Genomic DNA, 576,716 nt, shown 5'->3' on the forward strand with positions numbered 1-576,716 from the left:
AAAATGTTCAGGTGATTGATTAATTATTTATTCTCAAGACGATGCAAAATAGGCCTCTCATCTAATATTGAGCGATGTGTCAAAAAATGGGAAGAAAACCGTTTCAATTTTTTACTGCCTTGAGTTCTTTGCACCTGCTCTTCTCTGGATGCCTGCCTTTATAAAATATTGGGCACTTAAGTATGTTTGATAAGTAAGTCCTGTGAATTTGACTGTTCTTAATGGAGCTTTGAAGTGTTAATATATCTCTCTAGAGCGTAAACCTCCGTAATTAGCAATTTTCTTCGTAAACAGATGGCTACGCATGACAAAAAGTTGGATTTATTATTATTGTCAAACGACATTATGTGTAGTAGTATGTTTTTTTTTAATTTTATTCATATTTTAAATCTACTTCTCCTTAAGTCTCATAGTCAATGACTTTTTTTACCAATTCGTATAACTGTCTCTTGGCGAAAAGCCTCGCCGCCGGGCATTGCCGTCTCCATCGTTTCCATTTGCCATCGTTGCTTAACCTTAGCTATGGTGCATTTGAACTTTTCAGTATATTTTAACGTGAGGATAAATTTGTGAACTTATTTTGATGCTACGTTCATTTAAGAGGTGAAATTGAAGAAATGCTGACATGAAAATGATGATTTACTCCACTTTTAGATCTACATTCCTACACTTTTGATTTCAAAACGGAAGAGAAGTATGAGCTACAATTACTGATCCTTCTTGGTTTAAAATAATAAGTAAAAATTACTTAATTTAAGAATTTAATACTTTCATATATTTCGAGATTTATTAATGGCTTATGAACGGCTTTATCGACAGAATTAAAAATATGCGTATTTAAATTGAAATTTGCTGACTCATATTTTAAATGCAGATTTGCAGAGAGTTTTCATGCAAACATTGAGGTCCAATCGGTGCAGTTACTTTTCGAGCCCTTCGCTTGCACAGAAGTAGTATAGACATTAGACCCCCTTCAACCACCATTGCTTTTCTGTGTCGCTTCCAATGAGATAAGCTTTTTTAACGGCATGAAAACTTTTCCCGCGTTAAATATACAAAATAGACGAAAAAGGTTGACACTAGTGTCAATCCGCTCCGTTAGTCCAGCTGGGGCAAACGTATTAGAAAAGCCTTTCTATAAGATAGAACGAGGCTTAAAATAGCTCTTTCATTCATGAATCTCATCTCGAATAGAACAAAGTGAGAAAATTGCCTGCAGTCTAGCCTTTGACCGACCGCAGCATGTGCGGCAGATAGGTACTATGGTAGAGATTCTCGTAGGACGTTGAATGAAACGCACGCTAGCGATGAATGACATGAGGTCAGCCCAAGAGAAGCCATCCCACTGTGGGTTCAGTCCAGCTATAAGGTAGCCATGGAAACGGACGACCACAACTTCACTCGCTGCTCGTTAAAGATAGGTCATCACTCATCATCATGGATTGGGATAGGATGATGCTAAATTTACTTAGTCCTACCTTTTGTATAAATCTCTTTTTCTCGATTTAATTTATTTCCAACAGCTTTTCGCATTCACCGAGCTTCTCTTTTACTTCTCTTATCGTTACAAAAAATATTTATATTAATACAAAGGGGGTTGTGCGGCATATAAAAGTATAACAAGGGATTAGGGGTGATTTTGAGCGTTACGCTTCCCTCAACCGCGTGCCCTGCGGGTGGATGATGCTTCTCGTACCCCTCGTTTGCGTTGGAGCCAAGATCTTTTACCCCGATAAGCCCTCGTATGACAGAGTAGATATCATCGAGTTGATTGGTGCTAAGAGCACTGGAAGGGATGATTTCGCGAGTGCTCGTGTGTTGGAGTAGGGATTAATTGGTCGTTACACTCTCGAGCCAAGGTGGGTTGAAGTTATTACGGGAACATGGTATTGACTGCGTCCAAAACAGTCAATCTTATCATGTCAGGGACATATAACGGTAAAATAGCGAAATAAAAGAAGCCCTTTTATTTCAAACGTATTCAAACATTAGCTTAAATGAAACATGGACGTGGTTATGTTGACCATTATTTCTACATATATATGAGTGGACACTTTCTTTGACAAATATACGCAGAAAAGAACAGAAATAATGAAGAGAAATGAACGTGTTAACTGTTGCCTCTTAGCTAGGGATTTTGTTTCTTTAATTTGAATGAGTGAAATTAGGATGTCAAAACAGATATATTTAAAGTAATTAATCCCCTTCTTCGATGTTTTTTTACTATTTGTATAAGTAATAGTTATTTCTAAAAATGTTATCAATTTCATTTCACCTTAATTTTAAAATAGGAATCTTCTTCTTCCTTCCATTGTTAGGCTACTAAGCCTGTTCCGCCTACACATTACCATCTTTTTCTTAGTCTTCCAATACTTCTCTTACCAATTCCATTGCTTGTTTTGGAATTCTTTCATTTGACATTCGAAGTCTATGTTCCCTCCATCTGTGTTTGGAGTCTTGTAATTTATCAGTGACTATCTGGACACCCAGTTAATCTGTTATTTGAGTTTATCTTAATTCATCCAACCTTGTGCAGCCTTACACTGATCTTAAAAATTTCATTTCCGATAGTTCTTTCTGCCATAATTCATTCTTATTTTGGTACCCAACATTCTTATCCATAGAGTACACTAGGGACTGCCATCACTTTATAAACTTTTATTTGTATTTCTTTTCTCGTTTTGCTTTTTAGAGTTCTTCTATTTGTGCTACATATTCTCTGGAAAGTATTTACCTACTTTATTTACAATATCCTTGTCCTCGTCATATGTTATATGGCATCCTAAGTATTAGAAGTGCTACCACCTTATTGTGGTGGAGAGGTTTGAGTGCCCCAATAACCCGGAGAGCTATGCGGGAGCGTATGCTCCTGGTATGGCCACCCAAGTCAGGCAGGTCAAAGGGTAGGGGACAGACTAAGTGTAGCCCACTGGTCCTCTTTTGTTGGGGGTTGTGCGACAGTCCGGTGACCTGCCCATGTAAAACCTTCCTTAACTCATAAGCTTTACAGAGAGCCTCGGAAACAGGAATTTAATGAACAAATATTTGTAAACCGTCATTCGCCCGTCAATCAAGAGTTTCTATCTTATATCCCTGTGCTCGAACTGGAAAGTAACGTGATTGGTGATTATCAGAATTCCTAAGGTATCTAGAATACCTTGCAGAGCTAAAATTTATGTAATAGTTATAAAATGTCATTAATATATTCGTATATATTAAATGTATTACTGAATTCCTTTACATACTACCACAATTATTGCGTATCAGTCCGGTCTATCTATATAATTAATTCAGTAATAAAGCAATGCAATAAAATGAGAAGCGTGGTATCCTTATAATGAGTAGAGCGCTTGGCTGTTGACCTGTGGGATCCTGGGTTCAAATCCTAGGTGAAACCTTCGGACATCCCGAATAAAAATTGTTGCAATGTAAAATGTTGTGTTGTTGTTTTTGTTCAAAAGTTGTTGAAATGCTACGTGAGCTTAAGAAAGGGACTAGCCTTAAATGTGTGAAATACACACGTCTTTGGCTTAGTCTGGAGGGATCTGCTCAGCATAGGGGTGAAATCCATTAATTTGGTATAGTTATTAAAGTCATTTTTATGAAGATAGTGTAATGTTAAGGTCTCCGTCTTTTCTCAATATGCATTCTTACGGAAGATATTCTAAGAGTAAATTGTTGCATGATGATTCCAGAAATAAAATTTTGGCAGGCTAGTATTATCTATAAGTACTCATGAAGTCATGATATGTAAAAATTTATTTCAAATAATAATCATGCAACTCAATTACTGAGGAATCAATTTAACCCCCGCCGATAAAATCCACCCTAGGTTGAATAGATAATTGATTGAGTGAAACTGTCAATTCGGCGGAAGAAATTAATATTTCCCCTCTATCGAAGAAAAATGGCTATCAAACACAAGTGCTATTTTCTTGATGTTCCATAACCTCATTCATCAAATATGACATAGGGCTAGAGGTATAGCTGTCGTGCACAATTAATTACATGTTTTTGAATTGTGTTCCAGTTCCTATCCAGGTCATGCTCTTAATCTTTGTTGGCTCTCAATAGCTGAATCATTCCTAGTCCACGGAGATTGATGCTTCCTTCTTGTGTGTCTAGCCATACATAATTTTTTAGAGTTGCATACTAAGTGAATTTCCTCTGTAATTTTCAATTTTTTCATCAAAATCCGTATCATTTCCGTTTACCTTTTTGAGGGAGGTTGATAAATTGGTTACCTCTTTTCGCGCTTCAAACTTTGTATCACGCGAATCATATATCATCGTATTTATTTAGAAAAAAGGTATTTCAAATAATAAACGTGCACCTCAATCACTGAGGAATCAATTTTCATTTAATATTTCCAATAATTTAAAAATTAGCATTCTAAAAACGACCTCATCATTGTCAAGGGCCAAAATTGTTTCTAACGTTCATGAAACCTTAATCGTATATCTAGTAAATACGTATTTCCACTCATTATCTGGCATCTGCACGATTTCTCATCCCCTTATTAGCAGTAATTCAATTTATTTTAGAAATACAACCTTCGGTCGAAGTGGATGCAGACTAATTACTGACTCGCCGCTAAAAATACGTCAATCAGGGAAGGAGGCACTTGTGCAACAGTAACTATAAACATGAATTCTCGTAATATTCTTACTTGAAAAAATGAGCTTATGCACGTTTAATGTTGCAGTTTGATGATGAAGGTGACCTCTAAACATATACCGTAATCTAGACTTCTACAAATCAATGCCGCGATCCAGATACCTACTTATATACAAATTGATATGAATGTATCACTAGGATGGTTAAATCATTCCATCAACATTTTCAGCTTAAATTTTATTTCTATCCATCCAAGAATCACTTCATTCAATTTCAATCTATCCCGTTCATTCCATTACACAATGTTATAATCATAATAAAAATAACTGGCTTGGAGACGCAAGGTGTAAAATGGAAATTATTGGGTCACCGACGAATTTGAGAAATTTTGATGCAGATCGTTACCCAAAAATCTGTTTTGAAATTAATTTTTTACGCTCTTGGGAAAATATGAAACGTGATAGTGCTGGAATTAAAAATTAAATAATGTTTTATTGTATGGATTAATCATTAATTTTTTATCAATATAAATAAACGATCCACCTTCCAATTCTTTATTCATCGCCTGATGATGCGTCCTGTAATGGCCGAGAAAGCGCCATTATGTTAAAACGCAAAACCCAGCTGCTCCCGAAAGCGTCCGATACTAATAAAAAATAATTTATGTTATGAAAATCATGCGAGGGCGAAAGGCATCCGGGGAGAAGAGGTAGATGAGCTTTTTAACGCCTGCGGCTTCCAATTCTGGTCGGTGTGCGAGGATGTTCGGCTTTATGCGTCGGTGGCCGGTATCGTGACTAATGAAGCGGACCGCAGGACGACGGAACCGCAGAATATGGGGTTTCCACCGCGGCAGAGAGACCTTACGTGCATCAGAAGTGGGGTAGGTGGGGAAAGCCATGGTGTCAGAAGTGGGGTAAGGGGAGGGGAACAGTTTAGTATAACGACAAAGGAACGACGACGCTTTTGGGGATCGAGGGGAACGGTTTGAAGCCATAATCTAAATACCTAATTGGGAATCGGACCGGAAAGTGAACCACGTGGAAGTTCGCGGTGCGATACCACTCGTACACCGTTCGCCTCGACGGAAAGTTGGTGTTTTAAAAAAAAACCTTCGCGCTGGTGGGCGGACGAAGCACAGTCCGTTGGGTTCGCTAGAATTTTCATTTTGGCGACCGCATCGCTGTAGTATGCTATGAGCTCTCTCTCTATATCCCCGCCGTAATTAGGTAACGGTTGCACTAATTGTCCGGAGCTCGTTTAAGCCGTAATACTCGAAGGGATATAGTTTGCTTGCCTCGGGGGAAAATATGATAGAGATCTCATCGGCTTCAGGGCTTGCGACCATGATTGAAATGGCAAAATCTGAGATCATGTGATATATCTGATGGGCATGATTTACTCATGATTTACTGCCATAGTTTATGTTTTAATTTTGTTTTTGTTATTCGTTATTGAAATTTTATTGTTATTTCTTTGAATATTCATTAGATTGAAAAATTCAGTATTTCATAAAAATATACTTATTTTTAATTAGGTTTACCATTTTTTATACTATACTATAGTTGTTGTTCCAATTTTGGCCTCATTTTGATTTCTACACAGCCATTTATTTATTAATAATATCATCAAAAATCGACTTCATTGGCCTTTTACGCTGGGGTGTTCTGACATGTTTAAATTAAACGTAAACAAACACCCATAAGGACAACGTATGAGGGCTCAGGGGAGCCCTTCGAGGATACAACGCACCGTAGCCGGGAACCAAGCCAGTGGCTTATGCGCCCGATCACCCGGGGAGAGGGAGGAGAGGAAGGGAAAAGGAAAGAGGCGCCGCCGCGATAACCCATAAGGATAATCTACTTAGGCGGAATTTGAACCCGCAACCTCTTCCTTGGCAGGCGAGGACTTTACCCCGCCGCCGACGAGGACGGCGATCTCAACGCTTTTAATGCTTTCTCTAAGGTTTATTCCATAACCGGGACGGATATATTGTGTGGATGTGCAGCTACCTATTAGTTCATTGATCATGCTACTTCTTGTCTCATCGATGAAATATTGATTAGCCCATCGATCAAGTAAAATCGTGGGTTCACAGAAAGTGATTCGCAAAATCTTGATTAAAGGCTGGGTTTGAAATTAAAAAAGCTTTGTAAGATTTCTTTCCTTCCGGTATATGTGTCTGGGAATATTTGCTAGTACATTACGTGGAAAACCGTCAAAATCATATTATTTTTTAGCTATAAATGCAAATTAATCTGTAGCAGTTGCTGTAATTTAAAGCAGGATACAGCAATTCATTGCAATCCAGAAATATAATTTTAAAATTTTATTCTTCTCACAATGTGGAATGCATGCTGCGCTGAAAAATATAAATTTCCACATCGTCGTGCCACAACAGGATATCTCTCCATCCCTAACGTTGCTAGGTAACGGTTGTGCACTAATAATTGTACCGAGGTCGTTTCAGCCATATCGCCTCTGAATCGGGTGAGTACGTCGCTGCCCAGTACCTCGAAAATTACGTGCGTTCCTGGCTCATCGGTGAAATGATTTTTTTCCCCGATCCAGGAAAATCGTGGGCTCGCTCCCATGACGCCAACGCAAATTTCAATAGGTCATCCACGTCGGTGAATCGGTGCGGAAGTTTCGTGCCATGTTTCGGCTTGCAGGTGTACGCTCTATTGGACGCAACCATGGTGGAGGGATAAATCATTGTTGGGCGCAAAAAAATCCGTTGCATTATCCTTGAATTAGGAATTCATTTGCAAAAGATTACGCGTATACGCTGATGAACGCGATGCGCGTCAATTTACTTCGAAATTGGACGAGGAAAAAGGTTTGTTTAGAAAATTAAAAACTTGTATTAATAACTAGCATAATTATTTGTGATACAATAATTTTAGGATTTAAAGAATTATTATAATTATGCAGATAATTTTACAGATTATTTTTCTTTACTTCACTACCGTGGAGAATTCACAAGTTTGTAGCGCAATTTAATGTAAATGCATTTTTTGTTCTCAAATCAAATTTTTAGAACTAATGCTAAAACTACATTTCTAAGCACATAAATAATGTAAACGAAAATAAATATTGAAATAAATAAATATTGAAAAATATCATGAATGTTTAAAAATAAATACTCCAAGGCAAAATAAAATCCTGTTCCCTTAAATTTGATACCATCTTTAAATTTGTGATTAGCAATGTGGCAGAACTGGTTTTTCTTACATTTTGCACGCTATTTACCGTCAAATAAGAATACACAATGAACGGTTATAACTTATTGGTAATAGCATTTTCGTAGTAAATTAGGAACGTTTCATTTCATTAGGTACAATTGAAATTCAAAACCAATATTCTATTCTTTCTTGGAATTCTCATATATATCACAGAAAATGAGAATTAGTTTTTATTGCTTCCATGGTTAGTGTAAAAAAAATATGTTTAATTCCGTTTTTTATGTTGATCATTATCTACATTTCACATGCATATGGTATAATTGAATGTGGCCTAGTTAATATTCCTTGTGCTATTTCTATTTATAGGGGAAATGGTATGTACGTTTTTTTGATCGATTCATTACGTAAATAGAAGGCATTTGTGATCTTCGGTAATAAAAATTAAATGAGAGAGGACACGTGAATATAACGGAATTCTTAAAAAAATTGCCAAAGATGTGAGGATTACCATGGTGACAGTTTTAAGAAGCGAGTGAGACATGTTTTGCTGTAATAAAAGCTCTTTAATATTACTGGGATGAGAATGAAATTTAGGCACATAATCTTCAAGCAAGACCGCAAAATGTGATTAAGAAAACAGTGGAAGGTTTTTCTTGCTAAATTTGCGTTGAGATATATCTGCCACCATATAATTTAGAAGAACTGTGAATATCTTTTTAACTGCAATGGGAAATAAAATTTTAGCCACAACTATAGCTTGAGGAAATTCATTTTATTCTGTTGACATGTTCAAAATTTAAAAAAATATTCAATAAAATATTGAAGTTCCAGTATTCAGTAACGGATGACTACCATGGAAAATAATTAAAAGGCTAAATTTTATCCAATTTAGAATAAATTTCAGTGATCTCTAAAAAAACACACACGTTTCATTTCTGTATCTAGGAGTTTTACTGTATCTCGTTCAACACCTATTTTTTTCTAGCATGTATCAAGGTGTTCCTAAATTTACCTTGTTATAAATGAACTAAGGAAGGTCTGAATACTATTTCAGAGATTTAAGGAGAAATACAAGATACTTTTTCATTGTAAACCAAATAATTTTATTGAAGTCCAGTTTTGCATGCTCCACTTCGGTTTTGCTTTATGTTATTAGATTTCCGAAATTATGCTTCAAAAAAGTAATTCAGGTAAAATAAATTTTTTCCACTCATCACTCCGAAAACCGAATCGTACCGTGTTCACTATTTTATGATGCTACCCCAATTAAAATGAGCATTTCGCTCAACTCTATTTTTCGTGATGCTATTCCTCCCAGGAATAATCAACCTTTCTCCGTTATTTTTCAGTTTTGTGCTCAGTAATGCATGTATCGGCTCACTGAGGCGATACATAATGCTCCCACATATAATAGAATACACATAAAATGTGCATTTTATGAAGCACGTATGTAAAACCGTTGAGTGACATCGTTATTTTCCTGTGTTGAAAACATTTTACCATGAGCCACGTGTGGTTTTCGAATTAACTGTACGGCATCATTAGACCACGGTAAGATGTACTTTGGATTTAAAATTAGCAATAACTTGTATAACTGCATAAATGCACACTTTTGGTAACTCAATTTGCAGACAGATGGTCACGCAAACCCAAAATATATCAATGACGATGTGTCGTTCCAATTTATTTGGGATGGAGTGAAAGTTAGATATCCCCACAAAAGAGAAGATATTGCATCGTCTATATTTAACAAAATAATATTAATGGCTTCCTTTTTCCTAATTTGAAAGGCCTTCTTGATAGCGTGTTGCAAGGTGATAAGAATGAGTAGAAATTTTTGTAAATTTAAAATATAATAAATGTATTTTATGGTGATAACTATTGTACAGAGCGAAAATTCTTTTTCTCGTCATGTCCGTATTTCATAAATAAATATCCCTTTCGTTATTAACTGGAAGATTATTTGCTGAAATTTAAGCAGCATTTTCTTTAGAATCACTGCTTTTATTGAAATTTTATTTATTATCATTAAACTACAATTGTGGTTTATTGAAGAGAAAATTAATTTCCTCCCACCCATAGGAATTAAGAATTTAACATGTCTTAATTTTTGCATTAGGATGGCATTAAAATTTTAAGTGTTATGTTGCTGATTATGTATAGATTTCATCCTTTTTAGTAAATAATGACCCAAGGAAGTTATGTATACGCAGAGAAAGTATTTTTGCTTAAAATTCTACTATTAAAAGAATCCCTTTCAGTATTGCTTATGGTACATGCTCTTCATTCGATTAAATGTGTTTTTAGCTATTACGAATAGCGGAATCTATACAATGATGAATCGAATAGATAGTAAAATTGAAATCTGTTTTTATTTAGAGCGTTTAAGGTTCCTTTTGATTAGCTATTACCTTCAGTAGGGAAATTTCTCCCTCTTCGTGTTTAAAGGGTCTGATGAGAGAATCCCTTTTTGATAGAGCTCATGTTCTTTTTAAACATGAAATAAAAAACAAATCAGCTGGAGACTGATTAAGTAGCCACAAAATGTGGGATTAGTTTATCAGTAAGCCAATCTTACTTTAGACTGCATTATTTTCAAATGGTCAATTCTGGGAATAACGGTGATATATCAGTGATGAAGGAACGTTTGGTGAGAAAGCAGAAGATCTTATGTGTTTGATGAAAAATTGAGCTCATTAATTATTTCAATACTTTTCCACTTTATGGTTCATTTGGATTTTCTACCTCAAAAAGAGTAAATTATACAAGTCTTACATGATGACGATTCGATGAAATATTAACGTACTTTGTAATTTTAGTATATGGGTCACCGTTTTCTCATAGCTCTTTAATGCGGATGGCATAATGGGACGAGGAAACAAATCTTTACTTCTTTTAAAGCATAACCCTACTTCGCTGACTTCGTTGTTACGTAATAGATGTACCAGCCTATAATATTTTTATTCGAAGGGATAGTGTTATGTAGGTCCCTACGCATCATAAACTAAAACTTTTGTGCGATAAGAAAAGGGAATATAGCAAGTATTTTCCTGTGGTCTTTACCCACTACTATTCAGTGCAATGCATTTCTTCTGGTAAACAGCTGACGAACACGATATTTGAGCGAGATAAGGTATTATGCACCGTGGGGCCTGGGACGTTTTCTATCTACGAGCGTAGCGCATCGTGGACGCAGTAGGGGAAATCTTCAGGGGAGAAATATTGAGGGCCTAGGTGCGCACGGGAGACCAAATGGGCCTTTATGGACCTCCCAGCGCTGGCGGTGGCGAGTCAATCTTATTACCCGCCACCGCCGCTAGGGGCGCTAGCCATGCCGATAGAATGGCGAAGTTACGCAGGTCTCAGCATTTTGTGATTTTGCCCGGTGGTTCGATTATTTTGCTGCCTTTCCCTACGCGACTGGTACCATAGTATCCATTGAGGCTAGGCTATCGTGTTATCTCCATGCTACACATTCCATCGACTCTCCGTTTTGCATTTACCGCAACCCTGAGTTGGAATAACGAAATGTAACGAAAGTAACCGGGAAGCTGGGCTTGAAAAATTATATAAGGGTTTCTCCGACGTATTTGTACTTTTATTTATTCTGTAAAGGTCCAAAAAACATTTCCAGTCTTTGTCATTTTAAATCATTTCTACTAATAATTATTATATCCATTACTGCTAAAACTTATTCAGCTTTTCTTTTACAGTCATTCCCCAAGGGACACTTTCCATTGATTTCCTTGAGGCCGGTTGATCTTGTTACTTTCATGTCAACCATTCCTCCGGATCTCGGTTTGGAATTGGCTCGATGCCTACCTTGTAATATTGAATGTAATGAGAGTGATCGATAGACTAGGCTTGAAAATTTATGTTAAGGTTTTAACAACATATCTGTGATTTTAAACTTTTGAATCACTCTTCTACCCGGTGCTACGTTAACTTACAAAAGTTGATGGAATATTCGGAACTTTATGTTTGCCTTAGAACTTGTACGCAACTGTGCCACGGTGTGTTGGAACGCGTCGTGCGAGTTAAAGTAAACTTCTGCTGAAAATAGAAAGTTTTCATCATTCCATAATGAATGTTTATTTATTTACATACCACCGTAAACACCTCTATACGGCCTTTTTACATCGGGGTTATCGATGTGCTATTAGTTAAAAATTATGTCATTGCAAAAAAACGCTATCGTAACATTTATTCATGTAAAAATATTGTATATCTTGAAATATGATTTTATGCTTTCCCGGCGAATAATGTGGGTAAACTTTTCCCGGGATTCCCACCGGTTAATGTTTTAAAAACATTAACTCGGTGGGAATCCCGAGAAAAGTTTACCCACATTGTATATCTTTGTAACCTTTGTATTTTATATTGTTCTTATGTTTTTCTTTCATAGCCCTGATGATAGTTTTAAAATAAACAGGAACGTTGGATAAACCTTTTTTGCATAACACACGTTGACCTACACTCCAAGAACTATTTTAACATTAGTTAAACTTACACAAACAACCATGCCCTGGATAGGGGTAACTAACTCAGGCGGGACTCGAAACCGCGACCTCCTGTTTGGCAGGCGAGTACTTCACCACACCGCCACCGATGCCGGATATTAAATATTAATCAAAGATACTCCTGAAGTTTTCAATTTTAAAACATTTTTTCTGCTTTAGTTAGACCACTTTTTAACATATTTTGTGGCAAAGGTGGCAAAGTATAAGGTGGCAAACTGCCGTGGAGGAAGAGAAACGCCTCAATCGTGGTGCAATGTTCATTAATATAAAGAATTTCATCCTAGTAAAATACTAATAGGGAATGTTCATGATGTTCAAACTGTGTTCGGATATAATTTATTTCTATTTAGATTAAGTATCACTGTGTTATTGTCATAATAATTTTATTTAATGGCATAAAGAGCATAAAAACAATTTATTTACCATTTTTATGCGTTTAATATTAAATTAATATTGTCATATAACGCCCAGCGGTTGTGCCTAGCAATTTTTGGCCACAAAAACCTGTGATTTTTATTCATTTTATTTGGCACATTCGCGTGTAAAAAGAGAAAACCCAGTTTCGAGTTTTATCAGAACTTCCATTGTTTCATTGTCTGACGGAAATTTTCTGCGCTTTTAGGACAATTTTTTTAAATATATATTTTTACGCATCGCATCAATTATTTCTTTCTCAATCAGTTTTTAGCTAGGAGGCTTTTAGGATGTTAATCAATTTAAAAAATGGAATTAGAATACGGTAATCGGTTTGGAAAAATAACTGGACCAAAAACGCATTTATTTTAAGACTTTCATATATGCAAGCAGGTAATTAATACAGAAATTTAATTACTTAACTGTGCGAAACCATTCCTTTTTTGCACCAAGACTTCGGTTGTGTGTGTTTTATTTTAAATGAATTGCCCAAAACTTCCGGGAACTTGATGAAGTATAATCTCTTTGATTGATGCTGTCAAATTTTTACCTGGGCAGTTGAAACAGTAAACAAGTATTTGCATCGGTGGGGAGGAGCTTGCTTGACTTGTACCACCACTCTTAGAAAAAATGTTTATCCTTACATTGAGTAAGTTGAAAATTTTCCATAAAACTCTCGTAATACCCTTAATTTTGCTAAGGGATTTAGAAATAAAGATTTTCACCGCTTTTTCCTGAAGACTGATGGAAAAGGCGGAAGCCTTAGAGACGAGACGTGAAAAAGGCACTCACTGCTATGCTACGCATTGTTTACATCTTCATCCCACGCTTGATACGTGAGAAAGTCATGGAGGTCTCAAGCTTTGCTTCTTTTTCTGGCTTTCGTTCCTCGGATATAACGGGCGCAATATAAATAAACTTTCAGGGAATTTTCAAGCACCAGTGTCTGGGCATAAATAATCGTAAAATTAAATAGAAAAGTGGGAGATAATGAGTGCTCAATCTGGCGGCTGAGTGAATCCTGAACCTAGAGAGTGAAGACGGTTTCAGTGCTGCTTTTAAACGTTATTCTACTCAATAACTTGAGGAAAGGCTCTATTTTCGATTGGCTTTCGGCTGAGCATTAACTTTGAGTGAAACGGATACATTTTCCGCTTTCAATGGTCCAATGTTGACCGTAATTTGTGGGAAATGATTCATAGTACTGAATTTAAGAAAACATTTTTTTTTTTTTTTAGCTGCAGAGATAATCGCGAATATTTTGTTAGTAAAATATGATTTAATGCTTTCCCGGCGAATAATGTGGGTAAACTTTTCTCGGGATTCCCACCGGGTTAATGTTTTTATATCAGCCCTGGATTCAGCCCTGAAGATGAGTGCCGAGACGGTACTTGAAACGTTGGCCGATATAAAAACATTAACCCGGTGGGAATCCCGAAAAACGTTTACCCATATTTTGTTAGTATTACTAGGTCATTGTGAGTTCGAAAATCCAAGGAAGAGCAGTGTAAGATTTCGTGGCATATACAGATCGCTTGAATACAACATTAAAACTCTGATTCGCGAATGAGATGGAAATGAATTTACTCGTTATTGCTGGCTCCAAACGCATTTAAAAGTTTTACCGTTACCTTATGTCATCTTTTAATTTGAATGAAAACTTTACATCGTATTGTCACAATAATGTGCCCAAGCCGTTTCATCCTCCATTTTTTCTACCAGTCATTGATTTACAATCTTGTCCAATATTTACCAACTCAAAATTTTTTAGTTAACTATAAAAAAAACTTAAAAACATAAGGCACTTTTGTCTACGGATAAAATGTGGCTCTGCAAGTTAGTGATATTATTATCATGTTTCAATTTAAATTTCATGCAAAAAAATCATTCTTTGTGTCACCTCTCGAATAAATATTGTATCTTCAGTTAAAATATCAGAGATTATAATACTTTTAGACACTATAGCTTCATATTATTGTAAAACATTCCGGCATGCTATTTACTACATAACGCTCCGCTTAGGATGCTCTGATAATCTGTTAATATTACGTCGATTCTCAGAAAATATTCACCACTTTCGTCTTTCGGAGAATACGAAATGGGGTGTAGGAGATTTTGTTTTTAATGTCACGTAAAATTTATACCGTCTCCCTATCAGCAAAATGAATGCCCGAGGAGGATTTTTTTCTTATAATTAAGGAGGGTTAACAAGAAGTCTTTTTGGAATTAAGTAGAGGCATCGTGAGGCCCTTATCTGTGTGGGAATAAAGTGAGGACGTTTTGAGTGCCATGTTATGGCAGAGATACCGCGACCTTCTCCATGTTTATCTTCCAACATGTGTTAATTCTTCAGCGTGAGATACAATCTCTTATCTAAACAGGTCCAGCGGGTGGTAAATGTTGGTGGATAAGTAGGAATATATCTGAGAAGTGTCGTCTAATATACCAGGATGATTCCCTCTCTCAGCTATACCCCGAAGAAAGGAGTGCTAAAATGGGTCATTCTCCCGTAATCGTGCAAAATTATGCCCATGGACTACCATTAAAAAAAACAATAATATTAATACAAATCTAAACTGGCTTATTATTTAATGTACTCTTTTATTACTTTTAGTGACAAATCAAAGATAAAAATCAAATTTCCCAAATTTAATGTTCACAGTCTGTGATTCGCAATATCCGTGGACAGTCCCACATAGATTTCCGAATGGGTGTTTATTGTTTTTACAACCTTTACTAAATAATTTATTATCAAATCTATCATTTAACAAGTAAAAACAATATAAACAATTTAAAATAGTCTTTTTGAGTTGCTTTTATTTCATAGTATTTTTTATCAAATAAAAGACTTTTGACCTACCCAAAAAGGCAATGTTCTTGGACAAAAAGGAAAAAGGGGGAATTATTCATAGTATATGTTAGCCCGTGGACATTATTCCCGTGAACTCTGCAATCCACTGACATGACCGATGGTAATGGAGATTATTATGCACTATTACTAGTTACAGAATGTCCAATGAGAAATAAAATAAACTTTTTCTAGTGAGCAAACACAATATACCTCTTCTGCCGTGTCCGTGGATACATGTATCATGTCCGTAGACAACACAAAAGAAAAAAGAAAAAAACAGTTTATGTATTACTAATGATCTCTGCCCTCACGTCATTAGCTTGCATTATTTGGAAACTGTAATCACACAATTTTGGTTCTAATATAAACAAAAATTATTATTTTTTTACTGTATAAAATGTAAGTTTTTGGGAGAATGGCTCTAATGCAGCGATATCTTCACTGTCTTTCTGAAAATACGTTGAAAAATCCAGCAATAATCCTTTAATTAAAGGTATCTAGGTCACCTGGCTTTCTGATTTACCAGTGATAAAGCACATTTAATTTCTCGAACGAGATGGCACGGTAGAGAAAGTGGATATTATTTACTAAAGTCGCAATTTATAGTTCTGAGCAAATGATAACATAACGGCATCATTAGAGGCTACATATTCCTTTCCTTCAACAGATCTTTTTTTTTTACTTTCCAGATAGTTTTCATAGGAAGCTATGAGAATCAATTTAATTTAGGTTCACTTGTTTGAATAATGAGTGAAATATGCCTCATTTGATTTCGTTTTTAATTCAATCTTTTTTATCTAAATGCAACAATAAATTTTCAAATATTTCAGATTAGCAATTTTGGCAGTCCATCTTCATTACATTTTCCCTCAATTTTGGAAAAATGCTACGATAATACACGTTTTGAGTGATAAAATATTTTTTATAGAAAACCAAAGCTATGAACTCAGAAGGAATAAGAATTAAAAGTGAAGAATTAAAGTGAAGTTATTCGTATTGAAATAAAAGAACCTTAGGTAGAACTTATAAATTTGATAGCTCCGTTTATTTCATACCCACCAACCTATACTGGAGATCTGCTAGCATAATTCAGGGGAGAGTATACCTGAAATAAATATTTTCAGACCTTTTCCATAAGGAATAACAACTAAAGAAAACCATATTGAAAAAATGGGCTTATATATCATGGTGCTAAATTTAATGTCAATCTAAACTTATATAGTTTAATGACCAATTAAATAACCATGAGCTCAGAGGAGAGGCACTATTTATACTCTTTTTTCATTGGTGAGATCACTAAATTTACTCTCTTGACGCCATTGAAACATTTCTTACTAGACATGAGAAGAGGCAGGGATAACAGCTGGGAATTATCTCTTAGAGTTGACTCAAGGCACTTTGGCAGCCGAATGAAATCAGATTTATTTCACTCTTGGCTATTGAGTTTCCGTTGAACTGTTATGAGTACTAAGCCACTTCTCTTAAGTCTATTGTTGTAGTTGACACCAGTCAGCTGTTGACTCCTACGTATAGTTTTAGCTCACCTTAAATATTTTTATTCAATTTCTAATAGGAAACAGGTTTTTTAATTTTGCGCTAACAGGCATGTATTTGGAGTTCGAGTAAACTTAATTTTTGGACATGAATGATCAGGTACTTGTGGAATTTCGTAGCCAGTCGTTTTAAAAGCCTAACTCGTATAAAATTGGGAAACATTTTCCAACATGAAGCCGTAGCATGGATTCCATCCATATTTATAAAAATAAGTTTTAAGTAATTTTTTCTGTTACCTTCGCTCTTTACATATTCAACCATGATATTTGCGACGTTCTGTATTTTATTAAGTAAACTGCTATTTAGTAAATTTTTATTTTTCTTGTGCTGTAAAAATTTAAAATCCAATTCAATTTTTATGTTGGCAATGATTCAAAAGAAAACATCCCTCACAGGAATCTAAGAACAAAGTTAGCGCCATTTAATCGATTATTTATTTGAAAACGTTAGGAACTTAATTATTAATTTACATAAAACATTAAACATAATTTCCTCTGGTTCAGTTTGTTCTTTGAAAAACTCCTCATTCATGGAAAAAAACTAAATGAAGAGAATAAAGGTGATACTTGAATAAACTCTATTGTTTCTGACTTTACCTCGTGAAAATCCATTCTGAACAATAAATAGTTATGGTACCTTTTCACGCGATTTATTCAATACGACCGGTTTCGTCGCAGAGGCGACACCATCATGTACAGAAATCGTTATAATAACTGTAAAAATAACGATTTCTGTACCTGATGATGTCGCCTCTGCGACGAAACCGGTCGTATTGAATAAATCGCGTGAAAAGGTACCATAACTTTTTATTGTTCACAATACTTGAATATTTATGGCTATCTTTTGATAAGTATAGATTAGTGTAACAAATATTAAAATATAGGTAATCAAAATACTTTAAATTTTCGGCCTTGCCATATTCTTATACCAATTATGACGGGCTAAACTACTACATAATACTACAATTTTAATGGTTCATAGAGAAATTAGCAGGAAAATAGCACGGTACTCATAAAATAGACCGCAATATATTTTGACTAGTACAGCTATTTAGAGAGGAATATGTCAGAGGTGCTCGGTGAAAAGTAATTGAACTGGGGTTAATAACGCAATTTTTGAGGTCACCAAAGACTTTCGCACATAATCTTCCATAAAGCCCTCTTCTTAGAGATGGCGCGTGGAAGAAAATTCATATTTTTTATCTCATAAGAAAAGCCTTCGTTCAAGGAAGCTGCGAAACTAAGCGCCATGATCCCGCCAGTGCCAAATCCCTATGCCTGTTGCGATACTAAGGTGTTAAGATGAATGAGCCCATGAATAAAAAACGGGAAGTCACGGGCTTTCGGGGGAAGCCTCATTTTTCGAAGCAGTACAGCGTTCTCATAAATACACACAGTCTTCCGTAACATTAAAATATGGTCCTTTACCTCAATTCTCCTCCATCGAAGAAGTCAGTAATTGTTACCCAAATATTGAAACTTAAATTTCCAATATCAGTTCGACAACAATCAAACAAACGCTGCACATTTTTATTTGAAGACATGAAAAATGCAAGAAAGTACAAAAATATTTACTTTTGGGAAAATGTGTCTCCCTAGCATAACGCTTATCTTAAGTTAAAGCTGTCACCCTTTCAGAAACGTAGTCTACTCAAGATAAACAATGTAGTGGTGAATTAAACTCATTTCAAATTGTGTTTTTTCATAAAAAGACTGGAATTATAATATCACTATGGTATTTTTTATCACTCAAGGTTGAGCTCGTGGCTTTTTGCCTATTATTTCTCCACTTATCTTTCCAACTGAAAGTCATTTTGTATGCGCAGTTATAAAATATCAACTTATTTTCTTCTCCCTCACGATACACAATCGTTCTACCTTCTGTTAAGAGTAGCAACTAATGCCCCAAGCTTAACAGGTGTTTCTTCTGGAGCGGTAGACTTTACGGCAATAGTTAGAACATAGTAAATTACTCCTTCTGAAGGAATTCTTGAAAGATAACCATTTGGGATAAATTGTGGGTTGAATACGACTTGTAATATTCGCTGTTTTTCTCAACGATTTTATTATAATTCAATCTCTCAGTTGCACTACGTAAATTAGACTTGGTTATGTAGAGGCTGTAAATAGAGGCCAAACAGGCGCAAATAGAGGTCATACTGTAATTATTCGGGAGAATGGAAAAAATGCTTTGACAAACTTGGGCCTTCTTAAATTTATAAGCCAGCTGTAAGAATAAATAATAGTAATTAGCACTTTTCCACGTAAAAACTTTATTTCAGCAGAGTTGACATGTTTCACTGCAATGCAGCATTATCAAGACTAGCAAAGAAAATTAACCATTCCAGAATAAATAGACACTTGCACACTCCAAAAATGTTAGCCAAAATTATCCTATCCTTGGTTTTTAAGGGTGGGGAAGAGATTTGCGGGTAAGAGTGTGGGGAGGGTTGAGAATTTTTTACTGACCGTTGGTCTGCGATGAGATAGAGAAGGAGGTGATGTTGACTGTCTTCAGGTTCAGAGGGTTTTTTTCCCATTAGCTGAGGGAGGTCAAGGAGCGGGGAAAGAAAGGGAAAAACATGGTCTTATAATTTATCCCATAAGGTTTGCTTGCAAGAATTCCTTCAGAATGAGTACTTCACCATGCTCTAATTGTTGCCGAAAAGTCTACCGCTCCAGAAGAAACACCTGTTAAGCTTAGGGCATTAGTTGCTACTCTTAACAGAGGGTAGAATGATGATGTATTGAGAGGGAGAAAAACATAATTTAATATTTTATAATTGCGCATGAAAAATGGCTTTCAGTTGGAAAGATAATTATAGAAATAATAGGCAAGAAAAAGCCATAAGCTCAAACTCGAGAGGTCAAAAATACCATGAAAATACTGTAATTCCAGTGTTTTCTTGAAAAAACGCAATTTGAAATGAGTTTACTTCCTATACATTGTTTATCTTGAGCAGACTACGTTTCTGGAAAAGTGACTGTTTATTACGTTAGATAAGCATTACACTAAGGAGGTACATTTTCCCAAAAGTAAATATTTTTGTACTTTCTTGCATTTTTCATGGCATTAAATAAAACTGATGTATTGTGAGAGAGGAGAAAATTATTTTATATTTTATAATTGCGCATACAAAATGGCTTTCAGTTGGAAGGATAATTATGGAAATAATAGGCAAGAAAAAGCCATGAGCTCAACCTTGAGTGGTCAACAATATATTTTATTTCCTACTAACAGCCGAAACGATGAACAATTGTTCCCAAATGTCCATTTTTTCCTTTTTTACCCGGTGCAGCATTTCTGGGATGAAATCAGCCTGGTTTCCATCTTCTAAGAGGCGAGCCGCGAACTGGGATTACCCTTCCCTCTTTTCAAAGTCCCTCTTATGTTCTTCTGCTCTGACTTTATTCTGGAATGGTTTACTTTTTTGGTTAGTCTTGATAATGCTTCAGTGCACAAAGTGTTTGCCTCTTCTATTCAATGCATTATAAGCCCATTTTACACCTCAACCAAATTACAAAATAAGTATTCTCTCTTGTTTCCCATTCGAAGAGTGTATTGGAAGGCAACTAAGATTTCCCATATGTGATTTTTTTACATTGCTGCCGACGTGTCGGACATCGATGCTACCCCCATCGTCAGGGCTGATGTCAGATCGACGACGACGACGATCCACAGTTTTGGTCCAGATTATATATATCCGGGTAAAGCGCCAGTTGCTAGTGAGTAATAAAACCACCTCTTCAGCGTGGTTTATCGTGCGTTTAAACGCAACAAAGGGTGAAAATTACACAAAAAGTGTAAAGGGACCATTATAAACTTTCCAGTATAAGTGAAGGCTGATCTCAAGTCTGTGCATTCGTCCCTCTTACTGCACACGGGGAGATATATCGGAATTTGATTAACGGCGAAAAGTGCTAGAATCTGATATATCGGCTCGAGCCTAGACCGGATTTAAAACCGTATTAATCTAATACATTTTGTTTAATCCCTCATCCAATGAATTAGATTATTACAACCAACAAATAATTCATTTCCAGGAAAATAAATGAACATTACATTTATTGCTCATACTATAGTAACTTTATATTGTGTTTTTTAATAAAGTGCTACAAATATGTTAAATTTACGTTGGCGCATAACGCTAGTACCACATAATTTCGGTGGAACTAAGATGGTTAATACCCATTCTTGGTCCCCCTCCAGAAGTCTTTTCCGATTGGCCGACGTGCTTCCAAGTGTAGGCCAATAGGATCCTCTTCTGTGTCTTCATCTTGAGGATCAAAGTTACTTTTTAAGGCCGCAAAAATCTCTATCCCGTGGTAGCCATTTTGTCTAAAAGTGTTGAAAATATTCAATCTCCTTTGGAAGACTTCCTCGTCGGATATAGGTTTTGCTCGATGGAACAGGGTGGATAAAGATGATCTCCTCGGTGAGGGATGGTAATGGCTGAGACTATTGAAGTAAAGCCCCGTATTGGTGGGTTTTCAATTTACACTTTCGTAAGTGGTAGTTATTATTGCTTTAGAATTATTCTCCCTTCTTTCGCATGCACACAAATCATGAGTGGTGATGGACTGTTTAATGGAAAAATAGGATACGAGGCTCGAATTTCCTTGATTTTATGTCATGAGCCTATTTTTCCGATTTATACGACCATTTTTAAAAGACATGATTGTATGGTATGAAATATATTCCCTTTTTGCTGATGAGCAGCAAAACGTACGGGGCCACGTGCCCTCCCCCAGACGTTAAAAAAAGGCAAGGTTTTTTATGCTGTTTTCAATACGTTCGTTAAATGTTATGTATTACAGATAATCATTTCATTTAGTATTAATAACTTTCATATCAAAATAAAGAGAATATTTTAAACAGTAATAGTTATTTATTGTTTTTAATCTGAAAATTGAGAAGACCTTTCAGACCCTTTGATCCCCCCCTTCGAACCCATCTCATAGAGGGAGCAGAAATCTGAAAGCGACGAAAAATCATTTTATGTATTACAGAGACTCAATCATTTCATTTAATATTAATAACTTTCATATCAAAATAAGGAGAATATTTTAAACAGTAATAGTTGTTTATTGTTTTTAATCTGAAATTTGAAAAGACCTATCAGATTCTCCTCCCGCCACAGAAAAAAACCCTGGATCCACGCCTGGGTCACGTTTTTAATTTCATTACTTTACACGTACGTGAATTTTATCTATTTATTTGTTATTTTGCGAATTTATCCCTAGCCGTAATGCCTTGCTTGATCAGCCATGTTCTATCGGATGATTAGACTATAAATTTGATATCACCTTCACTGAAGTCTTATGATTTTTCGCCGCTTTCAGATTCTGCTCCCGCTATGAGATGGGTTCGAATATTCTCATCCTCCCAAAGTGGATTGAAACGTCTATGAATAGAACGAACGCTTCGGGAACACTAATGAAGATATATGCGTACGGGTAACGTCCGCGTGCTAATAAAAAGGACCTTGCCTATGAAACTCCCCGGATACTGTTTCTATTTGCCCTACTTCCGTCGTTCATTAAGCGACCTGGTGCTCGCAAATTACGGCCTTAAACGTGTTCGGGCGAAAACAGGAGGCCCCGGGATAATTTTATTCGACGGAATTTGATATTTTCTTAATCCTCCTCATTTATCTCACTTCGGGAGAATAAGGCGAATAAAGGGATGGCGTCTGCTTCCCGTCGTTAAGTTCGCCTTTTATTTTTCTTTCCTTTCATAGGCGCTGGTGGCTCTGTCGTCGCCCGGCTTCTTCCCCTTGAAAACTTAAATGCCCATTTAAGTGTTTGGTCCCGAAAGTAAAATGTAGTCTTTATCCCAAGGCATGCATTAAATGCCTAATAATATTTAGAGTATTAGTAATCTTATATCTTATACATAGCTTAGTTGTATACCTTTTCTGTATAATTATTTTCAATATTCCTTTTCTTTCTACTTTATCCTCAATTGAGGTATGTACTCATTCTGTATAATACATTTTTATATTTCTTTCTACATTTAAGTAACTGATACCAAAGTTAGTGCATTTAAAAAAATGACATATATCTACTTTATGACTGGACTATTCAAAAAATCATTGAGAAATAAATGTATGATGATGTTGATAGGATTAATCAGCCTTCTGTAAGGATCATTCAACTTTTCGTAAGGAAAAATGATAATATTGCAATTTTCTCTCTTATTTTACTTATTTTTCCTGTAAATGTTCTTGGTGCATCTTTATGCCGAGATTTTTTTTAATAAATCAAAAACGTATCCAACCTTATAACTTAATTATATGTGTTCACAGAACGACAACGAAAATTCCAAAATTTTCTAGGAAGAGAAATACACGTACGTGCGATGTACTTTTTTTATTACACGTCAGGTTTTATAGCTTTAAATGCCCAAATCAACAGTGCATACTAATGATTTTAACAATGCTTCCTTATTCAGAGCCGTCCTAGTCTCCATTCCTGCTCCCAGTAGGGTCTCATACCTGGGGGCCATTCAAGTTTTTTCCTGTTACCATTTTCATTCTGAACATCATTTGTTCATATTTAAGAAAAAACCTATATACGTAAAATAATCATAAAATAATTAAAATATCGTTCATCGGGACTTACTGCTACTGTTAATTGTACCTCTAAATCTTCTTTCCGGCCTCGATGGCGGTGGGGTAAAGTCCTTGCCTCCCAAACCGTAAGTTACGGGTTCGAATCCCGCCTGGGTAGGTGGTCCCTATACAGGGAATGGATGTTTGTGTCTAGATTTGTTAATTCTTCCGTTGTAAAGTCCTCTATGGGCTGTTTACGGTGAAGTTGGAATTTTAAAAAAATGTAAAAAAAAAATTGAATAAGCAACTGTTACATTCGCTACTGCAAAAAATAAACTTTCCATGTTAACAACTGGAACAGTTGTAACTACCTTGGGAGTAGCAGTTGTAAGTAATTTTTTTCCTTATCCTGACCTAATAATGCCTAATAATATTTACAGTTGTTTACATTTAATTTAATAATTTTTAATTTTAATAATGTTTAATACAATTTAATAATATTTACAGAGTTGACCTACACTCCAAGAAATATTTTAACATGTTGTAAGTATTGCTCTGTGGGTTCTGGTGTCGTTCGATATTTAAGTCTCTATCACTTGAATCAAGTGATAATAAAGCAAACTTGGCATAATAAGGCAAACTTAAATTATGTTTTTTCGTAAAATTGCTTAATAATCCATACTACTGTCGCAAAAACCTACCGATTTCAAAGTATTACTGTCATTCTATGGGATAGAATAGAAGATATATATTCATTATGCTCAGACTATCACTCTAGGGTCAAGGTACGTTCTAAAAACGAAATTACTTGGCCCCAAAAATAAACAGAACAATGAATGGAAATAAGCATAGAAAATGTTTTAATACCAAACAAAAAAGAGGAGAAATAAGAAAAAAACATGGTAGTTTTCATAATATTGACGAGAGAGGAGAGATATTAGCGTATTTCGTGTCATGAAATCTCCAAAGATTTAGATTCAGTATGAGTAATTTGTTTTTAAAAACTCATCCCTTGGTTGTGGAGTATAAATACGAAATGAAATGACTCGACTGCTCGGGTGTGGACCTCTGGGACCCATATGCTCGTTGGTAGTCAATGTTGCCATTCAGTCCATACGTCTGGACATATTCTGTACATACTTCCTTGTGCCTTTTGCGAATTGATGGTGGGACTTTCTCCCCTCAAAGCGAATATGAAAGAGAAATAATACGAGTCGAAAAGGGTGGAAGGAAGTGGCTGGGGAGCCTGGCATGGGGGTAGGCCGTGCGTTTGACAGACACCCGAAGCCTGAAACGAAAAGCGTGTTCCACATTGAAAATGCGTGACGTCGTAAAAATTTATGTTCCTCACCCGTTGCGTTCTCGAATGGGAAAATATTGCCGTACAACGTTTCCCAGAATCCGGTTTCCCCGAAATTCTGTCGCTTCCACAGAAGTAGTGATAATAATACTCCTCGCATCATTTCCAGTGTTTATCTCTGACACGAGTAAATGGGACAAGTTTTTCCTGGCGCGAATTTGATTCAGTGGTCATTTACGGTTGTTTTCAGCTCCAAGGGGCCTTGATCTTCGTATTTCTTACTAATTTTGGTTGTGAATGATTATATTTACTACAAACTCATAGGCTTCATTAGCGTTCAGTGTCGTATATTACTAAATTTCTTACCCGGCGTGGCTTCTAAGCAACATCAACTTTGAAGGTGCGTTGTAAAGAAGGGGCTTTTTAGCTCTGTTTAAGGCTGAGCTGAAGTGAGAGTTACTTTCTGTTCGAATCGAATGGTTAAATATGTAGATTCCATGATAGTAATGATTTTGAGGTGAAAATATGCACATATTTAATTTTCAAAATTTTAAAATTTTATCATTCTCCGACGAAACACAGGCTTATGAAGGGTTAATGCTTTACCTTCAATCGAATCCTTTATTTTCGTTGTGTTTCATAACTCAAAAGGTCATAATAAACCTATGCCTATAAGATTGGCAAAACCAATCTTGATTTTTTGTTTCATTGATGAAAACTTTCTTGACTCTTGACAAAAGTTTTTCCTTTATTACTATATTTATATTGTTATCTCTATTAACCACCAGATTGAAATACATATCAGGAGAAATTCCAATAGCATTATGTATTAACTACGAACATATTGAGGCGCTGATCCTTGATGAATTCGCGTTAGATACTCGACTTTCTTCATCTGCTCTTTGCAAGATTTATTACACCTGTATTTTGGGCTAAAGTAATATTTCTACGGAGCAGATAAATGTATTAGAGGGAAATTTTTCCAATCCTATACTAAATTATAACAATGAATTGAGAAATCTGGCGTGGCCTTCATTTTTTAAGAAAGAAGGATGTAGTTTAAGAAACATTACTTCCTGCACTTTTTAGATGCATAAACGTTTTGAATGCCTCTGTTGATTTACTCCAAGTTTATGGACTATCTTCTTTTTACATCAGATTAATAAAAATTTTCACGCTCATATAATAAATATTATAATTTAAGTAGAGGAGAGTGAGAAATATTTAGAATTTTTTCATTTCTTATTAATTATTCTGCACATGGTCTCTGGTATAAAGTCATGCGTCTATAATCACTTTTAATTAACTTAAAAGCGAAAGCGATACTTTCTACTTTCTCTAAACGGCAATTTTTATTGCAGACTTTTTTTTCATATTCATGTCATTTGAATCAAGGAGGATTAATTTGATTTTTAGATGCTACAACAAGGGCAGTGTCAAGTTTTAGGATAATTTCTCTACCTGGCTGTTTTAATAAAGCTTATATCTCATGTTGAAAACCACTTTTACACTTCCCTTATAGCCCTCTCATGATGAAGCCGTGGTTAGGGAGACAGTTTTATGATTTCCAATAAAATTTCCTTAATTTAACCACGCTGGTACCCTTTCCATTTTCGTCTGTAATGATTGCCGTGGGAGTAATTTCATCAAGAGATCTAATTTATATAAGGTTCCCGGAACATAGCATCATTAACTATGTAGTGTAATACATTTCATATACCAAGTAACCTTTCTATATTATATTTTCGTAAGGTTTATTCATACCCATTAGGTCTCAATCAATTTCTACTTACGAAAATGATGAGTTAGGCCCTTAACAAGTTCCAGAATAACTTTAAACAATTCTTAACTCTGTAATGCACGATTTTTTCTAAAAATATACTCCCAAAATTGCTGAATCTCTATTTAAAATATTAGAGTCTATTAACTATGAATTTTATTTTCAAAACTTATAATCTTTATGATACTTGCAAACTATTCCTTTCGTGAAATTGAATTTTTAATTACTGATACGAACTGTGACAGAAATTCTAAAATCACTTGAGTTTATAAAGTTGCTTCACATTAATTGGCTTTTTAATTCATCGTTTTTATTTACTTTTACCAGCATAATGTGGTGAATTTGATCTAGAATGCCGAAGATTATGTTATGATCTGTTCAAAAGAAACCTCGCTGTTGGTCCATAAATAGTTCATTATGCATACTGCTTTGCCATTTAGCTGCAAAAACTCTATCTTATTTTTCCCTTAACCATCTATTCCAGTGAAGGTCTGTCGAAGTTGGACCGTTTTTAGTCAAACAGTTTGTCAATTTTAGCCCGCACTTTATTTTTAACGAGTAATACCTTTTCCCCCAATGTTAGTTTCATAACTTTCCTCCTATATACATGTCAATGTTTTTCACGATACCTATTCTTAAGTAGCCCACATAATCCCCTCTTCCTTCTCTAAGCTGTAAGCTCCACCATCTCCGTTTTTCGAACATTTCTTTCTCGTCCCTCTATTTTTAATTTACTTTCGCTCTTTTTTAAGAAACTACTGAGGGTATACGATGAAATTCTTAGATAAATTTCGTGGTATTTCATGAGATAGGCACCCTTTCTTTCTAGGTTCAATTAATGGGAGGTGTAGAATTCGGCGTAGCATGGTATTATGGACAGTCTTTGTTGGTCTTTCTCCGCCGTTTCAGGTTTTGTAATATTCAATGAAACGTTTTGAAAGCTTATTGTTTATGTACAAACTTTTGCGCACCATCCGTATTTTATTAAATCAGATACATATGGATTTTCTTTTATTTTATTACAGACTTGAATTATCGGAGAATTTAAGCTTCCCGATATGGAGGTTAAAGCCAAAATTCTCTAATTTGCTTTTTTCCGCTGACATGAGTTTTTTTTTTTGGTAGATAGCTATAAAATTTGTTCAGTTCTTCCTCGTCTTCATATCTACGTTTATTCATCCAGTTCATAATCTGCTTAATTTTATTGTGTTGCTTGAAACTGTGGAAACAGTATGGCGCTCTGGCACAAAAGTCATTCGGAGGTATCTTTTATTCACGGAAACGTGATTTTAAAAGAAACACCGATCCACCGCAAAGAAAGTACTTGGAAAAACTTAAAAAATACCAATCCATTTGGAGTGTTGACAAGATAACGCCAGCTGCATATTAAAACGAAGAAAAAAGGGAGAATCCTCTACAGTTCTTTACGCCTGACTTATATATACTTCCTTCTCAACGTGGTCTCATATTTTGTTATTTACGGTTTCCATTTTTACTAAGAATAAAGAAGGAAAACTGGATATGAAAAAGAATTCTGTTCACGATATGGAATTTATAGCTAAAATTCACTAATTTGATTCTTTTCACTGACATACGTCCTTGTTTTTTTCCACCTGACTCTAAAATTTGAACAGTTGGTTCTGAAAAGCCCACGTTCACTCCTCCAGTTAAAAATCCGCTGAAACCTTTGCGTTGCCATTTGATTTAATGAAAGGAAACTGGTCCTCTGGCACACACATCATTCAGAGGGATCGTTTATTTAGTGCTACGTGATTTGGAGAGAAACACCGCTCGGACCCGAACACAGTACGCTAAGGAAATGTACGAAAAAAAAACTTATCCACTCCGAGTGTTGAAAAAATAACGGCAGCTGAACATTTAAACGAAAGAAAGAATCCTCTGCGGCACTTAACGCCTGAATTTTATCCCTCCTTTTCAACGTGGCATCATCTTGTGTTATTTACGGGTTCCTTTTTTCTCAAGAATAGCGAGAGAAAACTGGTTATGAAAAAAGAATGGTGTTTTTCTGGAGGAAAAAAATCATGGATGGCGGAAGGTCTTTGCTGTCCCTGCAGCAAATGCCTATTCTTAGAATGGGACACATGAGTGTGTTTGGAGGACAGAGGCGTCAATGGTCTCTCTGGAACAGCTCTCCTGCTCTCAGTATACTCTCCTTTCTCTCTTTCTTTTTCGACTCCGGAGGCGTCTGACTGACTGAGACGTAGCCTTATGGATTTCAGAGGATCAACATTCGTCATGTCACATTGGAAGGATGAAGTTGCGTACTGTCGTTCAGTTAGGGTACCTATTCAGGGAGGATAAAAATGCCATCAAAGCTATGCGTATCATCTCAATTTACATTTGCATAAAAGGAAGTCGTGTTAAATAAGAGGTAGGTACGTTCGATGATTCGTAATCATTATTTTCATTTCTCCTCATTAAGAATGTAATTGACAGATTTTCCAGTTCTCAATATCCAATTAAATGATAACACTTGACTCATCTGCTTACATTTAGCGTATATTAACGTATTCAAATGTGTCTACTGTGGAAATTTCTCACGTCTGGAACGTAGCATTATGCTCACACAGTGTACCTTCTCCGTCTTTACTCTATGGAATTCTCCAAATGCCATATTAACGCTTGCCTTTGATGATTAGTCTTTGCCCTCAAAATTTGAATTTCAAAGGACCTGTACTTAGTATTTTTGGTAATTAATGGCATCTTGTAGTATAAATAGCTTAATTCTGTGAATTAGAGAAGTTTTGGCCTTTTTGATGAAAATACTGAAGTTACTTTATGCTGAGTTCAACGAAAAGTTATTGTTTAATCTTATTCTTAAAACTATTCGTCGAAATAGTGAAAATATCAAACTTTTTTTTTCATGGCCTCCTAATTGTCCGTGAACAGGTTTCCGTGGCCCTTTTTTTCAATGCGCAGGTTTGCATTCATTTTTTCACATTGTGACCAGTGTTTTGGTACATGTCATGAAATCAAAAGTTTTATGTAATTTCCATCATTATTTCAAATTAGTATTGCATTCAGTTGATCAATAGGTATATTTATTTTTTTTTTCTCCAAGGTAAAAGCTTCTTCTGTAAAAATACCTTACACAGTGCGATTACTTGCGAATCAATAATCAGCTAAAATAATCAATCCGTACAAAATGCTTAATAGCTACGAATTGAAAACTTCTCAGCCAATGTTCATTCAAAACATTTCAGTAAAGATAAGCATTAAAGAAGCTGCATACTTTCACCAAAATATCGAGAGATAAAAAGGTATTGGAAATCGAGAGGGTTGCTTTTGCTATTAACTGGCCGCAACAGGGGGTTGTCCACTGTCCAACCTCTGGTGTCGTAATATTCAAGTGGCTATTGACCTTTCTTCTACATTGAGTCCTTTATAAAGATCGCCATCGTATACAGTTATGAGCGTGACCACTTGATCGAAAATCCATGGATATTGTTTATCGAGAGGGAGAATTATAGGTCATTATGTACACTGGATTAATGCCCACTGAGTTTGTCATTAAAAAGTAGCGTTTACTCACGGTCTGATAAAATACCTTGAAAGAGCGTACTTGATTTCTGTACGGCTGTATTCAGGTAAATGTTGTAAAAGCTTCAATCAGCTCCGTTGAAGGCACCGAAGGCATTGAATAAGTTAAATTAATCGCCATTATTTTACTTCTGCAAACTGGATATTATTCAATGAGTATGTAGGATCTTGTAAATATCTCATTCCGCAAATTATCGTATAATCCTTGACAGTTATGACCATTTTGAACCAAAATAAAATGCAATTTTTTAACGTGTGTCTCATTTTACATTCTTCTCGGTAAAATGTATATTTTTTAGTAAATGTATATTATTCATCTCAAAAAATAATTTCCATAGGGTTAAAATCATTTCTCATAACTAAGTGATCTCTTAGCTCAGCCATGAGTTTGCGAAAGTTGCTGCACCAATTATTTTTCAACTTCTCGTTCAATTTTATCGAAAAGTTCATTAGAGGTTTTAGTTATTAGAGGGCGTTAGTCTTCTCCCCACGCTTAAAGCTAGTCTTAGCTAATTTCAACTCTAAGTGGATGCTAAAGAAATCTTGTATATAAAATGATTCTGTATTGAGGTATTTAGCAAATGTTTTTCACCATTTTTCTTACTTAAATTTTGATATCCCATAGCGTTATATATTGTTATCTATAAAATCAACTGATTTGTGCGTTGCTTGGTGGAACGATGAAATGTTCATGGTGAAACAAAACCCAGGACAATTCCACAAACTTTTATTTTAACTGTCTACTAGTTTTGACGTTTACACCGTCATTATCAAGACATCAACAAGAGTCTTGATAATGACGGTGTAAACGTCGAAACTAGTTGGCTGTTAAAATAAAAGTTTGTGGAATTGTACTGGGTTTTGTTTCACCATGAATATTGTAACCTATGCATGAATATAATTTTAGTTGAATCTTTGTGGTACATCTAAATGGGTATAATACTTACCAGTATGATTCTCCAGCGTGATATAGCTTCAGTTGCAAAGATGGTGATTACCGTAAACAAAGGAGTCATCCTTAGCTTAGAACCATCCCTTTACAAGCCGGATTCATATGATTAACCCGTTGGTGGTGGGTAACTTTTTCAAATTTATTCATACCATCGTTTCCTCTGAAGTTATAAAGTTGTATTCTTTTCTTTGAAAAAAATATTGATGTGTTTATGTACTGTATATATACCATTCCATAATTAACATGCGTTTGGTTATTATGAATAGATATTTGATTGAATAAAATATTTGGCTGAGGCAAAGGTTTGATCTTAACAGTACTACTTCTAAAGGTAAATGAAACGTTAAAGCGAATTTTAATTGTTGAAATAAGTTTGCATAAAAAATTTTATCAATTACTAGTTAAAGCAAATATTTGCACGCTATTTTCTTATGTAATAACAGAGCTGCTGCATTCCATTGTTTACGTTCACTGCCTTTTTAAGAGTTAAAAGAATGAAATGTGGCAAGATATGGTACGCGAATGACAGTGGTCGACACTATTGAAACTTTAGGCGAACTGGATATTGCTATATGGTGGAAAACTCAAAGAGAATTTTTTTCTCTTACTTTGCGGTTCTAGTTCTAAAAAGTGACGTTCTTTAGGGAAATACCGGAGCGATCAATTATTAAAAAGGCGGTATCCAATCGGATTGGTGAATTTATTCAGAACCGACCTTATACCAGCGGCACTCTTCACATTTGGCACGCATTCACAAAAGTTGGCGATTTTATTAAAAAATGAAACGATTTTTATCATCGGTGGTATCGAACGTAAAAAATATCGAAATACAAGCCAAATTTCCGTGTTTAATGTGGTGGAAAACCTGCGGGGTGGATTCTATGTTTCAAACATTATAGCTCTAATATTAAACTGAGATGATTATTATTGAAGTATGGGTAGTATCGAAAGCGTAAAAATTGGCGCCGGACTGGATACGAAAATTGCTTCCGAGTCGGCACTATATCTTTGGCACTCTTCCTCTTACACGTAAACGTACGTGCGTAAAATATCATAACGAACGTAAATAAAATATCAAAATACAAGCCAAAATTTCGCATCTCACGTGGAGGAAAACCCGTAGTTTATTTTAACGATTTGCATTTGGTAGCTCTATTATTAACTCAAGTAGGATTTCAAAACTATTTAATAGACTATAGGACATATTTTACCTTATATTTCATTATTTTATAGGATTTAAACACCAGTTAATTGAGATATAATACATACCATATCCTATTAAACTAGTATCCATCCCATACAGGATGTTAATGCTAGTTTTATAAGTTATGAAATATATTATAGAATAAAATAAAATAACTTTGTTTTATTCCACACTTTATTTTAAATAGCACGACCCGGGTTTCAACATCAAGTGTTATCATCTAGTGTTACCTGATGATAAAACTAGATGTTGAAACTCGGGTCGTGCTACTTAAAATAAAGTGTGGAATAAAACAAAGTTATTTTATTTTATTCTATAATGAAGCAATTCCACAAAATAACGCCTGAGACCGTGTCTTATATTGTAAGATATATTATACACTATTAATCTGAGATGATTTTTACGTAGTGAAGAATCGGTTATATCGAAAGTGAAAAAAATCGGCGCCGGACCGGATAGGAGAATTGCTTCCGAGCCAGCACTATACCCTTAGCACTCTTTCTGCAATTCTCGTTCCGTTTCAATTCTTTCCCTCCTCACCATCTCTCGCCTTATAGGATACACCGGATAGAATAGGACCCTGGGCGCAATTTCGCCACGCCGACCACACTCGCTTTCTTGGTCGCAGTCGTCATCTCCTCTCCTTCTTGTCTTCCTCTCCACGCGGTCAACTCCTTTCACTCACGACGACCGTTTTGAGGTCAGCTCTGCGGTTCTCATGGCGCAGCAAGAAATTGGAGTCTCTCTAATGCATTGCTCCCATTTAGCTCGGTACTCTCGCCGGAGATGGTCGGTGCCAATGACCATTCGGGTGTTTACTACTCGCTGGATAAGGCAGCACTGCGAATTCATCCCAAGCCGATGTGAGTGTGGGTCATTTCTGTGGAGGAAAACAATACCGTATGATTGGGCTTAAAAAAAGGTTTCCCCATTGGTGTCAGCAATAGCACTTGAGTTGCCGAAAGAAGGAATTGAAACTATTTAACCGGTATTTTTGTCTGAAATTTTTGGTGATATACTCAGTTTGGAATTAATATCAATTTTTTGTGTGATTCTTATTGATCTTAATAAAGAGTAAAATTTCCTATACACTGAGTTACTGAGTTAGAAAACATCGACTAATACGACTGAACTAATCTGGTGTAGAGCCCGAGAAAATTTTTTGAAAATTATTCACCCGGAAAATTTAGATCGTTTATTTCATATACTTGCATAATTTGAGATCAGAAAACGTTTTTGTAGACTTTTCAATTTTATTTATGCTTCACCTACTTAGACATGTTAAATATATGATCATTGATGGAAAATACTTGCACAAGATATGTAGCAATATACATTATAACTTTTTGAGCTTTGGCACTGGTATCACTTCGGTTATCTCACTTTTAGGTCTTATGAAATGAAAAAAAATAACTTATCCACTGCGTACGTTTTAAACTTTAATATCTTCCATTCGAAAGCTTAAATATTCTTCTACATCCCATAACTTAGGAGAAAAGCTTTTAGTAAGAAAAATTGACCACCATGTGTATTATAAACTATTAACGACAAATATGGCGGTCATATTGCCAATTGACAATCGTAATCGTAAAAAACAACCGTGGGAGCCTTCCATGTAAATTAAATATGTTGCAGAGAAGCGGAATCATATCTCATGTAAGGGACGTGTCACTCCCGCTAATCTTTTTTTGGCATTGGAAATTGTTTGTTTTAATCTTATCGAAAATTCAGACTTTAATAATTAGAAACTTAAATAAATAACTTCAAACAATTACTGTAATCGTATAAAAATCGTTTATTAAAAAATAAATATTCAGTTATATATTTTCGTGGAAGCCAAATTAAGAGAAGATGAATAAAATCTCATCATAGGGAAGCATCACTTCCGCTGGATCTTTTTTGTCGTAACAAATTACTTGTTGTAAGTGTGAGCCATCATCTAAAAATTCCCAGGCTAAGTGAAGTAGATCCTAATATAATTTTTTGTTTTCTCATGCTTAAACTTTTTGCTGCTATGTTTTTCAAATGTAGTTTATTATGTTTGATTATAAGGCAATTATTAACAAAGGATTACTCTATGTATCGTTAAAATTTCAAGTTAGAGTAAGTTTTGAACAATTAATTCGTCACGAAAAATCACCCGACGAGTGGGCAATGAAGTCAGGTTTTATATTCAAGTGTAAATGAGGCAAATAATGCAAAGATACACTTTTGGTGGCAATAAATTAAGCTTTATTGGAATAATTTTCAGCTATGAAAATTCCTCAGAAAAATTGCTATAATTATTTTTTATTCAATAGGCACTATTCTGACTTCCGTTTAAAAAACCCCACTGCTCATGTTAAATGAATTTAAAATTGCATAAAAATGCTTATATTTCCATGGATTCTTTAGGTGATTCTTGACTATAAACATCAAATTTTTGCTCTACAACTGTAACGTAAATGTCGTTTTGACGAAAAATATGTGGGATTAGAATTTTTCAAATATAAATTCTAAAAATTTGTTACAATCATGTGTTCGTGGCCCAAATATCTTAACTCGGCCAAAGAAAGAAAAAATTCTTTCTTCCATTACCTCCACAGCTCTCCTGCTTCCTCTTATCAACTAAATTCTCGCAAAAAAATACCGTGGGAGCTAGGTGTGGAAACTCTCATTTATCCTCTGGCATGAAATGTTTTCCCACGCTCCGTAACGCTGCCATAACAAACAATGCCTCTCGTGGGACCCTGCTGTGTTCTCCAAATAACATCGTCCTAAAATACGTTAAATATGTTCTTTTTTAAGACCATGAGTTAAATTTCTTGTTTCATACTTGGGAGCAGGGAAGAATAGTTAGGCAAGAGGGGACAGGTTGAAACGACACTGACTATATATCAGACTCTTCCGTTTCACTTGGAGGTTTTCAGTTTTTATTTACATCTTATATATAAAAATGAATCGCAAAATGTGTTGGTAAGCGCATAACTCAACAACGCCTGGACCAATTTGGCCAATTCTTTTTTTAAAATGTTCGTTGAAGTCCAAGGATGGTTCTTACGGCGAGAAAAAATCGAATAATTTGCCGGGAAAACCCTAAAAACAGCCCTTTTCTTTTTCACATACAAACGTTTTCTAACTAAAACGTAGAATCAATTTGAGCTCTATTGCTATTATATAAAGTTCATATTAAATTACAAGCACTCACTGTTATCTAAGAAATGTAGGTGTGTTCCTAACGTCAAAAAGTAAATTTGCACTTTCTTACCGCTATACAAAGTTCAAATTCAATCATATCTATCAAAACAGTGTGCGTGTGTGCGTTGGAGCACAGAATACGTCGTTGGAGGATTTAATGTCGCGTTCCGAAACTAAAAAAAAGTGATCGCGGACCCGACCAAATTGAATAGTCACAAAATATAATAATAACAACTTGGTTGGCTTCGCGATATTATTTCTTTTGTTTTACTTTTGGCAGGCGACAAAAAAAATAAAACATTGGTATGGCTTTAAAGGATTTGACTTCAAGTCATATCAGATTTAAAAAAAACAAATTAAAAAAACAACTGTCAATGTCGATTTGCCGCCTTTGCCGGTGTTGTTTTTCTTGGATTTTCTGTTATACTCTACTGAGTGTGCTTTTGTTTTGTTTGCAGTGTTTTGTTATCTACCTATGAAAAAAAAGTTATTGCATGTGACACAATATTTTAATAATGCCTCCTATAAGACGAGGCAATTTAAGTAGAAGAACACGAAATGCTACAAACCAAGCTAATTACCGATCTAATCGTACTGCACAAGAACGTGACGACCGAAATGAACATGAAAGAATTAGGATATCACAAACACGTGAAGCGCGAGCACGACTTTCAACTAATAATCGCGCAAATTTGAATCGAGCTGCTTTCAGTTACGATGTGTCAATTGACTACAGTAACTACCAATGTGTTGTTATTGGTTCTATGAACTCGGTTTGCTCACATTGTAAAGCATTAAAATACAAAAACGAAGCCAATGGATTGTGTTGCGCAAATGGTAAAGTGAAATTAATACCATTGAATCCACCACCAGAGCCATTGTACTCATTGGTTTCAGGAATAGGAACAGATTCCATACACTTTTTGAAAAATATCCAACAATATAACAATTGCTTTCAAATGACTTCATTTGGGGCAACAAATGTGGTTCGGGAAAATTTTATGCCAACTTTCAAGGTATGTATTAAAGCAGTTAATCATAATTATTTTAGCGAACAATATTTTCTGATATATAATTTATAATATCAAATATTATTTAAGTTTGACCACTGACAATACATAAATTTATTCTACACATTGCTTATTTATTTTATTTTATAGTGTTTTTGGTACAAATATAATATATATATTTTTTAATTTACAGAACTAACCAAGACGATGTAGTTAACTATCCACCGGAATTTTTAAACTCGCTGGATTTGCCAGGATTGCCACCTCACAATCTTCAATTAAAGGTTGGATCGGTAATTATAATGTTGCGAAATATCAACCAACCGCGCCTTTGCAACGGCACACGGTTAGCGATAAAAAAACTACTAAACAACGTGATAGAAGCAACTATATTGAAAGGAAAATATAAAGGAGAAGATGTTCTCATACCGCGCATCCCAATGATTCCGACTGATGTGCCATTTGAGTTTCAACGACTACAGTTTCCAGTGCGGCTTGCTTTTGCTATGACCATAAACAAGTCCCAGGGGCAAGTGTTTGTGGTATTAATTTGGAAAACCCATGTTTCTCACATGGTCAATTGTATGTTGCCTGTTCCCGTATTGGAAAACCATCAGATTTGTTTGTCTATGCGCCAGGTAATCAAACAAAAAACATCGTTTATCACAAAGCACTACAATGAAAATAGAACTGATTTTTTTGTTAATAATTATGATTTACATGATTAAAATTACTTACTTTTAAATGCTTATAGTGTTTTATTTAATTATTTTTAATTCACCCCGAATTATTACCAGGGTGACGGTTCTGTTCAGGATAATTTTTTGCAAAGAATATAAAAAAGGTAGGAACAAAACACCGCCACATTACAAATTATTTTGACAGGACGAAGTCTGTCGGGTCAGCTAGTTTTTAATAAATAATATCTTCGCAACTTATACCGTTATCACTTATAGAGCTTTGGCACTAATCCCACTTTAGTTATCTCATGTTTAGGCCTTATTAAATGAAAAAAAACTTATCTACCAAGTACGTTTCAGACTTTAATATCTTCCATACTCAAAACTTAAATATTATTTTAAATCCTGTAAATACCGTAAAAACGCTTTTAATAAGAAAAATGCACCACTATGTACATTATTAACTATTGACAGCGCATCGTGGTCCCATTATTACCGAGTAAGATATTCTAAAATAGCGTCGTTTTTTTTCATTCTGTCGGTACCTAATTCCCAGTTACAGGTTAAAAAGTTAGGAATTAGGTGATCTATAATTTTAGGCTGGTGAAAATAGAATTAATCGCAGATCGTAGCCTGAATTACTTGTAGTCTGGCTTTCGCAAGTAAATGCTATTAAACTTTTGCGACAGTCAACCTGTGATTTGTTGATCGATATTACAAAAGTGTTCATATTTCCTGACCTTCTTAAAGTTCATTCTTCCTCCGTGGAGGCGAAATTTTAAATTTTCAACTGAGAGGACTGGCGTTCTCGTGGATTAAGTTTATTTTCCTGAGAATATGTGATAACTTTTGATAATAGTCAGTTTTGTGATCATCTCATTTACTGAGGTATTGACTAAATATTCACCAATTGTGTACGCTTGTAATTTTACAGGAATACTTCTGTGTAACGCAAAAAAATCAAAATGGAAAGAAATTTTCAGCGTCATTGTAAAACCTATCTTGAACTCAGTATCCAGCTTCTTTATCTTATTTCATTGAATATTTCTCCTTGTGAATCGATCTTTCATTCTCTCGTGAGTTATATAACCATTCATAAATGTGATGTACCCTATATACACGATGCATTATTCCGCAACTCTTACAATACTCTTCGTTGCTAAGAAAACTCTTACTGAGAGAGGATTACCGATTTATTGATATTGCAGAAGCAAAATCAAGTAATTGTGAGCTGAATGTAAAAAAATACATCTTTGCTTTCGGACATAATTCTGCTTGGCTAAATGAAAAACTGAGCATCGTTACATTAAATAACAATAATGTGGAATGCAAATGAACAATGAAAATAGTACTAAATAATCCCGACATGTAAATAGTTTTTAGGATGAAATTGGCGGTTCTTACCTTACGAAGAAAGACTTAGCAAGGTTTGAACGTAGCAGTACATATTCTATATTTTAGTGAATGAATTGGGATGCTTTTTTCTTCTTACATCCTACTTCTTTGCCAAACAATTTTACAACACTCTTTTCAAATTTTTCTATTGGGGTCGTGCTCTCGTATCCATATGATGTAGCGAAGGTGGGAAAAAATAATAATCTGCATTTGGTGCACCGAAATTCTTGCGTTGAAATAGTGACTCTTGTCCAGATCTTGTAGGTCAACTTTAGATCATTCCTCCTTCTTCCGTCAACATTTTTTGGGCCGACCACCGGCCGATCCGTGGGATGATGCTCCAGATGTTTTTCTCTTCCTTTGTTTTTTTCCTCTCGCTTCGCTCTGGATGAACTCAAGTGAGAAAGCCGAGGAGCGTCGCCTTCCTTATATCCTTACAGAATAATGGCCTGTCGGAATTCTTTCAGCAACTTTTCTTCCCCCTTCCCAAATCCCCTTCCTTGCTTTTTCCTTCAGCTCCTGCCTTCACCATTGAGATGGATTCCTGGTCAGCTGATGCGAGGGGCCTCAATAGGGAGGGAAGTGCGTCAGAGGCCGCATCGTAGTGGTTATTTACGCAATCTATAAGGATATTTGGCGATGTATATTTCTGTGAACGCATATATCACGCTCTATCTCTGTTAGCTCTATGCAGTGCATAATTATTTTAATTGTATGTCTAAGCGTACGACATGTCTACTTCTTTAGATATAGTCTTTAATTCAAGTTTTCCCAATTTGAAGCTGTATTCGCTTCTGCCAAAATATAATCAAATATTCCATTTATTAATACCACGATAAAATGCCCCCCTTATGGTATAGTTAGTTTCCTCTAACTTTTGACTGAAAGCTAAATTAAATGTTCTGCATAAATTATTTAAGCTATTGTCGTTGAAGAAGGGGCGATTGGTGAAACTAAACTGTAAAACATAGCAATCATTTTTATTTCAAGTATAACGACTTAATTACAATTGCGAAAACTCTCATTAATTTTTACAAATATTGATTGTGTCTATACTTATTGAATCATGCATAGTATTTATCGAAGAAAATAGTGTTTATCGAAGAAGAGTAGGAGCGAAGAGAGGGCTTGTTAAAACTTTAACAAGAAGACGAAACCACTTAATCGGCCATATTTTGAGGCATCAAGAGCTGATGAAGAACCATAAATATTCGAAGAACACGTGAGTTGCAAGAACGGAAAATAAATACCCTGGTTAAAATATATGAAATAGCTAATGAAGGATGTGGAATAGAAGAAATACTTAGGTGTTAAAATATTACCTGTAAGGAGAATCGAGAGGAGACCTGCATCAAACTAATCTTAGGCTCGTTGGCCAGTGATGATGATGCCATCCTGTCTCCTCCTGGATCCCTCCTTCTCCTCTCACTCCATTCCCTCATCTCCTTTCAAAGCCTCCCCCACCCTCTCTCTTCAACTCACCCCCTCCCAATTCCCACGGGGTCGCTTTGGCTCCCACGCTCCCCCAAGTCCCTGGCGTCTCATCTTCTACTTCTTCGATATATCGCTCCACGCCACGGCTCTCCTGCCAAGTGATAGCCCTCTCCTTTAAAGGGAAGACACCCATGGAAGCACACACTTATGATATCCTTGCGCCGACAGCTTGTCGCCCTAGTTCTCACGTGTCCTGCTCATTCCCACTAGATCTCGATGTTATAGGGTTGGATAACGAGGATGACGAAGGAAAGGTTGGACACTGAAATTCTTTTCTTCTATGAGCCATCGGAACCTTCTGAAATGCCATTTCTTAACTCCAATGGCTATTTATTTTATTGGCAAGGTGTAATTTATTTTTACAATTTTTTTAAACAACGTATTATACAAATATGAGTACTCATAGACACTTTTATTAGTTTTATAATCGTAGTATTATCAAGTTATCGGGTACAGAATGTGTCACTCTTAACCCAGCGTTATTTTTTATAACATAAAACTTTCCATAAAAAAAGATTTGTTGTTTAGAAAATGCGTACATTTTCCGGTCAATCATGGCTATCATAGCAGCTTTGTATTTGACTAATTTTATTTTACAACAAAAATATGACCAGTAGTTACTATCGTTGCTATGATTTATATAGCTGAGAATTCACAGTTCACACATTTAAAAATGACGTTTCTTCGGTTGCTTAGAAGAAACACTGGATTAAAAAGGGTTAACAGGACGCATCGCTCGCGCTCTAGCCGTCGTATCTTGTATTTTTAGTGTTGACTTTTGAATGTAAAAAATAAGCTAAAAATTGGAGTAAAATTCCACCGAAGTAGAGCCAAAGATGAAATAAAAGTGTTTTTAGGAGATGATTTATAGTTTGGGCGAAGTATCAACTTCCTCTCCGAGACAAATAGAACCAAAACAAGAGACACTCTGCCATATATTTCGTTTTTGTAGAGTTTTCTCCCCGCTTTATCATCGGTGTGGGCTCTCTGAAAGATACAGTAGAAATGCATGGGTTAGCCCACCTTCTTTCTTGGAACGGATAAGGAAGAGTTTAGGGGAAAAGAGTATCAGGGGTACGAGTGAACTAGCTTGGGAAAGGGGAAACAAAGGACTACAGTCTACCATACCAGCAGATGCATTATCTGGAGTTAAATTACTTTTACAAAATACAATTAAACGATCTTCAGGTTTAAACTTCATACATCTCTTAGATGTTAATACATTAGAAGACACCGTAGTACTATGCTCCTTCTGATAAGATTGGAAATTATTCATTTGAATAGTTATATAACACAAAACATCAGATGACGGAAAACTCTCCTATGGCTATTTTAAACTTAATAAATGAGAGCTGGTGATGGTCCCCTGCCGATTCATCGGTTGAAGTCTATGTAGAGATTTATTGTGTCCATAAAATTCCCATCACTAACTAATTTTAACCAATGAGAAACTGTAGCCGTGAGAATGGGTAGCGAGTCGGTACCCGAAACGTCGGCGCTCTCATATAATCTTACCCGCACGGTATCCCGAGAAGAGTTTTTACATAACTTTAACCAACTTTACACCTGTTGGTTATGATGAGATGGAACCCTAAAGTCATGAAAACTAATTCATCGTGTTTGAAGATCAATATGATTGTCATGGAAAATTAAATAGTATAAAAACTTATTCTCAATAAATATTTTTAATTATTTTTAATGCATTAAGGATATAAATTTTTGAATTCCTCAGCATAAATCCTGCCTTGTCACATAACGACGGGAAACAGATTAAAATTTTTCAATTGAGCTGGGATAATTCTTTATCGTTCTGCTGCATTTTTATTCTGCCTATACTCTCATGTTTATTAATCCATAACAATATTTATAATTGATGAATTGAATAAGATATAATATAAAAAAGTACGTTTAAAATAAATTAAACGCTTCAAAAGATTTTTTGAGGTGACATAACTGATTTATGAGTAATATAATGCAAATTCTGTGATTTCCTTCCAAAACTCATGTGTATAAGTGTCAAAATGCTGTTTTACAATGGGTCTATTTTTTTGGAGAAATTTGCCTTTGTCGGAGCTTCTTTTCTATAAGGTGGTCATTCATATTTTCCATGCCATGGAATGCACAGAGTTGTACACGACCTGCGAGTCACGTACCCGCTATCATTGCGGTGTTTTTTGATTTGTAGGCCGTGTTTCACCCATGCATCTCTACTGTATCTTTCAGAAAGCCCATACCGATGATATATTGGTAGAAGACTCTACAAAAAATAACTAAATATCTGGCACTGGTTTCTCTTGTTTTTGCTATGTTTATCTCTGGGGGAAGGTGATACATTTGCCCAGAAAATAAATCATCTCCTGAAGATGTTTTTTATTTAATCTCCGTCGAAAACACAATGAAATAGTGTGCCGGAAAACGTTTAAATGCTAACATATCAAAGTAGCAGGAAAAAACATTGGTATCGTATATACAAAATTGAATTTACGAGCATAAAAATTACCAAATCCTATCCCCGCTCATTATTGGGCTAAAAGGGCAGAAATTATATTTTAGACCTTGCTACGCTGCTATCAGAAAAAAAAGTTTTTCAACCATTATGCAAGAAGAATATTATTTGAGAATATGAGTTTGTTGACCAATTTTATTAATTTGAAACATGAAATTAAAACTGAAATTGCATCAGTTATATTTTTAATTAATGAATTCTGGACGCTTGTTAGAAATTAATATGAAAAAGCGGATACCTTAGCTTATAATAACTAACTTTCTGAATTTGGATTCAGGTTCTTTGGAGTTGCTGACAAAGCCTCCTCACCTAATACCTCAAGACTCACGAATAAACCACAGACGAAGGAAAATTATTCATTCGGTCAATAATTACATCAATATCTTCCCTCAAAACCAGTATTAGATCTCCTCTAAGGGTATATCGAATATAGGCAGTAACTTAAAAACAAGGGACGAATATATATAAAATGGAGATACATTTTATAGTTGTTAACTTTGCTTCGACTCTACTTCTCCTTCTCAAAAAGCGGTATCTGGTCAATTGTCGTCAGAGTACTAACTATTACACATCACTTTAAAGTAAATTGATTCAGCCAAAAATCGTTTAATTTACATTGCTGTCTCTGAGTGAGGGTATGCGTACCTTAGAGATGATACATTTAAAGAATCGTGAACAAATAAATAAAGTAATTCCCCCAATTACCATTTAGCTATTTTTATCCCAAACCCCTCCTATAGTGTGCAATCTATCATGGTTATGATTCAGTGATGGACTTATTAAGGAAAAAACAAGATGATTCAGCAAATAGTCATTTTATTATTTTCATCTCGGCCAGCACGCGAGAAACGGCTATTATTGCGTCAAGTTAGGAGGTGATTCAATGATGGCTCCTAAACGAAAAAAATGATTAAGCCGATAGAAACCATTTTATTATTTTTTTCTCACAATCCAATAGATTATATTTTTATGCCCTTAATCTTTCCATTGCGAAGATATCCGTCGGTGTTTTCTTTTTCGGGGAAGTGGCCATTAAGTGGGTATCATCGATGAATTGGATTACCCCTTCATGTTCCAGGCCTCCGTGGGTGGTCCATTCTCGCCTCGAATTGGGGAGCAACCATCGATCCCTGTGCGATTCCAAGCATCCTTTTCCTACCGATAGCAACCAGCCTCTCTCCGCCAATCCACACGTCCTTCCCCACAGCGAGCGATATAGCGCCGCCGCGATGCGGTCCCGCCACCCGCTGTTGCTCCTTCCAGCCCTCCATGCATTCCCTTCATCGCTTGCCGCGCTTGAACTATGGACCCAGTGCTTTAGGGGCACTTTAATTATTTCTCCACCAGTATTTTTCCCACCGGGTTTTTCGGTACCTGAAAGAAAGATATCAGTGCGATAGCTATTTTATCTCGGAACTCGATGTTCCCTTTCCTTTCTTTCGAGTTAACCATGGTACATGCTTCTTTTATTTGCTACATATGCGTTTGGAGTTTTGCTATAGTTTTGAAGATGCCAAAAATAACAATCAAGTCATTAGCCAGTAGGTATTATTATTCATTTTATTATTTAATTATTTGTGTGTTTATTTTTTTATTTATATATTTATTTATCTATTTCTTTATTATATTACCAATGATAGAATGAATGAAAATATCGTTGTGCCAAAGTAATCAGGAAAACTCAGTGTGTAAAGGAGGACTTCATAGTTACTTAAGCATTCCGTTTAAATCTTCCTTTATCGGGAGAAACCTACAGTAAAAATGATATAAACTGGAAAATACACAGCTGACTTGCAATTACCATATCGTAAAGGTTTTAGCAATAGTTTAGCGCGCAAATTTTTCTCTTTTTTTTTGCTTTGCACAAAATTGTGAGATGTAATCATAGGCCGTGATAATTATTACGTACGCGATAAATGATACGTACTAGGTTTTCTTTAACGTGCATCACCAATACTTGCACGTTCGATATTAGTTCTACAGAACCTTAATATGAGCTACTAATGCTAATACTACCATTACAAAATGAGCCTCTGTCTAAGGCAATATGGCTACGCAGTGTCTTTATGGGGATGAAAGGTCGGGAGAGAATGAGTGTCGAATAAAGAGGGAAGTCACTTTCCTTGTCCCTTTTCCCGCTAGTGCGTGTGTGTGTGTGCGTGTGTGTTGTGTCCACTTTGGCGTCCCTTCCGTCTCTCCGGGCGACCAGAAGAGAGTGTTTGTCTTCCCTCTCACTCTCTCTATCGCCCCGGGACCGGAAGTGCGGCCAAGTGGACCTTACTTAATGGAAGAAAGTGCGCGCGCCAGAGGAGAAGGCGACCAACCGAGGGAGAAAATAAATGAACCAAGGTCATCGGTGAAGCGTAGGATTCTGCGTCGCCTCGAGTAGATGGGAAACACAGCTTATCCCCTCGAATAAAAGTTAGAAGTATTGATAGGATTTTACAAATCAATATTTGGGATTGTTGCTATGTGGTGTTACGTTTGTTTGTGGCAGTTACGGTTGCAATCCTTGGCTTGAGTGGATTGTAATTCATGGTAAAATAGTTCTCGGAGTATGTGATGCAAAAAAGCAAAGCTAAGGTATGTCAAAATTTTTTGTGTATTCTGTTTTTATATATATTTTTTTAAATTATATAATTGTAAAAAAAACTCTATTGCACCATTTATTTATGTAAAAATATTGTATATCATTCTATTTTATATTGTTCTCATATTTTCTTTCATAGCCCTGATGATAGTATAAATGAACTGAAACGTTGGCTAAAACTTTTTTGCATCACATACATTGACCTATACTCCTATACTATATAATTAAACGAGGTCACGATAGGAAGAAAAAAAATTGGATTGTAATTGATAGAATTATTGTTAAGATTTTATACATTACTAATATTGGCAGTAGTTTCCATGTGGTATCACTTTTCTTTGCGGTAGTTACCGTTGTAACCCTTGACCTGAGTGGATTTTAATGGATGGATACAAACAATGGATGAACAAAATGGACAAATAAAACAGATGGGAATTAAGAGAAAATCATTAGATTTACGAAAAAGACTGAGAGACCAAACAAACAGTATGGTGTTATTATTTGTATTCAGATTTCTAGACTCGTTGATATATTTTGCTGCTAGTCTGTATTATTCGAAGTTAATGTTCCTTCCATCTATGTTTGTAGTCTTGTAGTTTGTCAGTGACTACCTGGACACCCAGTAAGTAATATCAAGTAAGGAATATCAACCATTTGGCAAGAGAAGTATAGGAAGACCAAGGAAAAGATGGTAATGTGGAGCCGGAACAGGCTTAGCTGCCTTATCCTGGAAGGAAGACGAAAAACTCTTTATTATTAAAAATTGAAAAAAAACAAATGCAATAATCATGTTTTGGATTATAAAATGAATTCATATTTTAAATCTGTGTCATTGCTGGCAAGAAACATTCTTCCCACGGCCAAAGGTTAAATTAATACTATAAAATGCTCTTTGTGAATGTAATGTTAATTTAATTATTGAAACGAAAATGTTTCTTATATCCTCCATAAATTATAATGAAATTTTTAATGCCTATCGTTAACCATGTAACTGAAGTTGAAAAGATTGAGCAGAAAATTATGATTTTATGCATGTATTTTCATGGAGTCGTTTATCTTCTGGTTTCTTAACATGAATTTAATCTAAGATATTTTGCCATCTCCGTTTCCCTCCTTCAGCAATGCTCCTTATGCTAGGAGCAGGACAATTTAAAGAGACTTGACCACCGTTTATAAGCGTATTCTCTATTTATGACAGTTTGATGGCGGATGTTGGTTTTAAATTATAAAAAATGCTATTGAAGATATCATTTTTATTTCATCATCGAGTACCTGATCTATTTATATGAATGATAGATTTATTGGCACCCCACTTTTTAGGTTTTAAAATCGAAAAAAAAATTAATAAAAAAAGCCTCCATTAAGGTCCAAATTACAGGAAAAAAGGGAGCAGTTGATAGTGACACTAAATTTTAATTTCCTATTGAACCACCGCCTTCCTAATCTACCTAAAACTATCATCATTCTCTGATGCTACATTTCCATGGTACTGGCAAAAAAGGGTACGACAAATAGCCATCTATGCATCACTTCTCATCCTTGTTCATTCGATTAATTGCTTGTTCACTACAGCTTGCAGCCACATGATGGGATTACCGGCTGGATAATACATTGCAGCAGTAAACACCGCTCAACGTTGATTAAAGGAAAGATGAAATGCAAATCGTCTTCCTGGCTTCGCTGAAATTGGCCTCATGTATCATTCATAGCGAAATATGTGAAGCCATATCCTGAAAAATAGACTCCGTTACTCAGGGACACTCATAATCACTTAAAACAATAGCTCCTTTTGAAACCTTAAAATTGAGAATTGAGAATTGAGAATTAATATGGATAATAACAAATAATGGAATTGCATAAATTGGATCGTATATTTACATTGATCGACCTTCGATTCTCATCTTTTTTTATAAATTTAGGTGCGTGTACCAAGCCTAATATTAAATCTCACTCCAATACGGGAAAAAAAATACAGCTTTAAAACCCAAAATGCTTAATTAAAATATTTCTGGCCCAAAATTAATTGATTTAAGATGAGCTTTAAAATTATTAACCTTTATTTTTATGACTTTTTAATCACCGTAAGTGGCAGCTATAAGAGTAATGTAAAGGCAAAATTCTGCTCGACTAAATTATTAAATTTTCGATCCTAGAAATTGTAGACATTTTTTGACACAACTCTGAATTTTATAGAAATGCAACAAATTAAACACATGTGCTCAACGAAATATCCGTAAAATTTATGTATTTGCGGCATAACCCAATCGTTTCAGTGGATTAGGTCATGCATCATAATGGCACTGTTCCAATAAATATGATTTTCCTCAATCCAAGCCTGTATGGATCTCACAGCAGTCTAAACTTCATACCGTCAACAGTTTGTCACTCCTGTTCCATTGGAAGTTGGTTTTTCGTTCTCTTTGATTGCTGTGGTCTTTCATCTTCCTGAGTTGGAAATGTGACCTGGATGTGCTGCTGCACAGTGGCCGCATCTGACGTGGGATGAAGGAGTGTAGACATCAATATACGACCATTCAGCAGGTATCACCGGATTTAGAGTGAACATGCGTTAGTGCCACCGCTATTTCAAATTGCTGCAATATCTCTCGCCTTATTCTCTCCAGCCAAGAGATTCATAGTGACCAGGTGACATAGGTTTTTATGAAATGATCAAATTATGATTACAGCCATCTGCGCCATTCTTTAGCATTTAGGACTACTTTTAGAGGGATTGTTTTTCATTCTGATATTCTTGACCATATAATTTTTACGATTTAAATCAACAATCCACAATATCATCCTATATTTTCAGAAATATTCCTGAATGCTAAATGTTCAAACTTTTTATCTGTTTCTCTTAAATAATATCAATATCCATCACGAGTTTCCTTCGAAATATTTATGCAAATTATAAGCTCGGGTGTTTCTTGTGTGATACTAATGCTAATTATGAGTCTACTCTCCCGAAAGCTTGGCCAAGTTCTCAACAACTGCGAGTATATTGGTCAGATATTTCCCCAAGACAGCAAATAAATAAGAACAATCAATTTATTTAATTCAATCCGTCAATTTATGAATCCGTTACAGGTTGTGAAGCAGACATGAGGACTGAGGGGGTTGGAGAAACTTTTTGTGGTCGTTAATCACTACAGTTGGAAGCATTAAGGAAAAATGTTGATTTCCCCTTTGAATTCTTAGTAATTTCAAGGGTCGTATTTTTACCCACCTATGAGTATTAAGAAATGCGTAATACGTAGAAACGCAGACTTTTTTCTCGAGATCTTCTTCCTCCAAGTTTTTCCATTAATCATTCTGAAGAGTTGATACCCTCGAAGTTCTTAATGGAATAAAATGATTGCTTTTGGAAAAACTTCGTATTTTCTTTTTTGCTTGCATTTCTGGTTTGAATTTCTCCAAGGATTTACGAGAGAAATAAAATCACCAGCCTCAATTTCTGTTAATTAGTACATGGTGTATCACATAATATTCTTCTGATCATTATCAGATAATAAATTACCTACCAGGAAAATGTCGAGCTCAATTTCCCCTTTTTTTCAACTTTTTCTACCAATCTTTGTCACCGGTATACAATTATAGGAATAAATATGAGAAAATTAATTCATTCGGTATTTTCACCTCATGCAAAGCTTTTATTATCTCAATGTACATTATAATTTGAAATCAATGACATTCGATCTTCCTTTCATTAGAGCAAACATACACGTGCTAATATCACGTGTTGACCTTTTCATGATGCACGTGATATAAACTAAACCTGTTATTCTTCTTCAATATCACTATCAATGGCCGTTAAAAGCCCTTCTATACTTTCTTCTTACCCTCAGTTCAAATCTGTTCGTTCAATCCATCTTGGGCGAGTGATAAATTTCGAATCTGCCTTTTAAACGGCGATTTAATTAATGAATTTCCATGGGAAAATTGTGGTTATATGAAACGATTTTATCAAAAAACCTCAGTAATAAACATTATTTATAAATTATACACCGGTTCAAGCATGGTAAATTTCAAATTTAATTAATTTTATTGATTTAACGATTGGTCGCCATCAAAATGTTCAATCTCTTTCTTCAGCGTTGAGAAATTTTCATAATTATTATTGTAATCGCCACATATTCGTTGGATGATAATTACTATCTATAATTTTAAATGAGAAGAATACATTGGAGCCTCTCCGACAAAGGATCATTGAGATAAGGAATCATTAAGTCTTCCCTGAGGTAGAATATACTTGGTGTAATAGCAAAATAATAGTCTATAGCTGCTAATTACTTGATTTTTTTATCCTTTGGAATAAATTAAAAAATAGTAGAGTCATTTGATTCGAGCTAAATCACCAAGTGCTGCCATAAATGCAATCCGTCGTTGACAATACTTTTATTTGGATAAACGAGTTGTGCTGTTAAGGAATCCGTCAAACAAACACCTTTCTCTAAAGCAACCCCTCGATTATTTTGAACGGAAATCAGAAATTCCTTTTAATCATGAAGTTGAAGGACTCGGCAATAAATCAAGAGCACGTTATCTCGAAGTATGCCATCGCGTCGGGTCCTATAATGGGGGAATAAACTGAATGTCAATAATAAAATTCGCATTAGCTCCTTACAGAGAAAAAGGGAAAAGGGTAGGCTTCAGAGAGAGGTAAATATCACCCTTTATCTGGAAACTTGATTCGGAGCAACCGTGCGTCAAAGAGAGAAAGGCAATACAAAAGAGATCAATATGGAGGACTTTCCAAGACGTCAATCGTACGAAAAGGAGGTTTTTTGTTCGCAAGAACTTTCCGATGGGCTTGCGAGCTAAGATAAGAATGGAATCACGCTGCGTGCTAGAACGATTTAAGCACACGCCTAACCTTCTTTTTTCCGCAAAATTTCCAGTCTTTGCAAATTGATCTTTCAGTAGGGAAAACTATGTCAATCCTATCATCCGTCACCAACAAGATCCTTTCACTTTTCTGAGTCCCCTTCAAAAATTGAATTTGTCATACTTCTCCCACCCATCACATAAGTTTTTCAATATTTACCCTTTTCTTCATTACTCTGTATTCACGAATCCGCTCAGCTGGCAGTAGCCGTAGCGTAACCGCTCACCTCCAATTCTCCAAGCTTCGGAGGTAAGCGTTTATGCTCCGGCTACGACCAGCTGAGCGAATCCGTACTGTTGGGCTACTGAATAAGCGGATTTGATTCGGTGGGCGATTGTTGAGTGTTTTTGCAGCGGAGGTATCATAATGCGTTATTGTATCGATTTATCGTGAAAATAATAAGGAAGAGTGTTTTCGCAATTCCTCTCCCGCTTCAAAATTTCTTTCTCCATGTCCTATCGTCATGAATTTTGGCCACTAAATCAAGAATATAAAAATAAAAAAGTTCATACGTGTGTTGTTTGGATCACACAGAAGTTGTTTGAATAGGAAAAAATCCATCACAATTTAATGTAAACTATTTTAAAATCGGTTTTCGTGAATTGAATAGAGTCCACTTCTTCAATATGGCTTCCAATGGATGAGAATTATAAAGGAATGGATGGGAATTCAAGTTATCTTCTTATATTCAATTCTTAGTAGCATCTAATCAGCTATACCTTCTTCAAAGCCAGAGGCAGTTGAAATGTGTGCTTTAAACTCCAATACATCCCCTCTATCATAACTTCAACTTTGATAATTCTGTTCCAGGAGAGAGCAAAAATCTTTCATTTTCTTTGATAATTCAAGCAAAAGTATCTTTGCTAGAGCCTTTAGTTTGAAATGGATTAACTGGAAATACAGGAAGCAGTTTCCACAGTGGGTTCTGAAGCTACTATAGCGCAGTGTTAAGTCAATTTCTAATGATTCTGCATTGCAGTGAAATATGTTGACTCGGAAACAAGTATTAATATATTGAGTGGAATTTTCAAAGCTTAAAAAAATGTTGCTATCCGTCGTGCATAACTTACAGGGTAATATAAATGGGGACGATTCTTCTAATGCTTCTTGCAATGCCTTCTCACTGGCACCAAATTTGTCGTATCCTCAATAAGACCGATGTACTTAGAAGTCTTTATTCTATCCCTTTTTTTGAGATATTGGCTTCTGTTCCAGAGAGAGGATGTAAACGAGAAATCAGACGCAGGATTTTGAGGGGCGAAAGGATGAAAAAATCGGCTTTGCAAAGACTTGAGATTTCAAACAAGTGACAAATGATAAAGAGCGTCTAGAAATGATATGATGGATTTCCTAGCCATTGCGTCGTTTTCTCTTATTTTTAGCCACTAGATTGCTGCTGGCAAATTTTTTCAAGAAAATAATTAATATTGAATGGGAGAAAGCGAAAATCTTTTATTTTCTTCGAGAATTCAAGCAAAAGTATCTTCACCAGAACCCTTTCGTTTGAAATGCATTGACTGGAAATACTGGAAGCTGTTTCCACATGATGTTTTATTGTTACCGAATACGGTTACGCTGTGGAGCAACATCATCAAGATATCATTCTATAACAAACCATGGTCGGACACAATGAAACCTACTGTTGACACGGTCAACTTGCAAATTCTACTGACGTTTCTACTTTGAAGGATTTCCTCCTCTCTGTCTGCCATTAATCATCTTAATTTCGCGTAATAAAAAATTCCTTTCTTGGCCAAAGATTTAAACAAGCCGTTTGCTAAAATAATTTAAAGTTCCCATAATTAAATCGGGAACTTTTAATGAGCCCTTATAAAATCACAAAATTGCAGTTCTTTTAATTCCATTGATTTAGGAAAAGAATCGCAGCATAATTTGTTTGATACTTTGTTTGCCACGAGGAAAAAAGCAAGAGTGGTTAAAAATTTAAAAACAAAAGTTGTGCAGATCGCCAAGCAATCCATCAATATTCAATTTTTTGAGGTGGATGCTATTTCCTCGTCTTATTTCACGTCAAAGTTGCCTAGTGATGTTCTGTATGAATTAAAAAACACTTTTGATACACGGTAAAGTTGAAAGGAGCGGTCTGAAGGATAATGATACTTTCTACTTTTATCAAAAGTTATTTGATAAGCAGTGTTTAAGATATTCGCATTCATTTTTTCGTTTTTTTTTCAGGTATATCTACATTTAATTTGTTGAAGTCTTGATCATGAGAGACATGCCTTTATGAAAATCTGTAAAAAATTAAAATAAATCAATTTTTCCAGTTTCTCGATATTTTCTCGACCTTTTTCCCCCTGGATTATTCTATATTGCGCTCATTATTCATTTTGTGGTGTAAATAGTTTCCTAATTATTGGTTACCGTGTTTTAAATCTTTTTTTGAAAGTATTTGATAGTGGAATTTGATGCTTCTCAACCCCGCAAGCTTCTCAACCCTGCATGTCTGCAAATCCCTGATTCTTCTGAATAATCCTTGATCCAATCTAAAGCCTTCCATTACACTTATGTATATTTTCACAATCCCTTCGAACACTCAGACACTTTCATGATGTTCACAATTTATCTCAAATGCGTCACCAATGTTTTCTGCATAGAGGCTAACAGATATTATATAAAACATGGTTTTATGCAATGCTTGAAACTTAAAAGATCATTTCATTTATGCCAAAAAACAATTTTGTCGTCTTTGGAAGCTTTTAAAAGCCTTGGATTCGCGGCTCCATCTAGTGAGATTGATGGCTTCCAGATATTTGTGTTTCTCATAAATCCCCACGTAAAGTACCTACTTGAAAGCATATTTTTATCGATGCAATTATTGCCGTTCTACTTAAAAAAAAAGAAACAATCTTCTATCCGAGCAATCATGAGGAATTATCTGGGAACTCCCTGCGGTGCATTACTAAAATTGAAAATCTGGCCGATGAATATGTGATTACAACACAGTCTCCCAGGTCCTAAGGCAACTACATTAACTAATTCACCGTTTGCTCATCCATCTAATTGCATTCATCTTATTGAAAATTCATTGTTTGCTAATTACCTTCCCATGGGTTTTTCTCCCTAGTGGTAAATGTATAGGAGGAATTTTTCTCCTTTTTTATCCTAGCTTGAGTAATTTCACTGATGAGTGAAGAGGGATTAATCAATGTTTTCTCAGTTAATCCTCCAGTGATTAAAACTCTTTATAGCTCTATCAAAATTTCGAGATTTAAAAGGAGAATAAACTGACTCGGCGCACTATTTAAGACCTCATTACTCTTGCCGGAAAATTTCCCTGGCGATGCTCGGAAAAGGATTGCTGCCGTATTTTCCTGACACTTTGCCTCGGGGAAAAAAACAGGGTGGTAAAAAATTTAAAACAAAATCTTTTATAGACACCAGGTAATCAATCACAATCCAATTTTTTAGGCGGATACCTTTTATTCGTCTAAATACAATTCAAGTTGCCTAGTGAGTGGCGTGTATGATTTGAAAAATACTTAACGGTTCGTTTGAGGGCTAACCCATGGTGCGAGAAAAATTGATTGTCAGTGGAGCACCATTTTTTAACAGAAAGCTAATATTTATTGTCTAGACTGTAGGTTTAATTAGCATTTATATTTTAAATTCTTATTGAAATCCTAATACTAGTAAATGAGACTGGCATGCCTTCTCTATTCAAGATGAGAGATTCTTTCAAATATAAATAGAAAATTTAGGAATGCCTCTTAAAAGCACTACTTTTTTGGTGTCACACCCCATTATTGATGGTTAACAAGAAGTCATCAAATGAGTAATTATAATAATCAACTTAATCGGAATTATTATTCGGATTGGAAATGAGTATTCCAATAAATATGTTAGGGTATTACCCTTTGACTCATGCCTTTCTCTTTGCTGAAGAGAAGCTAGCCCCTCAGTGCAATAAGTGTAGGTGCTCTTTAAGTATCCGACATACGAATATCCTGACAGAATGAGACTGTGACGCGCGGATATAGTTCAATGCAGGGGGAGACCTAGAATCCCTTCTAGGAGACCACCCTACTAATTTAAACAGTACGATTTTGTTTCTCAAGGACATAGGTCTGTTTAATAAAATTTAAAAGTTCCTGTCTATTTTATGCAAATAAATAACATAAAAATATCCCAGGTTGGGCAGAATCACAGGACACAAAAAAGACAAAAAACACTCACAGAACTGAATTTTCAGTGGCACATTACCACCTTCCTCAGAGTTAGGTAGGAGAGTCTCCTAATGGAGTAATGTGCCAACGAAAATTCAGTACTGTGAGCGTTTTTTATCTTTTTTGTGTCCTGTGATCCTGCCCAACCTGGGTTATTTTTATGTTATTTACCTCGTCGAGGAACATTTCCAAGTATCTTATGCAAATAAATTGTGCAGTAACGATGCATATTTAATACGATTCGAATCAAATGATTGAGTAGTGATGCAGAATGACCTAGTCGTCGACGCAACTTAACGCTCAATTTTACTATTATTAATAAATATAATTAGCTCTACCTTGTTACTTATGAACACGATTTCCTATGTGAAGACAATTTCTATGCATTAACGCGACGTTTGTGGTGACCAATAAAATTCGTAAATTTTCATTTTTTTCAGACTAAAAAAAAATAGAATTTATAGTTTTCATGGTTTTATACTTTAAGGATTAAATTAGCGTTTAATCTGCAAATTTTGAGATAAATGAATTTTTTATTAATCAAAGACAGACTCTTTGGTCAAAAATGCTGCCATCCTTCACCCTCCTATCATTTACCAGTATCATACGCTCAAAAATTTATTTTGATTCTTAATTCGCTTTGAGGAGTTCTTTCATTCACATCACAACCTTCCTCTCATCCCCCACCTTTAAAAATGCTTAAAATCCGAATGGAAGGCAAGAAATATACAATATGTAAATGAAATACTATGTAAACCTTAAAAATCCTATATTATTTCATGGTATGAGCTACACCAAACAGATAATATACTTTATTCGCCTAGTGTGCTGGTATATTATAGTAATAAAAAATAGTTAAGTATTTGACGTCGATTCAGTCAGAGACACTAATTGTAATTGTCCTAACCATCAAATTATGCTTGCGGACATGTGGTATGGTAGGTCATATCCAAAAAAGGAGCATCGAGTGCTATATTAACGACTTTCAGCGGGTAGACAATAATCATCGGTGGTCACAGTGTGACCAATAAGTTGTTAATCGATATATATTAGCCATGAAGGCATTTAGTTAACCGTAGTAAAAAAACGATCATTTGTAGCCATTGAAATTCAATAGCCTAAGAATTACAGATCGATCAAGCTTGCGGTGACCAGAAAATGTTAAATTGAGAATTTTAATGTTTAATAAAATTTTTAATTTTATTCTTTGTGAAGAAAATCTTTCGAAAGCTTCTTAAATTCTCTCTTTCTTGTTATTTAAGGGCTTATATTAACATTTTTACGATTATATAGTTTTTTATTCGTCTAATTCTTCTAGCCTCGCGAAATTCGTAGAGCAGAGCAGAGGATCGGACTTAGATGAAGGGATGTCATTTAGTCTTGATACTATCTTGATGCTTCTGAGTAATTTATGCGGTCATAACGGTCACCGTTCGAGGACTTCATTCAATCCGATATGAATAGGGGATGACCGATATCCCCGTGACAGTAAAGCACTTGAGACGTTCGAGCTAGTGGGGTTACGTTTCTCCCTTTAGCTGCAAGAATACTGGCGATCTTGAATGTAGAACGGGTACTTTATTTCGCCGTGAACAGCCATTTATTCCTCCACACAACTTTATATTCCGTTGGAGTCGGTTTGAAGCTATGACTCGGATGATGAGAATGCATTGAAAAATATGAATTCAAGGAGCGGAGTGTTGTCCTATATTTTACCCCGAAGAAAAATGGAAATGAATGTGTCTCCAGCGAGTCGATCGCTGCGCTGATGTTTCGCATCCATGCTCTGAATTTGCATCACTCGCTACGTTTGCGAACGCAATTTCTCCATAAACAGTCTCCAGTGCATGCACATATAGCTTGGATTCGAGGTTATATTTGTATTTTTTCCGTACATTTTCATAGAAGATTTAGGCGTGTATTTATCATATCCCTTCCAAAAATACTTGTAAAAAATAAAATGGTTTTTCCTCACTCGTGATATATGAAAAGCGGATAAGCTATGTTGGTTAATAAGTCTATGATAGGATGATACTCATAAAATCAGACCAAAATTCAGGACGCGGTAGATATAAGTGTCGGTGCTGAGATAATCTCATAATAATAACTATTCTTTCTTCGTTATTGCAGAAAACTCAAAATTGTGTCACTATTCTTATTGAAAAACCTCTGCTTTAAAATGCATCCTGATTCATTTCTAAAATCCTGAATTGTTGCATGGCAGTTATAATTTTTTTTCTGTTATCTTGGATACCTAGCCAAAATGTTAGAAGCTTACATTCATTTCTAGCCTTCTTTTTCTATTGAGTATAGGGGCTAAGAAGTTAACCATGACCATGTTCGCTGTTTGGACACAAGTATCCAATATTGTTCCAATATATGAAAATATCTTTTGAATAAATCCTATTTCAAACATATTAGTCATAGGTCAAATATATACTAAACCAGAAGTTACAGAAGGAATGAGTTTTCCCAAGGGCTCCTTCCTCAACACTGTAGTCCATAACCAATATCAATTTCACTTCGTAAATTTGCTAAAAATGGTTTGAACATAATGCTAAATTGATCCACCAATGCACTAGTCATTTTTCTTTACGAATTTCTACATTCCATGTATTCTAGCGAAAAAGAAGTTTTCAGTAACATGCAATGATTTTCCATTTCCCAATTATGTATAAATAAGCACCTAATATAATACTTGTATTTAAAAATTAATATTTTTCTCTAGTGCGGCGGTCCACGCACACCCCAGAGGATGATTGTTATTGAAATACTCTTTTCAGTTCATTTTATTTACCTGTAAATGGTTTCTAAAATATTCACTGAACCATAAATTTTATTTTATTAATTAATACCGACTCATTACTATCAAGAATAAGAGACTTCCATTTTAATAAATGCATCGAATTGCGCAAAAACGAAAATTTCCTTAATATCTAATATTTCTCGATTACGAATATGACCACTGGTCACACTCTTGGTTGACCAACGAATATCATCTCCCCTCTAAAACTCGTTAGCCCTGCTTGGAATGTTACTGTTTTGGAAAGATGGTGGACTTTATCGACCATACCGCATATCCCCCAGCATATTATTATTAATACACCTTTAGTCAAAATTTCCTCAAGTTTGAAATAATTAATTCTTATTGATACATAAAAAATTGAAATTTAATACGGTGGGTTATGCTTTATCAAAATATGAGGGGATGGAATTCTGAGACTTCATTTCCCTGGATGAAACCACGGCAAATACTTTACACCATACATAAACTTACCTTCCATCACACCAAATGCTTGCACAGTAGGGGAATATATATATTGATTATATATATACTGTATATTAATTGGAACCAATTATGGTAGAAAAGGCGTGGTGTCTCACGTATTATTCTTGTTGCTTGGTCCAAAAAATAGTTATTTGGAAGAGAATCGTGATTTGCGTGAGGAAACTTAACTAAATTGAAAAGGGAAATTGGGCACAGATCCCCTGAGAAATGAGAATAAGAATGCTTGATGTTCAAAACGGGAGAGACCGTCGTGAGCGGCAGTGAACATAGCTCCCAAAGGACACAGGACCCAGCCTCTTCCCTCGTTTTTGAGAAATGAGCTGCAGTAATTAATATGGAAATCCCTTACTCTTGATAGTAATGACTCTTTCTTAATTAATAAAATAAATTTTCCGGTGCTTTGAATGAATCTGCTATTTTTTTAGGAACCATTTGCAGGGAATTGAATTGAATTGAAAGGAGTATTTCAATAATGACCATCCTCTGGGGTGTAAGCCGGAGAAAAATTTTAATTTTTAGATATTTTATAAAAAGCCATTTATGAGTTGCAACCCAATCTTATTTTTTTTTATTTTAAGGTAAATGTATCAAAATTATGAAATGAAAGGTTGGGCCAATTCTGAGATGGGGTATTTCAGAGACGTTAATCAACAATTTAAAAATTCCAATCTAACAATACAATACCTCCACTGCACAAACGCTCAACAATCGCCTACCAAATGAAATCCGCTCATAGAGTACTATGAGCGGATTTCATTCGTTGGGCGATTGTCGAATAATTATAAAGGGGAATAATTCTATGTTTGGCACAAGTTATGGGCTACGCAAAGTCATAGCATTAGAATAAGCCATTATTTAGGCCTCTACGACAATATGGTAGTGAAATAGAAGGAATCGTATAATTTGACGGATATTTTTGTGAAAAAAAGTGAAAACATAGCACACATAAAACTCTCAAAACCAAACTCTTTCCGAAAAATGGTCTTTGGATATTTAGTTTACCCATACAGAAATTTCCATCGAGGTCTGACATCTTTGAATTGAGGAGGTATGGCCCATTTAGCTTTTGTTTTACACAATACATTCTCTTGATTATTATCAAATTAGGAGACCTGACTGTCACAGAGCTAAATTTTATAGCAAGGACAACATTTTCACATGAGAATCCTGAGTAGATACCTTATGCCTCAATAATCAATAATGTAGCCCTTTAATGACAGTTTGTGGCGTATTCGTCAAATTTACTCAAGCCCGCAAGCACCTTAAAGATCATTCCACTCACCTTTCTGTTCTTATTGAAATAATTAATAACTTTCGTTTCCTTCCCAATGAATGCGAATTTATCTTCCAAAATTTTTCCTGAAGGCTCATTAATCCGTGCGGCATCCTTGGTCGCGATAAAAGCCACCACCCATTAGAACCCAAAGGAGGCCAACTCAAGAAAACATTAGAGGGTTTGGTAATTTATCGCATCATCAATTCCATGGCATTCCTTGGAGATTAATTGCGGTGAGAACAAATTAGAGTCTCATTATCGCACTTGGTTGCGCTAATAGTCATTTGATAATGGCTATTTCATCTTCTGTTGGTGTCATGATATTTTTGAAAATCTTAGGGCTAATTTAAAAATTCCGGTCAATCATTTTATTAATTTTTGCTTTCCACAGCGTCTATCCTTCCACAATGTGGACGAATATTCATAAAAATTGCTACAGACAAAATTTAATCGGTAATTTAACATAAATAAGGGTATGAGGATATTTTCTTACTTTTAAGAGCAGACTAGATAATGCATTTGGTCTATTTTAATAGGAGTCGAATTTTCCGATGCCCACGATGGCGCTGTATTCAATACAATCGTGGCTTGCCTCAATGATTTCTTATTTTATTTTTGCACCCACGAGTTCATTATTAACACAATAGAAACTAATATATTTGTTTTACGAGCTCTAGTTAAATACTTGAAGTGATCAACAGATTACATATTTCCTTTAATAATCTCTCTCTCTCCCCTTCTCCCTCTCAAAGTCTATAGGAATGGATTTTCCTTCAAACTCAGTAACTAATGTGGAAGAAAAAGTAATCCATATTCTGAATTATTCACTATCATTATTAATTTCTTGGCCATTAAAATGCTATTTGGCTAATTCAGGAAGTATCCGGGCTGAGTCCCCGCTATCATTTAGTTTACAGAAGTTTCGTTGGCTGTCCTGTTTACTCTTTAATAAAGCCAGCTACTTCACCTGACAATGCTGCTAGAAAATAAGGAAAAATATCCGTACCTGCATAAAACATGGACGCGGGCATAGCCTGCCTTCCTTAACCGCTACGTCGCTACTCCTTAGACTCAGAAACCTTAGACTCGGCAAAACGCCTGTTCTTACGCCACATTTCGTGTTGGGGATATTATTTTGATTGCATTTTGTAGCCTGAGTAGCTTGAGTTTGTGTGGCATCCATAATCATATATAATTATTATAAAATTAACCGCAATTCTGTGCGACTCTGATAACAGGGTAATCTTTCAAATAAAATTATAATTATAATATTTTATGGGCGTCTTAACGTTAAATTCGAAAGAAATAAATATTTCTATTGAATATCCAGCCTCCTTTACTTATTTGCACGTTAGAATGTGTATAAAAAGTAATTTCTGATTAAAAAAACCTGTTTTCCATTTACATCTACATCATTTAATCTAAATTATCTTTGGGGTAAACTGATTCAGTAAATATCTATCTACTAGTTAAAATAATTCATTTGATATATAGATAAAGTAAACTTTTTGCGGAGAGATGCCGTGGAACAAAGTTTTGAATGATAAGAAATGATATCCTATTTCCCATTATTTTTCTATGACAGATTACTACACGTATTTCGATTGTTACACAATCACAAATACCTGATGGATTCATCAACGGGATGACAGGCTTTGAATCTAGCTAATTTCAATAAATAATATTTCAAGTTAGGCTTATACAGCACCGACTGGCTAATCAATGAACTCATTTTGTTAATTTTTATAGATAATCCAAATCATTAATTTTTTGTATACTTAAGTTATCCACTAGCTGCCAGATCTTGAATGAAGCATGTTTTGGAAAATTATCCTTCAAACTACTCCCCTATCTACAGCGAAAATATCTATCTATTTCGCTATAGCAAAAGTATCGTTTGCAATTTATTGATTTGGGACATACATATGGGTCATCCTTATCATTCAAGTTTTTTGCCTTGTGAACTTATTATTTTGCTGGCATGTTTTGTACAAAAAAATATTTTTATATCGTTTCTCAAATTATCAAATTTTGGCTTAAATAGGCTTGGCAGTGAACGATCTCAATTGGGTCGTAAAAAAAGTGGCGCCTTGCGGAAAAGTGATCATGAACATAGATTTTTTGTACATGAGCATTAAATGTACACTTTTTCATACAGAGTTTTCTCTTTCTCTTCAGGCTACTCGGCGGCTTCCCTGCTAGCCATTGCGTTCGCCATTCCCTTTGGCCTTCGGGTGCTCATTCACCGGGAGTCGGGCGGGTGGACGTACCTGCCGCAAGCCTTCTACCACGCGCATCTCGAGCTCTTCCTCGGAAACGCCTGCCTCGGTGAGTAACCTTTTCCACCTTAGTCACACAAACTCCTGTGACTAACGTAGGCTGCATTTTTCGGGTTTCACCGCGTCGTCGTTGCGTTGGAGACAACAGTTTCTCCTGCATTCCAGCAGGCGTCTTCAGGCATCACTTCGACCTGAAGACGCCTGCTGGAATGCAGGAGAAACTGTTGTCTCCAACGCAACGACGACGCGGTGAAACCCGAAAAATTAAGCCTACGTTACCATCGCACCGCGGAAGCCTTCGCACCAACTCCTGTGACTAAGGCCGTTTCCGAACAAGGTGACAAACATCATCCAAGCCAAACAAAATTTAGAGGGAGTGCTAATTGGTTGAAAATGAATTTTGATATGTATATTCTAAAACCAAATTATAGAGGAATTAAAGTCTCCAAAACAAAATTTTCTGTCGGCTAGGCAAGCATCATTAGGGATAATAATGTGCCTCAACCAGTCAGAGGACATGGTAAGAGTGAGAAGCGTAAACTGTGACGTCAAAAACCAATCTGTGACGTCAAAAAACTGTGACATCAGAAACCCTAATGTGACGTCAGAAGCCCAACTGTGCCGTCAGCAATTCAACTGTGACATCAGTAAACAGTCAGCAATTCATCGGACCCCCCTGCGCTGAGACGTCATGATGTTAACACCTCTTGGTATACGCTCTTCACTCTTACCACGTCCTCGGATAGGATAAGTTACATTCTCCTCCCCGATGATGATTGCCTAGCCAACAGAAAAAACCTGCTTCGGAGACTTCAATTCAGAATTCCATCATCCAAGTTAACTCAGTTTCGAGTTCACTTGAACTGGAAGATAGTGATTTCTTTAGACACATTCAAATAAATTCTTATTGCTATAGAGTTAGCTAAAGATAGCGACTGCAAGTTCGGTGAGCATGCAGTTTATTGTACGTACATATATTAAATTAAGGTCAGTTCAACAGTGCTAAATTATGCCAATAGGAATAGTTTTCATTATTTGACCGGAAATGGTTTGACGAAGACTCAAATAATTTCGCCTTGATGGACGAAATAAAAAAGTTATGACCGTTAGCAAAATAGCAACCAATAAATTTTTTTCAAGAATGATATATATCTTGTTTAAAATACTTTCATCAACTGAGTACTGCCGAACTGTACTTTCTCATGTTTCTTTTTTTATTTTCGAGTCATTTCAGGGCTCGTATTATGGTTCATTACTTTTGGTTCTCCGAATTGTTGTCGTATCAGTATCCTGCGGTTTACGCAACGACCTGTTATATTTGTAATTGGTGTTGCAGCGGTTACAGGAGACAACCGCGCACTTTCCGTTTTTCTGATAACCTGATCTTTGGAAATTATTCTAGCATTTTACCCTCTGCGTACTTAAAATAATTATATTATATATACTTGAATGAAGGCGTACCCTAAGGTAATATTTAATGCCTTTCTTTTGCGTTAACAAAAACGTATAGCTCTTATTGTTTTCCAATTTATTTTCTTCATTTTTGAATCTCGTTCGGGATTGTTTGCCAATCCTATGGCCCAATTAATATTCAGTTTCAGTCATCACTTATAAGTGTTGTAAATGTAAATATGAGAAGGCAGAGACGTACTAAACATTTCCATGGAAACATTTTTAGAACCACGGAAACATTTTTTTAAATTACGCTTACGAGGAAGTAAATATTCACCAACTAATCGTTGCCGGAGACTCGGCATTTCTCTCTTTCTGGTGATAGTAAAAATATGGTCGCATGCGACATATTATTATACTCAAAGGATAAATTGGCCATCCAGCTTGTATAGCATCCTTGAAAATGACAATGTGTTGTAACCATGGTCGGTTGTTAAGTTTTGAATAAAAAGTGTGGATATTTGTGTTCTTTTATCATGGATATATCGAACTTCTACAAAATCAAATCAGAAAAGATTTTTTCTATTATATTGAAACTATCGGAAGATATATTAATTGGAATCAGGATCGAAAAAAAGAGGAATCGACTCGTCCCTAATATTTTTTTCTGTTGTATTTTTCGTGCAATCCCTTTCATTCAAGGCGTGGGTGTCATGATGCTGCTGGCCCTGACGGTTGAGCGCTACGCGTCCGTGTGTCGTCCGGGTCGAAGGTCACCCCCGCCACCCCTGGCGGCCCCTCCGCACCGCGCGCGGGCCGCCGCCTTCCTCATCCCCGTCATCACCTTCGTGCTCTACCTGCCCAACGTGTTCCGCGCGCAGCTGACGCGCTGCATCACGGACAGGGGCGCCCTCATCTACCAGAAGAGGGACAACACCAGATTCCTTCACTCGCTCTTCTACTCCGTCTACAAGTGCGCCCTCGAGCTAATGTTCAAGGTCAGTCGGAATCCGCATCTAAAACGTACAATATTACTATGGACCCTTTCAGTGGCTGATTCAGGATAGGAACAAGGGGTATTTGGGGGTAACCACCCAGCAGTAGTGGTGGTCCGAACAAAATTTCCATTCTATCTCATGTAAATTGGATATCCAAGGGGGCTATAGCCTCCTTACCCTGGATACTTGGATGGACCCCCCCCCCCCCCATAGATCTGCCACTGGACCCTTTGAATTCAAAATTATTGCAATTAATCACCTGAAATTTTCCTCACTCTGTGGATGATCAGTTCGCTATCCAGATACAACCCACCTATCACCTTGAAAGATTAGAGAATAACTCTTAATTTTTGGAACACTGCATGAGTTCGCTCGCAGCTATCATTCTTGCTTTTCCAATGATAAGTTTGCTTTCTATCTGCTAGCTTTTAACGAATGGCTTAGCTCAGGAAATTTTTAAAACTCCTCGCTTGTATAGTGATTTGCATGCGCTAACTAGCGGCAATCATCCTGATAAATTGGCCATACAGCTTCCTAAGAGTCGCTTAGAGACCGTCTTCGAAGAATTTGAAAACGCATACTAGATTTTGGAATGCATTGCATAAGCTCCCTGACTGCTATCGCCCTCGCTATTAAAAGGTCGTATTCCTGCTGATTTTATGTAGATTATGATCAATCATGAATGATTTGGAAGTATTTTATCGGTTATGGAACGTTTGGTATGAGTTCACATGTTTATTGAATAATTAGTTCACATTTCCGCATTTTGCATGTAGCTTTTGACTCAACAATGCAAGATTTGAGTGTGGCTCTTCGTCTGAGGGAATCTTTTGTCCTTGTTTCAGCAATTGTTCTGTATATTTGAATAACAAATTCGTTCTCCCGCTCTTACATGTCAGGTGGCGCCCACGCTGCTCCTCGCTGGCCTAAACCTGCGCATCATGGTCGTCTACCGTCGCTCTTGCGAGAGACGGCGGAAGATGACACTCAAGCCCTCTGGAGAGGACTCGCGAAAGTTCGCCGAGGAGCGTCGCCTAGTCCTCCTCCTGGGCTCCACTTCCATCCTTTTCTTCGTCTGCGTCTCGCCCATGGCCATCCTCAATGTCACCCTCTCCGAGGTCAACCTGAATAACTACTCGTATCAAGTGTTCCGAGCTATCGCAAACGTCCTCGAGGTCGCCAACTACTCCATAACCTTCTACATCTACTGCCTCTTCTCCGAGGACTTCCGCAACACGCTGATCCGAACATTCCGCTCGTCCTCGTGCTGTTCTTCGCGTGACTCGGGCCATAACGTTGGCTCGAAGACGGCCCTTCCACCGGCGAGGTCCTCGAGGCCTTCTGGGGGCAGGGGAGGCTGCGGGGGCAGGGGTAGCACAGTCCTGACCGCCCCGTGTTGTCAGGCAGTCACGCAGGGCCCTTCAAACACCACGACAACGACCACGACGACGACTCCCGCGACGGCCGCGGGCGGCGCTGCGAACGTGGCTGGCGACACGGCGACCACGTGTCAGTCCACGTGTTTGCAGCAGCCGGGGATATCGCCGGAAATGGGAGGAGGAGGTTGGCGAAACTCGATAGGGGTGGCGTTGAGGAAGGCTAGCACGACGTGGAGAGGGTGCGGTTGCCGCGGTGATAGTGCTTGCGTAGAGAAGGAAGCCAGCCCAGGGGGCAGTTCGGCGGACCGCGTTATCGTGTGATCAACCACGTGGCTTCGTGTGCCCTGTTCTCTCCCCCTATTGTCCTCCGTAGTCAATCTCGTTTGAAGACATTCGTTATGGTTCCTCGCTGTTACTGCGTCGTCAAATGACGCGCTCATGTTTCTTCTCCTTTCTCTTCTATTGAACAATTGACTCATATAATGCGATGGAATTTTTTCCTTGAATTCAAGAGGTTGATTGTATCAGCTTTCAAGTTCTACTTCGCTTGAAGTTTATTCACTTCAGGAGAGTGCCAAATCCACTCGAATTAGGAAAACTCATGCACTAAGATAGCTGCGCGAGTAACAAATTAGATTATCAACTACTTGTATATTAGTCTGATAACTCGAATAGCCAGACGAATGGGTACATTAATAAGCGAAGGAATTCACCTCGATACCAGCGCTTGTTTAGTGGAGGAAACCATGGGTTCAAGGAGAAATTCAAATACCTACCCGCCGTAGTTCGGTAGGTATTAATCTGCTCGTTTACATGTCCATGTGTTCGTCTAGGGTCAACAGTCCCACGCTAGAGCATGGGCACGTGAGTGCCTGTCTGGAAAGGTATTCGAAAATCTCTATATGAGTGCATTTAACGCTGACTTAATTGAGTTCGATAGTGGTCTCCGAGTGACCACATCAGTGAGCAAAACGGAGGGAACTTTTTTTTACACTTTCGTGATTAGAAATGCTTGAGTGAGAAGTCAAATGCAAAAAACCTCACGGTCGGCTGTGAAAATTTGCTTGCTGGGAATTTTTCCAACTATTTATGGATGAGGAATTATCTGAGCCCTGATAGTATGTTGCTATAGATATACAGTAGAGTGCTACAATCCCATTTTTGTCAAATTGGCCATTATATTATCCCTCTATTTGTTCATAAGTCCCATCCATTTCTCCCTTTCCTACATTTCCCTCTTTTCTCATCCACAACCACTTCAGTCCACTCTTGTATATTGTGGCCATATTCAGCTGCAGTAAAATGTTTTATAAAGGTAAAAATTTGATTGGCTAATTACAAAAAATATAACAGAACAGTGAGAATTTAAATTGAATTTACGCAGTTGATGAAGAGATATTGAGGTCTTGAAACTTAATTAATTCAAAACTATGTATTGATAAAACAATAATGGGTTAAATATCTTTTTCAATTGTTATTTTGGTCTTCTCTCATGATACCGCACATGATTGGTATGCTACCTACCGTATTGAGTTTATGTACAATATCAGTGAAATCTATGGAATCCTTGACATTCTCTGGCAGAGTAATGATTTTTTTGAGAAAAGATAGACTCCCTACTACGGTTGAGGAAAGTAGATGATGGATAATCACTGAGAGTTGCCCTTGAAAGAAAACTTAATAAAGACAATTTGAGTTGCAAATCATACCCTTCTTGCCAAAGAATGGTACTAGGTACCAGTCGATTTGCTATAAATCAAAGAGGATTCTTCCTTTTTGGAGGAATGTGAGAATAAGTGATTCTTTCAATACCTATGTGTACAGTAGTGTTAGAATAGTAAAGAGAGTCTGTGACATCATTTTCTGGGTACATTTTGCTTGCTGATTTCTTGAAAATATTTTTTTATGCAACAAACTACGAAATGGGTTCATAAGCTGTGGCTATAGGATCTTCACTTCATCAAGTTGCCTCTTCAAATGCATAATTTTTTAACACCTGAAGTCAATGTAAATATTCAATTGTCATTTGAACAAAAGATGAAGTTGGTATCTTGAACACGGCACATAATATATAATACCACTATTCATCATGAATTGTTTTTCCCACCTTTATTTTCATGAATTAACCATAGATGGAGAGGTATTGGGAATAGTTTAAGAGTAAATAAATGTAACTCCAAAGGCTATACCTAAGACTAAATTATTGAAAGCACACCCCTCTTGCCATTCCCAAATCGAGTTTCAGTGACTATGGAGTGCGTGTTTGAAAAAAGTTTCAAGTTATTTTTCTTCATCATTAGTTCCTTGGTTGTAACCATAAGGGCTCTGAGAGCCTTGCTGCCTCTGGAGTATGTGAGATGTTATGTTGACTCACAATAAATACCTCTGTCAAAAATGGACCTTCTGGACTACAGTTACTCACCAAAGCTCACCAATTCATTCAAGCTCTCTCCACTAAATAAAAAATTGTACATAGAGTCAATCATCCCACAAACAGTAACAAACATTAATATAATTTTCTTTTGATACTGAATTTTCAGTTTCATGATAATGTAGATAGTTACTATCAATCTATTCTTAAATTTATTTGTAAGTAACTGCAGTATTGCCTCTCAAAATTCATTTTCCCCTCCGCCATTGTTTTGCCGCAATCTTAATCATTTGATACAGAAATTACTTCTTGTTTTCACTGCAGGGGATTTCTACATTCCCCTTTCCACAGGGATCGACCATTGGAATGTAATGTAATGTAAAATCCTGTTTTAATTATCCCCCTCTCACTTTTAAAGTCTCCAAATACACATTTAAATACATGTGCAGTTCCCTTTAAAAATTTCACCTGCCTTTATTTGGAATAGAGAGCTTCATAATTACAATGAAATGGAAGAAATGTATTAGTTCACTGCGATGAAATGGTTGAAACATTATTTGTGAGATAAAATGGACTACCCTTATTTTCCTGTGTACTCTTGCATGCATGGTGCATGCCTACTTTTGAGTCATGAAAATCATTGAAATATGATGTGATCAACCTGTGGTGATAGCACCTCTGCAGGTCATGTAGATGGAAAATGATATAAATGTTTACAGTTAGTTAGTGAAGATAAACCTCTTACCATGGCTAAGTATGTAATGGGAATGTATATCAGTATCTAGTTACTCTATTTTGTGCCACTATGGTTGTATATATGTGTACATGAAAAAATATATATATACATTCTTGGAATATTTTTAACAGTTTATATTGAAAGGTACTTATTCCCTGAAATTTGCTGAATTCCCTCTTGTTCACTTAGCCCTCTCTGGTACTTCCCTTAAGGGATTGTGCTTGACAAGGAACGCACATGTACACCTTAAAGAAATTTTTATGTCAATAATGCCACAGCAAAGAATTGGCTGTGGGGTAACCAGTTACGTCCATGTACTAAAGGTTGTGTTTAACCTTCAATACACTTCTTTTACCAATATTGATGCAAATTGTACTTTTATTTTTATTTAAGGCATAGATAGAAGTATATGTAGTATGTACCTAAATCCTGGAAACCAAATGAGTATCCATATTAAATCTCCACACTTGTTGTGTGAGCTCTAATTGATTGTTGAAATGATAGCTTTTGATAGGAAGTTGCTGATGATGCTCAAATTACTTGTCGCTATTGTTCCTGAAGAAATATTTGATCCTTGACTCTAGGCACCTCATTCTTATACCTTGAAGAATATTTACATGGAAAATATCTTTCTCTCTATTGCAGAACATATACATATATGTATTTACACCTCATGTTACCATATAAATGCTTCAAAAATTTTCCCATGCATACAAAGTTTTCAGAGAATATTCTCAATAATCTACATAATCTTTATCTGAGGTACCTATACTAAGCCATTTTGAATGACTCCTCTCCAAAGTAGTTCTTCAGGTTTTCCATCTTGACCCTTTGCATTCAGAATCCATTAAATGGAATGGCATTTCCTGTGCAGTTTTCAGAAATTAAGAAGGAATATAATAAAGGCGTAAAATCAATGCTATTACTTCATCAATAAAAGTTAATGCTGTCTTAAGAGGATCATTAGAAACCCAAAATGTCAATTCTTAAGTTCAAGCAGTAGATTTGCTTTATATATCCTTTGCAATGAGTTTATCATAAGGTCAGCAATGCTATAGCAGGTTGGCTGATTATTTGCTTTGGCAGCCAGCATTGCAAGTCATATAGTTAGTATATGATGGGGGTAGGGTCAGTTAGCAACTGAGCAGCAGTGGTAAATTTGTTAAAGGTTTTTAGGTTGGCCCTGTCTAGCACCACAAGTAGGGTTGGGAGGTTGACAGAATCGTAGAATCATCACCTGCCTTTTAGAAAGCTAACTGGGACAAAAACTTATCAAGAATTTATATTCCACTGTCATACTCAAATTCTGCCAAAAATGTATGCCTATACAATGGTCTGGTTCAGCAAAAGTTCTACTGCCAAATACATAGTTTGTGCCGTCAATACTTTTCTAAACCTTAATTTTAAACATGAATCATGGAGCAACCATGGGCACACCCAGAATCAAATCAGGGGTGGGGGCAAAACGAGCCGTAGTCGTTCAAGTTGTAACTTTTTTGCACAGAAAAGGTTAATGAAACCAAAATTTTAAGGAAATTTTCTCGGCAATTTATTAGTTTTTTTATAATTATTTGGTTGAAAAAATAATGTTTTTTATTTTAATTCCATGTTTTGTACTAATATCATTTTTCTTCAAAAGGAAAATTCCCCTATGAAAAAATTGTATAAACCTGTTTCAAAATTTTATACAATCTTATACATTGCCATGGCAATTGTATAAATTGCCCCCTACTGGGTATGCCCAAGGGAGCAACTATTCTCAAAATGAAGCCGTCTCTATCTTACCTGAATTATATAGGTAAATATTTCCTTTGCCAGGACTTATGAACTGAATTAGATTTTAGCCAACATGGTGTGCCAAATTCAGAGGCAAGTTCTAGTTCTATATTTTTCCTTAATTCGGTGGTTATTTTCAAGCAACCAGTGGCAACACATCAAAATTCTTGCCTTTCTCACTGAAAGGGTCTTAGAAAGATATTTACAACTCTGGCCACTTCTTTCCAATTACCTCATTAATTATATAGCATTCCCCTTTAATTCCAACATTCAATATCCAGCAGAAAAAAATAGGCCCTGAGCCATCGACCCATTAGTGTCATGAACTTTTCCTGAAGATGTCAATTTTTATTTTTTCCTTTAATTTACCAGTGAGTTCTGCTAGTAGGACAATTTTTGTGGCCTCTTATTTTCCCATTTATCTTCCAAATTAAATAATTAACCAGCATGCAAATCAATTATCTGATTAGATCACCACTAATCAGGTTTTTAATTTAAGTCCCATTTAATTATATGTCTCAGGTCTAAACAGGAATTAAGTAGGTGTGATTTATTGATACCAGGTCTTATATAAATATTGAGATCAAGAGCTTGTTTACAGCTCACTCAGAGTCCATTCTGAGATCTGATCATGTCTAATCTAAGATCAGATCCAGTCAAACGAAAAACCTGATTCGGGCTTAACTCAGCTCATTTCCTGTTCTTTTAAATTATAAATGTTTTATAATTTTCATTCTATAGAAATTTCAATACTCAGTATGCTTTATCATGCCCCCTCACTATCATTAAGGAAAGAAGGGAAGGATATTGACTCTCTCTTAAGTTCTTTTTCCTATACTCAGAATCTGTTGGGTCAGATCAAACTATCACATGCCATCCCTGTACATCACTAGAGTAAGGACAGTAACTCATCTAACAATTTTCTTTTTCCTCTTGGATTCAAACCTAGCATTTCAGTGCTGAAGGTCTCTTCTCTAACAACCTCAAAACTCTATTTGACATCTCAGCAATTATGATTACAGATATGATCACTAAGTAAATGATTGTTCCAATGCAATCAAATTAGAAGGAATGCTTTTTGAATTATTTTTTTGGCATTCAAATGATGGTCTGTAGACATAGGATATGTGGAAAATTCTTATTTTGAAGGTGGTCATTTCTCTCAAGGTATGGTGTATCCCATTAAATAATTTCAAGGATTAAACTTGTCGAAATATAAAAGATTTGAAACAATTTTTTTTTCTGGTAAGCTTGAAAACCCCGAGGCCAATGATAGGCTTGCTTCTTCATCCTCATTTGTGGAATTGTGAATGCATCAGTTGCTCTTAGCAGGATTAAGATAGGAAGGTCACACTGTGCAGATGTAAATGTTATGACAATATTAATCACATAAAGGAAATAATTGTGCCTAAAATCCTATATTTATGTCAAATATATATTCTATTCTTCCAGATATATTGTATTCGTCAAAATTTTTTATTTATATGATAAGTTCAATTTTAATTTTAATTCGCCATTTGTGAATGAGCTAGTGTAAAATTTAAAATGGAGGATAAATGAAAGCCTGGGGTTGTTGTCATTCACCACCCTCCTTGGAGCATATTTGCTTTTAACCCTTAATTGGTGGAGTTGGGTTTTTCTTTTTTCTTAGCTGATTTTTCAAATGAAATAGCATCATCCGAAATTGGAATTTTTCTAGTCTGCTATTTCTTGTAATTCTACCGCTGAGTAAAGTTGGATTTTCAAAGTATTGCTTTGTTTCACTGCAACCGATGTTTTGACCTGACAGGACCATGAGTGTATTAGATTTTTTCTGCCATTGACCCGATGCTTTATTCCGTTTAAGTCTTGTATATTAGTCTGTTTTATATAGCAGGCTGATTTCTTCAAATGTTTTAAAGCTCAATACATTTCCCTCTTTTTATAAAATTCATTTTTCTATACACCTACGTATGTTCTCCGCATGAAATTTGATACCATTTTCTATGCATTGGCCATAGTTTATGTTATGTTTATTGTTAATGTAACTGCAAATTAAACAATAAAAATATATAAACCTTCATCAAACAACTAACTAGGCGAGTAGCAGTAAAATGACACCAATATACAGCAGACTCCTTATTATCCGGCTACAGTATATCCAGGTTGAGGATTATCCATGCATGATTTTCACTCTCCCTCAATATTTTCTGCAATCTTTATAAAAAAATAAAATCTTTTTACTATTGCGGTTAATGTGGTTAATATGGACAATTTTTACTTTTACTGAAAGTTATAGCAATGTAATAAGTAATAGTAAATTAAATAATGTATTGCGTAAGAGTGGATATATTGGCCAGCCGCACTGAAAGGATTAAGAATTTTACATTAACTTCTTCCGAATACGGGAGAAAAGTTAATAATTGTAGGACAGACAAGTCCTCAATTTTCCCCGGTTGTGGATTATCCGTGCATGATTTTTACTCTCACTCAATTTTTTCCACGATCATTATAAAAAAATAAAATTGGACGAAAAATCATCGGAATTAATGCTACGATAAACCGGGCTTATTATTTCCGTTAAAATCCCCTTCGTAAAAGTGGAAGCGATCGTACGCTAGCTGCATTCACGGGAGCACCGTGTTCCTCTTTCCCAAGCCTTGCAGTGCACAACCGTGCTCTCATTGAGTCTCGGAAGCACTCTAAAATTACAGAATAACTGCGAAAATAATAATAGATTGTACCGTATTTTTCCGAATGTAGTGCCCCCCCCCTAATTTTGAGGCTTCAGTTTTGGGAAAAGTTAAAAAAAAATGTGTTTGAATACAGTACTCCCCTTTACTTTTACCTTGGGAATTTTTGGAAAAAAGGGGGGACTATTTTCAGACATATACGGTATGTTTCGGGTAAATTATGAGCATTGCAAGACATTCAAGTGAAAGTTTGGGTTATCCGTGTTTTCCGATTATTTGTGCCGTCTCTCTCCATCATTAGCCCGGATAATCTGGAGTGTACTGTATTAATAAAAATTTTTGTAAATCGCAGTGAACAAAACTCAGGTCACAATAATGACCCGACGCGACCAGTTACGTAAGTTTTGGGGTTTGGCCAATTAAGGGTTAATGCTACAATAAAGATGCTCATTTTTATAGTGGTTTTGAATGGCAAATACATAATAACATTTTTAATTGGAGTATTTTTTCCAAATCTAATTATAGATACAAAATATCACCATGTTTCAAACCATTTGAATCTGCAATCAATGAGTGTGAATGGATGGAAAATGATGTATTTACTAGGCTCTAAAGCCACTGATAAGTTGTGAGATCAGTTAAGGCTTGAAAATCTTGGAGTTTGTCCATTACTTGAGATAAAAGGAAGACCTTTTACAAATGTTTGGCAATTAAGAATCAAACTATCCTTGCAAGCTTCATCCATAGGCTCAAGTTAAATCTGCCATGCACACCCTTTAGCTACAGCAAGCTTGTTAGTGCAACCTCTTGGATTCTCTTGCCGGGCACTCATAGAATTTACGCTGAAAGTCATGCTTAGCTTCTATATTCATACACCTACCTTGGGAGTAATATTCTTAAATCAGAACCATATTTTTCCCATAAATCAGTTACTGGATATTCATTTTATGACATGAGGAAAAAAATGTATACACAGAAAGTTTTGCAATTGCAATGGTGATGAATGAAGGACTTCCATGGATCCACTTTTTTCATTGAATGCCAATATTTTGTGTGTTACAGTGGCAATCATTGGCTTACCAAATCATGCAAGTGTTGTCACCCACAGAATCTCATAATAGTGAAGGTAAATTAAAATTTATTGAATTTGTTTGTACTGTATTTTTCTCCATATTTAAAAAATGTAGTCAGGCTCTTGCATGTGTGTAATGGACAAAGCTATAACTTTCATCAGGTAAAATATCAGTATATACTCTCAGCTGTGGTGTTTATAGGGATTGGAAACTAGTAGATATTAAATTATAACAGAATGGCTTACCTTAATTATTTCGCCCTCAGCGATTCAAATCAAAGTTTGATTTTGATAAATAAGGTTCAATGTCACCTTGTACTAGGCCACACTCATACAATTTCATATATTCAGTATGGGAAACCAAATCCTTTTCCTGAACCACCTCATATGATGAGGATTTTTATTTGGTCTGTCCGAATGCTTGACCCATATGTGAGTAGGGCTTAATGGTCACCAGCCTACTCATTAGACAACCATTCCCCCTGCCTTTCTTGAAGTAATTGAGATGTATTTTGCCTATACTACCTTCAAACATGAATGATGATTTATTTTCTGTAAATCATACCACTGCTAAATCTGATGTAGTGCATATGTACTAAGGAATATTTGGAAATATTCCCTTCATAGTACCCACACTAAATGTTGCTGAATATGATGTATGCATGCCTATTTGGAGCCCCTCTGTATTTGGTCTGTTGTGTCTCTGAAGATGGAGAGTCGCAGTATTCAGATAAATAAGTGAAAAATATTCGTTATGCTTTGTGAATTGTATGCAATACCAGCGATAATTCTTAACATTTTTTCAATTCATAGGATGGAGGTTTGGTTCCTTCGTTAAATTTACTAGAATGGTAAATAGTTCTTGTATTCATTGGCCATCTCAACAAAGGATTGGAACTTCCCAGTGAGAAATGGGTGGTGGAATCCACGTGGAACCCACGTGGAGATGTAACGTGGATACCACGTGTTTTTGGTCGTGGAATCAACGTGGAACCCACGTGGAAATTTGGTGGAAAAATTAAAACAGCAGTAGGTGCTGTCCTAAAACCATTAAAACCTCAATCACTCTATATCTAAACCTTCTATATATGTGTCTACGATTTTTCATGTGCTCTCATGGCTGCCTTTCCACGAATTATATAAAAATAGAATGTGCGATACATTTTCACATAACTAGCGTGGTTTCAGGATGATAAATGACGCAATGTCACCAGAGAGTTAAGTTCCACAAATTAGAAATTCTGTTTAACATTTAATGCTAATCACTACAAATCCACTTGAAATCAACGTGGATTCCACGTGGGTCCAACCACTCAATATCCACCACCACCAAATATCCACCACTCAACGTGGATTCCACGTGGGTTCCACGTGGATTCCACCACCCATTTCTCACTGGGTTATGGATATATAACTTGTATTTGTGGTTAAATACAGATGAAATAATAATGCACATCCATTGATGCACCAAATGAATTCTGAATAATTGTAAATGAAGACAATTTGTTCAATAAACTGATTATTTTAGAATTAATTTTGCTCTAAATTCTGCTGTTGATGCAAGGTTAAAGTTTGCGCTCTTTTGAATCAATAGGATTGTCAATGGACCAAATGCTGGCAAATTAAAAAAAAAGAATGTATTTTTTTAATATGTTACTTGCATTCATTGATGCAAAAATGAGATATGTATCATATTATTTCTTATATTAGACAAAACCAACATTGTGCATTGTATTTGTAAATATGATATGTTAGTTATCAAATTTGAGGCTGAATTTTGACTGAAAAATGGCAATGTCTAGCCATTTAAATGCATTTATTGATTCATATGTAATATTTTTATTATTATAACTAAAAATGTAATTTTCTTTTAACTTTGGAAATATTAACCAATTTATGAGGAAATAGCTCATGAATTCTTATTTACTTTTCACCTTATCCAGTTATGACTTGCTGTGAAGATTTACATGATGATTCTATAGTCTATATGTAGTTTAACTTTCATGTGTGATCCTTGGACTGTATGTGAGACCGCCATGGGGTACAGTGAATTTTGCAATGAGCTTCATTTTCTTGATAGATTAAAATATCTCAAATTGAATATCAATGAACTTCATCATTTAATGGAAAATTTATAGGTCATCAGCTAATGAGTTATAGTCTAGATCGTTTCTCTCAATTCAATGACTTATCATTCAATGGTTGAAGTGCAAAATCATAAAAAGTACCCAAACATTGCAGGTGATGGTTTGTTGATCAATAAAGGCACATATCCTATCCATGACACTGGGTGACCACTGGCAGGACGGAGTCAGAGATGGAATAAATTCCTTGTTTTAGGGGGGAAGAGATTCACAACTTTCTGCGGTGCCTTAAAGCCAATTGGTGCATGTATTCACTATACCTCTCAATGAAAATGGGCTCTGATGGGACTGCTCTCAGAAAATTGAAAGTATTGAAGCACGTGGAACATATTTATGGTGCGGCCGTATTGTATGGAAATTGTTATAAGTTCTTGATTTTAAAGAGCCTAGCAGGTTAAGATGGTGAAAAATGACCCCATATAATTTGAAAAATAAAAATTTAAACTGATTACACACATTATACAAGACAATGCTAACTTATGGTACAAAAAAAAATGTTCCAATTGTGGTTCGGCAATGTTCAGCAATGCGGGTGGCCTCACAAGGGAGTAGGGGCGTGCATCCCTGCACCCCCCATATGTATCCCCCTCTGGTTCCCTCCTCACATAACAAAGCTCTTTTCTATTAAGTGGAATACCTGTTAGAGAGTATGACTGGGGAAATGATGAATTGCAAAAAACTATTTAACCCTTCTGCACTGGACGTCGGGTGGAGCCAATGGGCATTTCTTACACAGGGCATCTGACGTCGGGTATAGCTGTCATGGATTTTTCAACGCAAACGACCTGACGTTGGCTCTAGCCGACGAGAGGGAAGGGAAGTGACCACTGAGGTGGCAATTGTCAGATACATTCAGGCCCGGACTGAGACCCAGCTTAGCGAGTCCTTAGGGCCACTCCTCAGCAATTAAACCCAACCCTTCCACTCATTTATGACCATCCTCATCACAGGAATCCGTTCCAAAGTGGTTATATTGTCATTAGTTTTTTCAATGATATACAGTAAAACATCTATGTAGTGAACCTCTTTACATCACAAGCCTTCATACTTCATACCACCCCTACGGTTCCGTCAGATTTACATGTAAATTTATAGGCAAACCTCTTTGTAGTGAACCTCTTTATCTCATAAAACCCCCACTTATCATACAAAGGAGACACCCCCAAGACTACCTAACTACCTCCACAAATTTTACCGAGGCAACTAGAGACCATTAATGCAGCTGCGATTACATGAAATGACACCAGAACAACAGAAATGTTTCACACTTATTTTTTTTCTTTTACACCTTGAATAGGCTGTAATTTTCATGTTAACTATTAGCTATGACCATTTTGTTCCATGTGAGAGCATAACTAACAGTAAACAGGAAAAAAGATATCCACTATCCTAATCATTTTAAGTGACTGTTGAATTAAGAGCGATTACATCGTTTTCTCTTGAGTCATGGTAAAATAACGCAATAGTGCTCGCTTTAAGTTATCATTAAATAATAAATAAATGTTCACTAATGCATGCATGTTTATTCAAACGCATTTATGTAATGGTATAAAAGACAGCAGTGCCTTTCATTTCCAAATGGATATGAGAAAATGGTGCCTATCACTGAAACCTCTCCATAGTGAACCTCCACCCTGGCGAAAAAGAATGGTAACATTTGTGTAACCTAATGGTAACTTTTGAGTGTACCATTAGTGTAGGAAAATGGTAAACTCTGTGAAGGCTGTGTGTAACCATAGTGTACATAGTTATAACTCCAGTGTACAATCTGTGTAACTTTGTGGTAAAGTGGCCCAATCTGTGTAGGTTTTGTGTGTAACTTGTGTAACAATTGGCGCTGAATTGTGTACAGTGAGTACAGAGTCTGCAGTGGTACATGATGTGTACACGATGTACACTATAGTACCATTTAGTACACAGGTGTACAATAATGGTAACAAGGGTACCATGCAATTAGGATTAAAATTAAAAACATAAATGCAGGAATGTTTAAAAATCAATCTTTATTGCTGTTTGAAAAAGAACTATAAATCATCAATTGTTGCCTCCTCTACTCCCTCTTGATGATCTTGATAGTTCCTGTTAAATGAAAAAGTAAAATTAAGAACATTTGTCAAGCAAAATTTTATAACTTGATAAAATGGACAAAAATTTGGTTTAATGCATAACATTACACTTTCTGTCAAAACAATCTTTCTTTTTTTTTAATGAAATGAAACAGTGGTTGAGAGAACCTTATTTTTCACAACATTTTCATAAATAACAACCCCTTAAGTTACTGCTCTTATTTATTTTACCTCATACCATGTTGATTCCAGCCAACTTATATTAAGCCAATAGGTAAAATAAAATTTGAAGTAACTTACGAAGCCAGGCTCCTGAGATTTTCTTCTTCCCCAAGCCAGTGTTATGTCTTCCATTTAAATCGCTGGCCAGCTTTGACAACATGGTCATCACCTCTGCGGACTTTTGTGCAACCATTAATCAAACTCATTTGGTTATTAACAGAAAAATAAATTCTAGTAATTTTATGCATTTATGTTATCACAACTCTATCTTCTAACAGAATTTTAAAAGAAGCCACACTAATAAACAGCTTCAGAATACTTCCACAAAGATATCAAATTTAGGAAATTTAATCTTGTTATTCAATATAACTTAAAAGTTAAAACACCAATTGACATAATATGGGAAAATTAATTACACACTAATGCTACAAAGAAGTGAAAACTGCACTACTGATTAGGATGATCAATATGATGGCCTTTCTTCTAGGCATCCCTAAATTTGTCATGTCTAAGCCAATGCTTTGTGTAATTTTCTAATTCCTTAGATGAAGCACTTAGGTGATAAAGTCGAACTGCATCTGTAAAAGAAGGGGTATTCTCTATGACAATGATATCAACAACATGTAGTCCAATTAATCATCATAGGTAATTTATAAAATTTTTGAAGGATCAATTTATATGGAAAATAAGGAAGAGATATGTTAGACAATAACTTATGTAGTGGGGATGAAGAGCTTAATAAGAAATAAGTCTTACTGAAAAAAGGGATAGATGTTTTTTGGGGTGTTTTCACAAAGAAATATCCTTTTGATTTAGCATTGCCTCAGATAGTATCTCTCCTCTAATGATGAAAAAATGTAATATAAAACTTACCAAAAATTATTGTTTTCAGGCCAAGCTCAGAAAATACTCTTTTATTTATGTAGCCTATCCAGCTATAGTTGGCTTCCAAGATGTCTTTCATGACATAGGTACCGGATAGTTCGTTAAAATCATTTATTTAGAAGTGTTGCCTCCAATTAGGGCCAACTCGGAAATCTGCAATGAAATAAACAAAGTATATACATTGTAATCTTCATTTTCAAAGGTAGATGCGTCAAGTCTTTCACAGAATTGTAAATATTCATGATGATAATATTTTATAGGAATCTGTCGCATGAGACATTTTGTATAACAATAGTTTCACCAGCATTATTGCCAGCATCTTCAGGTCTTATTGACAATTCAGTTATGTCCTGTTATGTACACTGCATTCACAAACTGACATCCAATATGTATTAAAACCAGTTGAAATATTATTTTCCGAAGATATTATTTCTGCCCCAATTCCAACTTCTACTGAAATTGCCAGCAAATTGTGAAAATTGATAACATTATAACTCTTTATGACTTTCATTGCAATTTAGGCATTCGTAAAAATTGTACTGAAGCACAAATCAATACCTAAATGATAATGATCGGAGAGAGTTAAATTGATGGCTATGTTTTGAACGGCTTATTAATTATTATAATTCTTCGACGTATTTCCAATGGTTATACATTTTCAAGAAAAAACTCTTCGTATACGATTTAATTGCGATTGAGACTGATACTTTAATGCCATAACTAACTGCTAACAAAGTGGATTCTTCTGCGAGAACCCTGATATTTCCACTTAATCGGTCTGAATGGATTGTATTTTTACTATGGCCGCGAAAGCAAAGATCATGCTAAATTGTAATTAAACTGTGAACATAGTAATTAATAATCTTAAATACTTATTGGACAGAAATTAGCGGTTCATTAATCGTACTAGTACATACGAAAGATTACATGCACAACCTCGGTGATTTACTAACGACTAGAAAAAATGTTCCATTTACTTACATGGTCAGCTCAGCAGATATGTGTTGATGCTGACAAGGATATATTCTTATATCTCTCTTCGTGCCGCTAGGATCCACTTTACCCGGTAATTCAGTACACAGAAACAGACAGGAACTTAATCCGGCGTCGATTTAAAAAGTCCCTGAAATAGTATTCTACCAATTCCTTTTTGCCAGTCTTAATTGCGAAACACGGATTATTTACCTCTTCCGTTGCGTACTTCAACGTAAATTTGCTAGTAAAATAACATTCTACAACATAGCTTAATTCGTAAAGTCACAAAATACAGTAGCTGCGAATGTTTCAGCGCGACAGCTGTTGGGACATGGTATGCAAGATGGCCGCCGGTCGCTTTGGCCTTTGGCGCAAGTTTCAAAATACGATATTTAATCCTCTATATTAAAAAATAATAATCACATAATATAATGGTATCGCGACACAGTGGTAAAATTGTGATGACATTTGTGTCCCCAAAAATAGTGATTGATGTGTATATATTGAGTACACTTCTGGTGCATGAATAGACTGGTAACTTAGTGGTACAATCTGTGTAACATCTGATTCATCACACTGAGTACGGCTGTGGTATCAATGATGTACAGGATGTACAGACTGTACGATTTGTGTAACTTTGTGAGTAGAAAAGTGTAGTAAATGTGTAATTTTACATAATGTACCATATTTTTACACATATTTGTTACACAGATTTTTCGCCAGGGCATACATCAAATTGCCCAAATTTTGGTCCTCTCCATTACGATGTAAAGAGGTTTTGCTGTATTTTGTTGCATACTACAACTTTTTTATACTTTGAAATAGATTCTTAATTTTGTTCTGTTCGTGAGCAATTTTTAAACAAAATTTTTAGCGTTAAAAATAACGGACTTATAGCCTTATTACCTTGCATTCACTAACTTTGTTGTTATTAACACTAGAAACCCGTTTAAAATTCCACAATCCTTAAAAAATGCTAGTAATTCTTTTAAAAGAGTAAATTATTTAAAATAAAATATGTACATTGTTTGGTTGAAAAATTCTCTGGTAACGCAATGAGTTGACCATGTATTCATGCTATGATAGGGTTAGAGGGTGCAGTTCAGTGGCTGGGGTAAGGGACAGGTGCCCCATTGAGCTGGGTCCCAAATCTGAGGGAAGAAAATACCATGGTAACTCCACCCCATAAAAGAGCTCCATCCTGCTCCATACAAAAAGAGCATAGAGTTTGAAATATTCTTATGCTACTCGTAACACAGAAAACATTTTCCTCTCGTCGGCACCAACAAGAAACGATTAATGTGTGGAGTCCTCCTCATTGGCCCTGGTCAAAAGGATCAGGAGGAGATAATGAGGGTCTTTTATTTTCTCTGCCCATCCACGCACAAAGATGGTTCTGACCCCCTTAGCAAATATTTTCACATTGATCGTGAGTGGAAGGCTTGCAATTTATAGCTACTGCAGCAGAGGGGTAAACTTCAGTTTACACCAAAATCACAGCTGTGCTTTCTTCTACTCACTGGATTGCATGGGCAGGTAGTCATACAGGTCCATGACTGAGCAGTAAAAAAAAAATTTAAATATCTTATAAAGAGACAATACCTACTGAAATCTTTTCCCACTTTATTTGTCCTAAGACTACGAAGTTTATTAAGAGATTATCAAATGTCTTTTCATTTGGCCTATAGTCTCCCCTTCATGCTAACTTGGCTTCTTGTGCCAAATCAATTTTTTACTTGGAAGTTGCTTATGAAGATAGATGTTTCAATTAGGGGCTTATGACACTTCACAAAAGCTAGCATAGCAAAATAAGTTTGCCATAACATATGCAAATCCTCAGTGCATTTGAAATCATGGGCTCTTGTTTACATTTCTCTTGCAGATATTTCAAACAAAGCAGGCCCTGCATCCTCAAATATGTTGATTAACATATTTATCTCACTTCTTAATAGGAGTAATACTCAAGGGCGTACCCAGGATCATAACTATGGGGGTAAGCCATGGTCTAAGGGGTGGCAAGCCATGATATCTAGTGAGCGGCAAGCCATTGGATTTATGAGATTATTTCCTTGAAAAATAGTTTTATTTTAGTTACATGTCTTATACTAAAATATGTATATCATTTTTCATGGGTTTAAAGAAAATTTGTTGAATACTTTAGTTTCAATTCAGTACTGATATTGCTTAAAGCTGCCCCCACCTGCCCCTCGCTGGGTACGCCCATGGTAATGCTGATGAGTGACTTACGCATCACTGATCTGAGCAACCAGCTGGCTTTGTCCAGTTTATGATTTATAATCTGAGACAATGGTGAAACAGCTACCCATGGATTTCCAGTCTTATTTTCATTTCATTAGCCTATATCTTTAACTTCACTATCAGCAATTTTGCTTTTGAAATGGGAATAAGTTATATTTCAGCATCATTTTTTGCCAACTATACTTGATTTGACAACCATGGAAAAATTCTTCCATGTCAGAACCTTGCATGTGAGAGCCATACGGAGAAGGTAGTTCAAAGCACTAAGGAAACTGCAATCTACTCATATGATTTCAAATAAGTCTAAACAATCATGGAAAATTATGAAGTTGTCTCTATTTTTTGTGAGATAACTTCCCCATGATTAGTTTAAAGTGTACCGGGACTAGCCGCGGTGATAACTTTTCACGGGAGTCACCTGCAATGCACAATCGTGCGAAAGATCCACAGAGAAAAAATCATTCGCCTTGACTAGAGCGAATACCTCTATGTGTTCTCTGTCCGGGCCTGCTCTCCAGCTGTGGCGTTGTGCGCACGATTTGGACTGCTTGTGGCATCATATGCCCTGCAGTCCAGCAACACCTTGTCCGGTAGTGTCCGCAAATATCCATAGGGAAGAATGATGCCTCGGTAGCTTAACTGGCTAAAGCACTCGACCGGAAATTGGGGGATCCGGGTTCGAATCCCGGTCAAGGCGAAAGATTTTTTCTCTGTGGATCTTTCGCGCGTTCCCTATGATTGTTGCCCCAATGGTGACTGTGGCATAAGTAGATGCCTTACCCACACCAAGAGTGCAATTTGGCTCTTGGAAACTTCGTCTTTGCTTCAACTGAGAACTCGTGGTTTACTTTACCTAATTTTATTTTATACACGGAAACTGATATCTCATCTAAACCCTAACCTCCCCATCTAACTCCTTTGCTCTCTGTAAGTTCACCCCACAAGTATGCATGATATTGTATGTATGTATAAATATGTATGTATAAATGATAAACTATTCACCATCGGAATCTTCTTTGATCTTACCAAGGCCTTCGATTTGATCGACCATAGCATTCTGCAAAATAAGATAAATGCTCTAGGTATCACTGGGTCAGTCCAGGATTGGGTCATGTCATACCTAAGTGATAGGCAACAAACTCTCTGCTATCGATGTAGTAGCACCAACTCACTTATCAAATCGAGCTCCATGAAATCCACAAGGGGAGTGCCTCAAGGATCCCTCCTTGGACCAATTCTTTTCCTGCTCTTCCTCAACGATCTCCCTACTCACTTGTCTCATTCTAAAACCATTCTCTACGCTGATGACACCTCCATCATCATTACTGCAAATAGTGCTCAAAATATTGTTGACCGGACTAACATCACAATCATGGAAATGCATCAGTGGTGTAATATGAACAATCAGATATTTTACAACCAGAAAACTGTCTTCCTCCAATTCCTACATAAAAACTCCTACAAAAATGATCTCATCCCTCACGTAGACAAAATCTCTCACTCCTCTGATGTGTATACTACAAAGTTCCGTGGACTTCTAATCTCAACCAACCTTGATTGGGCACCTCACATACAGGTTGTACTAAAAAATCTCCGCTGGTATACTCATGATCAGAAGGTTATTTCCAATTGTATCATTGGATACTTTAAACATGTTATTCTACGCTAAATTCCATTCTCATATTTCTTATGGCATTCTGTTTTTGGGGAAACTCACCTGTGGCTAAAAGAGCTTTTTCAGCCCAAAAACAAGCTATCAAAGCTATGTACCATGTCCCTATTCGCACTCCAGGTAAAATCTTCTTTGCTAAATCTAAAATCCTCACCCTCCCTTCTTTGTATATCCTTACATGTGCCTGCTTTGGTAAGGCAAACCCTTCCCATTTTCTCCCAAATTCTACTTACCATGATCACCTCACCTGTTCAAGAAATAACATCCACTCAAACCAGTATTCCAGCTCTCTCTGTCTTAAAGGTCCCAACCTCTGCCTCAATCCTTTACAATAAAATTCCCGAAGAAATAAAAAATAGCAACTCACTTTCCGTATTTAAAAAGAAACTAAAACTTCTCCTAGCTGAAAAATGCTACTACAGTGTTAATGAATATCTGGAGGATGCATAATTGTAAGGTACATAATTTCCTAGATGGCAACTAGAATACCTATTTTTTCCAAACTTCTGTTAGTATTTATTATCCCTCTGGACTCTGTTTTAATGTTGTGCATATCATAGTTAAATGATTATCTTGGGAATTCCCAAGATTCTTATCCTGGTTATTTAAATATTCATGTATGTTTGTAATTGTCTGTAAATTTTATATTTGACTTTAGCCTTGCAGATGTGTGTACTGCCAATGGTGAAATAAATTTATTTTGTCAATTGTAAAAAACCTCTACCATGGCTGTGTCGCCATGCCTCCTTGTACTGAATAATGACGTTAATTTTCTATCAGCCAATCATCGGGCGTTTTCGATTCTCACATGTATTTGAAAATTCTCGGGAACCTTGATGACTGAAATATCGCAAACCAGTCATAAAATAATTAAAAAAACTTTTACCTTGGTATGCAAACATATATTTTTATATAATTTTGGGGCTCTTGATTATATCTAAAATGTATGCAAGTTCCCTATTGTCCCTCACTGCAACATTGCTACCCAAAGCATTGGATTATAAGGGTAGGAAGGGCAACTGCTCTTCGCTGAGGACACTCATGAATCCACAATATCAACCTCCTCATTCCCTCTCTTCCCCATCTGCCTCATCTTTTCTTTTCAACACCATGTAAATCAATGCATCAACATAATAGGGTGGTTTCCTATTATTTTTTTATTGCCTAAATCGAAAGATTATTACTCCTGGAGAACATATTTCATGCTTTTAGATTTTTTAATGACGATATCTATTTTTCGCGATTAACTGAAAAGTGAAAATTTTCAAGCGCACGAAAACGCGACGGGTAAGTATGAATGCCAGGAAAACTCCTGCGTGACGTTTTTCTGGTTCCCGCTGCCGCAAGTGAGGTGACCTTGGGGCGAGGCATTGAGCGCTGATACAACGCAGGATGCTAGCAGGTAGCGCTTGGCTTATGTAAGGATTATTAATACCTTATCAAACGAAGGAATCTTTCCGAACATAGCCAGTTTTAATAGCTGATTATTAAGACATGTTTCCCTGAGCTCTTTGCCTCATACATGCATTATGGTAACCTCAGATGATGTAAAATTCCTATCTACTCGTATAGAAACTAGGTCCCTGTGACGTCACGTGGAGTGGCATCGCATGGGCGCCGCGCAATCTGGCCTTTTTCAAATGAGGATAAAATTGACCCTTGCCATTCCTCTAAACCAGTATTTCTAAAACCAAATAATTTGTATATTAATAATACACTAATGGTGGGTAACGAATCGCAATCAATGCCTTTCGTTTTCTTTGATGAAGGAAACTACCCTAGTATCTTCTCTTCCTTCCTTAAGGTGAAGTTTGCTGAAAATCACAACACAATCCTATTTCAAACCAGAATCTGGATCAAATATGGTACCGAAAGGCGGATCTCATCCATTCTGAGAAAAATGTTTCGTTGATTTTCTTTTGACTCTTGACCATTATGAAACCTATGTACTCCTTGAAAAACTATCAAAGGTACTACTATACTTACTCCATGGTATTACTTATCGTAAATATTCGGAAAATCAGTAAAATGTAGCAAATTAGTGTCTCTATTATCTCATTAATTTCCTTTTTTGATAATTATTACAGTATATGTCTCAATTATTTCGTATTTTACCTCAGAACCCGAGGGTGAGCATCATCAACATTTTCTATTTCCCGCGGTAGACGTTTCACACACTATCGAACTCGAAGTGATCGATTATGGTCTAAGAATCGATTAAAAACAACGACGCAGCTTAATTGTGGGGCGTCATTTTTGCTTGTTTGTTTATGTTTTGACGAGGTTTAGCTGTTGAATCTGTTGGGGAATGCGGCATTCTTTGTTTTGATCCACGATGGCACTTTTGGCGAGTAGATTATAACGATGCCTTATGCTTCGTTCGATGCTGCACTAATTTAACGAAAGTTTTCCAATACTGAGGACTGTAAATCTTGATACATGAAGAGCCTTCGCGTTTAGAAGCCTCCATGGAGTCGACAGAAGTACCTGAAAATGTTTCCTTTAAGTCATATGTCATATATGACTTGGAAACCACTACTTTGCCCACGTTTGGCATTGCCAAGATAACTGAAATATCTGCCATTGGAGTGATGAGAGACCATATATTGAATCTCCCGGAGGGTGACTATCAGCCGAGGGTCGTAAACAAGATTACTTTATGCATAAACCCTTGCAAGATGGTGTCCTTGGAAGCTGAGAACATTACAGGTAACGAAGGAAAGCAATCATTGATGTATGAGTTCGGAGAAATAGTCGCGTAAAATTTCGGATACCTATATTGTTCTTGTTTGCGAGCAATCTATGATGTGTAAATTGTATTATTGGAGTGAATCACGATATTGAGTAAGATATTGAGTCTCCTCATATTTGTGTTTAATCAAAAGTCTAAAGTTGTGGCTGAAGCAGGTTCTCATAGTAATTAGTTAGTTCTGTTTTTGTTCCACCACTACCTATTTTCCTCAAAATAAATCAAAAAGATGAACTTCATTATTTGTCTTACTCAAGGTAAATTAAAATGTCGGTGTGGACTACAGAAATGATTCTTCATCAGAATTCAATGATACTGCTGGAACTACTTTATTCACATGCAATTTTCTTGAATAAAATTTTTCGTGTCCTTTTAATCTTTTTAGGCTTGTCTAATGATTTGCTTGAAACATCGAGTCCCTTTAATGAATGCGTGTTTGGAATGTTAGAAGACTTCATAAACCGTCTACCACAGCCTGTTTGTTTGATTGCACACAATGGGAAACGGTTTGACTTCCCCATTTTGCAGTCAGAGGTTCAACGCATTGGAAAGGTAATTGACTCATTTACATTATATATTACATTCACAACTCTTTATTTGCTGTCACCGTATTATTATAAATGGAAATGCTTTAATTGCATTTTCAACCTTTAATATTGTATATTTGATATCACTCAATGTCTATAATTTGGTCCCCTGAACTCCATAAAAAACAATGTTACACTGCAAATATCACTTTTTTCATACTTGGTCCAAATACACTAGACTATGATCCATAATTGAATGTTATTTCTAGTTACCATCTTTCAATGCTATTTTCTCTTGCAAATGGGACTTGTATTTTGTGTTGAATACAAAAGATTTGATTAAAGAAAGTCATACGGATGTATGCCACGCGATGTATGTATCAGAAATTGGCCGGATGTTTTATGACCGACTGCTGGTCACTTCTTCAAGGTTCAACCAATTTCTGATACATCATGCGGCATACACCCATATGTCTCTCTTTAATCACCATGAGTCGTGAAAGCTTTAATCAAGAAATGCAAAAGATTTCAAGGGGTGGCTGAGAAAAATAATGCAATCATTTCCTCCTTTAATAAATTTTATTTTCAATAGAAAACATAGAAGGACTGGTTACTGGATACGTTAAAACCTTTATGACTTTGATCCTATGTGAGTTCAATCATGTTTCTGAATTAATTTTCCCCAGTACAATTGGTGTATCAATACATAAAAAATGCATGCATGAGATTAAGACTGTAATTTCAATCCAGAATTCTCAAATTTGCTGTTGTTATGGAAAACCTTGTGTCCATGAGGTTTCAATTCCATAGAATGAAATAATGATCAAATTTCAACGTTGCCTCCATAGCTGTGGATCCATCAGTGGTTTACAAAAATTACTGTCTTTATTTTACTGTAGTTACTTATTGGTATGTATTAACTGTAAATTTTTTGGAAATGACATCACAGCCAGTTTATCTAATAGGAAAAACTCACGTAGTTTTATTGAACTTTCATGAATATGCATCAGAATTTGCTAAAATTGGGGCTTTACACAAATTGTGTAGTTTAGTAATTTAATGGCTTGATGAATGAACAGTTCTGGATCCTCAATCCTTGTTTGTTGTTTACGAGTGACAAAAGTTTTCGGAGGCCTTAATGCTTTCATGTTTAGGCGGAAGGTGAGAAGCCTTAATTTTTTGCTGCCTTAAAAAGCTCTGGCCATCCTTCCACGGAGCACTGATAGGCTCTTACATGCTCCTTAATCTTAGTATCCATTCCTGGGCATATTTCTCCAACATGTATGTTTTCTGCAGGAGAATGGCACTTTCTAGTGAATTTGTATTTTGAGTTGAGTACAAAATATTTAGATCAGCTGAAAAAATAGTCTAGAATCCTGGTGTGAATCTTTTCATGATGCAGGCTTGTTCGATTCCCCCTCCTCTGTGGCACATTCATGGTGGTAATTCTTCAGGTGAGAAAGCGCCTCATTCTAAATATTTCAGGATTGATACATGGGAATCGAAGAGAGAGGCTGTGATAAATTTAACGGTGAATTCTGGCGGAGAAATCACTATGCAAGATATTGCTGGTGCTTTGGCAAATTTGGTCTCATCTAAAAACTCTCAAATTTCCACTAAAATTTTTAATATCCAATAAATAGTGATATCATTTACATTTTGTTTCAGAAATTTTCAGATCACATATGGTGTGCTGACTCTCTACCTGCTTTTCAGTACTTGTACCTGGATGGACCAAGGTTATCATTTATAGGTGAGTTGGTACCAGTTAATCGGTAGATATTTATATACAGTACACTCCCTAATATCCAGGCTAATGATGGGGAGAGATGGCAAGAATAATCGTAAAACACGGATAACACAAACTTTCACTTAAATGTCTTGCAATGCTCATAATTTACCCGAAACATACCGTATATGTCTGAAAATAGTCCTCCCTTTTTTTCCAAAAACGCCCAAGGTAAAAGTAAAGGGGGGTACTGTATTCAAACACATTTTTTTTAACTTTTCCCAAAACTGAAGCCTCAAAATTAGGGGGGGGGGACTATATTCGGAAAAATACGGTACAATCTATTATTATTGATGCGTAGTTTTCCACGGCGTTGTCTAGATGATGTCTCCATGTTCCTGGGTATCACCGCGTGGATTTTCTTTGTGATGACAGTTTCGACCTGAAGACGCCGGTTGGAATACCGGCGAAACTGTCGTCACAAAGAAAATCCACGCGGTGATACCCAGGAACATGGAGACATCATCTATTATTATTTACGCAGTTATTCTGTTATTTTAGAGTGCTTCCCAGACTCAATGCGAGCACGGTTGCGCACTGCAAGGCTTGGAAAACAGGAACACGGTGCTCCCGTGAATGCAGCTAGCGTACGATCGCTTCCACTTTTACGAAGGGGATTTTAACGGAAATAATAAGCCCGGTTTATCGTAGCATTAATGCAGTAATTCCGATGATTTTTCGTCCGATTTTATTTTTTTATAATGATCGCTGAAAAAATTGAGTGAGGGTAAAAATCATGCAAGGATAATCCGCAACCCGGATAAACTGCAGCTGGATAATTGGGAGTCTGCTGTAATTTATTTATCTAACATTGAACTGTGGTAAAGAGATTGATTTCCATCTGTCTGTTCTGGATATAAAAGAAACTTGAAAATTGAGGACTTGTCTGTCCTACAAATATAAGCTTTTCCCCCATGTTCGGAAGAAGTTAATATAAAATTCTTATTCCTTTAAGTGCGGCAGGCCAATATATCTGCTCTTACGCAATACATTATTTAATTTACTATTACTTATTACATTGGTATAACTTTCAGTAAAAGTAAAAATTGTCCATATTAACAAGATTAACGGCATTAATAAAAAAATGCGTTTGGATATGTAATAAAATAGCTTTGTATGTTTTTTTCCTAGTTGCTGTATTTTATGAAAATACCCTCCGTATTTCTCGCCAGTACCCCAGGAAGAAGGATAGCACTAAGAGTAACCTAACCCTCTTATATTATAACTCATACTTATTTGTTAGATATTTTGTGCATTGACATGTATGTTTTCTAAAATAGGGTGGTTTCCTATTATTTTTTATTGATAGAAAGATTATTACTCCTGGAGTACGCATTTCACGCCTTTAGGTTTTTAAAGGACGATATCTTTTTTTCGCGATTAAATGAAAAGAGAAAAATTTCAAGCGCACGAAAATATGACGGCTAAGTATGAATGCTGGGAAAACTCTGTGTGACGTTTTTCTGGTTCCCGCTGCTGCCGTGTGAGGTGACCATGGGGTGAGGATATGAGCGCTGCTACAACGCAGGCTGCTAGCAGGTAGCAGCGTACCCTGCTAGCAGGTAGCGCTTGGCTTAAATAAGGATTATTAATACCTTATCAAGTGAAGGAAACTTTCTGACCATTGGCAATTTTAATAGGTGATTATTAAGAGCTGTTTCCCTGAGCTCTGTGCCTCATGCATGCACTGGTAATCTCAGACAATGTAAAACTCCTACTACTCATATAGCATCTAGGTCCCTGTGATGTCACGTGGAGTGGCATGGCTTGGCTGCCATTGGCCCTTTTCAAATTATGTTAAAATTGACCATTAACATTCGTCTAAACTGGGATTTCTAAAACCAAATAATTTGTATACCATGAATACAATAATGTTGGGTATTGACTCGCAATCAATGCCTTTCGTTTTCTTTGATGAAGGAAACTACCCTTTTAATGTTTGAAACCTTATAGCTCTGCTTTCTCTGAATAAATTTTGCTCAGAGTTGATTTTGCACAAAAGATGTGTTGCAATCCAAAACCGAATTGATATTTTATGACTTTTTTTGTTTAGTGTGTGAATAATCACATCATCTGCCATAGGGTGTCTCATATGACTTCAAATGCTATTTAGTGAGATACAATGAGTGTCTACTATCGCTGCAGAAAAAGGTAGAATGCTTTTCTTTAAGCGTTTGTATGAAATTCTGCCAAAACTCGATAAGGTCTTGTCATGTATTATTTTACTTATTATTTGTCAAAATACAGCAATGAATTATTAAACATTGTTCAAATGTAAAAATTTAGCTTCTGCAGTCAAAAGAGTGTATAAGAACACGCAAGAAAGCATGAAAATAGCGAAACTGTCGTATTATTCATCTTGTCACAGGCTAAATATTTTATTAGTCTTCCTCTCTTCCTCCAGATTATTCGATTAGTACATTTCATTGTATTTTTTATAGGGAAAACAACATCTTTGCGTTATAAATAGCTTTTGAAAATTGAATTTTACCCATTCTTTGATATTTTAAATGGCTGAAAGGTAGATTTCAAATTCCGAGGTGTAGAATATTACATGAATGTCATAGTTACGTATGCTATGTGAAAAAATATTTCCAAGCTTTTCATGATAGGAAATGTTTATATTGTTCCTCTTACTTAAAATAGACCACAAAGACAAAAATTGCCCTGTGGCAATGCGCACGACATCTTTTACTTTAATGCAATGATTTATCAACAAATATCATTTCATTAAAGTAAAAAGTGGCTGCTGGAGAAAAAATTATTATCCTGTTTTAAAAAGGGCACCCAAATAAAAATAATAAGCCTCGTGTAGCTTTGGATTAGAATGCAAAAATCGTAGTGTTTTTCTGTCCAATTTTATTTTTTAAAACGATTGCGAAAAATGTCAGAGGAGGGTGGATATGCAGCATGAATAATAAAAATGGATAGAAGAGAATAGGGGTTCTCTTTTATCTATTTTTAATTGAATGTTAATCTCTTAGTGATGGACTTCAGATGGAAAACAGATTGAAAAGGTACCTCTAACTTCCATTAAAGGTTCCACTTAGAAACTTTTTTGATGACACAATGTGCATGGATGTTTTTGTGTGATTGTATTGATGTTTTGTTCAGAATGGAGCTGTTACACCACATCTCACTTGAAACAACCAATTCTACTTGTTATGTACCTCACTGATTCAGGAGGAGGGTTATGTGATGTTGATTCTTGCTTGCATGTTATCACACTCCTCAACATTTAAACCTCATTTGTTTTCAGAGTCCCAGACAGCTCAAAGTGATTCCAGGAAAACAAATCCACTGACTGATATGCTGGAAGAAGTGAGTGAGATGGATTCTTTACTCTGTGATGCTTTGGACTCAGCAGAGAAGGCTTTGCAAGGAGAGGATGTCTGCAAGAAGTCTGGGCAGGTGATAATGACCCAGGAAATGTTAGCTCCGTATGTCTCTAGTGGCGGGGGAAATGTATTGCCAGGGTCAGAAACCTATTCTTCGGTCTTCAGTAGTCCACAGAAAATGTCAACATTTCAAAGCATCAATGAGACTACGCCCAAGAGGCCTGTTATGGGTCAGTTTGTGCCTAAAGTGGCCAAGGCTTCTGGCTCTTCTGTTCAGAGGTATCCCATCACACCAAGCCCAGAAAAGAATGGTTCTGTCAGAACAAGTCCTAAAAGGAAGTTGCCAGTCAGGTCATTGATAAAACAATTTAACGAATCCCTTGTTGACCGTCCAAATAATTTCACATTATCCCAAATTTTTTCTCATGTGTGTCGTAAGCCTCCCCTTATTGCACACTCAGCTGAGTCGGATACAATAATGCTCTTGCAAAGTATTGTAGCATGCAAAAGTGGTTTTCTTCAGTGGGTGGATAAAAATTCCATCCCTTTCAATAGCGTTAAACCGTACAGATACTGATATTTGTCAGGTTTTTATGTTTACTTTTATATGCATGGTTTTTATCTATATATGCCTTCATTTTTATGCATTGTTCAAATAATTTAGACAATATTTTATATTTTTTGTCATACCGCAGTGCCTTTCATGTAATAATGTATAACTTCTAACCAATGGTGATGTTGATGGTGCAATGATATTTTTTACAATACTCTGGTATGAAAATATATAGCCATTAAGAGTTGGAAGAATACAATGATTCAAATTCATACTCATTTTCTGTACAATTCATTTTTTGCTATCACATGTCTACCATGGCAGCAGGTTTTTAATTTGTATTTCATTAGCATTGTATATTTTTTATCTGTTGGCTGGATTATAAATCTGTTAATTTTGAACAGTTGCAGAAAAGTGATGATTTTCTTAACATAAGGCTTTAGCAAAATTGTGCCTGCTGGTAATTGCATTAAAAATAGACAAATTTCAGATTAGAAGTATGTAACTTGGCCGATTAAGTTAATGCAGAACTTGTAAATCATCAAGCTTTTTTTAGTACTAAATATGTCTCAATTTATGTAAACTTCTTGATGGTATTGAATTATGACATAAAATTTTGCTTTGAAGCCTTTGGATAAACGGAGGAAAAATAGTAAATAACTGGGTCATTATCTTTTGATGATTTTCTATTTGTCTATGGCAATATTTACCACTCATATTCTGGTTTTAGATATTTTTTTACAATTCTTTGGTGCTACTACATTTTTTTAAAAGACTGTGATGAATTTGTATATGTTTTTTGTGATTGTTCTAAATTGGTGAATGATTAGAATATTAATAATTGCTTTAATTGATGAATGTATTTTATTTTTATCCATTATTCCATCATATTTATATAATTGGTCTGGTGAACTAAGTACTTTAGATGGTTTTAAAATTTGAATAACATAGAATTTCAAGGCATGGATTGTCATCCATTCTGCTGATCTGTGATATTGTACTCATTATAATAGAGTAAGCATAATTAATACCCTTGAATATATGATGAATAATTATGTACTATTTTATCCAGTTGGAATATTCTGAATTAGCCAAGTATTCATTTCAGAACAATTATACCAAATATTGGAAATTTTGTCTTTTAAGCTTTTGCTATGTTGATTATGTCTTTGCCATGTTGACAGCATCTTCACAGTAGAGTGAGTAGAGGAAGGTTGGTCATCTTTGGTTTCCAGTTGAAGATGTTAAGTCAGTAGCAGGGTTATCATGGAATTAATTGCATTTTGTTTTGAAAACAATATGGTACAAACAGCCGAAATATTATCTTCAAATTGTTGGATTAGTATGTATGTGATTCTCCCATCAAATTTTCCCAATCAGTTATAATGAGATTTGAAACACTTTTGATGTTTTTATTATGTCAAATCAAATTGATTTTGAGAATAAATTTATGAAATGTGGGACCCTGAATATGTTTTAATCCAGTCACAATAATTCTCACATTTAATTCATTATTTTGTCAAGATGTATAATAAATTCTTAATGTGTTTTGTGTAAAATGTTTAGAGATTATTAGAAGCTGATCTTGTTTTTGATCATGCCTCTTCAGTTTATATGTGTATAAACATTTTTTACTGCTGTAACATTTTGATTCAGTTTTTAGCGTGAGGTATGAAAATACGTATATGGTGTAGAGTTCGAAAGAACTTTTATATTAGTTGTAAAATACTATGTTATTTTTTTTAGAAGAAATAAGATTATATGAAATGTCGGGAGTGTTCCAGATTTTCAATCTTGTTTGGTAATGGTGAAGGAGCAAATTCCATTATTTTTTAATAAATTGCTATTGTTGAATAGAATGGATTAACTGAGGATTTATTTATTTATGAGTAAAAGACATAAAAGTATTCATATTATGCTGTGCATAGGAATTTTCAGTCTTATTTTTACTATATGTTCTGTAAATGAAATGGCATGTGATAATAGATGCTGTTTTTAATTACTGTTAGAGATGGGTGGAATTACATGTTTCTTAAATTTGAATATCAAATATGAATTCTTAATTTTTTTCCGAGTACATCACTTGAATATCAAATACTCCATTACTGATTACTGAATGTGCATTTTTCCACCAATTTTTAAATTCAAATGACATTTAAAATTTAAAAAATGCCGAACACCCTTTCAAGTCATTCTACTTCAATACATCTCCTGTATCCTGACGCAACTTTCATTCACAATTACATCAAACTTGTGAACATGGTGTACCACAATTCTTTTGCTTTTTATTATATCCATATATTGAATGCTGTATTATTAGAAATGCTTTACTGCATTGCAAGCCTTAAATAAAATAAAAAATAGACAAAAAAAATATTACCTTTAGAGATGGGTCGAATTGCATTTTTCTCCAATTTGAATATGAATATGTACCAACACATACCTAAATGATACATAGGTAGCTTAACTGGCTAAAGCACTCAGTCGGAAATCGAGGGATCAGTGTTCGAATCCTGGTCAAGGCGAATGATTTTTCCCTCAGTGGATTTTTTGCACAGTTTGTGCATTGCAGGTGACTATATAAAAGTTATCAACGTGGCTAGTCCCGGTATACTAAAATAAATTGATAGTTACATACTTTAAAATTAAAATTGTATGTAAAATGTAAATTTCATCATGCAACAGGGAGACAGGAAAGGAACAGCCAATCTCATGTGCATGTGGAAGTATGCACACAGTCTTCTTAGTGTTGTTCTCATGGAGTCATCAGAATCATAAATATTTTAATACTTACTTTCAATAATAAGTTTATGTAAAAATATTATTGAAGGAATGAACCAACCAAATGTACAAACCTTCATCTAAGACCCAACCATATCTTTCGGTAACATATCAGTTTTTTCTCCTCGTTACATCCTGTATCAGGTATCTATCCACTCTTACGATGTGATTAGCAGGCAATAATAGCATGCGTAAGACAGTGAGAAACAATCAGTTTCATCGCTAGTTTCAAATTAGTACTTTTGGTAGAATATAATGAAATAGTCAAATATTTTACAGCCATGGGATTCTGTAACATATTTAAACATTAAGCATGGGAAACAAAGGAAGAGATAACACTTAGGGATGTATTTATGTGCAATTAAGCTAAGTTATCACTATACATTACATAAAATGTTGCGACGTGAAATACCTTATGTCATCAAATAAAATCGTCATAGATAACATATATTATTCTTTCCTTAAAAAATTATGGATATGTATAAACCTCTGTAGACTTTCTCTGGAAGAGTACGAGGTCCTTTCCCTTCGATGTCTAATTACACTATTTAGAGGAAAGTTGGAGCCAAATTTGTGCCTCCCATAATCATCAGTTCAGACCTCTTAAAGCAACATTTTAAGCAAGCAGGTAAAATATAGATTTACCCAGTTAAAAGTTTATAGCATCACGAATAACTTAATAACATAATAAATAGTGAACATAACATGATTTAACAATTTCTGTTTTACTTTTCCATTTGCTGAAACAGATTTTTTGTATTAATATAACTACTCAAAAATTAAGTTTTTACATAATCTTGAAATTAACTTTGAACCATAGAAAAAATTTGAACAGAAAACCGACCTGTAATTTGACCATATACCTGAACCATCACATCCTGTTCATTGAGTGCAAATGTCCAAATGGACACAAAATCAAAATGAACGGGGGCACATGCCCCCCCCAGACCCTAAAAATATATGCAAGATTTTTAATATGGCCTATTATCATTGCATTTGTTTTGTATTATGAGGTATCTTTGTGCCCCCCCAGAGCAAAATCCTGGTTATGGCCTAGCTTGTGCCCCTCCCAGAAAGAAATCCTGGATCCGCCCCTGGCATAAGGTAATGTAGGGAGCCGAGTCACGCTGCTAGCTACCAACCTAAGAGGGTGGATCACATTTTGAGGGACAGATATGGTAGAAAAACAATCTTTTGATTCTAATTAGCTTTGGTGGTGCATTTTACCTAAGAACAGTGCTTTTTCTGCCAAAAAAAAACTCAAATTTAGGTATATACTCTGTCCTCCGGGCCCTTGGGGCTTGTTTTATGGGTTATTGTTGATTTCAAATCACCAAATTATTGCACATGTACAAGGGCGTACCCAGGATCAAAACTCTGGAGGGAAGCCGTCCTTCAAGTTGTAACACAGAAAAGGTTACGAAACCAAAATTTTAAAAACATTATACTAACAGCGTGTAATTGGTTTTTAAATTATTTGCTGGAAAAAAATATTTTTATTGTATGCTTTATACTAATATCACTTTTCTCGGATTTTAAGGAAATTTGTTAAAAAATTTCAATTTGAAATAAATTTAGTTTTTCTTCCAAGGGGAGGCAGCTGCCCCCTTCTGCCCCTCACTGGGTATGCCCATGCGCATATATAACTTTATTTTGAGACTAAGAAACAGCTGTTCTCAATACATGAAAATATGTCTATAATACAGGGACTGTCTTCTGTGAATTCTCAATAAGCCTACTGAGAGGTTCTGATTTTCTTATGAACCAGTAATCCAAATAACGATTCAATTATGTAATGAGGAAATGTCTAAAACTTTGTAAGATCCTAATTTTTTTGTCGAAGTAGTCATACGTAGGTGTGCCCATAAGTGGTTGGTGGAAAAAAGGGCAAATTTCTCAGGGCCCCAACTTTTAACCCTTTCGTGCCGAATGCCTCACCTGTGCGGCGAGGATTTTCTTCCATAAACAACGAATGCCACACCAGTGCATCCTGAATGTTCTTACCCTAACCTACGAATTTCAGCCTGTGCGGCACAGGTTGAAAAAAGTGACCGTGGTGGACACAATAGACCCACGGACGCGGTCGCCCCTCACGATCCGCCTTAGTGCGAGCCCAGTCCCATCTTCGGCCACTCAGATCGACCCTTTCCTATCCTCTCCACGCGGTCAACTACTGTTATTTGCAGTGTGTTTTCAAAAAAATATTTGTTGCTTACTTTTGAAATTCAATGCTAGAAATGAATTCATCTTCATTTGCTGACCACATGGAAATTTCAAATAAAATTCTAACGTTAATATCAACGGAGTTATAGACCAATTAGTAAGTATACTAAATCCGTCTATATCAACGTTACAACTTCGTTTAAAATTTCTGCACGCTCAGTAAAAAAACACAAAATTCATTTTAAATGTAAAAAATCGATGCGAACAATAAGCATTTTCATATATTTTGCATTAACATTTTAGCCAGTTGACCGCGAACTCGTGCTAAAAAGGGGCTTTTAATCCTTCTAGGGTCTGGGACAGAGGCCGAGGAAAGGGATGGGCGCCCTCTGAGTTGGGTCCAAAAATGGTTAGGGAGGGAACCACTGCCTTCAGTTGACGCGAAAATGCTTAGTACAAGGGAGTAATGAAAACTTTCAAGAGGCTCATATTGAGGAAGAATTTCCCTGAACCAAGGTCCGGCGCGAAAGGGTTAAAGACCCCATAGGGGTGCGGGAAAGAGCAGAGTGTGGATCAATGTTCCTAGTCCTCAATTGCCTCTAAGTAGTACCTCTGCTCATCAAAATATCTAGTGTGAGGATTTGATAACTAATTTAGTATTAATTTGAAGAATAAAGTGAACACTTTTTAAACTAACAACACAGCCGGATATCCTTAGAGTAATATTAGAGGGAAATGACAATATCAAGGTGCTTCTAGAAATGGATGATTTTATTACTTCATCCCAGGTACACTTTGAGATATGTACATTCTACAGTCTCACTCTACCAAGTTCCCACGCCACTTTAAAATCATTTCCTGTACCACACATTCATTCCAAACTCACCAAAAAAGTATGAAAATCTAAATAGGGAATAAAGAAAAAGAGAGTACAAAAGTAATAGTAAAAGCTGTTCTGGAGAACCACTCATGTCTTGATGCCCAGCCAACACGTACACTTGCAGTCTTCTGGTATTGCTGGTATCAGGACGTCATGCTGCTAGCATCTCTTCCAATTAGCCACAGGTACTTACCAAAATAGAATTAAAGCATTATTTTGCTCTTTATGATTCACAATATGCAAGAATAACATTAGAACACATTATGAACTATGAACTATGATGATAATGTGGATTTAAAAAGTAAACTTGATGATGTACATTTCTGAAAAAAAATTATATCAGTTGTTAGAAGGAGAATTAATTTACAAATTGAGTAGCCATTATAGGAATGAAGACAAGGCCTCCCTCAAGTCCATCATCACTTGAAATGAAACCTGGGTGTCTCATTTAACCTGTGTGAATATACAGTGTCCATGCAGTCTCCCCACCTCCTCAAGGACAAAATGTCAAAGTTGTCAAGTCTAACAAGAAGATCATGGCCCCAGTTTTCTGGGATCAAGAAGGAATTTGACTGAATGGTTTTGGGTCAAGGAGTAAAACATTGCCTCACGATCTTGGGAGACCATGAATAATCTCTGTTGAGCCATTGAGAACAACAGAAGAGGAAAGTAGACCCCTTGAGTGAGCCTTCTTCTAGACAATGCACGGCCTCCTCTACAGAAATTTTGGATCAGTTCAGTAGGGATTTTCAGACCCATTCATCATACAGTCTCAATTTGGCCCCATCGGATTTCCATCTGATCACCAAAATTAAGTACATAAGTGTTATCTGGAGAACGTTTCACAAGTGACGAGGAAGTGAAAGAAGCAGTCACCTACTGACCAAAGAGGAAGCAAGAATCTTCCATGAGGAGGGGATTTCAAAGCCTATTTCTCGATGTATGAAGCGTACAAGGGTGCCGACTTACAAAAAATATTGGGGGGGCCCAAACCGGGGACCTTGCCCCGGTAAATTTTATAAGTAGTGAATTTTAAGTCTGCAAGCATTTTAGAAGGGTCATATGATATACATTAGAACCCTGATCACTCGAATCTAGATATCTGGACACTCCGGGGAAAATCGACAAGCCTTACAAATTTTTTCCCCACATCTGTAACGAATTTTTGGGGGGGCTCGGGCCCCCTCAAGTCCCATGGAGTCGGCGCCACTGGAAGTGTATTGGGGTCACCAGAGAATATGTATGAGGAAAAATAATACACACATTAAAGAAATTTTAATACCGGTAATTTTCCAATAAAATTGATTTATATGTAACACTAGGAGGAAAACAGGGGTCATTTGACCCATTTCCAGAATTCAAATTAATTTTTTTCTTATTAAAATATTTTTGTTTTGAAACTTTTTTACTTTCTTCATTTTGGTCTAAATTTTGATAAATCAGAGTAAATTCAACTATATATTTTTTGTTTCTAATTTTTATGGCAGGTTATACCTAGGACGGCTGGTGGTCATTTGACCCATGGCTTGTTTTTGCAATGTTTTCCACTTTTTTCTTCCTCATAGGAACTTTTGTGCTATGTATGTCATACAATCAGAAAGGGGCTAGAACGTCAGATGATTTGCTTGGTTGTGAACCAGTAAGTACCCGGCTCAATGTCGGTTTTGTCCCATGGGCTTCTACCTGTATTTCAAAACTTAGACATCGTGGCTTTTTGTACTCAAATCTTTCAATACATATTTTACTGGCAGCAAAGGGAAATAAAACTCCTCAATCCTTGATTGAATGATTGGAATTCATGTAATTATGATATTTTTATTATGCATTCTTTTATATTTTTTAATGTTTATTGTATTACCCACAATGGAAAATCACACATATCGCATGACTATTGTCCATCACCCAAGATTCAGAGCTTTTAGGTATACATATTATTTTTCATCAACGCCACATCATATCTACTAATAACTGTTTCATTTTTCTGGCCTGATGGCATTGTCACTCGGCCTTACCCTTTTGCTAGGTGTCCCACCACAGTGCCGCCTGACCCCATCGGAATTTTGGGTAGGTGGACTGCATGCTGAGCCCTGGGGCAAAATCCTGTCTCCTTTTGATAGAGCGGAGGAATTGGGTGGACTGTAAAATGTTATTGTATATCCCACCCGTGGAATCTGCACGCAGGACGGAGATGAAGCATTACTGCTAGTTATTGGAAGATACAAATCAGCACCCGGTTGGTGGTTGAGTCACCGCCTTTCGAAAGGCAATTAGTGTAACTTCGGAAATTTTCATCCTTTTGTATCTGTTTGAAATGCTCTCCGGCTCTTTATCCCTCCAATGTAGGTGGAGAAGAGTCTACCATATTTTGCTTTTGTTTGTAGATTTTTTCACTTGCATATCAGTAGCGGGTTGAGGAAGAAAGTAAGAAGTCAAAAAAGATATTAAGAGAAGAGAACCGTCACCATTCAAATGGCTGCTAGGGAATATTGGTCACCAGAGTGTGTTCTTGCTGCTTTACGGGAGTTCGAAGAAGATCATTCTGGAAGTGAATTGGGAAACATCAGTCCAAGGGCCATCTGTCCAATCCATTATCATCTGCGTGTCGTAGAAGCGACGATTCCAGTTCCGATAGTGAACCCGATGGCGACTCCTGCGTAACAGCCAATGAGCAGTCCTATCCAATGAAATGCAGCTGCCCTTTTATGCAGTTAATGCCAAATAAACAACACAAATTTGGATTCAAGTACTGGGTTTCGACAGATGTAAAATGAAATTACGGCCTTAATGCATTTCCATTTTATTGCAAAAATGAAGATTGGCTATCAAATCAAGTGTCGGGGAAATATATATGTAGTTACTATAAAGTGACCGAAACATACAAGAATTCAGGAATTAATGTAACTTGTATCAATTATTTTCCATCTGTCCAGCTAGCAGAAAATTTGAATAAAATGGAAAATCATGTAGGGACGATGAGAAAAAATAGGCACGACGCACGAATATTGTAATCCATTCCACATGAGTGTTCAAAAATAACTTAAACCATACTCTTACGCAGTATCAGGCAAAAAGAATAAGAATGCACTTTTACTCAGTAATGTGAACTCATTGTCAGACAACACTATAATGTATTTCCGTAACAAATAAAAGAAAACCAGAGACCATCCTATTTCACAATAAAAACAAAGCGGGAGTAGACACGATGTATAATATGTATCCATTTATTTACATGTCTTCAAATCCAACAGCCACATCCCAAAGGCCACAAGAAAGAAAAAGGTGCCAAATATCATTGAGTTTTACCAGTAAATCGTGCAATGAAGCCTTCAATGCAAAAAAATATTTTGTGGAAAGAGCACTGAAAAAATTACTGTCTGTCTGAGATTTACAGCATAGTAATATTTAAAAAAAATTTTGATGCAAATATTGTAAACATATTGTGCCTATTTTTAAAATATTAACCACACATTTTGTATTGAGTGCATGTATTTTCATGATTAGATTTGCACTTGACAACTATAATATATGGTTAAATTCACGATTAAAAAAAATAATTGCTATTAACTTTTGACATAGGAAATAATATTTGATTATGTTACAAAATGTTTTTAATTAACTGATGTCACAATTTATGCGATAGAACTGAACATTGGATGAAAATCAGGCATTTCTTTCCAAAAAAGTCAAGTCCCCTAAAATGTATTTTGACCTGACCTCCTAGAGTTAAAAAATAAAAAAATCATTTTCTGGATGACTCTCATCATTTCAAGAAACTAATTCAAATTTTGTATAAATATCAACGTAACCTTGGGGTCAATAATTTTTAATTTCATGTTGACGTATTTCACAGTTTCGCTAAGGATAAATTGAACTATTATGTTTTGACCCATCCAATTACCTTAATATTCCTGTGCCTTTTCTTAAGTAATGAAGCAGCAGCATCTTCAGCTGCCCTCTAAAATAACCATGATATGTACATACATAAGCAGTAATATATTAATATGGACAAAGTTGTAAGATTTTTAAGAAACGGTCATGAGTAGGAATCATGACACCAACCTAAGAAATAGAGAAAATTTTTACAAAAATATTGTCCCATCAATAGAGATTATATTAAATCTGATAAAAAGCCATGCATATGATTTTAAAAGTATGTTTAATTTTTAATGAACCTTATAAACTGATAAAAATATAGTCAATATAAATTTATTTATACTTATAGTATAGGCAATTAAAGTACAATTTGAAGAGAGAGAAATCTACAACATATTTCTAAATAGCAAATTCTGATCCTCCAACAACAGCGGCACTAAATTATAGCTACTATTCTAGCCATATTCAAGAAACATAGATGCTGAATTATAATGAACCAGAAATTAATAGTAACCATAGGAAATGCTTAAAAAAGGTGGAAGTGTAGGATTCAAAATATCTATAACTATCTTTAGCGTGGAGTTAATGGTAACTAAAACTGCAAGCGGCTCTTTGAATCCCGGGTAGGTATTTGCTCAAATAATTAGGAGTTATCAGAATAACATCAAAATTGTTTGAGGACATTTTACTGGATGGAAATGTTTTTCAAAACTGATACGGCATGAAGATCAGAATGTGGATTGGGGATGAGAAGTGGGAAGGAGTAATTTACTAGCATGAAGATTGAGTATAGCCGGTGTTGTGAGGGGGGAGCTAGTTCCAAATACGAATTGAAACATAGGAATCAAGAGCCTCTATGAATATTAATGCTCTCGTTCTGAAATACAGCAAGTGATGAATTGAGGACCCATTATCTATTATGAATGAGTACATCTCAAATACCAAGTCCATAAAGGGTTAATGGTCACATCCCAGGTTTGATAGCACTGATCGTGGAATAGGCATCATGATCTCACCAGCAGGCCTTTGTTGGCAGGTTGTGATACCTGAACTCTGCAGTAATTGCATGGCCATCAATTCATCCTAGGCAGTATCTGGTTTAGTCTATAAGGCCCTTTTCAGCACTGTTGCGACTTCTCCTGTTATCTCCCCCATGGCATAGTGCAACTTCTTAATTGTGTATTCTATTCTTACGCTGTTTACATATGGCATTTACGGCTTATGTCATTTTCATTGCATATGGCATGGTATGGCATGGCATATCTCATCGTCATTGCATATGGCATGGCATATGTCATTGTCAGAGATGGGCAGTATCGAAAATACTTGTATTTGAAATACGTATTTTCGATACATTTGTAGTTTGTAATTTGTATCGGAAATACATTTTCTTAGAGTATTTTGTATTTTGTAATGAAAATACATCTAAAGAGTAATTTGTATTTTCAAAATACATTCAAAATCAAAATACATATAATTTTTTTGTGTGTAATTTGTAAGAGCGCACGACGATATGGCAGGGATACCGAATCAGTATTAGCCTGCCATCTATAGAGCAATAAATTGCCCCTTAATATACTTCTGTATAAACCTTTTCAGATGACCCGGGACATTCCTCATTCAATGTTTTAAATAGGAATGAAATTGAAGTATTGCAATTTCTAGGTGACAAATCGAAATGTCTGTCAACGTTAAGTGCATATCCGGCTGTAAAAAAGTTGTTTTTACGTTATAACTCTGGCCTCACATCCAGTGCTCCTGTGGAAAGGTTATTTTCTTTTGCAGGATTTATTCACAATTGCAAAAGAAGTAATTTAGCAGTCTCTATGATTGAAACATTATTGCTTTTGAAAGGAAAGGAGGATTAAGTGAGACTAGTGAAATAAACAAATTATTACCATATTTTCCCATATTATTTAAGAGATTTTGCCCTGGATAATGGTCTGATTGCCAATTACTTATAAATACGTTGTAAGAATGTTTGAGCCTCTCATTCTAAAAATAGTTCATATTTGAATTGATTTTAATTTTTTATTAGATAAGAACTTCGGTTAAGGTATGTATTTTGTATTTTAAGAATGTATTTTGAAATTACATTTGTATTTAGTATCAAAAATACAATTTTTAGAAGTAATTTGTATTTTGTATTTGAAATACAGATTTTAAAAGTAATTTGTATTTTGTATCTAAAATACATTTGACGTGTATTTTGCCCATCTCTGGTCATTGTCTTTGGAGTGGGCTGTAAGTTGGTATAAATCTAAGATGGAAACCCTCAAGCTTAAGGCAGAGTAACAACTGACACATTTAAATTGATACTTTATACTCACCTGCTTCTGTAATCTTATTTTAAGAACTGTACAAATCTTGGTGTTGCAATTTATCACTTTGTTCTTTGGGGGTTATTTTATGAGTATTTATTCCTTCTCATGCATTTAATACTAAGTCTCGGGTACATGTTGTGATAAGTATATATTATAGTTTTTTTCTCAGTCGCTGGGTGTAGTTTCAGTATTTTAATACAATTTTCACTTTACAGTTTATTTTTTTGGTCATCCTGGTTGTTAATACTCACCCCAATATCTTTGTTCATATTTATTTGACTTTAGAAATGGTGAAAGTAATAATGCATTGTTGTAAAATTAATTGTAATCTTGATGGTCTAAGGGTTGAAATACACATAAATGATCCTCAAGATCATTGATTTGATTGCTTGTGTGCGATTAAATTCTCTCCATCTACCTAACACGATCCCATTGAAAATTAAAATTACACATATATATATGTGTGCCACCATACCACGCAACTGACACTAGCAAATTTGAGGCATTACTAATGCCCAGTCATTGGAGTGACTGGCCACCATCAGAAAATTTGTTTTCATTCAAAATTTTTAGTGCATGACATCGAGTTACCTTGTCAATTTTTAACTGAAGGGATAAGCTCAATGTATTATTAGGTGACTTGTTTAAATGCATAATTAATGGTAATGATTCAATTAATCAGAAGTAGCATACCTATCAATATAATTTTTGGGTTTTTTCCGGCGAACAATTGCAGTGAAACCCAAGAAAACTTCACTGCAGCATACCTATCAAGTTTTACAAATTTAATTAAAAGTGATACTACTCTGATATAAATACAGGTATCTCAGACTCTGAATTTGATAGTCAACGGTATCAGTTTAGTGGTAAGAACATTTGTTATATTTAATCAAAAATTATTAAATAATCTCTAAAAAAGTAGGTTCATGTAATCATATTGAATTTGTTTTTCTTAACTGCTTAATCACAAGTGATAAAAAAAATTATTTAAAAAATTAATTAATCTTTAAAAGTAGTATAATAATATGCTACAATGTTGTTCCAAGTAGTATGAGAAGATTATTATGCTACAGTGTTTTTGTGTGTGTGCAGATTATTATGTTATTTTCCTTCTGTTCTGCTATACCACCACCATGCTCATAGGCGCCGACTCCATGGCGCCTGAGGGGGCTCGAGCCCCCTCAATAATTCTTTTGGGGGGGCGGAGCCCCCCCAATAATTCAAGAAATTAATTAAGTGATATTATCATGCAGTGGCGCCGACTCCATGGAGCCTGAAGGGGCCCGAGCCCCCTCAAAAATTCGTTATGGGTGTGAGGAAATAATGTGTCAGGCTTGTAGATTTTCCCCGGAGTGTTCAGATATCGAGATTCGAGTTATCAGTGTTCTAATGTTGATCATATGACTCTTCAAAAATGCTTAAAAAACTTAAAACTCACTACTTATAAAATTTCCCAGGGCAAGATCCCCGGTTAGGGCCCCCCCAATATTTTTTGTAAGCCTGACCATGCTTGATGATGTGAATGCCAGCACACTTTGTAACACCATGAAAAAAACATGGGCACTGCCGCTGGCAATTCTTGCAGCCTACAAACTTAAAATGGCAAACTAATTGTAGCATACATACAATCGATTAGGTAATATAAAAAAAGACTACAAATGCAAAAGGCTACCTTGCTACACACTCAATATTCATGCTCAAAAGTTCATCACATTTCTTTGAATTATATAATATCCATGCTAATCTGCATCGACTCCAAAGAGTTGAAGAACCCTTTTCAAGAAGATTTAAAATTTTCAATAAATTTACTGATTACTTCCTAAAGGAGACATTTATTCCCACCATTATTCATACTTTTTTTTCTCTTTGAAAGAGATCTTACATATTTCATATGAAGTCATTTTCAGTCAAATAATGTTAAAACAAACTTTGTCACTCGAACACTAGAAGCAATACAATATAAAATAAACAACAGTAAAACAAAAACAGAAATATGAACACTTTTATGAAATCAATATAATCTAAGCTCTTATGAAAGTCAGTAAGCTAAATTTAACTCACAATTGTCATAGATAGTAAAATTATGATCCTTATCACAACCACTGTAATGGTTTTGAGTCTCTCGGATTCTAGAGTATTGCAACTAATATAAATACCGCATTCAACTCTAGTCTTTGGTTTATAATGAAAGCCTTGGCACACCTTATTTTGGGTTATTGATGATAACGTCGAGCAGTAACCTTGATTAGGTAAGCATTACTCACTTGACATGAATGTTTATGATTGATTTAAAATCTTAGGGGTGACTCAACAATGACAACGAGAAAAACTATTTTAATAATGCACATTCCCACTCTGGCAGGGCATTTACCCCTTGAACACTTGAATAATATCTTACATTTTTCCAATCAAATCGCATACTTATGTTGCGTTCAACACATCATCAAGTTACTCTCGGATTAAAATTTACTTTAATTACTCATACTTCATTCATGCTTAACTGGACAGTTTATTGGACGTATTTGGATCACAGACGATCCAATGGATGGAGATCTTGGGATTGATTGCTATAAATTCAAAGGAATGCAATGACTTAAGCTAGGACTCACAATTGTTTTACTGAGCTTGTGGTACCAAAAATATCACTTCTTTCTAGCAGTCAACATGAATAAATTTTTTTGTTGCATTACTTCAGTTATAATTGCAAATAGATCTTCGTTAAATCTGGTAAAATAAGCAGATCATTATTTTATGTCTACCAACTAGAGTCTTCCAATCAAAAAATTTGCTTTCCTCTAAAATGCAAAGCTAATAATCCTTTGGCTTCCACATTCTCTGACTACTTAAGGTGTTACCAATCGGGCTGCCATCATTAAAATATGTCTGGTGCCAGCTGCAGTCTCCAAACTGAGATAGGTCTTCGGAAAAGAGTAACTTGTCCCCTCTCCTTTCCCCCAACCACAAACATATACAATGGAACGTTTGGATCCGGGGGTGGTGGAGGCTGTGGCGGGGGTGGTGGAGGATGGTAACCAGACGACGAAAACGAACACTCAGCACGGCTCGCACTGCTCGCTCGGCACTTGCTCCCACTTCCGACTCCATTCCCTTTGCCTTTCGATGCCGAGATGCACCGCCTAGCTGGACCTGACATATCCAAGGGAGAATGCAATGAGAGGAACTGAGGAACGGCTGCCGAACGCAACTGGGGAGGTGGAGGCAACAATGGGGGTTGCGCATTAGGGTTACTCTGCAAAGCTGGGGGATGTAATGCAGTAATGGAGCAACCAGAGGGGGTGGCAGCTAAGGATTGAAGCTCAAGATCATCTTGAAAGAACCTACTGCAACTTCTGCCATTGGAGTCCTCAAGAACACTGTCTGGTGGGCTGTTCAGCAGCTGGGCATACGTCTGGTGCAACTGGAGATGAGGCTGTACCCGATTCGATGAACCATTCTCTCCCTTCCCTCCATTCCCATTGCCTTTCCAGGAAGAGGTATTCGACAGAATAGTGCTTATATCTGGACCCAAGTAATTTGGATTTGAGAATCCATAAGGACCATCAGGTTCTTCTGTCTTGTGATTACCACCAGCTGAACTGTGGTTGTTGGCCACTCCACTGGGAGTCTGAGCCTTGCTGTTGTTAACACAATTGACGGTTTCAATGCTTGCATAATCTGAAGTAGATACAGTTTCATCTGAAGCTTCTTCCAATTCGACCAACTGACGCCTGAAGCGCACAGATGCAGACTTGGGTATTCCAGATCCTCCTCCTACTGTGCTGACAGTACTCACTGGAGTTCCAGCACTCCCACTGCCACCAATTCCAGAACTGTCTGTGGTGGAGTCTGACAAATAGTGAGAGCTTTCACTCCGTTTCTTGTTGCCTGAACCGGGTTGAAACTTTTGATGGAGGGCAGAGAAATCTGTTGCCGGTGGGGCTGGGGAACTTATGATCAGGGCATCTCTACTGCCATCATTCGTGGCTTCTGGTTCTGTGGCCTGAGAGGGCTCACTATCTCCTGTCACATCATCGTCTTCATCCGTATCCAGGAACACCAGTCGCGTCATCTCGACAGGTGTTAGGGGTGGTACCGACGGCTTCTGTATTGCAGCAAAGTTTGGGACCGAGACCGGGTCCCTGGAGAGCCTCATCGGCGTCATATCAATCTCCTCATGGGCCTTCCTCCCCACCCCGTGCCTCCCTCCCCTTCCCCGACCCCTGTTGCCCCCCACCTTCCCTCTCCCGCCCACGGTTATCACGTTGGCACTCTGCGACTTGACCATCTTCATGGGCGTGCCACCATCGTTCCCCATGTACGACTCTTGGTGGTGATCCCTCCGACAACCCAGGGCACAGGACTGAGCGTTTGAGTGTAGGTCTCCCGCGGCTGCGTTGCATATACTCTCGGAACTGTCGCTGCTCAGCACGCTGTAGCTGCAGTGATTGTGGCGACTCAGTCGCGAGAGGTTTATCTGCGATATCTTGGATATCTCCCGCAGAAAGCTCAGGTTGTTGTTCGATTGGGGGACGTTCGGGTGCTGGGCGGAGAAGTACATCTGCGTGCTGCTGGGTTTCCTGGGTCTGCTCCGCCGCCTGCCATTAGGTCCCCAACGGCAATCTTCCTCTTCATCGTCATCATCCTCATCATACTCCCCGGCTCCCACCAGCCTGTCTTCCTGAGCCAATTCTTCTCCATCCTCTAGGTCTTCGACGCCGCAGCAGTTGTCCTGACAGGACTCCATGTTCTTTAGGACTTCCTCGGGTGGGTCGCCAGGGTCACAGGGCGAGACGCGGCAGTGGAAGTGACGGGCGGAGCCCGGTGGGATGGCCGTGTTGGAGTTGTTGGACGAGGTTGAGGAGCTGCGGTCAACGGAGCCGCCGCCCCGGGGTCGGACCCGTGCCGACGAGAAGCTGCTATGGTGGCTGTCCCCACTGGAGTTGCTTGAACCAGAAGACCTCGGGGGATGTAGCAGAAGCTGAGAAACAGCAAGGGCTACGCTCTCGGCTCTAGGCTGGGGTCGGAGCCCAGAGGGCTGCAGGCGCTCCCAAGATTCCGTACCTGTAAATGGACACGATAACTTAATTAAAATTGAAGGAATGCGAAGTGTTTTCAAACTTCAGGGAAAAAGATTGCCAGTTTAGTACAATGATATCCTCATGGTCGCACTGTTTGGAATGCCACTAGAAGAATCAGGTATAGGAAGGGACTGGGTAAAAGGAATAATACTAATTTTATTAATTTCCTACGGATAACATTCACTGGGCATATTAAAAAATAGTCTTTTGACAGAAATGAGTAACCAAAATTATAACAACGTGAACGAAGGAAAGAGAATGTAGGATTTTATGCATCCAAAAATGCGTAATAACAAACTTCGTAAAGTTCCGTTCCAACAGGCCGAAGATTAATTGGCCTGGTTCGTTTAAAGTCAAATTATGTCAATCTAAATCGAGTAGAACGGAGTTTTAAGCATTAGCAACATATGTATTTGATCGAAAAAAAATCCTTCGACGCACCGTCACAGGCAACAATGCCTCAGGAGAAGAAAAGGCGATGGAAGGCTAGAGCTGATTCTCGAGAATTTCCCAAGAAAGCTAAGAAGAAGATTAATGGAGTGTTAAGACGAAAAGAGCGCAGTACGACACCTGAGTGTGAACTGTGAAGAAGAAAGATGAACGTAAATGGGAGACTGAGGAAGAGAAAAGAGGAAGAATGACAGCAAGATGGAGAGGAGGAAAAATGAACTAGCGGCAAGATAAGGCAGACGGTAGAAGGAGTAGTATAGTATAAAACGTGAGGATAGTAGGTTGAAATAAAATACACATATAAGACGAGAAAATGACTTTTTGAGGATCAAGATGTTCATGTAAGGACGCAGCGTGTTGGATAAATGGGAATAAGAACGGACGCATCATCAAATTACCGACATTATCTCTATGCAAAGAAGTCGCCCATGCGGGGGAAAGACACTTTCTCGCTGACTGAGAGTTTCTTTACGATTCTCTTTCTTCTTACGAGTCCCTTTTTCTTTATTGATGCCCGAGATCGTTTAGAGTTTAACTTAAAATTAACAACAAAACCACCAGTGGATGCAGAAAATTCATTCATACCTACCGTATCTGCACATGAAAAATCCATAGAATTTCACGATGAAAACCCATTCTTAACACATTGCGTAAGGATGGAGAGAATTCTCGTATTTTTTCCCGAGCATGCCTTACGGATGACGAAGATATTCGTCATTTAGGCGCGTCAACATGAACAATTTTAAATCGTAGAATAGATAATTGGTAGCACGTTTTCAGTTGTCGTTCGTTACTCACTATGAATGGATGTATCGTAATATTTTATTACTTAAAGTTATAATTTAAACATCAGCTGCGTATACATGTTTAAACCAAAGAGAGTTAGCCCAAATTGGCACAAAGTTTCAATCTGATTACGGTGCGTCGTTCCTCTACATTTAAATGCCTTTGTACGCAACGTGTAAATAGGGCAGGAGGATACATGTATTAGTCGGTTTTCTTAGTACTTTACTTAGTACTTAGTTAGTTAGTTAGTTAGTTAGTTAATTAGTACTTTCGAAGGCTAACGAATCTCGAGGCACTTGATTATTTCTTTAAGATATTACTAGGAAGGGATAGAGTTAAAACATAACAGAAGTGTGTGATTATAATACCGCCGAACAAAATTGCGAATTTTTTCGAGTTTTTAAGTTCGATGTAGACTTTATTTGCATAACCGCATTAGCTGGCACTCAAAAAAATGATCTTTACGCAGTTTATATCTAACAACTACCCAGCAAGCCGCCTAAATATCTGTATGGAGGGGGATAATTACATACACGCTTCCAACCTGCACGCAAAAGCAAAAAAAATATTAGGTGCTCGCTGCGAGAGAGTAGACTGCCAGAAATCGACCTAAAATTTCGAAAGTCCTCAATTAATCGGGAAAAAACGGATTCAAAGGAAATTAAGTCAACGTGAAGGCAGGAATGAGGATGAAATATTTAATGCATCCAATTATGCGTAATAACAAACTCCGTTCTAACAGCTTAACTTGGCGTAGGTAAAGTAAATAATTATCATCCAGACCAATTAAGGTCACTCTTTCTATCGCAGCACAGACCACCTGTTAATACTGAAATCGATTTTAGAGGACTTGCGACGGATTTTACGCCTCTCGATAGACATTACTATCTTCCTTGCTGCTGATTTTTTTCGTGATAAATTTCAGCTCATCTTAACTTTTGATAACCCTAAGTAGAGGTCCGCTATTTTTAGTTGCTGTGAACCAAGAGACGCTCTTTTTTAGTTTTACTAGTTACGTCAACTTAAGTCATTGTGAACAATTTAATCCAGTTCCCGGTCCAAACTGGCGAAAGCGAATATAGTTGAAGTCATAGCATGGAGAAGTGTGCTCTACGAAAGTGATAAAAGGCGGACAAACGGAGTACATGGACTTATAACCCCCGAAAGCTGAGATTTAAAACCGAAAATTTATATGTTAATATGACGGGAAGGGAGACCCCATGGCTCACACCGCAATTAAAAATTTGCCTCGTTTCAAAAACTGCAAATACGGGAAAGAGTAGTGGAGCGGTTGGAGCAGCGCGGAGAGGTTTATCATCGAAAGTTTGTTTCGAACGAATTCCGGCGGTTTCAAACTTTTCCGCCCGACCGTAGCGGGAAGAGAGAGATAGCAGAAGCAGGTGGCGAAAGGCGGGGACCACGCAGAACGGGAACAAGAAGCATATATAATCGCTGACGGGAATCTCGGCTGACTCATGATCTATTGGCGCTGCTAGTGGCTGGGAAGGCAATATATTTCCCGCGGAGTGGAAAACTAGACTAACTCCGCCACTAGTAAAATCGCGTGAAATTAATGCCCGCGACTTTTTAACGCAATGGCACACAAACTCAGTAATAACTATGTAAACAGCTGTACTAATTTTCCATACTTTTTAATTTGCTCAACCGGTTTCAATGTTTTCACGAGCTGTCTGTTACAGCGACTTCCATCAATCGCTTCACGTATAACTTTAACTATCGTTCAAAAGAAAACCAGATATGTATATAAACCTGCACAAATAAATTAATCCGCCTAGAAAATTAGCCTGAAGATTTAAACTACGTTGTACGTAATTAAATTACGCAGGACGTACTTAATGAGCCTTTCAAAACTTATTTTAAAATAAATATGGACGTGTCAATGGAAATGGTACGTTACAAAGGAGTGTACATTTCAATGAAAAATTTAAATGATTTTGTGGAAACGTCAGATTAACCCGACTAATGATGGAAAAATGCCAGTCAAAATCAATTTTGAATCGATAGTACGTCTTTCTAACAAAAATCGAAATTTGAACCAAAACAGTGATTAATCAAAAAAATCGACGGTTCTTTTAAAATAAGTAACATTCAGTAACAAATAATATTCATGAAAAAAACTCAAAATACGCATTTTAGTAGAAGAAAAAAATCTAAAAAGAGTACTGAATTATTGAAAAATGAAAAAGCCTGAATTATTAGTGGTAAAATTCCCTAATGCACGCACATTAAATTTTGGTACCATCCGGCTTCACTAAAAATTTTTAGAAAGTTGAACTGATTTAAATGCTTTCTGGATGATCGAGGGCGTGCCCCGCCAATTTTACCGGTTTTTGAGAAGAGTATTTCACATTGAACAGATGATGACAGGCCGGTAGTGACACTGGCGCTGCTGAGATCAAACGAAATGATCAAGATCGAAGTTGAAAAATCGAGTTTCGGTACTCGAAGATCATGGCTCGATTTCCTTTATCTTTGAATATTTAAAATCTATTTTTATCGAAATCCAAGTTTCCTCCACTTAACTTGACCTGTATCCATGATAAAAACACAAATGGTAATTTCCACACTGTTTAATTCACCACTCAACGACCGACCATGGTTTCAACACGTTGTGTCACTGTTAAGATTGAACCATGACAATGACACAAAGTGTTGAAACCATGGTCGTCGTTTAGTGGTGAATTAAATAGTGTGGAAATTACCATTTGTTTTTTTTATCATAGACATAGCAAACTTCCACAAAATCAAGCCTGAAACGATTATATAAACTTGACCTGGTTGAAAGCTTGAGGAGACTTCAAAAGCATGGCTCATACAGAAAAGACAAGATATTTCACCGCCCATTTTGGCAACCCTGTCACCATTATGAGCCCTCCCGCTTTCACGTGACCACCCCTTCGGGTCATGGGGAAAGCGAGGGAGCAGAGGAGGGAGGTGTCGACAGGGGAGCAAACCTTATTTGCAACCGTAGCCGAGATGGCAGGGAGAGGAAAGCGTTGAGGGCAAGGGTTGGTGCTCCTAGCTGTCGGGGAGAGACGTAGTAAAGGGTTCGAAGATAGAACACTCCATCTTCATTAGAAAAAGGGATGGTTGTAGAAGCAGGGGTGACTGAGAAAAAAATGGGGAACTAATAATGCCGCCCATAAGCTGATGACTAGGGCAATATGCGATGCCGGTGGGGTTCGGATAACCGCTTCGTCAATCTCTCGGATTGACGCAGCATGAATACATGGTGGGTACATTGCCTGAAAATCTACATACTACCCCGCAAGCCGCCAAAAAAGGGGTGTCACAGGGGATGTTAGGATACCAGCCGTTTAAATATAAAAAGCAAATGCTCAGAAAAGATTACGACTAGCATTTATTTAAGTCCATTATGGTTCCGGGGTAAAATCGAATTCCCATATCTATCCGTTCGGCAAAATATCTCTCTTAATTTATCGCTTCTATCGGACCTGGACTACATCAGAGTGCTTCAGATGCAAAAATGCGTAAATTAGACCGGGTGTTGTTTTAGAGCTGTCATTTTAGGTGTAGCTTTAGTCCTTTTTTTAAATTCAAGTAGCCTGATCCAAATTAATTTTTGGGAAAAAAGGTTAATTGACATGATCGATTATTGACCTATTTAATGTTCTTATTTTATTGCTTATAGGAAAAATCCACTGGTGGTAATATTGCGAATGTTCAAAGAAATAGTTTATAGCGTGGTTTTTTTATATTTGCATGCCTGTACCTTGAAAATTGCGAATGAACATGGTAGTTGACATATAATTTATTGGTTGTCAATAATTTATGAGATTTTTTTATTTTACAATATATTTTTACAAAATACATTAATTTAATTTTGGGGGACATTTTTAAGATGTTTTACTCCTAAAAGCATTTCCCTAGCATAATCGAAGCGCCTTGTGATGTCGAGCTCAGCTAGGCTTGTCGAGGCAGCCCCGACGTTGGACACAAATATTTTGGCCATAGTTCAACTGTCCGTTACTTCGAACTCGATTGCTTGAAAATTGCTAACAAAAACCTGTAGTTAAGGTTACGGTTGCACCATCTTACGATTAACGCAAACCGGACGTCATAAAACTGGCTCAATGCTATTTTGCTCTCGTCATCGGTCATGTGACTAAAATAATACCTATACTACAAAGTACTGATATGAGAGTTTGAAATTTTATTTTTTCTAAAATATTAGGCATTTATCAATATAAGAAATCAGTCGATTCAAATATATTTTTGTTAACTTATTCTAAAAGATACTAACGGGAATAGTGTTTTCCCGAAAAGGAAAATACGGTAGCGATTCTCAATTGGCGAAATGAAAAATAATGAATTTCATGGTTACTAAACAGAATGCGTTCCAAAAAAATGATATTCTTAATTGAATGGATATTATATGGAGATGCAGACTCTCCGCAATTAAGGACCTTAAGCCTTTTAAACGAAGGAGTATTTTAAGCAAGCTCTTGTAATTCGCTCCCGGTTCATTTAGCAGAGAGGCATATTTCCGGGGTCTTAAGATTTCCGAGTCTGCGAAAGAGTGGATATTTGGAAGAGGGAATATTTACGAGTTGGGGTTCGCAAGAAAGGCGGGAAATGAGTAACATTTCATTCCGAGCACGTTGCAGAGATTATTTCACCCTCGAGCAATTAGGGGAAGAAAATATTTCTTGCTTTTTCATTTAATTTGACATTGTTTAACTGGCGATAAAATCCTTATCGTCTATTTCGAATTTTGGGATACCTCTGTTTGCCCTTAGAATACGTGATACGCCTCAGCTAACGGAGGGTGTCGTATATCGTCCAGCACGCATCGGGCTGGGTATCAGCCGAGGAGTAGAATATATTTTGGACGACGAACTTAGTCGTATCACACCGTGCTTAATCTCACTGGCCTGGTAAAATAAATAAGTGAACACAAATTAAAAATTCTTACGCAATTTTTCCGCATAACATAAATTTTATAAATCAACATCATTTTTCCAACACCAACACCAAAAATTTGACAATTAGAATATCATTAGTGTCGGTGACGCATCAAAAAACCCAAATTTAATTCCCCTGAAATACTTCTAGCCAAATTATTACAAAAACATTTAATTAAACTTCAATTTCTATTAATTTTTCATTTTTTATACTTTACTCAGTTATCCAAAAACACATACAAAAACCCACATTTAGTACCCTGAAATACTTCTAGCCAAATTATTACAAATGCATTACATTTAATTCCAATTTGTATTTATTGTTAATTTTTTATACTTTACTCAGTTATAATACCATAGGTTAGTTTAAAAGGTCGAGTTTTATTAACTCCGCACCGGATTAAGCCACAGGTGGGCAAATTATACAAGTCTGTAGCTTAATTTGTCCACGGAAGTCAAAAAAGTTATTCCAGTAACTTAGATCAATTTTCGATAAAAATATTCAACCAAACACGAAGTAAATGCCATTTTCGGGAAAATTTCACAATATAATCTTTTGTCTGTATTTTGACGACTAACTAGCACAAAGTCTAGTTTTTCCGTGGTTCAATTCTACGAAATTTAATTTAATAAAACCATTTACAAACATGCTCTCACGGAAGTCCTTGTCTATGCTCAGGAAAACGTTTGGTTACCGCCAGGATATGATTACGGATAATTTTGACTGAAAATCTATTATTAAGTGCATAATACAGATATAATAAAGATTAAAAGTGAGAACGCCACTCTAACACAGCCAAATAAATGCTCCAATTGAAGTCAAATCGCAGTGATTGCATGAAAATGGCGGCACGGTGGGCTGAAACAGCTCGAAAAAGTAATGAAAATAAAAGGATTGAACAACCCGAATTCTTAAAACCCTAATTTTACATTTGAACTTACATGGATATAGTCTATGATATCAACACTAAAAAATGTAAATTGCCTGAAAAGTACTTTTGTATCGCACAGTCGCGAGCATACCTCTCCTCAACTGGTCGCATTTTGCTTTTTTTCCTAAGGCATAACTTGTTCAAAATCTTTCCCGTCATCTTGCAATATTTTTGTTACATAGAATAGATCCCTATCAACACTTATGTGCATCACGAATATGAGAATTTTCTCGATATGTTCTCCTTGCTGATTAGAGGAAATTGATACAACAGTAACAGGGTGAGAATTGCGTTGGTAAAGGAAGTGTTCATGAACAGGAAAGAGCTGATGATATGATTGATACGTAATAGTTTAAATAAAAGGCTAGTGGAGAGCCTTAGCTTGAGTGTAGCGCTTTACGGCGCGGAAACATGGAAGCTATGCAGGAGGACGAGAAACTACTGAAGTTCGAGATGTGGGTATGGAGAAGAAAGATGAAGTTAGCGGAGACACAGACAAAAAATGAGACAGAAGGTATGGATGGAGCGGCTTCATCGGCGTGGGATGTTTAAAAAACGTATTAGCACGAAGAATATTAGGTATGCGAGGGAGAGGAAGGAAGTGAACAGGATTCATGGAAAAAATGCAAGAGGCCCTATTGTGAAATGAAAATGGAAGCCCAAGTTGGGAGGGAAGATAGGCAGGTAATCTCCTAAATGTCCCCCTGAACCAGCAGAATAATTATAAGAACTGGTGTGCAGTCGTAACTGTTGCCTTTTAAATGCGGAGTGGGGTAAAAGGTGGGTGATAATGGAGGCTACCAAAGACCTATGCTAACGCTACAAATATACTCTCCAGAAGAAGCAAATAGCGAGATGGATAGGGAGCGGTTCTCAGCCCCCGAGCATCACTTTGAGAATGAAATACGAACCGCAATACCAGAGCACATGACGGACTTGTACCAATCCCTTCCTACCTACATCCAATCAGCTAATGCGACGTACAGGCCAGGGAGCAAACCCTGAGTGCGGTTAAATCAACAGGGCAAGAGCAAATAGGGGGGCTGGAAACTGTGGCTCAGACGCTATTCATCAATTTTTTTTCAGCCTGTTGATGTCGCAAGAGGACGTTGCGGACAAAACATTCGTCAAATGGTAAATTAGGAAAGGGGAAGCTGGTGCTGTCTTCATTAATACCACCTCCATCTCATTCGAACCCCAATGGAAACGTATGAACACCAACGCAGACCACAGCATATTGTAAGAAATTTTCAGGGGGCGACAATGAAACTTCTTGAACACCCTTAATTAAAGTAAGCTCCATAAATACCAATAAATTGTTTTTGCTTTCTGGGTTTTAAGTATTAACTTCCCTGCTGCGGCGCGAAAAAAAGTTGGCTCGGGGTTAGACGCTTCCCGAATCCTGTTTAACACTCCTGTTTAGACTGGGCGAACAATATCTACTCGACTCAAAGAACACCAAAGACTCAGAGTTTTATGGCGACCATACCAATTTTGGGATCGTTTAACTAAAGAAGCTATAGAGATAAGACTGGAAAATACAAATGTCAACATAGACACTGGATATTCGATCAGCAGCTCTTGGAATAGAACTTCAAAAAAGAATTATGATTGCCAGAGCTAAGAGCTGGTCCACGGCCCTCCGCGACAACATTCGGGAGTCGGAGCCCCTTCTGATGCTGAGCTTCAACGGTCACTTCAAATATTCATTCAGTAGCCGCGAGAATGGGTAACGAGTCGGAATCCGAAACGTCGGCGCTCTTAGAAAATCTTAACCGAGCGGAATCCCGAGAAAAGTTTAAATATCCTGTTTAGCACGTATAGAATTTTTTTTCTTTTTTCTGCTGTCACCAAGGAACCCTGTGGTCATGATTCACATGACATAAGGTTTTCACAGGGCGACAAAATCTTGACACGAGGCGAAATTTGAGCCACCTATTTTGTATGTTATTATGTGCACTGCCGCTCGCATACCGCGACGGTGAGTTAGGAAACAAATGCCGATAGCTTTTCTGGAGAGCCCCTGAACAAACGTTGCCGTATATTATTTTTCTTGGGAAAACTTGAAGTACAGTAAATAGGTAAATCCCGTAGTCTATTGACACCTTATTCGCCACACCCTCAGAGTAAGGATTGGGGTAGAGGGCGCTTTCAGGCTGCGCAGTAGCACATTCTGTGGTCAACATGGTTACCATGTGATCGTGGGAAGAAGTGCGGGAATCCTTACTATTCTTGTGGGAAGATGTGCGGGAAGTGTGGGATGTATATGCGGGATCTTGACTACATGCGCAGTAGCCAAAGCGCACTCTCCCCCATCCTTACTCTGAGGCCACACCATATCCTCGCGCTCTAGAAAATGCGTAACATTGATAACCATCAACTTTATTGAGATTATCAGACTCTCAGCATGGAAACCAAATGAAACACAAACTAAAAAAAGTCCTCTTCTTAATTATATAGTGATGCTACGTTATCCTCCTTCGGTGGCTGAAACGCAAAAATTAGCGAATTGCATTGCCTGCATTTTGCAATTAAAATTAGTGCTATGTTATCTCCAGGATACTAAATATAAGGAATTATATTTTTCCCCCTAAATTTCACACAACATAGAATAGATTTATGCACTGCAAAATGAGGATAAAGGTAATAATTTTGCAAAAAAAAGGGTCATGCTAAGAACGCTAACTCCACGGAAAAATGTTTAAAAAAAGCTTGCTAAGAAATACAATACGAGAATGGTAAGATTTGGTCTCCTTCTCACCAGAAGTTTTGAGATTTTAGTGTAACATCTGGAGCTCAAAATGCATTACACCCCCAAAATTAGCAGCGTTATTGATTTATGTGGCTGAAAAGTTCTAATCATGCATATTTTTATACAAAAACATCTTTATTTAATCGATAGTATTTTAACCTCCGTATGATCTCTCAAAATTTGAGGGGCGTCATTTTTCAACAAGAGAAAAATAGTTCAACTCCGACCATAATTGGGCTGTTTCACAAATCAGCAGGAGCAACTTAATTCGGAGTAGAATTGGGCCATACTCTGACCTCAGAAGATACTTTTATGAGAACATTTCACTCTCGACTGGTGTTATTTCGTCTTTTTTCGTCGTTTCAATTCATTTAGAACTTACTTTATCATCTTGAAATTTTTGGGGTATATCGAGAACATCTTTTCCAATAATTGCTCGTTTTCAACTTTAAAGTTATACGCATGCGAAAATATTAACATTAACGGATGGACGTGTAGCGATGGCTACGCTAAATAACACACTTCGGTTATCTGCGGAGAGGCGTTTATTGTGACTTGACAATACAGAACTGAACTGGGTAGCCCAGATGGCTAGCTTATATACATGCGGCGAATATTCTGGAACGCCGCGCCGGATCTTCCTCGAACCTTCTAGAATTCCTGAAAAGATATAGGAAAAAATACCGGCCGGCGCCAGGACTCGAACGCGCGCCGTCCGATTAGTAGGCGGACACTTATCCACTGGTCCAACTCTACATTGTGGCGGACGATGCGCCACACTACTCCCCCCCTTGGAGGAGAGACAGAGTGTTGGCAACAAAACGTTCTGGAGGACGGACGGCGCGGCCGGAGCGAGTGGTGGTATCTGGTGACGGAGTAGGCGGAGGGTCCTCCTCAAGAAGATGGGCTGGCTTGAGACGGTCGATTGATATAGTGGCTGGTTTGCCATTGATGTACAGGGTATACGTCTTCTCACCGCGGCTGAGGACAGGATATGGTCCCGCGTAAGGTGGTTGCAGGGCTGGCCGCAAAGCGTCTTGGCGGACAAAGACCTGGGAGGATGTGGCCAAGTCCTTGTGGATGAAGACACGCTGCGATGATATGTGGCGTGACGCAGGGGTCGGACGCAGCTGGCTCATGTGGTTACACAGCTGAGAAACAAGATCCTGGGAGTCCAGATGCTGGGTAGAGTCGACGAAGAAGTCCCCGGGAAGACGCAGTTGCTCCCCGAAGAGGAGTTCGGCAGGTGTTGTCTGCAGGTCGGCTCTCCAAGTTGTGCGGAGGCCGAGAAGAACTGTGGGTAGTGCGTCCATCCATGAGTTGGAAGAAGAGCACATGAGGGCCGCCTTAAGAACGCGATGTAGTCGTTCGACGAGTCCGTTTGCCTGGGGATGGTAGCTCGTGGTGTGATGTAGCGTTGTTCCCAGAGTGGTGCAAAGTCTCTGGAAAAGAGATGACACAAACTGTCGTCCACGGTCGCAGGTGATGTGTTGAGGACAGCCGTAGTGAGCAACCCATCCCAGGAGAAAGGCGCGGGAGACGCTGTCTGCGGTGATGTCTGCTAGGGGTTCTGCGACTGGCCAGCGGGAGAATCGGTCGATAATTGTGAGGAGGTACCGGTAGCCGGAGCAAGACGGGAGAGGACCCACGATGTCCATATGTATGTGTTCGAAACGCCTGGTTGGCGGAACGAAGTCTCCAAGTGGCGTTGTGATGTGACGAGACACCTTGCAACGTTGGCAGGAGAGGCAGCTGCGAGCCCATGCGCGACAGTCCTTTCGCATGGATGGCCAAACATATCGACGGGAGACGAGTTTAATGGTGGAGTTTGCACCAGGATGACTAAGGGAGTGGATGTTGTCAAAGATTTGTCGGCGATATGAGGGAGTGACGTAGGGGCGTGGGGTTGGCATGGAGGTGTCGCACCATAGTGAAATGTTCGTTCCGGGTACAGGCCTACGGTGAAGTTGAAGAGCCGTACCGCTGTGGCGTAGTCTTTGGAGCTCTTCGTCTTCATCTTGGGAGCGAGAGAGAGCGGCGAAGTCAATCGGAGACGGTGTGGATATGGATTCTACCCTGGAGAGACAGTCCGCGACGACGTTGTCAAGTCCGGAGATGTGTCTCACGTCCGTGGTGAATTGTGAGATGAATTCCAGGTGATTAAATTGTCGTGGTGAGCAGGTGTCGCTACTCTTCTTGCTGGGGCCAAAGGCATAAGAGAGTGGTTTGTGATCGGTGAAGATGGCGAAATCGCGGGCTTCAACCATCGGCCGAAAGTGCCTCACTGCTTGGTAGGCGGCGTAGAGTTCGCGGTCGTAAGTGCTCCACTTCTGCTGGGAAGGTGTCAGCTTGCGAGAGAAGAAACCGAGTGGCTGCCAAGAGTTCCCAAAATTTTGCTGTAGGACAGCGCCGATTGCGGTTCGGCTAGCATCGACGACAAGAGCCAGAGGTGCTGAGTCGATTGGATGCGACAGGGTTGCCGCCTTGGCTAGTCCGCCTTTAGAGGCATCGAAACTCTGCTGAAGTTCTGGTGTCCAGAAAATTGGAGTGGAGCTCCTGATATCAGGACCTTGAAGTAGAGCATTGAGAGGGGCCTGTGTGGATGCGGCGTGTGGTATGTGCTGTCGATAAAAATTCAGCATACCGAGGAATCTCCGAAGGTCCTTTATGGTCTTCGGTGGAGGGAAGTTGTTGATAGCAGCTACCTTGTCAGGTAACGGCGAGCATCCGTCAGCGCTCACGTGAAAGCCCAGAAATGTGACCTTGGAAGATCCTAGGACACACTTAGCTGAGTTGACGATGACACCGTAGTCAGAAAGGCGCTGAAATAATATCCGCAGGTGTTGATGATGCTCTTCCTGCGAACGGGAAAATACTAAGATGTCATCTATGTAAGGAAAGCAAAAATTTAGGCCTTCGAGAGCTTCGTCGATGAAGCGCTGCCATGTTTGGGCGGCATTTCGAAGTCCAAATGGCATAAATAGGAATTCAAAAAGGCCGAAGGGTGTAATTATGGCTGTCTTCTCTATGTCTTCGGGAGCCATTGGAATTTGAGTGAAGGCCTTGGCACAGTCGATAACACTGAAGATGTTGCACCCCTGAAGAGCGTGGGAGAAATCCTTCAGATGGCGGACGGGGTAGCGGTCCGGTATCGTACGTGCGTTGAGAGCCCTGTAGTCACCACAAGGTCGCCAGCTACTATCCTTCTTGCGAACCATGTGTAGTGGTGAGGCGTAAGGGCTGTGTGAACGACGAGCAGTGCCTTCGCGTACTAGTAGCTCGAATTCTGCCTGTGCATCTCGGAGTCGATCCGGGGCTAGACGGCGGGCACGGTGGTAGATCGGCGGTCCAGGTTGTAGGCGTATGTGGTGCTTGGTATGATGGTGGATCTCCCGAGGAGTCCCTGATGGCCGCGTGATATCAGGAAATTCGGCCAGGAGGTCGTGGTAGGATGAAGAGCCCGACAGAGCGCGCACGCTGTCCTGGTCAGTTCGACCTCGATGACCCGATGTAGAATGGCCAGTGATTGCGTCGATGAGCTGAGCAGTGGCCATGTTAGGAATGAGTTGAAAGTGGGTTAAGAAATCTGCTCCGATGATTGGCTCGGTAACGTCGGCAACGATGAATCTCCAAAGGAAGTCACGCGGGAGGCCGAACTGAAGGCGTAGAAGTAAAGTACCATAAGTACGGATCCTACTGTCATTGGCTGCGGAGAGCTCGTAGTCAGTGCAGGTTCGTTGTTCGGTGCATAATTTTACAGGGTAGATTGAGAGATCCGATCCTGTGTCTACGAGGAAACGCCGCTGGGAGAGGCGGTCGGTGACGAAGAGGCGGCAGCCTGTGATATAACGACTCATAGCCGCCGTTACGAGTCGCTGTTGGAGTTTACCGGATTCACTGCATTTGCGGTGCATGGCTGGATGCAACGTCTGGCTTCGGCTCCAAATTTGCGATGGTAGTAACACATCTCAGGCTGAGCGGGGCGCGGCGCGGGTAGAGATCTGCTCCAAGTCCGTGAGTACGGAGGTTTTTTCAGATGAGCTTGTATATCTTCGAGCTGCTTTGAGAGTTTCTCAACCCGTTGGGCCAATGACGAAACATCGTTGGTATGGCGTACTGCATGGATGGCGGGTGCAGTTGGAGGCGGAGCCACGGCGACGATGCGGTCGGCCATATTTGCAAGTTCATCAAGAGGCATTGAAGTAACTTGCGTTTGCAGGATGGCTTGAGCGTTGGCCGGAAGACGTTGCAACCATAATGTGCGGAGGAAAGAATCCTCCACAAGGGTGGTGCTGATGAGAGACCGCATGCGTCGTAATAGTTGCGAAGGCTTGGTATCACCGAGCTCTTCTGCTGTGAGGAGTTGCCGCACCCGTTGATCCTCGGAGGGAGAGACGCGCTGTATCAATAGGTTTTTCAGCGTTAGGTAACGATTCTCGGCCGGAGGATTCACGATAAGATCGCTTATTTCACTGGCAAAACGATGGCCTAGGTTTCCCACGACGTAATCGTATTTAGTCTTGTCCGAGGTGATGTTGGCCAAAGAAAATTGTGCTTCGACTTGGGCGAACCATATTTCAGGCTGAGCTGGCCAGAAAGGAGGCAGTTTCGGAGTGACGCGGTAGACGGCAGCAGTGTCGACGCCGTAGGATGATGGAGACGGTGAGGCTTGCTGCGATGACAGCGTTGTTTGCTGCTGTTGTTGCTGCAGAGCCTGCTGGTGCTGTTCTTGAAGGAGCGCTAGCTGTTAGCTGTGGTTCCTTTGGTGTTCGGCGAGTTGCTGCTGGAGTCCCGCGATTTGAGCCTGCAGTTTGGCGAGTTGATCTGCGTCTGCCATGGTCGCGTGTTGCCGGGGTCACCACTGTAGCGATGGCTACGCTAAATAACACACTTCGGTTATCTGCGGAGAGGCGTTTATTGTGACTTGACAATACAGAACTGAACTGGGTAGCCCAGATGGCTAGCTTATATACATGCGGCGAATATTCTGGAACGCCGCGCCGGATCTTCCTCGAACCTTCTAGAATTCCTGAAAAGATATAGGAAAAAATACCGGCCGGCGCCAGGACTCGAACGCGCGCCGTCCGATTAGTAGGCGGACACTTATCCACTGGTCCAACTCTACATTGTGGAGGACGATGCGCCACAGACGCATGCATGATTTTTTTTTCGGGTCGGGACCAGAACCTTGATTTAAGGTATAGAATCATCGGATATATACGTGTCAAAAGTGGTTTTTTAATGCGTGCTTAAAAATGAATATATTAAATTAATGATGTACCTATACTTTGGGTTTACTAAATCAAAGCAATACTACTTCGATTTAGATCGCGGAGTAAAATCGTAAATATAATCGAATAATGTACTTGTCACCTGGCTCGAATACCTACTCACACACCAACAGGCATAAAGAGCAATTTTGAACTCGATTCAAAACGATCATCTCCCATGAAATCAACCTGAAACGATAATTATTCCGAAAAAATCATTGCCATGGGATCTCCACTACAGACGAAAGAAAATAGGCGCGATGCGCAACCTGCATGGTGCTATTAGAAAAAATTTACCTTCGAAACAGTTTATATGGTTTGATGAGGCGATTTTACTGATTATTATGCTCAAGAAAATTAAAAAATGATATTTACAATTTTTACGTCATAGCAAAGGCATTCTTGTATGACTTTGTATTGACTATTTTCACGACTGTAAGTAGATTACGTTTTAAATACGTAACACGTTTCGGAAAAAGATATTCTGCTCGGTGACTTCACTTACGCCACATAAGGCGCCTCATTGCCGCGGAAGAAAGCGTAAAGTTTGTAAAGTAACAGCAGGAACCGGTCCTCTGATTTTGTCTTCAAAATTTAAGTGACGTTGCATTTATTTAAAAATTTTACATGAACAATTACTATACAACAAATATAAAGCCGTATACCAAGAGTTTTGCCAATCAAAATGTAGGCTCTAACAAATTATATTACATTTCCATGTTCGAGGCAAATGTTGACAACGCATACTCTACATCACAGGTCTTCAATATTTTTTAATGCAAGGGCCAAAAATCGATTTCACATCTTCTGGAGGGGCACAATGCTCCTAGTCACTTTTCCACCACACCAATAAAATTAAAGAAACATAATTTCAAAGTGCAATAATGTTTATTGGTTAAAAATTTCAATCAATCAATTTTTGGTATTATTGATTTCTGACGAGTGGGTCGATATATATTTTACATTGTGTGGCGCGATGCAATATTTTCTTTAGCCTCTAGGGGTGTCATACGGCCCGGGGGCCGCGGGTTATATACCCTTGCTCTACATATTCTTAAAATTTCAAGGTGATAGTGTAGGTTGTCACTAGGAGTGATGCAGAGATTAAAAGAGCGGAGCACAGCAAAACGGTGCGAGATGAAGGGTGCAGGTGGAAATATCAGTGCTTCGGGTAAGAAGCCTTGGGAGTCCTCTTTTAGAAGGGAAAGGAACAATAAATGGGAAGCACGGTAAAAGGTTAGCTACACGTGGAAGTGTTTAAAATGAGGCCTTGTTTAGGGCAATTACCAAAGTGGAATCTCCAGAGCTCATTGGTGGGCTGTCCATCCCTCTCCCCGCCGAACATCAGCATCGAACTGGGCAACTTGCAGGCTGCGTGACCGTGAAGGGGCCCAGGGTTCGGGCGACTCCGGATGTTGGTCCACGTCTTAGAATCTGTGAAAAAAAAAAACAGATGATACGTCATAAAGAAGATGCATAGAGTAGACCTTTGTCAGCAGTTGCCTACATCGCAAATACGAGTATTTTACGCGTGAGGAAATACCATGATAAACTTTTCAACTTTAAATATAGGCAAATGCTGACAAGGCTGATAAGTCATAATATTCTAAGTAGCTTATGTTTTCAACATTTAATGTGTCTCGAACAAATAAACAGGCAGAAAGAAAGTAACCGCTCAAATTAAGGCAACTTATTACCGCGGCAGAAAGCGTTGAGTTCGTAAAATGATAGTAGAAATTGGTCCTCTGTTTTCATTTTCGAACTCTATACAACGCTGCATTTATTAAAAAATTATCTTGAATATTTTAGAATATCCGAATATTCACTAGAAGTTATGTCAAATACGCCTTGTAAAAATCAAAGAAAAACCTCGAAATACCCGCAAGTATTTTCAATGATGTAGTTTTAAATTTATGAATGAATCAAAGCATCATGCATCAGCATTATTCGTCGTAAATGGACCAATATCTGTAACTATTAAATGAAATCTTCATTGGTAGGGTAAAAATTGCACAAATGTGTGTCGTAAAACTGAAGAAAACTATTTTTAAAGATCTTTACCTCAAAGTAGATGCTAAAATTAACAAACATTGTCTTGACTGCACAAATTCACCCATACCTTAGAAAATACTGATACATTTTAATGAAGCATATCCTTTAATTATATCCTTCATTCTCAAAGATTGACTTTTGAGAATGACATAACGTACAGTGTCAAAACCTGGGTCAGAATAATAAAAACTGTGGCATATATAATATTAGTTTATTTATGATTGTGTTTCAAGCCACATTGTACCACCAAATATCGTCATTCACCCTTAAGTTGACTGTAAAAAGCTTGTTTTAAACAAGAAATACGTCTCGAAAATAGACTGGAGTGACAGCTCCTCTTCAGGTGGCTCATTACCGCGGCATGAAGTGTTGGGTTCGTAATTTAACAGCAGGAATTCTTCCTTGGAAACAAAAATAACCTCTATGGAACGCAACAATAAGCTCTATGCCAACAAGGTCTTCACTGCAAAATGTCACCCTAACCTTCGAAAATGCTGAAAATTCTAATGAAGAAATACCGTAAAACTCGCTCATTACGATCATGCATGTAACGAAATCCCGCCCATAATGAGGTGACTTCGGGTGCCTTAGACTTTCCATTGATCGTTAATGTTAATACGAGTATCTAATCATGTTAGGAGTTTGGATGACACGAAATCCCTGCTATTACGAGCTATTCTTTGGCCCCTCGGGGAATTATTATATTATTGAACCAAAAATTAATTATTATATTACTTAGAAATAACGGCTATTTTCGCTACTTAACCGTTCCTTGCGTTATCATCAGTTTTTCTTACATGTAGCTATCATTACGTAATTCTACTATTGATCTTAACCCAATATTGCCCCTAGGTAACATCAAAAATGTATACATTTTCAGCTCTATTCAGGAATGATTTAAACTATGTGTTCTTTTGCACTGTAAAGTTTAATGAGGAAATATGTGGCTACCACAATAACTATGATTGAGTAGAAAATTGTTTTCCTATGAGAAGAAAAAACTTTTTATTAACCCTTTCGCAATAACGGCAGTTTTCATTTTAACTCCCAAAATGCTGATTACGAGGGGCCGATATATCGGCATCTTAAGCGTCTAAGGATTGATAAAAAGAAACATTTAATGATTTTCCTACCCTTACTAACAAACTGCTGTACAGAGGACGATTTTAACCTTTACTCACCCAGAGCTGCTTCTAGGAGAAATGATTTCAAGACCTCTCACTTAAAAATGTCTATTCAGACGCTTAAATAACCGACAAAATTTTTTATACGGTCACGTTCGTTTTGTTTTGTGTACTGCGCAGCCTCAATCCTTTGATTGCATAATAATAACTTTCATATTAAAAATAAGAGAATATTTCGTACAGTAATTGTTTCATCTTTCTTTTTAAACTCAAGCATGAGAGGATCGTTTGCCTGTCAAACTCTTGTGTCCCGCCGGACAAAATCCTAGATCCACCCCTGATCTCCACCATAACTATGCCGGTTGTTAAATGCTAAATTGAGTAAAGACATGACAAATATTCCTGGCCCGCAGCGACGCATTTCAACGAGGTGGGGAAATCCTCAATACGTCGTACAAAGCGGCAGGGTACCCCATAAGATAGCTCCCATAGGATACTTACGCGTGTCCCACCTCCAAAAGTCTCCTCTCTCCTGCAGGTCCGTCATGCCGCCGTACACCCACATGCACTCCTCGTGCAGGATGGCTGAGTGCTTGTGTCGGGCCGGGGGCCGATCGCCGCTGCCCCCGCCACCCTGCTGCCCGCCGCCGCCACCGCCGCCTCCCCCGCCCCCGGCCACGCCCCCCGCGTTCCCGCTCACCAGGTGCCAAGACTCCGTATCTGAGGGTGGAATAAAATAGAATATATGTAACGCATAATTTTGTACATTAAAAACAGAATGTATGAAAAGCATATAAACTTTTTGTAAATTTACTCCGTAACTGTGTATGCTATTAAAGAACCAACATTAGAATTAATGCATTTTATGGAGTGTTTGCAATTGGGTTATTTTTGCCAATGTTTAATTATTAGTTGTATGATATTAGAATTTATGTATTTTATGGAGTTTTTGCAATTGGGTAATTTGGGTCAATGTTCAACTGTTAGTTGTATGATATTAGAATTTATATATATTTTTTACTCTAGATGCCTTTTCTATTTATTACTTTGTTATTAGATAGGTAGATTTGTTATTCATGTGTGTAAATAGAATGCTGCCACCAGGCAATAACCTACTTGCAGCAATTTGTAATAATAATAATAATAATAAATTCGGAGCTTTAGGCAGCCTCAGAGGTACAAGCTCACTACTCAATTCTCCTGCCAGTTAGCCTTTTGGACATAAGTAACAAGGCTATCTTGTTAAGGTATCCATGTGGCACTGGCACGGCCGCCCCCATTGATGGAATACGTTACGCATGTTGCACGATAGGGGAATTTTTCGTGCCTATTCGAAAAATAAATCAAATAAAAGTAACTCCCAAATATAGTTTTTTTGCTCGGGGGTAATTGTTAGTACGCCAATATAATTGGGAGATGACACCCTAGAGTACAGTCAGAGGCGGATCCAAAGAGGGGCTAGAAGGGAGGGGGAAATAGAAGATATATATATCTTGCTCTGCTCATAACCATTACGGCATACTTCATTACATAAAGTCGTTCAAGAAGTAATGAATACCGGCATATTTCGATTCAGTGTAAACGATATCCGTCCTAGGTGATGCAACCATCGATGTATGTTTATAAATTGATGGAGATGGATCTTACTCTACTTAGGCTGAGAATTGTCATCTTTGACGGTGATTACCGGCAATATATATTTGTCATGCCAAATAACTTACACTGGAACAGGAATATTACAAAAGGAACTGGGCTTAACAAAAAACAGAGCAATGCAAGGAAAGAAACACGAATTAAACACATATTAAATAAAGGAAAAAAGTAACATTACATTCATTTTTATCGTAGTGAAATTTAAAGCTGTAATTTACTGAGTACAATAAGTTTTTTCGGTAAGATTAAAGTAGCAGTGTAAGTTATTTGGCATGACAAATATATATTGCCGGTAATCACCGTCAAAGGTGACGATTCTCAGCCTAAGTAGAGTAAGATCCATCTCCATCAATTTATAAACATACATCGATGGTTGCATCACCTAGGACGAATATCGTTTACACTGAATCGAAATATGTCGATATTCATTACTTCTTGAACGACTTCATGTAATGTGCTCTACAAAATTCACTGTTGCCTTTGCATCCCAAAATTGGGTAATGAGAGATGAACAATATCAGAAATATAAATAATGACGAAAAATAGCTTCAATATTCACGACGCTAACATTTTACTTTTCTCTTTCCATTTACACAACCATTTCCATTTAAATCTATTGTCCGCGGAAAGGATTTCCACATTCTAAAAATACTTAGGCAGACACACACATGGAAAGGTAAAATTTCCAACATGAGCACCCAAAGAATAAAAGGTAAAAATGCACTAGTGTGAAGGGTAAATTTAAAAAAATATGAACGAGACAAAGTTATTAAGTGCCATGAATACAGCTTCTCGGAAAGGATTTCCACATTCTAAAAATACTTAGGCAGACACACACATGGAAAGGTAAAATTTCCAACATGAGCACCCAAAGAATAAAAGGTAAAAATGCACTAGTGTGAAGGGTAAATTTAAAAAAATATGAACGAGACAAAGTTATTAAGTGCCATGAATACAGCTTCTCGGAAAGGATTTCCACATTCTAAAAATACTTAGGCAGACACACACATGGAAAGGTAAAATTTCCAACATGAGCACCCAAAGAATAAAAGGTAAAAATGCACTAGTGTGAAGGGTAAATTTAAAAAAATATGAACGAGACAAAGTTATTAAGTGCCATGAATACAGCTTCTTAGAAGGAAGCACGACCATTAAATTTAAGCTCAAGCGCTCGAAAATTTTACGTATCCCACACAATTATTCCCATTCTAACCCCCAAAGCCATGGAATTTCAAGGACTTGCCTCTCTCTACGTGAATGACCAATTGAGATGTTAAACCCCTCGGTTTTAATGAGTGCCTCTCAATAATTTTCAATACCGACCACTCAACGGTCTTTCCTCCGACGGCAGGGTAGGATAATTTGCATAAAGGTCAAGTGGCAGTCACGGGGTACCAAGAAAAATAAAATAACTTCTTTTATTTCCCTTGTGATATATTTCTGTTCAAAAGATACTAAATAAACAAAAAATTCAGAAAACATACTTGAAAACGTTTCGAATACATTTTGTTATGCATAAAAGCTGAATATAGCTCAAGCAAAGGGCAGATCTAACCAGCCGAGCCTTTCGATATAGTTACAGTCAAAGAATATTTATCTCGAAGTATCTATTTCAATTTTTAGAAAAGCCATAAGGTAAACAGGAAATAATGATAGTGGATTGGCAAGTTATATAAATTTACTAATAACTGCAGGAGAATAGAAAATCATCTTTCACTGGGATGTGTTATTTTGAATGAACTACTATCGTAATAACACTGAATTTCCTGGTAAGGCTTTGATGCATGAATATAAATTCTCGCTAACTAGACGATGACATATGAATGAAGTGTTTTAAGATTTTCCCTTAGTGACGCAAAATAATTCGAAAATAGTGCCATACACAACATTTCAAACAACATTAGACGTCATGTGTTCCTTGAGCACTTCTGCAAGTACATCCCTCAATCTCGTCGAATCAATGAGATGAAAATCACTAAAAAATATATCTCCTAACACGTTATGAAAATTTGGCATTGATTTGATTCCAATCGTAATTGAGAATTGCATTGGAAGCATAACACCAGCTAATGCGAACTTATGGATTTCAATATACTTCAAGGGACACAATGGGGCATTAGTATCAACAATATTAATGATTATTAGTAACTTGAGGCAAGTTAAGGGTAAGTAGGGATGTGAGGGGTAAAAGAAATGGAAAAGTATAGAAAACCAAGTTTAAGCTCAAAGGTATTATACTACACTCGAATAAAATGAAACTGAAACTTTTAAATCGCCAAAATATTATTTTTCTGATGCTAAATCTCCATTTTCAAATTAGAGCCTGCGAGAGGTAACCTCGCGGCCATCCCCATGTAATAACAATTTCATCACCATTAGCTGAGGTTCAAAAGAAACATGTAGCCAGAAAAATAATCTAAAACTTATTCATGAAAATAACTTTTCCTCGAAAAAAAGTCTTCTGTTAACGGCTAACAGAAAAAGTGAGAGTTTTATTTCGCAACTGTAGTGGATTTTATGAAAATTCATAGCACTTCCAATCCTGTATTACGAATCACTAAAAACTCAAATAAGTTTCATTTTACGGAAAATTAGACGCTTCACCCAGGATGCAGACACACTCCCACTCAGAAGGCAATCATTGGTCGTTGTAAAACGCGGGCTGAATATAATTAAACACCGTGCTTCCTCCTTGATTGGAGTCATGACGTCGAACAGCATCGCCAAAACCTAATTCACAGCAAGAAATTGAGGACGTATTCTATATAAATGGTTTTCGATTCTATTTTACATAACCATCTAGGTGGGTGGAATGATATGGGAAAATAAATTCTCAGAACCGAAATCAGATACGAGGAAAAAGTTTACTGCCACTCAACCGTCTAATTCTATTTGATTACAATCCAATTCATGCTTGGTTACGTAACGCGGGAATTACAATTCACTATGAGGTACATTCGCCTTATCGAGGGAAGGCACGTGACTTTGAAATTCGGTATTAGTAAATAACCTCCTAAACAAGGTAAAATATCAAAGACAATTATTTTAATTTTGTCATCGTACTACTTTTCTACTTACATTTTCTCATTACCTCATTGCCTACTATGACAGCTACATCATTTGGGAGTCTAATTCCTCAAATCAGATAATTATCGCCATCAGTATAAAGATAATCACAATGGACATACCCATTTCCCACAATTGGTCGAAATAGGATGATCTCCTTTAGCATACCAATCTGCGGCGATTTATGCCACACACATGAGTATAACATGGTTCCCACTCAAACTAAAATATAAAATTCACAGTTTTTTCCAGGTTTTCACGGTCTAGATGTCGTCAAATTCACGGTTTTTAGATAAACCATTTTAGGCAGAAATATTGATCGCATAACGATCGTCGTCCGCACGTTAACTAAAAATTTAACAAACGCGACAGACGCCTCGAATGCAAACGCAGCAATGAATGTGCTCTCTCTCCTGACGTCACATATCGTTTGCAAAATTCAGCTCTCGCTAAAGGTTGTCAGCGGGAAAATGGAGGTACCCGGGTGCCTCGAAAATTAAGAAGTGTCTGAATTTTCGCCAGGGTTAATGAATAATTCGGTTTCCAGTCTTTGGTACAGGCTTAAGGTCAATGTGTCATCATGGCACACGAACAAATAATTGCACTTCGAATATACGTGTGCAGGTAATTCCGTGGACAGTCTCTGCGCGTGACTGACGTTGAAATATAATGGGCATTTCGATTTTTCTTTTGATCTGTCAATCGTAGTTCTTAAATCATGTTTGAGAGATTATTTTAAAAGTTTAATGAAGAAATTCACGGCTTATTCACGGCATTAAGGTTTTCACGGTTGAGTGGGAACCCTGTATAACGTGTGCGTGGTTATTTTCCAAGTTTTATGCTACCCTTTAGCCAGCATCTTCATGATTGATTCATTTCTGAAACTACATTTTGAGGATTTTAAATGCGCTCCCGAAAATTTAAGTTTTATATTTCCGGATCAATACTCTAAAGATCTATTGGTTAAAAAGATTAACAAATAAACACTGCGCCATGATCATCGCAATCAATATCATCATAATTCCATCGCAATTATTTACATATCTAGGGGTACCACGGTGAAGGGATTGGCAGTATTGCACTTCCTGACCCAAAGGCGATCCCAAGAACTCTTCATGAAGTTATTGTATTAAGCGTACACTAAGATACGAATTATTTATATATTTTTATTTGAATTCATTACCCCAAATACGGCCCTACTAGATCATTACATACTACCAATAACAATGGACTAGCAAAAACATCCATAAAGCTGTGGATATGGGTGAAATACCTAAAAAGAGACCTAAGGCACCTAGATAGGGACTAGAACTCACAACCTTCGGTTTTGAAGGCGAGGATTGTTCACATCCCATAAACGCTTGGGTGCCCAAAGAAAAGGTAACAAATACAGAAATTTGTCGTTGATTCTGCATAAAGCTAAAAGGTAAAAATGAAATCATAAAAGTAAATCGGTATTATTACTAAAATTCACTGATAATTAAAGGAGAATGGAATATCATCATTCACTGGGATGAGATGTATTGAATGAAATACTACATATAATTTTAAAATAAATATTGCTGAATTTCCTCGCATTGAAGGCTTTGATTCATTTACGTCGATTGTCACCAAAATAACGAACGTGCGTAAATAATACACCCAAATATGAATTATTCATTTTCGTTGGTTTATAAGTAGCCTAACCGGGAAAAAGGTCCATTTTGAAAAGCGGTAAAGAAAAGCGGAAAAGTAAATCGGTTTCATTAGGCATCGCGAGCAAGGAATATGAGACTTAACAAAATTAAATAGGAACTAATTAGAGGAAGTGGAACTGTTAAACTATATTGGCAGCATATAAGAAGAAAACGGGTAGAGATGGCAGTTTATCAGGAAGATAACTGAGTTAACAAAGGAGGCGTTTATGAATTGGAAAGAACTCATGAAGAGATCCTTAAGTAAGAGTTTAAGAAGGTACTATATAAGGGTTGGATCAGGAGTGTAGCGCTTTACGGTGCGGAAACGTTGACGCTGCGGAAAGAGGACGTGCAGAGAGTGGAGGGGTTCATGAAGTGACTAGGTAGGAAAATAATTTTTACTCAAGGGAATTACCGCACTTACGTCTGCAGTGTTTTTTAACCGAACAATTTTGGCAATGAGGTAAAAATCAAGAAGTAAACATTAGTATTTCTATGGATTCAGGAAGTTATCAACAGCAAGATATTAAAGATTTAAATCAGTTCCTTGAGCGTTCGTGACATTTATTCGGAACGATACCACAAACGGGTGAGCGCCTCAAGGAAAAAGGAAATGGATCCATCAATTTGACCTTGATTCTACGAAAACCTTCGCCATTTTTTATGCAACCATTCCGGGTAAAGAGTGATACATTTTGAAAAAAGCGCGTACCTTCTTCACTTTTTTGCGAAGAAAGAGTTGGGAGTCTTCGGGAAGGGTCGTGAGTGGGTATTTAGGTGATTCTACGCCAAGCGGAAGAGGGAGCACGGGGGAAGCGATGCGAATGAAAAGGGGCGACGATTTTTTTTAACCCAACGAAGAGGAGGACGCGAAGATGAAGGGTTTTGAGTGAATTAAAGTTACCTGTCATATAGAGGGAGAGGGGTGTATGAAGAAAAGAGAGAAGCGCCGTTTAAAGGGGTGCGGCATGAAGGGGAACGACGAAAATAGAAGCAGATGAACTACGCCGTGCGCACACGAGAGCGAATCTTTTGATTCTTTCGCATACATTTCATTTTTTCTCATTTTGAAAGTCTTCCGCAACACAGTTAACGCCCGAAAAGCGGTTCTGAATGTCGATATGGGCTTACGCCCGCGGTGAATTGCTTCATGGCAATTTTCTGCACCCCATCTAGATATACATAAGCCCGAAAAGGATTTTCACTTATTCGTACGGATTATAAAAACCTTACAAAAAGTATAAACGGACAAATGATACTTCTTTACTCCTATTGAGAACATCATGACCTGATCACGCCGCACGTCAGGTTCACGAGCAGAAAACACCTTCCGCGGGGGTGATTTCGTAATAGGTGATTCAACATCGCTGGGATAGTGTATTATTTTAAGAAAATTTTTAAAGACACGCATTAAAGTTAACGAACACTTTAAATTCTTTTTAGTGTTCGTTAAGATTTCTTTAATTTTTAAAACATATATATTTTTTCTATTACTGATATTGAATTCTTTGAAATGTTGTTTTCAAAATATTTTATTCTTGTGAGAACTCGTTATGGCTTCTTTAAAACCTGAAAAAAATATTTTTTTGTATCACTGATATTGAATTAAAACGAAATATGCTCTCGAGAAGAACATGATATGTAATACCTTTTCTTTGCTCTTACAGATTAAACTTGCATTAATAAACATTCATTCGTCTTTATCAGTACCGGTAGTCAAGCGATCATATTCGGCAGATAGCAAAGCGAAATATTAGTCGATTAGTCACCACTATTAGCCATTGCAAAAGCTGACATTCTCATTACATAAAGATAAGAATACATTTCGAAGGCATATGAGATTTAAAAGGCCAATATGCACCATATGGATTAAGTTTTACCTCAGCCTCGAGATATCCCAGTGAGATCGTCTTCCAAAATATAATCTCTCTCGGCATAATTAGAGTATAAGAGAAAATTTTATTTCGCACGTCTGGACCCCGGCTGCGGTCAACTCAAGAGGCAACCGCTCGCTCTTAGCGACCAGCACTCATCCTTTCCACGACGCTACCTCCATCTTATCTCACTTTTATTTCTTTTGGGAAGGTCTCTGACCCCTGGCTTCTAAAAACGCGACTGCTTTCCCTCTTTCTACCACACACACTACCGTTTACTTTCCCGACGTCTGCTACTAAAGCTGAAAATTTCTTATATGTTTGGAAAATTAATGCCAACTCAATTGACAAGTACAAGAAATTGATTCAACCTATTTCGAGGAGCTAAGACACTATGGAAATAAAAACAGAAATATCTTTGTCCTCATGGAGTACGTATTAATGGCTATTTGTTCATAAAAATTCTGTTTCTATATAAATTCATGCCTTAGTTGGAATTCAATTCCTCAAGAACTGAAAAACATTACAAAAGTAGACATAAAAAAACTGTACTAGTATTACCTCAATGCCAATTAACATTTATGAAAATACGTACATCTCAAATGTGATTGCAAACATGACTGTATATTTTTGATTGTACATTTTGTTTTCCAAATCAGTGCTGACATTGACTGCGTAACATACTCATGCTTGAATGTGAATACTTTCAGCTTGCACTTTTTGTACAAGATTACTATTACCATGTTAGTTTTTCTGATTATGATCCGTCAGAGTTTTTGTAAACTTATTGATGCTCCATAGAAAATGTCCCAGAGCAAAACAAGATTACTATGGACGGCTCAATTCTTTTTGAACAGAAGTCAACAGATGGTAGCAAGAAGGACAGACTCAAACCGAGGGATATTTTAAGAGTTTGGAAAACGATATTTATTCCGTCCCGTTCGAAAGGCCAAAGCAAGTCGTTTTGGTAGGGCTCATTGGCCCGGAGCGATTTTCGTATTTTTTGGTCGATTTTAAGTAAGAGGAAAAATATAAACATTTCCTTGAATGAAAAGTTTAGATTTTTTAACATATTGCATACGCAACTGCGGTATTAATTTTCTTTTCTAATCCTCGGATAATGAAATCTACCTTCTGGCCATTTTAAAAATCAAAGAATGGGTAAAAGTTAATTTTAAAAAGCTATTAATAATGCGGAGATGTTGTTCTGTTTATAAAAAAATTCTATGAACTGCACCAATCAAATATGCTGCCCATGACGAGAATAAGAAGAGGACCGTTTCGCCGTTTTCGCAGTTTTTCGCGAGTTCTTCTTCACTCTTTCGAACTTAGAAGATAAACGTTTACGTTTCAACAATACTTAATGATTTGTTGTTGTAATCGAATAAACAATGAGTAAAACAATATATCACACGACCCTACGGAGCTTCGGCAGGATTTTATACAAATGCTTTAAGTTCAGCGTTCTACCTTTTTTGGACCGAGAGTAGACTATCATTTCGAAAGTCTCAGGATACAATCATAAGAAAAAATCTCTTCAAAATTAGTTCGTGTTTCGAGCATAAAAATATCACATCAGCATCATCACGGAGGTAAATGTTTTGTATTTGAGATAAAGGTAAACGTTGAAAAGGGTTAAATATACGTATTCTGATAATGTCAACGTGAAGAAGCTTTCTTTTCGAGTGACACCAACGTGTTGAAAATGATTGGGTTGAATAAATTCTGTGCATGTTTTTTAAAAAGGTTATAGATTTTAAATAATAATATAGTAACTAAAACTGTGATACAGGAAAATTAAGTTTTTCTGAGGAGACATTGTCACTTTTTTCAATTTATCCATATATCCATTTCCATATAGTATAATTAATGTTTAATTATTACTATTATTATTATAAATTTTAAAGCGGATAATGGCCAAGATTGTGCCTTTATAATCAATAGTAATATATATTCCTCATATTTTATTGAAATTGTTGAAATCCACTCTCCTTTGTAAATTCACCACAACAGATAAAAAACTATTTCGCTTGTTTTAGCCCTCGGAACTATTTTACAAATTTTCATACCAATGCAAAAATAATAAATGGCTAGCGATGTAGACTCTGAAAAATGGCCTAGGGTAGATTATCTCCTTGCGAAAAAAATGAAGAGCAAACAGCTTAGGGAATAATTCTCCAACCTGCTGATACGATACGGCCGCCAAAAATGGCCGACAGATGGCGGGGAGAGCCGGAAAAGCCTACAGCGACTTAATTTTACTTGGAGTACATATGGAATTTACGTACAGAGAAGATTCAACAAAATAATAGGAGAACAAGGGCATCGAAACATCTGATGGATTAAAAGAAATAAGTTGGAGCTATGTATAAGCTCAAAGACAATATTTGTAAGCGAATCAAAGTGTGAAATTGTTGACATTGATCGGAGATATTAATTCTACTGCTTCTCCTAAGTATATAATACATTTTATGAGTTAGTAAAGATATAAACGCAATGCGATTACAAAAAGCTTTGACAAAAATGAACAGAAGTAAAAATCAAAGTATCTTAAATTAATGTCTGCTGTGATATTGTGCTTCTTTGAAAGTTATTTGACGCAGTAGTTTCATGGAACAGGAGAAATCATTAGGCATAAAGATGCTCACCATGGAATGAAAGCAGTCGTTCGGTTAAACCGATGGAAGACATATTTTTCACAGTTGATTTTTAAATCAGCTTTGATTTTTCAAAACGCGTAGGTCAAAAGTAATCACTTGACTGAGAACCGGCAACTAGAGCGACTTCGTTTACCTTGAGGTGACTTTTCCGCAACAGTCAGTAAAAGATGAAAGTGGTTCCAACACTATGATGTCGTTACTAGCTGAGCTAATTCTCAGATGTTCCGATAATTAAGTATAGTACTATTTAATCGATAGTTAGATCAAGTTTCCAAATTAATGCACTTGAAAGTACCACAATTTTCTTGTTAATTTAGTTTTTTAAAGTGATTCATTGCGATCAAATACTTTCAATTTCAATCTCTGAAAGTATATCGGTAAAAAGTAATTTTAATTTTGTACACATTGGATTTTGGAAACATAAACTTCTATGATTTTTTCACACTGAATAATTAAAATATTTTAAAGACTGTATGAAAGAGTAATTTTTATTGTATTTCTAAATTATTTTGAGTCTACTTTTGAAAAAATACTTTTCCACCCAAAGTGAGTTTGCGCTATATTTTATTGAAAATGGTTGTTTAGATAAATATTTAAAATGTACGTATGACTATTTTTATGACATCTATATGCGAGATTTACTAAGATATTAGTTTTTATTCACGCCAGGTGGAAACTATTTCCTTCTTGTGTGCTTTAATACGATACATTTTAAATATGAAAAAATATGGTTGTAATGGTCATGAAAAAAATATTATTGTACGCTAAAATTGGCGTTTACTTGACCTATCATTTTTCCCACCCATTAATAAATGTAGTTCATACTATGAGACAAAATCACCCGATGACGAGGTGAGATTATCCCAATTTTTGAGACATGTAGGTACACTAGGCTTCTATTGACTAAATGCAAATTTAAAAAGTGACTAATCGTTATACTAAGTCTTTCCTTCTGCAGAAAAAAAAACATATTTAATATGAGGGCATAGAATTTAAGGCTAGTTTGAGCATATTTTGAATAATGGCAGCATATATTTCACGGTCCCATGCAACAACTCCGTACAAACTTCAAGCTCGGTCGATGCAGAGTGAAAATCGGAAATGTCAGAAAGAAGACTCTAAAATATTGATTTTCTCACGGAATAATTTATACTAACGTAACAAAAATAGAGTACCACGGTTATTTACTCACCGAAGTCGAAGACCCATAGCTCGGAGCAGGAGCCACGAAGGTCCTGGTATCCACCGTAGAGGAGCATCGCACCGCGATGGACGAGGGCCGTGTGGCCCCGCCTTCCCCTCGGCACCGAGACGCCCTTTTGCGAGCGCACTTTCCGCCATGAATTCGCCTGTAACGAGAAAGGATCAAACATGAGATTTACATGTAATTAGGTTTGACCAAAAAAAAACAAGAGCATAGGCACTTCCGCCGGATAAAAGAAGAATAAGGCGGAGAAAAAAGGCGGACCAATCACGAGTCACCTGACCAGGAGCCCAAACTATATAAGTCGGATCACTCAACAAGAAGACAAGTCCTGATGACGATGGAAGACACGGCTATCGAAACGTCGGCATATGTGGAGAACCTCACTCGGTGGGAAACCCGAAACAACTTCAAAATCATCATACGCCGGGAAAACCTCAGATCTTTCTTCATTAACCCTTTCTAACCTAGAGCTCTTTCTGGGAGAAATCAAATTTCAAGATTTTTCATTCTGAAAACTTGAAAATTTTACACTCAATGATAATTATCCTGGCAGATATTTCGTCATTAAAATTTACACAACAAAATAATATTTAGTTTAGATAAGTATCTCCTAAATAGAGCAGAAAGTTAAAACATTTTTGATGTTACTTAGAAGCAACATTGGGTTATATAGGGTTAAGATGGAGCTTAGTATGAGCATAGAGATATTTTTTTACACAAATAAAATAGTAAAATTGTAGGTATTAGTCAGAGATGAAAGTTTCGTTGCCTCTTCTGGAAATACGATAAATTAAAGTGCTTTAAATAAAGTCGAGTGGTTTGAGTTCATAATGAGACAATGTCTCATTTCTATTATGAAAATTATTATCAAATTGAGACATGGGAAGAAAAATACACTGCTTAACGTTTGCGGCTCTACTTATTGTTAGTAGAACCATGATATAGGAAATGAAAAATCACTTCGCAAATTCCATTCCACTAGGGGTTAGATGGAAGATGTGACTTTCTAGTTACAATCTCTCCCAATAAAGAGGTAATATTATTATAATTATTATCAGGATTCATAGGTACCCTCCATTCTCAATTATGGCAAAAGTGGCATCGCATGGGCCCCAATCTGGCCTTTTTCAAATGAGGATAAATTGACCATTGCCATTCGTCTAAACCGGTATTTTTAAAACCAAATAATTTGTATATTATGAATACACTAATGGTGGGTAAGGAATCGCAATCAATGCCTTTCGTTTTCTTTGATGAAGGAACCTACCATATTGTTCAAGCAATCTGAGCCTAGCGCGCAGAATCCCAGTTTCTAGCGGCTCCCAGTCTCTAGCGGCTCCCAAATCTCTAGAGGCTCCCAGTTAAACCACAATAATTCAGAGTGACACTGGGACTAGCCGCTTCGCGACTCAGTCATGCCAAACACTATCACAGACTGAAGATCACGAAAATTTTTGAAAATGTAACATAAGAAAGTATTGTTTGTCCCAAGAAAATATCCTGAAAAAATGCTGATAACATTATAAGTATTCGCTGAAGGATGTCGCACGAGACGGGTATGGAATCTTTAAGTCATTCGGTATAAGAAGTTTCCAATGTTACCAACTCATACCACGATTCCTCACAGCTAACTCCCTGGCCACTCCATCTCGGAAGTTCGATAAAAAGCATGAGGAAAGCAGAAGGAAGGGACGCAGAGGGAAGGTCTTCGCAGAAAATAAAAGTGCGCAAAAACTGGAAAAACAACGTGATGGCTGAGCTACGCACGTCTTTGGAGCGGCAAAAAAAGCACTCGATTGACTCGAGGAATGAGGCAGAAGATAGAGCAAGGTCTTCCATCCCGGAGAACGCAACCAGGCGATAAAGATGGCACTCATTCGGCGTCCGAGGAGAATATCAAAGGCGAGAAAAAATATAGAGAGATATATCAAGAGACATTAGTGCTTCTTCCCCAGATAAGACACTTGAGCACCATTTTCTCTCTAAGGCTGTAAATATAGTGCCCTTAGAGATAGACCAGCTTGTCTGGAAGCATATATTCCGCTCAACTGGTCGTACTTGTTATTTTTTCTGAGGGATTACTCGATAAAAACTTAATTTCACCTAACATACTCACTCAGGCACCCTTTCTTTTCCAAGGCTGTAAATATTGTGCCTTTATAGATATACCAGCTTGCCTAGACACATCAGTTCTCCACAACCAGTGGTGCTTGTTATTTGTTCTGACGGATTACTTGTTTCAAACTTAAATTCACCCAACATATTCACTCGGGCATTTACTCATCCTCGAGATTTATTTCGACTCAACCCTGACGAAGCGAGAGGTGTTTTTTATTTTTACACATTCAGGGAATTGTGTATCTTTCCCTAGAATACTTCAAATACTTCGAGGATATTTATTGGCCTAATACGCAAGAATATCGAAAGAAAAACTGCGACGCATAATAGAATGATCTTGGAAAAAGTGGAGGACAGTCCTTTTTTGTATTATTTGGAGATACGATACATTTTGAATACATATCAATATTTCAAGAATTTCGGCTAAAACTAATCATTGGAATCATCGGAAGTTAATTTGAGGCGTAAACTCAACTAAATTTATAACGATATCTGATAAAAATTTATTCTAGTAATGAACGTCTTCGCTCGAGCAATAGAATGCGTATTCAATAGCATGATAGAAGCGCTTTTCGTCTGTTATTTTATAAATTTGATGATTTTTTTCTTGCTATGCATGAAATGATTTTTCATGCATAGCAAGAAAATAAAATAGATGGTCATCATGATACTAAACATCATACAATCGTAGACATTCGATTTCTCGTGAAATTCTATACTCGTAAACCATTCAACAACACAATGAAAAATGAGGGAAGAGACAAGCCCTCCCATAATTTTAGCATAGAACTTTAAAAAGTACAATTTACTCCTCACCAATATGCTGCTAATATAGAGTGAACTCATCAACTCCGCGTGCGATCTTTCAAAAAAGACGCAAAAAATGAATAAGTAATAAATGTTAAGGATAGCTGAGTGACCTACAACACAGAAAAGCAGGATTTGCATAAAATTCTCATTACTATTGATCGTGATTTGAAGGAAAACTAACGGGTCCAAAATTCCGTATTTTCATGCCATCGAAAACGAAGCAACAAAAGAAAAGAAAAACTCAAGGATATTATTGAGTGGAGATTTTTTAGTGAAATCCATATACTAAACATCATACAATCGTAGACATTCGATTTCTCGTGAAATTCTATACTCGTACATCATTCAACAACACAATGAAAAATGAGGGAAGAGACAAGCCCTCCCATAATTTTAGCATAGAACTTTAAAAAGTACAATTTACTCCTCACCAATATGCTGCTAATATAGAGTGAACTCATCAACTCCGCGTGCGATCTTTCAAAAAAGACGCAAAAAATGAATAAGTAATAAATGTTAAGGATAGCTGAGTGACCTACAACACAGAAAAGCAGGATTTGCATAAAATTCTCAAGGTTTGGACGAGATTCACTGATCACCAAGTGCAATTATCAATACGGTCGTCTGGCTGCACGCACGCACCTGATCGTCCATTGCGGGGGATTTGAGGCTCTTCAACATCAAGCATGTCCCATAACGCCCACTTCACCCTAGCCGACAAGTACCAATTCCGAGCCTCTCCAACGATCAAGGATTCCCGCTTTGAACCCCTTGTGACCACCGCAGTCACATGCTGAGGCAATTTTCCCTCCATGTAATCCCAACCCACCCTTCTAAATTTAAACCCTTCCATTCCACTAGTTTCTAGCCGTAGGCCATCCTTGTGATCTCCGAATTCCAACCCACACCCAGATGACTCCAACGGTCCTACTGATGCACTTTCGACCACGCCGGCTATACCCCGCGTACGTCCTCATAGTAAATAAACAAGAGAGAGATCAAGGTGGCTGTGCAGTAATTAAAAACTGAGGCCAAGATTTTAATTTCAGTATTACTGTGGGAAATTGAAAATATAACGCTAATAAAGTATTAATTAATAAACGTATTCTGCCTGCTGAGGTTCGTTTACACGGTTCATTTTGAGTTTCATCCTCCCTATCCTCAAATTGTCCTTTACTTTTGATTTCCCTGGAAGACCAATAGACTCTCATCCCATCTATAATTCCTACTATATAACCCTGCCTTATTACTTCTTCTTCAATAGTGCTTAATTAAATTAATTTCCAGTCGAGATAAAAAAAACAAATCAAACGCTCTTGTCTTAGCTAGCCAATTACAATCACATGCCACCTAAGATTTGGCCATTTATATCTTGGTCACATGCATGGAAGCCGAACATCTATTTAATCTCTGGCTCTCGTTTCCATTAACACCGAGCGTAAACATTGAATCACGTCTGTGAACAGTTTCTCTCGCAAGCAGTTCACCATTGCCACACGAATTTAATAAACTATTGATTACACTATTCCGTTGGATTATGCGATCATAACATTGTGCAATAATTACGAATTTAACTTTATTAGAATCCAAATAAGCGTGGTTGGAACGAGAGAATCCAATCAGTTCGAGTAATCGGGGCCCAATTTTTCTACGGTAGTTAATGCGGTATTAAATAGGCAAAGGAATGGAATTTGGTCCAAATATTAGATTATTTTTTGGATAAATCTCTACTCAATGTGCTGGGAAAAATAGCTTAGCAGCATAATTGAGTAAATTAATTGCTGACTATATTTACTCCTCAATACCAAATTAATAGCTGAAGCACGAAGAAAAGGTAAATGTGTAATAAGAAAATTCATTAGAATTGAATATTTCGGTCAGGGTTAAGATTGAATTACATCTCTATCCTTTATTTTCATTTTAAGGTAGCGTAAAAATTATTTTTTTGCGGATAGGAATACCCAAAGGTGTATAAAAATGGACTTAAGCAAGATGCAGAGACTTGAAGTTGATAATTTTCCGAAACTATTTTTGGCTTGAAAATTAAAAAAGCTTAATGATAAACTAGCGCTCTTTCAAGCTCAAAATATTCCGCGAAAATTTCATTTCAAGTTTCACAAAATATGATTTTGACACGAAACTATATCTCTAGGTACAAAAGAAGTGATAGACAGGAGAGAGAATTGGCAAAATACATATTAGTACATATTCATCATTTCTTCGTACAATGAACTACCACTAAACAAATTGTACTATGCTTTAATTTATTCAAATTTAACGCTCCAATTTACCTGAAATGGTTGGAATAGCAACACCCACTGCCATTAGTAAAAGTAGCATTTCGTTGCATTATACGTGCATAAAGGCGAGGAAAATATATTCTGTCGAAGTAGCTAGAACTGACTAGAGTATGAAATGGTGATTCTCCGAAAAATTTAAGCTAAGTTCACGGACGATAAACGAAAGCCTTCTTATTATACAACAATGTAAAGTACATACCTACCAAACCTGCCAGATTAAAATTATTTAAAATTTTGAACATAAGTGAAGCTAAGACGCTCCCCACAAATTTACTTGAATTAAACTGTCCTCAGCGGAGCAGAGAAAATTCTAGCGAAAAAAATGACACCAAAGGAGACACAATGAATTTTGAAGTGAAAAAATACAAAGTACTGGTATTTCAAACAAGATAACAGTAGGTGTACTGCACAAAATGATAGATTGGCTCAAGTTTCTACAGCGCATTTCAATTGAATACGATCAATAAACGATCATATTCCGTCATCACCGGATGACTGGTAGGATACCGAGCAAACTTCTGAATCGTAGGCGGAAAATATCCGGGAGACGCTAAACAAGATTCAGCCGCGTAGCCTCTGATGCCTTGCACTCAACCCTTTCCCGCCGTCTAACTCACGTCAAAACCATACATCCGGCCGTGTTCACTCCTCCTTACCGGGGGGCATGTCGAGAGAGAGAATTGTTCGGGGAACATGGGGTATGGGAGATGAAGGAAGGCACTTTCCACGGCGAGATTTTTGAAACTCCTCGCACCCAATCGGAATGGCTTTAACCTTCCCGCCCACTTCCTAACCTTCTCCTTTCCACAGGAGGGTTTCGTTATTAATCCGAGTTAGTATCCGACATCATTTATATCGTCTCTGTATTGGGTGAAGCGGATTGATTCGAATCTTCCAGCCGACTTCTCTTCTTTTTTATTGGTCTCTAAATTTTGGGTGCCAAACTTTAGGCAAGTAGTTCGATGCAAATGTACCAGGTGATGACGCACCACGTGGAAACCTATGTTGTACAGTTTAAAAATATAACGTGGAATTTTAATTGCATTTCACTATGTTGGATCTACGTATCGTTGATTCCTCAGATAAATTCTCTTCATTTTCACAAAGCTCAGACCGTTCTCTCTCAGTAGATGATAAAATTTTAACTTTTAAAACTGTGGTAATAGCTAATAAAGCTAAAATATAGGGTATAAATGGAAAATAACTGATCATTTTAATCGATTATAATTGATTGGCGGAATGTTACTGCTCGATACCAAGTACACTTTTCTTGTTATTTCCGATGGCACTCGTGGAGCCGAATATACCCTTCAATATATTTCATCAGTTGTCTCTAATTCTATGCGAGGCAGAAAGATCAATAGAAACTAAAAATTGTAATATAAATCAAACGTGCGGTGAAAAAGGCAGTTAATACAGTAGAGAAAAGAAAAACAGAGATACTAAATTTACAAAAGAAAAGCAAATGACTTCTAAAATTAAATCCTTGGAATAAAATTCTGCGAAAAATGGTATTTCACATGAAGCAAGATTAGGGAAAATGGAAAATAACTGATATAATGAAGGGAAAAATTGAAAGTGAAATCCTCAGAGGAAGGCCAAGAAATACGATACCACGAGCAGATGACCTGAGACATAAAGAAGAAGAACATGGAAAGAGAAGGAACTAGCATAGAAACGAAGGAAATGAAAAGCTGAAGTGATTTCCTATTTTCGTATATATAATAAAATAAAGAATGAAAATTTTTTCTCATCAAAATGGATCACACGAAAACCATAAAACCACGCCCACGGGTGCCATATGGCACCCAGTGCAGTGCTGAGCCAATACCCCGGCAATGTATTTAATATGTGAATTTTAGCAAACACGTCGGTGCACATACTTAGTAGAAGGCTTCCTCCATTATTCAGTCAGTTTGAATTGTGTTCTTTGTGTTAAGTTCATATGTATCATATTTTTTAAAAGTGTGGATTTATGGAAATGTGTGAATTTCAAAAAAAAACTTTGGGCGCTGAATCTCCAAAATTATCAACATATGATCTGGGTTGTGAATTATCCCAACTTTTGTATGTAATGTATACGTTGAAAATTATTGTTTTTTTTAATGAGATAATTTTTATTCTTGTTAATTAAATTATATTTAAATATTTTTTTAATAAAACCCAATGTAAAGGCCTTAAAACTGTTATTGGCGTTAAATAAATAAATAATGGTAAATTTCGCTCATCAACCAACGTGATCATAATTCAAGCTAAGCCAAATACATGCCAACAAAACTTTGGGGTCAAGAACTTAGTAAGAAATTTTTAGGATATCCATTCTGCACCCCATGGCATATTTTAAGAGCTAGAAATCAAAAACGTGAGACAAAATAAAAAAGCAACGCCCTAGTGTCAAGACAATGAAAGCAGAAAAATTAATGAATAATTCCCCGTTCTCCAGGGATATTTTACAAAATCCAGGTTTATTTTACGTTATTACTGCGACAGATAAGAATTTTACAAAACCCAAATTTATTTTTGTACTAAAATTATTTTTACTACAAAATGCTTTTAACTGATATTATATTTATGTATTTACAAGGACAAGGGATGGGTTATTTAGCACACATTGTATTTAAAATTTACAACTTATTCGATGCAATTCAAGACGCTGCTGCGACGTCATAAGTAGATGTTGACGTTGCCTGGCATTATATTCTTCATGTTTTTTTTCAATCTTTCTTGAGTCGAGAGTGATAGGTTTTTCTATTGCGTTGTCTCGTCTGACATTCCACGCTTTGATGCGGATGTAAAAATTCCCGATTTTCCCGGTCGATGGACACCCTGCGAGTATATTCCACGCAGTCTAACAGAGTTAGAACGCGTGCAAAGAAGACCTGCCAGGTACGTGAAAGGTCGTTACGATAGTCTTGTTAGTGTAACTGACCTCTCAGATAAATTAGGATGGGAATCTCTATCAGACCGTCGATTGAAAAATAGACTACACCTTTTAGATAAATTCAAGAGCAGTGTCTTTTATAACGAAGTTAGCCATCTGATTTGTGAAGGCCTCTACTATTCAGTGCATGAAGTTAGCCATATCTTACGGTCGCCAACATGCTACGGAAGATCAGATCATATAAATAAAATAAGATAGATAGGCTGTAGAACAGACCGTTTCGGAATGTCATTTTTTCCACGATCAATAAGAGATTATAACGGCAGCGTTAGAACTCATAAATAGATTAGATGACTCGTAGTGTAGCCTACTAACTTATGTAAAACTTAACGCATGTTTCTGAATTTTATTATTATTTCTAACAGCGTATGGTAGTATAATTTGTTAGCATGCGTGACGTTTTTTGGACCGTGTGGTGTGCATGTGGGAGTCCAGTAGCATGTTGGCGATTGATCACCCCCTGCCAAACACCCTAGAGGTGGCTCGCAGAGTATTTTGTAGATGTAGATGTGTACTCACCGGGAAAACACCAAATCTTTCTCCAATACAGTGCTGTTTTCAGTGGTTTGGGAATAAAAGGAATAAAAAAATCTCATCGATGGGGAGTTAAACGGAATGAAAGGAGAGATTCCTTCGGGCAGAGAGAATGCAGGGGTCACAGTGCGCCATATTCGGGTGTCACGTCTGCAGCCGCTCAATGAGATGGACGGGGTGAGAGACGGGGTTCACCTCAGGGGCGGGCGGCGGCGAAAACTTTTCGGGAAAGATTCCGCACTGCGGAGCCCTGAACGGTCGGGTTCGATTCGCGATGTAGGGCCGTGCTCTCAATCCACAAATGGACGCAGACCCAGGACCTCGATTCTCTTAACCGGATGGAATTGGATTCGTTTCATCGAGCAAAAACGCTGAATTCCGCCCAACATCGAGAACTACCCTGTCTCCCGGAATTGTATACAATACGCGGGAACACACCTGGGAGCCTTCAATTCAAGTTCTATGACCCGAGGAGCACTTTTTATAACGTAAAACGAGAAAAAAAGAAAGAAAGTTGAGAACCCATTTGCAGACAATTGCACAGAATGGATTCTAACGGATTCTAAGGGATGGCCTAAATAAATGACTTCATCAATGTAATGCTTACTTCTTTGTACCCTACCTCTGATGCCTTGCACTCAACCCTTTCCCGCCGTCTAACTTACGTCAAAACCATAGATCCGGCCGTGTTCACTCCTCTTTGCCGGGGGGCACTTACTTCTTTGTACCCTACCATGAGTCGGGCCTTAACAGGTAACTGATTGGATGAGTTGGTAGAATTACCTGGCGTGAAGAGGGTACTAGTAGCATTATAAAGTGTCACTCAAAAACCGAAAAACATTAGAATTATATTTTTAAATAAATTTCGAGAAGAAAAAAAAACGTTTATTTTCGTTTGAACAGCAAAGAGCAACTTGGATTTCGCCAAATAGGTTAGCATGGTAACTAACTATGCCATTTATAAACACACCAAGTAAATCATCGTCTTGTGAGAAATGAAGAATGATGACACTAATAAGTACCTACTTAAAATTACTTGTGCACGATAAAGCCAGGCGGACCGCACATGAATAAGCAAGTATTGTAACGCTTAGTCAGAATCACATTTGACGTAGGTCATGTTTCAAAAACGAAGACATTTCGTAATTTACGCACACACAAACGAAGTTAAATACTTAAACAGATTTTATGGAAAATAACTAAGCATTTTTTCGGCAAGATTGAGATATCCAATGCAAATGGATAACGGAAACTTCAGAGCACACCATCGGCAGCGCTATATTCATTTCTACCCCCAAGAATGGAGTCCAAGCTATGCCAAAATGATGATTTATTCTTTTGACAAGCTAACGCAAATCTTGGGAAGTATAAGCGAAACAATAATATACTTGAAGACCATATGAACAGTGAGCAAACATGCTCTTTGGAGGCCACGAATTCGGATGAAAGAAATATCGAAATATTCAACGAAAGCCCACGGGGAAAAAGACATCCAAGCACGACGCTGAAAAAAAGAATAAACTCTCTATGGATAGCCCACTTTGAATAGTGTCTTCACTTGACTTGTTTTCAATTGATTCTTGTGATTACAAAATATCAAACGTATCAATAAGGATTATAGGACGTATGATTTAACCGAATAGTTTGGTATGGAAATGAGCTATTATTTATTAATGGTTCAACATACCGTTATGTGATAAGAAAACAATGAAAAATGGCATAAAATGAAATGAATAACTAGTTCATATAATTTTTACCTTACTAGATGTTGTCATATTACCCCCAAAAAGGATTGAAAGCCATAACCATGATGGATCCATCATCCATTTCAGCCAATAATGGAAGTGGAGAGTAAGTTTCTGTGCTCCAATCCAAAATTGAATTAGAACAGGTACTAAATTAATTTTAACATTCGTCTCAGGCTTCAATATTGTAATAAAAAATCAGAAAAGGTCATTTCTTGTACATATGGAAACAGCCGCCTAACTTGTAAAAATTCAAAAAAGTTTTTTATAAATATTTTCAAGGGTACATATAGGTCATTTAAACCAATCTCATTGCTCTATTTTTTCTTCAAATTTACGCAAATACTGAGGAAACTATCTCAAAATATTTTAACTCCTTGGTTTTTGGATGTATAATGGATTTCATAGATATCCATTACTTTCTAACTTCTGCAGTTTCAGTCTAATCTACGCGGAGCTTCACATTCAGTCTTGCCAACCTACGTAATGGGGGAAACCAAGGGTGCCAACCTGTCACATACCGTCCCCTTATTTTTTTAGGGGAGGAAAACACCATTCCGACATCTCCCATAGGAATCCCCCCCACATAAGCCGTGGCCCCGCACCCCTGGCTCTGCAAACCCCCTTTTGTTGCAACTATCCTCACCCTTCGCTAAACGGACCCCTTTGCTACATACCGCCCGCGCCATAACCAACCGTTAGGGATCCCAGGGCAGTCGGTGTGGTACCTCGGCGTCGGCGTTAGATATTCTCACGACGACGCGTCATGACGACGTTCACAATGTGTATACAGCTGCCTTACTCGTAATAATTAAAAAAAAACTTCGATCAAATATTTTCAAAGAACTATATAAGGTATGTAGAGCAATGCTATTGATTTTCTATTTTTACAGATAAATTAGGCAAATGCTTAACCACTCCTCTCAATGTTGCTGACTGGGGGAACGGGAAGAGACAGAATTAAAATACTAAAACAATTAAGAATTATATTCGCTTTATTTTCACTGAAAAACAGTGTGCATTGAAAATGAAATGACCGAATATTTCCAACTGGCACCTTGTTACATTGAATAATTGTCTCTACTATAGGCACGAGCACTCATAATTGCTAATTAACTCCAATAAAATCGGACTTTTCAATAAATTCGGATGAAATTAGCAGAAAAGTTAGACATTTTTATACAATTTATATTTCACCAACTTACATTGAAAAATACACCAACTTACACCAGTTTCCCAGTAATATCAGGCACACTGCGTTACTGTTTGCCTAGCGTATTTGAGCAATACCTTACCATCTTAAAAATCAAGATATCTTAGTAAATTCTAGTTTTTTATACAAAATACGACAAAAATAACTTCAGAACACGAGTTAATCCTCTGTGGAAGGGCCATCGAAGAAATGAATTACGTATTGCACGACGATGTTTTCATTTCCTGGATATAGACAGTTACTTATACCACTTATTTTCTCCAGGAAATAATGGAATACCACATAGTTAACCAAGAGTTAGTGAATTTTGATGTTTTCATTTCCGCTGTGAGTACAAAGAATTTTACAGAACATATCTTGAAAACTAAAAACGGAGATAATAACCTTAAAAACACGCATTATAGGCACTGTTTCATCATGGGCACAAAAATTACAGGAAGATTCCCATTTAATTGGAATTTGCAATCAATATACCTGAGGACTTCAGACTTAACTACCTATTTAAATATACAAGTAAACCTAATAAAGTTTTACAGTATTATTTTCCATGGTGGAAAGGTTTCACATAGTTAACTCTGAGGTTATCAGTTATATTGATGAAATATCAGTTATTTAGAAATGTCTAATTCCGATTTTATCTGCGTTTACCTGCATTCTGGGTACTCATACCGATAACGAAATAATGTTACATTGTTAGATGCAATATTGTTATGAAACCTTGGTCGAGCCTATTTAAATATACAAGTAAACCTAATAAGGTAGTACCTATTATTTTATTTTCATAATTCGCAATCAATCCTGATGAAATGAGCAGAAATGCATGCAATAACCCATACTTTCACCACATGAACATACTTTTAATGCTATATTCAATTCCGGTGTTCGGAGGCTGCGGGCCACACCATTTCCCTCTCCTACACCGACACCCTTTCGCATCGCAACCCAACTCCCCACCGTCACTTCCCCCAAAAGCCAATACATTCCCACCCCAAGCCGTACATCTCGCTTTCCACCCCTGAGGCTATTCATTTGCCCCCTCCAGACCATTCCAGAATCTCCCCCCCCTCCTCTCCACGTATTTCGGAGATGCCGACGCGTTGTCATGGTTGCAGTCGCCACCGTACACGAGAGAGAGTGAGGGGGGGAAGACCGGAAGGCGGTGGGGGGGAGGGAAGGGGTATGGAGGTTGCGTACACAGCGGAAGGGTGTGGGGAAGCCAAGGGGGGAAATAGACTTAACCACCCTAAACACCATTGGAGTAGAAGAGAGGGGGAGAGAGAGGGTCGGGTTGGTGAGGCGGCCGGTGTACTGACTTCACGGTGCGGCTTCAAATCCAGGCGGCGGTACAGAGGACTGGATTTTTTTTTAGGATTCAAGTTTTCAATTTTGCAAAAAAATATCTACATCTAAATACCGGCTGAAGATATTTTTTTTAATATTCGAGTTTACAAAAGTTTACAAGATTTCATTGTTGCTTATCATTTGATCTTTGCTTTGTTACTTTTAAAATATTCATCATCAGATTTTTTTCTTTGTTCTAAAAACATCAAATATTTCATGCTTGGCATTGTGAAAGTACAAATGGATTCTGTGAGAATATTTTAAGTTTTTTTTTAATTAAGGGCACATAAAATTTCATTTTTTTTAGCTTCTGTTGGTTATTTTTTGCTCTTTGCTTTGTTATCTATAAAATATATCTCAATACTTTTTTTCATACTTGGGATAGTGAGAGAACAAATGAATTCTATTGTTAACTGGATTGTGAACTTGATGCTCTCAAGGGTATTAGACCCAGAGAAAATTAAGGCTAATATTACTACTATTACACCGAATCCGCTTTAATAAGTGAATTACGGAATGCGTTTAGGCCGTTTACACGAGGCAGGTACTTGCACAATCTGACGTGTGTACGAAGGCGCAGTCAAAATTGCGTCGTGTAAAGCGGTGAATTGCTAGAACACATGCGAGGACGAGAGATGGCAAATTAGCCCCTGTTCTAATTTTGTTCGTGCATTTGCGCAATTCCACGCCACGAAAAGAAATTAATGCAGTTCTAACCTGCGCGATTCCGTGCCCCGAGTAAAGAGGCCTTTAGAACACCAGCTTTACGAGAAAAAACTTGAGTTGCGCATAGGATGTAATTTGACGGCTTGAGGCCTAACATTCATTTCAGTATTTAATGGTGGGAAAAAAATCCTACACCCACCCGTTTAACAGCATTAGTTGCTTATCTTAAGTTAATTGTTCTTGATTTTCTTTTTTCTTCGTCTATACTGGTTAACTGCATGATATAGAACTCCATTGATTTATAGCAGTCTTTTTCAGAAGAAACTCGATATCTGTACACTACCGTTTGAAGGGCACCTCATAGGAATAAATCTCTCAGTACGGATGGGGCGTTAAACCATAGTCCTCTAGGGGCCTTTAGTTAAAAAGGCTTAGGTGCCTTTAGTTACGAAGGCCTAGGGTCAATGAAACAATATTATTGCCAAATTCAGCTGAAACAACGTATATGACGGAGATAGTTCCAATGATTCCAATGATAAATAAATGAATATCAGAATAGTGAACGTACAAAAATTTTACTCATGTCAGTGGTAGATTACGTTGGTAGGAGAAACGAATTACCTGAAGACGAACCGGAAATCAGATGGAAGGAGAGGGAGGTATCGGGATAAAGGTTTAGGGGTTTCGTAAGCAGCGGAAGGAAGTGGGGAGGGAGTATCTTTCCCCTAAACACTCGAGAAGGAGGATTGCATGTAGGGGAGAAGAAAGCTTGATATAATACAGGAAAACACCTAGACTACTGTGTACGGAGGGGATAGTTACGAAGGGAGGAGATTGCTGGCCGAGGGTCTGCATTGAGACGTCGGCGGAGATCTTTGAATCGAGAGGTTCTTTTTTATCTATGCTCGTAAATCGTCACAAGCTAAGCTCTGCACATTCAAGCGCGTCCATCAATTCCTGTCTCACAAAAAAGGTTCATTTCCGCCGCATTCCACGCGATTTAATCCCTACAACTTCAGACCTAGTATAATACCTGTAAAAGAGCAAAAAGAGTTGGTGAACTTGTCGATCTCTTACAGATCCAAACTCATGTAAAGTACTTACACCTATATTCATAAGGTTTTCAGCAGTAAATCTAAAGAAGATCAAAAAAACAGTAAAACTGACCAAAACTGCTGTATTATTTCCAACAAGGCTGGTTTGAATAATTTCGATTTCAAATTTCGAATACGAGAAATGCTGCTCGTTAATGTTATGTCACACATTTGAAAACATATTAATCGCTCATCGCGAGGTGACTCATTTTTTTAAAAGGCAAATATACATTATTCTTCAGCACAGGTACAGCATGAAGCATATTACATGTGACGTTAAAAACGTTCACCTTCATCCTATTTCTGCGAAAGTAAGTTTATGCAGATAGTATGATACGAAAGGTAAGTTTACAAAGGCAATATAATTTCTCTCTGTTTAAAAATGCTGAGATTATGATACAATACACAATATTTATCACATCTATGCAAGCTTTTTATAGCGGAAACTTTAAATCAATCGCAAAAAAGCTCTGCTATTTGAGCAACGGATTAATCTCAACTAAACTTCATATTTTCGGTCGCAGACGCTGATCCATGCGGAGTACACAGAATGAGAACACATCGGCCAAAGTTGTATAAAATACTGAAAAAAAGATGCGCAAATACTACCTTAACTAAACCTAAGCGTATATGTTAACACGAACGTATAACATGATGCAATTGAGAGTGGCACATGAGCATGGAGTTTAAGACGTAAATCTGAGAGGCAGCTTACCAACTAGTAGTCACACATGTATTAGTGAGATAGCACCTAAAAATGAAAAATTTAGCATACTGTACCTCCATTCCCTCCACAAACACACAAGTGGATGCTGTGGGAACCGTTCGTATTGAGATACATTCCAGAATCAATTCCCTAAATCAGTCCCATTCAAAAGCAATATAAGTTTAAAGGATGCGCTAAGAGGGGAGAGGAATGGTAGTTATTTTCTTTCACACGTTCCCTCCAGAACGGCAAGCATAATCAATATAAGGAAGGAATAAGGAAGAGAATAAATATAATTGAGGGAACTGAAGAATCGTAATGATGTAACTAAATCTTGTTCAGGGGTGGCCGAGGGGGAAGACCCTCGCCTTCGTCAGGGCCGCCTTAATTTATTTCGCTTGCCTTGCCTTCAATTTGATCGACGAATATAGACGCACACCCCTCCTTCCCAGGATTCATTCCTTCTATTCCCGCCTTGGTTCGAGTAATGAAAACCTTAACATCAACTTCTCTTCCCGCTTTGAAGGAGTTTTAATTTTATTGTGTACCAATTCATCAATTCCTTACGTTTCTCCCTCCCAATAATTCCCCCTTCTCGCCACTGTCTTCGAAGGATACCATTATATCACCATTAAAGGCATATTCATTCATTTATAGTAAAAAGATTCAAATAGCTCACCCTGTTTTCAACTGAGTAAAAGTTAACTTTGTTTGTGTAAAAGACTTAATTTGTTCTGCTGTAAAAAGCTTACAATAGTGTAATAGGTATTGTATCTTAATCTCTGCATATTAATCACTATATTCATAGTAATTCTATAGCCTGTGTAGGTACTTCAGCCCTTAATTACTCTCCTTCCCAAACATGTATTTTTTCAGTTCCAAATGTCCTTCTGCCTTATGTCCTCTGGCAAACCCAAATACTCATGTTCCTGGTCCTTCTCGGAGGTTTTTCCTTCATTTTCCCCACAAAAATCATCCTAACTTGACATTATGGCCAAAAAACATTAGTTTTAAAAGAATTTCAGCTATCTCTATCGCCTCTGTCCCCACATTAACCTCCCACACTGTATGTCCTATTTCTTATGGGAATGTCTATTCTCAAATGACTGGCCTATTAAACGGGTCCTTCCATGGCGTATGGTACTCCCCATTTCTCTGTCTTCTTTTATTCTTCGGTATCCCTCTCCACCTGACTGTTTCCTGTCCTCAACACCCGACACCAACACCATCCCTCGATATTTCATCTTAAGGTTTTCGATCAGGTTAAGGTAGGTTTACGTGGAATGCAAGAATTTTACGATTCGACGTTTGAACTCTCACTTAACGATATGGATTTCCACCACATCTTGCATAAAAACGATAGTTTCGAAAGATTTTTACCTTCCACCCACGCCTTTGTCCTTACTACCACCTTACACACTGACTGTCCTATTTCTAGAGGGAAAAAGTCTCAAGTGCTCTTAATCTCTTCAGATCCTAGCCACACACACGTGTAACTTCACGTTTCTATTATTGTAATCCTTAAAGTGTTAATTATTGTCACTTAAACCCGCCGCTGCACTTCGTTGTACCTTGTAGTACGCGATTCTGCCACTACGTACCACATTTGTTTTGTTTTGCATTCGTTAAACAATATGGATGACACAACGGCAAGCAAGATGAGAGTACGCGGTCATGTGTTTACACTTTTTGCTTTAATTAAGCTATGTATTCAGTTGTTTAAAACACATAAATAATGTTTATAAAGATTATATCAATTGAAAATAATGAATGATAATAAAGCATTCTTGTTGAGAATATTTTCTTTGTATTATCGTAGTGCATAAAAATATTGTCGCAAAATCCCAATACGCACATATTTTAATTAAAAATAAGAACCACCCCAATGTACATACCATATGGGTGGTTCTTATTTTTCGATTTTTCGAAATTATTCGCTCACTCTTGGGGCCTTATCTCGGGAACCGCTGGTCAAAATAGGAAATTATTTTAGGTACAGCATGAAAAATGTCCAATGTATCGTTTGTTACCATGGAAAATCAGTTGAAAAATACCAGCGCCTTCTTATCGCAATTCATATCCCAAAAACAGCCAAAAATGCCAAAATTTCTCAAATTTGAGTGCGATGCGGCACGTTCAATTTATTGCCTTTATTCAATTGCAATGATATTTTACAGGATATGTTTTTACTCCAGTAGGCATGAAATGAAGGGGTGTCCCGAAAGAAATTAGAAAAATCGAAAAATAAGAACTACCCTAGTGTACCATGCTGAAAATATTTGCTAATAAATATTTCTTGCAAATTTCACTGCTATGTTATTCTTCCATCCAAACTGATTGTGAAGGGAGCTTGAAATATAAATTAAACAGTTCAGATACTAATGGGAATGAAGAGGTTTTTTATCCATGAACTCCATTCCCTTCAAAACCATTCTCACTTGCCCAAATTCGTTCCCTTTATCAGAGTTATCAGGATCATGTCTCCCATAACGCCTGAATCACACGATAATTTTTTTTGTCGCGAAAAGAGATCACCATTTTTCTGCATCACACGGTCCCTCCCACCGTCGCTTTTCGCATCACTTCCGATATCACAGCTCGTTGTCATAGGACCCTCATCACGAAAATGTATAGCGTGTTTATGTTTACTTATCTAGTTTTTACGATTGTCTAACCTTGCGCTGTAATCGCTCCATACGGGCATGCCTTCTGATTGGCTGCTATGGTGTTTCAGTGACGGTTTCAGCGACGGAAAAAGCGACCAGGCGAGTGATGAAAAAAGTGATGGGAATCCTCATCATTGGAGTGATCGCGACAAACAATTGCCGGCGACGATCATTTTCGTGTGATCACTCGAGTGATCGCTGGAGTGATTGACGAAAAAATGATTGTGCGATTCCGGCTTAAGTAAACGTCCCAAATATATCCTCTGCCAAGTTAGCTCTTCCTCCATTGTTTGATTCTCCTCCACACATGACTCACATGAGTAACACACCAATGATATTTCGTCAAGTTAATGGAAAGCAAACATATAGTCGGCGAAGATGCCATTATAACACAACGGAAAGAAGCGGTTGGTATTTTTAACATCTGCAACTACGCAATTCTATGAATTTTCATTGGAGCAGTCCGTGTTTTCACTTTAAACTACCATAAATTGAGCAAGGAAATAAAAGCCAATCTAATTTTCTCCGTTATAATAACTCCTTTTCAGGAGGTGAATAATACCGATTTTACTTATAAAATTCCCTTGCCTAACACTTTCCTCTCACATTAAAATGAAACCAACCTCCAGTAGGAGGTTTCACCGATGATGGAATTATTGCTTTTTCATTCATAAGCACTAATACGGTTATGCGTCCACTATCTCGTGATCTAATCAAAAGTTACAGAAAGAATTGAGAAGTATATATGAACGGCAATTTCATTAGCCTGTTATAATCAGGTTAGTTAGAAGGGGATAGGATGAAAGATTCATTCCAAGTCAGGCACTTATTTCCGATTGAGATGAAATTAAGGCACGATTCACGAGGGAGATGGTTTAAAGCTGATTAAAAAAAACTGGAAATGATTGTAGCCCGAGAAATGTTGAAAGGAAATTAGCGGAAAAAATAGTGACAGATCAAAAGAATATTAATGAATCTACGATAATCTATTTTTAGAGAAAGAAATACGAGCCTTCGAAATACAATAAATGAAAACATTCTCACCTTCAGGAGATGAAACGTTTATTTCAAGGTATTTTGGGTCGGCAGACCGTGAATAATAAGGCAAGTATGAATTGAAAATGAAACATCATTACTCTTCCCCCAAAATAAACATGAATGCACCGATTTTACTCCCCCTTAACTCGTGTGTTCCCATAAAAATACTTTAATCATCACTCAATAAACCCGATGAAAAGTCCCTTCTCTTCCTAGGATCAATTTCAATATCTTTAATACTAATTAATCCTATACTTTCTATCTTTCAACGCATTCTAAACCTCTAGATAGCTGGTATCATCTTCTTCAAAAAATCAATATGTAATTGGTGTCAAATACGTGGTTATAAAATAAAGAGCATTGTAACATGGCGATTTCAAACCATTTAAAATATTTAGGCCATTAGGTCATTCCGCCAAGCCACCACGCGACCAAAATTCCATCAACGAGCGAAATATTTCGCCGCAAGCGATATCGTAAAACACTTTTTCCGCACCAAGTCTGCATTATTTCTTCGCAACATTTTATGTCATCAGGCCCGTTTTGGGGGCTTGGAAAAGATAAAAAAAACTCCCTTAAGTATCCCATCACGCGCAAACATTCCCCCTTCACCCAACGAATTTGCAGTAACAGAGGGGAGGAGACGCCACGTAAACATAAGGGAGGAGATGAGAAAGGCAGCAGATGTAAAATGAAACGTGACATCAACTGCATTCGGACGAGCGCAGAAATTTTCAATTAAGAATTTCCGCCAGTCCTCTCACGTATAAGATGGGAGACCAGAGGGGTGGGATAGCCGGTAGTTTCCATGCCTCCCCCCGAAAGCTGACCAGACCCTTTCTTTTCCAGCCATCGCAGCCACGAAAAACAAACCCTTTCGGCAATTTCCCGAGACGAAATTGGAGGACGTTGCGCAAAGATCCCGTGGTCCCTACCTCCCCATCCATACCTCCGTGCTGTAGGGTATATTTTTTCATGCTCTTCGCCACCAAATATTATTACATCGTATTGCCGCGAGGGAATTTGGGAGATGTCATAGAGGGAAAAGGGACTCTTGGTCGAGGGAAGCGTTGGAAGATATTCGATAAGGGTAAGGAACGACGTGAAAGAGAGGAAAGGATAAGCTCACTTCAAAATGGAGGGTTATATTTTTATGTGTATTTCTAACATACACCACATACGCAGCATGCTTAGATATTGTTATCTGAAATTGTGCATCAATATGCAGTCAAGCAGTGAAAGTATGAAAACCAACTTATAATGTTCATTTTCTACAAGGAGAAGTGATCAAGTTTTCGCTCTACTATACTTATTTCACCCACTCATTGTTTCAACCCGAGAGTTCACCATGGTAACGACTCAATTTGCAGGAGACTGAATTCTATGAACTAAGGCACATGGAAGAGCACAGCAAAGGTTGCAGATAGCAAAATTATTACGTTCATTGCATTTTATGAGGAATACCCTCACTGCTGCAATGGTTCTCAAAAGCGAAATTTGTGAAATAAAAGGGGCATTGATAAAGTACCGACTAACTCCGCACTATTTCTTAAAGGTAATGCATAAAAAACTCATCTCAATACAAATTATATTAATAGAAAATATTGAGACGTTAAAATGAATCCACACAGTTACAGAAATCAAAGAGAATTGAAAGATTTTGAAATTTGATCGAGAAATGAGACGAATCCAAGGTAGGCAGATACCAACTTCAGGAAAACCCTGTAGCTTCGTGGCTTTTGCCATAAATACTAAGCGTTACCTTTCCTCATAACATACTTTACAATATTAAGGAAAATTGCTCAGTCATTAAGACGAATGCAAACAGTAACAGAAACCAAAGAGATGCGTACTTTTTTAGAATTGAAATATTTCGACATTTGATCTAGAAATATAGCTCTAGTTACAGATAATTACTGTTCCGGTAAATATGGATATTTGTATGGCCAATATTACATTGGTATTGACTCAATTTGCAGACTCTTGCAATGCAGGCGGATTGATGAGGAGAGAAACTACTGAAGGTGACACAATTATTTCTTGGGTAGAATTTTGGCAGTAATGACCGGTCTCATTATTTCTTTTTTCCACGACGAATTATTCCTTTAAAACTCAAGTTTTCATCTTGAAATATTAAGTCAATTATTAGGTATCCAAGGTGATCAGATATCAACTGCAGGAGAACTCCGTTACATCTTGGCTTTTGCAACAGATCCTCATCGTTACCTTTTATCTTCAACAGAATTTACGACGTTAAGAGAAAAAATCGGTCCTTAAAACAACTGCAAGTAGTCAATGAGATCAAAGAGACGAGTACTTTTGAGAATTGAAAGATTTTGACATTATAGCACTTGCAGCTAATTACCGTTCCAGTTATTACAGATATTAATATGACCAATATTGCATTGGTAATGACTCAATTAGAATCAGACTGCATTCCTGAAACTTAGGCGGATGGAGAAGAGGAGACAAATACTAAAGATAACACAATTATTACTTGGGTAGCATTTTGGCAGAAATGACCGATATTATTATTTCTTTTTTTCACGACGAATTATTCACTGAAAACCAACGTTTTAATCTTGAAACATTAAGCCAACTATTAGGTATCCAAATTGAAGAGATACCTACTGCTGAAGAACCCCGCTTCGTCTTGGCTTTTGCCACAGATCCTCATCGTTTCCTTTCCTCTTAACAGACATTCTGCGCTCGAAGCTGGTAAGTTCCCCTTGGGAGAGGGAGGAGAGAAAATTGGAGCGGGTAGGAAAGGTCGGGTCCTTATCGCGTCCTCGGGGCGTACCTGAAAATTGATATTTATGCAGAGGGTCCCTTTGATCCGGGGCACGTGAGCAGAAATTGGCCCTCATCCACGTGCCTCTAACACTCCCTCCCACGACTACAAGCATTCCGAGATATGCCACGTACTGCATTTCTTTTAATTCCTCCTCCAGCTCGTCGCTCGTCAAGGGTTTGCCTCACTTACCGATGATTTTAATTAGGAACTAGGAGTATTTCACGAGGAAACGGTGTCTTAATGGTCCTAAATTTACACTGCAATCCGCAAGAGACTAATACCGTGCTAATGATCTGCATCTCGGTACTTTTAACTACCTATTTAAGAGGACGCATACCAACGCTAGCAAAATCTTGTCTCAAAATAGAGAGTTAAAGGATTACGACAGTAGGTGCTTTATTTTTCTCGCTGTTATATTCACATTGACCAATATTACATTGGTAATAACTCAATTTGCAGAGGATTTACTCCTTGAAACACAAGCAGATGGAAGAGCATGGTAAATACTGAGGGCGACACAATTATTACTTGAGTGAATTTTTAGGTGGAATAACCGGTCTCGTTATGTATTTTTCCAGCGACAAAGTATTTGGTTTTACTTACGTTTCCATCTTGAAATTTTAAGAATAGACCTTAATCTATTTTTGCACGATCCTAAATAAAGAAAAACATTACATGTGAAAAAACCCCATAGGGGCAATATCAAGTATGAGATACAGGAAAATTCTGACGAAGGTCTACGAACTGTACCTACTTGGAAAAATTCGACATAATAGGGTATGTTTTAAATATTAACGTGTTATTTGTTAGTAGTGTTATAAATGTAGAGTAATTTGAAGCAAAAAAATAGACCAGTCGATCGGTAACTAAGCGTCCACTTAAAATGGATGCATGTATGTATGTATGCCCTTCGCAAACATTTTCAGCGTTCATTCCACCGCGCAATGTTCTTGATCAGTAGAAGTTCAAGTAATTTAGAAAAAAAATAATACCGGGAGTCCCTCGGATGAAAAAAATCAATTATTAATTCATCCTCTAATAGTCTTAACCATCTAATTTATCACCAACGAAAAAACATAATACCTGATGCACAACTTTCTTTACCAGACACTATTAGTTTTTGTACTCGAGACACGAAGTTGAGCTTACCCTGTAGGCATCTCTAAAAATTTGATCAAATTCCTAGCCTCTCAAACCGCGGGAAGCAATTAGGGGTTAAATAGCGTGCATAAAAAACTCCTAAAACTGGTTCGAAATAAATATGCTTTGCAACCATTTTGTCGGATAATTATAAAGCGATCTAAATGATAAGGAATGATAAAGGATAAGGAATAGATATTTACGAGAATTAAGGAACCGTAAACTCTTAAAAATACGGAGAAATTATAAAAATATGTGAAAAATAATGACTTACTAACTCCAACAAGTAAAATGCAAAGAAAAACGCATGCGATATGAGTACAAAATACTTTATAATGCCGACCAATTATATTCAATGTCGAAACTACAATAGTGGGCTATCTGAATGAAAAACACATTCGATATGAGCTGAAAAAGCCATTACAATACCGAATTATTATACTCGATGTGGTAATTGTTATAGTGGACCGTCTGAATGATTGCAATCGTGCCGTACAAACCGCAACGAGGCTCTCCAGATTAACCTGCGTGTATGAATACGAAATGGAATTGTTAATCGAATGAGCACTCGAGATCGCACGTGAATTTGATTGAAATGGCTGAGGGTCCCAGAGCCACTCCTCGATTGGCAAGCACCGAGGATGACCACGTGAGGTCAGGGAGTCCGATTATGCCTTGCGGGACCGACGCATTAATTCAACTCCCATCGGGAAAGTCCTGGGTTCAGATAAATTCATTACAACACCTGTAATGTAGGCATATCCTCTACCTTGCTGGGTCTAACCGATTGGAAACCGATATTCTCAAATGAAACCTTTTCTGATTGTAATGTTTCTAATCTAATATTATGGCAGAATCACCAGAGTTGAAGGGATTCTCGTAGTGCATACTAACATGGGGTAAGCCCACGACTTGTTTGGGTGAAAAAAGCATAGGAAGGCATGAAAAGTATCCATATCAATTTATCTAGATAAATAACGTAATAACGAATCATCATTTCTATTCTAATGCAATGAAGGATAATATAAGGTGAAAGATAATCGTGAAAGATGGACATAAGCCGGAGTGAGCGCAAAAAAAGAAGCATTTAATTCTGAATTTTTACCATACATTCAAAATAACTTCAGTTTTAAATAATAAAATTATTCAATTTTCATGCCTATGAAACACCCAAATCTCTTTCAAGCCCAAATGTAGGACCCATAAATTAGGAAAAGCTTTCCTAAAGCTTGCATATGCAGCATAAATTTATGTGGTTATAACTTTATATGGCTTAAATAATTGAGTTGGACAAGTGATAAAGACGATGCTAAGGTGAAAATCCCACCGGATGACCTCGGCTCATTTTCATTGACCAGATATTTATTATGCGGGATGCAGACGAAGCACGAAAATAAAAAAGGAAGGCAAAGAGCCCTGAGAAATGGCGAGTACTACCATCCAGTGAAGCTGTTGCCAACAAACCTTCGGATTGACTACTAGAGTAGGAGGTAATAATATGCCTGTATTACACTAGGTAATATCCAGCTACTTTAAACACATTTATAATAATATCCTTAGCATTAAAATATGATGTTACTCAAAATGGCCTCAATAATAGTACTCAGAGGGTAGGAATTAATGCTTTTTGCACTAAACTGGGTGATACACAGAAAATTGCATTGTTAATAATTTTTAGAAGACTACTTTATCTGCTAATACTACGGGGAGGACACATTGAAAACCGTATTTGAGGATGAAATATTGGGTAAACGAGAAAGATGAGGAAAGAGATGAGGTTTTTTTTGGATGGAATGAAAGGGAGTCGGCCTCATCGTGAATATAAGAGGGAGGTACATACATGAAAGAATGCTTCATAAATACTCTATGGTAATCTACCCTAATCGGTAGAATACTATAATAAAGCTAAAGATATTCTCCAATGAGTGATATATTTTCGTTGACACTTTCACGCGTGGGCGCCTGAAGTATGTAACAACCTCAAGAGGTCAAAGCAGCTTGCTGATGCTTGGATCAAAGGATTGAAAGGATATGGGAAACTACGTATGGGCGTTTCAAAATGAGGTTGATGATCGGAGACAAGTATGAAAAAATTTTGTAGTGAACAAAGGCAAAGGGCTCGCGACGGAGCTTCCCTTCGACCACGAACAAAGAGTGCGTAATGCCATGCAAGACAACAGACAGAGGGAGCGGCGACATTAAAAGGGAAAGGGTTAGGATGGGTGTGGACAAGGAAAAAACAGTTGGGTTTGAATAAGGGCGACAAAAAAGGATCGATGATACTTTAATACAAACGAAGGCTGATCATCGACGAAAAAATATGAAAGTTGTAGCTATTTCAAGTAACAGAAACGGAATATTACCATGGAAAAACACAAATTCGTACGGTAAGGAAAAGTATATTTAAGGGGTATTATATTGACCTCCTACGACTCGGAGTAAGCGATATAACTCACAGATAAACCTTTAGTAAATTGAAATCTTAAGTTTTTTTTAATCACTTTACCGTTTTTCCAAGAACAAATGGCAATAGATGAAAAAATATATACAATAAAATGAACAGTCGCAGTACGCTAGAGCAAGGCCGAAACTCAATACCACAAATGAGCACATTTGGAATGATAAAAAATAGTCGCAAAACGAATTCCACCGGCAGAATTGAAAATTTAGATACGGAGGAGAGAGAATTTATGGATGGAGCGAGTACTTAGCGGAGATGGTATGTTGAAAACGGTATTAGAGGGTAAATGTTGTGTAAACGAGGGAGGGGGAGGAAGAGAATATGATTTATAGATGTAATGAAAGGGAGTAGGAAAGTGAAGAGGGCAGTGCAATTGAAGGCAAGGGAGTCTCAGAGAATACTTCTTTAGTACTCTACGGAAACCTACCTTAATCGATGAAATACTTTAATGATTAAAATAATTGAAAATTCACAAAAAGCTTCTGATTACCACTTGTAAAACATTTATTCTGACGGAATCACATCAATAGATTGTTTATATAGCTATTTGGTATTCATTAAGCCATTCTTACTGTCTCACTACACTAAGATTAATTTTCATAACACTTAATTTTGCCAGTTGCAGTTGACGGCTGGTTTAGGTGAAGAAAATGCACTGCATAATCTGCCACCAGGAAAAAAACAAGCTTTGATTAAACTGCTACCTTGTTCTTAGCCCCCCAAAGACTGATCTTGACCCACGTTCAAAAGAAGGAAACCTATGATCCATGTATGGTATGTCTCAATGCTCTGATTCTCTTGAAAACACTTCCAGTAGTAGGAGTGAAACGTCGAGCCGAAAATGTTTCCATTACTGCCAGAATTTCCCAAAACGAACTTTCCAGATAGATAAAATAAGATGCGAAAACCTTTAGACAAAAAATAAAACTATGATCCATGAGTTGGAGGCCGTTACGGTCGGCAAAAGAAGTTTCTTCATCATTTTGCAGGACATGTGTTGGTAAATTTAATATATAGCCTTTTTATATACAATGAGTAAAAATGTGCCTGACGAAATGCTTGGTCGAATTAGTGAAAATGAACATTGAGACAATGAATATATTGGTTTGAGCAAATGGCTGACTACCTCACTGAGGTGATCCATACTATAGAATCCCATCAAATAACTTCGCGGGAATAAAAAAGATTGGCTTGTAGAAAGAAAACTTTGAAGAATATGTAGAAAGAGAAAAGACGAAGAAAAAATGGTAAATCATTAAATAGATGCTACATCCACATTGAAAAAATTGAAGAGGTTGCATCAGTGATCCTGGAAAATAAAAGAATAAACTCAGTGAGGTTCACTTATTTCATTAAAAAAAACACGATCCGGGTTTTTTTTTTAATATAATAACTGAACGTGACACAGTTTATTCTTTTATTTTCCATAATGGAAATATTTCACAAAGTTAAGCCTGAAATCATAAGTTTCGCTGGTACTCTTAAAGCAGTTGCGTACACTGCACGATTGAGCGGGGTGGAGACGGAGAGAGAACGGATTATAATCAAGTGGGGGGGGCGGGGAGGTAGGGGGAGCTGAAGTAGGGAGTGCGTGAATGAGAGAAACGGGGGTTTTAGAGGGGGAGGGGGTGTAGCTAGGGAAAATGACGCTGCCCTTATGGTCGGCAAGGCGATGGGACAAAGGGGGCTGATGGTTGCATGATTGCAGGGGAGGGGCGCGAGCGGGGACGCCGGCGAGGGAGGGGGTAAAGGCCGGGGAAAGCGTGGGGGCGGACCTCGGTACACTGCTCCCGGCGACTACTCAAGGGGCACCTATTGGGGGTGGCGGCGGCGACCAGTCATCTACAGGGGCCGGCGGCGTTTCGCCCCCAGCAACCACCGAGTTGGGGAATGCCCGCCTCAGCAGGACAGAACAGAAAAAAAATCGTGAACTGTGCAAGCACTTCCTAATGGAATTTTCCCATAAAGAATTACCTCCAGGGAATATTTCCCGAGTGCCCACTTATGCCCCTAAGTCAAGAGAACGATTTGAGGAAGGAGTTCCACAAAATAAATTGTAAGAAATTTATCTTGGAATCGCTGCACCGCAAGCACATTTAAAAACACAATTACAGCTGATATGAGAATAAATAACCACCGATACAACGTATTTTTTATATAAATTACGTATTCAGGCTTGAATAAATGGCAGTTGAAAACGGTTGACGTACTTCGGAGTTACTCCCAGCTTGAGGCAACGGCTATTGAAGTAGATATTAAGTTATGTTGCTTTTGAAGTATATATTAAGTTCTGCTGCTTTTAACTTTACTGATAGTCTGAGATAAAGCTTCATTTTATGTGCCAAACTCGCACTCGAAATAAAATCGAAACTTGAAGCTTGGTAAAGGCAGTTGAAAACATTCATAATACAAACACATTGTAGAGATCCATTAACCATTTCAAACCGCACCACTTGTTTTTCCCCTGCGCAGGTGATGGCAAAAATTATTTTCATTACAAATATTTTGATTCTATTTTAAGCCTTGATCACCCTATTTTTAGACTTACTTATCAAAACGTGTTTCTTAAGTGGTTCCTTATCACTAGAAAGATATTCGCATCCAAAATGCCCCTTGAACAGATCTGATAACTGGGTGATTTCATCTCAAATCAGGCAGAGGGGTGTCAGGTGACCATCACCGATTTCTCTGAAATTTATATATGTGAAAGCAGTATCCTTATGATGAATAATGATGCCTTTATCTCAGCTCAGAACCGAACCGTCATAAAGTTACCGTCCTTTGAACATTGCAGTGTCAGGCCTCGGAGTAAAAAATGAAAAATCACATAAATGGTGATTATAAAGGAACCATGGCCTGTAATGCAGTGGTTATTGTTTCATTTTGAAGAGAATTTATTTATGCACATTATGGCATAACTTGCAAGTCATTTGAAGCAATAATAAACAAATAGGACTTGTTTAAACAATAAAAATTAGTCATTATTTAACAATTTATTACTAAAAAAGGCCACCTTTTATTTTCTTTAAAATTTCTCAGGGGGTAGTTTAAATGTTCTACTTTCAATAAAAAAAATAAAAAAAGGTAGTATTTTTATACTTTTTGTTTTAAGGCATGTCAAAGTTAGGCATGTTTTCGACCCTTTTACACCAAGATTGCATACCTTCAAGGGGATAAAAATGAAGTTTCATTCTACTTAGCATTCATAACAGTGAAATGTTCATATCTGAATGATTGGTTACATCTATTGAGTGAAAGCAAGTTCAATCTTGTTTACTTCCATGGCATCCAATGTGTGCAAACACCCACTGCTACTGGCTGGAAACTGTGAATGAGTCGCAATTGGCACAGAGTATTTTTCAATGGCACTTTACATAAGTCTTCTACTTTGGGCCATGTGGAACAATTCGATGGACCTTGTGGATGTATAAACAAGACACTAATGTCATTCTCTTCTAAACACTCTGCAGTGATTTTAGAAATTCACCAGGTTTTTCGGATGCACACGATGAAGTCATTCATAGTGAGATTTTGAGTATTGTATGTCTTTATATCTGATTTTGTTAGTGTCACAGCCTGTTTGATTGTGTGGATTACAGAGAGAGCTATAGTTTTCCCGTGTCTGTTAACTACCAAGACATGAAACTTTTGATGTCATGCACAGGTGCTCCTTTCACTTAATTATTTTTTGTCTAAATTGAGCTAATTAGCATGTGTAAAATTCAAGTTTCATAGTAGGCAAGAATTTATTTACTTAAAGGAAGTGATAAATGCCAAACATGTACTTCATGGGAAAATAATGTCTTAGCAGCCTTTGAAGAAGCGAGAGTGAAATGTCTATGAGTGACCTTGTTCAAATTTTATCATTCTTTTCCACAAGATAATCTAAACAACTTAAATGGCTGCTTTTCCAGTTTCAACCAAACATACAATTGACATATCATGCAGAGCTAAAAAACAACTAGGACTATGGGCCAATGCTGATGTATACTGTTGGCATCCTCTTCCTCATAGTGCTCAATCAACGTGTTTGTGCTCTCATTTTACTTGGATGATGATAAAGATTGTTCTTGTGTAACTCCTAATCAGCAAGATGTGTTTCACTGCCATTGAGAATCATTCAGACAAATTCATGGCTGAAGTTTAGGATTAAACCAAGAAAGGTGTGCATCACCACTATATCCGGAAAATAGAAAGGGAAACTATTCTAAAAGAGAAGTTGGTAACATTAATTGGTGTGGCATTGATGCTTCATTTTGACTTTTCCTAGAATTAGAGTGAGATTCTTCCAGATTAAGTACAACCCGATCACTGGCAAAAAGTACAGATATCAGTACATATTTACCTGCATGGAATATAATAACTAAGGTATGCAGGCACTTTAGATGATTCCTCACATGACACTGTACATGCTTTTCTTTAAATGAATCATATAGAAGAACAATAGTGTAAAAAGATATCATATGGAGAAATAAATCATATATATTTTATAAAAGTCAGCTGCTAATAAAAAAAAAAAATTCAGATATTTGACTTGGGGAAACGTCTTAAACAGGAAGAAAGTCATAGATGGTTGTTCAGTGCAACTGGTCATGAGTAGGGGCCATCTGATGGAGTTGTAAGAATTGGTCAAAAATTATGCCACAAACTAAAACCTGAGATATTTCAACTGTGGCAAGTAATTTCAAAAAAGTCCTTTGTAGAACATGTGAGTATTTCTTTGCCTAATATCAAACTTTTGATTGTGATTCGTTACCCACCTTCAGTGCATTCAAAATATGTTTACAATTTATTTCATTTTTAGAAATCCCTGTTTAGACGAATGTCAATGGTCAATTTTAACCTCATTTGAAGAAGGCCGGATTGGTGGCAATGCGATGCCACTCCATGTGACGTCACAGGGACCTAGATGCTATACGAGTATATAGGAGTTTTATATCATCTGAGATTACCAATGTATACATGAGGCACAGAGCTCCAGGAAACATCCCTTAACAATCACCTATTAAAATTGTCTTTGGTCAGAGTTTGATAGGGTATTAATAATCCTTATTTAAACCAAGCACTACCTGCTAGAAGGGAACTCTACGCTACCGCCATTCTCGGCAGCAAGCAGCCAGAGGTAACACGGGCTTTTTGCAGCATTCATACTTAGGCGTCGCGTTTTCGTATGCTTGAAAATTTTCACTTTTCATTTAATCGCAAAAACAGGTAAAATCATTTAAAAATCTAAAAGCATGAAATATGCACTCCAGGAGTAATAATCTTTCGATTTAGGCAATAAACAATAATAGGAAACCACCCTATGCAGACAAAAAACATGATTGTGTGAAAGGAGCACCTATACATGGCATCAAAAGTTTCATGTCTTGGTAGTTAACAGACACGGGAAAACTATAGCTCTCTCTGTAATCCACACAATCAAACAGGCTGTGACACTAACAAAATCAGATATAAAGACATACAATACTCAAAATCTCACTATGAATGACTTCATCGTGTGCATCCGAAAAACCTGGTGAATTTCTAAAATCACTGCAGAGTGTTTAGAAGAGAATGACATTAGTGTCTTGTTTATACATCCACAAGGTCCATCGAATTGTTCCACATGGCCCAAAGTAGAAGACTTATGTAAAGTGCCATTGAAAAATACTCTGTGCCAATTGCGACTCATTCACAGTTTCCAGCCAGTAGCAGTGGGTGTTTGCACACATTGGATGCCATGGAAGTAAACAAGATTGAACTTGCTTTCACTCAATAGATGTAACCAATCATTCAGATATGAACATTTCACTGTTATGAATGCTAAGTAGAATGAAACTTCATTTTTATCCCCTTGAAGGTATGCAATCTTGGTGTAAAAGGGTCGAAAACATGCCTAACTTTGACATGCCTTAAAACAAAAAGTATAAAAATACTACCTTTTTTTATTTTTTTTATTGAAAGTAGAACATTTAAACTACCCCCTGAGAAATTTTAAAGAAAATAAAAGGTGGCCTTTTTTAGTAATAAATTGTTAAATAATGACTAATTTTTATTGTTTAAACAAGTCCTATTTGTTTATTATTGCTTCAAATGACTTGCAAGTTATGCCATAATATGCATAAATAAATTCTCTTCAAAATGAAACAATAACCACTGCATTACAGGCCATGGTTCCTTTATAATCACCATTTATGTGATTTTTCATTTTTTACTCCGAGGCCTGACACTGCAATGTTCAAAGGACGGTAACTTTATGACGGTTCGGTTCTGAGCTGAGATAAAGGCATCATTATTCATCATAAGGATACTGCTTTCACATATATAAATTTCAGAGAAATCGGTGATGGTCACCTGACATGATTTTGCACTATCTGCCTGATTTGAGATGAAATGGCCCAACTTCCACTTTATTGACAAAAGTACCAAACAAACAGAAATAAATACCAAACAAGCTATCGACGTAATATTGAAATAGAGCCTGTCTCAAGATTACGCAGCCGAAACCACAGTATGAGTGAGCGATTTTGATTGTGTAATTGGGATTAATATATAAACCATAACATGAATGACTACAGCTTTTGCAATCGATCACATGAGAAGGTTTTACAAGACAGCAAGATAGAGAAGACAGAATATTAGAGATCATGACTAAACGACAGAGGAGACCTCTTGATGATAAAAAAAACAATAACTACATCATAAGTTTACAGTAAATTCAAAAAGTAAGCCTGTTATTCGTGGAAAATGCTCTACTCTATCCATCCTCGCGGCTGAATGAAAACCCTAAAAAATACAATAACCCGTCAGCTAAATTTGTCCGAATTCGTTCGTATATAAATTTTGCCATTATTTTATATTATAAATGCGAAGGAAATTTACAAAATAATAAAAAATAATCAAATAAACGAAGTAAATTAAAATCGAATAGCACTGTAATACATTCATACGAAAATTAATAACCCAAAATGAACTTTCCAATTCAGTTTAAATCAAATGGGCTTTGCGTAACGCTTGAATGAGTGAAGCGCTGCCGAGCGGATAATCCAACTCGAGTGAGCCATAATCACGCAAAATTAATCGGACCGGACATTACATGACCTAAGCAATAATAAATGCATCAAATAAAAAAACCGCTTCAGGGAAAGAAGTGGGTAATAACTACATCGTTTTAATGAAGTTGCGATAATGTGATGGTGTGCGAATTTCTGTTGAATGGTGTGAGGTAACGGAATAGAGTCCGCTTCGTGATTGCGTAAAGCTGAAAATACGTAATTAGAGCTTCAAATTAACATTTCAATGACCGCTCCTGAGTTGACGTCAGTGAAGCATACGTCAACGTGAAAACGAAACAACAGAACCAGATGACAGACTAAATTGCTATAAAACAGGATAGAAACATCGTAATTGGCTGAAAAAATTAAATATTCCTTCTTCACTGCGTTTTTTTTAAACTTATAACTGCTATTTTGAGCACAAAAATTGTAATAATGGTAAATGCATCGAAAGGGTCAGTTCGACCCAAAGTTTCACGCAGTGTTTAGTAAATGAGGCCTAAATCTACGAAAGAAATCGTTGCTGTTATTTCCATCTAAATCAAGGTAACACAATCTTAACATAACAGCCGAGAAATCCTCGTCTTGAAAAGGATAAGCTATGCATTCAAATCAGCAATTTTTAAAATTGTTAAACCGTAGGTTAACTCCATTAGCCAAGCCAAAAGCAGATAATAAAAATGAAAAAAAAACAAACTTTCGTGAAGTTTGAGAAAAACCAATGTTGATGCCATATTTATACTCTCATTTTCGTTCTTCCCAGGGTGGCGTTTTCCATACTTTCTACCTTTTAGCGTCTGATACTGATATAGCCCAGAATATTACGCGAAATATACCCCACAGTGCACAATAGGAGAAGTTAAAAATATAGTATTAAGAGAAAATATTACCATAATTCCTTTTCCAGCTACCTGCCTCGGCCATCCTTCCTTACCACTTCCTCATTTTTGCAAAACACATCTTTTCATAAGTATTGTTTATAATTTTAAGTCCCATCTCCTTGAACGTTTACTGCATCTTTATTTATAATTTTCACATTTATAACCTTTGAATCGTTAATAGCGATTTTCCCGTCCTTTTTTATCACTGAAGCTGAGAATAAATCCTTACTCGAATGCTCGAACCACTCAAATTAATCATTAAAAACTCCATTAGCGAAGGCGAATCAGAATGTCAATTAAGATAAAATATTCTCTTCGATGAAGAACACGACCACTTTCACCATAAATTCCGTGTCAAAAACTTTAATCCAAGATGTGATAATAAAAAAAGATTTGATTCCATGATAATTTTTTCCTTAAAAAAATCAAAGGAATGACTGAAACTTAATGAAACCAATAATTTGAGAGGAAAAACGCGCAAGGATAGTGAAAGTTAAGCTAGACTTTATTTTCATAAAAGACATGCCAATAATCGTAAAGCAGTAATGTACTCCACTAAAAATTTAGGGCTCATCTCGTGTAGTTGCATAAATGATATATATTTTTTTTCCTTATCCTGACCTCGTTTAATTCATGTTAAAATATTTCTTGGAGTGTAGGTCAACGTATGTTATGCAAACAAATTATAGCCAACGTTTCTGTTTATCTAAAACCTTCATCAGGGCTTCAATATGTTCTAAGTTTCCTCTTGTATTTCTTCTTAAATTTTCCATTTTCGAAGTCCAAAAAATGGGTTGAGGGTTGATGTTGTTACACAGCTATTTCTTCGGATTCTTCTCCTTGTACTTTATACTGTAGTATGAGATGACGATGATATGAAATATAATATGGTATTTCCTGGAGTATAGGTCATTTATACAAAAGTTAGCAGCCAACGTTTCGATTTATTTTCTTAAATCATCTTCAGGGCTATGTTAGAAAAAGTGAGAAACAATATAAAATACAGAGAATAAGACGATATATCAGTCTTTTATTTTTTGATTTTGACAACGCCGAAATTTTAGATCATGAAGTTATATTGAAAAAAAAAAGACTTTTCAAGGAAATGGTTTATATTTCAAAAACAAAAAATTGTTGTAATAAAAAAACAGACATCGATAACCTCAGCAAAATTTATTTTTATTTAATTCATCAAAATTAATGGTAACCTAGGTTGTGGCAATACCTTAGAAACAAAACATCAATAAATATGTTCAAAGTTTAGAGGTATGTCAAAATGTTTTGCATATTCCATTCTGTTCTTATATATATGTTTATATATACATATTTCTTTAAATTATATTGTATTAAAAAAAACCAATTGTTCCTTTTTTATGTATAAATATTGTGTATCGTCTTATTCTCTGTATTTTATATTATTTCACACTTTTTCTAACATAGCCCTGAAGATGATTTAAAAAAATAAATCGAAACGTTGGCGGATAACTTTTGTATAAATGACCTATACTCCAGGAAATACCATATTATATATTAAATAAGGCCAAGAAAAGAAAAAAAATGATGACACGTTTGATTCAATTTCTTCACGGCTGTGGATCGCTCAGCAATTGACAGGCCAATCTCCTCTAGTCTTCCACAACATCATAGCCATGAGCTGCTATCATCATCTCGTCGACGGTAACGTTACTTGCAGCAAACACACACTCAATATCCTCTCGATTTCCTTAAGCCACGAATCTACCCCGCAAACACCTCCCTTCGTCATCATCCTAGCATCACTTCATTTCCATCAGACCATTCAATCACCTTTGATGGGAAATCATAGTCAGATGGAACGTAAAAACGTATTACGTACCGTGTCTAAAAATAACAGGGACGTTAATCAAAGATTTCTAAATTCAAATTCTCCGACAAAAATCTTCATTTCGTCTGGCTTCACCGCCCACTCCCCTTATTTTTCTCCAATTACAAAATATTTTTTTAAAGAATAAGAGCGAATAATTTACAAAATTCTTTTAAAATATATTGCATATCCTTTTCAAACGTAATCATCCAGAATGGAGACAAGACAAACGGTAACAGACGAGCTTAATTATTCGGTTTAGCTCGCATTGAGGTCAAATTTTGGACGAGCAGTCAGTCACTGACCACGAGAGTGACTGTTTACAAGCAACGAAAAATCTCACTCGACACTCATAGCCCTGAGGACGATGGCCGAGTCGGACATTGAAACTTTGGCAGTAATGCAGTTCCTGACTCGGTGGCGATCTCGAGAACATTTTACGAAGTCTATTCGCCGGGAAAGCATTAAATCTTACTTTGCCTGATTTCCGCTGATTTTCTCGATCCGCAGCACAGATTGTTGTACAAGAGCAGGGATAAAGGAAAAGTCTGAACTTTGATATTCCACCCCGAAGAGGGCAGGGCTGAGAGCTGAGGATTTGACATCATCCAAAGAGGAATGATCTCTGAACTCTTTCGGAATGTTAGCCCGTCGAGTTAAAAAAAATTAGACGACTTCGACAGAGATGGAGTTTGATAAAATGGAGGGGAGGACTTTTAGAGTGATGGCTTACGATTCCTCCGCTACAGCCTTATTTTTTCCACGGCGATTTCCGAAAGGGTTCTCTTCCCTGGTGGCCGAAAAAATAAATCGACCTCCGTCGTACATGCATGTATTACGGAGAGGAATTGAGGTCAACTATGCCAGCCAGCGCGCCACCGTAAAACACCCCTATCCGTTCTAATCTGCAAATGGAAGACTTTTTGGAGTGGCTTTACGCTCCACCCACGGTCACTAGGGTCGCACTCGGCAGAGGCAATTCTTTTCCGGTGTGACGTTTTCCGAAGGCTGCCAAACCAAGTCCAATGCATCACTCGGAAAGCAATTACCGAGCTATCATGGAGTAATCAGACTTGAAAGTAAAAAATCAACGATATTTTAATCTCTTGATTACATGTGTCACATAAACGATACCTTACCAAAGCTACCAAGTTTTTACGCTGATATCCGAAAGATCAGGAGCCTGGTTTGGCTGTAATTCCTGAAAGTCATTATCCCTAAGTAAACGACCTCGATAGTCGAGACAACTGCATCCATCTGATGCCTCGCATGGTGTTTATGTATCGTAAGTAGTAATTTAATAATACCGGGACTGGCCACGGTGATAACTTTACGGATTCGCCCGCAGTGCACAAATTGGGAGAAAATTACAAGGAAAGAGAAAAAAATCATTCACCTTGACCGGGGTGGCCGGAATAACCATGAACCGGTATCCTGGTTAAGGTGAATGATTTTTTGGCTACGGAAGTTTCGTAAGTAATATTTTAACGGCCATCTTTCATTGGCAGACTGGCAAAGAAAGAAAGGAGGTTGGTTGAAGATGATTCCAAGGCTTCGACGAGTCATTCGTTTCTCTATCAATCCTATACGTGACATTTGTTAATTACGACACGGACATCTGAAGTTCGCCGTCTTATTAATTTACGCGAATAAATCAAGCATATGTACATATATGTTTAATGATTATTCTATAATTCTATACCATCGACAGATGAATAAAAGACGAACCCTTAGGCGTATCCTCCTACACCAATGATCTCGCGATACAGAGTAAAGTTGTCTAAACAGCCGAGCAAGTACTAATTAAGTCGAAATTCATTCGAGATCTCTCGGGAGTAAATCAATACGGCATGCGTAGCCGGAACATCGGAACCTTTTCCGCGCACTTTGGAGTAGAATAAAAAAGAAAAGGGTGAAGGATTCTGAACGGTTGCTCCCATGAGGTTCGTCGATGGGGGAAAATCAACTCGTTACGGTGATTACGCGAGCAAAAAAGCTCCTCAACTCGTTTTCCGCCTCGTCTGAGCCTCGCCCACTATTGAATGCCGTCTCGACTTTTTACCGAGGCGGCGGTGGCAGCTCGTGTAGCTGGGAGGAAAACGGACGTTCTACGCGCGAGAAAGGCGAAAAAGACAGACTGCGGACAGACTATGGAAGACTTTAGGGATGCAAATGAGATTGGAAGGGGTGGGTGAAACTATGACAATTGAGGAGATGAGAATCCATGAGGTACAAGAGATGTTTTCCTAAACAGAGTTAGCTACAGAAATGGATAGGAGAAATATACAAAACTTGGTAGCCGAGGGATACGAGTGAGTCTCTCTTCTTTGCTGATATTGAGTGGAAAAAAATGCACCACTAAATATCTAGTTGATCTCGTTTTTTTCTTTATCTAATTTCTGTATGTTAATGTGATTAGAAAAAAATCACTGGTGCCCCTTGGCATTTCATCCCCTCAATTCAAAAACGATTTGGTCGTGCGTGGACATTTAAAGGAAATGGAAAAATTAAGGATAGGTAGGAAAAATAAAGAGGTGAACGAGAGCTTCGGTTTCGCTCAAGGTTATGGAAGGCAGGGTGGAGAGAAACCCGGCGTCGGGGTTCTAAGTCGGAGTCTAACCTACTGCTGAATTTTAAGACACTTGGAAGATTAACAATGGTGTGATTCACCCCACGGGCTGATTGGCGAGGAGGAATTAAAAATATTTTATAATAGCAGAAAACTCTGCAGCTATTTGCGGCTGCGGACAAGCAGGGTATTGTCTTTTTCTAAAGTAGCTATATCAAAGCTATTTTCAAAATATGATAGGAGATAAGTAATTTCTTGATACAAACAAACAAAAATCTGTCTGACACTTGAGGTTTCACAACAAGAAACCACGAAATAGGAAATACAAATTCCAATCGCGCATCCCACACTTGTACTTCATTGGCGTGGTATTAGGAGCATGTGACCGACAGCTGGTGTCATTTTCGCCGGCGTCCCGACGCGTCGGCTTAATCCTGCTATTAAGTAAAGGCGAAAACGGAGGCTTAACGTCCCATCATGCAGTCGGAGTGCAGTACTTGAAGTACCCTCCAAAAAGCAATCTAGCATCAAGTTCGAGCGACCAAAAATATACACCTCCGTTGGAATTTTAAGGTGAAGGTTGTTGTGCGACATTGGATACTGGTGACGTTTATCTTGATACGAAACCTACTGCATCAGAATAGGTTACTATATCATAGACCACAAATTTACGACATTTAAAAATATTTTTTTAATTAGTTAAGTTTTAGCTAAAAAATAATTGTTATTATTTTCAGAGGTAAGCTACAAATTGAGCTAAATTAACATGGAGAGCACCACTCCAAAATTAATTAATTAATCGGCTGGGGCCCACCCGAACGTGCTACTTGTAAGCATATGCAACGCTGGATTAAATTTAAAATTTTGATGGAGGAAATCACCAATCCTAAATTTGGTTTGACACAGCTTTCCACTCAATTATCCAATCAACGAGGCTTTAAACTACTAAATAAATATCTGCTCCCTATCCTTCAACAGATGCTTTATTTACTTCATCCGAGAATTTTCTACGCCATTCTTCCCTCCCTCCAAGCATTTTATAAGTAAAAATATTGAAGTTGCTATTTTTACAGGTATACAATGCTTCTTCCAATAAAAAAATATAGTGACGATGTGAACTACAAACCTGGCACCAGGATGCGGCGCTGACCTGAACCAGGAAATTCGATTGGAGAACGTAGACATTGCATCTATCAAAGGCCAACTCCAGCCTCATTTAACCATCTACCGTGCTACGTCCTTACGCACAGAGCTTTGGCACCCGAATGCCATTCAACTCTCAGCACACGTCAACTACGCCCAGAGTTGTCGAACCATTTCGCCGAGCCTGCGTGATTCATTTGAAACGAGCCATCGGCGCTGCCGATTCGCAATTGTTTCGAGGACGTTTCTCGTTAACGGCGCGACGCGGCGCCACTGGGATTCTCATCATTCAGCCTTATCAGCTCGGACGAGAGCAAAGTCACCGCGAAGGGCTTTGTTTCGGGACCAATGGGGTGCGATCGACGGATCCCATTGAGACCAGACGCGCGGGGTGAATGCTGGCGACGAAAATATCAGGGAAGGCGTATTTTTTTTTTCGTGCGATTCAGGAGAGATCTCCAAGAGAGCGGAAAAAACGTGTCCGTATGAGGATACGCATCGCGAGCAACAATTGGTTTGAGCCGAGACATTGTTTCGTATCTTCACGCCCCAACCTTCAACAATGCAATTTCAATTGGTGCTCGACGCAGGATAAAGTCTGCACGCGCATATCAGACTTATGAAGTGTTTATAAACCACGTTTCGTGTTTTTTAGTTTTAAGTTTCCTCTTCACAAAAACAGCACTTTACTACGGCAACGCAAAAAAAGCTGCAATCAAATTCATAGTTTCTAAGCTGCTGGCTGGAGTGAACGTGGTTATTGAACGTGAACGTTTCGGACACGTGATTAAAATGACATTGTTTTAAATAATACTGTAATGCTTGCGTCGCAAGCACACAGCTAAGGTAGTAGCGTTTTGCAGTACAATATAAAATAAATACCTATCATGCATGCTTGAAAAAAATAGCCATCATATAATGCATAGCTTGAGTTTGAAAAGAAAAATTAGTACTGACAGAATGTACGTATATCCCCTACAGATTTAAATTTTTACAGGAATTTTTCTAGCTATTTAAGCCGACCGTAGCGCCAAATTCATGTAACCAACGATTGTTCTGTCTTTAAGAATTCGACTTCAATGACAGCATTCATTTAATAATAACCCAAAGTTTAACAAGATGGCGTGGCAAGATTTTTATTTATTCCGTGAAACTTAACGAAATGTACGTCAGGTTATGACTAAATGGCAGGCAATTTGTAGCCGTAAACAACATTTTTTCAAGATAACAAGTATTGCATTTAAATCTCGTATAGAATTTCGGATGTTCCAATGCAATTTTCCTAAAAAATAGAACAGCAAGCCAGGAAAGCACATAATTATTTTGTGGTTGTCAGTCGTTGCCGTACGGTTAGATGATCGTACTTTGGAATTTTCATTAAAATGATATAATTTCGCCTCTCGCTCCAATCTCCTTAGCGGGTGTGAATGCACTACTACACTCTTAAACAATTGGATGGTGATACCATGCAAGTAAAAACAAGAAATTGCGCCTCCGGCCATCTTGACAAGGACCTCCATAGAATTCAACCATTTACATACATGGGATACCATATATCTCCGGATCTATTTCCCAGCTCATACCATTCGGATGAGATTGTGGCTTGGAGCATATATTACTAATAGTGTAATAAATTGCTGTATTACTTCAAAAAGAAAAACAAGGTACAGTAAAGGTTCTTGATTACTTAAATACTGGAGTAACTTTAGGTGGCCATTAAGAAGAATGGCTATGATGATTACAAAAAGGTCACGTGCAAATAGAAATATTTTTAGAGACAGTAATTGAATTTACAATACATACATACATTAAATGGTTTATACCATGGTCAATACCATGTTTGTATGTTTGACGCCGTCGCATCCGCCATACTTTGTCTTGTGAAAAACCAAGACTGTATTATTTTCAAAATTGAAATTATTCAGATTGTAATTATTCAGAATCCAGCCAAATGTTTTCACGTTTAAATGGACTTCAATTAATTTTGGCGCATTTTCCCATTTAGAATACATGGGAGTCAGCCATGTTAGCTGGGCCCGTACGATCTTCTGCCTGGCTTCAACTGCTCCCATTCCTGTTGCATAGTAAGCAGCATTCAATCGTTACGATTCAGTGGTATGGACACGTACAAGGTCGTACATGGACCCAATTGTTGAGACGAGGGTGATCTACACGGTGATAGTGATTGGGGCGTCCGCTAATGCTGCAATATTGCGATCACATGGGACGAGAAATACTGCAATCAAAAACGTACATGTCGCGACGCATGTCCCAAAACTCGTTGCATGCATCCGGACTCACGCCGTGGCCGGGTTTATGCAACGATAAGGCTAAAATGCAAATCTAAAAGTTGTCACGTTGCACTTTTATTTGATTTATCCAGCGGCGATACTCGGTTAATTACTTTTTGATAGTTGTGATGGAATAATGGCTTTGAAGCCGTTGAAACCTTCAGCAAATTGGAGGAAAAAACGTGCCATTCCTCAGAATTTAAAAGGAATTTGTAAGAGTAAAGCGTTTAAATCATTGCAAAACGTTTCTATTATTCTGTACATATGATTAAGGATGCAAATATTACACGTAGAAATCCTATTACGAGAAATTAAGAGATATTGACCCACAGTTCGCCGGAACAGGTTAAAGCTCTCCCGATGCAACCCTAACCTCGATAGCGAGGATATACTTAACAGGTATTAACAGAGAGCAGCACCTACTTTCTCCTTCGATGAATTAGAAGGGAGGCCATCATCGCTGACTTCATGAGGGGGTAGGTCAATGGCAATCGCGTAGTTAAGGGCCTTATTCAAGAAGGACGAGGTCGGCTCATTCACAGACACCTTTCGGCGGAACCCGTTCGCTATAATGACTCCGACGTTGATTCACTAACCTCGGGTCGAAAACGAAAACGGTGAAAGGGATTGAAAAAAATGAACACTCCATACTCTCTCTCTCTCTCTAAAAGGGACAAAAAAAGCTCTTGGCGTTCCCCACCGTAGAGAGAGGGAGAGAGAGTCAGGCCAGACAGGCGGTCCTTCGGACAAAGGGCTTATTCACACCCAACGCTCAACTCGAAACGGGTCGGATGTAAGGGAAGGGCAGTGAAGGGAATTTCATGGAAGGGTACCGCACGCGTCTGAGGGCTATGGATCTGCATTTAGCCCCGACAGGTGCTGGGAAATGCTGCCGTAGCATCATGCGGGAATGTGTGGGAGGAAAGTCAGGCACAGAATGGTCTAAACGTGACGTAATTCCTCTCTCTAGCTAGATAGTCCTATTCCGGGAGGTGAGAGGTAGCGCAGGGCGGAAATCCGCACCTCGGGTTCATTCCGACTCTTTCATATCTGCGACAAGGCCTTAAGGAGGTATATTACTTCCGTCTAAATCTTAGAATTAAGTCTGGTTAAATTACTGATACTCTTTTAAAATTATTACTTAAATACTCATGACTTGATACTCATTAATACCGTTTTTTTAAAATCCACTAATTTTTAGGATTTATTAAGCAATATATCGTCATATGTTACCGCTCCTAATTTGAAAATGCTACCTTTGTACTTAATGCGATTCTATTTTTTATAATTGAGATATGAATACTCTGGACCGAGGTTAATAGTACGCACCCCGAACATTCTAAGATTATTACGTGAGCTTTACATGCGTGATAATTCAACAAAAAGGCAGGACAATTCGAAAAAGAGTGATTTTTCTCATAGACCTCAACCGTTTATGTATCTAAAAAAAATAAATAACTAGAAATCAATTAAAACTGCTTAAGTAAAAATTAATCCATCTCAATTTTTCGCTGATCTCACAGAAAGAACCCTTGTAAGATAACGAGGAAAATTAGGCTGAAAATACTGAAACAGAACTGAAAAGTGAACATTCACAATGATCCGTGAAACTATGTTAAAGTCTATTCTCTATTAGGAAAGAATAAAACTGGCTAGTTCAACGATAATATATTCACTTACGACCGTTTTCGATACAGTGTATCAGATGCTGGGACAGTTTACAAAATTCTCTCATGTTATATAGGGAGAAAGAAAAAGAAAAAAGGGGGGAAGAGGTAGAGAAGCGAAAAGAAAAGTCTATTAATGCCAGTCACCAAAATAACTATTTTTGTGCACATAAATTCCAAACGAACAACAATGAACGATGGAGAAGTACATGACTTCGAAAGTGTATACACTACTGACGATACTGAATTAAATTTAGACATCCCATGTACTGAGGAACCGATGGAAGAAATCTCTATACAACGCGATGGGATAACTAAACAACATCAATCGATAGATAATAGTAAATTTCCGGGTCCAGAGGGAATACCTGCGCGTGTCCTAAAAGAGTTAGCTCCACAGATCGCACCTTACTTAGAGATAATATTTAAGAAGTCACCATCTGAAGGAAAGTTACCGCTAGACTGGAAAATTGCAAGCGTTACACCGATATTCAAAAAGGGAAACAGACAAGAACTCAGGCAACTATCGTCCAATATCATAAGCATCGATTATAGGCAAGATTCTTGAGCATATCGTCGTTAGCAATATCATGACTTTCTTGGACAGTCGTAACTTCTTCCATGGTTTTCAGCACGGATTCCGAAAAGGTTGATCATGCGTCATCACAGCTCGCGCTCTTTATTCACGACGTTCTCAAATCCGGGGAATCGAAATGACAAGTTGATGCATTATTTCTTGATTACAGTCATGCGGATTAAACGAAACAGTGGTAGACTGGATACGCGACTTTCTGAATGATCGTAAACCAAAAGTAGTTCTTGACGGAAATAGCTCTAATGTAGTTAAAGTGACATCAGGTGTTCCACAAGGAAGCGTAATCGGCCCAATTTTGTTCATTATATACATTAATGATCTCTGCTCCCGCATTAGAAGTAAAATAAGTTTATTTGCTGACGACGCTGTCATCTATCGCGAAATTAGTGATCACCCTGGCTATAAAATTCTATTATCGGACTTAAACAGCGTTCATTTGTTGAGCCAAGAGTGGGGACTAGATCTGAGCAAATGCATGTCGGTACATTTTTTGCAGAGTTCGTCCAACTTTAACTATGCTTATGCTGTGGATGGTATTAACATAAAGGAAACAAACGAAGTGAAGTACCTAGGAGTTACGATAACCTCGAACCTATCGTGGGGAACATATATAAGAAATATTAGCGGCATAGCCCAGAAGAAATTTTGATTCGTCAAGCGTATTGTGGGAAGATTTTCGGATGAGAAAGTAAAAGAAAGGTGCCATTTTATACTCGTCGGACCGCACCTTGAATATGCAGCGAGTGTAAGGGATCCAGCGCAGAAAGACTTCATCCGTGAACTGAACAAAATACAAAGGAAGGCTGCGCAGTTCGTCAGAAACCGCTATGGGCGTACATACAGCGTCACCCAGATGTTAAGCGAATTATGATGGGAGCCGCTGAAGACTCGGAGGCTGCGCTCTAGGCTTAGATTGCTTGAACAATTGAGGATGGATAACTTTAAGTGCGACACGGAGAACATACTATTACAGCCGCACTATATTTCTAGGTTCGACAGAAGCGATGACTTAAGAGAAATTTTTCGCCGAACGGATTGATATGCGAATTCGTTTTCCCCCGAACAAAAAAGGATTTTAACAAATGATAGTCGTAATTTCCTTAGAGCACTTCCTTTTTATTTGTAAATGGCTAGTGTCCTAACACCCCCTACCACACGCCTTTTAGGCGGCTTGCGGGGTATTAGGTAGATGTAGATGAAGTAAGCCTAGAAAAACTAAAAACTGGGTCGATATCTCCATGCAAATAACAACAAAAAAGAAAAAAAAAACTTTTCCAGCAGAAAAAACAAAAGAACGGAAAGAATAAATGAGGAGGGACATATTTCATTTTTCAAAAGGTGGAAGAGGGTGAAAGGGATGGAGAAAGTTTAGAAAGAGAACGTCGGCGGCGGCGCGCTCTGGAGGCGGACGTGGAGAGAAGTGAAGGGACAATGCTCACTCCTAGGGTTACATCCGCCAAAAACCCCGTTATCATGCTAATGCGCTGGTTTTGCACGAAAACCGACGACGCTAATTAACGACGCCTACACGCTACCCTACCGCTGCTCCCCACCTCCGCGCGTAAATCCCAAAGCGTAAACGACAAAAGGCGAAACAATGGTCACGACGAAGAAAAGGGGGGGTTAATAATTGTTGAAGGAAATGAGAAGATTGAAATAGCACGAGGAGCTAAAAATGCCCAATTACTTCTTGATTTTGATGTTATTGTAGAGAAACATTTTCCATCTATAGAGAAAGAAAATGAGTAACATACATAAATTTATTGGTCGAATAAATAGAGGTAAAACAAAAATACTATCGTGGGGTAGATTCAGTATTTTCCAAAATTGTACGTCATACCTGCTTTTATTTATAAACTCAGAATAGATAATTACAAAATATGAAGGCTTCTTTCTGATCCTACATGAGAAAATTATTTAAGGAACAAAATAAAAAATAAAAGAATGGACGAGAGAAAGAAAAAATAAAAATTGCATGCTAGTAATATTTTAAGAAAATTTAAAATATAAAATTGGTTAAAAAAGCGGTATCAAACAGATTATCAGATTTTGATTGCAAACCAACTTTATTACCCAAACAACTCAATGGTGGTACGTATGTTTTAATCTTAACATTCATTGCGAAAAAAATATGACCAGAAAAGCGGGAGTTATGCGCCTTCTAAACCCACCCAATTCACTAACTGAACCATTTATTTCTAAGCAATAAGCGAAATAATAAATGGAACGGTTTCATGGATAATTTTGTGAAACTTTTCTATGACGGAAATACGCAAACCTCGCGAATTTCACTTTATAGTTTCAATTCAAACACGACCCGGAATTCAATACTTAGTATATCTTCACCTGAGGTTGACAATAAGGATTTAAAACCAGGTCATGGCATGACCTAAAATTTCCAAAGTGGCATTCGCAAGTTTGTTTATTTCTACTTAGCGGAATATATAAAAAACGCGACAAAGAGGAGACAGACCCGGGTAATCTTTCACAGATTGAAACTTCGAACAAGTTCGCTTGCCGATCCGTTCGGAAGCCATTAAAAGGATTACTTCATGACCAAATTTCCGGTTAACCTCGAGAGCGAACGCAGTCGAAGCGGAAAACAAGGTGGCTGTGATGGCGCATGTGGGAGGAGGGCGACTCAAAGTTTTCCATTAGGAACCATCGCTCCCCGGCGACAACTCAAGCGTGCCGGAGAACTTGAATAGGATTGCCTGAGATCAGACTCGGAGAGAAATTCAATAAACCACCCGAAAGGGGAATATATGATACTCTTGACACGACTTTCGCTTGAGAAATTGGGACGCTGTTAGCCTAAGCTGATTTTCAAAATCAGGACACTTTCACAGTTAATCTTTGGGGAACTTTAAATGGTATTTCAAGCTGGAAAGAGTATTTACGGTACCCATAGAACTCTGTCTTATTTAGTCAGGTACTCTGCACCAAGAATACGGCCACCAAATAACTCTGGTCCGAATATAATCATTATAACTATACCAGTCTTGGCTACCACGCGGTTGATTCCTGCATATAAATTTATAAAGTTAATCACAGCTTCGGTATCAGGTTTTTGAAACTTAACTATGCAAATAATAAGCACCATTTTCGATAAATTTTCTTACATATTCGGTTTCAACAGATTTTTTCAATTCTTAAGGGAGTGCAACAAAAGCTTCACATCAAATCCCTGAAAATCAAAGATGCTATATATACTCTAAAGTAATCCTTAAGTATGAGTAGTTAGTGAGTTAAGCTTCTCATACAGTGTAATTTCTATTGCGATGTGTAAGCGGAAGATACGGTGTGATAAAAATAAATTCTTCATTGTATTCATAGTAACAAATAGTAACTTTTCCACCCTAGTCCTTTTCGATTTTGACAATTTCTTATTTAGGCCCACTCTAGTATGCATTTACTCCGATTTTACAATGACGAAGGCAAACGATTTTTACTCTGTGGTATTTTTACATCTCGTGAGTACTGACGAGTAAAACTGAAAAGATATTTCCTTAGCTACTGTTAACACGTTTGCGTACCGGGGTATTTAAATTCCTAGTAACGCCGATTCTGGGTGGAGGTGTTGAGATTGGAAATATGTGCCTATTAGGGCGTAATGCCTTTGGTTTAAACATGGTTAAAAAGCTAATGTTTCGAGTATAACTTTACCCAATCAAACTTTATGATGCATCAATTCATTATGAATAACGAACAACAACTGAAAGCGTACTAAAGAATACGTATTGTACGCTTTAAAATTGTTTAGGTTGACGCGCCTAAATGGGGAGAATCTTCGTCATCTGTCCGGAACGTTCGGGAAAAAAATGACGAGAATTCTCGCCATCCCTACGCAACGTGTTAACGGTTATTAGCAAAAATAAAAAAATAGAGCGTAACAAGGACGCTATACGAGCGTGGAAGAGAAAAAACTGAGAAAAATACCTCCCATTCTGAGTTCGATTCCCTCGGCCAGACAGCATCCCCTGAACACGCTCACTCAATAGACCGCCCGCTGGGAACACATACTCGCGACCGCAACCCCTTTCGTCCTCTATGCGGAGAGCCCTTGGGAAAATTATGCGTGGCGGCGAACCCGTATGTTTGTTCAGCCCCACCGTTACGATCGACCGATGCGCGCGTGTTTGTCGATCAAGGGAGATAGTTCGCTTCCTGTTACGTTGCGAGGGGTTAGTTTGGTCTCCCGTGGCGCGCAAAATGACCCTGCCAAGGCAGAACCCGATAGTTACGACTCGAGCTTCCGACCATTCCTATGCAGAGAGTTCGATGCACCGAGCGAAGCCGATCTGGCATCAATCGTACAAGCACGTAGGGCTTTGCGTTCTCTAGGTAGTGTGATGTCGCAACCTTTTTTTCTTCTCAGACAATAATAATCATTTATAATCTTTAGAGCTCCTTTCCCTCTCCTCCATTCAAAATGGCTCTCTCTCTCTAACAATCCCCTGTTTACTCCCCCATCACCATAGCGCCCTCAACTCCAAAACACCAACATAAACACAAATACGCATACAAATAAGAATACAATTCAAACATCAATGAATAATCAGTCACGCCAAACACCATGGACACGATGTTACAGTAGTTAGAGTGTATGAATTGTATACCTGTGACTATTTTTCGCCTCAGCTAAAAGGGCGTTTTAGAACAAAAGAATCTACTTACAGCTGAGAATAGAAGCGTAAGGAACAATTCAACAGATGAAATAAGATTTGATGCTTTCCCGGCGGATTATGTGAATAAACTTTTCTCGGGATTCCCATCGATTCCGAGTCGGAGCTCGAAACGTCGACAATAATGCAGGACTTAACTCGGTGGAAATCCCACAAAATGTTTACAGTGCAATTCACCAGATGTTATCTATGGAACATGTTTCTTTAAGGGAGCGAGGAAAGGACTAGCTTCAGAAAGTAAAGAGTGGAAGCGAAACGTGGCTCTGCCGAAGAAGATGAAAATAAAATGGATCGACCAAGTAAATAATGAGAAAATACTAGGAAGAGAGATAAAAAAAGATACGCCTTCTTAGAGGAAGACGGGACAACATAATCGGCTAATCATAAGGCATGATGACTATACTAGATCAAATGGAACTGAGAGGGAAGATAGGCAAAGGCCCCGAATAAAATACACAGGACAAGTTATTACGGAGTAAGAAGAGAAGAAATACGTAAATATAAAAATGTTGGCAGAGAGAAGTGGAGACATGCATCAAATCGACCTTCGGAAATTTGAATTTTGATGATCATCACTCACATACGAGGGCGTTTTTTTTTCTAACTCCGATTGGTCATGAACAGAAGACGAAGTGATTGATTAAAAATTATTTTATTGCTCAATAATGAGCACACTTGTGGTCCCTTTTCAGCTTAATGGCCTCGGCGACTGAGGAATTGGTCGTACCTATGGACAAGCTGTATTGTACCTTCTTCATAGGATGTTGCCGCCAATATCTTCCAAATTTGCCTTCGTTCTGAGGCTCATCGTTCGTTTAAAAACGCTTCCGTTCGAGCCACATCTTCATTTCAGCGTAAAGATGGAAGGCACACGGCACTAGGTTGGCACTGCACGGCGGGTGATCGAAAATATCCCATTGCAATTGCTCAACGAACGGTTGGGCTGCATCAGCGCTGAGATGACGGTCATTGTCACGGATCAGGACTCTTTCAGAAATCAGCATGTCTCCTCTTTTGTTTTGAGTGGAATTGGGCGTAATTTTCACACTCTTAACCACAGTGCATTAAAAAAATCTCTTTTATCGGCATGAAGGTCAAGACATGTCAAATTTTCTGACTGTCGCTCCGCAGTGCACACTCGGCGGGATAATCCATTGAGGCAGTGTAGTTAATGAGATTGCTACTAACCTTAAACTAACTACTAACGATCAGAAATGACTTGAGCGTGTGGTGCGGAGGATGCGCCGCTGCCCTATCACTACCCGCCGTATTGTATGGATGGAGCGATCCATTGAGCAATCGGAGGTTGAAAACAAACCGCCCTTGTATTTCATTTAAAGACGAGAAGTAAAAATAGTAGTCGAAAAAATGTAAATACAGCCAATTCCCGAAGACTTGACATACTTTGAATTATTTGAAAGTCGAAACAACGATGAAAGATAAAGCCTACGACACGCATAATTTGAAAATTCTCAACCAACAGAAATTAGTAAATCAAAAACCCGTTTGTCTTTTTTAAGGCTACCCTGTAAACATAGTAAAAGAAATCATTATTGAGAAAATACGGCAAAAACGGAAAAATTGACAACTCCTTCACGAGAAGGCGCGAGAATTCTTATATTTTTCATTTACAGATACGGGAATATTGTTATAATTCAGAATTTCCTTTTAGACCTGACTTTCTGTTGACTGCTAAGACTTTTATTTGACTTTAGACTTAAGATTTTGCTAGGACTGTTATCCGAAAGAATGGATAAATGGACGTACAGACCTACATATAATTTTGCGTATTTTTACCATTAACACCTCAACCTCGGAAAATACACTAAGTATAACAATAATCTTCCATATGGAGGCCAATGAAACTTCTAAATCATAACATCTCTTGAGATTGATACTTTTCGCATATTTCAATCTCGTACAATTGAAAAATAGGATTAAGTTGTACCAATGTTCCCTGACATATAAGTGGCAGAAGAAATGATTTAAAAGTTTCAGTGGGGTTGAGAGCTACTCATGCTTCGGTCATAATTTATCCGGCGTTTATGGAGATATTACATATTTTACAGGTGATCATATTTATCCGATAAGGTAATTATTTTTAGGAATTAAATGTAAGATGAAATTGAGCAAAATTTATGATGGAAAGTTCATTTAATTCACGTATTTTATTCTCTAACTCTTTTGCCTTACATTAAACGTTATCACGAAAAATAAGAATAATAATAACTGATTAGAATCTTTTGCAATAATAATAATTCAAATTTACAAATAATGAAACAATTGTTACCTTAGGATGACGTAGATGTATATACGCTACCCTTTCACTGGGAGGATGTAAAAACCACAGCCATTTACCTGAAAGAAACAAATACAAATATTAAATAGCGGTACCTATTACAAATGACAAGGAGAATTTAATTACTATCATCATATTATTAGAAATTTAAAAGGATCTTAGAGGAAATAAAGGACACATTCGAGGTGATTCTCGATATCCCTTTCGTTGCTAAACCATGGATTTGAGTTAAACTCGAATAATCATCAGTGGAATTTGTGATGAGTGGTCAAGTCCGCAGAGGAACATGACGTCACAAGACCGGAATCGGTGAAAGTTTTTAGCCCTTCATCGACAGATTACGATTTGAGTCTCAGCCAAGACAAAAGATATTTCCTCTATGGAACTGTGACAAGACGACTACGACTTTGTAGCCTAATCACAAAAATTATGGTACTGAGACTACCTGCTCATTTTCATGGCTAATATCAGCAGGATATCACACCAAATACCTATGCTTTATCCATCAAGTATCCCCGGAATTCCAGTATCACCAGAAAGTTATTACCGTTGGGGATGTAAACTCGAGAGAAAGGGAGCTGAAGGAATGAACGGATTCCACGAAGACCAAAGTATGATATACGTAATGCAATAGGTCGCCCCAAGTTATCCATCACAGGACTAGGGGAATGGGATGATCCACAGTCCGATGTTGAAATAGGCAATATACGTCTCATGTTGCTCCTCGTCAGTCAACTGTCACTCTTGATCCCTTACGTAGGTAATCCCGTTCAGTGTCCCCTGGGCAACGCGCCCTCTATTCCACGTTAATAACATCTCCTCTCACGTCTGCTCCCTAATAACGTTTCCTCATTCTATGTTCCTTCCTAAGCGAAGTCTTCCGTCCTGTGGTTCAGCCTCACTTGCTGTGACAGCTATATTCCCTATTTCTTCCCATGAATGAAAAGCACCCACGCCATTCATTCAGGGTCTCCTCTGACACTTTCGCTAAGTTTCGCATTTCCGTTTCATGTGCGGTCGTAACTCCATAATGGATCGAAACCATGAATTCCGAAACGACACAAGTACAGTGAGATTATTTTTGTGCATTCCCGCATCACAGTTCAAAAATATGCTCCAACAGTTCCCTCTCCGCTGGGTTATTAAGGCTATTTTACACGGGGCACGGTATTGCGCAGGTTAGGATTGCAGTAATTTCTAAAATGGCGTGGAAATGCACGAATGCATGAACGAAATTAGAACGGGGGCTATTTTTCCACCTCACGTCCTCGCGTGTGTTGTAGCAATTCTCCGCTTTACACGACGCAATTTTGACTACGCCTTTGTACACACTTCAGATTGTGCGAGTACGAGCTCCGTATAAAACGGCCTTTATACCAGTGAATATTTTATTCAGGACACCCGGATTATCTTAAAAATATAACGTTACATTGTACTACAATCCTAAGATTAGTATAATGCAGCCTTCCACTTCTAAGATTCTTAGTTCCTTCAGATCCTTAATGTTTTGTACTCTTTGTTATCTATGTCAAGTATATATTTCTCGTTCATCTTCATAGGGCATTTCCTTCCATTAAATTCCTGACATGATTGGTACGTCTCATTGCAACGTCTCATACGACATGACCTATCCTTATCTTCCGAACTAACCCTTTTGAGTACCAACCGATTTTCTAGATACTATGCTAAAGTGCTGAGGCATTTTTGCTGATTTTGCAGCAGGTTAGAAAAAAATAGGTCTAAAAAATAACTATAGGTATATATTAAAAAAAAACTTCATGAAATCTTTTTATAAGTTTCACCTTTTTAATGTATTATTTGACGAATTTTTCGTAATACGAGTTAATATTCATAATTTAAAGAAAATACTTAATGTTAAAATCAAATGAGCATTGAGTATTGAATAATTAGTTAACTATCAACAATCAAGAGTGACATTGTAGGCTGGAACTATTCGCGAGAGATAGGAGGAGCGCGATAGCGCTACGATAGCACTCTAAGAGTTAAAGAACACAGTTCATTTTCTTCTTTTATTTTCCACCACAGCACCTCGCTTCTCATCTTTTGTAGCCGTCCATTTGATATTTACTATCCGACGCAAATAACATATCTCCAATGCTTCTAGATAACATAAAAATTAGGCATATCGAAAATTTAAACAGAGACCAAGGGCATGTGATAGGCTTACCCATATGAATTGCTTATCCTTACATAGTAAACTGAACGCATATCCTAAGGTTATGGTATTCTCTTCTCAAATTTTCATTCTGCACTGATTGAGCTACTTTTTATTTCGATTGCGGGGAAAAAGTTACCTATGAACGCCCTTTAAAAGAATATGAATGTCACCAGGTTTTGTTCTAACCAAGAATAAACTAAGCGCATCCAATATTATTCATCCATATGTTATTATAGATACAATACATGTGACAATACAATTATGGTATACAATCATACTTATTATGCCAGATACATACTTCGCCATTAAAATTTACAGCAAAAAAGAACACGTAGTTTAAATCTTTCCTGAATGGTGCTGAAAATGTAGAGATTTGTCACGTTACTTAGAAGCAACATTGGGTTATAATGGGTTAACAGAACGTAGCATTCCCTCTCCACTGACAAAGTTGCCTCTCTTTTCATGGCGTAAAACTTGTTAAAAGTTTACGCTGTCATCTTGAAACTTTCAGTGTGTACATAATACATCTTTTTCAACATTTACCTCAAGTTCCAATAGAAATAGTTTACATCTGAGAAAATAATGAGGTGAGCTTTGAAATTTGAGACGCAGGTGAATGTTGACAAAGGTATCCATAACCTGATAGTTTCAGGCCTGAGTTTTTAACTCTCTTAGGGCCGCGGACCGATATCTCAGCCTAAAAGTGCCACGAGCCGAAATATCGGCTTTGAGGTTCAAATTAATAGTTATAGAGCAAATAAGCTTTTGAATAAAAATTAGGATTATTTAATTAGTTAAAATTAATATAATAAGAGTAAAAATAAAAAGAAACATGTTGATATACCAAAAAATGGTATAACAGAATTTTTTTTCCAGAATATGTTACATTTCATTGAATAACCTTAGGCATACATGGCCTTTGCCACGCCAAGTAGGTGACACTTAGAGGGTTAAACAAGCAATAGGTCATGTATAAAGGCCGATCGAGAAGGAGTTATGCTCTATTATAATCTTCTAATAAGGTTCTCCAGCCATGATCGCTCTTAGTTCCTACTGAGCGTTTTTTTGTTTGACGCTCAATAATCGTCGATGGTACAACGCTATTTCGACTTATACGAAGTGAAAACCCATTCTGAATATCGCCATAAATTTTCATTCACTTACATTCCTCAGAACACTGAATTTGTCAACACTTAAAGCGTTCTCCAAGTCATAAACAATGTTCACGATAAATTACGCCCTTGAGAGACACAGAATTACAGTACGTTTTGTGAGGGCTTGATGCTGTTGGATCGATCCACTATTAAGAGGATTTCAAGCAAGAGCCGTCCAAAGATCAGCTTAAACTGGGTAGTGTACCTGTGTTGATAACCCGGCTGACATGGAGAACTAAAGCCAGCACGTGACAAAGGCCGTAATCGAGAGCTTAAACCGGCGAAAGGTCGACTCCAGGCCGATGCCATGCGCACACACAAATCGTGGCAAAAGGTTACCTCTTCCTTTAAGCATCGATCAAAAGCGACCGACTTTCATGCACCCATGTTACGTGGAACATGCGGGAGCCCAGCTTCCGTCAGTCCACCACGTGTCATGACTTGAAAGGACTCGCACAAACGACTAAGCCAAGCTTTAACTTCCCAGTCATCTACATGGTCCAGACACCTTCGAACAGAAACACAGTCCTCGCTTTACTAAAATGGAAGGGGGGATGAGGTAATTAAAGATCCCAAGTAGAATTTTGAAGGATATATGTAGGTTACAGCTCGAGATCAAAGTTCGAGGTTTTAGGAGAAAAATCAAGATAGAATAAAAGTTATTTAGACACTCGTCTTGAATAGAGTTTAAAAATACTTTAAATAATTTAACCGCACTTCCCTCGGTACAAAATAATGCTACCCGGTCATTGACTAATCATTTGAAATGGTACCGAGATCATCAAGTAACTTCAATGTGTTAAGATACATGTATGCAAATTTCAGAAAAAGATGAAGTTGAGATAAATAATTCTATCGAAAGAATAATTAAAGTAGACAGGAATGCACTTTTTAAAATGGAAAAAGCTTTTCATCAATAATAAGCATTACGTTTGCATGATAATAAACAAACTTTTATGTTTTCCACATAGAGCCTTTCATATTGACGCATGAATGGGAAATAAAAGGTACATCATGGATTTGAGATGCGTACCTTATGAAATAAAGTATTTCATACAGCCGCTTGATCAAAAATGCATATGGACTAGATAGGTAACCTCGGCGAACATATTTTGAAAAATGTAGCTGCAATAAAACCTTACATGCATACAGTTTATTTCCAATTAGACCCATTTTATGGCTCTCTCGACCGTAAAAATGTAATGATGAAATATTTCTCTCACCACGATAAAAAGGTCAGGTGTCACTTATAATTATAAAGTTGCAGGTCATTCAAAATCACATGTGATTCAGTTCGTTTGATATTTTTAGTGCGCTTAGACCAGAAAGTACCCATAAATTACTTTTAATTACACATTGAAATTTTCAAAATACTTCACAATTAATTTTTCTGATTGCTATTAATGTGAGACATAATAATAAATGTAGAGCTTCGTTATATATACTTACGTATGTATGACGAAAAACGTCAATTAATCCGAAGAAAAAGGCATGATTTACTGCACAATAATAATGTTTACCCGTTTGAATTGCTTATGTAAAAAAAAACGAATGTGAGGTTTGCGTGAAAGGCTATTGCTTCAGGTACTTATAAGGAATAATTTCTGATATTAATTCATAGCTTTCCTACTTGATACCAAATGATGCAACATTTTACCAGGAGAATCGCTCGGCAATTAGGAGTGAGCCTTTAATACTCTCCATCCTAGGAAGTGCGCGGCAGATAATTAGAGATAAAAGGGTATCTCACTGCAGTGAATATAACCCAATAATCCGGGGCAAACTCAATTAAAACCGGGAAGGCAGGCTATCAACCGGTGGTTTGTGGGATGCAACGCTCCCTGGAGCCAGTGTTGCTAGTATCACGAAATTAGCATAGCTGAAATTCTCTTCCTTAAATGAAATACAAGAAACATGAAAGAAGGACAAAGACAAACACATGGTGCATATTTTGGCGTAAATACGAGGGGCAGAATAATTTACCGTGAACCCTTGAACTAAGGAATTTTATAGAGATAGACAGTTTAGCCACATTTCATTTACCAACAGAGCAGGGGAGTAGAAATGTTTTCATCAATGGTAGAGGGTATATTCCGATAAATCATGAAATAGTTTTATCCTTTGGCGGAATAGCATTTATCCTACCCATTCCATAAAGTGCGCGGTACACAATTAGAGATAAAAATAGTATTTCAACGCAGTGAATGCAACCTGAAAACCAGTGGATAGCTCAACTTGAACAGGCAAAGAAGAAAATCAAACATATTTCAAAAAGTAAATTTCAATTGAACACGTTAATTGTCTATTACCTACTCGAATACTTTTCTCTTTCAATTTCTAAGTAGATTTTCCGATTTACCTACGAATTTTAGCGTTTGAGAACTAAATTAGATTTACGAAAGGCGATTGAAAAAAATGTTTACACATAAACTGATAGAAACAAAACTTTTATCGGAAGAAGAGATAAAAAAATACGGCAAAAACGTTGAAAATAATTGAAGCTTGGGTAACTGCATAGTCATGGATTTACATTTCAGAAAGTGCTATCATACTTTTCAAATTAAAATTGGTAGTAGGAATTTATGCAACGTTATACCGGTGCTACTGGGATTTATTTTTTCTCCATACATCGGAACATACACCGGGAAATGCTTTCAGCCTGTGTTTCCGAGAATTCCCAATTATTCTTTAAACACCTATTCTAAGCAAATTGCTCAGATTAAATTCATATAAAACAATTTTAATATGAAAACAAGGATATTACTATACAGTGTATAGTATACACTTATGTGAATGAAAACCCCGAAAAACCTTTTAACCAATAAAATATTGGCCGATAGGTATAACTAAAAATATGTCGTGTATAGTAGTATGGAAATAGGAATAGTATGGAAATTGGAAAATAAATTCGTTTTCCGATCCATCGATGCATATTTTATGCACCGCACATCCCAAATTAGTGGGACTTGAAGGACAAGATACTTAGCAGACGATCGATGCAGATATTTAGAAGTAAATTAGATTTAAGAAAGACGGTAGGAAAAGGATACTAAGATGAAACTGGCCTGAGTAATATTTCAATTCAACAAAGAGATTAAAAAGAAGGCAAAATCGGTAAGAATAAGTATATAATTGGGGTATTACTCAGATTAGTTTAAGTTTAGTACCTTTTTCCTACCGTCTCTCCTAAATCAAATTTAGTTCTCAAGCACTTCAATAATCTTCTGCTAAACGGCTTTTTCTTTAAGTCTACTAATTTAATTATTAATAAAATTTTAAGTCGGCCACTAATTTCCGTTGGCTATAGGAAAAAGGAAAGTCTCAACAACAAGCCGTTCACCAAAGTGGGCCGCTTCACGTGACATAATTTAGGCTTAGTATGGATTAAATAATCATAAATATTGATTCACTTCAATCTCATTCCATGTGAACCAGAAAGAGGGTTCCCCAAAGGTCCTGGCGTTAGCCTTTTAGACCTCGGATTGGCATTTGAGAGTCTAACCTTTCACTCAACTCCACCGCTCGTTACGGTGGGAGGTGACCTACTTGGAGATTAATTGAATTCCCGTATACGGCAATAACCCAGATTCCGTTCATTTGTTTCAGCATGAAAAAGTTATAGTTTTCTTGTTTTTTGGAGAATACAATCTTAGCCGAGAGTATGGAGAGAGGCCGTCGCGTGATACGCATGAGTTTTTCGATAAAAAAATCAATGCATATCAGCCATATGAAAATTATAAAACATTTCTCCCTTGTTATTTTTTCCATCCTTGCAATCACGTCAAAAGAGCAGGAAAATTATTTCAGGAGCTGAGAGTGTAATAAAACCTAGAATAATACGCCAGTCGCGAGTATACGTTCTATAATTTTCTTTGGCTATGGGAAAAAGTCAAGTCTTAACAAGAATCTGTTCGCCAAAGTGGGTCACATCATGTAACATAATGCCCCGAGGCATCATGGGGTCTAATGAAGAAAATCGCGGAACAACATACTGACGAAAAGAACGGCAAAAGTCAGCCTCGGGTAAAATATATAGAATAACTAGCTGACCCGGCAAACGCTCTTTTGCCATATAAATTATTTATAGTGAATATTTTGTTGGTCAAATAAAAAATGACTGGCTTATTATAAGTGGGGATGTGGTATGTGACTCAAAGAGGAGTGGCGCGCTGCGAACGATGACGACGTATAAAAGTAACAAAACACCAAACATTCATTTTTTGAATTCATTGCTTTTTCATTATCTCAATCAATAAATTTATAATTACATATCTTTAACAAATTATGACAATTAAAAAAAAAGAATCATTATCAGTCTCTTAGTGCAATGGAGTGAACGATATTTTTAGCGAGCCCATCTGTAGCCAAGAAAACAAACTGGATGGTTTACCACGTATAATTTTCCGCGATAAAAACTCAGTGTTCCCAAATCTAAGCCACAAATGCATCGTTTGGCCTTGTGACTTATTGACTGTCATTGCGAACTGCATAGTTTTGGAAAGATGATTACCAAATGAAAGAATTGAGAGGATAATAGTCGTCAAGGTATAATAGTCACGGAGTTGTTGACCAATGATATCAATGAGAATGATAAGCAAACGTCTGCTTTTTGTTTCCATACCATTCGATGGAAAGGTACGACCTTCACGAAAATATTCACGTCTCTAACCTCTATATGAGTGATTTACTCCATGCCATGGGTGATTTAAACCATGCTGGGGCACTTGAAGCCGAGATTTAGTTCACCTATTCGGCATTCAATACGATTTCAACCTCTTCCACACGTTCACATTCTATAATAGCTTAGATTTTTTCATAACAGTTACACCTCTGGGGAGAAGGAAGTCAACTTTTCCACCAAACCCTTCATCTGACGACGTCACTGATGCAGCAATTTCATTCTTTACAGTAACCAGAAGGAACTCCTCGCAATGCAGTAATTTCAGTAGGCAATTGATTTACTCAAACTGGGACGCTCGTCACATAATCATGGTAGTGGGCAGAACATAGACCAGAATGTATGCTCAATGCAGAATTCAGACGGAATAATTCACAGACATAATGAAAAAGAGACAAACAATCTTGTGAAACCTTAATACTTGAGATTCTTTCAAAAATTATTGCCGGTTATATTGTTCAACAAGGTAAAGATATTATATTTTGGATCTCTACTTTACTTTAACAACTCCCTTATCGATCCAATTTTTTGAAAACATTTTTTAAAGAGTATTAAAACCAATCCAACGCCATTTTCTACGCCTTTCTGATGTGGGGATGTCATTCCCTTTACCATCTAAAAGGGACTCCTTTTGCTAAAGTAATTCCAGTCACTCGTCTGAGGGGGACCGTCACATACTCTTGGTCCATCCGGGCGAGCGAACGGAGCGAGCCGTTGTGAGGGTGGGCAGGGACAATGCATCACAAAACAGTCTGCTAGACTAAAGCGGGACGCAAAGATTCTTGGACCCGGCCAACCGAAATGATCGCAAAGAGGAAACCCAGTCGCTGCAGACCATAAAGCATTACGGATTTGAGCGAGGCGCGCATGACTTGCGACAGATGTGAAGAAGGAGGACGTCTTGAAGAGAAACCGGATCACATGCCCTCCTTGCTCAACGTGCGCAAGAGATTGAGCTCATCCATGTAAGAAGAGAGGATACTCTTAGGATCCAGGAAAATGCTGTGTACCGGAGGCTTTTGGGAGCAGCCGCGTATTACGCTTAATCGAGCGAGCTTCCGCGGCCATTACAGGGCGCATCACCAGGCGATCAGTATAAAATCGAAAGGTAGACGTCATTTATATACTTACTAGCTCTCCTCTCACTCCACAGGAGTGGTGGGGGAGGGATGACCCTGACGTCAGAGTATCTCTCAGCCCTGTCCCTGAGCGGTCAGCGAGCTTTTCTCTGTATTGTGCTGAGGGTAGGTGATTCATTGGTATAACCATTCTGGAAACAACCAGGCCGCTGCTTCTTCCAGAAGATTTTTTTCCATGCTTGACCATTACTGACGCCGTCCGCTCGGTTAAAATCCTAGGGGCATTTCTCAATTTCGATAGCCTCGCTCCCAAAAGCCTCTGATACACATGAATCTCTCTACGAAAGCCTACGTTCCAAGAAAACATTAAGAAATCAATGAACCAGGACACTTAGCACAAGACGTCAAATGACGGCAGGTAGGTACGGAGGATTGTCGCCAGGAATAGAGGCGCACAAAGGCGTGTCGAACGACGAGCAAGTCACGCTCAATGGGGGATCGCACGCGGAGAAAGTTCACGACACTTCAAATGTGACTCGCGTGCCTCTGCTCTTTTAACAGTCGCACGCTTGCGCCGACGCTCACGCATAGCCCACCACTACTCGGGACTTGCATTGGGACTCAAACGATGCCTTGTGTTCTTGCGTGGACTCCAAAAAAACTACAGAGTAAAGCTTTGACGGGCAGAGTAATTTCTGAATTCTTCCCGTATCAAAAGAAGGTTTAATAAAAGTGACAAATTTTTGAGGTCAGGAGGCTTCCAAGAACACTAACTTTAAATTTGAGCGATAAAGGAAGGCATTAAAAAGAGTGAACTTTTATCGTGCCTTTCATGGGGTGAGTGAATTCATTTCAGCCGACACATTGCAAAATTTCGAGTACCGAAGAACTCGTGCGTTCTCCATTAAAAAAAGTAGAAATAAGTACGTATAGCGGCGCTGTCGGTCTGTAACTTTGAAGCTCGCTGCCCATTGCTCGATTGGTGACAGAGGCCAAAACGTTGACTCTGCTAGCCATAAGAGGGGATAATGGCAGCTATCCGGGAGATGCTGTCATAACAAACGACTGCGTTGCAAGCGCAGGGATTTCTGAGGAGTTAAGGAGCCAATCCCTTGCAAGATGAGAGACGGTAGTAAGGCATTAGAGGTAATCAAGATGTGAAGGGGCAAGGGAGATCCTAAATCGCGCACGGAATTACAGGGGGGGACACTCCGAAAAAGCATGGAGTGAATAACTCATAAATGTAATCATCACTACATCCGGCTCTAAGTCATGGTAATATTGGATCCATAAAATTGCGTAAACTAGGTTACCGATCACCGGTGGACCGACCAGGGAGACCATAGAAACGATGGATACCTATCTTTACACACCTGGACTTTACAGCAGTGACAAATTAATAAATCAAAATAGTTAAAGTATTTTTATAATTCAGATATTTATCAGCATCATATGGGCGTAGCAGCCCAGGGCTGTAGTTGAGCCGGTACGGCGTACCCCTAAAATCCAAACTCGTAATAAACGTACCGGCAAAACTACCTTTTTAAATATGTATAAAATATCCCTACTGTAAATTGTCCAATGGTTTTCAGAAAGAAAAATCGGAAATGACTTTGATATGATGAAATGATATTTTATTGTTCAGAGTTATCTCGTGGCACAAGTTGTAACTAGTGTAAGAGTTTGAGTTTGACATTTCAATCGCGGCCGGATGTATAATATATGTTCAGCTGGTGGCAATTTTTGGTGAGTACCGCCTAAGTTTTTGTCCCAAATACAGCACTGACGCATCCCGTAAAGTGTAGTGTAGCAAAGCATTCATTCAATTTAAGGTGTCCACGGCTTATGGTTTATCAACAAAAGATAAAGCTGAAGCCGAAGATATCACAAGCATTTCATGTTGAATTACTACTTTCATGATGAATAATGCAGGAAGAAGTCAACTTTGACGAGGGATACAAAGAAATTCGTGAGATTCAAAATATAAGACCAAGCGGGCTTCCAGGAGACAGTTTCAAGACACGAAGCGGTGGGTAAGAACAGGTTAAAGTTAAGTTAGTGACGCGTGGAGGAAAAGAGGGAATGACTGCTCGCATGGGGATGGCAATAACTGCAGAAAAGATAGCAGGGGATGAATTGGAGAGCTTCTCTTAACCCCTCGGATGATGACACGGCAGCCAGTGGATGACGGATGGACGCTCTTAGCTTAGTATTGGTGTCATGTCTTCTTTATCGCACGTAATTCTTTCGTTATGAACCCGATGTCAAAATTCAGAGTGGGGAGGAAATGAAGTATCCGAAGAGAAGAACATTATACTCAGAAATAATAAAGTAGAGAAACTAATTAGCTGAGAGAATATGTACGAATGCAAGAAATCCAAAATCCATATTACAGTTTAAAGAAAACATATCTCCGAATCCGATTTTTAGATCGCCTTCTGTAATCATCTCATGGAAAGAGAAGAGAGCTTACGGCTAGACTGATACCTGTTATCTCCCCGTTGACGGTAGACTAAGACAATCGAAAAACTGTTTCCGGAGATATTTTCCGTACAACTAAAATTGACATTAGGGCTCCCTCTATTCAGACTCATTTTTCATCAGGTTAAAAACCCAAAACGTGAATATTAATAGCACGCTAATCTCATAAATGTCTCCTAGGTATTCTCCATAGTTAGACTTATAATTAGGAAACAAACAGTAAATTAGGAAAATATAGAACTCTTCACTCAGAGGACGCTTTTAGCCATTACCTACCTAGTTACATATCTGCAGTCAAGCTAGAAACCTGAATTCAACCTATTCTACGACGCATCATTCGAACTATAAATCTGATTCAAAGCACCAAAACTTTATGCAAACACCATACGAGGAAGTAATTTTAAGAGGAATAGGGAAGACTGATATAGGCTCACTGATCAGAAAAATAGTTGGATAACAACCCTGATACCACGCAGAGCACCTAGTATGGAGAGAAACTTCTCATTCCACTAACCCAACGAAATTAAGTGTAAGTGGGAACGGCGCCGCTCGCTCTGATGTCATTTCCTGCTCACGCACCTCCGGCGAGATGGAGAATTCGATCATCTCCTCCGGCAGGAAATGGAAGGTGGGGCCGCGCGCTTTCAAGTAATGGGGGGGAAGATAGACGGTTACGGAGAATGCAGTCTAGGGGAGAGCTAGGTACCGAATAGAGGAGAATCGATAGAGTTAATCGATCCGTGGATGCATCAAGCTGGGCCAACACGTCGAAGTTGACTTGTATGGCAGTCGACTATTACACTCGGCTCTTACGCTTGGAAAGCTTCTGCAAAGAACTGCGAAGAGAAAATGTATCGAATCAGGTCTTGATTCGATCTACTAGCGAAGTTGAAACAGTTAAAAGAAGTCTTCGGCTGTGGTTATATCGCAAGCGGCCATCGTTAACTTAACTACGCAGGATTATTATAGGTAGAATATTACATACGAGGGATCAAGGGTATGCCACACATGATTTAATTTTCTCGCAAAGAGGAGGAGATGAAATTATTTCTCCTCCGCAACTGCCACTTATTTTGTTTTTCAACCTAGCCATGCCGAAGCACATAGGCACCCAAAAAAATCCTCTGTGTAGATCATAGCATTGAGATGTCCTTTTTGAGCAATTACTGCGGCAGTCCACTATGACAGGAAAATCTGACTTCAGCCTATTGGTAAGGACCAGCGCTTTGAAAGCCGAGCAATGCGGAAACGATGGTGGGGTTTGGTAGACAGTGGGATGAAAAATTCATAACGGGTTTAGGATTCGCTCAGCATGATGGTAACGTTAAAAATAATACTCTGTTACGGGTAATAGCATATATTTTTGTGTAAAAAGCTCTTGGACTACCATCGGGTCACAAGCTGGGGTAGGTACTACAAATTTTTGAATGACTGACTTAGCCATCGTCTTCAGGGCTGATAATGACGAGGGAGAATTTGATCTGCTCATGCACAGTACAAATGGTATGCTTATGTAATGTAACAGAAGTTTCATTTAATAGATTTTAATAAAGTATTTTAAGAAAAATCTCAATTTGGCTTAGTCACGAAAATAATTACCGAGATAAGAAGCAGTTAATTTTCTCAGTTTCTGACTAAAGGTTTAGATTCCTCGCGCCAGCTATTGTCTTTAGGCACGGTTCGCAACAGAAGATAATGGAGGAGTTCCCATACTGTTCCCGTGTAACCGAACAAGGGAATGATAAGACACTACTTAGGTCAAATCTCAATAATAGTTGTCTTGAATGTTGCAAATAGCTATGTTTACCATACTTTGATTGGATACAATGACCATTTAAAATAAAATAAATCTAAATTGTCACGTAATTTTGTTGAATATGAGCGCCAGATTTTGGATTCCTGCATATTTCATAGGCATAGCTATTTTCCACAGATAATGTGAATTTGCTGAGAGATGCAAATATTTTCATTGTTTAGGAATAAATTATTCTTTTATTGTACACAACGCTAATAGATAACCATGAACTTAAGATTAATACAGGAGTCTGAAATCAGATGCTACGGATTGGAGGTGAAAAAATCATGTAACATCACTCCCGGTAGATTTGATGCTTCCCGAGATCCTCTGCCCATATAAATGGATCTCGTTATAGTGGTAGCCGGTGTTCACGGGAGAATCCATCCAAATACTTCCAACAAGCCATTCACCAAACCTAACCCTCGACTGTAATATCTCGAGAATGACTTTCGGGGAAAATCACAAGGGTGTAGACCGTCATATTTCGGAAAGGAAAATAAAATAGTGATGAAGACCTACTTAACTACAAACATTTGAGAACGAAATTCATTATTTATAATAAAGAGCAAGAGCATATGATTTACGCACTTGAAACGTTTTCTGAAATAGCAACTCAATTTGGAACATGGCTCCATTTCATCTGTCCATAACCTAGGCTGTTTTACACGAGGATATAACATCCACAGAGTAACGTGCCAGATGAGATGACGTGGCATAGTACAAAGTGGAAAAATTATTATTAAAAAGTAAACGAGACCACAATATTGCATATACTATGGTAGATACTTATGCACATAGTGTACAAAAGAGATACGGTCTGTGAAATAGCTGGAGTGCTGATTTCCCACCCTGAGGGTACGAATAAGGATTCCGGAGTTTTTTTTCAAAGACTACTGGATCGTTCCTTGTGGGGTTAGTAGAGAGCATTTCACGTAAAACACTCCGCCCGTCGGATGGGACGTTAAACCGTGGTCCCCTCGGCGACTTTCGTTAAGAGCAGGCTATTGCCGACGCCGGGTTTCTCTCCACCTTTCCTTCCCTCCGCTTCCCTGTGGCGCAAACGACCTCAACTGTCGGTCGCTTCTTCTACATAATATACCAGGAATGCACAAATGGTCTTAAATTGGCAAAAAAATAAAGACTTAAGGATAGGTTCAAGCACATTTACTCACATTGTGATACATTCCGAGGTTTATTTTTGATAGCCGAGGGTAGAGCTTCAAAGAAATAACCCCCAGATAGATATCACACACCCTGGGTGTGGATGCCAGTTCCTTTTCCTGTGCCACATCCTACTTTGAGATTTCAGGTGGAGGACATTGGAAGGCTTCAACCAGAATTTGAACGCAGACCCCTTTGATCAACAGGCAAGCGCTCTACCCGCTAGGTTGCCAAAATATATACATAAAAAACTACATCACCACTGGTAAACAATCCTAAGATTGATTTGACGCAGCTCTCCACTCAATTCTCCTATTAGCTAATCTTAAAAAAAATATAATGCTGATAAAATTATTTTACGAATTTAAAGCAATGAAACACGAGACTGGCGTCGGAGAAATCCTCCACAAAAAAATAAATTCAATACTTCTAAGGTTATTATTGACTTCATTCCTGCTGTCTTAACTTAACACTTATCATATCCATCACATGATATATATAGCACCTAGGATTACCTTATTTCCAGATCATTTTATTCATTAAACCTCTCATTTTTTCACTTGTGAGACTTTTGAGATCCTTTCGTAATAAAAATGTGCTTTGCCAGGAGAATAGATTTTTAACAACCTTTGTTCCACACTTCAACCAGATTTCATACTATATTTAGAAACGATGACGTCATTTTCAGGGCCGCTATGAGTACGACCAAGGGGTGGTTCGTTCAGACTGCGGGGGCGTGTGGCAGATGAAACTCATCCCTTTTCCCGGGAGTATTTTTTCACGGATCCGATTTCCAGGAGCTGCCGCCACGTCTATAACCCAGGGACGTTGAAAGATAAGGGTGTTATCGCATCGTTTAACGGAGTTAATCGAATCAAACGGGAGAAGGGAGGAGAGATGGAGTCGAAATTTTCATTCCGTTTATCGATTCGGCGTGAAAAATGGCCGCGGGGTTTTAAGAGGAAGTTCTCGATGGGATACATGAGAGACAGAAGTGATTGCATTACCGACAGCTTCCAGTGGAGTTGATGCCGCCAGGATTGAACTCTTTTTCGCTCCTTCTCGAAATCTCCCTTAAATCCATGCTAAAAAAATTTACAACTGAAAAAGCAGCGAAATAAGTTGAAGTAAATGCTACCGCTGAAAACCACCAAGAATAATCTATGAGAAAGATTAAGTGCTTTTCCAGTGAATAGACTTCGTGAAATGTTCTTGGAATCGCCACGGGGTCAGGAACTGCATAACTGCCGACGTTCTGGTGCCCGACTCGGCCATCGTCCTCAGGGCTGTGAGTGAGCCTTGACTGTGTAACTCGCAGTCCTGAGGAAGATGGCTGAGTCGGACATCGAAACGTCGCGTCGGTAGTTATACAGTTACTGACCCGGTGGTGATCCAGAGAACATTTTACGAAAAAATCATCTTTGTCTGTAATAAAGGGGATTTCTATGTACGGACACAAAATATGAATATAACACGACATGCAATGTTTAAACTTAGACAGTCAAATCTTTCATAACAAGCGCTTAAATCTTTTAATATTTTCTCACATGTTAACGGCTTATGCCCAAAACGGGCGAATTGAGGTGGCCGTCAGCATTTTTTGTAGACGTGATATGAAGTGAAATATATCTACTGTCTATCTGGATCATAATTTTAATCAAATTATTACCCGAATTCGACACGATATCAAACTTTTCTACAAGCATTGGATTGGTCAGCGTAAAGACCCGAAGATTCGGAAGTCCGTGGCTCGATTCCAGGGAAATTCATTTATGTAGTAAGTAATGTGCATTCTCTCTGAAAAAGTTACTTTGACTTATGGAAAGCTTTAAAAACGTCATAAGTTCGTGTTCTCCTTCTTTTAGGTAATAAATACATTATAATTTTTTCCCAAGTCCAGAACAGGGCAGATTAAATTGATATTCAATGGTATGGTATCGTATTTGAAGGAGGCGATCGACAGCTATCGACAGGTCATTTGCACCATGAGGGGAGGGTAAGTGAAGAAATGTGGAGAGAAACCCGGCGTCGGCATTATCCTGCTCTTAACGAAAGGCGCCAAGGGAACCATGGCTTAACGTCCCATCCGACGGAAGGAGTGTTGCGCTTGAAATGTCCTCCACGCAACACTCAAGCAGGGATCGGGCAGTCAGGATTTGAACCCGAGCCCACGGGGCGGGAAGTCAACACTCTAGCCATCACACCAACCCGATCCCCAATACAATGGTAATATGTTATTAATCAGAAAACATAGAAAACCATTGAAGTTTGGAAGATTTAGAAGCGAGTAAGAGCGAAATTTCTTCAAACGCACTGAAGTATTTTAGTATGGTGGTGATAATTGATAACCATCTGATGAATTTTCCATTAGCAACAATTTTAATCTCTAGAACCTTAAGTAGAAATAAATTCTGATAGCACAGTACTAATACAGGGAATATGCGACGGTCGGTATATCGCGGATCAAATATATTCATTACAAAATAAGGAATCAACAGTCACAGTGTAGCCGTTCATAGATGAGCATGGAGTAAAATCGTCGGAAGAAAATAGTTACCTCTTCCAGGAAGGAACTCTAATACGCACGTGAAAATCCGACAGATGATTGGTCTGGACAACAAATGGTTACTATTCATATGATAATTCAGATAAAGAGTTGATCGGTATAATGATGAGTGGCTAAAAATAATTGGTAACAGTGAGAAACGTAGACAATGTCTATATAGATAAATCAGTGGCGTAACCAGTAATATGCTTTAGGGGAATGGGTGGGTGTCAAACCCCCTTTGGGAGTCTCTCTCCTTAGCCCTTCTCTCCCTTCTAATTATATAATTTTTCAACCCTGGCGATGGGGGTTCCGGGAAAATATTTTGAAAAACGACATGCCCCTTAATACATTTTACATCATTTTGGCACTTATAATTTAACTTTAAGGAGATGCAGTTAATATGCGTGAACCTAACAATAGTTTCAAATATTGCTTTATTTCCCTGGGGTTTTGGGGGGGGGGATGTGTCTACTCATCCCCACCCCATAGTTACGCAATTGGGATAAATAATAAATGCATAAAAATCTTAAATATTAAGCTACCGTATAGTATGCTGTTTTAACATGTGGTCAGAATATATGGAAACATTACCGACCTCTGGGCAACTCTACTCTCCTTTCCCCCTTCACTAGTCATCACGCACGGAATTTAAAGACTTTTTTGTATGCCTGAAGAAAATGCACGATCCAAAACAATGGATGTTCAAGCAGCGAATCGAACGAGGGTGGACAGGAAAAGAAATGAAGAGAACAGCAGGTCTGGGGCAGCGGCGTCCACATTTTTCTGAAAAGGCGGGGATGTGGAAAAACGTTCGATGGGGGAGTTGAGGGATTGTGAAATGTAATGGGGGTGGGAAGCGAAACAGCAGGGGTGCATTAGTAGAAGGGAGGTTGGTAAGAGTGAGTACCACACCCATTTTTCGCCTCCTCCATCCCAGCCTTGTTAACCCCACCGTTGCATGTTTTGTTGCTCTTTTTGTGCCCGAGTTCACAAATAGTAAGGCACAAATGGCATCGCTGCAGCTTTGAAAATAATGAGAGAGATTTAGCGAGCCCAAGCATACGTGAGGAAGTTAGTAATCCGTCTGAGGAGAACTGGTAAAAGCACATATGATAAAACATGTATCGTCAATAAACTGAATAGCATTGGCGTTGTTTTAAAATGCAGAAAATAGTTCAATAAATATTGGAGACTGAAATTTATTTAAAATAGCAAAATAATATTATTTATCATTTGCATATTTGCTTTCATTTATGGCATGATAATTTTACGGCATGATCGTGTAAAATTTTCTGTATTCTTTCTTGAATTTTCGCTAAATATGCTTCTACTAACATCGAAACCACATTGAGCTCATATACTTAATTACTTGATGTAAAACTGAGATGGAAGACGGAATTCACCGACGGAACAGCCATTTGGATTGACCGAACCAACCCCACGTCCTCCGCATTTTAGTCACACATACAGGTCGTGGTGTGATGTACCAGAGGTTTGGGAAATATAGCATAGCTAACGATATTTTCGTGTAAAAATAATTTCAGCATGTAATGAAAATTAATAGATTTCATATGAGGAAACAAGTTAAAAGATCTCGCCATCATGCTTAACCACAGGGCCATTAGCGTAACCAGACACGGCCACAATGGATTTAAGGAGTCATTGTGCTTCAAAAAACATGTTTTTGAGATCATTCTCTGTTTACAACCAACATGAAAGCAGTTTCATGGTAATCAATTTAAAACGTTTTGGGAGTAATTCCATGGGCCTTCCCTTAATGCTTAGGATATCGTCCAAAAGCGTTTCAAAGAGATTAAATGAAAACTGTTTTTGTGTTGTAGTAAAACGAAAAGGACTTAAAAAATATCCTGCTTGTCATGCGATAAGCCGCTTTTCATCCGATTACGACAAGTGACAGAAACTCCATCCCTTCGGTAACTTAAATGCATTTCAAATGCGAACAGCATTAGGTTATTTGACAAATTGGATACAGGAACATTTGCGAGCAATCTTCGGAGGAAATTTACATCCAATAGACCTGCAACTTTTTCTTGAACAAATATTTCCCTTAGCTTATTCATCTACACACCAGTGAAAAAAACTTCGTCTTAACGAGGCATTTTATGCGTAGGGTGTAAATGCAAAAAAATATACAGGAACCAATTTAAACCTTGAGCAAAAAATATTCCCGACACTGCAATTTCCAGGGTAAATTAATAATCACCGTCAATTCCAAAAAAATATTTTGCTGAAAAAGACTGTTTATGCATGTCGTTTCCAACTCTTACGTTTTCTGGCATTAAGACGGTTTTAGAAAAAAAATAGTTTCTACTATTTCACAATTACTCAACGGGTTTCAACCCTTGAGTGCCATTTTTAAGGGGCTCTAAGACCCCGGTTTTGAAACTGGTAGGAAAGAAAATCATTCTGGAATAGTATATTATATAATTTTTCAAGTTCTATGGACTGCCACAAAGTGACGGCCGAAGTTATCCAGAAATAAAATTAACGGTTTTTTATTGCATGATTTTAAGATGAATGTCTGTAAATATTCGACAAAATCTAAGCTCCTTTGTGATTAATACATTTTTTCGAGATAAAATTGTAGCACCCCATATTAAAAAAACTTTTATGAACTAACACTAGAATGGGCACAGCCAGATTTCCTGATAAATGGTAATGACAATGGATGGTAAAAAATTATAAATTTGAGCAATTTTGATGAAGTTTCTTTAGGGAAAATGAAAAGAGGAAATGCCTTCTTCCTTTGAAATTAATAGGGGAATAAATGGAAGGCATTTTAAAGATGAAAAAAACTCCTCTTCATTTTCCAGGAATACCCATTTCTTTCCTTGGATTTCAATTATTTCAACGTAAAGAAACGTTACTTATTGGACAATAAGAGTTTTACCTTCAAGACAGAGAAGATAGTACGTTTACTCATTGCTTATGGTTACCGATGCTTAGAAGAATCCCTAATAACTAACTGTTGTTATGAGAAGAAAGATTCCTTGCTCAAACTGCTTAAAATTATATCACTTTGCAAAATGAGCGAAAGGTGGGTAGTATAGACCAAAAATATGAATGCACCATATTCATTGGTACAACCCTGCTTCCGCATGGCAAATGAAAAAAACACTTCTTATGGAAGGTATGCACTGCAGTGCATGTTAACATCGCAGGCACGAATACCACCGAAAATTCTTCCCCACCAAAGCAAAAGCCCGGGAACAGACATGCACGCGAGGGAGCACACATTATCCGGGACTTGCACCTGGGCCCTTCCCAAGCCAATGACCCCTTGATACATGTACCCTATTCCCCCTACACCTACTGTCCAATCTCTCAAAAGGTTCTTTCAAAAGCTCCTGCAGTTCCCACCCACATTATAGTCTCGAAACCAACATTGCCCTTCACGAACGCCCTTCGTATAACGCTGTGATGCTTAAAGCGAGTTTGGTAGACAGGTCTATCAGCAATGCAGTGTATCGGTCCTGGCGTGGTGCTGACTGAGTGACACTGTACCTAATCTGCAAGAGAAAAGTACTTGGAATTAAAAAAATACCTCGATGAAAAATTTCAAGTGGCAAAATTATTGAAAAAAAAGAGATTAGTTTTCCATAACTTTTCATTTTCCTTACATAATATTTCTCTGTCTCCTATACCATGTATTATTCCCCGAATAATCAGCGCAACTTATTAAAAGAACTAGAAAAAAATCGAAGGTCTAATTAAAAATAAAACCTGACATAAATTTAATTGTAACTCCAATCTCTAATTAAATTTGTATTATAAAGTTTAAAATGGTAATGCTATTAAATAATTGGATTTATTAGCGCACTGATCCTGATAGAGGATCATTTTCAACAAGTCTCAATGAAAGGTTTCCTTAACAGGTTTTTTCCCGTAATACATAACTACCCGGGTGCAATTCCAAATTATGGATAATATATGATGATTGTAAATTATGCTTTGTTTTTTGATGGGTAAGTTCCACCCTTACATGGGAAAAGGATTCAATTCAAACTTACAGTGGTGATCCTGCGTGGAGGGACCTAACGAAGCGGTTGAAAGGACCAAGTTATCTGGGGAGGAGGGATCATAATTATAAGATTAAGGCCCCAAGGCAGCTGTCAAATGAACTAAAATTTTCCTTCCTACATCGGGGGATAGAGGAATGGAATAGCTTGCCGGAGAAAATTTTTTTTCAGCCCTTTCCAACTCACGCCACTATATTTATCAACAGGATAAATAAAATTGAATTTTGAGGGCTTTAAAATGTACATTTTTTTAATTTTGGTGTTTCTTGTCTTTTTTACTTTGGTCTGAGTTTATTTTTGTGTAAAAATGGATTTTGAGGGGAATGTAAATGTAGACATGTATTGTTTTATTTTGCTGATTTGGTGCTATGTGGACATTCATTGTGTGAAATATTTGGTGAAAAATTTGGTGCTTTGAGGACATGTATTGTGAGTGTGAAAAATGGTATTTTGAGGGCTTTTTAAATTTTTTTCTACTTAGTATTTTGTTTTGCATTTTAGGTTATGTATATTATTGTGTCTTAATGCACTTCCTAAATCTATGTTACCACCCGACTTCATGGTCGACTTGTAACTAAATATTTTAATAATAATAATAGTCAGCTGTCTCCCTGTGACGGAATAACATAATAGTAATTTCCAAGCTCCCACGTAGATACCTTATTATCATTACCATTTCTATTAAACATTAGATCCAAGCCTCCAGGATGGTAAATATTCATAAATTACTTTATTAGACTAGCGAACCTGATGCAGAAGCTGTTTAAACAAGCCTCAATGAAACCCTGCGGTGTTATCTGTCTACGCAATATGGTCATGATGCGAATCCGTCATAACGAAGTAAATATGGTGATTGCAATTCGTATTTTATTTTGGATGCGTCCGCTTCACCCAACTTGGGAAAGGAGTCCAATAGAGACATAGCCAGCTGCTCCCAGTCCAGCAATACCCTGTTGGTAATCAAGCCAGGGAACTATGGAGTCCACCCCCGCTTTGAGATATGAAGGGAATCATTCCGGGTTTGGGGAGAAAGATGCGGCAGGGGGGCAAAGCCAGTAGGGGCAAGAGGGAAAGATAAATATTCAGTGGCGACTCCAAGTGAGGAGATATTGAGTTATCATGTTTCCCTTTACGAACGGTGACCGCCGATGTATTCGGGAGGGAACGCCGACGCCACACGGTGCCGTAATTCGCTGACGTTTTCTCTAGGGGCTTCATCAACTTTCAGCCATCTATATTTACACCCTTCATCTAATGTCGAAACACTATGCGAGGTGTTTTTAACTGAGAAAGTTTAGATACATGAGCGAACTGAGTTCAATGACTCAAAACTCCCGAACGAAATCTGTTAAGAGCTTTTGGATCGATATTTTCTCCTCTGGCATCGTTACAACATCACTAAATAATTCGATTCAATGGTTTGTTGGTATACGTGAGGGTAAAGGTTACCCCAGACTAAGGAAGAAGCGAGTGACATTAGAAAAAAAATCAGTTTAAAGGGACCATTGCCTTGGCTTGGCCCAACTTGAAATTCAAGGTCTTAGAAGGGTGTGTTTGGAAGTGTTTAATTACATTCCTACGGCTTGAAGCGTTGATAATAACAGCTTTTAAGATTTGAAAAGCGTTGGCAAGGAATGTTATAGCAACGTATTTTTCATCTACGGCGGAATAAATACTTCGTGCAGACCTCGTGAGTGACAAAGATTCTGCAAAATTGAAAATTTTGAAGCATGATGATGAAGCGAATTAAGCATTGGAAACAAATTAGAGCAACGTAGTCATTAATCGCACACCATTACAAAATAAGAGGCGTTTATAATGAATTACATTGATTGATTCTGAAGGTGGCGGAGAAGGAGCGGAAAACTAAGAAGTAGTGACAAAAGAGTACGATATTACTGAGAAAGAAATAACGACTGTTTTAAAAGTCACAAAATTTAACATTTTCCCTAAATTCTCCTTTTATACTTCTGCACAGAAACGATGACAAACTTGGCTTAGATTTACAAAATTGAATTGAATAGATGGAATGGATTGAAGAAGCACCAGAAAGATGATCTTCAAAAGTGGATCTGTTTTAGCTATTAAATTATAAAGTTTCCTGAGCTCATGATGTTGTAAATTGCCTAGAACATGAAATACATAAAAAAGTACTCTCGGTAATGGCATACCTCATTATATGAACGCAATGCTCCGCCAAGTCACAAAAATTGTCATTGGGATTATATGTTACATTCCCTATAAGCCTAAAGATAAAAAAAAGCTTTAAAGCAGTGCTTGAGTTATGAAATAAACGTTCCTATAGTAATAGCTCTAGGAGCGATTGTTCCAGCAAAAGACATTGGACCTTTGGGAGTTGATACTGATCTGTTGAAACGTGTGGTCCCTATCTTGACTCGAGAGGTGACCAAAAGAATGCATTATATTCGTCCCATAGGAAAGCATCACATTTCTAAATGAAAAACTCCTTCTTAACCAAACTTAACCCATTTCCTGGACTTCCAAAACACTTGAGACACGCTTCTCTCATCTCACCGAGCTATATCTCCAAAAAGACGCCCGCAAGATTCGCCGCGTTATATCGTGAGAAAAACTCAGATCAAAACTGCTTTTGTGCCACAAAGAACAAAAGTGAACAGAGGGATGAGAATGATACTGTTTGGTGGGGATGAAGGGGTTTCAGTCTCTTTGAATCCCTCCAATTGGAAAATCCTATTGTTTGCGAATATACGGGGAGATCTCAGAAACGCCACAGAAATTACGGACGCAAGACACTCTTCTCGGCTCGTCAGATGTTCCATTCACTGTCTTTTTACGACTCCTTATAGGATAAGAAATCCCTTTGATTTCCCCTCGGGTACCACCAGCATCGACTTCTTCCTTTCCAACAAAAAAACACAGGAAAATAAGAGAAAGACTGAGGAATAAGAGATGAGAAGCGTCAGACTTTTGGAAAGTTTCTTATCTCATCCGCCCGCAGTTTTATATAAAGCTTCCCTGAGCCCTAATTAAGGTGGATGCAAGAAATAACAAAATATATAATGCATTGAAAAGAAATAAGTTTTTTCCCAACTCTTTTGTGATATTTTTCCACTTGTTATTACATTTTTCGCGGAATAAGACGGGTAGATCCAATTATACGAGGGTCTCAGTTCAGCCAAGTTTTAATTGAGTTGTTTATTTCAAAGACAGTCGATGGGCAACAGGGCGACCGATTTGCCTACGCATTCTTGAGTGAAGCCATTGTGAAACTTTGTTTTCATCTGCTTTGGGGGAGGCAGAAGGAGCTAAAATGTCGATCATATCACTATATTTTCTCAATTTTCCACGTAAATCAAACTTTAATTAAAGCCATCATTAATCAGCCAAATAAAGCCATCTTTAACCAATTGTGTGAGATACTAATTAAAGCAAAAATAGAAAATGAAAGAGCAATAATAGCGTAAATAAATATTGTAGGAATAAGCAATAAATTGAGACCGTAAATTGAAAAACGACAAAGAATTCACTTATTTTTTATGATAAATATATCAAGGACTACAACGTTAATTATGTGAGTCGATAAACAAGATTTCATTCAAATTTAATAAGTTCTATTATCTTACTGAGTAAATATCAAAGAGTAAACAAATGCATTCCACTAATCACCAGCATTGCCCAAGAGAGACAATACCTTGCAAAAAAAAACTTGTTAACCACGAAATGATTCCATAAAACAGGGAGCTATTCCTATCGGTCACGATTCATTATTCATTTGGAGACTCTTTTTATGTTAGAGCAGTCAACTGGAAAATAGGTTGATTTTCGGATTACTTTTTCCATTCCAATTAATATTGCTCGACAACGAAAGACCAAGGAAAATTGCATACGTCCAATTTACATCTTCCTACATAAAAAAGATATCTATTTCATGAAAAATATCAATCTCCTTCCTTGACATATTAGTACATTTTTCTATACTGTTTATCTGGATTAGAGCCTCTACCGATATTCCGGTACTCAAATTTCGAATGTCTATCCAAATGATGATATTCACGCAGGCAAAGATGAAAAATACCGACCTGGAGACGACCAGTTACCTTACATTTATGTCAGGAGACATTTTTTTCTATTCCTTTACCGACCATCAGTGATCGACCATTCGCTGCAAAAAAATGTATATAACAACGGATGCTTGGTTTCTCACTCTGCGGCTACCATCGTAATTAAACAAATGAGACGATGACTAAAAATAAATATCTATCCATTTAAAGTCTCAAAACAGTTTTGAATTTATTGATGGATAACAATCTACATTGCAACGATAACTGAACAAAATTTCTAGTTTAAACTCTCTTTCACAGGTGACTATCAATACCATTTGTTCCACAGGCCCAACCTAAAGGCGTACCAGACAGCTAAGAAACAATTAATAAATAGAGATCCAGAGATAAACTAGCTGGTACACATACTTTCCGCTTAACGTGCGGATAAAGAAATCATATAGAGTAAACTATAAACGAGTGAATAGCATTCAGAGGAAAAGAAAGGGCAATATAGTCCCCCATTTTCCGAACTAGGCAGAGCAACATTCGTCGCAGAATTATATAGTTATAGCCTAATCTAATCTGCTGCCTATACTAGATATTGCCTGCCCCATAAACACCTTCATGAAACTGTTAGCCGGGAAAACGTTTCCTGAGCGTAAAAGACACTTTGAGGCAATGGTGCTCTCGTCCGTGAATGGAACTCCTGGGAGTTGCTAGCCGAATAAAGCGAGGACAGACCGGTATACGGATTTGGCAGATCACATTATATTTAGCAGGAACCGGAAAAAATGACTTCGCGCGCAGCGCAAGGATTGAGTAATCAAATAGTGTACCACTCTGGTCACTTTTAATTGGAAGATCGAGAAAAGAATAGTCTCATTTTCTATAATTCGTGCTAGCTGTACCAACTATTCACCTCCAAATATTATAGGTCTATAGTCCGTCGGTAGGTTTAGTCGGTTTAACCCAGTTGGCCCCAAAAAAACCGCACCTGGCTTTAGAAATTGCCTGACCCGTTCACACCATCATGAAACTGTTAGCGGTGAAATTTTTCCTGCGCGTTAACGACACTTTTGAGGTAATGGATGCTGCCGCCCGTGAATAATAACTCCTGGGCCGAGCCGATGTTGATCGTAAAGACAGGACTGATGGTCATTTTGTGGCTGACCGATGCAAGTTTCATGCGGCACGTGTGCTGCGTTAGGGGTGCACCCGCGCCAACCCCCCAGGCACCCCCTGGAACCTCCGACTTCCCCATGAAAAACTCGATCGAATCCATCTCCCCGGGAAATTGAACGCGTTAAGAGCGGAGTTGGGCTAATATTTGCTGTCCTGCGGGAGTGGCGAACTAGAGAAGAGGGGGCAGAGAGAAATACAGAAGGGTACGCAGTACCTACTGGTGAGATGGGGAGAGGGGTGAAGAATTGATTGGTGGCGGGGAAAGGTTGGAGCGGAAACAGATGGGGATGGATACGAAGAAGGGGAGAACGCTTGGACATCAGGTGCATGGCGCACTGGTTACCCAACGGCGGCAATGTGATCATAGGTCCCCGACGGGACACTCTCCATCAGAAAAAAAGGGTTTTTCAGAGGTACAAAGTTTTTTTGCCACCTTTTGCTATTTATTGCCTAGCACGCCAATTGTAAAAAGTTGCACTCTGCGTAATAGTATACCCTAATGCAGCGGTTCCCAAACTTTTTCTTTCCGCGACCCATTTTAGCTCATTCTTTTTAGCCGCGACCCCCTAAAAATGGTCGTCCAAGTTTAAGTATGTTGTTCACCATATAATTAGTATCTCGCGACCCCTTTCCGAACGGCCTACGACCCCCACTTTGGGAACCGCTGCCCAAATGTATGAAGACAACCTTCCGCCAAATCGCCAAAACTATCATTGGTATTATAAATCACTTTCCTTATGATCCTAATGTAATACTTAGACGATTATAGCAGTGTTTGAATTATGAAATAAACGTTCCTTAAGTTATAGTTCTAAGAGCGATTATCCCAGCCAAAACCATTTACCTTTGCGAAGGTGATACTGATAGCTGTTGAAACGTGTGGACGAAACATGAATATGAAACATAGTAACAGACATACACTAATATTGTATCTTCCAAAAATTTTCAATGATATAACCCAGGTTTCCATAACTTATGAGAAGTCGGGCAAGATGACGAAGCGGGTTGGATGGCGAACTCAGTTGTTCTGTTAAGAATTCATCGATAGCAGCGTAAGTCCTATCTTTTCCTTATTAGTAACAAATTTCACCGCAAAGTATGACAGGCGTGCTTGCTTTGTAAGCAGTGGCGAGCGGTATGTGTTCTTTTTCCGCGCGATTGTAATTTTTGCAGTTCTCAGAGTAAGAAATTGCTCGCTCACGTTTTTTGTCTTTTCCAAAACAGAAGTCTCATCAGAAGAACATTGTCTCAGAACATAGCTAACCATGCAAAGAACCATATCTGCGGTAGGTTTTTAAGACAAGCTAGGGAAATGATAAATAACTTCTAATCCATAACGGGGACGTGGAGTAAAAGGATGAGATGCTGCATATCCTGGATGGAGTACCTAATAGTGAAACGAAAGACAAGCCCAGGAAATGCGATTTTTGTCATCAAATTGTATTGCCTAGTTACTGATGATCGTATAAACATTTTTGTGCCAAATTTTTCAATAGTTTGCTTTCTTAAGATGGATCGGTTTTTGAATTTTTTGTGTTTCAACTTAGGTTAGGTTAGCAGGATTAATATTTTTCTGCATTTTTAAAATATAATTTTTATATCTTAACTTTAGTACTATTTTTATTTCTTCGTCATCTTACACTTCGGGTGGGGTAAGATGGCGTATATTAGTCTTTTATTTTGGTGAAATCTTTTTCATAATAATTCACGAAAGCAATACATGATATCAATTTTTTTATTAAAGATATAGATTGACAGAATTTCCCTTTCAGGTATTTTAACCTCTTAACAAAGAAAGAAAATAAATCTGAAACCTCAGTTCGTCTTACTACTACACCTTCCCCAACACTATGTCATTCCCAAAGGATGAAAACTTTCCGCGCAGGAAATATTTCACCGCTAAAATGTTCATGAAGGGTAACCTTTGAAAATGGCATAGTGTATTGTGTCGAATCCTGGGTTTATTGGGAATCATTATTTAAAAAATTGGGGGAGATACAACACTAGTGTATCTGTGATTATGTTTCCGGTTACACAGTTCGACCAAATATCGCCATACACCCTTAAGTTGGTAAGCATGGACCATTGGACATGTCCCCTACATAACAATGCTCGAAGAGAGCAATGGTGAACGAGAGCGGTTATCCTCGCGGCCTCAGTTTCTCATTCGTAATTTTAAATTGCTCAAATCATAGAATTGACTTTTTAGATTGACATAGAATAGAGTTTTTACTTAATCTGGCCCAGATGAGGCCATAATCCGGGCATAGAGTAAATATTATATTTATTTATTTCCACACCTCCGAAAACAGCACTATTCGTCCTTTACATCGGGAATTTTGATAACATTCAGCAATCACACGTTCACAAACAACCATGCCCTGGATAAGGGTAACTCACCCTGGCGGGACTCGAACCCGTGACCTTTCGGTTGGCAGGCGAGGACTTTACCCCTCCGCCACTCAGACCGGCAAATATGTGAAATTTAAACCAAAAAGAAAGCGTGGAATTGATTCTAATTATTATAACGTAACGCTTGGAAAATTTACGGAGTTAAGAATTCATGAATCAAAAAAGAGCCACGAATTTAGAGGGAAAGTAGCGTGAACTACCAAAGTCCCTTTATTCAAGTCTACTTTAATTCTGGTAACAAAATAGTTCTTGCGCGTGGAATCAAGCGAGGAAGGGAGTACACTTCATTCGGAAATATGTTGTAGGGATGAGAATGACGATCTTTCACTCGGTCGAGAATGACAAACAGGAAATCCAATAGGTCAAGTGAAGACGAACCTGCCAAAATTCCATTTTCGAGGTGACTTCCGACGCGTCGCGAAGTTTCCCCATGCCTTATTAAGGGTCCAGGATCAATAGATAATTGAAGTCATGAAATTTCTATTTCCATCATTTCTAGATCTATCAAAATTCCTACAGCTGGGGAGGTTCTCCTGGGATGTTGTTCACCCAGCGTCAACCCCTCTGTCCGTCTTCATTTTATCACAGACGCACTTAGGCCAATTTGGGTCCAAATTTAGACAGATTGCTTTCTTTCTTACCACAACTTCGATTAATTACAAAATTAAACGAACAAAGTGGGCAGTGATGCGGTTCCATTCACATTTCCAAATGCTCCCAGACAACGCCTTGCGATATCAAAACGAATGAGTATCAAGTTAGCGTCACCATATTTCATCATTATAATGTAAATCACCAGAGCATACCCTTTAGCATGAAGATAAATGGCAAATTTTCAGTGGACACGTCGAGATTAAAGTGACTTCTAGAATCTTCCATTAGTTAATATCAGTAAATTTACTACAATGACTAATTTGAAATTAAAATTAACAAAGGCGGATCCAAGATCCGGACGGGCAAACGATCTTCTCAAACTTGAGATTAAAAACATGATACGGCAATTGCTGTAGGAAATATCCTCTTTATTTTTATATGAAAGTTATTATTATTATATTAAATGGTTGAGACTCCCTAATGCACAAACAATAAAAGCAATGAAAACCGTATTAAAATTTTTGTCTACCTTTTTAGGATGGGACGGGATATCAGGGGGGACGTGTCCCTTGCCAGGTGCCTTCCCCTCACCCTCATAAATCCGCAAAGGTAAATTGATAAAATGTACTATAATGCGTTGTTAGTTAATTTAATTTTTTAAGTTAATATAATAGTGCGGCCCAGAACTCAAAGGACTTCGCTTCTCAACACACCTCCAGGTATTTCATTTTAGAGTATTTAAAAAAAGGAAATAAAAACTTTCAATTAAATTAAAACATAATTTTCCCCGGTAACTAACAAGGATATTATTGATTCTGTAAACAGAACAGATCCCCTGGAGCTTTCCTAAGTAAGACAAGTTCTTTCGGCATTCTCAGATATTTGAAATCGAACAGTTGTAAATTGACTTTTGAAATAGTTAGCTTGCATTGACATAAAAATGAATTCATAGGAATTATTTAATAGAAGGTGAACACAGTCACAGAATTTCTTAAAAATATCATAACACAATGTATTGCAATGAAACCATTAAATTTAGTACATTGAACACGACTGTTTAAAAAATTAATTTTTTTCTAATGTTTTAATCATGTTTCGGAATTAAATGACCATTTTAATGAATAATATTTAATATTACCCACGAAAGATCACGGTATGAGAATAAATATCAAACAAAAACCCTTAATTACTTAATTGATTTCTCATTAGAATTTAGCAATTCACCAAAATCGCTATAATAATCTTTCATAAGGAGCAAACACTCAGAAAGAGAGCAACCAAATACATCTTATTACACTCATATTAAAGATTTGACAGAAGTTATACGAAAATTTTTACTCAGAATAATGTAATACTTAAGAAAAATACATCTCTTTAATTTTGGGAGACTGAGTTGCTCAAAATTTGTATCATTTTCATCAACAGACTGGATCTATAAGAATTCGGAGTCTTAGTAGGCAGTAGATCTCTGTCAAATCATTATGGGTATTTGATGATTAGAAAACATATTCATGTGAACATATACAAATGATAAAAGAGTTTTTGAAGAATCGGAATGAATGGATCAAAATCGTGAAGAGAAAAACGATTCAGAGACTACGCGATGACTGCACTCCCTTAGGGTTATAGGATGGGATGCAGGAGAACCTGGTGAATGTCTTTAAGGGTCAGCGGCCTCACTCCGAGGACTGCAGGATGAACGAGAAAAGGAGCGAAGAAGGGTTAAAAAAAAAAGACCACCAAACCGAGAACCTCGTGCAGCAGGCGAGAATCATAAAAAGAATAAAATAACCAAGGATTGCATCGCTAATGCACCACGTTTTGGGGAAAAAAAGGATTTTAGGACGACTCGCATCTCAGAAAAAATCCATTTAAAATGGCACGTTTGCACTTTTTCGATTCCTTGGAATCTCAAAATACAGAAATAAAATGTTAAAAATAAACAAAAATAGAGGGTTGAATGAGTATTTATGAATGATTATCTTAGTTAAGATTTAGAAATGATAACTTATCGAACGCACTATTTAAAAAAACAAAAACTTCAGCACCTTATCACGCATTCTCAGGATTCATATATAAATATGAAAACTAAGAAGAAATTTACCCGCTAGAATTAAAAAAGAATCCACTCGACGTAATATCGTACAACCAATCCTTAGTAACACTGATTTTTACCTTGCTTTTTTTCAGGACCTGGGTATGTATATATATGAACTCGCTATGCTCGCTGGGGGGGCTCTGCCCCCCCTTGGCCCCCCCGAAAAAGGCCTCCGGCCTGTTATGCTCACTGTGGGAGGTCTTACACTTTTTGTTTGCTACTTGTTACTTAAGGATCGTTTACTTTTAAGCTGGCTAGCTTAGGTATAAGCGATATTTCCACTTTCACGTAAAACGAGCGCATGGTACGTAGGCTACAATATGAATGTATATATTTATAAAGAGGCGTTTTTCTGAGGAGCTAAAAAAGTAAAATAAATTTCTACGAGTTTCTTTAACTTATTCAATTTAAATACAAAAAACGTTGAGACCACGTTCCACTGTAACACCCAATGCATACGTAATATCATAACATAACGACTTTACGTATTACAATGAAAAACACGTTTATTAATTATTTTCCACAAAACTCAACCAAATTCTTCTATCATATACGAATAAGATGTAACAGCTGTTCCCCGCTTCGTAAGCGAATTACGTAGGGACTGAATATCAATATCTAGAAACAAATGCGCCTTAGCATGAATTGGGGCTAGTATGACGAATTTTATCGAAATATTATTGATCGTGATCGCGAATGATTTCACTTCAGAAATACCTCTATTTAAAGTTTTAATGAATCGGGATACACAAATATCTCAGCTTTAATATCCCACGCAATGCGCAATAAATCTGGCGAGTAACGGATCACAGCCTTTGGTGTACAAGACATTGTGAATGTCAAGATTTCGATAATTTTCACAGTTGAATAACTTAGTCACTCAAGGAAACGTGATTTTCGCAAGACAAATAATTGAAATAGAAATACCTTTATTTGCACTTATCTTCCATACTGTATTATTCACTCCTGCAGCTCACGGATAACATTGTACATTAAAAAGGACATTAACGGAAAGAAGAACGTAAACAAAAATAAAAAGTTATCACCATCACAAAAAATGAAAATAAAATCATTTTTACCTACCTATATTATGTAAGACTTGTTTAAAAGTCTTTCTAATACAATCGCGTATGGCCAACAAGATACGAACTATAGTCAACAGCACGAATCATATTTCTAAATTGGCATTTAGTGCACTTGTTAACTTTGAAATTCATAACCACCACACTTTCGATGAAATATACCAAAAACAACAACCAATTTCCTACCTTATACTTCTCCGCTTTTCATTTGAATGCGCTTGATTTAAACAGATGTTTGTTCCTGCGAAAAGAAGACGCAAAGAAATAGACACTTCAACTATTATTTTCCTTATTTCCTACCTTATCTTTATCATCCTTTCGTTTTAATTCCTTTATCTTCTTTCCCAATTTAGCTCCTCTTGTTTGCATAAACAAATATGTTGCTATGATTGTTCGTTTGTATGACTGCCGCGCCGCCATTGGAATTTGGTGGCCATTTTTTGAACTAATCCCCATACACTCAATTTTATATGAATAGACTGATAAATAATTGTAAATTTAGTGTTTTCATAATTTTTCCTGGGGTTTCAGACAATTTTAGAGGGGGTCTTCATTAGACTTTTTGCCGTATCTCGTCTCGTTCACCCCAAACATTTGTATACGTGAATGAATGAATGAATGAGTGGTCGTTAAGGGGCTACTTTCTTCAGTTCCTACCTTATATTTATCAGTTTTTCGTTTCATTTCCTTTATCTTCTTTCCCAATTTAGCTCCTCTTGTTTGCATAAACAAATATGTTGCTATGATTGTTCGTTTGTATGACTGCCGCGCCGCCATTGGAATTTGGTGGCCATTTTTTGAACTAATCCCCATTCACTCAATTTTATATGAATAGACAGATAAATAATTGGAAATTTAGAGTTTTCATAATTTTTCCTGGGGTTTCAGACAATTTTAGAGGGGGTCTTCATAAGACTTTTTGCCGTATCTCGTCTCGTTAACCCCAAACATTTGTATACGTGAATGAATGAGTGGTCGTAAGTGGTCTTTATTGTAAATAGATGAATGAATGAAACTTATTTGATGAAATATATTTGGTGCTGTATACCATAATTAACATAAATATAATTTTTTTGTCGGTCAAAATATCGGTAAAGAAACAAAATGACATAAAAACGACTAACAACTTTTTTAACGGCAGAAAAGCATTACCTAACATGATGTTTTAGCCCTAAAAGAGCTGTCTTTACCCTTCCTTCCAGTGCAGGGAATACGTTAATTACTTACCTGCACTTCCCCGGGAATGTTTCTGTAATGCATGAACTTCCTATGAGGATAGTCACTAGCATTCTTAAAGAGAAAATAATGCACTTAGCAATTACTCAACCTCAAAATGTAAGCGGACAATATTATAATCAAATCAAAATAAAGATATTTTGTCTCCGTACCAGTTATACTACTGGAAGAAGTAAGATGATAAGGAACCGAGGCTCAGTAGACCAGGGATAAGCAGAGTTTTCTTAAAAATCGTGATCGAAAAGTGTTTAAAAATCGGAGGAAATGTTTTGGCTGTAGGGAGCAATACAGATACCGCCGCTCTCTCTTGTTTCCGACCAACCTCAACGTGAACTCCTTGCAATCAGCACTGTTCAACTAAAAGTTCGTCCTAACAGTTCTTTCGACTAGTCGATGAAATGAATGAAAACCAGGCCACAACTGTCTCACGAAACAATGAAAGGAAAAAAAACAAGAATCACACACCCCAGTCCTTGGTAGGCAAAAGCAAGAACGGGAAGGTTATAGCAGAAGTTTAAAAGGAGGTCTTCGTCCTTCAGTAGGTTTCTGCAGGGGCTATTTGTGCAGTAATCCAAGTTTGTAGGTGAATAATAAATAGTATCTCTGTACGAAATTGTAAATTGTAAATTTTGATGAAATAAAATCTTTCGCATTTTGAAGAAAATTTTTAGCATCAAAGCTGTACGAGGAAAGCAAATTAACACGTATGCCACGCTTTCACGTGGATGTAAATTGCAAATATGTTCAATTTGTAAAGAATTTTGATGAACTAAAAACGTGCGAGATGAAGGTATTTTGAAAAATTATACTACTTTCAGAAATCAAAAGATTATTTTCTGAAAAAAATTTCCGCCTGGATGATATAAGTAATTTTAAGAAGAATGGCTACAGTAATGGTAACAAAAACAGTGAAGCAACAAAAAAGCAGTGAAATAACAAAAAAATAATTTTTACCCAACATGAAAATACATCGTCTCTTCATGTTCCATAGAGAGTGAATCATAGACCTTCGACTGTCAGCGGTATCAATACAAATCGTGGAAATTGACGTGCGGATGTTTTGACACGAAAAAAGCTGATATTAGAATATTATTAGATAAAAAGTATGGACTCTAGTTATTCGGAAACTGTTTACGGATGAAGGTGAAATAATTTAGTGAGCAAAGTAATGTGCTGCTCGAGAATTGGACTTTATCGAAACAATCACATGAAAATTAAGGAATAATTAAGTAACTTATTAACAGAGGAAGAAAAATTAGACCCTCTAGACTACATCAGATAAGTGTAATGTTAATCTAAATATTTCCTAGGGTATATCAAAGGTATAACTGTATTTTCTAGATCTTTACAAACGTAAGTTTTTACTAAAAATGATATACTATTGGCTGATAACCAAATTTCTTCTTGTTGGAGTCATTTTATTAGAAGTATTCGTTTATTTATCTTACTGGCTTTAAAAATAAGATGCATAATTGTAAAGCTTGAAGGTGAATACACAAATCAGATTTTTTAAATCAATCTTCACGTTAGCACGAAATATTTTACCGGCAATGGTCATCATGTAAAATACCACAAGTAAAAAGAATGGAAGAGTGTTTTTATTGAAATCAAAATCAAAATAAGTAATATTTAAACTCGTGAATAACAAAATTCTTCTCGTGAAATAGCATTCCAGGATCGAAAATACAATGAAGACCTTATTGATGAATACAACAATGTAACAAATCTGCATAACACATTTTTCTTTCAAAGTACTCATGCGTAATAGCCTTTTTTGAACATATTCGCCGGGAAAGCATCAGATTTTACTTAACTCATGCGTACTATTTATACTAAAAAGATACATTCTCAATTGCATCCCGATCGCTGGGTGGTTGTCGAAGCAGCAGCAATTGCAAATTTTTCATCCATTTCCAATGATAAAACCCCCGAGGATTTTCGAGAATGCGAAGCACATCATCGCCAAATGCACATCGTGTTAATCAAAACCGAGTTCCAATCGTTGATTTCATCACCAAACAATGGGCTTGATTGATTCCTATGGCCCCCATGAAATGCCCTTTTGGTTCACTGAATTCCCATGAAAAGCTAACATTTTACGAAGACATGATAAATGAAATGGACCAATACGAACGATAGTTTTTTTTAGAAAACGTCACATTTTCTAATATCACATATATTAAAAATGAAATTAATTTAAAAAATCCTGTAATAGTTTACGTTGTATATCAAGTATTCTAAATTCGCTCGGTTATTGTACTTATATGCAAGGCATTTAAAAGAGAATAATTCGCGCTCTGATGTAAAATGTGAATGAGAAATGATCGAACCAATGTGAGTCGGTGCCAATGATCACCACATACCCTCGCTAGATACTATAATGTATCACGAGATTATTGGCTTCAACTCACAAGGGTAACGTTAATTTTTGATAAGTGGCATGCATGGAGACAATTATTGGATGAACTAATTCACTGTAAATTCACACAATTAATTACAAATTGCACAAATTAAAAGCACTAGGTTTTACATAATGAGTTGCATTATTAATTAAAAGTGATTAAAAAATAAAAGGCGTGTTAATTTCATTACACACATTCTTTACTTAATTTGCGCGAAAAGTACCATAAACAGGGAGCGGTCAACAAATAAATTCATGGTGATAAAGTAGCAAAGTCTTGTAGGTTTATTATGAAAGTTGAAGCACAAAATATTCATTCACAGGACCAAATTCTGTAGGAAAGAGATAGGACTCCGTTGGTTGCATGGCGTCTACCAGACGCCAGGACATTTTCTATTCTTCGCCCACATTGTATTTTCATAGTTAGGAAGCTCACATGCCTTGTATCTTATTATTTTATGATACTTATACATAGTATTACTTACTGTAAAGTCACCAATACGATAATATTTTTTGTCACACTTATGGAATAAATTTTGATATTTTGTAGTTTTTAGAGTCTGGTCGACGCCACGTGAGTTACAATAAGTTACATGGTAATAGCTTCGTGATACTCATTGCAAAGTTATTGAATACGTTTATAATATAAACTAACAACTATCTAAAGCATTAAGTTTTGGATATGCGTCTTATTGCTACGGATTTTTACTGCAATCGATTTGATATAATTTCGATGAAAGAAAAACTCCGAAATAGAAAAATAAACGCCGAAAAAGTAGTACTCAGTCTTTGATTAATACAAATATCTCCATAATCATTATGCATGAATTTGTTGTCCAAGTATTCAATGAATGATTTATTGTAGCTAAATAAAGTTTTTTCTACGTTCATGCAATTTTTTAACCATTGCAAATGGTGTCTGTGAGACGCCACGCGACCAATAGCGTTCCAAAATGTGTCATGACTGAATTTTGACGCCGTTCCTTACTCCCGTATTTATACCTCCCTCTACGCCGTACCGTATGCACGATTGCATAATATTTGGGATACGTAACAAAAGCCTACAGCAGAGGACACTACCGGAGAAGGTGAGTACATCTATTCCATCAACGGTACAGTATTAGTGTACCCACATAGGAAGTCGTATATGTACCTACATGGGTAATATTATACTAAAATAGGTACTTCTCTACATACATAGGAATATGACCCAAACCCGAACTCGAGTACTCATGTAACCTCCAGCATCATTGAGTGCCTATGAGTAAAGTAAGCGTCTCCCTGAATATTTCCTAAAAAATCGCTAAAATGCAAACAAATTTGCAATTAAATGAATCGGCGGAAATAAAAAATATGCCTCTGCGTTCAATGCTACTAAATATCAACTACCATCTATTTCTACTTGAACTACCATCACTTTTTATTTTGAAAATGTCCCTCCAAAACTTTAATAACCCTACACAATTCTAGGAGAGAGCAAAGGTAGGTAACGAGAAAGGACTATTACGCCATCAATTTCAATATTCCCGACGAATTTTACTAGATATAAAAAATTCATGAAATGTTCTGAGTAAAATTAAATAAGCCCCAGTTATTTGACGAAAATTAAGACTAATTCAGGGATAAAGAAGGTCCTTTTAAAATTAGCAAAGCGGAGATTTCATTCCAACCAAACTCAGCATAAATACGTAAAAAGAGGGTAGCGGGATATGAGAGACAATTTTTTTCGCATGGAGGCATGGCATGACCATATATCCCCGGGACCCGGATGATGATAATGCGAAAAGGTTGATAAAGGGATGTCCGCTCCATCGCTTGCGCCCGTCGTTTCATTCTTGTTTTTTAATGCTGATCCTAATGCTTGAGCCAGGCGCGGAAACAAAGGTTTAATCAACCCCGCGCGATACGCTTTCCCCCGGGCTAATTGCTCGCAAAGAGGGAACGCATTAAAAAATCATTTCGCCCTCAAGATAAATGGTACCGGAGAAATTATCGTATTTACGTCTCCCGAATTATAAAAAGAGATAAACTGTACGCTTCAATAATTGACAAATGAAGGCCCATTACTAATGGAATCTGGATCCCGGTGAATCGTAAAGCGGATATATTCAATTCCACAGTCATAAACCTCGGACGCAAATATTTGCTTCGAAGGCGACGCTTTTACATCTATCCTTTTACTTCTGTCCTTCGTTTTACTGCGTTATGAGGTACCTAAAGCAAAACATTGAAAATATTGAAATGAAGAAAAAATCTACAAGATGATGTAGTAACATTAAAACCTAGACCGTAATAAATTTTATAATCATTGAAAAATTCTAGTGTTTACTTCAATATGACAAACTTTCGCTCCTTTCCTTCCGCTTGGATTTGATTCGAAACATTCAATTCTATTCGGATTTTATCTAACTCTTAGTAGCTAATCACTAGAGGATCTGATAACAAGAAAATATGTTGATAAATTCTACAAAAAATGGTTTTCCAATACTTAGAATTTCCACTTTTTTTCGGGTTTTAATTTTTAAACGCAACCCACGACAATAGCGTCATAAATCAAAGGCTTGATGTAAGTGACGTATTATCTTTTTCGGGATTATTTCCTGGTATTTCCAATTTGTGAAGCAAAAATTACACCACTACAGCAACAGCAGGGGCCTTCTTCAGGCAAATGAAGTAGGAATGCAGAATTTTAGGCCAGCTTATATTACATAACGGATGTGGTATTTAAGATAGCCAATAAACCTGCATCTCAAATTCTCCTGCTAGAAAAAGTTGGCAGCAAATCTGACGGCCGCGGAGCAATACCAAAAAGAAATAGGGGTTAATTATTTTGGTAAACGGTAGAGCAACCAAGATAAAAGCTTGTCGGCGGAATTTTAATTCACAAACAAATAGTTCTCACAATAGATAATACTTACCCCCTCAATAGGGCCGATTAGAGAGAGAAAAATAATCAATCATGAAAATGAGATTATTTATATTCAAGCAATGGCTGAAAACCACTTAGTAAGCATTCGGCTGCGACAGAATGGGTCGATATTAAAATTATTTATGTAAAATCTACAAGGTTTTTAGATTCAACTGTAAATTTAATTTATTTACTATCAAGAAAAATACTATCAAATCGTCTTGGAGTTTAAAATTTAAAAGGAATCGGTGCTGTGATTATTTTTGCAAGGTTTTTTGACTTAACATGAAGCAACTTCACGAATTCACACCTTTAACCATCTATTTTAATAACTTTTCTTTTCAAAGTGGAAAAATTTTCCATTTCTTTAATAATAAAATAAACAAATCTAACTGAAGGATGCTACTGGAGAAATATTACGTGGAATATTACAAGCAATATTGTCTTCGCTTTATATTAAAGCTTTATTAAGAACATCATGAAGCAACGAGGTCGCCCCATGTACTCGCGTTTGCCCCATTACTCTTTAGTGGGATGCCAGTGGTGTTTCTACGAAGGCACTCCTCTCTGAACGAGGCCGGGAACGTAGCCTCCCGAGCGTGAGGTCACTCTCAGATGCATCTACTTCCCGCAGGCAATTGTCGGCTCAAATTACGCCCCCAGGTCACGGAATCCATCTCCAAGACTCATTAAAGCTTTATGGGTTTCCAATTCTCTCCGACTTTCGGAACCCTTGCCTTTCCGATGAAACAGTTGCTACCTATTGAGCAGGAAGTAGTTGCCTTTTGAGCTTCTTCTGAATTATAAATCCTGTTTTTCTAACATTCTCCTCGAAGTCCCCCAGGTGAAGCTGATTATGTTTTCATTCGTACGGAAAATTTGGATAGATTAGTCCTTCATTAAAAGAAGGGAAAGAAATTCCACACTTATAAGAAATTAGGCCAAAAATAGTATAGAATTGCGATAAATATTATCTTTCTTACATCACGTACAGATAAACAGTTCCTATTTGATGACAATCTTCTATTTATAATTGATAAATATGATATTTGAGCATTTAATCAGTCATTATTTATGAATAGTAAGACATTCTGATAAGGGTTTTCCATACAAAACAAATAAAGTAATAACGTTACTTGTCATTATCCACAAAATAAACACGATTCACAGATTCACATAGGCGTCAATAGGAGCCATCTAATGATTTGAGCCGATAGAATAAAATGCATTGAGGATTACATGGTATTAAGGTAGAAAAATAAATGCATTGCAGTTGGAACAAAACTTGAAACCCTAAAATATATATTCGAATACCTATCGATGAAAAACTGTGCCGTCAAAAGATGTAGTCTTAGATTTAAAGGTAGTTGGAATTTTCCACACAAATTTCGTTTCCAAGGTAAATATTTCCTGACTCATGAAGCAATGAAACCTTTGGTTACCATTGTGATGCAGAAAAAATTTATATTTTGTCTTTTTAGATGTGTTGTAAGTGTTATCGTTTACCCGAGATTCCTTTCCCAAGAGGATTTCCACGAACTCAAAAATTTAAATATCGATTTAAATTTGCGCGGTCAGAAATGCAGATTACGCCGGCAGAATTTTTTTCTGTCGTCAAATTATCACATCCCTCATTCAAAGAAATCATCTATTTCATAACCCTTATTCAAAGAAAAAAATATGACAAAGAGATATCATTCATTATTTATTGAGACAAAGCAGAATATTACAATTTACAATAATTTACTAATTCTTGCTTTACTTTGTGGTATTCCATTATAAGTTTCCTAGATATCAGACAATTCCACTATCAATGCCACTTATTTTTTATCAGAGCGCGACCCGAGTTTCAATGAATTATCATCATCTTCAGGCGCAAATTATGTTGATAATTCATTGAAACCTGGGTCATGCTCTGATAAAAAATAAGTGATATAAGTAATTATGCGATATCCAGGCAACTTAGATTACATACTCTCAGTGGTATATCAAAAATAGTTCTGACGAGGCGAATCATCGTCGCAGCCCCATAGAAGCAATTACTGGGGCTAATTTGGGATACACTCTCGCGAAGTGTCTTCCGGAGCATCCTTCCCATGAGGCACCGCGGTTGGGTCCTCAGAGACCCCTAGTCCGTTTTCGCATCTGACCCCATTCCTTGTCGTCGACGTGAGACAATGCCTCGTTGGATACCCGCACTCGCGCGCGAAACCTCCTCCGGGCACGCCTTACTCTGCTCATTTGTCCCAGTTACCCTTTTGTGCCGCCGCTAGGGGGCCGAGGCGACTACGTCGCGGTGGTGGCGCTCACAACTCAACAGGGTCTTGGCCTTAGTCGCCTTTTGCGCACGAGGTTACCCTCGGATGGCTATGCTCAGAGATGGTCTCTTTGTTGGCGGGCGTCCTGCATTATTACGCCGCTACGCCTCGGAATAATGCATCACTTCCGCTCACTCAAGAAAACTCCGCTTGAAAATGGGTCTTCTTAATCGGTGGAAAGAAAGTACATGGCCTCATTTTCTAGCGTAGGTATTCATTTGGAGAAGCTGAAGTGGACGGAGAGGAGGAGGAACGAAGAGGTGCTGGCCATGGTGGGAGAGGAGAGAAAGCTATGAGATGAGATACTGACGAAAAAGGTAAAAAAATCACGGTCACCAACAAACTTAAAAGAGCGAAATTTACAAACCATAAGCGACTCCTAATGCTGCTATTAAAAAAAAACTGCCGCATAAACTAGATGAAGATTGAGGAAGAAATAAATATTAACGCTCAACAAAATTGGATCGAGTCTTGATTATATGAGTTTTCGATTCTGAATTTTTCTCAGTAAAACGGCGAAATTTGACTAGTAATTTCAGAAATTTGAGATACAATATGGATGCAAGAGGAGGGGAAGAATATTACATTGAGAATTATTGCCGACATTTTAAAAAGACAGTAAAAATAGAAGTCCCAAAAGCCAATGGATTGATGAATATGAAGTGGACGGAAAGGAAGAGGAATGATGAAGTGCTGGACATGGTGGATGAGGAGAGGCTGATTATGGATGAGATATTGAGGAGAGAGAAGTTATAGATGGAGCGAGTACTTAGCTGGGAGGCGATGTTGAAAACAGAGTTAGAGGGTAGAACGTTAGATAAACGAGGGAGAGGAGAGAAAAGAATACAGTTTTTTTGGGTAGAATGAAAGGGAGTAGGCCTCTATGTGAATGGAAGTGGGAGGCATACTAAGAATGGGGAGGCTCCCAAAGTGCTCCTTAAGTACTCTATGGAAACCTACGTTAATCGGTAGAATACTTTATATATATTAATGTATTGTAATGTAATTAAGTAAAAAGATGAGTAGTACCTCAATTTTTGCCCGCATTAATTCATTTGGAACACCCGATCGTAGATACAACGTAGAAAAAGAAAAAAGCAGCAATGAGAGCGACTTGGATGAAATTCCCTTTTTTCGGGTTAACAGATGATATCATAGAACACTCGACCAGACCCTTTTTGAGGAAGCTATAAGGCTGCGATACAAAATCTCATTTCCCATGAGAAAGCAACTAAGGGGGACAAAAAAAAAACAGAAATTATAACAACACTGCACGTAGGGGACAGTAAGGTCCAAGGACCAAATACTTGAAAACATTATGTATGCTAGAGACGCTGAAAGTCACAATTGTTATACGGTAATCACTACTCCAAATAAGTAATTACAGAAAGTATGAGTACATAGTTTAAGAAATACTTAAAATACATGCTAATGCGGGTGCCAGGCATTAGGAAGAAACATCCAAACTTTTTTGTTCCTTCATAAGTATTTTCATTGCGGATTCCATAAAAAGTGTTATCAGCGAACGTCGTCTGTCCCATAAACGACACAGCTATACACAAAAATACATAACATGATTAACACAAGCAGTGACCATATGATGAATAATACATACTTCTAACTAGGACATTTACTATGGAAAAGAGATCATATCAGTAGGTACATCTTCCAGGTCATGGAAAAATGCTAGGTAAGTATGATCGTGAAAAAATGACTGAGTACGTTATACACTATCATATACCTGACCTAAATCACTACCTGAGAGGAACAAAAATCATAAAGCTACGGGCGCATGGACGGAATAATGAGCTTAGGATTTCACGGAGCGTGAAACTTGCCGGTGGCGATGCTAAATTCCTCCCGCGACCCGCATACCTTGTGGTGACGGAGATGGCAAGTGGATCCCCACGTGTGTTCACGCCCATTAGCCATGGAAATTCCTGTCCTCAGAAGAGGGGTCCCCTTTCGCCGCAGGGGATGTCTCCGAAGACGTCCACCCGCATGCTGGCGGTGTTGCGGCTCGCACCTACAGGTCTTTACGCGCATTCGCTCTTTCCGGAATTCGGATAATGAAGCGAGAGTGAATCCGCCCCGCAGGCCATTAGACGGAATTAATAAGCAGCGTCTCACGGAGGGCTCGACACCTTCGGGAAAAAGCTTCTGTCATGCACCGTTGGGCTTTGCTCACGTAAGTCCAACTGTAGGTACCAGGCGAGTATATAGTGTATAAACTTGAACTGATGAATATTCTTCGCCACCAAACTCATTGTTAGTGACTGTTAAACAGAGTTCACATCACAAGAATTACGTCGACTGGGGCACGATAACTTAAAGGGACGGAACTCACCTAAGAACATTCATAAGCTGAGAAGAACACAACACAATCCGGCAGCAAGGAAGGCAGTAATGGGTATCGACAATCGTATGAATTGCCGAAGGTTCTCTGAGATTGATTTCATGATTGATACACGGTTACTGAGTTTCAAATATTTTAATAAGTCACTCATAGGTCGTGGTGGTATAAAGTCAAGTAAAGGTGTTGTAAAAAGAGCTTTAGACAAATATCTTGGGATTTCTTGAATTATGGAGGCAATTATCTATTAAGTAAATGCAATTATGATACGAATTGTTCAAAGTATAATTAAATTAACAGGGACAAACTCACCCTCTCTAAGATTTCTCTTTTCCCAGAAGTACAAAGTCACATGCAACACCCACCTGGAAAAGATACAGATACATAAGAAACACAAAAACTTCAATTGATTATTATATGGACGTATAACAAACTATTACAAATTAATTTAAAGATATTGAAGAAGCTTAAGTATCTTCTTTACGCTGAACGATTGAGCTTTTAAAAACAGGAACGCAATGACTACACTTCCAACATTTGTATTTAATCTACTTGGTTATAAAAAAACTGTCTACAATAAACACTTCCCATTTGTAAACGGTTTATATTGAATGCTTTGAAAAAGCAGTGGTTATTCAGAAAAAGAACTATACAAACAATTATTGGTATGGTAAGAGTTTTTGGTCATGAAATATGAAATGTATCAACACCTTTCAGCTTTTTACTCCTTCCTGTCTTTGACTTCTACGGGAGAAATAAAGACAGCTGAGGAGATTCGAACAAAATAAACAGAAATAAAAATATTTTTCAAAATGAACATTCTCATACCAACACAAAATATATGAAAAGGGTACTTTGATATAGACTAATACAACGAAAAACTAAGGAATACACAAGAACCTGCTGACTTGCACACAAAAAAATTGAGAGTGAGGAGTTCGGGTGAAAATGACTGCAATTATCCGTGAAGGATAACTCCAATCATAAGTTAGCTGTAACTGTTTCTTTTATGTATATGTATTAGTGTGCGCGGTTATAAAATACTAGATGGAGAAGCACAAGGTGGTACTCATTTACTATTATAAAAATACTCATGAACCACAAATGTTTTTTGGCAAAAACTAAATTCTTATTAAACGCGACAAACTACTTATCACAATTTTCGGAGAAAAAGCTAAACACCTTACTAAACTTTAGTTAAATAAAATTGACCTCCGTAATTTGAAGTAATAAAAGAATATAGTCTCCGAGTATTTACGTAACATTAGCTTTCTCAGTAGGTTTTCGCAGGTTTTTCACGCCCCCCTTCTTGTGTGGGCGTTTTCCTGCAGTGGGTTTTTTCCAATAAGGACGACAGTCAATATCCTTAGGTTTTTCCCACGTTCACTAACATCTTTTTACACTTGGTCAATAGTAACTTTGTTAACTTATAATGCTAATTGTTGATTGAAAATGGAACTTCTACTTATTTTTATGTAATTTCTCTGCATTTAATTTCATGAGCAACTAAACAATGTATTTAACTGCATATATTTACTGTTTGACGAGGGGTTAGATGGAAGATGGGACTTTCTAGTCCCAATCTCGCCCAATAAAGACGTATTATTATTATTATTATTATTATTATAAAGAAAAGATAAAAGAAAAAGAAGGATTAGATATCCGAGTATAGGAAACAGCTTAAAGTCACTCCCAAGCAATACATAATTAAAGCGTTTCCTCTAAGGTGGCAAGAAGGCACTTCATTTCTCTTAACACAATCCAGTAGCGAGAAAAGTAGTGATTGTCTATTAAAACTTGAAGTCACCCACTGCAACGCCGGCGAAACTGCCGCCCCGAGGATGATGACACGGAGAACAACCCGGAAACCTAGCAGCACCCATTATGTATGAGATGTATACTATATGTACAATTTATATCCGACATGAGAAAGACATCAGATATCTGAGCTCCGCTCAGGCACTTTTAAAATCTTCCTCCATTCCCCAAAACTTTTCCCCGCAGTCGAAGAGCTTCAAGTGCGTCGCCGGGTCGACCGGCAGGTGTCACAATGGCCCTTGACGCTCGAAAGCAAGGACGGAGAGCTCGGAGCGTGGATGAAAAGTCGAGGCTGGATGACGCAAGAAAGGGCAAGGAGAAGAAAGTTGAAGGAGAGCGGATCTGTGCTGGACGGAACCGTTTCGTAGGAATGACCAGGAGTAAAATAGTTTAAAGATATCATATTACGCCCCAAAATCTTTAAAAATATTACCTTATGAAGTACTGTAATTTACTTTAATGTACTGTAATTATACGTGAAAATGTTTTTTTAGTATTATAATTTTGAAGGTTACTGACAGCATGGAGATAGTAATTTTTATCTTTGATCAAGTGAAAATAACTCATCAAAGATCTCGTTACTTGCAATTATCAAAATAAGAGATTCGCTACTAATTTTCTCTTTTCTCAGTTCAATACTTCAAACTAATCTATATGTATTCGCCATATTTTGGGTGAATATTTTAATATTCGCAATATTTTAATATGCAATAGGAGCGGCATGAACCATAGCCAAGGGTTTTCCATAATTAGCCTGAAATTAATTTATAAAATCCCCAAGAACAAAGGAATGAAATGACTTTGTAAAATATCCCATAATATGCATACAGCTAAGTGAAATTTAATTTAATTGACGGTAAAGTTTTTATGTGGCCCCCTCACACTTGATGGGGTAAGTGGGTTCCATAATATGCATACGGCAAAGTGACATTTAATTTAATTTAATTTAATTTAATGTAAATTTGTAGTGTTGCCCCTTCCAACTTGATGGGTTAAGTGGGTCGTAGAACATCGAACGTAGAATTTGCGAAAGGAGACAGAGGAGAAACGTTTTTGCAGGGCAAAGCGTTATCTTTTTAGTAATGATTACAAAGATTTTCCTTATCTTTATTATCGAACCATAATTAGATAAACATCAATAAAAACTTGCGGTGACCGGGTGCACTGCACACTCGAAACTTTACTGTTATTGTACGTACCATAGTGAGGTAAATAAATGTGCTCGGTAGAATAAAGAAATCTTTTCATTTTGCAAAACATGGAACAGCTGCGGCTCGTAACACCTGACTTAGTTGCTTCAACTCATAAAATCAGTAAAGAAACGCTGTGCCAAACCTTCAGCGCATTTATTTAGGGGAAGACGGCTAGCAAAATTGATGTGCGACATAACCAAGATGACATCACTGGCGACAGCGGTCTTAAGCCGTCGTCTCTCTGATTACACTCATAACTGATAGCCCAGGGGTAGGCGATACATTATTACGAGCCGACGACATAAGAATATTCGTCGGGGGAATGAAAGTTGGGGATTTTGTGCGGAGAACAGGAACCTATGGGCCAAAAAAAATCTTCCAAGTTGATGGTTTAAGCATGGCGTAACACCTTGGGGGGATGTACACGATTTAGGAGAAGAAGCTGTGAGAGGCGACGGAGAAGAGTGGGGGAGAAAATTGGATGCTTCGCCGGTTACACTGGAGTTTAAAGCGGAGGCAAGCGCGCATGTAGGAGATTATACGGAGGGAAAGGAGATGGTGAACATTAAGTAAGCGTAACAACCTGGTGCTTACGATGGGATGCTCAGGTGTAATACATAAGGTATGAGCCATGGGGAGAGCGATGCGAGGTAAGAGGGTGAAGCCGGGTCACCCGAGGTCATAAAAACCGAGAGCGTAATTTTTTCCGCAAGGGTAGGTTTTAGCGTAGGGGAGAGTGAAGTAACAATTTTAGTGGGAAAGAATTACGCGGTATGAGCCATGTGATATCAACGGATGGATGAGCGTTGCGGAGAAGAGGGAGACTATGGTAAGAACGACAAAATCACTTCTTTATACCAACGCTAAACTGCAGATTTTTTTAAATGAAATTTTGAGAACAGAATGATTTCAGTTAATAGGTTTATTTGAAAAATAATCTTACGCATGCAAAAGTTCATTATTATTAAAAATAAGAATGACTGTTGCATAAATTCTGTTTTTCATTTGAAAAAAAGTGATATTCCAACTATTAAAACGACACAAATTTAAAGGCTCGGTATACGAGTATTTCTCAGGATAAAAATTTTCATTGTTAAACAATGCACATTATATCGGCGAATCAAATGGCAACGGAAAAATTTGGCCACTTTTGCCGTAGTTTGAAAATGGTAAATACGTATTTTCAATAGTCTTGGAGGGAGAGAAATTGGAACATTATCGACATTTTTCGTAATGTTGGTTTTACTTTGATAATTGGCTCAGGGGAAAGTAGAAGGTCTAACTGCGAAATATTACGACTGAAAAACCATTTCAAAATCTTGATTTAGCATTTACTGGCAAATTCGCTAACTATTGAAAAGAATGCCACGTTACCATTATTATTTAATAATGCTATTTTTGCACAGCCGCGGAAGCTCAATTCGCTGGAATTCCGACGAATCCAATTAATTTTACGCAGGTACTCATCATTACATAGATTACGAAGAAAATAATGAATATTTTAAAATAATAATGCTGGTTATTATAAAGTGATTTATTACCACTGGATATTGAAACGTATTTTATGCAAAATGTCGCTTCATAGAGAGCTCTAACTTTTAACTCTCGAAGCCTACAATTATTAACTTCTCAATACTTTCCTCGCCCTAGCACTTTCCATCTTTACTTACATATCGCATTTCGTAATGAAGGAGAGGCGACACAGGTACTTAGCATGAGGCCAAGGAAGAATATAGCTACACTACGTTACCGTTTTGGATGCATTATCGGAAAACTTAGTTTTTTTCCCATATTCCCCCTTCTTCCACCTCGCTACTTTCCACCATCGGTCCACCTAGGCATAAAATTAACGCACGCATTCCGCCGTATTCCACCCAAGCCCGAAAAGCGAAGCTCTTGGATTAATACACGTGGCAGCCCAAAGGCATCTATTTCGGCGCGGTGCAGTGGAGCCCAAGCATAAATCTGGATTATAAGAGTAATTACGATGATGTACGGGTTTTCCGCGTAATCGCATGCGATATTTTCCCATGCAACTTTATTTAAAAAATTATCCCCAGGAAATGCTCTCCTCCCGCGAGCTTATCTGGAGAAAAATACTCCCCACTTGAGTCGTCATGCTCCCACTTTCAATGAAGGGAAATTGCGACGCTGAGTTCATTATAATTATGATTCCTAGAGTGCAAATTGGCCTTTTAAGCTGCCTCTTTTCTAAAGTAAGAAAATACACGCTCCCCTTAAATGCAGACTACGAGGAATCAAAAGCCGCATACTTGTAGCCTCAAGACATGTTCACCAATAGAGTCAGGCCTTACGAGAGCGGGAAAAAGTAGTCCAATAGTCTCAAATTAGACAAACGGAAAAACGGCATCTTTTTCTAACACGATTATCGTAAAACGTGATGGGCAAACTCCTCAAATGCTATGGTGAGTGGTGAAGCAATGTGTTTTTCATGTAAAAAATGAGAGAAGCAAGTTTCATTCATGAGATGAATTAAATTTTATTACATTGAAAGTAGAAATATTTTCTTAAAATTTAAGAGAAAAGTTCATGGATGTCGATATAAGGTTATTCAACGTAATTTGGCGATCAAAAAAACTACGCCCACCACCAAATAAATCCAGCGTACTCATAAAACCATGAATGCCTAATTTTGGGCTTCTAATCTGGCCCCTGATATCTGATCAACTAGCTAATTCCCTGACCACTGGGGTTTCTACTACCACCATAAAGACGTTGCCCAGAAAACCACACTTGACACCACAGCGCAACCTAATAATGACTTCCACTTATAAAAGTCGATATTTGCATAATTTTTATTTTTTTCGAATCAATGCGGCAACGCGACGCGACATTTTATTCTATGGAAGCGACGATTTTTTCTGGAGATAACCGCTCCCGGCAACGCCAATGCAGACCCCTTCAACGAGTGGCCTGCAATCTCCACCCCAGAAATGAGACGAAGAAAAGAGCGATAAAAAAATAAATGAACGGGGAAGGAGAGAGGTCTTCTGTAGGGGCCATGGGCACTTGGAAATGGTTCAAGAAAACGAATTGGACGACGTAAAAAAAAAGACGGAAAGAGGATAAAGTGTTGGCGAAGTACCTCACAAATGAGAGACTATCCTCCGTGGCAATTTAAGGGTGCGAAAAGGGAGTCGTATGAGGGGGTTGGAGAGAAGACTCGATTGGGGTGCACCCTGCGCACAGGGAAGAAGGATCAGGAGTAGACAGGAAGTGAGAAAAAACCCTGAATGGACTCCTCCACTGGTAATCCATCGGTTGAGGTACCGTTTTCCTAAGACATTTTACTATCACAATTCCTTTTTCCACATTAAATCTTACTCCTCATGTCAGCATGAGCCCTATAACCTTTCGTTCAGTGCATGAAACATGCTCTTTTTCTCCTCCTTCACTGCTAACACAAAATACTTCTTTCTGTCACAGTTTTCAGAATTCCCTCTACCATAGTACATGTTAAGGCCTGTTTACACGATGCATTTACATGTACGAGTTAATGCCTGTTTGCATGAATGATTCTTGTTGACCGGAACGGAACATGTACGAATGCATGAACCAAATTACAGCAGGCTCTATTTTCTGTGCATGCATTCGCACAAGTTGGGTGGTTACAGGGTGCATTTTGGTGTTTATTCTCGCGTTCATACATTTCGACATTAATCCGTACGTGTTAATGTACCGTGTAAACAGGCTTTTATAGTCTCACCCTTGGTGCACCTTTCCTCATCCTTTTCAGCTATCGTGTGAATCACTCTTAACCCACCACGAAACTTCCTTCTTAATTTTTCTCTATGCTCAATCCACCTTCTCTGTTATTCTTAAAACCTACACCTCTAAAGACTACAAGCCTACTCTCAATTTACATCCTCAGCTGATTTAAAAATAAATTGCCTAGATTAATTTCAGTTAAATTTGTCCTTAATGCATAATTACCATTAATTATGTTTAGTAATAATTGAGTAAAAATCGTGTTAAAAGTTTATTTTTCAAAGAAGCTTACTGAGCTTATCAAAGATGAATTCTTGAAAAAAAACGCTATATTTAATATCAGCCGAGGAAATACACCAAATGGAAGCTGCAAGTAGTTTCCCACATGTAAAGCGTGTAAACAATATAAATCGGACCTGTTGGTCCAATGGTTACAGTTAATGTTAATAGGGCGGAGGTGGTAGGTTAGAGTCCAAGAAACACAAATTTACTGGTCACGGTGACGATGAGTTGATACCCCGCCTGCCAAAGGACGTGGGTTCGAGTCCCACCTGGGAAGGTAGTCCCTATCTTCGGCATGGGTATTTATGGTTTGCATTGCTAATGTTGGTACCCATTGCAAAAAAAGGCTATGAGCTGTTTGTGGCGAAGGTGAACAAAATAAAAATAAATTATCCTGCTATTTTTCATTTAAATTTCACTCCCGTTGAATATTTATCTTCTTCTATCATAACATTTTCAGAAATAATCGGTATTAGAGAATATTAACGAGGATACAAGTTGCTTGCTGGTATAATCGGAAAAATGTTTTCAATGGGTAATCGCCGAAAAAGAATCATCCTAATATTTTGGCACGTGGCTTGACTATGGAGGAGGGATTGGTGAAAGAGGAATACGCTTACATCTCATTTCAACATCCACGCAGTGAAAGAAGTTAAGAGTAGAAGAAGCAAGTGTGGTGGTATAAACGCGCGGGCTTCTTTTCTGGAATGCGGTCAAATGTCCCCTACGAGGGTTGTTGGGGAGAAAAAAGAGAAAAACTCTCGCTGAAAATGTGAAAGGAGGTATAACCTGGCGAATAAGATACTGGGAATGGAATAATTAAAATATGAGAGAATATTAACGATGGTATAAGTTAGCGCGACGGCTTCCACGGTGTTCAGTATTGAATGACAGTATCTTCTTGGGTTTCCAACCGTGTTCGTCGTTTAAAATGATAACTGTTTCATAGATATTAGGATATAAGTTGCTTGCTGGTAAGAACCGAAAAAAGGTTTTCATTGGGTAATCGCCGTAAAAGAATCATCCTAATTTCTTGGCAGGTGGCTTCACTATGGGGAGGGATTAGAGAAAGCGGAATACACATGCATCTCATTCCAACATTCACGCAGCGAAAGAAGTTAAGAGTAGAAGAAGTAAGTGCGGCAGTATAAACGGATGGGCTTCTTTTCTGGAATGCGGTCAAATGTCCCAGACGACGGTTGCTGGGGCGGAAAAAGAGAAAAACTCTCGCTGAAGATGTGAAGGGAGATATAACGCGGTGAATAAGATAGCCGGAAAGCTTTCGCAAGTAGGCGTTTACGCGAGGACTCCAGGCATCATGTGAATAATCAACTTTCACTCCTACTTCACGCGAGAAAGAGTCGAGGAGAAAAATTTAGTGCAATAGTTTTCTCACAGATAGCTGCTGAATAGACGATATGTAACATAAACAGCATATTTCGTCACTAAAGAAAATGAGGATACTGTTCGGGAATTGTGGAAAATGAAGGAGAAAGACCATTACTGCGTTTACGAGAGAAATATCATGTTTTTTAGGGAGCAGTTTCAAATATTCAAATAAAAATCAATAAATTAATGCCAATTTTCTGTATATTCAAAGGATTTCTACAGAAGCCTAAATGACAGCAAGGATGAGCGCAAATAGCAGCCATTTCAAAAACGCATGTTCTTCAATTCATGTCTACTGAACTCACACGAATCACGATGAGGTCGAGGAGTTATGACAAAAATTCTTAGCGCAGATACAGATAAGCACCTTTGAATAATGACAAAGAGAACTCCAAATGGGGCATGATTGAAACAAGGACAGCCAAAGGCAGAGAATAGTAGCGGAATAGGAGAGGCCGTGAAAAAAAAGACGGCTAAAAATATGAACAAATGGCGATCACTTGAGCTAAGCGTTCGCGAAAGAATTTAGTAATCTACATTAGAAGACGTGAGTAGAATCCACCTACTTCAGTCTACCATCTGCGCGAATATGCGTCCGTACTCCGGTCGCTGCACTAAAAATCTCGCTGCATTTTCTTAAAATAAAAAATATCTTTCAGTTTGGAACGGAGAACATAATCTTAAAACCAAACTTAAATTCTAGGTCCATCAAAAACGAGAAAATTAAATAAATATTTCGTCAAACGGAAAGTAGTACGAATACGATTTTTCTTTGAGCAACAAATGACTAGAATAAATTTTAGGCCGGAGTCAGGTTAAACTACCAACGTAAAACATTATTTTATAAAAACACAAAAATATGGTACTATCTACTTATTTTTAATTCAAAACTCTGGCTCGCAGTCATCATCAGTGTCCAGTTTGGACACGTATTGTATGGTTAAGATATTAAAGTGGGTAGACCATTCTCCATATTTTCACTATGCTGTACCATGATATTTCTCCTTAAAAAGGCGACTTAACTTTAATGAATACAAATACAAGGTAAATTTCCCAGCACCTACCTCCAAATAGCCATTGAGGCAGCTTATGGCGTAGTATTTACACTAGCAAATTAAGAATCATAATTTCTTTGAAGTAACCCTAGCAAAAATTATACCAAAACACAGACATTTGAACGATATCTGGCTATAATGAACCAATAAATAATGCCTTTCTCACACCAAGAGAAGATTTAGTGAGGACTTCACCTCTCCGAAATAATGGCCGGAAATATTCAAAATCAGTGGAGAATAATTTTCCAAGGAAATTACTACGCAAATATCAATACCACGCTTCACTTCACCGAATGATGCGCAAATTTGCACGCTAATCAACAAAATCCACTCATCGTGCTGCCGAAATTCGCAAATAAAATCAGATTTTTGTACGAATTTTCTTTCTTCGGTGTTTACAACTGAAAAATTAATGTTAACCGAAACTTGGGAATAAAATCAACTCCTGCTGCTCTGGAGGATATCTCTGCAGGTATTAATTAACTTCTGAAAAATATTACTTTCCTTTTTAGCTACAGTTACATCGCAATGACACTTTTGAGTCAATTCAAAGGATAATACCTTTCCATAAACCTGAATGACTGCAAGGCCGACCGCAAATAGCAGTCATTTAAAAAACGCATGTTCATAAATACATGTCTAGTACACTGCCCTGAAACGAATCACGATAAGCTTGCAAAGACACGACCAAAATTCATTTCACCCTCAACATCCACGGTATGCGGGTACAAACCCTACAATGCAAGCACTGGAAAGTTCATTTTTTATAATTACATAAAAATTACACTCTCGACCAAAGCGCCACCAATTGACCTTTCCCAGGGGTGAAGTACGGATGGCTAATGAATAATTCATGACGTAAAATATAAAAATAATATTTTCCCATTACATTATTGGGCCCTGCTGGTTTAATGACACGCCAGGACAGGAAATTTAGGGTATGATCTTCGGTATTAAAAATTTACGCTGTCATTTTCAAAGAACTAATTAAAAGCCAAATTAATTAAAAAATATTTATTTGGAATGCAGGCTTCATTTCCTGCAAACAAGGCGAATAAGGGTCTATCATGGAAATAAATTACTAGACCTTGCTCGAATGTGAGTTGGAATTTCCCGGAGCCCTTGAACAGGAGATAAAAAGCGGATGGAATTTTAATAAACGGGCGAGGGCACTCTAGATGAATGTATGATAGGAATTAGGCATAATGAAAATTGGTGGAATGCAGAAAACAATGGTAAGATCGGATGATTACGAGCAAGCAAATGAAAGCTGAAAGCTATTATGGCTTCGAGCAGAAAAAAGGTCTCATGAAAAGATGGTGGGTAAACAGTTGATAGGCATAAACAAAAAATAACGATAAATAATAAATCAAATATTAGTAAATAGATACGAAATAAATGATAACTAATACAAGCTCAATACTAAATACTTAACTGTTATGCATTTTAGTGACCTACAATAAAGCCTTTGCCCAATCATTCAATAATTATTTGTTCCACGAAAAATCATTCAAACTTGCTTGATTTTGCCTCAACAGCAAACTTTTTCTGTCACTCACGTACTATAATAAGTGTAGCAACGGAAAACTATCCTTACTTAATGCTATATCATTTTCTGCAAGTATAAAAACCTGACAATTTGAATATCAACGAAGATAGTAAATTCAACGTTATATCAGTGAAAATACGTTTCATGCGCATAAATTCTGATAGCAGGGACTAAGACGGTGAATATGCCATCGGCCTACACTAAACTTGACATCTGAGCTAATTAGATAGACTATGCATTTTCCGTAGCCTAGCAAGGGTTAACATTTTCTCAGATATCATCTGTTGAAAAGTGCTCAACGAGCAATATCCCACGAAAATAGAGGTCTAGAATATTAGCTAATCATTCCATATTAAGTAAATTAACTACTCGGCGCAGTTTATAGTCTCTTTGAGGTATAAAAGGAATATCTTCAGCCAATCAGCATTAACCTATCTCAATCCGAATATAACATAAAGTGGGCTATTTACTAAGGAGGTAATTTGAGGAGACAGCTCTGGGCCATTAAGTCGAAGACTAAAATAGTCCGGCCTCATACTTAAAAGGTTCAGCAGGGATAGAAAAAGCATAAAGGAGCTCAGTCAAACTATAAACTCAAATACGCCATAAATGTAAGAATGTTAACGAGAACTCTCTCGAAAAGTTCGTAGGCTGCTCATAGCATTTCCTGCCATTAACATAGTACTACAATGATTGACAATATATCCTCAAGGCAAACTAGATGCCAATGTTTCACCAAATTTCCCAATTACAACTCAGTTGTATCAAAAATTTCAAGTGAATGATGCCTTTGAAACTTCGGTCGAACTTTAAATAAAAACAAGAATAACAGAAAATAAAATTCAAGAAGTATATATTCAATGAATTCGTAGTCAATCATGCAACAAGCTTCATCGATGATAACGTTTGTAGCTAGCAAGCCCGCTAAACGCTATTGTAGCTTTATTTGGCTGAAGAAAGTTGGCCGTTCTGGGAAATAAGAGGGAATATTCAATATGGGAACGAGGGATAGGAGGTTGTACTAAAATAATGCTCCATATTCATCGACTTTAACCGGTCAGATACCTATAATATTAATCGATAGTACATAATCTATGGGGGTGCTGAAATACCTATATGGGTATTCGGATGCTCGCATTGAATTCATCTACCCACTGAAAGTTGTAGGTATGAATGTTTGAAATGTATAGAGCAATGCTCTCAACAACAGGAAACACTCTCCGTCATGAAATAAATTTAAAAAAGCTCTTCCACCAACTTAAAGACTAACCACAGGTCTGTCTTTAATGTTTTTACAGGGAAGTCTTCGTACTTAGTCGTATTACTCGTCAAGCTGCTCCCGACCATGTATAAAAATTGTTCATATGCCTGTTTTACTTTGTTCTTTGTTTCGCAGTCATAATTATCTTTTCTTACTCAATCATTTTTCTGCAATGTTACCTATTGGGCTCCATTGATATTTTAAATTTATTTTACGACGGAGAGTGCTTCAATATGTTGGGAGCATTATTCTATACATTCCAAACATTCATGCCTACCGAGTCTGGATGGAGAATGGATATCTTTGAGAGCGAAACGGAGAACATAAAATTAGAGCCGCACTAAATTTCCAGGCCCGACAGAAGCGATAAATTAAGGGAGATGTTTTGACGAACGGATAGATATGGGAATTCGTTTTTCCCCCGAACCATACAGGATTTCAATAAATGCTAGAAGTAATTTCCTTGGAGCACTTCCTTTTTATTTGTAAACGGCTGGTATCCTAACACCCCCTGCTACACGCCTTTTAAGCGGCTTGCGGGGTATTATGTAGATGTAGATGAAGTACCAAAATGTATGCATTATCCCAGCATATAAGTAAAAGCATTGCTACTTGAGTACTTTAGGCAAACTTCTACGCTACCATTAAAGGCTACGAAAGAGAAGGGCATCAGGATAAGAGACTAGGGGAAGAGGGCTAGTAGCATCCTCGTGGGACAGAGCAGGACGCAACACACGGAGGAGGGATAGGAGACGAGACGAGGCTGGGGGAGGGGGTGAATAAAAATACAACAGAGTGAGGGGGAAGGAAGGGGATGAAACAAAATGGAGTGGAGGTTTAGTGGGGGAAGGCCTCGTGGGAGAGGAACAGAGGGAGGAAATGAAGAGGCTAATAGGGAGGAGTGAGGTGATGACAGAAGAACGTCCCACCGAACAGTCGAGGGGAGAGTTTGACAAATGACGTAAAAATACGGCGGAGGAGAGGGAAGAGGGGGTGATGCCTCGTGCTCGTTTGCACCCAGGGAGAGGGCTGTAAAGCGTGAGAATGACTCCAGACGGGAATAGGATATTCATCCACTCAGTAAGCATAGAATAGAGTTCTTATAGGGGATCTGGAGGATCCTAGATATGCCGCAAAGATTGTGGTAACGTGATGCGTCAAACCGAAATGGTAAACTTGGAGGCAGCCCACCATGTATTGTGCAAAGAGGTTTCATGATCCTATTCAACATTTTAAAATCATTTTTTTACAAACACTGTCACACATTTTTACAAACATTTTTCCTCATGTAAAGAGCGAAAATAATTCCATTTTTACCACACTTTACTCTTTGAGAGCAAATATTATTCAATGTTTAAACATTTTATATATTATACTCCTGAAAAAAATAGCGTTTTATCAACAGAAATATCAGCGATAGTATAGCATCTGGTTACGGAAATCACAGGAATATCATTAAGGCCTTAAAATAATAAAAAGGAAGAGGATTGAAAAAAGATTAGAAAGACCAAAGATAAAGAGGAAACGACCCTTGACGCATCGATAATCCATCAATCCAAAATATCCATCGGCAGAATACGACTAATGCATATTCCATTCCTACACACTCCGCGTCATCCTGAACACATATGATTATGGATCGCACTGGTTGGAGTGGTGGCTGTCAATCATTCGGGAAGGAAACAGGCAGAGCGTTTTCCCGTCGATCGAGAGCAAATCTAGCAAGACGCATGCAGGCCGCTTCACCCAGACGATCAATGAAAGAGAGTCATTTCCCACACGGACGAAGAGAACCGCTTTATCCTGTATCTGCGATCCCAAGCAACTATGGGACCTCAGGAGGTCTGGTTGGGTGTGGACGATAGCTCAAAAGGATCGAATACTTAAGATAACTTTCTGACTTTTTTCAATCGTCTTCCTTTTATATGCAGGAAGCCTTGGTAGGATTCATGTGATTTCCGGAATTGGATGCTCTACTATCGCTGATATTTCCGTTGATGAAACGCTCTTTATTTATAGCTATTTACTTACAAAGTTTAGAATCTTAAACAGTTTAGAATCTTAAAATGTTATGCGCACGATTTAAAATCTAGATTTAATCCGGTCTGCTATATATTGCCTGATTTTTGATCCTTAGATGAGGATATATTTCAGTGTAAAATATAATTATTTAAAAATTTTGAATATGTCATTACATGGATTGGGAAAGGAAAAGAGAAAAGCAAGTAACCTCTTAACCGAGCTAGTATGAACACTGCAGGATTTTTCGATATGAATATCGGAAGCTAATAAGAATCTATATAATTTCAATTATAATGATCAATGGGACATAAAATATGATAGTAAGTTAAACAGTTTCGTTGCACACCTTCACGCTTAGTGCTTTCAATAAGCGTTAGTGGTAAAAAATGCGCACACAGAAGAGAAAGGTGTTTTGAATTTGCATCCCCATCTAGCGATGATGCGATTTATATCTTTGGAGACTTCATAGCGAATCGTATGCATGTACCTATGCTATCAGCTGATCTATTTTGCAGAAGAAATAGGGTTAAAAGCAGCCGTTGCTTCGATTTATCCAGATAAATCTGATACAGTGATTGGAAGAACTCGCCCATTGAGAGAACGGGTGACAACTGACGAATGGTGGCAAAATAAAAACTAAGTGAGTTGCATTTTCTTTTTAAGCATCTTTTACAATGGAAATCAAATGGAACAAATACTATGAGCCATTTAAATTCGAAAAATCGTTATGAAACACACTTTTTACAGAATTTTCCTCTTTCTAATCATAACATTTCTCACGTCTCCCACCCCAAGGCACTGCACTCGGGGTTAGGATTCTGCGGGATGACTTTAGATATCTTATAGTTTTTGATATTTCATTTTTTGATATAAAAATTAATAATTTTGTGAATAAAATTTTTACAGCCATTTAATAATAGCTTATAAGTGTCTTCAAATTTGTTTCCCCGTTATGTTTATTTTCACATTAATTTCGCATTCAGTCCGGAAGGAAATTTAAAATGCTTGACTTCATCATTGGAGGTCAAAGCACACCAAATATCTCAAAAGACAGGTGAAGGATCAGTGGTCTTGCGACGATCCCAAGTTTCTAAGGAATTCCAGTAAGAACCGCTAGAGATGGATGAGAGCGAGGGGATACGGAGGAAATAGATTGAATGGATTGGGAAGGGGAGAAGATATACAAGTTGTGTTCGACAGCGCGAGACGTCAATGTGGAGGAGATGTCCGGTAGCTAAGCGAAGTGCGGAAAAGTGACGGAATACCGATGGGGTCCTTGTATGCAGTTTCCCTTGGGGATGCGGAATTGACGGGAGACGCTCCGACCACCAAGGGAGAACGGAGTGTCCGAGCTATATTTATCCGCGTGGAAACGCATTCAGGGTGCAGTTTGTGGAGTCCCCTTCAGAGCTACCAACACATTTATCTAAAAAGTGGAAACGGAAAAAGTGGGCGAAAAAAGATTCCAACCAAGATACAATCACTTGACATTATGTTTCGTTCGAGTAGCATGGCCACAAAGAAAAGCGTTTTATATCAATAATACCATGGGTAAATCTCTCCTAAATCCCTAACAAAGAATGCCTTAAGCCGTTTAGAAAGAAATAATTACAAAGATAAAAAAATAAAGCTCAATAGTCATTCTATCGAATTGTTTCTTGCTAACGCATATTGTTTTATTAACCCGCTCTTTGAGAAAATAATCCTTAAGTTTTTCATAGGTTTGACTATCTTATATTACTGGTACGTTTGAGATATAAGAATATGTTATTCTAGATGCCATAATGATTAAAACGCATGAACCCTAACCGGAAAATCTTCGGGCCGATATATACCACATTATACCTCACATTCTCTCTCTTCCTATACGACAATTATCCCTCATATTATCTTTCATCGCTGACTTTGAGCAAACTCTAAGTAGCCTCTCTCATCTCAAAACCACCCACAGCCACACATTCAGTTTTCTCATAATATTTTCCAAAAGCTTTCTATTATAGCCTACCATTTCAAACACTTCTTCCTCTGTTCTCTTCCACCAGAGAGTTCCTATTTTTCTATCGATGCCGGGGAAGGAACTTATATTCATATTTACCGCATGGAATTAGATTTAAAATTAAATAAATTCGCGTTTAGAACCGAAATTGGAAGACAACGGACACAACACAAACCGGGCATCAACTGTGATAGCAATTATGGTGGACTACCTAGAATTTCTTTCATTAGCCAAACCTATCCTAAATGCTACTAATTGAATTCCTAAAGAATTTTTTGTTTCTTTGATGATGACAATCTTAAGCTGAATTACTATTTCATAAGTTGTTGACGGCCATTATAGCGGAATCTGGGATTTGAGTTTCAAACAACAATATGATATCAAGTGACATCAAGTCAACTTTCTCAGGAGAGATGTCGTGGAGCATAACTAATGATAGTGATAAACGAAGATGTAGCATTGTCCACAATTTATATAGAAAGTGGTTCTGATTCTATAACCCCCCCTATTTTTGATGATATATATATCTGTCGGAATTTGAATTTTTTGTTAGCTTCTATCAGTACCTGAGGATGATTGTATAACAATTGAAACACGTGTAGTACTCGGTTAATAAATTGTGGACAATACGATATCTTGGCTTATAATTGTCAAGTGAAATCAAGTTCAATTGCTCTGAACATAGTATTGCTCAGTGCTGCATGCAAGAAAATTTCCACATACAAATACATTTCCCTACGTACGATTGGTGAGATAACCCCGTAAGATACAAACGCAAACATTTATATACGGACAAATTACTTCCTGGAAACTCAACGTTGCATCAAACCGAGCAGATTTCCGAGAACGTGTGGAAGGTTGGCAGCTCCGACGCCAGGCCTACCCTAATGGAGGGGAAAGAATGGAAGAATTAAGACGACTGCACAAACGGGGGGTCGTGGAGGTGAATGCGCCGGACTTCGTAAAAGGGGAGTGGCGCGAGGGACGAGTTTGTGTGCGCGTGATGCGAAAAGAACCGGAGAAAAATAGACGTGGACCACGGGGGAGGGTAGGTAGGGGGAATTTGTCCAGGGCTGAACTGTATAGATGGGAGGGGAGGAATGGATGCGGGCCCGCTCTAGTGCTGTCAACGACCACGGCCGAGGGGATATTGCAATGACCAACACACGTTGGGGGCAGGAATGTTGGCTTTGCGTCGGGGCCTGTGTTGGATTTACCAAAAACGTCCAGCAATACAGCGGGCACAGGCTGGGGAGTTGAATATCAGAAGGAACGAGGCATGGGGAGAAAGGGAATTGTGGCATTGAGGAACGGTGTGACTACGGAACGGAGGAGGGAATTGGGGAGCTCGGAGTAAATGGGTGTTCTGAGGTCGAAAGAAAGATGAGGACTCCCGGAGGAGTGACAATGCTTCAATTGAGAGGTTTAAACGGAGACAAAACGTCAAGGGACCGTTTACAGATAGGATGAGGTGGAAAAAAGCGTTCCTGGAGGAGAAGGCAACAGAATACAGGCAAGTGAGTTGTAGCATTGGAAGGATACAAACACAAATGATGCATTTGAAATCAAATATTACTAGAATACATTAAAATACGAGGGTAAATACTTTACTTTGTACACTTTAGTACTTATTGAAGATGCTAAAAATTTATCCCGTCCTCGGTGGGGGCGGGGTAGATTCCTCGCCTGTCAAATAAGAGATCGCAGATTCAAGTCCCGCCTGGGTACATGGTCCCTACTAAGGCATGGTTATTCATGCATGTGTAATGGTTAAGATATTGAAAAAAACGAATTTAAGGACCACTATGCATTGTTTTCAGTGTGAGGGAATGAAAAAAAAATTGGCGGAGAAATCGGAACATATTGCGAAATTTTGCGCGGCGGTGTTTCTTCTTTAATTCAAAGTTTGCGCTAAAATACTTCAAACTAATATCGCATTCTTTAAAAATGCCTCTTTTTGAATCCAAAAATACACATACGAAAAACTGCATGAAAGAGCTGGGTTCCTTTGGGAATTTCTGAAGCCATGCACGAAGCACACGCTAGGGATTTTCACGACGTAGGTGCAATAATGGAAGGACGAGGCATGAGGGAGTTTGTCATGAGGAAAGGGAAAACTCTGGTACGGAGGAACGGTGTCAGCAGAACGAAATGGATACTGGGGATCCCGGTGTGAATAGCCGTTCAGAGATGGTGGAAAACGTGAGGACTCCCACAAGAGAAAAAAAGGTTAAAAAGGGGAGCAATCACCGGTGTACTGTTCAAATTATACGATGATGGAGAAGTGAGAAGAAAAAGGGTGATAAAAACAGGAAAGCAACAAATAGAAGTTAGATGAGACGAAAATACTGAGGCGTTACTTCGGTGAAATGAGGTTTGACTGAAATGCACATATAAAAAAATAAAACCGCATAGGACAGCAAATTTATAAGTTCAAATGAGCTCGTATTATGATTATTTAGTGAAGTGGGTTAGGATTCTAATTTGTACCGGTTAAATATCTTGCATTTTAAACGTAGGTACTGCTAAATGTTTTAGAATTAATTTATGTTGTTTTAAAGTATCTACTTAATTTGTAATGCGGGTCAGCCAATAGATGATATGCATGAAAGCGTAAATAAAGCGTTTCTTTGTCTTATTACGCCTCCCTATATATCAGACACACGCCGGGGAATTCCGAGAGTGAAGTGTAATAGCAAAGAGAACGACGAATGAGGAAAAAGCGAAAGCGCTGGTCCAGGGGACTTGATTAATAATGCCCCGGTTGGTATATGCTTTATTCATGATTATAATGTTGGCGCTCTCTGATAGGTTTAAAAAAAACGGCGATTACCGCAGGACGATCCGTCGCACTCTCATACAGGTACCTTACAGTATATCATTTGAAATCGGAATTAGGAGCCTTATAGAGAAGATGGATGGGCAGAAGGACACGGGACGGCCCCAAATGAGTTACACAGAATAGGCTATAAAAGATGTAGAAGAGAAGAAATACGTCGCTATGAAAAGTCTAGCGGATAGGAGTGAGCAATGGGAGAGAGGTGCGTCACTCCAATCTTAGGCTTGTTGACCAATGATGATGAAGAACATTAAAAACACACGGACCCCATTCAGCAAATCTTGCGGTCGACATTTACCCCATTTTATCTCATTCTCTTTCTTTCTTTACAGCAGTTTTCCTACATATTCTTTCTCATCGCTAACTTTGAACAGACTCTAAGTAACTTCTAGCCCCTTAGTATCCCCTACATCCACCCAATTAGTTTACTCTTAATATTTTCCATTCATCTTCCTGGCATAGTCCATTATTCCAAGCACTTCTTCCACTATTTCTTTCCACGAGAGAGGTCCCATTATTTATCTGATACCGGAGAGGAAGCTTATGTTCATATTTACCGCATATAATTAAATATTAAATTAGAAGAATTCGCGTTAGGAACCAAAATTGGAAGACAACACACATTTAGGTTAGAGAGTAGGAGAGAGGAATTGAAAGCTGCGTCATACCAATCTTAGGATTGTGATGGGGCTAACAATGATGATAGATGAGATATGAATTAAATAAATTATGACCATCACGAAAAGTGATAATCGTGGCACTGAGAATTGGGGTCGGTGGAATGGAGTGGGAACTGAGAGGCACGGAGATAATAAGCCGTTCTGAGGATCAGGATAGTCGTGACATCAAGTGCGACGCCTAAATGGGGGAAATAATTGAAGGCATTGTAAGGATGATGTGTCGAAAAAATATTTTGAATGAATTAAATGGAAGGAACATGAAATAAAAGGCAGTCACAATGCAAGAAAAATAAAAAACAAAGATAACGAAAATATCTAGTCAATACTAAAGAAGTAAACTGTAATCTGTAAAAATGTTCCTTTGGAAGGAAAATTTAATTGTAACATATATATTTATACATACATATAATTATAGCATAACAAACAAATGAATTCTTTATGCCGGTACGGGAACTGTATATCGCGTAAGAAAGATTTTTTTTGCAGTGCCAAAATTCTTGAAATATAACCATACCATTTTTAAGTAAATGGGAAATGAGAGGTATTCCATATTCCTCCATATTCACCAGAAATGACTGCATGCGACTTTTTCCAATTTCAAAAAGTAAATGAAATATCCTAGGACCATCGTTTTAAAAGCATAGATAACATTAAAGAAAATCGGTGACATACCTTAAGTTTATCCCTAAGATCGAGTTTGAGAAGTGTTTCGAGGATTGAAAAGAGCGCTGGCAAAGGTGCATAATATCTTACGGTGACTATTGGAAGGTAACAGTGTTAATTTACACGAATAAATAAATATTTTTTCCGTTATTTTCTGAACACACCTTGTAGTCTGATACACCTTAAAGAAGGCGTCCGGCCGTTATCGGTGTACACTGTACAATGTACAGTGTACATCCTCTATTTCGCGCATCCATTGACTTTGACGAACGCCATCAAGTGTGATGCGACCTTAACAGGAGCGGTGATGTGTTTTCCACGCGGTGACTACACACGGAGGGGACGCTTCTGTGACAGCCGGGAGATGGGAAGATGGAAGAAATGGACCGTTAAGGGGGCAGTGAGGGAACGATATCGCCTCAAGTGGAATGAGGGAAATCGCATACACTAATAGAGGGAAAAACGACATCATGGCTTTGAAAGGACTCAAAAGATATTGATATCAACGAAATCACAGAATTGATTGAAGAGTAAAATAGCGAATTACATCAGTTCATATGGGCATTCTCAGCATTAATATGGCAACTTTTCCTTTTGAAGTACCGAGCACTTATGGTGATAATGAGTAAAACAGGTAAAATCGAGGATAATATCAGAATATCAGGGCATTCCCAGTACTTTTCATGATATGAAATAATTCGGTTTCCAATCGATGATTAGTTATCGTCCCCGGCTTATATTCAAAAGACATTGCAGTTATCACGAGAAAAGTATTAGAAAGATTGCAATCCTCAACTGATAAGACTCATCCTCGTTGCCTTTTGCGAAAATTCGCAAAATTCTCTCTGCCAGAGATAGAGAAAGCTTTCAACGCATTTTAAATGGAAGCACAGCCGTGATTAACTAAATCATTTTCCTCAGGCTCCACATTAATATTTCATGAGGAGGACTTCATTTTTTTCGCGAGGGGCGAGTGAAAATGGGGAAGAAGGATGATGAGAGAAGAAGTCACGCGCCCTTTAATTCCATCGCAGAGTTAAGTAGGACCACGAAACCAAGGGAAACTAAAAGGAGATGGGAGGAATAGCAAAAAAGAGAAGGAAGATAACAAGGCGTGAATTGTGAATGGGATTAATATTTCGATATTAATGCGTGAAAATTGAAAATATTGCCAAATATCCATGTTCATATCAATAAACTGTATGAATATAGGCGAAAATCGCACGTAAACAATATATTTATGCAAAAATTTATTATTTCTTTTGCGTATGTCTTTAACTTTAGATAAAAAAATAAAGTTAGTCTTAATTCCATCACAGTGTAACTTTTTTTTGGAAGAAATAAAGTGAATTTAAGAGTCAATTTAACGTAATTAGGAGGTATCTAAATTTACAAAATGATTTCTATGACATTTTTTTCTGTTATCCCGATGCTTTTTTACCGTTGCGCCAAATATATTCGGAATTCATAGGATATTTTGAATTAAACGATTATTTGACCGAAAATAAGTTCACAAAAATTGGTTATCTGCTAATAAAAGTTCCATACGAAACATATATGCAGCACAATAACCTAGATTTTATGTAAAAATAGTGTTAGCCTAGCCCAACTTTTCCATGCCATTTCATTTCTTCTATAGACAAAATTACAGACCAGGTAGACGTGTGCTTAATGCGTTAAACAGCATGCTGAGTTCCATAGCACAGACATTTGAGAGTAAATAAAACGTGATTTAAATAGTCATTAGATGTACTTAGAAAATAAAGATTAAAAGTACTTTCCATGACCCAAGGATAGAGTACCATCATTAATTCTAACAAATTCAAGTACTCAAAGGTATGATTCCAGAGAAAAGAAGCGGATCACATTACGCAATAGGAAGAAGAATGCAAAGAGCTGAATGGTCGGTACGGTTAAGACAGAAGCGCAAGCACCCTAACGACAGTATGTTTTTGTTAGCAAGACAAAACAGCAGCAGAGGAGAAAACAAATGACGCCAGAGTTGCGAAAAAACGTTAAAAGAATTGCAAAGACCAAGGCTGAGACGTGGGACGACGACTTCAGAGAGAAAACGCCGAAAAATGGAAGCGCTGGGCAAACAGTGGGAAAATATTCAGAGATGCTCCTCCAATCTTCTCCCGTCTCATTATGAATATGTTTTTTCCCTTCTTCTCTCTTCATAAAGAATGGTAGGCGTCAAAAAGGGAGATAAATCACTCAACATCATCTAGGAGACGCTTCTCGGATGAATTCGGAACACAGGCTCGTTAAAAAACACGATTTGTTTGGAAGAGGTTTTTTTTTCCTTAAACGCCTCCAGAGAAGATTAAATTCTTACAAAGGAATCCAATGCTCCATCTTTGAGGAAGGAAAAGAAAAGAGCAGAAATCCTGCATTATATACGTCCCAATAAATATCCTTAATGGGTTAGGAGAAAAAGATAAAGATTTCTGTGACATAGAACTCACCATTTTCTGCAGATGATTTAAAATACCTACATTACTTCCACAATTACTGCCAACTTTACATATCAGATACAAGTGTCACACATTGGCACAAATACTGAGGGGACATGTGAAACAAATATAAAAATAAAATAATTTTTATTTTTCCCCCGAATTTTTCAGTGATCTCAAAGACAAAGACTAATAATTCACAACTTGTGAACCGCGTGAAGTTTAAAGTCTTCTTCACACCATATTGAACATTCGCTTTTTTAATTTATATTGGTCACAGAAAAAGCTTAATTCATTTAAATCATCTCTCTCCGTTAAATGCATCATAAATAAATGCTGACCCAGTTCTCAACATGTTTTCTAATTTTAGCATTCAACATGGATCGATTAAAAAAAAACATGAGCAACGACATGTGACAAAGATGTGACACCTATCATGCTTCCTCAAATAAAAAAAATAACTATGGAAGAAACAATGACATTGAGAAACGAAATCTGAGTCGCAAGACGATGGAAAAATTAATGTTTTAAAAAAATATAAAATTTAGAGAAAATTAATATAAGAGCGGATATAATAGTGCCCACTTTTACCAGAGAGAGATTACTCACAAAAGTTGAGCAGTGAAAAAACAAATGAAACGAGAATACTTTCTCCCGCTCCGTCCCAGAAGTAAATACTTTCAGCCTTTTAGACGAAAGTTTATGTGCTCGATAAAAATACAAAAAAAAAAACAAAAATATAAGCTGAGGTTTTGATGGGACGTAATAAAAGCTTCAAGGACATTGTAGCAGTGAGAGAGAACCGTGAGACGTGTAGAAGTATGATAAATGTGATGGCGAAATGGGGTGGGCCTGAAGGTGAGGGAAAGGAGCTTTGGTCATGGAGGAAGTGGACGTTGAAGGAACATAAGAATGATTTCAAGGATGGAAGAGATTTCGCGTTGAAACCATGGATTTTAATTAGATGGGGCGAGTTGGCTGGCTGTGGAAGAGAGTAATATGCGCCAGCACAAGACCACCATTCTTCAATAGTTCCTTAACATTGTCAAAGACATATCTTTCCACAAATATCTATAAAACTTCATACACCAGTAGACCAAAAGGTGATTATCTCAAAATTCATAGCATTATAAAGAACTTATCTGCTAAGCGATTGCAATTTTTCTAGTTGAATAATATTCAGGAATTCTTCTCGAAATTCTGAATGTGAATTTGGACAATGAGACACAGTAATACGCCTTGAGGTTGGGAAATAAGTCGTTTTCCGAAACGCCGGCCAATACGACTGAATTAACCTGGTGTAGAACCCGAAAGAATTCCTGAACTTATCTGCTATTGATAGAGGTGAGATGCGTAAAAAGGAATACGCATTGTCAATGAAGCATATGACACTACTACACAAGTGCACTCACTGAATTGCTGAGGCCTTTACTTTGTAGAATTCCATGATATGGTTGGAAGGAAATTACTTTGCTTTTCTACAAAACACACACTTTATTGCCGACTAGTTTCGGCACACTGTACCATTTTCAAGACTAGTGATACACATAAGAATTTGCCGGGATATATACTCTGTGGTCGGGTGATTGGAGGGGAAGGGGAAGATTGCAATTCCCCTTCCCCTCCAATCACCCGACCACAGAGTATATTCTTATGTTTATCACTAGTCTTGAAAATGGTAGTGTACCGAAACTAGCCGGAAATAAAGTGTGTGATTTGTAGAAAAGCAAAGTAATTTCCTTCCAACCTACTACACAAGGTTTATTATTGGTACGTCGCGTTGAATGCGCGCTAGGCTTAGATTGCATGAACAATTGAAAATGGATATCTTTAAGAGCGACACGGAGAACATAATATTAGAGTCCACTATATTTCCAGGTCCGACAGAAACGATTAATGAAGAGAGATGTTTCACCGAATGGATAGATATGGGAATTCGTTTTCCCCCGAAACATAAATAACTTTAATAAATGCTAGTCGTAATTTCGTTCGAGCATTTCCTTCTTATGTGTAAAGGGATGGTGTCCTAACAACCCCTGCCACACGCCTTTTAGACAGCTTGCGGGGTATTATGTAGATGTATACGTAGATGGTATATGCTTGATCTGCCCAATGGTCCAACATACGATTTTACGTATTTACGTATTTTACATCGTATTTACGTGAAGATAAACAAATTTAAAAAATAATAAAGAGAGTAACGGGCTAAGGAAAAATGTTTTTCGGAATAGAAGAAGGATAGAAAGAAATCGAAGAAGAGAAGCGATTTGACCAGCGTCGAAGCTGACTGAAATTTACCAAATCTGGACTTCGTAACTCAAGCAGTCTCTTAAGATTTATAAACAATCTAGGTGGCTACAAACGAACTTTGTATCAAACTTTGATACATATTACTGGTAATTCCAAAAATACGGAAGCATTAGAGGCCAAAATGTTGGAAAATCCTTTATTAAGGGGTTTTATATATTGATGTAACGCTAGTCATTTGTTAGAAGATGTTTTTTTTTTAATTTAAAAATACATCACTAAAATCTGCACCAATTAGCAAAAAAGTCGACGAAAAACGCTTAGTTCTCACTCGGTAACGCAATTAATATTGATTCAATTAAGCGACTAATAACCTCCTTGATAACTTATTCATGAATTTTATCAGTATTTAGAGGTTTAATTAGTCATAAGCTTTAAGTCATATTTAGTTTACTGTGCATTACTTTATTGAAGGAGAAACACACATCAGTGATAATTAAGAGAAGAAATTGTTGGCCAATACTAATGGCAACCTATTTATAATGCTTTCAAATACCCCTCCCTTTTCTAAGGATTGATCATAATATTTTATTTGGCAAGGATTAAGTTAGGACAAAAAACAAACATTACTTTCTACAACTTAACTTTTAGTGGTCGACTACTTTCGATACGCTGTATAATTCTCAAGACTAGTGATGAAAAACGTTGAGCTCTCACATATTAAAGCAATAAATATTGTTTCAATAAAGCGGCTTAAAAACTCCAATATAAATGATTCACAACGTTCAGTCTATGATAAATTATTCAAAAAGTTGACTCCATGATAACTAATTAACGAGTTTCGATACAGTGAAGTGTTAGTTACATCGATTTCAATAGATTTTGTTGTCCACTATGCTTAGTATATAAATAGAATTATCCGCTTAATATGGATCTGTGTTTTTACTTAAACTTGAGTAAAAACACAGAGTTAAGTTAAGTTTAAACTGACAAGACTACGCTTTTTGGCCACGCAGTAACAAAAAGCCGATAACAGCATTGAAACTCCGAGTTCTGTATATTTGCCAAAAAAATGGTAACGGCTACGCAAACACGTAAAAATTTAATTTAATATAATTTACAAAGTTTTATTCCTCTAGCGTGCTAATTTAAAATTAAATCAAATTGTAAAATAATTAAAAGTAAAGTTATAGAAAGCAAAGATTTTTCTTATTTTTCCTATGTTAACTATCGTCACTTCAACTAATCAGGACAGCAGGTAGGGTAAAGAACGAAGGATTGGAGAGAACGAGAAGATGGATGGGCGGGAGAAAAAGGAGGAGAAAATTCGGAGAAGGAGTTCAAACACAAAGAGTGGACTCGGGGAAGAAGAGAGGAAGCGGGGGGGGGGGGGGGCTGAGGAGGGACTTCCCCTCTCTCCGCTCCCCTCGAGGGCAAAGCAAAGAGAACGAGTGGCGAGAGCTGTGGCTGGCCGAAGAACGCGAGACATAATTAGTGCGGCACCAATGGATGGGGTCAACTCAAGGTGAAAAGGGCGGAGAGGAAGAGGCGGGGGTTACTCTCGGTGGTGGTAGAAGGACGGAGGCACTTTATGTGGGTTGTTTTTTCTTCGTCATAAGGACACACGGGGGAGAAATGTGGGCCGTCTACAGTGTGGGTGAGGTGTAGGTGGTGGACAAATCGCGGGCGAAAGTAAAACAGGGAGAAGGAAACTTCCAAATGTGTGCGAGGTCAACGGAATAACGCCCTGGGGCCATTTATAACAATTATCGCAGCCTCTCCCACTTAAACCATGTAATTAATTCAGTGGAGTGTATTGTAGGTCGATTCTATCTAAAAGGAAATATACACAGGAGTGCTCATCGTCTTTTGCGCATGGGGCCAAAATTGCGACGGAAAAAAACCTGAATCACGTGATAGGTTTGATTGGTTGAATACGACGGTAGTATTTGTTTACACGTTCATTATTTCCATTGGGATTTTTGTATATATTAATAAAAGTTAACATTAACTATAATGGATAAATTTGTGAATTCATTAGATTTATTTATTTTTTCGTAAGAATATGGAACTTGGAGTTGCAATGCTGGTATTCAAAAGTATTCTCGTTTGTTTACTGCAAAGCCAAAATCCGTGCCCTTGAAAGCATTTCATCTTAGGATTCAACAATTAATATGATTAATACATCGTAAAATAAAAATGGAAGTAAGCGCCCAAGAAACAAAGCTTAAAATTAAGTTATAATGAAGAATTTTAGCCGATCATACAAGAGTGTATCATAGGCATTTAAATTTTTTCCAAGGTTCTTATGCTTTAAAAATCACGGCGATGCTTTGAAACACAGATCCATATTAAGCAAACACTTCACTTTATATTATATGTACCTAAAGTGTATGACATACAAGGTAAATTTCATAGGAAATTTTAATACTCCATTGAAAGTTTCTATAAATCGATGATTCCAACAGCGATTTCGTTCTTCATAAAACGAGAGGAAAATAATTATTAATGAATATGGTAGTTTTTGCCGATTCAAAAAGCAGACATTACTTCTTTGGATTCGATCCCGGCTAGCGTCACCTTTTTAAGCGGAAGAGTTTTATTCAAGTGGAAGCCAAATGAAAGTTAATTTATAAAATTGATCTCCATCCAGATAAAAATGCTTCAATTAAATATATAGCAGTTAATTCCGAAAGTCCAATATTAGCTAATAGCATAAAACATTAAGCGTTAAGCAAGGCAAGTTAATGGGAAGGAAATTTCCGTACTATTCCACTGATAGGCTTATAATTTTTACTGCAAAGTATTATTTTCACCCACAACTCTCTGAAAACGATACCAGGTATAAGAAACGGTGTAACAATGAGTAAGTAGAAGAATATTTAATATTTTAGCACGGTAAAAACTTAGCGAAGTTGTTCAAATTTAACTCTATTAAAATACCTATTTTGAATATATTGTCATACCTTACCCTAATGCTCACAGTTGGTCAGTTATAAAAACCCATGATATCAGAGGGACCCCATTAATAAATTTCATTATGTCACACTCAGTAAATATAAGTAAAGATAATTATATCGCAACCAATACGGGCTGAAATAACACGCTTAAGTAGTGAAATGAAATAAAATATTTTTTGAAATTTTAGGGTCCAAATTACAGCGATAGCTTGATATAAATATGATTCTCCTCTTTAAATTTTTTACGTTTACAAAAACGGCTCTGTTGCAGATTATCTTTAGATCAGAGATACCTGTTTAACAGTCTCACTAGGAATGATGTTTCCCTAGACTTGTGGACATAGTGTACCCAACGTACCATTCCCTAAATTCCACAGAAGACTTCCTAATACTTCCTAACATACGCCCATTAGTCCGCTAGCAGGCTACTTTGCATTTGCAGACGTGTAATCAGTGGTTGAACAACGCCAACTCCTAGTTTTCTGGCAGTATTATAGTTTCGCAGCTTCATCACCCGCGGAAGCATGAGTGCTTATACCGGGCCCAGCGGATGAACGTACTGTTTGCACACAAAGCTGGGAGCAGACTCTGGATTTATGGGAGTTGATCCCAGAATGTGTGGCGTTGTAATAGCTTGTAGCAGTGTCGTAATGCACAATGTAGCACGATATCTGTACCGATCAAATTGAGCTGAATGGGAGATACGACTACTCCGCAGTGCATTCTTGTCTCGCTAGTCGCATACATTACGGGCGTGATAGTTTCCGCCAACCTCCCATGGCGTTTGACAGGGCGTTACGCCCGAACTAGGCGTTTTCATTCCCCGTTACTGAAGCAGTTGCCTTCTGAACAAAAATTAATATTTTGGCTATCCAAAATAACTGTTAGGATCCGTCAAATTCATAAAGAAAATATGACGCTGGTAATGCATGCAAGCCGATGAATGTGACAAGCTGAACCGGAAGTGAATGACAGAACGACGTCATCATTAGAAAGATTTACCATAGAAGTCTAGACATTTTCGTACATCGTAAATTGCAACAGTGGTCATTTTGACCCCTCATTACATTTAGCTTTTTCTTTACTCTGTTGGATTTGTTTTTGCTGCTCGATTTATGAATTATTAAATTAAGGATTATGAAATAGAATTGCTATATTCTCCGCATATGGCAGGTTATAAAATCGAAGCAGAACAAGTAACTAAATATTTTAACTCAAAAAACTCCACAGACTTAAAAATTAGTCGTGAAAATAGAAAGAGTTATGATCGATGCCTAGCATATTGAGATAACATTCATTCAAAGAACATCATTAAAGTATTGAAAACCATTCCATTTCCTGGTAGGCAGCTCTTTGTAAATTTTTATTTTTATTGCTGTATCAAGTGGGTTTCTTACCACTTAGCCTTGTAAGATCAAATAAAGAGTATTAAATCAACGTCTACGAATCATTTCATTAATTATTTCATGCACAAAAAACGCACCCGACTAAGCTACTAGCTTTACACATCACAGAACACATGTCAAAAATCACGACCAAGGAGATTTAGCATTAACAAACGTACCCGACTCCAACATCACGGAAATGGCAGACAATACTTTGGCCGCAAATTCCACTTAGTTCCTTAACCACTCACCTGGAAAGAAAGAGAATTCACTCATGAAATCAAAGATTTCTTTCCTATTTTCTACGATTTTACTTCAAGCCATTTTTTCGTTGTTTGTAACGAAACAGGTAGCAAGGCTATAAAAAAACCAGTCAGAGAAACGACTGTAAATGACATCAACTAAATCATAGGAATGTCAGCTAGCTTCAAAACCTTTATTTCGAGCAAATACGAGGTGATATTCATGCTACGCCAATGTAAGGTGCTCAATAATGCATATCGACCACAGTTATTAGTAAGTGACATAATTTACGAATATATGGGGAGAGATAAATGAAGATATTAAGCAAATGACCTCAAGTCACTGAAAATTGAGCATTAATATGGAGTGTGGACATACTCTCTTATGCTATATATTTACTTCACGTTGATAAAACTAAGAACAATTATTACAAATATTCCCAATTCCAGTCCATTCCAAATGTGAAAGAACCTACGGAACATACTACACCGACGGAGAAGGATACATTTAGGCTAGAGAAGACAAATATTTAACGGATGAGAAGATAAAAATAATAATTTCACAACCCAATAATGCGAGCAATGAACTTGAACTCCTACACAAACAATGCAAAACACTCACTTGAGTTTCCTTACAGAGCTCACCTAAGTATTGGACAGTTGCACAAAATATCCACCCAGATTTAAACCCGGCCCTTCAAGATGGGAATCCAACACTGCCCTCCACAACAGCCCGATCCCGATATGCTTGATAAACGAGAGAATGGAAGAGAGGCTGGTCGGCCGAAGGATATACGGTGAAGGAGAGAGAGAGAGTGGGAGGTAAGGTAGAATTAGGCAGGGCGGTGAAGGGGAAGGTTAAACGGGGGATGTGTGAGAATTAATAATTCCGCATCCCAAATGTGTAGGAGGGATTGCCTTAATAGGAGGAAGGGACGGGGAGTCCTCACACAAAAGGGGACGGCCATAGAGCGGAGATATGCGAGACCCACGCGTTGTTGTGAGCTCGTTTGTGAGGTCGCGTCATGTACTGTGTGCGAATGTGGTCGCTTTAAATGGAGAGGAAGTGGTGCGGTGCAGGTGGTGTTGGCATGCGGGGGATTTGGGAATGGCCGCAGGAAAGGGTGTGTAGGGACGGGCAGTACAATGCGCATGAAAGGGCGGCATGTTGTGAGTCCGAGAGGGGGTGGGAGATTAATTGTCGTACGCATTTCATATTTCTTGCTGACGAAAAATTAACAGATAAAAGCTGAACTATATAAGCCCATCGATCATGAGGCCAGATCATTGAAACGTTTACTCTTAACCCTCGTTAAGTGTCTTTTGATCTCATTTTGAGCGTTTATTCTCATTTCTACCCAAATATATTTCAACAATTCATGCTCTCTTCCGCAAACTTTGGATCAAGATACACACAATCATTTACACCTTCTGAGCAAACATTCTGGGAAAACGGAAAGCGAGTACAAACGACAAGCCTGTTGCGAACTAACAAAACAAACATTAAAGATGAAAATCAGGGGAGATAGCCGGTGGCCGTCAGAGCGTGACCTTTCCGGATACAGTTGGCAAACATTTGAAAAGTGAATGGAGTTGTGAAAGCTGTGTGATATTCAAACATTGAATTTGAAAAGAGAAATAAATTGTGAAATGTAAAAGATGACAGTGTTGCGATAGGAAATAGAGATCTATGCTACATGAAAACGTAGTTCTACAAGAATATTTAGTCCCAATTGTTACAAATACACATTAACTGCTTCCGACTGTACAGTTTTTCCTACATTTTTAAAGATAATAGGAAATTTTTTGACTAATTTCATTTTCTTCATAACATGAGTAAAATTATTTCTATTAGTAGATATGATGAGCAATAAAGGGAGGTTCACGAAAGAAAGATTGTTTTCGTTGAGCATACGTCTCTCAAGAAAATGGTCATGAAAAAGTGAAACAAAGCTAGATTTATTTTAACAATGCCATTATATTTGTGCATTTGTGCATGCACGATTAACTAGGAGATAATGAGGTAGTAGCAATACTGTTTTAATCTGGAGCGGGTAAAAAAATCCCAAGTATATTACCAAAAGATAAGGTCTAAAGATGTTTGACTGAAATCTATATCTGACCTTTTACCTAGCTATTCTACTGATTATTTGGAAGTTTTCCACATCGAAAAGGCTTCCAGGTCAAATTCAACACTCTTCTTCAGCACTTAGGTTTCCAAATTATGACGAGAACCACTGCATCAGGTTTTAAACTGCTCTTTCCTACGTATAGGCTGTCAGTCATGGACAAATCGCAACAATGATTTGACAAGGTTCTAACCGACATTTTGGTCCACGATGACGATGTGTTGTAAAACTCCTAGTCGAAGAAAGATTCCCATTCTGGGCTTGGATTCATGTGTGTGCTCATTATCTTAATTATAAGAGAGGACTGTATATGACACTTAGTTTTATTGACACAATGTGTTAAATCCATGGTTGGTTATTCAGTTTTGTATTAAAAGTGTGGAAAATACCATTTGTGTTATTTTATCATGGATGTATAGTTTTAATTTCGGTTGATAAATAAAGACATTATTATTATTACTATTGAAGTGATTGAAGGGAATTGGATTCTCATGAAATGATGCTTTGAAATGTTCAAAGATATTCAAGATCAAAAGTTTATCCGTTGCCATAGTAAAACATTAGAGAAAGCACAAAAGTTGTCGCCACATCATTAATATACATCATTCTCGGAGGAATATTCTACTTTCACGATAGTTTTCGATGTTATACAAAATGTTTATTACTATATACTAGGGGATAAGAGTTCAATGCCAACCCAATTATCAGGAGTCTTACAAGAAAATTACAATAGAAGATTCTCCAGTCGGGCACAAAATTTGCTGTCAACCACCGCACATAAAAGGGTGAATAAAGGTCACCACTAGAGTCGCAGACGCCAGAGTGGAAGCAAACAATAATCAGGTCTGTTGACTGAAATTTATACTCATGATAATACCGTCCGTCAAATTATTTTAATTATTTTCTATGCTCTTCCACGCGAGTCCAAATTTAAAATATCGAGAACAAATCGATCGCTACGCACACCATCTGAGGAAATAATTAAGACACGTTGGCAAATGATACATTATTTGACAAAATTGTGGCATAATAAAACGGCCAAAGTAAGTCAAACGCATATTTACCGAAATTAACATTATTGTTAAAGAAAACTAGTGTAACCAATGGAGCGAAATCTATAGATGCGTCGCGCTACGAACATTTTAAAAGCCAAAATTCACTAACTCTTGGTTAACCTTGTGGTATTCCATTATAAGTTTTCCTGGGTATACGCAATTACTTATACCACTTTTTTATATACGAGCGCGACCCGGGTTTCAATGAATAATCGTCATCATCAGGCGCTAATTATGATTTGTTTATCTCATTGTTACCTAGTTACTTTATGTGTTTTAAAACGGAAGCCAGAATAGGGGAAAGGGATGGGTAGAGATATTCATTGATAAGAGTACTGTCTTGACTTTCAATAATTTTAAATTTATAACTGTTTTTAGTAATTTTAAAATGAATATTTTAAATTTTTGCAATGACCGCCGTGAACTGGATTCTAGGGAATCGCTGGAAATTTTAAAATTATTGAAAGTCAAGGCAGTACTCTTATATATGAATATATCTACCGATCCTTTTCCCCTATTTTGGCGTCCGTTTTTAAACTCATCAAGCAACTAGGCAACAATAAGATTAACAAATCATAATTAGCGCCTGATGATGATGATTATTCATTGAAACCCGGGTCGCCCTCTTATATAAAAAAGTGGTATAAGTAATTGTGTATATCCAGGAAAAACTTATTTTAAAAACCATTAAAAAATTAGCAACAGTGTGCATAAAAATTCTACGAGACTGACTCGGGACTCGCGTTGAAAGAAATCAAGAGACCGCTGATCATGAACCCGGCTCTCGGTGGGACTACATCGTGCCACGTCGGTCATTCTGCTCGATATGAGAGAATCAATCGGTGCTTTTGCGACCGCAAGGGGTGGAGCGAGGGAAATCCGTTGGAGGTGGAGTGACCGAGACAATGACCGCACAACGGACAATGGGAGCGGCGACGAGAGAGCGCTTTGCGTTCATCGGGAGCGATATTTGCCGTCAGCGAGATCTAGGGAGGGGGTTGAGTGGCGCCACAAGGCTTGACATCCATTGGAAGTCCACACAGCTGTCAACTACGTCAAGCAAAGCGTCAAGTTTAAGTGGGGGTTAGCTGCGGTACAGCGACGGGGTGCCTATGATGTTTAAATCCTCCAAAGAAGGACTGAAAAAGTTTGCTGAACGTGTTGAGCTTGTATGTGAATATAATATGCTAAAATAATACATTGTAAAATGGCAGACGATCAAGAAATAAGTTAAAAGTGTTAAAAAGCATCTGCTTGAAGCCATATTGCTGGCCCCTTGACGGCAAAAATAAATACCACGCTAGGAGTAGACCATTCGAAATTCCTTTAGAAGACGGGAAAATCCGAGGCATGAGAGTCTGATGATGATGGCAATCATCGTAGGACAGTGGCGGATCTATGGGGGAGGGGGGCAAAGGGGGCTATAACCCCCCTGGATACCCCTGGATAACTGGATACCCCTCCTTGGGTATCCAGTTTACACTAGATAGAATAGCAATTTTTTCCTGGATCCGCCACTTTCGCGACATGTCGTAGGTCAAGTAGACGAAAATAACGAAAGAGTAAGGCCTTGAAAAAGTTAAATCGAACTATAATAGCTATGATACGAGTATCGAAGAGTAAATTACTAAAAAAAAGACTATTGCCATATTGCTACAGCAAAAAAAACGAGGTTAAGATGCAATGATTTTCTGCATCACACATGAGTGTAACAATGCTACTGAATCTTTTCCAGTTGTGAAACAAAAAGATTGAAACAAAACGAAAATAGTTTCTAGGACATACCACAGCACTGAAGAGAATCCTTTGTGGCTGCAACCTCTGAACTCTTGTGAAATAAAAAGAAGCGAGTTTGCAAAAAAACAGCACTTTAGAATCCAGATTTAATTCCTGGATCCTGCAACTAATTCCCTAACATGTAAAATGTTCGATAAATTCATTCATAGCAGTAGCAACGGCATGAATCCTATTCAATGAATAAAAAACGAAAAAACTTTGTATTAATCCACCAATTTATTTACGCGGTACGACTAGTTACGGTACGCGGTACAGGAGCCCGAGGATGACGCCGCTGCGTCGAAACTAGTCGTACCGCGTAAATAAATTGGTGGATTAATAAAAAGTTTGTTCGTTTTTATTCATTGAAATGAACTTCCACAAAGTTGAGCCTGTGACTATAGAGGTTATGAATCATATTATTTTCGCTAATACTCCATCACCCACAAACAGCGTCATTTTCGCTCTCTAGGATAACGCGCCAGTCAACTTTAGTAATTTCCCGGTCCGCAAAACCGATGATGAAATTTGAATAGTCTGGCGAGAATCAGCACATGTGATGCGCAATTACAACAGCCAGGGCCCGACAACAGAGCCTGTCCACGGAACACAATGTGGCGAAAAAGATGATTATTTCCCCTCACACAAGTTACAATAGAGGGGATGTGTTTTTGACATCGGGGCACAATGGGTTGAGGTACAGCATACAATACCATGACCAGACGAGATGGTCTGGGTGATTAATGCGAATCACGGAGAGAAAGCGAAAGGAGGGTAAGGGAAAAAAGGCGAAATAAAATGAAAGGGCGAGGTTGGAAATGAATTACCCCGGAATTGATTCGAGAAAATGGAAATGGATTCAGGAAAAAAATGTGCATAAATAACCGTAGCGGAGAAATCTACGGAAATAGAAGAGTCATTTCGCTGTTGGGTGGGAGATGGAAAAATTATTTTTTGTAACTCTAAATAAATTGACTGAGCAATAAATTAAGTAGAACGCATTAAAACATGAATTAATAGCAACTCATTTCAAGGAAAAAGGTTTAAAGAAATAAATTCAGAAATTACGTTTTTTGAATTTAATTTACGAGAGAGAAAAAAGAGCGGGATAAATTAACTCCCACGTTAGCCATTTATTTTGATAAAATATGTTGCAAAATAACAGCAAATCATCGATAGTAAATCTAATTTCTAGTAATATACGATTATTACTTTCTTCGTTTAATGTATCTAAAACTAACGTCAGCGTCTATTAAAATCTAGAAAATTTAAGAATTCATATTCGAACAGTCGTTTAACTTTCATAGTTTCAGAACTCCAATTATGGGCGAAAAGTAATTTACAACGTAAGAAGAAAAGTTTCCACATTTTTTAGAAGTTTGAAAGTTAGAAAAAGTTTTAGAAGATAATCAATTGGTGCCAACTGAGGCCATTTTTCATAACTTTTAAAGAAAAGCGTTTTTAGTCAAATTAAAAGCAACTTCAAAACTTTTATGGTGGAAGAAATACGCCGAAGATTTTCTCAAACAGAGACATGGTGATTCTTTTTTTTAAGAATTGTATTATTCACAATAATGGTAACAAACCGAGTACATGGCGAAATGAAAATATATCATTTAACTAATTTATAAAGATATTATTAACTATAAATTCCATAATAATTTCCTTCCATATGTTTTTAAATAATTTATAAGATGAACGTAAGGAGGCATCAATTAATTACGTGAAAATATTTAGCAAGACACATTTAAGAATTGGAGTTAAACGTGGAGGATAGGATGATATTTACTTATTTTTGAATACGATTAATGTAAAGAGTCGTTTTCTTTCAATTTAGATGTGTGGTAAATTACAATATAGAATTGTTTAATCCGCTGTGTTTTTTTTCCACACTTTTGCGGTTCCACACTGCATTGTGATGAGGATAGCAAAGAACGTATCATACACGATTTAAGAGACACATCGTGATGTACTTGGACTTCTCCTTTAAACGGAAACCGAGAGGAGTTCCTTGAACCGTGAAGTTCCAGGAAAATTAAAGACGAGGAAAGGCAAGCGGACAAGAACCTATTCTGACCCGCTTTCCATTTGATTCCACCGACTTACTGTCACAGTTGTGCGCTAGGAAGAGAGAAAAATCTTGAATCTTGCTCTCATTAAAGACGGTTGAAATAAATCGGTTTTGCATGAAGTCACACCTTGAACCTTTCAAAAATATATGTACATATCTATAACATTGCATGAAATCTTCGTTTCCTTTTCATCAAAACCGTCCTTTCCGAGATACGTTACGTATTTATTTTATAACTCGTATAATTAAGTTTATAGTACGTAACGTAAGGGGGAATTTATTATTTACGTGATTCGTTTAAGGGTATGAGGGGATCAAGCTGATTCTCACCCAATCTCACGTGGTGGAGAGATGAGGGGGGGTCTGGGTAAGTATCACGTAATTTTTTCCCGCAATAAAAAGTGCAAAATGTGATTATAGACCACGATCTTAGAATTCTTAAAGACCATCATAAACAAAACTTAAATAAAAGCAATTAAACAATTTTTTAAATAAATCCAATGCATTGAAACATATATTAACGCATTTACACAGAAAATACGCATTTTGAACAACCTTACGAGAGATTAGAGGGTAGAGAAGAGGAGGTCGAGCCAAATTTCACGATATCTCACTAAGGGGGGAGGAAGGGTCCATAAATCGCCAAAATCAGCTCACATAATTATTCGATGCCCACCAACAGGTAAGGAAGTGAAATTAATGACACTTTGAAATTTTAAGCGTTCTTTCGCAATAAAAAAATCTTAACGCGTAGCATACAGTACATCACCATTTGTCGAACATGTCTCTGATATCTCTTTTAATCCCTCTTCCCGAAATCCAATTTCCAGCTCTATATAACGATTACATCCCGAAAGGAGTCTTTGTTAAAATTTCATAGGTGCTCTCACACAATTATCAAGCGAAAAATTCGGTATCGTTTTGAAACGACTCTTTTTCAAAGGCTTAATCTGTATTGATACCATTTCGGAAGCTCTCATCCTCCTTCAATCAACAGCGGAAATTATTAAATCGATGCACACGATCAAAATTCCAGCTTTCACCAAAATGCTTCATAACGCACACATCAAGCCAAAACCCATAAGACACACACGGGAACAAATGACTACCATTGTGTACGCTCAAGTCCCATGAAATCACACACGATGTAAATTTAATAGAATTTGTTGTCCCCTTCTCACTCACTCTGAAGTTAAATAAGCAAGGGCCCTATTAGTCAGAAGGCATGTCGATGAGCTCCATTTAGAGCGGCACTGGGATGAAAAAGGGAACCAGTTCCTTTGATGTTTATAAGCTATGGAGCTACTACGGTGCCCGAATTCCACTCACATTACTATTCATGACGATTAAAATTTAATCCCCGGCATAAGACCAGTCAAATAACGTTTCACCTTATTGCAGAAAAAAATATCTTATACCGCATCAAAACAGAGTCGGCATCAAAACAGAGATGGGGATGCTGTAAAAGAAATGAAAAATAGAATATTAGGGAAAACTTTTAACTCAAGAGAAAATTGGCAACCGTAGCGGAAAATAATAATAATATATAATTTATTCCATTTACAATCAAATATTACATTTTAGAACATACTTAAATATTTTGGAATATATAGGTACCCCTTTTAGTAGTTTTGGGGCTACCATCATAAACTTTTTACATAGGTCTGGTGCTAGCACACATGAGAAGTAAAATTTCTTTGTATTCAGTTATTTGTTCTATTGCCGATTGCATTCATTATTACAAAACGCATTTCAAATATTTGGACAAGGATAACTATTTTTCTTATTTTTCTTATATAAACGCATAATTACATACATAGAATATACAATATACCTTTTATTGTAAACTTTTAACTTTTTAACTTTTAACGTAAAAACGTTACATATGATGAAAGTAGGAGAAAAAGAGGCAGATGAAGAGGATGGGATATGTCATGGCATGAAAAGAATTACAATCTGATCCTATTGAATGCCAGAAACCATGGTAAAATGTTCCCTTGACGACCACTTTAATAAGCGGCAGTGTTTTCCACATATTTTTTTAGTGAAAAGCAAAGTATATCCCACCTCATTTAAAAAGCCACCTTCTTCAAATGCGAGCTCAAAAGAGTAAACCCTTAAGTGAAGAATCCCCGCCCTTAACCCTCAAAATATACTAAGGATTATTCTTTCGGAATTAAACTCCTACAATTAGGGAATTTTACGCTTTAGACAACAAATAAACAGCGATCTAAAGAAAATATAAAACGGAGCAGGACCTTCGTAATCTTGAGCCAATTTTTCTTAATTCTCAATTGCACAGCTAAGGCAATTTTCTATGGTATTGATGCATATAATTCAATTAAAATAACTCGATCGGACAGCAGTAGAACGCTCAAGCCCCTACGCTGATATTCTTGAATGAACTGAAAGTGAAACAAATAAGGTAGAATGCAAGTGAATTAAAATAAAATTTCAGAAGTACTTTACAGTAAATTTACTGAGTACTCCCTGGTCAGAAGTCTACACTTAATTTCCTTCTCCAAGCAACATATTATTACAAAAGAGAACTTGAATGGGCTTTTATAGTGTGTAATCTGTGAAAGAGGCACTAATGTACAGCAGTGCTTCTACTTAGGCATATGATTTAATCTATAGTAGAAAAAAACGAGACGGAGATTATATCCTGTAAAGTATGGCCTTCATACTTATGAGCTAAATCCATTATATACCTGTTTCTTTGATTGGTATGGTCCCTAAAATTTAGGGTCCAGTACCGCAACCATAATTAGTGTTTTAAAATTTTTAAACTATTTTCCAACTATTCCTAACCACAATGAGAAAATACTTCTCTACTGCAGCTAATAAAAATGTGTACAAGTTTACAGGCCCTTGCTGCAGTAAGGGAATCTAAAATGAATATGCTCATTAGGACCCTAGCCACAATTTTCATCCCACAAACATTTTTCCCCATTGAAATGCACGTACATACAAAAAATAAATCACCCTTGATTGGGGAGTTGAATTCGATGAAAAAATTCACGCACCGCAATTCAACTCCTAATTACGATTATTTAAAATTTATTTCCTTACGGTGGTCTTAACTTAATAATTCAGTCATGTGCTTACAATGCCTCAAACTTCCCCCCTAAAAATCCCAAACCTGTGACAAAATCCAAGAAAAGTGGATACTTAATTCAAAAATTCAAGTATTCCTCTGTAATTCGGGTGGGAGATCTAATCCCGGAGCAGCAGTTTCGGTGGCACTGGGGAGTTGATAGCAATGTCGTTGGTATTACAGAGGACGGAACTTCGACTAAGGCCCGGTCGGATATTCTACTAAGCCACGTGCAAATGTACCGGAAGCGGTAACCACGTAGATAATGCCGCATTCAAGCCGTTGCAGCTGTGGGCGTGTAACAAAACTCATGGACATTCTCCCTTTCAACAGAGAAAGCTGCATCATTACACATAAAAGGCAACAAGCAAAATTAATGTAATCTCAGCACACGACGATCCTGTCGCAATGAGTTAAATTTAGTTCTCCGTTAAAACGATATACGAGGACGTTTACCATGTAAATTATCTATCATCTTTTGAGGAATATTTCACCACATCTCGTTCCATGTTTGGTTGAGTTCCAAGATGTTTGAATCAAGAAGGCTAAATTTATTGATATATCGATTAAAAATATGGGAAAGGAAATTTCCGCTGTGTGCGATAAAATTCTTCACTAATGATTAATACCGTGTCGGTTGCAGTTGCAAAGACAAGGGCTCCTTTCTCAGCAACATTCTTCGTCATGAATACGAGTGCCAGCGAAACTGTTGTATTCGCCACAGCAACCGACGCGGTAGTAACCAAAAATGAAAAAATTAATGTAAAAAAATATTTAACACCAAAAGAAACTATTCAGCTCCCCAAAGCATACTAACTGCCTACACCTAGCTCGAAAAACCATTAATGAGTGTCTAGTGATGAGAAGCAGAAACGATATTCGATATTTCAGTCATTATAACACATAGAAAGATCCCGATTCAGCATCCATTAAAGGAACCCCATCACTGCATAGAGGAGTGAATGAGACTTCTACTCCAGGATACCACTAAATGGTTACGATACAGGGTCATTTAACATTCAAATCTCCCCTCCGAATGGGCTGTGAACGCACCTGGCACGTAATTAATGACGTGGCCATTAACCAGATTCCGAAATGCTTGGGATACGAGAAACGGCTTTCAACGATGGAAAATTCTGAAAATATCTTTCATTGCCGCCTGGAAATAATCCCTGAAGCCCATCAAATCGACTGGGCTTAACTTGAAGTCCGTAATTTTACGTGTTTAATAACACTTTTCACCGATCAATATACCTATTCTTCATCGACCAAAGAACTCGGGAGGCGACTAGTTTGAGATATTTGGAAAAGTTAGATTTACAGAGTCATGAATTGTTTTTGAGGTTTTAGTTTTAATTTCTAATGATATGAAAAATTTATATTAGTTAGAAGTAATTCTTAAAGAAAAAATTTCGCCGGTGGTCGTCATGATTTTAAAAACTTTTTTGGCAATTTCCTCGCGTTATTTTTTTTGGGTGGCCCCAACGTTTTCCGATCGATGATCGCCACTTTCTCTGAGTCTGCGTCTGAGAAAGCGACCAGCATCGGTCGGAAAACGTTCGAGCCACCCAAAAAAATAGCCCGCAAAGTTTTTACTCAAACATAAAGCAATATTTCGCAATATTTTATATCAATATGAAACAATACTTTCACATCACATAGGGTAATAGCCACCTGGTTCTAGCAGAAAAGGGAAACTATGAATACATTTTTGGTCAATTCAAGGAATACATGCATTCCTCACTAGATTAATACGACTTTTACGAGGTCCATAGGCTACTTTTTGGATAGAAAAAATGGAACAGGCCGTACAAATAGTAGTATTGAAAAGAAGACAGGAAAATAAGATGTTTGCTGCAAATACGATAAAGCCTTTCACCGAAGAGGACCTACAATGAATTTCGGCGGATGAAATTCAAGGCACAAAATGTTTTTTCACAGAGTGCTATAGGAAGATTAACACGATAATTTTTGGTTTGTATCAAAACACATCCACATCACAGAGAGCAAAAAAGGCATGACAGGCCACGAACAAAGCGGTTGAATCGTGAGCAAAATGTTGCAATTTATAATGAGGGTTTTTTAAAGGCTTTGAAATTCATCAAAAATTGATGCATCAGCATTTTCAAGTTCACAGTCCATTATTAATTGTTTATTACTACAAAGCTCCAAGAGGCAACCCCATCAACCATGCTTGAGGAATTATATACTTTCACAAAAAGGCGATGGGAAAAATACGAATGGAAAGAGAAAGAGGGGGCGCCATTGGAAGAATTATGGGTGCTAGTGCGGTCCCTTGAGGCACTCACAGGCTAGGCGGCGTAGGCCCCAAAAGTGCCCTGCCGGGAAAAGTGGAAAAGGGTTCCAATCGTTCAAACGGAATTGGAAAGGAAGGGATGGAGTCGAGGGAATAAGAAGGGGAGTGTTTCCTCCAAGGGCGAGAAGTGAGAGAAAGCTGAAATAGCATACCGTTTCGGAGGGCTAGTCTGCGCCGGAAACCTAACTTCGACAAATTTTAAACTAGAGTGAACTAAAAGACATATAACGCAGCGGAAGGATGGAATACCAAACATTTGGTTAAAAAAACGTATAAATAAAAAGATATTTCACAAAAAATTATTGGCTAATAAACCAACTGCCACATATTTCTCAAATGGTAAAATTAAAATTAAAAACACATAGAATGTAAGCTCCTTTTAACAAACATTGCCAAATGACCACTTTACTGCCAAATACCTTTCTGGTCAGCACTATGCCATTTACGTTCCAAGTGAGGATTGACTTCATGTCGTCGCTAGAGCTGTCAGAAAATAGTTGCAGCTAGATTAAAAATGCTGACAACTGCATACGTTTTCAATTCTGTCGACATCATAAGGTTCGTAAATTTGATTTGCATCAATTTACAAATCCAATTACCAGCTGCATCATCCAGTTTCTGCATCATCCCGTTGTACGCAGATGAAAGGAAAAAATGGAATAGCTTTACCTCTTATGGAAAAGCCATTTCGAGAAGACAAATAAGATGCAAAATGAATTTGAAATTTTGTTTCGAAACGGAAAATTTATGTTGGAATCATTGAATCAAAATCAAAGCCCTTTCAATTTGCTCTAAGGAAGGTGTTGGGAAGGATCTTCAATTATGTGCTTACGAAGGCAAAATAATAATATAATTAAGTAAATAAAATTTACATAAAATAAAAAAACAAAGAAATCAGATAAACAATGAATGAATTCAATGAATTTTATCATTACTCCCAATCGGCTGATTACCACGTATTCACCATATCATTGGTGCCATGTCTGTTATACAAAACGTGCTTAGGCGAAAGACGAAGAAAATTTCTCACTGGAAATTTCAATAAATGAAACATTCTTAAAGAAGCAATCTCATGCATTCGCAATCAGCTATGAGGACCTCTCAATGAATATTCCCAATTGTATTATTTTTTTATAACTGGCGAAGAATCGTACTTCATCTGTCACAATAATGTCAACATTCTAATCTTCTTAATCTTTTATCCGTTCAATCAACGAAAACATCATCTACAATGAATGAAGTAGTATGGACAAATAAATGCTAGCAGCACGAAACATATGTCTTAGATTCTGTTCCATCCTTTACGAACATCTCTTTTCCCAACGGCAAAGTTTGTAAAATTAGATTCCTTCCCTCTTGAAGCATAAACGACAGAGATTTACAAAATCTCCAGTAAAAACTAATAATAAGAAATCTTCTGATAATATTACAGGAATTAAAGGATTTACGAAACTTGAAAAAAAATAATTGTAACGAAATTTCTTCGACTCAAAAAGCATATCTCCCGTGCATTTTGAGAACCAGTGAGCAGAACGCTGAAAGAATTTCCTTTAACTTGCATTTCGATTACCTCTGGAAGTCTGGGCAAGCAATAAAGATTTCGTGGCAAGTACAGTCAGCTCTTTCCGTGCAAGGAAGTAAAATCGATTCTCGATAACCGATAGGTAGATAATGGAAGAGGAATATATAACGTTGCTTACCGGGAGAAATAAATTACCAAGGGAAATGGAAATAGCAATATCTCGTTTATCAACACTGCGCCGGCACATGAGGCATTTTTTAACGTATCAAACGCTATATATCGAACTGACTTTCAAGAAATCATGATCCCCGAGCAGACCAAAAAGGAATTTTAGTTGCCGCTCTAGAAAAAGTAACGATGGAAGAGAGATAATAAGAAATTATCTCGACATTTTATCATCAGCAAGGATTAGCCCTCAACATAGAATTTTTTCACAGTCAATGTACCACTATGTGCGAATATACTAAAAAAACTTAAATTAGCTGATACGCGAGAAGAAATCCGAAAGATTGAGCGAGAGGACCACACATTTGAGGGCCAGGATAATATGGCACCACATTGGTAAGGTGCTACTTGGCTACTTCATCGTCGCTCTTGAAGCGTTTGTCACCGAAGTATTTTGTTTCAGGGGGTGTAATGAAACACCCAAGTTTCATCTCTCGTGACGACAGAGTCCAGCAAATTCTTGTCGCCTACCCCCTCACATTGTTGAAGAAATTTGCGAGCATAGTCAAGGTGTTGTTCCTTGTGTCCGTCAGTCATCATTCGGGGGACCCAGCGTGCCCACACCTTCCGATAACCCAACGCTTCTGTTGAGTTAGGTTAAAATTCTGGTAAAGTACAATATGTTGTCTTAGTAACGTATGCTTATTATTTTTCAGGTAGACGGCCTGTGATTTTACTAAAAATTGCCTCACATTGGTTCATCTTCAAAGTGAAATGTATTGTCAAATTGGTTGCACCTTCCGCCACATAACAATGAGGTGACTCGCGGATTATAATGAAGATTCAAAAAAGTTAACAAGCCTTCCTTAACGGGAAGAAATCTATATCCGAGATCTGATACCAAAGTCAAAGAAAATACGAGACTCCTTCGATTGGATTCGGACAAAATTTCCGCGCGTGAGCTAACCTCGCTGAAGTATTACTCGCCGCAAATTACAGCCTCGGATGAAATCGCAGCAGATTCCCTAACAGGTGGTTCATGGGGTAGTTTCCCTTACTCCTCCCCCTCTCTCGCCCCCATCGGCCCTTGATTATCCGTCTCGGGTAGACTCCACTTATCCCGCTCGTAATCCTCGAGGAAAAACCTTTCCGCTTCCAAGTCATCGCCTTCTTCTCCTCCTCCTCCGTCTCCGCTTTCCGTTCCTCGATGAACGTATCAAGCGAAAATCTGGAGAGAAAATCGCCCAGACGTACCTAAGTTTCCGGATTACGGAAACGATTGCAAGGAAACGCTAGCGCGCAAGGCAGCGGTAATTTTTAATTAAGCACCCTTTTCTGCCCATGCACGAGCTATTGCTTGAGCCTCACATCGTCTGGGAGAAAATAATAACAAGAATGATCGGAATAATTTCAGTGGGTCCACGCCGTGACAGCACGGTTGTATAAAAACAAAACAACTCTAGGTGCATGAAGTTAAGAAAACGCTTATATTTCAAAATAATTACAAATCCCATTGATTCTAATTCCTATACTTTAATTATCAAAGAAGGATTTCCATTAATCAATTATAATCACAAGGATATTCTTTGATGTTGCTAATCATTGTTATATGAAATGTCAAACATCAAGTAAACATCCTTTTCCAGTAACAAGTAGACTTTAATGTCATTTTCTTTTAACTAACGTATTTCGTCATTAAAAACCTATTTCAGTATTAATTAGCAAATAGCTCAGAAAGTACGGTTTGGCACCGATGTTACATTTTAGTCACGACTTTTTGCTGAATATACCATGCATCGGTAATCCTTTAAAGTAAAATTTATACTCTAATTGATTGATAATTGATTATTGATTGACCAAACATGGACTACATCTATGGGAGCTTATGCATTTTAAGCTCCGCTTATCAAACATTTTTACTATAATATAGCGGGAAAGGTAGTCGCTTAACGCCAGTATGTAAGATAACATACAAAAGTTTGACTATAGTTTTCACCCAAAAAAATACGCAAGAGCATATTATAAAGTCACTAAAAATCAGTGAAATGAATGATTATTTATTTAAAAATCACTAGCCCTCGATCGCTGTTGGGCTGAAGGATACTCGCTTAAAATTGGAACGGAAACATTCCCAACATCGTCGGCCATGTACAGAACGCAAACGACTAATATCTTTCCCCACTCCGAAAGTTGGGGTAAAAATTGAAGAATCCATCCCAATGGCTTTCAGCGTAGCTTTCCTCATTAGTAGCAATAGCGTCTACCGAGCAAAGAACCGCACCGTGCATTAATCAAAGCCTCCATACTGCACTCCGTCTGAGACGAAGAGGTACGACTTCGTATTTTTCCACGATGCATCTGAATTCCCACCGGTGATGACTCCATGAGTCACTTCAATCGATGGAAATGCATATCTGGCGTACCGTGATTTGAGACACTGCCTCCAAATTGCTATCTGCTCAAAACTACATCATCAGCTACCGCTCCAAACCGTCTGTTTTCAGAACTCCCCATAATTAAAACATGTGACGAAAATTTCATCTTGATTATTGGAGAAATTACACTTGATGAAGTTCCAACTCAAATAGTTTAATAAGAACAGCCTAGATCTCGACCATTTAGCATTAACTGCCTCGTTCTATCAAGAATACATAGTTATCGAAATTATATTACCAAAATTATTTTCCTAAGTATCTGCAAAATAGGATTATACAAATCAATGCCTATAAATTATTCACTTTCCGGTATGGAATAATAAATATAAATCTCATTAGATATTTCTCGTAGAAAAGATAAATACCCGAAGTCCTACTATCTTTAATGTTACAGCTCAAATCACGATTTATTATTTTTATCACGGGTTGATACGACGCATCGGTCAAAAATGAAATCTATTTTTGTGAGAATTTACAAGTTAAAAGGGATAAAAGTGCAATTAATGAAGGGCAACTGCCACTGAATTTTCTACACACCGAACTTTCACTACTCATCCTTACGTCACTATACTTTCGAGTTGATCCATCACGGCTATTTATATGACCTTTAGCCACATATAATTCACTCATATTCGGGGACTTATAAATGTGGAGAATTCACTAGTCTAGAAAATTTACTTAAGTCATTAAATAAAAGTAGTCGATATAGGATAAACCAAATGCAAGTTAAATTTAGAAAACCATACTTAACCAAGTATTTGGTTGGTTAACATCGATTCCTATCCCCGTACACGAAGTCCAAGAACCAATTTCGCAAATATTCAAATATTTTTTTAAATATTGGACAGGTATTCGAATTCTTCTTCCCTATGACAATTTTACTCACGCATGTGAAAAGCTTAATTTCATTATTGCATAAACGAAATGGTTATTCCAGTATTTTGAATCTTTATATGCACTAAGCGTAAAAAATCACTGGAAAATTCATTACATTGCTTCACCGTAAAAAAATACAAGGGCTACTGTCCCCTTCCTGCTAGTGATCGAAACCTGGCAAGCCAATAGGGCTGCGTTCTTATCGGAACGGGAAGAGGTGGGTTTCGTGGCCCGGGCAGAGCCGACCTGAGAGACAAAGGTGACCTGTGCAAGTGATAATCAGGACGCGGAGCAGATGTCGAGACAAGCCTGGAAAGAGCCACCTGATTGGCTCTCCACCCAGGGTGCCAATAAATCAATCAACCGGAGCCCTAAAACGTGGTTTCATTTATACATGAAATTAATCTAAACATTTAAGTGAAATATAATTCATATACATCACGCTTACTCCAAACCTCGTAAGTTTTCTTTATGAGAACACGCGGTAAAGCTGATATCTGTAAACCGTTGTAACTCAGCCCACCCATGCGTTAACCCTTAACCAGTGACGTGCAATTCTTGTTACACCACCAGTGACAGTGGTCTGGGAGACTGCCATAAAACAAAAATTCATGAAAAGTTGCAAAGTCATTTTTATTGCTTAGTTTAATGTTTCTTTGACTTCTCAACTACTATAAAACTTATATTTAATGTTGTGCATTCCCAATACGAACCAACTTTTTCATTAAAAATTGTTATTTGAAGCACGATCAAAAAACTGATATAAAAACACTTGAGTTATTATTATCGTCCTTTTTTAAATTAAGTGCTCAATTATCCACGCTATGCTACTAAAAATGCCTCCTTACAGTAATTATTTTTCTATTCATCAATATCAATATTGATCATCCATTATTTTTTACTATTGATGTTAGAAAGAAATACGCATTTAATTTTACAGCGTGCGCAACTTTGATTGAGAAGGGCCTGTAACAGGGATTCCCAGCCTCAATCTGGCCCCTACAAATACTTCATCTAGATGGGCATAATCCCCGCAAAACGCAGCAATAGACGAGAGGACTAGGAGAATTAGGACTAGGGTTAGGTTAATATATAAAAAAAAGAAATGCTCTGAATAAATTGCTCCTAGCATTTATTTAAGTCCTTTATTTTTCGAGGAAAATAAAACTATCCTATACCAATTGGCACAAGTAGGAATATGCTTTGTAGGGGAAATGAGGGTACTTTAGGGTGAGGATGAGGAGGGTTAGAATGGGCTATCCCCCACGAAACGGGGAGTTCAGGAAATATTTTGAAAAACAACACGCCTGAAAATGCATTTTACATCATTTTGGCACTAAAAAGTTAACTTTAAGCAGATGCAGTTATTATACATCAAACCCAGACAAGATTTTATATAACATTTTGATTTTTATATAATTATTTATATATTTTTTTGATTTCTCTGAGGCTTTGGGGGGATTTCTCCTCCCCCCCATCGTTACGCCACTGCCTATGCCTATCCGTTCGGAGAAAATATCTCTCCTAATTTATCGTATCTGTCGGGCATGGAAATACAGTAGGGTTCTAATATGATGTTTTTTATATCACTTTAATGGCCACTATAATCGGTGAATGATCATGCGAATGTTCATGCTGAATGGTCACGTGATCATTCACAGAATCATGCGAGCAAAATAGAACATGTTCTAATTCTCACTGAATGATCATACGTATGACGGTTCATTCGCGAATTTTTCCGTTATACACGGAGAATGATTTCGCATAACCATTCAGCATGATTATTCACCGTGTAAAGTGGCCTTTAGGGAAATGTTCTACCAATCCAAGCAAAACGCACATCTTATGTTACGAGTTTCTATAGCTATAGATCTGCTAGACGCAGCGTGAAGATTACCTATACTACGAAACATAGCGAGTACCAACAATGCTGCGCAAGTCTAAAAAAAGTTGACGTTGATATGCTTGGACATGGATCTTTAACGTGTAAAAACAGCAAGAGTTGTGACAGCGATAGCAGATGTGTTATGGAATGGACGCCTTCACTCCCTTCACGAGACAGTCTCCAGACGAGAGCTCGTCTCTCCGTTTCGGACACAATAGACGCCACGGGAAGCTGCTGGACAATGCAGCTCCGGGCCATTAAATCCGCCCGCCCAACATACCCCTCGACAAAACCGATACAGTCGATACTGGAGAGGTTGGGCGGTTGCTGAGGGTGAGGATTAGGAGGCAGGGAACGTTTTTCAGAAAGACCAACCCCTGGACAGCGACTCAGCAAAGGCTGACTCCTGCATAATTCTGAACTATGCGTATGCAAAGGACTTGCTTTCCTAGAAAGGCTTTCACGCTAAATACGGGTAATCCATGATTTTTTTCAATGCCTGGAATGATTTAGGTGAAAATGCGATATGTCCATAAAAAAATGTAAAAAAATTGCATTTCCCTCACTTTAATATACAACTTTACTACCAAACAATATTTCGAAATTCTATGTCATTTCAAGTTTGTGAAAATGAAACTTCCCCTTGCCCAACTGCCCTTGGTCGAAGCTATGGTCGGTAGAGGCGTTAATTAATGAAGTGAGTAAAGTACCATTTTTTGTTTATATTTCATTATATTCATAATAATTTTTAATTAATGATTAAACGACTGATTGGTATGCCAAATCATGAAATATTTAGAGGAGAATGTAATTCATTCCTTTTTTACATTATATAAGAAACTCTTTTGCTTGAACCTTAAGCAAACCACGAATTCTACCATTAATGCTTCAACGACGTAGCAATGATAACTTTCTAAATTATTTATGAGACTTATAATACTTGAAATAAATATTGGCTAGCGTTAGCCTTCCAATGGAACGGGAAACCATAATGTAACTACAGTTTTTATATTTCTATTAGCATTCGAATTTTTCTGACCTGGGGCAGCAGCATTCAGGCCAATAAGCGACTTAATTTAATTATTATAAAAACAAAATTATTACTCCATATATTTTGCATCACAAGTAACATATATTAACAACTAGTTTTTTTAAGATGAATAAGAGGATACAATATTTTTACTTAAACCTGTGAAACCCGATTAAGTGTGAGCAAGGTTCGAATTTACCCATCGTTAATCACATTTTTGGAATAAGGGCTCATACTACATCGGCATACCTTAGATAATTTATTGGTATGCGCATAACTGAGGATGGGATTATAGGGATCGGATAAACTATAAGGCCACTGAAATTGTCATTAGTTAGGCTATCCGTTTGACTAAATGCACCTTGTACTATGAAAAGATGTGGCAGCTTAGGTTCTTCAATCCAACCCTTACCTACTCCTCAAAGCTTAGAAATGAGGATGCCATATCGCTTATACATCGGAAACAACCGTTATTAGAGAATCCGAATAAATAAGCATCCGCCGCAAACGGAGGTGCATCGAAAGCTCCAAAATCCGTTCCGTAAACTCCTGTCGAAGAATTGGAGAGACCTGGAGCGATTTCCTCGCATGTTCACCATCCATAACCATTAGGCGAGCACACAACCGGATACCGACATTGATTCGAGCGACATCTCCAGCCGCCGCCGGCAGGGGGAAGCAGCGGAGAAACAAGGGTGCGACACCCCAAACCCCCCCCCGAAAAAACACCAAGCCACGACCAACCACCCGAATCTTTCCCTCTCTCATTGACGAATCAAATGAATTGGCGTTTTCTCCAAATTGGGCGTGGTTGGGATATATTCATTTTTTAACATCTACACCACCCAATCTCACACGCAACGGCGATCGATTGGGGGGAATATTTCGGGGCTGAAGACATTTTTTCGGGGGTGAACGCATGCATGATTGTAATCCAGAGGAGAGGATGTATAACAAAAAAATGTTGAATTTGATCGGGATAGCACAACTTTTAACGTAGTTTTATTATATTACCATAATAAGGACCAATAGTTAAATGTAATGCAGTTAACTTACATTAGTTGTTCTTAATTATGCTTTCTTCTAATTGGGGATAATTAATAAGGGTAGAAGTATCAAAGCTTGAACGGTTAGATATCACACATAGTTAAACTTCTCAATTCAAAGGAGTGGCAGTAATAGTGTTCACAGAAAAGTGACTAAGATATCAAGAATTATCTTCGAATTAATTAGTCATTTAAGTCATGCTAAGAATCATAGTATTTTTTAAAACAAGAAAATTTATTTGTCACTGAATTACCTTTGAATACAAGGATTGCTTAGGAGATTTAAGCAAATATAACACTCAGTAAGTACTATCAAATATCAGGAAGATTGTGAAAGATTTCTACTCCACACATTTCATAAAAGAACAAAATATATTTCAAAGAAACATGGATATTGGTTAAATTTTAATTATGATTTTGATATTTATACATACAATATGCAACAAATATTTTTTTTACAAATATTTGCATTTTAACTGAGTCACCTCTTACATACCAATAAACAATGACGGTTGTATGAGTATTTCCAGACCTTCTCATTCTTTTTATGTTCAATGAAATTAATCTATGCCTACAGATATCGTACTTAACAAACAATTAAGAATTTAATATATCGGTACATGCGGGTGCAAACGCAGTCACACAAACTAACAAGCGCGCACCTCCGAATAAACACATGCATATTACAAGATGGATGACGAGAAGAGTGCGTTATTTTACGAGAGAGACAAAAGCGTGCCATATCAGCATCGAAACGAACATTATTTTAATGAATTTTTTTTTATCCCTCAGCACACGAATTCTCACCAATAGCTTGGTCTGTCCCCATGAACTCGGGGGAGGGGGACTACAGTGCACGCACGTGTCGGCCGTAACTGTTCATTAACACGAGAAAGTGAGAGGGCCGCGAGGAAGAGTGATAGCAGAAGGAAATGTAACGGTGACGGGGCGTTACTACAACGGTACAATCTCTTCACAGGAGAGGAATGTCGGTGTAATGATCATCGATTCACCTTCTCACACATTCATTTGCATGCACTTCCGCTTCCAGCAATTACTTTACATCAACCCATTTCTTCGAATAAAGTGATAGTGATATCTTAGAGCATGCCTACTCACCAGAATAATGTGGAAAATTTATTAAGTTCCCTAGATACGAAAAATGTAAATTACCAAGAAAACCTGTGAAATTGAACCACTAATACGAGTATAAACCACGAAATTATACAAGCGACAAATTATACACTAATGGAGGTACTACAAATACTTCTGAAAACATTCTAAAATAAAAATTAATTATTCCGCATGTATTGCATATTGGTGCAACATTTTCGTGCATGAATGGCGTATGTCTATGGTGCATAAAAAGAGCACCTTTCTTTAACACCCTTTCAAAATTTTAAATGGACGCATTTTTGCTTCACTAAACTTCAAATTAAGTCAATTCATTCCAATTGATGATTAAGAGTGATTGAGACAACTAGGTAAGTTCAAGGTTTTCGGGGTCCTCAGTAAAAATAAAAAAAAATCATTTTCAAAGGCGCGACATGACATAGTGTATCGTCGAAACCTGGGTCGGTAATTAAAACTTCTGTGGAACACAAACAGTGTATCTCAATTATGTTTCCTGTCACCAAGTTCCATAAAATATCGCCATCCAGCCTCAAGTTGATTTTGTGTGCAAAACAAGGCAATTCTGATTTTCCTTACCTGACGATAGAAAGAAAAGTATTCTCACTGAAAGTATATATTTTCTGCTCTCTCTACGAATCTTTCCGTATCTTATCGATAGAGAGCGATCGATTTACGACTTTTCGTTCGATTCAACTGGTTATCCTATGAACGAATAGTTTTTTTCCTCTCTTTAACACGTTGTTTTTCTGTCTCACCTTTTTGTTTGGATAGAATTTCTTTTCAAAATTTGGCGCGGTCTTTTATTTACATGATATTTATGGCGAATGCATTTGATCTTGATGAAAGAGATGTTTTCATTTGTATATAAGACAATACAACTGTTAAGGCCTATTCACACGGTTCATTATCCTCATTAATAAATCCCGAAATTAAAAGAGATTGATTTTCGAAGTTAGTAAATGAAAATTAAATTTTTTTTACCCTGCTATTTGAAAAAGTGGATTCTTGAGGATTGTAATTACAGCTAGTTTTGCTGTGTTATTTCTTAATAGATTAAGTTTCAATGGGAATTTTGAGTATTTTTTTCATAGGAATTTTCTGTTTTCTATTACCATGTGGTTAGCTGGGAAGAATTAATTTCGTCATACACTGAGATAAATGCCATAAATTAATTTTGCCATAGCCCCTGGCGGTAGTTATTCGCTATTTATTCTTAGTATGTTCATTCCCATGAGTCTTTGAGCGGTTTTATATATGTTTTAGTCTCCTTTCATCATCGAGGTGGATGGGAAAAAACATTACAGTGAAATTTGAAATAAATAATTGCTAAAAATATTCTACAGTGTGGCACACATATGTGCACTTAGGGATCTTACGACAATATTTTTATGCACTACGATAATACAAAGAAATTATTCTCCTCAAGAATACTAAATTATCATTCATTATTTTCAATTGATATAATCTTTATAAACAACTGGATATATAGCTTAATGAAAACACTTGACGACGCACACTCACCATGCTTGCCGTGCATTACGTATATATTCATTGAAGGTCTAAATATTAAGGCATTGGAAATGCCTAAATATTAAATATATTTTAATTCTCATTTACTAACTTGGAAAATCAATCTATTTTAGTTTACAGATTTATAAATGAAGATGTTTGAAACTGTTAACCTGCGAATCATGGACAGATATTTTGATTTTTAGGACATTCTATTCGTATAGAGAGATAAGTTTCTTTTTATCGTCAGGTAGAGTTTAAGAGTTCTATTGTCTTCCATATATACTCATTACATTAAGGCCTATACAGATTAAGCCTTGTGGCATCCATCATGTTTTACAAATGCAAAACAAATCAGATGTGGTACGTATTGGCAGAGTCGTGTTCTACAAGGTACAATGAAGTGCAGCGGCGGGTTTAAATGACAATAATTAACACTTGAAGGATTATAATTATAAAAACGTGGAGATAAACGTGTGTGAGCCTTGGGTCTTAAGAGGTTAGGAACTAGCCATTGCGGTTATTTCAAAATGATTTTTTTATATAAGAGTTTGTGCTCCTGATTCGATATGTCTTGCATTTTTTAAAATTTATTTGCCTCAACAGTGCGTTTATTATCACTATATATTACAATATGTAATCATTAATCGAAAACTTTGTAGATTCAATATTATTACTCAATTTTGAATATAAAACACGTATTTACTGTCATGGTAGTTGTACTAGTGCAGCTTTAATGGGGCAACGGTACCTTTCTTCTCTGTATATTTCCTTGTTTTCTTTGCGCATCCAAACTTTTCCATCGGAGATAAATATCCTAAATATCTCGCAGGAAACCCAGAGAATTTATCTGCCCATTTCTTCGATTCATGAGTGGTGGCTCAATGCAGCCTGTTTCAATAATTCAATTTGCTAGCTGACTGGAAGAACCCTTTCACGAATATTCGAGGATGACTGATATTCGATTCGACGATGCCAGCCTCAGTAAATGTCTGTAGACTTTAAAAATACTCTCCCAATAGATTTTCCATGAAATTTTAATTTCCAGAGTGACTAGTATAATATACTATGCTGATATATTCCATAGAATCAGTTCCATTCATTCATAGAGCATGTGTCAAATCATGCAATTTTTCCATCCATTGAGGTGTGATGTTCTCTTTTTTTCTTAAACTCACCGAAGAGTGCGGCGCTGTAAGATATTGCTGGTAACAACATTTTAAACTGCACCATGTAATATCCTCTGCAACTTGATTTAAATTATTCATATTCCATACCACAATTCAATACGTACGTTTCGGTATACATACTGTGCATTATAGCTTAAATTTTATGCTTCAAATAAATATCTGCGTTAAAATTCTACCATGCGTGGAGAAAGCGAAATCAAATATATTTATAGAATAGGGTATGCAACTCAACTTATCTGAAGGAAAAAATAATTAAACTGTTGGGAAAAGAAAAAAATGAAAAAGTGGCGATAAACCATGGACAAAAAGATAAAAGAAATAAAATTCATAACAATACAACAAGAAATTATATAATCGTAAAAATTCAACAAAAAACTGCTTGTAATTTTCAATTGTTTTGTTCCAATGAGGGCCATTCCCGACTTCCGGTGTCGGCTAAGTCTTCATAATTTTAGTGTGCATTGCACGCACTCTCTAGAAGCCTGCCTTTCTCATTCTCTTTCACTAGCACTGGAAAGGCTACACTGACTCTATAATTTTGTCGTGTTATTTTTCCCCTGCGTGCGTACTTTCGCACAATTCACGCCACTGAAGTGTTGGTATATATACTCACCGGTAGCTGGCCCCTTACCAGCAATAACAGCTTGGCCAAATTTTGCGGTGATGAATGGATGGAACTCAATTTTTCGGTCCAATTCCATTTTTCACACATGTTGTCATTGATATAAGTGATCTATTTATTTTGTAAGGTTACAATGAAGGCTTCAAGAATTAGTGTAACTTTAACGTAGAAAGGGCAATACTTTCGTAAGGTTTCTTCATGCTTTTTTTTCGGCCTAACATTTTGCAACTCCTGTGGCTCTTAAATCTCTCAAGAATCACTGCTCTCTTGCCTTTTCTACGTTATTACAGCACCTACCTTATCTATTTAGAAACTTCTTTGCCTTCTATGCCTTCTTAAACTTTTCGCTCCATTTCTTATCTTATTTACCTTATCCAAGAGGTTCTTCCGCAGTGAAAGCGATAAGTAAAATTGTTCATGAAGATCATTTCCATATGCCTATTCCTTAAGCCAGTTTATTAATGGGCACATTTGTGTAGATAGGAGCTAGTTACGTTACCTTTAAGTTTTAATTACCGACCCAGGTTTCGATGATACACTATGTCATGCCACACCTTTGAAAATACATTGTCTTTGTCGAAACCTGGGTCGGTTATTAAAACTTCGGTGGAACATACAACAGTGTATCTTTATCATGTTTTCTTACATAAAAAAGAAAAAAAAATAGCTATTCTATCAAGAAAAAACGCATTCGCCATTTAGGATCGCGTAAATAAAGACGGCCAAATTTCGAAAACGAATCTATCCAAACAGAGAGGTGAGACAAAAAAACAAACGCGTTAAAGAGAAGAAAAACCCTATTCGTTCCAAGGATAACCAGTTGAATCGAACGCAAAGTCGTTAACCGATCGCTTTCCATCGATAAGATGCGGAAAGTTCGGCCCACCAATAGAGATATCGCGTGACTATTCCCTGCGAGGGAGAGAGTTTAATCCTGAATGGGAATCGGGAGCAGAAGAAAAAAAAGGAAACGCCACGTTACTCACTCAACCCTCCCTTTTCCCGATTCCCCCTCTCTCATTCTCAATGCGCATGCATAAGGGAACGGGCGATAGAACGAACGGTCGCCACGGCGACGATGGACTCATCCGTACACAAGGCGTGCATTCCATCAACAACCACGTTTAATGATAAAAAAATCCCAGGAGTATAGGTCGTATAATGCAAAAAATTGTTTACCAACGTTTCGGTTTATATTACAAGCTTCATCATGGCTATGAATGAAAAAATGACAGTTGAATAAAATACAATAATATTCAATATTGATACATAAATAAAGGTAACAACACAGTTTATTTTAAAACAATATAATTAAAAAAATGAGAAGGCAATACACAAGAATTTTGGCATATCTTTGCACATATTTGTTTTTAGTATTTTTTTATTGTAAAACACTGTTTTGTAACCTTTCTTTATGCATCAATATTGCACTTTATTTTACTCTCATTTTTTCATTCATAGCCCTGATGAAGGTTTTAAAATAAACCGAAACGTGGGCAAACACTTTTTTTTTGCATTATATGACCTATACTCCAGGAATTTTTTCAAGCCACTAAGTTAACAAGAGAAAAAAGAAAATGTAACTACGTTTATGTATGGGGAAGGATCGAGAAAAAAACTAAGAGAAAAAATAAACAAGCAATAATGCATAACGAGGACGGGGAGGTTAATACAGTCATTATTACGAAAACGGTTAAAAGAGTATGCTATTCATTTCGTACGTATTTTTTCTCAAGTATTTTTCCATCTAGGTGGAATGGCAATTTTATTCAACTCCTACGCCAATTGATGGGACGGATCGAGTAAAAAAGGTATGAGAAAAGATAAAAAACTTAGGATGACAAATTTGTAACAAGGAATATGTAAGGTGTTGTTGAAACTCTTGACGTATACGCCTCATCGTTCTGTTTCCGGGGGTAGTTGATGAATAAATATGGACATGTTGGTTCATGCTAATGCAATGTTTTTTAGCTTCGAACATAAGAAGGGAATACTTTTTCAACGTAAATATGTAAGGGGCAAGGAAAGGGAGAAAAATAATCTAGCTCACCTCTATTCGGCATTTTGAAAAATATTCCTATTGGTAAAACCACGAGTTGCAGCATAATTGGCTATGTTCACCTTACTTAGATCGCTATTGAAACCAGGAAGACGTCGCCGTGTCTGCATACATATCTTAAAATACAAGGGCTACTCTAAAATATGATAGCTAATATATTAAACGACAAGGGATTTCGATAACTTGAATTGGAATACAACTGAAATTGGAAGATTCGTTTATGACTGGAAAATTAACCACGATATATGCAAAAACCCAGAAGATATGGTTAAATCTTAACTCAGCTATGAAAAAGCAACAGTATACTAGGCAAGGGTATGCTTCGTCCAAGCATATTTTAAATGTTACAATTGAGATAGCAATAACTGAAATCAGACAAGAAACACAAAGAGTGAAAATCCGTGGATAGAAATGTCACTCAATGCACAAATAGAGAGAAATATCAATAAAGTTGGAGTCGACATCGAGAGGACAACAGCTATGTACAAGGTAAAAGTAAAAGTAAAAAAATCAAGATATAAGCTTTCAATGGAGAAGAGGCTAAGAGCACCCTTAAATTATAAAACCTGTCGAGGTCAAGATATTCGAGTGACCAGCAACAGACAAAGAAAGACGGAAGTAATAGAATAACGCAAATTCATTCCCGAAAAATGAGAGTCGCTTCGCAGCTGAGTATAGTTGAGGGTTGAAGAAAGGATGCTATATATTTGGTTTTGACATGTAAGGGCGATGACAGCAGATTTCGGTAGGTTGGAAGCTTTTAAAACGTGTAAAGAAAAAAGAATGATGAACCTCAATGGATGGATCACGTAAGCAATTAAATGGATAGATCACGTAAGCAATGAGGAAGTTCTACGAAGGGAAGGAGTGAAGAGAAGTATCATAAATCATGGGTAGTAAACGGGAAAATTTAGTCTGCCATATCATGAGACAAAGTGGTCAGATGAAAATGATCGTTGGATCGAATTGGAGCTTTGAGTGGAGACTTGTGAAACACGAATCTTCGGGTTGATGACTGTGGATGAAGATGAAAAAGTTGACTTACGTTAAAACTGTGATATGTCTCAGCTAATGACTTTTTAACAAATGACAACGTAATAGAAAGCTACAGGTATTATAGAAACGTAACAGAATTCAAATAAAGGCATCAGAACGGAAATCCTTGCTGCTGACCGGCTCTATTTTACCGATGTAAATACATGCCAATTCTAACAGTATGGTAAATTCAAACGACCATTACTTATTACTATAATGCTGCACATCCATAAGTACATGCTCAAACTGAAACTTACGAGCTTAAAAATAGAAACCTTCACTGATCCCTGAGTCAGCGTAGTGGGCTGACCCATGAATACGTAATCCCAAGAGCCAACTACAGCTGACCCATACGTTCTTCGTCTCCAAAATATTTTTCAAGAACAAAATTGGCCGAAATGAATCGATGATTTAGAGGGCTGAGGGAGAAATTTCGATGAAACTGGGTGGAGCGGATATCAGCCGGGTCACGAAGATAGTCGTGCGTTATCAACACGAAAACGCCCTCCTCACTAATGCATATTTTTCCCCCCGGACTCAAGTTTTACGCTTTTTCAGGAAACATCAAACTTTTATTCGATCGAAATCTTGACGTTTTTTATTCTTCCTTCTCATTGTTTATTTTAATTCTTATTTTCTTCTTGCACCCGAAAAGGGGTCACTCAGGCAACGACCTTTCTGAAAATTTTCAGATTAAGTATAGTTTTCTTAAAACGATGAATGAGTACGTAAATAAGGTTAGTAACCAGCGATGTATCGTTCAACGCAACGATGCCCTGGAGGAGATATTTTTGCATCCTATCAAAATGCGTTGATTAAACATAACCCAGTAGCCATTAAATCGAAACTAAAGTACATGCATATCCTCAAGGCGTGACTGATGTATTCGGCTATAGGGACTCTGTGAATTTATGCTTTTACATAACAGTAAACAGTTAAAAATGGACAATAAACATGATAAATTTGACGAATCAAAGTGTAATGAATTCCAGAAAACAAGCATAAATTTCAACAACACCAACCAAATTGATTACAGCCGTGGTAATCCCAGGAAATAAAGTCACATAACAGAAAACTAGCCTTGGACGAATTTTAGATTGAGACAATAAGTAACGTTTTTTCCGAGAAATTGTAAGCGTTAAAAAAAATATATGTATACATAGATATATGTATATATATAAATGTATACATAGCATTCACTCCAAATAATGTTTCACCGGACGGTACGGATTTTTGGCGCACTAAAGTATACGTCGTTTGATGTAAGTAAATTCTGTATCACTTCATTCGCAATTCTGTACGGTAGTCCACTGAGATAGCAGCTCTCATACTCAGCATAGTCAGCCCCATTCCGGCAATTCCACCCCTTTCCTATCTCCATCCCCCCTCCTCCTCACCCTCCCGCACCAGGACGCACAATTTCCCAACGTCCCTCTTTTGCTACCGGCCGCGTATCCGAACCAAAAATATTCCGATCCACCCCCCACCATACACCCAACCCCCCACGCTAACCGCCGTACACGCACACAAACACGTGGCCGGGTTTGGACGAGAGAAAAAACAAATGCCGAGCAACGTCCGCCCCTAATGAGAGTCGGAATTATTTACGGCCAATCCCATTTCAATGGATGTGAATATACATATAGGGGAGGAACATCCGAGTGGGTTGGGATAAGACTACCCCTGGAACCTGACAAGGGATGGTGGGCGAGGGGATAGTCAGTGCGGGGGCATCCTGGAATACATAGGGAGGGAGGAAGCGACGTGAGGGGCCTGGCAAAAGGGTTGAGTGCGAATAAGGGAGGGAAAGGGTTAGCGGGAATTTCGGTACAGATAGGGTGCAGCCCTTGACGCTTCTGAGGAATGGGTTCGGAGAATAATGGAGTGCAAGACCTGGAGGAGGCACAATACGCGTGGACGAAATCGTGAACGATACAAGGTAATAATCGTAATTCCACGCTTTCTGGAAGAATGCACATCGACCAAATTCCTATTTTTAGAAGAAATTAACATAACTTGATTAAATTTAACATTGTACAGGTTGTGAGACCAGACAATTCTCACCCAACATACTATTGGTCTCAACTAATGGGCATTTAGAAATATGAAATTTTTGACCGAGTAATGTTCACAGTGAAGATTCATCCTAATTTACAATAGTTGCAATAAATTGAATAAATAATTGAAATGTTTATGCATTTTTCGCTATTATTACCTATGCAGAAGACAATGCGTCAACTAGTACAGGGACAATCTCCAAAATTTCTGCACAATTACGAGCTATACTGAAGTCCAAGTATCATGATCACTCAGGACCTGCAAAATTTCCATAGATTGATTAGCACTCGAGTATCCTATAGTGAAGACATCCATCAACAGAATAATATACATAAATGAGAACACTTAATTTTACTCTTAGACATGTCTTCAACGGTAAGCAAGTGAATGAGTTTTAGCAGCGCATTGAATACAATGCTAATCAATATATTTTTAAGAAAACATAAATTTAGAGCGAGTAACAAAAGAGGAAACAAGGCAATGTAAACATAAAAATACCAGCATTAGCGATAATGTTCACCAAAGTTTTTAAAATCATGAAAAAAAACAAGTCCATCATTATTTCAAGCTAATAATTTTCCAATAATATGCATAAACGGAGCCTTATTTACACTAATTAGCGGTAATTTATACACATGAATACATGCTCACGTAATGAAAGCGTTGGTCGAGGCGGTAGTTATTCACCTTGCGTTGCGGCGGCAATCGGGTCCCGGTGACTGTTTCCCCATCCTGCGTGTGGAGAAATGTTGAGGGGTTCCGCTGGGCCACAGCTGGGAGAGGCTTATGTGCGGGCATTGTTTGAATAGTTCGGCGAGAAAGGGTTGCATTAGGGTGTGGCGCAGATGTTACCATTAGAGGAGGGCGCGGGTTGAGAGGATGACATTCATACGCTCCCGCGGCCTGTACGAGGACGAACTCGGCGTGAACGATTGGGTGGTTGGCAGCATGGGTGGATATATTTTGACAAGGGGCATCAGGGCGAAGGGAATAAAACGATGGTCAATTGCATGAGTCGAAAAATGTTTCCTTGTCAAGGCTTGAAGTGGTAGGGATGACGAACAAGCCGGAATGAAGAGTGGGGACGTTGTGAAAAAAATAAAACAACAGTGTTGACACATCACGAGCGGACGCGAGTCGTATGAATAATATCACAAAGGATTTTTAAATGACATTACTGAATTTCCCCACTTTAATGACCATTAATTACCAGGAAACTACTTGAGCAATGTGAGATAAAAAATATATCGCGATTAATGGTTGAACTTACATCATGATCATTTAGCATATGGAAAAAAAATCAACATAATAGTGTAGACGATAAGTGGAGACATTAGCGACATAAAAAAACTTTCAAATGAAAGTGAGACGTACTGAAAACTTCATACTCAAACATCAAGAATAAGCATGATTAAGGCACGATATAAATAAATTTTTACCTCATCAACTTTCGGTGACGAAGGCAAAGAGAACCAAACTCATATTCAGCGACAATAATTTCTCAACAACCCCATCGCAACAGGGGTGTTAAAAATACATATTTCTATTCCATTAAAAAGTACGGATCTAAGCTAATGAAAACATTATTGATGAATTCTTTCCAGGTTCTCAACCAAGATAGCTCAGTCGTATAGGCCGACGTATTGGTGTCATTTCCCGCTTCATTGCCTGGAAAATGGGAGACAAGTCGTCTTCCGAAACGTCGGCCTATACTACTGAGTTGACATGGTTGAGAACTCAAGAAGAATCCATCTAATTCACCAGGAGAGATTAAAATCGTTTTAAAAACACTATTTCCTGGAACGATAAACTAAAATCAACGTAATATGGCGGGATTTCCAATTTAAATATCAGAGGAATTCGTGACCAATATTAGAAACCAAAATGAAGATATTATTCGATGCCGTGCGACAACATCACAAAGTTACCAGTTAATCCATCGCCTGAGTGTAGACTGCAGTAAGTATTCGCTAACTCGGCGCTCCACAGATGTATGAGATTTACTTGAGTTTACTTTCGGAACTCGTACCATGAAACGTTGGTCGAACGAAATAGGAAGACACTGTTTAAGAGAGATAGGAATGCACAGCTTGGCGCAAGGTATGATTAACTACCCGGCGATATATAAGTCCTGGCTTCTCTGAACGAATGATCGATTCAGGGCACTCTCCAATAATGAAACAATAAGGTCAAATGCGTACTAAATATATTAAAAATAATAAAACCATTTATTCATTACGAATATTCAATTCACTACAAATTGAAAGCTAAAAATACGTTTGTAAAAATTTGCTAATACAATTAATCGATGTATTTTAAATTTTTTGCATCAAAATTTTTAATAGTGAAAAAAGGAAAAACAAGGAATAGAGAATTCATAGAGAGTAAGAGTAAAAGTATTACGCGCCCAAAGAATCATGTTAAATAATTTGATCACTGCTAAAGTCATGGTAACCAATTGTTATGACACTATTTAGTTTGTTGGCATCATTCTGCTCACATGAAAATATTTTTAAGGTATTTCTAGTTTGTTAAGAATTCATATGGAACACATCGGATTAGCATAGAAAATATAATACCATGAACAAGAAAAGAAATTAATATTTTTGTGAACTTTTCCACATCCGAGGGCTTGTTGAAATTTAAATCCAAGAGAATGACTACGGATGCAGGCACGATTCACAGCTTTTCGTGAATATCATAAGAACTTTTTGAGAATCTCTTTTGCCAATATAGACGATAAACATCGACGTTAAATATAAAAACCACGGTTCGCAGAAGGTGGATGATTTAAGTCTTATATTGGAAAGTAGATAGTTAAATCAGGTTTTTGACTCAATTTTTGCGCTATTTTCATTTAAACAACATGATACGACATCTTCTGACACTATCTGTTTGCCAAAAACCCAAAATTAAGTGGAGCAACGTTCACGTTTTTACTCATATCAAAATGCTATTTCCGGAAATATTAGTACCGGACGCCTATTTTCCTATTGCCTTTGGTCAATGAACCACAGAGAAAGGTTTACGCATAGTTTGAAATTTGAATGAAAACGATAAATGCTTCGTAATTTCAAAATTGGCAAGTAAAAATTTTTTAAAAATTCAGGTAAGAAATGAGTTTTTTTAAGGCAAACATTTTCGTAAACCGATGATTCCTTCACGATGAACCCACGGCTATACACCCGCAGGACAGAAGTGAGACCCAAAGGCTATAGCGGGATAAGATGGTAAAATCTGCACTAGGCTGGATTCTTATTTGGGATTATGCACTCGAAAGTAATTATTTAGAAACCCCTTCAGCGAAATTTTTAGATGCCTAGGTGGTCCCACGGTCCTTTTATCGTAAAAAACGTGTTTTTTCTAAAATCATTTTTCCTGAGCGATCCTTTGCTTTAAAAAATCTGAAAAAAATCATGAAAGTATACTTTAATGTCCAAATACACCCTGATTTTTTTCATACTTTTTGGGTCAAAATTGAGTTTATGAAAAATATTTTAATTTTTTCATGAATTTTTAGGTTATGTTAGTAATATTTGGCAAACTTTTAAAAAATCATTTTTTGTGTATTTTTTATTGTTCTTTTGAATGGCCGTGTTAGATTTGCCATTTTTACTCCGGAAAATCCTCAAAATTTGAAAAAACCCAATTTTTGGTGTTTTTCCCCATACTTTTTAGCAGATAAACTCTACCGCATGTCAATTAATAACGATTTTTTAATTATATTTTCGTTTTTTTACATGATGGGATCAGGTTTGCCGTTTGAGCTTTAAAGAAAATATAGCCCTGCGTCTTAGTGAGCTCCCTGAATACATGCTGCACGGTATACAACTGCTATGTAAAATCTCTAAAATGATAAAAGGGAAAATATTAAAAAATTAAATATTAACTATGCTTAATTAGCATCATTTTATTGGATTTTGAAATTTTATCGAATTCGTATTACAATTGTGGTAGATGCCGCATACTTTAACAGCTGATCAATGCGTATTTCCGCGTTTTAAAGGGGGACTTGGAGTCTTTGTAAAGATTATTTTGTTAAGATTATTTGAATGTGTTTGGGAGGATAATACAGAACTATTGGGGAATTGATGAGATATATTGTTGTAATGGCACGCTGGGGATATTGTTTAATTACGTACGCTGGATTGTTGCGAGGAGTGTGAAGTTTCGCTGAGGGAAATGTATTGTTGACAGTCGTCACTCGAGAAATGAACTTATCGGTGTTATTATCGGTGTGCGCGAGTGTACTGAATACGGCGAGTTATAACTGTGAGTGTGCGGAACTCTTAGTGAACTGAATTCTTTGTGAACTGACCTGTGAGCCAATTGAAGTGTGAGTGGTGGAACTGTGCGTGTGCAAAAGGTGAGACTTTAGTACTTACGGTAGTTGTCTGTCTGTATATCTGCTATGCCTTGGGGGTTTCGGAATAAAAATGTTTGTTTTAACTATTGCGAATGAAATCAGATTTAATTATTTTGCAATTAATATATACTGAATCATGGATTTAATTATTTATATATAAATATATTTATTAATTATTAATGAACAATTTTTAGAAATGATTTGTAATTATATTCATGATTTTTGGTATATCTTAAATATTTACTTTTCCAGAGTATTTAAAGAAGATGGATAATTTCGATGCAACCGACCAATGTTGCAACTGTCTCAAAAGACATCTAAGTAAAATAGCAGCTCCGATCAAGATAATTAATTCGTCAGGTGATGTTGAAGCCGTTCGAGAACAGTTGAATCTCGGCTATGTTGAAATCGGGTTTAAGCTTTGCGAAAAATGCAGACGAATTGTATTTTTTGGTACGCGTAAAACAATTGTGGAACCAGAACATTCACGCAGTGAACAAAATCAGCCAATGGATTCTCAGTCAAGTTCGGAGATATCTAGCTCGCAGAGTTCTGAGAGCGTTTTTGAAGTGGAATTAAAGAAACCAGAAGAAATACAACCTACTACCGAATTGCCGCTCCAAAGAACATTTATTTCTCATGCAGTGTGTTGCGTGTGCAGAAATAAAAGTAACTTGACTGTTGTCCCATTGAATGCAAGGTTGCAATGTTTTAGACACATGAAAATATTCATTCCACGTGGAAATCGAGTATGCTCTGACCATTTAATAAAACACCGGTTTTTTGACGAAGATCTTAAGTTAGTTCAGGTAACACAAGCCTTTTAACTGCAGATGAGATATGTTTATTTCTAAACAAATTGTCAACTTCAGCCTCACAGACGTTTTTAGAAAAAATAAAAACGTCAGAGCTTCGCGAAAAAGAATTATTTTCTTTTACTGGTCTCTCGATAGACCAATTAGAAGAGCTGAAATCATTATTAGTTTCTATGAGATCATCGTACACTAGGGATATTACACAACCCCTGGTTATATGTTTATTTAAATTACGAACTGCATCGTCAAATAATCTGATTTCATCTGTTTTTGGATTAGAAAATGAAACAAAAGTTTCAGGCTTTTGTGAATCAGTGATTAATTCATTTGAAAAAGACGTACTGCCAAAATATTTTGGAGTAAGAAGTGTTAAAAGGGAAGACTTAATAAACCATCACACTTCAGTTTATGCAAAAAAAACTTTATAATTTAAAAGATGAACTTGCTTTGATTTTTGATGGGACATATTTACGTCATCAAAAGAGTAAAAATAATGATTACCAACGCAGGTCATACTCTGGTCAGAAGAGATATCCACTCTTAAAACCGTTCACTATTTGTACAACTGACGGATTCGTGGTAGATCTTCCTGGTCCTTTTCTAGCCACCGAAAATGACGCAACTATAATGCGTAAAGTAATGAATGATCCAGTTGGAATAAAAACTATCATGAAGGAAGGTGATATTTGCATTGTGGACAGAGGTTTTAGGGATGTGGTACCCTTCCTAGAAATTCTCGGATTCAAGGTTCTAATGCCTGCCTTAAAAGGAAAAAGATCTAATTTAAGTGCGATTGAATCCAATGAATCTCGCTTCGTCACAAAACTTAGATGGGTCGTTGAGGCAATTCACGGCATTCTTAGCAAAAAATATAAGCTCCTTCACCAGCAATTGGACAATAAGCTCTTACCAAAAGTGGGTTCATACGCTAAAATTGCATGTTTCCTTAATAATACTTTTGGCAAACGCTTAAATTGTAATAAAGATGAGGATGGATTGCAGGATATAATAATTCGAAGAATGCTTGATTCTAAATCTAGCGAAAATACTTTAGCAGTAGAAGCTGAGACAGCTAGATGGTCAAGGCGGCCCACTTCTGCGGTAAAACTAACTTCTGAAGAAGTGGAAGATTTTCCAGAAATGACTGAGAGGGACCTCAAAATATTTTTTTCAGGGACCTATCAGTTAGGTCAAGCCATTTGCTACTTAGCTGAGTTAATGGATGAAAATGATAGCATTAATTTGGAGTATATTAGGATGAAACCCAGCATCATTAAAGTTTTCGTTAGGTCAAGACACATTAATAGTAAGACCTACAAATGTTATGTCGAATACAAGCCTAATTCAATGGGGTATAATGGAATTTTGCGCCATGCTTGTGACTGTGCCAATGGATTAAGAACTGTAGGGTCATGTTCTCACATAGCCGCAGTTATTTATTACCTTAGTAATGCAAGGTATAAGTCAAAAATTATTAGACCAGCAAAAATTCTTTCAGAATTATTTATCAAGTTAGATACTGACCCCGTCATTAACGAAGACAGTGACGAAGACTAAAGCTATTATTTTTATGTGGTTTTGAACATATTTAAGTATTTTGTAATATTGTAATACAATAAAATGTCATTATTGTTAACAAAAATTGAAAAGAGGTCCACTATAAAAATAAGTATTTATTAAATAATTATTTTATAAATTTTATCCATGAATGGTAAAATTTAAGAATTCAGTTCACTAAGAGTTCCGCACACTCACAGTTATAACTCGCCGTATTCAGTACACTCGCGCACACCGATAATAACACCGATAAGTTCATTTCTCGAGTGACGACTGTCAACAATACATTTCCCTCAGCGAAACTTCACACTCCTCGCAACAATCCAGCGTACGTAATTAAACAATATCCCCAGCGTGCCATTACAACAATATATCTCATCAATTCCCCAATAGTTCTGTATTATCCTCCCAAACACATTCAAATAATCTTAACAAAATAATCTTTACAAAGACTCCAAGTCCCCCTTTAAAACGCGGAAATACGCATTGATCAGCTGTTAAAGTATGCGGCATCTACCACAATTGTAATACGAATTCGATAAAATTTCAAAATCCAATAAAATGATGCTAATTAAGCATAGTTAATATTTAATTTTTTAATATTTTCCCTTTTATCATTTTAGAGATTTTACATAGCAGTTGTATACCGTGCAGCATGTATTCAGGGAGCTCACTAAGACGCAGGGCTATATTTTCTTTAAAGCTCAAACGGCAAACCTGATCCCATCATGTAAAAAAAACGAAAATATAATTAAAAAATCGTTATTAATTGACATGCGGTAGAGTTTATCTGCTAAAAAGTATGGGGAAAAACACCAAAAATTGGGTTTTTTCAAATTTTGAGGATTTTCCGGAGTAAAAATGGCAAATCTAACACGGCCATTCAAAAGAACAATAAAAAATACACAAAAAATGATTTTTTAAAAGTTTGCCAAATATTACTAACATAACCTAAAAATTCATGAAAAAATTAAAATATTTTTCATAAACTCAATTTTGACCCAAAAAGTATGAAAAAAATCAGGGTGTATTTGGACATTAAAGTATACTTTCATGATTTTTTTCAGATTTTTTAAAGCAAAGGATCGCTCAGGAAAAATGATTTTAGAAAAAACACGTTTTTTACGATAAAAGGACCGTGGGACCACCTAGGCATCTAAAAATTTCGCTGAAGGGGTTTCTAAATAATTACTTTCGAGTGCATAATCCCAAATAAGAATCCAGCCTAGTGCAGATTTTACCATCTTATCCCGCTATAGCCTTTGTCCGTGAGCAATGAGACTCATTAGTGAATGTCACGGGGGCCCTCGCTCGAGGGGTTAGAACGGATGCTGAAGTGGAGTTGACGGACAGAAACGGTTTAAGGGCTGACGTGCGACTGATACATTCCACCACGCCCAGCGATGCGGACATCAAGTGCGGGTGCCGGTGATTAGGTCAAGTAGGGCGCGGGCGTGAAGGACGATCACAGGTGGCTAATCCGTCAAAATGGTGACTCCCAGGACCAAACTCGTTGAGGATGAGATCTAAAGCACATTACGGGCTGACGATATTGCTGGGGTTAGCCATACAAGGCTAACGGATCTCATACAAAAATAATTTCATCCCCCTTTGTCCACCTTTAAACAATTTATGAATTAGACAACGAGAGTGTTTTATACAAATACTGCTTACTTAAAGTAGCCACACAGGCTTTATCGTTGATTAAAAAGGGAACCATGGGCGGGACGGGGTAAGCGATTTTTAAGTGCGAAAAAAGCGGCAATAAAGTTAAGCAACACCAATCTGAACTTGTTAAAGTTATTGCTGCTTGCCGAAAACTTATAAGCAACACCAATCTGGGCTAGATATAGTTACTGCCCCTTGCGCAGCACTTTTTCCGCACTTATAAATATCGCTAACCCCGCTCCACCCCGCCACTCCGTTCCGCCCCGAGTTCCCCTTCATAAATATTGAGATTTTTTCCGATGCTGAGAACTAGTCTGTTGAACGCATACGGTACATATAAAAAGGCACTAGTACTGAATAAATTTAATTTTTTTAGACCACTAAAATTTATATCCGTTTCGGAACCTAATGGTGACGAGAAAAGCGCTTCGGAGAACAGTAGTGAACTTTGAGGTCGTTTTCCAAGCATTTCGAAAGTAATGCAAAAAGTAGTATAATGAAAAGCCATAATGCATGTTTCAAAGTGACCATTAAAAATCCTATTGATATTCAGGATTCATCCTTGTTAAGACTATTTCGCAGCAAAATATAAGGAACATGGACAGAGAAATATTTCATTCCATTTTACTTTATTTATTCCCATATCACCGAATACGGCTCATATTGGCCATTTTACAACTTGATGTTCAACAAACTTACAAAAACATACTTACGCAAGGCTTTGTTTCTTCAAAAATAATATTAAATTTGCAGATGCATGGTTTTAAATTCTCACCCCATATAAAACGGCATAGACGGCTACAATGGATAAATCCAGGAGTAGACCGTTTCCTAAGTTTGATTAAGTTTATGGGCACATTGCGAGCGCAGAAAACGAAGCAACCATTATGAATACATAGGGGAAGGTAGAGGGGGCTATTTGTATGAATAGAAACCACGCATGCCTCGCGGTTACCGACGGCAGGAATAGCCGACGATGATGGGGTAGGACATGCCCCTTATGCTATTCGGAGTGGATCAGAGGCAGGGGGCCAGTCAGCGGTGGTCCGTCTGTATTTAAAGGGGCCTCTTGGTTTAAGGGAGGGGGGACAGTGGAGCGAGGGAAGAATTGTAAGTGTGACGGGGAAAGGATAAAAGAACAAAAGGGGATGAGAATATACGAACAAAAGAGGGGGTTAACTTAGGGAATGTCCCCACATCTGACTTAGTCACTTAGATGTTATTTTTTACTGGATACGTAGGTATATTTTCTTGCCTGTCGCAATTTTGAAACGAATATACATAAGAGCAAAAGCTTCGTCGCACGTAGCGTAATAAATGACACGTGCTTGGCAATGACGTCATGGCAATATTAGCAGTGCCGGAACGCACTTTTCTTAACTCTTTTTGGATGTGAAATATTACTCCGAGTGTTTTTTTTATCACAAGTCATTGTTTACATTTCATTACAATTTTTTGTTTTGGTTACGAAAGTATATATTAGAAATGTTGTGGAAACTTAATTGACAAAAGTGTTATTTGACTATTATGTCTTTTGCTAACCAGTGCCGGAACGGCGTTTCGGCGTTTTCAGGCACGATTACACCACTGGTTCTCGGTGAAATCTAACCCCCGCCACGTAATTCCCCGTGAAACTTTGGTAGCGCCCACATGCACCTGGCTGCATATTTAGGAGATATACTCACACCTCACACACCCTAGAGCTGACTCGCAGGGTATAACATATATGTCGATAGGAAACCTATGGTACGATACACCAGTTCACCCAATTTCCAATGAGGGTTTCCAAAAAAATATTTGTTACCGTGAGTACTCTATGTTAAAGAGGCCCAGTTAATTTACAGCAATTCATTCAATAATACAAGCTATACGATACAATAGTTTGTTTTCCACAAAATGCGGCATTTACACATTCAGTGACATGATGACGCATTTTTTGCGCCCATTCGATGGAGGTTCCAATATTGGAATGTAAGTAGAAATGGCTATCTCTATACTAGGATGAAAGAGACTGCAAAGAAAACAAACCACATTGAAAGATAGAAAACTGGCATTATGGAAAAACATTTAACAGTATTCCTGTATTTTGATAGTGCTTCACCAATGCAGTTCCTAATAGCAGCATTGAAAGGATTAGCAAGGATAAAAATTAATAATAAAACGTTATTGTACTTTTCCACACGATTTAATTAATACGACCGGTTTCGTCGCAGAGGCGACATCATCAGGTACAGAAACCGTTATAATAACAGTTATTTGGTTCTTGTTTATCTGGTTGCTATTACGTTGGTAGGGGAGGGTTGCGTTGGGGTTGGAGCGTCACTCAGCTTCAGGGGAATCTCCAAGAGCGGGGAATAGTTTGCAAAAATATTTTCATTTGCTAAAATTCCATTTTTTATATGCTTCCTTATCTCCAACTCCTCCAAGCAGTCCATCCTTCTTCCCTTTCTCCAAGGTGGAGAATTTCCGGAACAAAATTGCTCCTGTGGTCACTCTCCCATAGATGTTTCGCGAAAAGCTGAGTGACGCTCCAACCCCAACGCAACCCTCCCCTACCAACGTAATAGCAACCAGATAAACAAGAATCAAATAACTGTTATTATAACGGTTTCTGTACCTGATGATGTCGCCTCTGCGACGAAACCGGTCGTATTAATTAAATCGTGTGGAAAAGTACAATAACATTTTATTATTAAGAATGGATTTTCACAAAGTAAAGCCAGAAACAATCAAGGATAAAAATACTTCATATTTTTAGACGCAAAGGTTTCTCTACCTCTAAGGAATATTCATAAAAGAATTATTTACGTGATTAGCTGTTAAGTTTTCGCGAGGGCTGCATTGAGATTCCGAAATGAGAACTATTCAAAATTTTGTTGATTTAAATCACAGGTTGACGAATTCAACTTAATGTCTTTTTTGGTAAGCTTTGTAGAGAATATATTACCGGATTCAAATAAAATAAAAGCAGAGAAAATTAATTTCAGACATATTTTTAAGTAAATTTATATTCTTTACTGTAATACCTTCATGAAAACGCCCTGGAAAAAGTAAATTCTATAAAATATACTATTACGTGAAGCCTGTGTTGGGAGTTTTTTGAAAAGAAGCGTGAACTTTAAAAAAACTAGACGCCATGTTTTGACAAGAGGGGAACGCCGGAAATATTTCTAATACGATGAAAACGCATAGGAAAAATTTTCATATTATGAATATATCGTTACATGAAGCCTGTGTTGGGAATTCTTTGAAAAGAAACGTGAACTTTAAAAAATTAGACGCGCTACCTTGACGAGAGGGGAACGCTGGAAATATTTCTAATGCGGGCACGGTGGATTAGATGGACGGAGAAGGTTTTTGGGATTCGGAAGCCAGGGAGGGTCTAAAGCAGAGGGAGGGAATGATATATGGGTTTCCAGAGAGACGAAGGATTAAAGGACGAACGGAATGCCGTTCCACGTGGGGTGAGAGGGAGTGTGAAGCCCTTTCGGGAGGAATTTTAAAAATTTTTGGCGAGTGGGGTCACCATACGAAAGAACGAAGGTCTCATACGCCGAGTGTCAAACGGAATCCCGAAGTTAATCGCGTTAATACAACGATTTGAATGCGTTAATCTCGGCTATCGTTGTCCCGCACATCAAGGTTGTACATATATGAACAGCGATAGGCATTTATTACTGATGCCGGACAGAAAGTCAAGCGCCGAGAGCCTTAAAATGATTAGAGCTAATAAATAGAGAACTCATTTGCAGAGGTTGAATTTCGTAAAAGCTAATGCGTTTGCTGAAAATCAGAGCTTATCCAAAATTCCATAGAAAACATACGATAGAACTAATTACAGATGCCCGGCCTCGGTGGCGGCGGGTAAAGTACTTGCCTGCCAAACAAGAGGTCGCGGGTTCGAGTCCCGCCTCGATAGGTTGCCCCTTTCCAGGGCATGGATGTTCGTGCACGTTCAAATTTTTAACATGTTGAAAGACATGTGAGACAGAAGGTAAAAAGCCGCGCGCTAATAACTCATTCAGAGAGGTTCAAAAGATAAAAATGTAGGCAATGACTTCCGAAATTCGATGCTAGACATGATAAGACTCTTTCATTGCCTACAATAGCAAATGTTTTTTTTTTAATCGTAGAGACCAAATAATATGATACCTAGGTAAACTAAACATTACATAACCAGAAATGCCACAGAATATCTCTGAGGATTTTTGGAGGCTTTTCCATTTAAATGAAACTCAGGCCTTTGAATCATGATCCCAGCATATAAAACTGGGCTCGCTGACATTTTACCGATCTCAACGCGATTACTGCGCCAAATTCATCAACACGACTGCAGGAACAATAGATAAACAACTCAATGAAATAGTTAATTTACCCGGTTCCATGAAAACATATAATTTCCGTTTAAAAGCAGGGTAGTGAGTTTATGAATGAAATTGGATGCCCTTGGATCAAATACTCTTTACAGAGTTGAGATACTTATTTTAAGTTACTCTGACGTTAATGCACCCAGTAATAATAATAGGCGTGAAAATAAAATTTATGGAAAGTGAGCACTAATTTGCTGGTTTATAAAAATATTTTTTCAAGGTTCTACAGTGATTTTTTTGCGTGAGGCAGCAATTATTCATGTGAACACGGATGTGAGAATTGCTAGAGCAAGCCTATAAACTAGAAATTACTAAAATGCATGGTAAAACGAAAGGTATGAATTAAATCAATAAGCTGCATCCTGAGAACACTTTTAATATAAAACTAAAAAAAGAATGCATGAACATCATGTCTTACCTTTATTTGATAAACCCACAGCGGCGTCTCCGTCCCAGCAGAAAATCCTAGTTCTCCTCCAAACACATAGATGGCGTCCTTAAAAGCGACGGCTGAATGCTCCTGAAGGCATGGTGGACACTCTCCAGTTGGTTTCAATTGCTCCCAACGGCTATCCGCTAAAAATAAAACATAGAAAAACGTATTAATTTATGGCAATTACATTCAAACACTTTTTACGCATTGTTATAAATATTTAAAACTCTTTGTTTCACCCGCAACACATAAATACCTATATGTATATAGGTATTTAAAATCACTGAGAATTGAACATCGTTATCAGTACATGAGTGTCATCAACTCTGGCCTCATGGCTACGCTAGCACTTTTCTCGAGGTATTGGTTTCAGCATTCAGTTCCACTCTAGCGCGATTTGCACCGAATCGGTAGGAATTAACAACATGTAAACCCGACAGAATTTGAGCAATAACTCAATATAAATACATCAGACCATACGAAGTAATGTTAGAAATGGGAATGCAGATACAACTGTAGGGACATGGTAGATAAATCCTTTCACAATTACAGGGACAAGGTAGATAAATCCTTTCACATAAAAAATTAGCGGAAGATTTTCCTTTTTCACTTTGATCATACAATGTGCCTAATAATTTGCACGCGTTGGGCCATTTGTAATCGAACATTTTCAGCGAGATATTCCGGAGGATAAGCCTAATTTTGCCGTTTTATTGTTTTTCAGAGAGACCGGACCAGGGTTAACACTAGAATGATTGGGGTTGTATGACTGCATGGAAAGAAATTTACCCTCACCCGTTGATGGGTAGTGTTTATTAAGAGTTTTTCCCGGATTTCACACGATTTCTATGAATTGTGTTAAATCCAGAAAAACTTATAATGGAATACCACAAAGTTAATCAAGAGTTAGTGAATTTTGGTAGTGTTAATTTTAAATATTTCTTCGTTAATGTTATATCAATTAATATCTTCATTAAATATTACCTTTTACTTGATTTATCGACACGAGTTTCTTTTAATAGATAATTTTGCAATGAAAATTGAAAATGAACAGCGGTCACGTCGCTGCTGCTCTCCTGCCCTAACTTACCACACATACTCCGAATGGCAGATATGCCGCTTACTTTCACTCAAGTATGTTAAATGCATACATTTGCTATCAAAAACATCAAAATGGCCAGACTTAATATAGAGTAGTGATTTCCCGAATAAAACACGCGTAACCGTTGCAAATAAAATAGAGACACTTATCCTGTCATTTTCACGGCTGTTGACAGACAGGTAGTATAACTCCATGTATATGTGAAAAAATCAAACAACATTTAACAGAATATTCAGCATAAAAAATAAATAGAAATCTGAAAAAATGAAAACAACGGAAAAAATTCTAGGCAATGCGGTTAAGTAAAATTTTGAAGAGGCGAAAGAGTTTTATTACCTCGGAAGCCGAATTACCAACGATGGACGAATCAAGAGAGGATTAGACAGTACAATAGCGCAGGCGAAGAGGGCTTTCTACGAAAAGAATCTTCATGCAGCTGAGATTACAAGCATAGTAGTAAGGAAACAATTCATCAGATGCTACATATGGAGCATGTTTCTCTATGGATGCGAGACTTGAATGTTGATAGCAGCAGAGAAGTCAAGATTGGAAACATTTAAAATGTGATACTGACAAAGAATATCGGAGACGAAATTGATCGACCGAGTAAGTAATGAGGAATTACATAGAAGAGTGGGAGGAAATAGAAGCCTTCTAAAAACCTAAAGCAGAAGACGGGACAACTTAATGGGCCACATTATAAGGCATGATGGCAATCGTAGAAGTATAGTTGGATAAGAAGAAAGGCAATAATTTTTTCGTCGAATAAGTTTTTCAGAACAAGTTATAAAAGATGTAAAAAAGAAGAAATAAATAATAACAATCGTAGAAGGATAGAAGGACAAGTGGAAGGGAAAAAGGGCAAGGGACGGCCCCGAATGAGTTAGATAGGACAGGTTATAAAGGATGTCAAAGAGAAGAAACACGTCGCTATGAAAAGGCTAGCGGATAGGAGAGAGGAATGGAGAGCTGCGTCACACCAATCTTGGGATTTTTGACCAATGATGATGATGACTAAGTAAGTAGAGTTTACCCGTCAAGAGGACGGGTCTGGTGCATCTAGTGTTGAAGTCGCAATGGGATTTTTTCCGCATTTGGCTTTACAGACGGTGTGGTGTGCGAAGGGAGGGTGAAGAGGAATGGCGACTTAAACCGCAAAGTCCCATCCGCAAACAGCATCAACCGCCGCGGGCAGCACTGGAGGGATCGGGGGGACGGAAGTCCACGCGGGTCTCCCTGACCCCCTCGGAAGAGAAAAAAATCCTTCCCCCCTCAGGCACCGATAATCCGAAATTCTCCCTCCCCCGCTGATTCCGAGGGTTGGACCGTCACCACCCGATAGGTCCTCTCGAGTGTTTGCGTGAGGGAGTCGGGGGAGGGAATTGACATTGCATGGGAGTGCGAGGGAGATGCCAAAAGCGAAGGCTGTCACCCTGTTAAAAGGACCCATACCACCGGTATGCGTCTCTCGGACCCTCTTGACCAGGAGCGTTTGGTCTTTTCCGGTAGCACATTACATTTAAAACTTACAAATAAATTCACGGACGAAAAACGGACGAAAGACGTCATTTAAAACGTATTAATATCAGACTCAGGTTTAAGAACAAAGCATTAGAAGTAGCATAAAGGTTTTAAATAAAACTATTACATTTAGGGCCGGTTATAAATGAATGCTTAACGGTAACTTTAAGATGATAGAGCCTTTGACTTTACCTAGAGGATGTTGAAAGTTCTGGTTGGCTTCTGTATATAAGATCAGACTTCTAGCGAACTTTCAGCCACCACTAGGTAACGTTGGCTGAATAATCTAATGGTTAGGGCTGAAAATATATTATTTAACCGAATCTTAAATGAATATGACCTAAAATATATGATTTTTTTAAATTTTACATCACAATGCCGGCATCGTCATCATATTAATATAAGGAGCGGTGAGAGGGTACATCAGAATATCGGAAAATTATGAAATTTACGATTTCTCAGCCTTGGGCTAAAAGTAGTGCTGGTAGTGGCACCCAACGGAAAATTTTGGGCAGAGACTAGGAACATCGGAAAAGTTAACTGCAAAGTTCGACGTCTTCGAGATCTAGTGCTCTTAGCAATTGCAGAAGAGTAAATGGATGGGCAGGGTGAGAAACGAGGAGGTGCACAGAGGAGTAGAAGAAGAGACGGACTTGCGGAAGATTGTATGCCAGAGGAGGACCTCTGAGGATAGATAATGCAATGTGAGAGTATTTATGAGGGATTGAAATATTGAAGGAAAAGTCCCGAGAACCAACAGATAACACAGAGCGTACTTGGTACAGATAAAGTAACACATAAGAAGCAGAAAATCAGGTAACAGAAGGAACTACCTTGGGGAAGGAAGAAAGGCAGGTTTACACGATACCAATCTCAAGATTCCAGTAATATGCATGTGGCCTAAACTCCTGGTTACTGTGCTGCATCTCGGAATCGAGGAGTAGTCTTCATATATTGATTGCAGTTTGTATTAGATTGTAGTTCTATGCATGTACATGACCCAAAACTTTGGATACTGCGCTGCATGGTAGAGCAGTCTTCATATATTTACTGTATGATGAAATTCTGATGGTAAAGGAGGGCTGTGATCGCCTCAGGGTGTGCTCTAATGCAAAAGGGATTTGGGGTAACCACGATGGGAGAAAGAAAAGAGGGTACACCCCTCGGGATGTAGAGAAGGAAATCGAATCGTTTGTGTGCCTCGGGAAGTGTGCGGGGAGTGATGAAAAAAGCAGGGAGGAACTAAAACGCATGGGGCATACTGCGAAGGGTCGAAAAAAAAAGAAACGCGTGGGGCGAACCTTAATTCTCCAGCTCACCCTCCTCCTAGGTGGACATTGGCTTAAAGATTTAAGACGGTGGTGTAGGAAGAGGGAATCAGGATCTCTTGGTTTCGACTTTTTGCCTCCCCAAACTGGGGACAGCTGAAGTATGAAGAAATGGTATTCTTACAGTACGACACTAGTCACTAAGTGACTCTGTAGTGAGTGTTGAAGTATTTTTTTCTACTGTGATAACTGCACCAGTTAAGGCAATGAATCAGAAAAACTATACCGCATGATATAAAAAATATATCCATTAAGACAGTTATAGAATTATTTAGAGTATTTTAAACAAGAATATGAGATTACTATATGAATTACTCCAGCTCTGTATGTTCATGAGACTCCGATCGAAAACTCTTTTTATTTCAGTAATGGATATTAATACTCATTACCACATGGTGAGCGCTATGGGTTTTAATAGAGCCAAATATGGAGAGAGTAGCAGTATGGTACGGTTTTGACTTATACCTAGGAAAAGCTAGGCTTTAAACCAAGAATTTGTAATGCAAGGTGGTTCGCAAATGTCATAAAAACTTAATTTAAAGAACTGTATGCAATGACGAAAAAAAACTAAATAAAGAGCGCACAGTTTGATTATTATCAAGAATCAATTTAAACGTTAAAGAAAATAAAAACTAAGCAAAGGAAAAGGATGTGGATGAACAAGAAAAAGAAAGCAAAAAGTCAACGAGGAAAAGGGAGATTAACTATTTCCGCTCAGCAGAAGCTTTGTTCTCCCTTTCGATGGAAATGGGGAATGATTTGAAAGAACTGCTAATTGATAAGTTCAGATAATTCACAGTAGAAATAAGAGTAATTCAAAATAAATATTCGCGCGCAAACATAATTGAGTTCTCTACCCTACTCCTATGCAATAAATATCCTGATGAATACTTACACACCAAATTGAGATTTTTATCATAGAGACATATGATAAGCAGTAAAAGATAAGACATGAATTTTTCCACTTATTTGGATAGCTTGTTAAATATTAAATTAGTTAAATATATGTCTGAATGTTTAGCAGTGCCAAATGCCTCAAAGATTGCGTGCCTTAATTTTTCTGCGGATACACGAAGCTTACAAAGAATATAAAGTTTTCAATGCTAAAAAAAGAATACATAGGAAAATACAAATTTTTCGAGGTACGTGACGAACACTTTTTCTCATAAATAAGGGTGGGACAAAATAATAAGTTTAGCATTTACGATGTTGGTTGGTAGAAAGACACATCATAGTATAAGAAAAGAGGCTAATCCTCAAATACAATTAGAAACCAATACGTATTTTTGTGACGCCTGAACTTTTCAAATATTCACGCAAATAGGTAGTACTGTAATTACTGGATATGAATAAATGAAAACCAAGCAATTTAGCGCAATTGGGTATGCAGCTCAGAGAGAGAGAGAACATTTGCTTGTCAAACTGTCTCACACTCAACATCCAGCATCTCCACTTTTTCAGGATTTCCTCGAAACCATGCCTGTTTTCCTTATCTCAAATAGAAAAAAAGTCAAGTGTAATTCGTTACACCCATGTTACTATTAACTACAAATGTTGTAAGATTTGCATATAATTTTCACGACTTTTTGTCAGATAAGATATTTTAAGATACATCAATAAATGAAGGAAAGTCAGATTAAAAATAGCAGAGGAAAAGTGAAGAAAATCAAAGCATACAAAAAGAAGACAACCGCACCGGAGAAACTTTGTCTCCTTTTTTCCTTATTTTGCGAAAATTGTGGACGATTTTTAGAGGAAGTGATTAGTCTGGGAAGGATGGACTTCTGGCGACGAAGGGTCCAAAATATTCCGAACGGGGAGAGACAAAGTTACATGAAGGTTTGACGATGGTGGGAAAGTGGGGGACACTGAGGGGAGAGGGTAGAAATATCGATAAAGCAAACAAAACCGCCGGATATTCCGACGGAATAAAAAAAAAAGTTATAAAAACTTTGATTCCAACCCGGGTCCAATCACTCCTTCCCTTTTTTTAAACGAAATTAATGAATGGAAGCGCCTCCGGTAAAACTCTTCATCGGGGAAAAGGAAGGACGAAAAAATAGGAAATCTCGTCAAAACTTGAGTTTTATTTTTCCGCATTACATGGCACGTCGAAAATACGGACGATGACTAGGAAACTGAGGTAAGAGGAGCGAAAAATGGTTGAATAATGAGTTCCAGTCGTAAATACTGTCTGAAAATTTTCCCCAGTTCGCACTAAGAGCATCAGATGATGAAGGAGGTGTATGAGGCGATGAAAGAAAAATAAGAAAGGGTAATAAATAGCAAAATGGAGAGGACTACGAGCTATTGGACTATTTGAGAACTTAAAGTGGAAAAAAGGCGATTAAAATACGCTATTTTATCCCGAACTTCAAAAGTAGCCGTGGAAATTGAAAACTGCTATTTTATCAAATGATTTCTCATAGACTTTAGCAATAAAAAACTACAGCGATAACATCACTCAAACCACCCCCCGATCAAAAGATAACAACTACAAGTAACCTTATCTATAATCTAGTACAAAATAGTCTCTCATAGCCTTAGCCATGCTTAAAATATTAATAAATAATGGCATAAAATATTAATTTTTATACAAAGGGATTGAAAGGTAACCACCTAATAAACAGAAGTACTTAAAATAATCAATGATAATTATTCTGTCCGGGAAGATCTTACGTTATATCACAAAAATTACTGATCAAAACACGTCTATTTGAATGAATATTAACGCATTAGACTTACCATAAAAATATTAACCTATACCACGTGCTTGAACCACAGATTCGCATTTAGTAGGCATGGAAGTACCAGTGGATATAAACATACAGGGTTCGCACTGCACGTTGACATTTTTATGCACTAAGTCGATAAATTCCACTCCCAGGAGCAGCTTTCCTACCCGTTATCAGCCAATTATGAACGAGACGTGAGATTACAACAAATACCAGGCACTCAAGCGCTTCAGAAAATAATCCATTTTGTGATAACGGCATCCGAGGCGTTTCCGCGATAGAGAACTGAATGATCGACTACTTTGAGCTCGAGGCAATCGGAGAGATAAAAAAATAATCCCTATGAAACGAGACGGAAAGAAAATAAATGAGCGAGTACGCCTGAATTCATGCATGCGCAATGAATGCGATGAACGGCGAGTGGGATCAAATTGTGTGAAAAACGGATAACCAATTCGAAAATGCAGCGAAGCATTCAATTCCAAAGCGCAATACGGGCTCCAAGCGTGGGTGAAAATCCACGCTGTTCCGTGAACGTGCCTACGAAAACAAATAGGGATCATATTTGCTACAGTATAAATATATCTACTCAGTACCTTGCTGCTCACACACGATTTATTTTTTCGGTAAATTTCTACCAACTGATTACGAAATCTTGGTAAAATTCCCGTTCCTGACTCCGTGGGTGTCTCGAGTTAACGCACTCAAATCTGCTCGTTCACGTTTTTTTAGAGCCTATTGTGATAATGTTTTGAAAAAAAAAAGGAAATCGTGCTTTTCAGCTTTTCGTTCCGTCGCGTCGTCCACTTCTTGAGAGCTATTTGCCGCGTAACCTCGATCAACCATTCACAAATATGTTGATGACGTCACATGCTGCCGCTAGGGTCACCGATTCTTACCTGCTCTTCCTTTACTACCTTCATCCCCTCTTGGTTCGCTGCAAACGTTCCGTTCACAGCGAACCAATAACCCCAAATTCTGAAAACATGAGTTTTAAAATTTCGTAACGGGGGTAAACATTTGAAATTTTGAGTTTATGTTGTGAACGAGTCTCTCCATGACGGAGGCTATTTACAGTAACTCTAGCGACGTCAATAACTCATAAAAAGTTAGCGTGAGCATATACATTTTTTAATCAGTAATATATGAGTGGGACACTGAATGAGGAAGATCTTTACCGTCGCAAATTATCTTTACCTTCTAGGTATATAATTCATTATTTTAATAAACTAGGATTATAGGTTTCATTCTGTTTTTTTTTCCTCTTGCGTTGGGAAAAAGTGAATTAGACGGGAAATATTCTAGCGAATGGTGTTGCAAGGGGATTTTTTTTTGCGCTCCTGCGGATGGCATGGAAGAGGGTGATGGAGGGCGTTCAGCCAATGAGGAAGGTTAGTGGAGTGACGAATTGAATCATGGGTAGAGAAATCAAGGAAACTGTGGCGCGCTGAAGGAGTCGTGCCAAGTGCTGGGAATGGATGGAGAATGAGTGGTAAGGGGAAGTAGGTCGACGGGAGATTAGGAACCCTGGTTGCGTGGGAGTGGAGTGTGGGAGGGAAATATCGCCTAGGGCAGAATCCTCCCCCCGAAAACCTCGTCTCCTATTCCATTTGCCCCTACCCTCTTGTCCCCTAGCGCGATATCTCACTCTGTGGAAAAGCAAAGTTTTTCTTTTTATTTGGGCATCTCCCAGAGCAATATCTCGAACCCTGAGGGGCTGTCCATGCATTTGAAGGGTGGATACACCCTGCTAGGACTGTCAGCGAGCCTTCTTCCTCCTTCCCATGAAGTGCGCAAATTAAGACGACGCACCAATCTCGCTCCAACGATCAGATTTGCTAGCAAATAAGTAAATTGAAACTTGGACTATCATCTAGAAATTACCAGGGTATAGAAAAAAATCTTTGTAAATAACAGCATGTTCTTCAAATCTATGAGTAAATATTGGGGGTAAAATTTGAGTTAAAGTTGATCAATGACAAGGGTATATGTTATATACCATCTTAATTTTACCTTGGTGGTGAAATTTGAGATAAAGTTGATCACTGACAAGGGTACATTCTATACAACCCGTTAATTCAACAATGATATCTCACTATGTGGAAAAGCAAAGTTTTTCCTCTAATTTGGGTATCTCCAAGAGAAATATCTCGAACCCTTAGGGCATGTAATTGCATTTGAAGGGTGAAGAAGGGCTGATACACTCTGGAAGGATTCTCAGCAAAGCACTTTCTTCTTTCCATGATGTTTGTAAATTAAGACGCCGCATCACTCTCACCCTAACGATCAGATATGCTAACCCCAAAGTTGTTTGAAACTTACGCTATATGTTTGAAAATTAAGCCATCATGAAATAATCAGGGTGTACAGGGAAAACATGTGTAAACAGTCGCATGTATTTCAAACATAAAAATATTATCTTGGAGTTTCAATTTGAAATTTTGAGCCACAACTGATCACTGATAAGGGTAAATTAAATATAATGACAATTTCATAATGGTATCATAAGTTTCAAACAAGTAATACTCCCAAAAATCGAAAATATACTCTTGGTCGAGTTTGAGTGGTGAATTCCCTAGAGAACAAGTCTACATAGCAGTAAAGGGAGGAAAACAATTGTTCCCCTGGATTAAATTGAAGCGATGGAGTTGGTGAACAAACTTTCACCTGCGCTCGATGGACGGCTGTGTCGACGTATCACTCTACCATAATAAATCCATCCACTGACTGAATTCAAGTCCAAATGAGCGTGCATTTGTTAAACATTCACATCATCCCGAGGAATGGCTAACATTATCTTTCTTGATGAATTATTAACTGAACCAGCTTAAATATCAGCATGCCCTAATCCCACTGATTGCCGCAAAATATGCCCACCTATTAGCGGTGATCAATAACTTAAGCTGTGATGGTAGCCAGTAATGAAACATTCGTTGGCAGAATCAAAAATAACCGAGGAAATAAAAATAAAGTGAGCAGAACTTCAGAAAGAGTTAAGATTATGTGAAAACGAGATTATTTTACCATTAATTCATTAGCAGAGGTGAGAAAAATGATCATGAGAAAAGAAGCATCATCTCGTCAATCTACGTTCTACGCATCATATCACATCATCAATCTAATGTATGAATTACATCCAAAACAGCTGAATTTCTCATAACCTATTTACCATCAAGATAGGCATGGGTACGTGATTGTAACGCATTTTATACTGCAGTGTAGGGGATGACAGAATCAAAAATACTCGAGGAAATTAAAATAAAAGAGCATATCTAAAGAAAAACGGAAGATTACACTCGGATTATAAAAAAAACTAGCAAGCCACCCGGCGTTGCTCGGGAAGGATAGTACCGAAAGAGGAGGGAAACTTGGATTTCATCATCATGTAGGATTTCTATGTTTTCTCTTTGGGCACGTCAAAAGGTGTGCCTACCCAGAAGGATGACCAACTGCAGAAGTTGCATGACGTAAGATAACGAACGGCAATGAGAAAACGACTAAAAAAACGCGTAGGACACAACCAAAAGTAGCACTACTGGGTTCGGGAAGATTAAATGTACCTATTTGCCAACTTAAGTCGCTATCCTTGAAGCCGTATAGAAATTCATGGCGGACAAACAAATAGACATCCTCTTTTATACATATAGATGGTCAATCCTGAACAAAAGCAAGAGAACAGTACTGCCTATGGGAATGAAATACGTCCCCGTGAAATGATCTTGGACGCATTTGAGAAGGGGTGGTTACTTTTTCATGCGGCCGATGAAAAAATAACTGGAATGCGGGTTGGGGCTAGATTCGCAGGAGGGAATGGCTGATCTCTGGGGAGGATTCTGGATGAGTACATGGAAAGATGATGAGTATGGACGTACGGTTGGATGCGTTATCCCGAGCTACTGACGTTTCTCAAACACATTTTGATGGATAGAGTGGGCTAAAAGTTGAGGAAAATAAATAGGGCTCAAGATATTTCATCTTTGACCACGAAGATATTCTCCAAATCTAGCAGCCTCAGTTTACAGTATCGAAACAGAACGTCTTGATGCAATGAATACAAATATAAGGTAAATAAACTCTGCAGCTTAAATGACTATCAACTAATTTCACAGCCTCCGTGTGTAATTTAATGAATCGTTGCAACACAATAACTATTTTTTTTTAACTGTGGGCGATAAAATTATTTTTTCTAGAGATAGAGAGGGTTTTGAAGACATCTACTTATGGTTGGAAGAGGAAATACCACGAATAGTTGTGCTATCTGCGATAGCTCCTCTCCTGCGATTCCTCTCCTGAGAAACATCATGCCAACGTTATTTCGGCTATTATCTGATATATTCACGATACTTTCACTCAGTTCCGTAAGTTATTACTGAGAAATCTAGTGCAAAATCATTTTATCTACATATACATGTACATTAGACCAACGCTTATTTAAAAAAAATGATCTTATTTAAGAATTGGTTATCTATAAATGTGCGAATTTGGGTGAAAATATCATATGAAAAGGTTCCAGGCTCGTACGGCGTCGGATAGCAGTGCCTGAGGTGCCTATGAATGACTGCTGAGTATTTCGACCCAGATAGCACATTTCCTAGAGTGAATGTGACATTTCAGAGCCCTTAGTTAAAATTTTCAACCGTTTTATCGTATCTTTATTTCTTCATGCCGAAACGATGCCTCAAAGGCGCAGCCGAACGCCCCCCGCCTCTTTCCCAACAGACGCGCCGTGCGATTCTTGATTCGCGCGACACTCCTCAGTCCCATGGATCTTGCCTCTTCCCTTAACATGGTTATAGAGTGGATCTAGAGTGAGAAATAATGACAATCCGGGGACAATATGTCACATTTGCCAATTGCGCCGGTCTAATGTACATGCTAACCCTCAACATGCGCGTGGCGGGAGACGTTACGACACCACCGTTAACAAATTATAGAAGTGCAAAGTTCCGCCAAGCATTCATTAGTCCTTTATGGTTCGCGGGAAAAACTAATTTCTACACCAATCCATTCCGCAAAATGTCTCCACAATTAATCGTGTCTGTCACACCAAAAAATATAATAAGGTGCTATTATGAGGTTCTCCCTGTCGCTCTGATATCGCGTCTAGGTATCTTTACTTAATTGCTCGAGCACTAGCGGGAAGCTTCTAAGTCTCCAGAGGCTCCCAGCCTAATAGGTTTCGCATCTGTGTAATGTTTTCCGTACGCCCGTAGCAGATTTGGACACATCGAACAAAATTCATTTGTATTTTATCAAGTTCACAGAAAAAGTCTAGCTGCGTCGGTTCTCAGGTGCTGTCTGCATATTAAACTCTCAACGGACGAATACGAACAAGAACATCCCTTTTACTTTTCCACTAGAAAATCTTCCTAAAAAACGCTTCATTAATCCTAGCTTCTTTAGGGCTCTGCTGAAAATATGTCTTTTGTGTGCTCCCCACAATAGATTCGACGATTTCCAAACTCCCAAATATTTCACTTTATTTTTTATTCAATGTTAACATCATCCACAATAAGTACAACTGGATAGTTTGATGACCTACGCAAGAAATGAAACGCCGCTTATTTGCTCAGATTGAGTTTTAGTCCCCACGAACTGCTAATAGCTCAACGAATGAACCTTATTTAAATCCAAAGATAGGAGAGATAATTAAAGTCACAATTGATAGTAGCGTCGACAGAAAATAAGATTATTTTACTGCTGATTACGGATCAGAGGTGAGAAAAATGATCACGAGAAAAGAAGGACCACATGTGTCACCTATATACGTACTCTCTACGCATCATATCACAGAAACATCATCGATCTAATGCATGAATCATATCCAGAACCATTGAATACCTATGAAAAATGATAAAGAAGAAACTGTGTGCTTTAACATGAATATTCATTCACTCATTTACTCGACCATGGTTTCAACGTTAGACGTCATCATCAGGTGAATCACTTCGTGAATCGTTTTCATAAAGTTATGCCTCAAACCATCAACGTTGAATTTCTTATTACCTATATCACCATCAAGATTCATGTGCATGGGTATGTGAGTTTAAGGCATGAAAGACGGCGCCACAGTACCACAAACTCAATTTATACATGTCATTGCATTTAAAATACAAAGTGGGTTTGTATTTCTATGCGAGGCCTATATGAGAAGCCTACATGACCATATTATACAATATTTAACATTTTGTATGAATGATGTATCATTAGTGGAAATGTTTGACAGTTTTACGTTTAGAATCAAGACTTTTACAAGAAATAGAAGACGAGCTCTCTCTTTTTAAAACATAAATACAATTTAATTCACATTATTTAAAGCAATCAATGATACTATTAAAATTAAATTAATTGGCGTCAGCCTAAAAACAGTTGAAACTGTAGAATGCATTGTTCACTGCACCGATATTCTGGTAAAATGGGAAATGAATACAAATAAAAAATGAGTTAACCCACGGATTCCAAAACTATATTTTCTTTCATTTTTTCGAGTAATTTTTTTCCATAACAGAGAAAGAAATCTCTTCATGAAAATTCTAAAAATGGCATACATTAATCGCACGCGCAAAACCAGGATAAATTTGCATCTTTGAATAATATGTTACCCATTTTTGTCTTTTGATATCACTGAAAAAAGTGAAGACCAAGCAAGTAGTATCGTAATGTACAGAGCAATCTCCCTACCACATGGAAAGCAAAAAATGAGGAACGAAACAGGCAATTTTCAATGCTAGGTTAACACGAAACACATGTGCAAGGGAGCCACCGAGAAAATTCAGGGCGTTACCATTGTTATAACTCACTATATCATCGCTCCACGATGTCGTTTCCTAGCCATTAGCGTCACCAGGATAGAACGACTGCTTAGAGGAAATACAAAAATAACTCAAGAGAAGTATTTTCCCGGTTCGAGCTAGTACTTAGAAAACCATTTCGAACGAAAGAGGCGCATATGAAAACATCGCATCAGTCTGTTGACCTAAGGATATCCCAATATATAGAGCAAGCAGAAAAGTGGTGGAAACATTTTTTGCCCAAGGAAAAGTCACAAAAAACGAATACAATTGATAATGCCTCGGAAAAAGGCGGAGATGTTTTTCTTCAGAAGAGAAACAAGAAAAGGAGGAAGAACGACTTTCTAACAGAGAACAAGGATATAAGGGGCCAAAAAGTTTACGCACACAAGAAAAAACAAAGGCGAGGGGAAAAGGATAAGAACTGAGCAAAGGAAATGGGGCTACCGGAAGTAAGGTATAAAAGACCATGATCTCAGAAAAGTGTATTTGGCAAAATGATTAACTCAAATGAAATAAAGAGAGAATGAAGGAGGGACTTCGGAATACGTATACGCGAATATTCTTTAGCAATACTCGGAAACCTTAGGGGGACTGATCATTACCGCTCGAATGGTTTCATATCACCATGACTTACTCGTTTAAATCTTATGCTTTCACATTCATTTTATCAGGGTGAATAGAGTACTGCCCTACCTACATTTTCCTGTGATCTCATATAAAAAAGTACTTCTGTATTCTATTCAAATATACTTATAGTTACGATGAAGATATAATTTAAAAGTTGAGATGCAGGAAGATTTTAACAAGTTCAGTACGTCTGTGCTTTCGTCTGTTGTATACGATTTGAAACTTTACGCATAATTTAAGCTTTAAACAAGTTATTCGTGGAAAAAAATTTAAAATAGACGGGTCAAAATTTAAACATGCATGTTATTTAGAGGAAGTTTGAACAACTTAATCGGTAACATCATGAGATAGGACTATTTGATGAAAACAGCCGTTGGGAAAAGTGGAAGGGAATATCGGGAAATAAATTTCTCGATAAAATAACAAATAACAATTAATTTAGCACATAAAATACAAAATGTAAAAATAATAGCCTTACACTTAAACTTTTTGATTTATTACAAAATAAAGAAATACAAATAAAAAGCGGGCATAAAAAATAAGAAGGCTCTACTTTATTTGCAAAAACGAATTCTTCAGTTTGTGGAACACAATGCAGAAAATGAAATCACCACCATAGGCATAAACGGAGGATATAAGTGAAGAAAGTACAAAAAAGAGGGAAGGCCTAAAAAATTACTATTCAACATACACATCAACAATTTATCCTCAGAGGAGCATCATTATCAAATTTAAAAATGCCAATAACATTGTGAGGGGAGCGAGACCTCGCATCACCTCAGGCAGTCAAGAACACACCGACGGCCGCAGAGAGAAAGAATAGTACCTAAGGGAGCAGGAAAACGCCGAGGTACGCATCCTCCAAGGCAAACGTGATATGAGGGACACATTTAAACAAAACCCGAAGAAGAAAACAAACGAAAGGAGTTGGAAGGTGAGCGAGAGGGAGGAGATGGGACAAGCAAACAAAAGAGCACAAGAGGGCGCTATCATCAAAATTCTCATGGTAAACAGAAAGAAAGTGAACATAAGGGGAGTAGGGGACTGGGTTTGGAATGGAAAAAGTTAGAGCGGATGGGGATGCAGCAAAGATGCATCTCGTCGTTGGAGGAAAAGTTGGATGGGGTTTAACTCCTGAATTGTTAAATGGGAATTATTCCGCCTCAAGCGTACCTTTACCCATCCCAGCCGTCGAAACTACAAAGGAAGTTAGAGATAACGTCTTGCTCTGCTTAGTATTTAAAATGTCTATTCTATCTGCCAATAAAATAAGGAAAGAAATGTGCACACACAATACGAGATACCTCGTATCTACAACGACGTCATTCGCTTCGGAACACATCATTAGAGGTACAGTTCACAGCCCCCAAGTAAACAATACCTTACATTATTATTCGTCGGACTAGAGTCACATCCTAAAAATTTCATCGTCATGTAACTACTATCCATAAAGTCGTGAACGCATAGCCGTAAGTGTTAAGAATGTAAAGTGCATCGGAAAGGAAGAATATTCTGCTAATAGCATTTGAGGGGTGAAATAGAATACTTTCATAGCGGCATAAGTTTTCTGGGCCCATTTCATGCCTGGCAAAAGATAATTCTTAAAACAATCCATTCAACAATGAACAACCTTGTTTTACCGTACCAATCCGATACAGAAATACATATGGCAGAGTTATAATAATATTCCAGTACACGAAAATGTATTTCACAATCATTCAAACTAGTTCAGCCTAGTATCTAGTGACAAATAACTAGATAGGAAGAGGAAGTACTTTGAACACTATGTGTCCATAAAACCTTTAAGTAAATCCCATTCTTCCCATGTGCAGTATGTATTTGAGGAATTCAATCTCTCTACTTCCTATCCAATTACTTGCCACGTATGGGAGGAGCGGTCTGCCTGGCCAATGCGCCGTAGCACTTCTATTCCACCTTTAAGAATGAGGATTTTCCCAATTTATGCAATGCAATATGTTGTATTTTTTTGTTTTCTTTTCAAATGGAGTTATAACTAAATATAGAGTAAGCTTTACGTTCCAAGTAAAAATTTTGACAAGGTAAAATTTACGTACGTTATGAACTGGTCCGTGGTTGCCATATGACTCTTATAAATATTAGTCTTTGTAGGCACTCAAAGTATTTTTTGGCTTCGCTGCCTGATACTCCACATTATTTGTTTCACTTCCAAATTGATTTAATCCTCACCTACTCGATGTTCTAAATAGCTGCGCGTTATTCATCGATCCATCCAGGCAACATGGGTAATACTGTACACGTACATTTGTATTGCCAACGTGTCAGAGTAGATTTTTGTAATTAAAGACGAGCCTATGACGTATATACAGCTTGTGTGATTTGATTGAATTTTCTGCGATCCCGAAATTTTAGTTCCCCTTCCTTCCCCATTTACTCCTCTTATCACCGAAAATCTAACATAATTTTGAAGCAGTCTTGAATTCTGACGATAAGTATGAAACGGGTACGGAGAAAAAGAGAGATGGAAATTTCACTGCAAATATATTTAATAACGTGCGACGCGATTCGAACATCAGGTGATTCTGAAGAACGATGCACATTGCACTTGAAAATTTTGCGGAAAAATTGTCGTCCGTCGTTTTCATTAGATGAGTTCGTCATTTCATTATATCTCCCCTGCCTCATTTGCTATCATTAAATGATGTATTCCTGCGCGTTTTATACTGATCCATCCTCGCCACATGAAGAGTCTATGCAGATACACGAAGATTGTTTGACCTCAAACCCTGCTGTTCCTCATTCTTAGCGGACTCCAGCTCTCGTAAGGGTTGGGTAAGTGTGACGCAAAGCGATAACTCGTAAACAAGGAAGAACAGCTCGAGCATGTAGGCGAAAACAAGCAGAATCATGAGGGAATGGGATGCTTTCAAGCCGAAAGGATGCGAGGGCTAAAACCCGATTCAGCGACGGCTCCCAAGTCTCGCTCGACCCCGAAAGGGAAAGAGAGAGAGGGAGGGTGGGGGCAGTATGATGGGGAAGATGGATGGACCACTGGGATGCTGGACTCGGGGGCGGAATTATGGCGCCACCAAATGGGTTTGGGAGGGGAAAAACCAGGGGTGGAGGACGACCTCGTGGAGGAAAAGCCCAGGGCCCACAAAATGAGGACAAAGGAGTGTGTGGGTTCGATAACAACATCCACACGATATCCTAAAAGTGTGGATGATGAGGGGGGCTCGCACAGAGACGGCTACTACCCTACTCTGCTAGTAGCCAATTGACTACTACCCTACTCGAAGCAGAGAAATGTGGCGTGTTGCAGGTTGAATATCACTCAAAATTGTTTTCGGGGACAAGATAAAAGGTCATTTTCTCGATAATTAAGAGGAATAAAGCTGACGTATTTGGTATAAAATATGAGTTAAAGCCAAAAGTTACACCACATTGCAAAAAACGGAGTTCTCGCTCAAACACAATTTGAATTATTTACGTTATTAACATTTTACGTTAAAAATTTCGAAATTATAAGGCAACATGGCGGACAGAAGATATCAACCGATTTGGAATATCATATTTGTATGATCTTAGGTTTTCCCGGGCTATCAGCTGCAGAAAAGCCATCATCTCAGCAAAACTGGAAAAACTTGGGAATTTTGAAGCAACCTGGAAAATCTTGGAATTTCCACAAATTTGAAATAAAAATATTGGCTTAAAGCATAATTTAACAAGTTTGAGGACGAAGTCGAGCAGAAAATCCCGGTCTTACCATACGAGGACAAATAAGTGAGTGGTTTTGATAGCAAAATCAACACGATGTCGTCCTGATGCATCGAAGGAGTATTGAGGACAAGGAGTGCTCGCCTGCAGCGGGCGCAAAGGACCTGGTGCAGAGGGCTTAATAAAATACTAAGGCAGGCTGCGCGGTTCGTCAATACTGCTACGGGCGCACAGAAAGCGTTACCCAGATGATAAGCGAATAATTTATAATGAAAAACACTTTGTTGCTCCCACAAAATTCACAGTTTCTATTTTATTACCGGTTTCGGCTATTACACCATATTCAAATACATCTATTAACGGCATCAACGGCTTGTGTCCATCATGTATTTCAAAATGGTGTAATAGTCGAAACCGGCAATAAAATAGAAACTGTGTATTTTTTGGAAGTAACAAAGTGTTTTTCATCATAAATATGGAGCCCTTCCACCACGTAAATGCTTCAAGTTTCGATTTAATACGCGAATTAGGCTGGTAGCCGCTGGAGACTCGGAGGCTGCTTGAACAATTGAGAATAGATTTATTTAAGAGAAACCCGGACAACATAAAAGTTTCCAGGTCCGACAGAAGCGATAAATTAAGAGAGATGTTTTGCCAAACAGATAGATATGGGAATTCGTTTTTCCCCCGAACCATAAAGAACTTTAATAAATGCTAGTCGTAATATACTTAGATCCCTTCCTTTATATTTATAAACAGCTTGTGTCCTAACACCCTTATTTACATAATTCACCGCAACACGCCTTTTAGGTGGCTTTTTACGAGAAAAATGTTCACTTTAATGTAACTTTAATGATTGATTTATGAAGAATCACTGAATCTCCAAAGAAGATCTCGCGTGGAAAACCACGGGCCTTCGATACGAGAACAAAGGAGTGAGTGACTTCGTTAACAACATCCACACGATATCCTCCTAAGGCATCGCAGAAGTGTGGAGGATAAAGGGGCAGCTTGCTCAGAGTAGGGTAGTTGACATTCTATCGTGATAAACTTGGGAATTTTTTATCTACCCGTAAAAATCCGGTAATTTCCTCAAATTTGAGAGAAAATTTTTCACTTTATTTAAACTCTAGCGAATAGTTTAAGATGGATCTATGAATCTCTGAGGACGATCTACTGAATAAAACCCGGGCCCCAGAACAAAGGAGTGAGTGGGTTCGATAACAATATCCACACGATATAGATGATATATGAATACAGTTATTCTTGTCGACACTTGACAACAGAACAATCAAAATTTTTCTTCATCCAGCAGAGGGCGCGTGGCGAAATGTAACGTTAGAAGGCGCATTGGGTGTCATAGACACCCCAAAGATTTTTTTTTATCTTTCCTTGCTATCATATAGTTATGCTGTGTTCTTTTTTAAATAAGCCAACCGAATTAAATTGATAATAATAATTATTCTTACAAAATAAAGAAGAACAATTGGGTGACATAACTACACCCCCGCGCCCTTTCCCGGGTTAAATCGATTTTTTGATCGGTTAACGGCCTTAACTGTCATTAGAGAAATATTTTACTTAAAGTTCTGGATGATATTTCGTTGAGTTACGTCGAGTTAAGAGCTAAGTTACGTGGAACGAAGTTTGAGTTCCCGCTTCATGCATTTCTCGCGCCTAGTTCTCCACAAAACTTTCTCTGAAACAATTCCCTCCCCTTCACCCACTCCACACAACCTCCCCTACACCGCCTCAGAGGCGCCTCTGCTGTCTCCATGGCAACCGGCGAGAGGAGAAACCGGAGTAAGGACGGGGAAGCGAGGAAAACGAGAGAAAATCGAAAAATAAGTAAAGGATGAAAAAAAAAGAATGAGGGGAAGAAGATGGAAGCAAATGCACACACAGCAGCGTTTGAAAAGAGATGAAATACACATTTCGCAGCCCTCGGACTTCGGAGCGAGGTGCTGCTTTATTCCTCTTGTGTTCTATGCATTGTCGAGAACAGACTCAGCACTAAGCCGAGTGGAAAAGGTTTCGTCGATGATTTAAATATGCTGAATATAAATATATTTTTTTAAATGATAAAAATCTTCCAACTTGCATAAAAATAATAAAATATGTTATATATCAAGAATGTCGACACTGATTCACCTCGCCGGCCGATTTGCTAAGAGGATGAAAAAAAAACGTTAATAAAAGAAAACTCTGCGGCCATTTAAGAAGTAATGCCTTTTTCTACAGCAGCTATACCAAAGCTATCTTCAAACTATGGCACGAAGTAAATTATTTCTCAATACAAACTATAGGCCTGCCTAAGGCCTATAGTTTGTATTGAGAAATACGGCTTCACTGAGTGGAACCACGAAATAGGAAATGCAAATTCAAATTGCGGGTACCACACTTGTACTTCATTGGTAAGGTACTTGGAGGAGGTGATCGATAGCTTAGGTCGTTTGCGTCGCAGGGAAGGATAGGGAACGAATAATGGAGGGAAATGATGGGTGTTGCCTTTAGCCTTCTCTTAGCGAAAAGCGCCAAGGGGACTGTGGGTCGACGTTCCACATGTGTGTTCCACCGGAGTGATGCATTTAAAGCGCCCTCCACAAGGCACTCAAGTAGAGATCGGTAATGCCACTGAAAAACCTCTCCCATCTCCGGGATTTGAGCCCATTGAGCCCACGATGTCCGAAACCAACATTTTAGATACCATACCAATCCGATCCCATCTTGTACTTCATTCTCGACCATGCTTGCGAAAATACTATGTCCTAATGCCGGTTTAATTGGTACAATGATATTATCTTTTCGAAACTATGGTCAGGAATGAAATTTTAAGGAGTAAAATGCAAAGTTAAGTTTCATTTTCTACGAAGATTTTTTCTAAAGCAGTATTTAAGATGTAGAGTAAGAAAGTCTTTATGATTTCGAAGAATACCCTTAAATTTTGGCAAAAGATTAAGGCAAATAATGTGCGGTATTTATAAATCCAGCGCAAAGGGAAACAAAGCATGAAAACGAAAAATGAAACTCAAATTTTAGCTATTGGTAAGTCAATGAAGTCGTAGAAAATCAAATTCATATTATGATAGGGACAATTATTAATAAATGAACAGTTCTCAAATTGTACAAATCACCCAATGAGTATTCAGTGGTAAGTTTTGAGGAAAGCCTCACTCAACGGTATGCATATCCTCGTTTATGATGATTAGTTAGAAATGAATAGGAATCATTGAATAGAGTAATAAAATCTGCCTGATAAAATCACTAATCCCATAGGATCTGCAAATAAGAAAAGCAATTTAAGTTCATCAGTTATCTTTGGACACTAAGATAATATTCTATAAGTTAATGCACAACAAAAGAGACTTTTACTCGTGGTGAAAGGATAGAAAACAATTAGAAGAGGCCCTATAATGGAAGCGTCAAAACAAATTTATTAATAACACACAATGTCAATTCTGCATTGGCATAGCCCTCCCATGGTTAATCCTGTTTGAAAAGAGTCAATGTCATGGTGAAATCTACCACTGCTTTCAAGATTAATGGGGGCGATTTCACGATAATAGAAAAAGTTTTTGAAACATATATTTATTTTCAAAACGTCATCCGGATGAAAACCCGAGTAGAGTTCATTGGCATAAATATACATTTAAACTTAAGTATACAAAAAAGGCAACGTGTATCAAGAAAATGCATCTATAATCCAAAATCAGAATTGTTCAAACCATTATACTGCCCGGGTCATAAATATTAGCAAGCTTTATACAATACCTGAAACATTATATGGGCTCAAAGTCGAGGCAACTCGACGACTCACCTCAAAATATTAAGCATGATTCTGAACTTCGGCAAATTGAAGGGGGACTGCTAAATCACTCTCGTTACTCATACCAGGGAACATCTAAGCTTCTCATTTCGCATTCCTCAACCGCAGCGATGGGAGTAGATTTCCATTCATACACTCCAGATACCTCCCCGTCACTCCGAACAACGAGAAAATTAGCCGTCGAGCCAGACCAGATCCGGGAATGCCATTAATTAGGGATTTACTTCGCAAAGCTATCTCCCGAGCAGCGTGGTGAAAAAGAGGGCAATTACCACAAACAATGGTATGAGCCGCGAAGGAAATGAATTAACCTACCGGAGAATAAGGAGAGAATTTCACGTCGGCAGAAGTCGTGCTGGGAGATGAAGTTTCTAGCTATGTATTTTTTCGCCATTCATAAGGCCAAGGGGCTAATAATAGCCACATAGATGAGGCCTAATCCCATCCAATAGAAGGCTGATATTTACTGCCACTTCGGTCGCATTTTAATCGGTTCATTGTAAGCGGCGAATTGATGAGTGCAATGCGATATACTTTTTTTTCAAAATTTTGCATTGTAATGTTTGTAATTGCAAGGAATAGCATAGAAAAGTAATGAATTGATAGATCATATCATCATGTACGCAAATGCTGGTTAACATCCCTAATTATATCTGATTTCCCCGTGAAAATCGGATCGCTTTGTCCGTCAGCGACGCGAGTGGCGACTTTCGAAAACCCATTCAAATGCGCGGTGAGTGACTGCACATTTAGAGGCCCACTTGAGGATCCTCTTTTAAGGTATTCGTGCATATGGCTACCAATTCTACGTGCTATGACTTCCTTTCAAGTATTCCTAAATCTAAATAAAAGAGAACAATAATGGTTCTACGTGAAAAGTCGAAATGCGTTTTTCGAAATACGAGCTGGACTTTCATCCACTAACTTAAAGGAGGTGCAACGAAAAAGCGAAACATTGGAAATCCTAAGTTTATGTTTAGTAGTAATATATTCTCAGTTAATGCCCTTTCCGTGGGCCACCTAGTAGCCGATTAATTTGATTTTGGGTTGGTCAAACGTCTCAGCTGGGATTTAAAGCCGGGAATCTTTGTTTATTACGCTCTGCCAACTTGACGACTACGATTCCCAGGTTCTCTACTATGCGACAGCAATTTATTATCATTTCATCACGAAAATCAAGCATAAAAAAATAATTTTTAAACCTCCAATGACCATGTTATCGGCTATTCTCAAGGGCAATCAGTATCAGTAATAATTATATGTCTCATATAATTAGTACAAAAAGAATACGGTCACCATAAATCAGAAAATCAATACGAGATAAAAACTAAATAACCAATCCATAGCATCAGATAATTATTTCAAGCGGTAGTGTGTGTATTGCGTTCATTTGGTCCTTAAAAAGTGCCTCAAATAATTTTCATTAATTATGTTTTATGATAAAAAACGTATTTAGTACCTATATTTACCAACGTCTCTCATGTGATCTCTTAACACTTCTGAGAAAAAAATTAAGCATTTGATTTAGGCGTTAGAAAAATTTAACATACTTATTCATAATATGCCTGCATCATAGCGTTGTGATCCGTTACTAACTGCACGTATTTGTGTACAGGGAAAGAGGAAAGATGATCTATTAAAATATTCTGAGAAGACTAGCACTATCTGAAAATATGAGGAGAGCATCTCGTGCTAAGAGGGAAGAAATGGTTGAAGAAGAAAAGGAGCCGCTCGGAGAGATTTCGAAGACAAAAGACACGGAATAATCTTGGCAAGGGAAAGGAAGAGTAGGAGTGAGAAGGGACCTCGGATGCAGAAAAGCGTGGTACAAAAGTTCTGAGAAGACAGGGAAGCGGAAATGAGAGAGAAAACAGCCACTTATAAAGAAGAGTACACAAATCGCGGGTTTCTGTTTGCATAACGGAACTTGAAATTTCAAAGGGAAAGCGACAAAGAGGCGATTCAAAATACGGAAATGACGGAAAAACTAAAACATTCCCCAATAAACTCTCTTTTCTGAATAACACTGGCACAGGGAAAAATATAATTCAAAATTGCAATTACAAATGCATTGAATAAATACTAAAGGTGATCTCGTGAACGAAAATTTTCAAAGAAGAAGCAACTGGAGAAGTTTTAGCATTGAATGTATTTAAGCTAATGGCGGATTAGAATGATGGTTTACAACCATCAAAAAAAAGAGAGCTGTCTTTGATGGAAACGGCCAACATATTCACCGAACAAAAAATACGATGGATATATTACCTACCTTGTTTGATATACTTATACCGTGTATATATACCTTGTTTTACAAAATTGAGAAAATGCCAAAGCAGATTTTTCAGATTAGATGCAAAAAAAACGCTGATGGTGTTTAATCGTTATCAATGTTTTTGAAAGGATAGCAACGAGAGAAAAGAAATATTTTTGCCAATAAAAAAGAGAGGTATTTCCGGTGAAATATCCGCTATAATTTCAATTGTAGATAAATAAAAAATATAGCAAAAGGTACTCATAACGATAAAATAATCACTCGAACTTTCGCGAGTCAAAACTGGATAGAGGAGACTGGGACGGGAAAAGAAGTAAATAACAGGAAGTGAAGTCTTACTTGCCCACTACAATTTTCATCACTTCAAATCCCTCATTCTCCGCACATTTTGATCCCAGCGTTCCCTACAGCAGGAGAGGACTCCCAAACTTATTTCCCGAAGGGCCACGTCCCATATCTTTACGTTCGTACCCAGGATCAAGAATACGAGCTCGGTGATACCACCAGCTCCAGCTCGGGGGATAAGCGACTCGGCTCCGTTGACAAAAACCGAGATAAGGACGGCTTCGAACAAAAGAAGGCCTCCTTGAGCAAAACGTCTCACTACAGGCCTTTATTTGCTTAGGAACTCCTTTTTATTACTATTTCTCGAAGCTGAGCCTTCCGAAACTGTGAGACACCGCTGATCTTCGTCGCAAAATTCTCCTTATGCGTATTTGGTCTATTTTTCCCCTCGGTAGCATGGATATTTACTCTTTTGCAAAGAACGAGCACTGAAATACATAACCCAGAGGCACTGAGGATGACGATTCGAGAGCCGTACTCTTAAAAATACAAGGCAACCTGTTTACATAACGTATTCTTTTGAGTCACAAGCAACACTTTCCCGAGGCGACATATTCCCAAGAGTCTAAAGAGCTATAGCATTTTTGTTCACTCTGGAGAGATTTTGATACAATCGTAACAACAAGCCCTCACTTGTCAAACTAGCTAAACGGACTAAACGAAGTGAAATAAAATCCAATTTCCCCATTCATGCAAATGGAAAAAGGAACCAATAAAACAATCATTGAGTCATACATTCATGCTAAAGAATGACACTACTTTACCCACATACTTATTTTCAGCAAAATTAACCACGCTGGATAATTATATGGTGCATCACGAATGTAACAGATTCATTTTGCAAAGTTTTCGTCGCTTAGTTTCATTAAAAATGCTTTTAAAAAACCTAATACTGGGTAAGAGAAAACTTAAGACTATATATGGAAAAAGAATGAAATATTAACAATCTAGACCAAATATATAGAAAATTAAACTGATGACGCATTATTTTACGTTAGAAACCAAATGGTGTCTTCATTGAGTAAATATTAGGAAATGAATTCTTATGGAAGAAAGTATATGAGACGTTACAGTCAGCATAATAATGGTAGGGATGATGTATATGACGAAGACTTGCTAGAAAAACGGGTATGAAGGAAAAGGCTAGGACAGTGAGAAACTTTGGCCTTGCAAATTAGGATAAACATGCATATGACATTAAATGGATTGGCTTCAGATAATAAAATTTTCATGCGTTCGAAATAAGCAATGGATTACCCAAGATAATCAAATATTCCCTACCGATCAAAGATGAAAACACGGCGAGAAGTGAGGAAACCTAAGATCGATGAAGGGAAACAAGTTATCAGCTTAGTATCACTTTATAACCCAGTAATGTTCCTTAAGATAAACCAATTTGAAGATTTTTCCATTAAAAATGATTGAATTTGGAACTCAATCATAAGTATCACAGCTGTGGTTGATAGAGTTGAATATATTAATAATTTGCCTTTATTGGCGAGATTTGGGCTAGAAAGTCCCATCTTCCATCTAACCCCTAATATACGCACATTAAAAAACGGACCTTGAATTTAATACTGCATAGAAGTCAAACGGGCAAGAAAGATATACGCTATTTTATATCACGCATATGATCCATGATATGTTTCAGTTTTACGTTTGATAACCGGCAGAAATATTATTTGCATCAAATAGGAAAAGGCGGAGTGAGAATGGTGGAAAAACCTAGCGTGGGGATTATTCTGTTCTTTATAAAAGGGTACCACGACTAACGCTCACCGGACGGATAAGATGCTGCCTTAAAAATGCCTTTCACACAGCATTCAAGAATATATCCAACTTTCTGAGAAAAGAATTTGCTCCCAGTTATATCAACCGGAGTGAACAAAACAGGAATTTCCTTTTAACATAATCACAGGCAAGCGTTCGCATAGCCCACATATTTTAATTATTCCACCCAGATTTCGACTAATGAAGTCCTTACCAAAATAGCACTCAATCGAGCTGAAATATACCGCTTTTGGAGACGGAGGGCGTCGAAGAAAGTTCACCTGCACCTCCGAAATTTGCGTAATCAGCTCACACCATGCGTTAATTCACCATGATAATGATTTGTTTCGTCGATACCTGGTTTGGTTAATAAAAACTGAGGATCATGCACTTGCTAGTCTGTGATTTTGTTACCTGTCACACAACTCTACAAAATATACCGCTTTCTGCTATTAAGTTAAAATTTAGGTTTTTTCGTTTCGTTATTGACTTAATATAATAAAAATAGTATTAAGCATTTATTATCGAGGACGAACAAGGTCCTGATGTCCCAATGTACATAGACTGTAGTCTATCCATTGAGGATAATGGTCGAAGCCCATACAATGGTGATGCTATAACGAAGAAGAATAAGCGAAATGAAATCATTCCTCTTACTTTTGTTCTGAAAGTACCAATTCAGCAGCTCACTTGACCTTCTACGGGCCTAATATGACCTAGAGGTCAGTTATCAACGCGTTTGGCATGTCGTAAAAATCCACCACAAACTGCTCCTTAATTTGCTGAGTTGACTATCCTTGACACCGTTCGATAAATAACGCCCACTATTATAACCGAGCACTTAGCTTCAAGTAGTGGAGATACTGAGGTAAAAAAAAGGTACACGTGTCGACTATGGAACGGCTGGGGATAAAAAAAGACGGCCCCGAACTATATCCTCACGGGAAACAAAAAAAAAGGGTAGAACAGGAAACCGCTTCGGTGTGGAAAAGAAAAGCCTTGAGTGGATGGCCCGATAAAGCTGTCACGAGTTGCAAAAACTCTCCGAGAGAAGAGAAAAGAAAAAATAGCCCGGGATAAGTCCTCCAAAGAGAAGAGAGGAGGACGAGGAAAGATGAGAAGACATAAGGGGAACAAGAACGTCAGGGAGGGAGTGTTCGGGTGAGCGGCAAGAAATCGTGATAAGAAAAGCGAACAAGAGAAGATTAAGGTAAAGGGAGGAGACGTGGATGTTACGGAGACTGATGCTCAGATGGCAGCACCGTTGGGCATCAAGCAATAGAAAAAAACTAGTTAAGAGCCGCGTACAATGGTGAGGTATTGAGTAGCTGGCCTGATTATTTCTGAAGGTGAGTGACTTAATAAATTATTTCCAGCATTAACGGCACATTTAAAATGTAAAAACCCCTCTACGGATATCAAACCTAAGATGCATTATCGCTGAGAGGTATTACACATCACTAAGGCATCTCATTGAAAGCATTCAAATTTAAACAGGCAGGGGGGGAAAAGATGAGCCTAGATTTAACTGGTGGATAAGTACGGAAACATTACCGCTAGAAGCATTAGAAGTAGTTCAAAAGGTAACAAGACCCCAATAATACTTTACGTTATTCGTGGTGTGCAATTTTTTTCAGACTATATTAAAACTGTGTAGAGTACACATCAATACACCTGAAAAAATAATGCCTCGAAATTATTTTCATATCATCACAAAACTGCCAACTGAAAGCTACTTCGTCTCACAACCTCAGAACAAATCCTTTCTAAACCTACACTCCAAAATACTGATTTAATATTAAATATAGAGGTCAGGCAAAGGAAAAAAACTCATTCTAAAGAAATTATTTCACGCAAACTAAAAGGATACCAGTTATTTTTTTAATCTAATTTAAATGGTGAAAATATCTTGTATAGATCATATGGATTGATAAAATACAGCACTTACTACTCGGCAGGAGAAGCTTCAACATCCAGGTTACTAGCGAATAGTTACAGATAGAACGTTCACCAAAATAAGGGGAGATACTTGAGATTTGACTGGGTAACTCTGAATGGGAAGCCACCAATATCTCCAGTACACTCTTCCGTTTGGCAATAAAAACAGCTGAAATATAAACCACTTTCATTATAGTTACGGTGGTAGTATTTTCAGTCGTTCAAGCAGATAATGTTTGGAGAAATGTAGTTTGGTCCATTACATGGGAAGTCAACAAACACTCGAGCTTCGGCTCCTTCTTTCCTATTACGAAACCGCTGAATCGACATCCAATGAGTTTTGAACAACCCAATGAACAATGGCGGAGTAAGGAGGGGAGCGTAAGGGAGGGCGCAGTAAGTAGTTTCTGGTCCCCTGCAGTTTTGGAAAAGTTAACAAAACTCTAATTTCCAAAGCGGCTCATCATTGCAAGTTTTTATTTCCTCAGATAAACAAAACAAATTCTTCAAAATAATTGATAAAAATAATTAAAATATTGATAACTACCTGAAAGCCACCTCTCCACGAATACCAAACCTAAGATGCACTATCGCTGAGAGGAATAACACATCACTAAGGCACGGCGGTAAGTAAAGAACAAACTCCCCAAAAAATAACGACTTTTATCCGTCAACTACACCAAAGGATGAAGTTCGCCATGGAAAAAATATTTGACTAAGCCGGGATTCGAACCTGGATCAGGCGTGCTAACCAATTACACCACCAAGCCTATATATATTTTCTCAGAGCGAACTTCGGGATGGGTTTTACCGAACAAGACGCCTAACCGGCAATCGGGAGATCCGGGTTCGTATCCCGGCAAAGTCAAATTTTTTTCATGGCTAACTTCATCCTTTGGTGTATTTGACTTTGCACCCGTGCGCGTACTGCGTACAAAGTCACTTGTTCCTGCAGTGCTTTGACTTTAATCCGCCCCTGATCCAATAAGTACGTGTAACTGGATGGGTGTCATCTTTTGCGATCGTTCCTTACGGACTGTTTGGAGATGGGTTGGACGTCCAGGCGCACAATGTAGGCACATTTCATTCGTGGAGCGTGCAACACATCATGGTCCGCGTGATCGATCGCCTCCCCTCCCTTAAAGAGACACGTGAGAGGCTTGCGGAGGGAGAGTGGAGTTTCCGGCGTGCGCGTGTTCCTCAGCCCACGCCCCCTCCGCTTTAAAGGGAAGCGCGCACGCCTGGTCACGCGGCGGTCACCACCCGTTGAGGTGCGTTTACACTGAGAAACATGTTACATAAACAAGTTACACATCACATGTTTTACGAAAAAGTTACAAGTCCGTCTAACATGGTGAATGTAAAATTGTGTTTTAACACATTAAGGACCGGATATTTTTTTTCGAACTTACCCCAGTAGCCGGGTATATTTCAAGGCAGGCGTTTTTTTTTCATGCAACTGCAATTTGGTTTCCAACTGAATAACTTTTCACAATATCTCTTTCAAAATTTTAGTGTTTTAAGATAAAACCTAATGTTATAATATGAATTAATAATTTTTAACGCATACTCAAAATTTATAATTTTTATGACATATAAGTTCCATAAATTTATAAACTTCATGAAGGCAGCGTGTAGAAAACTCGAGTATACTCGTGATCCGTCCGCATGTGTTCAAACAAAAATTCGTATTATACAACAAGTGTTTGGTTTCCCACGCGAAGTGCAGTTCAATAATTTAATATTGGATTTGCCAAAATTAGGCTCTGCCAACTTTATTATTACGATCCCCTGATTTTTTAGCGGAGGCACCACCCTACAGGGAGACGGAGATAAACATTGTAAATAAACATTTGACTGATTCTTACCTGCCCTTTCCAATGGTCCCCAATAGGGTGATACAAAAAAACATTTCCTTGAAATTTACAGGGGTGGATAATGTTTTTAGTTGAGTTTCATTCGAAAAAAAATAAAAGCATCATCTTAACTGCATAAAATTTACCCCGGCCAATTCGCGCTAGAAACTTTTTGCACGCATACGAAAGAAATTGCCCGAGATACAGGGGCGACGCGACTCCCGTTTTCTCCCCGGATATTATGGCAGACATTGAAGCTATCAGTAACACAAACATCTTTCGGTGATAAATGTACCTGTTTCCAACGAAATTCCTACATTTTAATAGCTGAAAAGTTATTTCTGCAAACTTTAACTTCATATCATCCACAATAATAATAATAAAAAAGTGATTTATTGTTCTAGGAGTCAGAACTGAATCTTTTTCTTAGGTACTTAGTATCAAATTAAAAGGTGTGCGTTGACATTTGCCACGTAACGAAGTACTCATAAAACAATATGAAAAAAACTGAATATATTCTCTTACCACTAATTATTATCAATAATAAATCAAGAAACGGAGCCAGTAGCAATTAACTCAGTCAGCATTCATGGGTCACTAGAAAGTGTTTGATAGTGTGAGTGTGACACGGCATTCCCATTGTTGAGAAAATTCGAATGATTTACAATGAGACACTACTGTCGTCCACGTTAAATATTAGCATTTCTTACTAAAATGAATACTTTAAATGTTAAAGATAAAAATATGAGCACAATGGCAATAGAGTTACCTTTTTCGGTACCTATCCGAAGATTCCGTCAAGGTGTTGAAAACAGTTTTAGTTCTCATAAAAAACGTAAATATTAACTAAATAATCTCAGCCTATATCTACAATAATATATTTATGCACATTCTAGAGAATTGCCGGCGTTTTGACGGACAGCCCTGGAATTATCTCTCTATCTGCATTGCACCCAGTGAGGCGTCACAACGTCGGTAGCAGCCGTCTCTCTTACCCGGTGAAAAATCCTAGAAGACTTCATTAGACTTCTGACTCAAAAGATTACTATACGCACTTCAATTAAAAAAATCGCCTACATATTTCAATTTCAACTCAGAATGGTTGGATTTTCTTCAAATTAGGCTATGATTTGTCAACAGCATAGAATTTATCGCACGGTATTATTAATTAACACCTTCTACAAGTTACTACCGGTTAATATTTTCCACCACTGTTTGGATTTAAATGCTATCATTATGAATGTACCCATAGGGCGATAATGCAGACAATATTTAAATATAATACTCATCATGCGGAAAATAGAATTGGAATTACAAAGTATTCGGTATATTTCACCAAATACGAGGTGGCTTGGATAGCTGAATCATGTCGGCATAGATCCACTCAAACGCCTCCTTTGTGAAGTACTTCTGTGTCAGTGGAAAGCGACAATGGAAAGGAAAAGAAGAGGGGATAAGCAGAAGAAAACAAGGGAGCGTAGATAGGTGAGGATATGGTCAATGAAAAAAGGGATAACAAAGAGTGGAGTTTTGCGCGGAGGAAGGGGGACACCGCGCGTTGAAGAAACACTAGAACAGAGAGGGAAGAACAGAGAGGGACTTAAGAGCGACCGGAAGTGGAGGAAAAGTTCTTCCGGGAGGTCGCAGGAAACAGGAAGGCGGAAGGTACACCTAAAATTTCCTCCCATTCAGGATAATAAAAGAAACAGGGGAAAAGGGAAACTACTCATTCCGTTTTTTTATTAAATACCATTGGAAAAAAGTGGCTTTCAGCTCAAACAGCATGAAAAAAGAGCTAAGAACGGAAAAGCCAAGACGGTATTGCGTACATCAAATAACAGCGGAAGGGGAGTGCACAGATTTTGCTTTCGTTCTGTGAAAAGGCCTCTTCCAAATCGCCACCAATAGTTCTCAAACTAAATATTGTGCATCATTTTCTTCTTGCTTCTATTCCGATGGCATTCGCAACCCATCACTCTGAGGTTATTCATTCCTGTAACTACCATAGAGAAAGTGTTCCGTAGAGTTGTTACGGTTAGAGCTCAGCTAACAAAACAAGTGACCTTATTAGAACCCTCGATGAAAAATGAAAATAAGAAATTAAAATAGATGTATGAATTATGATTATAAAATGGATGTTCACGAGGCAATGAGATTAGGAAATACCTCATTAAAATAATACCCTTTGCTTAATTACACCGTGCAAGATGTACATGACAAATCATACGCGTAGAAAATAAAACTTTAAAACTGCTATCCAACTGTTAAGTCTTTAAATTTATTATCCCACACAACCAAATTAAAAATGTGTAATAGGATTAACATTTAATGGTAAATGTGAATTGTCAATGATAAAATATTAATACGAAGAAATAATATCAATCTCGCATGAAAACTTCAGTAACTTTTAGATGAGGGAAAAACCTCAGGCGGAAAAATGGAAAAAATAAACATTTGGACCTTAAGTTCTTTGAGTTAAGTACCTAAAGAATAACTTGACGGCCGTCGAAATAGAAGTTCAATGATGCAAAAGCGAAGACCACAAAAAACATAGGGATGGGAGCCTGAGGAATGAAGTAGAGGTAAGAGGCGACAAAAAACCTAAAAGAAATAAAGAAGCAAAATGGAAAGCTAGGGAAGACAAGATGAAGGTCTTAAACGAAAAAAACTTATTTGGAAACGGTGTAAAAAAGGAGTAGTTAGTTTTTTTTCGTGACGAAGATGCGGTATCCGAACTACTGTTCATTACTCTCGGAGGGAGAAAAAGGCTCTAATGGGCGTTAACCGCGTGTAGGTCGTAAGGAACCACCAATAAAGGGTGAAAAAACGACGACGCTACGTGCCAAATCAATAAATCACGCTATTGCGTTGGCAGGGAAAACAATCGATAGCCGAAAAGAGCAACAGGGGACCTAATATCAAATAAAAAATAAATAAAAAAAATACATAAAATAAATTAGATAGAATGCGTAAGTTGAACAAGGGGAATATCTCATATTAGGTGGTCGATGAAAAATATTTTGGCACACAATTCTGTGAAAGTAAACACTTCACGAAGAAAAAAACATAATATTGATCGTTCCACTTGAGGGAAGAAATATATTTATAAATTATAGCTCTTCAAAAACAAGATATTTAAATAAATTTTCATTATAGATAGAGAAAAGGGTTGCAACATAAAAGCTTTACACACATGAATAAAAATCACACTAAGCATGTTTTTTATTTATAATAAATCTCCACCAAAAATAAAGGAAAATAAAAAGATAAAGTTTACGTTGGCAATAGCTCATTAAAGTCACATTTATCCACAAACCATAATTTTTTACCTAAAATAACATCTTGATCCATCATTCATAAAAAAACAGTAAAATATTACATAAAAAAACTCACGGGGCAAAAAATTGAACTATCGCTTTCGAACTATAATCTGGCATACTATCTCATAAGAAACTGAAACATTGACATGAACAAATGAGGTACAAACGAGGTACGTTGCGATCAAAATTTTCGAACATGCTCAATAAAAGATATCGTTATTGGCTTTCCACTCATACTTTCTGGTCGGACTGGACATCACGGATAAAACCTAGTAAGTTATAGATCCACGACTGGAGAGACTACAAACCGCAAGTCACATTCAGAAACTTCTCTTTTAAAGGACGATTGATAGCGACTTAACGTAGGGCTGAACGCGGATCAAGTATATTAGTAACAAACATGACAGAAAAGGTATAAAAGAAAGGAAAAGATAAAAGAAGCAACAAATAATGTCAACAGTAAAGCGAAGAAGAGAGAAAAGGTTAAAGCGGTGAGGGTGGAAAAATGACTGAGTAGGAACATGAGAAGGTAAAATGCAGTCATTGGTGAGGTGAGGATTCCCCATCGATTCTTCTCGTGCCCAAAAGGAGAGTGTCAGCATCTGGCGTCGCTGATCGTGAGGATAAAAAGAAAGGATCCCAAAGCGACGATAAGACAATTTTTGTGCTTACTACCTCCAGTCATCTCTGGGCCATTTAATCCAGCCGATAAGGTTTTGTTGGTCATTGAATTAAAGCGAAAAGTTAGGAAGTAGGTGATTTAGAAAAATATATCATGAATAATTCCCATTACCCAAGGGTCTGACACTGACATTTCTCCGTAGGGACTTAGGTTGTCAGGTTATTAGGATGTTAAAATATTCAAGGTTTTTCAAAATTCATTCAAAATTTAAAATTTTGTGCAGTTATTTTCCCACAAGCGAAAAATTAATTATAATAAACAAAAGACACCAGTAATTATTATACATTGGTCATCAACCACAAATATAAAAATTGTTAAGCTTAAGATACTTCATTTTCCGCGAATATCCGATATGAAACTTTGTCAGACGTAGATTAATGGCACCAGAACAAACTAATCAGGATTATTAGGATCAAAAGGGAGTGTTATTATTAAATGCAAAAATGTACCATTGTAAAAAAAGTTTGACGGCTTCTAAAAACAAAAAAATGGACTTTAAACAATATGGAACTCAGACAGGTTAGCATTGAAAAGAGGGTACAATTATAGCAGAAAAAAATCACTGCATGAAAACATTGCTCTCATTTTAAGGTTCAATTACGCATAATGTTGACACAATTCTAAATTCTCCCGAGACTCTGTTTCTATAGCTCTACAAAATTCACGACTATAGACTAAATCGGCGAGACGATAAAACTATTACTTTTAGTAATTACAATTGAAGATTGACATGCTGCATACATAAGGACACCAGCTACTTTTAAAGTGACTATTCCAAAAAAATTATGGCTCGTCCCCCCTGAAAAAATAAACCTTTCTCTTAAAGAACCCGTACAACCACAAGTCACTTTTCGCGCGAAGACCGACTAAATCTCGATCATTGATTGGTGGAGAAGGGGAAAACTCCAAACCAATTAAAGTAGGCATTCTGAGCAATCTGCGCAGCGGAATCGAGTGCCCTTTTTTCCATTCTTTCTCGGGAGAAAAAAGGGCGCTCACAATCATCAAAGTTTAGGTTGCAAAGTTGGGCTTGACGGTTGGGCGTCCGACCTTTGAAGTTGGCGCGGCAATTAGGAACTTTTCGACGGCGCCGTTAATGAAGGGACCATCCACTCGTTCTCTCCAAATTTTGGAGCAGGGCGCACACATTAAACGATTGGCGAAACTAATGACTCCGAGAGAGAGAGCACATTTCCTGCCGCAACGACGGCATTCACAAAAGCGAAAATACGAAGAAAACCCGCAAAAGTTGAATCTGTTTTAACTTGAAAAGGTCACACATTCGCTACCAAAGAACAAATCGGCGTTGAGACTCATATTGTTGGAACATACTGGCATCACGACGAAAATAAATTTGAGACTATTACAATAATTAATCCTGTACTTTCGGGTGCTACTTCGAGGAATTTATTTCACCATGCTTAAAAACCAATAATATTACATACTTGTTCAGAAACCAATTAGATAGGTATTTAATGCTGTTTATTTTTCTCTCCGTAACTATAGTTATTTTACTTCTTAATATTTTGTATTAAAATTCTAGTCACTCAACGAAAACAAAAACTCGAATCCATAATGATGCCTTAAGGCGGTGAAACGCATTGGCTGAATTATTAAAATACAGTTGAAGGCTTAAGGCTAATTTTAAAATATCTTAAGTGCCAAAAGTACGCAATATGTAGTAGTAAAGCAATAAATTTGTAAATTCACAAAACTTTACTTGTATGGGCTAGGTTTCGAAACTGTTCGTCATTAATAGGTACAAAAAAACTGCCCTAAACTCTTACGACTATGCAGGAAAACAAAGACAAAAGTGAAGCGAATAAATGAGTGGAGCCATAGATGCTGTTGCAGGCACACAATGGTCGTAAAATAATACTGACAAGTGGTTGGCATGCTGACAGTTGACAAGCTATTCAACATCGTCGTCAATCCAGCTATGGGTCGGTTTTAAGGCTCAGTAATCTATTCAGGGGACAATTTAAATGCATGGGATGAAGTGATGACTTAAAGGTAACTAGGGTCTGCAAATATTAAATAAGGCTATTGCTCGACTACCACAAGAATATAGATTGAAGTTAACTTTTACTCCACCACCTTAGAAATGCCAGCGCAGACGAATATTCCATCTCATAGCACAGAAAAAAATGTGGAAATGAGAAAATGGCCCGTAAAAATGCGAGGGCCCGGATGTTGTTGCACTAATTGACAAATTTGCCGACCATCACACGACATAACTTAGTTTAACCTAGTCATTAGAAGGAATTCAATTATAGAAAAATAGAAATAAAACATCGACAGCAAGGAAAATCCTCGTGGATGAAATATGAACGTTTTATTCTCGGCGCCTGAATGTGGACCACGGATTATTGTAAAATCAATCTTAAGAACGGGCATCCTCTCATTACCATCAGTATCGAGAAAAATATCTCGAATACTGAATCACTCGAATCACGTTCAGGTTTATCCCCTTTCACTATGTACTAAAGAAAATACGACGCCGAATTCATGGCAGAAGAGACACATGACCTGAAGACGGGGGTATAGGATGTACAATGTGAGTGCGAAACCCGTGAATAAAGGTGAAATAGCTAAAACATTAGCTGGAGGAAGAGGGAAAACGGAATTTAATTACACGTTCACGAGAGGAAAAAATGGGGAAAGCAGGATGTAGTTTAAAACAAACTCGTTTTACTCTAAAAGACACAGTTCTTTCGTATCATATTTCAAACGTGGAGCTGTTGCTAGGGTAAGAACAATAAATATATTTAGAAAATGGTAGTTGCCAACAATTATAAAAATAAACTACTCAAAGCAAATACCTACATCATTTTCTGACCATATAAGCAAGTAAGTTCATTTCATTATTTTCACTTCCTGGAATAATCACATTGGACTCGCCTGGAAATCACCAACACGCACATCATGTATGTATTGCTGGTTGCACGGAATCACGACGACCGCCTCGTTCCCTCTACAAAGTAAACATCGCTTTGGACAATTTTTCCCCCGCGACTGCACAATAGAGTGACAATCTAGTAAAAAAAATTAATGCGGTAACTTGTCAACCTGAAGGTTAATGAGATTGACAGGCAAATACTCAAATAACCATCTCATCGAACTGTTACGGCATTAATTAAAATAATTTCAAACCATTATTCATCGTAGAATATAAGCAGTTATGCAACCAATATGCCATGCAAAATTCACAAATGTTTTTGTGTCCAACTGGATTAACACCAACTTGTTGTTATTTTTAAGGGACAACCATTGGTGGCAATGTCCCAAAAATGGCACCAATGAAATATTAATAAATAGATGGACAACGAAATAAAAGTAGTGGTATATTAAACATTACATTTACAAGAAAGAAATTTTGCCAGGAAAAGCTCGCAGATATAAATTATGAACATAAATAGAGCGGAGCAAATATGTGTAACTTCAATGCTTCGAGCAAAACCGGATGAATGAAAATGAGACATTTAATACTTTTCCTTGAATCGAGTTCCTAAATCAAGCATAAACTCTTCCTTGAGCTATGAGCTCGGATTTATAATTGCTCAAAGCACGTAGCAAAAAAACTTCCAAACAATTCTCATCTAAAGAAACCTTCAACACGTACTTAGGGTGAATTTAGAACATTCTTTCCCGGAAATTGTAATCAACAGAAAAGAACCCCCAATTTGTTGTGAATTTAGCAAACACTAATTAAATTCCATCGATTTAAATTTTAATCATGAGCTAACACAACCGTAAATCAGAATAAATCCCACATCATAATTCTAGGAATGAAGATAAATTCCAACAACCGAAAGCAGGGAAAATACAGGAGGGGTAGGAAAATGTAATTCGGAAGAACTTGTCAACGACGCAACGCAGCAGGGAGTTAAGTGGAAGCCCTTATTGAAGAACACGCACCGAGCTTTAAAAAAAAGAAAACAATTTACGACACTTCATGGCCTTGATATAAAACCAGGGAGGTCCACCGAAATAAAACATTTTGGTGGCTGCTGAGAAGGAGGAGCGAGAGGAGTGGAGAATGTAGGGGATAAGTAAAAAAGGTAAAATGAAAATGAAAATGGAGAAATAAATTTAAAAGGGAGGAAAAAAAGCTATTTAGAGGAGCCAGAAAACCGTTTTGCATGCGTAATGGGAAATGTCTTGGTTTACCATAAAGAGGAAAAAATAAAGCGAGACAGTTCAAGGGGAGAGAGGAAGATAGGGCCGATGCTCGTTTTCTTGTCGGAGCAGGTGGAATGGTGAGGTTGGCGATAGTGTTGGTAACAGGTATACGAAGCATGGAAGAAGGGCACCTAATACCACGTGGAGGTAACGAGGAAGTAGTAAAGACAATATTAGTGGACTAAAGTGAGGGAATATATAAAAATATAAGATGGATTAGGAGTGAAGATATTGGAACAGCTCCTCACGAATAATAAACCCACAACAATAACACATACGCATGCTAAGACGAGTCGAAAGATTATTTTCTATTACTACAACTTGAGTTGATGCAGGAATTATTTACATTTTTTACATGTGACTTATTTAAGTATTAATAATTTTGTAATGTAACCAATAATATCATTAAATAATGACTATTTGTCCATTATAACTAATACATTAGGTATTTAAATGTTTTTAGTCACTAAATAATGATACTTGGTATGAACTCTACAGCCAATGTTTTGGCTACCTACATATATAAGTCATTGTCAAAACTACAAGCCAATTATAATATACAAACACGAAACCATTGACAAAATATACAAAGTTGTTTATAGAAGTGCCTGTTTAAAGATAACTTCGATTTGCAGAAACGTTTCTCGGGTTTTCCACCGGTTGATGTTTTCCATGCCTCCCGACGTTTCGAGCAGCGACTTGCTGTTCATCCTCAGGGGATCTTCTGCATGCCATTTCGAAATCCAACGGGTGGATAACCCGAGAAACTTTTCTGCACCTGATATGCCGGGAAAGATCATACATTACTTCGATTTGTTTACACAATGGTTATTCACAGTTTCTAAATAGCTAAACCTCTTCAGATTATGCCACTGCACTGTCTCTATTCTTTTCAAGAAATTCGTGGTCTTTGATGAAGAACTAATGAGATGAAAAGGGGTGAAAAAGGTGAGAAAATGGGGGAAAAGGGAGATTTGGAAGAGAACTGAGGCGGTGAAGAGAAAGTAAAAGGCCAAGTGGACCAATCAGCAGACGCTACTGAGGATGAAGTCGACAGAAAAACGATTCACGGGGAAACAAGACCCGAGGCTGGAAGGAGACCCAACGAAAATGAGGAGGCTTACGAGAGAGTGGAAAGCGTGGGGACGATTTAAAAAAAGAAGCGTCGGGGAAAAAAATGGTGCGTCGGACTTTAAAACCTCATCCCAAAACGTTTGAGAACTACGGCCTCAGGAAAGTATCACTTCAGCTCAGTCGTATTTCATCGTATTGAGACGGAGTACTTAATAATAATTTACGTTATGAACTTTTTGATGACTAAAATGATCCCTGCCGCGGAATTCCCTGAATTTCAAAATAAATCCAATTCCAATTATTTTTTTTATGATGCACCCAAATATTGACCGGATTCTACCGATATATCAGCTTTTAAATTAGAGGAATATTTAACTATTGGTAGATTTGTGCGCAATTAAGTTTTTAATCAATCAAATCTACAATACAATTATAATGAGCCTACATTTATTAACAATTGGTATTCATCCGTCTATATATTATTTTTATATTTTTGTGAAAGGAGGAAAAAGAAATATATTTTGTTCTGTTCATATATTATTCTTTGTTCTTGTTTATTGTAACTTATTGTCACATATATGTTTCATAATGATAATGTTTCAAAAATTTATATACACCTCCTTTCTTTTTGTTTTCTGGCCTGCCTTGAATTGAATTTTTAAGATGGTTGCTTCCATGCTGTTTTTTTTTATATTTTAACTATTGAAGCTACCTAAAGCTCCATTAATTTTGTGTTGTTAAAAAAACTGTACATTCAAGGTTGGAGTAAGAAGTTCATTCATTCATTCTACATGCAAAGGTAAGAGAAACGTGGAAATCTGATTGAAATCCATTCATGTCCTCTCCCATAACTATTACATGCTACATTGAGCTCGCCCCCTTCTCAATGATAAAAATTACATAGTATACTAACATTTCAATCTATCTACTTTTATTGGTTTCCCACAAATTGGTTTCCCAACCAAACTTTTTCCTTGGCCAAAATATTCCTTGCCCATTAATAAGTCCTTTTCCTCACTGAAAAGGTGAATTTGTACGCCCGGAGGGACTTAGATTTATCACATTTATCCTCAATTGAAAAAAATGTAAAGATACCGGAGAAGATCTTTCATTCAAAATCAAAGCATGAGGGACACAAAAGAGCAAAAAAAAACCTGAATGCACTTCATAGGAATATAACGGAGCGAGAAGAAAAGACCCGGCGAGACGCTAACAGTTGGCGAGGGGTCGAGTCAGAAATGGAGGGGAGACACCACAAAAATGGGAGTCCCCTATAAGTACCAGGGAATGGGCGTTGATGGGGAGGGAGAGCCCCCCCTGTGTTCTTCCATTAAGGTAAGAAAGAATATTCAAATGGGGGAAGGAGAAAACCCAGTCCTGGTCGCAGGGAAGGGCCGTGGGAGGATGGAGGTGCTATATGAAATTCTCGAAGGGTGAGGGTTGCTTCAAATGAGAAGATTTAACGGAACCAAATTGGCGAAAAGAAAGCTTTCTCTCGGAGTGCGGCTAGGGGACGAATTCGGTTTACCGGCAACAGAGACAGAGATAAGGGGGTAAAGTTGTGTGGGAAAGGAAACGGATAGCTTCTCGGGATCCTGAATCCCAGAATCCAAGAGTTAGTCTAAAATCTTGGTCCAGAAATTTTGGGATGGGGTATATAATGGGTTCCTAGATTGCCGAAATCATATATCAACATAAAAATAAAAAATAACTAACTTTAATGCACCGATGATGAATGACACTCAAATCACTTTTGTACATGTGTTTATAAACGTTATATTTGTTTCATTTTGTGAGTTCATTTGTTGTTTTAGTTGCTTTTTTGTTCTTCAGTGTTTTGGTTGAGTTGGCGCCTTGGAGAGAGGGATAAAAATAAAGGATTGTTGTATAAGAAGCCATATTGAGAAAGAAGGAGTAAAGAAAACATAGAAAGTCAAGTGAAATTGAAGTCATTTTAATTGCTTCAGTGACCTTTGCAAATGAATTTGTAACGTCGATCACGATCACGTCAATGTGTGACCGTATTTCAACAAAATTTTTTTGTTTCAATTAATACAACAAGAATATTTTTCCTAAGAGTAGCCTTCCATCACTTTCCTACACTTCCTCCAATCTAGACAAAATATTGGTGACACAACACAACTTGCATTTTTTCCAACGCAACCCAACCAATACATCAAATATATCAACATAAAAGAGCTTGAGTGAGACGTTAAAAATTCAAACACTTGCTGGTTACCGTACTCATTCATTATTCTGAACCTTATAATGAATGCTGAACGCGAATTTCAAATTCAATACATAAGTCTGCAATGAGCCTGTGTTTGCATCAGATGCTTTTAAAAATGTGACACTGCTAAAATTAATACAATTAATATACCCCATAGAATAACAAAATATTTGAAATAATTCAGAATACTTGGCAGCGCAAGTGGAGAGCGTTTTGCTAGGTGGATAGAGCGTTTGGCTTCTGACCGAAAAGTCCATGTTTCATATGCCGAAAGAGGTTTTGTACACCCTAAAACGGATCTTCTCGCGTTGCAAAGAGACAAAGGAAGTAGCCCACCTTCATTGACAGTGAAATTTCACTACCAGTGGCTTTGTCTCAGGTAACCTGAAATAGAAATTATCCAAAACTTCCTAGATTCGCTGAACGAATGAGCAGTGTAAGCCTCAATAACTTGGTTTACCAAAGTGAGACTAATCCAAGTCCGCAGTCTTCAATGGTGTAGCCACGAGGGGGGGGGGGTGTCGCGGGTAGTAACCCCCGTTAAGCCTTTAAAAGAGGAGGCCAAAAAAGAGCAAAGTGGCCGCAATAAATTAAATGATAATATATAAACTGTTTTTGAGTCCAGAAAATCACGTTTTCAGCATCAAATATCGAAAATTTTCAAGAGAAGGACCCCCCTTGCTCTGAGGTGCTTTCCATACACCCCCGAAGGGACCCAAAATCTCCAGTAAACCCCCACCCCATATATTTCACAATCCTGGCTAAGGCACTGGTAGTCGTGACAACTTGGTCCCTGGTATATAACGAAATCCATGCATTTATACCTAAGAAGTAAGTATCATTCGTTATATTATAAAATAAATTTTTAATTCGTGAAGTTTTGTATAACTCGGTTAGGTGGTTCCATTTTTTGTTGGATCCTTACGAGCTTTACGCGGTTTACGCCCATAAGAAACTTTTCCTCCATCTTTCGTTGGAGAGTTACGAGTGATAATTATTCAAGCGTACCGTGAATCGCCCAATGAGTGAGCAAATTGAGCTTAAATGACTTCGTTTGCGAAATTCAAACTACTTCAAATCCACAGTCAAGACTTCTCGTTCCCTGGTATTGTAAAGTGCATACATTAATACCTATGTACTAAGCATCATCAGGGCAATTATAAAATATATTCGTAATTCATGAACTTTTGGATTTGTGTATTGGATATCTCCTGGTAACCCATAGCTTCTAACATTTCTCTTCCTCACCCTCAGGCATCTTAAGGATAATATAAACCTTCTGAACTGGAAATGCCTCCGACAAATACGGTAACCACCCAAGTGACAAACTCACGGAGCTCCAATGAGCTGATGAACAAAGCAATCCCGAAACACAGGTAACGAGAAACTCGTAGCCTTGCAAAACCCGGGAAAGAATAATTCCCTTCAAACTGCAATTCCTATTTGCGGGTATGTTGGTACGTTTGCCACTGAAAAAAATATAAGGGAGATATTTCGTGGGGGGTTTAAGGGTCTGGTTCTCTTTCTCGTACGCCTCCATTACCAAGTCGAGTGGGTACCCCTAAACCCTACTAGCGGACGGAAGGGGTCACATCAGTTGCACGTATGTAGGTATCCCCCGCCGAGTTACCAAAAAACCCTTCCCCCGCCTCATGCTAAAAACTACCGACAAACCCTTCCCCCTTTACCCCAGCTTGATTTACACCCCGACACTCCCTGAGTGGTCCAGAGGTCCTCATACCCATATGGATCCCCTCTTCCCAAACCTTCCCGAAAACCCCTTAACTTTTCATCGTTCCTCCGTCTCTATAAAGACCTCCTGCCATGCCCTACCCCTGTGAAGAGCAATGCATTCCCTTTTTCTCACCACACCCTTGCGTCTGTCTTTCTTGAACCCACAATCCGCGCCAACAAAACGCCACTTCACGGAAAAAAAAGACGCGAAAAGAGAAGAAGGCGGAGTCAAACGAATGCTGGCGGTTAGGGATAAAACTTAAAAGTCCGAAAGCCTTAGGATTAAGCTTCACTTCCCCAAAGCCTTTGACGAGAAGTCCAGCACAACATACGACCAGTCAGACGACTGGTGAAGGTTTAGTCCAGGAAATGAAGCTCAAAAAAGTGCATAACGTTGCAGTTTCTTTCACTCAGAAACTCAAATCGTTTCAATCACTCAAACTGAATCAATTTACATAAACATTTGTTATTAGGCTAATGTTGCCCTCTCCTTTAAAATCTATGCTATGCCGATGGGCGTTTTTAATTATTTAGGTATGAAAACTACCCCTTCATTCCAACATTTATAAAAACTACATTTTGACACTTAATATGGGTTTGGATTAGTTGAATAATGATTGAACCCGAATGCCTCAGGATTTAGCTTCACTTTTTAAAATCTTTAACGAGAATTATCGCCGAACATAAATGCTGATGCGAAGTGTACGACTTTTTTTCATTGGCGTGAAAATCTATAAATTGTTCTACGGGGAGTGACGGGCATAGCGGGGTATTTGTGGTAACTCTTTTGAATATAAATAGACGAATAATTTACGTCAATCGATAACATGAATGGACTAATTACCTAGTCTCACCGTTACATGTTTATCTCGAAAGTAACACTTAATTAAGCACGATAGTTAAATTAGCTGCATTCGTTTAATACTGCCACAATAATAGGATCACTTATGCAGCGTTATAGGATGTTAATTCGAATTCATAGAACGGAGGGACAGAATGATTGAGATCAGATGAAGTAAAAATAGAAGTTTACTGGGCCCTGAGGATATCTGAGAACTACACAATAATTTAAGGGAAATATATTTTTAAAATCAACTTTGAAGTTGATAGTGCAAAATTAGAGTATTTTCATGTCATCTATTCTTATCACATATGCTCGTTCTACATTGGACTCAACCTCGTTTCTGCTCACAATCGAGCCTATCCAGCATAACGCGAATAGCATTCTTAACGATTTTTAATAACACAGATATCAAGAAATAATCGCATCGCGAGCATTAACTACGAAAGCATTCAACGGTGTTTGACGTGATGTTGTGGAACATATTGCAATGATAAATGAAATTGAAAAACGTTGTGCATGTCCACAGTATTTATTATCGTACGACGCGTTTCAGCGAATCCTCTTCGCCATCGTACGATAATAAATACTGTGGGCATACACAATTTTTTTCAATTTCATTTATCATTAACTACGAAAGTTCTAACCGCGGCGAAGGCAAGCGTTCCACATTAAGGGAATACATCTACTCAGCCTCATTGAGCAATGAATTATTCCTTACAGCATAAATTAAGCTACCTTGGTTATTTAGCCATAAAGAAATCCTGAAAATATGATAGCCATATGCCAAGATAAGAGCAGGTATTACCTTACCCTTCATCGCATTATTAGGGGAACCCTCCTCAAGAATTATTCCTCGAAGGAAATTGATTTAGGAGAAACGCTCCTTCTTGGCTGATGGGATAGTTTGCAAGGGGGAAAAGTTGGGAAACATCTCGGTAGGGATTATATGAAGAGTTTTCCTCGCATTCTATACGAGCTTCTCTGGCACCTGCGACACAGTAGGGGGTGCCTGGGGTTTGAAGAAATAAGCCTTATCCCTGTCGCAAATATCTTCACATTGGGTAACATACGCATCGCTAATGTCCCTCGTCGATTCGATAAGTAAGGGGGGCGCGATCAGGGAGATCTTTAGAGAAAACACGGTTGTCAAGAGGATTTTACGCGCATGAAATGTGGAAAAGGAATATATATTGGGAGTGTAAGGGGGGCGTTCTATTATTCATTGCATGGAGAATACGGAACTGAGTGGAAAATATTGTTTGCAGGAAAGAAGTAGCAGTTGGAAGCATTTCTTGTTGGCATTTGTAATTTCATTTAATGCACTTTGAAGCCATGATTGATAAATGTAGGGGATTGTCCCCCTTGCAAACTATCCCATCAGCCAATAAGGAGCGTTTCTCCTAAATCAATTTCCTTCGAGGAATAATTCTTAAGGAGGGTTCCCCTAATAATGCGATGAAGGGTAAGGTAATACCCGCTCTTATCTTGGCATATGGCTATCATATTTTCAGGATTTCTTTATGGCTAAATAACCAAGGTAGCTTAATTTATGCTGTAAGGAATAATTGATTGCTCAATGAGGCTGAGTAGATGTATTGTCCATGTAGAGGGAGAATAAACGGATAGGTAAGCCTAAAGTAGATTTTCAATGGATTTAGGGAACTTGTTCAAGTATGTAATTTCAAAATATCTATCCTCTGTATATACATTTTAGATAACGCATTTCCACAGATGATTATGTTCAGAACACTTATCCCAATTTTTTACCATATCTCATTAGAAAATTATAAATAACCTTCAACAAACAACAATAGAAAAACTTGTCTCGCGGTTATTCTTGCCTTAAAATTTGGCTTAGCTATGAATGTCTTTAAGAAATCTAAGAAATGAGGATAGATGATATTGAGCATAGCGGTGAGATAAAAAATCATTCAATATTTAATTTCCCACAAAATGCAAACACGGTCTTTAATTATAAAGCTCGACATTAAAAAGCGGCATTTTTGAAAAGAATTACCACTAACCTCACCTCGGTATAGTATTTCATAAACGAGTTTCGACACTTGACGATAGTAAAAACTGATCTTCAGCTATGAGTAGCGAATTTCGGCTAAATAAGAGAGCTACTTAACAAATGCACTGATTAAGAGCAAATAAATAACCAAACAGAAACTGTTGTACCTACTGTACAGTGTAATAGGGAAAAGGTAAATTTCTATGATCGTAAAACATAAAGTTTCACAATACACATTCAATCCTTCATCATAGACCATCGTGTTACTGAAGAAAATGAATCCGTTATAGTTACAAAAGCCAAATAGAAAATAAAGACATTTAGAAATATTCCTACCTATAGGTAATGTAATACGAAATGATACTTTTCGGAATGCTTCAGTTACTTAAATAAAGCACATTTCTCACATATGACTAATTCCTACTATTGTTTTAGTGTTTTGTTCACAAGAGCACACCGTAAAAACATATATTAAAAGTTTCACTTCTTGAAGTATCAATTAAGTGCACCTCAAAGACGAAAGAACACATTTCATCCTTAGAAAGCCATCTTCACCGTGGTTGACAGATTTCCAATACATTTGCGTTAAGGGTCTGAGAAATTATGTCAATGTGAGCCATTCCTGCTCATCCTTGTAATGTTCATGAGACTATTCCGTGACCATCTAGCATTAATCTCTATCAACCTCAATCCTTCTTAGTCACTTCGATTGCACTGTGGGAAGCCTTTGTCCACCAGCTCTCTCAGCTGAGTAGAATCATACCCACGTGGTGGAAAATTGAGTCATGAATCCTTTTCAGGCTGACAATTAAATGCAAAATTGAGGTTGGTTAACCATAGTTTATATTATCGTGGAAAACATTGTGAAATGGAAACAACTTAATATGCTTTCCTTATCTCGTAGAAAAGAAACTGAGAACATCTTCTCAATTTTTTCTCAACATTTCTATGATTTAGCATAAAATTGAGTAGTAGAGTTTCAGTCCACGCCGTTTCCTGGGTGTTTTCCAGAAATTCCACATTCGTGCCTATGAGATAACGCAAGCCCCTCAAAATGATAGATTCTGATGATAGATTCATAGCTGAAAAGTGGCCGGTGCAGAAGAGTCATCCACTCATGTAAGAATGGAAATAGCAAAGCACAATTTACCGAAAATGGCGATCAGTGGAAACAACGAATAAAAATACGCAGCCACCAAGCCTCCGCACAAATTTTACGCCAGCAAAATTGATAGTTTTTAAAGTATAACCCCAAATTCCAGACACACTGTACACATACAGAAGAGTAAAAACTCTTGGAAACAAAAATTTACCGCGATAAGATGGAGGCTGAGGAAGAGAACATACCTTCTTCTATCTTACCTCTTGCCAATAATCTAATTAGATTAATTAACTACGATTTTCTTAGTCACTTATATTATAATAGTAGGGAGGATATTACCCATAGAAGTGGTAAACTTGGAATAATTGACCACATAACAGGAATTTTAGGAAAAGGATACAGGTAGGTATGGTGACGGTATATTGATTTACGTACACCGCGCACGAGATCAGCTTATGCTCCGCTCCAAAACATTAATCGTTACGAGTATATGTAACGTGTGTAGGACAAAAATTTCGTGTGAACACACCACGGGGGGGTTTCTGGGTTACGAACCCAATTTATATACTTGATTTTAATAAATACTCGTAAAAAAATGCTGCTTTTGAGTCCTGAAAACCACGTTTTCAATATCAAAAATCCCTAAATTTACGGAGGTGGACCCCCGGTTCCCATTTTCCTCCGGGGTGTTTTCATACACCTCGGAAGGACCCCAAAATCTCCGGTAAACCCCCACCTCCCATTTCCAAATCCTGGCAACGGCACTGGAAGGAATACTCCAGTAAAACAGTAAAAAGGTTTGCATCGACAGGATTAACAGGTAAGTATAATATCCCGAGAGTATTTTTCCCCCTTGAGACTGCCGATAGGTGTGCCTACCCGGCAGGGTGTCTAGCCGCAGAAATTGTAAGACGTCACGTAACAAAAACTGTAATGAGAAAACGACGCAAATAACGCGTCGGACGCAACTGAAACTATCATTATTATTTTTTTTCCTTTTCTTGACCTTGTTTAATAAACGATATAATATTTTCTGGAGTTTAGGTCAATTTTAAAACAAGTTTCAGCCAACGTTTCTATTTATTTTTAAATCATCATCAGGGAATATTTCTCCTTAATTTATTAGATAATAATAATTATTATTATTATTTTTTATATTTTTTTAATGAAAAATAGTAATAATTATCTAATCAATCAAGGAGAAATATTACCTGATGATGATTTAAATATACATCGAAACGTTGGCTGAAACTTGTTTTAAAATTGACCCAAACTCCAGGAAATATTATATCGTATACTGAAAGTATCACTACGGAGCTCGGAAGAATAAAATGCACCTACGTGCTAACGTGCTAATCCGTGTAACCGTACGGAAATGCTTAGCGGACAGACAAACAGACATTCTTTTTTATACATATGTGTAGATGAGAAACATGAAATACAATCAGAGATGACAAAGTTAACTGCCTCAAGGAGCATGGCGATATGCGAAAAATAGGGCACAAAAGAGAAGACAATCTACAGAATCTAGTTCGGCTGAGGGAAGAAGTGCGATGCCTTTCCAAGATAAAAAGAAGAAAGGAAAAAAATGATGAGACCTGGAGGAGATAAAACCTTAACGAATTTAAAGGGGCGAGATTTAGACTATGTAGTCCCTTCTTCCATCTAACCTCTTGTCCATAAAATAATATGAAAATCTGGCAACGATTTTCTGGACAATTATATTACAAAGAAGGTATACGAGAAACACGCAATAAAATCGAAGACGAAAATATTAAATGCATCAAAGAGCACGGTGATATACGGAATAATGGACATAGAAGATACGGCAATCTATAGAATCTGGTACGGGTGAGGGAAGGAGTATGATGCCTATACAATAGAAAAAGACACTGGAGGGGATTAAACCTAAACGATGAATAAATAATTGAATAAAAATACATGGTGATTTAAGAAATAATGGGTATGGAAGAGATGGTACTCTACAATACCTACTTACGTTGAGAGAAGGAGTGCGATACCTTTCCAAGAGAAAAAGAAAAGAGCAGTAACGTAGCCAGGGGGGGGTCTGGGGGGTCCGCCCCCCCCCCCCCCCCGAAATATAAAAACACAATCATTTTTCTTCTTAAAAGAAAGCAAAATATTGAAAAATCATGAATTTAAAAATATTTCTTACACAAATTAAGTTTTTTCGATTATGAAAAGTGTAAAAATTAGTTTAAAACCCATTACTTAGCACCCTGTTTTTAAAAAATTTCCCTCCCTGGTTTTGGACCCTGCCCCCCCCCCCAAACGAAATTCCTGAAAAAGTCACTGAGTGAGAGAAGGAATGCGATGCAAGGGAAATAGGCGAACGGAAAACATGGAGACCTGGAGGATATAAAACCTTAACTAAGAATAAATAATTGCACCAAAGTATATGGTGACACACGGAATAACGGAACATAGAAGAGACGGCAATCTATAGAACTAGTACGGTTGAGGGAAGGAGTAGGAAGCCTTTCCAAGAGAAAAAGAAAAACGGAAAAAACGAAGGAGACTTGGAGGAGATTAAACCTTAACGAAGAATAAGGACCGAGAGGGAAGACGCCGGAGGAAAAGAAAGAAGGTAAGACGAGAAAATGGAAGGAAAGTTAAGAGGGTGATTGTAAGGGATGGCGCGGGACGGGACGTGAGGGGGAAAGTGAATGAAAAGAGACGGAGAAGGGGACGAATCGAGATAAGACGAGGAAGGAAAGAAAGTGGATTGGCTGGGAGAGACAGTAGGCACGTGAAGAATGATTATAAAGGAAAGTGGAGGATAGTAGGGAAAACACTTCGGGTAAGTAATTAAGCTAAGTAAAAAAGTAAAATATGAGATTGTTCATTAATGCAGAAACTTTTATCCTTCCGGGAAAAAAAAGAATATTTTCCGGGAACCAAGAAAAGAGCAACTAATTATTCTCGATCAAGATTTCGGTGTAATTTAAAGTTGGCTGTCTTAGCCTACGAAGAAACATAATATGAATAAATGCATGCCTATTCTTTAGATTAATAGTTTTCTTAATTCAACTGCCTTGCTAACTAAAATAACGAAAATAAATTGCTCGTTACGCTAAAAATTATTTTTTTTCTCCTAATATCAGGTTTAATCACCTATGTGACAAGTCATCCTTGAGATTCCCTCTAATGGGCAATAAGAAAGATTAGGAAAAGGTTTACGAAGATGTTCATAACGACGTGGTATTCAGGAAAAAATTGCACTAATGCCTTTTTCATATAGCCTACACTACTGCTTAAATAAAATCTATTTCCAATGGAAAGTTTATTTAAAATATATCAATTACTGCTAAGGTCGTGTAAAATCGCATTTAAAAAATTTGTAATATTGAGTCTATTATCTAGTGGTTTGAACGTATATATCCAGAGGTTCTTCTTTTAAAAAAAACTTGAGACATTCGGTCACGCCCCATAGAGTAAAATTTTAAACAATAAATACAGGATAAGCGCAAAATGTTTTTTGATCATTCACATGTCTACCCTTCCATCCTCTGCTTCCCCAATTACTACTTTTGGAAGATATATTACATACGTCCGTCTGGAATTGAATTACTTTAGTGTCTGATGATGACTGGATGCCAGTCAAGACACTTGTAGTACAGTTTGCGAAATTAAAATTAAGAATAGAGTAATATCTTTTGTATTAATTAACATGTTCTTTTTCTAATTATGAGTCATACCAATGCAATAATTTGGTCATTAATTTTATTTAAAATTTGATCATTTACATTTAAAATTTTACTATGCATTTTACATCCGAATATATATTAAGCCTTGCTTGAAAACTTTGAAAACTCCAGCAGCATCTCCCTATTTATTTCCAAAATGACCAGCATGAAAACTGTAAATTAGAAAAACCTCTCGACTCGGGTGTCATCACAAGACAAAACTCCTCTCTTTTCGAACGGGAAAGAAAGAAAACGTGAGAGCTGTCTCCACCTGTTACGCCCGGAGTGGCGGAATAATTACAAGTTCTCGGCATCAACAAAAATAAACCAGATTGCGTGAGTAGCTGAAAAGGATGAAAAAGAAAAAAAAAACATTCACGGAAGAGTTGGATGAAAGCGACTGTAACAAAGGGATGAAGCGAAGAGACTGCGGAAAAACAACGGTCACGGGCAACATTCATACGTAGGAAATGTCCTACTTCCTTTGTAAACAGAGTGTAGAGAGAGAATGAATCCACTAGGAACGAGTTAACGAGTTAGAGTAGGGCGTATGATAGACGCATTTTTTTTTCAAACTTTTCAGGAAGCACAAAATAGGATTTTCAACTCATGCTACTTTATTTTAAACTAATAACAAAAACTCAGTAAAATACAAAAGAAATTTTTCATCATTTCAAGTACACGAGAGTCAAAAATGTGGTAATAATGCAAAAAACAACTCTTTCAAAAGATCTTCTCAACATATGAGTCATATTTTCTTTGTATACTCCCATTATCTTTTTTTCAATTGCTGCATATATTCAACCTTGGTATTTCATTGAAAAAGTACATGTGTTTAAAAAGCAAATTATTCCAGCAAGAATAAATATATTGAAATATGACATGAATAGTATAATTTTAAGGAAAAAAAGGATTAAATATTACTAAATGATAGCATTAGTAAGCATCATAATTGGGCGAAAAAAAGCTGCACTCCCTTATAGAATTTGAAATTTTAATGTAATCAATGTAGATAGAATGCATCCTCTAACAACGAGTTACAGGAGGATGTATAATTAACTCACTCTTTTTTTCAAACTTTTCAGGAAACACAAGAGCTAGGAAAACACAAAATAGGCATTTCCATGCTCCCTATCTTATTTCAAACTAATAAAAAAATACAGATGAAAATATAAGAGGAATTTTTATGCAACCAAGTACGCGAGAGTCTAAAAGATGCGAATTATACAAAACATTAATCTCTTCCAGCAGAGCTTCACAAGACATTATTCACATTCTCTTTGTATGCACCCTTTAACTTATTTTCATTTATGCAAACATTCAACCTTGACATTTCATTGAAGAGATATATGTGTTTTAAAAGTTCTCACAAAGAAACCGCAACCTTGGATATTCTCAAGCCTCCTGGAATACTTCGTATCCGCTTCCTCAATTTCCCTAATTAATTCTCGCATAAAATGTAATTATTTTGAGTGGTTTTTAGGTAGCTTATCTCCACCTAAATCTTGTATCACTTAAATTAGGAAGACTCTTTCAGTCGTGATCCGAATGGGAAAAAACACTTTTCTGCTATAAACTTACTCTTACTTATAAGAGGAGAGTTCAATACGTAATGTAACACATTTTTTTCACGGCCACTTTTGCTTAAAAAAACTTGGTATTTCTTGTGGAACATTTTCAGACATTTCCGCTTCATCTCGAGTATTTGATCGACTTCCGATAAGTGACCGCGCTGTAGGGTTAGTTAAAATGGCGTCTGTAGTCGAGGTGCGCTCCAGACAACAGGCAGTGATTTAATCTTTTACGGCGGAATCAGGCCTGTGCTGGGCCGCCGGGACGTATCCCGGTGCGCCCTCCAGCCTGGAATTATTTGGCGCCATCCTTTTCCGAAACTGACACATTTTACGGATAGAATACCAACATTGAGCAGTTGACTCGATTTCAATGATGTATACATGTGATTATACATTCATACATAATTATCATAAAACAGCATAATTAAATATACAAGAATTTCCTTGAGAAATTAATTTTTTTTTCTTGGAAGTCCTTTCTCCCTCGCGATACCACCCTTGATGATCCGCAAGGGCCTAATACCTAGTACCATGAGCCTCGGTATAATTTCCATGGGAATTAAAGACCCTGGATAACGTAGCGTTCTGTTCAGCAGCCCGGAAAGCCAAAGGTCCGTGGTTCGATTCCGGCCCAGGTGATTGTTTTCTCATGGCAATCCGGCAGTCCTCCCCTTGCATAGTGCTGACGCCCTCTGGCCATAGTAGTCGACCGCCCTAAGACGGGTTCCAGTACGGCCCAGGGAGGAATACCACGTTATCTCAAATATCCATAGGCGCTTGCAGTATGTCCATAGTGATTTGGCAGTGGACGAAAGCATGGTGAATCGTTGGGCCCTGCGTGTTTCAACATCGTCGCTACGTGGATGATGAAGACGTTATTGATGCAGAACGTCGTTGGCTCCGACGTTGACCAGTGGAATGGTAACGTGCAGGCATACAGGCCCTACCCTAAAGGCGGCGTCAAGCCGAAGAATTGAATGGAGATTACCTTGAAAAATAGTGGTGTGTAGAAAAAAGATTGTGAACTAACATGGTGTATTTCAATGATGAATAAAACAATGCCTGTTTCAGAAAAAAAAGTGTTGACTTACTTATTGAACTCCACTCGTAAATCCGCCCGGTACCGTACTTGCACTAGTGCTTGATATTCGCGCTTTAAGTGGATTTTCTTTTTATGGCCTAAAGAGAGCAGAGGGGGATTTGCTCCTTATCCCGACACCTGTCGGAAAAATGCTTTGGTTATCTATTGCTTTCCTGGGTTCATGAGGCTACGAACCCAACCTCAAGACGCCTGACGCATGCTGAAGGTGGAGCCTATAACCTGGGGTAAGTCACTCAGTGCTCTCGGCCAATTATTTTTTCAACACAGTCCACTTTTTGTTTTAATTATGAAATGCCCGGCACATATCTAACTCTTTCGAGTTCCGGCCAAGTGCGGGCGGCACGAGAGACAACTGGTCTGAAAGTAATACGAATGCAATTCTCAACCAAAAACCATATCAAGTTACTCTTTACCGCTGAATATCATATTTTTTCTATTTACTGAAAAAATGGGGATAATCCCAATCTCATGTACGATTGCCAGTAACCAGGGAAGTTTATTCCGCTGGCGTGCAGTGAATTGAATTGGAGCCATTCGAAAGCAAACCGTACGCAAAACCATGTGAAACGAGTCCGGTAGCTCTACTAACGCCCGCTCGATTCAAATGACGTCACAGCATAATGTAGGCATACGTGCCACTGCATGATACTATAGAGCCCTTTGGTGGCGGTAAGAAGCACATTCTAGGATGTAGGAAGCGATAGTAAGCCACAGACGTTTTAGCGGTGGAACTCGTTCCAGCCCATGTCACGCAATTTTACTCTTCAGGGAGCATCTGATTACTATTCCTCTTTGGATTCCCTTATCTTTCTACGCATACCGCAATAATAGAACTTACAATGAATGAAAGGAATAGAATTTTACACCGAGGTCATCAAAATCATAAAAAGCGTAGTAAGCATATCAATGCAACCATATGGGCGACAGAAAAAGATCAGACCGGTGCTTAAATAACATAAGATTGCAACCATATCAGTTAAGAACCCTGGATTTAAAAACTCACCTCAGGCCAAAATCAAACACAAAGGTGGCACATTTGCGTTACGAATACAACTGCACTTTTCCGCCACTTACCTGTAAATAAAGAAAATTTCAATTGGTTAGCAAACAATTGCGGAGTACATAGCATATGATATCATGAAATTCTCTCTTATTCCCAATCAGTCAAGGTGTTCATCGCAACACAAAATCGCAGAATGGTATGGAAATCGTTTTAATAACCCTTCAGCTCGGTGATATCAATGTCATAAATGCCTTCAAGAAAAGAATGAAGGTGTTGGGAATTTTAAAAACCTTGACAAAGAGCAAAACTCTGTAAGTATTTCATCAACACCATAGCCATAAAACTTACAAATTATGGTAGACCAATAATATTCTGTGTCGAAAAATGACTCGGGATAATGGATTGTGCAGTAATAGGGTAAATATTCGCCGCGAAAGAATAAAAAAACTATCATAATGAATATTATTCTTGACTTCGAGGATAGCTGCTCAAGGTATATCCAAATTGAATAAAAAAATTTAATTAATTGGGAAACTTTCAAATTATAAAATTGTTGGAATGAGCATACATAGCTGAAGATGAATTTTGAAATAGATAGGACGATTCCAAATTATCGCAGGGAGCAAGAAAGAAAACGAAGTGATGGATAGCCAATAAAAATAATATAGGAATACGTTGAACCGTGAAAAATGAGTGTTTTGGGACATAAAGACGAGCAGTACTATGTGTATCATGTTCTCCAGTGAAAACAATTTTTCCTGAGGGGCGGAAATATTGATTTATTGCAATGGTTTGGGCTCCTGCCTTTCGGATATTGAAACAAGTAACTGTTTCTCATTCTCCTTGAAGGAGATATTAATAGTTTACTAATAAGTACCAGGAAATAATTATAGGTTATAACAAGCTTTATGCTTTTCATTACAGTAAGATATGCCTCGGCAGACAGGCCTCGGTGGCGGAGGGGTAAAGTCCTCGCCTGCCAAACCGAAGGTCGCGGGTTCGAGTCCCGCCTGGGTAAGTTACCCTTTCCCAGGGCATGGATGTTTGTGATTGTTAATGTTATCAAAATCGATGTAAAGGCCGAGAAGTGCTGTTTTCGGTGGTATGTAAAATAAATATGCATATAATTATCTACTTCGCTACCCTTTTCTTTTCTCGGCTTAATTTATTCACTAAATGAACTTGAAGGAGTATGCATAATGGAGTATATATTCAAGAGTATCCTGCGCATAGAACTTAGCATACAATGATGCTCATTGAGGAATCCACTTTCCAAAAGGGAAGACTGCGAGACACATACCATATGTAACCTTAGATCCGTCATCCGGTACGAGTAAAAATGAAGCGATTTAAATCTAGATGAGGTTTTATCGGCTGTCCTCATCTCACTGAGGGTGTTCTCAGACTGAGATCAATGACATTAATTCAAGTACGAGCCTTTTATGCTCCTTTTGCAAAAATCACACAAACTAAACTCGCTACATCACATACAATAGCTATAACCACAGACATAAAAGTGCAAAATCATCAAATTATGCGGTGATAAATAAGTCTATCCCGGCATAACATTTTTTTCTGATAGGTTAGACGCCACTTATGAATTACTCTTTCCCTCTCAAAGCAAATAAGAAGCCCATCTGAATATGTTCACTGTTATGTTTACAATTTGTGATCAATGTGAGCCATGAAGACAAAAAAAATATACTTCTTAAAGTTAAAGGGCATGAAAACCTGAAAACTCACCATTTTTTTATTTAATGAGTCCACGAGAAAAACCTGGGGCATACCAATTTCATTAACATCTTTCCCATTGGTTATTCACCTAGAAATCATGAATAATCCTGGCAATAAATAAAAAGAAATACATAAAAACATCTTTTTCGCAAACTAAAAAGAATAGAAGAAACTTTTTTTTCACTCAATTTCTCAATGAACTCTGATGTAAACGAAGTTTCTGTTATGACTCTATCATTCTCATTCCTGTAAATAATAGCAGCGCCAACATCGTATTCTGGTGGCCTTTTTTTAAACTAATCTCGGCATTTAATTTTAAATTCTGAATAACAATGAAGAAACAGTTAAAAATCATAAAAATGTGTTAAAATATTGCATTTTCATCGGGGTCTGATTAATCCGGAAAATTTTAGCTTAGTTGCTGATCGGGAAGTGGGTTAAAATTTGGTTGCAAGATTTGCAAGACAAAGCGAGTTTACAAAAACGTTATAATAATAAAAACAACAGCAACAATAATAATTACAATAATGATAATCAAATTAATAATAGGAATTAAATCTTTAGTTTTTTTAATAATATAAGAATACAATTACTTTGGTGGTTACTCTGAAATCTCACAAGTGCAACGGTTGAAAGGGTAATTAGCTTCCGGTTATGACGGAAAAATTCTTTGATGGAGGAGTAGTAGGAGGACGCTGAGGAAAGATGAGATTAGGAGAAGGGAGATTAGGGCAAGGCCGGGGAGGGAGCTGAGGAAGTGGAAGCGACAGCACATAGATTCAACTCCAATCTCACTCCCCCTCTCACACACACACCGGCTTATATTTTATTCAGCCGCAATTTCCACGCCCGTCCCAGGATTATCAGGCCGGCGCAGAGCAAATGGGGGACACCGAGAGGTTCCACGGAGATGTTGGAAGTGCTCCCATTCCTCACAATCTGCAGCCAAGAGTTGAGTGGTCAGGGAATCAGAGGCGCGGTTGGCAACGGCGACGAGAGATTTACCTTTAACTCAGATGCATTACCAACAGATAGCAGCAAATTCCCTAGTGGCTTCCATTTCAAAAGAAGGCGCGAAATACATTTATTTTCTTCCTGGTCCAGAAATAGAACGAAATATGTCACTGATAAGTTAGGATTTTTGGCTTCTCACGTCAACGTGAAAGCACAGAAATGACAATTTTAACGTCATTTCTCTATACTGACGCACTGAATAATTCAGTCCGAAGAAAAGTTTATAGGAATGAATTAGGGTAGATTCAACCCAGACTTAACTACAGCAGGAGTGTGCATACTTAGTGCCTTATAATGTGAAGATTTGTGGGGGTGTATGAAATGTTTTTAAAGAGTATAAATGCTCGCTTGGGAAAATAAATGACCTCATAGATATTATTGGCGAAATTCGTAAAAATAAAGAGAAGTAATCTTCTATTTTCATGAATTGACGAATACTTGCATGCAAAGACAGATAATGAAGGAAAGATACAGCTAGACTAAGTAAATGCTGCATGTATCAGCAATAACTGTATTATCGCGCGCTTCAAAAACAAGGCTTGTCATTTAATTTCATTCTTCCAACCAGTCCCACCTAATACCCTAGCGAACACCCTTTCATTTCATTGAAGAACAGGATAAAAATCTTGGACAGAGTACGGGCAAAAACACTACTCACATTAGAAACAAAGTATATAAAAGTATCTTGAATTAAAAAATAATAGGTGAATATACGATACTTACATTACATGTAAAATAGATAGGTACACCCAGCATTACAAAATTGATTAACACAATAGTACTTATAAATTGTGCATTCTGCATAAAATCTTGACAAAAAATCAAATATTTCCTAATTGAATCGAATTTTCTTGATTCGCTACTCTTAGTAATGGCTGCTAAATAAATAACTACTTCAAATATATATGAGTAAATGGAATAAAAATATCATAATTGATGAAGAACCAAATCCTTCAGATAAATTTTCCTATGCGACAATGGCTATACAAATAGATAGCCTGGAGTCACATTTTCACAATTTTAAAAGATTCATGAGAAAATAAATCATTTAAGCACTCATTTTCACGTAAAAATGCGTTTCCCTCAATTCTAAATTTTACAACGGCACTCCCAGAGAAACCGTAAAAGTTGCCGTAAAAAAAACAAGGGATAACGTAATAAAGGAGGAAGGAAATAAAACACTTCGGAGACTCCTTGGATGGATAATTGAGGAAACAAGGAAAATGAAGGAATAGAGGAAGGGAAACAATAAAATGATCCATAGGATGGAGAGGAAACAATGGTAAGGGAGGGGATGGCGAGGACGAGAACTAAATGCATTGCGACCTCTGATACGCGGAATGCTTGACGAAGTCGAACGCTGAAGGGAAAGAAAGAAAGATGAAAGGTGAGAAGAGAGAGAAGAGAGTCTTCTCATGAGATGAGAAGACTCAAGTACAGAATTTACGTGAGGACAGACAGTGGGAAAACGATTTGCTAAATGGATGTCTTCCCAGCCACTGGGTTCGGGTTCGAATACCGGCGGTGTCACAGATTTTTTAGAGACTGCTCAATCCATATTTGAGTGCTTTTTGGAGTGCACTTCGACCTTAGCACTTCGTCCATGGGATGGTAGGTTAAGTCGCGGTCCCTTTGGCACCTTTCGTTTAGAGTAGTCTTATGGCAACGCCGAGTTTCTCTTCAACCTTCCTTTCCTACCGTTATCTCAAGGCGCAAAAGATCAAAGTTGCCGGTTGCCTCCTCCAAACACGAAATATATTATATAGACAATGTACGAAAATGATTCAGAAAATTAGCGGTGACGAATAGAATTTTAATGGCTTGAAGAATTCACGAATTTGACGACAACTTAAACCCTATTGTCAGTAGGAATGGTACCGTTCAATTGCCACGAACGAGAATATATCCCAAAAGTATAATGAGTACTTATAAAAAAAAACTTCATGATTGCCGGCGTAAATTGGTGAAACCTAATGAAAATTAAGTAGCCATTTTTGAGATGCTGCACAGATTTTTAATCAACGAAACCAATGAAAGGCGTAAAGGGGACCGCGGCTTCACGTGCCTTCCAACGAAGGAAGTTCTGTACTCTCCACGAAGTACATAAGCAGAGATCGGGTAGTTTCTGAAATATCTCCGCCGGGATTTGAACCCAGACCCCCAGGGTTGGAAGCCAATACTACATCCACAGCACCAACCCAAACTCCAGCTGCAGACTAAAGTTAAGACTTGTGGCATACGTGCGTGACAGGGAGGACGCGGGCAAACTAAGAGACTGCAGTAAGGTCGGAGGGCAAGGGAAAAACAGGGAGCGAGTATGGAGCTGAACCGACGGAAGTATGCGACAAGGGCACAAATGGGGAATATAGGAGGCAGGAGGGTTGCTCACTATACGTATGTGGAGAGGAAAAGAATGAGGGATCTGAGGGGTACGTACCAAGTTTGAAGGGGAGCACCAAGTTGTCGTTTGTGCAACGCGCAGGGGTGGACAAGATGGGGGCGAAAAAAATTCGGCTCGAAAGCAGGAAGGGAGAGGTCTGGGGTGGTTTAGGATGCAGAGGCAATATGCTAACCCACCCCACTTCTTCACTATCCCCCGGGGAACGAAAATATTCACCGATATTATTTTTTCTCCCTCGACACACCACGTTTATACTTCAATCCCCGTCAGCAAAAAAACCGGCGCACATCTATTCGTGAGCAGTTGAGTGCACTCTTCGAACTTCGGTACGAATTCCCACCGGCGGCTATTCCAAGAGGGTTACCGCAAAAAGGGGAAAATGGGGGAATGTTAAGCAGGGGCAGATTGTTCACAGGTTGAATGGTTAGCGGTAGAGCAGTGCAAATAAAATTTTTTTTCTGGAAGGAAGAGGAAGTTATAAGGAGGAAAAAAGAATTGATTCTAGTCCAGCATGATAAGTCCCAGTAAGCTGGCGTCATCAGCAGCTGATGTGCCAAAATTCGTCTAGCGTGGGGGTCCATTACTTTGCATGTAGCGACAACCTTTACATTTACTTACCAAAAGTATATATGTAAATCACACGATTCACATACAGACCTTTCACAATCATAACTTCTCCTCGAATTTAATGAATTTAATGAAAATGGAGGCAATCAAATGCAAACAGCTTAAGTGCTGAAATGCTCCAAGAGATTTTATTCAAAACTCCTCCATAAAAAGCGGCAAACAAATTACCAACAATTGCATTCAGAAAAAAACTTTCTTTAACATTGGCCTGATTTGACAGTTTGAGATGCTCTATTTTAGGTCTATCGTTGGGAGAAAAACGGTTTCTTGAGAAGTAAATGTTTTCTTTCAAAGTGTGGTGTCATATACAATGTAGTGTATTGTGATCTGATACCATTGGTAGCAATGAATCATTTCAATATCAAGAGCCGTTATGAAGTCAGAAAGAAGTGGAATCCTATAGTACGCGGTGGAAATTCGGCTGATCCTGATATGAATATTTTGTTTCCGAAAAATTTTAGCACGTCGGCATCCACCTTGATGATGGGTAACCCAAAATTAACCCTGACAAAAGTGTGTTTATTCGAAAAAGATGCGACCGTTAGCTTTCAAATCTCACCTACGCCATAAAATAAACGATTATAAACATTCGCACAGAAAATTTCGTTAAAAAGGCCAGTTCTTCCATGAATTTCATGCCAAATTTTAGAAAAAATGCCTAGTTCCGTAAAATAAGATAAAAGATTTGGCTACGGGCCATTCTGAAGAAATACGTGGATGAATCACAAAAATATTTCACAGGATTCGTTCAATGGTATTAGGCTCAACTATGTGGAAGTTAATACTCGAAAATGAAAAGGAGACTTCGTTGATTTCCTCTGATTTATTTTGTCCGTACGACATGTTTCGAACCATAGAGGTTTGTACTTGATAATGGCCTCTATGGTTCGAAACATGTGGTACGGACAAAATAAATAAACGAAGTCTCCTTTTCATTTTCGAATATTTCACAGGATTACTAAAGGCGACCATAGCGATAACTCTACTGCAGAAACGCTCAACAAACGCCCACCGAAGCAAATCTGCTCATCTAGTAGCCCTAGTAGTACTAGATGAGCGTATTTGATTCGGAGAGCAATAGTTGAGCGTTTGTGCAGTAGAAGTATCTATGGGAGACTTCATCGTCATTAACTTCTATATCTCTTGTTGAAACGATACGTTCCACAACATATCGATGAACTCAGTAACTATTTTCCGTCTGCGGCGCTTGGTCCAACAACTTGACAGAGCTCATAACTAAAAATTACGATCAATAACAAAGAGCAAGCTTATTCCTCCAGCAATAGAATACGCGATGGCTCAAATTTACGAAGTGCGTTATTTCAAGTGGTTGAGGAGGACTTACTCAGTGAAGCGACCGGCAAACAAAAAAGGAAAAGATGAAGTGAAACGTCGGTCGAGAGAAAGAGTTCAGCTTATCGTAGCTTCTCCCCCTCTCGGTATCGCATTCTTCTCCGTTTCACCAAGGGAAAGGGGTTAGAAGTGGTTTGTGCCGGTCTATATTGAAGGACTACGCGCATGGCATGGAGTGGAATTGTTCCGGATTTACTCGCAATGAAACGTGAGAGGGAGGGAATGGAAGTGGAGAAAACAAGTGAGATGGAGCGTTTCCATGGAAACGGAAATGAATAAGGATAATACGAGAAATTTAATGAGAGAGATAAATAGAAAGGGAGTCGAAAACAATAGACGTGGGAGAGAGCAAATTTCAATTTTTCCGTCGAGGATAAATAATTAATGTTTGCCATCCCCACTGATTCCAAAAGGCTCTTCTCTTGAATTTGTGTTTGGCGCACACGAGATCCATGATGCTAATTTTCAGATTAAAAGAGATATTCGGAAAATATGAAACGCCTGTTACAGCTCCAAATGTATTTCTTTAATCAGTGTTTATCGTTTATCTAGAGAGAAAGTGGAGGGTTTTATTTCTTTTCCGTATGATCATTATCAGTGTGAAAATTCCACAGTTTCTTGTCCAGAATTCAATCTCAGATTTCACATGGACATGATGTCGGCTAAAGAAATACAAGGTCAAAAATCAAACCAGGAAATGGATTTTTCCTTTGATGAATTTCCGCACCTAACGTGCCCACGGGTGAAACTCATAGGGCAACTCCGTGGTGCGCTGCTTGCTACGTAACGGTTAACTCGTTGAACAACCTATCATTGGAACTCTATTATGAAATGGCAAATAAAGAAGTGTCGCATACGACTCAAAGGATGCTAATACGAAAAACTTTCGATTGTTTTGGTATGCGTTTACAAGATGCATAATTGTTTGATACGATTCAATCAAGACATACGTACACTATGCAACCTTCAGCGCTTGACTAATGCATTTAACGTAGTTGGAGCAGCTAAATAGCACTAGCCAATGAAAATTTACAAAGAAGCATCGACTATTGTAGCAAAATCAACTTTCGTTTCCCACATGTTCCGAAAATTTCGTTAACTGAAATAACGCTGGAATAAATCACAAATGTAAGATAAATTTAACTAAAACATTGTGTTGGACAAGAAGAGAGAAAAAATATGAGAATAATGTCTAGATACGAGGGCTTGGGAGAAGACGCAGAGGGCTTGGTAGTCGAAGGGGAAAACGAACGATGATGCGCTTGAGGAATGAATGGCTGAAGAGAGCACTGTTGAAGAAGATTTATTGATGGAAGGGAGCGCTGATAAGCCGGTAACGAGGGACGAGGGTAAACGGATGACGATTATGATTGGGACGGTGTGTGTGGGGGGATTTTAAAGCTAGAAAAAGCTTGAGCGGCTTAGGAACCGAGACGAAGAGGGCCGCACAGATAAATGAAACAGATAATACCGTAATAATATATGACCCTGGGCATAAATGAATACTGTACTCATTAACATCAAAAGTAAAGCCGTAACTTACTATCCCTCAAGCAGAAATGACAAAACCTTCACTAAACCAAGCCAGAATATTTCGTTACGGTACCATTTTGTAGGAATTCCACATTGAATAAAGTTTGCGCAAGACATGAGAGAGAATATAGCACCGATAGCTGGTGTGAGAGAGAAAGATACAGGGATGTAGAATATACTTTTATCTGTTGCTTTTTCTTTTGCACTACTGAATGTCAGCGCCAAAGGAACGTATTCAGATGCTGTACCGGTGAGCCAAAACTCACCCCAACCATCCAGTTTACAAAATGATAATTAAAACAATAGTGCATGTGTATCGTTCGCAGTGTTAATGTTGTTTGCGTGAAAAAGGAAAACTTAAAACTAATGACAGAGACTACATTGCAAATTGATATTGAAAAAATTGTGAGCACTTTGTTCTCATTATTTAATTATTTTAATTCACAATAGAAAGATATAGTAATTTTTTTATTATTATTAATTTTTTCTTAATTATTACAATTTTTTATCTCTTTTTTACATTGAAGTAGTTGCAATTATAAAATTTTAAACTGAGACAAAACTATGATTTGAAGAAGATAAAGACATACGAAAGACATATTTTCGGAAATGGCCCGGTATATATACCAGGTGGCTCGGTATATATCCTCAGGGTGGCCTACGGTGGCTTGACAAATCAGCGCCGCCCTGCGGATGGTGTATACACCGGGCCATTTCCATCTATCGGCATTCAGACCTGATCTGAAGATGTGACCAGCATAAGCCACGAAAAGCCATCGGAACTCAACTTCCGACGCAGCTAACCCGAAAGGCAATGGAGAAAAATGCAATCCAGCGCTGCGAAAGCCTCACTCAGATGAAGTTGAATATTTTTCCCGATAAAGAGAACATATAAGAATATATACTTAAATTAATACATGGAGACAAATTCCCCTTTTATAAAAAATAAAACCAAAACGAAAATTAAACTTAAGTATAATTTGTCGAGTTAAAATATCCATAATCAAACAAAAACATTAATAACAACTATTAGCAATTTTTTTCATTTCCCAAAGAGTTTCCACGGCGATAAATTAGCAATTATTCCGTACAGTGCAGTTTAAAAAATAAAAATAACCAAGAAAAACAAAAAAAAACTATTACCATAACCTGATCACGTTGCGTACAAAAATAAATTTCCTAATTTATTAAAGAACAAAATCAAAAAGAACTAACGAATACAAAGAGTGAATAGAGTCAGGCAGCAAAAACGAAGAAATAATACTTGGAATAAGCAATGTAGGAAAAATGATTATCTGTTAAAGAGAGAATACATTCCTACATACAAATATAAGGTAAGTTGGTAGGAGAGCTGTTTGAAAGCAATCTTAGGATTGCTAACTAACCGTGATGATAACTTCAAGATGTCGCTTGAGTTCTATCGAAATTTTCACTAAATGCATTGTTACCAGAAACTGGAAAAAATTGACCTAGAAATTCTTTTCCCATAGCTAGACCACCAGACAATGTCCTTTAATGCAATTCATATCCATCGAAGAGCAGCACATTCCGGCTTTAATCAACAGCGTGCCGGAGGGTATCTGGAGTGAATTACGACCGTCATTTGGTTATTAATGCTACAATCTCCCTCAGCAATTACGCGGCTAAATGAGCCCTTCGCAATTGCATCTCCACCATCTTGAACTTGGGCGAGCATTAAGGTCACTTAAATCCAATTATATGAATAACAACTGAATTGTACATGCTACGGAAGTCTTTTCTATACGTATGGAAATGATTAACAATAATTTACACAATTGAAGGTGATTGATCCTTCTATACTATGAAAGATAATGCGATCCCAAATGGACATTATTGACCAGAAAAAGAACAGGAGAAGAGAGATTCAATCGTCATCACAGCATTTTAAATACATGCTGTCATTAAAAATATGATTCCTTTGAAAATTGATGACATTACATAAACAGTAATGTCATTGTGTTTTGCGAGTTTCGTTCAGAATTATCTTGATTCTGCCTTGACTGATCTTCATTTTCATTAAACCAAGATAGTATCTAAGCCTACATGCATCAATGTACAATGTCCCTGGATAGGAGTTATAGCACCCATATAACACTTTAACTCATTTAGCTTCCACAAGCCAAATGCAAGGATAATATTATAATAAATGTCAAAAACATATATACCCTATCATCTTACTTCAATACAAATTACTTTGGCGAAAAATTCATGATGTAGCAGAAATTTCTAATTTATATTCAAAAATTATTTCAAATTGACGCAAATATTTTCGACGAAAGCTGGTTTTATTTCTTCATAATGTACATTTATTATATACTTTTTTATCCATGGTAACTAGCTTAATCAACTGAATCTTGTTAAAATATGCCTTTCATTCGAACAAGTCTTCCTTCTTTAATTAAAAAAAAAAGATCTTCAAAAGGTCTTTATCCGTTTTTCGACTCAATTCTCCTAAGCAAGTGCACGAGAAGGCTTAAGAAAAGCGGATCTAAGAAGTATTAAAATTAAAAATACCACCAGGGCAATGAATATAAGCGAGCTTGTGTACGCAAATAAGAAAAATGGTTTGGAAACAACCCTGGAAAAAAGCAGCATACTTCTGCTTAATTACTACTTAAGGCGATCCATGAAAGTTTTTATCCTCCCTTCCCATTACGTCTGACGACGTAAGATTTTTTTAGAAGAGGAAAGGGTTGGGATGGAGGAAGGGTGGAGAGAAGCCCCTCGCGATTACTGACAATGTTTAAAAACTTTTAACCGTCGTTAAAACTCGATGCGTAGTTTTCCGCGGCGTTGTCTAGATGATGACTCCATGTTTCTGGGCTTCACCGCGTGGATTTTTCTTTATGACGACAGTTTCTCCGGTATTCCAACCGGCGTCTTCAGGTCGAAACTGTCGTCATAAAGAAAAATCCACGCGGTGAAGCCCAGAAACATGGAGTCATCGTCGTTAAAACTCGTTTGCTTCACTTTCGCCTCTCGAAAGAAGCCATGGAACAGCATTTAGCCATCATACATACCACAGAATTTATGACACGTATGATAATCAAAGCCTCTTATGGACAACCTATGAAATATAAAACTTAATAAATGTAACAACAAAGTAAAACGAAGCGGTTAGCAATACATTTTTTTTTAATTGAGAGCCTGATATTCATGAATGACAGACAGGGTTTGATTTTATAAAATGATAATTTAATAAAGTCCTTTTCGAAGAAATCTAATATTTAAACTCATTATAAAATCACTGTATAACCTATTCCTGATCAAAGAAGATCAGAGGCCTTCAATATGTGGTGTTATAAATTCTTCGACCGAAGCAAAAGATCAAATGGACGGATAAGGTGAGCTACGAGGAGGTTTACCAAAGTATAGGCGAAGAAATCTACATCTACATAATACCCCGCAAGCCGCCTAAAAGGCGTGTGGCAGGGGGTGTTAGGACACCAGCCGTTTACAGCTAAAATAAAAAATTAAGTGCTCAAACGAAGTTGGGACTAGCGTTTATTAAAGTCCTTTATGGTTCGGGGGAAAAACGAATTCGCATATCTATCCGTTCGGCAAAACATCTCTCTTAATTTATCACTTCTATCGGACCTGGAAATATAGTGTGGCTCTAATATTATGTTCTCTGTGTCGCTCTTAAAGATATCCATTCTCAATTGTTCAAGCAATCTAAGCCTAGCGCGCAGCCTCCGAGTCTCCAACGGCTCCCAGCCTAATTCGCTTAACATCTGGGTAACACTGTCTGTACGCCCGTAGCAGTTTTTGACGAAACGCGCAGCATTCCTTTGAATTTTATTCAGTTCGCGGATTAAAAATGGAATGGTGTAACACAATACGCCAGAACGGAGCCCGCAATGAGGTACAGTAATTGCGTGGTAAATTAAAATGAAGGGAAAGATAGCTGGACAAATCACCCGAGGAAAGCCAAAAGATAAGAAGGTACATGGAGTAGATAAAAAATACAATGAAGAATGATATTAGGGAATTCAAGCAACTAACTTGGGATAAGGAGATATGTTAGGCCATTCTTATAAATGTATTACTATAGAGAATTCATAACATTATTATTTCACAATAAGGCCTACTCCCTTTCATTCTATCCAAAAATTCCTCACATCTATCCTCCTCTACCTCTTTTACCAAACATTCTACCCTCTAACATCGCTTTCAACATCCCCTCTCCGCTCAATACTCCCTCCATCCATACCTTCTGTCTCCTCCGTACCTCATCTAAATGCAGCCTCTCCTCACCCACCATGTCCAGCACTTAGTCATTCCTCGTCCTCTCCGTCCACTTCACCTCCTCCATTCTTCTCGATACCCACATCTCGAATGCCTCCAATCTTCTCTCGTCTTCTTTCCTCAGAGTCCACGTTTCCACACCGTACAGAGCTACACTCCACATCAAACTCTTCACTAACCTCCACTTAAATCTCTTACATAACGATCCTCTCATTAGCTTCTTCCTGTTCATGAACGCTTCCTTTGCTGACGCAATTCACTTCCTGATGCCCTTACTAGTACTGCATCAGTTTTCCTTCAATGTCGTCATTCCTCCTCCTTTCCGTCCGTTTATTTTATCTTTTCGTCTCCAGACTCACATAAAATCCTTTTCGATTACTCTAATTTGAATCGACCAAATATATCCTTAACTTTAAAAGTGAGAGTTTTAACCAAAAATAACTTTCCCCCGATTGTACCGAGGGTGACATTGATTCAAAACCCTGGAGGGAAAGAAATTATAAATTTGACCCCAAGTTTTTCTCCCGAAATCGATAACCTGAGATGGGAGAAGGTAGACAGCGGTGGTGCTTTGGATCCCTTTGAGAAAACGAGAGAGAGAAAGGAGTGCCAAGAAGAGAGACTTGGAATTTTGGTGCTAACGAAGACTGATGGGAAAGAAGCGATTCTCGCGTCGGTGTAAGGAGAAGTTTTTCAGCAGCGAAATAAATAAATCGAGAAAGTTTTCAGGGATTATTGGTGAGGGGAATGTCCCGGGGAAAGAAAAGTTTTGATCTATGGCCAGGGGAAGATGGGAGTGTTGAGGGGGACTAGGGAACCGCAGGAGATTAGGCGGGGGAGAGAATCGACCTATTATTTGCGGTTGCGCCGTTGAGGGAAGAGAAATGGGTCACGGAGATATAGAAATCCACTCAGAGGGGCGGAAAGCGAAGGAAAGGAAACAAGGAATCAAGACAGATTTACCAAATATCTAAGAGCACCACTGCAGCACATTCGAGGGATCGAGTTGGTGTAAGGGTAGTGTTGGCTTCCCACCCAGCGAGCTCGGGTTCAAATCCCGGCTGTGGCAGAGAAAATTCAGAAACCAAGATCCTGGTTCAATATTGTGTGGAGGATATTGCAAGCAAGAAATCGTTCATGATTTTAAATACACATTTTCACAATAAATATTTATCTTTTTATGCATATTTATTTTTTTGCTAGAAAAAAAACTTGGTCCGAGTAGTCCAAAATAATTCCGTAGAGGTGATTACAATTCAAAAACCCGTAAAAATACGTACGATCAGTAGCGGATCCAGGATTGGGAAAAGGAAAAAAAATTCGGTAGAAAAATTTCACGACCAGGAGTGGATTTATTGGAATCTCTCCATCACAGTGGTCATTTATGAGACACATTTCCATGCCATGAATCCTCGCTTGATATCGATTTCGTATACACACCCACACAAGGCTATGTAATGTACTTTTCCGCTTAGTGCACACCACAACAGCTGCTGTGGTCTCTCAAGAACCGTGTGCTCCGCATAGCTTGACCCCACCACAGAATGCTAGCCATTCGGAGTGAATTGACGGACCATTAAGCAACGTCCGAACTTGCGAAGGAGGCGGTGCTCTCCTTCCCAACGCTAGCGTGATGGACAACAGGTTCATGCCCCGCGTAAAAACGAATCTTAAATCACGTACTTAAACAGCCACGAAATCATATACTACATCATTGAGGCAGTTCGTTTTGACATCACCTGACCCCTGACGCCACATTGTTTATATTTTCACCAGAGAAGTCGAATTCAGAATATGTTTTCAGCCAACTGTTTGGGGCTGGGATATTGGGCAACCTCGTAATGGCTCTTCAGGAGTTTTCGATGGTAGGGTATACACGAGTAGATGCTTCGTCACTGCTACGCACCTACTGTTAACATGGGCAAAGAAATGGACCAAAAAAGACTCAAGGCTATTGAGACCAAAAAGGCAGATTACAAAGTCATCTCATTTCACTAATAAGTACCATACAATTTTCTTTTGAATATAGACCTACTCAATTGCAAATATTGGGTTTTTAATGATCACTTCAATCCTAATAATTTCTCAACCTTACTATCGAGTCTCCTCATAAACTTAAAAATAAAATACTAGTTGACTGAATTTACCCGCCATCATAGAACCTTCCAATTCCAATGTTGGAAGTGCAACATGAATCAGAATACTGATTACTACCCTCCACTAATATTCAGTCCCCTAACTCCTTTCATAATAAGTTCGTCCCCACGTATCAATTATAATAGTAATAAAATATAATTAATTATTAATAACAATAAAAAAATTAAGTTTTCCTCATGAATGCTGCCAGAATTATAATGACATTCTTTATGTCGGAAAAGAGAGTAGAATTCTGAGGAACATATGAAGTATCCTCATTATAAATATTAATCACCCATTTTAAATACGTCGTAAAACTTTACCATGGATGAAATTTGCTTTTGAGAATGGCAGAAAGTAAGAATTATGGCAAATGCTATTTTTTAAGGAAGTAAACTTACATTTATATTACATTCATAATGAAGCCACAAACAATGTATTAGGAATAACACTCATCCTCCATTTTATATATTTCTCCACTTCTCTAGCAGAGCCGTGAATTATAAGAGTATCTACCCTTCAACCAATTCATTAATATTCCGTTTACAATCCTTTTCTCAAAAGTACCTTGAGATTTCTCCCTTCATTCTCGAAATTCCCTATTATTCATATAATTTCGTCCAGTCTACAACTAATCATAGAAAGCACAAGCGGGCGTTATATGGTAGAAAAAAATGAAAAACTCAGTCTGTGTTGTGAACTCGTTAAACCAGGGTTGAATCGAAAATTAGGTCGGCCTAATAAAAAATACTGCGAAGTTCGACTTTTTCATTTATAAATGTACAACGAAACGCATATGATAACGAAGTTGAAACTTCATTTTCCACTCTAATTTTATGACTGAATGCAAACAATGAAATTTTTACATAATTACGCCTGCAACTGCTCTATAGCAAAAAGGGAAATGATAAAAACTTATCTGTCAATATTTATTTCAAATAAGGGATTAAGGATGTGACCCACAACTGAGATCATTAGCGTCATACGGGAGGTCAAGAAAGAAAGGGTGGAGGCAAAGCCGGCGTCGGAATCAGCCTGCTCTAAACGACAGGCGTTGAGGGGTCCACGATTTGACATCCAATCCGACGGACAGTGTGCTGTATTTGAATTGCCCATCACAAGGCACTCAAGCAGGGATCAGGAAATCTATGAAAAATTTTCTCCTTCAATAACACCTAACTTTACATCCATAAAAAATATGTTCCGTTCGGTCCACCCTAGTCTCCACAAAATTCTAAATCCTTGATAAATGAAATCTTCCGTAAGCTTAGACAGACAGGTTACGATGGTGAAGCTGATTAACGTTTCTTTCAATATAAAATTATTAGGCATATTAAAAACCAGAAATCATTTCGTCCTCGGTTCACTTTCAGAACTGATATCCTCGAAGTTTTTTTTTGCATGTGTTGGGAGAAGGGAAGACATAAGCATCTTCAAGGGTACATACAGGATGGTAGAGAAAAAAGAAAAAGAAGACCTGGTTTAAATCATGTCACGTCAATTGTGTTGAATAATAAAATTGCTCGTTTGTATTCCATTATCATCATCACAGGAAAGAAAAATTAGTAAGTTTATAATTTTCCATTCTATTCCAGGATCGAGCAAACAGCCAATCACAAAAAAAGGTATTAGTGCTAGTACAGTGCAAAAACAACTAACTAAAATATGCTTTATTTTACAAAATAGAAGCCTCGCTATCAAAGTTGGTAGAGAGAGTTTTCCTAATAAGCTCGAACTATATTAAGTGAGCATTGCTCAAAATTGAACGATGTTTTCAGTGACCTAAATTTAGACGTGAAAGCGCATCAATTGGAAATGCTTTAAAAGAGTCAGATATGTGTGGCAGATTGAGCGTGTTTACTGGATAAGATACCGTTTGTTTTCGAATTACAACCGTATTCTAAACATGATACGAAGAAGAATAAGGAAACCAATAAAATATCAATATAATACAAAAGCGGATGATGATCTTCCGGTAAACGTTCACCATAGCATTATCGATACAATATCGTTAAAAATACTCCCATAGGGGATGGGGGGAAGTAGCTTCTACTGTCTCAAAGAGCATAAGAATAATGCGAAGTGAATTCAAAGTCTTCAAGTAACTTTTTAGGAACACAGCCATAAGATGTAAGGTGAAATTCTTCCTGTAAGGCAAGGGTAGACAACGCAGAGTATATTCTTTATTATGACAAATTCTATGCATGTATCGATTGAGTGATACCAAAACACACCTCCAACTGAGCATAGTTATTCAGAATTACCAATGATAATTAAGTCTTAATGTGGCAAACATGTACTATGGATTTCAGGTTCATCCACGGGGGCTAATCCGTCCATTAATAATGACTACATGAGCACAAGTAAGCTTTCAAAAAGCAGCATCACCAATAATAGAACAAATAACTTATTTTCACGGTCACACAATAATAATTCTACTTATCTACTCCTAAGGGTGACGCATATTTGAGAGAAGTTGAGGGTGAGTCGGAAAAAATATGAGAGCTTTTGACGGCGGGTGTTTTTTCGGAGAAGAACCTCTTGCACACCCCCGCTCATGAATTATTCATCCGGGTGGCGAGAGGTTGAAAGGAGGGCTGAAGAAGAGACTTCAGCTTCGACGGGACGCCCCGGTATAAGGAGGAGACTAACTGGTGGACCTCCGCGGAAAGATTTTCCCACAGAGACCGCCTCTAATAGGGGGAGAGGGGACGATTCCACACACCCCATACAGGGGGAAAGTAAGGATGCTTGGAAATGAAGAGCAAAGGGGTGTCCTAAGGACTCGGTAAACTCGCGAAATATTTCTCGGAGGGAGTGACACTCGAGAAGAAAGAGGATAAACATATAGACTCCCTCACGACTGTTCCAACTAATAAAGGGATGTATCTATTACTCGGTGGTTAAGGATAATTATGTCCGTTTATCTGACTTTACAGGAGAGAAGTTTTAAAGGCCGTTTAACACGGTACACGGAATTGCGCAATCTACAGTACGTGCGAAGGCGCAGTCAAAATTTCGTCGTGTAAAGCGGTGAATTGCTAGAACACATGCGAGAATGCGAGACGGCAAAATAGTCCCCGTTCTAATTTCGTTCATGCATTCACGCAATTCCACGCCATTTTAGATATTAATGCAGCTCTAACCTGCGCAATTCCGTACCCCGTGTAAAACGGCCTTAAGACTTTTTTTTAACTTAACCAGTAATTACCGTAAGGTTGTATAACAAGTTTACAGTATTTTTATATCACAACGATATTGGTATAGTAACCTAACCTTCTAATAATTACTGGTTAACTTTGAAAAAAAAAATCTCAAAACTACTCTCCTGAAATTTTAGAAAACGGACCTAGTGTCCTTTACCTCCAAGGTACAAATATATAAGGGAGTATTTTACATCACAAATAAACAAAGAAATCGCATCGAACATTTCCGAAGAGGGCGATTATAAAATTATAAAATACGTTTATAAGATAAAGGCTCCACAAATTACATGGAAGTCATCTACTGACAATTTGGCAATGGTCCTACAAAAAATGGGTATTTCATAGAGAGAACACTACACCTACAATTTATGAACTTCAAGTTTTGCTTTCGTTGAGCTAAAAACAAACTCTTATCCCTATTAGAGACTGTCTCTTCAGTTGAAAAACCGGGTACGATGATTTTCCATCGTGAGTTCGTATTTGGCCTTGGCCTCCTCCACCGCTTCTCAAAAATTGCAGCATTACGCGCATATTTTTATACTATTGTCATTCCCGTTACAATGTATTGCTCCCCCATTTGGACCATCTTAGCCCCATCTAATATTTTGGCTCTTAAAAGTGAGACATATTTTTTCACCAATATAGTTAAGTACTGAGTCCCTCATCTTCGTAATATGCCCACTGATACTGTTTTGCACACTCTCTCTATTTCTAATATTCCAAATTTAATCCTCATACAGTATGCAAATAATTCTCGATTTTCTTCTCAAAAAAATTTCTGTCAACAACAAAAACATTTCTGTCAAAAACAATGCCGTCATTCAAGACAACAGCTTCGAGTTTCAGTCTCTGGCAGTAGATCATCATTAATGCGTATTTAATTAATAGGGGTATGTTCGTTTTCCTAATTTTTCAGAAGAGCAGTTTTAAGGTTTATTTAAAATTTAACCGGCAATTACTTGCAGCTTAGGTAACAAGTTTACAACATTTTTACATCACAATGTCATTGGTAAGGAACCAAAAATTCTAGTAATTAATGATTAACGTAAAAAAACTCAAAATTGCTATTCTGAAAAATTTGGAAAAAAGACATATTGCCCTTTATATTCGAAGTACAGATATAAATGGGAATATTTTTCATCATAATTTACCAATAAAATCGTTTTGAATGATTTCAAAGAAGGGGTTATAAAAATAGGTTAAAAAGGCCTCCACGAATGACATGACAGCCATCCACTGACAATCTGGTAATGACGCGACAAAAAATTGGCAACAATGAAAAGCATACCGCATTACCACACCTATAATTTCTAAACTTTATCTTTTGCTTTCGTCGAGGTAGGAACAAATTATCTTCCCTAAAGAGGTCTTGTCAGTTGAAGAAAAACAGGCGTGTTTTTTTCAATGGTGAGTTCGTATTTAAATCACCAAACACGGTATTCAAATAATTATCATTATTATTTTCAAGAATATTTTCTGTTAAGTCAAGACTGATGCTTCAATTTTTAGTCTCTATCATTATCAATACGTAAGTATAGATTGGAAAGGTTTATTCCACGTTCGAATTTCATATGGAAATATACCTACTGTGTTTGGCAATGAAAAGCAAAGTAAGGCCTAAGGCCTTAGTAAACTCGCGAAATATTTCTGGAGTGAAATGAGGTTCGAGGTTGATGGAATTGGAACTAGCAAGATCTCGATAACGTTTCATAACTTTGCGCTTTTGTAATCAGCCGATTATGATGAGATATCCGCAAATCACCGCGAATCGTGCCTTTGAGTTAAAATTTTTGCCAAGCAAACACCTCATAGGACCCTGAATCGTAAACTGGAAAACCGAGTAAGATAATTTTCCGAGATGGATTTACACCTGTAACCTCAGACACATTCATTAAGTATTTAACGATGCTGTTCCCTAAAAAATATTCTGTTGTATTGTCCAGTGGACTGAAATTGAAAAAAGCTGGCCCAGAATTTGTTTTTCCGTTATTATTGATGCATTAATGGAACATTTTACGTACTACAGGTATCTATTTCAAAGACGCAAGGAAACTTATATCGCATTATCAAGGGCATTTAATAGGAAAACAGCGAAAAGCAGCTAAAATTGATGCAGGAACCACAGTACCCAGGGGCATAATGAAATTGTGATTCAGGACTAACACCGAAAAGTAACAACTACTCACTTATAAAACAACGTTAAGCATTTTAAAGTAAAGTGAAAATGTTACTTTGGCATCTTAAGTGAAATCACAGTTTTATAAAAATTAAAATTCAGTTTTGGATGTCCTGAACTTTCCAAAATTCGGTTATTTCACTTCCGGTTCGAAATGAAAAAGTCGGATTTTGATTTTCGGCCAACTTTTTTAGATTTCAGACCACTGAGGGTCGCCCTTTAAGCACAATTCTCCACCCTCCTTTTCAACAGGAGTAGCTCATTACTTTTACGTTACTCGTTTATGGGGGAGGTGATTGATTCCACGCCTTACAGATGGAAAGTGGGAAAGCTTGCTAATTCAAAGTGGGAGGGTGGCTTAAGGCCTCGGTAAACTCAAGAAATTATGACCCCAAGAGTGAGGCTTGAGACTGGCAAGGACAAACTTGTTCCATGACGGGAAATTATTATCCAAACACTGAGGTATTTATGAAAATATATGTCCCTTGACCAGCTTAGGAAATCACAGCGGATACTAACAAAAAAAGGGATAATTTAAACGTCACTTTAAAAAGGTAAATTGAAATATGAAGCCACGTCTAATTGCAATAAAAGGATTACATAGAGGAGTCAAATGAAATGAGAAGAGTTATCAACAAGAAATTAAGACGTACAGGACTTCAATAACTGCAGGCGCAAAAAGTTAAAAAAATATATATGATATAATGAAATATATATGATATCGCAAATCACCGCGAATCGTGCCTTTGAGTTAAAATTTTTGCCAAGCAAACACCTCATAGGACCCTGAATCGTAAAATGGAAAACCGAGTAAGATAATTTTCCAAGATGGATGAATTTTCCAAATGAAAGCCCTCGTCTAAATATTCTCATCACGATGCCAACTCGTAGAACTACTACTGATCATGATCAAGGGATAGCTCAACGCCTATAATGGCGAAGAATTCACTGATAAAGCTCTGGTATAAATTGAGACTAAAATAAAATACAATGCCTTTTTTGAATATGATTAAGGAGGAAAATGATAAAACGAAAAAGAATGTTTTCATAGTGGCTTTTATCAATTAAGTAGCATACGATGACTCGAAAACTCAGTTTAAAAAGTTTTAAAAATCTGAACAAAAAGCAAAACGAACAAGCCAAGTCCATAAGTTACAATTCCGAAAAAATGGTATTTAATTATGACCAGCCATGTCACAAAAGAAACACAATAAAACCCTTGGACGCGCTCTAATTGGTATTCTCCTTCGGTTTCCAAACAAAATACCTCCTCGTTGGATCCAATTGTACAGCAATGAAGGTCCGCTGAATATAGCTCGGGGCGAACATCTTCCTTGATGCAGCTTAGTTTGTAATTGAGACGAGGGATGAAAACTGGAAGTTGAGCAAAGGGAAACGATGAAGTTCTCCCTCATACATCCGAGAAGTAATTCCATCCTTCCCGAGATGGAAACTAAAAGGATGAGGCCAAGAATGTATCCTTGGCGCACCCTCCATTCCTTATTCGCATCATTTCGCTTCCCGTCGCGGATATGGTAATGCCGGAAACTTTTTAATTGCGCTCAATGTGGGGGAAGTAAAGTGCACTTAATATTCAGGGAGAAACCTGATCTTGGGACGCGCACGGTTTGCCTCCGGATGAAGGGGTAGTGAAATAAGCTATTTGGAAGCGTATTAGAACACCATTGGAGGGTCTTGCAAAGGGAAAAAATCCCCATAAGAATGGATTCGTTTCCATAGGATAAGGCATGGTAATTACGAGTTGGGAAATTACGAATAAGACAGGGAAAGTTCTCTTTTCATATGTACAATGCCTGAGTTAATTTAAAGCGAAGAAAATTTTCAAGTCTCCCTGAGAGTTAAAACCGATACCGGAATTATATTCCAGCAAGATTGGATCAGAAAAATTTGATATAGAAAAGAATTAGAGAACAGCTTGATATAGCTCAAAAATGTTTTCATAAAATACATCATATCAGGTCATTGTTATTATTCGAATATCAATCACTATGATAATTTCTATTCTAATTAGTGAAACCCAAAAACTATTTTAATATGGAGCTCGAGAGAAAAGCTGACTTAGATAATCCTTCTGACGACGAACAACAATAAAATAACACCAAAGGTATTTCTGACGAAACTAGATTAAAAACCAAGGGACTCCGTGAAGGAGGCCAAATTTCATCTCGCAGAAGGCTGATTTCTGTTGCCACATTGGTCGCATTACAATCTGTTTTCAAAAATGTCCGCGGCGCGGTGATGAGTGCAATGCGATCCACTTTTTTCCAATATTTTGCGGTGTAATGCTTGTCAAATGCGAGTAATGGCATTGAAAAGTAATGAATATTATAGATCACATCATCCTATGCATAAATTTCGGTTAGTATCCCCAATCATACTTCATTTCCCCGTGAAACTCGGATCAATTTGTCCGTCAGCGACGCGAGTGGCGACTTTTGTAAACCTATTTAAATGAGCGGAGAGTGACAACACGTTTAGAGGCCGACTTGAGGATCCTCTTTTGTAATATTCGTGGGAAAAACGACAGGCGTATAGATCCCCGGAAAGTTTACCCCCGTGTAATTTGACACACCGTCAAAGGCTAAGATATCATTCAAGTTCCATTAAATACCCTCAGGTGTGTAGGTTACTATCAAGTAGCTAACTCCACACGAGAATTAATCACCAAGTCCCCTGTACGAGCTGACGGAATGAAAATGTCATAGAAAGACCCACCTCGTTGGCAGGTGGGAAAAGTTATACCTACGCCATCCATCCCCTTAACCACGAATATTTCAAAAGAGGATCCTCAAGTTGCCTCTAAATGTGTAGCCACCCGACGCATATTTATATGGGTTTACAAAAGTTGTCCAAAATGGTTGGTGTCCAAGTACGCACCTTCACAATCCAATGTGTAAAATTAGAGGATAATATGCATATTCGGTTTTCAAAAATGTCCATGGCGCGGTGATGAATGCAATTCGATCGACATTTTTCTAATATTTTGCAGTATAATTTTTGTAATTGCGAGCAATAGCATTGACGATTTATGAATTTGATAGATCGCATTATCATGCTTATAAATTTCGGTTAACACCTCTTACTATACATTATTTCACCATGAAAATCAGATCATTTTGTCCGTCAGCGATGCGAGTAGCGACTTTTGTGAAGCCATTTATGCGCGGTGGTTGACAACACATTTAGAGCCCGACATGAGAATTCTCTTTTGTAATATTCGTAACACACTACTTCACACCCACTGCCTCCATCAGAAGCGAAACGTTCCCCTGAATGCGAGTAAACCCTTTCCAGGTCCCCTAAGAGGGAGAGAGAGTCCATTTCCTCGTCTTCGCTCCGATAAGTATTTGAGTTCAGGGAACCACTCTATCTCGCCTCCTGCCGCACCGACTCACTGACGGGACGACTTCTTCCTGACTTTATTTCATTCCTCCCGTCCTCACTCGCTTTCTGTGTCTCTTTGGAAAGGTAATCCAATACCGCTCCGTCCAAAGCTTCCCTTTACATATATACATATCCCACCTACCTTTTCCCTAAATCGTCAGCTCCGTCCTCCACAAACAAACAGTCCTATATTTTGGAAGCCTACCTGGATGCGAGTTTGTAGGAAATTTTGATTAAGGGTAACACGACGCACTTCACAACTATATGGAGAAGTCTAAGGTTAGTTGCCGAGGAACCATTATGATATTAATAATTTAGACAGCGATAAATGATCGAGAACGCTGTAAAAAGCATCACGGAAACCTATCGAAACCAAATGAAAGTATTTATAGATTTTTGACTTCGGCGGTTACAAATTTTACCTCGACATTACGAAGAAATCAAACAATAAATATGCGAAATCCTGTTTGAGAAAACCTCAATCTAAGAACCTCACCAGGAGAGTCTACCAACTTTTGAAGATTTTCCATAAATTCTTCTTGTAGAAGTAAGGGAAGCCTAACGAATTTCAAGTACAATTTTTATGATTTTCTGAAATGAAAATATCAGATGTACATTTATTTCAATACTCTATTCCCATGTCACTTGGAATGGACACAGGCATTGGACTGCATAAGCAGCAATATGGTGGGAGGTTGACTTCGTTTTTTAAACACAACTTTCGCATCTTCAAAGTTGTACATGGTGTCGAACATGCAATTTAAAGCCAAAACTTTGGATTATCACCTAAATAAGTTGCTTTTGCAATGGAAAAAGTACGTAAAACCACACGGAACTTTTTCTACCCTGATTGCATTTCTCTTTCGCTATTGCACGTTACCATTTTATCATAAAATTTTCGTTGTAATTAAATGATAATATAGCCAATAGCGTCAGGTGCGCTAACTTCTGACTTGCCAGTGCTGACTTGCGAATTCGCAGCCACTATTACCATAACAAGTAGAAGTAGCATATATTTCGCCAATGCCCCCTCCCAATCAAATTGTTCGGAAGGACGGACCATTTTATGAGCCAACACCTTATTTTCGGGATCTCCGTACCCCTTTGATTTTATTTCTAACTTTTATTCCTCACACCAATATTTACAGTCACAATATTTAGAAATCAACAAGAGCTTTTTTCATAGAACCAGAGGATATTTACTGCACATATTTTTTAGTTTTTAATGTACATGCTGGAGCACGTACGCTAGCTCAAACACAAAAAAACTGTTTGAAATTTAGATACCGCAGCTTGTTTCACTTACAAATCTATACTGCTGTTAACTTATAACTCCATACCAACGTGATAATTAGTAAATACTTTTAATAGTTACTTTAAACGCAGTCACAATACGAGAATAAACGACAGTGGTGACATAGATGAGTCGTAGTATAAACGGGAAAAGGGTAAAATTAAAGTTACTATTACCCTTTTCACTGCCTTATAACTGAACTGAACATAACGTATACCTCTACACTAATGTGAACCCTTTTCAGTAGTCGCAAACCTTTTTCGCTTTCCATCGGGAGGTTGAGATTGGGGACAAGGGATTTGGAACTCGGGGAATAGGGGGGAGGGAGATAGATATGCATGGGCCTCCCCGCTGGAGCTCTTTCTCCCTCATAGGATTGCCAATATCTTCCCCACGGCGACGACTGATTCAAATGAGGGACGAGAGGCCGTTCCCGATCTCAACAACCAGCTTCATCCTCTCTTAAATTCAGAAAGGATGGATCATGAATTGCCTCCATACCTAAACGCTGTTAGTAGTGAAAAGATCCCACAACAGAGGTGAAATATGAATTTCCTTTATAAATGACACTAAAGTCCTAGTATGTGACATTTTTTCACAGCACGAATGGCGCATAAAAGATTTTTCTGCAAGTAAAAGACATATGAATGTAACGATTTACATTAGCATCCTGAGTCATGTCCAGTAAATATCCGTTGAAGAAACATTTCTCTCGGTAGACGTGGTTCAGGGACGACTCAACGACGCTCAACCGAAAGAGTACCGAAGTACACTGAAGAGTACCGAATATAGAATTCTAAATAATTACCGTATTATTTCTGGAAAAGGTAAATTTACGTAAGTCTTGAAAATAGTTGCAATTGATGTCCTATGTCTGATTGTTCCGCTGATGCCTTATACATAAAGAGAATAAAATACAAAAGTACCAGTGTTACCTATCATCAAAAAATGAGAAATATTTGGATAATGATTGTGGGATGAAAACAATTTCAAGGGTGATGTTCATTCACAACCAGACTCGACACCGCAATTCATCAAAATAATTCGGTCGATGAAAGGGAAAGATAAGTTAAGACGTAATGAAAGAATCGCCGACAATGAGCTATAATTTCGTAAGTTTAAGGTAAGGAAACGCTTAATTTGATGCCCTATATTCAACAGTTGGGGATATCATTACACAGGTCAACAGTGGTTTTGGTGCCGGAGGTTTTAAAGCTGATTCCAAGTATACTTGGGGTGCTGAATCCAAATATGATATTAGTTTTTTCCTATCAGCTCTAGTTTTCACGATACAGATATGTTGTTACTTACGTAAAAAAATGTTCAATATGATGATATTACATAAATCATAAAACCCATAAAATATAAAGACTTGATTTATTTATAGGAATGCTAAATCACCTACAATTACAATAGTTTTACAATACAATTGAATACAAATAGTAACATTTTTTACTGAAATAAAACAATTTAAAGAAAAAAAAGACGTAAAAACGTCACTCAAGACTACGGAAGCTCCTTTTGCGCGATTTTCTTGCGTGCACTTTGTTAAAACAGTCTCGTTTTAAGCACTAGCAGTAATCTGCCACCATATGTTTATCCCATCTTCCTTGGTAGCGATTCTACATTGTTTTGATTTCCTGGTGAAATCATTCGCCTTGTTTTTCACTTGTGTCGCCTAAATTTTCAGGAAAACAGTCTAAGTGACTCTGTATAGTGAACTTTTATGCTAATATTACATCCAAGTGGTTTAAAGTTAGTGAGCATATTGTTTACCAGCTCAATATAATTTATCTCGCTTGCGATTTCCCAGAAAAAATTTTATTACCTAATTAAATGAAAGCCAACTGTTTTTTTCAATCTCATTCAATGGCTTGACAAAAGCAGGATCCTTTGTAAGTTGTCTGATTTGTGGCCCATCAAAAGTACCAGCTTTAAGTTTTTCTATACTTATCTGCGGCATTTTTATTCTTATGTAGCCGAAGCATGGTCCATCCCTGTCAAGAACCTTTACAAATTGCATCGTTAAGCCTAGTTTAACATGAAGGGGCGGTAAGGTGATTTTCTCCCGTTCCCCAAAGACTCAGCAATAATGTTTTTACCCAATAATTAAGTTTTCTCTCTTAGACCACTCCTTCTTAATCCAGTGGTTTGTCTGCCCCTGCTAGCACAGAGGCACCAGAAATAAGGATATTTTGTGTTGCTAAATTGCTGCCCAAGAAGAAAGTTCACCAATTTTAAATCTACACAAATCACCTAGCGATGTCCCTAGTATTTTATCTTCTGTAAGGCCAATACTTCTTATTCTTCTTTCATTTCAGTTGAATGAGCGATTGGTATTGAGCCAAACTTGTTAACATTGTGAAGAACACATTTTAAACTACGCTTGGAGCTATCAATGAACAAACGCCTATCACTAGCTTCATATTGCGGTAGTCCCATTCTTTTCAGAAGACCTCTAACGTCTAAACAAAATGTAAGATTGTCTTCTGGAGTAAAGAGGGGTAACAGATCCTTTTCAACTGTGGGATAAAAATTAATTTTTGTACCTTGTTCCATTAAATTCTTTTCATGCATCCTTGAAGCTAGTAGTTCAGATGCTTCCTTCGGTAAGTTCAATTCTCTAACAAGGTCGCTTAGTTCATCTTGATTAAATAGTTGAGGATTTGTTGATACTGCCTCGTAGTCACTGTCACTATCGTCAATAGAATCAGGAATGTGTTCACATGGCTCATATTTATCCTCACATACATCTCGTAATGTCTGAAATATTAGGATCGGGATTTCTTCTGAATGGGGTACCGGGTGTCTAGCTGAAGGCAAATCTGTATATATCCATTTGTGGCGATTGTTTCGATTAATTCCCGAAACATTTACCATACAAAAATAACAGTCGTCAATATGGTTTGTTGGTTCTCTCCAAACCATTGTCACACCAAACTTTAAACTTTTCCTTTTTCCTGTAGTTCAATACCGCTGATGTTCTGTACATGTTTTACACACAACATGCGGTGCCTACTTTTTACCTTGGTCACCAAGCTGAACACCAAAATATCCTAGGTGTGCACGTTTCACAAAGTCTGTAATGTTTTTCCTATTTTCTTTTAAAGTATATTCCCCACAAAGGTAACAAAACAATCACAATGATTTACACAGCTTCTTCGAATTGAGCTCATTTTTAGACGCTACTTTACAAAAACTTTGAGAATTTGACCATTTGTTTTCGGAAATCCCCTTACTGCTTACTTACTCCCGCTTCTCCATTTTCAAAGACACTATCTCTTAACCCAAACCCCCTATTTTACTCATCTCCACTTATCTGTGATTCTTCCCACGTGTTACGTGATTGTTCCCACGTACATTCTACAGTTATGACTAGGGTCCTTTTCCACCGTGGGTTTCCCACGTCCCTTAGTTGTTCCCACTGCCTCCGCTCTGTACGCCTGTCTCCCCCTTCTTCAAAAACGCCAAATCCTCCCCAACCCCTTTCTCAAAGGTATAAAGGTGATTTTCAAAGTAAATACTGCAGAGTGATTATGAATTAGTTAATTTATAGATTGATTAAAATTTGAAAAATATTTTCTGAAATATATAAAAAATTTGAAAGAATATAATCATAAAATGCGCCGTATCTAAAAAAGTAGAGCTGTTACATAAAAACGGATATCATATTTGGATTCAGCACCACTGATATTGTTAATATCAGCTCAAAAACTCCCGGCACCAAAAAAAAAAAAGTTTTTTTTTGTTGGCCTGTGTTATAATTCTCTTTCCTTTGATCGTTAGAGGAGAACCTTTCCTTATAGGAAAGAGTGGATAAAAAAAGATACACGTGATATGAGTGTAAGCAAAAATGATACACAAGATATCGATACACAAGGCCATGGAGTTGCGGAAAAGCGGCGATCAGCTCGTCATGAGTGACTATCAATTTATGTGTGCAGGTAGAAAGACCACAGATTTTTTTCGTCGTAAATATCTCTAGAAGAAGGTGAAGGATTGAAATACGGGAAATACCGGTCTCTTTCTTTTTAAACACCCTAAGAATCGAATTCTTCCGCAGATAGCTCTTACTGAGGAGGTTGGAACTTGGAAAAAAAATTTTATAGTGAAATTTATTGATGCTATTGGCAGACTTAGTTTATAGGTACAGTGGGGTACATCCCACAATCTGTGGCTTTTTAATCTGGATGGCAAACGTATAAATCAATAAATTTCTACCCTCTCTTTACCCAAATTTACCCAAAGGAATTAATAGCCTTAACGTGAATCCAAGCAACAACGCTCAGCTCAAAGCGCAATAAATGAAATAAAAAGGCATTAAGATTGAAACGGACTTGGGAATAAAAATTTTCTGGGAGAGTGTCACATTTAAATCATTTTCACAAGTCAAACAGTTTAACGTTCAAACTCAGATGTAATGCGCGTTTTAGAGCGCGATAAAGAATAAGAGTTAGAGATTAAACGAGTTAGAACTGGTAAAATGACGAAGAAAAATTATAAATACATTGAAAGATGTGAAAAAATTATATGTTCAAAATTCTTGAAGCAAAAAAATGAGTCCACAGACACCAAAATATGTATATCACCAGCCGATACATTTACAAACACAACTGCAGGCAAAAGATATTTATTATGTGTTAATATGGAACCAATTTATACAAAGGAGGGAATATTTTGGGCAAATTACGGAATAAACAATGAAAACCAAACTTCAAGGTATCCTTGAATAATGATTCCACAATTAAAAAAAATAACATATACTTACCTTCGGAATGGATTTTCCTCTCATGTCACAAAGAATGTTAAATGAGTTCAAAGCGAAGAAAGTCGTACTTAACTTGGGATTTAAGCAGGTAAATTACGTACAATGGGAAGGTACCCATTGTCATTGCCAATGAGTCACGAGGTCATCCAGCTAAATTTTATATAAAGGACATACAAATGAACACATGAAATCCTGCTTTAGGTGATTGAGATTTGAATTATAGAGAAGAAGAATATAATTATTGCATGGAATGGTAATAACATTTTAATGAATTACAGAAATCTGTATATTAAACCATAACATCGCAGGGCTTCAGAGGAAGCATAATGCTGAGGAAAGCCAATCTATTGGACCTGGTCTTGTTGTGAAGGATTATGGGAATAAAAACCGACTGGAAATCGAGAAAGTGAGTGATGACTCGGATAGATGGCTTTCCTGGCGCCCCATTTGCAAGCCAAATGTTTCCCGGATCTACAGGCTCCTTTGTCGAGACGCGGAATATAAATGGAGAGGGTCGACAGAGATGAGGTCTTCATTGTTATGGCATTCGCATCATCCACGGAATTCCCTTCGCCATATCGAATGCAAGAGGAGAACTGCACATGTGTCTCACACCGAGGAAGGAAAATATACGCGTTTTCCGCTTTTTCCACGTGCGACTGCCTCACATTTTCCATTATTCTATCACAAGCAGACACTCCCAGGTGGCGTGAATAATTTACTTTGAAGAATAAGGAAAAAAACAGGCATACCACCAGGAGGTAGGTAGTCAAAAATAAGCAGAGGGAAACAAAGTGAACAAGTGCGAAAAGTTGGACACTGGAGGAGAGAAGAATAACTTCTTGTAAATATTGTTTGACATTTTCGACTTATCTCTGTAGAGCCACGATGTAAGAAAATAAATTTTACTTTGAACGTTCCAAATTGACAATTTATTAACAACAACCATGGCTTCGACACTTGGAATTAGGTACCTTGATATACCACATCCTGTGATGGCTAGGAAATATTAGGTACTCGACATGTTCTTCTTTGCAGCAGGGCTGCGATGCGTAAGTGCATGTTAATTAATAACAAAATACAAGGCATCATAACCTATCTTTCCCACTAAAAATATATTAAGCTCAAGAAAGAAGAAATTTAGAAAATAATTACATGAGAATTTCGAGTTACTAATTTAATACTTGAGTCCGAAGAAATTATTTTCCGGTGTGAAATGTTCGTGCTTTCGGTACGCATTTGAGCGACTTTTAAATGGTTCGCTGCCTTCATGCGCGGATATGCTTCTAGAGTTAGCCCATGGACGACCCCTCAATAGCGTTTGCCTTGGCACATAGCTAATGCTGTACTGAAACTCGGCTGAAAAATGTTGAACTTTTAGACACACACCTGAAGCCACAATGCAGAAGGTGAACACAACGATTAATTTACGTAATGGCACCATATGAGTGGCATTATTCGCTGTCAATTGATAGGCCATAGCATATTTTCAATACCGTCTCTCTCTTTCCTCAAAAACCATTTTTGGTGTCTCCTCGTCTATCTTTCGTTTGATCCGTTAAAAGCAATCCACTCTTCTCCATACTAGTATAAACATTCACCTAATAGGGAAAAGTCCTCATCATAATATCTGAGCTACTCTGAACACCGTTCAGCATCCTTCTAAAAAGTAATTCCAAGTCACTGGTTATAAAACGTAAATGGATTAAAAAAAATGGAACACTAAGTGTAAAAACAAAGAAATTGCAGTCGCAATTTAAAAACTGCTTTCATCAAATATTAAAAGGTATATAAACTTAATCAGTACATACATTTTGCATGATATTTGCCTATATTAATTGCAGTGCGATCGAAGTAAAATGCTGCGCACGTGATATTTTGCTCTGAATATTTCGTCAGAGTAATCTAGTAAAATCGGTGACACTGTTCATATACCTATCTTTCTTTTTGCACTTAAGAGGCTACACAAAAAAATCACATTTCTATCAACCAACCCTTCCCCTCATATTTATACCAAATACCAAAAAGAACCTTCAATAGAAAGCAAGAATATCAGTTCTGGAAAATGGTGAGTTTGGCGAATTAGGGAGAGGGAGGATAAGACGTGCAAGATTTTTTAAAAACGGCCAAAAAGTTTCGAGGAAAAGAATATTTCGTGAAGAGGAAGAGAAGCGGGGGATCAATGGAATTTTTTTTGACGAAGGGGAGAATGTAACGGAAAGCCTTTGAGGGGAGGTGGGTGGTTTTAGATGAAGAATAAGGCGTTTTACAAAGAAGGAAGGCGGAGGGAAAGGGGAAAAAGTTTTCGGAAGAGGGGGGCACAATGGACCGTCACAAAATCTCCAACCCAGACTCCTAAGGAGGGAAGACTCTAAGGGAGGAATTGGAAGTAGGGTGGGGTAGAGGCGGGTGAGTTTGCATACTAAACGAGATAAGAAATATTGCGCGATCGTAGAGTTTGGTGAGGGGGGAAGAGGAAGGGTAAATGGAGACGTGAGGGATGGGTAGGGAGAGAGGGGGGAGATACAAAGGGGACCTTTTATGAAGAAGCATGGCAGGGGATGCTAGATGGTGCGGTGGTGGGAATTTTGACAGTGAAAAGGAACGGGTGTCCCTCTCGTGCGCGCAAACCTAACTGAATGAACGGATGGAATACTAAAGAAGTAACGGTAAATCAAGTTGATTGCCGGGGTAGAGAATCACCTTGCCCGGGAATGGATCCACGGGCTTTAAGCCTCCTGGGTAGCACAGGGAACCACACGGTTTCCCATATAGCTACTTACACAGTTACATACCGCAAGTATAAAGTTCGCCATGTAAAACATATTTGGTTTAGCCGGGATTCGAACCAGGATATCCCGATTTTCGGTCAGGCGTGCCAGCGAGGTAGAAAACTATCGATAGATCCGAGTTCGAATCTCAGCTGAGCCAAATATTTTTTCATGGCGAACTTCATCCTTGGTGTATATAACTTTGCACCAGTAGGTGTGACTGCGTAAAAAGTCACTTGTTTCATACATTAAATTTTACTTACACAGTTTTTCAATCTGGGAATACGTTCGTTTAGCATCGGAGGGGGTGGAGATCGCCGGGACTTTATAACTGGTGCGTGAAATTTATAAATTCAGGGTAGAAAGTTCCCTGCAATACTTCGCATTTCGAAAATGTTTGAAAGGGTTTCCTGTACACTTAACTCGAGACTCTTCAGTGACCAGCCAAGAGCAATACCTATCAGACTACCACGCATTTTTTCATTGTTCCGAAACTCTCTTTCCAGCCTTTTCTCTCTGGGATTTTTATTCCTATACCTATCCGTTCTGCTAAATATTTTTATTAAATATATTTTTCCAGAAGGACTTGAAAGATATTGCTGTTCTAATAATATAATTTCTATTCCACTGTGAAAGCCATCCGTCCACTGCAGCAGAGGGCAACGTACGCATAGGACCTACCCTCCGAGTATCTAGCGGGTTCGAGCTTAATTTTTGTAAAAGTGAGTAGTTCACTTTTTTCCATCGAAACCGTTAACAACGAATACTTGCATTGCCTTTTTTTCAATTCAAAGATTAATCATTTCTTAAATTCTACGACGCACGGTGACGACAAATACCTAAAGTGTCAATTGACGAAAACAAAAAGTTATGTACAAAACTGAGCTTCAAGATAAATAAAGCTGTTACAGTGAATCAGGAAAATTAATAGCTATTACTTCGGAAGAATTATGGGTCGGACACAGCATTTGGAGTGATTTTCTCAGTTTAAGATGGACAGAACGTCCACTGAGGTAATGCATGAATGAAACCTGTTCAGCTTAAGTTTTCCGTTATCTATGTTTCCAAAGATATAATGCTAAATAATGTAATGTTACCATTGAGAAATAGTCCCTGTATGCAATACATTGGCTAAAATTATTTATCATCAATGAGCCACGAGGTTATCCAGCTAAATTTTACATAAAGAACGCACGAAAGGAAATTAAACTTCAATAAAATACACAGCATCAACATCAAGTTCGTGTTCACACAACAATAGAAAGGAACATATGAAAACCTGCTTCAGATGGTTGAGATTTGAATTATAGAGAAGTAGAATACAATCATTGCATGGATTGGTGATGAGATTTTAATAAAAGATCTTCTAAGCTTCGTAAATCGAAATGCGGTGTTATATCACCCAATTCAACCACAATTAAAAATTACTGCAAATAAATAAAATACTGAGCAGTGTTTAAATAACATAAATGACCTATTCAAAATTAAAGCTGAAATAAACCAGGACCCGGTGGAAATCAGCGTATGGGAATCCCAAAGATATTCCAAGAGCCTATCTAATGTTAAATGAAAGCTCGAAAAATATTTTCTCTAACACAAATCCCCACGGTTGCCCAATACTCTAGAGCAAGCCAAACCCCCTGGAAGAGGAACGTGAAAAAATGCAGCCATGACGGTGAATATTGAATATGCTTTATTTTTTTATGCTTTGAAAACAAAATCTACAGCAATAAAGTGAGCAGCAGCCGGGTGGAAATATTTGCATATTACACGAACAATATGAGCTTCAATGAATTAATTACGGATGCCCTAGGGAGCTGAGTAAATCGAAAATTAAAAAAAAAGAATGATGTATCGTGGAAATCCTGCTTTGTTGCTTGTATTATCGATTAAACATGACCACATGCTTTGAAGCATTCTTAAATTTATTTTCCCTATATTAATTTAAAAATTAAATTACTTGTAAGAAAATAAAAAGCAAAAACCGTAGATTGAACATTTTTGTATAACCTAAAAATGTGTACCCTAAGCCCATTTTTAATTATTCACGAAAAACATTATACGGTCGATCCGCCGCTATCAATAGCTATTAATCCTGTACCATCAAAACCATCCTCTAAAACCGTTCTTCCGAACATTTTATCCTTGAAATATGATTCCAGTACGCAATAAAATCTCTAAGATTATCTATCATCAATGAGACACGACGTCAGCTAACAAATTTGTATATAAATCACAAAATAAATGAAATTAGGCTGCAATAAGGGGAAAACATGTAGTTATAATAATATGACAACAGGCGACACTGTTATGAATGGCACTACCAACCATAAGAAGGCCATCAGATAGGAGAGCAGAATGGAGAGCTGCGTCAAACAAATCTTAGGATTTATGATATTATGATAATGATATTGGCAATAAACCCGTAAGTTATGGTAAAAGGCACTATAAGTCATTCAGGGTGCTTAGCTAAAAGGAAATAAAATGAAAATAGTCATCTATCACACGAACGAAAATATGTATTTTTTCACATTTTTATTAATCGAACGGAAAATAAGTATTTTTCAAACACTTTAGGCGTCGAAAACGTTTTTTTTCGTGAGGCCAAACTAAATAGAAGACGCATAAAGCGCTATATTCTACTAGGTATATGAAATAATATTGAAAGCTTAAAGCCATTTAAATTTTAGGTAATAGGTTTTGATCTCCGTATGCAGGATAGCCAAATGTAAAAGTTACACTAAAAAGTTTTTAAAAGTGTTGTTTTCCTCGTGTTGCCCATCTTCAGTTACGAACGACACTGCGAATTATTTATACGGAAAACATTTTGTTTTTACCTATTCATGAACAACGTGCCTCTCCGCCTTTTATGAACAGCTTACTTCAGGTAAACACATCACGTCACGGTGAGCCATCTGAGCTCCACTATGCGCGCAACTGTGTGCTCCTTCCATCATCACGATTTGAAAAGAAATGGCTTTTATCCACAGGTGAACACTCCGACTCTTGCCCAGAGCGGAATACAAGGAGAGGAATGGGGCAGGTGAAGAGAACTGTATGGACTCGTGAGAAAAATAAAAGTCACGAAGTAAGAAGACGAGGAAGAAGTCAGCGCGAGACGTAGAAAAAACCTCGAGAGGGTGTCCTGAGGGCGGTGTATTAAGAAAGGGTGCCATGAAGGAGGTTGGGATATGGGGAAGATATAGGTAGTAAGTAAAAAAAAAGGAAGACCTGGGCTGGCGAAGCATTTGTATTGAGTTCTCGCCGTCTTTCACACAAGAATGAGGGAATGGAGTACTTCGCCTTGGGAACAAACTTGCACGTCGACAGAGGGTAGTAGAAAAGGGTGGATTCTTGCAAAAAAAATTTCCAGAGGTAGAGGTTATATGAGAGACTGTAGAGGGGTGATAAGTTGAGCAGCAACTGGGAAACTTTCTTGATAGCAAACGAGACACGATCCTGCACGCATACCGCCTCATATACTAAGAGGACTAGTTATCGACTATGCTCACCATTACCGCTGGCTAACACTGGTTGCTTAGATCCGGTTCAGCAACATCCACTGCAAAATGTTGTCTGCAGGTAAGTGATTCTTTGGATATTTTAGCCAGAAATTATTCTTCAAACTACTCTCATTTTTTTATTATGTATGATATAACTACCCAGCATTCAGTGTCTTATTTGTGTACGTGTCTGAATCTATATGCATACACTTATCAGAGATTCACTGATAGGTATTCGTATTCAGAGATTCACTGATGTCCCTATGCCATAACAAAACAGCCTACGTCACCAACTATTATCTGCACTTTTCTCTAAAATTATAAAATTCTACATGTACCCCTTGTCTTAGAGGCTCCTCATCATTTTGCATCCTACAGAGCTTATTCTGACATTGGCATTTGCTATTGCTCAAAGTAATTTAGTAAAAGTAATACTTATTCCGAAAAAAACCTCCACAGAAAATTTACAAGATTTCTCAACGGGATTGATTAGCGTGAACAGATTTTTTTAGGATACTTCCACATTGGTCAGTGTCGACACAAAAATAAATCATATTAATTCCATAATAAAACCCCTTTAAAATAGGACAGTGAGGGACATCGCTCTTTAGTCATGTTGACAAATTTATCATGAGCAGAACTACGACCATTTTCACATACTGCTTGGTCTCACTAGCAGCAGGACGCATGATAGCACTCACTCATTCAGAAGATCAGCAGAGGAGCAGAATTTGACGGGGGTAAATTGCACACACCTACCCACTATGGTTGAGGGGAGAGGACGACTTTTGAACATGAACCGAGCGCAAGACAGAAGAGAAGGATGTAAGGGGTTTTCGGCAGTCTGGTCTTGAGAGAGAAATCTTTAGGGGAAATATCAGGGTAGGGGTTCCTTTTCGGGGAGGCTAAGGGTTGAAAGCAAAGTAGAAGAGCTAAGGGGTGGAGAGGATAAACGTCGTTCTTAAAAATCTTCGATGAGATGGGCGCTCCCCCGCTGGCAAAGGAAATGAAGGTGGGGTCATGCACATAGCAATACATATATACTTGGGCCTGAGGTCACCACAAAGCCGTTGCGATGATAACTGAGAAATTTTTTTCTCGATATTCGTCTTATTCCCCCAGAAGGCTATAGCGCTCAGTTCACAACTAATAAAAATAATGTGAAACGCCATGAAATTCCCGAAAATATCCTAGCAAATAATAGAGGCTATTTTAAACTTTTATTGGTAAATTACATCGCTGCGAAATTAATATGGCATTAAAAAACATCGCGTGTGCACATTCGTGCTTCCTTATATTTGATATCCCACAGCTAAGCTGGGTCACGCATTCTTATTTCTTAAGGAGTAAAACAAATGAAAACAGACTTAAAGCTGAGCTGCAACAGCTGATACTAATTTAAATAGAGATAACTCACGCAATTCGTTTCCCTCACGGAGATCGGGTTGTCGTAGTGGCTAGAGTGTTGGCTTCCCATTCCGTGGGCTCGGGCTCAAATTCCAGCTGCGGCAGAGAATTTTCAGAGACTGCCCGATGCCTGCTTGAATGTCGCGTGGAGGATATTCCAAGCGCAACACCCCGTCCGTCGAATGGGACGTTGAGCCGTGGTTAACTGCAGGCTAATGCCTACGCCGGGTTTCTCTCCACCCTTCCCTCATGGCGCAAGCTGTCCGTCTCCTCCTCCAAATATAACACCATTCGGTGGCATTTTGATCGGCTTTCAAAAATGTCCATGGCGCGGTTGTTATGCTGGCTAGAGTGTTGATTTCCCGCCTCGTGGGCTCGAGTTGAAATCCCGGCGGTGGTAGAGAATTTTCATAGACTTCCCGATCCCTGCTTGAGTGTTTGTTTGGAGGACATTTCAAGCGCAACATTTCGTCCGACGGATGGGACGTTAAGTCGTGGTCCCCTAAGCGCCTTTCGTTAAGAGTAGGCTAATGCCAACGCCGTGTTTCTCTTCACCCCTCCATCCATTCCCTTTACTCATGGCGCAATTGACCTCAGCTGTCGGTCACCTCCTCCAAATACCATACCTTGTTTCCCCACTTGCATATAATACCTAGAGAGAGTTAAGCTTTCGTAAACCTAAGGTCGAATATCAGCCAAAATAATAATTAGTGATAACCTACGTTGAGCCATAAAATTATAAGGTTTAACCCTCTTAGTGCCACGGGCCGATATACCGGATTTTCAAACTAATATTTTTGTAATAATTAAATTTATCCTTTATCCAATGTGTTAGAATATTATAGTAAACAAATAATTCCTTTTTAGTAAAACAAAAACATTACATTGATATCTAAAATAGTGACTTTATATTGTTTTTTCATAAGTGCTACAAAACTCTTAAATTTAGGTTGGCACTTTTCGGTAGTATCACCAAATTTCGGTGGCACTAAGAGGTTTAAACAGCATATTCATGTCCACCGCCCTCAGGTTAAGACGACCGAGGGTGGAAAGGAGTAAGAAATGAAAGATGATGTTCTTAAAAATTTTCGGGGGGGGGGGGGGGGGGGAAGGGATGGGTGTACCCCGGTTGCCATGGGAGACGAGGAAGATAGTGAGTGAAGAGGAGGGAGGGGGTTAAGCACACATATATATGCCTATAAAGGCTCCTTGGAGATTAATCAAAACTCTTGAAGCCTCCAAATGCGTGACGGGGGTTGAACACGAAGAGAGAGAGAGGGGGAAATACACTGGAGAAATGAGAAGGGGGGGTCTTGCGAAGCAGGGATCAAAAGGGAGATAGTGCGGGGGTGGGGGGTGGGTATCCCTAACCCCTCGAGTCGCGCAGGGTGCAATGGAAGGGCGAGACCCCTGGAAACTTCGAGTGCATCTGTTCTTTGAATTACGACGGGGGTCTCGAGAACTTGAAGTGAGAAGGAACATATGACGGCCCGACAGTCGACGCTAAGACGCTTTCAAACGCATCGGTGCGAGAGTTTTCACATGAGACATATAGTTCGCACGATTCCTCTCATGGGGCCTGACCAACGTTCATGCGTGGAGACAAGAGTGGGGAAATAAGGACTAGAACTAAATCCGAGCAAATGCATGGCAGTACATTTCTTCAATAGGAGCAATCAACTACCGAATCTACACAGTGGAGAAAAATTTTGTGACGAAATGCTCACTTTGGATGGCTGATGCCAGTATTAATCAAAATAACCAATTATGGTTAGAGCTGATTTTCGGGTTCCTCAGCCGCGTTGGTTGTTTTTGGATGACAACAGTTTCGGGAGCCATCCTGCTCCCGTCTTCAGGTCGAAGGTGAGAACTTCTCTTCTGTTGTCATCCAAAAACAACCAACGCGGCTGAGGAACCCGAAAATCAGCACTGACCATGAGCAACGCCGCGGAAACCTACGCCAGAATTTCACATAACCAATTATGTTTAGGCCGAAAATGCACCTCTGATAAACTACAGAAACTTAAAGCCAAACGCTCCGATTGGCTGCGAGTTTGCCCTGGACAACTCATGACTTCGAATACTTTGCTTGCAGGAGATCACGATGCATCCGAAGCATCCGACAACGGAGCAAACTCGCGGCCAATCGAAGCGCTTGGCTCAAAGTTTCTTTAGTCTAAAAATGGTGCGTTTTCGACCAAATCACCGTCAGTAATTTTGGTTCCTACTAGCATCAGCTGCAGCATCAGCAGGGTTGGACTCAATTTTTCTCCACCCTGCATTTGCTGTGGAGTTTCAAAATAGAGGCGTCAGATGAAGCCGAATACATAGGAGTTACAATAAATTCAACCTATTGCTGAGAACTCTTTTAAGGTATATTTTGGAGGAGCTCTGGAGAAGTTAGGATTCGTCAAGCGTGCTGTGGCAAAGTTTTCTGATGAAAGATGTTACTGCAAACACGTCAGGCCGCTCCTTCTATGAATACGTGGGGCTTAGATGGGATCTTATGCTGAAAGACTTAATCCGTGACCTGAGTAAAATTCAAAGTTAAGCAGCGCAATTTATTGCCACGAGCGAACTGATAGCGTTACACAACTTCAACACGAATTAGGCTGAGAATCGTAAGATTATGGGACGTTACGTACGAGGCTTAGATCGCTCCAGATATTACGAAGAAATATCATTCAAAGCGACACCAAGAATGTGACACTGGAACCTCACTATGTTTCAAGGTCCGACAAAAACGATGACATAAGATAGATATTTTGCCGGACGGATACGAATAGGGATTCATTTTTCCCACGAACAACACTGGACAAACAAATTGTGGGTGACTCAGGAGTCAAAGGGCATTTAAAAAAATATAATTCGATTATTTTTATTTACAGGTGTCCTAACACCCTCGACCAATGCCTAATGAGGCGCTTTGCGCGGCACTTTAAATGAGACAAAGAAAGTATTTATTTTTTTCCGCATAATTACTCCGATCGTATAATACTCTTTCCCTGTTAGTTAGAAATAATCGGTCTTTCGCACGCTTCATCAGATTTCATCAATAAAATATTATTTACAGATCGAAATCAAATTAATTTGTACATTGGCGCTCTCGAGAACGTCCTGAGAACGAAGGGGTCTATTGTGCCAGCCACACATCAACGATCACTTATCACTCTTTCAGTCAAAGGCAAACCCGGTCCTTGGGGACTAAGAGCTAAACTATGATGGGAAGGGCATGGGGTAAGCCCCTAAAGAAGGAAAAGTTCTCAAAAGATTTAAACGTATTTTTTGGGATAACATATCCAAAACGAAATTACAAATAATATGAACAAGGGTAAAGTTTGCTTTAGGCGAACAGGTCGCCCACGGTTGCAATTACTAAGGATATTCCAGAACTCAAAACTCCTTTAAAACGTCGATTCATGATGAACGTAGGGGTATTCCACCTATTCTGAGTTAGCCACCCCCCCCTGAGAAGCTTTCATGATGGGTGTTTCATTTCTCAAGTGACGCTAGCCCAATCTAATATTCCTGGTGTTATGAGTAGACTTTTGAGTTGTTGTAGTGATTAAATGTACCACGAGATGTAAAAGGGAGACTAATGATTGACTCGGTTGATAGCCCGGACTAATTGGAAAATAATCTTTGTTTTAATTTGAAATTTTAGCATACATGTTAAAATATTTGACATGGAAACATGTAATAAGAAAAACAGAGCCAAAGAAAAATGAAAAAGGCTGCAAAAACAATGAGAGAGAAGTTTCAAACAATAAGGTACTATTTAACAAAGGAATTTCAATGAACGAGAAATTAAAAATATTAAGACAGTAAAGCATAAAATCTCGGCATATGGGCTTAGTTTAGATTTAAGGGAAGAATATAGTATCAGAGCGTTCTTAGCACACTCCAACGTGATCACGATATGGAAGTATAAATATAACACAGGGGTGAGGGAAATTTACCAAAATATCGTCGGTCGTCGCGCCAATCGACGGCGGACAAGTGGATGAGAATTACTATGAAGGAAGGCCTAGAACAAGTTATAACAGAGAAGTTATTAAGGCTGCTGATCACAAGAAATATATAAAATTGAAAAGGTTAGTTCACAGGAGAACTGAGAAGAGATCTGCGTCGAACTAATCATCGGTTCAACTATGATAATGACATATTTAAAAAAAATAAAAGATTGTAGCAATTTTCCACAAAATATTTTACTGAGTACAAAGCGTTTCGGCTCACAGACCCATAAGGGATCTGGTACAAGACACTGCAAAACATTTGAAAATCACCTTCATATCTTTGAGAAAGGGGGTTGGGAAGGATTTACATGTTTAAAGAAGGGGGTGGGAACAGGAGTAGAGTGTGGAGACAGTGGGAAAAGATGCAACTAATGGATGTGAGGAACCCACAGTGGAAGGAGGACTCTATTCATAACTGCAGAATAAATGAAGAATAATGTTTTGCAGAGTCTTGTACCAGGTGATGGCTCTGTGAGCCGAAACGCGGGGTGCGCAAAAAAAAAAAAGCGGGGGAGTCGTGGGACTGGCCGACAGAAGTGAAAACTGAAATAATTATTATCCATTTATTTTTTATATAGATTTAATATTATTAAAGAACTAATTTTACCAGGAATACTCATTTTTCAACAAAAATTGAAATTATTCTTTACAGCAAACTGTTTATTATTAAATATATATTAAAAATACGATGTGTATGAATATAAAGTAACATCATTTACATATTAAAATATAATATGCTTTTATTTCTTTTTTTTAATATGCTTTAAACATATAATTGTTCACTATGCACATAAAATAAACTGGCTTAAATTGTACTGACCTGTATTTTTATAGCGTGTACACTCTTCTGCACGTTCATGCACGAGCTCATTATATTTAATGATCTTACAATATACACTATAGATTTTTATTTTCAATTTTAATATTTTTAAAACAAATAGACTTTAACAGTCTATATATTCACAATATATTAACAAAGTGTATATATTAATCTCTATTAACAGTCTACAAAATAATACGCACTGTATAGAAAAAGTACACATGTACAGTATAGAACTAGAAGCAGACAGATGCCAGTATTCAGTATGTAAAAGTATAACGGTGTCGCAACCTATACCATTGTATACACTATACACACTATGCATATGTATATCTCGCTGTAGCGATCGCGGTGTCGGGTCGGTGACGCTCACGCGAATTCTATGCTTTTTCCCCATCCCGCAAAAGTGCTTAATGCCGCTAAAGAAGTTTTCACTTCAAAAATTGTGGAAAAGTGCTACAATCTTTTTTTCATTTAAATATGTCTAACTTCCACCAATTGAAGTCTAAATCTTTTGAACTTACTATGATATTGACACCTTTGTATTCAATTCCATTTTCTTGGACGGTAGAGTAGCTCAAATTCTGGCGTCACGCTTTTACAGACAGTAGACGTAGTGCATACATGGCATACCGATCAATATATACACCACAACAGCCCCACCACACACTAGCTACGTACCACGGCCAAACAAACTCCGTACGCCGCCAATTGCATCCCTCATCAAATTCCACCCGCATCGAATCCCACAAGAGGAATTAAGAGATTGGCATGTGAACACACAAGGGGTTGGATATTTTTCCTCATCGAGAGTGGTTTAAAGGGGAGGGCGTACAGTTGAGAGTATTCCAACCGAAGTGTTTGCACGGGAGCCCCGTTGCTTATACTTGTTTGCGTACCCAACTGAGCGCCGTTCCCCTCCGAGCCTGGCTTCAAAGCCGGAGCGTTCCCCTTGCCGTGATTTCGAAGTCGGGGATAGATGCATATACGCCATACACGTGGTGTGGGTAAGTCGAGAGGCATTCATGGTTTCCATGACTGCAGCGGCGGCAATATGGAACGTATGGAAGGTAGGGGTTCAGAGATTGTTCAGGGTCGAAATAATAGACGCAAAAAAATAAAAATAACCGAGAGCGGTTAAGTTTGAATGGCCGGATTTTGAAAAAAAATGTAAGGTTAATGGCAGCATATGCCGAAAAGCTGGGTGGTGTTTTGCAAATAACATCCAGGCCGCTTCGAAGTTTTTTTTTTAATCCCTTTCATTTGCTTCCTTTTCGTTCGTAGAGGATATACGCTCCAACTTTTTTCTCGCCTTTTGATTCCGTGCGAGTCGAAATTCGACCTATTTGGCATAGACGGAGACGAATCTACACGGTGGTGTTTGCACTTTTCCAGGGCGTATCAAGGACTGTTTTAGTGTGTTATTTTTTCATTTCCATCTCATGGAAGTCGGATTTATCATCATTAAAAAAAAAAGATTTAACATGGCAGATATTTTTTGATTGACAAAAATATACTTTTTCGAACTCGTTAAAATATATTTGACCCATCGATATGGACTACAGTATTTTTGGCCTTGGAGCTTAATTTAGGTCGCATTAAAAGTTTATTTTTTAAAGAGTAAACTATCCTATAACTATTAAGAAGTGAAATTATTCATGTTAAACAAGGTTAAACATGAATAATTTATTTAAAAACATAATACTTCCAATATTCTTCAAATATAAACTATGCAGAACAATAGACTACGTAAGAAGAGAGTGGATCCATGTCTGCAATGAAGTAAAGATAAAACTGCACGTAATGAAAAGACTAACGATGGAAAAAGCACGAAAGCCCAAAGGTTATACAAACTCATAGTGGCAAGCTCGACATGAGTAGAGTAAGACAAGTGGGCGTAAAAAGAGATCACCATTGAAATAAGAATAAGGCCGAATACCAAAACTCACAGCTATCACTGGAATTCAAGCTAAAAAATGTTGTGCAAATTTATAGCCCAAGCTTTAATTTTCCTCGGTTTCATTCATACATCTCTATACTAAACCAAGTAATAAAAACTGAAACCGTAATAAATCAAATTTATATCTAAGACATGGCTGAAAGCTTCTGATTCTGTAACTTTAATTTTTCCCGCATTATTAAAACGCTTTTTAGCCAAAAAATACCACGAGTAGACTAAATATTGATCATTTTACCCCGTTCATGGAATCTATCAGATTGAGTTTCAATTGAAGTAAGGCACCCCTGCTGAGTGATACATTGTGTAAGAGACTTCGGAAACCAATCGATACAATACACGGCGAACAAAGGTGCTTATCTATCAAGCGCTACAACAGGGTGCAGAGCAAGAGGTACGGGACTCGTGGGCCTCTTAAAACCACTTTCAAAGACCCCTATTGACGCTAAGAAAAAACATTAAGTCTCATTCCAACCGCTCGAAATATTGACACATCATGAAAAAATGATATTTTTTCCTGAGGGAGATAAGGGTATTCTTCTGCAACGAGTGCCGACCCTAATTAGGACGAAAGGAGCTGCCTAAGGAACATGCAAGGATACACGATGGTTCTCTCGAGTGACCTTCGATTTGCACAGTGAAGGACAGTGACGGGGAGATTCCGTGCTCGATATAGACCCCATTTGAGAGATCCCATACCCTTAGGCACTGTATCCTCGTCAGGGCCCTTATCCCTTTATTAATTGGAGCAACGAAGCAGAAACTCACGTGCCGTGGGGACGAGGATTCAGCCGACCAAGTGAGGGTAGATAATCGAACGCTCTCACGATAACCGACTGAGGCAAATCGATTTGCAAGCGATCGAGCTATCGGTGACCAGTGAAAGCCTAAAACCTGGATTACACGACCAAGAGGACTGATATGGCAGTTATTTCAAAACGATATCTCGCCACTTTTATCAAAACAGAAGTGACCCACCAATTCCAACACGTTTCCATGATGACAGAGGCAGAAAAAAAAGAAGTGAAGGTTGGGAAGTAGAAATTATTTCATGCCCTCTTATTTATGAGAATATCAAATAAAAGGTTAGATTACCATTGATGCCTCACTAGGAAATGAACAAGCATATGCTCTGCTAAGATAAAAAAAAGCGAGAACCAGGTCGCGATCAAAGTTTTGTGTATTTGTGGATTAGGCTTAGTAAAATGAGACATTGCAATATTTCCACTGACAATGAGTTTTATTATGACACTACGTGTTTCGTCGTTACAAACAACAGAAACGCGTAGTGTAATTATAAAGCTCAGTAGAAATGTTGCAGTGACTAATTTTACTAATATTAAGAACTTCCACCATATCGTGCCCAACATCATATAAGATATATGTGGATTAGGCATTAATTTAATCCTGATGCGTTTCAGTAGATAAGATAAAACCCACACCCTCAGTATTCGTCAGCTGTTCCCATAGATGGTAGCAGATAACCATTGGTACTAGCGAATGATGGGGATAGACGCGTCACCACTTCCTTCGATAAGAAGCCGGGGAAAAGGAACGATATACTACTACAGTAAGTGAGAGGTCCTTTGAAGTAAAATCTTACTTACGATTCCCTTATTGGGTAGGGTCATAAAATTCTAGCTTAACGCCGGTCACCAAAAAGCCTCCGACGAGAGAGGAAGGGAAAGGTGAGGAATAGAGAGTGAGGCATCCTTTAAAAGTCAGGAAATGAAGGGAGCGCAAACATCGCAGCACAAAGAGAAGAGCGAAATTAACGGAGGGTTTTCAGTTTACTCGGTGAGAAGGACAGCGGCCCAGCGACCGCGAAACAGAGCCAAGGACACGGCGCACCTCTCTCTTTTTCCTCTTTATTTCGATCGTGTGCCACACGCAAAAGGCGAATGCTGTCCTCAATTTGAGGCGACTCTTTTAAGTTTTTGTTTAATTTTTTAAAATGTTTCAAACTTCGTACCAGCATCAGTTAATTTTTGCGACAGGCCACGATGAAGGTTTAAGCATTGCAATGCACCAGAACATGGTGCGCAAATCCTTTCATTTAGATAATTATAAATAAACAGATCCTCTAGATAGTGAGATGTGGCACATTATGAATCTATATCAATGCTACAAAATGAATACTCTTGGCGAGTGCAGGCATAAAAATATTTAATTTTAATATTGTTTTTTCCAAAATAAAAAAAAATATATTAGAAAAGATTTATTTTTTGAAAAAATAATCATTTTATAATGCTTCATTCATTCACACGACGCCTTAAGCGCAAACATAGAAATAAATTTACGGGTAAGGAATGAAAGGGATAGGAACATAAAATAGAAAAAAGACGAGGGCAACGGTGCTGTGGTAGATGGAAAAAGTCGGAAATCTGAAGGTAAAAATGCGGACTGACTGGGACTATTAGAGTTTATTTTATAGCATATATATGCTATTTAACTCCAATAGTAAAATTACATGAGGGAGTAGTCAGGGCTTATTTTTATTATAGATATTATTTTAGTATATAGTGTGAGATTCACGATGATTTCAGCGGACTCTGTGCTGGCACTGTCGCGTGGACTTGTTTTAGGTGGCGATGACGATCACATCTATACACACCAGTATCATGGCGTATCATATCACAAAGATGACAGGCATAAGGCTATTGATTATTGCCCCTACTTTTACTTCTCCAGTCAAGTAAACAATAGTTCTTCAATTTTTAAATGCAATAATTTTTATACATGCTTCCATATTTTATTATTTTTGGCTAGAATTTCGTTATTACTTATAATTAGCCAGGAATTGGGACAAAAGTATAGAAAAATGACCACCATTAAGAAAAATATCCTGCGTAAAATACTTGTACCCAATAATTAAGGCGACAGATGGAGTGTTAAATGCGATAGGGAAATCTGTTCAATATGAGCCAGATATCATGACAGAAGTAAAAAGCAGATGGCTAAGATGGTCACATCATCAGATAGTTAGGATCAGTGGCGTAACTATGGGGGGGGGATGAGGGGATAGATACCCACCAAAGCCTCAGAGAAATAAAAATACTATTTCAAACTATTGTCTAGTTTTGATTCATAATAACTACCTCTGTTTAAAGTTAAAATTTTAGCTCAAAAATGATGTAAAATGCATTTCCAGGCATGTCACATTTCAAAACTTTCACCAGATTTTGCCTGAGGGGAAAAGGTCGCCATCCCATCCCCTTCCCCTAATCATATTCCTAGTTACGCCACAGGATAGGATTAAGTACTCTACACCATAAATGGAAAAGTAACCCGAATGGTTGACAACCACGAGCTAGACCTAACATGAGCTGCGATGGGGAGATCAGGTGAAAAGTAGCGGGGCCAAATAATACAAGAACATGCGAAAGACAGGAAGGAGGTGGTGAGATAAAATACCACTTTAGGCACACATGAACATGACAGCAAGTAACCATTGTGAGGTGGTAACCATTAATTACGTTAGGTGTTTTGGGGGGAGGTGGCCAGGCCGATTCTCACCAAATCTCACGTGGGGGAGAGGGGAGGTCCTGGAAAGTATTATGTAATTTTTATCCAAAGGAAACAGTGTAAAATGTGATTCTAGACTAGGATGTTACAAATCTTAAATACTAATCTTAACTAATCCTAAAAAAATAATTGAACATATTATTATTAAATAAATCCAAATCAATGAAGCATTTATTAACGTATTTACTCTGAAAATACTCATTTTGAACTATCTCACGTAAGATTAGAGGGAGAGGGGAGGGGTTCGAGCCAAAACTTAAGATTTCTCACTAAGGGGTGAGGAGGGGTCCAAATATCGCCAAAATCACTTCACCTAATTAATGGACGGGCACGGACGTAACTAGGCCTATTCCCCAATGTATTGTTGCACAGTATTTAGCCGGAGCAATAGAAAAAAATATAGTCTCTCTCAGTCCGCGAACAATATAGGAACACCCGAAAGACAGGAGTCAATTCGGTGGTTACATAAATTACCACCTTAGGCACACACGATCATTGGAGTAAAATTTATAACCAGGCAGTGGCGTAGCCAGGATTTTGAAATGGGGGGAGGGTTTACCGTAGATTTCGGGGCCCTTCCAGGGTGTATGGAAAAGATCCCAGGGAAAATGGGGGTCATGTCCCGGAAAACTTTGGGATTTTTGATGCTGAAAACGTGATTTTCAGGGCTGAAAAACAGTACGATTATTTAGTAAAAGTTATTTATCCATTTAAAAGTTAAAGCCATCTTACGCCTCTTGTAGGCGTTTTTAGCGCCTCTTTTAAAGGCTCAAGGTGGGAGGATGTAACCCGAAACACCCTTCCCGTGGTTAAGCCACTACCACCAGGCATATAAGGTAAGTCCGGTAGAGATGCCCCACCTAAGGAAATGTCTTCATATCTATGACTGAGGTAATAGTAAGAATGTAGGACTTCACGATATAATGCAACATTTATTGATTATTAACAATATACCAACAAATTTTGATTAAAAAATATTAACCCCAAAATATTTAAACTTTTCCACAAATATGCATTTGGCCATCTCTCCTAACTGTCCGGGTGAGACGCCCCACCTCCTCGGGAGAGATGCCCCACGTAGCTCAAGCTGAATGAAATCTGAATTAAACCTGTTTTATAATAACACATTCAAATTAATGTAAACTTATGGTATTAATATAACATTTAGGCACATTTTGAATCAACGTTTGTAAAAGTATTGTTCAGAATTGCATGATTCCAGTGAAAATATTCTTTAAATATTGAACTGAAACTCGTATATGTACTAATGAATGACAACAATAGAAATAATATTTTACAGGAGCTTCTTACCTAAGTTACAATTGTTTAAACATTGCTCGTCTTTTTTTCCTCGATCAGTTTGCTTCCACGTTTATTTGCAGAGATTTCCGTAACTTGTGCATGATTCGTGCGGCCAATGATCGCAATGGAAAATTTGATCAAGTCTACTGTTAATTTTGTGGTAAAATAGTTATCCTTACATTCCAAAAATCTTTTCTGGTCATCATCAATGATCAGTTTTTCCTTATTCTTTTCCAAATTTACTATTTTTGAAACGTTTTATTTTTTACTCTTCGCACTTATCTTTCCTTATTTTACGTGTTCGCCGAACGTCAGTACTTTCGGTGTATGTTTCAATTTTCTCGAATTTATTTCGAAGGTGGGAATGGTGATATTTGATTCAACGATTTTGTAGGTGTCATTTTTGAATTCTGATGATCTTTTGACGGCTTAAAAATTTGCTTAAAGTCTTCTCTGGATGTCCCAGGCATTGAACTAGGGTCATGTACTCCGGACAGTTTCTCAGAGGTTGGGTTTCTATCGCTATCATTTCATAACTTATGTTGAAGAAGTGTTAAGTTATTGTTGATGGGTCCATAGGAAATATGCCTATCTCCCTTAAACCAGAACTTGGTGGGAGTCCATTCAGAGTCTGAAAATTCCTTTTCCGGCCTTCGAAAATCAATGCCGGAGGAAGAACTTGGTCTTCAGCGTGCAGCACGCAATCACGGTGTTGTTTTTTCCTCTCGCCGTAGATGTCAGAATCTGAACATCTTTAGCACCTTTTGTGGATAAAATCTTCCCTAGGACGTTATTTAGCCGACAACCACACTCGTCCATGTTGTAGACTTTGACCGGCCTGGTAAAGAAATCATTCTCCTGAAATAATTCTGAGAGTATTTTAGAAAAGTGACTTACGCTTTCTCTATTTATACCTTCACCTCTACCAGCTGACAACCCTTAAGACTGCCTAGCACTAATTTTTTCTTAAAAATGAATTAAGCCAGTCATAAACCGACATCTTCAGTTCTGCATTGAAGGACAAGCTTTTCAGCAAACTGATAGGCTATTGATATACTAGTCTCTCAATCAGGTGCAGTCCCAGATTTTTTCAGGCGTTGATTATAACTGACAAGTCGCTTTTCCTGCTCCATGCCAAATGGACCTAAAGAAATTTTTGCTTGCATTACCCTATTCCTGTATCGGCGAAGAGTCCGAGAGGGGACTAGAAGTACCTCGCAGCCTCACTTATTCCGCTATCACCTACTTTCAGCCTCGTGAGAGGTTCTTTAAATTGCTCTTCGGCATGATCAAAAGTAAAATAAAAAAAAAAACAATCGATTGAATCACTCAAGTGAATAGTGAGCGATGATCAACATCACCTAAAAGAACGACTAAATCAATCACTAATGGAGATGGGATTTAAATATTACGCTGGTAAGAAAGAGGCAGTGCTGAGAAGAGAGATGTGTCTGCTGCAACAAGTGATTACCTTTAGAAGATGATGATGAATCTGTTGCGAATGGTTCTATCATTATTTATTTTGTAGTCAAGGAGGCCTTGCTAATTTGTTTATGCTTTAGGCAATAAGTCATGGGCTAAGATTGTGAGGAGCATGGCATAAAAAGCTCTAATAAACTGATTCGATAATCGTAGAGATCGTCTCCATACCCATCTCCACAAATCAGACTGTATCAAAGCAATAAAAAAATGAGGAGGCACTTTTAACTTTAGCACTCTTCCATTGACGTACTTAGGTACTAATATTACTTCTATCCAGTGGCGGATCCAGGATAAGGACAAGGGGGGGCTAAGTGGGGCTAAAAATTCCAGCAGTAGTGGGGTTCGGAAAAATTACCATTCTATCTAGTGTAAATTGGATACCCAAGGAGGGGGCGTACCCCCCCTTGGGTATCCAATTTTTCCTCCCCCCCCCATAGATCCCCCCAATAGATCAGCCACTGCTTCTATCGTATTGGTTATAATTAATTGAAAACAATAAAGGTAGGGCATCTATACCTTAAGTTAGCACTGGGGCATCTATCCCGAGGAGAGGTGGGGCATCTCTCCTTTCAGTACGGGAGAGTTGCCCTTACAGCCAGTGGGCCAACACATGGTCTAAGATGACTTTTCACTGCTTTTGGGCATTTGATAAACATGCTGCTACAAGTTTTCACCCGTTAATTCAAAGTATTCAAACATTTTAACTGATGCCGACCAGAACCATTATGCTCTACCTTATAACAGAGCGGAAAATTCGGAGTACTCACTTGAAATGATGTTCTAAAGTAGCGTAAAAAAAACGAATCACCGCGAAACTTTTGAGGCTTGATATTAGTTGTCAAACTAATTGACGGACACCACCAGCAGAGCAATCTGATGGTTTATTTTAAAACTACCACGATTGGGGCATCTCTCCCGGTGGGGCATCTCACCCGGACTTACCTTAGTAATAATACAATTGTTTGTATTATTACTATATGCTCGGTTACAGTGGCGTAGCCACGGGCGGGTTGTTCCGGGATACATCGATAGTAATAATACAACAGTTGTATTATTACTAACGATGAATTTCTACAGAGTGAACTCGTCGAAAATCAATCTGAACCAGGCATATGTCCGTACGCATTGTATCACAGTATACAGCCGGAGGAGCAGGAAAAAATATGGCCTCTCAGAATCCGAACATTGCCACTAAAGCCGGCTTCAGCTTTCAAATTTTGGAGTGAAAATCCTTTTGAAGTGAGAGATAGCAGGAGGGGAAAAGGATTCGCACCACGCTGGGATTTCCCTTTCAACGTGCCGAGACGCGAGTCCTCGAACGCAAAAGCGGAGGAAGGAGGGAATGTTTCCAACGAGTTCAAGTTCACGGTGAGACGGACGTCACGGTTACCCACAAGGACGGAAGGGCCTCGGAAGGGAGGCGTGACTTTACGACGAGTGGCCTTGAACCCACGAAAAAGTCCGATTTCAAGGCGCAAGGAGGGTAGTCATTCGGCGCGCAAGGAAGAGATTTTTTACTGAAATGATGTGCAAGTACGGCTAAACCATAAATTACTGAGATGACAACGCATGGTGATGCAGGAAAAAAATTAATTGGTGGCCAAGTGTTTTACCCGTAAACGGCACGAAACGGCCTTCTACAACGGGGGTTACGACGTTAAAAATACACAACAATTTACTGGAATGTGTGACAGCCGCTTAGATAGCGTCATGTCATGAGGAGGGACAGAGATGCATACAAATGTAATTTTCGGTCACGAATATACCAATTTGGTGGCCAAAAATACGCCCGGGCCATGTGACTATGCAATTTTTACTGCCGGCACTAACGAGTGAAAAATAATGTGTTGAAAAATAATAGACATTCAGCACGTGAATGCCGTTTTACACTGGGCACGGAATTGCGCAGGTTAGAACTCCAATAATTTATTTCCATGGCGTGGAATTTGGCGATTGCACGAACAAAATAGAGCAGGGGCATGTAAAGGCCGTTTTACACGGGGCACGGAATTGCGCAGGCTAGAACTGCATTAATTTCTTTTCGAGGCATGGAATTGAACGAATGCACGAACGAAATTAGAACTGGAGCTATTTTGCCATCTCACGTGCACGCATTCTCGCATGTGTTTCACCAATTCACCGCTTTACTATTTTGACTGTGCCTTCGTACATAAATCAGATTGTACAATTACATGCCCCGTGTAAAACTCCCTTATAGAAAAGATATTTTAAATTATTTTTTGTTTCAATTTTCCCGTAAAGAGCATATGACGGCCTTTTGCAACGGAGGTTCAACGTTAACAATCCACAACAATTCACTGAAATGGGTGACACCCGCTTAGACATAGAGTCATGAGGAGGGTAACGCACATTGAGAAGACAAATGTATTTGCAACCAAGTACATACCAAATGTGAGGTAAAAAATACGGCCGTAGCTAGTCGCCATGCAATTTTTACTGCACGCACAAATGAGTGAAATATAATATACCCAATTAACAATAATAATTTTTTCAAAAATAGTTCTTTTAATTTATAAATATCCCATTCTGTGGCGGGTGGAAAAAAAAATTCAAATATTTTACGCCTGTATACGTCACGTGTAGAGTTTTCTTGGTAACCTTAATATAAATTCAAATTTTATTTCCTATACCTTACCAGCTAGAGGAATTTTGTTACACCAGGTAACATAAAAAAGTATTTTCTTCAGCACAAATAAGAGAGACAGAAGCGGATTCGATACAACTCCTATCTTCATTCTACCATTTTCGGGGAGCGTGATCGTAATCCGGAAACTAAAAAATGCGAGGGGTAACTAGAAACATTCTTGCAAAGGAGACTTCATAACCGTACAAAATCAAGCGTATACTGTCTTCTTTTTCGACCTTCAAGCAACCCTAAAATCCACATTACAAAAGTATTAAACATTCAAAAGTTTTGAAAGCTAATCCAAGAAACATGAAGCTATAATTTTTAAATGGCATTTCATTGATTTCAAATGCTAACATCTATTTATATTTCAACAGAAAATCAAAGATGGGGTGATTGGTAATGAATACCTTGTATAATAGTGTTCGGAAAAGATTAATCATTAGTATTATGTTATGTAGCAGGGAGTTTTGACAATACGAGTAGTAAATAACACAAAAAAATAGTTTCAAATATTTGTTTATCATACCCTTATTCTAAATTTAGAAGATTTTACAAAAGCGAAGCAGAGAAAATATTTATAGCAGCGAAGTTATTCAAGGCCAATCTACAAGGCCATTTAAGAGTTTCCCTTATTATACGTACTGGGCGAGACTATACCGGACCTTTCTCCATTTCTTGAAATTTATGAATTCTGCAATAACAGATAAAGCGTAAATTAAATTATCAATATTTAGAATCTAAATAGATAATTCTCTGAGTCCAAGGATACAGCATTATGAAAGAGAGTCCCAATTGGTCCACTCACTCAAAATTAACCTATCTCAATGCAGCAAAATACCGTGAGGGCAAATAACAGCATGTGGTCATGAATTTGTTTACATTGCTACGGCTCGGTGAATGACAAATGAGGAGATGATTTGCTCATGCGTAATCACTTCAATTGCCCCGCAAACACACTTTTGTTCGACGATTCAAAACCGTTGAAAAAAATGAATGAATGTGAATGATGGCAAGAGGTATAAAAAATTTGGACTTCGCAGATCCAGTTTACCTTGCTGAATGTTTGGTAGACAGTGATTTTTCCATTAGCAAATTAGAGTGATCAGCAATTCAGCAATTGTAGGTAATAGTACGTGGCTATATGGAGTGTTCGGAGATAGCCCATTCAGAGCCCTGTATGAACTCTAGCCTAGCCTCTCTATTGCCTTTACTTTAGTGAACAATAACCAAAAGACTTGTAACTTTCGGTAACAAAAATATACGCATCCATTTTTCCAAACATATAATCATATTATGAAGCAAACTTTTGCCTATCATTACCTCGCGTAGTACGTGCACTATGCAATCTGATGCATCTCCAATCCTCAAATTCCAATCCTATTTACGTCACCGGTAACTACTATGAACTTTATGACTACATAGGGCGAAGTAGCCAAGTTTGAAGCCTTTCCAGTGGTAGCTTCGAACCATATTCCTATGAAACCATTGATGCTTATGGTCATCTCCTTGCTCCGTTTTCAATTTTTTGCGAGTATGTCGCATCTTTGCTTTTCTCTGTTCATAATGAAACTGATTCCGGCAACTCAATTAATTTTCTAGTCCTCCCACGGCACTAAGTTGCTGAATCCCTCGTCGGTTTCTGTGTTAATGAGAAAAAGGTTAACAGCTTTCGCAGATGATAATTTTGTGATGCGGAGTATTACCGGTGTTTTTTTTAGGTGATAAGAGGATGGAATATCTAAAAAATCTACTCTAATCTCAAAGTGGGTGAGACTGAGCAATCGTATGATTGATACTCCGACACAGGTCTAGTTTAATTAAGCTCAAATATTTGTCCCCCTGAAATATTGCGTATTCCTCGCCTCGCCGGAATATCTGTATTGTTTTTGCTTCATTAGTCCTAGCCCAGTTTTTAAATATTATCTTTTGGTAGTTTCCGTCCGGGGGAGTGAATTTCTGAAGGTGTTGAGGCTAGCTTTAAGTTCGTGAAGTATTGGGGTGATACGTAGGTCTCTGCGGATGTCCTTATTTCTTATGAACCAGGGTATAACTACTACTTTGCGGATGAGGATGTTATCCGTTATCTGAACCTTCATTAGGAGGGTCTTTGAAGGCATCAGCCAGACAGGTGATCCGTAGCTGAGGAGTGGTTTTATCATGGATTTGTAAAGAATAAATATGGTTATGAGGGACAATTTGGATCTTCTCTGTAGTAGTGGACCTAGGGCGGACCTTTGCTGTGGAGCTGGTTATGTGGTGGTTCCATAGAAGTTTTTTTTATCTAAAACGACTATGAGAAATTTGATGGTTTCGCGACGTTTTAATTCCTTTTTCCCGTAGAAAATTAATAGATTTCTGATGCCAGCTAAAAAGTAGATTTCCGATGCCAGCTTATGGCCTGCGGCTGAAGGTCATGTGGACGCATTTTTGGGGATTTGGCGGAGAGCTTCCAGGTGTCGGCCCAGTCTTCATACACGTCAAACAGCCGCTGGAGGAATTCTGCTGTTGTTCTGGGGTTTGAACCCTGGGCAATGAAGGTGGTGTCGTCGGCATAAAGGAGGGCTTCAGTGCCGGGAATTCAGGGAAGGTCGTTCCTTGTGAAACACCCAGTATTATAATCCATTCTTGGTTTCACATTTATCTTCTCCACTATTTTGTGGGCTCTATCCGCTTGTTAAAATACGGAAATTAATTTAAACCCAGATACTTTACGGAGAGGTGGACTGCCTAAGAGCATGAATCGGTATTTATCTCTGTTTGAACACGATGCTTGTCGCGTCGACGACTGCAAATGCACGAGGTTAGATTTCTTATTACAATCCGACAGGAAGGAAAAAAACAAGTGTGCTCAGGCACTTCCCGAGAGAGTAAAAGCAAACTCATCCAGTTGAAAATATCACAATGGTTCCCGTCAGAAAAACTGCTATACCGAGATGATCGTGTTAAACCAGGCTGACTGGCTAAAAAAAGCTTCGTCGCCAGGATAATGCATCTGTCATCATATTTTCCCCGGAGTGTGCACATCACGGTACGCCGGTTCCCCACACATTCACGTAATTGCTAACTGTGCGTATAGTTCACGCCTCCATTACCTTTTGAGACATATGGAACATTCCACACTTGATGAGAGCTCATCAGAGCTAATATGTGAACGGTTTTGAACAATAGATGAAAAATGATTTGCAGCTAATAAAGCGTCTCCACAATCGCTATAGCGTTATCTCTTGCGGTCGTAGTATTACTTCTTCGTAGTATTACGACGACGTGAAATTAAACAGTCACGCGCGTAGCTGTCTAACGCACGGCTTATGTAACGCAGTTCATCAACTAACCAAAACTCGTATAAGATGAAGAAATTTCTTATAAATGAAGATGAGCACAACATATGAACGAACACAAGTCAGCAAAATCGCCTCTGGTCCAAATCATCAATTAATTCATAACAGATTGAAGACAACGTAACATTTAAACAAAGTGAGATATTATGCCCCGCGTAAAACGGCTATCATAATGCAAACGCTGTAAAATCGCGTACGACCATTCTATGAATGATTTAAATGGTCTTGGTCACCAACTATTTGAAATGTCAATCGTGATAGAGCTTGAAAAATAAATAGAACCGTACTTTTCCGTTTTTGGACCCGAAGCATAATGCTCGAGCTATTCGTGACGAAAAATCAACTTCATTTTCTCTCTCAAAAATAAGTTGACCTCATGAACTCATCTCGAATGGATCTCTGCTTTTTTTTTGTTACTCCTCATTGTGTCTTGGTCTGTCTTGTGGATGGATCTAGAGTGGTACATAGTTGTTTCGAGTGATTCCCTTCCTAAGTTAAGGTTCCATCTGATCTAGAACATGATTCATACCCCAAATGACGTCACCAACTCATAAAAAGTGGGCGGCACTTTCGTATTTATTTGTTTTATACCTTCGAGGGCTGAAGGCGAAAAATTGTTTTCTTTGTCGTAAAATTCCTATCACTTTCCTCTACCGTATTCTTTAAACAAACTACAATTTCGGGTATGATCGAAGCATTTACACTCCCGTGGGAATGGAACCGGGGACTTCATGGTTAACAAGAAGGTATATAACCCCAGCAATACCGGCGATATTCATTTATTTTTACCTTCCCCGTAAACTTAACAAAGGGGATCGCATCATTAACAAGGCAAAACACAACACATCCATGCTCTGGATAGGGACCACATTCCCAGGCGGGATTCGAACACACGACCTACGGTTGGGCAGCCGGGAACTTCACACCACCGCCACCGAGGCTGGCAAAGGATCGTGACGTAACGCAACGGTAATACTGAGAGGGAGAAAGTGAGAAGAAAAAGAATCACTCACCGAGGCTGTATCTCCAGAAGTCCTTGAGTGGAATGTTTCCGTTCCGCCCCCCCAGCAGGTACACGTGGCCCCCCACAAGGGTGGCGCTGTGCTTGGAGCGGGAGGCCGGCGCGGCCGCGCTCGGAGACCCATTCTGCGAAGACGAGCCCCCATTCTCCGAGGGCGCGGGCGTCGGGTTAGCCGGGCACACTGCGCTCCACATCTTAATAACACGCTATCCCTCACGCTCACGTTTAATTCGAATGCTATTACATCCACCAACAAATCGAGACGACTTTGGAACCGTCTCTTGGGTAGAATCACACGAAAATAGCTCGCAAACTTCACGAGGGTACACAGAGTGTCTCCGAGAATTAGCACTCAAAAATATTTCGCCGAAATGAACATAAACCACTCGGCTAAAGGATGTTTGAGACCTTCCACAGAGTTATGTTACCTTATAAATCACAAAGAAATGTCCTTATCAATTGACTATATTAACCCGCTTAATAGCTCCAAGCGTTCTTGATTAGAATCCAATACGAGCTAGAAAAATTATGCATTATTCCTAGTGGTTCGCAGTTGAAGACTACAGTCCTTTCATTCATACAATAACAACAACAACGACGCAAAAAAGACACGACAAAACCGTCAAGCAATCTCAACACACGCATGGAAAACCATCACGTTAAAAAGGCTAGCCACTAAATAAACTATTTACCTATTAATTTTTTCCCTTAAGTTTCGGGAAAGACGTCGTGCGATTAAAAAAAACAACTCAAGCGAACTCGTCCTTCATCATTCTCTTTTCTCTTTTTTATTGCCAGCTTCTTAAAACTCGTGACGTCTGACGTCGGAGAAGTCTCACTCAAAAGACTTTCTCGCAATTATTGCTAAGGTTTCCTCGTTCTTCGCCTCTTCCGCCACCACCGCCTCCTTGTCCTTGATCCGGTGAAAATTTTGTGAGATCTTCCTCCCCACCGAGCACGCGACAGTTCATTTTCACTGGAATGCCGGGACGCGTGCAATTGTACGCGGGGAAGGAGGAAGACCACGTGCGCGGTCGAAGACGACAGCTGGTCGATTTACAGACAGTCCACAGGTGGTGCACGAAAGATATCCTCGGGCCAGGAATAATTGAGGAGAAAAACACGCAAGGGATCTCATTCCCTCTCCAAACTTGGGCGTAGTTAGTAAGCTGCCGGCCCACAACTGTATGTTTGTTCACTCCATCATTGAAGGGTCAAAACAGCTGACGAGCCAAAACCACGGGCGGCCCTCAAACTGTCCTCGCGTGCAAACCCTGAGACATTGCCGGGAAAGTTTCTCTTCGACCCGGCGTTCATTCACCCAGGGCTAGCCACTTAAATATTCCGATTGGGAAGGGCTCCGGAACGATCAACTCACTCGGAGCTAGACCGCGTGACGAGCATATAAACAAGGCAAGCGCTCCACCTCAGTTCCTCCCGAAGAAGTGACGGGGGAAAAGAAGACTGTTCACAACCCAGCTCCGAACACGAGACCTTGAGTATCACATTGAAAACAGAACTGTTTCGACAACTTTTATCCGATCACTTGACGGAGAGCAAATAAACTCGCACACGAAAACAATCCACGATTTGCTCGCCTGAGTGCGAGCATAACCTCAATGATGTGCAACCAACAAGTCGTCATAGCGACGGGTAAACATTGCGTTCCATCGCAATGTGCAGCCCGAAGACCTCAATGTAAACATGGATAGTGAAAGAGCCGCTCCGTATCTCCGGTCGCTCTGACCTCTGTCTCTGATAGCTCCTCACACGCAACACAGAGCAGTGTGCTCTTCCGTCAGCGCCGGCGCGCGGGACGGAGGGGCGGTAGGAGGGACGGTGGCGCAGTGTTGCCAAATGTTGTTCCCCTCCTGCGTGGCCCCCTCCTGCCGGCTTGTGGCGGGCCGACTTTACGGGAATTGCGTCGACGGCGGCGGCGGCTCTCTGCTGGGGAAGAAAGGGAAGACGGATTAAATTGGAGCAGGCAGCGGGAGCTCAGACGACGCCTGGGTACAAGCATTCAGGGAAAGGGGGGCGTGGTCAGCTAAAGGCAGCGGTTGGTAAATTTATATCAACACACAGTTACCCGGCAAGCCTACTCTTATGGACGGGTGGCGAGTGATGTAACTGTTGAAAAATATCTGTAAACCTGAGATGGGGTTGGTACATGTATATATAAAATCTATGTTAGGGTACGCTGCATTTTAATTTTTGCACACTATGTGCCTTTTTTTTTGCGAAAATTCGATAACAAAAGTTGGGTGGCAAAATACATATAACACACGCACAAGTTTTCCATCACAAACCTGTGGCGTAACTGTGAGGGGGATGCGGTGGATGGAGACCCCCCCAGAAACCTTTTTCAACTCTCTCCTCGCTTACCTATTAATATATTACGATAGTCCGGCATAATTTTAAAGGAAAAAATTAGAATACTTGCATGTTTCAGTAACTATTTTTTGTCATATTAAATGCAAATACGTTTTTCTTAAATACATTTACGTCATAGATATATTTTTCGAGTATCATTAGCCGGTATGGTGTACTTTGTGTATCCTAAGTTTTTATAAAATTATCCGAGTGCTTTATCGCACTCTCCATTGGTCAGCGATTAAAACCTAAGGTTAGTTTGAATAGTTGAGGGTAGAGGTCACACCAGGATGAACCACTTCTTAGCCACTCCTCGGTATCGTGAGATTCGCTGCTACATTCCCCCTTACCATTGATTCCTTTCTTCGATGAGCTGTTCTCCTCGAGCGATTTGATGAATAAGAACACTAATGAGTCACCAACGTTTGAAATGTGCGGGGCAACATTGATCATCATAAACATATTGGCTGAATAAAACACAAGTTTTATTTTGGTACACCTCGCGTTTCAAAGTAAAACTTATGGAAAAACTGCTATATTGTTCTCTTCGGCCAATACGTATTCTTTCTATTGCATCCCTCCTTCCTCATTGTCAGTCAATATTATAAACTAATGAGAAAATTTGGTTGCATGCACGATGCAATTTCTATGGTGGATGTGTTTGCGCCTCTAACCTCGCGGATAAATGCATGGGAAAGACTTTATTTTGCTGTCGTAACAAATCTTCTACTTTCAGTTACATAATTCATTTAATAATTCTCGCTTTCATGAGTGAGTGAACGAACCAGTTACCCAAAAGATTCATTTTCAATGCCATTGCTTGACCACCTACCATCATTGCATTTTACTCGTGAGAAATTTTCATCATCATCAAATGTCACCAATCCTAAGATTGATGCATTCTTCACGGGTTGTCAACCAGATTAACTCAGTCGTATATAGGCATTCCTGGTTGAGAACCCGAGAACGATTCATGTATACCTATAATTCACCAGGAAAAATTAAAATCATTTATCCTATGGTTGGTTTGATTCAGCTCTCCTCTCAATTTTCTTATCACCTGATATTTTCACACCTGCATATTTCTTCATTTTCACATCCTTCTTTACCTGTTCCATACCTTTCATTCCAGATTTTCTTTTTCGGTTCTAACCATCTACATGTCTCTTGATGATTGTCTTTATCAGGCCATCGTGTCTCAACACATGGCCACTAAGTTTGTTTCGTCTTCGTGTCTAGAGGGCTTCAAGTTTCTCTCCTACTCTGCTTAGCACTTCCTCATTACTAACTCGTTCGATCCATTTGATCTTTATCATTCTCGTGTGAGAGTAGTTACTCGTTCCATTTTGTCCTCACACCAATCAGGGGGGAGAAGGGGCCGAGCTGGATGGAAGCCGCGGCAACCACGCACCCGCTGGGCCCCCCGTGGCGACCGGTTTGCAATTGACGGTGAGCAGCGGCATCGTGGCTCCAATGACGAACGCACGTCACGTCATGAAAGAATGGGGGCTGGTCATTTCCTCGCATTGATTCCACGTGACGAGGGGGAGTTCAGGCGGGTGCCGGCTTCAATAAAGCAGGAGTTACTTCGATCGAACGCGGTAGTATCCTTATTATGTCCTACCTTCACTGAGAGAACCAACAAAAATTTTATTTCAAATAGGATTCTGCTGCCAACAGCAAATGAAATATACACTCGATAGAAATCCGATATCCTTGAGAATTTAAGTCTGGTAATGAAAATATCGTTGAATTGGTTGAGAAATTTTTCGATCAAATAACATTTTCTACTGCTTCTTATGGTGGTTTTGTTACCAAGCAGAGAGGAATAAATTCCACATATTTACATTTAAAACCCTACCATGGTTTCTGACAGTCTATACCATTATCAAATTACATCGGATATTTATAATTGATAAGTGTTAGTTGCGCGGTGTGAAATGCAAGCTGCGATAAGTCGTGAGCGAGTGATATCAGGGCCTCGACTTCAAATACGACGGAATGCTTCAAGTACATCACCTAGTGAAACTCCCTGCCGGCAAAATTCTCCAACATTGCTAATTAGCAGTTAGTTCAGGGAAATATTTCCTCTTTCACTCAGACAGTACAAATTCTTGCCATGATCTGGTAGAACAGTATAAAGAATATGGCATAAGTAATGAGGATAACGAAAGTTTAGGCACCGATCTGCGTAAAAAAAGGACACACCTCTCGAAATATGATCTTTATGACAATTAAGTAATTGGCGTCTCCCATTAAAATTTTTTTGCTAACAGTATAATTTTTATTTCACAACTTGAATCAAAACTATATGAATACAACTCCAGAACTCAACACCATACTTGCTTATTGAGGCATCTCAATACGGAATAAAGGAATATATGCAATGACGGAGTAAATTTTATAAATAATTTCACTAATGGAAAAAATTAGGGGTAAATATAGCTTGATGATTCGATATTTAACCTCTGATAGCCAACTGCTAATCAGCAATATTAGAAACTTACTCTGGTATGGAGTTTCACAAAATAATGTGCTTGAAGAATTATGTCGTATTTGAACTCTGCCGGTGCGCTGTTATCACCCCCTCGCCGCTCACGATAAAAAAACAGGAATTTTGCGTTTCTTCCGCATAATCAACTGTTAAAACTAAATAACTGCAACTAAAACAAGAAAACAGGGAACTTGCACGAGGTGCACCGAACCTCATTTTTCTTGCTCAAAAATTGAGATAGAAAAATAAAGAAAAGAGCCACAGAATTATTGATGGACATGGTACAAAATCAATACATATTGCGCCGTCGGGATCCATCTGCTAATAAAAACTGCCTTGTAAACTAAATTAGGCATTTCCCCTCTTTATTACAAGTATTCCTTCTTATTTTAAACTTCCTTTCCCACAATTCCCTTCTTTTTACCAACAACACATGGCAAAGTTCTTTTAATAGCCCGGTCAAAATAGACATTGACCCCTGCATAAATTGCCAACAAGCTGAAAATCTGCATGAACCTCAAGGATACCACTCTAATGAAATCCTGTAAAGTCCCCATCAATCCCGTGTGTGCAAAACATTTTATTCAAGGTCAAAGGTCACATAAATGAGGTTTTTTGCGTTTTTTGGCCAAACGGTTAGTTTTATGATAACATTTGCTTAGACCAAAATTGTAGATCAGAAAATTATCTACAAAATTGTAATTTCATTTTTTCGCCCAATATTTACGGTTTCTGAGAAAAAGCCATTCGAATGTAGGCTGGAGCTGTATTCTCCGTTTATGCATGACTATATTTTCAGCTTGTTGGCAGTTTATGCAAGTGTACCCCTATTTTTTGGGCTAATTTGACCGGGCTATAAGTAAACAATAAACAATCTAAAACATAAAACTAGCAAAACATTCATAAACATATAAATTAATTCAGTCAAAAACCCAAATAACAAACGAAATAAAATATGGAATTGGTTAAGGCACGACGTTAGAATATTAATAATGTGTGTGGTAACCTGGTTCTCCGCATTCTCTCAGCTCGCGCTTCAGAGGCAGCGACACCCTTGTTAGAAGAGTCTTGCTAGAAGAGGCCCTTGGCTGAGGAAAGGGAGTCGAGAAAGGGGAACAGTGATGGTTGGAAGGATATAGATGGGAGGTCGGGGAAGTACAGAGACGGGAAAGTTTGGCTGCCACTTACGTCGAGCGCCGAAGGAGAGAAGCCATCGGAGTGCATGCTCTTGGAGAATTATTTGGAAACCGACGAGCAGGAAGCCAGTGGAACGAAGGAATGAGAAACTCAATTGGAGAGCGGAAGGATATATATCGACAAGCATTGGTAAGGCCAGAAAATGATTCATAGGAGGAGGGCAGGGAATTTAACTGTCTCCTATCACTTGAAAATAAGCTTGAGTAGAAAAACTGTAATGTTACGAACATACATAGCTGAATGAGGATAAGTACAAGCCCGCAATTGGCCAAGCAAAAAACATAGCCACATAAAACAATACCGCCACACATAAAATAAAAAGCCAAAACGACGATTACCAGCAACGGCTGAACATCGAAAACATAACTGATAGCAGTTACCATATTCAGCGTAGCGTGGCGTCCTCAATGAAACCTCAATTTAAAAAAGAAACCTTGCAATATTGATTGAAAATCGTGCTTGCTTAGATGATAGTAATAAATGAATTTATTATTATAGGAGTCTGAACTCTTATGGAACATAGCAGATATCAATTTACAGTTTAGATGGGGTAGAGGATTACGCCCAATAAACCTCACTTTCCGTGAAAATTGCTTGAAAGGCCTCGTGGCGGCGGGGATAACTCCTCGCCTACCACACCGAAAAGTCGCAGTTTCGAGTCCCGCCTGGATTGGTATTCCCTTCCAGGACATTGGGTGTGTGTGTTTGTCTGTTGTTGTTTGTTTGAACTCCCGATGAAAAAGACAGCAATGTGCTCTTTTCGGGGATAATTGAAATAAATTTTAAAAACTAAAATGAAAACGTAGTTGGCGATATATTGATATACGGTTGAGAGGCCTGAATCATACCTCAGCTATTTTTCATTGAGGCACTAAAGCTGTCGAGGAAGGAATCAATTTCTATCACATCTGTCATGATGCTGCTTTATATACTTAGTGTAGAAAGGTAATACATACAATTATAATTGCCCTTAAAAGTTAACGTATGGAACCGTTTTTTGACAACGGCAGAGACATGCCGAAAAAATAAGTATAGAAAAGTGTATATATAATAGTGACAAAAGTAAAAATTTTCTGTCTATAAAAAGCGAGAAAATTACGCAAATATCCCGCATTTTTATTTCAGTGATTCTTGCAACCAATTTGCTCTCAAGTCAGTCTACCTTTAGGCATTCTAGGATATCAAAGCCAAATAATCGGTGTCAAATTATTATAAATTCTATGCAATGTCTTTAAATATTGATCTTACCGATTGAATCAACATGTTTCGACGGCGTCCTTATGAAAATAAATGGCATGAAGCGCCAATTTTATGGCCAAATATTTTCTTTCATAAGCACTCACATTTTAAAAAAAGGAGAAACTGCAATACCATGGGTGTACATGATGGAAAACGTGGTAGAAACAATAAATTCACTCCTTCCTCTCGGCTGATGTATGGAAGGGCGGAAGAGGAACTGGAAAGGATGAAAATTCTCTCCCTAAAAGGCGGCGCGAAAATGAAATAGGGCTGCCATGTATCACACCAAGCGCTCACTCCGTCTCTTCCTCTTTTCTGGAATTCCCTGCATTTCCCACATCTTGAGAAAAGAATCACGGAAGGGGTGGGTTATAAATCTTGGACCCACGCCTCGAAGGAAAAAGAGAGCTTGATTTTACGTAGGTAAGACGGTTTCGGGACGGTTGCTGAAGAAGGAGAGAGGAACATTGGGGATAATCCGTGTTTTGGAGAGGGCAGAAAAATGAGTCCGTAAGAATACGAGAAGTAAGTGATAGTGAATTGATATCATTCATTGTCTTCGGAGTGACTTCGTGAGATCGAATTAACAAGGTGAAAATTAAAAATTATTACCAAAAAAATGAAAAGGTTTTTTTACTTTTCATTATGGATTTATTTAATTAAGTGAAATGAATACACAGCAGTAATAATTATTTCGCTCTTTCCCTTTGCGACTTTTAGGCAATCGTACATTGAAGTACAACCCTACATAGGGCATTTGGGTCGTTTCTTGCAATCTGCGAAATATTTACCTGTTAACCATCTTACCGCCGCGGACCGATATTACAGCTTGTGCTTATCATCCTAAAAATGCAATAAGTCGAAATATCGGCTTATATTTTTCAAATTTATATTTATGCAGCAGCTAAAATCTTAAAAATAATCAGGATTAATTATACAGTTGAAGTTTAATAATATAAGAGTGATATAAAAAAGCATGCTGGTATGCCGAAAAATTACACAATAGAATTTTTTCTCGAGGATGTTACCTACATTCAATTTAAATACTCATTTGCATTTCTCGCCAGTCCCACTCCAAGTAGGTGGCACTAACAGGGTGAAGGAGAAAAACAACACACTATGTAACTTTCAAAAAAGTACTCTGATTTCAAATAAAAAACTTCAACCGATGGGGCAGTGATAAACAAAGCGTAAGTGATAGTGGATTGATATTACTCGTAGTCTTCGGTGTGACTGCATGGAATTGAATTAATATAATGAAAAGTAAAAGATTATTATAAAAAATATAATGTTTTTACCTTTCATCATGGATTGATATAATTCAATTAAATGAATACACTACAGTGATAATTATTTCATTCTAGAAGGAAGAATGATACTTGAAGTGTGTTGTTGAATCCTTGAAACGATATGGTAGACAATATTTAGCATGACGTCTTCTCTGTATTTACACTTGTTTAAATCGCTGTAAATTACCAACGTTTCAAAGGATGACTAGTCCATCTTTGTCATGGATTCATGGAAATGCCGAGAAAACGCTAATAATTCGCTGGCCAAGGATATTATCATATTTCATGTTTGCCATGCTACATTATCAGGACATTTCCCTGCTACAAAGTTGCATGAAATAAGCTTATCAGTCAATAAAAGTATGTGATAAGTAGATAATTTACCAATAAACTGTGATACCAAATCACAAGCTACATTAATCGTTTATTCAAGCTTTAGGCGTTTCCTACAACATTATCCAACAAATTCGCAGTGCTTCATCACTTTTATATTATTTTCTTTTCTTTCCCCCTTCCTAAAAACATAATAATCACAACTGTTATAGCTATTTAGTGCTCAGAAGGCACTAATATCCCATAACATTATCTTTAGTACTTCATAGACATCGGATAGAAAACCTATGATAAGTCCTCACGTGAAATGATCATATTTTTTTTTATTATTACTGAAAGGAATTTAAAACAATACTATCATTCCTTAAGATAGTAATTTTTCCATAAGTAACCGAAACCGATAATCAACTCGCTGAAGCAAAACGGTACAATAACCATAATTTTCGCCACCCTGAATACGCGACCTAAGACCAAATACGCTCGCAAAATACTCGGCAAGCTCATCAAAGGCACCTTCATCATTGTTGCGACGCCAAAATTAATTAAGCAGAGAGGCCCCCGATAGGAGGAAACGAAAAATATTTCCCCCTATCTAACCCACTCCTCTGACTTTACTGACCTTTTCTGTGGCGAGTGAAAATCATAGGGCTGGGCAGCGCATTGGGGGTTGGACGAATTTTGCGAAAAGTAAGAGAGAAAATCAATTAGTTAATGGGGGCAGCGGAATCGTGCGTGGAGAAACGAAGGAAAAAAGTTGGTGAGGGAGACTAGTTCGAGGAAGAGGACAGCGGTGATAGGACAATGGCAATCAAGGGGGTTCGACACGATGAAAAGGACCGGGGAGACGACGAAGAGAGAAAGCTATTCCCAATATCTGAAAGGGGAAATGAAATTACTTGAGGAAAATCGAATGTGGGACAAAAGGGCTGGGAGGAGTAGGAGGAGGTGTATGTAATGGAATTACGGGCGGAGGCGAGAATGCGGTGATCGGCAGACTGGAGATCCAAATTTGGGGGAAAAAAGAAGTGAAAGTGCTGAAAGGCCCGCGTAAAATATGATGGGGAGAGGGCAATATTGCTTGTTTCCTTTTGGTCTGATCGTAAGGGAGACCGGTCCAAATTAACCCGGTGAATATCGAGACAGTGACCTTTGGGGACGCAATCAACGTTAATGAAACACATCGACAGAAGGTCAAAAGTGAAGCAGTAAAACGCATTTTCTCTCAAATGAAATATTTCCTTTACAACTCGTTTTGACTAGCGTCATATCAGGCAATACATAAACGTGCAATGCATATTTATTGCCTGATGAAGACCTGCCTTAGGCCTAGAGTTGACTTGATAACACATGATTAAGATAACACATGACAAGAGATATTGACATTAAGATTAAATATTACAATTAAGATAACACATTGAAAGAGTAATTTTATAGCAGTTACTTAATACCTAATTCCTAAAAACACCAAAATTGCTTGAATAGTACAGTAAGTAAGTATTACCCAAGCTTTTTTTTTTAAATTTATCCTGGAAATTAATCGATAACTCTAAATAAAAGGGAATGAAATTTGCAGTATCATATTTTTCATACATTGAAAGAGAAGTAAAGAAAAAAATATAGCAGTGGACGAAACAAATCTGCATTTATCCAGTTGGTTCATCATGATTCTTTGGCACATATTTACAAGAAATGATAATTTAATAGTGTATAAAGCTTTAAAATTGAATGTTCAGGGTACCGAAAAATAGGAGAGGAAAGGTAACAGTGGAGTACCATAAGCCATAAAAGGTGGATGGGTCATGCCATAAGACAGAAATTGCGCGAGAAATAAAACGAAGGGGAAACCCGAACGAAACGTTTCCCGAAGAAGACCGAGGGATAATAAGTATTTGGGGATGATAAAAGAAGATGAATGTAAGAATATGATGAAGGAGCTGAGAGATATAGCTTAGGACTAAGAAAATACCGGGATTCAGCGCATGAATCTTGGAATTGCAGTTTTATGAATGAATAAAAAAAAATAAATCTCTCTTTCTCAATAAAAATCTAGCTAAATACGCAAAAGTTATAATTTTTAAGTAGTGTGGTTGAGCGAGTACATGGTCGGAGAAAGAAATCAGTTAATGTATTATAGGGCGAAGTCTCTTCAGGAAGTCTCTGAGAAATGGAAAGTAAAAAAGTAGTCACCAGTGTCGCAGGCTTAAGTAACGAATTTTTCAACGGCATTAATACACTCACGTAATGCTAAAAGTTAGCACAAGCCTTTAGGGTAGTAAATAGGCCTAGGATAAGGAATGCAGAAAAAATTCAATTTTTGGAAATACCTAGTAATAGCGATTACAGATCGGTCGATAATCTACATTGTAACAAAATATTCTTCGGTAATAATTACCTCCGAATTGAATTGTCTTCCTCTCACAGTGCCACTAAAATGTTCTTCTTGTATCAGCCCTTCCTCGGAAATGGAACATGCGTAAACCTCCTGTGGGTATTCCGGGACTTTCACTCCCTCAGCAAGCTTTGTTTCACCGACAAATTCGACACGACAGCTACAACATCGCCCCAACTGAAATTACAGCGTGCGACACCTGTTTACGGTCTCAAGCTAACGCATACACACTAAATCCAGCCAGAGAAGCAAGACCTGTTACATGTGGGGTAAACAAAAAAATGAGGGAGAGGAAAAAGAAGGATTATGCCTCGTGTAGTGAAGGGTGAAATCTCAGTGTAGGGTTAGGCTGTTTCCCGAAGAGCCGATTTTTTTTTCAAAATATTGTGAACCTGTCTACCGGTTTTTTACCAAAGAAGGTTAAGAACTTGCTTACCAGTTTGCACTGCACTTAGTCACTTCTGTGGAAACTCATCATTTCGATTTGTTCCAATACGAAATATGTTGTTATGTTATAATATAAAGTACTAGTTAATTGAAAAAAATCAAGGTTACAGCTATATAAGCCCAAAACAATAGGAATAAAAAGTACTTAGATAAAACTCTCTGGAGCTCTCAGCCGGTTCATAGTCGGACTCCGTAGTAGTTTTGGAACCCAAGATAGTTCAGCTTCCTTATTCATGAAGTTATTTATCATATAGTTACAATCTGTTCATCTCAAATACCAGTTACTTAGACATGAGCAGTTTTAGAAATCATCGTTTCAATTCCTGAACCCAAGTGATCCCTTCAGCCAAAAATTTCTAGGGCAGTTTCGAACTTGGCCTGATTCCATGGGGAAAATTTCTTTAATTAGAACCGATGGCTTCTAAATCGAAAACTTTTTACGCCCAACTTTATGATGATTTAATTTTAAGCGTTTTTAGGGAAAGAACTAATGGAAATCTGGGAAAAGAAAACACATCCACCAAATTATTGGTCACTTGGGTCGGGTATGTGTGCAACTTCGATAAATATTACCCCCGGGTTTAGTAAGGCTTCCCTGTACTTTGAAAGAAAACTTTATTCCCACTAACGGAGGCGTACATGGATTGAACGGAGCTTTTTTGAGGATAACTTTGTTAAGGTTTGAATAAAAGGCTAGCGAGGAGTCAGACTTGGAGTGCAGTGCTTCACCGTGCGGTAGCGTGGATGCTGAGGAAAGAGGGTGGTGAGGACACCTTTCAAACCTTGGAATAGGGATGAATAGATAACGTGAAGTGGACGGAGAGGAAAAGGAATAGCGCAACGAAGAGAATCAGCTACTAGATGAGACATAGAGGAGACGGTAGGTTTGGACGGATCGCATGCTAAATGGGGATGGTGTAAAACTTCGTCAGAGAGAAGAACGTTTGGTAAGCGAGGAATGAAGAGAACAGGGGTTATGGATGGCTTGAAAGAGGGTAGGTCGCACTGTGAATAGGGTGATTTCCTATTATTTTTTATTGCCTAAATCGAAAGATTATTACTTCTGGAGTACTACGTATTTCACGCTTCTATATTTTTAAATGACGATATTTATTTTTCCCGATTAAATGAAAAGTGAACATTTTCAAGCGCGCGGAAACGCGACGCCTAAGTATGAATGCTAGGAAAACCCCGTGTGACGTCATTCTGGTTCCCGCTGCCAAAAGTGAGGTGACCTTGGGGCGAGGCTTTGATCGCTGATACGACGCAGGATGCTAGCAGGTAGCGTTTGGCTTAAATAAGGATTATTAATACCTTATCAAACGAAGGAATCTTTCCGACCATAGGCAGTTTTAATAGGTGATTATTAAGATACGTTTCCCTGAGCTCTATGCCTCATGCATGCATTGGTAATCTCAGACGATGTAAAACTCCTATCTACTCGTATAGAAACTAGGTGCCTGTGACGTCACGTGGAGTGGCATCGCATGGGCGCCAATCTGGCCTTTTCAAATGCGGTTAAAATTGACCATTGCCATTCGTCTAAACTGGGAATTCTAAAACCAAATAATTTGTGTATTAGGAATACACTAATGGTGGGTAACGATTCCCAGTAAATCCCTTTCGTTTTCTTTGATAAAGGAAACTACCCTATTGAAGTGGAAGTCTAGTTTGGGATGGGACGAATGGACGGGATAGATCACAAAATGCTCCACGAAAACCTATCTTATCCGGTACAATACTTTTTATAAAAATTACAACAGTATTTAATAATGGAAATCAGAGAGAGTACACATCATACCAATTATTATCTCTGCGAAGGGTATTAAGCCTCACTCAATAAATCAATTTCTAAAAAATATCGGACTCCCGAAAATATTGTTCCCTAACATAGAAAAAGCAGCAATTTTAAATATACGTCGAATAGAAAATTTTTAGACTCATCACAAAAAGACAAGAGTGCTTGGTATTATCTGCATCTTCCTAAAACCAACAAAAATGCTGTGAAAAAATAATAGTTATAATAATAATAATAATAATTATTATAAAGTTAGGACTCACAAAATAGGTTTCGCTAATTGACTTCTTCCATTCGTGATAATTATATCCGCATTTTTGACAAAGCTCTCGCAGTTTTTAGTCGTTGTGTTCAGATTTGAATATGGTACAGCCACGCTTATGTGCCGTCAACACTCGCTACCAGAAATATGTGCTTGGGTATAGGGACTGATCATTTGTTGAAAGGGGATATCATAATGGAAGGTGTATACAAAGTGCATTAGAGAGGGTGCAGGGGAGAGGCGGTAATTAGGGAGGCAGGGACGAATTCATGGACAGAGGGATGAAGAGAGACTAATTCGACACGACATGTCCCTTTACCATTGGGGAAGGCGGGAGAGTCGGTCGGCAACACGCAACGTCACGGGCCGACGACTCCAACGCCACGCACGCAACACGGAGGGTAGATGACCACACGCGTCCTTGCGGTGTAAATCTATACTTATTTACTGTGCATTTCCGTCTAAATGAAAGTTACAGTTGCCAGATCAGCATTATTATCCCTTGTTGAGAATTCTAAGATTTGTTTGACGCAGCCCTCCTCTCAATTTTCCTGTCAGCTAATCTTTTCACACCCACCTATATCTTCTCTTTAACTTCCTTCTTAACCTGTTCCGTATATATTTTGCGTGAGGTCATCCATTCCCGTTCTTGCCATCTCCATATCCCTCGACGGTTGCTTTCATCAGGCCATCATGTCTCAAGATATGGCCTACAATGATCTTCTTTTAGGTTTTCATGAGCCATCTCTTCTCTCTTAAGGCCGTTTTACACGGGGCACGTACTTGCACAATCTGACGTGTGTACGAGGGCGTAGTCTAAATTGCGTCCTGTAAAGCGGTGAATTGCCAGAACACATACGAGAATGCGTAGACGTGAGATGGCAAAATAGCCCCTGTTCTAATTTCGTTCATGCATTCGCGCAATTCTCCGCCATTTTAGAAATTAATGCATTTATAAACTGCGCAATTCCGTGCCCCGTGTAGAGTGACCTTTAATCTTCTTAGGACTTCCTCATTACTAACTCATTAGATCCATCCAAATCTCATCATTCTTCTGCGGCAGCATTTTTCAATGGCCTCAATCTTTGCTTTCTCCGCTGCTGTCATTGTCCATGCCTCACTTCCGTAGAGAAGCATACTCTCAATGTAAGTCGTGAAAAATTGTTTCCCTACTCCTACAAAAATTGTCAGACATCAGCGTAAAATAAACAGAAAGGAAACCAAGACATTAGTGCGCTGCCAAAGAGTTGAGACTTGGACAAACATTAAACAAGGAACTCGTTATTAGCCCAACAGTTGGAGGGGTTGGCAGTAGCGGAAAAAACGATCAAATTATATAGATGCATAGATGAAAAAAGTATTTTAACGCATTCTTAAGTAATTAGAATAAAAGACTGTGTGATATACTTTGGTAATGGTACGTATTAAGATAAATGCATATAGAAGAGATTTTCATCCATAGTGTTCTACTAAATCTTATCTACTTTAGGTAGAGTTAATTTCTTCGGAGCCAAAGCACAACAGTAATTTCCTCCTTCGCGTGACAAGCTGAATACCGCCGGAATAAAAACCTTTTCTGCCACAAAAAAGTATTATCTACCAAAAAAATGAGATATACATGTATTATAAATAAATTCTATTTTCCCCAACTTTTTATAAACAAGTTATGTGCGTACATGATGCGAAAGCGCAAAAAGATTGCGACTTTAATATATGAGGACTTAGGTAAAAAAGGGCTATTGGGATTGATATCGATTTGAAAACTTATTCCTAGATGCAGTTGCATGCAAAGCTGGTATAAAATATGAAATTAACGGCGGTATACAGTGCAATGCATCATGTTATATACAGTATGCGTCACGCCATGAACTCTTGAGGTTAGATTTAGGTCAGCTAAAGGCTATCCACATCACGCAATAGAGGTGCAGGTTTCAACCACAGCATAGAATTGACCACCTACGATTGCCTAATAAATTAAAAAAAACAAGCAGTGAATAAATGCAATAAATGGTAAAAAAAATCGAAAAGATTTATTGGTAATTTTTAATCATCTAGGCGATCTGACCGGCAGACTCTGAATTTCGGCGGAAAACACGACTCCACAACATTTCAATTAATTATAAACTCGGTCTAATCGGTAGGAATGCACCAAAAGTTGAGATATTTCCCGCTTTTATTTATATAACTTGACACATCAACAATAGAGTACACATTTGAAGCCCGTAAATATTTAGCTTTAATGGCAGTAGCACAGATGACTGTCGAATTTCATTAAACGTTCGTTCATCTGATCTGCAATATTAAATACCGTACACGCTTTTATTTTTCTATTCTCTCATAATTTATAAACAATGACTCATTTCTATGTTATTAGATATTTTTAGCGAGCGTGGCCACGCTGGAAATATAAAATTGGGTAACACAATATAAGTTATAAGATACGGGTAACAGCCAGCGGGTGGGATAATTATAAACGTTATTCATGCCTGGCATAAGAAAATACTCAATACGAGGACATAATTCATTGTATAGAATAATATAAATATTTTGTTAAGGCTGAGGTGAAACAAACATCATCATGCAAGCAGTTCACCAATCTTTTAAATATCCTTTTTTGAGCTTTTTGGTGCGTAATATTCTAACCATGACTGATATTTGCCCCTCTGAAAGTCACCACAAAGTCAAAAAACATACGCCGATTTTTATTGCTAAGCCGATTATAAGTTGCGATATCTTAGTAAGCGATAAGTTTATTCATTCAATACATATCACTATTTGCTAGTTAGACTGCGTGAACACCATTCCGAAGTTATAAATACCTATCGGTTATGCATCACCATGACGGATAACAACTGAACATTGCTTGATAAGGGTCTAACAGCGCCCTTTTCACTTTAATCTCAGAAAGAAGGGATTTATAAATCGAGCAAAGATTTCTCCTTCGCCACTCCCTTGTTTGCTGTCACGTGACAAAGCCCTTAAATCCGTGTTAAGTTCCCATTTCCCGTTTCTCTCCACAAAATTTCGTTCTTGAAAGTCTGGACCAATGATTTTGAAAAGGAACACACTTACTTTTTTATGTAAGTAGTTGTATTAAGTTATGGTCATTTTTAGAGAAAATATTTTGATAATATAATGATTGATTTATTAATCAAGGAAAACTGAAGAACCCTCAATCAACTTAAGTCACGAAAAATAACGCAAATTTTAAAACTCTCTGCATGATATTTATCGAAACGAGTTTTATCGAAAGTATCAGCAATATTTTTTCGATCTTTCTCACATAAACATGTTACTTTTTGGTACGAATATTCAATATGTTTCTTGCCCGTACTAATATTTTTTTGTTAGCTTCTCACTTGCTGAATCTACATAATTTAAAAATCGTTAAAATATATCACGGCATCCCTCAGAGAAACAACCACGAACAGCTTTCAAGAAAAGAACGTAAACAAGAAATTGCTGATTAAGAACGCTTAATTACACGAAAATGACTTTTTCCCGAAATAAACCACCAAGACAATTATTATTTGGAATTGAATAACACTCCATAGAGAGAAATAGTCATATTGAGAAAAGGTTTCACGATTAATTGGGAAAAATGAAAACAATTTATGATCATGATGAGTAAAGAGCTTAACGTTTACTTATTGGATAATTATTTTTCCTTAAGAACAGCCATCCAGGCAAGGTTAAGTATGCCTCCAATCAGCAGTTTTCGTACTCTATTTCCAGCGACTTTTTTCTTTAAAACTTATCTCGCCTCATTGATCTCCCTTCCCTGAGGACTTCCCTTCCATTCTCGCTTGTGACCCCCTGATTCCTCCCTCTAAGATCACGTTTGGAGGAGGAAGAAAAATGTAAAAAAGAAGGTATGGATAAAACCATCCCAAGCCTCGAAGTCTCTCAGCGTCGATAAAACTATCGCCAGTCCTCCATCTTTGAATCGATGGCACTGCTTCCCACGACCAGGAGAAAGAGCAGAAAAAGAGACTTATCCTTGAAAAGAAAAAACTGCTAAAAGAAAAGGAAAAATGTGGGAATATTTTTGGAGTGTTTCTTTTCTCTCCTGGCGAAGAGAGGAGGCTGAAGGCGCATTGAAACGTTGTGGTGGTAAGTTTTCTCGAAAGAATTGGGTTAAGTTCTCTCGCTCTCCCTTTGAGCGGAGCAGCTATCGTGATGGTACTGGATGAAATTGATGACTCGCACAAATTTGGAGGGCTTTGGTAGATGGGTAACCCTTTAGGCATCGTTTTTGACGAATATTTTATAACTGCCAAGTGATTAGGATTGGTTATTCATACATGCGTGCCCCCATTTCATGGTAGCATACCAGTATTGATTGACTCGCTTTTCAATCAGGATTTATGTAGCATTAATGCTTGTAAATATTCATGCATGTTTTATTTCAAAATAATTCAGAGAAGATGAAAGAATGGGATAGCCTTTCTACACAATGCTTTGAATTTATATTGACATAAGCTGGCGATCATGAAATCGTACGTGAAAAATTAAAAAACTAAAAAAAGTACGCATGCATGAATTATACAATAAGTATTTTTTGAGAGCGTTAGTCCAAAATAAATGACAGATGACAATTTATCTGTAAAAAGATTTTTTTTCCTTGGCTTAAAAAATGTCATCAATGATGCCCAGAAAAAAACTGCATAAACAACTTGCATATTTTAGTCATAGAGTTAGCATATTTTAGGTGATAGTTATCGTACAATTGTCAAATTGTCAAATTTGATTCCTCCCGGGAAAAATAATGCACGAGTATTTAGCGCTGATTCATAAGTAATTGAGTATTTCACATCGTAAGGTACAGCGAGAAAAATTTCGTCTCGTATTCTTTTCTTTCTCCTTTTCTGAGATCCTTCTTTCGTTATTTTCTGCTCTGAAAGTTTTCTCCGATCCCTTTTTGCTCTTGAGGAAGAGCTCAGGTGACATCTATCTCCTCCAGAAACTTTCCCACAAAGCGAAGTCAGCGCTGGAGCCAGTGTGAGGAATGTGGCGGGTTCCAATGCGCAAAGCTGAATGAATAATTGAACAGGCACTTATACGTCTTTTTCTTTCCTCTGGTCTCTTCAGGCATAGTTGCCGACTCAGTTGCCATGATGTTACAGCAGAATATTCTGAGCCTTGGGTACTGCTCTCAGTGAAAATTCCCTTAGCGTCCAGGTGATATCACATACATGCCTACCTCTGCACGGAATGTGTACACTGAACTTCGGATGACTCAATTTAACATCTATATGTTACCCCGAAAGGCGTCGCAATAAGAGTGTAGATGAAGTAGCTAGGAATACAGGTAGTGGTGTCATGCCATTCCGGCACTGGTTAACAAAAGATATAACAGTCAAATAATATTTTTATCAATTTTGTTGCCTCAAAATTTCTAATATTTCTATTCTTTACCAAAACAAAAATTGTAATAAAACGTAAATAATATCTTGAAACAAAAAACACACAGATTAATATTTCAATTCTAAAAAAAATAATTTAAGTGCGTTTCGGCACTGCTAATTTTGCCATGACGTCATTGATTACAGCCCTTTACCTGTACGCGAAGACTATATTTTAGCTGCTCGTTGTAAAATATTTTACTACCTCGACCTGGGATTTATGAGAGCCTTTTATTGTTCAGGAGAAAAAGTATACCTACACATACCTGCAGGGCGAAATATCTCTGCCATAAATATCGTTTCCGTCGAACCTAGAGTCATGGTGCGGTGTTAAAGTTATGTTATCTGGATTTCTCTAAAAGCAAGTGCTCTAAATTGCTGAAGCAGCTTTTTTTTATGTTCTGTTTGTTCCATTCAAAATATCAATGGGCCATTCATCATGAATCTCCTCGTAACGAAGTGCAGGTTTAATATTCAACATGAGATCGTATATCTATGTACGACATTGGACCTCAAATTTATATTGCTTAAAATAAATGTATTCCCAACAATCTGAAATACATTATGTGTACGTAAAACGTGAAATATTATGAAAATGTTCAGTATTGAAATACGCAATGCATACTAAGCAGTAAAAAACAACCCTATAAAATTGTATAAAACCATTTTACTTGATTTTGTGGAAGTTCGCTGTATCCATGATAAAAGAACACAAATGTTAATATCCTCACTTTAAATTCAAAACTCAATAACCGACCATGATTTCAACACATTGAGTCATTTTCAAGGAAAATATAGTAGAAATAACACAATGTGTTCAAACCATGGTCAGTTATTGAGTTTTGAATTAAAAGCGTGGAAATTACCATTTGTGTTCTTTTATCATGGCTATATAATTGATTCAAGCATTCAGTCGCCGGAGGGCCCCTAAATCAATACTGATGGAATGAAGAGGGCTTTAGACAAACACAGCAAGAAGCCTCAGCGATAACTTTAATTGAGTCTTCATTATTCCATTGAATGCGGTCTACACTACTCTGGCTTCATCAAGTAAGATAATTCACCAATGAGGGTGGCGTTGACAGAAAAGCAAGGTCTTTGAAAAATCAGACCATTGGCTTGCACTTCCTCAAGGGGAATTTATTAAGTTGATTACTCGCAGAGACAGTACTATTCTGGGAAGAAGGAAAAGGAAGGCAGAAAATTATTCTCGGAAATAAGCAATGTACTAAAAAATAATGCTATGAGCCACTATAAGGATGTTTGACAGGGGAGAATGATTAGATGTGGATATTTAAAGGAGATTAAAATGCTTGCTATTCCTATCCGGTTTCGGAATTGATGAACCTAACTCCTCTAATAGAGGGAAATTATCGCCTAACATATATATCCTAGTGGATATTAACCTCCATTGATTTCAAACTCATATCCAAATCTGAATCTAAGGTAAATGGGAAATAATGTAAGTTTCTCCGTGAAATCAGACGTATTGCGCGTTTTATGAAGTAGCATAAAGGTTAACACGATTGTACCAGTTATGTTTCTTTCTCTGCCGCAGTTTCATTTTATACTTCCCTTCACGGCACAGAACAGTTGAGTGAGCTCACAAGATTTCGACCGTTCCAGGCTCTATCTTTTATATGTTTACAGTTGGGCGTCTCGAGTTTATCGCCCTGCTCAAATAACATTCTTGCTTGCGTCAGGTAAACGCCCCATGGCATTGCTTGCCGGAGTCGGATGTTTTGTCTCAGTTTTTCATGAGGTAAGATAGCAAAGAACCCGTCCTTTCATAATTTTCTATGCACTGTGCATCACTAACAAATGGTTGGAAGAGATTGAAAAGAGTGCATGATTATAGTTCATGCTGAATAATTTACACGGCTGAAGTCAACGACAATAGTACTTTACGCCGTGTTAAAATTGTTTTGCAACCATAATAATTGGGTCCAGTTACAATGGTAATCCAGGCTAACGAGCACATATACAAGCACCAGAAAATTACTCAAATCTCTGAAGACTTACCTGTTGAGTGAGTCGAGCTAATTTTTACGTAATAATTTGGGAAATTTTATAATTTACAATTTTTAATAGTTACCGCCAATCCCTGTGTATCATTATTCAATTAGAATTTCAAAAATACACTGTATCAATGCAGGCCAAGGACGCAGGACCAGTTAATCGTCAGGTGAGTAACTAGTTGCCCTAACTTTTTGGAGACCTGAAAATGATATTCATCCGCACATAATGCGTTAAGAAGCATAAACTAGCCAAAAAGTTCCAAATAATATTTGACATTTACCACTAAAATATAGTTGGAAGAGATTGAAAAGGGTGCTAGATTGTATAAGTATTAAATAAAGTATAAACAAAACCAAAAATTCAGATATACTGAAACTCACTGATTTTGCCAGTTACTCGTTGAAATCATAATCGCTCTTATTTATACATATTACTCAATAGATACGCTGCAAGGGAAAAGGAAAAAAAAAAGATTTCTTAGTGTTAGCATCGAGTTTTACCATTTCTTTATGAAAACCTCTTTTTTTTTACTGAGCGGAAATATAAAAATGCCAACAGTAAAAATTTCACATGAGATGAAAGATAAATCAAAAAGATAAAAAGGCTCTTGTTTTTTGCAACGGTCCTATTTTCTTGGCCAAAAATAATTTAAATAACATTTCAGCCGTCCATTTAGAATAACAAGGTATAAGTATCTTAGTGAGAACATTATGTACATCAAGTAGGGGTACGTAAAAAGCTATTTTAAACTATATTTATTTTTTGACTCAATCAATTCACGTAATTCAGAAATAATGGGAGTCAGAAAAGTTGGGGAAAGAGTAATTAATATTAAAATAAATGTACTTAAGAGGGTAAAATGAAAAGGAATGTATAACACAAAATGGAAGTGGTAAACGGCAAATTACGAGATAGTACACGCCAAAAAGTAGAAGAATCCTGTTTATGAACCAAAATAAAGCATATATACTTCCGAAAATTGTGAGCATTTTTAAATTTTTTTGTGAGCAGTAAGTTTAACAACTTCATTCATGTACCCAAAAATGGGACATTGATGTTTTTTCAAACAATTAAACTTTTACGCTTTTAAATTAATTTTAATCATGAACAATTAATAATTTATCCTGTCTAACAATTACGGTCTGCAATGGATGAAATACTTACAAATACAAATCATGCGAGGAGATTGCCAGAGCAGTGCGTAAAAAGAGTCACGATGATTTAAGCTTGCATGAGTTCCGAAAACAGAAGAAAGCACTCTAAATACTTTAGTGCATACTATTTCATTTCAAGTTCACTGGTGCAGTTAGCAACAACGAACTGCACTTCAAACTCTCCCACCTTTTGGACGTATCTCTGCAGTCGAAAATTCGAGACATATCGCCCTCGGCCCATTCCATGCAGTATATCTCTCACGCTTCCCTTCCTTCCGCACTTCGATCATATGCTCGCTCGAATAGAAATCTTCCTCGGAAACGCGTCGTATCAATCTGCCATGGCACTTGTGATCGATAGAAAACCTCTGACTAAACCGACCTCTAGAGAAGAGAAAATGCAATGAGTAACAGGATATAAAAATTAAGAAAAGGATACTTGATCTCAAATTATGAACATGTAATCATTTCAGTTTCCTCACCTACAGTTCGATTGCTCAAACGCAATGCACTAATTATATCCATAAATTTGTTTAAAAGGTTAGGATATAATTTTCGAAAATGTTAAGGAAATATTAATATTTCCGAATGTTGAATATTAATTTAATTCATAATTATATTCAAAATGTTCTTTTTAAATTTCTTTAACGGGTTAGGAAATGATATTTCGGAAAATATTAATTGTTACTTATTTTTTCCGAATATTAAATATCAATTAAACTTATTAATATTTAAATTTAATTATAATAAATATATTGTTAATTAGTCATAAAAAACTCCTAAACTATTTATAAATCAGTTATCATAAACACATTTCTGTATAATCTTCACTTGTCATAAACTATTTATAACAGTACCGTATCAATCTGGAACGGCGCTAGTGATTGATAGGGAAAGCTCCTTCGAAACCGACCTCTAGAGGAGACCAAATGCAACGAATAACAGGGTATAGAAATCAAGAAAAGGAAGAAACACCACTTGATCTTCAACTATATGTAACTAAATATTCCTATTTCTTCACCTGCAGATCGTTCACTCAAAGCCAACCCAGAAACGTCCTCTTCAAATTTCTTTAACGGGTTAGGAAATGATATTTCGGAAAATATTAATTGCTATTTATTTTTTCCGAATATTAAATATCAATTTAACTCATTAATATTAATATTTGATTATCCTATAGATATTGTTGTGTTGTCATAAAAACTCCTAAACTATTTTAAAAAATTCCTGAGGATTATTGCCTTCTAAGAAATATTTGAAGCGGAATGAAGCATATATAAAAGCATATAATAGAATTCTACACATACAGCTTCAGCAAAAGACGAATTTTTTATCGTGGATAAATATGATGCACATTAGGAATTGTTCGGTACTTAATATTATTAATGTCATGCAGCCAAAAGGGGCCGCGTCGGGCCAGTGCCGGTTACCAGGAACCAAATTTTCGCGCGCAAGACGTGGCAACGCAGCATTCGATGGCATAGGCGTATTTTTAAAAGCCCATATATAATCTTTACTACAAAAAATCATGTATATTCGGATCATAGAAAAATTGCAAATAAATTACGAAGTGCTTCTATCAATATTATTTTATCTTTCGGGGTAAACTGTAGGACTAGATAGTGTTTAAAATTTTAGTTATTTTACAACAAAATACGCGTTCTAAAAATACGCAAAAGCCATTTTATTAATATATATTGAAGTTTTCAACTAATTATGGAAGTTAAATGTTGTGGACGTAGTAGTTTTCCCTAGGTTGAGTTACAAAGTTCATGAAGTTGACAAAACGGCTACTTTTATGGCGCACGGAGTCATTTATTGCGCGCGCGTTTCTTAATTTTTGAAATTTTCTTAAGCAAAAAAAATCAGTATTAAGAATAAAATTTTCTTTAAAATGACGTATTAGTCATTGTTACGGCATGTACTGAAGTCCAGATATAAATTTGCAAAGTACAGCGGCACATAATTTTGACGCCGACAGTAGTTACAGTGTGTCGTCATTTCCGTTACCATCTGTCATGTCTGTGGACTGCGGTGTGGACGGACTTGATGTCCACGGACCTGAAGATTTCGTCTATATTAAGTTAAAGTTGGGACTGACAATAGGCTAGGACACTGTCCTTACTATATTGAACATGCATCATATAGCCGTAAAAGTTATCTCAATAATTATTAGAAAAGGTGCAGAGTTACTTCTTTTTACTTGTCCACGGACATGACTAATGATATTTTCTCTTTCAGCAAACTGAACTAAACTTTTTCTTCCAGTATTATTACATTCACTAAACCAAGTATAAAAAAATAACCCAACATAGCAGACTATCTCTTTCTCGACACACTGATTGTTCAGGACTGTCACCATCTCCTGTGAATAATTCCCCCTTTTCCCTGTGTCCAGACACTTTGCTTTTTTTGCTAGGACAAATGTTTTTTTTTATAAATATGAAATAAAAGCAACACAAAAAGACTATTTGGAATGCTTATATTGTTTCAACTTCTTTATTGATAGATTTTATAATAAATTATTTAGTAAATTTTGTTAATATAATAAAACCCCTTTCGGACATCTATGTGGAACTTTCCACGGACATGACGAATAATTGTCTGTGTATTTCTATGTCTGTGCATATTAAATTTGGAAAAAAATAATTTTTCTTTACTAATTTGTCCCTAAAAGTAATAAAAGGGTACATCAAATAATTATCCAGCTTAGTTTAGTAATAATATTATTGCAAAACGGGGGACTCTGTTAATATTACTGTTTTTTTATGGCAGCCCATAGGCATTATTTAGTACGATTATGGGAAATAATGTATTTCACTATCTCGCATATAATTTAAAAACTCCAAATGGGGTGAAAGGCCCTCGTGAGTGGAATAGCTAGGGCCTCTTTTCATCTAAATCAGTTTTTGCCTTTGGGAACCAGAGGCTTGTAGCAACTTTAAATTTACTGTTTTCCGAAGAATAACTGGCTCGATCACTCTAAAAAGGAAAGAATTTTTTTCGGACATTGAAGGTGTGAGGAGAAATGCCAACAGATTAGATGAAGTTGAGATTGTTTACCATCAAGACTCAAAACATTGAAGTATATTAAGTAATCAGAAAAAATCGAAATACGTAATAAATAATTTTCCAACAAGGCCTCCCTAAATTCATATCACCCCAAATATATGAACTTCTCTGCCAGTGCTCTTTAGAATACGCCTTTTTCATTTTTGCGGCCTTTTTTGAGCTGAAAACCCAAAAATGTCTTCCATTTTCTCGTCACCCATTCAAGAGCACGCTCGACAAACACTTTCAAGGAAGCGCCTCGCCGAGATGAGGGTATAAGGGTAAGGAAATAGTCTCAGAATACCCTCACAAAAGGGATTTTTCCTTTTCCTTTCGGGAGATTGGTATAGTTGTAAAATTGCCACGGTATGAACCCGCTATTCATACGCACCCGGATAGTTATCGCTTGCACTATAATCATAAACACTTGAAATTCGGAACGAAAATTACTATTGAAAAGAAATTAGCTTAGTTTGTTCCTTCTTATCATAAAAATACACACTCAATTGGAATACAGTACTATTTTAAAAATAGGACCGTGGTCATTTTTAGTAAATTATCGTTGACCATATTGGGCGCTCTCCTTCCTTACAACGGGTAGAGGTGAATAAATTCGGATTCATGCATACACTACATCATCAATGATATTTCAGGAATACCTGATGTTTACGAGTGACGTGCATTTCCTTGAGCACGGAATAGATATTGGGCATCTTGAGGGTAATCTGTTAATCCTTTCTAGATCATAGTTTCTCTTTCCCTTCAGAAAACACTCGGATTTGGGTTAGTAACCAGTTCAAGGGTATTGAACCTATAAAACGTCTCACGAGAACTTCTGTATATGTGAGACTGCAAAAAGGTTGTTTAAGAAAAAGATTAGGGAATTATTGAGAGGGATTTTTTGAAGAACTCACTTGGTAAATAAGACAACTATATTGAAAAGGAGAAATAAATTAGTTATGGCCTAAGGTTATCTACTTTACATTATTTTTATGAGTACATGCCCAGCCTACCGGGGTAGGTATTTCCAAGCCCTCATTATTAAGAAAGGATGCTGAAGCGTTGGAACTGCAAGAATAAAAATGCGGGATGGGGATCCGGGCCGATGTAGTCGGCCAGGAAGGCCCGCGGAACTCGAAATGGGCACTTGAAGGTTCCACTGCTTCCGCCTCGGCAGTATCCTCCCTGAGGGAAACGGCCGTGAGGGGTGCGGGTAATATTGGCCCAGATTGCGTAGCCGTCAGGTACTTATCTATTGGGGTGGGAATTCTTTCTTTATGTGCGGTCCATATGCCGACCGAGGGAAACCGTTTCCTGGAAGGAATACAGATGATATATATTTACACTTTGATGCTCTGGGAAGGGAGTAAACTCTAGGGTTTCCGTTATTTCTGAGGAATTCTAGACGTAAAATTCCGGCAAGAGACGAGAAGAAGTTTCATATAAAATATGAATAGTTGGGTATTCTGATATTCGTGAGGAATTCCACTCGTAAATTCCAGTAAGAGATGAAAAAATAGTTTCCGCGTCTAGATGGACGATTTAATATTACACGGAGAAGAATATTAAGTTGGTTTTTCATTGTGTATTGTGCATTCACTCCCCGGGAAAAATTTCCCGTCGTATTTGAGTGTTTCATTGACATCTTTTTGATTAAGATCGTTTCTATTTGAACCAGCAATACAATTTTATGCCTACAAAATCTGTTTTCCAGAAAAGTGAGGCAAAGTGAGTGGTTGTTATTCACTGAAAGATGAAGTTCGAATGCGATCTAGATCCAAGAGGGAGCAAGTAATAATTTGAAAATTCTGATTCTGAAACCAAATAAGGACATATACATAAAAATTTTATACCACAACAATAAGCCGTAAGATCCTATTTGAAATAAATCAAAAATGTATAACATATCATTCGGACGCATCTCGGTGACAGGAATGAATATATAGCTAGCGAAGGACTTAACAAGAAAAAAATTCCTAATCTATGGATATATATTTTTCTTCTCTTGCCGTTGATATCTTATGAAAGTGTAAAAAAAGCAAATAATCCAAAAACTTTGACAGACCAAGTGGACTCAAAACATAAAGTAGTTGACCTTTAATTGGAAACAAATTTTCACACTAAAAAGTAACCTGTGATCTTGCCGACAGAAAGTACATCATGCATCTAAAATTTTCAATGATAATTATGCCTCCAGCTTTTGTAATAAGTAATAAACGGAGGAATAATATTATTGTACCAATTTCTATCACTATTATTAGCGGTGATATCATATTCATGTGCAGGTTAATCTTCGTCACATAAATTTTTCATCACCTTTTTGCTGTAAAATATTAATATTCAACGTGATATTGAAATTATAACTCTTTCATATCACCATAGGAGACATATCGATGGCGAAGTTCTAACAACACGTATCTCAATAATAGAAAATTTTCAGGATAACAAAAGAAACGATTTATATTTTTAATTGTACACAGAAATTAAAAACTAAAAATTCACAAAACTGAAAAAGAAGCATACGTTTGCAAACAAAGAGTAGTTTCTTGATTGAATTTTATTTTTTAAATGTCATTACACTTTGTTTAAGATACCTGTCTCATAACGGCCAAATTTCGATTCGATATGTCTCCTCACGTGAAATTGGTATGCACATGATGCTTTTGGGGATGCCTTCATGTGTACAGATAGTGTCGATTGAAGCACATGGTCGCAGGTGAGTCTGGGAAATAATGGCGGCGGATTTCAAGGCAGGGAAGATAGGAAGACGATGAATAGAGAACGCGGGACTGCTTTTCCAAAGCCGAGTGGCCCTTGTCTGAATTCCATTCCCTTCTTCGCTATCGGATCGTCTTGAGACTTACGGTCATAAAGTAGGTAAACCTCCCGTGGCCCTCAGAGGAGGAGTATTCCTATTTTAGGAATGCGCACCTTCGAAAATTGAGACGCGAGATTGGGGGAATGGTGGAAACGATTCGGTCGTAAATACTGGGGAAGGAACACAATTAGTGATTGGGGAAGTAAGAAAAAAGCTTTGAGTAAATTTTTGCGGTAAAGTTCTGATAGGAGTTTTATATACTCAGGTGGTGTCTCACACTCAGGTGTCTGTATATAGGTGTCTCACTCGGAAAACGGCTATTTTCGTAGCTGATTTTTTCTATGAAACTCTTGGTACATCAAATTGAGGCTATTACGCAGAAAATGGATATCCGCACCGTCCTTGCCATGCTGCTACTGCATTCCCGACTATGGATTCCACAGTCATGTGTCATTTCCAAAGATAATGAAATATATAACGAAAAGATATAACAAAAGCAATGAATATATAACGAAATACAAAATAATTTGTCAATTACCATAAATTTAATACTGCACGACCTAGGTTTCGACGAGGTACGGTATCATGTATAGACTATTTATCGTTTGGCATTTTATTCTCTTTCTTGGATGCAAATGTACCGCACTTCTAAATCTAGATCGTACAGTATTAAATTTATGTTAATTGACAAAGTTTTTTAAAATTTCATTATATTAAATCAATTACATGCAGTTACGATGGAGAAAATGCGTTATAAAATGAATAAATACGAACTTTTCTCTTGAGTAATGATTTGAGTGCTACTTTTAAGTATGATTAGGAATAAGAATAATGTTTTCCTGTATCGAAGCTCAAAGTAGCTAAAGTTCCCCCAAAAACCCATTTTAGCATTATAATTGTGTATGTGAAATGCTAAGGCAAAACGTTGGTCTAAGCAGAGAACATGAAGAGCCGATACAACAGTCCCAGGTTAGGCTAGTGACATGGTTTTCTTCAGCCAGACACCATCTCCTCTGAGCTGTGGGTTGTGACCAAATATTTCCCACATGTCAAAGGTGTCTAGTGGGCTGGTATTTTATCAAAAACATTTTTGTTTCGAGTATACAAATACATGCTATAAGTGCATTTCATATCAAGTGTAAATATTACATTTTTGAAGAGCGTATGTATAGAAGAAAAAGAATTTTCAAAATATTTATTGCAATAAATCAAGGTATAGATACTGAAAAAGGTACCTAATTTTGCCCTTGAATATTAACCGTGCGTGAGTATATACCGTGTGACGACAGCGATGCTGGGACCAACTTCCACTGTGGTGAAGCAGATAAAAGTGTTACCAAATAAACTTGCCAAAGCCACTGATAAAAAAGCCTGACTTGATGTATGCTCTACCACGTGCTCCACCAATAAATCAGTACACTTCCACTGCCTTCCAAGAGGTTGGAATATCTCAAAGTTGAATTTTACGTCTGATCTAAATATTAAGTTCCTTTTGGATGTAACGAGCAGTTTCTCGCCTTCCATATTCATTGATGAATATAAATTTTTTAGACCACTCCAAGACTAAAGCTGTAAAATATTTGTTTGGATACAGAGTGCGTGGCTACTATTATCGTTAAAACTAAATCATACTGACAATCATAGTGGTTCATATATATCCATAGAGAATCATAATCATCACTTATGCGGTTTGATTTTTCATAAAGAGTGGTCCTAGAGGTAGGTGAAAGTTCGCTTTCCCCGAAAACCTGGTGAGGGCCCTGTAAAACTCTTCTGAAACGTTTCAGCAGCCACTAATGCCCAGACGGCCCCATGTTTTCCACCACCGAATTCCCGGGTCCCTAACTCATACGTCTCCACCATTTCCCCGTTTATCCGGAGATCTTCACCGCCGTTAATGACTCTCTAGAGTATTCGCACCAGTCATTTTTGCGTTTAAACCATTCCGTCCACCCGACTATGCTCGCTGGGAACGGTCTGTGACGGCGTCGCATTGGCGATAAAGGGGTCGTTTCACTGCCCCCCAAATGGCCTCCCGTAGTGAGAACCGCTTTCCGCCAGAGTCCAATTTCGAGGATTCTTTCTCTTACGTTCACAGAATTCACCTTCGTGGATGATGTTTTTTTTATAAATATTACCTCATTTACTCGTGTATCAACTCGTTTTAATCTCAATTTTTTATTGCCTAAATCGAAAGATTATTACTCCTGGAGTACGCATTTCACGCTGTTAGATTTTTAAATGAAGATATCTATTTTTTGCGTTTGATTGAAAGGTGAAATATTTCAAGCGCGCGAAAACGCGACGGCTAAGTATGAATGCTGGGAAAAACCCCGTGCGACGTCGTTCTGGTTCCCGCTGCCGCAAAGTGTGGTGACCTTGGGGCGAGAATGTGTGCGCCGCAGCGATGAAGGCTGCTAGCAGGTAGCAAAGTACCCTGCTAGCAGGTAGCGCTAGCGCTAAGAATTATTAATACCTTATCAAACGAAGGAAACTTTCCGAACATAGGCAGTTTTAATAGGTGATTATTAAGAGATGTTTCCCTGAGCTCTGTGCCTCATACATGCATTGGTAATCTCAGACGATGTAAAACTCATATCTACTCGTATAGAAACTAGATCCCTGTGACGTCAAGTGGAGTGGCATCGCACGGGCGCCAGTCTGGCCTTTAACAAATGAAGTTAAAATTGACCGTTAACGTTCGTCTAAACTGTGATTTCTAAAACCAAATAATTTGCATATAATGATTACACTAATGGTGGGTAATGAATCGCATTCAACGCCTTTCGTTTTCTTTGATGAAGGAAACTACCCTATTTTCTATGATTAGACATCGGGTATGATAGTTGAAGGTCACCTTTTAAATACCTAAGTTATTAGCATACTGCTCATGGTTTCCATTTTAAATAGCATTGAGAGCTTTCGCTGATTCTATTATAGCATTAACCATATAATCAGGGAGAACCATTATTTAAGGATACACATTGATCTGATTAAACTACACTTGTGGATAACATATACCAATGTTATGTCTGTAATGACCTATACCTTAACTTTCGAAAAAATCAGGTGAGAGGGTGATTTTCTTTATTCGAAATTAATCAGTATTTAAGTTCAGAAAGAATTAAAAATACTATGACGGGGATATTATTTAATGACAGAAATGTTCTTTTCGAATTCATGCGGAAATAGTTAAAACAGTTTTACTCGGCTACTGTAAAATTTGTCAATTATCATGAGCCTGGACGTAAAGAATTGGCTACGAGGCAGACTCTCCAATTTCGCAACCCTGATTCGGCGCCCTCACAACGGTGTAAGTGCACACAATTACCGCAACTGCAGGACCTATGATCTTAATGAGCTACAATAACGTCACCATTAAAACCATTACAACGTAATCACCTCTCCATTCGGCGCAGCTTTTAACCTAGCACTCGGATTCAAATACCTACACAGTGTCAAAGCATATTACAGAGAGAAGGACATGAGTGACTTTAACCGATAATAACTTTTAGCTGGACGGCAGAAACTTTTGGTAATTTTATTTTGGTGATTTATAATGAGACCAGTGCCATCATCAGCTTACAGATAGGACCGCAATTTTCTATTCTTGAGCGCCTTATGCTCAGGGCTCGAAATTGGGAAACAATTTCAAACCTCCAAATAGACGTTGTTTAAGGAAGAGGTTTTGGCCGATGAAAAGATCCACCCTACCCACTAGACTCACGAATATACTGTTTGGCTAAAATAATAATCGTTATTTGGACTAATTGGAGTGCTGCACAAGTATTTTGGATATTTCCAAGAAACATATCCACAATCAAGATATGCAGAACGAATGAATGATTTTTTAACTTTTCGAAACGTTTTGATGGGTCAACCTAACAATACTATAACTGATGAAAAAAATTCAGATAAAACATTCTTAAATTTTGAGCTATTCATTTAAAGTAATTCCTTCAATAACGCCTTTGGCGTGTAGAAAATATAATTGATTTTTAAAAATACATAGAAATGCTGTCAGAATACGCATGAAATTTTGGCAGAATAATATGAATTTATACTGGAATTATATGACTAATGCAAATTACAATTGCCACTAATTAGGAAATTAATCACACTGTCAATTTTCGACGGCAAAATTTCATTTTCATGTTTGTTATAGCAGACAAAACTACAACATTACATACATTTACAGATTGACATCACTAAGTCTCAAAGTCGAAACCTCAGTACAGTCTTTGAGCAATTCGAGCAATTCACTCTAGGCATGAAAGTGGAGCACCAATTTGTAACTTTATTGATTGTTTGAATATGGAACGTGCTTCTGAAGACGGTGAGCAGCTGTGAAAATCGCTGAATACATTTCTCTTCCTTTACGGTGGTGTACAGAAGGGACTAAGGCTGTAAAGTCGAGGGCGGGCGGAGCACATACTGCTGTTTGCTCTGAAGAACGCGTCTTGCTTGCACAGAACGTGTGCGTGGGCTATCTTTTCAGATTACAGCTCCAAAGACTACGCAGGAAGGAAAGAATACTGCCTGACGACTTTGGTTGCGGCTGAGAGATTCCCTTTTCGGCTAATAATGTGATACTGTAGAGTCTGTTAGCAAGAGGCGTGCATTTTCGTTGATGACCAGGATAGTGGTAAAATATGTTCGACTCCCACTACGATATTTAAGAAAAATAATAAACTCAAAATTAGCGCACATGTTGGTGAAATATTATTGGGTTTTCATTGGGTGAGGTGGTTGTTGGCCGGCGTTTCGATAGCTATAGATAGATGGATCCCTAAGGATGATGGCAGAGGTAGCTATCGAAGCGTCGGCCTTCAAGCAACACAACCGGTGGAAAACCCGATAAAATTTCACCAGTATCATACGCCGGGAGGGAACTAAAACGATAAAGCGCACATTTTGTTTACAGCTCCCTCATTTGAATACATGCATGCACGATAAATATAAATACAAGATTAAACTTTGGAGATACGTCGGTAAAAGTAAGGTAAAAAAAATAATGACACCTTATTTGTCGCCTTACACCAGTTTTCTAACCATAACGACACACCTACTGTCTACTTTTTGCATCGATTCAATTTGCGCGTAGCGAGCACGTCCATGACAGTATATTCTTTAAAATGGTTTTCAATCGATAGAGGAAAGACGTTTGTGGGCAGAGTTCAGCAACAGCAGCGTATGTTGCAGTAAAATTAGCATCTTTTTCGTTGTTGAAATTAAATGTAGTAATATTAAATTAATATAATTAATCAATTAATTACAATATTTCGGTATGAAAAGAGCTAATGATACAAATTTGCGATACAAATAATTAAAAATACCTGTAAAATGTTTCTTACAAGAAAGACGTAATCGAGAATGCGAAGAGAAGTTGGTACGCTTGGCTCTGTTCGCTTACGCATAGTGACTAGTTACATACTGATTATTATTCAATTAGTTTTTTGCACCTTGTTTCCACTATAGAGAATTTCAAGACAGTAGCGTGAGTTTTAAATAGGAACTGCGTCATATAGCAAAGAATGTGTCCACAAGGGACACATTGTGGACACATTATCTGGCCCAGAATGGAACAGAATCTCTGATGGTTTTCTGCCTTCAAGATATTGCCGAGTGTCACCACACGCTAGTAAGATTGGATGGGAATTGGGTCGCTCTATTCAATTCTGGGCCGATAACAAGTATCATTCTACCGCGCTATCAGAGAGCCTTAATGGCTCTCGAAAATCCTTTATGAGGAAGAGAAGAAAAGAACCCAATGACCCGCTTATAGGAGAACTGAGGGTTGGATAAGAATCACTTATTAATGAACGCAAACGAAACTTCACCGGAGTGGAGGGATTTACATTTGTGAGTGGAGAGAATGGAGGGGATCGGGGGGAAAGAGTATGTGGATTGGGGATTTAGAAAGGGTAAAATAAGGGTTGATTTTAAGGGTTGTGGAAGGAGGGGTAATAATTAGGAAAATGTTATACACATACGAAGAGTAAGATGGGGTAGGTATATGTTCGCCACATCCCTATATGAACCGATGGTGAATGAGCGTCAGATTACAGGAGGAACTTTGTCGTTTGGAAAAATGAGTTGAGATGCAGCGGAAGATGGAAAGCACAAATGTATTTTTTCGGGCTAGTTTTGACGATGGTACGGGAAAAAGAAGAGATGTATTTACAGATGTAACCTCCGCCGCACCCAAAATTCCGAAAACTACATGGGAAAAACAGGATACGAGGCGAATATGAATTAAGGAGATCAATGTATCCCAACATCTCGATCATTGCATAAAAAATCGATCTATCCGTCACTTACAAAAGCTTAAAATTGAATGGGAATTCCTGAAATTGTACTTTTTAGTTTTAAAAGAACATAGTAGGTATTTTCCCTGGGTCTTTATATTTTTACATTAAAAATGCATATTGATTTCGACATAAAAAGATAAACAATATTTCTCACCGCAAACAATCTTACCAGCTATAATTCTTGTTTAAATTAAAAGTATATCTAAAACTATTTTCGAGAGAAAAGACAAGATACTTATGAAAGGTGGCTCCACGTGTACAATTTCATGGAACTATTTCTGGCACTCAAATTAGCTAAAAAAGTTAGCTATAGTCTAACCGTACCTTTACTACCAACCATGGTCACATCATTGCCTGATGACGATGATAACTCAGACTGATGGTAAATAAACGTACTGGTATCAAAAAAAGTTTTGTGTTTACAAATTTATAAAAATAGAATACCACAAAGCAAACCTGTCGAATAGGAGTAATTCGTGGAACTATTTCTGACTCAAAATAGCTAGAAAAGTTACAAAATATTTTTTTGACAGGGATAGCGTTCTCGCTGCGCTCCCCTTTCCAACCACTTCAGCGCGATCCTCTAAAACCCTCCGGACCCCTGTGGAACGACAGCAGCGGGAAGAGAAGAAAAGGGGGCGAAGGAAGAGCGGAACACAAGGGGGGTTGGTGCAAGAGGAGGGGCACGAAGGAGCAATTTCGTGGCTCCCACTCGTATTCAGGGCCTCTAAATTATTTTCGAGCACGCAGGGGGGGGGGGGGGGAAGAAGGAGAATGGAGATAAAGGAGGGGTGAGGAAAAAAAGAACCGATAGAGGGAAAGAGAGTGGGAGAAGCGAATCGAAAAATGGAATTGAAGAGGACCGGGAAGAAACATGAGAAGGAAGAGGCGCGAAGAGTGGTGCAGGAGAGAAGAAAAGAAGTGAATAGCATTCGAAAAAGGAAAGAGCATCGAGTAAAGAAAAGAAGAAAAACGAATGGCGGAAACGGAGATGGCTCGAGAAAAAAGGCAATAAAGAAAAGATGGAGAGTAAATAAAAGAAGAAAAAACGAATCATAAGTATGTAAAAGTTATTAGTGAAACATTAATTGAAGGAGTGAGAAAATCAATGGGTTTATGCGATTTTTTTCTTAATATATCTAGGTACAGAAATTGATGGAAGAAATGTACATAAACAAAGTAGCCGAAACTTAGTAGTAGTAGAGTGAGTTTCTGTTCTGTGCTGAGATCAAGTGAAGAATGAAATGCACTACTAATTAACTAGTATACCTCGTTTTTTTCTTTATGTGATTTCTGTATCGAACTCTATATAGAAAAACACACACACACACTTATCACCCCCTCAATTGAACCATAGAGACACGAAATACATTTAAAGTCAATAAATTGTATTATACATTACATGTAGAACTTATATAGTGCAGTTGGTGGTATAAAATCGCACGGGAGGATGGATTTGCTTTTTGCCTACCACCATCTTAAACATTTTTGACAGGTGCAAACACATATCAATATAAACATTGTCTAAAACAAATTTTCGTCAGGTTATACTTATAAAAGAACATCAACAATCACGCACATTAATTTTTCACGTATCACCGGAATTGCGTTCATATTTTTTTAACTTTCCAACATGTGAAATATGAGATTCTTCTATAACAATCGAATTTAATATTGTACGACCAATCAACGGATTGCTTTAAAAGAACACAAATGAAGAATGACATTAGAAGCTTTTCCAGATAACATTATACTAGCCCCACCCTTTACTATACCAACTATGGTCACATCATTGGCTGATAGTGATGTAAACCTGGATTAATATATTTCCCATATTTTCAAAGTGCATATAAATTAAACAGCTTTATATTTCCTTTTGAGAAATATGATCCGTTGCTGGGGAATCTAAATAAAAAACTTAACGAAAAAGGGAACAGACGATAACCGAAAAATATGGAGAAGGAAGATGAAAAAGAACTAAGAGGAAGTAAATAAAGAATAAGGCTATAAAAGGATGCAATAAAAGTGGACAGTGGCAGAGGTGAGGAGAAGACAAGGAAAGTAGAGTACAAGGGAACGGAAGAAAACCAGAAACTGGGTAGGGGGAGTGAAGATCCGCAAGAGGTAGAACTCGTTTCACTCACTTCTTTTTTTCAATCCACTCTTCCCTTCCTTTCCAGGAATCGATGGCGGAGGGTTGGCTGGGTGAAGTGACGAATGGGTGGATTGGAAGAGGAGGAGTCGGTGAAAAAAAAAGGATCACGGATCGAGTCTGATCACCGCCCGCCGTGATTAAAGGACAAGCGGCGTAATGGAGGTGCCGACGCCGCCGTGAAGGCCAGAGGCCAGCAATTACGCAACTGATTTCACGGCTTCCGAAACACACAAGTGATCGTCAACGAGGCAGACGAATTGAAAACGTAAAGAGCAAAAGCTTGATTAAAGGTTGTATAAAATACGAGTTTAACGACGCATTGTGAGGGAAATGAAATATTATGCACGGTATATTCATAGGCAGGGTGGGAACATCCGAAAGACAGTGAAGAAAATATCCTAATATTTAGAGCAGCGAGTACATAATATGACCAAAAAATCACGTTGTATTTCAAAATTATTGACCTAAGACACATATTTTAGGCCAACGATACTGAAATTTTATCAACTCCGGGCTGATGATGGAAAAAATATGGGATTTATGCGGGTTGAATAGGTTACGCTCTTCACCCTCAAAGCCAATTCCCAGATTCGCCACCGATATAAATCGGATTCTGTAATCTCCTAAATTCGTCAAATTTCCAAAATACAATATAAAGACTAGACTGCATACAATTTCAATCTTTCAATGGGCCTGAAACACATCAAACATCAGAAAAGATTAGAAGTAATAAACAACGCACAAGGCTATCTTCTAATAACGCTTTTTTGATCATGCATTATTCTATAATGGTTTAAAGTAACATAGAGATACTTAATTCTGGCAAAAATGACTTTTTAATATGCAACATGGTATTGAGGTATTTACAGGATATGAATTAAAAACATCTTGTCATGTAAATCACACGAATAAAAAGTATCTAGTCACACTAAATCATGAATGGAATACATCTTCTTCATTGAATTTATTGGTAGTAATTCAGACAGCAGAAATCAGCAGAAAAAACATTTGGAGTACATAAATGATGTAAAGTTCTATTCTCTAATAACGCTTTTTATATTAATTGATAAACCCATAATAGTTTAAAGTAACTGAGAGATACAGAATTCTTACAACAATTACTTTTCAATGCACAGCATGTATCATGTTGCCGAGGTGTTCATAGAATGTGAATAAAATACATCTAGTCATCCTAACTCATAAATGATATATATCTTTATAATTCAGCTATATTGGTTTACATTAAGACTGGAGATAGATGGAGAGAAGTGGCAAGGGAAGAGAAAAAAAACGTGTTTAAAGGGAGAAGTTTAATAGTGGCTCTCGGATGAAGAAGCACCACCGCTGTAGCTGCAGAGGGCGAGGAGAGGATTGGAGGGAGAAATGAACACATGAAACGAATTCCGGGGTGGTGGGCCGCAAATAATGCTGACCCGAGCAGTTGTAACGGAGACCCCTCTCCTCTCATCCGGAAAAAAATGAGCACTCAAAGTTTCCAGATGGAGAATTATTATTTACATTTCGGGCGGATGAAATATTTAGCACAACCTCTGGCTTCAGGGTGAGTTGTACCCTTGCAAGAAAATGACGCTACCGCAATGGTGTTTTTGGACTGATTCATCTTGCATCAGGCCCTTGTTTTTCTACCTGATACACATTATTTATCAAGAGTTTAGATGGTGGCTAGAAATACATAAGCATATTTTTGGTTTTTCTCAATGGAATAAAGAATGTGTTGAATATAAAATATCCTCGCAGTGTATGTCCTCGTTTAGTAAATGTCCAAGGAAAATTCATTGGCTTCCTTAACCCGAATGGGTAAATTTTTTAAGAGTATGGCTCACCATGCGGTCACCATTAGCTTAGTTATCCTAACCAGCATGAAGCCGCCTAAAATTTAGTATAGATAAGGGGCAACTAATCAAGGGCTGCAATTGTTCTAAAAAGAAATCTAGGGATGGGTTGATTCCACTTTTTTCGGTTCCTATTCCGATCTTTTCAAATCGATTATTGATTCTCAAATCCGGTTCCATCAATTCTTATTCATACTAGCATGTGGGACATTGATTTGTCAGTAGCAATGCTGTCATTAAAATTAAAGATTTGAACGGAATAAAATAACACAGGCAATTTTGTAGTACAAAAACTATACATTTATTAAAATAATGAATTAGTATTTTAGTAATATATCCTCAGCTTTACTAAAATACTAAACACTTCAACAGTTTCTGACATAAGTTGTGAACTTAATACTCTACAGTGCACAATGGCTCAGGCCTTGCGTGGCGGCCTTTTGTCCCAAACTTGTGGATAATTTTCAAAATATTTATCTTCCAGGAATATATGGATTCGGATTCGACCTCAAGCGATCGATTCTCGATACCGATTCCGTGCTCAAAAATCGGTGGAATCGAGAATCAACATTTAGAATCGACTCATACCAGAAAAACTTAGAACTATCTTGGTGAAATTAATTGTTAATTAGTGAAAAAGATTATTAAAACTTGTAACTTATTTAACTAACCTGTAAATTAACAATTACATTAAATGCTCCTATTCCGGTTCCAAACTTTATGTGTCGTGGTATTGTTGTCTTTTTGTTTATGAAGTTGAAACTTGAAATATAAAATAAATGAAATGCTTTCAGTGTGCCATGTACGAGAAATGGAACCGTATGGCAATTCCTATGGCTTATAAGGGCCCAAATGTATATACAAATTAAGGCAATTAATATTATTATTATTATTATTATTATAAAAATTGCCCTACGGATATTTTCTAGCAGTGCCACTGGGATTACGAGCACCTTTGATTTTAAAGGGATAACTTTGGATCATGATAGCAAAAGGAAATTTATCGCGCAGTGAGAGTATAGGAAGGGAGATTAAGTATGGTTTTCTTTTTTGGTCCAATACCAACAGGACTCGAAGGAGCGCTCGATATGGTAGGGCTTTAACAGGATGCTGCCCCCCTCTATAATTTATTTCAGGCAATTTATCAACCGTGGGGTTATGAAGGACGGGGGTATGAAGAACGATGAAAAGGGGTATCCGGATGGAAATAATGGGAATGTCAGAGAGTAGAGCTTGTGCACAAAATATTATGCTTGGAAGAAACATAAAGGCCAGAATTCATCATGAATTCAGTTCCTAGATTTGAAAACAATAGCGCGAACTTTTCAACGGGGCACAGATTTTGCAATTGTAAATGGAATAAAACGAAGTAAAGGTCACTTTGAGAAAATAATAGCCCACATCTGGTAATATCACATTATTAAATATAAAATGATAAGGCTAGTTTCAACCCGAACAGCACGATCATTTTTTCTGTACCTAGGAGGGAACGCGTCAGGAATAGAATTACAGGGAGGGTTATACATCGCCATGTGATACATTAGATTTTTTCTTATTTTTTCCCCATTTACCCAGCTTTCTTCCTTACGCTGCTACTGCTTGTTTTCTGCTCCCTTTCAATTGAAAGTTGAATTTAGAGTTAAATCGATCTTTGAATTCCATTACGTAGAAATCCTTCTTGGTGTGATGCGAGTGCGTGAAAGTTGCAATATCGAAAACATATGACTTAATTTAAAAAAAAGTGTGCAGCTTTGAAAAAATTCTTATTAATGACATTTGCCCTTAGTATTTGAAAAAATATAAAATAATAAAACACTAAATTAAACTTGAAAAACAAAAGGAGAGTTGTAAGAACGAGACGAGAATATTTAACGAGGTTTTACGACATTGGAAACGAAAATTATCCTTAACGCAAGGCTCAGGAAAAACGAAGATTCTTCTGATCTATATGAACGTTTTACTACCTGTTTTTTTTAATGCACAGAAAAAAGAAATTATTATTATTATTATTATTAAATAATTGGTTACAAGTCGACCATGTAGTCGGGTGGTAACATAAAGTTATTACACAATAATATACATAAACCAAAATGCAAAACAAAATACATAGTACCACAAATTTTTTAAAAAGCCCTCAACAAAACCATTTTTACACAATACATGTCCCCGTATACCTAGCACCAAATCAGCAAAAATACATTACATATCTACATTTACATTGCCCTCAAAATCCATTTTTACACAATAATATACTAAGACCAAAGAAAAAAAACAAGAAACACAAAATTTTAAAAATATACAATTACAAAGCCCTCAAAATTCAATTTTATCTACCCTTTTGGTAAATATAGAGGCGTGAGTTGGAAATGGCTCAGAAAAAATTTCTTCGGGTAAGCCATTCCAATCCTCTATCCCCCGATGTAGGAAGGAAAATTTTAGTCTATCTGTCAGCTGCCTTGGGGCCTTAATCTTATAATTATGATCCCTCCTCCCTAGATAACTTGGTCCTTTTAACCGTAAAAGTACCAAGTTATCTAGGGAGGCGATAAAGTGTACGTAAAATGATTTCAAATTTCAGCCATCTGGATATGATAAAAATAAAGCTATGGTGACTAATTTGTTTTAAAATATCTTAAAATTCCCCACCTTTATCAGTTAAATTAGATGAACTACAAAAATTTACCCAATTACTACTTGTTCAAGTTCAACAGGTGCAGGCATTATATGGTGGCAGTTCGACATATTAAAAAAAAACTACTTGTTCATTCTAGCAGCCAAAATAAATCTAGTAAAAATAAATATAGGGACATAACGCTATCGTTCTTTCTTGAAAATTTAGAATCCAACTCTTGGTGTTAGCTAACTGAACTTTCTAAGGCATCATCATTAAAAATTGGACGTTTTATCCATAATACGGTTTCATACAGTTACAGAGTGTTAGTGAGGTACAGAAGACTCAGTCCGGGTGTCGATAAGAATGGCAGAAATGGGCTTAGCGCACCAAGCATGGGAAACCCTCCGTCAGGGAAAGGAGAAAATGACATTGGAAGCGAAGCTATCGGGTCATTAGTGAGGCTGAAGCCTGCCGCAAGGAGAAATGCTACGATCCTATTACGAGGATATAAGAAGAAGGGGAGGAGGTAAGTAGGATTTTTTCTTCTTGGCGAGGTTCGGGCTCTTAGAGAGGGAAGGGGTGGAGGAACGCCTAGGTATTAGGTTCGGTAAGAAGCGATTTTGGGGAACCAATATGCTTAGCGGGAAGAAGGGGAAAGTCCAGAGCATTAGGGAGGATAGAGAGGGCAGCGTGGACATAGGAGGGGCCCACCTATAGTAAAAGGTGATGGTAGTGAAGTGAAAAGGCACTGGGGACCCGATAACCTCGGGTGTTCAAGTATCCATGCACGGAGAAATTAAATAAATGTATTTAATCCCATTCAGGAGCAATTTCCTTTTCAATGCATATTCATTGAATGGCTTACCATTGAAATTTGATCTGTTAACGAAATACAAGTTAAATAATGTACAAACTGATACGTATATCGATAATTTAACTGCTTATTTCTCATTATGGAAAGGCTTATATTTGTACGTATTCCTATTCTTGTAACTATGTAAATGTCAATTTTAATTAAAAAAGATCAGTCATACAGTGTGACTTGGTCGTTAGACCCGACTGCCACCAACCTTGCCGGCGAACCCTCGCGGGCTGTGCTTCCCGACTAGATGTACGCGCGTCGCCATGTTGACGACATACCATGTTAAGTCCAGACTAATGGCCAGCAGATAATATTTTGTATCGTAAAGCTCGCCAATTTTATAATGTCTTTGGCGTTACAAAATTTCCTGCCAACGTAGCGTATAAATATGAGAGCTGATTTAGAAAAATAGTGGTTATAACATTAAAATGGTGAAGTGGAGTAAAAATCCATAAGGAATATCAGATGTGGGGATTTTAAATTTAAGGCAAAGGAAATTTGATGCCATAATCGAATTATAATAGTAGGTATAATAAAATTGATACCAAATTTGGGGCAAATTGTTGGAAAAATTCTTAACATAAAATTTTGGACGAAACAAGGCTAAAAACCCGAGTAAAAATGCATACATTTTGGCTGAAGTGTATTTGCGATTAGTAGCATTATATGAGCACTTGATGGACCCATGACAGCAAACTGAAAGCACATAGAAACTTAGCTATGCAGCCATTTCATGCAAATTTCGAGGAAAGAAACGCCCCACAGGAGATACACATGATAGTATTGGATCGTCCGCGTGATATCTACTTGGATCGTTCAACCCTCACGTTCAGGTTCAAACAATGTTACTCCGAATATCTATTTCGAGGTAATAAATATCCATTGACTGCAGTTTCGGACTCACAAAAAATGAGAGAAATCATTTCTGGCTGATTCCCCTTCCATTTGCCAAGCCACTGTGTTTATGAATGCAAATTGAGAGACATCTGTAATTTGGTTTAGAGCAGCGACGTCAAGGCAAAATTAGAAGCTCCGGAAAGCACTTTCCTTAACGTTTTTTAGAAGAGAAATATTACTGTGTGTTTTTTACTACAAGTTATTATTTACATTTTATTACAAAAATTTTTGTCTGCGTTACGACTGCATATACTTATTAGAAATTTTGGGGCAACAAAATTGATACAATTGTAATTTGACTCTAATGTCTTTCGCTACCATGACACCACTGGTTGAGAGAAAAACGCGAGGTTCTAAAGAGGATTTTCACACTACGACGACCAAACCATACACTAAACCCCACCTCCCTCTTACGCACGCCAGCCCTCAAAGACTTCTCCAAACCAGGGCCTATTATGACCTCACGCCCTCACCCCGCATAATCTTGACCGGAGTCTTCGGGTCGGAGTGTTATGGAATTCTTCCGCTAATACGGCTTCCTAAAGGATAACCCCCGCACAGGAGGGAAACCGGATTCTATTTTAATTCCCACACACTTCTTTTCCTTGACATTATGGTTGGTTTTTCAAGAACAAGGTTCTTTTGGCCGTTTCAATTTCGGAAACGCCTTAGAAGAATATGCAAGATTACGCAAGATATACAAATTGTATTAGAAAATTATAATTTTACTCTCCTAAATGTGACAAGGCAAGGAAAATTTTGAGAAGTAGTTATTTTTTAATGTTAATCCATGATTTCACCATTTATTGTAACCCTCTCCTCCACTATCATTCCTCTTGACATAAAACTAGGACAGGGATCTCCAAATTGTGGCCCGCGGGCCACATCCGGCCCGATACATAATTTCACCCGGCCCGCAAAGCAAACCCTTTTGCGTTTACAATTACTTTAAATGATTACAATTCTTTCAATTGGCTCATCTAATCTGGAACTTGATTTTAATGAAATTTTGAAGTCATAACGACAATATCATTCGTCACTCTAATTTGATCGCATAGAAGTAAATGCAGGAATCTATTTACTTTTCCCTGATTTTTCCCAGCAAGATATTTTTAATTTTTTCATGCTTATACTCTGAATTAAATTACTGGCACTGATTTGTTATTTTTATTCCTTCGGCTCGCATAAATGTGGAAACTTATAATTAGGCCCTTAAATTGAAATGTTTGGAGAGCCGTGATGCGACAGTTTGAGAATTTAAGACAAATATTTCAACCTCGCCTACTTTGCCACCTCAACTTTTCCACATCATGTTGCACGATCAGCATTATACAATCCATTTAAAATTTATGCCACTCAGGTTTGAAGAATACTTCGTCAAAAACAGCTCATTTGTTATGAAATAGTGTATCTAACATTGAATCAATATGAATTCGAATCACAGGATAAAATCTGATGAATGCACATAGTAGTATAAAAAACATGCTTACATTCCGTTGGTAGGCAAACGATGACATTATCATGGCCATTAAAAAAATAAAGATGCCATCAAGGAGACTCGACCTTGATTTAAGTGTACTTCATTAAAAAAGTAGCGTTTTTTTAGATATTGGTCATCAAATTCGGGTGATAACATTTTCAACGGATAGCAGACACTAATATCCTTGTACAACACAATTCACTTATCACATCTTCCCTTAAGAAGCTCGGTCAAATAATTTTTGAAAAAATGCTTGCAATTTATCAGCCCTAACTCGTCGCACACCTTGAAATTAGTTTCTCTCTCTCTCTTAATTTACCAATACCAATTTCCTATACAGTATATCTTCGCCAGGTCATCATAGCACATGGATCTGGAATACCTTTATTATGAGGAATACCTCATCGCAATCTAAAGCATCGGAAAGAAGAAGATATTTGTTACAGATGTCTCCTCGGTAAATGGCTCCCATCAAGTAATTCATATTCATTCCTTTAGGACTTGAATGGGTTCACGTGAATGACGACAGAATCGCAAGAACAACTCTAGTACTCAATAACTCCTACTGTACTAAAAATTAACAATAAATGCACTTTTTAAATATATAATATTATAGTGTACTAAAATTATTTTAAATAAAAGTTTTGATGTGAGCAGCAACGAGAATTGAGTGGAGAGCTATGTCAAGCCAATCTTGGTAATGCTGACAGTAGAGCAGGATCAAGGTGCTTTAAGTTCTTTCTATTTAATCCACTCGACGGATACTGGATTATTTTAAGTGGCTCCAAACAGGGTATATTTTGGGTACAAAGGGAAGGAGGATGATGTAATTCATTTATCCAATTAATTAATCAACTCAGTGCATTCTAGTGGAACTCGAGGAAATGGCGTGCGCAGAGAATTAGATGCATCAGTGATCAAAGCCGCGCAAAGCAAATTGACTTTACCATTTGCTTGCAGTGCTCATATGAAATCAAATACCAGCTTTTCTAGGCTCACGAAAGAAATCGGTAAAAGTAAATTACCTCATGATAGGAACCTAATTTAATCGGGCTCTACTATAAAACATACTCACTATTCCCTACACACCATCATAGCCTACAACTATTAAACCGGACGAGGGTTAAGAATAGATGCCCGATTCGTAAAATATTCTGCCTTCTATTCGATTCTTGATAGATTTCCATGAAAAAAAATTTGTATAAGAGAAAAATTTCAGGATAGTCAAGAAAAGCCACTTCATCTAATTAGAACTCAAGAGGAAATACTCTGACAACTCTTTTCATTTTTCAACAAGCTAATTCAATGAGCAGAACTGGATTAATGCTAGAATGCTTCGTTGGAGAATGCGAGATTGTTATCACAACCGAAGGCCTGAAGAAAAACGTAAAAAAATATTCAAACGTACCACAAGGCCACCCGTGGAGAAATGTTTCGTAATCTGCAATTGCAAAAGATAAATTAACTACGTCTTGGGAAATTAAAAATCATCAAAATTACCAAGTAATGCTCTGTGACCTAATTATCTTATTAATAATTAAGATAAGACTGTACAAAGCTAGCTTTACGCTTCAAACACCGAGCACTTGCATTGCAGCTTACCTGTGCAAAAAGCATGGTCCCAGAAGCAAAAAAGATATCACCTTTTCTTAACTTTTTATGTAACTTATTTAACACGAAGACCGCAGTAACATAAAATGTCGAAATAATTTGTTTTACTATTTATCATCCTCTAAAATATCTAAAGATTAGGATCTATCTATACTTCGCAATGCTTTTATTCATATAAAAATGTAATCTTTAAGCTTGAATCAAGAGTAAATCGGGCCTTCAGAGTATCTTCGTATGCAAAACAAAGGCACTAAAAGCTTGAGTAAGTATTCGAGAAACTAGACCTTTCAAACAAGAGGACTCTTCTCTTTGATGGAGTGAAAGTAGATATAATGACCATAATTTCTTTTTGAAACTATTCTAATTTGAGTAACCAAGAGTCATAAAAAATTGAAACACCTCCATTTATACAAGACCTTTCCTTAAAAGTGAGGTATTAAGATCTTTTCACCTGAATTAACCCAGTCAACGAACTCATTCCCTCTTTTTCATCAGGGCCTCCAACCAACCGCTCAGAATAATGAAATTCCCAGTTTTACTCTTATAAAAATCCGCAGACCCATTTTTGCTAAAAGATATTCCAAATTAAAAATAAAAGGTTACTGGACATTGTTGAAATGAGGTTGCATAACTTTATTTTAAATTCTACCGTTGTACGATAGATACTACTAAACACTGTCATTTTGTGCTCGGGAAACAAATATTTTATAAAGCACAGGAGATGCTTCCCTAAAGTAGCAAAAAATTTATATGATGATTTAGAGAACACCTTTTCTACATTAAGATAACCGACATAATAGGCTCATTGTTCTTAAAATTCTCATTGCTCGACTTGAAACGTATTCCACCTGTATATAAAGAAAAACGTGCATTTTTATGAGCAGAAGAAGACCATTCAATAAAGACGGAGGAGAAAATAATACCTCAGTAAACTTTTACCAAGTTGTTTATTTGTTCTTTAAAAAAAAAATACGATTCAAGGTACAATCTTTCTAACTTAAATCCATTGAATGTTGGCGCATCACTACCCATGAAGCAACACTGACCCGCATTGAAATTCTCTCGGGGAACAGAAATATTTAATAAAAATTAACTACTGAGTAGTCCCCCTTTAATAACAAGAAATATACGTAATGAATGAGAGGGAATATTTTATAAAGACAATCGAAATAAAAAGGCTCATTGCTCATCGAATTCTCTATGTTCTTCAAAATCTCATTTGTGGACTTTATATCAGGTATGGCGTGCAAAATGAAACGAAAATGTTTCGTTTTGACCCGTAGCGGAACGAAAATATGATGCCTAGGTCTAGTTCGCACGCCGCACGAAATCGCACGCTTAATTACGCTTAATACCGCACGAAATTAAAATCACCAAGGAGTTTAGTTTCGACCCGGGACGAAACTTTACTCCCGGAAACGAAACTAAATTAATCAAAACTCCGCTTCTCATTGTTAAGTTTCGATCCCAGCTGTCGAGGGTCGATGAGAGGGGATAGTTTCGACCCATTACGTGTGACATGAGAGTTGAGAGGTTAAGACAATGAGCTTAAAAATCGAATAGCCAGTTTGCGCTCACCGTTCTCCTATTTGTGGTCAAAATATAAGCGTCCCATGCATCTAATAGCGACAGAGCGAACCTATACATCTTTCAACCTTCCTTCAAACTCGGTGTGTGGGTCGTAGCTGAACTGTTCTGAGGTGAATCACGTGGCCCCTCCTGTGCGAAACATAATCCGTGTCTCGTTCGTCCCAGAGGTTTAGTTTAGTTTCAACCCACAGTAGTTTTGACTCCGATTTCGTTTCCACCTTGAGTTTAGATCCCCAGGTTTGAATTCATTTAGTTTTGTTTCTACATTTCGCTTCCGGGAACGAAGCTATCGATATTTTACTGGTTTTGATTTTCGTTCAGTTTCGATTACCATCGTGCAAAAGATCCTCAGAGAAAAAAATCATCCGCCTTGACCGGGATTCGAACCCGGATACCCCGATTTCCGGGGATTCGAACCCTCTAGCACTCGACCGGGAATCGGGGTATCCGGGTTCGAATCCGGGTCAAGGCGGATGATTTTTTTCTCTATGGATCTTTCGCACGATTGTGCATTGCGGGTGACTCCCGTATAAGTTATCACCGTGGCTACTCCCAGTATACTTTAAAACTATTCGATTACCATCTCTGAATTTAATATATTCCTTCTAAATAAAACGAGGAATATGCAGTTTTTTAAGTAGAAAAAGTCTATCAAGTAAAGATATAGGACATAGAAATACCTTAGTAAATTTTTTTAAAGTTTGATTCTTGATCATTAAAAGTAATACTATTCAAGGTACTTCTTAACTTACTCTCCTTAGAACTTGGTTCGCCACTAACCGTATAGTAACACTGACCCGCGTTGAAATTTCCCATTGAAAATCCTTTTCCCCTTCCCCTCTAGCCTTGGACTTCTCGAAAAAGGAGTAATTGCCGTGGTAACCATCTCGCATGTCCCCTTGCACGAGGGTAGCCTCCCCCACCAGATCTCATCGGTGCCTCGTTGAAATCCTTTAAAACCCCTCGACTTGCACCGCAAGATCCTCTCTGTCTGCCAGCGAGGGGTTCAGCCCATCACACACCACGGGGAGAAAAAGTTCTCCCCACGCGATACGAGACCCTTCGTGAGAGCCTGGAAACTTTTTCCCCGCCCTCCATCCCCAACTAATCTCCCAGCTCTCTGCTTCCCCTCCCCCCCCACCCTCAACTGCCACCGTAAGCTCCCGAGCGTCACAAGGCACATAAATAAATGAGGAGTGAATATTGCATTCTTTTACATGCTGCACCATGTGGGGCATCTAGATTTAGGCGAAGGTGGAAAGAGGATGGGATGTTACCCAGCTGGAAAGGGAATCTGAAGCCTCACCCAATAATCCAGATAGCTAAGACTTGAAAGCTGTATTTTAAGGCAAGTACTTTGACAAAAGTTCACCATATTCAGGCGTGATATCGTGGAAGCTCGAATTATTGAAATGAAAGGTAGCTGCAATTTTCCACAATAACATTATGAAAACTATTATCATTGTGGATATTCGGAGAATTATTGTGGACTATCTTTTATTTCAATATCATTGACAAAAACACAGAAATTGAAAAGATGACAGGCAATTGAATACGACTACAATTCGTGTGAGCTTCGAAGCAATAGAATGATTATAGCATCCTTTTTATTATTAATGTATTCTGACGATATTATGAGTTTATATTATTAATCTGAAAAAAAAAATGTTTAAAAGACACCAAGTCAGAGCTAAAAATTCCAAAACTGGCTGGAAACCTTTTACCCACAATCCATACCCGACTAATCTCCTAGTTCTCTTCTTTTTCTCCTCCACCCTCTACTGCCACCGTAAGTTCCCCACAAAGCATATAAATAAATGAGGAGTGAATATTGCATTCTTTTACATGCTGCACCGTGCGGCGCATCTAGATTTAGGCGAAGGCGAAAGAGTGGGATGGCCACAAGGGGATCAGGAGGCTCCCCCAATGCTCCAGATAGTGAAGACTCGTAAATTGTGGTATTAGGCTAGCTCTATGACAAAAATACAGAAATTGAAAATATCACATGGCATTGAATTGGATTATAAATCGCGTTAGCTTCAAGCCAAGAGGATATTTTTAGCCCGATTTTTATTTTTATTCTGACGATTTTATTATGATAAAAATTATAATTTGTAAAGATGCGTTAAAAATAACCAAGATGCTGCGCACTATAAACTACATCTGCTGATAAGCCAATTACGGCTTAGCGAGACCAAAATGTCTATTAATTAAATTATAATTTTATATACCTATAAATAACATGAATTAAATTGAATATCATTATTATTATTGTTATTATTACTATTGTTATTACTAGATCTCTCCTTTCATCCGCCACTAGCTATCTCCGCTTTTTATTGAGGCCCAATCCTGGACCGCCTAGCACACAGACATTTTTGCGTGAGTGTGACCGAAGGCATCTCCAAGGACATGAACGCAGAATCTTCCGATCAGGAGCACAATGTTCTCTCTACCCTCTGCTCGCTTATAAATTTACAACCTCATAAAAATTAAGAATATGATCCTCATATGAATTACCATACAAAAGAATTACTTTGGACCAAAAATGGAACTACCGAACAATGAATTTTAACCTTAGATGAAACGTATGGACGTTACACTGGCACCATGAACCTCGCTTAAATTTCCATCAAAATTAATGAGACTATATAAGTAGAAGTTATATACACTATATATGTATATAAACTATTATAAGTAGAAAAATGACAAAATTTCCTTGAAATGTTTCCCGGAACTTTTTTCCAACGGTGACTCTTGTAAATATCATCGCCTTTCACGTGAACGATTTGAAGGTTACCACATATTTGATACTGACATAAATTGAAGCTATGATCCTTTTTAAATATCTTTGTGAATGGTCAAGTCCTGCAAGCTCGGAATGTTACAAGCGGCGTCGCGGCAGGAGGCGGAGAGTAGGTATTTCAAATGGAAACGAAAGATTGCCTCAAAAACTCTCTTCCCACATGGCAACACAGCTAACTTCCCACGGCTAACTACAACAACGGAGTTCTGAAAGCGACTGAAATTCCCGGTGGCTAGGCTCCGCCTATCGCATTTTGGCTGATTTTCACGAATTCATGGGCTCTACGACTTCACCTCCCGAAAAACATGGACCTACCTCTCAGTCGCAAAGATTTTTGAAATTAATTCTATATTTGCTTTACCCAATAAGTTTATATATGCACACACACCCACATATATGCGAGAAGTTCTCTCCAAAACGTTTTTCTACCCTTTTCCTTACTCCTTCCCATCATATTCTAACTCCTGAACACTCCCGTACCGCACCCTTCTTTGGACAAGAATTCTGAGGGTTCAAGGCGAACCCTGCTAAGGGTACAACGCACCGGGGCCAAGAACCAAGCCCCAGGGCTTATACGCCAGGACACCCGGGGAGGGGCTGGAGAGGAAGGAAAAAGGATGGAGGCGCCGTCGCGATCGGAGCCCGCCGACGCCTCCAGGGAAAGGAAAGGAATGGAAGGGAGGGGAATAGGGATTAAACACTCCAGCGCTATGAAAGCGAACCCTTCTTTGGACACCCTAACCTTTCACATCCCCATCCCCTTCAAACACATCGAGTCACGCGAAAAAACCAAAGCCCACCTCCTCCTCCTCCTCCTCAGCCTGTTGGCACGGCAACCGCTATTACTCGAACCCTCCGACAGGCGGCCAGCACTGGAACAATCGAGACTCCGCCATATTTCAAGGGTCCAATCTAAAACCCTACGTAACCCCCTCTTGGCGCTCTAGGCACCCTGGATTTATGGACAATCAACGCATCCCTGAGGAGAAAATAAATGCATGCAAATACACGCACGTACCACGCACCTCAATCCGCAACTTTCTCGATTTTAATGTTAGTAGTGAACTGACAGACCATAGTCAACAGCAACTTTCATCACTATTAGATCTATAATACCTTTGAATAGCGGCGCAATGGGATAGGATACTGATCAAAGGGTCCAGAATAAAGCTACGAACTTCATCACATTTAGTAAAACACCTTTACTAAGTATAACTACATTACCTTACCAGATTATATACAAAATAAATTAGCGCATATCAATCACTCGGGTCCCAAAAATATTTTTACCCTAGATATGTATTTAAAAAGTACGCAAAATAATTTGAACGAAAAATGGTTATGCATTCAAAGATACGTAACGCTTCTGGGTCGGATTTCGTTACATCATTTGATATTTATTGCAGGATATTGACGGCACACTAACTCCGTCATGAAATAAAAGCGGGTTTAACTATGCATTTGATGATACTGTAAATAGTGAGATAAAATTATGCTGGTGCTTGCCTGTTCAACAACCTGAGGAGACTTCAACGGCATCAGTCACCATGAAATAGCTTCGGCAAAATGTTAACATCGGCATAGTTCTTCATGTGCAATAGGTTCGTGGGGGAATTCCAGCGCGAATGTATTAGCTTCCATCCATGAACATAATTGGCCGATTATGTCCCGTAGGCCACTCTCACATTCTCCCGCATGCTTCCACGAATCAGTTCACTCCACCCTTCCCCAGTCATCGTCCTCTCGTCTTTCAGCAATGCCAGCGAACCGCAAGAGAAGACCTCCCCCTGTCGATAGTCCAGGCCAATCTCGCTGAATTCCAGCCGCTTTTCAAACTCACTCTTCATCGATGAGAGATATCAAGGCTGTCCCTTACAAATCTCTCTCCTTCGAGTTTCAATAAGGGTAAAGAATATTCACAAACGTTTGTGTAAAGCCTTTGGAGCATCTGCTATCAACATTAGTACTAATAGTCGCTGTTCTCAGCAAAAGAGGGCATTAGAAGGTGGTTCGGCGGTGTTACAAGATTTTCAGCGGTCGGGGAGACCGTCCACGGCTGTCTCGCCTGACATGTTGTGTTGATCTAATGTTGCCATCACCATGCCATAGGTGCCAAAAGGTGGAGCCATTAATTTAAAGCCTATATCAGCACATTAACAAACCTCAAGACGCGCTCCCAGCGATTTCAGTGCCGTGCCAACCGAAAAGATGTTTTGATTTAATACGGTAACCCTCGGCCCCTCACAAGTTTGAGGATTGCAGAATTAATGGAAAAATAGAGTTGGAAAGAATAACCACATCCATCCTACAGCCCTGATCTGTCTTCCTTGGACTTCCTCTTGTTTGGATAATTACAGGATGCCATTCGTGGAAGACAGTTTGATGACGACGAGGGCGTGATTAACTTTGTGAAGAAATTGTTCCGTGACCAGAACAAGAATTGTTACTAACAGGGCATGCACTTTCTTGTTTCGCGCTCGAGGAAGGACATAAAATTGGTCAGGGGTATCGTGAAAAAATAGGGTGTGCAGTAAAAACATCATTCTGTCGTGTGTGTAATTTGCATAATGTGCGATAAATAAATGTCGAAGAAAAAAAAACATGGTGCATTATTTTCAGGGCAATCCTCGTACAACAATCAAGAATAGTCGTAAATATAGGATTACAATGCTTACCTTAAATTTTACTCACTGAAACTACCCTTTTGGAAGAAATCGGCTTGCTTTTATCCACTTCATTATTTTTTGAGATTAACCACGACTGTGGAATAATTGACCCTTATTCCCAAAAACCGATCTCACTATGTCTTTTCCTCTCAATTTTTTAAGCCCGAGGCAAGCGAACGTAACCCCAATCTGCTATCATTTTATGAAGTTTTCTCTCCTAAGGATCTTGAGAGATTGGAAGAGAAACTGAGCTTTATGGATTACCGCAGCCTCCTTTGTGTGAAAGGATTAAGAAAAAAAGAATCAGAGCCACTCTTCATTGAGATTCGTAATTAGGTGGGGAAAAATCTCATTCCAGCTAATGAGGTACTAAACTCAAGGCCTTTACATTTATACCTCAGACGAACCCGAAGAACCCATTGACATTTGCTGCACAAAATATTTTTCAATGCCTTTGACAAATGCAGGACTTGGAAAAAGGTGGGCGATGAGGTTTTCTACGTCTCGGTTGGATGGTTCCATTTCTACTGCTGGGTAAACTTACTGCAGAGTGATAAAAAATTGATGATGTTTGTAGATGTACATACATGGTCATAGCATGTTATAATCATTAATGCAATTGCTGTCATTATTTATTGGAATAATCATACTACATCCACGTCATACTAAAAACATGTGCGTCAAACATTAATTCTTCTAGATATGATGCTAATATGTATTTCTAGGAAGTGAATTACCCCTTACGGACTAAAAATGGATAATTTAAAAGAGTCTTAACGACAATGAAAAGAGTCTTAACTAATATTCATCGATCACATTGGGAATTTATTTTCCATGCTTAAGTGGAGATATATAGCAATTTTTCATGGCACCTAAATAGGACTTCACTTGCTGTAAATTTGAGCGTAGCTGTAAAAAATGTGGGCATTTAAAGTTTTTCAATAGGGAATCGAAATATGTCAATGCAAATACATTCACATTAAAATATGAACTCCAGCTGAAACTTTCCATAAAATAAGAAAGTATAGTAATATGATATTTTTTCTTACAAAGGGTGTTATCTCTAAGAAAATTAAAATTCATTAATTTCCTGCTTGCTACCAAAAAACAATAATTTACTGAATAACTAGCAACTTTCGAGACCTTCATGTCCTTGTTGAAAGAAAGCGTATTACTCAAATACTGGTAATAATAATAGTCAATGAGAACCTTTGCAGGTATACATGTTTTCAACAATCTTGAATTCAATTAGTCTTCAACGATGTCGAACTCCAGTACTTAATTAACAATCTCATCACCTGCCGAATGAATGCATCCTAATTAAGTAAGAATTTCTACGATACACTTCCATTAAGTTTATCAGACATTCGGTATTTATCGGTATTTATATTTCCGTTTTGAACGAAAAGTTCCATATTGTACTAGAATTGAGCAGTTTAGATGGTAAATAGTTATTTTTATTCCCGTTAAAAGAACGAATTATTTTGCAACTGGAAGCATAATATTAACAGCTTCAATATTTATCATTATATTCCCATTTCACGAAAATATATCCTTAAGCATTGATGTTTCCGAGAGGAAATTCTTTTCTACTGAAAACCTGACATCTGCCGGTGTGATATGGTAACGAATTACTTCTAACGAAAATCTCCAAAATTTAACTATTTACATATCAATCTACTTTTCTCAGCTAGAAGAAATCGAGTTATGAATCGCAATCCGGAGCAACTCAAACAATTTTTTTTAGCATAAATAGATCTTAGCGCAATCGATTAGGCGGAAAATGGACTTCCTCGTGATATTTTATACCTTTGACCATGTAATTCCATTTAAAAAATACAAAAATCCATACTTCCCTGGGCACTATTAAGACCGAAATGATAAATTCAGCATAAAGCATTTTAACACAGAGGTAACGATGGAAAAGTGAAATTTTCTTATACCATCAAATGGAGAGTAAAGTAAGATCTGAGGAATAAGAAATTGAATGATTTCAAGAAAGAAAGCAGAGTAGATCAAAATATGCAGCTAAAAAACTGAGACAACAGAGAAAAAATAAACAATTTAAAAAGTAATGTTAGAGAGGTAAAAAGTAGAAAAAATACGTGCTTCAGCTAAAACAACTAGCATGAGTATGATTTATAAATTGGGCGATTCCATTTGTGACGGAACCGGCCTTAGAGAAATTTATGCCATAGGAATTTTCGATAAAATTGTGAAGTACAAAAAAATTTCAAACTTCTTAGCATGCTCAAAAAACATTTATGAAGGTGATTTTTATATACGGAAACAATATAAATTATCGAAATACCTTCTAAATATGCCCAATATTAAACTGACGGAATTACTGTAAGGTCAACATCTTAAGTGTAATGATTTCCAACATCTTCAAAACTCTGTGATTCGAAGTATAATTGATGACTTTTAATAAGGATATGAATAATGTTTCAAATACTGATTTCATAAAATAAATCATTTAGTTCTTAATTTATCAATATAAAATATTTCCAGCCTCAATTTTGATTTGAATGAAAAAGTTGACATTTTCATAGAAACACCCAACTACATTAACAACCATGATTAGAATATATGAACAACGCGGATTTTGCCCGTACACAAAGGCAAATACATGTAAAAAAAATCACATTTGAAAGGAAAGTCTCCAGAGGAAAACGAAAAATGGAAAAAATGGCAATAAAAAAATAGATACGATGTGCGAGAAATGAAAAAAAATTTAAAAGAGAGTAAAAAATGAACGCCTTATTAGTCCACCTAATTAAAATATCCAAAAAGCTATTTGCGGAAATTTATATCAAACTTGGAGTTTAATACACTTTTCAATACCTACCGCATTTATCCATTAAAATGTAGTTTATATGCAGTAAATAAACATAATTAAATCACAGCCAATTGAATTACTCAGGCATTTATCGCTAAAAGAGAGTTAATTTTCTAAGATTGTATAGAATGGAAAAAGTTTATTATTTTTATCTCACGATGATGTATCAATTCAGGATGTATAAGTCTTGAATTCTGTACTGAATTTACGAGTGTCATACTAGGCACATTGATGCTCTTTAAACTACTTGAACTTAAAGCAAAACGTTTACTTTCCGGGTTTTTTGCTCGAAAGCCAACACTCTGTCAAATTATGCGAATGCGTTCGTTGCTTGAAAACCCTTTTCAAGGTGCTCAGCCATCGGCTGGAATGGAGATGATCGATTTATTGATTCGGAGTCAATTCCGCGCATTGATTTTTATTTCGCACGACACGTGCTCGTCGACCAAAACTCCATCATCAAGGCTGTTCTACCCGACATTGAAATTCCACGAAGACATGGGTTGCGTACAATGAAAATAACTATGTTATGCAGAAAGCCCCTAAAGTTGACGTTGAAACTTGTAATATAAATGATATGCTCTCAATGTGCCACATGTTGTATTGAATAACTGGAACCTTCTGACAAGCCATATGGCTTAGAAGGACCAAGTTTGTATATGCAAATAAAGGCAATTACTATACATTAAAATATTTCTCGCATTAACACACTTTTGATTATCCTTGAGAGTTTCGGCAGCTGGTAATTTACAAAGCAAATTTTATTTATAACACATTCAAGAACTTGCAACATTACATGATTGTATACTTTCAGCTCTAGAAGAGAATGTTACCCAATGGTAATGTGTGAGAAAGCTATAAAAGGAAACTATGCGAGTATTGTTTAATTGCAGGATTATCAGAGAATGGGTCCAGTGAGTATCACACGTCCGAAGTTACTATATTATATTTTCGAGTACTACACGTACTAATATGAAGACTTTTTACAGGTAGATATGTATGCTCGAACGTATGTTTCTTCCCTTGAGTTCCCTCGGGTTCAAACCCGGTCCCTCAAGGCGAAAAGTCAACACTCAACTCACCACTACCACGTACCAGTACCAAAGGCGTCATTTTATTTTTGAACATCGAAAGGCAAACCATTGAATCAAATAGTCTCCCCAAGAAAAAAAAAAGTCGGGGCTAAAACTTATGATTCAGTTTTATGTATTTCCTGAACATTTCCGGCGAAAATACTGCTTACATACTCCGTTGACTCCAAATAATTTCAATTCAATATTATGAATTTTAAGGGCAAACAAAATTATTTTCTGGCTAAGAAAAGAACACTGCTGGTAATCTCTGTTTGACCATGAAAATTATTGTTCATTTATTCAGTCCAATGCTTAGATTACGAGCCATTTTTTGCCGTAAATATAAAATAATGTTATGAAAACGGAAATGAACTGAAATATTTTATGAATTAATGAATTTAATATTGTACAATTGAAAGTTAACTGAAGCATTACATTAGTTTATTTACAAACTCTTAATTTCGGTGAGATTCAAAGTCCAAAAATCATAACGATTATTTCAACCGATAATATAGCTCTGGAATCCAGGGAGGATCACCGCGTGCTTTCTCGAATCCGATCATATTTCAAGGGCCTCAGAGACGCGGGAATTGCGAAGGCTGGAGTAAAACGGCTTCCATACGCAAAGAAGATACCTTCGTGTTCAATGGGAACGGCAGTCCTCAGCATTTTCGTCAACTGAATTGGAGCCGAAGGAAGGGATGATGCAATCATATCCATCCCTCGCCTTTTCCGAATCATCTCCCCACGGACCGAAAGAATCCTCCCGTCATCTTTTTTTTTTCATATCATCCCCAGAGTGCAGGAAAAAGTGAAGGCGTAGGGGACGGAGTGACGTCAGGTGAAGTGGGATTCGGCGTTGGAGGAGCGGAATGCGGTCGTCATTTGCGTTTGGTGTGACGAGGGCCGCGTCTAAGCACAAAGGCGTTGAGTTGGTGAAATGTCAGATGTCATCACGGTTTCGAACATCTCCACGTTGAGTTTGAATGTGAGGGAATGGACTCTTTATTTAACGTTCATTTTGGCTCTCTCATTTGATTTGCGTTGTGGTGCATAGATACTGAGGACGCACTATTTGGAGGCTTCAAGCCATGGAGGTTGTCCAAACTATCATAATTAATAATAGGTGTAAAATACATAGCCAAAGGCGTAGATTTTAGGAAAGTATATTCGTATTTGAATTGTATATTAAAAAATTAATCAAGCATATTTCTCACTTTAAAAATTAATTTCCAGCCTAGGTTTCGATGGGATGGACAAAAACTGTTTTCCATATTTTTAATTTTCCACATTTTTATGTACAAGAAGTCGTGAAAGAAGATTTTACCAAAAATTATATGCTCATCAAAAATTCGTGGGGGAGACATACATTCTTTTTCGCTGAAAACATCAAAATTTTATGACATTTCCAGTCTTCCAAATGCAAAAGAGAGCAAAAAATAACTCTCTCTCTATATTTAAAAGATGCTTATTGATTTTCTTTTATTCTTACCAAGTAAGATTCTAGAATGCCACCGTGCAAAAGAATAAGATTTTGAGGGGTTGGGGAAGAGGATTTTCTTCACACCCTCTACAACCCTAGCCAACGCTATATCCTTTATCCCTTCCCTTTTTCCCCCATTCTAACTGGAAAAGCACCTTCCGGCAAAAGGATCAGCGAGACAGACAAGCGGACTCGAAATGAGATGACGGGTAAAGGCAGAGCTGTCGTAGGATTGCGGGACTAAGACGTTCCTCTGGGCCACGCCCACCCCCCTATATGCATGAGTGAAAATTTCACCCAACTATGGCAAATCCTTTTTTCTCCACAACTTCAGAAATGCCTTCGTGAGCTGTTCATCATTTTCTATTCACGATAGAACATGTATCTTCAATTTTCATCACCACTGTGTATACGTGGCCTTTTCATCATCAATATGTGGCCTTCAAATATAATAATAATTTAGACATAATTTGAAAAAATGGAGCTATATGACATGTAAGATAGCCCAAGTTATGAATGAGATTCAATAAAAAAATACAGACATTGTTGATTTCTCAACAAGCTTGCCTAAAAAAATGTAAGGAAGGTGTAAAAAGAGAAAATGGAAACAAAAAAATGCCATAATACGAACTTTAATAGAATAACAATTTTAATTTCCATTTAAGTCAATGAAAGCCTCTTCATTAGTATAAACGTGCATTCATAAGAATGTTTTTATGATTTTATTTCCATTCTTTCGTAGCAAGAAAATTCGTAGAGATAAAAAGTTTCACCATTATTCTTGAAAGAATACATCAAACAAGAGGATGAACGATATTTTAATCGATGTTGATTGGCAGCAACAAAATAAAGGTGGGACAAGCACTTAGCATGAAAGAGCGATGTAATTGGATACACCATATAATTACATGAACAATGAAAGTCAAGGATAAATACTTTTGATTAAGGTATTTTTCTGAGACAGTGCGTGAAATTTTGAGGAAGAAATTTTTCCAAATGTACGACAACTGCAGTAATTGCCTGCCGCGACGTTAAATAAACCATAAGAATTGACGAAAGAAAATGACGAATAAAATTAAAACTGATTATGAAAATAAACGTTCAATTGACAGTAAAGTTTTTAGGGGCACTCAAGATTATACAGAATCAAAATTTCATCGTAGCAGAAAAAGTTTCGTATTTACCTAGGTCTACAGTCGAAATAATATCTTCTGGTATTACACAGTGATTTAACTAACGAAGGTACTACGTATTTAACATTAATTTCTTGTTTCAGTTTTGGGATATCAATGCATTATGGAGTTCCAACGAGTATCGTCCGAATCAGCACATTCGATCAATGTAAATGACTTTTAATATTTGGATCACATATACATTAGTTGATAAAATCGTTCATTAATAAAAACTCCCAACAGTTATCATAACAGTTTTACAATAAGTATTTTTAAAGAGTGTATGATATTTGATCAATACTAAAAAAATCAGATCCTCTTGAACTTCAAGTATACGCATCATCATTTTTACTATTTATTCACAGCCCAGTAGTTGTAAAAATTTTGGATCCTCAAAAAATCCTTTTAAGACCTCGCTGAAGAACAAGTACTATTCACTAATTTTCATCGTTGTTTTTCTTTTTAGAATATTTTTTAATGACATCAAGAATCTCTAATAGAAGTACTGCTCACATAACGAGGGCAGCATCCGAAAAATGGGAAGGTTGGTGGCACTGCACCCAAGCAAGCTATCTAAGGAAAATCTTCAATAACTAGACCACCCAGGACGAATGTGTTGAAAATTAAAAAAAAATATTTTGTCTCTAGAGTAGGAAAATAAGATTTCCATTTGCACCGATTTCATTCGCGGCCCAAATGTAAACAAAATTTTGGATCCTCAAAAAAACTCCTTTTAAGACCTCGCTGAAAAACAAAAAATATTCAATAATTTTCATCATTTTTTATCAGAATATTTTTCCAATAACATTAATAATCTTCTTTAGAAGATTTTATTGCAGATCGATGGCAGTCTGCGAAAAAAATGAAAGGTTTTCTACTCTGCACTCTATCTTAGGAAAACCTTCAATGACTTGGCTGCCCACCACCTTGTCTTCCGCACCAATCAGCCTCCAAACGATTGCCGGGAGACAGCAAAGGGAACCAACCCTCCGAATTTTCCACCGCCACCGCCGTCTGCGGATTAAGAGTGGGTGGTTGGGACGGGCGTAAATCACATCTCGGGATGTCTGTTTCGGTCAGATATGGCTCGGAAGGAGGGGTGGGAGAATAGCACTTGGGCCACAGATATTAGGAAGAGGGGAGGGCGAGGAGGAGAAATATGATGGGGTGAGTTTGGAGCGAAGAGCATAGGAGGTATAAAGGGAGGATGAGATGCGGAGAAGAGATGAATCTGGACTGCCTCAACCGAGGAAACTTTGAGCAGTTGCTAACACATCCTTTCACCCAGGAGAAAGTGCTTAAATCTATGCTTATGATAAAGTGCTATTTATAACAGGCAGGTACAAAATCATTCCAAAAAAACGACGCCAGGGTAATCCTAAGTTACCCTGACGTCGTTAAGAAGCTAGGAAGTTACTCGCCTGGGTAGTTACACTCAAAATTAATACCAACGCCTCTGTGCCAATTTATTTTCCCGTGTCTGAGCGATAAATGTGATAATAGTAGTTTTATGTTAAAAAGCCACATCACTTAACGGTTGAGACCATGTTGTAATACATTTAAGTAGAACGAATTTCAATTTCACCCATGAGGTGAGCAATAATGTGAAAAAGGTAGGATGCCAAAAGATTAATTATGCTTAAATTACCTGAGTAGTTATAAATAAATACCTTAATTAAGTCATGCAATTTTTTAGACGCATGGGAATTTTTAAAAAGCACCTAAATACTGATGTCAGGGAAAAAGAAAAAGTATCGGTGTAAATCCATGAAAAATATAACTATTCCGTGTCATTTTCTTTGCAACGGCATTGAAATAAAACATGCCTGGCATGTCAAAAAAACCAAAGCTAGGGAAAAAAAGACGGACTTTAGATTACTCATTGTCGTACAGACCACGACCTAGGAACCATAGTCACATTGGAAAATGTCAAATTAATGATATAATACGTTATTGGTCACCGTTTCACACTGAACATTGGCAAGTTAAAAAAAAATTACCACCTCATTTATTACATTATGCACCGTGAGAGACAATGAGAGAATAAGAATCGGGGACAAGGCAATTACCTCAAATCTCATGCCCGTGATCAGTAGCACTGGGCGAGAAGAGGGTATTTTTGTCACCCAAACCATTCGAATGAGGAAAAACCCGGACGAATTTCTGTGATTACGCCACTGCGGTGCCCTCGGCTATACCAAGAAGTGTTGTAAGGCCGTGAGCAAAGAGTCTCTTACCGTCTCCTGGCAACGAAGCAGCAGAAGTCCTAATAACACCTCGCTCGAGCACTCTCCATTCGCACACACTTGGGTCGACCCCTGCAAGAACAATGGAAGGAAAGGTTTTAAGATTGCTTTTCCTCTTTTTATCCTTGCACTCACTCCCAAGGGTGAGAAAGGGGGGAGGGAGGGAGTCTTCATTCCCTTGCTTCCCCCGAGGGAACAATGGGCGTGAAATGCACCTGGATTCACGCGCATAAAGCGACGATTTTTCTACAACGCCTCAAAATGGAGTCGCTGTTGATACAACGAATCGCAAGTTCATTGAACAGGAGGAGGAAAGATATTCAGGATGTTATTTTAGTAGGAATATTGATCATGCTACTCTATCAAAAAATACGTTTCAAAATTTGCAAATGTAAGCACAAAATTTAATGGATACTACTAAAAATAAAACAACGAGAATATAGAAAATAACAACTTTTCCGGATATTATACAAGGAACATTAAATTGGTTTGTTTAAAATTCGCTCTTGCCAATTCTAATTGGTGTAACTGCAAGTTTCGCTAAATCAAATATTACGTGACTCCAAAGATAGAAAGATTTATGAAAATAAAATACGAGTACATGATCGATTAATGCTATATTTCTGATTAGAACATGCAGACATTGCAACTGGCTTGACAATAGGTTAGAGAAAAATGAAAATATCCAATATCGCGTGCCTTATGGTGCTCGCCGGTGGAAACGAGATTAATAACGCATAAAAACCGAAACATTTAGAGTTGTCTCCATTTATGCCTGAACTGAGGATGCCACACATAGTAGGGGAAACGTCGCCATCCCAATGATGGCAACGCGAACGACATCCGAAAAAATGGAATGCAGTGAAAATATTGCCGTTATTATGGTGAAAATTCTTGGTGAAGCATTAAATGGGACTATCTGGGAGTACCTCAAAATCCCCCGGAAGGTTTGGTATCACCAGGGACTGAAGTTCCATTCCAGCCAAGTTCGAAACCGGGCACAGCTCCGGAGAGACACTCCCTGTCTCTTTTTTTTCTTAACAATAGGCCTCCCTTGAGAACTTTGGGTTTCCCCTTTGTCTCTCAACCCTAATTCACACACCCAATCTTTCCCCATATTAATCCTCGCGGGATTATCCCTGGGGTTGCCCCAACATTTCCGAGCCTCGTTCACATGATATCCATATGAACTCTCTGAGGAACAAAGTGGAGTAAACTACAAAATCTTCAATGAAAAAGAGTCTATCGGCATTCTAATATTTCTCATATTTCGTTGGCGCCCTCAAATTATAAATACTACCGCATAATACCGAGGTAAACGTCACTACAACTATATGTACGACCGCCCATTAACCGAAAGATTAGGAAGACATTAAACCCCCAATTCGTTTCATTCTTGGAAATGGAACTAACTAGGAAATTAAATGATATGAAAATACATAACCCTGGTAACTTTTCACTGGAAAATTATTTATTGGTACGACGCGTTTCGACGCTGAGACGTCATTCTCAAGTATCGATACCGACCAAGTACATATTGTAAAAGCCGAATCGATTGATTTCAACAGGAAATTAGATATTTATAGCTAGATTTTATTGACATCCCAGTATTTCTTCTTCCTCGTGGCCACTGGAAATAAAATTCAAAAATAAAATAAACAGCATAAAAACAAACGCTAGCGTTTTAATCTAGCTAATCAGGTCCGTCAGATCACCACCGGATTCCAGAGTTATTGCTATTTCAATGTTTTCGGTTGCGCATAACTCGAAAGGCCGTCTTCTGTGGGCGTAACCTTGTAAAGGTGCCACCAAATTTTGATCGCGTACGTAAAAGGCAAGGCTATTTCTCTCCACCTAACGATGTTTATTGTATGATGGTTTAGAGTATCTTAACAAGTTATTTTTCACCTTCTAAAATATCTTATATCAATATTAAACAGAACTTGAGGCTAACTTAAAAAAAATATAAATCAAATGAATACTATCCGACATCAAGGAAAAAATGGAGTTTCACAAATTAATTCTGATGTATAAAGCACGTTTAAAATAAAATAATGATATTTATATTTGATCAAGAAATACAGTTTGAAATAAATTTACCTTTTTTCTCACTCCGCCATGAAAAACATACAAAACACAAATTTCTCAATTAAATAATTTTATAAAAATAAGTTGACTAAATACGTTAAAAATAAAATACTATGATAAAATTATCAAATTTTTAACTACACCACTGATCAAATTATTAGTACAAGTGAGAAAATCTTAACACTGAAATCATCGACATTTTTGCTACATATAAACGAAAAAATCACTCCACCGTAACGCATAACATCTCGTTAAAAAGAGTCCAAAAATACCTTAACGCCTGATAAAAATGAATCAGACCGAAATCTCAAGATTTCATACCATACCTACCACCGTAATGGAGGACGATGTATAGATTCAAAATTCCAGAGTAAGGAGATAGCGTATGGATCCCTAAAATCAGAGAAAATCCCTCAAACATTTATAGAAAGCACCCTGGTACACCCTCAGCCGTCTCGTTTGTTATTGCACTGGCGGAATGTCAATGAGTATCATCGCAGGGGTGGGGGGCTTTCCCTCGCCGCTTCTCATTTATAAACTCAGCTTTCACGCTGCTCCCTTAGAATTTGATACATTCCCGAACCTTCCAGAAAGATCCATTCCCTCCCGAAGTCGACGTACAAGTGCATGCTTCAGATCAACCGGCATTGGGGAAGGCATAATGACATGGAGACGAGGGCTGGAGACGAGGATATGAAGTTAAGATGAAAGGACATGAATCCTTATCACTCAAAAGTAAGAGTACGAGAAATATTTGAAACGAGAATATACGAGGGATTTCCAATCAATCTCAAAATTTGGATGAAAAAAATCAGTTCTATTTTAATATTAAGAATGCGCATGGAGCCTAGAATTTGGACCTCTTCGGTTTTGACTAAAGTCCTCAATGCATTCCTTTTCATACTGGGAGAAAAAGTTAAATTCGCTAATAACTTAATAACGGAAGCTAAAGTTTCTCTTTTACTTTCACGCCACTCAAGCACAAGAATCTGGGATTCCAAAATGGGGCTCTTAATTATAATAAATGCTCTAGAAGACCTTAAATACAATGCCGAAGGTCAATATTTATTGGTAAATATAGATAGCAGTGATATGTCAACAAATTGCTATGTTCAACATACATATTGTCAAGAAATTCTGTTGCGATTTTTATGGTATGGAAGCATACTTAAGTGCATCGACAAGTTACCGTTACCTCAATAATTACAATGTCAATTCCCTCCGATATCTCTTAGATTTGATTTTAAAATAATTATTTGTAAACTCTCCACTAACAGAAACCGTGTGTATTACTACAAGGAATATGACGAATTTAGAAGCTGTAATTCACCATTGCCATCACCAATGCAAGCAATATACCAAGCACAACCGGAATTACCAAGAGTGTATATTTACAGGATGATCAGCTCACACACAACCACAAAAATGCTGGCCATCCTAGTAGATTGACTGAAAAGTACTAAAAAATTAATGATCCTACAGCATCGCTGCATTAGCTAAATTTGAGCTGGTCTGGTTTTCATAGAAATATGAACAAAATTGCAAACTTGAATTTTGAACGGTTAAGTCAGAAAATGAGTTAAAATTGACTGGAAAAACGGATTGAACGATTTTTAGAGGATACTGAACAGTTATGAGTCCAAGAAAACCGTTCAAAAATCGAGGGCCTTAAGCAGTTGGTGACACGTAAAGATATCCCTTAACGCTGCGTCAGAATCAGCACTATATCCACCATCAATCCACGCTTCACATCCCCTTTCCATCATCCCTCTGCGTACATATTTCCAATCATCCCCTTATTGAAAACAAGCCCCTTCAACGCGCGCCACGAAGCAGACAAGCAGAGGGAGGCTGATATTCAATTCCTTAAAGGGAGGCGGGCGAGGAGATATCGCACAAGTAAGGATGAAGGGGGTCTACATGGAGAGGGGGATGGGGGATGACTTAGAGTGGTGGTCACAAATGGGAGGGGGAGGGGCGTATTAAGACGGTAGGAGTTCAGTTGGCGTGGGGTCGAGAAAAAAAGATGGGGTAAGTACACGTTGAAAACAGCCATGGGAGGGGTCGTAAGCCAGGAAGGGATGAAAGCATGCGGGTTGGAACTTGCAAAGACGTCCCTCATTCTTTTGGAATTATGAATTCGAATTACTTCGAATAGGATGAGATATAGATGACTGAAAATAAGATGCTTTGTGCATTCTAAAGGACCTGATTTTGTTAAATTATTCATATTTCCATCAATTCCCTAACCGATGTGGGCCACTGTCTAATAAAAATGATAATTTATATTTAAGTTTCTGCAATATAAAATATAAAAATAAACCTAAAATATTGACTATTATCGAGTAAAAAATTATATTTAGTAATTATATAAGTATGATTACAAAATAAATAAATACTAAATAGTATTAAGTATATAGAGTAATTAAAATGAAGTTGATCCAAGAACCTTTTCTAAAACTACTCTTTTCTTAGCAGTTTGAATAAATTTAGAACCGTTTAAGAAATTATACGGTTATTTACCAATTATATCCACATTAAGAAGTAGTACGGTACCATCATATGCGCCTTTTTCACAATAGTAGCTATGTATCATGATAATTCACAAATCCACAACGTTATTAGAAAACCTCTTATGCTTCGTTTCAGTCATGACTGAGCGTGGCATGATAAATGGTATGGTTATCATTTTGGATGGTATCCTTTTTTTAAGCATTTTGTTTGCATTTTTATATTTTATAATGCTTTTAAAATCCAATAAAGACGATAAAATACTATTATTACAAAGCATCTTTATATTAAAGAGAGAACAGTGAAAAGAATTGGTTACCGTACCCATTCAGGACTTTGTTTTATCTGTAGCCTAGCCAGCTGTGGATATGACGATGATTTTTAGCTGCGAAGAAAGACCATTTTAGGGCGATAATTTTAGCATGAAAAGAGTAGAAGAAAATGGCGTGTGGAAATACTTTCTGCGGGCTAAGGGATAAGGGTACCAATCCAGAGGGGCAGGGGTAGCTGTCGTATGAGGAACTTGCAAGACGTTCGTCATTCTCTGAGGGGAGAGGGCGGTCTAATAACTTCGGAGGGGATAAGATGCAGAAAAGGGAAGGGGAAGGGAGGCAGAGAAAGGGAATGGAAGACTCGTGGTTTAGCGTTGCTAGGCTACCCCTCGGGAGAACACCCTTGTGCTACTGACTGATGCCTTCGTGATAAAGATCGCGTCTTATGAGAGGGTGACTCCACCAACCGACGATCGGTGGGGTCTTGAAATGAAAACATCCCATCAGATGTTAGGGGCTTATTCTGCAGATCTGCGTGGATGTCACCAAAACTGAGTCAAAACGATTCTGTCATGGAGTATAGCAAATATTGTTTCGCGCTTTTCATTTTGGACTGAAATGAAATAAAAATATGTCGTAAATCCTTAAATATTTTGGGGAAACTGGGTATTTCTACCACGTTACCAGTTTCTGAGCCTCATACCTTCAAATTCAAAGGGGTTTTCTTCTTGTAGAATCCTAGAACTGTTTCTTGATTTGACCAAAATAATTACAGGTACTAAATTCTTTTTGCACTTGAAAAGATAAAGCTATCAACCTCATCCTTTTGACGGTTAATGGCAGTTGCAATTGAATAATAAAAGAACACATTTCGCGTAAGTAATAAATGGTAATAAATACGTAGAAATTCAATCTCACATGCACGATTTGATAAATTAGGCGCAAAAAGGAGATCATACACTAATTAAATAAATGGTAGTAACGATGGAATGGAAGACTAGCAAGGTTATTGTTAAGGGAAAAATAATGAAATAAACAATAATTGAGAATTGTAGCTAACCGTCCATCAATTGAAGGAGGCTTGATGCGGATAAAGGTGAAAAAAGAGGAAGTAAAAGGGAAAAATAAACGCCCTCACTAAGTATTTTATTCCCCCTTAAGTACAAGAATATTCCATGAGGTTAGTAAAATAAAAAGACCGTGCTTCCTACGATTTAATTTTAATCGTAGATTAGTTTCAATGCACTGCATCATATCAAAGACAAATGGCACTAAAATGGTACAGTGTACAAAAACTTGTAGACGATCAAAGTTAACTTGAATGGAGCAGATTTTTTTATCTTCAAAAATTGTAATTCTACAAGGTAAAGGCTTCAAATGGATGGAAGAAAACCAAGATCAAGTATGCAGCAGAAGAGAAGAAGTCAAGACCAACATTAAAATAGGGAGGCAAAAACTGATAGAAGTGGATGGATTCTGTTATTTGGGAAGCAAGATAACTAGTGACGGGAGAAGCAAGAAAGAAATTATCAGCAGAATAGCCCAGGCGAAGAGAGCATTCCACCAAAAGAGAGACCTGCTTACAGCGGGAAAATTAAATATGGATGTAAAGAAACAATTTATAAGAACCTACATCTGGAGTATGCTCCTATACGGAAGTGAGGCATGGACAATGACCGCAGCGGAGAAAGCAAGGATAGAGGCCTTTGAAATGTGGTGCTACAGAAGAATGATGAAAATCAAATGGATCGACCGAGTTAGTAACGAGGAAGTCCTAAGAAGGGTAGGAGAGAAGAGAAGCCTCATGAAAACCTTAATAAGAAGACGGAACAACCTTATAGGCCACATCTTGAGACATGTGACTACGTAGATTTCCGCGGTGTTCAGGTTCCAATTTCTCCATATTTCCGGTGCAACCGCGTCGGTTTGTTGGTGATGACAACAGTTTCGCTGGCACTGCTGCCAGCGTCTTCAGGTCGAAGATGATGCCGGTCCACGATTTTCGTCCTCCTTATATAGGGGGTCAGTCCCGCCAGTTGTGGCTGCCGCTCTCCTATTGGTCCGCCTAATGAGCCTCCTCCAATGGGCATCCAGATGGTAGCCGTCGTCTCTGTTAAAATTGTCCGTCCGGGCTATCTCAATGGATTCGCGGATGAGTCTGGGAAAATATCTGCCTTCTTTCACTATTATCCTGGCGTCGTCAAACTTAATGTCATGTCCCGGGGTCCAGGCGTGCTCCGATATGGCAGACAGCTGGAATTGCCTGTTTTTCGTTGCCCTTCGGTGCTCTTGCATCCGTATCTTGAGTGAACGGCAAGTCTCACCGATGTATGCTTTTCCACATGAGCAGGGGACCTTGTAAACACCTTCATGAAGGTCGTGCTGTAGTCTATCTTTGGCTGTGGGCAGCAAGTCACCAATTTTTGTCGTACAGTTAAACCTGGTGGTGATGCCGTGCTTTTTCAGGGCCCTGGCAATCCTTTCGGTGGTCCCTGAGACGTAGGGAATGACGGCCCAAGCTCTTTCGTCTTCCGTTTTTTCACTTGAAAGTGGTTTTCTTTTAATGGTCCTTTTCAGGGCCGAATCCGGGTAGCCATTCTTTTTCAATGCTGCAATTAGATGTTTCTCTTCTTCTGCCAGCGACTCAGCATCCGAAACGCGGTGGGCCCGGTGAAAAAGTGTATTTATCAAGGATGCCTTTTGCACAGGATGGTGGTGCGAGGCATAGTCTAGATACCGGTCCGTATGCGTGGCTTTCGGACAGCGGCAGCCACAACTGGCGGGACTGACCCCCTATATAAGGAGGACGAAAATCGTGGACCGGCATCATCTTCGACCTGAAGACGCTGGCAGCAGTGCCAGCGAAACTGTTGTCATCACCAACAAACCGACGCGGTTGCACCGGAAATATGGAGAAATTGGAATCTTGAGACATGATGGCCTGATGAAGACAATCGTCGAAGGACAGGTGGAAGGCAAGAATGGAAAAGGAAGACCTCGAACAAAATATATGGAACAAGTAAAGAGAGATGTGAAAGAGAAGAAATACGTAGGAGTGAAAAGATAAGCTGATAGGAGAACTGAGTGGAGAGCTGCGTCAAACCAATCCTAGGATTGTTGACCAGTGATGATGATGATGATGATGAAAGGCTTCAACCATTCAGTGGATCAATATTTCAAGATACTAAACAATGCAATGGCAGAGTTCCCTCGCCAGACATGAATAAATTAAAATACTTTAAATTTCTCTCCGATAATGAAAATACTATAAAATTACGTAAAATAAGCAGGGGAGCTGAACTCATACGACAAAAGTCAAATAGAGAAGCAAGACGACGTGATAGGATCCACTTTCCGACATGAATGGTTACCTCCTCACGCACAATGGAATCAAAGCAAGGATCCTTGAGTATTAAGTAAACGCGATGAATTTGAGAAGCATACAACGTCTCTCTATTCCAAGTTTCAGCTTTCTACAAGCAATTCAAGTTTGTTTCATGTTACACTCCAAACTTCGAAGTCTGCCGTGGCTCCCTCCTTTGCTTCCCTGTCACACTTGTTTACTTGATGACATTCTCTAAAATATCCCTTTCTAATGCTCAAGCATACAATTCACTAACTCGCAGTAGTCTGAGGTCCATAGCAAAAATCCCTCTCCGCTGTCGCAGCAAGATCATGGAACAGTATTCTGAAGGATGTGAAAGATTTCGTCTCTTTGTCTGCTTTCAAGCAAAGATTTTTTCGATTTATTCAGACCTTTTATACTTTTATATAACTTCCTTTTATACTTTTTCTTATATTATTATGTCATTTTTCGATGTAATGTGTCCGCCTTTGCCTGTAGATTCTAATAACAAATTTTGTAATTTGTTTATAAGGAGCTCATTTGTATGCTATAGTCATTATATATTCAATGGTTTCCGGCTCTACTTTATGGAAGTTGAAGTTCACAAGTTACAAAACGACTTTGTTTCTTCCACGGATTAAATTTTTTGGCATAACATGTTTCATCTTCAAGAGGTCATTTTAAAGTACTTTTTGAACTTGATACGTGCAAGATTATTTTTTACAAGTTTTTTGTACTTGAAAATGATCTCTTAACGTTGAAATATGTTGTAGCACTAAAATAAATCCGCCGAAGAAAACAAAATCATTTTGTTATAAGTAGACCATGATATGCTCTAAATGCACAATGTCTAAGAACAATAAATTATATTTTTATTACTACTTTTAAAACAAAGAATATTCCTTTAGTTATTTCGGGGTTGAATGTATATTTTAATAGCAGTAAATAGTTTATGGTCATACATTTATATTTAATTTTAAATATATTGACATAATTGCAGAAGAACTTTATATGTCAGAGAATAACCCGGTTTCTTTGTTCTGAAATATTCCTGTTCACGGTTAATTCATATTTCGCACGGCACCCTACCCTAAATGCGTGAAATTCACGCGCTTAGTTCAAGATGAGCATTATCGTCAATTATAAAACCAACCTTTGAGTTGCAATATAAGTAAAAGACCGAGGAAAAGTAGATGGCATATTTGACACATAAACTCGTGGCGAAAACTGATTCGATAGAAACAATGAAACTCCCTAAAATGAGAAAATATGTTTGAATATTTTTATGGTGCATGATAAAAAAGATTGTGGGCAGTTTTCATCTTCTTAAGTGATTTAAAATACTCTCATTTAACCTTGTTTTTCAGTAAACGCAACTTATGACTCAATTCCTGGGTAATATTTGCATTTATTTTCTAGAATAATGGAGACCAAAATAATTTATAAGCTCGGTAAAGTTTTTTTTGCAAAATAATATCTCCAGTGAAAAATTTCGGTACCTGAAACCCTTTTGCATTCCCAAAAATCTTTTGAATTAACGTAAGTTATGGTGAGAGAAAATGTTTCCCATTCTATACTATGGACCGATTTTTACGACACTCTACTGAGGTAAATATATTTCTTTAAGAAATAAGTTGATGTTCTTTCCAATTTCGACCTAAGCCAAGTCTTAAAAATACCGTAAAAGAGTTTTCTCAATGCGAAAAAATACTTCCTTGAAACTTCTGCGTTTTTTTCGACTCAAAAACCTTTTTACTCCTAGATATCTTCTGACTCAAGGAACTTTCATAAGTATATATAGAGGAATACTTACTACAGAGACAAATTTTAAGATCTGTGTCAATCCCTGGTTTGACCGATTTTTAAGACTATGTTCCAGAAGTAAAAAACTCTTTCATGAAGTTTCTAAATAGATGCCCCAACGCAAGTCAACCTTTTCGGAGTCGTACACGAACTAGCGCCGTGTCTAATGAACAGTCAAAATGTCTCACACTCCTCAACTAGGACGCCCTTGACGAACTTCCCCTTTCACCTCGGAAACTTCACAGCTACAACGCTGCGAGCATCTAAACAGGCGTCTCCCTCAATCCAGCCAACCCTTACTCCCCTCGTTTTCCACCCACGACTCCTGTGCTCGTCTGCAAAATGGCGAGACTCTTTTCGGGGAGGCGCCAACTGAGGAAGCTTTTGACGTGCGCATCAAATGAGGTGACGCTAAGGAACGAACAGTGCACGACTGCTAGGAACAGATAAATGGAAACGAGGCCCGTGGGAAGTTTCGCGCGGGCAAAAAAGCATTCGGGAGATTGATTAACTTTCCCGAGTCACGACTTGAAGCCAAACTGGAAGGTCGTCCCGATGAGATATGGAACTCGTCAACGAACTTACTTCCAAAAGCAATGATGGAGATGATTTTTCCTTCGCAGTTAGATGCTATTGACTTCCGTGTCGTAAAATTCACGGAGGAATTCATTATTTTGGTGAATTAACCTACAAGTTAACCATCCGGGAATATACTTATAGCAATCGTAAATAACCGGATGTTTATGTAAAAAAATCTATGCATGAACTGTTTAAATCTCGTGATTTCAAGGAATTTAAGATTTAAAGGAATACGAGCTGGATAATTAGGAGTAACTAAGAGGCCATTCATGAACAAATTTAAAATGTTAAAGCAGGATTAAGGAGTGGTTTCGATACATCTCAAGTTCTCCTTAAATACTTTCGTGATCACATTTTGATAAAATAAAAATTATGGTTCACGGTTAAAGTACCATAAATCATAAACACTCTCATTTGTGGTATATGCCCAGCTAACTATTTCCTTGGAGCTGTTTTCCGCAGACAAAGGAAAAATAAAATACAAAATTGAGAATTTACAAGACCATTCAATCCACCCAAAGGGCTACTCAAGCCATGTAACCATTAAACGAGTTACCCTTTGACTAGATTAAATAGCTTGGGTGCATTGATTAATGAAGTTTAATTTGTAGTTCATCAATTTTATTTCTATTGCCCATTTAGAAATTATTACTCGAATGCTTAATTATGAATTACAATACAATTTCCTAGAAAGCAATAAAATTCTCAATAAAATTTTCCCATTCGGAAAATATTTCATAATTAAAAATAAGTAGTTAGGGAATGATAAAGCGAGTTATCTACCTAACACACCAAATATTAAGTGATTTTGATTTTTAATTTTTTGATTTGATATTTTTATTTTTAAGAGTTATTTGTACTGCTAATGTATTGACCCTATTTTTACTTTAGAGAGAGGCAGCAATGAAACGGTATTAAGGTATAGAATAATATGAACATTGGCCCCTTAACACCCATTTCTCGAGTGTCCAACGATTTACACCATACATTTAAAATACTACATAGCATCAGCCGATGTGCCCCTGGTATAGAATACAGACTGTACAGAATTATCGACAAACTGATACAACCACAATTGGTTTAAAGCATGAAACACTACGTTGAGACGTGGAATAATAAAAAGGAAATTGCAGAGATTACCAACATACACATTTTTTACAATTATTAATTCTCTCTGAATCAAAATATCAGCTGAGAGGAATAAATAATCTCATTTGGAAGGTAATCAATTAACGGCTGACGCAAAAAAGATGCTTTCATTTCAAATTTTCGCATTTGACTTCATTGCAGGAATGAAGTACACCCCTTGTTTCTGCATAAGCCTTCAGTAGTCGGTGACCCTGGATTGGAACGGGTGAGAGAGTTATAGAAATTGCCATGCGGGGCAAGAGAAGAGGGAGAGCCTTCTTATATCTGCAGCGAGGCAGATTTCCGGAGTTGGGTCACGAGGTCGTGAGGATGAATGCGTAAAATGGTTCACGGAAAGGGAAAGGGGAAAGCATGATGGAAGGTCTTCTGGAACATGGAGAGATAAAAATGGGGCGAGGTTCGAGGAAAAGCTGCTCGCAAAAAAAAGAGGCGGTGAAAACCTTTAAAAAAAGGGGTGGAGCGGTCAAAGCCACGAGATTGATCGCAAAGAGCGGATGAAAGGTGAGCTTTGAGGCGGACTCAAGGGCGATGAAAACTGAGAAGAAGACGAAAGACGAAAAGGGTCGTTTTAATTGCTCACCAAATTATACGACCGTCTTTGGCTTCAATTTTAGGAACTTTATTACATCAATGTCAAACTTTAAATATGTACTTGTAAGTTGATGTCTTGATAATGACACTAGTTGCCGAACACTCTCTCTGTTCAGTAAAAATATATTCGTGGGCAGCTATCTTTAGCTATAATTTTGACGTGTTCACCAGTGAGCTATACCGTAGATACTCGTAGAACAGCGTTCCAGAGTAATGACATGTGCTAAGACAGGTATCAAATGATAATATATCCGCGTGTGTTCCAACAAAATCTTCAATCTTAAAGGACAAATCTGTTAAAAGAATTCATCCCGAGATCGTTAGATTTACGATTTATACCCAATTAATAAGACAAAGCAATATTTTATTCGGAGCTGACAAGTTGTTTTCATCCGAATTGATCAATGAAACTAAATCATTTTGGCGAACAGCCGCGACATCTGGAAACCACAGTTTCTGCTTTAGCGTATATTTAAGCACATCGAATGAAATACATTCCTTTTTCAAATGCACCGCATCATAGGTCAGGGTTCAAGAGATTATTTAAGTACCGGGGAGGTAATAAATACTATCAAACCTTAATAAGCGAGATTTGGATAAATAAGAAACCTCTATGGGTGGGACTCATTGCCAGGTCCAGTCACTTTTACCTTTGAAAGCCTCCATAAAAGAGAATATAGGAGCCTCTACAAGTGACAGATTTTTTTGGCAGAATTCAGACGGGGAAATATGTGCACTCCGTTCCATTCAATAAGGAAGTACGGGAAGACTATATTGTACCCAAACTTTAGATTTGTATAAATTTTGGCTAACGTTGACTTGAAGGGAACATATTCTTCTCGAATTTAATTCTCCTTTCAATTTATAACACACACAATTTTTCATTACACAAGTTAAGAGGGAAAGAAAGACAGTGATATTTTTCGAAGAAAATTTCAGTTTACGTTTTTCTATCTTCGAATCCAGAGAATCGAGACATGCTACTGTATAGCCGTTTCAAGAAGGTAACAAACTTTTTTGATGAGATTTATGGGATCGATAAACATATCAATAATATCACAAGAGAATCTCAGGGGTCATTATCAGATTTTTTTGACGAATATTGTAAATAATTTAAAGTACACGGATAATTACATACATAATAAGTTGATAATTGTGGATTCCTTGCACTATCCTCTGCCTACTACCTTAATTGTGCCTCTATAAGTGAGAGAGGTCGTTCCGAAGCCTTCGTGAGTGAGAGCCTTTGCAAGCGAGAAAATAATGCCGGTCTCTTTAACTCTTACTTATCAAGCTTCCACTATATAATTTCCAGCAACATAATTTGCAGCAATAAAGGAGCGAATTATTACATTTTAGGCACACTATTTTCATAGCTCTGTTTTATAGCGTTTAACATTAAAAAGGCGATGAGATCCGGTGTGATCCTTTTTTGATATGATAAGAACGTCTTTTGGAGACGGTGGGTCATAGAGTCATTTAATATCGGTAACTTTCAAATTTTTGTAGCCCATGCATGGGTGTAAGTAAATACTGTCCATTCTAACTACTTCGTACACGAACATGAGATTTTACCAAAATAGTCGTCGTGGCGATGAAATTCATCCCTATGTAAGTGCGTTAGTATTTAAAAGAATAGAACATTCTTGTACGACGTAATTTATATTATAAATTAGAGTTCTAGGCTCTCCTCTGGGCGTAATTGTACGAAAAAAATAATGGCCACGTCGTTACACCTAATGTGCAGCTATCTCAATTATATTCCGCTGAAAGGGGTAGTCCGACCATTCTGGTGTTCAAGCAAAAAATAATTTTAAGATGGCTCCTGTCGCCAAACACAGTACTTTGCGTGAAAGTAACGGTAACCGCGGATGGGATTCACCACTGCTCTTTCGCAGTTACATATGTTTTTTTTTTCGGAGGATAACATTCCGACAATTCTCTAAGGTGTGACTCAAAATAATGATTTCGAAGAGCAACTTGTCATTCAAGGACTAAAAAAATCATTATTGTTAAAGAATTGTACCTTTAAGGGCATTTTGCTGAATGCCTTCTCCAGAATCGAGCTTTCCGTTTTAATTCCCAAAAAGGGCTGCACCCTTTCATTCGATATTTAAATGCTTTTCCGTTAAACAGATTTTAATGCTTCATCCGAGACCATCCAACGAAAATTTCACATGGCAGGTACATAATAAGCATTGGAAACTTGCGATAGAGTCTAAGTACATCCCTTGCGAATGCCTTTCAGTTTCAGGGAAACAATGAGCAAAACAATAGAGGATGCAGGTACAGGCAGGGTATGGGTAGGGGTAGAGATAAAGGCGGAAAAAGCTTGAGGAGGGTGTGCATTCATCTATGTATCATCCGATAGATGTTTGGAGGGGGAGAGAAGGAAGTGAAATGGTTCGGAAGGATGGTTGAATGGGTGGACAAGGGCACCTAGGAAGCGAAAAGGAAATGTGATGCACAGGCAATGGGCGAAGAGATGCTATATCGCTGCAATGGGAAGGAAGATAAAATGGATGCGGCAAAATGCTGGAGCATTTTGATTGTTCCATTGCCCAAAATATCATCATCAAAGAGAGAAATGGCCCTGTATTTGAGAAATATATTAAAATAATTTTATGGTTCTTTTAAGGCGAAACTTTTTGGGGCAAAAATCTCTCGTACATTGGTACGCAACGCCACCTTAAGTAAAACCATCTAAAGAAAATGGATGCATTATTTACTTTAGGTGGAGTTGATATACGTCACCCAAGACTTAAACAAATACTGCCATAGACTTAAACAAATACTGCATTTAGCAGCGCGGAAAGGGCACATAGAGAATGCTAAGCCGTGATAAGAAAAACGAGATGAGAGCAAAAACATTTAAGATAGGCAGAATGTGTGAAAAATGGATGCATAATTTTATTTTACCCGGTTTATTATTATGATGCCTTTAACATAATATAATTTTGCTGATATCCCGCATCGCCCAGATTTTCGCACGTGTAACGCATCGGCAATTATTCTATTGTGTTCGTGTTCGTTCTAAATTACGTAACTCCCCGAAGAAAAACCTCCAATGATTTTTCTTCCCAAAGTTTTTAATTTCTCATCCATATTCATCAATTTCCTTCCTCTTCTTCATCTCCAATCTAACATTAAAACTGTCAAGCTCAATACAAAGCATTTATTCCAGACAAATATTCAGTTCATTGAACGTGACATAATACTTCGAAGAAGATGGACAATGCTTTGATTTCGACAATGAATCACCAAATTCCGTGAAAATTTTTGATTTATTAATTTTCCCAACAATATAGTGTTTATGATCTTGGAGTATAGGTCATGTTACTCCAAGATCATAAACACTATATTGTTGTAATAATAAGGAAGGTCAGGAGAAGAAACTTTATTCATTAATTTTCCCGGGAAATCCTCTCCATGCCAACAGAAAAACCGACTGAGCATCTAAAATTTGATCACCTTTGTACAACACGAAATGAGTTGGTATTCTGTAATCCTGTCACTCTTATTGTTCTGGTCTGACTTCCCAGATGTAGCCCTATAAATACAGGTCTGGTTACTTAAATAGCATGTAGGACTTAAGTATTTAGCAATCGTTCAAGAAAAATACCTCGGTCAATACTCTTAAACTTGTATTCGAGAAAGTAGTTCCTTTCAAGCCGAAAATGTTTGAGGATCACTTCTCCCGTTAGTGCGTCAGCCTAGAGTAAAAACATAGGAAATTTAGCTACTGAAGAAGACCGCGAAGAGGAGGATAACAATAAGACATGGTAACTGAAAAAAGTGGAACAATTAAATTTACTTGAGATTCAACACACGGTAAAAGTAAAAAAAAACGGATCCATTATTCAATTTTATGTGTTTAATTACTATCATTCATACCGAAACTTTATCATGATGCACTTAATCTGATATTCCTCATTTTCCAGAGTCGCCCATGTGTACTTGCATCTATAATTATTTTTTAACCATGTTTTTTTATTCCAAAAGGCTGAATAATGAGAAAAAAAAATTCTACTGGAGTGTTTCCCCAAATTTTCTTAAATTTATCATCCCCATTCACCAATTTCCTTCTTTGCTTCAGCATTTCCAATTTTTAACTCTGCCAAGTTCAGCAAAAAGCATTTATTCACATCAAATATTTTCTGCTCGTTGGACGCGACATAAATCTTTGACGAAGATGGACAATGCTTTGAATTCGACAATACGTCACAGAATTCCGTGGAAAGTTTAATTAATCAAGACATTTTTCCACGGAATTTTGTGACACATTGTGTAAAATTTTTCGATTAATTAATTTACCCGGGAATTCCTCTCGATGCCAGCAGAAAGAACGACTGAGCAGCCAACACTTTCATCGCGTTTAGACAACACGAAGCGAGTATTTTTTAATCCTGTCACCCTTGTTGTTTTGGTCTGACTTCCCAGAAGTGGCCCTATAAATACAAGGTCCGATCACTAAAATAACAGGTAGGGCTAAAAAAATTGGCAATCATTCTAGAAAACTCTATTGATCGAAGTCGAGAAACTCGCCAAATTCACCGCTGCTTCTGGCAAGGATGTCACTTGTCAATCGAGAAACAATATCCGCACATTCATTCATCAATCCGGATAATGGTATCTCTGACACTTTGGGTAAACAAACCACGAGTACCACAAACACTGGGTAACACATCTCACACTATAGAAATAAACCCTGATATACTATTTTTATCGTAGAGTGTTAGCCTATCGGAGCAAATATTCATATCTAGTGTAAAGTCAAAATGGAAGTAATTGGAAGAATTGCTTACTCGTTATATTCCCCTCTAAAATCCAAGATATAAAACTAGAACATTCAGCATAACCTATCTCTTCACACTAAATCCTCCGTTGATCAAATAGAGCACTAAGCTTAGATAAATATGGCCATGTTTGGTCATTGGGGATAAATAACTTAAAGAGGGGACGAATAATTAAAAAAGTACATTTAAACCATTTAGTCTCTAGTTAAAGCTAAGTTTCTGTAGTAAGAATGATATGCTGTACGAAAAATTTAAGGACCAGAGACAAACTAAAGGGTAACATATAATCATATATTAAAAATAATTATTTATTTTAGGCAAGGAATAGCATAAATTATAGTACATTCATCATCCTGCAGAATTTTTGGTATTTTATTTATTAACCTTAGCGCAATCAAAAGAGCATTTGGACCTTGTCCGTTTAAATCTAAATATTTCTGTATGCTCACATATATTTCAAAATTCTCAAAAAAAAGTTTCCTATAAACTTTCCAAAAAAGCTGAACATACACAACCCTATTTATCTTCGCAATCGTTATCCCATTTTTTTCCGAAAAATTCGCGAATAAAAGCCACTGAACTAATTAATCCAGATAGAGACTACGGCAAAATCGCAAAAGATAGGCCAAAATATGTTTGAAAATTAATTTTACTTACATTCATTAAATCATTTGATAAATTTTATCTTATTCTGAGGTGTTCATATGCAAATGCTTATAATTTTAATTACCTATACATTGGCATTCACACTAGGGGATCGTTTACCAAGAGGCGATTTTTCACGCAGGAAGGCCAGGTTTTCTAACAGTCGGGTTTGTTGCGAGTTATCATATACATACTAGACAATTGCACGTGAAAAACAATAATGCACGAGGATTATGAGTACTATAAATGCAAAGGAAAGAGGAAAAAGATGGACAGGAACTAGGTAAACAATTATACATATTTTAGAATTTCCCTGATACTTTGGGAAAGCAAACTACGAGTATCATAGAAAGTGGGCAATAGATTGCATTTACCAATTTTTATTACTGATACAGTTTGGCACATATGCCGTTTTCCTAAATTCTCAAGTGTCAATATGACTATAACTTCTGATCTTGCTTCGTTTTTAAAGGACAAAAAACTTTCACGAACGAGGGTCAAAATTATCACCACGGTCATCCTATGATCTTTTTTTTTTGTCGTTACAACGCAAACGATAGATTCACTCATAATCACATTGATGAAAACTAGTCGAGAAGAAGACTCGTGACGTAATGGAAAGGAAAGAAGGGAAAGAGAAAGAGAGAGAAAGGAGGGGGGGGGGGGAAACTGGGTGAAAGATTGGAGATATTCGAGAAGAAAGAGTGACCCAAATCTTCCAGTGAGAGACAGAGAGGAGGGGATGGAACGAAGGAATCCTATTTTCCCGGAAGAGAGCGCGGTGCAGGAGGAAAGGGGGAGGGGAGTAATGTGTCCCAGGATTGCGGACAAGGGATGAAAGGGAATGAGAGGAGGAGGAAAGGATGCGGGAATTGGAGGAACAGAGAAACGGAGGGGGAGATAATGCCAGGAGAGTGGGGAAGGGAAGCTATTCGCCGGAATCGATGGAGCGGCATTTTGGAGAGGCGCCAGAAGAAGGGTCCGGGCGGGGAAGGCGAGGCGCCCGCCAGAGTATGTGTGCAGCGGGAGCAAACGAGCGTGCATAGAGAGAGTGTGGGAAAATGCACGAATGGTATCTATTACTCAGACCGAAAATCCCATTCCGATTCATGAATGGAGGAATATAATGATTTTTTTATAGTCTGTCATCGTTTAATGGACCTTAAAATAGTAATTTTTTAAAGAAACTCAGTTGAATCTCAAAAAACCAGGTATTGAAGCTTTAAGAGGTATTGAGGCTTTAAGTTTGGTGAAGGAAGAGAGAATCTCATGAAAATTTTTCATAGACTGTTGTGACGTCGTTTCATTCATCGCTTAAGAGTAAGCTTAACTCCAGCTAAACAAGAGATTTGGCGATGGATTAGTTCCTTAAAACACATCCAATAGCCGTGGAATTTTCAGAGCATATACAATGATATATATATTACTTGGACAGGTGAAGAGTATTTCGATTCATGAATGGAGGATTATAATGATTTTTTGAAAAGTGCTCTATAGTTAAATCAACCGTGAAAAAGTATTTTTTTAAGTTTACCTTTTTGAATCCCGAAAAATGATGGAGGTATTTAAGCTCACATTCTTCGGTTTAGGAAGAGAAAATCCCGTGAAAATGTCATATGGCTGGTGTGCCGTTTTATTCATGTCATAGGAGTAAAAATACCTCCCGCTCATCAGGATTTTCCAAACAAAAAGTAAAAAAATTTAATCAAGTTTTGATTTCAAAATTTGACAAAGGTCTACTCTATATACCTACCAATAAAAATCTCAATACGACTGTTGAAAAAGATTGATGTGACTTTGTGAATGGAGGATTATAGTGACGTTTTTTTAAAAGTATCCAATTGTTTAATACAACTTAAAATACAATTTTTTTAAAGCAACTATTTTAATTCCAGAAAAATTCTAGAGGTACTTAAGCTTTCAGTTTTAGGTTGACAGAGAGATAACCCCAAGAAAATCTCTTTCGTATACAGCTATGTCGTTTCCTTCATTCTTTAGGGCAATCATACTTCCCACTTCACAAGAGTTTTTGTGGCGGATTACAGGCTAAAAACATAACCAATCATCTGACAATTTTCAAGGAAAATTGTTTCATTTCATTTTGATTCATCAATTAAGGATTATAATGATTTAAAAAAAAGTATGCCAATTACTCCATTAACACTTTGCGTGCCATGGACGTAATATTACGTCCTGCTAATCCTTCTGAGGATGCCATGGACGTAATATTACGTCTTTCCATTTAATTGGCTTTGTACGCGTGAAGCCGTAATATTTCGCCCGTGGCACTTTTCCAGTTTACTGCTTAGTGGTTCTGTTTTTTTCAAAAATCAACTGCTCGATGGAAAAAGAGTTCACTTTATGTCTTGGGGACGAAAAGTCCTCTGTAGCTACCGACATCCTCATCTTAGGCCACTTAGTGTGAAAATTCTTTGGGCCAATTGACCGTTCGTTGAGGGTGCATTGACCCTTTTTGTCATCCAGGATTTATAATGCTTTGCTTGGAACATCGCTTTTTTACGATTTCCATGCTTTAAATAGTTCAAATTGAGCGTATTAAAAATTATTATGCATGTTATGGCGGTACATCATATGTTGCAACTTTTTTATTTTTCAAAAACAGTAGGTTTCATTGTTAAATTATATATTTAAAAATTAGCAATAAATGTTATCCAACTCATTCATAAAGAAGAGCAAAGTCCATCTTTATTTAAATGCACATCGATATAAATATATTTTTGATGCTAATGCTTTAAAAAATGTACGGATATAGTAAAAATGGCTGGATTTTTCAGTAGGACTTTAAATTTAGCAGCCGGCACTCAATCCCGGTGTTCTCATATGAGATTACTTAAAAATTAACAGATTTCGTGATTAGACGTCTTCATATTTGAGCCTACAACCTCCATGATATATCCATTAGGTTTATTTCCCAGATATTCAAATGACATTTTAAAAATGTTTGCTTTGTATTTATTCATATATAAGCTTTCTACAGAAATCCGTCTATAATCTGTTAATTTGCAAAATGAGGTCGCCGGGAGGCAATGGGTAAAAGGACCGTAAAATGGTATTTAATTCCAAAGTAACTCTTTTGAATCCAAAAAAATGCCAGAGGTGTTGCGGCTTTAAGTTTTGAGAATGGAGAGAGAATCCCACGAAAATTACTTTCGCAGGCTGTTGTCATTTCATTCATCGCATTAGAGTAAGCATACCTCATGCTCAGTAGGAAATTTTAGTGACTGATTACCCGCTTACAACATATCCAATAATTTAGAAAATTTCAGGGTTTAAATAGAATAGTATCTATCACTCCGACCGAACTTCTTATATCAATTCATGAATGGAGGACTATAATAATTTTTGAAAAAGTGTTTCATCGTTTCATGGACCGTAATATATTATTTTTTTAAAGTAACTCTTTTGAATCTCAAAAAATTGTCTGCGTTATTGCACCTTCTTTCAGTTTGGTGGAGGTATAGAGAATCACATGAAAATCTGTTTTGTAGTCTGCTGTGGCGTTTTGTTAAAATATATAAATTTTACAAGTCTATTACCTACCAACAATACGGCCATTGTATTATTGGTGGAAAAGAATTGAGGTGCCCTCTCAAAGGTTCTGGACTGAGAAATGAAGTCCACTTCAGTATCGTGAAAATTTCGTGATATATTTCTCCAAGTCTATTTATCATATCCCAAGAATTTTAACGAAGTCTTTTACTCCAACCAAAAAAGTGACAGACTAGAATATTAATGCAAGTTATTATTATAATACCACCAGGTATTCCGGTCCTCATATAACTGATACTCAGCGGTACAAATTCATCGAGATGCATAAGGCTATTTTAATGGCTATATTTACAGTTATCTAAGGAATTAAAACAGTTTTATGTACAAAAGTTTGAGAATGAACACACAGATTTTACCTAAGCAGTATACGCGTGAGTGAAAAGTAATCGCTGCACATATGAGATTAACTAAAAACTGCGTAACATGGACATAAGCCTGGTGCATGGATTTAAATACCCGTACACATAGTAGTTAAGTAGTCCGATTAGTCAGAATGACCTCTTAGAGAGCCCCGGATAATACACGATCTCCCCTTCACCAGTCAACGTAATAGCCTCACCATAAGAGCCACCGGTTTCCCCAGATTATTCTCGAAAGGTCAGACCCATGGAAACAATGGAGCCATGGGGGGATAACTAAGGGGAGGAATTCAGCGGAATGAATAAAAATGGAGAAAATAATGATGGTTGAAATCGATTGTGGTGTGTAGTGGTTAATCCACTGCCACTTAAATTTTCTTTCTGAATATCGTGCTGCAAGCCTCTACTTTTTTTCTGTGGTTCTATGTTAATGTAATCGTAGGTAATGAAATGATATTTTTTTGCTCGTAAAATACGTAGAATAATGAAGTAAAACGTGATTATTATTTTATATTTTAAAGTATCTAATTAAATAAATCGAGAGCACAGCTATCGCTACTCGTTTCAAATCATTTTCCTTATTACCAATGCATCATATTTCATGAAGTACAAGTTCTTGCTGTACATTATTGATGTTTCAACTTTGTTTAACTTTCATTGTATTTATATTGTTCCCTTAAATAGTGCTAAAATTGTGAAAATCGGAGCTACACCCGTCATTCCACGATTTGGCATCGAAAGCTCATGACAACTCATGATATACGGTTTCTTGGACAATTAAATGCTACTTATACTACTACTTATTACATAAAGCGACTAGGATTGCGATGAGTTACAATGATCAGCATCAGATGTAAACTACTATATATTTATCTTATTATTGAAACGTAGTTACATAACGGAGGAAGAGATGAGTTTTGAAATGGACGCCAAAATTGGGGAAAAGGATTGGTATATTCGTTTATGTGAGTGTTGTCCTGGTTTTCAATTACTTTTTAAATATCTAACTGCTCTCAAGAATCTAATTCGCGGCGATCGTTGCATGATTTTGAAATATTTATTTTAAAATCACTGCTATGGCGGTTACATATCAAGTGTTTAGCAAAATTACTTTTTTCATCTTTCCTATTTCTGTAAGCGCTTAAGTGTTCTTTCTTCCTGATATCGAAGTTTCTTCCTCTCTGTCCCACGAAAACACCATTGCAATCGCTGCATTTCAACGAATACACTCCTAATTAATAGAATTGAGTCAGTGAATTTAGTTCATGACGTAGTAGACTCGCCATTGCGCTATTTAGTATCGGAAGTTCATGAAGGGCTTTAATCGTCATTTCAGCACAGGGGATTAAGAGGGAAATAGAATCTTCTCGCAGACGTAGATAACTCGAAATTCCAAGAGAGATGGAGAATAGCTGGGACAGGATTACGTTAGAATACCAACTTACAATTTTCATTTTACAGCACTTCTATTGTTATCAACAATTTGTGCCTCCATCGTTTTCTTGATCACACCACAGATACGGGTGATTTTTTAATGATGATTTTTAAGAATTTTGTCCAATATGCGATAGAAGTCATCTTTTGACTTGGAAACACTGTAGCCATCAACTGTGGAGTGGGGTGGAAAAGCCGGGCCCAGAGAGCCCTCGCTAAAGAATGACAGACCCTGTTTTGACCTGGGATTTGGCAGCTATTCCGATAGTGGTAGTTATGACACGTTTACCACGCAATTATTAACATGTTACGTTCCATTTTAAAAAATGTATACCAACATGTTGTCTCGTAATCTTTCGTGGCGTACATAATTTGTGGATTTCTCCATTTTTCGGGTTATCGCCGCGTTTCATGGTTAGAGGTGACGACAGTTTCGCCAGGATTCCACCAGGCGTCTTCAGGTCGAAGTGGTCGAGGAAAAAAAAAACACCGAAAGCACCAATTCGACCTGAAGACGCCTGGTGGAATCCTGGCGAAACTGTCGTCACCTCTGACCGCGAAACGCGCCGATAACCCGCAAAATGGAGAAGTCCACAAAATTTATACCAGCATGCAGTACGGGAGAATAGATCAGGGTTTGGAAAAAGGGAAGGTATTGTAAAAGGGTTTGAAAATCAATTGAGCTTCTCCCCTTTTCCGTCCCCATGGGTTCTAGTTGGAAAGGTTTTGTCCTCCAGTCTTTCGTCGATATTCTCTTGTGCCTAGGCTCACCTGGAGTAGCAGCGACCCTTTCATTGAGGCCACTACACCTCAACAAACCTCTTTGTTTCGAGCAGAGGCCAATGGCGAGAGGAATTTGGACCAATTTCCGCGAATGTTTTGTCTCCCGCTTCGTGACCGGGGACCGGAATTCCGGCAGTCATTTCCAAGGGGCATAAAAAAAGCACGCATTCTCTTTGGGGTATTGGGTTTCGACGCTTTGAACAGGAATTTCTTTGTCGCCAATGGCGAAGCTCGGTGTTGGGTTTCGTGATACCCTTATTGGGTCGCCTGTCACTGAACAACTAGGAGAGAAAAGAATTAATTTATAGAAACTGCGTTTAAAATATGCTATAAAAACGTTTATCCAAGCTCTATAAAATTTAACAAAAAATCCTTAGTCTCAACCGTTGCAGTTGCAATATCATAAAAATACGCCCTCGGTAGGAGATTCTTAAGTGGAATAATCCTATAAAAATCGTGTAGAAAAAATCATAAGGGTAAATTTCAGAGTGGTAAATTATACGCTTAAAATTTCGCCGTCAAGGATTATATTACCAATTTCTATCCTTGTAAAACATCAGTTGTAGAAAACTGTTGCTCAGTTTTTATCAAGAAAAAGTGCAAATATCAAATCTCAATGTGAAAGAATATATATCGATACCCAGAGAAATACGAAATGAAATATTTTCAAACGGGAATGAAAGGAGACTAAACGAAGACAGATCAGGGAGCTTTTGATAACGAATAGTTTTACAAACGAAGACAATCAAACTAGGCACATTGAAATCAGTTCGTTTGTAACAAACTTGTTACGAGTCCCTTTTGAAAAACAAAACTTTTTCTGTCGTCATTTTTATTTTGCGGGCCCAAACATGGTTGGAAACTGGATTGAAGTCAATGAAACGACTATTCATGTTCCATTCGATTGTTACACAATCACTCTTTGCCAAGCACATTAGTTAGGAAAGGAAAGGCTTTTGAGAATCTATTATCCTAATTGGTAACGGCCTTCGGGCGTTCCTCCGCATAGTCTAGTCTAAAGGCAAGGAAAAATTCTCCAGCCATCCTGGTAGCATATCCAGGTCAGAAGTGACCTGACCTAAAGATGCCAGAAGGATGGTTACAGAAACTTTTATCGCCCTTAGTCAAGAATATGCGGAGGAATCCCCGAAAGCTGTTGATGTTACGTAGAAATGCCGCGGAAACATCATATCCAACTATTTTCTCCCATTATCTATGTTTTTACCTCTGCCTGACAATGCAATACAGAAATCAACTCGGGAAAACCTACCCCAATGGAAAATTGCTTCAAAGTTGTACTATTATGTAAACTTGGGTGCTCCTAAATCCCCCAAAAGCCTTACTCAAAGCGAGTGGCACTTGATAGTATAAAAAGGCATAAAAACCCTCATGAACTGACGCACGCAATGGGCAAGAAAGACAATTGAAGGTCGAGCAAAGAGTAACTTGAAGATTACAAAAAAGTATATATTCAACTGGGGGAGCTAGGGTTTGAGTCAGGTAGGGTGAGGAGATGCCATATCAGGCGCTGGGGTCGGGCTTCTCGCAGGGTACTCGAGAGTCATTTGGAGAAGAGAGGGGTTGCCATCGCATTGTTGGGGTCTTTGAGTGGGGAGGGGTCGTGGGGAAGAGACGGGTATAATTGCGACCCTCGTATTAAGAGGTGGGCGGCTGGCGGTCCGAGAGATACCGGGGGGTGAGGATTATCTGCGGACGAAGGGTTAGGGTATGCCGTTGGTCGGATGTTGCCTGGATCAACTTAGAGAACGTATAACTCTTGAAACCTACCAATAAAACTTTGGGTACAGCAACTGCTCTCGGAATTATTAAAGGGAGTTCTGGGTAACAATTAAGGTATAAGGAGTGCTTAATTTGGCTGGGAATGATAATGAAATACTCAGGTTTTTGAAATTTCCAATATCTTCCAAAAGTAAAGTAGAAAGAGTTAACAAAAGGAAGCTCACAAATTGGGTTCTATCCAAATCCTGATACTTTGTAGTGAATTTAAAGCATTCTAGGTACAGCGAGGGCTAGGGGTAGGGGGGGCAGTCCTTTTCAGTGGATAACCACTCACGCCAAGAATTATTTTGACGTTTCCTACGCTTGGGATTTTGAGTCACATACTAAACGATTTACCATATAGACAAGCTCTCCAGTCTCTACCGAAAAGACTAATACGATCCCCAAAAGGAACAACAAGGCTTGTTACCATAGGTTATAGATTCTAGCTTGACATCATAGCTAGGGTAATATTCGCAATGGCAATAAAAGTGGACTTTGTCAAGAGCTTAGTAAAGTTGGTATAGGATTTTTCGAGAGCCTTGCATAGGGATTAAAGTGAAAAAAAGGCTTTCTAGTCCCAATTTCGCACAACAAAGACGCATTATTGCGTCTATAAAGTGGGAAACTGACTCATTGATTGTGTGATTGATACAAATTAGCAGGCCAAACTGTGATAGGTGTAGGTATATGGAATATTGGACGTAAAAGTAAAAAAAAATTCATCGGGAGGAAAAATCTGAAAAGTTGAAAAAGTCGATTAGTTTTCGAGATATATCGACTTGGATTAACATGGGAGCCTTATGGGACTACAACTTTTTCGCTTTAATTTTGTACTTTTAAACGTTCGAGGAACATGATATTCAATGGACATGGATAAGATTTTTTGGTCGATTTTTTGGTGTGGTTGCCATAGCGACGAATTGATATTTAGTATTTTTTATTACTGTTTGAATGCTCTCAATGCTTTTCTTATGGAAAAACTTTAGGAATTTTTTTGACCAACTTCCAATAATCGTACGACAAATTCCTTTGCCAAAAAGTTAGATAATTCTTCGGTTAATTATTTGGCTATCTTAAAATTTTCGTGCGTCGAAACAATTCCGAGGAATAAACGATTTCGATTTAACATTGTCGTGATGGGCGAATTTTCAAACTCGGATTTCAGCCTTGAGACATGTGCCATATAAAAATTTGGACTCTTCTGGAAAAACCGTTAGAGGGTACTTTCTCCGTATCCCTCTTCGTTAATTAATAATTAAATTCCGAAAAATGTCCTGCACGCGAAAAATCATTGTCGCCATTTTTTTGTGGAGCATGCAACCTTGAATATCTTAGCAACCGTTTAAGCTAGAGAAATGAAATTTTCAGAGTAATAATTTTATCTCAATGGTCAACTTTTGCAATGATGACCATTTCGCTCGATCGATTCATGTGCGAGTTACATCGATACCAATCTACTTGGTTACGCTTAAATCGCTAATAACTTTTTTCTAAATCAAGGCATGAATGTGAAAGTCATATATAATACTACTGTTAATGTCTTTTCTTCGACAAAAGTTAAATCAAGCGAATCGAGCGATTACAGTCGAAGTTATGATCGATAAAAGGTTGCATTCGATTGAGCCCTTTTTCAGACCTATTTACATAGTTACGGGGATAAAAATTATAAAAATATGTAAGGGAAGAAATGAATTATGCGTACACATAAATTATTTAGATGAGTATTGTTTCCTAACGAAGATATATCAATATGAATTTATATCTTTTTGTATTAGGTCCCCGTAAGAAATACACGCATCGCTCTATATACGTCACCAATATAAGAACATAGGCGAAATTTTGAAAGCGGGGATAGTAGAGAAGAGAGGGATAAGGGTATGGCCATCGAATGGAGGGGATATCAATAGGATGCGAATTTTTCAATACAGGTGGCAGTATAGTCGAATGTACGATTCGATTTTTATAGCAAATACGGAAATTGGCATAAAATGATAAGTGTATACGTTGGACCAATGAAATTTAGTGAATTGGTACATCATGGTATTCCTCACAATGTGCAATGGAAACATGTTTTGTATATAGTCTCACGCTCGATATATATCGAATCTACTTTTTCTTAAAATATATCGAATTGCTATAGCATATAGGATTTTACATCTAAGGACATAGTAGACCAGGAAATATATAGTAGATACCCATAGACCAGAAATTAAACCAATAGCATTGCGGATTTTACAGTACAGATGTCAGTATGATCGAAAAATCGATTCGATTATTATAGCAAATATGTTAATTGGCATAACTTCAATAGTATTTCCGTTTGACGAATGAAATTTTGTGAATGGGTACATCTTTGTATTCCTCACAATGCCCAATGAAAATATGTTTTGCATGTAGTCTCACATTCGATATATATCGAATCTGCTTTTTCACAATTTATATCGAATAGCTATAACATATAGGATTTTACACCCATGGGCATTGTTGACCAGGAATTATATAGTAGATGACCATAGACTGGATATAAAAAAAATGTGATCGCGAATTTTACATTACAGATGTCAGTATAATCGAAAGATCGAATAGATTATTTTAGCAAATACGCAAATTGGCATAACTGGATTAGTAAATACGTTGGACCAATGAAAATTGGTGAATGGGTACATCTTGGTATTCCTCACATTGCCAAATGGAAATATTGTTTATGTTTAGTCTCACGTTCGATATATATCGAATCTACTTTTTCTTAAAATATATCGAATTGCTATAACATATAGGACTTTACTCCCACGGGCATTGTTGACCAGCAATTATATAGAAGATGACCATAGACTGGATATTAAAAAAATGTCATTGCGGATTTTACATTACAGATGTCAGTATAATCGAAAGATCGAATCGATTATTTTAGCAAATACGCAAATTGGCATAACTGGATTAGTAAATACGTTGGACCAATGAAAATTGGTGAATGGGTACATCTTGGTATTCCTCACATTGCCCAATGGAAATATGTTTTGCATGTAGTCTCACATTCGATACATATCGAATCTGCTTTTTCACAAATTATACCGAATAGCTATAACATTTAGGATTTTACACCCACGGGCATTGTTGACCAGCAATTATATAGAAGATGACCATATCGTGGAAATAAAATCGATATTTTTGCGGATTTTACAGTACAGATGTCAGTATAATCGAAAGATCGATTCGATAGTTATAGCAAATGCTGAAATTAGCATATTTTGATTAGTATATACGTTGCACCAATGAAATTTTGTGAATGGGTACATCTTGGGATTCCTCACAATGCCGATTTGAAATATTGTTTATGTTTAGTCTCACGTTCGATATATATCGAATCTACTTTTTCTTAAAATATATCGAATTGCTATAACATAGGATTTTACATCCAAGGACATAGTTGACCAGGAAATATAGAGAAGATTTCTATTAACTGGAATTAAAATCCACGGCTTTGCGGATATTACAGTGCAGATTGCAGTTTTATCGAAAGATCGATTCCATAATTGTAGCAAATACGCGAATTGGCATAACATGATTAGTATTTACGTTGGACCAATGACACTTGGTAAATGGGTACATCTTGGTATTCCTCACAATGCCCAATTGAAATATTTTTTGTTTATAGTCTCACGTTCGATATAAATCGAATTTACTTTTTATTAAAATATATCGAATTGCTATTACATGTAGGATTTTACATCCAAGGACATAGTTGACCAGGAATTATGTAGTAGATACCCATACACTGGAAATTAAACCAATAGCATCGCGGATTTAACAGTACAGATGTCAGTATAATTGAAAAATCGATTTGATTATTTTAGCAAATATTTAAATTGGCATAACTTGATTATTGTATCCGTTTGACCAATGAAATTTGGTGAATGGGTACATCTTGGTCTTCCTCACAATGCCCAATGGAAATATGCTTTGCGTGTAGTCTCACGATCTATATATATTGAATATGCTTTTTCTTAAAATATATCGAATCGTTATTACATACAGGATTTTCTATCCACGTACATAGTTGACCAGGAAATTTAGGGTTGATGATCGAAGACTGGAACAGGATTGCGAATTTTCAATACACGTGTCAGTATACTTGATAATTCGATACGATAATGATAGCAAATATGCCAAAGCTATTTTTTTCAAATTGGAATATCTTGAGAATAACTATTTTTTAGTACCAAAGAAATTTGGGGAATCGTTACAATTTAGTATTTTACACACTGCATTATGGACATATGTTTTGCGAGTGGTATATCTTTATATATTTATCTAACGTATCTGCGTTTCATTTTCAAGTTTCGCTTATCACAACGCTTTTGGACTTAAAGAGTTGAAAAATAACCACAAAATCATCACTGTCTTGAAATTTTAAAAACCTTATTCCAATTATGTCTCAATGCTAAACTTAGCCTATTCAAATAATGAACTATCCGTCAAATGAAATCATATTGAAAATAACAAATAATTTTAAAAATAAACAATTAAGTATCTTACCCTATCAAAAACCGGCAGGCAAATTTTTGAATATTTTTAACACTTATGGACACAATGCTCGACAACACGTGACACAACAATGTTCCCACCCTCCTAATTACCCGCTTGAAGAATTCAAGCACCCAATCGACTCGTTAACGTCCCTATTAAAGCTAGAAATTGATTCACTGATTGTGTGATTGATACAAATTAGTAGCCCAAACTGTGATATGTGTGGGTATATGGAATATTGGACGTAAAAGTAAAAAAAAATTCATCGGGAGGAAAAATCTGAAAACTCGAAAAAGTCGATTGGTTTTCGAGATATATCGACTTGAATTAACATGGGAGCCTTATGGGACTAAAACTTTTTCACCTTTATTATGTATTTTTAAATATGTGAGGAACATGAGATTCCCTTGAAGTAAACAAGATTTTTTGGTTGATTTTTTGGTGTGGTTGTCAATGCGATGAATTAATATTTAGTATTTTTTATGATTTTTTGAAAGTGCCCCATGCTTTTCTTATGGCACTACGTAAAGAATTTTTTTGACCAACTTGCAATCATCACAGGACAAATTCCTTGAAACGCAAGATACTAGATTTTTTGGTTGATTTTTTGGCTATCTCGGAATTTTCATATGTCGAAACAATTCCGAGGAATAAACGATTTCGATTTTCCATTGTAGAGGTGGTCGAATTTTCAATCTTGGATTTCGGCGTTGAGACATGTGCCATATGAAAATTTGGAATCTCCAAGAAAAACCGTTAGAGGGTTCTCCGAACCCTCACGTTTGAGCTTACTTTCGCTTTATCCCTCTTGGTTAATTAATAATTAAATTCCGAAAAATGTCCTGCAAGCGAAAAATCATTGTCGCCATTTTTTTGTGGAGCATGCAATCTTGAATATCTTAGCAACCGTTTAAGCTAGAGGAATGAAATTTTCAGATAAATAATATTATTAAAATGGTCAACTTTTGCAATGATGACCATTCCGCTCGATCGATTCATGTGCGAGTTATATCGATACGAATCTCCTTGGATACGCTTTAATCGCTAATAACTTTTTTATTAATCAAGTTTTGAACATGAATGTCATACAAAATACGACTGAAAATGTCATTCATCCGACAAAAGTTAAATCAGGCGAATCGATTGATTAGACTCGAAGTTATGATCGATACAAGGTTGTATTCGATTGAGCCATTTTTTGGGCTTATTTACATAGTTACGGAAATAAAAATTTTAACAATATGTAGGGAAAAAAATGAATTATGCGCACACATAAATTATTTAGATGAATTATGTTTCCTAATGAAGATACATCGATTTGAATTTATATCTTTTTGTATAAGGCCCCCGTAAGAAATACACGCATCCCGTCTGTCTACGTCACCAATATAAGAACATAGGCTAAATTTTGAAAGCGGGGATATTAGAGAAGGCTGGGATAAGGGAGTGACCATAGAAGGGATATCAATAGGATTGCGGATTTTACAGTACAGATGTCAGTATGATCGAAAAATCGATTCGATTATTATAGAAAATACGTAAATGGGCATAACTTCCATAGATTTACCGTTGGATCAATGAAAATTGGTGATTGGGTACATATTGGTATTCCTCACGATGCCCAATGAAAATTTGTTTTGTACGTAGTCTCACATTCGATATATATCGAATCTACTTTTTCTTAAAATGTATCGAATTGCTATAACATGTAGGATTTTACATCCAAGGACATAGTTTACTAGGGATTAAATAGTAGATACTCATTGATTGGATTTTAAACCAATAGCCTTGCGGATTTTACAGTACAGATGTCAGTATGATCGAAAAATCGATTCGATTATTATAGAAAATACGTAAATGGGCATAACTTCCATAGATTTACCGTTGGATCAATGAAAATTGGTGATTGGGTACATATTGGTATTCCTCACGATGCCCAATGAAAATTTGTTTTGTACGTAGTCTCACATTCGATATATATCGAATATACTTTTTCTTAAAATGTATCGAATTGCTATAACATGTAGGATTTTACATCCAAGGACATAGTTTACTAGGGATTAAATAGTAGATACTCATTGATTGGATTTTAAACCAATAGCCTTGCGGATTTTACAGTACAGATGTCAGTATGATCGAAAAATCGATTCGATTATTATAGCAAATACGTAAATGGGCATAACTTCCATAGATTTACCGTTGGTTCAATGAAATTTGGTGATTGGGTACATATTGGTATTCCTCACGATGCCCAATGAAAATTTGTTTTGTACGTAGTCTCACATTCGATATATATCGAATCTACTTTTTCTTAAAATGTATCGAATTGCTATAACATGTAGGATTTTACATCCAAGGACATAGTTTACTAGGGATTAAATAGTAGATACTCATTGACTGGATTTTAAACCAATAGCCTTGCGGATTTTACAGTACAGATGTCAGTATGATCGAAAAATCGATTCGATTATTATAGCAAATACGTAAATGGGCATAACTTCCATAGATTTACCGTTGGATCAATGAAATTTGGTGATTGGGTACATATTGGTATTCCTCACGATGCCCAATGAAAATTTGTTTAGTACGTAGTCTCACATTCGATATATATCGAATCTACTTTTTCTTAAAGTATATCGAATTGCTAATACGTGTAGGATTTTACATCCACAGGCATAGTTGACCAGGTATTAAATAGTAGATACCCATAGACTGAAAATTAAACCAATGGGATTGCGGACTTTACCGTACAGATGTCAGTATGATAGAAAAATCGATTCGATTATTATAGCATATACACAAATTGGTATAACTTGAAAAGTATACCCGTTGGACCAATGAAATTTGGCGAATGTGCACATCTTGGTAATCCTCACACTGCCCAACAGAAATATGCTTTGTATGTTGTCTAACGTGCGATATATATCGAATATGCTTTTTCTTCAAATATATCGAACCGCTATAACATATAGGATTTTACATCCAAGGGCATAGTTGGCCAGGTATTGTATAGTAGATACACAGACTGACAATTAAACCAATAGCATTGCGGATTTTACAGTACAGATGGCAGTGTAATCGCAAGATCGATTCGATTATTCTATCAAATACGCAAATTTGCAAAACTTGATTAGTTTATACGTTGGACCAATGAAATTTGGCAAATGGGTACATCTTGGTATTCCTCACAATGCCCAAATGAAACATATTTTGTGTATAGTCTCACGTTCGGTATTAATCGAATCTACTTTTTCTTAAAATATATCGTATTGCTATAACATATAGGATTTTACATCCAAGGACATAGTTGACCAATATAATTATGTGGAAGATAGCCATAGACTGTAAGTTAAATCAATAGCATTGCGGATTCAACAATACAAATGCCAGTATAATCGAAGAATGGATTCGATTATTATAACAAATACATAACATTGGCACAAGTTGAATAGTGTATCCGTTGGACCAATTAAATTTGGTGCTTGGTACATCTTGGTATTCCTCACAATTCCCAAAGGTAATATGTTTTGCATGTAGTCTCACGATTGATGCATATCGAATATGCTTTTTCTTAAAATATATCGAATCGTTATAACATAGGATTTTGCATGCACGCACATAGTCGACCAGGAATTTTAGTGTTGATGATCAAAGATTGGAAGGTAAATCAATCGGATTGCGTATTTTCAATGCACGTGTCAGTATACTTGATAATTCGATACGATTATGATAGCAAATATGCCAAATCTTTTTTGCAAATTGGAATATCTTGAGAATAGCTATTTTTTAAGACCAAAGAAATTAGAGGAATCGTTACAATTCAGTATTTTACAAACTGCCATATGGACATTCGTTTTGCAAGTGGAATATCTTTATATATTTATCTAAAGAATCTGCGTTGTATTTTCAAGAGTGGCTTATCACAATGCTTATGGACTTTAACAGTTGAAAAATAACCACATAATCAACACTCTCTTGAAATTTTTAAAACCTTATTCCGATTATGTGTCAATGGTTAACTTAATGGATCAAAGAATCAATTATCCGTCAAATAAAATCACATTGAAAATAACAAATATTTCTAACAGTGAAATATTTAGTTCCTTACCCTTTCAAAAAACGGCGGGGAAATTTTTGAATATTAAACCACTTATGGGCACATGACTCGAAAATATGTGACACAACTATGTTTCCATCCCCCCTAATTACCCGCTTGATGAATTCAAGCGCCCAATCGACTCGTTGTTATTATTATTGCACTCTTGCCGTACCTTATCAACCGGCCGACTTCTTTCAATAGCAGTATGGTACTCCCAGTGTGCAAATATATGTACAATATCTATTAACAAGTTTATTTATTTAGCAAGTGTGTATCTATAATTGATATAACCAGGCAACCAGCATATTCAAAATAATAATGAATCATAAATAACAACAGTTGACAATCAACCAGGATTGACAGCCATAAAAACATAATTAGGAGCTGCTAAGTATTTAATTTATGCGTGATTAAAAAGAACATCAGGTCCACAAACTGAGCGATAACTATGGTATTGAATGAGAAATAAGGATATTGAATGAACTTTACCACGTCAGTGCCAAGATGCTTAATTTTCAGGGAGAGTAAGAGCATAGACTAAGTATATACTTACTCTATGTTAAGAGTCTTATGAAAGAGAGATCAAACATTCGAGAAAGATTCCGTCTGTTCACTGCTCTATATGAATTTATAAGAATGGGTAATTATAACTCACTCATGCATCTTCTCCTCATTGAGTATCAACTTCTGGATCTCATTCTACGTAGCAAGATATCAGTATCGTCAATTTTTCACAACCATACAAATGATATTTATTTAGGTTTTCTCAATGGAATGCCTAATGTTAGCAGAAATCGCCTTTCGTTTTCATCTCAATTTGAAGCAACTCACTTTAATTTCTTCTAGCCATCCTAAAACTCAAGTTTTGATAGCTGCTGAACAAACTTCTCTGTCATTGCGTCCACTACTTTGATGAGTTTTTAATCGATATCCAATCTCTCATTCCAAGAAAATATGTTTTAATCGATATCCAATCCCTCATTCCAAGAAAATATATAGAAAAATAAGTTTTACGCTGAACTTTCATTCATGTACCCATTTATTTTAAGGGATGCAAATATCTCAATGATCCATATTTATAAACGACACGTTTGTGAATTAAAAATGGACAAAAAATTCCTTTCCATTGTATTGTACATTATAAAATTCATCAAATGATATATCACCTGCTACGAAATTTTAAGCTTCATTTACAGCGGTCATTATTTCCAAAGTTGAAGACATCGTTATCCGGATTATATTCCTGCAGTTATGTAATACATTGAATCTACGAATTTACAGTACAGATCTCCCTCTTTATTGACGAGTAAAAGACGTCAGGATGTCTAATACAACTTTAATATTTTGACAAAACATTGTGCTACTACCCATGATGAACGTTGAAGTGCAACAAATTGTCATCGAATGTGAAAGATAATAATGGAAAAAGTTAAATTTTTAAGTATTTTAAATCTTGAAATACGCAATACGACCATGCTCTTATGATATTCCGTTAAATTAAGAGGAGCTATGCAGCCTACATGAAATACTTACACTCGGCAGAAACTTTCGGGCGAACGGTAAATTATCCTCTTACTATAGGGCAATCCTCAAGTAATCGATAAAAAAGCGTGACCAAACGCACTATGGTCTCCCTTGGCATAACAAACAAGAAAAATTAGCATTCCACGGGGTTGCTCGATCATAAAAGGCGGATATCGACCACAAATAATGTTATGCTCTAAGAATATTTTATGTCAACTGATGAGAACAGTAATGGGGGTAGGTACAACATCCAGGAGGGGAAAAAATACGATCAATCATCACGAAAATATTGATCTGTATGGCACGAAACTACATATTAATGAATCAGATATAGGTCACTAAAAATATGCAACTCTCCAGATACGTTCTAATCGACGCAATAATCATTCAATTATTAGCATAGCTAAGAGTAACATTCTAAGTCGTGCTTAAAACAAAATGTAAAGGTGGTCAAGATGGGAAGGGAGTGGGGTCAGACATGCGTACATATAAAAAAATTGGTCAAGAGGAACTAGCGGTGGTCGCACATGAAGTATTAGCGTGGATATTGATAGGAAGAGGCGTAAAACAAAATTTTGCGTTGTTGTCTTTGGTTTCTATATGTACGCTAATTAAATTGCATGCAATGAACTGAAAAAGTAGGATAATGGAGTAAAAGTGGGTGGTCTACACGGGACGTAGTACAAGCTGTAGATAGCTTAGACACAATAAGAAAAATTGAGAGCACATTGATAAGTATGAATAACAATATTAAAAATTGAATAAAAAGACTATTTTTACTTTATTAACCAATTAACTAGAAAATGGTTCAGTTGGGAAAGGGGTTGACGAAAGAAAAATACGCAATTATTGCAGAAGCAAATTGAAGATCAGTTCTTCGTCAAGAACTCCAGCTGTTCTGTTAAACCATAAGTATTCTACAGAAATATAAATCTACAGAAATTTCCATCTCGTGTCCCAACTCGATGGTATTGAGAAAAACAAACACTTTTTGCATTTAAATTCGTGTAGTATATCCTTACCGTTTATAATACTTTTTTTTACCTGCCATGCTAACCCAACGGCCTTTTGGTGACGGCTCACAGGTGCTAAAGAAAGCAATATTCAGGTTTTCCTCATATGATGGAAAGTTTTCGATTGGCGAACTCAACCTTTTTCCGTCATAAAATGCGGATTGGGTCTCCGGAGGAGTCAATTGCACACATCTAAAGTGGTGGTGGTAACAGGCCCAGGAGGTTGGCAAATTCTATATGTATACCCCAGGGAGATGGAAAAGGGTCCGATAAACGGAAAATACTTGGGAAACGAAATAGGAAATGATTCACGAGTATGAGGTAAGATAATGCAAGATAAGAAGATATTGCGAAGGTATAATCCCAAACGAAGGCTAATGAACGTTTGGCTAATGCGAAGAGAGCAATAAAAAATCCAGTTTGAAAAAAATATTATAGATAAAATTATGCTTTTGCAAAAGCCGGAAAGCACTGAAATTTTTTACCAATTTGAAAAATGAATCGATTTTAGCTCATAATTCTATATATATTGTATATATAGGGTCGATTCAGTGCAACCATTATTCCTTATCTTCCAGGGTGTTATATATTTATATTAATATCGAATTTAGGCCTCAAGAAACTACTGGTAATTATGCATATCCTCAGCCTTAGGGGAGATTATTAACTAAACGGTATGATAATTGTGAATATAGTTGTCAAAATCTAAGACCCACAGATATCATTTGAAAAAAGAAACAAAAAATAATAGTAATTCATCAACCTTACACCTGAATTTGCTACTAATTGCAATGCACACATACTAAAATGTCAGAAACTATATATAAAAATGCTAATGAGGGTCGTATCAGTTGATTTTTCGAGTCCATTTCGGAGTGACGCGAACGGGTGCGAAAGAGATCGAAGGAGTTCCTCAGAAAGAGAACAAAAAAAAGAGCAGGGATTCTCTCTAATGAAAGTCGGAAGGAGGGGTTGAAACAGTGATAAGCCTTAAAGCGATGTGATCTACGCAGTGGCACCTTTTTCGGTGCCCGACAATAAGTCATTCGGTGGCCTGCGGTGTGACTCGTAGCAATCCTTTGCTGATAAAAAAGTACGCGCCGGAAAAAAAGGTTAGGGCATTTGTTACGTTCCACACGTATAAGAGAGAAAAAAACACCATCTACCAAGGAGAATTACGGGAAAGTGGGAAATCTTTCAGGTCGATTTTTTTTCTTTTACACGGCCAACCTCTGATAAGACCTGTCAATTCATCCACATTTCCAAGCTTTCTGCACTCAATCTATGGAGTCTTGTGAACCGAGTCCTCGCCGTTAATGCGGCAATTGCTCGATTGATCACCTGCAGTATTCATCTATGCGGCACTTTTTGACGTAAGTCCTTATTGGCGTCTACTCGTACTGAACAATACATCCGTTTCTCATTATCCCTTCCTCGTTCATTACCTCTACACGCAAGCACTCGACCAATGTTTGTAAAAGAAGGGAAGGATAAAAATGTTTTTTCTACGATAATAAATCCCCGAAGAAATGTAGGTCATTAATGACACATTTCCACATGTACTATTCTTTACTTTATGATACGAAATATGTCTTAGGATATTAATAATAAAAGGCAAGATGTGTCCAATCCAGTCTGAATGGAGAGTAACTTGTCGGTAGCCAACATTATTTACATGTAAACATCTTCATTAAAATACGTAAGTAGGAGTTTATAGAGGTCAGAAAATGTATCTTTCGATTCTTCGAGATCATTTTCCTGAGAAAAATTTCTCTAAAAAATAATCAAGGCAACATATTACCTATACTATAACAATAATTATTACAATATATTCTAACAATAATTATAATTCAGTATATCAGATCCCCAAGATAATCAACGAGATGTTGATACTAAGGTGAGGGTAGAGAGATAAATAATAATAAAAGGTACTGATAAATCATTATTAGTTATGTATTATATTTTCTTTGCAGAGTCCAGGCGACGGGGTGTGGAACAATAATTTGAATCATTACTGAGTACCTCTGTGGGTCATATCAGGTTAGGTTCTTCGCTCATTCCTCTTAACCCTCCGTTGGTCAAGTGGTGTCTACCAGACGCCAAGCCGTTTTTTTTCTTTTACCAACATCGCGTTTTCAAAGTCAGGAAACTTTCCTTCCTCTATCTTATTATTTTATGCGTCTGAATTAGTTACCAATGTGATTTTATGTTTCGCCGCATTTCTGGAATTAATGCGAATATTTTGTTGCTTTTGGCATCTGGTAGACGCCACGCGACAACTTGAGGAACAATGCGTTACATTCTAATTCTTTCGCGATAATCATCGCAAAGTTTTTAAATGCGGTTAATAATTTAAACAAACATTATTAACAACTATTTAATGCATTGAATTTGGAGTATGCGACTCTTTGCAACTAATTCATGATTGTTATCAATATATCACATGAATGTAACTATTATTGCTTTAAAATAAATGTCTATTTAGTACTTTATTAACATGAAATCTCCATCATTATTATGCATAACATATTTGATGCCCATGGATGAAATTATGCATTATATGAATGATATTTTGCAGTTTAAACAGTTATTTCTACCAGCATGTATTTTCATTAACCATAACTAAATGGCGTCTGTGAGACGCAGCGCGGCAAATTGTGTTCCTAAATGTGACGCGATTGACGAAGAGTTAAATAGTAATCATGAGAATTGAGTAGAGAGCTGCGTCATACCAATCTTAGAAAATTTGACCAATAATGATGAACCGTAAAATAATAATCAGCATGGAAAGATGAGAAAACTCGGGAGTGCAACCGCGACACTCAAAGGAATCTACTGTATCGAGCGGGCGAGGTTTAACATGGCGAACTGCTGTGGAACCAATCAGAAAAGGGAACGTGGTGCGTGGGTTGGTATCGCCGAAGCAAAGGGTAGAATGGGCCACAGGACACAAAGGGACAGCCATCCAGGCGCTGCGGCTGTGAGACCGCGACATATATGGAGTGGGATAGTCTCCCTCAGGGAGAGTTGTAAAGGGAGGTGTTTTTTACGACACAGTGCCTTTCCTCGTTTCCGGATGGCCCATAAAACACTCCATTCTCTCACACGACGCGAAAGGAAAAGTGGCCAGGTAGTAACCAAAGAAACTTTGCTAAACCACATAGAAAAATCATTAAGTGCATCTGCATTGCTAAAATTTTTTATCACTTTCGCGCCTGAATGAGGTAATTAATTGAAGAAAAAAAACTATTGAGAAGCTGATTATTACACTTCACTGTCGTTACCAACTGAATTCTCTCCCAGTGTTAGGTGTTCAATAACAGGATTTCATCTCCTTCTGCAATGTATATTTTTATTCTCAGTATGGTTTTCATATGCTCTCAATTTGTTTTGGCAATTAAAAGCCTGAGATCAATAGCGTCCCATTCATGCGTATGATGTAACGGCGATAATGAGGTGAGTAAAATGAAGGCATTGCGCTCAATGTATCTATTTTAGTAATTAATTGTATTAGCATATTTCACGACACCGAAGCTCGCACAGTAAAAATTGTGGCCCAGGCCGCGTGGTTAAGCCGCAATAACACTTCAAGTTGAGTTTAAAACATGATAACTCAACTTGAAGTGTTATCGTGGAACCGATAACAAGTAATCATTCATTATTTTTAGCCTATTTTGACGTTGAATAAGTAAAAGAAGCAGTAAATCCTTACCGCATCGCCGCGCAGTCACAGGAAAATTATTAATTAAATCTATAGTATTAAAAATCTGCGAATTTATCAATTTATGGCAATAATCTCATGATGACGTACAAGAACGAAGAGGAATTTTATCAAAACGCGAAATAACTGCTACAGAAAAAAAGTGTTGCTCAATTCACGCACTTGCCCATTATCAATCATTTCTAGTCATCCAAGTCTTGCCCATTTTATTCGTCCAAAAATAAGTTAACAGACGCTTGAAACCATTGGAGTAAAAATTACGGACATTTCGGAAAAGTAATAACTATTTTTTTTACATTATTAATTACCTACCTATATGAGTATCTCACTGATTTAACCTGAGATAAAAAATTCCAAGTATTTTATAAGTATCCATTTGAAAGTGAGAAAAGTGATGGCTTAGTGGGTAGAACTGTAGACTACTGACGGAAGTGTCCCAGATTATCTCTGGACACCTCCATAAAAAGTCACTCAAAATATAGGGTGGCCCAATGATTGGACCTTTCTCCACAACCTCTAGTCGGTTATTCACAAGCCTAAGGCTAAGTCTGGGGTATGATCGACTTTCCCATGTTCAAACCGACCTCCAAATTTAACCGCTGAGTGAGTGATTGGGTGAAAAGCTACCTACTTCATCTTAAGAAGCTTTTCTCTTTAAATCTCAGCATCATCCTTTTATAGTCTTCGCCAGTATCAGCCCGTAAAACTCTAATTTATGGATAAAGCAATGCATCCTGGGATACGATCCTGAAAAACCGCAGTTATCGGCATTTTTATGCTATGCGTCTTCCATTCCCGTGGTCATAAGGGATAGATGCGTCAGCCAATACCCATTTTCACTTATCCACCTCCTCAACTCCAAGGTTCCCCTTCGCACTAGGCTGAAGATATCAGCTTTCTCCGCCATAAATATCGGATTCCTCACGTCTCTTTCACAGCATCCCTCTTTACGTTCTCAGCTTTTGATGTCATGCATGATGCAACGATTTTATACACTCTGAGTTTTTTGGCTTGGGCTCTCCGTCATATAACGGATTAATCTTCTATTCAGCTACGTGGAAAGTGTGAGAGAGGATGGGTTAATACAATGTGAAAGGCTGCGTTAACATTTTCGATACAGTATTTTAAGTGTGCCCTTTTGAAACACAACAGGACAAGGTTACGTAAATAAAATTTTTATGTAATATTTAAAACATGTTGAGAGTTGCACTACATTTAAGAATGCGGTGATATTAGATGCAATAATAGATGAGGGGTTGTCTATGTAATTCTGCTAATGATGCTAATTAATTCAGAGAAACGATAAAATTCATCTGAAAAATATTCAACATGATCAAATGTCCATAAAAATATAAAATAAGAGATTGGAAGGAAAAGAAAAATAATCAAATATAAAATCAACGATTACTATAATGCTGGAGGATTAAAGAGAATCAATGATCTACATGACTTACTTTATAAATTCTCATCTCCGAAGGCTTGAATTTTAACCATTGATTGGTTGCGTCACAAAGAGCGCTAAAATCGAAAAATGCTGGCCAAAACTTCAATAACGATTTTTTTTCAAATAGGAAGTTGACACTTCGTATAAATATTCTCAAATAAATTGTGCACAATTTTCAGGATTATTTCTATCCCGTACCTTCATGTCAGCAATATATGTGAGGTCAAAGTTGAACAAACATAGCGAAAAACGTCCACCCTCGTATTTTTCTGAAAATAGTCAATTTTATCCTAGTGCAGTGGTTTCATGAATGGTTTTGTCGACAACAATGTTATATCATCTTAATTAACGCTTATTTTCCTTCCATTTAGAGGGTTTTCAAAGATTTTGTTTCATCAATAACCATAGTTATATAACAAAATGGCGGAGCCTGTTTTCAGCCAATTTTTTACATAAACGTAGAGCTTTCTTTCGCCGACTTCCGTCAGGTGACTTATACCACGTCGTTTAAAAGAAATATTGTTTGAATTATCTACGCTGATGTCAAATTCGCTGCCATTCCCATCTCAGTAAACACGTGTAACAGGTGCATTGCGTTCAAGTGCAGCAGTAATAATAATCCTATAACTAGCGTTCAAACACGATGCCTCTCCAATTGAGCTCGACTGAACACTTATTTCACCTCGATAACTCACACCTATAGCCAAAACAATCTTTTACGCGTATTCTACCCTCTTGATTACTTGCTTCGCTCTTGAATGTTTCCCTCCCATTTCTGGACCTTTTATAACTCCAACCCAATGCGAAAACATGAATTACCCTATCGATTCTTTCAATTTTTTCTCCGAAGTGACGATTAAGATACAGGAATCCTTCCAAAATTCCAATTTCTGGATGATCGGCGCAATTATGCTTGGAAATGACAAAACGTCTTTTCTTTTTCAATTCCGATTTCCAATCATTTTTTCCCGTTTTCGCTCCTTTGGATTTGATTAACTCGTAATCGATTTCTGATTGCTTTCAGAAGGGCAAGTTTTTCAAGTCTGACGTTTGGCGGCAATTTTCATTTCATCCTCTGCCATTTTCCATTCCACTTCCCTCAACCCACTTGACAAGAAGATCTTCCTTGAATTCCGCCGATCTCCGAATCAGTGTAGCCTAAAAGTTACTGAATTAAATTCATCTGCCAAGGATTAAACTTACTTCCCCTGAGATCTACGGAAAAATCTCTTCGGGATTATGTTTTAAAATTTTTTCCAAATTTTCATTCAACAGAAAAGAGAGAGGAAGTTCACTATGCCTCAAGCAGATTAAATTCACTTAATATAACCCTGTTGGCATTTAAGCAGGAAAGAGAGGATGACTCAAGATTAAGAATATCCACACATCTTAACCGAACGATATCATAGGTTCCAGGGCTCCTAAAAGATGCATCGTGAAGGTTAAAATCTATTAAGTCTATAAATACGTCATGCCGATTTTAAAGTCTTTCCGAAGATAAAATACCGACATATGCGATATATTCACCTACCTCTATCCACGGCAAAAAAAATTCTCAAAACAGTAATTTAAACGTAGATGACATAATAACTTATGGAAGAGAACCTCGTTCATGAAGTACTCCATTACCTATTTCTGAAAGCAATATTTATGCTAAAGATATTGAAAAAACTCATTCCCACAGACTATTTTAGAGCTGCTTACTATGCTGTTTTTCCACTTTTTAAAATAAATCTTAAATATTGAGTGAAACACTGTTTTTACCAAATGAGTTTTTGGAGAGGAATACACTGATTTTTAGATTTTTCGGATTTTTTTTTCTTTTTTTAGATTTCTTTTTTAGATTTGGCATTTATTGACGAAGTGTATCACACTGTGTTGGGTTTAATGTTGAATGGAGTATTATTATTATTATATTATAACATTTTCCCATGGTCAAGTCAAGGCATGTGAAAATTTTTTGTATACCACGAAGTTGGGAGACCACAAACTGGAGGCAGAATAGGAGTGGAATGAGGTGATAATATTCGATTTAAAATAGTAGGAATCAGCGCGGAAACGGAAGTTAGAAGGGTTGTCTGATTTTTTTCTTGGTTGGATGAAGGACCACATCACACGCCGTGGTGGGGCCTTTGATATATTTAACCTTCGCCAGAGGCTGGGAATATACGTATAGTGAACGAGCGATAAGGCAGCAAAGGTGTATGTCAGACCGTGATGGGTCACGTAAAGACTCAAGGGAACCTTTTGAGCCAGAGAGATCCATTGGGAACTGCTCAAGGAGAAAAAAGGGTAAGATAAGCCGAGAAAAATTAAAATATAGGTCCGTACGAGGTAGGAACCGCGAGGTTTTAGCTGAGAAAGCTTTGCAATTGCTGAGGATTATCAACTCCTTTTGGGGAAAAGGCATGTTTTTTTCACCCATAAGTAAACAGATAACCTCTGACTTTTCAGGGGCAGACATATTAAAGATATTTTAGAATTGTGAAGTTTTGATATACTGAATTTTTTCATAAGATTGCACATATTTATATTAAAGGCGGTTCATGCGGCATAAGGCTATGTTGAAAAAAATTAAGAGAGCAGCCAATGTAACGGCGATATCACGAAGATATCAGATTTTAGAGAGAAAAGAAGCAGCAGAATCAATTTAAATTACTTATGTCGGACAGAATAGTATTTATGATGGCTGAGCGCACATTATCTGAAAAGTTTAAGGTGAATAAAAAAGCAATGGAATTTAAATGGACGGAGGCTAAAACATACTTGATTCACTCATGGCTGCATGAAAGACCAAGTTCAAAACGCCGAAAAAGCATACCACAAAAATAGAGAGTCAACGAATGTTCATGGCGTACGTATATTTATAAAATAGGGAGCAGAGTACACGATGATACAAGCTAACGTATCGCAAAAATTGGTGGCAACTCAGTTTCCTCATTGCCTCCAAATTGAAAGCAGATAATTTTGTATTGAAACGTGCATTTAAATTCGTAGAATCGTATAAAAATCCGCTATAATCGGACCTATGTGGCAAAAAATCTCAAGGCTAGGTTTGCGTTTCAGTGCAACTGAAACTAGGCTAAATGACCATAACGGTAGTCGCCATGATATTCCCTTTCAAGCATGAGGTCCATTAAAATGGGTAAGACATTTAGTGGGTTGGATCTGTCTAATCTATACAGATATTTGTCCTTTATTATGGATGAACACCTCGGAATTTACTAATCGTAAGCGAAAAGTACGTAAAAAAATCAGGATATGAGACCTTAAATAAGGAAAAAATTCACAAAATAAGTTTAAATGCAGAAAAAAAGTCTAAATAAAAGGCTTTATTCTAGAGATAACGTCCAATCCCAACGTAACAGGAACGAGTACAGTGGAATCAACGAGTGATCCATGAGGAGAGTAGAGAGAGAAAAGATGAGGAGTGGGTGGAACGGTGAGAGACAGACTGATTTTAGACTCGGACGAACAAATTGATTCTGGTGATACGGATTGGGAGGGCCTGGAGAAACTTCTGGAGGATTCTCATGGGAATGGAAGCACTGATGGATGGAAATGATTCGAGGATGAAATGTATTTGAGGACTTTTTGATCAAATTATAAAAAATCGGAATCCAAAACCCGTAATTTATATGGATAGGTGAAGGCAGGGCTCAACCTAGGCATTACCTTAGGCGAACGATACCAATAATTCAGTGTATAGCGCCTAGTTCCTTTCCCTGGACCAACTCAGACTCGGTGAATGTTTAGTTGGAGTTGTCCAATGGCTTAAAACAGAATCCAATAAGAATCCTGAGCCATAAAGATTGCATTTGCAAGGACGTTGCTCCCAAAACCTTTTTAATGATGCGCAATGATGCTCTGACGTTTTATACCAAAACTCACAGCCCATCTCTTGCCATCACAGTTAAACAATTTAATCTACTGAGGCTCATTAATGGAGTGAAATGAGTAAAAAAGCAAGAATAATTTTTTTCTCACCTCGAAGAATCATCTCGGTGTCTTTAATGGAAAAAATGAAGCAAACAAGCTCCATTCTAATACATTTCATAAAATACTACCATTAGATACAATTTGAGGAACATAAAAACCTTCATATATTTGATTTATATGCTTAAATACAACTAAAAGCTGTTACATGATCACGACATCCACCGCAATTGAAGTGGGAAAAATCATTAGGTAACGGGAGTGTGAAAAGGCATGTCAGGAAAGTAGTATCCATAGAACCCTGGGTTAATTTCCCAGTCACGTCATCCTCTGAGCCCAAGCAAGCCTCTAATCAGCGGGAGGTGGATTTGCAGTGACACGATACACCAATTCTGAGCCCGCATATGACGTCCTCAAGGTGACAGTGACGAGATGAGACAAAGATGATCCCGATTCACCCGATAATTTGCAAGTGGCCGGAGTAAATACTCAAACTGCGGGCAATTGTTATGCGAAAAATCTCGGCATGAAACAGTATTCACGTGGCGTTACGCTGTGTGATACACTGACAGATATATTTTATATACCCCTGTAAGTGCAAAATGCTAGGAGTGGCATGAACCATTTAAATATCCCTGTATGCGAATAAGTTAAGAAAATCGAAATTTTTCATATTGTTGAGGAATTTATTAGCAAACGAAATGAGTATCCCGCAGTGCCCACCTCTAAAATAATCACCATAGAAAATACCAGATGAAAACTAGAAGGATAGATGGAGCGGCAGTGTAATTTTAGTTTTGGAACTCATATGAGGTGACTGACAATCTTCAGACCGGACAGACCGTTTGTACCATTTTAGAAGAAAAAAGAAGAACGGGGCGACCTATAGCTAAGTTTGTATGCCATGAGGGAAGGATAGGGAAAGATGAGTTGGAAGAAACATGAGAGTTGTAAATTATATAATTTTTTATCCCATTTAATTAGGTATTTTAACAGCGTCAGAAAGTGATAATTCTGAAAACTTTCCCTGGAAACTGGAAATCGCCTCTCCTTCGAAGATTATGTCATGCTTGTCATCTTGTCATGCTTGCATATTTGTAACTAAAAAACGACGATTTTAGGTGCTAATTGACATCTCGCTTATTGATTGCCAAACATTTTTTAATATTGCCGCAAGGTTTCAGGAATCTACCTCGATAGATCACATTTTCAAACTTTTCCCACTTGTTTTCAGTCTACTGTGTGCCGTCATAAGCTCGATATTAAAGAAAGGTGCCAAGGGTACTTAAATAAGATAAAGATGAATATATACACATTGTTACACACATACATTGCACATTGCTTCCATATAGAGATCAGTCAATTGCTTACAACATAACTATTGCAGTCAAGTTTGGAACCAAGATTCCTAAGAAGGATTAAAAAGCATGAGTGTTCTTTCAGCTAGTCGGAACGAAACTAATGGCCGACATACAAAAAAAAGGTTCATATATGAGTGGGGTAGAAGCCAAGGGGTAAAAGTGATTTTTTTTTCTCAACGGAGTTACGTTTTAATTGCTATCTTAAATACATAAAAACCTGGTTGCCAAGGGAAACGAGTGAGTCTCCATCGAGTGTAAAATCAAATGCACTACTAAGTATCTAATTGATCTTGTTTGTTTTCAACACCTAATTTCTGTACCTAACTCCGTTTAGAAAAAAGAAATCACTTGTACCCCTTGACTTCTAACCTACTCATATATATATTATATCATTACAGAAAGGACTTTTTCGGTTATTGCGTTTATGCTCCATTATAACCATACCTATTTTGATAAATGAGGGATAACTTTAAAGGTTGAATCACCGGCTTCTGATAAAACAATCTCAATCTCAAGTTTCACTATTTACCCATTAATTTCACTTATAGGTTTCGTATTTTCCATGTCGATTACTCTCTGGAGGTATGTGCTTCGCACATTTTTTAATTTTAAACTTAAAAAAAGGCTTAAAAACCCGTTTATTCCATAAATAAACCAAAAAAAACGTAACATAAGCAGACGAAAGTATTTAAAATAAAATATAAGAAGTATGAAGAATGTTAATCGTTTTATAAAGGAAACGTCATGTGTAAGGAACTTAAAAGATATTGTGTATCACGAATAAATAAAAACTAGAAAACCTGTGATAAAATTTCGCATGGGTTGCTTAAAAAATAGAAATTCATTTGACGTAAGGAAAGCTGGAAGACTGGAGGACAGCAGATAGGATCGGAGACGATAAAATACGAACATTTTTTATTCTTATCTTTCGATCAATCGACAGAATACAGAGTGGTGACAAAGCATACGATTAAAGTGAAGCTAAGGAGGATGGAGGGACGCATCATCCCTTCGGAAACAATGAAAGAGAGATGGCAGTGATTGCGAAAAAAATAAGAAGAATCTGGGGTAAAGAGATGGACGAAAATGGATATTGAAGAGGCCAAAAGTCTCTGGAGCGACGGACTTCTTCTGGATCGAAGCCATTAAAATAACAGCGAGAGAGACGTATTAAAAACGACCAAGAAATGACATAGTGAAAACATTTCATATGAATAGATGGGATGCATGCCTACGTCTTTATCAAGATCTTTATAATGCTCCATAAGCCCAATAAATAAGCATCCAACGGGATTGTCACTATATTACCACAAAAATTCAAAGAGACTATGCATTATTAAGTTCTTGTAGAGCGCTGCAAGATCTTAGATGACAGCCCGATTTTTATCATGATCACCCACTTTCTTTAAAGAAAGCCTTCTCCTGAAAAATACATTTACAATTTCTGAGTAGGCATATCTTTCAAATCATCTCCTTTCTACCAAAACTGTAAATATATCATTAAAATTACGAAATGACCGACAAATTCATAAAATTTGGGAGGACCAGATTGTGTACGAAATAATTTCATGCTCCTCGTGCAACTTTGGGAAAGAATCGTGTTAATTTGTACTTAATGTAAAATTTTCAGCTGTTTTTACTTCAATGGTATTAAAAGTTGAAATTTCGAACTTTTTATCATTGAGATCAATTATTACTACCACTTTAAGTAATTAAATAAAAAATATTGACGCTCCGATGGCATATTTGGTTCGGCATAGAAATATGTTAAATAGAATATTCTTAACAGCCCAAGAAATATTTGGCTAGCATGCGATTCTTTGATTGCCTGCACTGAGCTGCTATGTGCTGATAAAAAACTAAATAAGATAGATGATCTGTCATTTATTCCTCCATTTCGACGACTAAAATACTTTTGCTCCACCCTAACTCACAAATCAAAAGTCTTTCAAACATAAATAACCTCACTTACTCGCCTACTTACATTCTTGACAATTTTCTCCTCTTTTCATTATCCACTCTTTTTGATCCAAATAGATTTAGTGCTATCGCTCATACACATAGCGATGCATATCTTCAACGAAAAGGGCTTCCATGACACAGATAGGTAAGCGTTCCGACGCCACTCTGAATGAGTAATACTCTTACGAGAAGTTACTCAGTAAGTAGGACATCGCGGCATTTTATGGTTTCCATTACGAGCTTCAAGTAAGTGAGTAAAAGTGAAAACGCAGATATTCCAAGAGGAAGGGAGTATATACGATGCAAATAGGAGTATAGCTCCACGAAAGTTTAGCAAAAAAACTTTAAAGAAGAAATAATTATAATTTTCACCCAATGGATACTTAAAGACATTACATATGCAAGCTGCTTACATGACACTTTGATGCGTTTTTAAGTTAATTGAAAAACAACTTCTCATGGCTATTATGCATGTTATTATTGCGCCTTCAATTCAACGGAAGATCTTGTCTCAGCTACATCATAGATTTGACGCCTGTACATGAATTCCAAGGAGAAACTCAAACGGCTTTCTCTTCACAATTAAAGGAGTGTTATCTTATATATAATGCTTCACAGACAGCGAGCGACCTTTTGTATTTCAGGGATGTGAAATACAGGTTTTATTCCACGCTTTGAATAAAACTTTGGTTCACAAAAGCGGACCCGGCGTAGAATTGAATAAAATCTCACTGGGGCGGCGTTATCTCTACATCATATGATATACATGCTGTTTTTGTCACAATCATTTCTTTAGAAGAATATGGTGGTTCATTTTTGGTTACCCCGTCGTATCAAGATTAAAATCCATTTTTCATTAATCAATCGAAAGTTCATTTACTCAAATTTTAACGCAGAATGTTTATAATAGCACATGCGTGCTATTGTTAACCACACTACGGTAAATGTTTAGTTCAAAAACAAATAATCAATAAAAAATGGTAAATAATTAGTGGATAATGCTCCAAATTTAGCTTTATATAATTTTAGGTAAATTCAGTATAATAAAAGGAACCAAGAGAGACTCATAATACTCTGAAGTAGGCGCTGCGGTAGGCCCCTCAGTTTTTATCTGACTTACCATGTTTCGACAAACGATACGTTATTTGCACCACCAACTGAAGCCCGGATTGGCCAAATAGTAACTATGAGATATCTATGAATATTCCGTTCGACTCCGAGTTACATGCTATAACATGCCGTATGTATGTGTCCCGTTGATAAGAGCCCAAGAAAGAAAGGAGAAATTGAATTTTTGTTTCACCAAAATGGACGTTAACATACAGTGACTCCCGAAAGTACCATAGGGTACAGTTGGCAATTACTGAGGAGCAATTAATTCAAGCGATGCCCCAATTTGTTGCAAAAGCCGGCGAGATAAGACCAGTCCGAGGCAAAGAACGGGTATACAAGGGGGAAAGGGTACTGAAAATTAGCGAAAGGCCCTCACAGCCGGTAGAAATAAGGGAAAAGTCACTTTAATGATAAATCCATCCTTTTGAGGACCCACTCGTATATGCGCAAGAGATAAAGGGGTAAAGAGGGAAGAAAGAATGGATGGCCTGTTTCTCTAAAGAGGCTCTCTGTTGACGCTCTACTCATGAAACGCTACGGGCGTCCTCTTTCCGTCGAGAGAACATCCGAATTCCAGGCCACTCGCAAAACGTACAGTAGTGCAATTAACGGAGAAAGTAGGTAATACTATAATAAACGTAACTACGCTTTGCGATGATTGGCTCATTTTTGAATCGGCCTTCCACTGCGGAAATCTAATTATGCTAAACTCGTTCAAATAAGCATAAAATGTTGATAAAATAATTCTGGGGACTTATTTACCTTAAGTTTGGTAATATTCACTGAAGGACCCATAGTGATATTCCCACAGATTTTTGTTGCTACATTTGGGTCTGGTTTCTCTTCTATCATCACTAATTATATGGTCTATACAAGCCGCAGTTATGTGACTAAATTAAACATTTTAGTTATTATCGACTCTTTAAATTCAGCAGCGGAAGACAAAATTGTTACGCCTCAAACAAGAGGGTCTCTTTACAAGGATTTATTGCTGAACTGTTTGACCCAAAAAAAGCTAATTACTGCTAGGAAACTTAATTCCTTAATGTGATCAGACAAGAAACTATTACTTAGCATCGAAGCACATGGCATCATAATTACCCAGTTTGGCCGTAAGCCTGCTTCATGATTTAGTAAGTACTGACTGAATAATCCCCAATTCATTGCTCTAAAATGAAATATGCGAGCCGAACGGTAAATTTTGGTCCATTTTTATCACACATCCTGGAACACGGAAATAGGGTAATTTGTGACACGGGTAAGACAAAACTGCTCAAATAGTCATAAATGACAAAGGAATAAAAAAAGAGTAAGAAGAGGAGGAACAGCATTAATAGGAGTACTACTACAAATCATCATTTGATAAAAAATATATGTAGTGAAATGAAGTTTACCAGTAATTATAATTTGAAATTTTAATATGACATATTTTCAGATTCTTCCAATGCACTATTTGATTGGTAATCAATCCGACAGAAACCCTTACGACTAGGTTACTGTCATATGGACAATAGCACCGTTATATAGGTTTAGAGAAACTCAGTATAAACTAGTTGACTTTTTTAAAATATCCAACAGGAACACCTTCCACTAGGCTACTTTCATATGCACGAAAGTAACATGACCGAGGTTTAGAGGAATTCAATCAATTAAGGAATATTTCTTAAGCTTGATCATCAAAATGAGGATATAACTTTTATGGCCATTAGCATTATTTCTTCGTTGAGAGTTACTTGGGTTTAGCAAGATAGGGAGAAAAGTGGTGGAACTAGGGGGCTCTACTTTCCGGTACATATTCGACTACTGGACAAAATATCCATATATCTAGCGTAAATTGGATACTCTAGGGAAGGGGAAATAGTATCCTCTAGCCCCTACTTGGGCTGGCAGTCACTTGGAAATATATTCATCTTTCCACTGAACAGACCATTTATAAGAATCGCGAAAATGCCTACATTGCCATTTACAAGAATATCGAAAATCTCAATTCAGTATTATTCACAAAAGAAATACACTTATCTCCTCTTTCAAGTATATACGTCCGTTGGCTGCGATCGGACGAGACCAGGTCACGTTGCCGCGGATCGAAAATATAGCCCGAAATTCCCAGGACCATCGATAAATCGCCCCGGCGACGAGGCAACGCATTTCCGTTGCTAGGCAACACGAGTCGCTTTTTTCACCATCAGAAAGACGCGGGCAGTTGCGTAGCGAAGCCCCTCCGACCGCGTCGGCTTCTCTTTCCGTCATTCCCCCAACTCTATCCTCCCTCTATCCCTTTCAGAAAAGAATTAGCATATATATACAGCATAGCATAGCATATATACAGCATATATAGCATACATACAGCATAGCATATAATATAGCATATATACAACAAACAGCCATACATACATAAATTGGGATCCAGTGGATTAAAAAATAGCTATCACAAGCCACTATGGTTCTAAGAGGCAGTCTATATGAATGCTGCTTCAATCAGTTAAAAGCTGAAATCCTGATCAAGTTGTTAAATATGAATGAATTTCATTTCAGGCACACCAAAAATAGAGAGAATATTAAATTTAGTTTCTTTTTCGAACTGAATTTGTTTTTATAATATTTGTAATTTGATTTTCTGTAATACTCATCCGAGGAATAATTATTTACATATTATATTAAAAAAAAGACTAAAACTATGCTACTCCAATTCTCTAACATTTCAGGATTAATTATTGCCAGGGATACTTATTTTTGCATTCATCACCTCCACACCATAACTGGAAATGCAATGCCATGAGAGTGCAATCTTATTTTCCACGTGTAAAATAGCTTTTGTGTAGATTTCCCTCTGTCATTCCTCACCAAAGACCTGGATAAAATCGTGGTAAATGATTTTTCAATGCACCATTTCCACACTTTACGGTTAGGTAAAGAAAAAAATGTAGTAGGAGCACACTTAATCAGCAGCAATCCCAAATACACCAATAAAAAACGTTTTACTAACGATACTTGATGAGGAACCTCATAATATAATTAGCTTTTGGAACACAAATAATACAATTGGGATACTAATTTAATTATAATTACTCAGTTATTGGGATGAAAAATTATGAAGTGTAAGCCAAATCCAGTTTAACAGAACACACTTACAGCTCCATCACATAAGAAATTACCACCTAGTTTTAAATCTTTGCGGAAACTTTGCAATTCTTTGTGTGATATGTGGCACGATGTGGTGTAAGTAATTAATATTATTTAAATATGAAATAGCCCAATTTTCTCTGAATTATTGGAGACTCGATATTTGTATGACAAATGCAGTGGAAATATTTCAATGTCCTATTTAAATAACTTTTTTTTAAATAGCAATTTTGGTTTGAAATCATTATGTGCGTGGCATTAGGGCACGGCATACAAACACGTAGCCTATGTTTAAGATCCGAGACGTCTATCAACTAACGAAATAAATTAGATCACTTTAGAACACCCATTGTTGATTGCTCTTCTGTACTTGTATACATATCAGTGACTGTATGGAAGGTAGCATGAAATCATCCTGTCTCTTTTATTATGTGTTACTAGCGTTCTTAACTAAACTTCGTGCCTATTGTAAATGTTTCTTTCTTGGTGTTTCCATAGACGTTTAATCGCAGTAAGTTGAATTGTCTAAAGTGCATGTAAAAGCAGGAAACTGACTTGTTAACTAGCGTATCACCAAGTAAGTTAAATATTAACTACAGACTTCATAATTGGGCTAAGACAACAAAGGGGTTTTCCAATAATGATCCATTTGTTGTTGAACATAAAAAAAGCTTATCTTTTTCTAAAGCAATATTTTTATGAATTTAAATTCAGTCGTAACTATGCCACTAATCTTAGGAATGTTGAGTCTACTCATCTTTGCTGGACCTTTGATGCATTGAAGGTGATATGCATTCGTTACTGGTTTCGTTCGTAATTGAGGGTTGGAATCTTGATTCATTTAATATATTTCTATTAAAGATTGTACTCATAAGAAGAAGCAGCTGTATTTGGGGGAGAGTCTAATGCGGGTAAAATTAGTTATGATGAAAGATTAATTGGGGAAGGTAATATGAAATATGTTAATCTCACCTGCCGTGCAGAATAATATGAAAGATAATTACGTGAGTATTTATCATCTATCCGAAGGGAAAAGAACTATGCCCACTTTCACATAAGCAAATGCGTCTGCGTGGCTTTTAGCTGATCTTCCCTCCCCACCTCTCCAAGCGCTTCGGCTTTTCTTTCCATTCATTTACCCTGCTCTCCCCCTCTTGTAACTCTCTCCCCCACAAGCAGAATACATGCATATATCCCACGGCAACGGCGCACCCATATCGCTTCGGAAGCCACTCGAGTTCCCAAGTGTCGCAGGCGGCAAACACGGCCCAAACGAACCGAATTAGAAGGCTACCCCTTCAATACGGGTCCGACACTTCCATTCGCTCTCCAAATTACACGAAAGCCCACCGTATCACGCGCTCACACACTGACGCAGCAGGGACGCAGACAGACACAGCTCCCTTTTTCCCTTTTCATCTTCCTTTCATGCTTATCCTTTTGATGATAACCGCGGAGAGAGCATGTGACGGATACCCCCACGAGTGTTACTGAAAACCTGAAATGTTTTTACGTTGGGGGGAATAACGAATCCTTTTTCGCGGAATTAAGGATGCTTCACGAAATATTGGATTTAAGGGATTTTATCCCATTAATCAAGTCACCTCACTATTAAATAATTATGATATGGTAATTTTCCAGAAAATTATTGGTCCAAGCATACATATGGTTTTGCCAAATTTAAAAGGTTAGCCCTTTCTAAAAAGAAAAAAATGAGCTCATTATGATTCGAAAGTATGTTTTCGAAAATTGAGGAGAAATAAACTTGATTATAATTAATAAAATTAATTAATAGCTTGTGCGAATGCTAAACAAGCACAATAATCAAATTAAAAAATTAAATCAAATATCTAATAATGAAGTTAAAATATAATGGTAAGTAATGGTCAATTACCTTTTGGGGTAAATCACCACATTTATCTTTTAATATCACAAGAAAATAGGGTATGATGCACATTTCTATATTTTTCTCCAGTAAGAAATTCACAATAAAATTATGAACTAATGATTTCGAAAATTATACATTTAAAATACATACAAATAAAATTAATTCATTTTTCGTTCTCGAATGCCTTTAAATCAGAAAAGCGAGGAGCTGCTATACCAACCTTTACCAGCACCACTGCAGTTGCTATTGATGTTATGATATGATTTTGTATCTCGAAGCTATCGAAGCCTTTTTCATGGAAACAAGAATGTGCCCCGAAAAATTCGAGCCCAATTATTTGATGTCTTAATCACGTCATCTTGTCGTATAGGATAATATTAATGATAATTACATGTGCAGGCAATTATTAGCATGAAAAAATTTGTCAAAGTTCTTTAAAAATTGGAATTTTGTGGCGAAGACTACACGATGATATCAATATCATTCGGATTGATTTTCACAGCATGAGACTTACAAATATCTCTTAAAGTGATGGAGAAAGGCGTGTTTTTACGTAAGTAACGTAACGTAACTTTTCGTAACGTAACTTTTCGTAACTTATCTACGTAAATTTTCTTTGTTTACAACATTTAAACTAAAAACAAACAACAATGAAGTCCCCTTATTTCTTTTTAACCTAATGACTATGGAAAGGTAAACTTAATGCTACATTTTGCTTTAACTACAATCATATTCTCGTTGAAAACCATTTCTTCCATGCTTTGGCACAAAAATATCCTCATTGTAAAGTATACGTAAAAATTCTTATTTTCTTGTAGAAATTACGCAAAGCACACCTAAAAAAACATATTTTGGGCCTCATTGGATGGAGATCCACAGGAAAATAATATATCAGAATTTTTACGAGCATAAAATTTCTTCTTTTCCAGGTGATTTATATTTAACATCCAGGGTGTTTGCTGTTTGTTGAACCCGGGTACTTTATAGCAAGTGCGGTGTGAAAAGTGGACGCACATTATAGCACGAGCAAAGCATACACAAGAATAGAACATAGTAGGCAAAGTGGAGTAAGAGGAAAATTAAAGAACTAAACACGGTGGATGAGGTGGGGAAATTTCTTAAAGAAATATGGTGATAAGAATACTGACGGTCTAGATAGAGTGTGTAATAAACGGGAATAGAATGCTTTGTAAGAGTGAAAAATTTTAGGCAAGAGGGAAATAACTTAAGGAAGCGGAGACGGGGAAGGTAATAGGATTATGAATAGAGTGAAAGGGAATAGGCTTTACGGTATATCGAAGAGGCAAGCTCAAATCTAGAAGGTAGACGAACCGAGGTGATCGATACAATGCTCCATGGAAACCTACCTTTATCGATAGAATACATTTACAATAAGTAAGTCTACTAGCTGTTCATTGTTACCATGGAAAAATACTCCCATTCAGCGTACTTCGACAAAACATTACTCAGCATGAATTCGCTCCAGTCCCCTCTCAACACCTCGGGGCAATGCTATTCTCTCTTGTCTCCATTCCTGCTGCAACTTATCCCAAGGATAAGCCACGCTCACTCCGTCAACATCTCAACACACTCCTCACATTTACATTTCACATTAGCACGAGCCTCATCGCATCCCCGTCTCCTGAGAGACGCGCCGAGCGGGGCCCGAAAATATTCAGGTCATAATCTGCGCCGAGTAATTACAGGAAGAGCCAAGGAGAAGTTTTTCACGAGAGGAGAAAAATATGAACGGACTAGACTTTCTTGCCCAATGCGAGTTGGACAAGTGGGCGCTGGATTGGAGACAGTTGACGAAAGGAAGGCAGGAAAGTAAAACGGAGTTGCTAATGGTGTGTTTTGGCAGAGTGCACGTAAACGTGTTCCAGTAGGTACTTAGTTTCAGAAGAGGAAAACTTTAACAAACTTTCGAATCGTTAAGTTAATTAGTAAAATTCCTTCATAATAAATAAATAAATTTATTTATTATGAAAGTGTAGAAACCATGGTTGTTATAGAAGTTGTGCATAAAAGTGTGTAAATTATAATTGATGTTTTATATTTTATCACGAATATATCGTATTTCCACCACGTCAAGTCTGAAATAATTTCATAACTTTCTTAACTTCACATATCTAATTTTACAAGATTAGTTTTCGCGCTGCGAAATCATTGAAACTGGTCAAGTAAAATTATATATGTGAAATAAACAGATTTATTTTATTTAATGCAAGCTTTATGCATAAAAAAGCTGAAAAAATAGATGAATTGTTATGATTTATACCTCCATAGTTGCCATAATGGAATTTTTTTATCAAGCAGTTGACGAAGTACTTGACAGAAGACCGACTACTGTGTTGTACACTTATTTATTACAGCAGAGGTCTCCCAGAATAATTATTCAAAAATGCAGTTTCTCTCATTATTAGTACATTTTTGCAGCTATCATTTCGTCAATTAAAGATACAGTGTCCGGCGTGATGCGGTGGAAATCTTTGATATTCAGCTTATCAAAACAACTTGTCTGTTTCCACACTATTTTATTTTCACCGACCATGGTTTGGGCAACTTGTGCCATTGTCAAGGTACATAGCCTTGGGTGACAGCCTTTTTATAGGTTTTTCAGGAGGGGGGAGGAAGATGGGGTGTGTTCATTCCGAGGTTACTGATGACGTCGATGGGCAATGGGTTGGAGGTAGGGTAATGTTCAGCAGGGGTGAGTGGAATGGGAACATATGGTCGTTACATAATTTAAAATCAGCGGGGCAATTCACAATTTCAAACTGTTCTAAGAAGTCAGGAAACGGAAACGTTGTCCATTTTGGTATTTCGAGCCTCAATTATTTTTTAAGATTCAGTAAATATTATGCCAAAATAAATACGTTATATCACTAAGTCATGTCTTGAGGATAGAGAGTTTGGCGTCAAATTCATCAAATATCTTACTTAATTTCGCAATAAAAATGAGATACCTACTTATATATATTTACTACTACTATATTTATACTTTCTACTGAAAATTACTTGTAAATTTGGCATTTTTGACCAGATAGAGAAAATTTGCTTTCAGTCACAAATACACTCAATATTTTTTCAGGTCACCAAAGTCATCACTTATGTCGCAATCACTCACTGAACTACTGCAACGTTGATGGAGAATTTTTTTTCGGTTAGGAGCTACTCTTCGCTACATTTTCTATCCGAAAGGATGAGCATCTCCAAGATTCACGCATAAAGAGTCCATACAGGCAGCCCCCAGTATACTCCCATCCACCCTCCCCAACCGACGCCACAACTCCCGCCTCCGGAAAGTATTCCCTTTCGCACCAAGACCGCGTCAAACACACCCCACACGACCTAATTTCCCGCCTTCCCTACGTCACTTCCTCGCCCCCACACGCTCGCTCCACAGCGGTGCTTCATATTTTTTACCCCGCTCTCCTTTCCGTTCGAGCATTCTCCAAATGGGCGAAAATCTCCTCGGAGCTGGTGAGATGTAGTTCAGAGGAAAAAATTATGATAGCGATTTGACGGATGGAAATCTGGCTGGATTGCTCTGGTGACACTTAGGAGGTGCATTCACGAGTTATATTTGGATTGGGTCCATTTTTAGATTCCTCGGAAATCCGCTAGGCTGATAAAATACGTTAGTTCTGACCACAATATTTCCACATCCACAAAAAAGGTTCTGTAAATGCAATGAATGAATTAATAAGTTCTCCGAGTAGTCATTGAATTTTGCCAAGTTTGCAAGTTAAACCGTCATAAATGTCACGAAAAACAAAAATCCGGAGAGATTACTCAGAATTGTCCCGAAAACGACGTTTAGTTACTCATTACCTAAGCACACCGTCCCTCATTAATGAATTGATATGCTTTCAATTACATTTTAGACGCTAAAAATAGCCGAAATAGAAGATTTCCTTTCATTAAAATGTACATTATTATATTACATCTTTATCTACCTTTGAAAAAGGCAGCCTAAGGAATTTACAAATAAGCCTCAGGAGGGAAAAAAGGAAAAGTTTGACAAAGGGTTGTTAGCAAAATATTTAAGGATTAGAAAAGGTAATTTTAACAGCTTGGTAAATCTGTCATGTACTATGTTTTCACCAAAGAGGAATAACTTCTTAAAATATACGTAGAATCGATATTTTATTAACTAAGAGAGTAGTATTTCTCTCCTAATTACTGCACTGTAGACAATGCTGCTACATAGCTACATAATGGAAATGAATAAAACCAAATATCTTTAAAAGATTTTGCAAATAGTAAAATTGGACGGACAGATACACATGCTGCTCAGAAAGAGTTAAAATGATAACGAAACATGATGGAAATGAAGACAAAAATTTTCTTTCAATTTATTAAAATAACAGCCATCTCACTAAAGAAAGTAAACTTATTCCGGTGTGATGTATTGGAATTTAAACAGATGAAAGTTAAATGTGTTCTCAATTTTCCAAAATAATTTAGCAAAAGTGCAATATCATTTTACTTTTAAAAATCCATCCCACGATTCGAAGGCATATTTGATATCTTCATTTCAGGAATTACCATATGTGGATGGTTTCAGCCAAATTTTAAAATTAAAAAAATATTTAAAAATACATCACCGATGCACATTTGTTTCATAAAAAATGTATTGAGAAAGTGACTTTCAAATTAATATATTTTACTTTTGAGGTAAGCTACTTTATAAATTCGGTACATGGGGAGAATTTATTCCCAGCAATATTTGCCTTCCGTTTCACGTGGTAGTTGAACCCGAAGTTTGGCTAGGATAAGTGAAGGTAAAGCTCAACGCAGATTAAATCACAGGCATGTCATATTCATACAATTAAGTTAGAAGGGCTTTCTCCTTTCCGTAGGACACCATACGCTCCACGGCTATTTTTTCTCCACTCATAACCGTACAAATAATGTTCAATAAGCTCATTAATCAGAAGCATCCATTACGCATCTTTTCTAATTCATGGCGTTCAAATTTTAGTAAACCCATATTATAAAATAGCTCTACTATTTTTAATTCACATTCAAAACTACACAATGGTAATTGAATGTTCACAGACAAACGTTTCGTAAAATACGCACATTTGAGTGAGATTCCCTCTACCGTTGGACTCGAAGCGACATCCGGGAGAAAAAACACGACCAACTCTCACATCGGTTCGAAAAAAACGAGGGAAGAATGTCGAGGCAGACACTGTGAAGAAATAAAGGCTTCAGAGTAAAGAGCGTGTGCGAACAGAAAAAAAGAAGAACGTAAAAAAAACTACAGTCGCGACTCCCCCGGACGCAAGACGTGAAAAAAATTGAACAGAGGAGGGTCGCGGGAGCGTGCAATTCTCGTTTGAGAGCTGCATTGGGGCGTGCACACGCGGGCGGAATTCACGCCGTCGCCCTCCCGTGCAACTTAGGGAAGGGGTCCTGAATGCGGATGCACGGCTGAGCGCCGAAGGCTGCCCTGTCTGCACGGGCCGATGATCACTCGGATGCAACCCGCGAAACAAATGAGTGTGAAGGAGTTGTGTCACCCAAGGCGCAGACGGAGATTGAGAGATCAGGGTGCCCGCTTTGTCCGAGATGTTGAAATACGATATGAATTTTTACGTCGAAATTCACTCTTTCGATTTAAAATCTGGTGGAATAAATATTCACCATGCAAGTGGTTGTTAAACGGAATAAAAATTTCCGATAAAATCTAGGTTTAGCTCGGAATTTGGGATACTTATTTCACGCAAGTACTTTGTTAACCATTGGATTGGATTGGAATGGATTTTGAAAGATGGACTGGATTTTGTTAGTCTAGTAACATTTGAGAAACAAATAAATTATTTTAAAATGACGAGGTTTCCCATTAGATATTGAAATCCCTACAGGTTGTACACCAAATATCATGATTAATATTCATGGCGGCCATTAAAATTTGTGGGTGACATTCACATAAACAGTTAAATTTCACAGCATTAAAATTATTTCTGACGGATATCACCATTATTTATCCATAAAGGTATCATTTAATGACATTTTTTATTTCAAGGCTTACAATAAATAACACATTCTCGACACATTCTCATGACTGGAAACAAATTTTAATCAAATTTCAAAACAGTCCATTCGGCAAAGCTTTAATGCTAAAAATTTCTAAGCCCATATACAGATTTATCAAGGTCATCACTTCAACTTTTCTCAGGAATATATCGCAAAATCCAATTACTTACATGAAAAATCGAATCACGAACAGCAGTAAGCCGAAAGTTAAAACCAAATGCTGATCATTCCAAACTGCTACCCAAACAATTCATCCCATTTTAGAAATCAAGGCTTTAATTCACTCTCTCCGGATTTTCAAGTCAATTATACACCACGTAGATGGTCTTTACATAATATGGTGACTGAGTAAAGTCAATGTTATTAACATTATCATGCTCCATAGCAATAATCTGTATTTAAAGTTCCCATTTCTCCCTATCGAAATATAAAAATATAAATTTCATGATGGGAAACTCTCATTAATTTTTAATCCCCACCGAAGTATAACATACACACATTTCATATTGGAAAAGCATCATTTGCATAGGTATACGTTTAAAGTGAAAGTACATGTTACCACAACTTTTCCGCGGATTTAGCATCGTGAAATTTGGTGGTAACATTTTTAACTGCTAGAAATAAATTAGCTCATTATTAGCGAACGCTAAAAAAAATTGGGACACTGTTTAGTTTTACGCCAAATCTATCATATTGTACATAAAAAAGTAGTGCATAGTTTATTAAGAGAGCTAATATTGAAAAACCTCCTCAATTTGTTAGTTTAACTTCCATGTTAAAGGTGACGGATTCGATCATCACGCGTACCTCAGTATTTGCTAAAAGAAGGCTGGAAATAGAAAATCGATCGTATCACATTGGGGGAACTTCGGAATGGCCTTGAATCGCACGAATGATAGACGGAGTGGGTATAAAAGCACAATCTACGCCAATCTCTCTGAAAGATAGGTTAAATCGATTTCCCGATTCGATACAGATCCAAGTGGCCTTTCTTTCATCGAAATTGAGAGTGAGGAGGAAGGAATATCTTTAAAGGATACAAGAACTGAATACAGGTCGGACAGTAAGTCTACTTGATACTTGATTGGATACTCAGCATAATAATGTAATTAACGGACATATAGTTTGTTAATTACATTTAGTACGTTAATTACTATATTAGAAACCCATACTTCAGTATTTCACTTTTGTTATCCTATGTTTTAGATTCAAAAATAATAATTCAAGCACGCTGGTTGATGTCACGATAATAAACAACCAAAATACCTTGAAAATTAGAGAAGTGATTTCTTCCAAATTTATGCTAAAACGTTATTTGTAACAACAAAATTACTGAATCTCAATAAATTTAAAGGAAATAAAATTTATTGGATCTACTTAACCTTACCAGCCAACTGCTCAGAACACTTTACCTTCCACATTCCATGGATTCCAAGGCAATTCGAACAGCTTGCGCCACTAACGTCGATGAATTTCCATTGGAATCAAGGACTAGATAATTAGACAGATTATTAGAATTGGATAGCGAAGTGGTCTGCTTTTTCCTAGCCATGTTGGTTGCAACATCTTGATCATGGAAATAAGTCATTCAAAGCGGCGAGGATCAATAAACCGAGAAGTGTCGAATCGAAAACTATTAGGGTTATTAGCTCCACAAAGTAACCCAATCCATTCCAGTGTCCCATAATTCTATTGTCATGAAAATTCAGGAATATGAATAGAGTATAATTCTGATCGAAGGCTCAGAAAGATTAGAGTTTCTGTTACACCAGTCGGTTTAGATTATTTCCAACGGTCTTGCGGATCGAATCTCAGTGCTGGGGAATCCCAGAGTACTTCTCGGGTTGTCAATCGAGTAAATGGCACTGTCTTCAACGTTTCGGTAGCTCAGTTTGTCACTGTCTTCAGAGGAGCAGCCAAAAATATAGAGATGGAGGTATTCATCAGGTTGACAACCAGGGAAGATTTTCTACACATCATCCACGTGGAGCACCTCAAATCTTTTGTATATCCCTCATAAAAATAAATGTGAATTTCACTGTCGTTCACGCAAGGGATTGGAACTTATTAAAATATTCCTGAAAGGAGCTAACGAAACGAATACGACATTCGAGGCGAGCACTTCTTTCCTTTAATTTAGCATTAGATGAAGGAACAGATGTCCTCGACACGGATTATAGTTATTTGTGAAATGCTAGAAATAAATTGGTTCATCATTACCTACCAAATGCTTTAAAAAAATCGAGCAATGTTTAGTTATACGCTAAATCATTTAGAATGCGTTAATTAGGTAATATAACGTATATTGGTATTGACTTAACTACTTCAATTCGTTAAAAGTTAAACAGCCTTCCATGGTAAAGGACCAGGCATGGATTCGCGTGGTCGGATGCACCTGGAAAACGAGCGAACTTTTCGAGGAGTAGGGCCAGTAGGGGAAGGCAGGAGGGGTATATGCATGCGACGAAAGAGAGGGGAAGGCGAAGAAGTCAGGGGGGAGGTGAGGAGGTAGGGGGAGGAGAGAGCCGGCAGAAAGACGACCTCGACTCAGTGACCTTTCCGCAAACCCAGGATCCATCTCCCGTTACCACAGCAACAGCGCTTCCCGGCGCCAGTTATCGCGAGGGGATAGGGTACAGCTCGTCTGCAGGCACTTCAACATCCCTGCCCCGAACAGTCGTCGAGGAAGCTTATGGCTTGTGGATGCGCAAAATTGGGGAGGTGAAACGTTTCGGAGAAATAATAATAATTTTATTTATTTTTGTTAGCACTTGGACCGTGAGAAAATAACTATATATATATCATTTTTAACAATTTCCGAATCGATTCATGCATAAAAAAAGAACAAATGTAAACAAATGCACTCTATGCGGTCCACCGATAGCATGGAGACAATTAATGTCAACAAAAGAGTAAGATCACCTTGTGATGTAACAGAAACAAGGATGTCAGAAGGTTAGTGATGTAGCATAAACCAAGGGGTTAGATAAATAGGGGAAAGGATTGGAGGAGAAGTGAGTAGATGCATCATTCCTACTTATCCAGTCTTTATTCGCGACGAGCTACTCGTTGAAAACTTATGTTGCCATACTTAAATATCCACAGTAGCTTTACAGAGTCAATCCTTGCCAACATTGATCAGTATTCCAAATTTCAAAATATTGCCACATAGTGAATAAACGTTTATTTTACATCGCATATTTATAGATGCGAGCAAACGTGAATAATGCCTACTTTATGCGTCTATAAAATATGAAATTTATAGCGTAGTTCTATGCAATTATTTCTCCACTAAATAATGTTACATAGAACCAGTCAGCAGCTGCAGTAGGTTTGCTACTAAAGAATAGCATATCCCCAAAGTGAAGTTATTCCATTTTCAGCCAAATTGGACAATTCAACTCAACATTGGAGCATCAAGAATGCAGCCGAAGCGTCATAGTTATCACCAAAACTTCGTGACGAAAGAAACAACAACTCCTCCTAATCAAACTGCCATGAATTACTGGTGATGTTCGAATTCATTTAAATAATTCCACATTTACACAACGGAAATGGTTAACTAAAACGCGCAGTTACTATCCCTCTGTGTCTACCTTCGTACCCTTATTTCTTCATTCCACGGCAGTCGTTTATGAGAAAATGGATTTTTGAGAATGTCCCAAGATCTACTACCTAAAGATTCCGTTAGAGGAAAGAATCAAACAACTGGTAATATGCCTTGTGCCACTACTCCTCCTCAATCCGAGGTCATCGTCTTAAGGAGTGTAAAGTATACGAGGAAAAGTACGTGGGAGATTTGAAGCTGGCGGGGAGGTGGCGCTTTCTCGACCAACACCTTTTGACGTCCAGAGATCCTTAAAATGCTCGAGCCACCTCGTCATTTCCACATGAAGAGCTTTTTGACTTTCTCCAGGGAAAGCAGGGCAAGGATCCACCATTCGCCTTCGCCGTCGACGATTTGGAGGGAGAGTTTAGCATAACGAACAAGCCAGAGGGAAAGGAAGCTGCGATCTTAGAAAGGCGCCAATATGAAGCGTAATAAATCTCAATTTCATTAAAGCTGAAGGGGATTTTCTGCCTTTAATATATAGACAAGAATATATAATGTTTATAGGCTTTCCAAGCGAGTAATTATGTGAAAAAAAAAGAGATGGAATAAAAAAAGGCGGCCTGGGATGTGGGTAGATAGCAACATAAGCATATGAAATGCTCCCGCAGCCACTGATGCGCTCAGGATGGTACTTGCATAAAGCTCACAGACCTTGCATCACTGTCCTCTCGTGTGTTACTTGGCGTTTACACCCTTCAGTAGTTAATTATTCATTTTACCAAGAAGATGAGACATGAATGAATGAAAAAGAGCATTCAAATTCAACTCATAACATGCCACGTGCTATCCGCTTATAAAATGCTTACGTTGCAAAGTAAAAGGAAACTATATAGAAGGAAAAAGAGAAGTCATTATGCTGTGACAATACCATCGATGTTGATGTTTGGGTGTTAAACGTTTGTTGCAAATTAATCACAGAGCTCCTTTCCGTATACACAAAATAAATGGACAGTAAAACTTCAGCCGTTCATATTTAATGGGTAACGAAGGTGATGTGTGCATTTATATTACACTCAACTCACCATCCGGCACATGTCATGAAGAAGGCTTGTTGAACTTTTATGACATAAAATAAACAAAATAATGAGGTATAGGCTTAAAAGACTAACAAAATTAACGACAAAAATCGTAGATCAAACATTTTTCAATATCATTTTTTTTCTAATTTTTTTCTCATTTCTCATTTCAAAAATCATTTCTTTTATATACTAGTTTTAGTACACATCATGTTTTTAAAGAAACTAAAATGAACAACTGAAGTCTACCACCACCTCAAATTCTACAAATATTTCAAGACACAACATATATTTAAAAAAACACGACATACATTACCGAAGTAGCGATAAAAATTATTACCGTGGTTTCTCAAAGGAGATAAAAAGATACCGCAACAACGGCTAAGATCTATCCTTCCTAATGAAAATGCTTTCGTCATGAAATTGCTCCAACATTATTTTCTCAGATGTTTAATCTTAATTTATTTTATGCACAGATAATACTGACACACATTTAAACTCCACATACCCAGAAAATTCGAAGATGTCATTCTATATTTTACTCGAGAAATTACTTGGGGAAAAAAAGACAAAATACACCAAGTCAAGGAGGACTGATGCGTCATCTTAAAGCAAAATCGCGATGGTTGAAATTCACGACCTCTCCGTAGACGGTTATTCAATTGAGACGTTCCTTGACGGAAGAGAGGTCTAATGCGGCGGAGTTATGCGGACAAAGGCACGGGCCCGACTGCTCGAGTCACGGAGTGTGTTACTCCCAGGGGAGGCAGCTCGAAGTTGCGACTATACCCTTGGAGAGTAGGTGGGGAGGTAAGGTGGTTGAGATTGCTGGGTGGGATGGGGGACTGAACGACAGGAGAGTGGGGGCAGCGGAAACAGATGGCTCTGCCGGCGTCTCCTATGACCACGTGGTTGTCTTGGAGGGAAAAAGTGAATGAGAATGGTATGACCGAAGACGTTTCCCGAGCACGTGTCACTGTATCGGGAAAGCAACGGTAATGTTTACACTCGCGGATCAGAAAATAAAAAATGATTATTGGCCAATTATTAATAAGAAAAAAAGTTAAACAATACACTGAGTTCTTCGAATACAAGTGACGTTGCTAAACGTGTAAAAGACAGGTAAATTATCAGCCTGACTTGAAAGTGGTTATTTTTTAGGTCCCATAAATAAAGTAAAATATACTTTCTTTTACACTAATTTTTTAAAATGCTCACGAATGAATGCAAGGTAATTTATGAAATATAAACAGAGCCGAAAAAAGCTCGTTTAGGGACTATAAATTAATTTTCTGATTTCATTATGGCAGAGGTTAGCTAAATATGAGTGTATTTAAGACTTGTAATGAGAACATTTAAATCTCTCAATGGTATGAAAGCTACTCATTCTTTTGCGATCGGCAGTGAGACTAAACATTTTGTAGCATTCAAAAACACTGACCACTTTGACGAGGTCTAGCAGAATCTAACAAAAATCTCAACTCATTTGCAGACATTTAGTGCCGCTGGTTGACATGAGTATGCGACCAAAATACAACGAAACTCATTAATCATAAGTAACGAAAAACATGTAAATCATTATATTTGCTATTCGGTTCGATATAAAAGTCATGTTGTTACTTAACAAGGCATATTTTCCCATTGAACAAAATCATTACTTTTCCCTCACAGAAACTAGGCCATGTGTTAAATATAAATTTCAAGCCACAGCTGTATCACTCACCGAACTATCCACGAGCCATCATGTTAAAATACAGGATCCAGAACTGATATGTCCTCGCAAAACTAACCACATCTTCCTCTCCGTGCCCTTTGACCTGGCCAAGTCCAGCTTCCCGTCAGCCTTCCCACCTCCCCTCACTCTCTGAGGTCAAGGGACAACACAAGGTCCCGGGATTTCTTCAGTCACTCGCTTCTTATCGCTAAAAAATCGTGGGCCAGCCTGTTCGACAACAACGAAGGAAAGATTACCATGCTGCACGAAGCACAAGGATCTCTCCCGCGGATCACAACACTACCGGTGTCCGGTATCAATGTATCACTGCGATGAAATTGAACGTGTAACGCGAACGGTGTGAGCCAGCGCCACCGACCGACTGTGGAGCCGCGGAAAACACAGCACAGACACCTCCGCGGTTTCCCGAACCTTCCGCTCTCGGGCGCTGCGAGCGTTGCGCGGGACAAGCGCGGGAGAGAGACAGTAGCGCTCAGGGGGCTTTAGAGGGAGTTATTGAAGCGATAGCGGTGGGTATGGGTAACGAAAACACATCAGGGGCGGGTGGAGGAAGAGATGGGGAAAGGAAGGGGTGGTTGGAACAGGACCCCTGGAGGGGTTAAAGGGGAAAACTTCGGAGGAACCAGAGAGAGAGAGCCGAAATAAAAAAATAACACACTCACACACGCATTTTACGTGGGATGCGACGTTACCCGGAAAGTGTAGTGCGCATGCGCCAGATACGGGTCGGCATATAGAGAGGGAAAGACGGAACAAGGGACGCCATCCTTGATACTGAGGGTGCGGGGAAAGGTGATGGGGATGAAAGGGTGGGCCGCTGATGGTTCCCTAAAAAGGGGGAAGCGTAATAATGTCGATTCCCCCTTCCCCTCTTTGCAACCCAAATCCCTCGCGTAACCCTGGCTCCATCTATGAAGGTCGCCGACAACTACTCGGTAGCAGGGATCCTTAGGTGTCCCATCCTCTAAACACGGCTCTTTTAAACATTCATCTCTTGAACTCAATGTTTCATCCGCAGCATCAAGTCTTATAAGCTCTTCTCTCTTTATGGCGTAGACAAAACTAGTTATTTTAAAAATCATTGAAAATAAAGAGAAACTATTTTAGTTTGGATATGATGTTGTATAAATCAATTTATCATCATAAATGTAGAGAATATATAACCATTTCAGGTATATTAGTTTCGCGTTTCAGCAAGAACTTAGGCGAATTTGGGGTATGTAATTTAAAGCGAGCTTTTTAATGCCTAAAATATATACTGATACCATTGATATTATACTCGATAATCTTTATGCATAAATTGTATCTTTATTTTTTCCCAAATAATTAGAATTAGAATTTTTTAATAAACTGGGACTAAAGTCTATTTTTGAGGTTTTATCCTTGAGTGATTCAACAACCATTCACCTTTGTCGAAGATATACTTTAAACGTTTAAGAGGGCACAATTGTTCTTTTGATAACGGAGTTAAAAATGATATTGAACTAGGCTGTTAAAATGATGAGCCAACAACCTAGCTTAGTAAGATTTCCGCAGCAGATTATTGATAATGATTTTTAAAAGATTGATGAAGACTATCAAAGCTAACACTTCGGTTTCCATCTTGGTCACCTTCGAGTTGTTCACAAAAAAAAGATCCAATGCAATATTTCTTGCCTATATTCGTCATCACAAACGGTATTACACTATTTATTCGAGAATTGTCTGAAATTTTCACATCTAGTCCAATCTAAATATCACAGTATCAATTCTTCTACTAGTCACTACGAGAGCATAAACTTATGAATTGTATTATTTTAAACTTATGAATTGTATGAATTTTATGTTCATTAATTATATAATACGTTAAAAATTTAACGACCACGACCTTTATTAAACTCTTTTTCTTCTGTTATAAGTTCTCACGTCAGCAAAAAAACTTTACATTGCTATTGGCACAAAGAACCTATGTATCCGTGAAAAATCCTTTGTCTGAAAAATCATTCCATACTACTACCCTTTTTAACTAACCTCTTCTGGAGCTATTGACCTCCAGTGAGGAATAATCAGGATACAAATTAATATTTTGGTCTCACAACCATGAAGGGGTAGTAAAATATGGAAAAGAAACCGTTTACTCCAGCAAGATGGATCTTGAGCAATTATTTTTTATTCATAATTTCACTTTATATTTTACTTAAAATGTATCTAGTCTATTTGATTATATTCTCAAGGCCACGGTTATCGATGCATTGTAGCTCAAGAATGTTCATGGAACGATGTAGGCTTGATCGAAATATTCACCATACTCATTTAAGGACAGGAGCACGTAATTGTGGAACACTTCGTAACTTTTTGAGGTTAAATGCTGCATATAAAATCTCTCTAAAAGATAACGAAATATTTTCTCAATTATCAGGAGCTAATGATGACATTCAGCGCTAAAATTCGGTTACTATGAGGGAAAGTATTTTATGTATTGCCGTTTAAAAAGCATAAAATAACACATTAACTCCAAACTAAACACATTGGAAGCTGTCTGTCCGAGTAATATTACTTCATGCAGCAATAACATTCACTCGTTAGTCCAGGGGCGCCGACTTATAAAAAATATTGGGGGGGGGGGGGGCCATATCGGAGGTCTTGCCCCGGGAAGAGGTTAAATTCAAAGTGCGTCGTAGCACCGAAACACTACCATGATTCACACCACTTGATTCAGTTATCCTGCTTAACCTTATAATTATTTTATTCAACGCCCATTGTTGAATTTATGTAAAAGGTAACTATCGTTAAGCATGGGAAATAAAAATTACCAATACATTTTTGTGATTTCACAAAGCATAATATAACTTAATTATTTTCTTGAATTATTGAGGGGGCGCCGCCCCTCCAAACGAATCTATGAGGGGGCTCGGGCCCCCTCAGGCCCCATGGAGTCGGCGCCACTGCGTTTATCTGAGCACCACATACGAGCATCCGTGAAGGGATGGCTAAAATACATGATTTATTCCTTCATGCATAAGATCGATCAATAAAAAACGAGCCTATATAAACTGCGCAATATTTAAAACTACCCACTTTAATTTCACGGAAAGCAATAATCAGAATTATTGAGATACAAATAAGTTCTTAATAATAACGTACTAACTAACTTACATCTGCACTCGAATAACAACAGGACTTAAAGCCTCAAATTACTATTACTGCTGAGGACTCTTAATATTTGAGGACATTTATAATTGTGTTTAGAAAACAGCTTACGGCGACTTTAATCTTAGTTTTTGTAAAAAAATGACAATTACACTCAGCAGCTTATCATTTTGTTTTACTAACATTAAAGTACCTTGCGTAAATGGTGCACAAAATGCAAATATAAACACGCATTTTTCTTTTTCAATTGTTAAACACAGTCATTATTAACGGTAGCCCAAATATTTATTATGATATTCTGCGATTAAGCCTCTAATCTGTTCGCGATACGAAATTACTGGCTGAATTATGACGCTTTCGTAGATGATCACATCGAGAGCCAAAGTAAAGCAGAAATTTCCTGCAAGATTTACTTTCTTACGATGTTTACCACCTTGGTCCGCATCACGGTTGTAGCCACATCACAGGGAAAAGCGTTGAGTGTCAACATAGACGTTCCAATTTCCGCAGCCGGAAAAGGATATGTGCGGAGCGGTATATTCTCTTTAGGACGACCAGGATTGACGCTTTCGCCTCGGATTTAAAACTCTCTAGTTCTCCTTGGAGATTAAAACTCCACCGCGTCCCTTGAATCCCATAAGCCTCCATTGAATCCTTACCTTCACCCAACGCGTCCTGCTCAAACTACCACTGATGCCTTTAAGGAGGGGAAAAACCGAATTCTTTCAAGCTAAGCTTCCTCCCTACACTTGGATTGGCCTTGTACAATTTGTTTCCGTCTTAGTAGGAGTTATGCAGCCAAAAAATTCTCCTCTTCTAAGCTAGATTTGCGTCGAGTACTATTTTGGTTGAGGGGATCGTATTATGTGTGTACGTATCTCGTAAATGGATCTTTTGATATTTTTATCGTTTTCATAAAATAATTCTATTTTTAATCGAATCAGGTATCCTTTTTTATGACCTTTTAAAATAATATTAAAGTCATAATCAGATAGAAATTCCTAGATAGCATGGATGCATAATTAGAATGTAATTAAAACATAATCAGACTGGATAAAAACTTGAATAGCAATTACTATGCAATTATTATAAGTAATATCTTATCAAGACAAGGAATAAAAATTATTGGTAAAACGGAGGCAATTTATAGCATTTATTCAATCAGTACCAAAAGAAAGTTCTTTCAACCAGCCATAAAAATATTTAACACCCATGAAAGCACACGAATGATATTTTCTCACTACGTTTTGAGTTTAACCTTTGAATGTGGGCGTACGATATCTAGATGTCCGCTATTAGAGTTGATGGTGTAGAAATCGAGTATTTTCCTCGTAAATTGTGTGTCTAATACACTGTTGCTGACGGTGGCGAGTCATTCTCACTACGATGGTGAACATCACATGTTCAGCGAAGAGAATACACAGATAACGGCTAACGGTAGAGACAGCACAGAACGCCGTCCTACAATCGCTGCTTTTCATGGCTTCGGAATACTTCGGTCGATTTAACGTTTCTCTTTACTAGAGTTTAAAAAAAAAGTATCTGATGTGTATTTCTGCAGAAATATCATCTCAGGCCTTTCATTTATCAATTATAACAACCAAAGAAATCAGGCTAGACGTATTTTATGAAACTAGAACCAATATCTTGAGCGCAGTTAGGGAGGATTCATGAAAAAATAGGGTCTCGAAAATTGTAAATAGTAATGCTTGAAAAAATCTGTCATAGTACTTAATCCATACATGTTGTTTTCACGCTTAAAGTAAAGGGAAAAGTAGGAAATAATTAACTTCAGTGACAATCAGGGGGCTATATTGATGGCACAAATAACATGAAAAAGTTGATTCTACAGAGGCATATGAGCCTGTGTAACAATATGAACTCTCTGGTTAACAAAAAATAAAAAAAACAAAAAAACAAACAAAAAAACTTCGCTACATCATATGACAGGAAAATGAGCGCAATTCAAATGGGGGCCTAAATATCTGTTGTTTATAAAGGAATCCGATATCACTCCCTCCAAGACTATGGTTGTGTTTTAAATTACATCTACGTGGGAAAAAAGTATTATAAGTATAGGTTATTTCCGCATATAAAGAAAACTTATGGTTACGTAATACCCTCTGAAAATAAATTTTAATCAAGCTGTTAAAATGAAATGGTGAAAAATTTGCATTTTCCTTTCAACTTGACGTTCATCCTAACACAGCGTTATTCCTTTTCTATACAAATAAATCGATTTGAAATCATAATTCTCGATTCTACCGATATTAAAAATAAAGTTAATACTTTCCAGAGAATATGTGGCACAATTAGGAAAACTCTAAAAAATAAAACGAGAAAAGAAACACAAATAAAATTGTATAAAGTGATGGCAGTCCCTACTGTAATCTACGGATCAGAATGTTAGGTACCAAATAAAAATGAATTTAGACAGAATCGTCGAAATGAAATTTATAAGATGAGTGAAAGGCTGCAAAAGATTGGATTAATTAAGAAATAAGAGATGAACTGTTTGTCTAGGCAGTTACTGATAATTACAAAAAATACAAACACAGATGGAAGAAGCATATCATTCGAATGCCATATGAAAGAATTTCAAAATAAGCAATGGATAATCTACCAATTGGCAAGGGAAGTGTTAGAAGACCAAGAAAAAGGTGGTAATATGGAGCCGGAATAGGCTTATCAAACTAATCCTGGAAGAAAGAAGATTTCACTGATTCTCGGGCATAGAATCGGAATCGAGAATTGATCGCCTTAAGTCTATAACGACTCCATATATTCCAGGAAGATAAATATTTTGAAAGTAGACTATAAGCTTGTGGCATGAACGCCGCCGCACACCTGAGCTATTGTGCACTGTACAAAGTTATAAATTTATGAATCAAACATTTTAAGTCTTTATTATTTTAGATGAAAACATATATTACTCTCATAAAAAATTGCTATTTTCAATACATATACTTTTTGGGCCACTAAATTGTTTTTGTTAGTTTATCCCATTCAATTCCCAAATTTTAATAACACAAACGCTACTGAAAAATCAATATCCCACACAATCGAAAATCTGGAACCGATTGAAAAGAATCTAAACTCGAATCGGAATCCAAAAAAGGTAGAATCCGCTCATCCCTACTTTCCTTAAGGCCTGTTTACACGGTACATTTACACGTACGAGTTAATGTACGTTTGCGTGAATGATTTTTGTGGACCGGAACGGAACATGTACGAATGCATAAACCAAATTAGAACAGGTTCTATTTTCTGTGCATGCATTCGCACAAGTTGGGTGGTTACACGGTGCATTTTGGCGTTCATTCTCGCGTTCATACAGTTAGACATTAACCCGTACGTGTTAATGTACCGTGTAAACAGGCCTTTAGAGTAAGGAAATTAAAATTTTCTCCCATTCAGTCTTCCTTGGTTTGGGATATATTTGTTTTTTTTTTAAATCCTACAATCGGATGCATAATTCGTATATAATTAAAGCATAATTAGACTGGATAAAAACTTGAAATCTCCCGACTCAATGGGTTCCCACGCAAATCTCTGGTCACAAAATCCCCCACATCCAAATGTGGCACAAAAGGTAACGATAGAAGACAAACCTGTCTCAAGTCAAAGCTCTTAGGTATCCCGAGGACATTTGAGAGTTTTAGCACCCTTGTTCCGTGAAACATAACAGGGGCGCAAATTAGATGAGAATAAATTTTAAAACCCTTACTTTCAGCGAGTTTTCCCACCACTTTCACCGGTTTATCCAGGTTGTGCGACCTTGCTTTCTCTCCTCCACCGGCTCCACTCCTCCACAAGAACAAACAGAGGGGATGCTGAAAGCTTTCTCTTTCGTTGGAACGCAACTTCATAATTCAAAGTTAACTTGAAATTTTTCCTAATTTAACTACCGGGTTCTAAAAGCTTTCATTCGAACTGCTGGGTGTCCGGGTTGTCCTCCGTGTAGATTTATCCTCCTCGACTGCGCCGGCACTGCATCAGGCGTCTCTAGGTTCACTTCAAGCCCTGCAGCGCCTACTGTACCACTCCGCAGAAACCGCCATCAACAAGTCTTGACCATCAAGAACGAGTTTAGAACTGAAATTTCAACTTAAATAAAGGTCCTTCCCCGGTGAAAAACATGTTGTTTGCACGGCATCAAATCGTGCAGGTATTTTAAAGATGGTTAAAGGTCATATTGCATGTTTATATAAAAAAAAAACAGGGATCCTTTTTCTGCCGGTATCAGCGGAAGTTTTTTTGCTTAGCCCAAATTAGCTGTAAAGACGGTGTGACTTATCTATACAGACTTTCAGATAAGAACTGCCAGATATCACGATGGTAAAGATGGTAAAGACATGCATCTAAGAGTAAAGGTTTCAAAGTTCAAAAGACTAGGAGAAAGTATTTTCCGGGGTCCCTAATCGAGGAGCCCTAGGCGTATTGGACTTGACTTGGAGTGAGAGCATACAGTTACAGATATACTGACATGACAGATAATTGAAATAAATAACATGATTAAAATAAAGTCACATCCAAATCATATTTTAAACAAAATGGGGACCGATATCCTCACATAAATGAAAACCGAAGGATAGACGGAAAGAAAAGTTCGTTTTATAAAAGCAAAGATGCCCAAGGTAGATTATGCGTACATTTCAACTAAACATGGAGAGAAAGCATGTTTTAACTTAAATGAAAGTTAATGATATGTCCAAGCGCTTTGCATACGTTGGAGTGATTTTCAGGAATATTAACGAAGGAAAATAAATTACCTGGTTCTCATGGAAAATTATTTGTTACTAAAATTGAGTCATTAAAATCTGTGTGAATTTTCATCGTAAAGAATTAATTTGTAATTGGCCGTTACCCTTTCACTGGAGTTACGCGCAGTATAAATATAAAAATACTTCGGTCGATTTAACGTTTCTCTTTGCTAGAGTATTAAAAAAATTTATCTGATGTGATTTCTGCAGAAACACTCTCAATTTACCACCATAAGCATATACAGCTGAGTGAAGGGAGAAAAAAAACATCTCAGGCCTTTCATTTTTCAATTATGACAACCAAAGAAATCAGGTTTGACGTATTTTATGAAACTAGAGCCAATATCTTGACAGCAGTTAGGGAGGATTCATGAAAAAATAGGGTCTCGAAAATTGTATATAGTAATGCTTGAAAAAATCTGCCATAGTACTTAATCCATACATGTTGTTTTCACCCTTAAAGTAAAGGGAAAAGTAGGAAAAAATTAACTTCAGTGATAATCAGGGGGCTATATTGCTAGAAAAATAGGGTCTCGAAAATTGTATATAATAATTCTTGAAAAAATGAGAATCTGTATAGATGAATTAACTTATAGTTGAAAAAAAACTAATACAGAATGAACTGCACGAAAACTATCACTGGAACCCGGAAGTTTATCTCGTTGGATAACATGGCTATAGCTCTGTATAGCTCTCCTGTCAGCATTATTTTGTTATCTCACATAATTTTAACACAGTTATGCAGGCTGATAGTAAATTTTCATAGCACAAGACCTAATGAACTGTAATCGTAACCGGTTTCAAGTAAATATTCTCACCGTTTTTTTCTACATTCCCTAGTGCCAGTGCGCAAGGCTTAAGGCTCTTTGAAGTGATCCAGAATAATGAAATTCGTACGCAGGTCAAGTCATTGTGATTGGTTTTGAGGGAGAGCTAGGGAAATGGGTATGGAGAGGTTGCAAAGGAAGAAACTAAACAGAATCTTTTTTAATACTCTTAAAATCATGCTTAATACGATAGTAAATATGTACTTAGTCCTCATTTTGAATATCCTCTGCGGATATGGGTGTTCCATTGAGAAAAAGATAGTCTCACTAGTCGCATGGTAGAAAAATATTCTGGGAATCGAGGGGTAGCGTGCGTTGCCAATAAATTCATCCCTAGTCTTGAAAATTCATAATAATTAGCTCTTCGATGTTTTATATTTAATCTTTATTCTATTATTTCCTTGAACACATAAATTGTACACAGCCAATGGGAACAGATTTTAGAATCGAGTGGTAAAATTTAATATAACAATTTTATGATATTATATGCTATTACTTACTATCTGCTATTATTGTCTGCTATTTAAATATAGCAAATACCTCTAGCACTATCAAACAACAAATGGCTGATTATTTTAATAATAGTTATCATAATAAAATAGCTACCTGTCATCTATAAATAAAATAGCCAACACCTCCAACTCAGTCAAAGGACTAGCACGCAAGTCGTCCTACCTTTCTTCTCCTAAGATTTTATCCTTGTACTTACAATCAAATGGTAAAAATGGCAAAAAATCTGTTAATAAATTTATTTGGACAATTTACGACACGTTCTGCTATTTCATAAATAAAAAAGCTACCTTCCATTTATAGATAAAGTTGCAAATGCCTCTAACCCAGTAGAAGGACTATAACGCACGTCATCATACCCTCCTCTACATAAATAATAAGCCACTACTCTATCGCCAAAAATTTCACCATCCCTCTCCTATGGGTAGCACTGTCTCCATTAGTCTCGGCTCCCCCATACCTCTTTCATCGCCAATGAAACCGCATATCCCACACCCCTCCTTTTCCCACTCCACTTCCTCCCCTCCGCCGCCTGATTCCCCCTCCCCTCCGACCCATGCTGGTGCCACGGCCCCCGTATTGATCAGCGCCGGGACGGAGAGGAGGAAAGGGAGGGGAAGGTGGAGCGGAGGAGGGGAAGGAGGGAGGAGAGGGGACGGGCGAAGAGGTGTTGCAGGAGAGGTCGGGGGACGACCGACATACGAATGGCTTTATTGGACTAAAAAAATTAGACCACAAGGAATGAGTTCACTAAGGTACAATGCGTGTGTGGAGGAGGCGAAGGAGGGGAGGCCAATATAGCAGTTATTTATCCAGCCAGAAAGTGTGATATGACTATAATTTTATACTTACATGACTATATTTCATTCATACGTTGACATAGATAAACAATACATGTTATTGAGATCGGGATGGTATGGTGGCTAGTGTTGGCTTCACTTTAAGTGGTACTGGGTTCAAATCCTGGTTATGGCAAAGTATATTTAGATGTTACCAGATCCATGCTTGAATTTTGTGTGAAGGATTCTTCAAGTGCAATAGTCCGTCCGTCGGATGGGACGTTGAGTCGTATTGAAAGCAGGCTTATGCTGTCGCCGGGTTTATCACCACCCATCCTTCGCCAACCCTTTCATGTCCTGCCTCAAATGTCCTCAGCTGTCTGTTTCCTCCTCCAAATACCATATCTTGCCCATAATTTCCATGGCTCATTACTTCTGGATTGTTGATAAATTTCCGGGGAATCCTCGCCTCAAAATCATTTACTATACAATATTATTCCACATTTCTCTTTTGCAAATATTATCTTCGAGTAAAAATTGCAGATACACCTCATTAACGATTTCATAAGAAATGAATTCATTTTAATTATTATGTAACAGTATTTTAATGTGTAAGGATTGTAGCTTGAATGCTACAGAAATGTGAACGTACCCCAATGAAGTAGTGGTATATTACATTTTCTCGGTAAACATGTCAAATTTGAAAATCCTATTATCATAATTTTTCACAATATGGCACATTATAGGAAATAGTCAAATGATTTCCATCGTTCACGTACTCTCCTAACCCAGCCCAAGGAAAAGTATCATCCGCCGCGGTAAGCAACTTCCGCTAACTGGCGCGTATAGCGGGTTGCATTTCAAGGCGCATTAGTGTTTCCATCTGATCAAACTGTCTGAGCAGTCCGGTGTTCAATGTGTACTGTGGTGACTGTTTCAATTACCCCACACTTTAAATCCAGAAATTCGCAAACTGATAAAAAATTGTAAACTATCCGTGAGGATGGCGATTTTCGCTGAGTTTTTCATTGTCTCCAATTTGCGAGTGTATAAGCGTCGAAATCTACTTTGTTTTAAATTTAGCATTTACCAAAGAATAAAACATTCCGAAGGCCAATCACTACAGGAAAAAGATCGTGGATGATTTTTTATTTTGGTGACAAGGCAACCACCATGGTGGAGAATACATGTGCTTAGTTGTAATAAGCGAGGCTAAGAGTCTCTTCTCCTTTAGTCTGACTTTTGACAGCTTCTGCAAGTATAACAAACCTTCAAGTAATTATTTTGCATAACATTTTACAGGGTTTAATAATTGAAGACACAGCAGGACAAGAAATGACAATTTTCATTAAAAAAATTATTTCCACACATTTTTTCCTTATAAATAAGACGTTTTCTTTTGCGTGATTTTTCCTTCTTAATTAAGCATCAAGTGTTTTCCTCGACATAAATACAGCCGAGAATTATAAGATCTCTATAACCCTCTGAAATCCATTTTTTATTAAATACATATCATCTATTCTAAGCACTTCCCTTTCTAAGAAGTAAGAAAAGGTGAAAAGAAACGGCAAAAGGATAATTTTACTGATAGGTATATTTTCTTTGTTCAAAAAGTAAGACTAATAGAAATGGAGCAAGTAATTATGTAGAGCTCTGAAGCTTTCTTCATCAAAACATTGACATAGCATTCGCTTTATAAAATTAAAGAGTTAGTATGGAGAAGCTTTAAGTAAATTTATATTTGCACAGAACAAACCAAAGATTTGTTTACCTTAGTAATTGTTTCAACGGGAATGCAAATAAAAAAGGAAAATAGGACATAAAAATTACGTTTTCCAGCAATGATAACTTGCATCATTTAAATGGTTACAAGTTAATCCTATATTCATGACCGTCATGAAGAGTATGTATAACTGCTTGAATTTTAGAGGTTAGCATTGAAAGCATTAAAGTTTCACGTTGAATTATCAAATTACCGCATTATTATACTTACTTAAGAATATTTATGGTAAAATTATTTACAGAAACAACGCTTCATTAAAAATATTTTAATTCACATGCATTGATCATTAAAATGATTTATAATTCCTATGAAGTCGTACAAATATGGCCCAAAGTCTCGTTTTAACATATACGTAGTTAAACTCAGCACAGGTGAATGATTTATATACTTAAACTAAGAAATACTAATGAGAGTCAATTCAATGAAGAAAAAAGTAAATTTTTGATTGATTGAAGATACCATAGTACCTAGTACACATTTGATTTTAATAATTTTGGGCATGGATATCCAAAATAGAAATACTGGCTGGCCACTGGTCCTTGTCACGCAATTAAGAATTTTTTAAAACTACAAAGTGAGGCAGTTTCATTTCATAACGTAGCATAGACGTTAATAAATAAAATTACCCCGGAGGTTAAAAATAGTTTCAATATTTACCTACATCTTGGGTCCATCCAAAGGTAATTTCAGTAAAATGTCACGTACTCCGTGGAGAATAAGAATCCAAGTTCATCTTGAAGAGCGAAGACGGAAACAAGTAACTTCAGTTGAAGTTTTAAAGAACGTTCGCCGTCTTCCCTCACCTGTTCCTCACGCAGAACTCTAAGAGGCCAAGGGTGAAGTTGTAAAATTAGTTCCTCGAGTAATTTCAGGGCAGTGAAATGTTAAAGAACCCATCCTAAGGCCTCTGCGGCAACAATTCAGATTCATGGCAAGTACCAAATGAGCTAACAGTATCTGATTTGACACCAAAAACTTTGTCGTCGACAAATAATTTTGTACGATAAATATAGATCAAATACAATGAAAAAACTTGAGCTATAACCTAAATATATTAGATAATTTAGAATAGAATCATTCTGTATCATCAATAGCTGCATCTCAAGTACGAATAAATAGTACCACGTCATTCATTTTCTTTGAAGTAGACTTCTCAATTTTGTGGTATTGGTAGACGATGGCAATAGAGCATTCAATACAACATGAAAATACGCGAATGATAAGCGTTAGTTTTCGACAGATACTAACAAGAAAAAATACGACCTATTTAGTGAGAGTGATGCGTTTTCATAACTAATGATAAAAAGAAGGAAATTTTAAAACTTGAAATATTAAGTACGCTAAAATCTCTAACATCATCAGAATGAATATACTGGCCAAAGAAGTATCGCCTTTGAAAAAATACCCATTGAAAATACATTTTGGTAACATGATAAAAAACATATTTGCAATATTAGGTACCTAAGAATATTCTTGATTCGGCAAGTGTACCATAGCTACACTTTTATATGCACGATTGATTGAAATGAAACAAATAAGTATGAATCGTAATTCTTCGTTAAAATTCCCTTGAGAAAGCGACCAGCATCGTTCGGGAAACGTTGGAGCCACCCAAAAATTGACGCAGCAACATAGCCCAAAAGTTTTTATTCAACAAGTTTGAATTGGTTTGCAAAAATTGATATTTCTTTCTACGCATTAAATAGATGGGATTAGTTATAATGGACGGAAAAAGGCTCAGAATCCATCTTGAATGCTACCTACCAGCTTTCAATTCTGTCTATCGTATCCATCCTATTAAGCTCAACTTAAAAACATTTGGACAAACTCTCTGGCTTTTCAACTTATACCTCTGTTCCACATCTGAAATTTTGGAATGCATCTATCTTCCCTAGTTCCTTAGTTCAAATATAGCCACAAAATTATTAAGCTGGCAATACAAATTCATTATAAATCCAGTATTTTAGTTAACTTTTCTGCTATTGCAGCTGTTCCTTCTAATCCTCCAAATTAACCCACACCAAAGATTCCCAAAATTAGATTTGAAAAGACCACCAAGGCTTGTACCCAGGTTATAGGCTCGAAATCCGAAGTTTTCGAAATATCAGGCAATACCTAAGCCAGATATTAATATGAAAATATTTTCACCATCGCCAATGTCGGATTAACTCTCTATCTGGGTCAAAAGTAGCAACGGGTAAAGCATACATTTAATAATAGCATTTTTGATTGAGATTTTGTCTTATTTACAACACAATTAGACAAAAACTACCGTATTTCACACACGATAATCCAAAATATATGGGATAGGTCCTGAATTTCTCTTCGGTATAATGGTATTCCTCCAGAACCCTCACTAGTTTTCTTTTCCCCAACTGGTCCAAAAATTAGATCCCACTAGCTCAACAGTAATATAAACTGAGGCCACCTATTTCTTAGCACCCGGAGACAGCAGCAAAGTGAACTAATAAACTGACGTGTTGTTTTGGCAACAGTGTATCGTGAGGTATAAAAGGTCAATGGAGGTACATAAATTATATTTCCACTGATATATGTTGTTTACGCATACGTAAGGAGTTTTAAGTCAGTATTTTAGGAACAGGGAGAGAAGAAAATATTAAGCATTTTGTACATCATAAACCATTAGTGGAAACTCATTTACTAGTGCACTATATCAACTCATTTTCAAGGGATCATACGTTGGATACGCCGTGAATGAATGTAATACACTTGGAGAATAAAGCCAATCTTTGACAGCCAAAATTGATGTATATTCCTTCGTTAAAAACACAATTTCCAACCTCTAATATGAGCCTCTAATAATTCCGACAATATCATAACAATGAGAGCTATTCACTGTCAAGACACCGCTAAGAAGGTATTTTAGCTTCTTACAAGGTAACTGGAAAAGTTTTTTTTTGCCACATTCGATGAAAATTTAGTTTCCAAGAAAAATCCCTTTCTACTTAGAGGTTGCTAGAAATTTGAAACACTAATAAACAAAGAAAAAACTTGAGTAAGGGAAGTTAACATAAAATTTATTTAGTTTCAGAAATATATTATTCAATCATTTCCAATCCTCATACATTTGAATGATATTTTATTTTTTTAACAATGGCTGCAAATACTTTCAAAGTAATATCCACATTAAATAGCATGATGGCAATGAAGTTGTGACCCTACGTTCACCGCTCTTAAGTAGTAAACAGAAACACGCAAAGTATGTTCATATGTTTTGCTAATTTTATGTGTTTCGTGGGTACTATTTTGATCATGTTACAGCATTTGAAATTAATTTTTGTAAAACTTTCCTCATTTGTTTGCGTAAAAAATAATTTGAAAATGCTCAATAAAAAGAGCTTAAACTGTTACCTATTGTTCTACGCCTTGAAATATGAAATTAATTCTCAAAACACCTTGGCAAACTTGACCGACCACTTAGATACCTATACATGTCGTCTGCAAGAAATGAGGCAAAGGTTTAAATATTATCCATGTCAAAGTTGTTATATCCCCCACTCATATGCCCAATAGTCATTTAACGGTTCAATAGAGCTTTACCCAGCGAAGTGACACATTTACTTTCCCCCGCAGTGGGTCACGAAAGAGGTTATAGGCATACGACTTACGTCACACGATACCTCGGGGTAACACAAAGCGACAGCATTCTCTATTTTTTATCGATTTTTGATTACTGACCGGCATTCTCGAGAGCATTGTTCTAATAGCCCAGCGCCCCAGTCACCTCCACCCTTGAGTATCCTCCAACAATCAATGTCACTGGTAACCTCAAACGATTCATTAAAAGAAAAAAAAATACTTTTTTTATTCGACTCATTGCAAGATCATCCCATCACTCGAAGACGACCATCCTAGCGCACAGACAATGACACGTCGCGTCGTCTCATATAACCCTCTCCCACTTGAATCCTTTTCGTCGTTATCCATGGCGTCCTCACACCTTTTCTTTCACCCCTTGTCGGAGTATTACTACAAAAGGCTCGTGTCTCCGCCTCTTAGCCTCACTGGATCTCGGCCAAAATCGAGAACTTGCTTGGGTAGAATATGAACAGGGTCTGAGACGATAATTTTTTTTGCCCTCGTGAAGGAGAGAATGTAAGGAAAACGCTTCATGTCAGCATGTGTGGGGTGTGGTATAAAAAAAATAACTTGTCAGCGGGCAATAAGCTAAACAGTTTACTTGCTTATCAAACCGCTTGGAAAGTGGGTTGAAAAAAGCTGGAGCTAGGCAAGGGGTCAAGTCACTTTTTTCTCGAGAGAATCGCAATAATGATAAGTTTGCGCTAGCCATCCCAACTGTAAAAGACTTTCTAAAATTGGCAATAAAAATTGGCGTGGTAATTAGGTGATGATTGATTAGTCAGCAAACCATAGGTATTGGTTAATAGTTTAATACCTAGTGGCTAGAGCAGATAATAAAGTTAGAAACCCACAAAATTTATGGTAACAGCAAACAGTAAAGGTATATATTATTCCCTTAGCTTTGTGCGCCATCTTCTTATTGCGTTCCGCAATTTGAGTCATCCTAGTGTGACGTTACAGAACATTGCACATGACGGTATGACAGCATTAAGGCAATACATAATGCCAAATAAAGTAGTTACCAACAAAGGAAACAGGTGTTTTATGGACATGGTTATGAATAAATATTTCTCGAGTTATTATTAACGTTGAAAAAAAGTTTTTTTTAAACAGCATTCACTAAATTTTTCCCATCGAATTTTTCATTGACTTCGGTATGTAACCTGTATGTGTTGATACGGTCAGAAATTCAGTATAAGCATGGAAGATGTGAATACTTCCGCAACGAAATGAAGCCGCAAGACACATATGCATCAAAGAATTTTATCTAATAAGCCTGGATAGCATTTTAAGCCAGAAGACCCGTTAGGGAAATCTATTTTAAAAACATAGAGTCACAATTCTACTTCAAAACACCTCAATTACTAGCGCCATAGTATCTGCGCGAATATTTTTTTCAATATGCGTAGGCTTTTCCTCCTCTTTGCCATACCCTGTATTTAACCTCTTTCACGCCATATCAGATGCATGTGTGTGACCTAATTAGAGGAGGGCAACGCATTTTATCAACCTTTTCATCAGAGAACCTTACCATAGTTTTTGTCTTGTGAACTCATCTGGTTTCATCAACGCATCAAACATCTCCACTCATTTTCCGTCATCATACTAATTATAGCTCCTATCTTCCCCCATCTCATAGTACAACAAAACACGAACTGCAAAAATCTTCAGTCCCAACAACTAATCTTCCACGCTTACAAGATGGCGTCCCACCACGGCGACACTGTTGCCTCGTAAAAAATATACTACTTTGTTTATTTGCGTCGTACGAGACCTGAATTATGTATATATTCCTTCCTCAGCGTCATGCACGTAGAAGCGGATGATGGCAATGTACGTGGGCGAGTGGCAATCTCCTCGCATGTGATGTGGGACTCTAAAAAAGAGAGCCGACGACGCTGGCGCGTCGAACAAAACACGGTCGCGTTGCACGCGATTCATGACGAGAGAGTAGAGAGACTGCGATTAGGGTAATGAAGGGGAAGGAAGTGGATTGCTAGAGAAAAAAAAACAGAAGAGGAAATATTCTTCTCTCTACCTCCGATCTGAAACCCGGAAGCCCGCATCAAGTACTCATGCATCATATAAAAATGATAGGACTTACTCCATGACTAAATTATTAAATGATGCTTGTAAAAGAGAACATTTTGACAAATCCGTAAAATTATTTACGGGGCTTGCGTTAATTATGTGATGTATTTAAGCCAAGTGAGTAGTCCCCGTTTAGTAGTAATATTTTTCAGTTCAGCCGGCTGCAATTCTGTATTCTAATTTTGTAATTCTGTCTAAATAATATCTAAGAGAAAAAAAGAAAATTTGAAGACTAGGTCAAGAAAATAAGTTCAAAAGGCAAATATTTTGCTAAGCACTATGAAATAAGGCACCCTAAATGAATGATATGAAGCAAAACTACGCTTAATAACATTAACTGATTCAATGATATTGAAAATACTGTGCTTTAACTTCGAAACATAATTGCTTTGCTAAGTCTATATATTCTACTATTATTACCACGTCTACGAAGAGTTTAATTTATTTTATCTGTAACAAATTTATACTTGGAAATAAATGCAAATGCTAAGCATTTTTCTATCATTACACAGAAATTTCGGAAAGTATCGGGTACCATCATTAACATCATGAGCAGAACGATAGCCACCCAGAAGAGATGAAGAGTAAGGCAGTAGAGTCATTAATTTTTACACCGTGCCCGGGGATTTACGCGTCAGCTTCTTTCTCACGCAATTAGTCTATTACAATGATTACTAGAAAACAAGTAACGCCAGTTTGACAGCGCATAACCGTACCTTGAATTGGACAGAGCCATCCGAATGACAGGAGCAAAAGCCTTTTACCAGAAGAATCCCCATTACACTTCCTAAAATCTAGAAATCTGATATGATAGTTTCATAAAAGAGAAAGTTAAAACTTACTATTTTCGGTCATGAATATTTTGTGATTATTAATGCAAGATCACGCTCGGTAGGCTAGTCGAACACTATTATTTTAGGTCAGTTCGATAAACGTGGAGCCAATGCCACAATAACATAGGAAAGCCATTAAGAAAAAACTTGAGAGCAATAAGCTGGGGATTCGTTGTTCCTGCTCATAAACTATATTTACTCATAATCTATATAACTACATTACGACAGATTAAAATCCTTTTAAGATAAATAAAAGAATTATCCAACAATGAAAATTCAATTCCGGAAATTTCCCAAAAACCGCTGAGCACAATTTATTTTTTTAGTGACAATTCATTTGTAAGCACAAATCATTTCAGAAATCTCTTCTATGATTTGAGAAAGCACTAAAATCTCAAATTATCGAATAAATAATTTAGCAAGCAAAACGACCATAAGGGAAAGGTGACTAAAAACCTGGATCTAATGCTTAAAGGTAACATATTGGTGTATTCACAGTTCCAAAAAATTCCTCCCCTAGGACATATTCCTTTACTTCTCTTTCATTTCTTTTTACATAGAATTTAAGTATACCGGGACTAGCCACGGTGATAACTTTACGGGAGTCACCCGCAATGCACAATTGTGCGAAAAATCCACAGAGAAAAAATCATTCGCCTTGACCGGGATTCGAACCCGGATCGCTCGATTTCCGGCCGAGTGCTTTAGCCAGTTAAGCTACGTTTAAAAAGCATTTATTGCTTACTTTGGCACAGTACAATATATAAAAATTTACATATTTACATATTTTTTAAATATGCTTTAAAATCACTTACAGTTATACAAATATTTAGAATAGTTATATGGCACACCTTTATACATGCATTTTTATAAATATTTATATAAAAAAGAGAGTGAAGATATACATAGGCAGCACTATATAATAAGAAAAAGAAAGAGAGAAATGAGCCAAAGCAGAGATCACTTACTTTTTTTTTTAATTAAAAAACATTTTGCAACCACTCCTTCTGTTCCTTTGTAATATTTACAGTTTTGTTTAGAAATCTCACTTTTTCAATTAAACTATACCTGATGTCTCCTCTATAGTGTTTGCTAAAAACATAAGCAGCCACAAGTTCAGTTAAAATCTTTTTCTTCGTGCATGGGAAGAGTTGGAAATTCAATTTTAATAGATCCTCATCGTTAATTCTTCCCGTGCCGAAAGCATCGAATTCTTTATATATGTTTTTCAACGTTTGCCAAAATACATCGTGCTTTTCTTGACAACCAAGAACAGTGTGCGGTATGTCGTCATGCCTCCCACAATCCGGACACTCGTCCTCTGCTCGTAGACCTAGTCTCTTTCTCATGGCATTAGTCACCAGGCAGTCCGAACATATGCTGAACATTATGCCCGCCTCCCTCGCACCACTTCCCAGCCTGGAGTAATTTTCCCAGGTTCTGCTTGACCTTGTGTAAGGAGTCGCTTCCAGCTCCTCCTTTAGCACGCGCTCGTATATTTGTTTAGTGGACTGCAGAGTATTGTTAAATGCATATTTGTCCCCGAAATTATTTGCTTCGTGCACGATTTTCTTAAAGTACCTCAGCCCCCTTGTTTTTCCCATGGAGTTAACCAATAAACGTTTTCTTTCGTTATCATCTGCGTGTAAGATCTTAGCGATATTTTTAATAGCTATTATCCGTGCCTTTATTGCTGTGTTGATTAGGTTTAGACCACCCAGTTTTGGGGGCGCGTATAGCCTTTTCCTTGCATCTTTTTGAAGGAAGCCGCTCCAAATAAATTTGTTCGTCATCTTTATAACGCTAGCGTTTACTCTTTCAGGCATTGGCCAGACGTGAGCCACATACCATAGGTTTGGGAATAGAACTTCGTTGAGTAGTTTTATTTTTGATGTAATCTGCGTGTTGTATTCCGCATAGCCAAATATGGTTTTCCGAATTTTTGCGGTTGCCATGTCCCAATTTTTATTAATGGTGGCGGCAAGGTCTTTCTCCCACCATAGCCCTAATATATTTTGGCCATCGACTTTGTTCCAACCTTTTGTATCAGAAAACTCTATCCCTTTAACATGGATGAGAGCGGATTTGGACATGTTAATTCTCATGCCTATTGAGGTGTATTTTTCCATTATTCCACTTATTCTGTCTAGTTCTAAATTATTTTTTACAAAGACAGTGATATCATCGGCATATATACAGGATGCGTAACTTTTTCCACACCTCCTGATTCCGATGCTGTGTTTCAAGTCTATTATAAGTGGCTCCATTGCCAAAGAAAACAGCAACATAGACAACGGACACCCCTGTCGGACTGAGTTTTTAATCATAAAATGATCGGATAATTTGTTCCCTATTTTAATTTGAGATGTAATCTCATGATAAAGCGTTTTAATCATGCTTATAATTCCTTCTGGAAAATGTTTTTCTCTCATAATCTTAAAAATCCATTCTGTTCTGATGTTGTCAAAAGCCTTTTCTAGGTCAATAGTTAAAATATATAGTGAGTTTTCCTCTTCTGGCATGCTACTTAGAATAATGTCCCGGATTAAAATACAAGCGTCAATTGAGGATTTCCCTTCTCCCACTCCAAACTGATTCTCTAGGCCTGCGCCATTCATTATCATGGTCATTTTTTGGACGACAATATGGGCTAATATCTTATAGTCTGTATTTAACAGAGAGATTGGCCGAAATTCAGTAAGGTGCTTCGCGTTTCTCTTTTTGGGAACCAGTGTGATTAATGCATTTTTCATCCGCTCCCACATTTCCCCATTTTTTAAGATGGCGTTAAAGACTGCACATAGAATAGGTTTCATTTGTTCCCAAAATGTGAGATAGAACTCATTAGGCAGGCCGTCCTCCCCTGGAGCCTTTCCCTTTTTCAGCTTTAGCTTCACATCGTCTATTTCGTTTACTGTGATCGTTGCCTCGAAGCTCTTCGTGTTTTCGGGGTTGAGCTTGGGGAGGGGGGGGATAGGCGGCCCATCTCCGTCTTCCCATACCCCGTACTGATTATAAAGTCGACTGTAAAAGCTCGTCGCCTCCTCGAGCCGCTTTTCGGAGTCAACTAGCCCTCCCACTTCACCTCCACTCGCATTTTTGATTAATATCCGTATTTGTTCCAAAGTCAGAGCTTCTGATTCACTCGTATCGTACCCTCTCTCCCATTCCCTCGGGGCAAGCTTTTCCACCTCCCGTCTGTAAATTTCTTTTTTTAGTTCTTTAATTTCGAAATTTACACTGGGTGTCCTGCAATTTGAATCTATCAGCTGTTGAAGCACCTCTCTATAAAATGCTATTCCTTCATTTTTCTCTCTATAATAATCACTAGTTAGTTTTTTAAGTTTTTTTATAATACCTGCTTTAAATATCTGTTCCCACCAGGTTAAAATGTCTTTTTCGCTAAGAGCGTGGTTTGAGAGCCTTAATATTTCATATTCAACCTTTTTACAGAATGTTACATCTTTTAGTAAGTTGGTATTTACGCGCCAAATTTGTTCCTTCTTATTGTATGTCCTCTGTGTAACAAGGTCCAGTTTAATTTTAATGTGAATTGCGTGGTGATCTGAAATGGCAATAGGGGTCGTACTATATTGAATTAAATCATTTTTTAGTTTCTGTGATATAAATATGTAGTCGATTCTGGTTTTCGAGTGTGTACCTATTCTGGTAAATTGTAATCTGTTTTGAGCTGTATTTTTACCGGTGTCTATTGCGTCCATATTGCTGACTAGAATTTTAAATGTCTTGTTTATTGGGTATCGTATTTGCGTATTGTTTGCCGAGCTGTCCTCCCTCCTATATATAGCGTTGAAATCTCCCCCCATTATAGCCTTGTCCTTGAAAAGGCATGCGTAAGGCAGAATTTCGCTTGCCAGGAACTCTCGCATGTCCTTCCACATCCCACCTCCTGCAGGGGCATATACGTTAATAAAGTGCGTGTCCCCGATTTGCAGTGCAGTTATCCTCCCGGAGGCATGACGACGCACATTCGTTACCTCTAAAGACTTTTTAGTTAAAATTGCTGTACCTAGAGAGGAGCCATCAGTATTGCCAAATATACAATAATGTTTGCTCTGCCAAGCAGTCGATTCTTTGTATTCTTGGATGAAGATGACGTCTGCTTTTAGATCATTGTACATAAAATTCTTAATAACATTGATTTTTAAGTTATTCGTAATACTGGCCACATTCAGTGACGCCACCGTTATCTCTCGTTTACTTGGAGAGGTACTCATTGTTGTATTTGAAAAAAGTTCTTTCTAATGTTGGGGAAACAAATAGAAACCGTTTGCATGACAGCTTCGGTATTTAAAGAAAAATATTCAAGAGAGAAAATGTTCAAATTTATAAAGTAAGGAATGAAAGTAAAGTCTGGCCCCCGGCATGGTTCATATAAAACAACTCTGATTATCAAAGCAAGGGTTATTTGACAATTTAAATGCATAGTTATAATCAAAGCAAAGCAAGAGCTATTTAAATTAATTAACGTTAGATTTACAAAGACTTTGGAGGAATTATTATCCATAATTTTTTATTTTTTTTTAATTGGACGATTTTTTTTATTCCTTTTTGTGCTCACCACCCTGGATTCTGATGCCTCGTTTTCTAAGCCTGTCATTCCACTTCTTTTTCTTTTTCTGTGTGAGGTCCTTCCCAAATAGTTTTTTCGCGACTGCGGCTGCAGTTCTATTCGTTTCGTCATCCTCTGAGGGGGTGAGGGCCGCGTTATCACTAGAGCCCATCTCCTCGTCGTCTCGCTGCGACCACAGCCTGCTTGGACCTGGTTGTGTAAGGAAGGAAGAAAACACTCCCTCCCCTCCCACCCCCCCAACGGCCGAGGACGTTTTTTCTTCTTCCAGCACTTTCATATTGTCATCACAACCTCCCTCCCTCAAATCCATGATTTCTGTCGAAACCACAGTGCCTGAGGCATTCATTAAAACATTTCCTCCCTCCCCTTCACTTATGATTTCCACAATTTTACTATCGGGTTTTCCCCCCTTCACTACAACATTTCTCTCCAACACTACTGCTTCTTCCGTGTCCGTCTCGGTTGAGGAAACAAGCACATTGTTGTCGTTGTTTATGCCGTTGGATATATTTTTCTTACGTTGCCTATTTCTTTTTTTCTCCTTTTTCTTCACTTCCACCCCCTCTGTTGCACTCACAGCACTTTCGCCGTTATTTTGCGAAACATTGCCCCCACTTTCAACCGATTTGGGCGTCTCCTCCGCCACTTGTACTACCCCCCCCGTCTTCTACTGGGATGTCCATCCTCTCCTCGTCGTTCTCATCTTCTCCCCCCCCCCCAGAATTTTTAAGTGCATTAGCGTATGACGGTCCCGCCTTCGTTTTGGGGCACTGTAGCCTCAAATGATCTTCACTCCCGCATCTTGAGCACGTTAACTTTTGCCCGTCGTAATGAATGACAGCGCGTTCACCTTCAATACTAATGACACTTGGTATATTTTCAGTGAGGGACATCTTAACGGTCCTAGTGCCCGTCAAAGTGCCCTGGTGTAACCCATCGCCGGCCCACCTATTTTCCACATACGCGAATATTTTTCCATATTTGGACAATGCAGCTTCCACTTGCTCACGTGACACCTCGAAGGGTAGTTGACACACTTTAACGTACGTATATCTCTCGGAAATAGACTCGCACCACCAAGAGAACCTTTGGGGGCCCTTGGTCGGGAACTGGAATTTTTCACCCGCTTTCACCATAATCCTTTCGAAGGTAGTCTCTTGCTTGACTTTGACGAAGATCGACTTCCTTGCCGGACCCAGCCTGATTCCGTATATTTCCTCTGTCTTCAGCCCGAGGTCTCCACCGAGCAGTTGGTGGACCTCAAGGACTGATGGCGCCTCACTCACACTCTCTATGTTGACACGGAGAGTGTTCTTCTTCTCAACTGGCATTGTGACGGCTCGCTCTGCGTACACCGACACGAAACACTGTCCGCACACCCCTGGTACAGGGGTGCGAACCCACAAAAAACAAAGCTTTTGCCTTCAACCGAAAGGCAAAGCACTCCACCGGGAACGCAAAAACCACGTTCCCGGCGATCAAGGGCTCGATCGCCGGGAAAAAAAACCTCGGTCGCTGACTCACAGATAGCTCCGAAACACGTCCACTCCGTCCGAGCTACCGAGGCGTCATTCTTCGGAAATCGAGGGATCCGGGTTCGAATCCCGGTCAAGGCGAATGATTTTTTTCTCTAAGGATTTTTCGCACTTTTTACATAGCTCTATTCCTCAATATGAAGGCTAGCTCCTTAAAAAACACTATTGTACCGTGCATGGTATGGACAAGCTCTATTCATTTAAATAAGAGCCCCAATAGATAGTATTGGTTTCTTTCTGTTTAAAAGCCCGAGTCCCGAGAGCTCAAGTATTTTCAAGGTGTCGAAATACTTCATCAGGTTTATCCACGACCTGTAAGTAAGTACTCCACTTCCGTATTACAAAAAATATTTTCATTATCGAAAACATAACGGCCTCATATTACAATATCATCAATTCAGAACAATTTTTTTGGTTAGAGTAAACAGAGAAGGCATTAATTAAATTCCTCTACTATGAAATTTGAGCGCTCGTAGGGAAGAAACGGATTACAAATGTTTCGAACGGCATGATAGGCAAAGGGTATTGGGGACGGAATGAAAAGTACGTTGCGAACAGGCTCTAATGGTGTGAGATAATCACCTAAAGAGAAGAAACGGAGGAAATCGGTTACGGAAGACGTGTGTAATTGGGAAAAGGGGACATGCCTATAGGGCGAAGCTGTGAAGCAAATCACTCAAGAGTGGGCCCAAATGACACCGCTAACGGCTATGAGGAATTGATTGAGCATGAAAGTGCCGGGTACGGTCCATTTTAAGGATAGATTATTTCGTCGCAATAGGTCACACTGCATAATCTACTTCTTTTCAAATGGAATCGTACTCGTTTAATTTTGCGGTTTTTCATTCTTAATCTATGACAAGGAGCCAAAAACAATATAAGGCGCCAAAATTTCAACAATCTTCTTTCGTGATTTTGATGCTTCAATTTCGCTAGGTGTGAAACTCATCTTTTCTACCTGAAGTACGATTCTAAAGCTGACTTTCCCCATATAAAGTAAGTAAGCCATTAAAAAAGTAGGTAGTAACCTAATTTTACCGAATATGACGTAATAGGTTTATAAGCTATGTGCAAAAAATAACTTTTCAAAAACAGGCCCTGAATTGAAATAAACCCCATGTAATAGTATATTATATGCTGAACATTAGCAAAAAAAGAATAACAACTTTTTCATATATGCCAAAGGTGTTATGCTATATCAATACTAGAATTAACTATTATAATTCATATATTTTCATAATATGTATTTGAGTAAACTCTGGAATTGCAATGCAACATAAAGAAAATATAGGCATCAGAACGTAAATATATTAAAACTTGACTAAAAACATTTAACCTTGTCGTAATCTGTATATATACTTAAGAAATAGCCATTTGATCATGGAACATAACCAAATTTACCTGGTTTTACTTTTGAGCAGGCGTTAGTGATGATAACTTTACTTGAGTTATACTATAAGACATACTAATTAAACAACCTCAGCAGAGATGAGGGGTATGCCCTTAGTCAATCCTGGTTTCCGATCATTTCGGGAAAGAAAAGAATCTTCTCTCCAATCCTACCCTCAACCCATCTCATCCTTACATTTATTTTACGATAAAAAATATCGACGCCCATGAACAATTGTCATTACCCAGAGGAAGTCGTTGTCAGTGGAAACGAAACTGTTGGTAGATATTTATAACTGTGAAGCGGAAGTACTACCCAAAATAAAATTGCAGTACATAATGAACCGCGAAAGTTTGAACGAATTG

The 576,716-nt window shown here is 37.6% G+C and overlaps 3 protein-coding genes across 3 annotated transcripts; 2 read left to right on the forward strand and 1 right to left on the reverse strand.

Moving 5' to 3' along the window:
* Nucleotides 1–55,343: 55,343 nt before the first annotated feature.
* On the forward strand, nucleotides 55,344–65,349 carry LOC124159706 (probable G-protein coupled receptor B0563.6). Its single transcript, XM_046535617.1, has 4 exons — nucleotides 55,344–55,353; nucleotides 61,159–61,308; nucleotides 63,354–63,649; nucleotides 64,549–65,349. Exons 1-4 carry the CDS (start codon nucleotides 55,344–55,346, stop codon nucleotides 65,347–65,349), a joined length of 1,257 nt encoding a protein of 418 aa, XP_046391573.1.
* Nucleotides 65,350–86,114: 20,765 nt separating this feature from the next.
* On the forward strand, nucleotides 86,115–94,693 carry LOC124158976. Its single transcript, XM_046534426.1, has 4 exons — nucleotides 86,115–86,587; nucleotides 87,013–87,179; nucleotides 88,823–88,907; nucleotides 92,203–94,693. The coding sequence occupies exons 1-4, from the start codon at nucleotides 86,347–86,349 to the stop codon at nucleotides 92,856–92,858; spliced, it is 1,149 nt and encodes a 382-aa protein (XP_046390382.1). The 5' UTR covers nucleotides 86,115–86,346; the 3' UTR covers nucleotides 92,859–94,693.
* Nucleotides 94,694–106,667: 11,974 nt separating this feature from the next.
* On the reverse strand, nucleotides 106,668–422,696 carry LOC124159707. Its single transcript, XM_046535618.1, has 6 exons — nucleotides 420,750–422,696; nucleotides 308,657–308,814; nucleotides 140,367–140,523; nucleotides 128,747–128,965; nucleotides 126,357–126,503; nucleotides 106,668–109,916 (listed from the first exon to the last, which is right to left on the reverse strand). The coding sequence occupies exons 1-6, from the start codon at nucleotides 420,949–420,951 to the stop codon at nucleotides 107,728–107,730; spliced, it is 3,072 nt and encodes a 1,023-aa protein (XP_046391574.1). The 5' UTR covers nucleotides 420,952–422,696; the 3' UTR covers nucleotides 106,668–107,727.
* Between the last annotated feature and the right edge of the window lie 154,020 nt (nucleotides 422,697–576,716).

Source organism: Ischnura elegans, chromosome 5 (assembly GCF_921293095.1).
Source record: "Ischnura elegans chromosome 5, ioIscEleg1.1, whole genome shotgun sequence".
Lineage (NCBI taxonomy): Eukaryota > Metazoa > Arthropoda > Insecta > Odonata > Coenagrionidae > Ischnura > Ischnura elegans.

What these genes read in the sequence shown, in the direction of transcription:
- LOC124159707 (XM_046535618.1), bottom strand. Translation starts at nt 420,951, where the DNA reads ATGTGGAGCGCAGTGTGCCCGGCTAACCCGACGCCCGCGCCCTCGGAG. An exon ending in TGTGGGTTTATCAAATAAAG is followed by an intron (nt 140,524 to 308,656) that starts GTAAGACATGAT and finishes TTCTCGTTACAG; the next exon opens with GCGAATTCATGGCGGAAAGT. An exon ending in CTTTTGGAGGTGGGACACGC is followed by an intron (nt 126,504 to 128,746) that starts GTAAGTATCCTA and finishes TTTTTTTCACAG; the next exon opens with ATTCTAAGACGTGGACCAAC.
- LOC124158976 (XM_046534426.1), top strand. Translation starts at nt 86,347, where the DNA reads ATGGAGTCGACAGAAGTACCTGAAAATGTTTCCTTTAAGTCATATGTC. An exon ending in AGGTTCAACGCATTGGAAAG is followed by an intron (nt 87,180 to 88,822) that starts GTAATTGACTCA and finishes ATTTTGTTTCAG; the next exon opens with AAATTTTCAGATCACATATG. An exon ending in ACCAAGGTTATCATTTATAG is followed by an intron (nt 88,908 to 92,202) that starts GTGAGTTGGTAC and finishes ATTTGTTTTCAG; the next exon opens with AGTCCCAGACAGCTCAAAGT.
- LOC124159706 (XM_046535617.1), top strand. An exon ending in CCTCGGAAACGCCTGCCTCG is followed by an intron (nt 61,309 to 63,353) that starts GTGAGTAACCTT and finishes CTTTCATTCAAG; the next exon opens with GCGTGGGTGTCATGATGCTG. An exon ending in CCCTCGAGCTAATGTTCAAG is followed by an intron (nt 63,650 to 64,548) that starts GTCAGTCGGAAT and finishes CTTACATGTCAG; the next exon opens with GTGGCGCCCACGCTGCTCCT.